Source organism: Chanodichthys erythropterus, chromosome 13 (genome assembly GCF_024489055.1).
Source record: "Chanodichthys erythropterus isolate Z2021 chromosome 13, ASM2448905v1, whole genome shotgun sequence".
NCBI lineage: Eukaryota > Metazoa > Chordata > Actinopteri > Cypriniformes > Xenocyprididae > Chanodichthys > Chanodichthys erythropterus.
In genome coordinates, this window is record NC_090233.1 from 41,433,302 (window position 1) to 42,010,017 (window position 576,716).

The following is a 576,716-nucleotide window of genomic DNA, read 5'->3' on the forward strand; positions in this document are numbered from 1 at the left end:
ACCAGATTTAGCTAAAAGCTCATTTTCACCCGCAGTCCCCTGGCAGGTCAACATAAATGATAAAATAACACACACAGTACAATAAAACAAAAATACACATACTATCAGGACCAAAAAAAAAAAAAAAAAAGTAAATTTAACTGCAACCATGTCAATGTTTACAGTTGATTCCATTTTAAAAAAAGACTTCAATTTTAAAACACCAATAGATTTACACCCTTTTATATCCTCTGGCAAAGCATTTTAGTGAGTAGTAGCTTTCACAGCAAAAGACGAAAGTCCAAAAGCAGAATGACAAAAAGGAACAACACAATTACTTATAGATGACGATCTGGTAGATCTCACAGAATTATTAAGATGAAAACTAACAAAATCACAGAGTACAGAAGGAGCCAGACCATTTAAACTTTTATAAACCATACACAAATTAAAAAAAAAGGCTAAAATTGTCAAAACTCAAAAAATTTGTTTCTCCAAGATCCTACAGTGGTGAAAATGGATTGTTTTGTTTGTGTTTTTATCTAAAGTTGTTAAAGTCTGTTTAGGGATTTTAAAGGTTTAACCACAGTTTCACCAGCTTGACCCCAACAAGTAAGAGAAAGAATTGTAGCATTCATAAAGGTCTTGGCTACATCAACAGAAAGACATTGTCTAATTAGTCTAAAATTTGCTAAGTTGTATTCACCATTTTCTTTACATGTTTTTTAAAACTATGATTTGGGTCCAATATTACACAAGAGAACTGAACTCATTAACTATTTCTATCGTTTCACCATTTATAAAAATATCAACATTAGGAGATTGAACCTTTGTTTTTGAGAAAAACATTCCTTTTGTTTTACTAATATTCAAGCTAAGACATGATTGCTCCAGCCACTGTGTAATCCTTTCCATAGCAGCATGTAGCTTCTCAGCTGCTACCTCTGTTAAATGTGTAAAAATAACAGTATTATCAACATACAGAGCACTTGTATCCCTTCACACTGTTGCGGGAGATCATTAACATAAAGACTGAATAATAAGGGACCTAACACTGATCCTTGGGGTACACGCATTGTATTAAGATAAGTTACAAGACTTAACCCCTTTAATTTTTACACATTGTTCTCTATTTGATAAATATAAAAATATCCACGCTAGAGCGTCAGATGAAAACTGGAAGTTAGACAGTAGGAGAACTTCGTGGTTAACTGTGTCAAAGGCTTTACGCAGATCTAAAAATATAGCACCAACTAATCCTCCTTTGTCAACTTTAGATTTTATTTGCTCTATTAAATGTAAAGTAGCTGTTTCAGTAGAATAATTTACTCTGAAACCAAACTGCATACAGTGTAAACCAGACTTAAGATAGAGGATGTCAGTTGTTCAAAAACAATCTTCTCTGCAACCTTTGAGAATACTGGCAATATGCTTATGGGTCTATAATTTCAAACTTTATAATGATCTCCAATCATCATGGAGAATGACTCTCTCTCACGAACACAAGTTAACGTTCCTGCAGCAGCGCTTTTAGGTCAGTTGTTTCCCACCAAGGTACGCCTAGTTATTTATCTATTGTGGTCATTTGCAGGTCATGTCAAAAAGTTGCTGGTTTAAATAAATAGCTGTATTCTGAACGTTTGACTTGTCAAGTCACCTTTATTTCAACAATGCAGATTGTGTCAAATATAGCTTTACAGAGAAAGGGGGGAACATAATTTTGGCTGTGTAGCAGCTAAAATAGTGTGATTGTCCAGCTTAAGTAAGTTCAGTATTGATTCATTCCATTGTAAAAATCATTTGCTAGTTATTAATTTAGTTCATTTATCTATACTAAAAACTCGTGTATTACAATTTTCTTCCCAATACGGTAATTTTGAGCTCTTATTATACTTGGACATTTCCAATCTGACAACATTGATCATTTGCCTCCCATGAACGAGAGGCAAACATTATACCCTGACAGGAAAGTAAATTACATACAATAGTTGCAGTGAGATGCACATATATCTCAACACAACACAAATCTCAAACATGGTGATGATCAACAAATGTTAATTCAGGAAAAATAATAACTCTGAACCATATGACAGCTAAATAACAGTGACAACATCAGCTGCAGCACATTTAGCTAGTAAATGCAAAGCAATGATAATTTTTTAATAGTTACCAGTTAACTTTTTCAAGCTAAAATGCATGCTAGGAACTGGCACAGCATTGTTCAACATAAAGCTGTTTGTTCAAAACAGCAGATAACTCAATTTGGAAATTCGGGACAATATTTGGACAAATACAGTGGCAAGAAAAAGTATGTGAACAACTTGCAGAATAGTCAAGTCAAGTCAAGTCAAATTTATTTATATAGCGCTTTTACAATTGGTAATTGTTTCAAAGCAGCTTTACATATTAGAAGCACAGAAAAAAAAGGGAAGTGGTTAAAACTGTACAAACAAGCGTGGTAATATGTAACATATACAAGATGGTGCTACATTAAGCCAATGTCGGCTGACTTCCAGGGGTGGAAAAAACCCCCTAGGAGAAAAACCCAGCGTGCTAGCACTGGGAAAAAAGTCCTAGGAGGGAAAAAACCCCTTGGAAGATATATATATGTAAATGTATATGGAGATCAAAATCTGAATTGTACATTTTTATTATAGAGATTAAAAATCGATTATATATAAATATATGTAAGCGGATACGGGGATCCTGGGCTACGTTGTAGTCAGGTCCAGACGCAGGTTCTCCATCTGACCTGGATACGGCCTGGATCCAGCACCTGGCAAACCTCAGGATAAGCAGAGAGACAGATATTAGCGTAGATGCCATTCTTGTTCTGATGTACAGGTATATCTAGTGTTATAGGAAATGTTCTCGGTTCCGGCCGACCTAATTATTGCAGCGTAACAATCCTTTAACGGATTTGAAAAATGTTAATGTATTGATAATGTGTTATGTGTATGCAAGAGCAAAGAGATGTGTTTTTAGTCTAGATTTAAACTGACAGAGTGTGTCTGCTTCCCGATCAATGCTAGGAAGATTGTTCCAGAGTTTAGGTGCTAAATAGGAAAAGGATCTGCCGCCTTCAGTTGATTTTGATATTCTGGGTATTATCAACTGGCCTAAATTCTGAGATCGCAATAAACGTGAAGGACTATAATGCATTAAGAGCTCACTTAGGTACTGGGGAGCTAAACCATTTAGAGCTTTATAAGTAAGTAGCAAGATTTTAAAATCTATACGATGTTTAATAGGGAGCCAATGTAATGTTGACAGAACTGGGCTAATATGGTCATACTTTCTGGTTCTAGTAAGAACTCTAGCTGCCGCATTTTGAACCAACTGTAGTTTGTTTAAAAGCCAAGCAGAACAACCACCCAGTAGAGCGTTACAATAATCTAGTCTTGAGGTCATGAATGCATGAACCAACTGTTCCGCATTTGTCATTGAGAGCATATGTCGTAATTTAGATATATTTTTTAGATGGAAGAAGGCGGTTTTACAGATACTAGAAACATGACTTTCAAATGAAAGATTGGTATCAAAGAGCACACCCAGGTTCCTAACTGAGGACGAAGGTTTAATGGAGCACCCGTCAAGTGTTAGAGAGTATTCAAGGTTTTTTCGAGAGGAAGTTTTTGGTCCAAAGATTAGGAAATCAGTTTTTTCTGAATTTAATAATAAGAAATTTCTTGTCATCCAGTTTTTAATGTCAGCTATGCATTCTGTTAGTTTTGTGAATTTGTAGGTTTCGTCAGGGCGCGAGGAAATATAGAGCTGAGTATCGTCAGCGTAGCAGTGAAAACTAACACCATGCTTCCTAATTATCTCTCCTAAGGGCAGCATGTACAGAGTGAAAAGCAACGGTCCTAGTACTGAGCCTTGTGGTACTCCATATTGAACCTGTGATCGATACGACATCTCTTCATTAACTACTACACACTGATAACGGTCAGATAAGTATGATTTGAACCATGCCAAAGCAATTCCACTAATGCCAATATAGTTTTCAAGTCTTTTTAAAAGAATGTTATGATCGATAGTGTCAAAAGCAGCACTGAGATCTAATAACACTAATAGAGAAATACAGCCACGATCGGATGATAGGAGTAGATCGTTTGTAACTCTAACGAGAGCAGTCTCAGTACTATGGTATGGTCTAAATCCTGACTGGAAATCCTCACAGATTCCATTTCTTTCTAAAACGGAACACAGTTGTGTTGAAACTGCCTTTTCTAGTATCTTTGACAGAAAAGGTAGATTCGAGATTGGCCTGTAATTTACTAAATCTCTCGGATCTAGTTGAGGTTTTTTAATAAGAGGTTTGATAATAGCCTGCTTAAAGGTTTTTGGCACGTGTCCTAGTGTTAATGATGAATTAATTATATCAAGAAGTGGACCTACGACCTCTGGAAGCATTTCTTTCAGTAGTTTAGTCGGCATTGGGTCTAACATACATGTCGTTGATTTTGATGATTTGATAAGTTTAGATAATTCTTCCTCTCCTATAGCGGCGAATGATTCTAGTTTTACCTCAGGGACACTACAGTGCACTGTCTGAAGAGAAACTGTAGACGGTTGCATGTTTATAATTTTCTCTCTAATATTATCAATCTTGCAAGTAAAGAAGTTCATAATGTCATTACTGCTGTGCTCTATGGAAACGTCAGCAGTTGAATCTCTGTTTCTAGTTAATTTAGCCACTGTGTCAAATAAATACCTAGGATTATGTTTGTTTTCTATTAAGAGATTTGAAAAATAAGTAGATCTAGCATTTCTTATGGCTGTTCTGTACTCAATCATTTTTTCTTTCCACGAAAGGCGAAAAACTTCTAGTTTTGTTTTCTTCCAACTACGTTCAGCTTTTCTAACAGCTCGTTTTAGAGCCCGAGTGTGCTCATCATACCACGGCGTTGGATTACTTTCCTTAATCTTCTTTAGACGTAAAGGAGCGACCGCATCTAATGTGCTGGAAAAGAGAGAGCCAATAGTTTCTGTTGCAGCATCGAGTTCTTCCAAGTTGTCAGGTATACTAAGGCGATGAAACTGCTCGGGGAGATTATTTATAAAGCAATCTTTAGTGGCAGACGTGATTGTTCTAAAATATTTATGGCTGGGTGGTGGTTTTGTAGCCTTGGCTAATTGTATTATACACGAGACTAAATAATGATCTGATATATCATCGCTCTGCTGTAGAATTTCAACAGCATCAATATCTATTCCATGCGACAGTATTAGATCTAGGGTATGATTACGACAATGAGTGGGTCCTGACACGTGTTGTCTAACTCCAATAGAGTTTAAAATATCTGCAAATGCCACTCCAAATGCGTCTTTATTATTATCTACATGGATATTAAAATCACCAACAACAAGGACTTTATCCGCAGAATATGTGAAAATATGAATAACTTTAATAAAATAAGAGAGATCATACAAAATGCATGTTATTTTTTATTTAGTACTGTCCTGAGTAAGATATTTTACATAAAAGATGTTTACATTTAGTTCATAAGACAAAACAATAGTTGAATTTATTAAAATAACCCCATTCATAAGTTTGTTAACCATTACTTTTTCTTGCCACTGTACTAGTAAAGTAGACTAGTAAGACTAGTAAACTTTCACACATGGTTTGGCTTACAGTAGGAAGATCAAAGAGTGAGAAAACCCCATCGCTGGCATGATGTTTCAAGTAATGTAATTTAAGGATGTAAGATCAGCACATCTTAAACTTATTCTTAAATTTGTAATCAAATTACATGCATTACGTAATCAGATTACTTTTTTTAACTGCAAATTACATTCTAATAACACAAATACATTTATTTACAAAAAATATTATAAAGTTACTGCAGATGAAGTATTTTCAAGAACGACAATTCACAGAATTGTAGCTAAAGATGATGTCCAATTTATTGGATAGGTGATGAATCAGAATTTACTCCCAATATAAAATCACTACTTTGAAAATGTAATAATGATACGACTTCTAGATGTTACAACCTTTTTTTTTTTCTTTTTTTTTTTTTTTTTTTACCTGCAAGAGTCTTCTAGGATAGAAGGAATGGATGGATATTCCATGTCAACGCTACTGTCCACTGTAGAGGTTGACGTGCAACTGTGCAATCAAAACCCATACATAATTAAGAAATGGCTTTTCGAATAGTGACCTCTATGTGTGAAAGGGTTAAATGTTGGTGTTTTCAGTTGAACAGCTGAAGCGTCTGATGGCATTGAGCAGCCTACATATATGCAATCGCACTTATCTGAATTGTTTTTAAAAACATTTCCTTTCCATCTTTGGCCATCATGGTTCCAAATGCCATTACATCATCCCAGGGTCCAGAGATATTCACATCTAAAATCTAACATGGATGATACTGTGCCTCTATCAATAGGCCTAGTAAAGAGATGTGCAAAAAAAAAAAAAACTTTCCAAAAATGCAATGATATCTGCTGTCTACTGCCCCCTTTTTCAACAGCACTAACACTTAAGTCCATCTATTGTGTGTTCATGTGTATTGTGACATCCACAAAATGAATTAAATGTCACACTGATGTTTTCATGGAAACCACCACCAGAGGTCATAATCACCACAATTCTACTAATTCTGGTCTACTGCACAATGAACATAAATGCTGCAATGAAAGATGTCTTGTTAAATATATTTAAAGCATTCTACAGAAAAATTTATTTATAGATTTATTTTTAATATATTTTTTTTTAGCAAAAAAATTATATAATACATATTTTAAATATAATAAGTATTTAAAGTAATTCAAAATTGACAATCTCAAATCTGACAAAGAAACCTTTTAAATATTAATTTGAAAAATATAAACATTTTATCTTCAAAGGTCATCTCTTTAAAAGTGATAATTCACTAGTCTCACATTGCTAATATGCTAATAAGCCAAATGTTTCAATCTACATATACAAGAAAATACACAGATCAGGCATAACATTATGACCACCTTCCTAATACTGTGTTGGTCCCCCTTTTGCTGCCAGTCAGCCCTGACCCATCGAGGCATGAACTAGATCCCTGAAGGTGTGCTGTGGTATCTGGCACCAAGATGTTAGCAGCAGATCCTTTAAGTCCTGTAAGTTGTGAGGTAGGGCCTCCATGGATTGGACTTGTTTGTTCAGCACATCCCACAGATGCTCGTTTGGATTGAGATCTGGGGAATTTGGAGGGCAAATCAACACCCCAAACTTGTTGTTGTGCTCCTCAAACCATTCCTGAACCATTTTTGCTTTGTGGGAGGGCATATTATCCTGCTGAAAGAGGCCACAGGCACCAGGGAATACTGTTTCCATGAAATGGTGTACATGGTCTGCAGCAATGCCTAGGTAAGTGGTACGTGTCAAAGTAACATCCACATGGATGGCAGGACCCAAAGGTTTCCCAGCACAACATTGCCCAAAGCATCACACTGCCTCCACCGGCTTGCCTTTTTCCCATAGTGCATCCTGGTGCCATGTATTCCCCAGGTAAGCGACGCACATGCACCAGGCCATCCACGTGATGTAAAAGAAAACGTGATTCATCAGACCAGGCCACCTTCTTCCATTGCTCCGTGGTCCAGTTCTGATGCTCACGTGCCCACTGTTGCCGCTTTTGTCGGTGGACAGGGGTCAGCATGGGCATTCTGACTGATCTGCAGCTATGCAACCCCATACGCAACAAACTATGATGCACTGTGTTTTCTGACACCTTTCTATCAGAACCAGCATCAACTTCTTGAGCAATTTGAGCTACAGTAGCTCGTCTGTTGGATCGGACCACATGGGCCAGCCTTCACTCCGTTATCTCCGTTGGAGATAATTTTTATTCACTTCACCTGTCAGTGGTCATAATGTTATGCCTGATCGGTGTATGCTGTAATGTATAAGGTTAGAAATGAGGGGAGACAGGATCCAAATGCAGATTTTTTTTTTTTTAATAAAGATATCCAAAACAAACATAAAAGACAACACCAGCAAAACTGCATAGAAAACCAAGAACTGTCAAAGTACAAGGGTTACTGTATATATATATAAAATTTAGGACACCATATTGAATTCCATGGTTTTCATTTGGTCCTTGGCAGGTCTTAAAATTTGTAAAATAAAACCTCAGATGAACAACAACACATGACATATCACACCATGTCATTATTTGTTTAAGAAAAAAAATGAAGCCAAAATGGAAAAGCCATGGGTGACAAAGTTAGGACACCCTTACTGTTAACATAGGAACTTAAGATGGTAAGTAACAGTCAGGCACTGCTAATCAAATGTCTTTGATTAACTGATCACCAGCAAGTGTGATCACCTTGAAGGGGTGGATTCTGGAATCCACTGCCGCTTCAATAGCTACCTTTAAAAACATTTATCCTTCTAAATATTTAATTATTTGAATGACTTCTTCACTGTATGTTAAAGCATTTATTTTCCTTTTCAAACACTAGAAAATAATTTTGAATATTGTCTGTACCTCTCACTGAGAGAAAACAACATGTTATCAGTATGTTATGGGAAAGTTGTAACGTCTGGATGGATCCGTTCAGAGTCAATAAACTTTGGAGTTTTCAGAATGCTTTTAACCTGATGAACTTTGTTTCTTAATCACTAAATCGGCTCCGAACAGTCTACTAAAGATGAGCCCACTTGACACCTTTGTTGCCCTCCGAGGTAACACAGGAGGCCCAATTTCCTTGCTCTTAGGACATCAAAGGGGCCCCTCATGTGGACTACGGGCCAGATCCACATTCCAGCACCCACACACACTGGCACACACAAAAACACACACACAGACACACATACAGAAACACACAAAAATTTTTAACTGTATATATATAAACTACCACTATGCTGAAATATATATTTCATATATTTTAGGGCCTATGCATGTTTCCTAGTGTTTAAATGAGTGTATTTGTGCTAGTTTGCATTTTAACGATATAATTTTGTCTGTAAACCATAACTTCTCTCCTATGCCTTTCTGACCTATCAAGTTTGGTCTCTCCGTAAAGCTCCGGACACGAGCTATTCACTGAGATATGTCACACAGCTGACAAATGCATTTTTCTATGTGTCTAATGATACTGTGAAGAACACACTCCTTTTGGAGATCTGATCTGATAGTCATAAATCATTGGATTAAGTCGTGAGGCCAAACAAAGGGAAAGCTTTCCCGCCAACTTCAAGGAGGTGTGTCGGCTTATCTGTCATAAAAGCAAAGACGCACAATTTCTTGTGTGTTCTCTCCCGATTGTCTCACGAGCATCTCGTGCACGTTTTTCCCGGACCTCTCTGGTGACCACGCACTGCCATCGCGCTCAGCTCCGGGATCGCCATCTTCCAGCGAAACTCACTCTCGTCCTCAGTTCAAACCTTCCCGCTGAACGGAGGAAGCCAACGAACTGCACCAGCGCTAACCTGAAATTCGACACACGCAACCAATGCAAGTATACTGCCGTTTCTCAATCTTAGATGATGAAACTGATTTCCGTGCTGGCTTAGGACTGGTTGTGAGTTTGCTACTTGCCTTCTCTCTTTCCTTCTCTACTTCCACTCTTGTACATAGGTGTGTATTTTCTTGTATATATATTTAGATGTATAACCTCTGTATTCGTAGTTTGCATATATTAAAACGTTATTCACACTCGATTGTTCTGTTTGTTGTTTCAGCTGAAAACCAAGTCACTTTAACGTTTTTCGATCGCTTTATGCTTTGATGTTATAATAGCAAGTTATTTTCATGGCCAGATAATAACTCTGTTTATAATATTCTGTGAGGGACTTAGTTTGCTGGACAAACGAACAGTTTCTCTAAATAATTATTATACCAGAACTAATCATATATGTAATTGATTATAATTCATTGTAATTGATTCACAATATATGTTTAATTCCCCGTTGGGTCGATATATGAATCATAATTTGTTCATAATCTTATGAATTATTATATTCATATTTCATCCATAAATTGGTTAATAACCGCTACATTTCGTTACAAAGTTTCCTGCTCAAAGCAGAGCTCAGATCAACTTCAACCTTGACGAAGCTGTGAATCATGTGTATCTGTGTACAGGTGCTGGTCATATAATTAGAATATCATCAAAAAGTTGATTTATTTCACTAATTCCATTCAAAAAGTGAAACTTGTATATTATATTCATTCATTACACACAGACTGATATATTTCAAATGTTTATTTCTTTTAATTTTGATGATTATAACTGACAACTAAGGAAAATCCCAAATTCAGTATCACAGGAAATTAGAATATTGTGAAAAGGTTCAATATTGAAGACACCTGGTGCCACACTCTAATCAGCTAATTAACTCAAAACACCTGCAAAGGCCTTTAAATGGTCTCTCAGTCTAGTTATGTAGGCTACACAATCATAGGGAAGACTGCTGACTTGACAGTTGTCCAAAAGACGACCATTGACACCTTGCACAAGGAGGGCAAGACACAAAAGGTCATTGCAAAAGAGGCTGGCTGTTCATAGAGCTCTGTGTCCAAACACATTAATAGAGAGGCGAAGGGAAGGAAAAGATGTGGTAGAAAAAAGTGTATAAGCAATAGGGATAACCGCATCTTGGAGAGGTTCGTGAAACAAAACCCATTCAAAAATGTGGGGGAGATTCACAAAGAGTGGACTGCAGCTGGAGTCAGTGCTTCAAGAACCACTACGCACAGACGTATGCAAGACATGGGTTTCAGCTGTCGCATTCCTTGTGTCAAGCCACTCTTGGACAACAGACAGCGTCAGAAGCGTCTCACCTGGGCTAAAGACAAAAAGGACTGGACTGCTGCTGAGTGGTCCATGGTCCAGGGAAGTTATGTTCTCTGATGAAAGTAAATTTTGCATTTCCTTTGGAAATCAGGGTCCCAGAGTCTGGAGGAAGAGAGGAGAGGCACACAATCCACTTTGCTTGAGGTCCAGTGTAAAGTTTCCACAGTCAGTGATGGTTTGGGGTGCCATGTCATCTGCTGGTGTCGGTCCACTGTGTTTTCTAAGGTCCAAGGTCAACGCAGCCGTATACCAGGAAGTTTTAGAGCACTTCATGCTTCCTGCTGCTGACCAACTTTATGGAGATGCAGATTTCATTTTCCAACAGGACTTGGCACCTGCACACAGTGCCAAAGCTACCAGTACCTGGTTTAAGGACCATGGTATCACTGTTCTTAATTGGCCAGCAAACTCGCCTGACCTTAACCCTAGAAAATCTATGGGTATTGTGAAGAGGATGTAACGTCTGTACAAGGATCAGTCTTAGCCAACCAACTTTGGAATTTTCAGAATGCTTTTAGCCTCCTGAACTGTGCATGTAAATCACGAATCGGCTCCGGCCGGTCTAAGAAAGACAGGCACTTTGGCACTTTTGTGGACCCGCTGAGGTTAAACAGAGAACCCCATTTCCCAGCTCTGGAGATGTCAAAGGAGTCCCTCATGTGGCTACATTCCAGAGCAGCCAAAACCCAATACGCACACACAGAGACACACACACAAACATGCTTAGAGATTGTATGTACAGTTATTCTCAAAATATGACTGTGCCAAAATGTACCCGTTGTGTATGTCAAGTGCATTTATGTATCCCTAGTGTTTAAACTTAGTTTAAATGACTGTAGTTTGGTTAATTTTCATGTTAAACGATAGTATTAGAGTATAAAATGTATCTTTCTTAAATGCTTTTGGCTACCTAGCAAGTTTGGTTTCATTGTAAAGCTCTCAATCGCTGAACCACGCCCCCCTTGCAACAAATCCGATCTGATACCTCATAAATTATGCCCGCCAGGATTGCCCACGCAGCTATTGGCTGTTTCACCCAAGGAGGCGTGTTGGCTTGTTTTTCCTTAAAAGACAACAACACGCAATTTTTCCTTTGTCTCACGATTGTCTCTCGATTGTCCCTGAATTGTCCATCGCCCTCTCATGCACGGACATCTTAGGCAACCGCGCTTCTTCTTCGGGACCACCATCTCCGCCGAAACAAACTTTCAAGTCCTCAGTTCAAATCTTCCCACAGAAACGGAAGAAGCCAACGAACTGCAGCAGCACTGAACCGAAACTCAGCACGCAACTAATGCAAATACCGTTTCTCTATCTAAGATGCGATACATCTAATACGACTTAATGAAATTGATTTCTGTGCTGGCTCTCAAGGACTGTTAGTAAGTTTTGCTACTTGTCTTCTCTCTTTCCCTTTCTTTACTTTCGCTTCTGTATGTATATTCCCAGTGTACATTTAGCCGTATAACCTTTGTATTATCAATTTCATATATTAAATACATTACATTCATGCTTGATTGTTCTGCTGCTCATTCAGAAAACCCAAGTCACTTTTACGTTTGGTCCGGCACCATTGCTTTACGCTTTGATGCTATAATAGGAGTTTTATTCTCGTGGCCAGAGAATAACATTCCTTTTATAATAGTCTGTGAGAAAACTAACAGTTTGCTGGACAAACTTGGACAGTTTCTCTAAACAACTATTAAACTAGAACTGATCATATATGTAATTGATTATAATTCGTTGTAATTGATTCACAATATATGTGCATAATTCCCTTTTGGGTCGATATATGTATCATAATTAATCATAAGGCTTTATGATTCATTATATTCATATTTCACACATAAATTGATTAAATACCTGTAATATCGCTAGAGATTTATTACAAGGAAGATGCGATATGCCAGACCCAACAATGTAGAAGAGCTGAAGGCCACTATCAGAGCAACCTGGGCTCTCATAACACCTGAACAGTGCCACAGACTGATCGACTCCATGCCACGCTTCATTGCTGCAGTAATTCATTGCTGCAGTAATTCAGTAATTCAAAAAAAATTTTTGATGATATTCTAATTATATGACCAGCACCTGTATGTGTGCTAAGTGTTCTGTGCAGGTCCTTTGTACTGGTGCACAACTCTCACTCTGCTTGAGACCAGCAGACGCCATGTCATGACCCCAAAAGGACATCCAGTACCTAAATCCAGAGTACCCTCGTCAGCATCCTGATGAATGGAAATATGCTTCTGACTATCTATCCATGTGTGGAAGATTACCAAATTTGTCTATTTGTCTTAGCCAATCAGAATCATTCAACCTGGAATAATGACGTAGTTGGTAGACTCTTGTTAGAGTATAATTATTGTGGAAATGTGAATGTACGCAGAGCAGCCTACGAACTCCTTGTGAGATTTGAAGCTGGCTTCTGCTGATGAAACTGCAAACTATTCTTCAGCAAAATTTTCTTCAATTGATTATTTTTTTTAATATTTGGTCTTTATTCAACATATCTGGTCGTTTGGGTCTTTATATGTAAAATTCCCCAAGTTCTGGCAGTTTGCGTGTCTGGAGACTTCAGATGTGTGTTAACAAAATGCCAAGGAGGAAAGACATCAGCAATGATTTTAGAGAAGCAATTGTTGCTGCCATCATCTGGGAACAGTTTTAAGGCCATTTCAAAACAATTTGAAGTCCATAATTTACAGTGAGGAAGATTATTCACAAGTGAAACTCAAGAAACCAAAAAATTCACCCCAAGATCAGACAGTGAAATTGCAGACAGCCCAAGAAAACCTCAGACTCTACAGGCCTCAGTTAACATGTTAAATGTTAAAGTTCATGACAGTACAATTCAGAAAAAGATGGGTCAAGTATGGCATGTTTGGAATGCCATACTTGACCCATCTCAATAAACTGGAGCAACTTTGTAAAAAAGAGTGGGCCAAAATTCCTCCAGAATGATGTGAGAGACTGATAAAGTCATACAGAAAATGATTACTTAAAGTTATTGCTGCTAAAAGTGGATCTACAGACAATTGAATCATAGGGTGTCCTAACTATGTCACCCATGCCTTTTCCATCTTGGCTTTATTTTTGCTAAATAAATAATGACATGGTTTGATATGTCATGTGATGTTGTTCATCTGAGGTTTAATTTAGCAAATTTTAAGACCTGCAAGCACTATTTTTTATTATGTCCTGATACAGAAAACCATGGAATTCAATAGGGTGTCCTAACTTTTTCACATGACTGTACTGTAAAAAGGGGGTAACAAACTAACAAGACACAGGTGCAAACAATTCTGGGAATAATGATGGGAAACAGAAAATGAGCAGAATACAAACTAAAAGTTGATACAGAATGACACTTGCTTCTACTGCATCTGTGGTTGTGTCTATCTGTGGTTTAGGTGATAGTTCAAGTAGCTCAGTTGCATCTCAGACACTATAGCCACAGCATATAGCCTATGCTCAATGCAGCTGAGCCAACAATACAAAGTTCAAAAAGAGATTTCTGACAATAGAGATAAACAAGAGAGATAAACATGATTCAAACTGTATCTTCATCTACTACCTGTTATCACTGATGAAAATGAACTCTCAGCCTTTCTGAGCACTTGCACAGTCAAGTTTTTCCATATGCTTCTACAATCTGTATAAAAATGTAATTTGAGGCAATAGGTTTGCATGAGCTAACTTTAATTGTGCTTTCCCAGTGCAGCCTGACTACATTTGTTTCACCCCTTTAGATCAATATTAAACAGAAATGTAGCGAAAAAGATGGAGAACAGAAAAAAATTGCTTTGACTTTCTCCTAAAGCTTTCATTTTGATAATTTATAATTTAATGTCCTCTCTTGACCGTGGAGTATAAGACAGTATCTGAAATTACATGAACCGAGTCTTCAGTGGAGCCATCAATGTTGTTATCATCCACAAGAACTAAAGAGACAGAAAGTAAGATGGTGTCACATTAAGTAAAGAGTAGGGATGCACCGATCCGCCTTTTTCGCTTCTGATACCGATTCCGATACCTGGGATTCAGTATCGGCCGATACCGATCCGATCTTCAAGTAATAAGAAAAGTGCCAAATTGCCATTCCACCGAATCGGTGCCATTTCTGTCCCCAGGACATTTTATGTATAATAATGCATGAAAATGAACTCTAAAATATATTTTATTATTAAGCAAAGTGTCCTAAACATTAATCTAACTGCAAATTTAAAATATATAATTTAAAACATTATTAAAAACTACTGAGAATACTAAAAAATAGCATTTGTTAGATGTCCCCGATAACTAAACCTAAACTTTATCATGAAATATAATCATTAAAATCTTGCAGAAATCGTTGATTTATGAAAATTATTTTTGCACAGTTGTGTTACTCCATTTACCATCTATGCTAAACAAAAAGAAATTTCATAAGAAATCCATAATATGTTATTTAAAATACACATTTTAGTCGTGTCCCCAGGTTTTCACTCAGTCCTGTTACCCTCACACATTTCCCCCACTACAAAACTTGGAACATTCCACTAGACACATTTTCAACAGGAAGTTGCATCATCTGGATCTTATGCAGGCCATGAGAAGACCAAAAGTAAGTTCTCTTATTTTAATTTCTGTATATTTGATGAAATTGTAACTATGACAGAGAGGGTCAATCTCATCATACTGTCCTGTTACCTAAATTATTTCTTTGATGTTATTTGTTTATTTTAAAAATATTAACTTTGGGTAAGTCACCAGTATTTGCTCAGTGTCCGCATGCTATTAGCATGTGCGCCATGTGTCCATATGTCAAGTATTTGATCATTTTTGCTTAAAAACTCAATCCTGTTACTTTCAGTCCTGTTACTCTTATGAAAAATAACAGGACTGAGTTAAAAGTAACAGGAGTGAGTAGAGTCCTCTGTTTTGTGATTTAATAATGTGAATATTAGCTGATATAATACTATTCACGAGTTTTACAGTTGAAATTATTTAAATTGTAGATTTTTAGGATTAGTTTTGCAATATGAATGCCATACTTGTAGGGAGCCAGTCCACCACGATGTGACTTCATCTTTTTGTCTTTCTCTTTTCTTATCTTTTGTAGAAGATGGAGAGAACTTATACTTTGCAGCTGCAAGAAACACACACCCATGGCATGCTGCAAGAGAAGGAGTGAAACACACCAGCAACCCTATTTTTTTCACCCTTTTTTGTCTTTCCTTCCCTCCCTCTCCCCCTCTCTCTTTTCCTCGCACTCTTTCTTTCTCTTTCCACCTCCTTCACTGTAATGTACTACTAGCACATAGAACATCCCTTCAACACAGAAATCTCACTCACACACATGCACACACAGCCATGGACACACTCTTTTTCTCACACAAATACACACACACACACACATATGGACACTCAGTCCTGTTACCCAGTGTTCATTCCTGTTACAAAGTGCTCAGTCCTGTTACTAAATTTATTTATTTTTCTAGAAAAATAAAGTTAAACCACTGTTTTTATCAGTTTTGTTTGATCCATCATTTACACAATTGTTAAATAAATAAAATTATTTAAAAATATATAAACTTGAGGCTTTTGTCTTCTTTTAAATGAGAAAATTGTTTTGTGTTTTTTATTAAAATACACCTTGTCTTAATATAAAGTTTATATTTTTTTCTCACAAATATCAATTATTTGAACAAATAACCAACCATTTCTTCAAAATAAGCACTTTCTTGAGATGAATACAAAGGAATTAACTGACATGCTATTAAACATGATTTTTAAATGGCACTTGAGTTTTGGTAACAGGGCTGAGAAAACACGCATCCATCTTCTGCGTTGAAACCTTGTAAAAAATTAAATAAAGTTGCCTGAGATTGACCAATACACATTTTGAATAGTTAAATGTGTGTAGAATTAGATTCAGTGTTGAAAAAATATAAAAAATAAAGTTTAATTTTGAAGAGTTACAACAAGCAAATGGCACCCATTCGGTGGAATGGCCCTAATAAACTGTATGCCTCACATAGGGCTGTGACGGTCGGCATGACAACCGCGCCACAGCGGTCGTGGAGTGTCACCGGCGGTAGTGTGGCGTGTATATAATATATAGGCCTAATCTCAAAGATCGCGTTAACCGAAAATTTTCCGTCATTGATGGATTTTTTTTTTTTTTTTTTTTAGCAGTGACGGAAAAAATCTGCAGCCTGTCCGTCATTTTGACTGATTACTGGGGCTGATGTTGCTTGTAATTGTAATTCCCACCCCTGTCCAGTTGGTGGTGAGCGCGCTCCAGTGTGGCAGCAGAGCGCGAGTTCAGTTCAGTCTCCAGAATCAAATGAGAACGATGCGTTTGATTCGTCTATGGTTTGATTACATGCACCCAGTTTGTCCATTTTATTATGTATTATAATACTTATGCTTGCATAATTAAGTTTCTAATCCTTTTTGTTTTAAATAGTTTTTTGTTTTGTTTTTTTTTTGCTGCTGACTATAAGTTTATGGTCAACGAATGGCTTTTCTGAGGTATGTGACATTGTTTACAACACTGATTGAACTGACGTGATACATATTTCGGTAAGCTACTGCAATTTTCAACATATTCTTTGATTTTCATTCATATTTATTTCCTTCTGTAAAGTAGTAAAGAGGAAGAGATCATCGCGTTCACTCACGATCCTCAAAAAGTGTTCAAGATGAAAACTGAGAAGTGACAGTCTTTATCTTCTTTTCATAATATAAATAAATGCATAGCTTAGGCCTATTTGTTTATCCTATAAGTTTGTGAATAAATATGAAAATGCGAAGCCATTAAATGTCTTAACATTAAGATATAAAGATTAAAATGATGCAGCAACATATGATAGATAGGACAGAACAACAACAACAAAAAAATGCTATTAACAATCGTTCATTGTGCAAAAGTATTATAATATGAACGGCTCTCATACAGAGCGGCACAAAGCGCTTATGCGCATCCCGAGTGCAGAATGATGCGCTTGAAGCATCATGGCGTCACAGCGCTCCGCATTGAAAAGTTCAAAGCACAAAGAGAAGATATATTGATGATGGGTATTGTATTACCGGTATCTTGATGAAGTATAATAATAGAAACATTGATTCATCTTGGAGAGTGTTTCATTGTGTTGACTGTCATAACCGAACGCGACACGCAGTCTGAATGCTGAATGGAGAATGACTGCCGTAGCGGCGGGAGGCATTTACGTGAACTTTCATTTAACGACTTAAATATTTATCTGTACCTCAGATTAAACTATGGAATGGCTTCAGAACACTTGGAATATAGGCGAGTGCACAGAAACTTTATGGTGCTTTTTTAAATGTTTTTGTGCCTTTTGTGGAGCTTAACAATAACAGAATAGTACACGCACAGTATCGGATTTGGATCGGTCCACTTCGGCCGATACCCGATCCGGCAAAAATGGCAGTATCGGAGCCGATACCGATCTGAATATCGGACCGGTGCATCCCTAGTAAAGAGTCACACTCGTATTGCCATCATTTTACAAAATTACCATTGCTCTCATGGGAGTTGTGTGACTTATGAATAACTGATGTATAGATTACTTCTTCAACTGCTTGACCTGAAGAAAAAAAAAAAGAATACTTTTGAATAACAACAGCAATATTTAAAGTCATTCACTTAATCACTTAGTTTAAAAATGTATACAATTATTTTAAATTATTGCTTATTTAATCATGCACACTGAACTGCATAAAAGAAAAAGTGAAGCATGTTTTTCTGAGGCCACAGTTCGTGACTCAACACCAGTTCAAGGCTCTTATGTTAATGTGGTAATAAATTGTTTCCTTTTTTTAGAAATAAAACACAGAACACAAGTTGACCAGATGTTGAATGTCTTACTGTGCACATTCTTTGTAACTTAAACTTGTCGCTCACTCTGTAGTATTAGTTTAATTATTACTATATTAATTTAATAAACAAATAAAACATCTGCCATTTTCTTGCAACATCAAACCACTATTACTTGAAAATTCAGAGTAGGCTGACTCTGATATACTCCAGTAAGCTTAACAAAAAAAAAAAAAAATCATAAAGCATAAATAAATAAGTGAGCTTGAAATTGACCCATTGATCTTGTGCACTCAAAGCAGAAGTATTTAATAAGACTGCTGAATGCTAATACTTACGTTTAAAAAGGTTAATTGCGATTAAGATGAGCACAAGCGATGCTCCTCCACCTGCTGCTCCAGCTGTGATCATCCAAGGCCATCGAGAACTCACTGAAACAACTGTTGATTGCATTACATGTATTACATATCCCCTGGTTTCACAGACAAGGCTAAAGCCTAGTCCCAGGCTAAAATGTATGTATTTTTTAGTTATTTTTACTAAAAGTAACTTGCACTGACTTTGTTTTGTCTCAAGATACACACCAGTATTTCTTTTTTTTTTTTTTCCCTAAGACACATTTATAATAGCTATAAATGCCCTTATTGAACTAAGGCTAAGCCCTGTCTATGAGTCCAGGCCAAGATATACCCTCACGAAAAAGAAGTTTATTCAAGTGTGCTATTAGTATACTTCTTTTAAACTAAGAATAAGAAAGTATACTTTCAGTCTGCTTTTTATGTACTTCTCAAAAATACACAAAGAAATTGCATTTAAGTATACTTCAAATTTACATAGACTTTTCTGTCAGTATAAGTCATCTATATACTTGTTCTCAATCTTTTGATCAACATCAATTAATTATTCTAAGTATACTTGGCTTGTAGTTGTGTTTACTCTTTTGATTGAGTAGCTCATTAAATACTGTTTTACATATTGTTTGATATAGAAGCTTGTTTCTGCCACAGAATGAACCAATTTAAAAGATAATTGCGACTTTTTTCTCACAATTTTGAGTTTACAATTCTAACTTTTATTTCGGAATTGCATGATATAAATATACTTAATGTTTTGATCACTGTTCTGAATCTGATCCGGATGTAGTCTTTGACAAAAATGCAATTTTCTCTTTTTTTTTTTTTGTTTAAAATGTTGATTTTTTTTTTAATGAAACTTACTCACATTCAAGTGTTAATAAAAAAGAATACATGAAGCTAGAGTAAAATGTTTTTTAAATTGCACATTAATATATAAATATAAATATGTTATGTTTACTTAAAGAAAACTTACAAGTATATTTGCAGTATAAAACTACTAAACTAGTAAATAGTTTACTGGGAGTATACTTCAAATTGTACTTTCATAAACAAAAAAAAAGTGCTACAAGTATTTGACTAGTAAACTATCAGTAAACCTATAAGTTCACTTGTAGTATAGTTGCATTACAAATTAGTTGTAAACTAGTTGAGTACTCAAAGTTACTACTGGTAAAGTAGCCTATACTTTTATACACTAAAAAGTGGGCCAATTTAGTCCCAAGTCTATATAGTACCATATTGCCACAAAATGGTTTTGCATCAAGAAATAAACCTCGAAAAAAGAAAGAATACATGCACTGTCTCTTTTACATGAGGGCCTATTTATACTGACATTAGCTGTAACGGTGATTGGTCTTATCTGACAATACGATAAACTTTTTAATGGCAGTGTTTCAAGTAGTAGCTGCATGTTAAGATCAGCAATATTGCCCTTTACCTTTGTGTAGATCAATTATCTTATAGGCGAGGAAACAGTTGGTCTCTCTGAACAGTTTGCAGTGGTAGACACCTAAATCAGACTGCTGCACATTACGGATACGGATGGAGAAGTCTAACAATTCAGATTCTGGTAATTTTGGGAATGTCTCAATCCGTCCATGTCGGTAATTCCAGAACTTTGCCTCACCATCCAGACTGATCTCCACAAAGTCTGTATTGAGGTGAGTCCACACCACACAAGATTCAGATGTTCGGTTTGGTTTCAAGAAGTTTGATTCAAAGGAACAGGGAAGCAGGACTTCAGATTGAAGCTCAGTGGATAAACTGACATTGGTGATTAGATCTCCCCGACATACATTCAAACCTGTGAAAACCACATCACATCTCAGTACCATCATCGTAAAAAAAGTTCAAAATGTTAATCTTTTTGAAAAATCAAGTAGTTACAATATAGTGCTCAAAATGTGTACATTTAATTATTTTATCATCGTTTGGATCAATATTAAGGAACTAATCAAAATGTATTGAGAAATCTAATGATGGACATGAACTCATCTTACCATATGTACACATAACATCAAGAATAAACATCCTTAATATCCAGGACATAAGGTCGTATTTCACACATGCCATTTTTCAGAAGCGCAGCAGCAGTTTGAGCTGTGGTTGTTGCAACACCACTCTAAGAAATAAATATTTTTATGAGGTACACTGTACTTCCGTTACAAGCTCAGACTGCAATTGCTACAACTTGCAAGGTGTGCAAAGGTAGCGTACTAAAGAAATATTTTGATTTGTCACATTGATCATGATTCTTATAATGTAATGTGGTAATGTGTCCCAAGGGTCAAATGTATAGATTTCTGAAATTTCAGAAACAAACTTATTGAAAAGGGCAGTATTACACTGACAGTGGATAGTTAAGGTTAAGCCACGTGTTTGAAAGTGCTAGACTTTTGTTACACACAATTATTTAAAATCGGAATTATGTAAAAATCAAAGCAAAGTATTATAGATTTATATAAACGGGCAAAGCAAATAAGATCATGTTGATGCACAGAATTCATTTTGATAGTTCTTTCAAATAATGTTAATGCTGAAAACAAACTCCAGCTAGTCAGGTGCTTTAGGGGATGTGGTTTTGTGGTAAGATGTTTCAACCTCTATAAGTCCAAGAGATTCATACAGCTATAATAGTTAAATAATAGTTTGTCACTTGTATAGTTTTAGTATTGTTATTTAAGTATTTCACCTCACCATGAAACTGGATTTTCTAGCCAACCCTACTGTGCTATTAAACCTGCATTTCTGTATGACAAATGATGAGGCTGGTTGAATATAACATCGGAAGTCACAACTGCCGAGTGATCATTGAGATGTTGTTTAGAGCCCTTGAATCTTTCCATCAACAGAAAACAATGATGGTATGCAGACAGCAATCGTGCAGATCTTGCTAAGATTACATTCTCACACAAAGGCAAGCATCATTTTTACATAGATTTTTGGTTACTGAAAACACTGTTGAATTGTATATATTTAAAATTAATAATTTGGGATCTGTTGATTTCTATAATGATTCTGTAGGAAGTCCTGAACCTTGTGACATGTTTGTTTTGCAGCATTATTTAGAATAGTATTAACACCCAACAGAACCCGTCTAGCCTCATTTACATTTCTGCTTCTCTTTCACTAAACAGTCAAGTTTAAACTTTGTGGTGATAAGCAGTACATCTCTTCTGTTGCAGCACGTATTATGGCTTTGCTTAATGTCCTCAGTGGAAAAGTAATCAACACACATAGTCTCCTGATGAAACTGCTGTTTCAGTGACCATGAGACATAGATGTTTTTGAAGTCTATGTGGCTAGACTGAATGTGTTTAAAGACAAGTGTTTGTTTTATGCTGTCCTAGTTTTCTACAGAAAGTCAAAGTTTGCTCATATTGTTTGCTTAGTTTATGATAAATAAATATTGATTGAGCAGTGTATAATACAAAAAGTACAGAACACACACCACTGACACGCAAAAATAACAAAAAACCTTTGTTTTGAAGCAAGAAAGTTTGCTGTGACATTTGAGGAGCATTATAATTCTTTGTTCATTATGACATAGTAAGACAGTAGGATTACTTGCTTAAAAATGTTGTGTTGTAGAACTTCCAGCACTTGTCTTTTGATGCAAAGAGATAAGGCTCAGTGGATGAGTGGCAGTTAACAACCCATTAGCCTCAGGCACAAAATGGAGCAGTGAATGTGGTTCAGTTAAACATCACATTTGACAAAAACTACAATAAACAGACATTTTGCAGCCTTGTGTGAGTTCCGTTGTTTTCAGACTTGACATTTTTAGTGAATAGCAAATAGCTTATTCATATAATATCCATGCTTCAGCAAATAACATCTTAAATGTAGGTCTCTTCTGCACATATATGATTTTATAAGAATCAAAATATAGTACATGAATGGCAATCATCTTATTTTATGATACTTTGAAACCATTTTGAACTTTCACATTTTTATTGTACGTAAAGCAGCAGCTTCTACAAAAACCTCTTTAAAGCAACAATATATGTGGGTAATTTATTGGGAGTATTAAGAGGATAAATGCAGTAAAATATTAAAAATGAACAGAGATAGTCTGTTAGTGTTAATTGTTGCACATTTAGGACATGATTTTTGGAGTTTTGATTATTAATTTTGCTAATAATAATATTCATTACATTTTTACACAAGCATTATATTTTTTTACTTTTTCTTAAAAGGATCTTTGAAGGATCAGTAGGTTTTGTACAAAGTTCTGTTGCATGTCAGTGAACATTTACTTCAATCACACGCAAAATATTCTGCACATACTCAAACACAAATTCTTCCCACATGCCTAGAATTATTGACATTGCTGGACTCTACCTTTTAATACATTTCTGTCATTGTATTCGTAAGTTATTTTCTGAGGAACCCTTAATCTTTACACAAACATACTATGTCTCATTTTTAGATGAAGTGACGTAAATGTTAATGTAAATACAGATACAGAGAGATATACATATCGTGCAATGAATCAATTTACAAATGACCTTTATTTCACTGTACACACATTAGTCATATCAAGGTTTTAAACTCAATGTATATCCAAATGATGCATTAGTATTCATCTATAATACGTATAATAATATGTATTCTCAACCAGACTGTGATCATTTTTAATAAAAAGATTAAAAAAAAATAAAAATAAACTTGTAATACATGCAATACCTGCTTGATAAAAATGTTTCCTGAAAATGCTGAGATGAATGACCTCTTGAGAGCCGGCCCTCCCTATAAGCGAACTAAGCGGCTGCTTAGGGCCCCGCCGCCACCAGGGGGCCCCCAAGAGCAAATAAAATGACAGCTTGATTTTGACATTGCGCATTCTATCAGTTGCAGTTCTGGCGCATCCGTCTCAATTCTGTAAAACTTGACGTTCATTCGCATCACATGTTACACTCACTCACAGGACACTGCACTTATCGCAATCACAAATTCATTATTTGCATGTGCTTTAAAGCATTGCCGGTTAAACATTTCATTCGCGTGCTGTTCTTAACCAGAAACATGCATGCACACTAAAAGCCTGTCAAACAGCCTCCGACTTTTATCTTTTGCATCTGCACTAATACTGTCAAATACACACAAAGTTTAAATAAACAGAGTTGGTTATGTCTAAAATGAAAGTAATCAGTTGAGATAAAATCGGATCCGTGTCTGTATTTTAGATGCGTCCCGGTCTTAAAGAAACAGAAGCCTAAAGCCCCGGGTATACTTCTCTTTCCGTTTGCATTATGTATTATGTTTGGAACCTCACACGCCCCGAAATCGCGAGATGTCAGGGAAAACATAAGACTGCAAGTTAAATTAATTATATAATACATATAATCTGGTAGTAAAATATAAAGTGTCGCGCATTTTATTGATGCAAAGATGAATGGGATATGTGTATTTTGTACATCATTTGGAACTGCTTTTTATTCACTAAGCAGGATCGGAGAAGAAAAATAGTGTATCCACCATTTCAACATAGTTCAGAAGATACACCAAGAGAACAAGAAACAAAAACGATGGAGAAGGCATGCTTCTGGGTAATAGTTAACATGCTGCCCTTGTCCTTAAAGGTGCCCTAGATTCAAAATTTGAATTTACCTTGGCATAGTTGAATAACAAGAGTTCAGTACATGGAAAATACATACATTGAGTTTCAAATTCCATTGCTTTCTCTTTCTTATGTAAATCTCATTTGTTTAAAAGTCTTCCGGAAAACACGCGGATCTCAACATAACACCGACTCTTACGTAACAGTCGGGGTGTACGACCCAATATTTGCATATGCCAGCCCATGTTCCCAACATTATGAAAGGCATTAGACAAGGTGTTGAGTGCCTCGAAATAAATCTTATCAAGCTCAGTGACTGGAACTCAGTATCTTTTATTATTTACTCACATCATATGCACTACTACTTCACTTCTTTTTTGTCCTTCTCACTCTCACACCAGAGCTCCCTCTAGTGGCTTACTCAAGAACACCACATATCCTTCTCTCTTAAGAACAAACATACCATTATCAGTAAAGGTATCATTTTTAACATTTTCCTTTTTAGCCTTTTGATAATCATACTCCCAACAGTACGATTTGGAATCAAAACCTTGTTGAACAAATGTTTATGTTAATAATGCAATTATTAAACCCCCAATATAACCCCTCACAGACAATACTCACAAAAATATTCACTATGTTATTTTCCTTTAACTGCAGAAACACAAATTATGTATTATTAATGCGTTAAATCACATTTTACATCACATAATCCCGGGTCCATACAGGCGCACGCCTACTCCGAACAGACCGTGCAACTGCAGCAGGTTGTTCACCCCCTGCCGATTCAGTGTTCCCAGAGTCAAACAATGGCAAATCACTGGACTCCTCTGTTCCGCTTGGAGCGAGTGCAGGTGCCAGGTGAGATGCATTCCAGCATCGTCCATCTGACAGTTTATATGTGTACAGTCCTTTCTGACCCACAACCTTTAGGGGTTTCCCAAATTTAGACTGGGTCTTTGCCACAATTCCTGGTCTCTTTACACGGACATAGGATCCACATTGAAATGAGACATGCTTTGCACTGCATTTTCTGTCACTGTACTGTTTACTTTTTGCTTGTTTCTCTCTTACATGTGAAGCAAGCTGTTGAGGTGAGAGCGGTTTACCTGCAGGTGGTAAGTGAAGACCCGAAACGTTAAGTTTGGTTAACATGGGTCTACCATGCAAGAGCTCGGCTGGTGTTCAATGTGTTGTGGCATGTGGCGTTGAACGGTATGCCTGCAGAAAGTCTTTAGTAAACTCCTTCCACCCTCTTCCTTCCAGTGATGCAGTCTGTAGGCTATCCTTTAAGCTGCGATTGAAACGTTCGACTTCCCCATTTGCACTTGGGTAATAGACAGATGATGTCCTGTGTACAATTCCTCTGTTTTGCAAGAACAGCTTGAAGTTGTATGAAGTGAATTGTACTCCATTGTCAGAAATCAGCTCCTTCGGATTCCCCTCTCTACTAGACACAGTAGACAGGAACTGTATCACGGACTGGGTGGTAGGATATGAGACAAACGCCATTTCAGGCCACTTACTGTAATAGTCCACCAGAGTGACTATAAAGCGACAGTCCACGGGCGCTGCATCAAAAGGACCCATGATGTCTATGGCCACTTTTTCCCAGGCGTCAGTAGGATATGGCACAGGTTGGAGTGGTGTTATGTGTGTGACAGCCGATTTGTCATGTAACTGACACGTGACACAAGATTTGACAGCTGTTTCCACTTGTGCGTCCATGCCAGGCCACCAGTATAGTTCTCTCAGCCTCCTTTTCGTCCTCACAATGCCCTGATGTGTGTCGTGTGCAAGCGCAATGAACTTGGGCTGGAGACATTCTGGAACTAGGAGGCGGCTGGTCCCACACACCACACAACTATCCTGGAGTGAAAGTTCATGGCGTACTTGAAAATATGGCTGTAAAGCACGATCCAGTGCTTTTGCACTTTGGCCATCTTGAAGTGAGTAGTCTGCGTAGCTCGGCTTGAATAGGACAAGAATCGCATGCTGCTTTGAACTCAGAGCTGGTTATTGCAGTGAGCGTAGAAGTGAGTGCTACAACTTCAACATCATGTTCCAGACTAGGTTCAGTACTAGGCAGTGGTAAGCGAGATAAACAATCTGCAGTCACATTCTCACGCCCTGGCTTATACTGAATGTCATACGTGAATGCCATCAGTCTAGCTGACCATCTGGCTATGCGCATACCGGCTCTGCCTTGCCCCTTAGATGTCAAAAGAGTGGTCAGTGGGCTGTGATCTGTTCGCAGTATGAAGTGTCGTCCCCACAGGTAGGTCCTCCATCTCTCTGTGGCCCAAACACATGCTAGTGCTTCCTTTTCTACGGTGGAGTACTTCCTTTCTGCTGTTGTAAGGGTGCGTGAGGCAAATGCCACTGTTTTCTCTGTGTTGTCTGCATGCAGCTGGGTAAGAACACCTCCAATTCCATAGTCTGAGGCGTCTGTGGTCACGATAGTGGTTAGTTCTGGATTGTAAAGTGTGAGGGCAGCACTATTCACAATCAGTCTCTTTACTGTCTCAAAGCTCTCCTGAGCCTCAGGTGACCACATGAATGGAACAGAGCCTTGTAAAAGCATGCGCATTGGCTCCACCACGGTAGCATAGTTTGGTATAAACTTAGAATACCATGACGTAAGCCCCAGAAATGAACGAAGACTAACCTCGTCAGCCGGGGGCGGAGCGTCTGCCACTGCAGAGACATGCGAAGCATCAGGCCGCAATCCCTTCCCAGACAGTGTGTGGCCCAGAAATGACAGTTCTGGCTGTCTGAAGTGACACTTTGCTGTGTTCAGTTTACATCTTCGTTTCATCTCCCTGTTGACTCACATTCAGGGTGTAGAACAGTCTTTGCTTCAGCTCCGAGGCAGTATATCAGAAGAGCACGCTTCCTAGCAGTAGATAGCTCCTCTCCCAGGGCCAGCAAGAAATTATCGAAAGTTTTAATCCATGCTTTGAATGGAATCGGCGGTTCTCCCGGTGTTTGCAGAAACGGGGTGGGTTGGCTCAAACTAAAAGCCATCCTCGTCGCCAATATGTTGAGTGCCTCGAAATAAATCTTATCAAGCTCAGTGACCGGAACTCAGTATCTTTTATTATTTACTCACATCATATGCACTACTACTTCACTTCTTTTTTCGTCCTTCTCACTCTCACACAAGAGCTCCCTCTAGTGGCTTACTCAAGAACACCACACAAAGGCAGCCAGTAACGCCTGGATCTGCACAGGTGAATCAACAGACTAGGTAAGCAAGCAAGAACAACAGCGAAAAATGGCAGATGGAGCAATAATAACTGACATGATCCATGATAGCATGATATTTTTAGTGATATTTGTGAATTGTCTTTCTAAATGTTTCGTTAGCATGTTGCTAATGTACTGTTAAATGTGGTTAAAGTTACCATTGTTTCTTACTGTATTCACGGAGACAAGAGTCGTCGCTATTTTCATTTTTAAACACTTGCAGTCTGTATAATTCATAAACACAACTTCATTCTTTATAAATCTCTCCAACACTGTAGCATTAGCCGTTAGCCACGGAGCACAGCCTCAAACTCATAGAGAATCAAATATAAACATCAAAATAAATACTTTACTCACATAATTCGAAGCATGCATGCAGCATGCATGACGAACATCTTGTAAAGATCCATTTGAGGGTTATATTAGCTGTGTGAACTTTGTAAATGTGCTGTAATATAATCGAGAGCTTGTGTGGCAGGGAGAACGTGAATAAAAGGGGCAGCGCGCTGAAAAAAATCAGTGCATAGTTAATGATGCCCCAAAATAGGCAGTTAAAAAGAATGAATTAAAAAAAAATCTATGGGGTATTTTGAGCTGAACTTCACACACATTCAGGGGACACCTTAGACTTATATTACATCTTTTTAAAAAAAAGTTCTAGGGCACCATTAAAGGGATAGTTCACCCAAAAATGAAAATTCTGTCATCATTATTATTACTCACTCTCATATTGTTCCAAACCTGTATTCATTTCTTTCTTCTGCTGAACACAAAATAAAATAAGATATTTTGAAGAATGTGGGTGTATAACCAAACATTTGGTGGGTTTTTTCAAAATATCTTATTTTATTTTGTGTTCAACAGAAGAAAGAAACTCATACAGGTTTGGAACAATATGAGAGTGAGTAAAAATAATGATGACAGAATTTTCATTTTTGGGTGAACTATCCGTTTAATGTTAATAATATATTTATTATTGTTATCTTAAATTCTTACAGGTCCATCTAAACTGTTCATTTAATGTAATTATTTAAGTATTTATTTTAACACTGTCCATTCTATACATTTACATTTATTTTTTATAAAAAAGATACTGTTTATCATTAGTTATTTTAACCGAGGGGCCCCCAAATGAAATTCTGGTTAGGGCCCCATCAAAGCTAGGGCCAGCCCTTAAAGTTTAAGTCAAACTTTTTTTATTGTCCTGTGGCTATATTGCTGCCATCTCATAAAAACACCAATGAGGCTAAATAGTCATCAGTGGGCAAACAGTGGGCCATCATAATGTGTAGCACAGGAGGAAAAAAAAAAAAGTAAAAATAAATAACTTTTAAAAACACTAGATGTGTTTAATTAATTAAGCACTTGCCACTTAGTTATTATGGACTATGTAAATTTCTACAAAACAATGAGTTATGTTTGATTTCACTGGAAACTTGTGGTTATGCTAGCAAAACACTGCTTGTATTAAGTGTACAAATAGACTGTATGAAACCCAATGTTACACGTGGGTTGCAGTAGAGATGAGGCGTTCACGGAAATCCACAATAGAAGGGTATTTATTAAACGAAGGAGATAAACACAACCAAGGAGGATCATGGGAACTGGAGTCCAGGGCAGAGGGGAACTGTGACACCCAAACTTTATAATTGTTAAATAAAGAACAAATAGTCATAAACTAAACAAAGACGCTTCTGTAATAAAATATGAAGCAGTGCAAAATAATTGGCCATTGAAAATCACTCCAGTGGCCAGTTGCATAAACTGCTTAGACTATTCATAAAAGTTAGTCATCTAAGGTTTTTTTTCAAGACTGGTCCTAACTTTTGTAAGGTAGAATGGTCTTATTGAATCTGTAAAGTAACTGTTAGTTTTCCAAACTAGATCTTAAAGGGTTAGTTCACCCCAAAATTAAAATTCTGTCATTAATTACCCTCATGTTGTTGCAAACATGTAAGACTTTCATTCATTTTCAGAACACAAATGAAGATATTTTTAATGAAATCTCAGAGCTTTCTGTCCCTCCGTTGACAGCCTATGCAAATTTTTTGTCATAACTTAAATTCACTAAGTAGGCTACAATCAATTTAAAGTTGTAGCAAATAGTAAAATAGCAATGTACTTACTCTGTATGCACTGTGATTACAATATATATATATATATATATATATATATATATATATATATATATATATATATTTTTTTTTTTTTTTTTTTTTTTTTTTTTAGTTCATTGGATAATAATGTCGATATTAGGTATTTAATATTTTTGCAAGTTGAGACTCTCCAAAAAGCAGTGTATGTGACTAAGTGTACTCAGGAAATAATTCATTCTTATGAAAACTCTGTTGGTGGTACAAACTGCAAATCAGTCACTGTACAGAAAAAAAAAATTGCACAGCAATGAAGGGGTGACACTCTAAACTGTCAAGAGTGCAAAATAGACACTGGACAAAGGAGATTTCTTAGGACCTCAGAAAAATAGTTGTTGTTGCTCATCAGACTGGAAAAGGTTATAAAACCATCACTAATGGTTTAGACTCAACAAATCTAGACAGACAAATTGTGTACAAGTGGAGGAAATTCAAGACAACTGCTAACCTGCCCAGGAATGGTCAACCAACAAAGCTCACTCCAATAGCAATACATGAAATAGTCTGTGAGGTCACAAAGGATCCCAAGGGTAACTTCTCTCACTCTCACTTCTCTCAAAGGCCTCTCTCACATTGGCTGATGTTAATGTTCATGAGTCCATCATCAGGAGAGCACAGAACAACCATGGTGTGCTTGACAGAGTTGCAAGGAGAAAGCCACTGCTTTCCAAAAAGAACAACCTATCTGCATTTTGCTAAATTATATGGACATTCATCCCCTCTGTGATACTGTAACATCTGCATCCGCCATCCATTCCTCCAACCGCCGGAGGGAGCCGTCTCCTGAATATTGAACACTGCCGGTTCTTCTCCCCTCACTTCCTGTCTACACTTGTTATAAGCCATGTTGTTTGTGCATTATGTTGCGAAGTATTGCCAGTTTACCCTGTCTCTACCAAGCGTTTCTTCTATTCCTGATTGTTTGCACGTGCATGTCTCCTTGCCTGTTTCTGACCTCGTCTTTTTGGATTAGTTTACTGTCTGGACTGCCGCTATTGTTATCGACCTTTTGCCTGTTGTTTGACCACGATTCCTGCTCAATATCTCTCTCTGTTTGTGCTGTTGTGTTTAATAAACCTTTGCACATGGATTCGAACACTCAACCGAGCCAGTCTTCGTTACAGATACATGGTTGTGGTAGTAACATGGTTTGGGCCTGTTTTGCTGCATTTGGGCCAGGATGAATTGCAGTCATTGATGGAACAATGAATTGTGAATTAAATCTGCAAATTGTAAAGGAAAATGTCAGGACAAAATGTCCATGAACTGAACTTCAAGAGAAAGTTGGTCATGCACCAAGACAACAAGCCCAACACCACTCGTTCTAACAAAAAAAGGGTTTAAGAAGAACAAAGTTAATGTTTTAGAATGGTCAATTCAAAGTCCTGACCTTAATCCAACTGAAATTTTGTGGAAGGACTTGAAGCAAGCAGTTCATATGTGAGGAAACCCACTAACATGAACATGAAGCAGATTTGAAGCTGTTCTGTACTGAGGAATGGACTAAAATTCCTTCAAGTCTTTGTGCATTACTAATCAGCAGTTACCAGAAATGTTTAGTTGCCATTATTGCTGCAAAAGGGGGTGACACCAGATACTGAAAGCGAGAGTTTATATACTTTTGCCACTCACAATATGTAATACTGGATAATGTTTCTCAATAAATAATTGACAAAATATATATTTTTTGTCTCATTTGTTTGATTGGGTTCTCTTTGTCGACTTTTGTGAACATCTGATGATGTTTTGGGTTATATTTTTGCAGAAATATAGAAAATTCTAAAGCGTTCACAAACATTCAAGCAGCACTGTATATGGCTTTCTTTTTAGGCTGCAGAATATTGTGGCATAGATTACGTAATGGTGTAAGGCTGCGGTTGTAATGAAAATTCATTGGTTAATGTGAGAGTTGAGCAGCATCTGAAATATTGACTGTTGCAAAATGGTGGATGCTTTGATGTGTCTGGAGCAGATGAATGGGGTATCTACATATAGATGTCTATATAAAATATTGATATGCCATTATTAGAAGCTGACATGGTTGGCATAACCTATATTTCTGGTAATGATTTTAGACACTTATGATAACAGATAAAGGAAATGACACAGCTAAATGAAATCAACATAATGCACATTGATGCAATAAGAATTTAATAAGAATGTTAATTATTAAGGCATTTGAAGGAATACATCAATTTTAAAACAGAGCAATTTAACCCAAGATTAATTACAGACTGATTTGTGGACAGGACAAGTTGACATCTATGAATATGTAGCCATTTAAGTATAGAAACTCACTTAAACATCAATTTTAAACACCAAGTCTCATAATACATAATGTGATATTAAGTAATGACAAAAACTGTTATATGTCAATATATTAACTGTGACAGCCACAACAGAATTGTATTTATTTAGTCATTTTCATTTTCACTGGGATGCAATCAACTTGAGACAAAAATCTTCATCCTGTGTGGGAATAAAAGACAGGAAAGGTTTTAGCATTAATGTAACGTCCATTAAACAAAGATTTTGAGTATTTGCCATGACTTACAGCAGTTAGCGAGCTTCTTCCAATCTGGAGACACGTCAGCCTTTAACAGTGCACAGGAGGACACATAATTATTGAAGGCTCTGCAGAAAGCATCTTGCCTTCCATCATTGAGACACATCTGGAAAAGGCAGTCAGCAGCGAATCGCCTCTTTGATATTATGTCATGGCACTGGGCAAATGGACCCGTCACATTCTCTAACAAGCCACAGTAGCTTTGTCCGCTATATAGTAACTTCTTATCATCTGAGCAAGGGGGAAAGTGCCAGCAGTTGCTATTGCTTTCAGGGACACTCCAAGACTTTGCCCATTCTGTGATGTCTGTCATGCTGTTACCGCTCGGTGTGACATAATCATCCTGCAGGTCATTACTGTAGGTTCCACACATTCCCACTATGTTATTATAGTAGCTACTGGACAGTGTCACCATGAGGGTATCTGCCCAATTAAACATGACCTCCAAGCCAAAATCTGTCTGCAAGACCCCTGTAGTGCCTGACTGTGTTATGTTGATCCCCTCAGAGTTCAAATTCACAGGAAGGTTTGAAACTGTGCCATCAATCTGGATAGGATAAAATGAGAGCAAGTAACAGACACATTAAGTAGAGAATTTCCAAAGTGTACAGCAAAGGGTAGTCAACCCTGCTCCTGAAGATTTCAACTCCAACCCTAATTAAACACATCTGAACCAGCTAATTGACCCTTAGCAAAGACCCGACCCCCATAGTTACTGTTGCTTTGTCCGACAAGCCGCGACATTGTCACACCACACGCAGTGAAAAATATATCGCGGAGCAAAGAGGACACTGACAATACGTCGACAGACAAGACATAGCAGGTTACTTATGATATTAAACAAAGTCCCAGCTTTCAAACTGTGTAGTTATTAAAGAAATTCAAAGAAATAAAACAGTTTTGTGGCTCTTTAATGTGTCGTGACAGATTGCTGTAACGCCTCAGCTCAAGAGGCTCGTTAAACCGATCATTTCTTTCTACCAGTCCATTTATAGCGTCAAATAAACATGAATGAACATGAGAATGAATGTTGTTTCAAACACGAAGAGACGTCAATATACACAGTTTTTCAAGTTTAACTCGAGGTTAATCTTCTAACTACTGGCTGCTTTGTCGGACAAAATGGCGGATGCAGCGTTCTGATTAGTTAGTTCGCTTGTCAATCAAACTCCTGGCGAAGGGTCAATTAAGGTATTCAGGATTGCTTGAAAATAGCAGGAGCAAGGTTGGAACTGAAGTCTAGGAAGGTAGCCCTCTGGGTTCAAGGATGGCTTCCCCTGATATACAATATTACCTTTGAGGGACACTGAGATGATTTAACATTGACTTGATGGTACTGACTTACTGTCACATGATTGCGGTTGCCTTGGATGAAAGTGATGTCATGTCCTCTGACTGTAACGGTGGCTGACTTGACGTAAGAACCACGCCTGCCTTTCTGCATCTCATTCTTGTTGATGATGCTGAAAGGTGTTAGTGTTTGGTCTTTGCCTGAAGTTTTAACTAAAGTATAGGAGCAAGTACCCTGGAAGGAGAAGTGGTTTCCATCAAAGGTTTTGTAATGAGGATCTCCTTTGGCAATGCAAGAGGCCTTTGACTTTGCGACGCACAGTGCCTTATTGTCCTTCACAGTGCAGTACTCTTGTTCACGGCACTTATAGTTACTGCAAAGATCTGGAACAGAGGTGCACACCTGTGTTATGGTTTCCTTAAAACTAACTTGGGAAATGCTTTACAATGTTCATTATAGATGTACTTACCTTTCTTGTAGCATGCAGTGACACCTTCTTTTTTGTCACAGATCTGATCTGCATCACAGTTCAAGGGTTCACAGGAGAACACTCCTGTTTTGCAGAGGCATTTCTCTTTACACTGTCCTTGGATGACAGTCTCACCTGACTGCAAGAAAAATAAGACACAACAAGTTGCAGTTTTTTTCCTATGACTAGTGTGATGTTTGACAACTGCAACAAAGACACTGGAATGGTTTCTCACCTTGTAAAACTTTCCATCTACATTACAACCACAGTCCTGGAAAGTCTTACATTCTCCTCCATCAAACAAGAAGCCATCATCACACTGACAGCCTTCCTGACACGGTGGACAATTCTGCGAGTTAGTCAAACTGGCGCAGGTTGAAGAACAGGTGTTAGCACAAAGCTCATAGTGACTGTTTGCTGAACACTTGAGTGCTGGAAGAATACAAGATTGTTTTTAGAGACTGGCTCAGGAATCAGTTTTTAGAGAGAATATTTCATTTACACAGTATCTTCCTCGAACTAAGCCCACGTAAAAAGAAGGCCAGCAAGAGGACAAGCAAGACGAAGGATATTTTGGAACATGCAACCACTTACGACAGAAGGTGTTATTCCTCCAGATGTTGACTGATGTCCCAATCTCTTGACAGCTGGCAACATACCTCTGTATGTGGCGACAGTGAACTGTCTTGTCATTTGGTTGTGCTGCCACATCTTTGACACATTCATCAAAGAATTTCTGAGGTGGAATTTTTTCGTAACAACTAGAAAATGGTCCCTTCTCTGCAATTAGCATTTTGCAAGCTGTTTCTGCCTCTGTCTGTTTGTCTTTGTCGGGATTTAAGCATTTGGAGCCACAAATTGTTTGGCACATCATTTTATCTGATGGTGAAACCCAGGCCTCAGCAAAATATTCCACGGAAGATGTCTGAATACCATCTGGCAGGAGAAAATCATCTGCACTATTTCCATTGTAGTTACCACAGAGACCTTTGACTACATTTTTAAAAGTGGATGGGATCTCGATTTTGGCCATTGAGACTGTATCATATGTCAGTTTCAGTCCAAAGTCTGTTTCCACAACAATGTTAACACCGCTCTGATAGACTTGTACCAGTCCTTCATCCACAGTCACAGGGAGATTAGTTTTAACGTTGTCCACCTGTAAAGAAAACACCAACATAAAACTTAAACATTTTAGGGATCAGCATTTGATCTCTTAAAACTATTGTTAGTGTTTCAGTAACCAGTATATTACCTGAACCTCCCAGATACGGCCGGGCAGCAAAGTAATCGTGGATTGTTCTATTTGTATTTCCACTCTTCGAGTAAGGACTATCTCAGAGGAGGACTGCTGTTTCACTAACACACTGAAGGAGCTCATGTCCTTATCCTTGTCCAGAGCTGTCTCTGCCAATCTATACTCACAGTCTCCTTCAACAGTGAAGGACTTCCCATCAAATGACTGATAAAGCCCAAAGCCTGACACTGAACAAACTGCTTTGCTCTCCGGGAAACAGCCCTGAACTCCATTCAGGAGCTGGCACTTTTCATTTGGTTTGCAGGTGAATCCATCATTACACTGAACTCTTCCATTCTCTTTGCACTCACATCTCTGCTGGCACTTGTCTTGAGGGAAGAACTCCTGACCCAGTTGATAGTACTGGCTCTTGTAAGTACAGCCACACTGCTGTGCAGCCACACACTCACCATCGCTCAGGACAAAGCCTTTGTCACATGTGCAGCCTTCAACACAGGGAGTGCCCTCACAGGCTTTGGGTTGAGTTAGGCCATGGCAGGTCTGCGGGCATCCTGTCGCACAAACTTCATAGTGGCTGTGTGCCTTACAGGTTGTAGCTGTGGACAGATCATATTAAGAACTAATGTCAAACTAGAGTAATGAGTAATTAATTATATTTGAAATAATGCAATACTAACGGCAGAAACTGTCGGTTCTCCAGGATTCCACTTTGCCAAGTGCATCTTGGCAGGCAGCTGTGTATGCTGTAAGAGCACTGCAGAGGGCTGACGAATGGCCACCATACATACACATATCATACACACAATCCTCATAAAACTGATTTGGATTCATTGCAGTATGGCAGCCTTTAAATGGTCCCTGTTTGTCAGTGATAATGCTGCAAGGCTTTGTAAAAGTGACTTGGTTTCGCTCTGCGGCGTCACATTTAGGACATGCTTTGCCTTGACATCCATCTGAGCATCCAGGGTCATCCTTGACTTTCCAGCTGGTTCCAAAAATTGTTGAGGTTGAAGCAAGGGTCATGTTAGGAGTAAGAAAATCATCGTTGACATTGTTGTTCCAGTTGCCACAGAGCCCCCCCACTTCACTGTAGTAAGTGCTGGGTAGAGTCAGTGAAACGTGGCTTTCCCAGTTGAATTTCAAAGTCATATCAAAGTCAGTTTTTATCACGCCAAAGTACCCACTGTAGAATATTGAAAGTCGACCATCTTCTAGTTCGAATGGCAAATTCACATAGAGATTGTTGACCTTTAAGACAAATTCATCCAGGTCAATTAATATCCAAAACCATGTGTTATTTTGTAGGTGAGTGTACAGTAACATTCAACTTGTTTATGCATGCAGTTATTCATGTTAATGGCATAAGAGTCTTTTTGATGAACTGACCTTCACTTTGCGTGGGCTTTCCTTACTCAAGACAATCGTGTATCCATAGACTGTTAATGATACACTCTTGGTATAAGCAACTGCCATGTTTCTTCCTCTGTTCTCATTCTTGACCAGTACCTCAAAAGGTATCAATGATGGGTCAGCTGTATTGCGTAGCTTGGATAAATAATAGGTACAGGTTCCTTGGAAATCAAAGGCTTTACCATCAAATGTGCGGTAGTGTGGATCCCCTGCACCCTGGCAGGTACTATAGGACAATGGGTAACAATCTTTCACTCCATTCCGTGTGTCACACACTTGGGAATTCTTACACTTTGTTGGTGTGCATTCCACATTTCCAGTTTGAGAGTTGCACACGCATTTCTCTGTGCATTGATTCTCACCCCAAAATGTCTGCTCTGGTAGATAATATCTGCCTTTGTAAGTGCAGCCACACTTTTTCACAGGTATGCATTCATCTCCGCTGCGGACAAAACCATCATTGCACAGGCAGCCTTCCACACATGGCAGTGTGCACTTGTCTGGACCATTTCGATCTGCACAAGAGGGAGCGCAGGCTGTGCCGCAGGCCTCATAATGCATGTTGACTGGACAGTACGTTTCTTGAAGAATTAAACAGAGAAAAGAGAGAAAACTGAAAAACCTGGCGGATAAACAAATATTCTGCTTTTATGGTACACTAATTATAAATATAAATACCTTTGTTGTAGCACCCAAGGGCACCATCTTTTTTGCCACAGATCTGATCTTTATTACATTTCAAGGGTTCACAGGAGAACACTCCAGCTTTGCAGAGGCACTTTTCTTCACACTTTCCCTGAATGACCGTATCACCAGACTGCAGAATATATTAATGAAATTAATAATATTTTGGTGGGAAAGATAAAATCTCACTTTTTTCTGTGTTTGATGTCATTGGTGTCATGTTTGAGTACTATTAGCAATAAATAAATAAATAAATGAAAAATAAAATCAAAGGAACAGGCTGGATAGATTCTCACCTTGTAAAACTTTCCATCTACGTGACAACCACAACTATCCAAATTCTTACATTCACCTCCATCAAACAAGAAGCCATCATCACACTGACATCCTTCCTGACACATTGGGCATTTCTGTGATTTTGTCAGGCTAGCACAGGTTGAAGAACAGGTGTCAGCACAGAGTTCATAGTGGCTGTTTTTAAAACATGTGAGTGCTGGAAGAAAACAGAGCCATTTTAAAGAAATACTTAGGGTTCATTGCATTAAGAAGCATTTAAGTAGATAGGCTAGAAGAGAGTTAATTTTCAACCTAAAGTATGTAGCCACTTACGACAGAAGGTGTTATTCCTCCAGATGTTGACTGATGTCCCAATCTCTTGACAGCTGGCAACATACCTCTGTATGTGGCGACAGTGAACTGTCTTGTCATTTGGTTGTGCTGCCACATCTTTGACACATTCATCAAAAAATTTCTGAGGTGGAATTTTTTCGTAACAACTAGAAAATGGTCCCTTCTCTGCGATTAGCATTTTGCAAGCTGTTTCTGCCTCTGTCTGTTTGTCTTTGTCCGGATTTAAACATTTGGAGCCACAAATTGTTTGGCACATCATTTTATCTGATGGTGAAACCCAGGCCTCAGCAAAATCTACCACGGAAGATGTCTGAATACCGCCTGGCAGGAGAAAATCATCTGCACTGTTTCCATTGTAGTTACCACAGAGACCTTTGACTACATTTTTTAAAGTGGATGGGATCTCGATTTTGGCCATTGAGACTGTATCATATGTCAGTTTCAGTCCAAAGTCTGTTTCCACAACAATGTTAACACCGCTCTGATAGACTTGTACCAGTCCTTCATCCACAGTCACAGGGAGATTAGTTTTAACGTTGTCCACCTGTAAAGAAAACACCAACATAAAACTTAAACATTTTAGGGATCAGCATTTGATCTCTTAAAACTATTGTTAGTGTTTCAGTAACCAGTATATTACCTGAACCTCCCAGATACGGCCGGGCAGCAAAGTAATCGTGGATTGTTCTATTTGTATTTCCACTCTTCGAGTGCGGACTATCTCAGAGGAGGACTGCTGTTTCACTAACACACTGAAGGAGCTCATGTCCTTATCCTTGTCCAGAGCTGTCTCTGCCAATCTATACTCACAGTCTCCTTCAACAGTGAAGGACTTCCCATCAAATGACTGATAAAGCCCAAAGCCTGACACTGAACAAACTGCTTTGCTCTCCGGGAAACAGCCCTGAACTCCATTCAGGAGCTGGCACTTTTCATTTGGTTTGCAGGTGAATCCATCATTACACTGAACTCTTCCATTCTCTTTGCACTCACATCTCTGCTGGCACTTGTCTTGAGGGAAGAACTCCTGACCCAGTTGATAGTACTGGCTCTTGTAAGTACAGCCACACTGCTGTGCAGCCACACACTCACCATCGCTCAGGACAAAGCCTTTGTCACATGTGCAGCCTTCAACACAGGGAGTGCCCTCACAGGCTTTGGGCTCAGTTAGGCCATGGCAGGTCTGCGGGCATCCTGTCGCACAAACCTCATAGTGGCTGTGTGCCTTACAGGTTGTAGCTGTGGACAGATCATATTAAGAACTAATGTCAAACTAGAGTAATGAGTAATTAATTATATTTGAAATAATGCAATACTAACGGCAGAAACTGTCGGTTCTCCAGGATTCCACTTTGCCAAGTGCATCTTGGCAGGCAGCTGTGTATGCTGTAAGAGCACTGCAGAGGGCTGACGAATGGCCACCATACATACACATATCATACACACAATCCTCATAAAACTGATTTGGATTCACTGCAGTATGGCAGCCTTTAAATGGTCCCTGTTTGTCAGTGATCATGCTGCAAGGTTTTGTAAAAGTGACTTGGTTTCTCTCTGCGGCGTCACATTTAGGACACGCTTTGCCTTGACATCCATCTGAGCATCCAGGGTCATCCTTGACTTTCCAGCTGGTTCCAAAAATTGTTGAGGTTGAAGCAAGGGTCATGTTAGGAGTAAGAAAATCATCGTTGACATTGTTGTTCCAGTTGCCACAGAGCCCCCCCACTTCACTGTAGTAAGTGCTGGGTAGAGTCAGTGAAACGTGGCTTTCCCAGTTGAATTTCAAAGTCAGATCAAAGTCAGTTTTTATCACGCCAAAGTACCCACTGTAGAATATTGAAAGTCGACCATCTTCTAGTTCGAATGGCAAATTCACATAGAGATTGTTGACCTTTAAGACAAATTCATCCAGGTCAATTAATATCCAAAACCATGTGTTATTTTGTAGGTGAGTGTACAGTAACATTCAACTTGTTTATGCATGCAATTATTCATATTAATGGTATAAGAGTCTTTCTGATGAACTGACCTTCACTTTGCGTGGGCTTTCCTTACTCAAGACAATCGTGTATCCATAGACTGTTAATGATACACTCTTGGTAAAAGCAACTGCCATGTTTCTTCCTCTGTTCTCATTCTTGACCAGTACCTCAAAAGGTATCAATGATGGGTCAGCTGTATTGCGTAGCTTGGATAAATAATAGGTACAGGTTCCTTGGAAATCAAAGGCTTTACCATCAAATGTGCGGTAGTGTGGATCCCCTGCACCCTGGCAGGTACTATAGGACAATGGGTAACAATCTTTCACTCCATTCCGTGTGTCACATACTTGAGACTTCTTACACTTTGTTGGTGTGCATTCCACATTTCCAGTTTGAGAGTTGCACACACATTTCTCTGTGCATTGATTCTCACCCCAAAATGTCTGCCCTGGTAGATAATATCTGCCTTTGTAAGTGCAGCCACACTTTTTCACAGGTATGCATTGATCTCCACTGCGGACAAAACCATCATTGCACAGGCAGCCTTCCACACATGGCAGTGTGCACTTGTCTGGACCATTTCGATCTGCACAAGAGGGAGCACAGGCTGTGCCGCAGGCCTCATAGTGCATGTTGACTGGACAGTACGTTTCTTGAAGAATTAAACAGAGAACAGAGAGAAAACTGAAAAACCTGGCGGATAAACAAATATTCTGCTTTTATGGTACACTAATTATAAATATAAATACCTTTGTTGTAGCACCCAAGGGCACCATCTTTTTTGCCACAGATCTGATCTTTATTACATTTCAAAGGTTCACAGGAGAACACTCCAGCTTTGCAGAGGCACTTTTCTTCACACTTTCCCTGAATGACCGTATCACCAGACTGCAGAATATATTAATGAAATTAATAATATTTTGGTGGGAAAGATAAAATCTCACTTTTTTCTGTGTTTGATGTCATTGGTGTCATGTTTGAGTACTATTAGCAATAAATAAATGAAAAATAAAATCAAAGGAACAGGCTGGATAGATTCTCACCTTGTAAAACTTTCCATCTACGTGACAACCACAACTATCCAAAGTCTTACATTCACCTCCATCAAACAAGAAGCCATCATCACACTGACATCCTTCCTGACACATTGGGCATTTCTGTGATTTTGTCAGGCTAGCACAGGTTGAAGAACAGGTGTCAGCACAGAGTTCATAGTGGCTGTTTTTAAAACATGTGAGTGCTGGAAGAAAACAGAGCCATTTTAAAGAAATACTTAGGGTTCATTGCATTAAGAAACATTTAAGTAGATAGGCTAGAAGAGAGTTAATTTTCAACCTAAAGTATGTAGCCACTTACGACAGAAGGTGTTATTCCTCCAGATGTTGACTGATGTCCCAATCTCTTGACAGCTGGCAACATACCTCTGTATGTGGCGACAGTGAACTGTCTTGTCATTTGGTTGTGCTGCCACATCTTTGACACATTCATCAAAAAATTTCTGAGGTGGAATTTTTTCGTAACAACTAGAAAATGGTCCCTTCTCTGCGATTAGCATTTTGCAAGCTGTTTCTGCCTCTGTCTGTTTGTCTTTGTCCGGATTTAAACATTTGGAGCCACAAATTGTTTGGCACATCATTTTATCTGATGGTGAAACCCAGGCCTCAGCAAAATCTACCACGGAAGATGTCTGAATACCGCCTGGCAGGAGAAAATCATCTGCACTGTTTCCATTGTAGTTACCACAGAGACCTTTGACTACATTTTTTAAAGTGGATGGGATCTCGATTTTGGCCATTGAGACTGTATCATATGTCAGTTTCAGTCCAAAGTCTGTTTCCACAACAATGTTAACACCGCTCTGATAGACTTGTACCAGTCCTTCATCCACAGTCACAGGGAGATTGGTTTTAACGTCATCCACCTGTAAAGAAAACACCAACATAAAACTTAAACATTTTAGGGATCAGCATTTGATCTCTTAAAACTATTGTTAGTGTTTCAGTAACCAGTACATTACCTGAACCTCCCAGATACGGCCGGGCAGCAAAGTAATCGTGGATTGTTCTATTTGTATTTCCACTCTTCGAGTGCGGACTATCTCAGAGGAGGACTGCTGTTTCACTAACACACTGAAGGAGCTCATGTCCTTATTCTTGTCCAGAGCTGTCTCTGCCAATCTATACTCACAGTCTCCTTCAACAGTGAAGGACTTCCCATCAAATGACTGATAAAGCCCAAAGCCTGACACTGAACAAACTGCTTTGCTCTCCGGGAAACAGCCCTGAACTCCATTCAGGAGCTGGCACTTTTCATTTGGTTTGCAGGTGAATCCATCATTACACTGAACTCTTCCATTCTCTTTGCACTCACATCTCTGCTGGCACTTGTCTTGAGGGAAGAACTCCTGACCCAGTTGATAGTACTGGCTCTTGTAAGTACAGCCACACTGCTGTGCAGCCACACACTCACCATCGCTCAGGACAAAGCCTTTGTCACATGTGCAGCCTTCAACACAGGGAGTGCCCTCACAGGCTTTGGGCTCAGTTAGGCCATGGCAGGTCTGCGGGCATCCTGTCGCACAAACCTCATAGTGGCTGTGTGCCTTACAGGTTGTAGCTGTGGACAGATCATATTAAGAACTAATGTCAAACTAGAGTAATGAGTAATTAATTATATTTGAAATAATGCAATACTAACGGCAGAAACTGTCGGTTCTCCAGGATTCCACTTTGCCAAGTGCATCTTGGCAGGCAGCTGTGTATGCTGTAAGAGCACTGCAGAGGGCTGACGAATGGCCACCGTACATACACATATCATACACACAATCCTCATAAAACTGATTTGGATTCACTGCAGTATGGCAGCCTTTAAATGGTCCCTGTTTGTCAGTGATCATGCTGCAAGGCTTTGTAAAAGTGACTTGGTTTCTCTCTGCGGCGTCACATTTAGGACACGCTTTGCCTTGACATCCATCTGAGCATCCAGGGTCATCCTTGACTTTCCAGCTGGTTCCAAAAATTGTTGAGGTTGAAGCAAGGGTCATGTTAGGAGTAAGAAAATCATCGTTGACATTGTTGTTCCAGTTGCCACAGAGCCCCCCCACTTCACTGTAGTAAGTGCTGGGTAGAGTCAGTGAAACGTGGCTTTCCCAGTTGAATTTCAAAGTCATATCAAAGTCAGTTTTTATCACGCCAAAGTACCCACTGTAGAATATTGAAAGTCGACCATCTTCTAGTTCGAATGGCAAATTCACATAGAGATTGTTGACCTTTGAGACAAATTCATCCAGGTCAATTAATATCCAAAACCATGTGTTATTTTGTAGGTGAGTGTACAGTAACATTCAACTTGTTTATGCATGCAATTATTCATATTAATGGTATAAGAGTCTTTTTGATGAACTGACCTTCACTTTGCGTGGGCTTTCCTTACTCAAGACAATCGTGTATCCATAGACTGTTAATGATACACTCTTGGTAAAAGCAACTGCCATGTTTCTTCCTCTGTTCTCATTCTTGACCAGTACCTCAAAAGGTATCAATGATGGGTCAGCTGTATTGAGTAGCTTGGATAAATAATAGGTACAGGTTCCTTGGAAATCAAAGGCTTTACCATCAAATGTGCGGTAGTGTGGATCCCCTGCACCCTGGCAGGTACTATAGGACAATGGGTAACAATCTTTCACTCCATTCCGTGTGTCACATACTTGAGACTTCTTACACTTTGTTGGTGTGCATTCCACATTTCCAGTTTGAGAGTTGCACACACATTTCTCTGTGCATTGATTCTCACCCCAAAATGTCTGCTCTGGTAGGTAATATCTGCCTTTGTAAGTGCAGCCACACTTTTTCACAGGTATGCATTGATCTCCACTGCGGACAAAACCATCATTGCACAGGCAGCCTTCCACACATGGCAGTGTGCACTTGTCTGGACCATTTCGATCTGCACAAGAGGGAGCGCAGGCTGTGCCGCAGGCCTCATAATGCATGTTGACTGGACAGTACGTTTCTTGAAGAATTAAACAGAGAAAAGAGAGAAAACTGAAAAACCTGGCGGTTAAACAAATATTCTGCTTTTATGGTACACTAATTATAAATATAAATACCTTTTTTGTAGCACCCAAGGGCACCATCTTTTTTGCCACAGATCTGATCTTTATTACATTTCAAGGGTTCACAGGAGAACACTCCAGCTTTGCAGAGGCACTTTTCTTCACACTTTCCCTGAATGACCGTATCACCAGACTGCAGAATATATTAATGAAATTAATAATATTTTGGTGGGAAAGATAAAATCTCACTTTTTTCTGTGTTTGATGTCATTGGTGTCATGTTTGAGTACTATTAGCAATAAATAAATGAAAAATAAAATCAAAGGAACAGGCTGGATAGATTCTCACCTTGTAAAACTTTCCATCTACGTGACAACCACAACTATCCAAAGTCTTACATTCACCTCCATCAAACAAGAAGCCATCATCACACTGACATCCTTCCTGACACATTGGGCATTTCTGTGATTTTGTCAGGCTAGCACAGGTTGAAGAACAGGTGTCAGCACAGATTTCATAGTGGCTGTTTTTAAAACATGTGAGTGCTGGAAGAAAACAGAGCCATTTTAAAGAAATACTTAGGGTTCATTGCATTAAGAAACATTTAAGTAGATAGGCTAGAAGAGAGTTAATTTTCAACCTAAAGTATGTAGCCACTTACGACAGAAGGTGTTATTCCTCCAGATGTTGACTGATGTCCCAATCTCTTGACAGCTGGCAACATACCTCTGTATGTGGCGACAGTGAACTGTCTTGTCATTTGGTTGTGCTGCCACATCTTTGACACATTCATCAAAAAGTTTCTGAGGTGGAATTTTTTCGTAACAACTAGAAAATGGTCCCTTCTCTGCGATTAGCATTTTGCAAGCTGTTTCTGCCTCTGTCTGTTTGTCTTTGTCCGGATTTAAACATTTGGAGCCACAAATTGTTTGGCACATCATTTTATCTGATGGTGAAACCCAGGCCTCAGCAAAATCTACCACGGAAGATGTCTGAATACCACCTGGCAGGAGAAAATCATCTGCACTATTTCCATTGTAGTTACCACAGAGACCTTTGACTACATTTTTAAAAGTGGATGGGATCTCGATTTTGGCCATTGAGACTGTATCATATGTCAGTTTCAGTCCAAAGTCTGTTTCCACAACAATGTTAACACCGCTCTGATAGACTTGTACCAGTCCTTCATCCACAGTCACAGGGAGATTAGTTTTAACGTTGTCCACCTGTAAAGAAAACACCAACATAAAACTTAAACATTTCAGGGATCAGCATTTGATCTCTTAAAACTATTGTTAGTGTTTCAGTAACCAGTACATTACCTGAACCTCCCAGATACGGCCAGGCAGCAAAGTAATCGTGGATTGTTCTATTTGTATTTCCACTCTTCGAGTAAGGACTATCTCAGAGGAGGACTGCTGTTTCACTAACACACTGAAGGAGCTCATGTCCTTATCCTTGTCCAGAGCTGTCTCTGCCAATCTATACTCACAGTCTCCTTCAACAGTGAAGGACTTCCCATCAAATGACTGATAAAGCCCAAAGCCTGACACTGAACAAACTGCTTTGCTCTCCGGGAAACAGCCCTGAACTCCATTCAGGAGCTGGCACTTTTCATTTGGTTTGCAGGTGAATCCATCATTACACTGAACTCTTCCATTCTCTTTGCACTCACATCTCTGCTGGCACTTGTCTTGAGGGAAGAACTCCTGACCCAGTTGATAGTACTGGCTCTTGTAAGTACAGCCACACTGCTGTGCAGCCACACACTCACCATCGCTCAGGACAAAGCCTTTGTCACATGTGCAGCCTTCAACACAGGGAGTGCCCTCACAGGCTTTGGGTTGAGTTAGGCCATGGCAGGTCTGCGGGCATCCTGTCGCACAAACTTCATAGTGGCTGTGTGCCTTACAGGTTGTAGCTGTGGACAGATCATGTTAAGAACTAATGTCAAACTAGAGTAATGAGTAATTAATTATATTTGAAATAATGCAATACTAACGGCAGAAACTGTCGGTTCTCCAGGATTCCACTTTGCCAAGTGCATCTTGGCAGGCAGCTGTGTATGCTGTAAGAGCACTGCAGAGGGCTGACGAATGGCCACCATACATACACATATCATACACACAATCCTCATAAAACTGATTTGGATTCACTGTAGTATGGCAGCCTTTAAATGGTCCCTGTTTGTCAGTGATAATGCTGCAAGGCTTTGTAAAAGTGACTTGGTTTCTCTCTGCGGCGTCACATTTAGGACATGCTTTGCCTTGACATCCATCTGAGCATCCAGGGTCATCCTTGACTTTCCAGCTGGTTCCAAAAATTGTTGAGGTTGAAGCAAGGGTCATGTTAGGAGTAAGAAAATCATCGTTGACATTGTAGTTCCAGTTGCCACAGAGCCCCCCCACTTCACTGTAGTAAGTGCTGGGGAGAGTCAGTGAAACGTGGCTTTCCCAGTTGAATTTCAAAGTCAGATTAAAGTCAGTTCTTATCACGCCAAAGTACCCACTGTAGAATATTGAAAGTCGACCATCTTCTAGTTCGAATGGCAAATTCACATAGAGATTGTTGACCTTTAAGACAAATTCATCCAGGTCAATTAATATCCAAAACCATGTGTTATTTTGTAGGTGAGTGTACAGTAACATTCAACTTGTTAATGCATGCAATTATTCATATTAATGGTATAAGAGTCTTTTTGATGAACTGACCTTCACTTTGCGTGGGCTTTCCTTACTCAAGACAATCGTGTATCCATAGACTGTTAATGATACACTCTTGGTATAAGCAACTGCCATGTTTCTTCCTCTGTTCTCATTCTTGACCAGTACCTCAAAAGGTATCAATGATGGGTCAGCTGTACTGAGTAGCTTGGATAAATAATAGGTACAGGTTCCTTGGAAATCAAAGGCTTTACCATCAAATGTGCGGTAGTGTGGATCCCCTGCACCCTGGCAGGTACTATAGGACAATGGGTAACAATCTTTCACTCCATTCCGTGTGCCGCACACTTGGGAATTCTTACACTTTGTTGGTGTGCATTCCACATTTCCAGTTTGAGAGTTGCACACGCATTTCTCTGTGCATTGTTTCTCACCCCAAAATGTCTGCTCTGGTAGATAATATCTGCCTTTGTAAGTGCAGCCACACTTTTTCACAGGTATGCATTGATCTCCACTGCGGACAAAACCATCATTGCACAGGCAGCCTTCCACACATGGCAGTGTGCACTTGTCTGGACCATTTCGATCTGCACAAGAGGGAGCACAGGCTGTGCCGCAGGCCTCATAGTGCATGTTGACTGGACAGTACGTTTCTTGAAGAATTAAACAGAGAACAGAGAGAAAATGGAAAAGCCTGGCATATAAACAAATATTTTGCTTTTATGGTACACTAATTATAAATATAAATACCTTTGTTGTAGCACCCAAGGGCACCATCTTTTTTGCCACAGATCTGATCTTCATTACATTCCAAGGGTTCACAGGAGAACACTCCAGCTTTGCAGAGGCACTTTTCTTCACACTCTTCCAGAATGACCGTATCACCAGACTGCAGAATATATTAATGAAATTAATAATATTTTGGCAGGAAAGATAAAAACCTCTGGGGTTTTTTTTGTTTTTGTTTTTCTGGTTGGTGTCACTGGTGTCATGTTTGAGTACTAATAACAATCAATCAATCAATCAATCAATCAAAGGAATATACTGGATAGATTCTCACCTTGTAAAACTTTCCATCTACGTGACAACCACAACTATCCAAAGTCTTACATTCACCTCCATCAAACAAGAAGCCATCATCACACTGACATCCTTCCTGACACATTGGGCATTTCTGTGATTTTGTCAGGCTAGCACAGGTTGAAGAACAGGTGTCAGCACAGAGTTCATAGTGGCTGTTTTTAAAACATGTGAGTGCTGGAAGAAAACAGAGCCATTTTAAAGAAATACTTAGGGTTCATTGCATTAAGAAGCATTTAAGTAGATAGGCTAGAAGAGAGTTAATTTTCAACCTAAAGTATGTAGCCACTTACGACAGAAGGTGTTATTCCTCCAGATGTTGACTGATGTCCCAATCTCTTGACAGCTGGCAACATACCTCTGTATGTGGCGACAGTGAACTGTCTTGTCATTTGGTTGTGCTGCCACATCTTTGACACATTCATCAAAAAATTTCTGAGGTGGAATTTTTTCGTAACAACTAGAAAATGGTCCCTTCTCTGCAATTAGCATTTTGCAAGCTGTTTCTGCCTCTGTCTGTTTGTCTTTGTCCGGATTTAAACATTTGGAACCACAAATTGTTTGGCACATCATTTTATCTGATGGTGAAACCCAGGCCTCAGCAAAATCTACCACGGAAGATGTCTGAATACCGCCTGGCAGGAGAAAATCATCTGCACTGTTTCCACTGTAGTTACCACAGAGACCTTTGACTACATTTTTAAAAGTGGATGGGATCTCGATTTTGGCCATTGAGACTGTATCATATGTCAGTTTCAGTCCAAAGTCTGTTTCCACAACAATGTTAACACCGCTCTGATAGACTTGTACCAGTCCTTCATCCACAGTCACAGGGAGATTGGTTTTAACGTTGTCCACCTGTAAAGAAAACACCAACATAAAACTTAAACATTTTAGGGATCAGCATTTGATCTCTTAAAACTATTGTTAGTTTTTCCGTAATCAGTACATTACCTGAACCTCCCAGATACGGCCGGGCAGCAAAGTAATCGTGGATTGTTCTATTTGTATTTCCACTCTTCGAGTAAGGACTATCTCAGAGGAGGACTGCTGTTTCACTAACACACTGAAGGAGCTCATGTCCTTATCCTTGTCCAGAGCTGTCTCTGCCAATCTATACTCACAGTCTCCTTCAACAGTGAAGGACTTCCCATCAAATGACTGATAAAGCCCAAAGCCTGACACTGAACAAACTGCTTTGCTCTCCGGGAAACAGCCCTGAACTCCATTCAGGAGCTGGCACTTTTCATTTGGTTTGCAGGTGAATCCATCATTACACTGAACTCTTCCATTCTCTTTGCACTCACATCTCTGCTGGCACTTGTCTTGAAGGAAGAACTCCTGACCCAGTTGATAGTAACGGCCCTCGTAAGAACAGCCACACTGTTCCATAGCCACACACTCACCGTTGCTGAGGACAAAGCCCTCATCACATATACAGCTTTCAATGCAGGGAGTCCCATCACAGGCCTTGGGCTCAGTTAGGCCATGGCATGTCTGTGAACATCCTGTTGCACAAACCTCATAGTGGCTGTTGTCCATACAGGATGCAGCTGTGGACAAAAGATTTTGAGGACTAGTTACACAATATTTTTGCATCATCCTTGAGTTACATGTATTTAAAAATCTTAAAGCTGCAATCCGCGATTTTTCCTCTTTTGTCGCCATCTCTTGTTTGAAACCTGCAATTGCAGTCATATGCGGAACAGTTATCTGTATGTGTGCTGTGCCTTGGCACAGCTCGTCAGCGCGGATGAATCTAATGTTTGCTGTCAGTCACTGCACCGGTGTGGATACTGCATTTCAGAATCACAGATTCTACGTCTTGAAAGTATGACCAATATAAGAATTTTCACTGGAAAATATCAGCTGAACAAGTAAGTAACATGTCTGCCAATTTTGTTCTGACCAACTGAGGAAAAAAGCATTAGGCCTACAATAATTAGTGCTGCCAATGATGATTAAATCGAATGATCGCTTAGCTCGGATCATGCCAAACTGTGCAAATTATTATTACTCTTATATTGTTCTAAAATTGTTAATGTTAACAACATCAGCATTACTATGATTATGTGTATATTAGCATTACCTGTAGATTTCAATTTTTGTAGCCACTCAACAGTCCAAAGTCTTTTGCTTTTGACTACGAGTGAATCTCCAGTTATCACTGATGATTGTCATTTGGAACTTTCTGGATTACAATCCCAGGGGCGTAGTTTGTGGGGGGGATGGGAAGGTACCCCCCAATATTCAAATCCATCAGTTACAACCCCCCCCAATATTTCAACATGAAAATCACAGTAGATCTATACTAAAATATGTATAATTAATTTATTTTGTAACAATAATTTTGTTTCTAATCGAATATGTGATTGTCATAATAAATTAGTCAAAAAAATACCCCCCCTCCATTGAACCGATTGGTAATGCCCAACCAACGTGCATCGCACTTTCACCAACACAACGCGAGTGGAGCTTTACTGTTTGAATGAAAGAGAGTGGGTAGCACCAAAAATGAAGAGAACCGCTGCCCAGCCGACTATTTTAACTTCTGTTCAAAGAGGGACCTTAAAAAGAATAAAGCATGTACTGAGAAGGAGGTATGAAAACATTGTAATAGCTAAGTACACTCCACATATATTTTAACTAGCTAATCCATTGCAATTTAGCCATAACTATCAGTGTAACTGTAACCAATTACTAAAACAGACGAGTATTTTGTTACTTCATTTTTCAATAGCGTCTTATCAATGACAAAAGTATTCACATCGGTGTTTGTTTTCTCAAAATGATAAGTTTAATTATTTCAGTTGCTGTGAGAAAAGGCTATAAATGATCTGCTACAAGCAGCATCCTGACATGATAAAACCAACTAGCCTAGCCGGGACTGCTTCCTTTCTGTTTACGGACGTGACGTGACGTAATGACGCACAGAGGCACTGCTGCATGCTTAAATTTCCTGTGGAAATCCACCATGTCACTCTTATTATAAAACATTATTACAAGCTTAACGTTGTGAATGAGACAAGATAATGAGATAGTTTTGAACACTGGCTGGTTATGTACATGCTCAAAAATTGATTTTGGATCATTTTTAACCAAAAAAGTTACGGACTGCAGCTTTAAAGAGAAAAAATAATGTTGGAATGAATACTAACGGCAGAAACTGTTGGTTCTCCAGGATTCCACTTTGCCAAGTGCATCTTGGCAGGCAGCTGTGTATGCTGTAAGAGCACTGCAGAGGGCTGACGAATGGCCACCATACATACACATATCATACACACAATCCTCATAAAACTGATTTGGATTCACTGCAGTATGGCAGCCTTTAAATGGTCCCTGTTTGTCAGTGATCATGCTGCAAGGCTTTGTAAAAGTGACTTTGTTTCTCTCCAAGACATCACATTTAGGACACACTTTGCCTTGACATCCATCTGAGCATCCAGGGTCATCCTTGACTTTCCAGCTGGTTCCAAAAATTGTTGGGGTTGAAGCAAGGGTTTTGTTAGGAGTAAGAAAATCATCGTTGACATTGTTGTTCCAGTTGCCACAGAGCCCCCCCACTTCACTGTAGTAAGTGCTGGGGAGAGTCAGTGAAACGTGGCTTTCCCAGTTGAATTTCAAAGTCAGATTAAAGTCAGTTCTTATCACGCCAAAGTACCCACTGCGGAATATGGAGAATCGACCATCTTGTTCAAATGGCAAATTCACATACAGATTGTTGACCTATAGGAGACAAGTTACCAACTAATTATCAAAAGTTTTTGTTAAAGGTTTTGTGAGTTTCGGTAGGTTTGCATATAATGACATTTGTTCATGCCTTAATGCAGTTATTCATATCAATGTGTATAAGAGTTTTAAATGTACTGACCTTCACTTTGCCTGGGTCATCCTTACTCAAGACAATCGTGTATCCATAAACTAATAATGACACAGTCTTGGTAAAAGCAACTGCCATGTTTCTTCCTCTGTTCTCATTCTTGACCAGTACCTCAAAAGGTATCAATGATGGGTCAGCTGTATTGAGTAGCTTGGATAAATAATAGGTACAGGTTCCTTGGAAATCAAAGGCTTTACCATCAAATGTGCGGTAGTGTGGATCCCCTGCACCCTGGCAGGTACTATAGGACAATGGGTAACAATCTTTCACTCCATTCCGTGTGTCACACACTTGGGACTTCTTACATTTTGTCATTGTACAATCAACTTTTCCAGTTTGAGAGTTGCACAAGCATTTCTCTGTGCATTTTTGGTCACTCCAAAATGTCTGCTCTGCTAGATAATATCGGCCTTTGTAAGTGCAGCCACACTTTTTCACAGGTATGCATTCATCTCCACTGCGGACAAAACCTGGATTGCACTGGCAGCCTTCCACACATGGCAGTGTGCACTTGTCTGGGGCATCTCGATCAGCACAAGAGGCAGCACAGGCTGTGCCGCAGGCCTCATAATGCATGTTGACTGGACAATCCAGAGCTTGGAGGAGAAGAGGAAAACAAAAATATAAATATTCTGATATATGTCACATTAATTGTCTGTCAAAATCATAGCATAACTGTACAAACAGCACCAATGTTCCATTCAATTTTATAAATCTAAATATTGAAGGAATTTAAACCTCTTAAATATACAAATAAATATACACTTACGGCAGTTGGAAAGTGTCCTCCACTTTCCAGTGATTTTGATTCCAGCTGACATGCAAGCATCAACATAGCTTTGAATGTTGTTGCAAAGGAAGTTTCTGATACCATTGTTAATACAGACATCAAAGACACAGTTGTCTACATACATGCGGGGATCCACAGTGTTGTGGCAACTAGCAAATGGCCCATCAGTTTTAGCTATGACACCACAGTTTGTGTCTTTTTTGTACTCCTCTTGAAGACTTAAAGAGCAACTTGGGCATTGTCCATTACAGTCATCACTGCAAAACAAATCATTATCTGGAACTTTCCAGGTCTTAGCAAACTCAATGACACTGGAGAGCACCTTGCCTTTGGGATCAGTATATTCATCTCTTCGGTCACCATTATAGTTTCCACAAAGACCACCAACAGTCTGGAAATAGCTGCTTGGCGCTGTGATATACAACATCATATTCCAGTCATATTTCACCTCTAAGCCAAAATCTGTTGATATAATAACATTCCATCCCCTCTGATCCACTTTTATTTTGCCACCATCTATAGTCAAAGGCAGGTAAGTGTTTTCACCATCAAACTAGAATGAAAAACAAGAACACAAAGACCAAAGAAAGAGATTTACTTATTGTTCAATGTGGTTTAAATACACCAAAAAACATAACATTATAAAGTGCTTTTCCGTTTTACCTCTACAATTCCTCTTTGACTGCCAGCAACCACTGTGTGATTGTACACAAGGACAGAAACCGTCCTTACATATGCCACCCTTTTGCTTCCCCTGTGATTATTCTTTGCCAAGATGGTAAAGGGTACAAGGCCTTTTTGAGGCTTTGTATTGTTTGCCATGACATAGGTACAAGTTCCCTGAAAGTCAAATAATTTCCCATCAAATGTTTTGTAATGGGGATCGCCAACTGCCTGACACGTGGCAGTGGAAGTGGGGACGCAGACACCCTTTCTGCACTCCTCCTGCTGACGGCACATAACAGTCTCACAGGGATCTGGTGGAGGCGGTGTTGACGTAAAACCTTAGGGAACACAAAAAAGATGTTTTTTGTCATTTCGATCACTTACAATTTATCTGCAATTTCTGACTGATTGCACAAAACAAGGAAAACATTCTTCAATCATGATTTCTTACCTGTGTTACACACTCCTGTTGTGGCATATCCATGCCTTAGTTTCCCACCAAAAACATAAGCAGCCATAAGCGAATCTCCTGATATGGTGATGGGACCTTTCTGCGAACCAATTGACTTGGTAGCCCATACATATTTCTCATTAGCAGGGAACGTTTTCCACTTCAGTGAACCGCTTATAGTAGAGGCTGATGCTGCTTCAGCAACAACAACAACAGTGTTATCAAAGCCATCTTGAGAGTAAATGGTCCATGATTTTGACATCTCAGTGGTTGGTATGACATTGGTTAGAAACTCATCATTGGGAAAATTGCTACTGAAATACATTACCATGATGTTTTTGCTACTTTGGATGAGCATAGCATTTATGCTCAAATCAACAGCTAAAACTTCTCCAGAATTAAGCTTACTTTTTATGGGATACCTATTGCTACTGAAAACGGACACAACAGTGTTGTCCTCTGGGGCAACCACATAGGCTGTGTCCTTGCTTAAGGACTGATGCATCGCAGGGACCAGGTATTCTTTGGAAAGAGACTCAACTGGCACCAGCTGCTCAAAGACATGCTCACAGGTGCCTATGATCATGGAACACTCGTGTCCGGCCAGGACAGCTACTGGAGACGTGGATGAGATTTTTGTTCCAGACAAATTTTCTTGACTGCGAAGTTCATAAACTTCGAAAGGAGATAAAGTGATGGTTTTGGTCTTTGTGGTTTTCCAAATAAGAAATCCTGAAATGGTGACAATATCAACTGTGTTCACATAATTGCCATTGATTATGGCTAGCAGCTTTTTATATGGACTTGGACCCGTGTTTGGAGTAAAAACTACATAACTCCTGCCAAGTTGATTCATCGGGAAGATCACACTGCTGTCTCCGGTGAATTCCTTTAAGTTGGATGACACGACTGAGATATCAGCAGTCGAAGAGATGTAAACGGTTTTGCGGAAGACTCCGTCACCTTCAATCTCAGTGTTTGCTGGGAGGACAATCTGTTTAGTCTCACCTCGTTCTATGTTCACTTTTTCATTGTAACTCAGTGCCTTTATCTCAATTTTCACAATGGCTGGGGAATTCTGTGCTGTTATGGAGAGAGTCAGACTAGCTTTTCCATATTGGTAATTTGTCATAAAAGCTGTTATGAATTCACGCCCTATTGGACATCCACTGACTGCTGTAGTAAAACAGAAACACAATAGATTTTTTTTTTTTTTTATATATATATTTGTAGTTAGTGATATATAGTTTATATAAAGCAAACATCATTAGCAGTAATAATACTTATATATAATAGTATAGAATTGCAAAATTACTTTGCCAAAGGAGAAAATGTTAGATGCCATCAAATCTTGATTAAGGGTTAGAAACCACATTACATTACAATACAATATAATTTATCTTACCAGTGACTGTTAAAACTGCAACGCATAAAAGAAAAGACTGTGTCTCCATGGCTGTAAAACAGGAAAAATGCATTTACCACTCCTAATGATTTTAGTTTTAAATCTAGTTTTACAAGGATGAACATTTCAAAGAGTGAGGGATACTTACCGGAGGCCAGGTCTCTTGTGAACAAAATATTTTTGAAAAAGGGAGGCCTAATATAGTATTGTTGAAAAAAAAAAAAAAAAAAAAATGTGTGTAAGTTGAAGCTAATAAACATAATACTGTAAACAATGTTCTGCATCAAAGCTATAGCAAACATGAAACTGACGACAGAAAGACAGAAATCATGTTATTAAAAGCAATATTTGCGAGTTTATAAACCAAATATACTTAAAGGAGGGAAGGATTCAGGAGGTTTGAAGTGTGTGCGTTTGGATTTAGGTGAACACACCACTGTGTACATTTCCTCCCTATACAAACCAAGCAAAATAAACTACATGTCACTAAATACATTGAACACTCATGAAGCATATGCACGTAATTTAGCAGAGGTGGCTTAGCCAAACATTTCCCGCAAGTTGCACTTACTAGTGTTCACAGTTTATCAATCAATTTTGGGTGATTATGCTGTAAAAATATGTAATGTTTATACGTGTATAAATGCATCTGGTATGCAATGTGGGTTTAGCATTTAATTTCTACAATCTTTTTCAGTGACTGTTTGCTATGACACATTGTTCACACAGAAATACGGCAGAGGATTTAGGGTAAGAGATGTTTGCCTAGCTTCCCTGTTGAAATGGACAGAACCAACAGAAACTAATGTGTTTTAATTACTTTGTTTGCCTGACATGTTTGCATAGATAGTGTGTAATGAAACCAGCTAATCCTCCACTTGAAGAGATCAGACTTCTCAGAACTGCTTCTGTTATTTCCCTAATCTAATTCAAACCTGAGCCATCAGAAAAGTTAATGAGTTCATGTCACTTGTCACATGAAGATTAATATCAGAAGATATTCTCTTGCACTTTTATTTACGTCTGGGCCAAAAAATGTAAGGTTTTTTTTTTTTTTTTCAAATTTTTTCAATCAGTTTGGCAGTGTTGTTGCCTCTAACCTTTAATCTGTCCATGGCATGATGAAATCACCAAGACATTTTGGAGGGCAGCATCAGAAAGCTGTGTCTCTGTCAAATGTCCTGGGTCTTCCAGCAGGGCAATGACCCTAAACACTTCTGGTGTTTACTAACTGGTAAGTGGTAAGTTACAGTCTACTATCTGCTAAGTTAACTGAGTGCTCTAACACTTCAAAGTGTTTTTGTCTCTAAACTTGAATGTGATGTTTTCACATTTATCTGAAAATATTAGTTTAGTAATTTATTAGATTACTACTTAACCAAAAGGTTTAAATCAATGTCAAGTACAAAGAGTGCTGTTACAACATAACCCAGTGTATGTTAAACTTAGAAAGCACATAAACTAGAAAGCATGTACATTTTGTACGTCCATTTATTTATTATTGTAATTTTTTTATGTTAATTGATTTTTTTACTTATTATCCAATATACGCATTCGTCAGAAACCCCCTTTTATTTGAAACATTTAAAAATAATTTATATAACAATAGGCTAAATGATATGGAAAAGAAATTAGAGACTAGAAATACTTCAAGCACATATTAATAACTATATAAACCGATTCAGTTCTGTAGCAACTCATTCAATTAACCTCGATTAACATGATATCAAATCAAATTAAAAATCAGACCTAAATTTACATTTTATTTGACCAGATTATTATTATTTTGTGTTCTGTAAATTCTTTATATTTATTCAGAGAGACTTCTGCTCTTGCCTCTGGAGGGTGGTGACCATGTATAGTGATTTCACCATTGTAGCTCATTTCTAATTGGTGAAACTGGTGGTGTTACAACACTCCCTAGTTTCTCCTACATGAAAAGCACTGAAAAGCATTTAAATGTACTGTACTACCACAGAACATGTCAAACTAGTCATCCATCTCGAACATTAAAATTTGTGTGGTAGAATTGAACTAGCTATGCTGTGTGTGATACCAGCTGCCTTGAGAAAATGAAACTACAGGTAGAACATATCCTTTCCACTCCTGCCAACTAATTTTCATGGGAAGTTGCTATAAAGGCAGGTCAATTTGTTGCTAAAAGTTGCTAAATTACGTTATGATGCCGTTACATGATGTCATTGCTTAACCATGATTATTGAGAATTATTTGAAATAATATATTTATGTGTTCATTTAAATTTATTGTTTAAAAATAATATAAACAAGTATTTTATATTTGTAAAAGTGATATAAACATCTTTATGATCAGATATTTTTATTTCTTAAAACAACATTGAATTATTGAATAGTTACACATTTTTGAACCATTACATTTGATATATTTTCTTATTAACTTGTAAAACTACACATTCTGAACAATTCTAGTTAAGCAGTGTATTGGCAGTTAGTGTGCTACAAGTCTGTAAAATATAGGGCACAATGTACTGTGTCAATATGAAGATATTACCCGTAGTGATTTTTCACAGGTGTTTTACCTGTGTTTTAAATTATGCATTGCATTTTGTATTTTAGGGTTACAGGGTTACAGCTAAAGGATAATTTCCTGGCACACAATGACCAGTAACTTTCGACAACTTTTTTTTTTTACAGTACCTAACTGAAGAACAATTATAGACACAAGCTAATAACATGCTGTATAGTAAATGGACCATTATTATTGAGCAATTGCAACTAGCAACTTAAATTCACATTTGATGTGTGTACAGTTAGGCATTTTTATCTGATAATATGGACAGTATGTTACGTAATGCTGGTAGATCAAACACACAACGAGGAAGAGTAAAGTATAATAAGTCTTTACTTGATAATCCACAGGGAGAAACACAGAATCCAGAGCAGAACATACACACCAACACATCACTTTGTACAAACAAGACCCGACAAAGAACTGAAGACAAACAGGAACTTAAATACACTGACTGATTTACTCAAATAACGAACAGCTGTAATGAATGTGCTTAATGTCCATGGTAACTGATTGTGGTGGGAAACTAGAATAAAGGAACACCTGACAAATGAAAACAAACAAACTGAAAACCCATGTGGCATGTGAATGTGACACAGTAACACATTTGATTAATAATTTTGCTAGTTGGTTGTACTACAGAGAGTTTTGTGATAAATTTAACTTTCAGTGCCCATTTAGAGAATATAAACAACTCGTGTGGTTTTTGTGAAAAAGAAATTGAAACGGTAGAACATTTTTTTCTTTCAATGTGAATTTGAACATTAATTTTGGCTTTCGTTTCAAAGTTGGTAACAATCTAAAGATATATTATACCCTTTGAAAGTGATCTCAATTAAAGCTGGAGTGTTTTTGAATAATAAAAACTCCATTTAAACAAATGGAAGAATGATTTAAAGCTATTTGTAAAATTTCAAATTCAATGCATGATGGATATAAATACCCTGAAACTCCTTTCTGTTTTGGACTTCTTTCATTACTAGAATTAGACCCTCACCTTTCCCTCTTTTAATTGAATGATTTATTTATCTTTTTTTTTTTCTTTTTTTTTTTTTATGACTGTCTAGCTGTTCAATGGTTTCAGAAGGTCGTGACATGACTATAGATATACCATGATGTTATGCGTGATCTGAAAGACACTATTGCCCTCTGGGGGAAGGAACAATTCATGGGAAACCAAGTTTAGTGGGATGTACAGGCAAGGTTGGGAAGGTTACTTTTAAAATGTAGGCTATTTCAGTACATCTTACAAAATACATGCTTTAAAAAGTCATTTGTAATGTATTTCTTTATATTACACAAGTTTTGTAACTTAATCTAAATACTTTAGAATACTTTGGAATACTAACAAGGTAACACAAAGGGTCCATCAAACATAGGACTTGGTTTTCCTCTGTATATTAATTTTAACATCAGTTTTCCACAATATTGCTTGAGGGAAAAAACGCAGAAAACCTTTACAAAAAATACTGATGCATGCAACACAATGCATTAAAGGTGCCATCGAACGTTTTTAGACTTACGTGTAATATAAATAAATCTAAGATGTCCCCTGAATGTGTCTGAAGTTGCAGCTCAAAATACCCCATAGATTTTGAGGCATAATTAGAAATGCGCCGATTCAGGCTGCGGCCCCTTTAATTGCTCGCGCTCTCCGCCCCCTCCCAAGCTCTCGACTCTATCATTGCATAAACAAAGTTCACACAGCTAATATAACCCTCAAAATGGATCTTTACAAAGTGCTTGTCATGCAGCATGTTTAATCGCGTAAGTACAGTATTTATTTGGATGTTTACATTTGATTCTGAATGAGTTTGATAGTGCTCCGTGGCTAACGGCTAATGCTACACTGTTGGAGAGATTTATAAAGAATGAAGTTGTGTTTATTCATTATACAGACTGCAAGTGTTTAAAAATGAAAATAACGACGGCTCTGGTCTCAGTGAATACAGTAAGAAACTATCGTAACTTTAACCACATTTAACAGTACATTAACAACATGCTAACCAAACATTTAGAAAGACAATTTACAAATATCACTAAAATATCATATCATGTCAGTTATTATCGGTCCATCTGCCATTTTTCGCTATTGTCCTTGCTTGCTTACCTAGTCTGATGATTCAGCTGTGCACATCCAGACGTCCTGCCCTTGTCTAGTGCCTTGAACATGAGCTGGCATATACAAATATTGGGGGCGTACATATTAATGATCCTGACTGTTATGTAACAATTGGTGTTATGTTGAGATTCACCTGTTCTTCTGAGGTCTTTTAAACAAATGAGATTTATATAAGGAGGAGGAAACAATGGAGTTTGAGACTCACTGTATGTCATTTCCATGTACTGAACTCTTGTTATTCAACTATGCCGAGTTAAATTCATTTTTCAATTCGATGGCACCTTTAAAGGTGCAATATGTAATATTTTTGCAGTAAAATATCCAAAAACCACTAGCTAGTGTTATATATTTTGTTCACTTGAGAACTTACAATATCCCAAATGTTTCCAACTATTTGTAAATCATGAGAAAATTGCAGTTTTAATCAAGGATCCGGGACGTGTGAGGAGTCGCCTGTCAATTGCGTCATACCTGCGTTAACCCTCGCTATCTAAAGCTGCATTCACGTCACCTCGTATTTACCGGAATCTTGAAATGACAACACGTGACGTTATATTCGGAGCTGTTTACGTCCTTTTGGTCCTTGGACTGGGAATTATGCGTTTCCATGGCACCACTATCAACGCCTAATAAATCAATCTACAGCGGTCAGGTGGTACAGCGGCCACGTGGTACATCTGGGAGCTTTCAGAAAACTCCCAGCTTACAAGCTGTAATTAATGGTGCGTTCAAGTCTTCCTGGGAAGTTCGTATTTACGAGGTGGGAAATCGTGTGTACGACGGTAGGTGCGTTCAAGTCACTTTCGTCGGAGTATGATGGCGGTGTGCCTTCTCTAAATTAATTACACAAAATAACAACACTTCTGCTTCTAGAAAATGTAGAGCAAATAATGTACATTAGTTGTATGTTGCTTTTTTATGTTTTTTAATTAATGTATGAAGCTGTTGTAAACTTTATTGTTGCATATTACATTTTTATATTGTGATGCTATTGTATTTTTTGCTGGGAATCAGCTTACTTTGTTGTAAATAGAAAAGCCTGACAATTCAATGCTAAATACCTGTAATATTGTGGTATTTCGCCATGTTTCTGACTGACACGCCCCCAACTCGTACAGATCGGAGCTTAAAGAAAATTACGAGCTTCCCACTGGTATTTACGACATTGTGGTGGCATTCATGTCAGTTCTGCTCGTAAATACGATCTTTCCGACATGACTTGAACGCACCATAAGCAACAGCTGTTGATGGAACGGCAACGACGACCGGAAGTAAACTGTCAACTGCCGTAGCTAAAGAACGCAAAAATCACTAAGCAACAACAAAGAGGATGGCGTGGATCATTTAATCATTTGACATAAATACATTACAGGTAATTAAAAGCAAGAGAATGGTTGCTGTGGGCATTAAATGACATACAGATACAACTAAAATACCACATAACCATAGAACATAACATTTACTTATCTAGTCTGTCACGTATTATCGACTACGGCAAATCGGCTACCCTGCCCTAGTAGACGGACTTTAAGCAGCAGCTGCTGATACAACAGCAACGGCATTCAATTTAACTGCTACTTCTTGACGTTCTACTGTAACCGTCTACTACGGCAGGGTAAACGATTTGCCGTAGTCGATAATACGTGACAGACTAGATAAGTAAATGTTATGTTCTATGGTTATGTGGTATTTTAGTTGTATCTGTATGTCATTTAATGCCAACAGCAACCATTCTCTTGCTTTTATTTACATGTAATGTATTGTTTACTATGTCAAATGATTAAATGATCCACGCCATCCTCTTTGTTGTTGCTTAGTGATTTTTGCGTTCTTTAGCTACGGCAGTTGACAGTTTACTTCCGGTCGTCGTTGCCGTTCCATCAACAGCTGTTGCTTAAAGTCCCTAGTTAGAACGTCAAGAAGTAACGTTAGCAGTTAAATTTGCGCATGCGCAATGGAACGCCAGAATGCCGTTGTATCAGCAGCTGCTGCTTAAAGTCGAGCTCTACGAGGACGTGAACGCTTTTTACATTTACATTACATTTAGTCATTTAGCAGACGCTTTTATCCAAAGCGACTTACAAATGAGAGTAGTAGAATCAATTAAATCAACATGAGAACAACAGTGTATAAGTGCTGAGTGAAGTCACAGTTATGTCAGTAAAGTGCTCATAGCGAATTTTTTTTTTTTTTTTTTTTTTTTCTTTTAAATAAATAAATACACAGATAGGAGAAGAATATTAGTCAAGGTAAGTGCTACTACTACTGGGTCAAGTGCTGACGAAAAAGATACGTCTTTAGCATTTTTTTGAAAATGGCTAGAGACTCGGCTGCTCGGATAGAGCGTGGTAGGTCATTCCACCAGCCAGGAACAGTCCCGGAGAAGGTCCGTGAGAGTGATTTTGTGCCCCTATGTGATGGCACCACAAGGCGCCGTTCACTTGCAGAACGCAGGTTTCTGGAGGGCGCGTAAGTCTGAAGTAGTGAGTTAAGGTATAGCGGTGCAGAGCCAGCTGTCGTTCTGTAAGCAAACATCAGAGCCTTGAATTGGATGCGAGCAGCTACTGGCAGCCAGTGCAGACTGATGAAGAGAGGAGTGACGTGCGCTCTCTTCGGTTCGTTGAAGACCAGTCTTGCTGCAGCATTTTGGATCAGTTGTAGAGGCTTGATAGTGCATGCTGGAAGGCCAGCCAAGAGAGCATTGAATTTTTTTTTACAAGCTAGAATCTTGTAACTACAGGAATTACGAGGCCACGTGAACGCACCTTAATATGATAAACAGAGCTGCGTTACCTCGCCTCATACTCATGACCGGAATAGCGGAAGCGGCGCCGACGACTGTGGCAAAATTAAAAGTCCCGCAGCTCGTGGCGTGTGTTGTGCAATCGCTCCAGCGGCCTCTTTCAGCTCCCACAACACTCGGTCCTGCTCTGCTTCATACTACAGTAATGTCAATAATCGCATCCATGAACGTGATTTCTTTCAGAGTCCTATCTCTATTCTTTTGCACCGTCCGTTGAGGTGAAGACCACATGTCCCAAGATTCCGCACACAAACTTGGCGTCATCAAGCTACGCCTTTGTTTTGAATAGACCTCTAGCGACCTCTAGTGGACAGAACTATTACGTACCTCACCTTAAAAAGCCTATGGCTGCGTCCGAAATCGCCTACTCGCTGAGTAGGTACTTAATTTCAGTAAGTACTTACTTTTCGAGCCTAAAAGATAGGTACTAATCTCGTTGAGTATGAATGTGATCCGGATATAATCCGCCATGTTGACGTTATCATGTGACCTACGACGTTATCACAAGCGCAACAACTTTACAACAGGTTTAATTCATATCTGTAAATATCTTGAATTTTTTTAACCCTACTAATCTGACCCACAGTTTTATCCTTAAAGATAGGCTATATATATATATATATATTGTATATATATATATATATATATATATATATATATATATATATATATATATATATATATATGATGAAAACCCAAAATCGCGATCTCTTGAATATGTTGTTAATTTCTTTATTTTATATGCATACAATTTTATCCACAAGCAAAAGTGGCTTAAATCTCCTGTTTTCCTTTTTCTCATTGAATTTAACTGTCGTTTCATCCCTTAGGCTTATAATATATATATATATATATTGAAGCCTTATGTTGAATTATTCTGATATTTAACCTTGTCATTGTGCTTTTTTCTGTGTATATAATCTATTTTATTTTTTTGTCATTATGATTGCTCATTGTTAGTTCTGCAATAATAATATAATAAAAAAGATATGAGTGACAGGTGCACTAACACCTCACAGCACCAGTAACTTGACAACGATACCTTGTACGGTTTTCATCAGCATTTGCAATATCTGCACAAAGGAGATGTCGGACAGCTGCTTGAAGATCTCACCTTTGGAGAAGACCGATGTATTACTACTAAAGATTACCCCAGAATGAACAGAATTGCTAGACCACCCTAACACTTAATAATAAATGCTGACCAATACTTAATCATATTAATTTTTTACAGAAAATAATGTATTATTAAAACAAGCAAATTGTAATGTTTTGTCATATGACATAGCTATGCATGAATAAACACTAGACAAATACAACCAAGGTGAACACATCTCAATTTACAGTCAAGCAATGAATTAATGCATGAATAAAATAAATATATTTTATTTACGGACAATAGGAAACATAAATTAGTTATAGAATGAATAAAAGTAATCATCACAATAAATAAATACATATACAAGTCAACAACACATGAATCAAAGCTTTATTCAAACTTGTTCTTACAATCGCATATTTCAGCATATCTGCCATCTCACACAGCTGTGCCAATTCTGCACCTTCACCTGTCTTTGCCATCTATAATGTCCCTCACTGCTGCTCCTCTCAATGGGGACATCTTTGATCCGGAGGATGAGGAAGATGATGATGGACCCCTGAACCCCACAACCTTGAAGCAGGAGTGGGAGAAGATGTGTGGGACAATCTGACTGCTGCTGTGTCTGCTCCAAACATTCATGTGCTCTCCATGAACAAGACTACATGTAAAACATTTAAACTGATTGAAACGTTTAATAATTCATGTCAGAATTCTGTTTCCTGACATATTTCATTCAATATTTTTACAATTACGTGCTATTTTTTTGTTTCAGCTTTATTATTTTAGTGGTGTAGTGGGCTAAATCTCCGGGTTCGATCTCCGCAGCTGTCACCATCCTTAATCAAGACACTTTACTCCAGGTTACTCCATGGGGATCATCCCTGTAATAAGAGCACTGTATGTCACTTTTGATAAAAGCATCTGCCAAAAGCAAACATGTAAATAAATGTAAATGTGATTTTTGTAAATCCTTTTTTGTTAGTGTCTTAGGCACAAACACTCAATAAAGCTGATTATTTCTTAAAGTTTACTTTTTCAAGGTACTACCATAATATAAATGCATACATACAGTTTCTATTTGGGGGCTTAAAGGGTTAGTTCACCCAAACATATAAATTCAGTCATTATTCAGGTTTCTTTCCCCCACAAATGCTGCCATCACCTTGCCTTGCAGGCAAACATACCGACATCAAGAATCAGAAGTGCTGTAGTAACTCTGTTTGAAATTGCAGTAATTAAAATAAACTACAAGTTAATATTTAAATAGATTTGTATTAATTTCTGTAGTGTACTCACTCAAAGCCATTGACGCCATCATTCCTTCATCAGCCTCTCTCCACTGGATAAACACACGTGTGATCATCTGTCCCTGTAACATCCAGACAAGATTCATGTTTCCTCTGAGATTTATGTGCTACATTTACATGTTTATGATGTGTTAACTCACTTCTTATCCAACTGTATATAATTTACCAACAGTACTAACGGACAAATAAAATAGATAACTTAGATCTAGTTACTTGTACATTTGTTTATTTACATTCATTCCTGTACATTTACTTCCATTCATGTAAAGTGTTGGGAACAGACAGTGAATTCTACATAATAGCACACATCACTCAAGATGTATATTTCATATTGTGATGTACTCATTACCTGCAATAGGCTACTTATTGAATATTTTCCTGTCAAATAAACATTTAGTAATCAACTTTATGATGTATATGGTTTGGAATTAATGTAAATCCACTTTGGAGACGAACGTGTGTTTATTGAAGCTCCCCTCTTAGCTGTACACAATAAAACGTGTTTTTACTGCAAAATCACAACTATACTACACTGACTAGCGTCTTTACACCTCTACAGTAGTTCAACAAATGCGATTTTAACACAAGTAACCAAGTTTTTTAATACTCACATTTGAAAACATCCATGCCGCTTTTCTCCTCCGTGTTCGAGTGTGACGTATCCTCTCCCGTGGCCTCCTGGGATAGAAGAGTGTCCATCGGATGAACACTTCAGAATCTGGGCGGGAGGAGTAGGCCATCCGGGAACTTCTCGACTACTCATTTATGATTAATGAGGATTTCGGACATACTACTCCTTTCACGTACTGTTTCCCCCCTACTATATAGTACAGGGATGGACAACTCCGGTCCTGGAGGGCCAGTATCCAGCAGAGTTTAGCTCCAACCCTAATCAAACACACCTGAACCAGCTAATCAAGGTCTTTAGGATTAGTAGAAAGTTATAGGCAAGTGAGTTTTTATCAGGGATGGAGATAAACTCTGCAGGACGCTGGCCCTCCAGGACCGGAGTTGTCCATCCCTGATATAGTAGATAAGTAGGCATATTCGGACGCACTTTAAGTAGACGCACGTCCGAATCTCGCGAGAATTAGACATCACCCAGGTAGTTCTCGCCTACTCTTTTATGAATACTTCGGATTCTGACATACTTTTTCGCTCGCCTACTGCTTTTCCCCTACTATATAGTAGAGAAGTATGCGGTTTCGGATGCAGCCGAGGTAAAAAGCTGGTGAACTTTTTGAATTGCATGAACAGGGTAAATTGAATTTTTTTTTTTTTCTGGGAAACATGGTAGTATTAGCTTCGAAAGGCCAGTACTAAATGAAAAAATAAGATCTTTAAACAAAATGCACACATCATCATCCTGTTCAAAGTTTACACCCCCTGAATGCATTGTTTCCTTCTTGAGTATCAGTAAATATTTTCACCTTTTGTAATAGTCACTCACTTGCCCTCAGTGTGAAAAGATGGATCTCAAAATTATGCATTCACTGTTGTAAAGCATTCCAATATGCAGAAGATGCTGGAAAACCTGAGAATGTGCAGGACCTGGAATTTTTTTTCTGAAGAACAGTGCTCAGTTTAACAGCTCAGGACAAACAAGGAACTCACAAAATATCACAAAACATGAAAACAGCCGTGGATCATTCAGGTATAACGACAGACAGTTAATATTCAATGTACATTTCTGAATTGAGCAATTACTATAAATTCAGTTATTTTGTCTTATGGAGTGTATGTAAACATCTGTTATGTGAAATAGCTCATTCAGGACAGTGCTTAATAAAATAATATGCAGTTTTTATGAGCCCTCTTTATTTTGTTAAAATTTTTTACATTTTGCATATTCTGCAAGGGGTATGAATATGAGAAGAACTGTAGCTTAGGATGCTTTTGCAGTGTCGGAGTCAGAGAATCAACAATTGTTTTTTACATTAATTGCCAGTTACAGTTTACATTAATGTTTAAATGAAATAAATATATAAGTTACATGTATTCTGTTACTCCTCAACACTGTGTACAGGTACCATAGTTTTATAGACAGACCCTAGACCCATATATATGTCTCTGTAATTTAAATGCTGGATCTGTGCATATCAAAACATGATTTCGAGTATCCAAATCTCAAAAACAAATGTGTAAAACAAACATATAATATTGCAGGAGACTACAAAAAACAAAAAAACAAATCCAAATCTTGGATTAGTTGAAAAGCTGTGTAAAAATCAAGAGAACCAATATGAGTGACTCAGTGGCAGCTCCAGGATTTTTTTCTTGGGGGTGCTAAGGGGAGGCTTAACAGTTCAAAGGGGGAGCTAAGAAAAAAAAAAAAAAAAAAGCAGACGAGATGCGGTCAAAGGTGACATCTAGCGCTCATTGAATTATAAGCGCGAGACATCACTGCCGTTGTCAGAGCGCAATCAGACCTGACTAACCGAGAGCTGAACGCAGTTGGACATAGTGGTGTTTTAGAGGTAAAAAATTATATAAATACTGTTCGGTTTCTCGTTTCGTGTCTTAGGACATCAATGTGTCGTCACGAGCCGCAGGGTTAAATTTGGATTTGTCGGTGCATGTTTTATTTACTCTTATAAAATAAGTTCCCATTGACCCACATTATACGGCTGACAGACCACAACAGTTGGAGTTAAAAATCATCATTTGTGTTCTACTGAAGAAACAAAGTCACCTACATCTTGGATGCGCTGGGGGTAAGCAGATGAACATCAAATTTTCATTTTTGGGTGAACTATCCCTTTAAAGTGCTTGATCCCCGATGATTCTAGTGGGGCTATAGCCCCTGCAAGCCCCGGCCTACCGCCGCCACTGGAGTGACTATTTACTATTCCATAGCATCTATGTTGTGCTGGTGTGAGTCTTAATAGCAGTATCTGGGACTTTATCCACCAACAATACTTAGATTATTAAGTTAAGTTTTAAGTAAAAAAAAAAATAAATAAAAAAATAAAGCCTGATATGAGCTAAAGTATTAATATTTATAGTACCATTGTTGTCCAATTTTTATGAATAATTTGATAATACCAATGTTCGCTTTCAAGTTAAATGACTTGCTTTTAAAAGATTTTGTAGGTGGAGTAGCAGGTCATCCAGGGTTTATTAGTGATATCAAGATGGAGATAAAATAGAGAATCTTGTGTGGCTTATTAAAGTTAAGCTAAATATTGTTAAAAAAAAAAAAAAAAAATCAGAGAGACCTGCTAATTTTTCTGGGGCACCTGTTTGAGCTGGATGTTTGAGGTTTTGAACAAGCAGGTGAGACTAAATGGCTATGTCTTACAGATTTGTAAAGTGTAAGCCACAGCAGTCACAACAAACTAACATAACCACATTTCTGTCAGCATTGCACAACTCAACCTCAGAACCAACCCACAGAGGATCCTTGATTCTATCTCCAGTGTTGACTTACTAGACTTGTGTCTTGGCAGTCTTATTAACCCTAAAAATGGCAAGACCATAAAAAAGAAAATTAATTTATTGCTATTTTCCATCTTATTGGGACACAAATAATACAACTTGATCTTTTTTTTTCTTTGACTATTAATTTTGTTTTTAATGTTTGTTATGTTGCCAATTTAGGGGTATAAACTGACTGAAAACAGAATTCTTGTTTGGCATTGCCTTTTACAACATTTTAAACAATTTCAAAGCATTTTATTCTCTAATAACTTATAATAAACATGCTTTATAACATATTCTGATAAACAATATTTCCGAATACATTTATATTGAAAACTCATTTAAATTAATGCAACACAGATACATTTCATACTAGCCCTAAAAAGGGCAAAGAGAAATCAGAAAATTAATTTATTGCTATTTTCATCTAATTAGGACATAAATTATAATTTTTTTATGAATTCTCTTAAAAAAAATTACTTTTATTTGTTTATTTTAATATTTGTATCTCCAGGATATGTCTCCCTTTTACGTCTCCCAATGCAAATTGGCAAGCCAGATTTTTAAAACATTTATTCTCTCATAACTTAAAGGAAACATTCTTTGTAAAATTATGTTGAACAATAAGTATAATGCCTATTTATTATGTTTGTCTATTGTGTCATATTTAATACACAAAATTATATGGCAAATAATTGATCAATATGAACATGCCTTCTGTACTCGGATTGATAGTTTATATTTATGAAGTAAAGACAAAAATGTACTGTACTGAAGCAATTTGATTATTCATATTCATACACCATTTTTAATGTTAAAAATTATTATTTACAATACTAATAAACAACTTTTTACATTTTTACATGTTAATGTAAATGTCAAATATGACAACAGGCTTTTGGGGAACATTTGTCCATCTCCCAATTATCAATGATTTGCTAAAAAAAAATGCATATATGAGCTATAAAAGCCTGATGTATAAATATGATGCTCAACAACAACACAACACACAACAAAAACATGCACATATATTTATATACAAGTTTGTATTTTTTTTTTAGTATCATACACACACACACACACACACACACATCTGGTTCACTATCTCTGTGGGGACTCTCCATAGGCGTAGACATAATGATTTTTATACTGTACAAACTGTATATTCTATCCTCTCACACCGGGAGAGATAGATATATACAAATCAATGATAATTGAGAAATGGATACATAAATGTTCCCCAAAAGCCTGTTGTGTCATATTTGATATTTACATTAACATGAAAACAATGTAAAAAATGTTTTTATTTTTAACATTAAAAAATGAGGCATAAGTAGTCAAGTAAAGCCAAGTTTCTTCATTCCAGAAAATGTTTATCTTACATTTACTTTATTAAAAATATAAAAGATTTATGAATAAAAAAAGATTATGAACTACCAATCAGAGGACAGAAGGCATTAAGTAGATTGTGTACGGCAGGTTTTTCAGCAAGTTTTGGTGATATTGATAAATAATAGACCTTAGAAATCTGCATATTAAATATGATAAAGTAGGCTAATATATTCATAAATAGGCATTATTTTTATTGTTCAACAGACTTTTACAAAGAATGTTTGCTTTAAGTTATGAGAGAATAAATGTTTTAAAAATCTGGCTATAATGTTGTAATATGCATTGCCAAACAATCATTCTGTTTTCAGCTGATTTATACCCCTAAACTGGTGAATATGTAAAATCTATTTTTTTGTTTTATCAGAAGGTGAGTAGATTTCCCACTACAGGTGGTCATGCTGTTTTTAAATTATGAACAAAGTCAATATATCTAAATATTCAATTATTTGTATTGCTTGTTCATTTTTCAACGAGCTATAGTACATCCGACAAATAGATATTTTATTTTTTTATTTTATTTTATAATTTTTTACCGCCTTTGTTTAGTTTTTGTTCATGTTAAAGGATCAAGTAGTAGGCCTAATTCTTTTTCCATTTTAGGTGTTGAATATGTATGTATGCTTTAAACAATTGCTAACATGCAAGTTTAGGAATGTGTATGTTTAAGGTGTATGTGAAGGTATAATGAGATTGTATGTACTCGTACATGTACATGTGTATATATGTCTATATAATGAGTGTGTGTATATGTATGAGTGTATGTATATATGGAATGTATGTATATACACTCAAAATAACTCATTGGAAGAACTCAATTCAATTGATGGCAGGTTTTCCATCCAATAAATATGTGTGGCCCCAACTCAAAAAAGACAAATTCATCCAATGAAATGTAATTGAGTTGGTCCAACTTAATTTTATCAAATACAATTTAAATGAAATTGATTCATTTATAAAAAGAATTTTATTTATGCTTGTCCAACTCAAAATAAATCATTTAGTTTGACACAAAATTTAGTTTTAGTTTGTTTTTATTTAAAAGTCATAAAAGCAGGTATAAAACAGTTATTTACTGTAAAACAATCACAATATTAAAAACAATGGAAATATGCACTAGCTGTCAGCGATCAATATTAAAAATAAACATTTGCTGTTTAGTAATGAATTATTGCATTCATAACTTTGAAATATTAACCATTTAAACATTCATTTAGCCAACGTTTTTATCCATAACTTAGAAATAAGGAACAATTCATCTTAAGGAGGCAATAAACACAAGAAGTGCTAAAAAATACAAAGATTCAAACATTATTCAGAATAGTACAAACTAGAACAGTGAGGGATTTAATAGTGAAAGCATAGTGTTTTTTTAAGAGTCAGCAGGATGCCATTAAGTGTTCACAGAAGAGATGAGTTTTCAGTTGTTTCTTGAATATTGTCAGGGATTCAGCTGTCCAGTTAGGGTTAGAGAGATTGCAGATGTTCGAAGAGCGTTGCAATAGTCCAGTCTAGAAATGACAAGGGCCTGGATGAGAAACTTAAATGACCAAGTTGTCTTTGTAATGTGGTCTCTGAACGTCAGCTGGTCATCACAGATTACCACAAGGAATTACAGTTGATGAGCCTAGCTGGATGGTGAAATCATGCTGAATCATCAGAGTGGCTGGGAAGATGAAAAGTTCTGTCTTTGCCAGATTGAGTTGCAGGTGATGTTCTTGTATCTATGCCGAGATGTCCACCAGGCAGTCCAAGATCCATGCAGCTACTGTCAGATCATCAGCCTGAAATGAAAAGTAAAGCAGTGTGTCATCAGCATAGCAATGGTAGGAGAATCCATGTACCATTAGTATACAGTACTGGTCAACGGTTTGAAACAACTGTGCTGCTTAATATTTTTTTATAACCTGTTATACTTTTTTTCAGGATTCTTTGATAAACAAAAGTTAAATAACAGCATTTATTTAAAATAAATATTTTATAAAGTTTGGGGTCTAATTTTTTTTTTTTTTTTTTTTAAGAAAATACTTTTATTCAGCAAAGATGTGTTAAATTGATAAAAAGTGATAAAGATGTATATTGTTAGAAAAAGATTTCTATTTTGAATAAAAGCTGGGGTTTTTTTTCATCAAAAATTATCACAGGTTATAAAGACATTAAGCATTTCAAATATTGATAATAAATCATATCAGAATGATTTCTGAAGGATCATGTGACACTGAAGACTGGAGTAATGATGCTGAAAATTCAGCTTTGATCACAGGAATAAATTATATTCTGAAGTATATTAAAATAGAAAACCATTATTTTAAATTGTACTATTTCACAATATTACTGTTTTTTCTGTATTTTTATAATAATAAATAATGGTAGCCTTGATCAGCATAAGATTCTTCTTTCAAAAACATTAAAAATAGTAATGCGTCTAAACTTTTGACCGGTATTGTATATGAATATATAGAGAAGGGAAGGGTCCCAGAACTGACCCTTCAGGTATCCCTGTGACTAGTGCTTGATTGAAAGACCTACCTGTGAGATTCACACCAGCAATGTACAGTTCCTATGATGCCTTGCGATGAGAGCGTGGATAAAAGTAATTGATGGCCAATGGTGTCAATACAGTTGCGCCAGTCTGTGGAAAGATGGGAAAAAATAAAATAAATATATTATATATATTATACATACAGTACTGTGAAAAAGTCTAAGTATTTTCACAACCTTCACAATCTTTTGCTGTTGTGTGTCAGTAGGAAATTTACATTTTCAAATATTAATTTTGCCATTAATTGTAATAATCCATTGAGATTTGTATATGCACAAGGAGCATAACAACAGCCGGTATGATCTGATCTCACCATCATCAAGTCCACCTGTGATTACATGAAGAAACAGAAAGAACTGAGATAGACTAAATCCAGAAGAACTGCAGCAATGTCTCCAAGACACTTTAAGAAACCTTGCTGTGGTTCCTCTGGATTTAGTCTGTCTCAGATCTTTTGTGTTTCTTCATGTAATCGCAGACTCGATGATGGTGAGATCAGATCATACTGGCTGTTGTCATACTCCTTGTGCATACAAAAATTTAACTGGATTACTACAATTAAAAAAATGAATGAACTGATATTTCCGACTGACATATACATTATGATTATATATATATATATATATATATATATATATATATATATATATATATATATATATATATATATAATCAGTCTAGTAATAGAAAAAACACATACTTTTTGTGTGGAGGGGTGTGTCTGCCACATTCACAATCCTGAAAATAAGAATAAAAGTATTATTACACACCATATTTAACAAATTACATGTAAAAATCTGATTATTTGAGGAAATATGACTTACCATCTCTAGGAGGTAGTCACAATGATGTTCAATGACGTCAAACTGTGAAAAAGATGTACATTTTATTTGAATAACGTTAACGTATGAAAACAGACGCTTTTGATTACAGGGTTCAATTTTATACAGAGTCCCAACAAACTCTGATGCTCCCCATTACACAGAAAATTAAAAAAAATACACAAGACTCATCATCAGAGACAGATCAATCATTTTAACAAAAAAAAAAAAAAAAATCTAGTTATGTTGGGTTTGCGATGTTATAAAATGGCGGGAATGCCACAGAACTAGCTAAGCTAACGTGTGCAGCAGTGACTTTGATGAGCGCGACGTTCAAGCTGGAAAAAAGTATGACGCATGCATAATTATATTTGGAAATATTGCTAGCCATAAATTAATTTGCATCACTTTGTTCCCTGGGCTAGCAAACTTGATTTGAATTGAGTAACGTACGTTAGTCGATCGCAAGCCAACGTATTCAATGAATGAAATCATGCCAGTTAGCTATAGTCATATTCTGGACTGTACGCTGGTCTTGCTCACTGACAGTGCTATTTTGCACATTACGTGAGTCTGAATTTAAGCGAAGGTGCGTTTGTATCCAGTTGTTAAAACAATTCACCTCGATTAATTATTTTAACACTGTATTTTACCCAACATATTTCACTCAATATTATGATATACACATTCCTTGGCATTGAGATCATTATTTAACCACAAAACAACTAGTACTTACCAGCAACGAGTATCCTAAAGCAGAGACTCAGCCGAGACGGTCCTTTCACCAGCATGAGAAAATGGCGCCGGCGGTCACACGAGTGCGTTGTCTGAGCGTGTCTCGCGCATGCGCAGAAGGCACTCCCATTTCACAAATGTAATTAAATTTAGTTGGTCAAATTTAAATACATTTCATAGATTTAACTATTTAAATATTTTATGTTAGACTCATTAAATATAAATACGTATTACTCCTAATTAGATATGTTTAAGTAAAGTGAATTAAATTTAAATGTGTCATATCTATGAAGGGCCTGAATCATTTTTTTGAGTGTATTGTATATTTATACAGAACATTTATGTCTTATGTAGTTAGTTGATTATTTAGTTGTTTATTTTGTGCACAAGTATATTAATCTCTAACAACGGCAGTATATAATACCTTGATTTGTATACTTACAACTGCATAACATATTCAATGTCATTAATGTTCCCTGTTTGTCAAAAGCCAATTTAAAAAAAAAAAAAAAAAAAATCTAAATATTCGCAACAAACACCCTTTCAACATGAAACCAAGAAATGAGACCCAAACCTTCCCTGACTCTCCCCACAGCCTCTCAAATGTTTGTATCCCACAGGATACGTCACCAGTTTTAGGGTTAAGCAACCATTATACTTATCTCTACATTTATCTTTCCTCCAGACAAGGTTTCCTACTAGACTTGTTTATCTCACTTTCTAATTACAAGAGTTTAGCTGTTGGACCAATTTCCTTATGCAAAGTGTGCCATGTGCCTACTGACATTAATGTTTTACCAACCATGTCATTTTCATTCCTTCTCTTTTATAATGTTTGTGAGTGTTGTGACATCCACATAACAATTAGGTAACACAATGTTTAGCAGTTCACAAGATAGCCAACAGATGTCGTAATCACCACAGTTCTGCACAATGCCTTTATGCCCTAAGGGTTTCCCAAACAGGAGCTCATGAGTTGATGAAAAGACAGAAAAAAGAGACAGTATGTTTAGAGTTTGTGAATAGACAATTGTCAAAACAGTGATGGAACAATTGTGGACAGTTTTAATAGACAGTTTTGCTGTAGATAAAAGTTGCACATTGCCAGTAAACACATTGCAGAATTCTAGTTCATTTTCATGTTTTTCTGACTTAACTTTTTTCTTGACAGGATTAAATGAAAGCAGCAACAGTTGTGAAAAACCTTTTCATACTAGACCAGTGCCGGTGTTGAGCCGAATTCTGTGACCCTAGTAGGCACTGTATTGGGCTAATCCGGCCTACTACTAATCCCACTCATTTCATAAGCCAGTACCAACACTACAGAGCCTATAATGTCACAGAAATCAGCACTACACTGGTCCTCCCTACGCTCTAACAATGGAAGGTATGTGGGCCCCCCAAACCACAAGGGCCTCCTTTGCTATCAAAGATTATTTAAAGGGTTAGTTCACCCAAAAATGAAAATTCTGTCATTTATTACTCACCCTCATGCCGTTCCACACCCGTAAGACCTTTCTTCATCTTCAGAACACAAATTAAGATATTTTAGTTGAAATCCGATGGCTCTGTGAGGCCTCCATAGGGAGCAATGACATTTCCTCTCTCAAGATCCATAAAGGTACTAAAAACATTTCAGTCAGACCGATTTCAAAACACTCCTTCAGGAAGCTGAATCTGAATCATGATTCGATACACTGATTCCCTATGCAGGCCTCACGGAGCCATCGGATTTCAACAAAATTATCTTAATTTGTGTTCTGAAGATTAACGAAAGTCTTACGGGTGTGGAACGACATGAGAGTGAGTAATAAATGACAGAATTTTCATTTTTGGGTGAACTATCCCTTTAATATTATAAAGTGATGAGAATATTTTTGGTGCGCCAAAAAAACAAACAAAATAACTACTTATTTAGTGATGGCCGATTTCAAAACACTGCTTCAGGAAGCTTCGGAGCATAAATGAATCAGCGTGTCGACTCTGCTGTTCGGAGCGCCAAAGTCACGTGATTTCAGCCGTTTGGCGGTTTGACACGCGATCTGAATCGTGATTTGACACGCTGATTCATTATGCTCCGAATCTTCCTGAAGCAGTGTTTTGAAATTGGCCATCACTGTATAAGTCGTCATTTTGTTGTTTTTTTGGCGCATCTGAGGTTAGCACAATTTTCTTATTTTTTGGCTTAAAAGGTAAAAAAAATGCACTTTAAATTTTATGCAATACAACTTTGTTAGATATGAATGTTAAAAATTATTATTTTGCACAAAATAGAGGAGACAATAAAGTGTCTTTTGCAGGGCTCTCAAGTCTCACGCATTGGGCGTGAGGCACGCATTTCAACCCGTTCACACGCTCACACGCCACACCTTGTATTTCTCACGCACAGAAATCTCCAGGATAACGCACAACAAGTTGCGCCGCTATTAGATGAATCAATCAAGCGAGTTCCCCATAGAGTTCAGAAGGCCCTGCCACGCACCAGTTAATCTAATAACAAAATAGCTACCGGACAGCCAATCAGAAAATAGAATTGCTGTATCCGGGTAAGATTTAGATATTCCCGCCACAATTCCAACGATACTTGAACGACACATTCTGTGATTCACGGGGTCGCTCACTGATTCAGATGCTCGCTTAAGTAGTTAGAAGAGGACATCTGTCAGTCACATTGATTCACATCTGGCTACAGACTGATCGTGATTGATATTCAGACTATTTCAGACCTGACTGGTAGGACCCGCCGCAGAGTATCACAGTACCTGCGTGACTCGCCATAGACATACACGGAGAAAAGTAGCTCCGGCTAGAATGTTCCTCCGCAAGACGTGTGCTGTTCTGTTTATTAATCGCTAGAGGGCCAAAAATCGCGGATAGCAGCTTTAAATTACGATTATTTTGAGAAAATGAGAATTTTGTTTTTAAACATTTTTTTATTCAAGTTGTCATCACCATTTCTGAACAAACATATTATTAGGTAATATACAAAACAAGTTTAAGCCTAAAGAACAAGCATTATAAGCTCAAGCAGTGACCGGGAAAAACACTGCAGAACGTAATGTACATATAATGTACACTAGAATCAGAATATGGTTACCATGTTTATATTGTTTCACATTATAATGTTGAGGAAAAAAATAAAATAAAATGTGTATGATTATATTATACCATTATCTCTCTATCTCTCTCACTCACTCATTCACTCACATACACACTAAAATGCTGAATTAAATAAATATTTTTTTATTTGTACGAATGTGTCATTTTTCATAACCCCCATCCCCACCCAAACTCCGTCGCTGCCGCCGCCGCCAAAATCTCACTCTGAACTCAGTTCAAAACTTGAGAGCCATGCTTTTGATACTTTAGCTGACGTTCTATGTTGAGCTCACCTTGAGATTTAGTCAAAATTAGCACACATGTCAGTTTGGGGCAAGTCGTCACATGTGACAACTTGCCCCAGCACAAATAATCAATCATTCGCAGCTATTGACGTTTAGGCTATCTACTTATCCCGGACAAGCGTTGTCGAGTCGTGGATGATGATGAATGTTAGCATTACAATGAATGAATCAAGGTTTACCTCAGAAAGTGGTTTGTTAACTATCTCAAGACGAAGCTAACAGTACAGGGACGTTACTTAGGTAGGCTAGACCAGGTAGGCTACAGTTGGTTCTGGGGTACAGTTGAAACACCTTAAATAACTTGCGTACGCAACAAGTCTGATCTGTGAAGTTTTCTTAGCACATATTAGCGCCCTCTTCGATCGTGTGAAATTTGAAGTACATGCGCTTCTCCAGTCCGAAGATATCGGCGAAAGTTTTTTTCTGAGGTAATTTTTTCACTTCACCACGTCGCTTCCACATTGAATAGCTTCTCATCCTTACATGACTGTTAAAGTTAACTTACATTTTTGTAAACCTTATTTCTAAACACTGACATATTGCATGACTTCGTGTCATACAAGGTCATCGTAAAATCTAGAGAAATGTTCGAGGTGGTCAGCGTGGTACAGTTGAGACACATACAAAGAATCCTATTTCGGCCCATGCAGTTTAGTTGCACGATGTAAGTTCTATTAAGATCTATTAATCTATTAAAATTAATAGATTTCATCTGTTTTATTATTGCTGTTTGCAATTGTTCAATGTTTTTTACTGTTACTCAACTTTTCAACTGTTAATATTAAAATTAAATATATTGTATCGCTGTTTGCCATTACTGCACAATGTTTTACAAATTGACTACTTTTAACTAAACTAAATAATAAAATAAAATACTAAATGGAAATAAAAACTTTTTAAAGGTATTTTACATTTGTAGTGAATTGGTTAGGCAGCTTTACAGCATTCCGGATGGGCGTCTCAACTGTACTAGGGTGCTGTTTCAACTGTACCTGACTGTTTTCGACATGGGTACAGTTGGAACAAAAAAGCTTCTTGTGTTTATGAGCTAATTGTGAAAAATATGACCTACTTATGGATGTTAATAATTAATAATATTTTAGTAGACAAGTAAAAGAAATGTCATATGAAAAATCACTTAGTTTCACTTCTTTTCAGTCCCATAGTTTTGGTGTGGTAACGGTGAAAGCAAAAAGTGTACCATCTGTACCTGGTCTACCCTACATGTAATCTGTAACACGATTCATTACCAGGATGACAGTTATGGCTCCTGCACCGTCTTGTTTATCCTGCTCTGCTGTTGCATCTGTGGTCCTGTCTGTTTGTGCAAAGAATGTCAGTGGTTTAGGTGATAAAGTAGCTCAATTCAGTTTCACACCTTCACACCTTCCTCCTCAGACCTCAGTCACAATTCACAGCCTAACGCAGCCAAGAGAGTGAGTTTCAAATTGATAAACAATATAAAAACAAAGCAGATTTACACAACTGACAAACAGACTATTTCCACAAATAGAGGTACATACTTATTTTCCCCATAAATTAATATTTGTTTGATTCCTTTTTTAATGGATAATATTATATACTTTTGTTCCCCTGGTGCTGCAGAAAAGGTCCAAATATTGTTACTTCTAGGGTCTTCTACATATTACATTTTGGTTATTTAAATTAAATATAGTTAATTTGTGTCTCTAGTACTTTTAAAACCATCTCAAGACATAAAAGTATTTGTGTTAACATTGACATACAATACATAAATTCCCACGACAGATCAGAAGTTAGACTGTACAAGCTCTGGTGGATTGGTGCCATGACTGGTCAGCTTCTCAGAGCACTCAGGATGCAAATAAAAACCTACAGATCTGAATACAGAGTAGGGGTTATCTAAAAAGAAATCTTTCATTTGGATGTTTTGCTGCTCGCTTGCTCATGTTTTGTCTCTCTTCTTGACAGAAGCGTAAAGGACGGTCTCTGAGTTGATGTGTTCTGAAGCAGAGCCATTTATGGGCTTGCTATTCACAGGAACTGATGAGGAAGTAGATAAAAGACCATGAGAAAATGTCTTATGATACAGATATATTATATCTCATGTTTTGATGTATAAGCAAAACATTTCAACTTCAGTAATATGACATTATTGACATAATATAATTACCTTCACTGTCATGGCAGTTACGTGGCTTATGAGAAACTGATGCATAGGTTATTTCATCACCTGTTTCTCCTAAAAGAACAGGGAAAACAGTTATTAGTATTGTAAGTTACAATTATATATTTAATATAGAAATTATATTCAAGTATCAACCATGGTCTCGAGATAACTTCATAAAATATCCAGTCATTCTAGATCACAGCAGGCATTAGATTATATACAGTATACAGAGAAGCAAAATGTACCTTTACTGTCATGGCAGTTGTGTGGCTTATGAGTAACTGATGCATAGGTTATTTCCTCAACTGTTTCTCCTAAATAAAAGAGCAGAGGAAAAACTGTTAATAATGTAAGTTATAATTATATTATGTTATGTAGTAATATTATTCAAGTATCAGCCATGGTCTTGAGATTACTCCATCAATTCATATTCAGAGTCATTCTACATATAATTATCTTTATCTATATCATTCTATATATACTGTAATATACTGAGAAGCATGATTTACCATAGCTATCATGGCAATTGCGTGATCCGTGCTCGATTGTTGCATTGACTGTTTGTCCTGATCACAGAGAAAATATTTTGAATATACAGTGATAACCAAAACTATAACAATTAAACCACACTAAAATGTCATCACATCGAATACAAAACTTCAAACCATGTGGCATCTGCAAACAAATGATGCAAATAATTTTTTCTGTAAAAAACGAAATAATCAGTAAGTCACAACAACTCATCAAAATAATGAGCAATATAATATTTTTTATAAAAGTTATATGAGATTCAACTCAAGTTTTGAAGTTAGTTTAAGGTAATTTAAGTTGAAATGACTTGAAATGCCAAATTGATTATACTTAAAAAATAGAGGCAACAGCTGAAGCAAAGTTAAGTTAAAATGGGTGGGTTTTTTTTTTTTTTTTTTTTTTTTACAGTGTTCTCAGAACCAACTTTTCATTTTTATAATTAACAAACTGGAGTCCAAGTGATTTCTGGTGGAGGTTTGAAGTCAGTTTTCTTCAAGTTTATACAGGTGTGCACTGTGCAAAATAACCAAAGATATTTCATCACATTAACTAAGTACTCAATCCCTGACTCAGTACGGTTCAACAGTAAGTTGAGTGAATAAAAACTGTGTCTGAAAGAATTTGTTTTTTCCTTCTTTTTTAATGTGCTGTCTTTTTAAATGGTCCTTGTTTTAACTGGCTTCTCAAATAACATTTCAGAAAGACTCGATATTGATCATAGCCTACTTAGAATTACTTTAACCAGCAACTAATTTAGCTTATTTATTTACTTATTTATTTTCTCTTTGCATGTGTATACAAAGCATTGCATGAAAAATTTCACCAGATCTCATAGCACAGTGATCAGACTCACGTTTCGTCCATGTGTAGTAAACACACACGGTGATCAGACAGAGAAGCAGAAATCCTCCTCCTGCAACTATGAGCTGCCAGTTAAGCTGTGAAAACTCAACAAGACTGAGACCTGATCAAGATCAAAAAGATGACTGATGTAAACCATCAGAAATTCATCCACTTCATGACACTTTTTGTTAGTTACTTAGTATACACACCAATAATCAATTTTAAGGTCCTTGTAAAGAGTTATAATTCAGATACTCACTGATCTCTCTATAGCCCAGAGAACAGTTAAAGTCTCTGAACAGTTCACAGCGGTAGAGGCCAAGATCAGAGCGCTGCACATTACTGATCAGGATGGAGAAGTTTCCAGAGCCAGAGCGATCACGAAAAGCTTGAATTCTACCATTTCTGTTATTCCAGAAGCTTTCCGGAACATTTACTTTGATCTCTACAATGTGGTGAACTGTTGTATTAATCTGAGTCCAGACAGCACTTGAACTTGTGGTCAGGTTTGATCTAAAGAGAGCTGCTTCAAACAGGCAAGGCAGCAGGATTTCAGACTGCAGTTCTGTGGATAAACTGACTCTTGAAATGAGCTTCTGTTGACACACATTATGACCTGCGTGAAAAGATTGGACAGAGAAGAGTTGGATAGAGAGAGAGAGAAAGAGAAAAAAACTAACAAGGAGTGCAATAAAGGCAATAATTGTACAAATAATAAACATGAAACAAGTGTATAAATGACATCATTCTTACTGCATCATTCAGAGAACTTACTGACCTTTAACATACACTAGAAAGCATCCACACATCCACACAGCAGAGAAACACAGTTCAAACAGCTTCATGTCTCATCTGATCACTGAAGATGCAGCTGAACAACACTGAGTCCAAGTGCAGCAAGCTGAGAATTTAAGCATGTCACTTCCTGAAAATGCTGAAAAAATGCTGCATGCACAAAACGTAAGTAGCTACTGTGTAATGATGATTCTAAATGAAAAACTGATTTATGGAAATACATTTTAGGCATTTTTTAAATCTGATTTTAATTAATTGGAAAACAAATAAAAAAAAAACTGAGGTACAATGCTGTACAAGAAGTTTATGCTGTACATTTTTTTTAACATGGTATGTAGTCAGATTTTACAATGCCTTGTTGTAGCATATAGAAGTATTGTTCAGCAGTAAAAAGAACATTCAGATAAGACGCTTATTTCTTTCCCGTTCAGTTTTAACTTTCATTTTATAAAAACACTTAATACCAGCAGTTAAACGCGGATGCTTTTCTGCTTCAGGAACTGGATGCCTGGCTATCATTAATGGAACTATAAATCTGATCTGTATCAGGGTTCTCCAGGAGAATGTAAAGCTATCTGTCTTTGGACTGAAGTTGAAGCACAGATGGCTTGTGCAGCGAGACAAGGATCTGAAACAAATAGATCTGCCTTAGAATAGATTGAGACAGTTTAAGTTTTGGAAACCCCATTGAAATATTGTGGCTAGCCTGAAACATGCAATTCATGCTCAAAAGCCTACATCTGCCACTGAGCTGGAGTGAGCCATAGCAGAGTGAAACACACATAAATAGTTACAGGAAGTGTTCGTTTGAAGCTATGTGCCTAATCTGAAGGACGAAACCACACTAGAACACTGGATGTTATTTAACTTTACTTTGTTTGATAAATACATGAAAGATGCATCCAGTTTTATGTATTCACAAGCCGATTTTATGCATCCATTGGTTTTGGTTGGGAAATATAAATTTTTCTTTTTAGATCAAAAGTTTTACACAATGTGAATCTATTTTCTAATATCTGGGTTAGGCTGTGGGTAACATAAGTGTGGACCAAGTCTGTTTAATAATAATAATAATTATTAATAATAATAATAATTAATAATAATAATATACAGTGCACAGAATAAATGAGTACACCCGCTCTGAAACTTCTAAAAGTCAGCAATTACTCAATTACTTAGAAGACATGTTGGGGCTCTTTAGAGGTATATTGTCCAAATACCCACACCTGTGGTCTTGGCCACTTGAGAGCTTGTGTATGCAACAGGAAGTAAGTGCACAAGACTTTTCCAAGTCTGAAAAAGGCCCAAGTGCAGTCCCCTTAATGCACACTACACTATCTTGAATACCGCTTCCGAGCGATTGTGTCTTCTGTTAGTTACATAGCGACAGGGGCGGATCTACCGGGGTGGCACGGGGTGGCAACTGCCACCCTAAGAAAAATCTTTGCCACCCCATCTGCCACCCCAAAATTATCAGAGAATAAAATATAAATGTTAGCAGTGTTTAAAGTACTATTGCTTTTCAGCAGCGGCGCTTCAATGTGATGACATAAAAAATACAGCGTATTGCAAAATAATACAAAAAAAAAACGTCTTTCAATAAGCTGCATGACGGTTGCACGCGCACGCAGCGCGCCCAATGTATTCGGCTTCATTAACAAATGACTCTTATGAACCGATTCTTTGGGAGTCAAAAACACAGCGTAACCAAGTTCACTCATGAATTGTTTTTCATTTGTTCGTAATCGGAAAATTACTGCTTCTCGACTAACTCAGAAGTCCTCAAATTTTCGTATTTTTTTGCGAGCTGATTCACCGACCGCCCGCTCCACTTTCATCATGGATAAAGGTCTTTGCCATCCGACAAAACGGTAACATGAAGAGATCCCGATCACAGAAACTAGTTAGGTAAGAATCTAAACGTATTTTAACTTTTCTCGATTGCTAACACATTATAAGTGATTCAGTTGTCCCAGTTTCCAAACCGTTCTCAAAACAAAGACACACTTCCCAAAGCGTTTAACAATGACACCATTAGATAGCAAAACTGTTGACACACACCAGTCAAAATCTGAGAGAGAGCTGAATGAATAATTTACAGGGGTTTTAAACTTACACAGTACCAGTACTGAGGGAAATTTCACTATGTACAGTAAACTGTAGCACGTTGTACACCCTCAAGCCATTTGTTATACTTTATTTTGCAGAACTGAGAAATTACTGTCTTATGTCAGAAGACCAATACACTGCTATAGTACCTTATATACTGTAATAAAATTTGGCCAAATGTGCAGAGGATGCTGAATTTAGTTTTACTGTAATTGACAGTATACTGTATTGTGGTGCATACCAAGTTCATACATATCTACAGCCAGATCACTTTACAATAGTAAAATGAAAAAAAAAAAAAAATCATTGCTGTATTTTACTGTATCTGTAAATGTATTTTTGTGTAGTAGACAGTGAGCTGCAAAATAATTCCTGAATCCCAGTAAGTCCCAGTATTTTTGTTACAGTGTTACATGAATTGATCTCACTAGTGTTCACTGGGCAGTGCAGTAGTCTGTGTATTTGTTAAGTTTTGTGTGTCATCTGAGGCCAAAGTTTGATTTGTCAGACAAGAATACGTTAAAACATTTTATTTTGACCTGGAAGTTTGAGGTTTGTACAAGTTGGTGCATAGTTTTGAGATTGTGTTTATAGTTGTGAGAAAATGTTGAATTGTTTCATTTCAACTAGATTAAAAGTTTGAAAGACAAATTTATGCTGGCTTGTCATAAAGCCAACTTAAAGTCTTGTTTAAAAAACATAAATAGTTTGGTCAGTTAGGCCAGAATATAGATGTTCTGTGTGATTGCTAAAGTGTTGCTAGGTGGTTGCTAGGAGATTCTGGGTGGTTGCTAGGCTCTTGCTGCAATTGCTGGGGTGTTGCTGTATGTAGTTGATAGGCTGTTCTGGGTGAACACACAGACATTCCCACCTCTGTTAATAACAGAAAAAATCGTTTGCAAAAAACAAGTTTTTGTTGTTCTTTAACTTGCACTAAAACATGTGATTTTTGCCATCGAAGTAACATGTGTAATATTAATAAAACTGCTCATCTCCTTTAGTGATACAAGGGCAGACTCATTTTAAATCTGTTGATGTTTTTCATATAGTGCCTTTATTTGGTGCCATGATGGATATTGAAATCTTGTTATTTATTTTGGTAATGCAATGTTTGTGAACACAATTGTATATGTCAGGCCATAAATCTCCAAAAACTATGCATGGGCGCTTGCTTTGGTGTTGCCACCCCTCATAGACCTCATGCCACCCCTTTGCCACCCTATAAATAATTTTCTAGATCCGCCCCTGCATAGCGACCACTGAACAGACATTTAGAAGTGTATTTTAAAATGCAGAGTATTGAAAATAATAATTAAACGCTTGCATTTTTTTTTGCAACACTATAAGTGTGTCCCATCAGGTAATGAAAAGTTCTACACACACTTGCAGTCTTCATGCCTACTTGAACATATGGGCCAAATACAGGAATTACGTCATACAAGTAGGCAAGTGGTCAAGTGCAAAGACCGCAACTGTGGGTACTGGAGCAAGTCTGCTTAATCAGTTACCAAAGAAGCGTGTCAAAATATTTTCTTATCAAGGTGATAAGAAGTTGTGTAGCAAAAATGAGTACACCCTCCTAAAAGTTACAAAATAAAATGAAATAAAAATTTTCTAGTGTAAGTTAAAGGCAATGTTTGATCAAAAGGTGAGAATGTTGAACCAAAACATTTAAAGAGAAGTAATTTCTGGACAATTAAAAGTGTTATACAGCCCACTGAATCATTCTCAGACTTAATGCTGACAGCAATGGAAGCACTTGGGAGAGGATTACCAAATCATTGTTTTAAGTGTGAAAATATAGCAAAAGTAACAGCAATTCAAAAACAATGGACTTGTGACAAGGCCCCTGAAATAATCAGGCCTTCATTTTAAGCTTTCATTTAGTGATGAGGGATTTTTTTATTTATTTTTTTGCTAGACAAAGCAGGAGAAATACCAAGTGAGTGTCTCAGAGCCAGCAAAAGCTATGAAAAGAGTGACTGTTCATCTCACAGAGTAAGATGCAGCCTGCAGAAATGACATTCATGGTTGTTGTTCTCACTGGAACTACCTACTGTATCCAAAGCACAATAAAGTTAGCCATTTCTAAAGCCCATATTTACAAATTATAGATTCTCATGAGACCAAAACAGCATCCAAAATGTTATGATGTTGCTAGAGGAGGAGTACAGTGAGAAGTGCCTTGTTCCCACAGTAAAGTTCTGTGGTAGTGATGCTCTTATATAGGGATGTATGAGTGCTGAAGGTGTGAGGGAGTTGTGCTTTATCAATGCTGTCATGAATTCCCACACCACTGTGCAATTTAATACACAAACTTGAAACAGAAGATGTTACCCTTTCCTCATTCCCTGCATTGTTGGGCATTTTTTCAACATGACAATGAGGATATGCATTCTCCCAAGGTGAAAAACCTTCTGTGGACACGTATTGCACTCAATCTTAACACTCTTGAGCGCCTGTGGGGTTTTCTGTAGAGACGAGTTGAGCAACACTCCCCATTAAAGATCAGGGCATTTAAGGAGCTCATCATCCAGAAGTTGAACAGGACAGATGTGACAATTTTTCATGATCTTGTATGCTCCGTGCCAAGAAGGGTCAGAGCAGTAATTCTAGAGTGGACTCATTTCTGCAATACTTAATTTAAACATGACTGTTAATGACATATGCTTCTCAGTTTTTATTATGTATATGTTTAATACATTTTAGTTTTGCCATCTTTCCATGAATTTTATTAGTGATCATAAAGAAAATACTTTTGTATTTGTTCAGAGGGGGTGTACTCATTTATGTTGTGCACTGTATATAAAAAAAGTATAAAATTAATCTGGTTCAAATTTTATTTGGTTCATAAATGTAATATAAAAATAAATGAAAACGGTTTTTAAAAATGTTTACTATTAGTACAAAACACAAGAAGGTAGAGAAAGGGTTGAACTGACTGAAAAAATATATTGTGGATCCAGATCAGAGGCATTTGGAAGCTTTGATCATTTTAAAGGGTTAGTTCACCCAAAAATGAGAATTGTGTCATTAATTACTCATCCTCATGTCGTTCTACACCCATAAGACCTTCATTCATCTTCAGAACATAAATTAAGATATTTTTGATGAAATCCGATGGCTCAGTGAGGCCTTCATTGCCAGCAAGATAATTAACACTTTCAGATGCCCAGAAAGTTACTAAAGACATACTTAAAACAGTTCATATGACTACAGTGGTTCAAGCTTATTAAGTGATGAGAATACTTTTTGTGCGCCCCCCCCCCAAAAAAAAAACATATCACCACAGACAGCTTTCTGTCTGTCTCTTCTGCCACAAAACCCTTTTACTGACAACAATCAAAAGCATATAAATAACACTTAAGTCATAGTTCACATTGCTGTACAGTGGGAATACAGATGAAGTTAGCAAACTTTCTTTGTCTGATACATTTCTGTATTTCATAGTTTTTTCACTCAAATTATGAAATAAAGAAAAATATAATCTGAGGACAGTAAAATTAAAACCATGTAAGCATGTAAATCCGAAGTATTAAAAAAAAAAAAAAAAAAAAAAGATTTCAAAAGATAATTAGAGATGATATATGAAGAAATTATCAGTGCATGGACACTCGAGTCATTTGCATCACCTCAGGTTGCATATTGCAGCTTGATGGTTAAGGTGATGCTACTGACTCACACCTATACACCTTGCAAGACATACAATATCTGTGAGCCGTGTACTAACACTGTGAACTCAGAAATCATTTTTAATACTATTATCTTTTTGAGCTCATACAAACTGGGTTACAAAGATGGCATTGACTCACTAAAGTTGGTGCCGTCGAGACCCTGATATTCTGGGGCCGTATTCACAAAACATTTTATCTTACCACTAAGAGTTATCTTAAATAGCATTAAAAGTTCTTATTTAAGAGTTTTCTCTTAAAACCTATTCACAAAGCTGCGGAGACAAACTTTTACTAAGGAATAGACTGAAGTCTTAAGCTAAGAGTAAGGGCGGGGTTGAGCTCGTTGCTATGGAGTAAACACACAGTGATTGGCTGATGGGGAGGAGTCAGCGATTTAATCAGAAATATTGTAGAATGAGGTGTCATGTTTCCATATTAAAATAAAGGTTTTAAAATACAAATGTATCCCTATTCAAATAAATATTTTTTAATAAAAAACGTTGCCATAGTCAAAATAAAATGTTGCCATATTGTTGCCATTAAGTTTTTAAAAAGTAGGCTAAGTGTCACTAATTAATCTACTATATACAGTTAATTGTCCACCTCTTGGATGTCTGCATCTCAAGAGAATGCAGAATTCAAGCAACAAATTATGTTTCATAAACAAAGTTTCTGCATTTAAAATATGACAAAACTGTGACTTTCTGAAATGGCTGACATTTTAATTTCCACCCTGGATTTGCAGTTATCATCTCAGCTTTAATTAATTATTTAGGCAAATAAGGGTGTAAATAAAAAAAAATGTATTGTCAAATGTAACCCACCCACCTGTTCCTATTATAAAAGTTTCAAAAGTGGTCACTGAGGGTATATGCAATACTAACAATCCATTATACAAACAGTATATAGATGACAGGCTACTTTATATACGTCTTTGAATATGAAATAACTGTTCCATTGCTTTCATGGCAGTGCTTTATAGACAATTGTTGTATATGTCATCTCATCAACTGTTGGACCTGAAAGAACATTTAAAGAGAAAATGTTCATTATATGAAGCTTTGTCCAATATGTTCTCCAGATTCAAAAACATTTCTGAGACCCACTCTAGAGCAGATGAGTTAGAATTGTATTGCAAACTATTTCAAAGGGTCTTGAATTACATCAATCTGGCTCAGAATTAGTTTTAGTCATCACACATTGCTGGTCTTTTACTTGTTTTGTTCCAGTTAGTCTGTAACTTTTACACTGTACTGTAGTAGCGTTAGTGTTGTATTAATTGTCTTTCAGGTTTGTCATATAATATTAATAAAATTAGCTCACCAGATCTCATAGCACAGTGATCAGACTCACGTTTCGTCCATGTGTAGTAAACACAAACAGTGATCAGACAGAGAAGCAGAAATCCTCCTCCTGCAACTATGAGCTGCCAGTTAAGCTGTGAAAACTCAACAAGACTGAGACCTGATCAAGATAAAAAAAATTCAGAAATCATCCACTTTTCATGACACTTTTAAATCATGTTTATACACACTAATAGTTATTGTAAAGAGTTATAATTCAGATACTCACTGATCTCTCTATAGCCCAGAGAACAGTTAAAGTCTCTGAACAGTTCACAGCGGTAGAGGCCAAGATCAGAGCGCTGCACATTACTGATCAGGATGGAGAAGTTTCCAGAGCCAGAGCGATCACGAAAAGCTTGAATTCTACCATTTCTGTTATTCCAGAAGCTTTCCGGAACATTTACTTTGATCTCTACAATGTGTTGAACTGTTGTACTAATCTGAGTCCAGACAGCACTTGAACTTGTGGTCAGGTTTGATCTAAAGAGAGCTGCTTCAAACAGGCAAGGCAGCAGGATTTCAGACTGCAGTTCTGTGGATAAACTGACTCTTGAAATGAGCTTCTGTTGACACACATTATGACCTGCGTGAAAAGATTGGACATAGAGAAGAGTTGGATAGAGAGAGAGAGAAAGAGAAAAAAACTAACAAGGAGTGCAATAAAGGCAATAATTGTACAAATAATAAACATGAAACAAGTGTATAAATGACATCATTCTTACTGCATCATTCAGAGAACTTACTGACCTTTAACATACACTAGAAAGCATCCACACATCCACACAGCAGAGAAACACAGTTCAAACAGCTTCATGTCTCATCTGATCACTGAAGATGCAGCTGAACAACACTGAGTCCAAGTGCAGCGAGCTGAGAATTTGTCAAGTGTGTCACTTCCCGTAAACGCACTTCCTGAATTGCATTAATCTGAGTCCAGACACTTGAACTTGGTCAGGTTTGATCCAAAGAGAGCTGGGGCCTATACCATGAAGCCAGTTTAAGTGGACAGCAAGAATGTTTCAGTTTATTTTGTACCACCCCTGAGTTTTAGGCACCATAAAAGTGGCTTAGCTTTTAGCAGTGTTTATCACCATAGTAACTTAGAAGCAACTGAGTTTGTGTTCGACCAATCAGATTTTACTATTGGCATGTACACCTATATAAGCAACAGCTCTATATCTACAACATTATTATTCATTTACCTCAGAAGAGTCAATAATTACCCTTACAACAGCTAATAATCATACACATTAGATTTTATCTGACATTTTTCTAAACAGGATTAAAAATCAAATCCTGAATAAATGAATCTTGTGTAAAAGTGTTTTAATGTCAAATTCAATTGTAAGTATTCTAAAACTTTATTCTTATGTTGTTTCCTTTTTATTTTTTGGATGTAAAGCACTTTGTGACGTTTGCTCTAGAAAGGGGCTATAGAAATAAAATGTACTAAAATAAAATTACTTTACATGTAAGCCACTTAAAGGTGACTTATATTAAATTTCATTCAAAGTATGTTTTCATTCAGTTTTTGCATTCCCTGAGAATCAACCCTGGCATTGCCAGCACTGTGATCTACTGTTTGAACTACAAGAACGCTCACCTGGATGACTCAATCTCAGGGACACTGAAAGAAAATTGTCTATTGAAGACAGAGGTTGAAATTTAAGACAGTGTATAGAGCGTCAAATTATATATATAAATGAAGATGTTTCCACAGAAGCATGTGCAAGTGCTCACATAGGAGAAAAAACCCAGGCCACTAAACAGCAACATCAGCTAGTCTCTATATATCATGCATTTATACAAATTAAGGAAGCCAATTGTCTTGATTTAGTGGTCACAACTTTTTCACTTCTGCTGTAAGATGAATGTAGCTGATGCAAGAGAACTAATAGTTCAACCAAAATTGAAAAAATGTCATCATTTATTAACCCTCATGTCATTCCAAACCAGTATGACTTTCCTTCTGCTGTGGAATCCTCTTTCAAAAATATCTTGGACTTCCAATATTTTTTTGGTAGTTAACTGGAAAAGAAAAGCAGCAGAGACGGGAGATACAGCGCTGTATGTTTCAGAGAAGTGGAGCTCTGTTCTACTTTATTGATTGGTCTGCACATTTCTCATCCACTACTGAGGAGACAGAGTGATACAAACATTGGATTTCAAAATCAGGGGACAAGTTATTTTTTTTCAAGTCTTGATTCTGAACGGACCAAAAAAAAAAGAAAGTCACCCTTGCAAAGCTAAACTGGAAAATAGACTGACATGATGAGCAATTTTAATTGTCTTTAAGATTCAAGTTTCACCATTTTTGTCAACGCCATTGTAAACACTTGACATCCCGTTCAAACAGGATGAATATAACATTGATGCTGAAAATCATAGAAAAAGAAAGAATGTGGAAAAAATCCTAACATGAGCTCAACATTGTTTTTAAAACTTCTGAAGAAAATGAAACCATTATATGAAAATAACGATCAGACTGGTGGTGTTATTTGAACAAAGCAGAAGCACATAAAGAGGATAAAAGCAGGATCAAGAGATGCCTTCAGATATCAGGGACCTCCATTAGCTTTCATCACATTCAACTATTTCTGCACTAAAAATGAGCTTATTCACTTTCAGACAGAGATACTTAGATCTCTGAACGAGTGCAGCAGCTGAGATAAATGGTACCGACTGTATATGCTTAATCCAAGTAAAAAAAAATAAAAAAATTTCCAAGAGTTGAAGATGCAGATGGAGTAAGTGAATATAACAAACATATCTGAATGCGTTGCAGACGTCTGCATGACACTGAATAACTTAGATTAAAGGTAGTATGATTTTAAGCTTCTCAAAATTACTAAAGAAAAAAAGTGCAACAGTGGTGCAGAGATGTACCAAGTTTGGTACTTCATCTTTTTGTCTTTGTATTTGTTTTGTGGTCTAGGGCAAGAAGAAAAAAATTCACACATTTTGACAGAATACACACGTTATATGTGCTCCTTTTTGACTAGTAATAGAGGATTTCCCTCCAGAAACATTTTTCTTCAAAAAGAAAAGGGGTTACTGGGGAAAGGTGGCGGACCTTGATGAAAAGCCCCGCAAGAACTGTTAGCAAATTAAAGATGTAGAGTCATGCCAAACTGTCAGACATTCAACTGTAGGGCCAAACACTCTGAACAGTTCTGCAACAGGCCACTGCTGAAGATTAGAACCAAGCCTAAAAGAAAAGCCAGAGAAAAACAGAAGAAACATTCATCTCATGTCTGAAGTTTCACGGTGAACAAAACTCCTACAACAGAAAAGGCGGATGAGGTCTTTCATTTAGTCCTGTCCTCCTTTAACAGTTGATGAATGATTGTGACTTCCTCCCTGAAGTGACAGGGCAGAACACATCTCAACAGTGCTGCATAGACAGGGTCCACATCTGATGGAGCAAACATATTATTTGCGTTTCGTTGGGAGTCGTTTTGATTAGACCATTAACTTTCAGATGTGGGAAGCTCAATGCTCTTCACTCGACTGACCACAAAAATCCATGGTGTCTTGTTCCACCCATTCATCCAACTGGGATAAATTTAAAAAGCAATGTTAAAATGCAGAAAAAAATTAGTTAAATGAAAAACACTGCAAAAGGTTACTATTTACATACACAGAATTTTTTTCTTTTTTTTTAAAGACAAAAAAAAAAATCTTTACAGAAACAAATTTTCAGCAAACAAGTCTCTTTACAAGTTCTTCATCCATTTGACTTTCCACATATCTTCGAGTTTTTTTCCACGACTTTTTTCTTCAAGTTCTTATCCCCAAACAAGCCAAAAATCAAAGCATCAGTTCAATCCTGAAAATGAGTGGCTCTCTGCAATGCTCTCTCTGACCACCAGTGGGCACAAAAGTAGCACCAAACGTACGACCTCCTCCCCAGCAGAATCTCACTCTTGAGTGGCAGTGAGTGGGATTCATAAAGACAGCGAAAGAAGGGCGAAGGTGAACAGGAGTGGGGCATGGACGCTTGAGTAGGAGAGGGAAGCGGGTCACCTGCCTCAGTCGTCGCTGTCCGAGAGGGTCTCGTACTGCTCTGACAGTAGCGGCGGCTCTCTCTCCCACGCGCGGGTCGGTGCCACAGGGCCGGAGGCACCACCCTGTGTCTGCTGCTGGGACTGCATGGAGGGAGATGGGCAGGCCATGGAGGTGGGAGGGGTACTACTGAGCATGCGCATGGTCAAGGGGTTATAGGGGAACTGCATGGAACCTGAGGAGGAGGAAAGAGAGAAACAAACAATCATTTAATTCAACTACTGTAGCTCTACCAAAACCATTTCATCTAACAATCAAGAATCAAGTAGCTCACCTGTGGATGACGGTCTGTCCTCCCAAGCCCAGGTGGGAGCCTGTCTGTGGTAATCACCCTCTGAATGAACGGAGGACACAGAAGAGGGCCGCTCTCCGGCAGAGTATGCCTGGCCTGGGTTTGGAGACTTTGATTTCCTGCTGCTAGCTTTGCTCTGAAGCTTCTGCTTTCCTGCTGTGGAGGCAGAAGGACATCACCAGTTTGGTCTTGAATGACATGTTCAAGATTCAGACTAGGTGCTTGCAATATACTGGTATTGATGATAACTGTGATACTTAAAAAAAAATTAAATACCATATCATGTTTGATACTACAAATATGATAATATAAATAATCCAGAGCCAGTAAGTTATCTGGTTGACATGTTAAGTAGGTGTTAGTACTACAACTTCAATATTGGTTGCCACCCATCATAAAGAAAAGACGACGATGCAGTGTGTAAATAGCCAAACAAGATCACTACGGAGGAAATAACAGACAAAAGCGAGACACTCCACCTGCACTCAAAAAACATCTGGCTCGCCAGAGTGGGAGTTTTTTGAAAAGTAAAAAAATGTGTTAGACAGTCTGAAGGAAGTGCAAAATTATGGTTTTGCAGTTTGTACTGTTTGTACTGCCTCCCTTCATGGGTATTTTGAGAAAACACAAAATACATTTAAATATGAATGACCAATAGCATTATTATTTTTTATTGTTAATTTCTATAGATATTGTGACAATTTCGGTGTCATGAATTCTTTTGGCCATGATAATTGTGTGGTGAAAATCTGATCATGATGGCCCTAATTCAGAGTGATTCTCCAATGACAACCAGTATTAGCCTTGTAATTTTATCATACAAAGATGACATACAAAAAGACCAATACACTGTTTTTTCGTGGTAATAAGCTGGGCCACAAAGCACTGCACAATGTTCTGTTTAAGATAAAGCTATGTTCATTGAAGTGTATTTACAGTATGAACCTGTGTTAGGGGACGGGCTGGCCTCCTGACGGCTCTCTGAAATACTGCTCATGCTTCCTGAGGTGTTTCCCGTCCCCAGCTGCTGCTGCTGCTGGTCCTCCTGCTTCTCCTCCATGTTCCCCATCAGAGCCTTCCTGATGATGTCCTCCAGACCCAGATTACTGGCTGGATCACTAAACGAGTGGTTTCTAGGGTTTACACTGCCTGTTCAGGATAACAAACACACATATTGGACAAATTGAGAATAATTTAAGCAGCATTTAAAATTTGGAAAACTATGAAAAACATTAAATGTAAGTGGCATGTCAGTTACGTTCTTTATGGTGAAATTAATTGTACTGATAATTGTGAAACTCACTTGATGATGTTACTGCTGGGAGATTGAAGATCTCTGTGCCTGGCTGAGCATTACCTGTTCAGATAAAGAGCAAATGGGAGGTAGATTTAGGTGCTAATGAGGTGGCAACTGTCTGAATAAAAGACGCCAGTGTATCAGTGAAGTGAAGTAAATATCTTGAGTTTGAATGTCAGTAGGTCTCTGATAAAATGGGTTTGCATTGTCACTCACCGACTTCTGCTTTGCGGATGATCTCCTGCTTTTTGGACATAACCATAGGAGACGTGCTCTCCAGTTTGGTGAAGAAAGAGGGCAAGTAACTGCCACTGCCTGGGGAACGCGAGTCATTCCTGACACAAAAGAAAGGTCAAAGATCACACAGTGAAGAACAGGTTTGGAAATCTGGCTATCCCAAAATAACATGGGCAGTCGAGTTTGCTTTACTATTTAATTTAATTTGTGATTTATTTTTTCAGACTTCTGTTTAGGGAATAAAACAATGTAATTTAAAAAAGGAATAAATAAAGGCTTATACACAAAGCAGTACAGAGAGGCAATGAGTTACTACCTCTGTTCGGGGAGCTCCTGCTCTCGTCTCTGACTCTGCAGCATACTAGCCTCCTGTTTATCCATCCCAGAATAACCCTGAGGAGGAGAGATGGGCTCATAGCTGCCCTCGACCAGCCCTCGACCTCGATCTGGAGACCTGCCTGGCCTGAGAAAGACAGTTCATATCTGAATTTCAGCTCTGGAGGTTTCCTCAGCAATTGATATTCAGTGATTTGAATGATGGCGTCAGTTTTTCGGTTTCAATTCCAGCACAAGTCCTCATCCTTTTGAAGTGCATGCAAAGTGGCTTCACAGTGCTGAAAAGTGTCTTTTTGACATGTCAACAACACAAACCAAACTCTTCCAGGCCTCAGCTACAACTAGAGGGCACGTTAAATTAGACGTCGTTCGCGGGCAGCCAATGAAGACCATAGGCTGGCATTATGCAAATTTGTCACATTATGTACGTTATGTAAGTTTGTAACAGGAAGTGAGACTGGAATTGCTGACTACTCATTTCAGCAGTTCAGAATCGATTCTTGCTTTTAGCAGAAAATAACTTTATTTGTCGTGCACTTTGATCTTTAAAACTTTGCAGAGATTTTTCATTAACAATCAGCTATATTACACACTGCATGAAAGGTAATATTCAAAAGAGCATAATGGGGTATTTTAAGATTTCTTAAAGGGGCTTTAAGAGATGTTATTCTGTTATTCTGAAACTTGTAGCCAATGAATTACACAGATGCTTTCTTTTTATAATAGCGCCCTACACAGATATTTAATAAAAAAAATAAATAAAAAAAATCCAAACTGTACAACCAATCCCAAATGTTTGAACAGCAGTGTATGTGCATGCATTCTTGTGCCGTTTCTGTGCATTTCTGTCCAAATTACTTGCTTAAGGAAAATTCTGGCTTTCATATACAGTGTGTTTTTGTGTCCATAAGTACCTGGCTCTTGGTTTATCAGAAGAGTTCTCGGGAGATACTCTGCTTGGTGGTCTCTGGTGGTGTGTAGTTGGAGCTGGGTTTTCTGGGCTATAGCGGTTAGCGGGTTTAACTCGACCAACAACACCTCCCACACCAGAGCTCTGGAATGTGGAGGATGAAGAGGAAGGCAGTGAACTGGATGATGGGGGAGGATCCTGGCTCTTGGCGAAGTCTTGTGTAATGATATGCTGTGAGAGAGAGAGAGAGAGAGTGAGGGCAATGAAGGAGGTGTGACATGTGACATAAGCATCAGGAGTATGAATGTGACTTACTGAAATGTGGTCAGCGAGGGTCATGATGCGGTGTGTTTTAGGGACGGGCCCATAACTGTCTGCTTGTGAGGAGGGAGGCTGCTGGGGTGCAGAAGGTCCTGAATCTCCTGTCGGCCTGTACCGGTTAATGTCAAACCTCATTCCTACACAACACAAGATCAGGTCAAAGAATGGACAGAAATGACCCTAGGGGAAACCTCACAAAAATTTTCCAAAGAATTTTTCAAATTTATTTTTACTTTGTTATTATTAATTACAATTATTATTAATTGTGATTGTCATTTCTGTAAGAGCACTTATTGTACTGTAACAGCATTTACTGATTGGCCACTGTGTTGACGTGCTCATCGGATAGGTCAGTGATTGGCTTCAATGATCAATGCTTCAAAAATGTTGTAAATATTTATCAATGACGCTCTTCACCGAGACCAGTCCGCTGATAGACGCCTGCTTTCAAACGCTTCCGTGCGTTGATCATTGTAGCCGATCACAGACATATCCGATGAGTGCGTCAGAGGTGTGTACGGATCTGCTCAACAGCGCTCAAAGCCTCACATTTTTAAAACTTCGTTATCGATTGGTACTGAAGTCTGTACTTTTGACAACTCTATAACAGAGTAAAAAAATAGTGATTTTAAATTAAAAGCAGTGTACAAGAAATGAATGTATGCTACTTGATATCCATAATATTTTTTACACATTACAGTAATACGAATGAGATTTTCTTTGCATTAATGAGAAGTTGGGTGTAAGATAAATAAAGTTACAATGCAAAAAAATCTAAAAAATATAAATATATATTTTTGGTGGTGTAATATAACCCGGGTATGTTTCTAAAGGATTTCATGAGATTCACCCCATTTTGATCAAACAGAAGCTCATTTTCCTGGCTTGTGGGGACAACAGGGGTTTGAAGTCTCACCTGTGGGTGGCTGAGAGCTCTTTTCTGATGGGAAAGGTCCTTCATTCTTCTCTTCTCTCAGGGCTGGAGAGTTAGCTGGGCTGATCACCTCAATTCCACCCTGAGCCTCATAACGACTGGATGACACTAAAGGACATGGAGAAATGCTGTTATAGCCTTGTAAGTAAATAAAGCTGGTTTGTTTTGAGAGAGGGTGTGCCATATACATCTATTTCAACCTACTTCCAAATCCCCCCCCCTTTAAATCTGTTTATTTCCATGTGAATATTTAAAGCTGAAGTGTGTATTTTGGCTCCACCAAACCAATGTGGCATAAAAACTGAGTAGATTACACAGAAGTTGGCATGCTTCTAACAGACTTTAAAGCAAGTCACTTTGGAAAGAGAACAAATTTCATTCCTGTGTTAAGAACTACACTCCCTATAATGGAATTACCCTGTCAAATATGAGGTCAGGGGTTTGTCTCTGTTGTCAGTCTCAGTTCCAGCTGGACCACAGGTTGTGTCCTAAGACTATTAGGTCTCATGGCCTCAATGACACTGGTCATCCCATTAGGTGTCCTGTTAATGCCTTCTGTGAGTAAATCCCTATGTTTATGCCTTGTCTTTCAAGTTGTCTAATTTCTTGAATCAATCTTTTGCCTCTGAGCAGGATATAAAGATGTCTGTGCCACAAATCTAGCTTATGGTGAGACTGCGGCGATAGCTTCCTGTTTACTCAGCAGTATGTACATTACTTTTAAACATTCAAAAAAAGAATTTTGTTTTTGAAAGAAACATTAAATTGATCAAAAAAGACTGTAAAGGCATGTATAATGTTACAAAAATATGTTCTTTTTAACTTTTTATTAATCAAAGAATCCTGAAAAAGGATCTGAAGGGTCATGTGATACTGAAGACTAGTAATAATGCTGAAATTTCAGCTTTGCCATCACAGTAATAAATTACATTTTAAAATATATTCAAAAAGAAAATGGTTATTTTAAATTAAGGTAAGCATAAGAGACGTCTGTCAAAAACATTTAAAAATCTTATTGATCCCAAATTTTTGAATATTAGTGTAAATGTCAGTTATGAACTGTATAGTGTTACGTGAATACTGGTCATTATTAGACAAAATTACTATCTGATGACACTCACTGCTGCTGGAGGAGTCAGAGCTCTGTGAGCCTCGCTCACGGGAGTCCTTATCTGGGGCAATCTGGCGCGTTATGATAACATCAATGAAGTTTGCAGCAGTTATGGTGGTCTTCCCATGTGTGCGCAGCTCCTCCTCCATGCGTGATTTTGTGGGTGGGGCTTTCTCTTTGCTCCCTGAAGCTCCTCCACCCTCTGCATACACAGGATGGGAAGGTTTCCCACCAGGAAGTGACACGTCCCCATATGGTGATTGCATGGAACGGCGCTCCACCTCCTGTGACTCCTGTGCTGCTCGCCGTGATGACATCATGTCATCATCCCGGGAGCTACCGTTATTATGCTTGCTCTCCTTGACTTTCACAACATCCATCTGCGGGGCAGAGGCCGCAGCGTCCACCAGGGCGGCGAGGGCATCAGCTGCATTGCTGTATCGGGAGTTGGCTTGAGCTGCAGCTGCTTGTGAGGGCATTTGCCTGGACAAGCAAAACAGAGTTGGACATTTACTAGGGAAAAAAACAAAAAACAATTTCAAAATCTACAAATCAACAACCACAAAAATGATTAAAAATATAATAATAAAAACAAAATAAAAATGATTTATATTTTTATTATATATTTAAAAGCTAATATAAATTAATATACTATAAAACTACATAAGCTTATAATACAGTACGTTATTGCAAACATTTAATTTATTTATAAAGCATTTAACTGCACATGCTGTACAAATCACTACACAAACACATTAAATACAATAAAAACAAAACAAAAAACAAAATGAACCATCTAAAGTATCGCTTAAACACACACACAAGCCAGCCCTATTCCCTAAAAGCTAATGAAAAAACAAATATATATTTTTTTGTTCCACAAGCTTTAAAGGTGCCCTAGAACCAGTTTTACTAAGATGTAATATAAGTCTAAGGTGTCCCTTGAACGTGTCTGTGAAGTTTCAGCTCAAAATACCCCATAGATTTTTTTTATACATTTTTTTTTATTAAACCATTTCAGATTCAGATTCAGATATCTTTATTAGTCCCCAAGGGGCCATATTTTGAGCCATAATTACATATGCACCGATTCAGTGCGCTGCCCCTTTAAATCTCGCGCTCCATTTAAAAAGACAATTTACAAATATCACTAAAAATATCATGATATCATGGATCATGTCAGTTATTATTGCTCCATCTGCCGTTTTTCGCTATTGTCCTTGCTTGCTTACCTAGTCTGATGATTCAGCTGTGCACAGATCCAGACGTTAATACTGGCTGCCCTTGTGTAATGCCTTGAGCATGAGCTGGCATATGCAAATATTGGGGTCATACATATTAATGATCTTGACTGTTACGTAACAGTCGGTGTTATGTTGAGATTCACCTGTTTTTCGGAGGTCTTTTAAACAAATGAGATTTACATAAGACGGAGGAAGTGAGTTTGAGACTCACTGTATGTCATTTCCATGTACTGAACTCTTGTTATTCATCTATGCCGAGGTAAATTCAATTTTTCATTTGATGGCACCTTTTGCGGCCATTCCAGAGCCTCAGACCCGCAACAGCAAAAGCTTGACACCTTTTAAGCCTTAAATACATTTGTGGAATAATAAAAAGCAGCTTGTTAGTTGCTCTAAATGATCTAGATGTTTGCAGAAGAGTGATGAGCTCAGAAACATTCAGCAGCCTGTCCGTCGTGTTCTGAACCAACAAGAACCATTTAAAAGCACAATTATCTCCTGGTTTCAAAAGAAAGATAAATCTGTTTCGTCAGCATAAAAGTTGTAAAAAATGCCATATTCAAATAAACAAACAAACAAACAATAAATAAATCAAGCCCAGAGGTGGCATATGTAAAAAGAAAAAATAGGCTCAATAACAGAACCCTGTGAAACCCCACAGGGAACAGGTGCTGATGATGAAAATGCACCAAGCTTTACTGAAAATTATCTGTTCTCTACATTAGAAATAAACCCCTTTAAAATAGACCCATGCATCCCAACAAAATGTGTGTTTTATAAGAATCACATGGTCTACTGTGCTCAAGTCCAGTAAAGACTGAATGTTTTAGCTGCAGCTACTTGGAACTGATTTTAAAGGTGCAGTCTTTAAATTTTAGCAGCATCTAGCAGTGAGGTTGTGAATTGCCCAGTCCACTGCTCAGCCCTCCCTTTCGACGCACAGAGAAGCTATGGTGACCAACAATGGATAAAGATGTCGTTGTCTGAGACAGCAGAGAGTAGCCAGTCAAGCAATGAAGTTTCTTCTTACTTCTAACAAAGAACGATCTCTGCTTCTAATAAACCGAAGACTACTGCTACTACTACTACTTTGTGTGTATTCAATGTAGTGATGATGCAAGCTGCCTCTAAAAACAATGAAGAACAACAACAACATTGTGACTAAACGTGCTCTGTAGAGCAGTTTAACCATTTAAGGCTTCTGTAGAAACATGCTGGCGCAAAATGGTGACTTAATATGTAAGGGGACCCACGGTGTAATAAAGTAATAAAAACATAACGGTTCATTATGCAAGGTCTTTATACACCACTGAAAACATAGTTATGTATATTATATTGCATTTCTGTCAATGCACCTTTAAAAAAAATGCAGATTTCTGTGCTGTGACCCACCCTAAAACCTGATCAAAATTTATCTTAAACCTCATTCTTCCCTAAAAATGACATGAACTGCGCAAGAACTATCTTTTATAAAATTTTTAATATGTAAGGTAGCTTTGAATTGGGCAGATAGTTCTTGAATTCTACAATAAATGTTAATATAATACAAAAAGTTAATGTGTGCATACTAAATTTTAGTAATTAACTAATTTATTAGGCTGATGTCATGAATAGTATATTGCTCACATGAGTGGGGTAATAACGCTCTTAGAGTTGGTGCCCTGGAAGATGCTCGGCCGCTGCTGGAGGACGCCCTCCTGTGATCGCACAGAGGGTGAGGTGGAGCGCAGGAAACTACGGCTGCCTGGTCGGCCAGGCTGCTCAGGACCTGCAACATAAACAGTGCTAAGTTGTGGAAACACAGGCAGAATAGCTCAGTTTGTTATTGATGGAAAAGAATGGATCATTATTGGTGCAATAATTTCCTTCTGTGTGTCAATTAGTTTTACCTCCACGCATATATTCTACAGCAGCACGTTCCCGTTCTCTCTGATCTCTCTCTCTTTCTCGATCTCTCTCTCTTTCCCGCTCTCTCTCGCGTTCCTTCTCTCTCTGATTCTCTCTCTCCCTTTCTCTCTCCACAATGGCTGCAGTGGCACTATGATGGGCAGGATGTCCTGTAGGGAGTGAAGAACAGGCAACACACAAAAACAAACATTGGGGTTACAATAAAATAGGCCCTTTACATTTGCTGTAGTTGGATGGGGCCAGCTGGGTTACTGTTAGGAATAGCAGAAAGATTACAATGATGCAAAATGATTGTGAGGATAAATAAATATATATGAATAACGCTGGTATTATCTATTCCAGTGGTTCCCAAACTTTTTAGAGTGAAGTGAAGTACACGCATTTAACATCCTTCTGCATACCCCCTCTCTTCCACTTACACTGCATTCACACCTTTTCCATTAAGGGACAATATTTGCTGCCTTAAAAAGATTTTCAGGTGCATTTTTTCCCTTCATAAAAGCAAAGTTTTTCTAACCCTATTAAATGTGTTGTTTGTCAAATTATGAAATTCTTCATTTAATTATTAATATAATAATAAAGCAATAAAGTATCAATCAAAACAATTTCAATAAAAATTAAATCAGTATCAACAAAAGCCATTTTGTACTGCATCTAGATGTATTTACACAGTTTAATCCTGTTCAGAGGAGGCCTGAACAATTACAGTGGCATAAATAAATAATGTTATGAGATAATGTAAAAAAAAAAAAAAATGTTCAATTGAGAAAAACGAAGTGATACTTTTAAATATTAAACTAAAACCGCCAGTAGGTGGCAGCAAGATACTGTCTTAATGAGTGATTGATTGATTGATTCATTCATTCATGAAGCAAGTGGCTGTATTTATGAATAGGTCACTGAATAATCGACTCTCCCGATTTGTTCAAAGTCATAACTTTGTTCACTAATGAAACACTGCTGTGTGTTGGAGACACAATTCTGCAGTGGCTTTCATTAGAACTATTTTGTTGAAAAATACTGACAATACTGTATTTACAATGTATGTCTCTTAATAGTATCTTTTTGTTTGTAACTGTTGTTATATTCAGGAAAAAAATGCATTCTTGCTCGTATAATATATGATCAACATTAAAAACAAGAAGAACTCACACAGGGAATTTAAGAGAATTACTGAAGAGAGTTTGCTTAATTCGATCTCTACACATAGTCTGTGTCTATATTTCTTCATGCTAGTAAGTGCTAAATCCCCACTTTTATAAAAGGTACATTGTCAAGATTGGCAATGAAGTAGCGCTAAAACAGCATGTTACATATCATATATACACTCTGAATGGCACTCTTACGCACATGTGCAGTCAGTATTGACCGCAAAAGATTAATTTAAATGGATGTCATGTATTTTACTTTTTATGGCACTACCATTTTCCTGTTTTTACACTACATTTTTTCCTGTTAGAAATACATGCTCAGTTTTAATGTTATTTTAAGGTGGGGTAATACTGAATGAATGGCAAAACTTAGCATTTTGCTCACGTATCCTCTCTGTCACCTCACGTACCCCAGTTTGGGAACCACTGATCTATTTAATACACTTCTTTGACCCATTAAATACACATTAGCAAGTAATTTATTCCTTTTCCACTGAAATGGTGCTGGTTCCTGTGGGTGGGGGGAACGGCAACAAGAGAAACAATGACATAACTAACAACATAACTACAAAACCTGCTCACAAATAAACATGCTTCATCATTGTTTTTGTTTAAAAATCTTAGAAGAATAAAGCTGCCCTTTTCTGTGTTGGAAGTGCCAGTAAATGTGGGTTGGTTACCAGCACCTTGACTGTTTAAAAAAAAAAAAAAAAGGGGTATTCGTGGAGAGAGGGAAAAAAAAAAAAAAAAAAAAAAACAACTTAAGCTTGATTTATTTTTAAAAGAAAAACAGGTATTTGTATGTACTGTATGCACTCCTGTACAAGATTCAAACTGTATGTAAAGACAGTACACGGAATGATGCTAAAAGATCAGCATAGTTAACGGTGTTGTAGCACAACACAGACAGAAAGGAGCCATGACAGTTCTGAAAGCATATTGACACAGAGAGCAATTGTGTCTAGCAATTACTTTTTGTTATTAGGTTCGCTGTGTAAACAGACGTTTAGATTGTTAAGGTCGACTCACCTCAAGACCACCTGCATTTCCAAGACAAGATTTAAACATGACACTACTGAGCCGAGGCCGACATTTGCCTACACTTCATGCACAGGTGGATCTCAGAGGAGGTAGACGTAGGCAAGTACTTGCAACAATTGGGAGCTTGGTACTTTCGTTGCCTTATTAATTCCAAATAATATCCTACATATTTCTTCATGCATCTTAAGATACAATCTATTCTAGAACATTTCATGCAGACAGACAATGATACCAGCAGTTCTCCTCGTTCTTTGTTAAATAATGTTAAATAAGCTCAACCTAACCAATGTCACTGGAAGGCAAGCCTGCAACCTTTACCCAAAAAAGTGTAATAGCTAATGCTAACGCTCTGGCGGTAAGCAGGGAAGTTTTGAACGTCGGGCACTGATGTCACTTCCAGTACACAATAAGCTGAGAGGTGCCGCACGTGATTAAGATAGCTGTTACGCTTTTTCCAATGGTAAGAGATACAGACCTTCTCATCTCCCTATAATATACAATCTCTGACCTAACCCCTCAAAATGGTACAGAATGTGTCAGCACCTACAGAATTCAGCAGGAAGCCTGCTAAATTCATTAAACTGATCTGATACCAAGCTCCAACCCAAGCGGGTATGTGTCCAAAACTTTGACAAGTGCCTCAGACATGGGTCAGGTGTGATATTAGTAGTCTCTGATCCTGTACGATTTTGAATAAATGTGCTCATACTGAATGCACCTGAGAAGACCTAAATGCTTTTAAAGTATGCCAGTTTCTCATTATTCAAAAGAAATGTCCTTTTCATTTGACATGCAACAAAGCTGAGCAGGTTTTTTCTTTTTTTACTTAGAATTGATCACCTAAGTGAAAAAACTGTACTGTTGCCAGACATCGATTACAAAAAATCATCTAAATGCAGCTGATGCCAGTAACAAAAATTAAATAAACTGTATATTTTCCATTTTTGAGAATCCATTAAAACATTCTCCCACATTTTTGACAAAGTATAGGCTACATTATCTGGCAACATGGGTTAAAAACTTAGCTAATGTAAACATTGAAAGATGAATTTCAGGAAGATGGGCAAACCTTTAAATCTACACCTGCCATGGCATTTCCTACTTGTCATCTCTGTCATTTTGGTCTGTTATACCCAGCTGAAAAAGTAAACACACACCACTGGCATACAGGGCTGTAGGCTGTACAGATGTCACTACTTTTAACATTCAGGTCCAGATGGGGTAAAAAAAAAAAAAAAAAAAAAAAAAAAAAAAATTGAAATTGGGTCAGCTGGACTCTGGACTAATTTTATTGATTCTGTCTGGTGCGGAGTCTTTTTCTTTTTCTTTTTTAATTATGCACTTCAGGTTTGGGTAAGAAGTGATTCGAGATCAGGTAGATTTTTGGACTCGTGCTGTTTTTTGTATTATTACATAGTCATCACAATAAATTCAGACCAACTCACAAATCAGGTGAAATGTACTTCCTTTTGCCATGACACTATAGATTTAGTAGTAGCGCACTGCCACCATAGCAATGTAGAAAATGGCTTTAGTTAGTTGTAATTGGAAGAAAGCTCTTGATTAAAACAGCAAAACTGATCTCAGAGCAGCAGCGAAGGGCGAGTTTCTAAAGCACCACCACCACCAGGACTGGAAGGGGAAGTTCAGGTGTTGGATAGGAGAGGAGGGGTGGGATCCTCACCTGGAGATATGGAGGCAGGGTTGAATGCCCTAGGAGGGAAAGGGGTCTGAGGTCCAGGGATGTAGGTGATGCGGTCCAGGGAGGGGGAAACTGTCCCCCCAGGGTGAGGTAACAGGATGGTAGGTGGCATCTGGGCTAGATCAATTATTCCTTTTACAGACAGAAGCAAAGGGCCAGAGGGTGAGCATCCACAACTAATCAGCTTCAACTTTACTTAAAGAGCCAACACCCTCTAATGCTCTTCTAGGGACATCTAATGACTAACACACTAGAAGATTTAAAAATTTGAATGAGCTCAATAATAATGTATCAAAGGATTTCAATTACATATAAATAACAGGATAGGTCAGGGCTGAAAGCTGTTTTCCACAAGCTTTTTAATCTAAGCAAATCAAAATTAGCAACATGAAGCAATTTATTTTGGAAATTTTAGACAGCTGTACATGCTAAGGGTCTGAGGGTTAAACTCCTTCAGCTTAAATCCGCTCTATTATTATGAAACTTCCCATCATTTTAAGCAAAATAATGTCACATCAGACCTGGGTCAACTTCTAACATCTAACCTTGTTCCTGGTGATGTTACAATAGGATGCAGAGTGAACATATCCAACTAGAAAAAAAGTGGGCCTCTTAATAGGAGGGTCTAGAGGACATCTAAGGAACAGCCCCAGCCCTGGATTTTACAATCGAATTGAACTCAATGAATTGACAGCGTACAAATAAAATTTGTTTAAGGGTCATTTGCTTCTGATGGTCTGGAAAAGGTTGCCACTAGTTCACACAAACACAAAATCTACAGACTACATTCTTCCTTTGATCCCTTCATTCACTGTCACAAACACTCTTAGACAATCATGCCCCTTACCTCTAGCTGGTGGGTATGGGATGGCAATGGACGGTTCACGTGGTGACAGTCCCCTCGCAACATCAGGGCGCGGTATGACCTGCATCTGCTGCGAGGTGATGTAATCGTTCAGAATGGTTTGCCGAGTGTTCTCCATGGTGTACAGCTGGTAAGTGTTGGGGTAACCGGTCGGTGACGGTTGCCGTGGGAACATGTACGCTGCTGAGACATACAGAGCAAAACAAGGACGAGAGGTGAAAAGACAGCTGTTCCTTTCTTGACGTCAATGGTGCAGATTTGCCACAGTAGAGTCGAGCAGGAAATGCTATTACCTAATGCATGAGAGCAGGTTGAAAAACCAAAACACGATGTTTACCAATGAGATAGGAGTAGTGCTTTTAAGAGAGAGCCATTACTTAGAACAATCAATTAATTTTGTGTGTGACGCATGAACTGTTTTTCATGCAGACCTGTTTGTAAGAAGCATGGTTTCAGAACAGAACTAATTCATAATTCATTAATTTTCCAGACCTAGGCAAAGCATAGCCACTTTCTGAGTCTGATTAAGTAATGCATTTCCGAATGGGGTTACATCTTAGTCCAGGGATCAGATTTACAAAACAACTATGGTTGTACAATGTTTTGTATTATGTAAAATACATTTTAAAAGTGGCATCACATTAAAATTTTTGACATTCTGAATGAAATATATATGATCTTAATGTGAACGATACATCTTTGAATGTTTAATTTTTTTTGACCTTGCAATTTTTAATCAAAATATCATAACTGGATTATCCGATGAAGACAAAAGACTTCTCTCTGGTGACCTATGCCAGACTTCTTGAATCTAATTTGTTTTCATGACTCTGGCCCCTGGAAAGATCCCATTATGCCTTAAATTACCTGGGTCCAGGACTCTGTGGTGAAAGGCGAGGCCGTGGTCCAGGTGTGGTGGCAGGTGAGTCCGGTACACCTCTCCAGGTACCACAGGTCTGTGGTGGGGGTCAAAGGGGCTGTGAGAGCCAAGAGGGTCAGCCCCGGACACAGGCGACTTAGCAGGAATACTGTCCCTCTGGGTTGGGGTCAGTGCGCTCTTTCTCTCGTGAGAAGCTGGTTTACCTGTTGTTATACTTCCTATTTGAGAAAAAAGATCAGTATGATGACCTGTGAAACTGACTGCTAGACACAAGGAGCTATAAAACATTTTGGGGGAAATAAAAAGGAGACAAAATGAGAGATGAGGCATTCATACCCTCTTGACCTCGCAGTAGGGGTGATCCTCTGGATATGGAGGTGCTGGTGTATGTAGGGGTTCTGCGTGCATTGCTGTCGTCATACATGCCTGGACTGAGCTGAGCTTTTCCCGCCTCTGTGTGTGTGGAGCGCAGGACAGATGTAGAGTTTACAACAGAAGTGTGCCGGACGCGCTCGGACGCCTTTACATCTTCGTACTTGGCCCTCTCGCGCTCGGCCGCGTCGATGGCAGAGTGCGAGATCTTCACTGGACTTGTGATCAGAGATTTGACATTGTGCTTGATGGCCGACGGGTTCACAGTACTGCTCTCGTACTTCAGAGGAATACCCTGCGTTAATGGGGGCAAAAAGCGATGCATGGTGAGAAAATTAGAGGGAGATGAAAAGAAATTGTTCTTATAAGACATTCAAATCCATCTTCCTTTTGACTGATCTGAATGTGATTTGAATGTGACTTGAATGTTCTTCATAAATACATTTCAGTGCGTGAAACAATAACAACTTCAAATCTTGTACCTGAGTAATGGATCCTTCCAGAACAGGAGTTTTGCGACTATCTTGGGTCTCCTTGCGTGGGATCTCATGAATCGAACGGCCCATCTCCTTTATGGTGTTCACTCCCTCGTATGGTTTACCTTTCGTGATGCCTCCCTCGAAAGAGCGTATAGGTGGGCTTTCCCTCTTGATCTGTTTACCGTATTTGGAGGCCTCATCATATACTTCAGCAGAGGCTCTTGGAGTTCCTGAAACACAGGGAGAGATGATGTAGAAATTTCCTTAAATCTTGTAAAAAAAAAAAAATAAAAAAAAAAAGAATAAAAAGAAAAGAAAAGTTTTCTAATGAATGAGGTTCTTTTAGTTTTCTGAAATATTTAGCATTTAAAACAAAAGCCTAAGTAGGACCTGCATTACTGTTTGAAATGATTTACAATCCTTCATATTTAAAAACAACTAGTCTTTAACTTTAATGACATATTTTCAAGATTGAAGGAAGTTTGGTGGGTCCGCATTACCTTGCATGATGGATCCTGCAAGTATGGATCGATCCTTAGACTCGTGTGGACTTTCTCTGGGCAATGCCCTGCTGATCAAACCTGGCAGAGAAAAACATCTTTAAAAACCTTCTCCACTGGCAAGCATACTCACTTATTCAACTTCTTTGTCACTTCTGGTTCTTTTGTGCTTCACCCTTCTCAGAGAAAGTGCATTAAAAAACACGACTAACCTTCATAAGGTGCCGTCTCACGTGCTGGGTGTCCACGGGACCCCTCCATGATGTCATATGTGCGCTTGAGATCGTGCCCCATCCGTGGGCTTCTAGTGCCCTCTCTAGGGTTCTTAATAGCTGTGGAAACAAAGAGAGAGAGATATATATTAATTATAATAAAATGAACTAAAAATATCAATTGACCATTTCAAAAAGAGTCCTGAAAAGCTCTGACTGTGGCACACCATAAAAATAGAAACTAGCTTGTACAGCTAGCAAACATGTCATTTAGCCCTTGAAATTAAGCACTTCACCATCTGACTCCACTTGTGCTGCGGTATGACTAAGGGCCAGGCATAATAACATAAAAACTATCACTTTATAACTATAACTTTAGCTTTTTGACAATATTCGAAATACCAGAAAACACAAAAGAATATAAAAATCATTTGTCATCACAAATATAACGTGAATATTAAATATCACCCAGTCCTACTGGGAAGCACATTTGGCTCTGACCGTCAAAAGAGAGGATGTGTCCTTTTTGGCCTTCGTAGATAACGTGAGCTTTAGAATAAGCTTCGGCTCGGCTCTTCTCTGGGCCGCTCAGGTCCTCTGTGGCCAGTTTAGCAATAGTGCCTTTCAAGAGATCCGCTGCTACATTGGACTGAGTCAGGGCAGGGGTACCCTATAAAGAGCAACAATGAGAAATACTACACTACTATAAATGAAAATTAAACAAATACTCCACAAAGGCCTATAATAAAAGGTACCTGTGTAATTGAGCCACCTCTAAAGGTCACGCCCTCTGGGCCTTTTCCAGGTGGCCCTCTCATGTCCTGAATCTGTATGGGTCCTCCTGAAAGCAGAAGAGAGAAAGAAAAACACTGGTTAGTGTTTGAGTCTGTAGTCAAATGTTCTGGAGCTGCTTCTCTTTCACATTCATGACAGGGGTGGGGGAAAAACACTCTCAAATGGTAAGATTATTTACTTTTGAGGATTAACTCTCGATTTTAGTCATTTTATTGTAGATTTTAAGTCAACTCACCTCTGACCACTCCCTCATACTGAGCTCTGGATAAGAGACCCTCTGCCTGAGCACTCTGTCCACGTGGAGAACACTCCTCCTGCTTAATATATGACACTAAACACACACACAAACACAATCAGTTGTTTAGAGTACAAATTTCATAGGCCACATGAGGTTTTCATAACGAAACTCGACCACAGAAAGTACGATTTGAAAGACTAGTTAAGCTGAGCTTGACTGCAGTATAAAAGTGTTTTTGCCTCTCACCAGGTTTGGCAGGGTCTTGCTGTCTTGGCAAGCCGAGTGAGATTGATCCTCCTGTGGTCTTGACTACCTCCGGTACATACACGGCGTGCGTTTGAGATGGAAGGTATGTTCCTGGCGTTCCCTGAAGGGCATGGGCGGAAGAAGACACAAATAATCAGGAATAACAAGAAAACTCCTGATCCTCTGCCTTGATCCCATTATATGTTGGAAGCTTTTAAACTCAGCCGAAGCACCACAAGTCTTAAATAACAACCAACAGCCTGTAGGAGCTGAATAAACAAATAAGGAAACGCTAATATATATTTTTTACTGAGAGAAAAACAACAACAAAATCTCTTACCTGTGAAATGGAGCCCCCCTGAATGAAGGAGGGCTTGTCTGTTGGTTTGGAGGTGGGAATGAGGGGCGGAGGAGATGGAATGTTGGGCGGCCTGTGGCGAGAGAACGTCATGCGGACATCTGAAAGATTCTGAACTGCCTGGTTTGGTGCCGGCTGAAGAACTGTGGGAATAAAAGGGTAATAGAATGGGATGAAAAGAGGCAGGCAAAAGATAATCGCTCTTTATCTTCACATTGTTGACAAAAAAACGTTCACTCTAAAGCCAGAAGTTTACTTCAGTTTTTACATGTGCGCTATGATGTGTGTACAGTGTGTGTGATCAATTTAATCACTATCACAGTATGCACATACTGTAACTGCATATTTTTCATAACCACGCATGCTCTGTAGGCTCAGCTTGTACAAGCACCTTGAATTTTCTTCACTAAATTAGTTTTTCCACAAGATGTCAAAACTGCCCTGGCCCGTTGATTCACAGTTGAAAAAGAAATAGACGAGACAACAACAAACTACTGGAGATCCCAATAAAGACACAACAGCACTGAGTGAATCATTTGCACGAGTCGGCGCAGACCACAGAGCGTATTCGGAATTCAGAATTCAGTATTTTAGAGCGATATGGAGATCAAATATCATAAATGGTTAGACATCCTCTGCGTTATAAACAGCAATGGCGAGTCAAAAAGATAAGATATGCATGCACTAACATAAATTACATGCTTTTCAAATGACACATTATCAGCTTTACTAAAAATTATGACAAAATTATGACAAAATTTTGTTTTGCTGTAGTAACTTTAAAGGGGGGTATAATCCTATTCAATGTATTCTGACTTATTTACACTGTTTAAACAGTTGGATTCTCATGCTAAACATTGCCAAAGTTTCAAAACATGAGTTGGACGTATGACTGAGTATTTCTGTTCCAAAGTTCTCTTCCAAATCGTCACAGGATTCAGATTTTTTTTCCAAGTATCGTCATGAGTGACGTAAATGGGGGCGGAATTCCTTGTATGGGCACTTCTCTCGGAAGGGCGTGCATGCACACATTGACCAGAGCGAGAGAGCAAAAGCACGCCTATCAACGCGCGTTCGGCTTTACGGAAGTTGTTGGCAGCGCTGCACAGGTCATAGGACTTCACTAAATCAACAATGTGACCAAAGAAGTGTGTTTTTGGTTGTGAGGGAAAGATAACCTTGTTTCCCAAAGAACCCAGGGTTCAGTGGAGCTGAGAGAGTAGTGCTCTCGCATTACATTGATGCACTCGATATTTGTTATTAAAATAACCATAGAAACTGATAGTTGCAATCACTTTTTTATTGGTTAAAATGAATGGAGAATATCTTGTGTTTTCTGTGGCTGCTCAAGCCCTCTGGATCAGCGCTTATGGTTTTATAAACAAGGCCCAGTTCCACACTGGATTTACAGATCGTTTGAAACTGAAAGATGGAGCGGTCACAGCGGTAATGATCCCGGTCATAAGTCAGAACCGCAGGTGGTGAGTAAAACTGTTGGCAATAGGCGCCTAAATGTATATAAGGTAAACAATATGAACATACTCGTGACTCTAGCTTCACTTACAGGGCACGCCTCCAGACGCTCGGCTGTTTTCAGAAATACTCGGTACAGCGTATGTTTCTTTTATAAATATGATTAAACTAAAGACTTTTCGGCAATATGAAGGATGCTATACTACTCTATAGGTACTCAAGATTAACATGAAATTTTATGTTAATCAAATTTTATGTTAATTAAATACAACGACAGCTGTAACAAGCGTTCAAATGCAGCTTTTTCAAGCTGTGATGTAAACTAAATGTCCCGCTCGATATGTCCCGCCTGACTTCCTGTTTCAGTGGAAATTACATAAAAACATTGAATAACACTGTTTCAAAGCACTTGCGTAGGACTTTAGGGCTTATTATACTAATAAATAGTTCCGTTCCTGGCTTTTGATTGGTTAAAACAGTGTTAAAGTCAAGCTAAAGTCACAGTAACAGCTATGACATCAAACACCTGTTCATCGTATCACTGCAGAGGTCTCAAAGCATATTGTTATTTCTGTTGCATAGCAACATTCTGTTAGGTCAGTGATCTAGAAGGACACCACTTAATGAATTTGCTCAATAGATATATATTACATAATATACATAATACATAGTATAAAATCAATAAGTGACATGAGGTTGTGCTGTGTTTGAACTGCGCTGAGCGTCGTGCCTAACAACGGACCTTTAGTCGTGACTATTGACAATACAGCACGGCCTCTCTTACTTTATTGCTTAAATAGACTCAAGATCTAGCAGGTTAGATTCACTGCTCAAAATTTCTGACCTACTACACATAAAGCACCAAACATCTGCAGGACCAGCATAAGACCTTTCACAAAACTGACCAGCTTAATATATATATATATAATATATATATATATATAATATATATATATATATATATATATATTATATATATATATATATATATATATATATATATATATATATATATATATATATATATATATATATATATATATATATATATATATATATATATATATATATTTAAAAAAATAACACTCAAAAATTTGCCATAAGTGCAAAATAAAGAGCTGCTTAAAAGAAAGCTGACCCAAATGCAGAGAGCCTCAAACTAAACCCTGAATAAAACCTGACAAAGAAGCACAGCCCAGAGTCTAATCTGAAGCTCTTAGCACAGGAGGAATGAAGTCTCCCTTTACTGCTGCTCATTCGTGACTCACAGCGCTACTAAAAGCACTTCTTTCCTTTTCACTTCCCAGACAGCCCAGCCTCTCACTCATCTCTTTTGAAATATTGAGTCGTGAACCCTCCCGTCTCCTGCGGTGTAAAAAGCATGAGTCTCTTTACCAGAGCGGAGATGGTCTTTGCGGTTCTTTGGTGCAGGGTGTGATGTTCTTATTCTGTAATAGCTTATCTGTTGCAATTGTATGTTTCAGGATGATTCTTATGCACAAATAAGAACACTTCAGATCTAACATTACAGAAGCTTAGATCTTTACATGGTTCATCCTCTCACTCAGAGCTAGTGTTTTAATCCCTGTATCAGGCTGGCCATGTGATTAACTGGGGAATGCAGAAGAAAAGTGAAAGATAGATCAAAAGGTGACAGACTCTTACATTGTCCAAAAATATTGTTTTAAGTAAATACTGTTCTTTTGAACTTGCATCAAAAGAAACTTTTAGAAATAAATATTTCACACAAAAATATTAAGCAGCACAACTGTTTTCAATATTGATAATAACAAGAAATGTTGAGCACCAAATCAGCCAAATCATCATCATTAGAATGATTTCAGAAGGGTCACATGACACTGAATACATTTTAAAAACGTATTGAAATAGAATAAGGTGATTTTAAATTGTCTACTGTATTTTTTAACCAAATAAAAATGAAGCCTTGGTGAGCATAATGAGAGTTATTTCATATTTTTTAATTCTTTAATTTATATTTATTTGTTAAATAAAATAATACTTTTAAATAATATATTTTTTAGTTGTTTGCTATTCTTGGAGACTAAAGTAAGTACCAGTATGTGTGATATCCAGTTGCATCACCAGTAGTGTTCATGTTATTGATGTAGCATGCATGTAGGACACAGAGAGAAAGTTTTGTTTAATAAGGTCAATAAAAACATCAATCATTCCGTTCAATCTAGTTCCTCATAGCAGAGGTCACTGAAGCCTGAAGTCTCGTGCCAAAGTTAATCATGAAACCTTATCATGGTTTCCACACATCATCACCATATAAACCTGCATGAGCAACAGTCCTACCAGAACATTTTGTTTACTTGACGTACACTGTATTTTTTCTCTCCTCAATAGAAATGTCCAGTGTGTTCTATAAGTCTCCATGAGAACGGTTTCCAGGTTGTAAGGGTAGGGCTGATAAGGGAATCAGTCACATGGGCTGAGCCTCGTGAGAGCTTCAAGGTTTCCTTCAGGCAGAAACTCGCTGACCTGACTAATAAAAGCCATGTATCTTACAAACAAATGTGAGTTCCTCTAAGGAAAAGCAGAGTCTGGTTCTTTATCAGTCTGCTAGCGACACACTGTCAGGTTACAGGCTCCAGACAAGGGTGCTAATGACTGAAAATCCAACTTGTGTACCTGTCTATATGCGGGTCTAAAACACTGAAGCAAAAATACTTCACATAGCATGAACATGTATGACTTAATGAAAGTGACAGATACTTTTAACTGCAAAGTCAAAATCTTTAGGTCCAAACTAGACAGATTCGAAAGGGCTCTCAACATTTAGCCCAAAGGCCATCAATCAAGTCCACATCTCTATTAGCTTTGTTTGACTCATACATAGTAAACTGTAAACTGATAAAACAGAGTAAACTGATAAACTGTGACAGTAAAGATTTATAATTGTTAAAAAAAAATTCTATTTCAAATAAATGCTGTTCTTTTAAACTTTCTATTCATCAAAGAATCTTGGAAAAAAATGTAATGGGTGCTAAAAATTCGGCTTTGCCATCACATGAATAAATTTCATTTTAAAATATATTGAAATACAACAGTAATTTGAAAATTGTAATAATTTCACAATATTACCATTTTTATTTACTATATTTTTGATCAGCCTTGGTGAGCATAAGAGACAAAGACTGAGATAAACACTTGTATATGACGTTTTCTTAATAGACCATTTGTATGCCTTCGATTTATATCGCTCATGATGCTTACATCAATGAGGGTCAGACTATCGTTCTTACACTCCATTTATACTCTCAACTGGTGAAGATATCTGCCTGAACAAAAACAAGATGCAGGTTTCTAAAAAATTGTGCCTGGATACAGGGTGAAAGGTCCGCTTACCTGGAGGTACACTATACCGCGTGGCGTTACTGCCGTCGGGCTGGGGTGAGGCTTTGCTAGGCTCCCGAGGAGAGAGTCTGTATGGAGAGCCCGGTCTGCCCACTCCACCATGAGATTCCTGCTCCATCATCTTCAGATCATATGGCATGTAAGCGAACGCCTTACCTGGGGACAGGACATAGATGAAAGGCTATCAGATACTCACAGACATCAAGCAGACAGGCGAAGACAAAACAGAACGACAAGAGCACATTCTAATAGCAGTACTCTCTATTAGTGATGATGAAAACATCTTATTCAAACCATACTCAAAGTCCACCATACATTAATCAAAGGTATAGATATAGAAAGGCTAATTCAGTACTATCACTGTAAATGCTCTGGCAAGTGAAATGTCAATGCAGGTTTTTAGAGCTACAGTCTGCCAGTCTGTGAGAAAGAGGTCAAGGAAAACTTGGAGTTTCTAATGGATATCTCTACAAGAGAGTGACCTAATGTTCCTTTTGGTTGGCTGCTTCTGTCTGGCTCTATCAAAAACAGCACTGTGTTTCTTAGCTGAGAAGAGCAAAGTCCACTGTCTCTCTCCCGCGCATTCGACACCCTTCAAAAATCTGTTTTGGAGACCCATTATAAAACAGTTGAAGAGGAGGAGGAAAAACAGAAAAAAAAAAAAACATCTGTCTTTGCTGTTACTGTCTTTGCTCAAACTTCTTGGCATGTAAAATCCGAGCGAGAGTGCATGGGAGGATAGAACAGAGGCACTACAGGCACATCACAATCTTTTTGTTATGCAGCGGTCCATCTGCTTGTCTTTCTTGTCTGTTTGTCTCAGGGGTGTTTCTGTAACCTCAATTTTGTATTGTTCATTGCTCTCTTCCCCTCAGAGACAGCTTTTTTGGTCAAGAGTTTTCCTAAACAAAAATTGACAAATGTTCTTGGATGGAGAGGATATCAGAGGATATCATTTCTGACAAATCATTCATTTCTTTCATACTTACATTAGTTATGTTATTTTTACATAAACGTGTACACATTTTCTAGTTGCCAGACTAAAAAGTTTGCTATATTGACAGACTAAAAAGTGTGAAATCATGTTGATATATGAAATATATAAGCAACCTTTCACTGCATCTAAACGTTGTATGACGCAAAGATGTTTTTATGCTCTGCAAAAAATCAATACGATATAAAAGTAATAGTGTTAACACGTTTAACATAATGAATGTGACAGTCTAAGAATATTTAGACCAGTGTTTACTGTGAAATACTGTGTTTGCGAATATCTGCTCAAACTTGGATGCTTATAAATGTGCAAAACAATAAAAATATAAAATGTTTTGTGCATCACTAACTATAAAAAGAATGTTTTTGTTATGACTGGGCAATATTACACTACTACACCGCGTTCCAAATTATTATGCAAGTGACATATCAGTAAGATTTCAGTACAATAAACATTCAGATTTTAGTTTTTCTAAGAAAATGTATGTTTGTTTATTTATCCATGTCTTTTTAGATAACTGGTATCAATCTCAGACAAAATAATTTGCCAGGTCTACTTAGGTCTATGTAAACCCTACTTAGAGGTTGTTCCACATTATTAAGCAAGTCACAGTTCTCATGCAATATGGAGAGGAAGAAAGAACTTTCTGAAGATGAAAAGCATGAAATGGTCCAATGTTGTGCAAAAGGCATGAAAACAACTAATATTTTGTGAAACTGAATGGAGATTATCAAATTATCATAAGATTTGTGAGTGATTTAGAGCACAGCAGAACTCAGCCAGATAAAGGCTTATTAATGAAAGTTCCTGTCAAAAAAATTAATTGTATTAAAAGGGCAGCTATAAAAAAGCCAGTGTTGAGCAGCAAACAGGTATTTGAAGCTGCTGGTTTCTCTGGAGTCTTAAGAAGCTCTCCATGCAGGCTGGCAGTTGTGTGTAAAGATGCATTTTAGACACCACTAACCAAACCTAACAAAGAGAAACATTTATTTTGTCTGAGACTGATACCAGTTATCTAAAACGACATGGATAAATAAACAAACAAACAAACAAACATTTTCTTAGAAAAACTAAAACCTAAATGTTTATTCTACTGAAATCTTACTGGTATGTCTCTTGCATAATAATTTGGAACGCAGTGTTGTGATTGATTGCTAATATAATAACTTTTTTTTTTTGACCAGATACCGAGATTCTCTTCAAATTGTTTTTCCTTGAGAGCGCTAGATCAAGCTGTTAGTGTTGTAGTACTCAACTCTAGTCTCAAGACCATTTTTTTGAAGGTCTTGGTCTTGTTTCTGCCTCGACCACATTTGTATTTTCTACACATTTGTACACATTGCACAACTTGTTTCGGTCTCAGGCTAAGCAGACTCAGAATTTTTTTCAATCAAGACTACAACTGAAGGGATACAGTATCAGTAAATTGCAGGTGCATTGTCTGATTTATTTGTTAACATCATTAATGTGATTGGATGTAAACCTTTCTACTTCAAATGCAATCAATAATTTACTTCTACTTTGATTTCTTTTGTTAATGTTGTTCCGGGTCAGTAATTAATGGGGGATTGTCAAAAATGTCACCAAAATTAATACAAATGCCTGCAAAATTCAAGATATGATTGCAAAAAGTACTTGTATGAGATCTTTTTTATTATAACATATAATCAAAGCAATATATCGAGCAAGAGAGCTGTTTTCCCCAAATATGAGCACGACTGCAAACTTGATATAGATATTATACATACGTTTAATAAACGTTTTTTTTTGTTTTGTTTATTTGTTAGTTTATTTAAACATTTGACTCAACATTATTAATGCAGGTGTAACTGTACCAATACAGATGCACATTTTGTTCCATCTCTACAGTGCAAAGATTAATTTTGTTGTTAATGATGTTATTTGATTAGTAGCAGCTCTATATAGTCTCTTATTATTCTAATTGTATGTATTGATTAAATATCAGACACAGGCAGTAAATGTGGATCTTTTAGATGAATTTAAGGAAAGCTGGTCTGGTCTCGACTCAGTCTCGCCCTGTCTTGGTCTCAACCCCTCAAAGTCTTGGTCTCAACACAATCTGGTTTGGTCTCGACTTGGTCTTGGTTAAGGTGGTCTTGACTACAACACTACAAGCTGTTAGCCTATGAATCCACTCTGTCCAAATATCTGAAGTGGATATGAACAAAGAGCAAAGGCAAAATGAAAAGACTTTTCAGTGGAAATGATTGCTGTTGGATTTATGGGGTTTTCTCAATTTACCACATTTGAGGGATTTTTGTGCATTCTCTCTCTCACTCCTCCTGTGTCTGACTCACCTTCTCTGTCCAGTACAGTGGGGCTGTGGGTGGTGACTCGTGGTCTGCGATCAGACTCGTTCTGGTCCAGTCTCTGTTTGTCCTCCTGCACGGACTCATGCACAGCTTTGATTTGGTGCTGGAACATTGCAAAGCCGCTCAATGCACCTCCGGGAACACCACTGTGACCAAATGGAGCTGAAACCTAAACAACCCATTCCGTAAGAGAGAGGATTCAAATGTGGGCAAAATGCTGGATTGATGTACACCAAAAATGCTCCATTAGATTAAATATTTAAATTTGTCATTTAAAAGTGGATGACTTAATGACTTAATACCATTAATAAGTAATAGCTGCTATTTGCTATGCAACAAGATGCTACATTTTTATGGTGTAAATGTTTTGAATGGCCAATCAGGGCCTCAGTTAAATTAAATTCATTTCACAGCCACACCAAATCGCCACAACAGACAGCCTCCAAACCGACTGATCAGCCTAGAGCAATCAAACATGTTCTCATTCATCACGATTTCACAGTGTGGAAAATCAATTGGCATTTGCTGATTTGTTTGCTGATTGCCGCAGAAGCGAATCACAATGCTTGATCTGCGGAAGTGGAGATGGAGGCAGGACTCACGTGGCGGGGTGGCTGGGCCCTGTCTCTGTCCAGAGGGGCATATCTGAATGCTAAGTGGGGGTAGAGGCTATGGGGACTGACCATAGGGGGGATGGTGGCGGCCCGCTGCTGTATTTGCTGCATGCTGAGGAGTTTGGCTGAGGACACAACCACTGAGCCTGAAGTGCCCAGCAATGATGGCTTCTCCAAAGAGAAAAGTCTGCCACAGCAAGGAAGGAACAAGAGAATAAAACGTATTAAGCAGAGCAAAGCAGTCGGAAGTAATTTCTCATTCATTCACAGTCTATACCCCTACTTTTGTACAATATAACATTTTTACGATCTTTGCACTTCTAATATAATTCACTTAGGTAAGTAAATTAAAATAAAAACTATTCAAATAAAACTTTACTATGTAAAAAATGTATTACACATCATGGCTCAACATTTATTGGCAGGCAGAATTAGTTTTCGTCATGCCAGTAGTTCATATTTGGTCGGCGAACATTTATTTTTTTTTTTTTTACTGATTTCAACTAAAAATTTATTGTATTTTTACTGTATTCAACACAATGCATTCTCAGGGAATCAAACCAATGATCTCACAGGCAACAGAAATGGAGCTACGGGAATTTAAATTTATCATTTTATATTTAAATTTATAATTGAAATAAATTCACACAAATTAATTATTTTTTAAATTAAAGCACCACCTTATCCATGATACTAGAAACAAATAGCACTTTCTGTACAAACACCCCATAATAAAACACGAGCAGCATTTTCTCACCTTTGTCGGTCAGGTTCGGCCTCCACATCCTCATCCGCACTGCAGGTGGCGCTAGAGTCATTATCGGAGTGGTGCTGCTCCCCTTGTTTCTCCTCCTTATCCTTGACCTCTGGCTCAGTCTTCACTTGCACCTGTGCTCTTTCACTGCTGGGTGTGGTCATCTCCACATCCTGTGGCTCGCTCTTAGGATGGATCTGCATTTCATATGCTGAGTGTGTTCGTTCATCTTGAGGAAGCCCGTCTCCAGCTCCTCCTTCTGGACTCTTCTCTACTTTCACCCGCAGCTCGCTGTACAGAGGCTCCTGGCCTTTGGCATCTGCCGCCGGGCCCTTGGATGTCGTGACATCCAGGTCTGATGCGCCATCCAGAGCTGAGCTGGGATGAGTTAGAGAGTCGGAGGATTTGGAGGGGTCGGTTTGAGATGGAGAGGGTGCACTCTCTGTGTCCGAACTGTTATCGGGACCTGAGGAAAGGAGATGAAAGAGCGTATGATTGAGCCATCACATCCTCTTTAAATTCTTCATTCATCTGTGCAAAGAGGGCACAGAATATCAAATCCAATCTATTTCAATCTCTGCAACAGAAACACAAAGGGAGAGAAGCATAAAACCCAAACAACCTTGCCGTGACAGAGCAGAGGTGGCATTTGAGGTCACCATCGTTGCACGCGGCATCACGCAATCAAGCTAATGCACTTCTGGACCGCTAACATCCTTTGGCTAATCACTACCTTGACACTCTCGCCATGTGAAACATCCACCAGGACCGCAGGGAGAGCTACATATAAAATACACGCAACTTTGCATACACACTACAGTTTGATTGTTCCTGTGATTAATGCATAATGAAAGTCTCTTATGCTCACCAATTTATTTGATTGAAAATACAGTAAAAACAGTAATATTGTAATATAAACAGTAATATTAACATTTCAAAAACCTTTCTATTATATTTTAAATTGTAATTTATTCCTGTGATGGCAAAGCTGAATTTTCAGCATCATTACCCCAGTCTCAGTGTCACATGATCCTTCAGAAATCATTCTAATATGCTGATTTACTACTCAAGAAACATTTCTTATTAATATCAATGTGAAAACAGTTGTGCTGCTTAATATTTTTGATGAAACACGGATGCATTTTTTTTTTTTTTTTCAGGATTCTTTGATGTGTAGAAAAGTTCAAATGATCACTCACATTATAAACATCTTCACTGTCACTTTTGATCAATTTATTGAATTTTGCTATATATAACCACCAAGCAAAAGTTCACTAACTTACATCTCCACAGGAACAGGCATAACACATACACACAGATATATTCCATCTGCCTGCAGGTTGCAAAGCCAAAGCAGCAGCACATAACCGACAACTAGAAAGCAACTATCCTTCTCTCCCTCCTCCATTCCCTGTCTGAAAATGACTCCTCTCCATCATCTATGATTCCTTCCTCCTCTTGCTGTGTGGAGGCTTTCTGCCACTCTCATGGTCTATCTGGTTCTCGGTGTCTCTCAGAGAGCGATGGAAAGTGATAAAGGCTAACCTGCTTGGCTACAGGAGTATGTCAGCAGAAAGAAAAAAGCAGAAAAAACAGAAAGAGCGAGGTTTGAGGGAAGGAGAGGAGGGAGAACAGAAGACAGCAGAATTTAGCAAATATAGCTTTCCAAGTAACCAAGGAAAGCAAACCAGGGAAGCAGCCTTGCAGCTTTCTGTTTTTGCTAAGAGAAATCTATGGAATCTAATGAAAGGGAATACCATTAAAAAGTTTAGGGTAAGTTAAAAAAAAATATTATAGCAGGGATTTATTTAAATTAATCATAACTGACAGTAAAGACCTTTACATTATTTAAGAAAAAAAGCCATTTCAAATAAATACTGTTCTCTTGAACTTCTAATAATCAAAAATCCTATCACGTTTTTCACAAAATTATTAAGCAACACAACGGTTTTCAACATTAAAGGGATAGTTCACCCAAAAATGAAAATGTGATGTTTATCTGCTTACCCCTAGGGCATCCAAGATGTAGGTGAATTTGTTTCTTCAGTAGAACACAAATGATGATTTTTAACTACAACTGTTGCCGTCTGTCAGTCATATAATGGGTGTCAATGGTAACACAATTTATATGTCAAAAAATATGCTTAGACAAATCCAAATTAAACCCTGCGGCTCGTGACGACACATTGATGTCCTAACACACGAAACGATCGGTTTGTGTGAGAAACCGAACAGTATTTATATCATTTTTTACCTCTAATACACCACTATGTCCAACTGCGTTCAGCACTCGCTTAGTAAGGTCTGATCGCACTCTGACAACGGCAGTGATGTCTCGCGCTTATATTTCAATGAGTGCAAGACATCACTGCCGTTGTCAGAGCGCGATCAGACCTTACTAAGCGAATGCTCAAACCGGCCATCACTATATAAGTCGTTTTTTTGTTGTTGTTGTTTTTTGGTGCACCAAAATATTTTCGTCGCTTTATAATATTAATATTGAACCACTGTACTCACATGAAGTGATTTAAATGTTTTTAGTACATTAATGGATTTTGAGAGAGGAAATGTCATTGCTGACTATGCAGGCCTCACGGAGCCATCGGATCTTAACTTACGGGTGTGGAACAGCATGAGGGTGAGTAATAAATGACAGAATTTTCATTTTTGGGTGAACTAACCCTTTAATGACTTGAATGCACTGTCACTATTGGATGAGAACCTAATTAAGCTGGATGATGACATCACCGTTTTCTCCAGAGCTGCTTTATAGATGAATTGAACCCATTCCATAATTGACAAACTTTACATAGTTATTGAACTGAATCAACACAAATGATTTCAACTGAATAATGACTGTTTACTAACTTTTTAGAGCTGCTCTACAGCAGAATGGAATTCTGTTTGCATCACTGGACAATTTTCCTGTTTATCACGGCAAAGCTGCTTTAAAAACAATCTGGAGTGTGCTTCCCAAAGTGAACTATGGTCACAAGTTCTGCCATTACCAATAGTGTTCAATGGGACTTACAACCATAGTTGGCTAACGATGCTTTCGGGAAACGCACCCCTATACTGTATGAAGTGCTATATAAATAAGGTGACTTGACTATCACTCACAACAGTACCTGAATAACAGCACACTCAGCAGAAGCACACTTTTTTGAGGTTTTAGCGAGGGAATGCTTTCATAAGAGTGAGAATGGCAGGCAGAATTAGTACAGATCTTTTATCCCTTCTGCATATTCCCTCTATTTCCACTCTCTTTTCTTTGTGTTTCTGTCTAATTCACTCATTTCCTCTCCCTTTCATCCACCTCCCCCACCCGACTGGTTCTTTTTTTTTTTCTCTTCTTCTGATTCTCACTCATTAAGCGTACAGACAGAAGTAGAGGGAATGATGTTGACCTCTGTGGCAGTGCAGCGCGGTCTGGGGTTTTGCTGTCAAATCTAATCAAACGCACTGCAGTCAGACAGGTCAGCACACTGCACTACTGCTCTCTCACTCTCATCCCTCTCTTTCTGTATCAGTCTGTTTCAGCTCTCTTTACATTACAGCCCCACTGCTTCCTTTCCTCTCTGCCTGATCAGACTCTGGGTTCATGGGTCACAGAGAAATAGACTGACAGCGATGGGTTTTAGGGTGTTTGTTTAAGCATTAGAGCTTATGTTGGAAGCAGCGGCTGTAAAAGAATTCAAACCACAAAGAGAGATCCTACCATCACTCTCCTCGTCCTCATCAGGCGCAGGATCACTCTGTGATGAGTCTCGATTTCCACGGAGCCGGGAACCCTGCACACAACAACACGAGGAATAGTTGTGAGGAATGGTTTACAATAAATTATACCACAATCATGTGCATACATAAAGACATTTCACAATTTTTTGTCTTCCTAAGACACACTTTCTGTGTAACTACTTTCTTACACTACTTTTTCAGCATTATGCATAAAAACAGCCAAAGCAACTGTGACTAGTAAGAAAATGTTAAATGATTTTAGAAGGATCATGTGACACTAAAGACTGGAGTAAAGATGCTGAAAATTCAGATTTGCCATCACAAGAATTAACTACATAAACATATTAAAATAGAAAACGGTTATTTTAAATTGCAATAATATTTTATAATAATCGCTGTTTTTACTGTATTGTTAAATAAATGCAGAACTTCTTTCAAAAAGACCCCAAACTTTTGAAAGGTAGTGTAAATATCTAGATGTAGAGTTGTGATTGTGATCATTTTAATATTTTAAAACATATAAGATAAAATAAATGACTAAAATATAAATAAATATCATCCATAGTAAAATATCAGATATCCTATGTGAACATTTCAATAATGTAGAAACTTCTGATCGAGAGAAGTGTCTCTAGAGACACTTAAATACAAGAATGATGTGTTGGCCAATAAATGAGATAAATCACTGTTCAGATATTTTCTACCATGCAATGAGAATGTTTGGATGTAGCAGATTTATTCAATGAATGCTGGATCTGTACCTGTACCTTGTGTTGCCGTAGAAGGTTGTCTAGGTTGTATCGTCTCTTGTTGTTGAAGTAAAAGTTCTTACATTGAGCTTCACTCTTAGTGCCTACCATCTTAGCAATGGCTGACCAGTTCCTACCATGTTCAACTAGCCCTGCACACAAGAGAAAGAGGGAAAGATTATGAATGAAGAGAGAAAAGTCACCTTCCACCAACTGCAACAAAACCCTTAGTAATAAAATGTTTAAAAGCATTACTTATAGTTATCTGACTGGCTGGCTGGTGCCCGTTATTGACCACAAGAACGTTCAATAAAGGTCCCATGATAACATGAAGACCATCTTTCCTCCAGAGGCACTAAACAATCTTAACATGAAATATAGCTGGGTTTCAGTCAAAATGACTGTGCCACTCTAGCTGAACACCTGATTTTTGAGCATCCAACAGGAAGAAACATTAGTGATGATGATACTTCAGGTTGCACTGATAACAAATTAACTATCAATATTAAGTCAAGAAATCAGAAAGGATTGCTATCCATGGGTACCTTAACAACAGTTGCATTTACTCCCAAATTGTGCTGTCACATAAGCAAAATCTCAACAAAATTTTGCAGGTAAAAAAAGATCCATCGTGAAGAGTGTAGTGATGTCTGAAGAGCCATTCACACAGAAGTTTCTTTCAAACCAAGCAGATTTCTGTTGGTCAGTGTAGCAAATTCATGTGACCATCTTGAATCTGATGTGAAACCTGCATACGGAAAGCTTTCACTTTCAAGCTAAATTTCTAATTTTGAAATTTGAAATGACTCAACCTTTCAAACTTAAAAGCCAGTGGCACACTAACCAACTCCAAACAGCTTGACAACAGTATATAGACGACAAATCTACTGGAATAGTAAAAGAGGTTTCTTCTCCCATTTTTCAGGTTCTTAAAATGTCCCAATTTGCTGGCAAATTAAAATGAAACAATTGTGTTGTATAAAGTGACTTTACCCTGTGAATGTGTGTAATTTGTATTTGTCCATTCAGGGTGTGTCATAGTATGCATTCATGCATGCCAGCAGCAGTTGTCAGTTTTAGTGAAAAGAAAAAAAAAATAGATATACATTGAATAAACACATTGTGCTATCACTATGAACACTGTTTATATTTTATTTGTCATACTTTAAGTGATCCCCAGAAAGTAATCGAGCTACACAGTCAGCACAGAAACCAAATTAAGTCTGTGATGCTGTGTGTGCCTTTGCATTTACAAGAAAAGTTTGGACCAGATCAGAGCAGTTCACATGTCACTGATCACTGCCATGATCACGAAAGCCCACACCACCAACTGCCAACCGAGATATTCCAACTAGCTGGATGTTCTCAGACACCATGAGGGCAGTAAACAGTGCCAAATACTCAAGAGGCTGTGACACTCACATGCACTAATTTCCTATGATATTTTTTCTCAGTACATTACAGCAATTGTTCAAAGAAAACAAATACCCTAAAGACTTTTTATGCAACTAAGCAATTCTAACAGAAATCCAAGCCCAAGATGAAGCTATCAACATTGTATTTGTACTCAACAAGCCAGGATGGAAGAACTAGATGTCTTGAAATGACACAGGTTTAAATAGTTTGTCATTTGTCAAGGCCCTGCACAAAAGTGACACTGCACTTGACTGAATCTGCAAATCACTTGTCCAAGAAGTTAGCCACAGTGTGCTGGAAAGGAGACAACAACTAGTACCTAGACTCATAATGAAATTGTGTGTGGTATACTGAATGAGTACTAAATGAATCCCTGCAAACATCAACCACCTTGAGCCGCAGTGGTTTATGGCACAAGATGACCTTGATTCGGCTCTACATAAAGCTTCTCTCTGTTATCTCGCCCCACTGACATTGTGCGACAGAGTAAAACCTGTTTTATACAAACACAAGCAAGAATGTGCATGACTTAATAAATCATGAAACTAAAGAACTTTATTGCCGCCTGTTGTTTCGGAAAACAGTACAGTGCCTCTCATGTCTACACAGCAGCTATAGTGATTCATGTCAGAATATAAAACAACACTCAGTTCCTCCAAACAAATGCTGAATCTCAGTGTGCAGTTCTCCTAGTCCTGAGCCAATCATGTTAGACAGTCCTCCAATTAAACTGAACTGTGACATTGAAGGCTCACCAGAGGTCTGTGCGAAAGATACAGGGAGAAACACACACACACACACCTTCATGTTTGTTCCTCAGTGGACTGAACTTCCCCTCTACTAAAGAGAAGATGAAAAAGAGCACAAAGAAAGAGGAAGCAAAAGGAATGCACTCAGATGACCGCAGTCTGACCTGAAAACACTTCTCCAAGCTCTGATGCTTTAAAAAGCTCTAGCGGTAGTTTGTTAGTTAGTGTGTCTGAGAGTGATTTTAATTTTTTAGTAATGCAAACACTCACTGCACTTAAATTTGTTGATCTGTCAATATACTGTATATGTGTGTGTAAATTTGCTTAATGCAAAAACATAAGTGTCCCTTCATTATCTTAGAGTATACGATAGAGTATATGTTAGAGGTCTCAGAAGGGCTGATCAACAAACTTACAAAAAATGCTTCACAAAAGTTTTTGTGATAAGGTAAATAAAAAGAATTTTAAAAATATTTTTTTAGACGACCTCTATTTTTCACTGTTCTCCTTTCCAGGCCATTAATTCAATCAGTCAAAAACAAACACCAACCAGAAAATAAATTCCACTGTTTTATTCAGTGCAAAAAGAGGAAGCCTCTTTTTCTTGGTTCATTTCTGCTGTCACACTGACAACGACTGTCGAGACAGAACTGCAAACTGAAGTGTGCAGCTGAACCTAGGCCTGTTCAAGAGAATCTTGTGAAAGCTGTCAAGATCATGTCCAAGCCATATTTCACCAATATTTTTATTTTTCTTGAAGTAAATGAGGCGTATTTTAGGACCATTTAGATTTAGCACATTTCTCTTCCACATTCTCATTCCTAATAAAACTAATAACAATAATAAATCTCATTACTGCAATGTAAGGAAATTATGCTATATTTCGGATCTGCAAACTATTTACACACCATGGTAATACAGTCAAACCAAAAGGAAAATTACAGGATGCCATTCAAATTTTTGGGGTCGGTAAATATTTTATGCTCACCAAGAATGTATTTATTTGATTAGAAATACTGTAAAAACAGTAATATTGTGAAATATTACTATAATTAAAAACACATTTCTTATGATTATAAATCTTGAAAAAGTTAACAGCTGCTTAATATGTTTTTTTAAACCAATATCCAGTATTCTTTGATGAATAGAAAGTTCAAAAGTACAGCATTTATTTGAAATAAAAATCTTTTGTAATATTATTGAATTCTTTACTGTCACTTTTGATCAATTTAATGTATCCTTACTTCTAAATATGTAATGTAGTGTACATTTATATACACAATATAAATTTGCATTGCATTAATAAGAACAATATTTTTTTTGCCTTACAGTAATAAGAATTTTGTGGAAAATGTGCTAAACTCATGAAATAATACCATAATCGTCCGAAAACAAGGCTTTAGTGTCTTCCCGTTTAATTACGGGGTGACATGATGTGACCTGTACATGTTTTCTGTGAGATCCAAAAAGCTTTCAATAAACTTTAAACTCAGAGCAAAACATTTGCCCTCTGCACTATTACTGTCATTCTTTCACTGTGTTTAAAGGTGAATGGTCGTCTTGTAAAGTTTCTAGTGTGTCAAACAGTCAGTTACTTCAGTTTCTGATCTGAATAATCACTACAAAGAGGATGCTCACAAATGCAACACTAACCAACTTCCCCAACACAGGAAAATATGCAAAACCACAAAAACATAAAATAAATAGAGCAAAAGCGAGATGAAAAGTTTGTGCATGTGTGAAGACTGAGCCAACTGAAAACCAGAGAAGGAGTGGGGGAGGGAGATGAAGTAAAAGTCAAGCAGTACCTTTTTTGGCGATCTCCATCTCATCCTCTGTCCAGCGAGACGTCTCTCCAGCTTCAACCGCGCCTGTAGCGACACACACCGTCAGCGTCAGTGAGGGAAAACTCAGGCAGCACTACACGACACGGCTCATCTCGCACCCTCCCTCTCTATCTGTTTATACTTGGGGGCTGCAGAGACCTCCACCCTCCTCAAGAACTTCCCTCTCTCTCTTGGTCTCTCTCTCTCTCTCTCTCTCTCTCTCTCTGTCCTCAGCCGCTTTCCGTCCTTTGCCCCGTTTATTGCTTTCCCTTCTTGGAGCACTGGACTCAACTAGGCAGTCTCACCTCTCTCTTACTCCTGTCTCTCTCTTTCTCGCTGTCTGTCGGAGAGTAAAGTCAGCTGATCTCAGGCAGACAGTGGAGGAGTGCAGAAGCACCACCCTTCTGGGTCTAAGACCAACACACACACACTCACTCACTCACCCATATCATTAGGCAGTCTGTCTCATAACAGTAGCCAAGCTGAAGCGAGCAGTGCAACAACCCCTCCCTGCGTAATTTCCACTCAAACTACAGTGAGAGCAAGAGAGGGAGAGAGAGAGAAAGACAGAGAGAGAGAAAGACAGAGAAAGAGAGAAAGACAGCCTGTGCTCTCCTCTCCCGCCCGCTCTGAGGGTCTCCTTGAAATTGACTAAACACTAAGACAGATTTAGCACAGTATGAACCTCTGACATTTATGCGAGAGCGCGAGTGTGTGTCCCCACAGTGTTTGGATGACTAGTGCGGCGAGTCTCCGCTAAAACTCTTCAAATAAACGTCTCTTTGGTGACCCACTAGACTGTTTACGTTACCCCATGACCCCTGACAGTGTGTGCGTTACGTTCATGAGCTTGAACTCTGCTGCTTTGTCATGCTGATGGCGGTTTAGACGTGGAATTGGTGCATTATGGCTCTTGAGTGCCTGTTTAAAACTTTAAACCCATTTTAAAGACGGAGAATGACGAGATAAAAATCATTCACAGGTACAAACTTCATCAGGCGAGATGGGTAGACCCCTTTAAGCCAATGAGGGCTTGAGGTTTAATAGCTCTACTGAGCAGAGGCCAAACTGGAGACTCCATCACAAAACAGCAGGAATGACAAAACACAGTTGGTGACCCTTCTTTAAGGTACGGAACACTAATTAGCCACATTTTCTGACGTGGGTGCTGAAATGAACACTAATTACTGAGAACTGAGGTCTCTTAATTCATTTTAAAGTGGCACCAAAAGCCAAATGAAACAATCAGGTCGGTCTTTCATTCCCCTTTTCACTCTAATCAAACTCCTCCTGAGACTCGCCGCGTTTACCTGCCTCTCATTATTGTCTCCATGGCGATCCCTCCACCCGCTGTCACCACGGCAACACAAACTCAGAGACCTTGAGTCTGGCATTGGGTGGCAGGAAGAAGAGAGCGATTCGGAGATAGGAAAGAATGGACAAACAATCTCACTGAGAGAACGAGAGAGAGACAGAGCAAAAGAGCTACAGAAAAAAAAAAACACTAAAGGAGGGAACAAAAGAGTGCAAAGGGAATAAACAGTAAAATGAAGAAAAATTCTCTAGATGTCAGTGAAAGAACAGAAGTGAAATAATGCTGCTGTTCTGTAAGCCTCAAGGATCAAACCCACAGTGTTTCTGTCTGATAGGCCTTTTATCACAACAGCATTTGAGGCAAACCCCACAAGCATGCACGTACACCTTGCTGCGGTCAAAGAAAGCAGCAAACTAGGTGACTTTCAGGCTTTGTAATGAGGTCGCCGAGGAAGAGATCACACTTCTACAGACTGACCGCATGATCAGCAGACAGACATCACAGCACCACACAGATGCACCTTTCTGAGAGGTGCGAGAGTAAAGGGAGTGAGTGCGTGGATGTGAAAATCTATTTGAACAAAAAAAAAGAAAAAAAGAAAAAAAGGCAAGTATGTGAGAAATAGCTCTTACCTCTTGTGTCTGTGCTGGCTGTGGGAGAGGGTTTCGCAGCCTCTCGAGCTGGTTTCTGCACCGGCTCAGGTTTAGAAGGGGGTGTTGGCTCTGGCAGAACTAAGCAACACAGAATAAACCATCAGGACTTGGGCTCATTTGTGCTTGTGTGTGTATGTGCCCTAATATAGGGAAGTCAGATTCATTATAAGCAAATTAGTTTGTTTGGACAGATCACTAGCTCTCAGATGTTCCCACAATATATTTTAAGTGTAATTCAGTTTTCAGTGTAGTGATTTTTTTTTTTGCCTACTTTTTGTAGTTTATTACAATATTGCCAACCTAGTCGACTAGGTGAGTCACCTCCCAACTTCCAAACAATGTTACATGATATACAAAAAAAAAACAAAAAACACTGACAGTTTGACAAACAAAAAGAGTTAAATCTCAACAATAAGGTAAGAATTTAAAAATATTTTTACAAAATAAATAAATAAATACAAAAAAAAAAAAAAAAAAAAAAAAAAAAATTCTGCTGCCCAGTTAGGTCTTTAGTTCAGATTTTTACTTTTCACATTTTGCTGGTCCCATGAAGAGGAAAAAAATAAACCAAAATATTTTTAGTGACTTTAGATTTTTCATTTAACAATTTTCTTTTATTAAAAAAAATTATTTGAGTTGCAAAAAATAGCTTGAAATTACATTACCTTTTTTAAAAAAATAAAGAATTTAATAATTAAGGAGGCACTGATTTCATTAAAAGTACACATATATGGTTATAAAAGATTTCTAATTGAAATAAATGCATTTCTTTTGAAATTTCTAATCATTAAAGAATCCAGAAAAAAATGTATCATGGTTTTCTACAAAAATATTAAGCAGCATGACTATTTTAAATTAATTACAATAATATTCAATGCATCACATCAAATCAAATGTTTAAGTTTGCAAGGCATAAAAACATGCTTGAAAAATAATAAGTAGTGACAATGTAGCTGAAGTAAGATCAAATAACAGTTGTGCATGTTACCTTGTTCAGGTGGTGGTGGAGGTGGTTCTTCAGCCACCACAGACGCAGCCTCATTATTAGCCATGGAGCGGGTGGTGATGCGGCCTTTGCGTCGGCCCTGGCTGTTGGCAGTCTTTCGGCCGCGTGGCGTGCTCTGCTCCTTACCCTCTTCCTCCTCTCCCTCACACTTCTCTTTATCTTTACTGATGTCCCTGCGGAGGCGAAGACGAGGAATAAAGGCTCTCCTCTGCACTGAACTCAACTCAATTACATCTATTCAGACGGTCAGAGCGAGAAGAGCTCAGAGTTGCAAATGCAGACACTGTGCAAGTTTCTCACCTGCTATAATATATTAGTTGTACAAAGTTCACTATAGAGTTTCCATAACAGAAGCACACTCAGACCACAAAACCACCTCTGTACCCTTTTGAATATTCATAGAATAGAGTCAAAAATCCCAGTTTTTCATGATGAATTCAACTTTTTGTTGAATTCCTGGTAGTGACAAAGTATCTCACAGAAGTGAGTACACCCCTCACATTTTAAAAAATATTTTATTATATCTTGTCATGTGACAACACTGAAGAAATGACACTTTGCTACAATGTAAAGTAGTGAGTGTACAGCTTGAACAACAGTGTAAATTTGCTGTCCTCTCAAAACACACAGCCATTAAACCGCTGGCCACCAAAGTGAGTACAACCCCAAGTGAAAATGTCCAAATTGGGCCCAATTAGCCATTTGCTCTCCCCGGTGTCATGTGACTCATTAGTATTACAAGGTCTCAGGTGTGAATGGGGAGCAGGTGTGTTAAATTTGGTGTTATCGCTCTCACTCTCTCATACTGGTCACTGGAAGTTCAACATGGCACCTCATGGCAAAGAACTCTCTGAGGATCTGAAAAAAAGAATTGTTGCTTTACATAAAGATGGCATAGGCTATAAGAAGTTTTCCAAGACCATACAGTGGTTTCTGAAGTGATCAGACCATACGCCGCACACTTCATAAAACTGGTCTGCATGGCTGTCGTCCCAGAAGGAAGCCTCTTCTAAAGATGATGCACAAGAAAGCCCACAAACAGTTTGCTGAAGACAAGCAGACTAAGGACATGGATTACTGGAACCATGTCCTGTGGTTTATTTGGTTCAGATGGTGTCAAGCGTGTGTGGTGGCAACCAGGTGAGGAGTACAAAGACAAGTGTGTCTTGCCTACAGTCAAGCATGGTGGTGGAAGTGTCATAGTCTGGGGCTGCATGAGTGCTGCCGGCACTGGGGAGCTACAGTTCATTGAGGAAACCATGAATGAGCAGAGCATGATGCCCTCCCTTCAGAGACTGGGCTGCAGGGCAGTATTCAAACATGATAACGACCTCAAACATACCTCTAAGATGACCACTGCCTTACTAAAGAAGCTGGGGGTAAAGGTGATGGACAGGCCAAGCATGTCTCCAGACCTAAACCCTATTGAGCATCTGTGGCGCATCCTCAAACAGAAGGTGGAGGAGCGCAAGCTCTCTAACATCCACCAGCTCCGTGATGTCGTCATGGAAGAGGACTCCAGTGGCAACCTGTGAAGCTCTGGTGAACTCTATACCCAAGAGGGGCAGTGAAAATAATGGAGGACACACAAAACAGACACTTTGGACCCAATTTGGACATTTTCACTTAGGGGTGTACTCACTTTTGTGGCCAGCGGTTTAGACATTAATGGCCGTGTGTTGAGTTATTTTGAGGGGACAGCAAATTTACACTGTTGTATAAGCTGTACACTCACTACTTTACATTGTATTGTCATTTCTTCATTGTTGTCACATGAAAAGATATAATAAAATATTTACGAAAATGTGAGGAGTGTACTCACTTCTGTGAGATACTGTAAGAGGTCCAGAGTAAATCACATAGTCTCCTCCAAACCAACTGAGTTAATGAGGTTAATCTTAAGCTTATCTGTTACAATAAGGCTCACCTCACAGAAAACAGATCATCTCACTTACTTTACAGTACTGCACACTCATTGTGACAGCAATGAAACATGAAACAGAAACATGTATCTGATTTAGGGCTGGGCGATATATCGAATGCTTTTGTCACGCGCATTTCGTAAGTAAAGCCGGTTCCCTGATTACCGCTAAATCACCATCACCTGCTTTCAAATGGAGCGCCATTTAATAGACAGAGCCGTAGTTCACTGACAAGCCACGCAATATCACGTTCAATATCGATATGAATCGCCGTCAATATTGAACGTGATATTGCGTGGCTTGTCAGTTAACTAAGGCTCTGTCTATTAAATGGCGCTCCATTTGAAAGCAGGTGATGGTGATTTAGCGGTAATCAGGGAACCGGCTTTACTGACGAAATGCACGTGACAAAAGCATTTGATATATCGCCCAGCCCTAATCTGATTTTTATCATTAGGGTGGTTTGAGGGTAAAGGTTCTTTCTGATATAAAGGGCAAAATTTTCTCCAAACATTGCCATTTTGAGAGCGTATCCTGCTTTAACAGAACAATAACTGTGCTGTCGTTACTCCCAAACTTTCAGTGGGTATGTGGCCTTTGACATTTCATAGTGGAGTTGGGGCAAAAGGGTGAATTGAGGCCAGTTCATCACAACTTAGAAAAAATGGGAACGAACCATGGTACTTACTTGGAGTCCTCTTTTTCATCTTTCTCCTCCTCTTCCTTCTTCTCCTCGTCCTCTTTCTTCTCTGATTTCTCCGATTTGTCCTCTTCGTTCTTGTCGTCTGTCTTGTCTTCCTGTGAAGGTCGCGTTATCTGCTTTAAAAGGAAAAGAACCACAATAACAGAAGCATTTAGACAGCTGACCTTTTCAAGAGCACAAACCTGTGACCAGGTTCCCATCACAAGAAAAACTAGCAGTTCACCTTAAGTTGTGTCAGCCCAGCTATGACGTAAAGGAATGATGTATCAGTAAACACCAAATAGGCAATACCATTACTTCCACTACATGTAAGACTTCAATGAAATATGATTTAAGGCTAACAAATATTTCAAAGTGAATATTTTAATTACATTTATTAAGTTCTCTGATGCACATGCTTGCACTATCACTCAATAAAGTTTCTTAAAACTAATAGCAACTTGCTGTTAGAATGAATCTTTATGTGAAATAAACTGGAAATGAAATAAAGCAAGAATTTAAAAAAAAAACAAAAAAAAAACACTTTGCCAGGATTCTGGGAAGACCCAGGAGTTTTCTACATTTTACTGTTAGCCATTGTGACAGAGACCACAAAACGGATGTCATGTCAGTTTAAAGCCAGAAAGCAAACCAAAACGCATTCTCCAAATAATCCCTGTTCTTGACTGAATCAGACAAAATTCCTGTCTGGTTACTTTTGATCCATCCCCGTCTCTAATTTTTTCCCATAAAAAAACCTTTCTTGCCTTTTGAAAACTTCTAATGCATATGACACAAACACAGAATGTAGGTCAAAGGGTAAATATGCAGGATTTCTGGAACTGAATTTCAAAGGAGGCCAGACATATAAATGTGCTAAGCATACAATGATGTTAACATATGTGATGAATAACAGGACATAGATGTCACAAAGAAAAAGAAAGGACCAAGGAGAAGGGGGGGGGGGGGGATATGAACAGAAGAAGCAGATGATCAAGAGGGATAAAAGCTAAACAGAGCAAAGGCTGACCAATCAGAACCAAGAACTGTAGGTGGTGCTCAGATGAACAGAGACTGAGGAAACACCATCCACACATACAAAACACAATGACCCCAATGTTTTATTTTGTAAGTGTACAGGGAGAGAGTTTAAAGAGAGTCTTTCTCATGATGGCAGAATGCACGAGTAAAATATTATTCCTCCCCCTCTTTTTCCATGAAAGCACATGGCCCAATGTTCATGAAAATCCATCTGATTTTTCAGAACTGGACCCTTTGCATCTATAGTCATAAATATGATACAATAAATGCGGGTTATTGACATACTACCATTGTAAAGTTTAGGATCAGTAAGTTTTTATTTAATTATTTTTTATTTTTTATAAAGAAGTCTGTTATGCTCACGATGTTAGATTCCTTATCACTTCTCGCGTGTGTTTGATGTAGTTTGCGGACCAGACAGAGGTGTCAGCGATTCTTCCTATTGTAAAGCCATGCAATGTGAAACGCCGTCGCCAATCCATCATGCAGTGTGCACACAGCAGCGACTGAATGCTACCCCAGATAGTCGTGCAGTGTGAAAAGAACAGTGATCTGATGACTTTGAAAATCAGGCAGTGTGAACTTGACATTACAATGCATTTATTGATCCAAAAATAAATAAATAAAAATAAAAAACCCAGTAAAACAGTAATATTATTAGAATTTAAATTAACTTTTTTGTATTTTAATTAGGGATGCACCGATACAAAAATTTTGGCTGATACCAATAATTCTTTATATGTAAAAGTAGACAACCGATATATTGTCGGATAAATCTAAATCTGATTCCAAATTTTGATATATTTATTTGAGAGCCTGATTACAAAAACAAAAGACTCACCATCAAAAGTCATGTCCCAAGACTTTAAACTTAAATCAAACATATAGTACAATAAACTAGGCTAGTTTAAACCAGTGTAAGATTCCTCAACTTTTAAAATGAATTCTACACTCCCATGGCCAACTTTCCTTATCAAAAAAAACAAACAAACAAACAAACAAACAAAAAACAACAACAACAACAACAACAACAACAAAACAACTACTGCCAAAGTCATTGCAAAACATTTACAAATAAACAACCAAAATGCATGTGCCGTAAATAAAATAAAATATAGCCTCCACAGACAACAATAACATAAAAAATTAACATGTGTCGGATGATACTGATATAGTGGCCGATATATTGTGCATCCTTAATTTGAATTTGAATTGAATGTCATTTATTCCTGTGATGGCAAAGCTGAATTGTCATTACTCCAGTCTTCAGTGTCACATGATCCTCCAGAAATCATTGTAATATGATGATTTGATGCTCAAGAAACATGTCTTATTAATATCATCAATGTTGAAAACAGTTGTGTTGCTTAATCTTTTTGTGGAAACCATGATATTTCTCTTACATGGTTTTTGATTAATAGAAAGTTCAAAAGAACAGCATTTAAAAGCACCAATTCATTTAAAAATTTGTTGGGGAGTCACATCACATAACATTTAACTCTCCATAAGGGTGCAGACCACATTAAATAAATAAAAAAATAAATTAATATTTTTTTTCAATAGAGTATAAACCAATAAACTATCAATAAAGTAAAAAAAACTATTGTTGAACATTTGTATGGCAGAGTTAGTACAGAAACAGATTTTAGGCTTATTTCATATTTCAGAGAAAGCAAATCTAATTTAATGAGATGTTTCACCTCTGTTTAAACTCTTAAAACAATATAAGCTTTACAAGAAATCAAAATTAAGCAGTATTGGTAAATTAGGTTTGGAATTTGAGTTTACTTGGCAGCCTTCCAAACATGAGATCTTGTTATTAAGGTTATCGACATGTGCAAAGCAGGTGATGTTATGGTATTTGTAAACAGGGTGGGAGCCGATCAGTTTACACTGATTACAAAAGGTAACATATACATAAACACAAATGTAAACAAAGCCAAATTATCAAACCAACTAAATATTTAAGTCTCTAATGTGAACATAGCCATTGTCTAGTGCAGTGTTACATGTGTAGGCCAACAGTCAGGCGATATTAAATGCAATATAAGTGCAGGTAGACAAGTTCTCCTTTAGACTAACACTACACTAAGTGCAGGGCTGCCATCAGTAGAGAAGGTCTTTTTCCTTTGGTTTGGAGAGGGAGCCAGTGTGCTAATGGCCCGAGGTTCTTTATCATGGTTGCTGGAATGGACAGAGGGACCAGAGCCCCTCCTCCTCCTCCTCGGTCTGTTCCACGAAAGAGAAGCAAAGCACTGGAACAAGCAAAGCTCAGCCAACACAAACAAGCTGTGCAGCTGCCAGATGGGACCAAAAAAAATGTCAGTACCTCTGCCACAGAGACGTGGAGAACAAATGGGGGGGGAGGGGGGGTTTGTTCCATTTTTCCAAGTAAATAGATTGAGATTCACACAAGTGAATAAAATTCACAAATAAATAAAGTAAGATTTGCAAATTAAAAAAAAAAAATTACAAATGTGTTGTAACAAACAGCTCTGCCTGGCATTGATGTGAGAATGGCTTCCTGTGCATTTGTGGATCACCGCACACATTTATGGATTTTGAAACACTTCTAGCATCAAGACATGCAGACAAATCCACAAATAGGTTGATCGGGTGAAGCCAATCAGATATCTGCCACATTGCGCTGACATATCATATCAGGTTCTCACTACAACCATCACATTTTGCTTTACACTGATTTTGCACCCCTGAATGGAACGGTATTTTGTGGGCATTCAATTGTGCTGAAGTGCTGTGATTAAAACACCTTTTCTAAAAGATTACAGGAGTTTAAGCCTTCTTTGTATTTCCATCAGGATCAGTGAAGCAGGATAAACTCAGGAATATATACCAATTATGATCATTCACAGATCCTGAGCATCATGATCAGTAACATGCTCTCTACACCGGATGCAAGTGGCACGACACAGCGCGTCAAAAGCAAACAGTACCCATTATATAATCAGTGATGCAGTTTACACTGGACGTGACACATTCTACTTCTGAAGTACTACACATACTTGCGCAATTTACACAACGGCCAAATGATTCGTGCATTCGCTTTGACGCGTCCAGTGAAGACAGCCTCGCACTGGGTAGACACGATGTAACAAGTACGACCCTCAGCATCACTGCGGCATGTAGTTGGGGTTTTCTAAGTGGTTGATGCAAATAAAAATCGTACAATGTTGAAAAATACGTCTTTGCATTTATTTTGGACGCTGTAAGTAACTTTTACAATCAAAAACTATGAAGTCTGATTCAAAATCCAAAATCCATCTTTTACCATACCAATTTTATTGGCCTTATACTTCCTATTTGAGACAATGCAGATGAATGAGCTAAGTTTTTTCAAGGCAAATGTGCCCTGCAAAACAAGCAAAATGTGATTAGTTGGAGAGAAAGCGTGATACGATTGGCCACTGCAATATGGCTGTTATCTGACTGGCTTAAGTTGATGGTGGGTGGAGTCCACTTATTTGTGGATTTGTGTGCGTCGTGACACTAGAAATGTTTCAAAATCCACAAATGCGTGCTGTGATCCACAAATGCAGCGGAAGCCATCCACAAATGTACAAAAAGCGATTCACAAATGAATGCCAGTGACAGTGAAAACATTTGTGGATACTTTATTTGCAAATTTCATTTTATTTATTTGTGAATCTAATTCATTTTTGTGAAACTCCTGCATATATTTGTGGATCTAATTCTATTTATTTGTGAATTTAATTTTTGTGATTCTCTATATTTATTTGTGCATCAAAATCAATTTATCTGGAAATATGCAACAATTCTAATCCCATAGAGAAAGGGTCCAATACATGAAAGACATATAGCAAGCACAAAGCGGACAGAATCTGTCAATTATTCTGTAGGTTGAAGGGCAGGAAGAGGATGTCCTTGTTTCATGTAGCACATTGACAAACTGACACGTGGTTCACAATAAAAGCCCATTTCTGCCATTCAGAGCTCAGTTCACAATGATTTTACATTCCATCTAAACACACTTTACATGGAAATATCTCCTTTCTTTAGAGTTAAGTCTGTTTTTTTTTTAACTTATATGGTTCCCCTTTCACCAACCTCTAAGCACATGACACTTCAAATGCTTAGACTACAGATATGCTGGTGTCTATTAGGGGTGTGCACAAATAGTCGAATATTCAATCTGTAATTAATATTCAAAAAATAACATTTTTAAAATTAATAATCTGAATTTTACTGTGCTATACAGTGAATCCATGATAAATGCTAAGCACTACAATTAGCAGTTATAACTATATGCAGTGGATGGCGCTGCGGAGCGCGTGTAAGAAGTTTATTGTATTTGATCGTCAAATGCTGATGTCTGCCTCACGAAGTTTGGAATTACTTAAATGAAAATTGTCTTAAATGGAATTACTTTTTATCAAATGAATTAATGAAACTGAGTTATAATATCACCACCATAATGAGAAAGCACATGAAATCAAAACACCAGTCGAATGAGAAAAGACAGCTGTCCATCACTGCATTCACAACAGGTAAGCACAGCTATACCCCCGAGTGAGCTGAGAAGATAACTTATCTGATAGCAAAATGATCTTGAGACAAACTTCCTTTAAAGTTTCATCGAGGAAGACATTTACGAACAGAAAAAACAAAGTGTTGCTGTTAGAAACTTCGCTTAGCACACCGTTATCTTTTTGTCTCAGCAACTTCTGTCAGCGCAGCTCGTTTTGTCACCAGAGCATGTGGATATTATTGTTTTTCTCAACATGAACATGTGAAACTGAAAACAATAACCATATACTGACTCGAGTATACTGTATATATACACGTTCTGTACGATAACTGTACGAAAACTGCTTTATCAGCGTTTTTCCCGTTCTTTATGCTTTTGTTCTTTAGATTGTTAAAATCTAAAAGAAACGTAAGCTTATGTATATAACGTAAGCTTGTTGTGTATACTGCCTAATCGTAAGCTTGTTCAGAAATGGTTACAAAATCTTGATGAATTAAATAAAAAAATTATTTTCTTTCTCATTTAACATCATTTAATTAAACAAATATTCGAATATTAATTTTTTACAAGCCCAAACATTTGAATACAATATTTTGCCCATCCCTAGTGTCTATAAAGCCGTGTTATAGATATAAACATTAACAAAAAAACAAAAAAAAATATTGATATAAATAATAAATATTGGATGAAAACATTAAATGAAAATTAGAAATGTTGTTTTGGCAACTAAATGATTTTTTTTGAAGTACTAAAATTACTACAACTCTTAAAATAAAAACAATTAAATAAAATAGAAATATTAAAAATAATAAAAACAACAAAATACACAACAAAGGCACTCAACCTCAAACTAAAATGAAACCTGAAAATAGGACTGCACAACGATTAAATGTGTCCAAAATACATCTGTGATTACGTAATATGTGTGTGTTCTGTGTATAATTACGTATATATAAATACACACATACAATGTATTTAAGTATTATATGCATGTATAAATAAATAAATTATATATATATATATATATATATATTATATATATATATATATATATATATATATATATATATATATATATATATATATATATATATATATATATATATATATATATATATATATATATATATATAATATATATATATATATATATATATATATAAAAATAAATGTATATATATTTAGATATAATTTATATTGTATATAAATATAGGCATGTATAAATAAATGTATAAATATATATTTAGATATAATTTATATTATATATAAATATTTTATATATAATATAAAGTTTTTCTTAAATATATACACGTATGTATGTGTATTTATATATAAATAATAATTATACACAGAACACAGACATATATTACGTAAACAAAGACTTATTTTGGACACGATTAATCGTTGTGCAGCCCTACCTAAAAATAGAACATTAAAAACTAATTCAAAATATAAATGCAAACTATAACAGTGAATAACACTAAAATAAAACTGCTACAGAGAAGCTTCTGTTCATATCCTACTTGAAGATTCCAGCCCTGATGCAAAGGCAAGATTTTACTCATTCCTGTGCTGACTGTATAATCATGGGTATTAACAGGTTTGCACAAAGCAGATAAAGAGGTCTTTCTCTTTGACTAATTTTACTTTAACCTTCAGGAGTTACTTTGACCCTGAAGCAGAAATTCAAAAGCTCTTTAAAGCTATCAAATTATACCAGTGTTTTAATAAATGTTGGTAAAAACTACACAACAGCAACTCGCAATCAAAAATTGTGGCTGTAACATTTACAACTACAATCTCCAAGCGTGCCACAAGAAGTCACACAACATGGTCACTGTATTCTGACATCATTGATAACTGTTTGGAATCACTTAAAAACAACAACAACAACAAAACACCCTTTTAGACTGTCCGGGGGCTGATGAAGGTTGGAAGCAGGAACGTGATAAACAGTATTTTGATTTTCAAACATCAACTTCTTGTGGGCTGACTGATCAGTCTTAAAAATCATCATGAAACCTAAGCTGTGAAAGTCTTTTCTTCCCTGTTGTGTGTGACATATCTAAGTGAAACGGTTTCTAGAAGAAAAAAAGAAGAAGAAAAAAAGTAGTGCAGGAATTGATTTTGTCCAACAGGAAATGATTGAATTGTTGTGGTTTGCAATTGCTGTGATCTCATGTTGACACTTTGCTCCGCCCCCTTGCCAAAAAACATCACAGAGTAGAAAAGATGTAGTTGCAAGAGATTTTTTTTTTTTTTTTTAAAGATTATGAAGGCAAATGATTAAAAAAAAAAAAAAAAAAAATTAAAATAAATAAATAAATAAATAAAATAATAATAATAATAATAATGTGCACAGATAAATAACTTAGAATAAACACCAAAATATTCCATAAAAAGAAAAAAAAAAGATTAGTCAATTTTGATTTCATTGTGAGTTTAAGGCTGGTTTAAGGTTCATTGGAGATTTTCACAAGACACATTCTTGTGTTCAAAAACAGCTGGAGCACAATGGAAAAGAACAGAATGCAGGATGTCCTGGATGTGTAGGAACATGCACCATGGTTTTTATAATCGGTTACGATTAAAGAACACTAAGAACACTAAGTGCAAGTCTTGCACACTAACCACATAGAACGGCCAAATAAAGGTTACCAGATCAAAACATTTGAATAAATATTCATTGTTTTTACAAACTACCTTAATAGGCAGTATTTTTCTTTTCAAGGAAGATATAGAAAATATATCAATGACATCAATTATTTGGGTCTCAGAGGGTTAAGTGCATAGAGGCAGAGGAAGCAATAATTAAATATTAATCTACTGTCAATATTCTAATGTTACCTTATCTTTTATTGGAAACTTCAGCTTTACAGTCAACCTTTGGACACACTTCATTCTGTATCTGTGACATTCTGTGACAGACGTGAAGCAGCGGTTAACATAACCTGCACTACAAATAAGTACTGAAGAGTTCTCCATTTGTTTCATATCACAAAACATCAAAACTATTTGAAAGTTTTTCAATTCCCAACAAAACAAAATTGACTTGATATATAATGACAAATGTAATAGGAATAGAAACTGGTGGCTGATTATCACTCTGAAAAAACGTGTCGTGAAAGATGCAACTGTAGCACATGGAAAGCTCAGTAAAAATAGTATCATTGTTTTCAAAGCCAAATGAACAAACAGGAAAGACAATAAGCTACAACAAAAACTAAAATAATCCAATCAAGAAAAGGAGGGAGAGAAGACTAGGCCAAGAAAAAACAGCATAACATTGAAACAAAATTGAGCGTCAACAATATAAAAAAACCAAAATCCTCCAATTGATTTTTTTAATCTTCTATGCCTTTGTTTTGTCTTTAGGAGATGTATGAACAATTTCGCTAAAATTTGTTAGCAGCACACCTCCCGTCCTGTAGGTGTCACCAAGGCAACAGCACATCCAAGCTAACCACAGCCGCACACAACTATTATTAATGCACTCTGTAGATATTGGTATAAAGACAGTAAGTGATAATAATAATATAAAATAATACATTTAAATAATAATATAAATGAAATAATATACTAAATATAAATTATTATTATTATTATTATTATAACTACTAACACAAAATATACATAAATGTCCTTTTACATATTATGAATAAATGAATAACTTCAACCATAGCTTACACCACTAAGCAAAAGCAATCTCCACAAACAATCGCAACAGCCTCCAAACCCACACAAAAACTACTCCACAAACAGCCATTTCCTTCACTCATTCATAAGGTACCTTCATCTACGTTTATCTGCTCCTCATGAATGTCCTTTTCATCCCATTATATATCCCAGAATGCTGTGCAGCCGAGGCCAGAGTTAGTGACAGGAACAGGCTGAGCAGGAGAGCGCGCCTCGGGCAGCCTGACAGCGCTGTTGCGCTGGATCAGATCCTCAGCTGCGGGACCCAGCTCGACAGATCAATGGCGCATATTCCGAGAAAGCGTGCCACGGGGTTGTTTGAGCCTGCTAAAGAAGCAGTGGCATCTCCAACTCACGCACACACAAAAATGTGTGCAAGCGCTAGCTAATCTGGGTGCTAGGGTCAGCCCAGGTAATCCCCGCGGGGTGGAGGGGAGAGGAGCCTGACCGATCTTAACCCAGCCCCGTCAGGATTTTGATTGGCACAGCAAGCTGCTCCACAACTTTCTCACTGGTGTAAGAGCAAACGGCACATACCACTGCGCAGCTCAGGAGGGGTGTCTCGCGTACACACACATTCTCCAACCCTCCCTCTTTCTCCGAAAAAACTCTGGAGGGACAGAAGAACTCACGGGCTGCCAGTTTAACAAAGAGAAAAAGAAATAAAAGTTGGTTCTTCCCGCTTATGCATATTCTTCTGGCTTTTTCTCGCCCTCTCTTTCTCTAAAACATTCTCGGGGGACTCTGGGAAAAGAAAGCTTGAGTAGAAGTTTGTTTGGAACAGCATTCAGAACTCCACGTAAGCCGAACTCGACTGACACAAACACTTTTATGGATCTCTAAGGGTCATACACTCCACCCACACACAGACGAGCTCGGTTAACAGACCCTACTCCACACACAAGCACACAGAGCCCGCTTTAAAGATAAGATAAAAAATGAACCTGCTTGCCCTCTCTTTTTAATCAGTATGTAAACGTTATAATCACAACAGGTGGCAGAGGAAACTATGACTGCGCTGTATATATCCAGGTAGCTAAAGAGACACCAGGAAACACTTACGGCAGCATATGCAAACGCAAACAGCTGCGCATACGCCTTCTCACAGAAAGCACCTGGGGCTACTGGTGGCTGAAGGGTCAGGCAGTGTGAGTGGAAAAGATCAGATCATCTCCTCATTACTGCAGCTCAACTCCTGACTCAAAGACACATGCTCAGCTTGTGATCAGCGTGGCAGCGTGTTCACAGAAGTCCTCTGTTACACACGCTCTTATCCAGCGCTGTCTGTGCTGTTTAAATATAGCTGTAATTAATGCCTATTCCATACAGCAGCTGCTCTCACACATAGGCGACAGAGGGCTAATCAAGTTAGACAGGCCGTGTAGAAGCTCATCTCATATGTATGATAATATTCAAGATATATCACTTGTACTTCAACAGAGATTGGGTTAACTTAGCATTCACCAAATGTTAAAAACATTTACGGATAATTCAAAATGCTTTGTTATAAAAAGATATGGCATTTGGCAGTGTTGTAGTCGAGACCAGCTCATTCGAGTCCGAGTCGAGACCGAGACTGGAGAGGTTGGAGTCCAAGACAAGTTCAAGTTCACATAGGGTTGGGTCTGAGACAAGACCAAAAGAAATTTAAAGACCTAAAAGAATATGTAAATGTTTGGTGGAAACAATAAAATTGGCACCATACTAATCAAATATACCATGGCATGTACACTGTATTTTATTTACTTAGAGTGATATTTGTTTAAAAAATATTATCAGTTAAGGCTAAAAAGGCCACATAGTAGGTGGTGTAAAGGTAATTTGTTAGAAAAGATTTCTATTTTGAATAAATGCTGTTATTTTTAATATTTTTAAATTAAGATTTTAAATCAATCGACTGAAAAAAGGATCACAGCATGTTATAAAAAATATTAAGCAGCACAACTGTTTCCACTTTCCAACTTTGAAAATTAATCATCATATTAGAATGGTTTCTGAAGGATCATGTGTCACTGAAGACTGGAGTAATGATGCTGAAAATTCAGATTTGCATCAGAAATAAATAATGTTTTAAAGTATATTCAAATAGAAAACCATTATTTTAAATGGTAATATTTTTTTAAAATATATTGCTTTTTTTGACTAGATAAATGCAGGCTTGAAGAGCACAAGAGACTTATTTCATAATGCCACATAAGCTAATAATGTCTTCATTAACTATGATAGTTTCATCAAATAGTAAACGGTGTATCAACACTAAATGAATTGAACACTACTTACCATTAATGCGACTTTTGGCTTTGTAGTCAGTTAACATCCATTTTGTCAGCGATGCAATTTGATTTATAAAATGGGACAAACCGAAGAAACCGCTTGTCTGTCCATGTCATTTCCACTTCACGTTTTCCAATGAAATTTGAACTACTTGTGCCAGATCACGATTGGTTGGGGTGTTATACATGACAAACCGGCATTGGTGAATTAAGTAATATTTTAAAATATATAATAAATAGATTTTTAATTAAATAGACAGACAAGCTTTGATTATTGATGGGAAAAAAATTGTTTGGCTTATTTTTTTCTTCTGTCGAGCCATAGGCACTCAGAGACAGAACCATATATGGCTCAAGAGCCTAGGCTTTGAACAGATTGAGGAAAATCAGTCAGTCACGCACGCAACATAGCAACGCGTTATGGTAACACCTCACACTGACGGATATGTAAGAATAATAGGAATTTTATGACTTTTGAGTGATTTCTTACTATTGTTCACATTGTCATGTTAATTATAATTCAAATGCATTTTGTTTTATTGACCACAATATTATCATTGCTATTTGCCCCCAAACATTAACACACAGTAATAGTCATTAAATATTTTGAATGGGACTCGAATGGTCTCGGGAACGAGTCCGATTCAATTCCGAGTCAATATGCACACGAGTCCATGACAAGACCAAGACCGTTATAATATGGTCTCGAGACCGAGTCCGAGTCTCGAGTACTACAACACTGGCATTTGGTCTATAGAGTATCTTTAAAACGTTCTCACGGTTAAGGATGTTATCAGGTATTACAAGTAAAGGAAAAGAGAGAAAATAAAGTTTTAAAGCACCCCCATGAAAACAGACCAGGAGAGAGATGCGAGTAAGGATTCGGTGGAAGAATGATTTTTGAAATATTGTTCATTAAATTGAATGACCAGATTGCAATACCACAATACCAATGTCTTTACTCTGTAGTATTTCACACACTCTGAAAGCAGAATACTGAGAATACCAACAACCCCCAACATAGTGCTTAGCAAGACTCCATTGTGATATCTATGTCACCCTAAAATACCAGACATTACAATATTTCACTGAGCAATAATATGATAAAGTTTGTTTGTTTGTTTTTTTGGTTGAACCACTTGTTGTCATGAACAAATTAATAAATAGAAACATTTTCAGTTTCACAGACTACCAATCTTTAAATCATTATTAAAAGGGCTAGCTCACCCGGAAATGTAAATTCTGTCTCACCCTCATGTCATTCCCAACCTGTATGATTTACTTTCTTCTGTGAAACAAAACTAAGTTTTTATATACCTAAATTCAAGTTCAAAGTACATTTTTTCAAGTTCAAAGTAATTGTTCATTATAAGGATTTTAATGACATAATGAAATGGAATGGCATACATTATTAACCATGCCCTAAAATTCATCATCCATGTTTTGCAGTTGTCAAATCATTTTGAATCTTTATCTTTCACAATCACAGGTGAATGTGATGTAACAGGCCAAATATGCAGAACCAAATGTAAAACAGGTAAAATGCCCTATTATGACTGTTGTTAAAAAGTTAAAAATGATATTGCATTAATAACCCATTTTACTTCAATATAGATAGTCCCTTCCCCACAAACACAAACTTTTTGCCTGGGTCATGGAGGCTGAAGGTCAAGGTCTTCCTCAAAAACATTGTGACACCGTTTCTCTTATTACATTAGACTTAATCGTATTTAAATGACCACATTAACTATTTGCAAGATTTTAAGATTAAAGGTTACTTTTACTTACAACAGTAGCTTAAAACAACACCTAAATAGCTTGGGTAAATGTGATTAACCAATATCCTGTGCTGCCTAGGTGACGTCAGGAGAAAAGGAAGGTTCTTTCACAGGAAGCACAATTGATTTTGATGAAAGTTTGATTTCTTTAAAACCTGTACTGATGAATCAAATAAAAATAAGACCTTAAACACAGATTAAGAAATGAAATTACGCAAGTTTAAATTTGATGTTTACTTGAAATATTTTGTCAATGTCCCAATGAGACAACCTGGTCTGGATGCCAGGGCCAGATTTCACCCTCAATGAAACAGCGTTTAGGTATATGCATGTGAAAGTGAGAAGCTGCAGCTACTGCACTCAAACAGCTTTAAAGCTAGAGTCTGAAACTCTCATGTTCTTATCCTTTCCCTCTGTGGTCCCTGACAGCAGCATGGAGCCTCTTGGCTGTGCCAAACAGATAAAACAGATTCCTGGAAAGCTGTGCAGCCCTCCATAAATCAGAGAGAGCAAGAAAGAGACTCTAAAAGCACAGATGCATTTTTGCCTGATAACCTACACACACACACGGTCTGAGTTCTTATGAGAGACAACGTCAACAACGCAAAAAAACAACCACAAAACACACCCTCTCATAAAAAAGAAAACACACAACCTCACATTAAGCATGATTCAAACACACCCCCTTCTTATAAAAAAACAAAACAAAAAAAACATTCAAAACAGAGCCATTTGAAAGCACTCACAGGCTTCCTTAGACTGAGACTAAGATGTTGTAACAGTGCCCACTGAACACTAGGGGTCTTCTTGTGTACTAAAACTGCATCTCAAAACAGTCCTTGTTTGTGAGAATGAATGGATGAACAAAAATGAGTGCAAAGTCAACGAATCCCCACATAATAGCTTGCAATTTTGCATTATTTCTGGCATTTTCTCACAAGAAAAAAACAAAAACAAAAAAAACCTTGAGGGTGAGAAGAACAATATTACCTACTCAAAATGCTGTATTTCAGTGAATGTCACTGTGAAGTGAGCATCAAAATCAAAGTCTACTTACTCTTGATGACAAAACACTTGTCAGCTATAGAATCATGTTTATAACTTTATATTGACAACATCTGCATTTAGTAATGTCACTTAACTTAGTGCATACTTGGTTAATACACTAACGTTCAAAAGTTTGAGGCTGGTAAGATTTTAATGTTTTTCTTTTATTCTCATCAAGGCTGCATTCATTCATTCATTATTTATTTATTAAAAATACAGCAAAAACGGTTAAATATTATTACAATTTAAAACAGTTGTTCTGTTTTAATATTTTTCAAAGTTTTATTTGTTCCTGTGATGGCAAATCTGGATTTTCAGTGTCACGTGATCCTTCAGAAATCATTCTAATATGCTGATTTGCTGCTCAAACATTTCTTATTATTATTAATGTAACTTCATTTTATTGCTGATAATGTGATACATTTTTTTTAAGGAATCTTCCTGACCCCAAACATTTGAACAGCTGTGTATGTGAAAAAAATAATATTTTTAATTACATAACCAATTATTAGTAGGTATATCCTGCACAACACCACAGCTCTATGAAAAACTCTACGTAAAGTTGATGCAAATGCAGTAATTTTGAGCCACAATAATCAAAAATCCACAATGGTCTGCTAAAAAAACAAAGGCTATGTTCAGAAAAGGCTATGTTCAAAAGCATACTACCACACTAATCTTACTATTGCTGCATTTTACAGCATGCATTCTGTGCACAGTATGCTAATTTTCCATATGCAGATAATACCTGAATTACAAAATGTGCAACAGAGCTTCCTGTGTGAAATACTGCATCTAGGGCTGGAACAAATAATTATTGTTTTAATCGATTAATCGCAACCGCACTCTAACTAACCATAGCGGTAACCATAGCAACAGTGTAAACCATGGCGGTGTCCATAAAACGTGAAGTTTTACCACGACTGACAGCGCGTAATTAAATAAATGATTCCAATCGAGGCGCAAGTTCATCCATTAGATATTTTAAATAACCAATAACAGAGTTAAATGCTTTGTAACCAGTTGCAGAAAGTATGTTTGAGCCACGCACCTCGCAGCCGCGGCAGCTCATAAAAAGCAGAATGCTGTATGAACACAGCCGTATTAAGCACAAAATATTAGACTGAAAACCGTATTCTAGTGCTGTGTAAAATTTCACTGTAATAGTCCAAATACTTACGCTGTCGTCTCGCAGTTTTGAGGTAAGAGAGCCCCAGGGTGTTTTCTTTCTTTTCAGATGCTCCTGCATAGAAGTTGTGCTGCTGTGGTTTGCCATTTCGCTTTTACAGAGCGTGCAGAGCACCATTTTATTCTGTCTCGGTTTTAAAAATTTCTACACTTTAGGCTTTCGGGCTCTATATTTTTATAATAACAGTTAATTTCCACCATGCCCAGGAGCTGGCATCATAAGGGAACATAAATAGCGTGACGAATCAACGTATTTCACACAAATCGACGCTTTGTTCCAGCCCTAATTGCATCCCAATGCAAATCAACTGATGATGGATGAACCGGAAGCAACATCAGATGTGATTTTTAATGTAACATGTCCACACATATCCATGCATAAGTGAAGGAGGAAAAAGGGGATTTTTTTTAAATACCTGATTCCTTCGTCGACGATTTCCAAAATTTCTTCTGACAAGAGTTTTATAGTTTTGACTCTTCTTAGTCAAATAATAGTAGAGCACACAATCAGACACACACTGCGCACAGGGAAAGAGAAAATATAAATACAGCTGCATCACTTGGGCTTGAATTTGAAAAGAAAATACCATTAATGTGACAAAAAAATGCTGTCTGTAGGTGGGGAAGTGTGATCAGAGTCAGTAAAGCTGTTATACAGGGCTTCAGTTCCAACATCCACTGGTGAACATCCAGTTCTGGGTGTGACAGCACAGCAGTCCACCATACTAAACTGAACCACAAAAAAAGAAAACCCACCTTTCTCTCCAGAAATGAAGCGATCAGCCCGAAGTTCTTTGGATGCTGCACAAACCTGCACCACAGAAGAGACAAAGTTGACAAAATGAAGCACACTCTCACTCAACACGTCAAAACAAGCCACATTTACTCACTTTTCCTTGAAGATCTCCTTCTCGTGTTCGGTCCAGACATTCATGAACTGGCGGGATTTGTAGACCTTCATTGGGTCATCCATCAGACCATTCATGTTGATAAACTTCACTCTTCGCTGTTCGGAATCGTACATCATGGGAGGAATGACGGACAACTGCCTCATCTGCTTCTCATTGTTCTGAGAGAGACAAAAAGGTGTTGAGATCCAGAACGGGTCTGCAGCCATTGTTTACATTACTCTAGACTCAGCCTCCGACAGCACACCCACAGGTCACCCTCAGTTCATTTACTAATAGTCTGATGCAAGCTGCACACAAAACTTGTTACTTGCGAAAAATCACAAGCGGCAATAAGACAAGCTTCAATCAGTTTATCCGATTGCAACACAACTTACGGAAATAGGAATGGTTTTCATCAACTGTACACTCCACTTTGTTTTCTTAAATTTGTCTGTGAAATAACCAGTAGGCCTATTTATTTTTTTTTTTTTTTGACCAATAGATATTATGATCACAAGTCTACTCATATTACTGCTAATTTCTTTGGTGCTTTTTGTACACTGGACCAACACCAACTGTTTGAATGAGTCTCTTTTAGTGTCTCTTTTAAATAAGCCGTCCTTAAAGCTAGGATGTACAGTTTTTCAGAGGGTAGCAATAGCAAGCTAGCTTTGAAAGCATAAAAGGGGAAAAGATTCCACCCTCTTTCAGAGCTCTCTCCAAAGCCAAGCACATTAACAATTTATTTACAGTTATTGTTAGAAATTAAAATGGTTTTGTAAAGGTGCGTTCACGGCATGTCAAAATTACCATAATTACGAGAATTTTCTGATAGCTCTGACTTATACCACCTGACTGCTGCAGATTCATTGTGGCATTAATAGTGTTGACATTGAAATGCATAATTCCTAGAGGACATGAACAGTCTCCGCCTCTTTAGTCCCTCTGTTTCCTCTCTAAGTGGTAGGATCTTATCCAAAATAAGGTGCAAAGTGAGCCAAATTTTATGCTGCATAGATTGGCTATGTGATAATTCAGTGGCTCATAGGAAATAATTAAGTTTGATGTACGGGAAAAGGCTGGGATGTATGTTTCTCATCTGGGTGAATCTCTAAAACTCTATTTAACACACTTTCTGTACTTGGGGTAAACCCCCAGTCATCTTTTTCTGTATGGATCAGAGTTTATTTCAGGTTATACATCAGATAGTAAAACTAGTAGTTTACCTCCTGCTCAGAGAGGCCGTCAATGATCTCAGATATCTCGTGTTCACTTCTTGCGATGGTGGCAGACAGGCCTGTCCCCCTCTGGCCTACCCTAAAGACAGAAAGGATGAAGCATGGTTAGAGAAAGCATTTTGCTGTTCCTGGCTTTGTTGTCTCTGTAACGGCGCTTTCCCAAGCAAGCAACAAGACCAGAGTCCCACCCTGTTTCTTCTCCCACAAAAAGCCTTTGAAGCAGCGGTTACAGCTATTGGCAAGATTCCTCTGGGTCTATTCATGAGCTCTGGAGTTCTGAAGTTCTTTGGTTTAGAGACTGTTCCAGCAACAATAGCTACATACTCTGCCTTATCTAAACAATCAAGACAGGCAAACAGCATTGAGTAAAGTTGGATGGCTTGATATGAATGAACGGAACTATAGACATAAGTCCTGCAACCTTTATGAGGGGTGATAAAAATAATTTAGGGGAACACACAAATTGCCAGAACTATATATACACTATATATATAAATATATAAAAGGTCTAAAGTGGTCTTGCAGAGGGTTGAGAAGCAAGATTCATATTCAGTGGATCTATTTTTTAACAATGGCTATAACCAAATGATTCATGACATTCACTTCCACTAATGGTTCTCAAATGTGCTTTTTTTTTTTTTTTTTAGGAGTGCTTAAAGTAGGGCAGCATGATATTGGAAAAAACTGACATTACGATATTTTGGTTTTCTGCAGTATAAATTGTGATATGAAATAAATTAATCAGATTACTTGCATAGCTCTATTTGGAAAGAATTAATAATTCTAGAATGATTGGGGTGATTTAAATTAAATAAAGAGTGCTTTATATTTTCCAGGTAAGTCTTCAGGTACACAAAATAAATAAATGTAAAATAACACTGTATAGTCTTCCCTGTATACATTTAATATAATCATTCTGTTTAAAGCTGCAAAAGTGATATTCTCTTTGTATTTTGTTTGATAACATTCATGACACAGAAAGCAGATAGAATAGAATAGTCAATTTAAGACCTGCACTGACCTTTAAGAAATGCGCAAAATTAATATAAATGATACACATCAGTTTTCTTTGTTTGTGTGTTTTTTAAGCCATACAAAACTATGTTTACAAGGATACTCTCAGGGACGGACATTTTGACATGATTTGTGGCTTCAGTATTTTACTTCAGAAATTGTAAAATTTCGCAGTTTAAAAAAAAAAAAAAAAAAAAAAAAAAAAAAAACTTACGCCACGTCCTACACCTTTCCCTATTCAACTTATTTATTTATTTTTTTTACACAAACGCATCACTTCGTTATTAACTCCCTTAATAAAGGATCATATATTATGATGGATGGAGGCACTTTCTTCAGCTCATACTTTAGATGCATCAGGATATTTATTAATATCTCTCTAATTGTGTTCGTCAAAAAAAGAAAGTCATATACACTTAGGATAGCCTGAGTAAATCTTGGAATAATTTTAATTTGAAAGTCAACTAATCCTTCAAATCAGGGGTGTCCAAACTTATAAATATAATATTTATTTATTTATTTATTTGGGGTGACCCTGAATAGTTGACGATTCGAATCTTCGATAGGAGGAGCCTGATTCGACTACCAATCTCACAGTCGAATCTTCGCAGAGGTGTTATGAGAAGAGATATGGGGGCGCTCAATATCTGATTGATTTTACATAGACATACCGGTTCTTTCCCAATAGGTTAATATACAGCCTATTATGTTAATAACATAAATAAAAATGTGAAAAGAAAGAAGCTTGAATAAATCCAACCAACCCTGTGACCAATTTAAGTTTCACTTCCATCATCCGTGACCGGCAGAGGAGCATCTTTGCGGCAGGGATTAAATCTTTAACAATGTCTGGGATAAAGTGTACAATTGGATGCACTTTGAAATGGTAAAAGATGATCCAAAAAACGTATGATGCAAGTTGTGCCAACAGCTCATGTCCTAGAACTCAACAACGACAAACACTGCGGCGCGCTTCTGCCGGCCAACAAGCTGACTATAGCGCACTATTTGGAGACTCAAACGGACACGGGCAGATCATGTGAAAGACTGGATTTTTCTCTCTCAATCAGGTAGGGTAGCTACAAGTGATTTAAGACGGATGTAATTTGATTTTTGAATATTTCGCTAAAAAGACTGCCAATCCAGTTCAGCGTTTATTGTCTCTGCAGTTAAAAAGACAAAGTTGACAATTCTGGCTATACTTTTGTTATTTTAATAATTTCTTTATTGATCACTCTGGGTTATCTAAATTAATTATTTGTGGGATGTGTTTTGAATATATGTTCCCCTGCATTTTGCAGTTTGACTATCATATTTCTGTTCTAATTCAATTCTGTAAATTAATGAATTTAATTTTTTGGTGCATCAGTGTTGCGCTGTAGATTAGTTAAAGCTTGCTTGCACAGACAGTTTAGCCGATGTAATTTGATTTGCCGACATATGAAATGTATATCTGCAGTGTGGCTTTTCTGCAGTTATGGTTATATATATTTTAAGGTTTATTGATCTAAAATGTTTTTATTCGTTTTCTTCTATATCTTTGTGTGGTGTTCTGTACATCGTGGCTGTGAATGTTTATCCACATTGCCTTTCATTTGTTTAAAAAAGATAAAATCACTGTCAGTTTCATCTATCACTTGACGGGTAGTTTGGTCGGTTTATTAGAAAGACGTTTCTCTGTGCTGTGTGTTAAGGAAAATAAAAGTTGCCTTAATCCTACTTAATTTTCCGTGTCCCGCTCCATCTCGTGCACAGTTCAGCGCGCGGCCCTTTCAAAGTCCGTGCGCACTCTTTAGTGGACTGCTGTTTTTCAAGCTCAAATCACCCCCCCCCCCCCCCCCCCACAGATTTGACAAAAGCTTGAGCTGACGGAAGAATAGCTTGAGGACACAGATGTAAATTTAATACACAAACAATATCTGTAAAACTTAAAGGGTGAAATTTAAATATTATTACCGAGTTAGAACTCTATTCTTCATTACATTAAAAAGTACTCTAATTAGATTGGAGGTAAAATCACACTGAAATTCATCTCTGGGCTGTAGTTTAGACACCCCTGCTTTAAATGGTATGATTTTAAGCTTTAGGTGTATGTAAATCAAACTAATTATTTAAAAAGACCCAAAACGTCTTAAACTCATGAGTTATTCATGACATTACCCTCATTATTGACTTTTTAGCCATATTTAATAGTGTAGTATAGGATTGTTAACTTCAAAATTCAGTCCAATCTCATCTCTAGTCTTGTTTAGGTAAACAGGTCTAAGTAATAAATCAATACTGGCAAAAAGTCTTATGCAGTGTTAAACTGGAATATCTATACTTTATAAGTTTTTGTTCTATCACCAAGAGTCTGTTTTTTTGGTGAATCAAGGTCAATAGTATGCAAATGTTCTTCAGTTCTGCTTTAGTGGTGTTCCAGAAAGAGTTCCCTGTAATTCAGGGAAGCCCTGCGACCTCTGTACGAGGAACTATCACAGCCTGACCTCTGACCCTAGCACCCATAGGATCCTCAATGCTGATTGGCCAACTGCTGAGTCAGGACAGAGCACAAGTGTGTCAGGGAAAAGCAATACCGGTGAATGTGTGTGAATGACAGAGCGTTCATTGGGTCATCACGGAAGCTGGGGGGCCTGGCTGACCTCTGGAAACGTTCCTGTTGCTCGCGCTGTTTGCGGATCTCAGGAAACTGCCTCTCGTAGTATTCACGTGTACGGCTCTCTTTGGCTTTACGGCGGGGGTTGTTCTCCATCCGCTCAACTTTTTTCTCCCACTCAGTCATCAGCTCATCATACCGCTGGCAAATTTTCTGCTCCTAAGGAAAAAACAGAAAACATTTTTGCAAAATAAAACAAAATCCTATATTTTAATAATTTGACGTTAAATTGTTCAATCTATATGATGAACTCTTTGCTAAAAACATAAGAGGATGTTTGGGAACTTATTTCTAAATATATAAATGCAAAAACTAAAATTACTGAATTAAATAATTCAGAATAACTGATCAAATTGACTGAACATAAGGTTAACACAACCTATTACTTATCAAATATGTAGCTAACAAGCTAATTATTATGGTAATCAAGCAATTATTTATTCATTATTCAATAACATTAAATACTATTTTTCAACATAAAATAAAATTTTTCAGAATTTAATTAAAATAGTGTGTGTACAACCTTCCGGAATGCTCTCCTTTATAAAATGTGCATGCATACTGCATGCGCATACTCTATTAAAATGCATTAAATGCATGATATACAAAAGTTGTTTACATTTCTGGTTCTGATGCAGCCCTAAATCTTCCTTTTTATAAAAAAAACAACCATCACCAAACAAACACCCTGCTCTTTAATATAACCAATCGAATTCTTCTGTTCTTCTGAGGAACAGAACTGCATGCACTGGCTCTAGATCAGCACGTTGACTGAGAATACTGTGGAAAGCAGAAAATAAACTGCACTGTTAATTCCATCCTATTAACTTTGTATTCTCTGTAATATTCTTGGCCCGCAGTGTCCGATAAAGCTGAAAGGAAGGACAGAAAGAGACAAAGGAGGATACAGAGAGCCAAATACAAGGAAAGGGAGTGAGCAAGAACAAAGATGTTCAACAAGAGGAGTCGTGATCAAGACCTGTGCAGAGAGACTTGTGTCTATACTACAGTACATAGAACAAAAAATGTTGTTGTTTTTTTCTCCCTCTGAACAGTTAACCTTCCTCTTGGCTTTGGGCCATGTCACAATTCTGACTGTTCTTGGTCCAGCAGGCCTGACCAACCCAGTCTACTAACAAGTGATTGCACTGAACTACTGTACCTTCCTGAGAACAAACCCATTTAAAAAAAAACAGCAATCAAAATGCTTCCTTGCGGCTAGTGCAGCTTTTTTTGGAACAGGATTTAACGAAAACATCACTATTCAACAGTCCTGAATGGACTACAAAAGACAAAGAAAGAGAGGAAGAACAATACAATACAACAATTATCCAGTGACAAGACATTTTTTTTCTGTCCACAAAAAAACAAGCAAACAAAAAAAAAAAAAACATTAAATTGTGATGGGACACAATCACAGCCAATCAGAAGAAATGTAATGTTTGATGTGTAGAGCAGAATTTAAAACATAAGATTTGGGCTTAAATCTTGTTGCTGTATTGTGTCACATGTGGTAAGGACACAGAGTTAGGGGCATCACAACAGCTTTGAAGAGACATGAAATAACCTCTAACCAAGTTCAGACACACAAGACAAACTATAAATCATAAGTAAAAGTTGACTGATATGCAAATGAGGGCATGTCCAATAAGGTATAGAGATGAGATGGAATGGATGGAACATGGAATTACTTTATGCAAATAAAATGACTCTGATCATTATTCCCACAACACATCATTATTATCTGTTATTTACTAGTCATTTTTATTCAGTCATAAACTATCTCTGTTTAGCACTATAAAGATTTGCCCCACACATGCAAACAAAAACTAAACGTATGATTGCTAAGCACAGTGCAATTTGTACCACACATGAAAGAAGATTGTGTTTGTATGTGCAAACAAATGTCATATATAAAGCATAGTCTTTAAAGACATAAAATTGTGTGAAAATGGACATGCAGGATTGTGTGTTTAATCCAGTCTTGATTTATTACAGAGAATTTTTCATTCTCTGTAACTTTGGTCACCTCTCCTGACAGAGGAGCACTTATACTCTCTCAAACACATTCATTCTTTGCCACTGCACAAACGAGAGACACTTACCCTCTGTTTGCGTGCATGGTTCCTCCTCTTGAAAAACAGAATCAGCTTCTTCCTCATCATCTGATTCCTGCAGGAGAAAAAAAAAATATTGTTTACATTCCCTTTCATAAAAGGAGCGAACACTGCACACTTAAGATCTCTCTGCTGATACACAACCTGCCAACAGACAAACATTAAGGCCTCTTATGAGTCCTCCAACTTTATCAGAACAGCTGAATCCCTCTCTAATTACAAAAAAAAAAAAAAAGCCTTAAGACAATTCTTCCATGAGCACTTGACTCACAACTGTTAGTGCACTTACTTTCTTATTCTTTAAAAACCCTCCCTACTCTCTTCCTTTTGTCTCATCTCCATCTCCGAACAAGCTCATACTATGGGACCTTTCTGTGGCACTTTTCCTGTTACGGTCTCTCTAGCATGACTTGCTTTTGATGTTTTGGATAAAAGCACCTGAAAAATAAATGTTAATGACTTTTACTCCTAGTTTAATAATATATAATAACATCTAAATTAATTTAACGTCATCAACGTGTGTATTTGTTCACATTTATCTGCATTTCTTTGCAGTTTGGGGTCAGTAAGCTCTCAGTAAGATCTCACCAAGGCAGCATTTATTTGAATAAAAATAAAGAAATGTCTAATATATCTGTTTTCTATATTTATATATTTTAAAATGTAATTTATTTGTGTGATGTCAAAGCTGTTCAGCATCATTACTTCCAGTCTTCAGTGTCACATGATATTTCAGAAATTCTTATGTGATGATTTGGTGCTCAAGAAACATTTCATATCATTATCAAAGCTGATATCAGTTGTGCTGCTTTTGGAAACTGTGATACTTTTTTTTCAGAATTTTTTTGAATAGAAAGTATTTGAAATGGAAATCTTGTGTAATATTATAAATGTCTTTTCTGTCCCTTTTGATCAACTTTAAAGTACTACATAAAAAAAAAAATCTTTCTGACCCCAACCTTTTGAACAGTGTTGGGCACGTTACTTTAAAAAAAGTAATTGGTTATAGTTACTAGTTACTTCTCACGAATAGTAACTGATTAAGTAACTGAGTTACATCATTATAAGAGTAACTAATTACCAGGGAAAGTAACTATTGTGTTACTTAAAAAAAAAAAAAAAAAAAGTCAATTAACTTGGATGCCCCCAATATTAAATATAAGTCTAAAAATAAATTATTTGTTTAAGTAAGCCTGTTATGTTTTAAATTAATCCATTTGATTATGAAAAGTGAACATCATGGGATAAATCATAAGCAGCGCAATATATCGGGAGACATGGAGTGGGTCAGACATGATTTTGACCACTTCCTTAAGTTTTGTTTTGTAGAAATCCTTTCTTAAAAGTGAATTTCATTTTGTAAAAAACTGAATTTTAATCAATGTTTTATCAACCAATTGCCTGGATTTAATAAATAAGAAGCAAATATAGCAGAAAATATAAATCATGACATGGAGGCGCTGGCGCGATCACTTGCACGTGAACTGGAGCGCGTCTTATAGGCTAAATGAACCGAAACTCACCGTATAGGCTGACTGCCTCACAGACAGGAGAAATATATCTATAGAAAGCTTGAAATGTCTAACAAAATAATTAAAAACAAAAAGAAATAGCTTAGGCTACTCTCTGATTATATAAATGAAATGTGCATTTTCTCTCTAAGGACGTCCACGGAGATGATGAGAGTCAGTGATGTCAACTTCATCTTTGCAGCCGACACTGATTCAGAAAACATTAGTTTATTAATAAACAATTAAAATGTCTCCTTGCTGTTTTTTTCACATTCATAACCATTACTTTTGCCGGTTCTTTATGGCAAGCTTTATGTGTGCACTTGAGTGCTATATAGCCTATATTATGTAAATGCACATTATTATGATTTACTCTCTCCAGTATTTAAGAAATCAAATTAATATAAATGTGATTAGTCAACTAATGGCTTAAATGAACAACTACTAGCCGACTAGAAAAAAACTTTTCACATATTTTCGATCCAGCATGTCACAAAGGGTATAGAGTGCCCCAGGGATGACGCGTTTTTGTAGGCCAACCCGGAAGTTAGCGGTGCACGGATTCCCTCGGTTGAAAACCTATGCATTTTTCCCATAGACTTTTGGAAAATCGCAGAAAATAAGCTCTGTGTTTAACAAAGGGTTATGACACTTACATGTTTTGTCTATCAAGATAATATTTACAAGTGAACACAACATTTATAGATTTTGAAGCCTAAATAAAGTCGTCAGATATAAAAAGCTAACAGTAGGCTATAAATGGACTACAGCACACCATGGTCGCGGATCAACGTCATCACCACCAAGCTATTTAAAAAACAACTTTATTTAAAAACATGCTCGCTGATTATGATATGCGCGGTGTATGAATACATATCCACTTTCGTCATGAGAAATGCTGTCCAAATGTCCCGTTTTTAATGATGACGTCTAAAGTCCCCGCCAAATTTGAAGTCCATTTTAGCAATTTGTTAGCAACCGCCGATTTTAAGACACAGTAAAAATAAAAAATAAAAATCACAAGTGGGTTATAACTGGTGTGTTTTATGTCATAGATCAAAACGTGAAAGTATTTAGAGGCTTTGTTAACCACATACCTTATTTCAGGCGATTTAGCAAAAACCCATTCAAAAAAAACCATAGACTTTACGGCGTTGGAACCGGAAGTCCAAAAATGCTAACTCGCTTCCTGGTTTTGCCTACAAAAATGCGTCATCCCTGAGGCACTCTATTTTGGTTTGAGCTCGCATGCTATGACACAGACACACACAAGGAGCATCGAACATTATTATCAGTTTAAAATTATATTTGTGTATGACTAACCTGTACTATTTCAACAAAACGCTTTGCAGGTCTATCATCTCTACTCACACACCAATCGTCATTAGTTAGCATGTGTACCAAACCAACACACACACCAGAGAAAAAACTTTGCAGGTCCTATGGCTGAGAGGGAGTCTCGGATGAAAATCGCTTCACAGTGAGTTCAATTATAGTAACGCGCCATTTTTTTCTTCAGTAACGGTAACAGCGTTGTAACGGGGGAAAAAGTAATTTGTTTAATTACTCGTTACTGAAAAAAGTAACGCCGTTAGTAATGCCGTTTATTTATGAAGCCATTATTCCCATCACTGCTTCTGAATGGTATGAAACTATTGTTTTCTGCCGATTCATGCTAATAGAGAACTTCACTCATCACATATTCCCCCTCCCCCATTACTTGTCTGTGTGGAGGACTGTCTGAGTCAACTGTACACAACACACCAACCGACTGACCGACCTTGACCAGGCTACATACATGCAGAAGTTTCAGTTTAACATCAACACAGACATTTCATCAATGATAACCACACAAGTCCATTATTAAGAGACCATTATTGAGCCCATATTAAAGTCTGCATGACTATTCATGTTTACTAATCAACAAGTCAATTTGTTTGCGAGACATTGTTTACCTCATGTAAGTTGCTAGGGCTATCAAAATGGCTGAAAAACTACATTAGAATCTTCTACTGAAAAGCAATGAAAAAGCAATTAAAAAGCAATGAAATAGGGTAAACGTACCTATTAAGCTCACCAAAATCTATATTGAGAGATGTGCACAGGATTTCAGTGCAAGAAGTTATATTAAAATAAAATATTAATCCCTTACACAATAATATTTAATTTTATTTTAAATGACAAAAGCATAATTAAGATGTACATCATTAAATGCAAAAAGTCTGGCTGTGCTTAATGGGAACATTTGTGTACCCTTTAAGCACACCCCCGTTCCCATTAAGCTCTCCTAACAATAATATGAAGTCTTTAAAAATTGTAGTAGTTTAAATCCACAAAACATCAATAAACTGTAAATGTACAATATTACGGATTTAAAAGTACAAGCCAGTAATGTCTGAAAAGTAACATATTAATGTAGCAAACAATCTTATACAGCTAGTAAGCTAACAATGTTCTGTAGCATCTGCGCTATGTTGCTAAAACTATCTTTTGGATCTAACTAATAATTTTCCACATGCAGGTTCCAGGTTATACTAAGCAAAAGTCTAAACATTAATCTCTTAAATTTTATAGTAAGTAGTTATAACTACCCCAAAAAAACGCTTAACCTCCTTAAAAATGCACATTTAAGAGGCTCCTCTTTTGGTGAAAGCTTTCAGACAGCTTTCAAAATGGCCAAAATTCAAAATTCCATGGATACCCAGTGTGCAATGGTCTGATTTTCTTGAGATTATAGGAGGCATGTAGTAGGGGTGCAACGGTTCTCAGTAAAAAAAAAAATGAACCGTACCGTTCTCCACTTATGGTTCAGCACGCAATCTCGAATGACGACGCATCTATAGGCTAATATGGTGTTTAAAATAGCAACGTGGAAAACAGACAGACAGAGTTCAGATAATGTATGTTTCAGTCGATGGATGCGCGCATTCTGGCTTCTAAAAATGTTACAAAAATTATAATCAGAAAGCGTGAACAAAACAGTCACAATTTGTAAACTTTGTTCATTTCGAGTGCTGTCTGCTCTAATGTCCAGTCATTTACGCCGTCATCACCCGGGTGATGATAGCGCGCGAGCGCGGGTGAGACCTGAACAGCGCATGTTGCTGTCTGTGTTTAAACTAAACTCTTTTAAGCCTTGCTAATTCAAACATTCAAGATCAAGATGCAAAAGAGAACTCGCGCCCGCTGTGAGAAGATTTGTGTGCGCTCATCCGAAGTGCGCACACGCGTATTTCAGACAAATACCGAGTTCTCTTTCAAGTCTTGTGCTTCAGCGGACAAATTCATACAAAAATGATGTCAACATGTCGTCTTGGCGAGTATCCTAGCAAACATAGTCAGTTATGTCTTAAGTGAACGTATATTAGTCAAGAAAGACATTATATGTGTAACATTATATGTACTGGATCGTGCATGTCTTATAGGGAAAAAACTACTGTTAGATACCTAAAAAGCACCGTTTATTTTATTTGAATATTTGCTCTATTGTATTTATTTGTGATGTTGCTTGTAGTTTGATTATTTGTTCTTATTTTATTTATTTTTATTTGACAGTAGTCCTATTTTCCCTGAACATAGCACACACCGAACCGTACCGAAACCGTGACCCTAAAACCGTGATACGAACCGAACTCATTTTGAACTGTTGCACCCCTAGTATGTAGTAACAAACACAACAATTTGTTAAGACATCATAATTATTTTTTCTTTCAATAATCTGAGCTCAAAGATGGTAGTGTGCTTAATGGGTACTTGAGCTTAATGGGTACGTTTACCCTATGTCGGTAAAAAATTGCATAACGTTTAAACTAATGTTTATAAATAAAATGTAATTTAGTAAATTGCATAAACAATTATGAACAAAACACTATCATGTATTTATACATAGTTTAAAACAAAGAGCTGGAGCACCGATCACACAGAATACTTTTGCTTTTAAAAACATGGGAGTGGGATGCAGTGGAATGGAAGGGAAAAAATACAATGGATAAGCAGCGCAGAAAATGCATTCTGTGTGAACGACTTGGTTACGGTTTTGATGTAACCAAGATCTTCTCCACATTGAGCTGCTCTATTTCTGCAATGTTTTAAATGACCAATAGAGCAGCGCCGCCTAAAATTATTTTAAATTCATTTAAATTAAAAATTCCAAATTAAAAATTTTATTTGACAGCCCTACAAGTGACTGAGCACACTATGCTGCATCAATTGTCTGTTGGCTGCTTGAAAGTATTTATCAGCTGAGATAATGTGGGTGAGAAACAAAAAAGCAGACATATATATGCACTGCAAGATTAATGCTGCTTGTTGGAAAAAAAAAAAACTTATGTCTCACTCACTTATAATTTGTTTAAGCCTCTAAAAGACACTCTAAATAGTTCTGGCTTGTGTTCGAAAGTCCGAGGGAAACTACAAAATTGGCGAAGTGCATACAGACTGGGACTAGAGCTGCCGCAATACACCGGTATTGACGATCACAATGATATCTTAAAAATTAAATACTGATAAAATCGTGTTAATATTACACAAATAATAATATCAAATTATCCAGCAAGAAACCAGTAGCAAGTACCCAGTGATTCACCAGAAACTCTCTTGTATTTTGAGTGTAATTTATTGGCCAAAAAAAAGAGAAAACACTAAAACACAGTAGGGCTACACCCATCACCTGATTTGATACCATCACGATATTTGGGTGTCGAAACAATATGTATCACAACTTTTAAGAATTGCGATTCTACAAGTACTGCGATTTGATATGATGTTTTTTTTTTTTTTTTGCTTTTTTCTAGACAATAGGGAAAAGTTGAATGATACACTTATACATAATGGTGCAGGTCATATATCTGTAGATGTCGCTCTATCTGCTAGGGCTGGACGATTAATCGAAAAGTAACCGAAACCGAAATTCAGAATCTCTAACCGACGTAATTTTCCCATGTTTCCCATAATCCTGTTAATACTTCCCCCTTAAAAACATACTATCATGTGTGTAACCACATGACTCTGCCCCGTCCAGTCAGTGGCATAAAAGCAAAACACGGAGGTGAACGCCGGTTCAACACATAGTGATAGCGCGCGAGCAGTGAGCCTTGCGTCTTCACTAAACTGTCAGTTGTGTTTGTTTTAAGGTTTGCCAGTTTGGACATTCAAGTGATTTTAGAGGATTGTATGTGTATTATTATATCGAGCTACCGTGCTCGCATAGCTACATTGTGGCATGAACACTCATATAAACAGTAGCTGCGCAAAACGTGAAGAACGCACGCACTGAGAGGAGCACAGAAACTAGTTGTCAGTGCTGTCATGTGATTTATCACTAAAGTAGCTTAGAAACTCAAAACGTATTATAGCATATTTTTCTACTTTTAAAGGAACTATTTACAACCCACAGCTTCACAATTAAAAGAGAGACGGTATGACTATTTCACACACACAATCACTCATACGGGTACTGTACTAATTTATCTTTATCTGATTTACAACAAGCAGAAATCTGTAAGAAATGTTATGAACCATAGATAAAATAACTGCTGAAAGTGAGCCTATGATGTCAAATCGCTCTTTCAATAGGAAAAAATATACCACCATTTAATAGTCAATCATATTTACAGTACAAACCTTTTCAGTGAACTATGAGAGCAAAAAAAACAAACAAAAAAAAACAAACAAAGTAATCATTCATTAACCATATTCGAGGTAAAATGTTCAATTAATCGAGGTTTTGGTTTTAGGCCATAATCGGATAGCCCTACTATCTGCCATTTTTCACTTTCTCGTGTCAAAGTAAGAGATATGATGTCATGTAATACCCACTGATACAACACATATCAACCTCTCAGTGCTCAATGCTAAAGATTTTTCCAAAACGGTTTGATTAAAAGATTAAAGATTTGGCCCGGTTAGGCCAGTGGTTCAAATTTTTACTTGCCCTGTCAAAATTTTCACTGGTCCCACCACAAAAAAGTAATAAATAAATAAATAAAATAGGCCTAGTTATTGTCTTTGTTGTTTTTGATCCATAACGGTTGTGACAACAAAAACTACTAGCCTAACTCGTATAAATTTCAAATACTGTTAAAGACAAGTAAACTGTCAGTAATAAAATAAGAACAAATATTGAAATTATGATCAATAGCATAAATACAACAGAACAAACATACAAATAAATGTCGGCATTGGTGAAAAGATAATGGGCCGGAGCCAACTCCACACAACACTTCTATATTATAATTTTTGACATTGACATTTGCATAGCAAACCTCTAATATTGTGAAGGCCCTAAATGGGACCCGGAACAAGTAGGTATACATGATACTAGATTTCTGAGCGATAATGAACCACCAATAACTAGTTTTTGGCCTATAACCAATTTCAAAATTACTATTTTGTCTAAATTAATTAATTACATTTAATCATATTATTAAATTATTGCATTTCAAATTATTAGTGTTTTTAGGCATTAACTTAAATGACAGCAAAGAATTACTTAAATAATGCAGGAAAAAAACAAAAAACAAAACACACTTCTAATAATGGCTAATAATCAAACATGGTACCAATATATTGTGCATCCCTAGAAAAACTGATGATGAACTAATCATCTAGTATGTGCAATCCCATTCCCACACATCTGATTGGTCATGTCAAAGTAACCATCAGCATTATTTACTGTGAGCTTAAAGAGAGCGGATACTCACGTTTTAATGTTGTCATGGTAGACTTTAGTATCAGAGGGCTGGTTGTACAGAGGCTGTAAAGAAACAGGAAACAGATGCAAATTAAGTTAGATGAACACACACACGCAATCTATTGCATCAGAAAAATTGCATTAATTTCACCAACTCACCAGCTCCACTTTCGGCCCCAACCCTTCCAGTATCTTATGGGCTTCTTCAGCCTTTTTCTGTGACACATCAGAGAGAGAATTTTGGTAAAAGAGACAGATGTATGTCCCTGTGTTTCTGCCTGCTGACACACCACACTAAACGAACAAACTATGCTCTAATTTTTTGACTGTCAGCTTTGATAGATAGAATGTGTGAAACTGTGTGTGTTTCAACAGCAGAAACAAGCACACAAACAATTTATCACTTGTTTCTCCTCCAGGGTGAAAGGGATTAAAAATAAACATGCCAAAAAAAAAAAAAATAATAATAATTTCCTGAGCTGCAATGTTCTGTCTGGGAAACGCCTCCATTACACAATCCCACAATTCTTAACACTCAAATCTACAATCTGTTTTTGTAACAGTTGCAAGCATTTACTAAGCATATATGTTGTCTGTGTGTGTCTGTGTGTGTGTGTGTGTGTGTGTATAACTGCCTCTTGATGGAAGCAGGAAATTCAGAGATGTTTCCAGTCCAGACGGAGTACTGTAGTTTTGCCTCACTTCCTTTATCTGTTTTCTTTCTCTCTCACCCTTTTCACCTCCACGTCTCAATTCATCTGTTCTCTCTCAGTTACTGTGCTCAGCTACCTTTCCTCCCAAAACATGCAAACAAAAACTGCCATATGCATGCATTGCTAAATTTAGGTGTTCAGAGTGCAAAATACAACACATAAATACAATTTAAAATTGTATGAAATTACAAAATCACAAGACATCACTGTGGCCAGCTGCATAAACATAGCCACCAAGTTTTTCTTACTTTTCAGATTCAAATTAGATCAGTCTACCTTTTTGTGTCTTGGAAAAAAAAAAAAAAAAAATGAGATGACTAACTTGTAAGACTAGTCTAAGCAGTTTATGCCACCAACCACATGTCTTGGCTGATCAGACGTCAATAAACAGGCAGAAACAAAAAAAGCTTTCATCATAACAGAAGTGACATCTTACAAGACCATATTCAAGTTTTATGAAGATTATGCAAGACCGTCATAGTTCAAGCTTTGAGTTAAAGGTGCCATCGAACGTTTTTTTACAAAATGTAATATAAGTCTAAGGTGTCCCCTGAATGTGTCTGTGAAGTTTCAGCTTAAAATACCCCATAGATTTTTTTTTTATTAATTTTTTTAACTGCCTATTTTGGGGCATCATTAACTATGCACCGATTCAGGGCTGCTGGCCTTTTAAATGCTCACGCTCACGCATTTTTCACTATTGTCCTTGCTTGCTTACTTAGTCTGATGATTCAGCTGTGCACAGATCCAGACGTTAATACTGGCTGCCCTTGTGTAATGCCTTTGAACATGAGCTGGCATATGTAAATACTGGGGGCGTACACCCCGACTGTTACGTAACAGTCTGTGTTATGTTGAGATTCACCTGTTCTTCAGAGAAGACCTCTTAAACAAATGAGATTTATATAAGCAGGAGGAAACAATGGAGTTTGAGACTCACTGTATGTCATTTCCATGTACTGAACTCTTGTTATTTAACTATGCTGAGGAAAATTAAATGTTTAATTCTAGGGCACCTTTAAGTCACATTACACGGTCAACAACAAAATGTAAAGAAAAAAAAAAAAAAACACTCTCAGGAAAGTAATTGCTCACTGTTTAAGCACACTCTAACAACACTTAAATATATGATCTGTAAAGAGCACAACCCTCTAGGCTTCTTGGTGTCTTTCACCCACTCTTTCTCTCACACACAATGTATAAAAATGTGTTCGTACCCGGTTCTCATCATAAATGATCTGGACGATGCTGCGATGTTTGTGTTCCACAGGGGGCGGCGTCACTGGCTTTTCTGGCTCTATTGGCTTTGCTGCCTCCTCCTCCAGTTGTTGCTAAGAGACAACAAACATGACAATATACCTTAAATCTGAAGCCTGAAACAAGCATATAAACATACACACACAAAATATAACTCACTCCAAAGTCTTAATGACTCTGTTCCCTGGCTCGACTTCTTTAACGCAAGTCTTACTGCTTAGAAAATTAACAACACATCTCTCTGTTTTAGCATAAAAACTGAAGCATCATTCATGTCCATAGTACAAATAGTGTGGGACAAGTTTACACAGCAAAGTTAAACACTTGGGTATGCGCAATAATAATAGTGATACTTGCCTCAGCAAGCACCACTAATCAGAGGGATGCATGACTACACCAGACACAATAAAACTTTCTTAACGATGTGCAGAGGTGAAATATTGCATTCATACACATCCTCAAAATATTTCCCCTGTGACATTCCTTCTGAAACTGCATTGTTTAATTAAATTGCTGCTGAAGTGAGACTTATTTCATCTCCTAAACATGAGCGATCAAACAAAACAAACTGAAGATCAAGTGGTTGCTGCGTACGAAAAAGAAAAGTCTAGTGGAAAAAAAATTATTTTAGTCAGACTGAGACTTTGACTTCCAGTCTTAATGAGGAAATGAGTAACAGTTTATTGGTTTTTGTGTCACAGTTTTCGTCATCATGCCAGAACAGAAGGGAAAGTACCTTCAAACAACCAGCATCCTAGTGTCTCTACAATCAGATATTTTAGAAAACAGAGTGAGGAATGAATGTGTACACTTGCTGCTTCTGGGATTATCATGATGCAGTCCTGAAGGATTTGGCATTGCCATCAAATAGAAAGAATAGTTGGCACAGACAAAGGAGTTGTGACAAGCCTCTCAAAAAGGGCAACATTTCCCACAAGGCTTATGGATAAAGACTTAACAAAAAAAAACAACCCACTACTGGTAGTGAGCATCAGTGTAAGGAAACTTTCCAATAACATGAAGCTCAACCCTGGGACATGCAGGGAGAGAGTGAAAAGGTCAGCAGTTTTGGTTGTGATTTAAACAAACAAATCTTGTCATCACATAAATAATGCCTGAAATGGTCATAAGCTCTTTATTTACAAAATTAACAATAGCAGAGCTGAAAGCAAATAGTTCTTGAGCTGTAGCAGCATTGAAAGACTCTCTCATCTGTGTTAAGTGAGGCTACACACCTGTTTCTTTTTCAGTTTGAAAATCTGCTGCTCGACCTTGGCAATCTCACGGTCAACACGGTCCATGCTCTGAATCAACTCCTCTTTAGAGAGTTTGGAGGGCGACGTGTCCGCATCTTCACCCACCTGTGGAACTCCACCTGGGGATGAGGCCTCCACCTTCACACTAAACTGGGTTTCCTGTCCCAGAAAACAAAACGGAAAAGGAGAGGGAGCACAAGAATAAGTATAAGCATTCAAACAACTGTAACAGCCAATCTGGCCACAATAGTGCAGCTACAAATGAAATAAAAACTGAAACCTGTTTGTTTTATGGAAAAGGGAAATGTTTAAATCTCTCACACTGGTATTCTTCTGGTATGTATGTACATTAAATCACCTTCTTGACCTCTCCAGAGGCCCTGATGGTGTCCTGTATGGCATGTGGAGGGGCCAGTACGATGCCGGTGGGCTGAGCTCTTGTAAAGTGTGTTTCAGATACGTTTTCAATGCGGGGACGCTTGGCCTCAAGATTTTCCTGATCCTGCTGACCTGGTACGGCATGAAACTGCTGCTCATAACCATGTCTGCGCTCCGGCGGCCTGCAGGAGACAATGTAGATGATTCTAATTACAATTATTATGCTTCAAAAACCTCAGAACCAAACAGTATTACTGAAAACAACACAAAACAGTTGAATCTTCACAATACTAGCTTTATCACAATTATTTGATGTAAAAACAATTATTTGTGCATTATATTCCAAACACATATCGACCAGCTTTCCAGCTTTCAGCTACACACAGAAACTCAAAAGGCTTAAGGGTTTAGCAAAAGAAATTAGGACAGTAATACATTGCTATTTTATAGTAATATTCTTGTTACTAATGCTCAATTTTATACAAAATGCAAAACATTTAAAATATTACATTTATGTCATTCTACCTGCAATATTTATTAATAGAAATGTTTTATATATGCAATATTTAGGCTAGGAAAGGATATCATACATTTGTCAGTGAAAATAAATGAGTGACATAAATATACAACTAAATAGTTAAATGCAATAATTTTATTAATCATCAACTGAAATGTGATAATGCTGTCAGCTCTGCATAATATTTCCAAGTTGTTTCCAAAAAAATTATTCAGAAGGAAATCATGCATGGCAGGACAGATTTTATCCATCTGGATTTATTGGAGTGGGAGAGTGTAAAATCTGTTGATATGATATTATTGATTAATATCTGTACTCTGCTCACACATTCATCATATGTTATCTTTAAATCATGTAGAAATAAAACGAGCATAGAATTATATCTCAAGATGGAAAAAGGGGGTAGGGGCGGTTTTATCACCTCTCAGTCCCAGGGTGGAATTCAGACAGTAGTGAAGGTCTGCGGCGCTGCTGGTCCTGCAGGGGGCTGCGGTAGTCGGGAACTGTGAACTCCTAAACAAACACAGACACACACATCAGATAAGAAACACAGGGCAAAACAAAAACCCATGGATGAGGGCTCAGAAGCCTTCAAGACATGTGGGCAGAAAGACAAAGAGTGTGTATGAATGTGAAAGAAAGAAAGGGATAAAGAGATGAAAAAAAAAAAAAAACTCATTGTGACAAGTCAGCCCCCCAGAAAGTCAGGAACACACCCATCTCCACTGAACGACACACACATGCATATCTCTGCTCCTTCACAAATGTTCTTTCAGTGTACATTCTAGTAAAACATGCCATTATAAAAACACACACATAAATCTGTTTTTAACACATTCACTGCTATAGATGAGATGATCATATTCACTCTCAATTCATCATTACGGCTTGGGTCCATTTTAGAACCGTTTCCAAATTTCCAAGAACCGTGGATTCGATAAGACATGCATATTTCGATTCTGCTTATCGATTCCTGTGTGCTCATTTTAATGTGTTTTTACACCATTCAAACGCAAGATGATGTAAAAGAGAACTTAATTTGGGGCTTGCATGCCATTTTCTCTGCTGCACACAAAAAGCCACTTCATATAGTTCGCGAATACTGAACTAAGTTCTCTTTGCCGCCTTCTTGCGCTTGAATGCACAAATACACAATTATGTCAAAATTTCCTCATAAACCAAGTTGTTGTTTTTTCTTAAGTTTTAAGTAAAAGTTGAGAAAGAAAATGCATGTGTAATATAACATTAGATCCATGCATTTGGTCTACAGCAGCCTTAAATACCTGCAGCTGTCTGTGTTTAAGGATTAATCTATATTTTATTTAAAAAAAGAAAAACAATGCAGTGTTATTTTACAATTGATTCATTAGAGTTCAATTTCTGTAGTTGAATTTTGTTAAGTTGTATTTATATATGCTATTGCTAATTTCTTTATTTTTTCTTATTTTATTATTGCTCCAACAGAATATTTTGCAGAAAAAATTATTAAATTTTTTTTTTTTATCTTATTGGAATTGAAACTGGGAATTAATAAGAATCAGAATCAATAAGCAGAATCAGAATTGCTAAAATTCAAACAATACCCAACCATCATCATCATACCACTCGAAAACCACAGACACTAGCAGAGCAGGACTGAGAGCAACTCAGCAACCGAAGCTGCCATGTGTGAGTCATTTCTTGAAGCTAGTTTAATCTCTGACTAAAGTTCAGTTAAAAAGAACCAGGCAAAATCAGGGCAAAAGACATTCATTAACAACATCAAGTTAAAAGAATTAATTCCATGAAAGTGGCACTAAGTGTTATAGCGCTCCTGCATCACAATTATTCAGAGCAATTCTACAAACAAAACTAACCAGTCATGGGTTCTCTGAAAGACTAGTTGGTCTTATGGAATCCCTGACGGGCTATGCTCTTGTCAATCGCACAATGATCAGACTCATTTCTTAGCATTTTTGTATTTTTTGAAACTCTCCGTTTCAGAGAGCTCTCATTAGGATGTTGTCAGAACAAATGAAAAACATGGCCACAGTTTAATGTCATAAAATGAATACTGATATCAGACAGTTTTGTACAGCTAAATGGTGACAATGCAATCACAGTTGTCTGAATTGGCTGCGGTACAGCAGGATTACTGCAAGATCTGCTGGTATGAGGTCACCTCACTGAAATAGACAGACATCAGATTTCCTCAAGAAGACACTCACACTTTGTGACCATCTGTCCAAGAGATGCATCTAAACTGCTAACAACCTCAGAACAAACATGGTCATGTCCATGTCTGCAAACAGGAAATGTGTAAATAATTGAGTAATGTGAATAAAAAAAGAGAAAAAGTGCCAAAAACGAGAAAGAACAGCTGGGGTCTGTTTATTTCTGCTTCTCTAGCTCTAAGGAATGTACTACAGTGATACCCAAATTGATTTGTAACGTTGAGGCCCAGCCATTTCTGCCCTCCTTTCATCTGAGACAGAGGGGGATTGTTGGGGAAATAGAGAAACTAAGCTTAAAAGCAATTTGCAGATTAAAAACTAGAAGTCATTCCTTTACAATGAGAGTTGGTAATTTCCAGAGACATGAGCAGTAGAAACAATTAGCAATGCGTTTACTTGTTATGCAAATTAGCAGACTTGCTTTGACACGATTTGACACGATGCAACCACTACCAATAGGTGTGAAGATATTGAAGCAAAATTGGTCAGTATATCCTGAGAGATACTGTTACTGAGTATAAGAAAGATGAAGGAGAAGTTAATGTAAAATCAATGTTCCACTCTTTACTGGTCCATGCATTGGTCCATAGTAGGCAATTTGTTTTATAAACACTTTTTGTTATACAGGTTTAAACTCTCTTCACATGCTGATAGCAATCAATAATAGAAGTGGTCTTAATATTAAAACATGTACACATATCTTCTGTGGAAGTCTCAGGACCAAAAAAATGTCCTACCTGCTTGTCAACATATGTATTTCCATACCTCTGTGCACCCTGCTCACACAGACATCACACGTCACCAGCGCATTCCATAAGGCTAGGGGTGGGCGATATACACCGGTAGACAAGATTAACCAGTAGAAATTTGTCAACAGGTAGAGATTTTGGTCTATCGTCTCTATCGCGGTTACTCTCACGTGACGTTGCTGTGCTGCGCTGTCACAAAAGCTTATCGTTTGCATGCATTTTTAAACATTGCAGTTTCTAAACAAGTGGTTTTAAACCATTGAAATGCAGTGCGTGCGCTTAGAGAGACAAACGAAATGAAGCCGCTACAGCGTGTGAGAATTGAACTGAGGACTGAAGGTACAGTTGAGAAAAGGGACAGCATCCAAATTTACCTGCTGTCATTATTAATGCTAATCAAACAACAAAAAAGAGAAAATCCCTGCTTACTTTCATAACTTTAATAAGAATAAATGTATATTTCTTTTACACAGTAAAGACTATGCATTGTTTTTATACATTTGATGATTACTTCACACATTTTATGTAATATTTTTAGTGCTTGAAGTTTTTCAGTTCTATTTCATGTGTCTTTTTTCTATTGTAGTTTGTTTTCTTTGCTCTTTCTTTATCAGTTTATTTGTATTCAGTAAGCTTGAGTTTTTTTAGACTAGTATTCATTTTTTTAACTATTTTGAAAATGGTGATAAGAATTATGAAATTCCAATGGTATGAAAAATTGATGTCAACCTTATTTATAGCAAAAATTACTCCCATGATATATATTATTATCGCAATATAAAATTACTCATATCGCGATATAAGATTTTGGTCATATCGTCCACCCCTACGTAAGGCTATGCAGAGTTGTAGACACAGTCAACAAGTGCCAAAAACAAACAGCAAAACCCTTTACATTTCCTCCTGAAAAAACAACAACAAAGAGTGCCAATATGCTGTGTTCACGCCATGTCACAGCCGTAACTATGAGATGGTAACCAGTAATGTTCTACCCGGAGCTGTTCACGTCATCAGGCTCAGATTTATGCGTTTCTGTGTCAACACGATCAACGCCGAAATGAATCTGCAGCAGTCAGGTAGTACAAGTAAGAGCTTTGTAAGTTGTTTACGTTCATTATTATTGTAATGTTATGTGCTTTGAGACATGACGTAATTTAACGCAGTCTCTCGTATAGTGACATTTTGCAAACTCTGTTGTGTGTGTTGGGTTCATGTGTTTTGGAGGAGGTGTGGCTTTGGAGGGTGCTCTGAAGGGAGGGTGGGATCTCATGCTTTCAAAGCTAGCTTGCTATTGCTAACCACTCCGGAAGTGCCTACCCTACCTTTAAATCAAGTCGCCCCAAACTATTTCAGTGCTGAAAGAACTCTTAATAAGTACTCTATTCAGTGCCTGATTAAAAATTAAAATCCACTGCCCAAAATCTGCAGACTGGCTCTGACTTTTGGCAACTATGATTGGTCAGATGGCCCAATCCTTTGTGATTGGCCTACTGCGCACACCGCACGCCCATTGTAATAACTGAATGACAACTATCAATTCGCAAGACGTTGTTTACAATGTATGGACAGAAAAGATGGCATCGATTTTACTGTATCAATTTGAGCCCGAGTCCGACGATGAAGCGTCTGAAGTAGTCGATCAACCATAAACTGATTCTCAATCACAACTGGAGTAGGACGTTTCTATATGGTAAGCGTCACATTAGTTTCTGTTATTTACAATACGTGATAGCAGCGTCACTGTTACACTTTATGTAAGTGCACCTGTGGGAACTGTATCAGAATTCCAAGCAAAGCTGAAAACCTCTAACAAACATTTAGGCCAGATGTGTACACAGACTTTTTCGTCATAACTATTAACAGAGTAAAAAATGGCTATATTATTGTTTGACATTACAATGGGTGTTTACTGTTTACAGAGAGAATACTTCAACTAGTTAGCATGGACTAGCATCTTAACATCCTATTACAATACAGATAGAGCTCCACTCTACTGTAATAATAAAAATGCAGGGGAGAAAAACAGTTTGTTTTACAGTTATGTAAGCGAACCGGGCCCACAGCTATGTAAGCTGAGCACAAACATAAATAGCCGATAATGCATTACACTTTATAAACAAAAGTCATGCTCCATCCTTGATCATTACTCCAAGTAATAAGACAGACAAGCTGCATTAAATGCCACATTTTTAGACAATACTGGACACACATCTGAATAGCAGAATTACAGAAATATGAGTTAGCTGTTAGCAGGAGACATACAGACTAAGGTGTACATTACACAACATAACATACAAAACGACGAATTTTGAACGATCGCTAGAAAATATAAACATCAATTATTAATCATACTTATAGGCTGAGATTCAGAGGCAGTGTTTCCCACAGGATTTTTGAGACTGTGGTGGGTGAACATCGGTCCCTCTAGGGGGGCCTGGGGTCCGGGATTCATTGTGCAAAACCATGCTAATATGAAACGCTTCAAAACAGCAGCACAAAACGCTTTTGCGCATTCCAGGCATAGAATGATGTGCTTAAAGCAATACGTAGTCACAGCGCACAGCTGCTCTGCGCATTGAAAAGTTCACGGCACAGAGAGAGTCCGTGTATATCTGCATCTAACAGTTTATTGAATCATGACTCTTCTCACTTTTAAATTCCAGTTATTGTGCGTGACACCAATTCATAGTCCTTGAGTTGTGCAATCTAACAGACACCCAGTAGCCAGTATGATGACATCATTCAGAAACAGCAATAAACTCCAGCAAGATAGTCAAAATAAAATTTTATGCAAATTATAATGGGAATATATCATATTGGAGAGTTTTACCATACAGACTGTCGTTACCGAACACGACGCGCTGTTTGAGTGCTGAACAGAGAATGATTGACAGCTGCAGCGGAGAGAAGACAAGTTTCCGTGAACTTAAATTTAACGATGTACATATTCTTCCATCCCTAACATGAAGCTATGGAATGGTTTCAGATGACTGAATATAGTACACAAAAACTTAATTGGTGCTAGTCTATTTCTTGCTCTATGACTTTTTTCCGTATAAAAGAGTGTAATTATCAATTGGTCATTTAAATATCACGACAGGCCTAATTCGTTTAATTTTGAGATTGTGGGAAACACTGAGAGGAGCAAGCTGGTCCAAATAAACTGGGCATTGATCCATATTTTAAGACCAAGCGTTTTGTGAATCCTGCATTAAACTCCCAGAGGTTTGAGAAGCAGTCCTCAGTAAAATGATGGGAACACACCAAAAGATTGTACTGCTGCGGTATTGTTGAAAAAATTTATTTTCCCTGGCGTCTACGCACGCAATAAATGGGCGGGCAATATGCTAATGTTTCGTTGTGATGTCAATGAAACGGCTTGGGATTCGTTTTACAAACAACTTGTTTAATTGACTCGAAGGCAGACTCTGCTCATAAGGTGGAACACCAGAAATGCAGATTTTCAAAATTTATGGGCAGTTATGCAGCCAATCAATAATGTAAGATCATTCAGCAGTAGAAACTCCCATTACAACCAATAATACATCAATTCTCTAGCAATAAAACTGCTGTACGTTTGAACGCCCCATGATGCAGCACTTGTTATACAGAGGTGAACAATTAAGTAGGTTAGGGCTGGCTGTTAGGAGAAAGGAGGTAAACAGTGAAAATTTAAATTGAAAAAGTACAAATTTGAACCACTGTCCCGACCCGACCCAACTGGGCCAGTAGAAAAAAAAAACCTTAGCATTGAGCCCTGCAAGTACATGTCTAACTAATGTGGGTTTAAAACACATGGGTTGTTGGTATTAACATCCTACTGGTATTGACATTTAGGGATAAACAGAGGACGTATAAACCCCATCATGCTTGTTTCCTGTTTATAAATTTTACAAAACACCTTTCTTGTTAAACGAAGGACATGTAATAGCTGTTTGCAGCAGTATATTAGGCCTGCTCTGAGAGAACTGGTGGTGCTATTAGTCCTGTGGTTCAGGATCTGCACTGTACATGCAAAATTAAACAAGATAAGTCCAAAGCAGAATCGATTCAGGAACAGGAAAGTTACTTTTACATTTCTACTTCAGTACCATTCTCATTATGTAGTTTGTTGGCAGTGTAACGGGCGGTGTAAGCAAAGGTGTTTGTGGTACTGACCGTCGGGTGGCGTGTGGAGCTGAAGGTGTACTGCACGGAGTGTGGTGGGTAACGGCTCTGCTCGCTGCTGAAGGACCCCTGGCTGGGGGGAAAGCCCGAACTGGACATGCTGTGGCTGCCTGGTGGGGTGCCGGAGGCTCAGACGGGGCCTAGAGCACTGCTACTCAATCACGGCCTCAACGACGGCATGATTGTGCTGTCAAACCACCTGTGGAAGAGAGAGAAGGGGGAAAAAATATAAGAATATTTCAAGAGAAAAAAAAATTGTGATGGATTCTTCGGTACAAACTCTTTACATGAGCGAGCAAATTTTTAAAAGGTCTCGGATCACAGTGTGAGGCCTATTGACAAAACATACTTTGTTTTACAGGAAGGTTTGCCATACAAATGTTCTGCTTGGTTTTCCAGAAAAAGCGCTGGCATACTAAAACCAACAAAAAATGTTTCAAATCTTATCAAGCCCACAAGATTTCTAATGATGTCAATATGTCGACACAAAGCACATCAACGAAAATGACTGCACCAAGTGGCATCTGTCTTTTCAAGAATGACTCAATGCTCCATGGCTCTGCCTATCTGCAGTTGTTTTTATTGTTGGGGGGGTTCTTAAATGAAAATATTCTCTCAGTGAGACTTGGTAACTACAGGTAAAACCATACATGGCTTCTCACTACCACTGTCAAATGATATTATATTATGATATGTTATATAGGGCTATTAAAAAAAAAACTAAACACAGGTACAAACTACACCTTAAAAGACATGAATAATATATTCCCCTACCCACCTAATAAATAGATTACAATATATATGGCTATAACATAGTTTTCAACATAAATATTCAACATTTCCACAAACCATGGTAATTTACTTCAGTTCATTCATGGTAAATGTTTTAAGGGTGGTGATTTTGGGATTTAAAAGTCTTGTGTCTTCATTCATGGCACGTTTCTCCTGTTTTCCTCATCAGTCTTGTTGGGAATGTTAAGGCTGTTTCATCCAATTTAAAACTAGTTTAATCATCAAGTAATTTGTAGTTTGTAAATGAGAGGTGTCTGTCGAATTGAAACGCTTCTCACTAGCATTGTAAACACGAGCATTGACTAGAGTGGCCGCGTATCAGCTCCGGTAGCTGCACCGCACACGCGTGCAGTGTAAACGAGGCTTGAGTGATGCATTTAAACGACGTGAACCATACAGCAAGGATAGTACGAAGATATCACGTTCAGAATTATGGAATTCATTTGGTTGGTAACTATCTGCTTGGCCTCCTTGTTTCTCTGCTTTGTTATTTAGGAAGGATGGCACAGTAGCTTACATTATTTTATTTTTTTGGATCTGATATAGTTGGTTCCTCAACTATATCAGATCCAAAACTAAGGTTTTTTTCTCAATACAGTTAATTTAGAGTTAGTTTCTTTTCTACAAATGGTGCAAACTCTGCTAGATTGTAGATAAAAGATTCCCATTCCCCTGCCATTCTGTGATCGGCAGTGATCGGCAATCGGCAGATCATGATCTTGGTGATCGGTAATCGGTGATCGGCCCCAAAAATGCTGATCGGAGCATCTCTACAAATTACTGTATAATCGATAAAAAAAAAAAAAAAAATGTATTGCCTCACTCCATATCATTTATAAAAAATATATTGATATATTGTACAAACTCAATATATACCACCCAGCCCTAATTCATGTTTAGTTTTTTTTAGTCCGTTTGTTTTTTGCTGTTGTTGTTGTAGTTATAGTCTATAAAAGCCCTTCAAGGTGCACGTTTTGCAAATTAGCTTCGGCTACAAGCACTATGACACTTGCATTGGATGGCTGTTGTCTCAGTTTTATCTATATTATGTCTGTCCCTATCCAAATAAACAGAAATAATTTGAAACTTGTTTGAACTTGTCTTATATTTGATGAAGTTTGCATCATTAATTTTGCTACTTTCCTGTTTGTTATTGTAAGGCTGCTTGGAAAAAAAACTTCTATTGTTTAAAGCGCTGTAAAAATAAAGGTGACTTGACTTGTTGCCAAAGCACTGGTACACCAGATGTCATATGTATTAATGCATGTAAAAATGCACAGAAACTAAAGGATGGCTCATTTTTATGTTTTTTTTTTTTTCTTCTGTTAAACAAAAAGGTAGAATAATGCACAATGTAATCTAAGGGTAACATGGACGTGTGCACAGCATTCGCTGACTCAGTGCTGTCTCTTGATGTAATGTCTTGTGAAAGCACACCTGTTGACCTTAGGCTCAATGCCGGTGCTATCTGTGGCTGGACAGTATCTCTCCTGACACCTGACACGTACCAGCAAAATGCAACAACAGAAGATGCAACCAAAGGCTTCAGTGGTTTCAGTCCACAATCTTTCCATTATAATAGACAAACTGTAAACCCAATAATAGTTAGGCTATTCCGGTGACCCCACAAACACTTCTATTCCTCCATTCAAACCAATGCATTATCATCAGAGCAAATGCTGGACTGTTCCATACAGGTGCAAGTATTACCATTTTACTTAAATATTAGTAAAGCAAGAGCACATTTTTTGTATAACCCTGAAATAAATGTGTTCAGTTAAGACCTTTTCATATCAGGTCAAAAGGTCAAGGGCATTTATTTGGTTATCAGAGATCACAGGTCACACTTCAGTACACACTAATAAGCTCTGCCCCATGTACCAACACGAGAGTCTGTTTGCATACCCAAATCAGTCAGCATGAATCTCCATGACTGGAGCTGGCTGATTACTCCTCCGTTCAGAACGTTAGCAGATGGGATTTTCCATACACACTTCATAATGCTTATCTGTCAGAGCCTGAACAATAGCACAGCCTAATCAGGAGGAGATACAGCAGACCTATTATTTGATATGTCCACACTTCACTTTTATACCTTTTGTCTCTCTTTCATCAGGTTCAACCTGCTCCTCCATTTAATTGCATCCATTCATGCCATAAATTCGACCTAGGCCTGTCACGATTATGAAATTTGGCTGACGATTAATTGTCTGTTTTAGTGTCATATTTTTGTGTGCTTCATTAATCAAATAATTGTGATGAGTTTAAAACTTTGTAAGTTATCATTTTGCAGTGTAACACCGTATCTACACCAGGTGCGAATTTTATTGCATCACACCGCAATAGCTAAAAGCTGTCTACACAGAATGAGACAAGGCCACCATTGGAAAGCATTCGGACTATGTCAGAAACAGAACGGGGAATCCATTTACTGTCAGGACGAATTTGACGCATCGCGCCACGCCGCACCCGGTGTAGACAATATCCCTGATTATAATGGGTTCTATTGTCTTTTGACGCGTCGCATCATGCCACTCACGTCCAGTGTAGACACGCGGTGTAAGGTTACAGTTAACACCTTTAAATATTAAAGAAATGTATTCAATTCAGTAAATAACTGAAACAATCAAAACAAACTGGCCAATCACAGAAAAGGGGATTATATAGGGCGAGGGATCTCAAAGCCTGGACTGCGGTCCGGATCCGGAGGGAATTCAATCTTGAGCTGCCTCCATTTCGTATTTCAAGAGCACTAATTTGTAGCTGGTTGCGCTATATTTGAGTGATGTAAACACAAATTAATAATAAAATTAAAAGAAATATCCGATTCTTCTCCATTACACGGTCGTTATTTACATCTCATATCATCAATAAACTGTTGTGTTACCAAGGCAACGACAGTCGCTTTTGTATTACATTCCAAAGGCCAGCCGTTATCAGTGCCACAGTCGAAAATGAAACCGTAACCGTACCAGCTGGCCAGGATCGGCACAGAATGGAACGGTTATGCAGAGAACCGTTCAGCCTGACAGTGGAAAAGCAGCTTTTACCTACCTCATGTTGTGTTTTGTTCATAAAAAAATGCTGACACTTAAATTAATGGTTTTGCCACTTTTGTATTTGTTATTAATGTTTTTTGAATGCAAATGGAACTTTATTTTTTCAAAAAATGTGGTTTGCGTTGATTTGTTATGCATGTTATGCATAGTTTTTTAATAACCAATTGTTCCGGACATTTAACATTGATGAAAATTCACATTTGGACCTTTGAATGTAGACTTTGTGAACCCCTGAAATATAGAGTAGGAACTAACGGTCACTTTTTTTAACTGTTAAACACAATCTAGAATCCACTAAATGCACACTACTTCATTATACAGAAAAACAACATATTAATAATATAAGCTATGACAAAAAAAAATATTAAGTGGGAGTAATTCAGCAGCAAAAAGTAATTCTTGAAAAAAATCTTTGGTGCAGAGTAATTTTATAAAACCTAAACATGTTACTAAAAAAAAAAAAATACTATTTGTATTCTTATAAAATACATTAATTATTCATAAATTCAACTAGGGCTGCACGTTTAGAAAACTAACATTGAAATCACGCTTGAACGATTTGGCTTAGTGCGATTATGAAATCGCAAAGGCTGCGATTATTTTTTTATGTGTGCTTCTCAATGAAGTATGGCTCCAAATGCAAATTCATTTGAAAGCACTGCGAGTTTGAGTTGCTTATAATGTGCATTTGAAAAAGCAACACGCGTCAGACATCTTTCCAGACATGAGAAGCATTTATTAACATCTTGTCCAACAAAATATATCATTTAATAACATGTTTTTACAGCAAACTCACTTCATAACGACAGTTCAGCATCCTTCTGTGAGATGATTCTTACACAGAATAAGGCGTGCTTATTAGTCATGTTTAATCAAAGCGTTTCAATCTTCTGTTTATTCAGCTACAGTGATAGTATGATGCCCATAGGGATTTCCTGGAATGACGTGTGTTATCTACTTCTGCGGCAGGGCATATTTGCAGTTTCTGCGCGAGAGCACCCTCTAGCTTTCAGATGGAGAAGCATTTACTACTGATCACAGAGCCGTACAGCTCTGACAAGCTACGCATGAAATAATTGCAGCCTTTGCCAAATGGCGTGATTTAATTGCGATTAATTATGCAGGCCTACATTCAACAATTTTTATTGTTATATATAAATGTAAAGAATTAGCCTATATACAAATAATATACAATTAAAAGATGCTTATTTTAAATGTATTGTGCAGTTTTTTTAATGGGGCACCATCATATGATAGATACAACAGAAAAAGACTTGATAATGATAGTATTTGATCATTTTTCAGTGCCCAAAACCATGAGTATATAAAATGCTTCAAAACAGAGCAGCACAAAATGCATATGTGCATCCTGGGTGCAGAATGAAGTGCTTAAAGGGTTTACCCAAAAATGAAAATTATGTCATTTATTACTCACCCTCAAGTCGTTCCACACCCGTAAGACCTTAGTTCATCTTTAGAACACAAATTAGACAGCAATGTATAATCAACAAGGTCCAGAAAGGTACTGAAGACATTGTTAAATCAGTCGAAGTGATTGCAGTGGTTCAACCTTAATTTTATGAAGCTATGAGAATACTATTTGTGCACAAAAACAAAACAAAATAATGACTTTATTCAACAATCTCTTCTCTCGCCTTTCATTATCCTTACGCAGTTGACACAATAAGCACAGTGAAGGCATCCGTGTTCACGTCCGAACACTGGCTCAGTATTGGCTGACACTGTTCACATGAGCAGCACAACGCATGTACGTGATGCTGATGCAGAAGCCGGCCAATAACGAGTCGGCGTTCTGACATAGAACCTGGAAGCGCTGGACGTAAACAACGTTTAAGAATGACACCGAAGAAAAGATATTGTTGAATAAAGTCGTTATTTTTGTTTTGTTTTTGCGCATATAAAAAGTATTCTCGTCACTTCTTAAAAATAAGGTTGAACCACTGCAGTCACATCGACTGATTTAACAATGTCTTTAGTACTTTTGTGTGGTGGTTATATTGCATATGGGAGGAGTCAAGTACCTCTCGGATTTCATTGCAAATATCTTAATTTGTGTTCTGAAGATGAACGAAGGTCTTACAGGTGTGGAACGACATGAGGGTGAGTAATTAATGATAGAGTTTTCATTTTTGGGTGAACTATCCCTTAAAAGCAACATAGAATCACAGTGCGCAGTGAGCATTGAAAAGTTCAAGTTACAAAAAGAAGAAATGTCGAGTGCACAAATCCTAGTGTATTTCTGTCCAACAGTTTATTGATCATTTGTTTCTTCACAGTTTTAAATTACTTTATTGTACGTTTGAAGCTTATTCATAGTCCTTGTGCTGTGAGATCTAACAAACACCCGGTAGCGAGTACAACGTCATTTAGAAACAGCAATAAACTCCAGCAAAATAAAGTAATTTTATGCAAAACCATAGCCTTTTATCTACAGATCATGCATTATAACGGGAATCATATTGCAGAGAGTTTTACCATGCTGACTGTCGTAACCAGACGAGGCGCGCTGTTTGAATACTGAATGGAAAATGACTGACAGCTGAAGTTGAGCTAAGGGAAAGCGAGCTTCTGTGAACTTTAATTTAACGATGTAAATATTCTTCTGTCCCTCACATTAAGCTATGGAATGGCTTCAAATGACTTTGAATATATTGCACAAAGACATAATTGGTGCACATAATCGGTGTGGTCTATTTCTTTTGGTCCACGACTTTCCCATCCATAAAGAGAATAATATAAACAGGCACAGAGGCAGCATTCACAAAACATCAAACATTGACACCTCATTTACAAATTAAACCTGACACTGAAACACTGTAAAAGCTAAATATTCAGCGCAAGAGAGCAGACAGAGAGCATGACACTCCCACAACCTGCAAAATCCAGGATTTGTCAGAAACATCTGCTACACTGATGTCATTTGGCCCCATCAACACCACTATAGAGATAAATTAATATAAAGAATAACTAAACCACCACTCTAGACATGATTTGATTTGTCAAGGAAATATTCAAAACTCTTTAAAAATAATACTGAAAGGTATACATCTATTTGTGCTGGGGAAGATTATTAAATCTTAACATTAACAATGATCCAAAAAACAGTTCTGATGGTCAAGATTACTTTTGGGAAGAGGAGGATCAACTTAGATCAGCATGAAATGGCAACCTCTTCCAGAGGGAGTTTCTCTGCTGGCCAATCTTAAAGAGACAGTTCACCCACAAAATGAAATTGAAATCATCTCACCCTCATGTTGTTACTAACCTGACTTTCAGTTGGATCTATGTTGTTTGGACTCCAAAGATCTTATAAATATCTTTTGTGTTCCACAGAAGAAAGTCATACAGATTTAGAACAAATATCCCTTTAACCCTATGCCGGCTATGTCATCGCTGACACATCAAACCAAGCTGTGGTTATGTTATTGTAACTCTTCAACCAATTTCACTATCAATATTGTTGCGGCTGAGAGTAGACAACATGCACTTTTTAGCAATATATGGCTTTTTATGGTAATTTCTTTTTTGTCAGCAAATGACGGTAGCTTACCGGGAGAGCGGGAAGAAAGGATTTGAAGGGAGAGATACGGTGCATGGCAGGTTAGAGAGTTTTGGATTGCAATAAACAAAAGAAATTAGCAAAAACAGTGAAGTAGTAGTACACAACAAGAGGCGACTAGGATGATTTTTTTATGAGACTTGGGAGGAGGCTCTAGATTCTTTCATTTATTATTTAAATAAAAAAATAAAATAAAAATGTATTCCTTTTTTTTGACTGTTTAAATTCTATTTACTAACTCAACACACATTAATGGTCAATAACTAATTTGAAAGCCATTTGTTTTCTTTAAAAAAATAAAAATAAAGTGTTTATAAAGCTTATTCCTCGTCTGGTATCGTTTAAAGCCCTTTGAAGCTGCACTGAAACTGTAATTTGGACCTTCAACCTGTTGGTAGCCATTGAAACCCACTATATGGAGAAAAATCCTGGAATGTTTTCCTCAAAAACCTTAATTTCTTTTCGACTGACGAAAGAAAGACATGAACATCTTGGATGACATGGGGGTGAGTAAATTATCAGGAAAAGTTTATTTGTCCTTTAATGTTAAAGCTGCAGTCAGTAACTTTTTTTGGTAAAAATTATCCAAAATAAATTTGAGCAAGTATATAAGCAGCCAGCGTTCAAAACTCTTTAACTCAAAATCTCCTTACCTCAGCCCGATTCACAACAGTAAGCTTGTAATAAAGTTTTATAATAAACCAATACTGGTGGATTTCCGCGGGAAATTCGAGCATGCAGCCATTTGTCTTTGCATCATTACGTCACGGAAACAGAAAGAAATGAGTTCCAGCTAGACTATGCATATAGGATGCTGCTGGTAGCGGATCATTTATAGCCTTTTCTCACAGCAGCTGAAATAATTAAACTTATTTTGATGGCGGATTGTAAGCCAGAAAAGTCCAAATGACAATCATCAGTGACAACTGGAGATTCAGCCGTGATCAAAAAGACAAGCAAAAGACGTCGGACTGCAGAGTGGCTACAGAAACTGAAATCTACAGGTAACGCTAATACACACTAAATACCCAATGCTTATGTTGTTAACATTAACAATTTGAGAACAAAGTATAACAACAATAATAATTTGCACGGTTTGATGCGATATGAGCTAAGCAATCGCTAGATTTGATCACCATTGGTAGCACGATTTATTGTAGGCTAATGCTTTTCCCTCAGTTGTTCAGATCAAAAGTGGCAGACATGTTACTTGTTCAGATGACATTTTCCGGTGAAAATTCCTACTTTGGTCAAACTTCAAGACTACAATCTGTGATTCCGAAGTTCAGTATCCACACCAGTATGGTGACAGACAGCAAACATTAGATTCATCTGCGCTGAGGAGCTGTGCCGATGCACAATGCACGTAAAGATAATAATTATGCATTTAACTGCAAATGCAAGTTTCAAACAGAGATGGCAACTAAGAGGCAAATCTTACGGACAGCGGCTTTAATCAAAGAGAAAGAATTACTCACTGCTCGACTAAAGAACTTAAGCATTCTGCTCCTTATTTATTTGGTTCCACAGTTTCCATGGTTTGATTTTCAGTTTTTTTATATAAATGTTGTGTAAGTTGGCCTATTTATTGTTTTATATTAGGCCTATCATGGTGCATTCTTATTTGTTTTGTTAATAAACGCTCTGGGTTTAATATAAATGAGTTTGTTGTTGTATGGTTTTGTTGTGTTTTTCAGTAAGAATAATAACCCACCATTCAAGCAATTGTCAAAGTGAAAGTAAAATGCATACTGCTGCACAAGGCCACAACGGCATAAATAAGCAATTTAAAAAAAAAGAGGTGGAGGCCCCACCCCCCAGTGACACCGGTATTATCGGTGTTGTCACGTTGATTAAACGGTGGGAAAATTCTCACTGTCACATTCCTACTCCTTGGCATCTATGCACCTCATATAGATCTGCAGTCCTTGAACATCTTGAGAAACAATGCCTTAAACCACAACGGCCGTCACAGACACTGCTCTGCAACAAAACAAACCACCAAGTGTTGACCCATCATATGATAATCAGTTAACTGATAATAACATTGTTAAAGTAAATCAACAATTTTGTCATAAGGGAATAGTGAGACAATATTTAAATGATACAATGGGAAAAAAACCCTCCAAAACTCAGTCAACGTGGCAGCTTGCCTCTGAGTATTTTCCGGTGCTTGCTCACTCACTAGCATTACTGTGCCACGCTTGGCCACAGACACGGCAGCACAACAGTTACACGTCCTGTGTTCCACTCCACCGTCCCTCAGCCAGCATATTAGGCAACAGCAATGAGAACGGGGGTGGGGGTGGGGGGGTCTGGCCTGGCACTCTTCACAGGCACATTGTATCTCTCCTGATGGCAAGCCTAATTAAGCTGCAAGTGGTGCAACAAAAAGAGCTGCGTTCTGCTGCAGGGTCAAGAGAGAGAGAGAGAGAGAGAGACAGAGAGGTGTGCTGGATCCACCTGAATTGCTTAGGAAGTCATCTTTAGATTTACAGTTCAAAACAGCATGATTTTTCAAAGCACTAAGTCTGTCACCTTGAACAGAAAAGTACAAGGTATGGGCTGTGTTACATCCAAGTGTGAATCTACTTTTATCACATTCTGCGGTTATAAACATGCTCACTATTAACTTCTGCCTTTATACCAGTGTATGTATTCTGCACCCTAACTGACAGGTCTGAAAAAATGTTTTTTTGAAAACGTATTCGCAGGGTTTCTGGGTGCTAATCGACATTTAGACATGCTAAAAGTTGACACACACCAACAACAAAATATTGGAAAGTGACTAATACATGTTGCACTCAATCTCATCAGAGTACCTTTAAACACTCCACTAACCAGTCATGAGAGGTTAGTGGTTGAAAGTAGTATTTTAAAAAGTGTGTTGGAAGGTACGTCCCCTTCAATATATAGTCTTATTATGAACCTGTGAGCGCAAAAAAAATGAGATCTTATGCACATAAAATGTACAGGGGTGTGTACATTTGTGACCCTGGACCACAAAACCAGTCATAAGTCGCACGGGTATATACGGGTAGCAATAGCCAAAAATACATTGTATGGGTCAAAATTATCGATTTTTTCTTTTATGCCAAAAATCATTAAGATATTATGTAGAGATCATGTTCCATGAAGATATTTTGTAAATTTTCTACCATAAATATATATAAAAAAATATTTTTGTAAGTAATATGCGTTGCTAAGGACTTCATTTGGACAACTTTAAAAGGTGATTTTCTTAATATTTTGATTTTTTTGTGCTGCCAAATCGATTAATTGCATCTAACATAAAAGCTTATATATATATTTGCATATATATTATGTTTTTGTATATAAATATGGACACACACATAATTAAATATGTATAAATATGTGTTTATAAATATATTATGTAAACAAACTTATGTTAGATAATGCAACACTTATAAGCAAGTTTGAATATCTCTGTTAATATTACAGTATGTATCTTTAAACAGACTGTTGCAAAGATCTGTCATCATCAGTTGTGAAACGTATACAGGTGCATAAGTCCAAACTTTATGTAATTTCCAGGCAGCAAAATTGACACATACTGAATACAGCAGGTTTCACATTCAGCACTTGTCTTATTCTCATGATTTTAGAAACTACTCTGGCTTTTACATGCAAGAGACTTATAAAACGTTTTAGGAAACCCACAAGTATGATAAGTCTCAGCTCATGTGTATATATTACAGAGCAGACTTTAATAATGATTTTCAGCAGTAAACTCCTGGCTGTGGTATAAACTCACACCAATGGCGTTAGCCAGCAAGCTACTATTAGTTAATCCGAGGAACGCCATTAACCCGGAAACCACAAACAAAATCTAAATATGTCGAGTATACAGAGATGTAAATCAACCACATTTGATGGCCGAAATCAATATATAGAGCAAAATGAGCCGAGAGAGAGTCTAAGAGAAACAGCCGTTAGCTGAATGTTGCACCTTTGCATTCAAAACTGCGTCGCCATCTTGAACATACGCGCTCAGTTCTCACGAGCCTGCGTATGATTCACCACAAAGCGCTCAAAACATTCGCATTAAATTATACACTCACCTCATGTCCTTCAAGACACTCCAATAAGCGCTGAAATGTGCGTCTGTGCGGTAATGTAATTCGTCGGCAGTGAGACTGCGCGAGCACTCACACACACTTCAAACACAGGCTTGTTATTTGTCCTCAATGAGTCGTGGATATAAAATTCGAGTCGCTTTCCTTATGATTCTGCGCCAGAAATTAATATACGTCACAAGTGTACCCGTTTCTTCTTGTTGAATGCCCGGTGGCTTGCATTTTGTGCTGCTCTTGTGCACCTGAGGACTGAAGAGACGGAGTGAAAGAGTTTTTCTCAAGCAAACAGGATGAAACGGTGTGACGTTCAAACTCTCCCCACAGGCTGCCTTCACCCCACCCAAGCCTCAATCTCCGTATATTGCTGTACACCAGAAATACAGTGAAAGATGTGTTTTATTAAAAATCATCTTTTAGAAACGAATTGATTCCCGTATTAGTAATTGTTTTATACATGCTTCCGCCTTTGAAATTATACCAGCTAAGACGTTTATTAACTATAATTTAATCTGACGTGCAGTTGTGCTTTTTTCGGACTTCAGAGTTAGATTAGGTATATAGGTTGGAAACAGAAATAATTTTATAGTTTCCTACAATAACCCGTTCTTTTTATTTAAACAATCCTATCTGCAGGTCTATAGGAACCATTAGTCAGGAAACGATGTTCCACACGGACTCTTTCATGGCGCGGTCGAGATGTTTGTTTTCGTTTCCATCTTATTGGTCTTTGTGGCTTACATTTTTTCTGTAAAGTTTGTGTATTACAGATTTAGTCAGTTATGGCCACTTTTACGAAATAAAATATCCACCCCTTTATACACCACTGGAAACGCACATTTTTGTCCATCACAAGAGAGGACCGGCGCGCTCGTACGGAACTCAGAGGATGAGAAGACGCGCGTGACAGCCAACGAGACTCGAGCTCTGTTAGTCACTGCACATCCAGATGACGAATGCATGTTCTTTGCACCTACAATCTTAAAACTTGTTGAATCACAAGCATCCGTTTATTTGTTATGTTTGTCAACAGGTAGGTTTACTATTCCGTAAATAAAACCGTCACCTGAATATTTTTCAATTCTAATGAAAGCTCTTGGTTATTTATAAAAAAACAGAACCTTTATAACTTTTGCCTTCCAAATGCATGCTGTTTAAAAATATAGTTTTCAACAACTCTGTGTTGAACTGATTAAATAAAGAAATCTGAACTTATGCTGAAGTATTTACTATGATTGTATATTGTAAAAGAGACATAAGATGTTTCTGCAATGCTCAGGCAATTACAACAATCAAGGAGTCCAACGCAAAAGGGAACTGCTTGACAGCTGTGCAGTTCTGGGAATTCCATCCAACCATGTCTCCGTCATAGATGACAAGTAAGGCCCGCACAAATGACACCATTTAATTTAAAGTAATTGTTCACTCCAAAATGTAAAAGCCGGTCATCATGCTGATCTAAACCTGTATGACTTTAATACATTTGTAACATAATATAGAGAATAAATAATTTATTGTAATTTATTCCTGTGATGGAAAATATGATATTTTTAGCAGAAAACATTCTAAAATGCTAATTTGGTGCTCAAAACCGTTTCTTATTATCATCAGTGTTGATTGTAGAACAAAATTGTAGAACAATATAAAAAAAACATAAGATATCCCTCCTTAATACTGCTAAATTGATTAATTATTTGAATTTGACCTAAGAACAGTTGCATTTACATGAATGATGCAAAGCCATTATATGGCAGATGAACAAATTTTCGGGCACTATGCAGTTGCTTCTGATGAATGAACATGATAAAAACCTCATTTGATGAGTAAGATGCACAGACCTGCCCACCCCGATCTTCAGCATAACTCCATTAAGATAATAAAGATTGTGTCAATCCATCAGCTCCCAACACTCACTGACAATAAGCCCTATTCCACTCTTGGTAGGGGTGTTTCATTAAAGGTGCCCTAGAACCAGTTTTTACAAGATGTAATATAAGTCTAAGGTGTCCCCTGAATGTGTCTGTGAAGTTTCAGCTTAAAATACCCCATGGATTTTAAAAAAAAAAAATTTAACTTTTACATTTAAATTTTGGGGCATCATTAACTATGCACCGATTCAGGCTGCGGCCCCTTTAAATCGTGCGCTCCATCTGCCATTTTTCGCTATTGTTCTTGCTTGCTTACCTAGTCTGATGATTCAGCTGTGCACAGATCCAGACGTTTTGCCCTTGTCTAATGCCTTGAACATGGGCTGGCATATACAAATATTGGGGGCTTACATATTAATGATCCCGACTGTTATGTAACAGTCGGTGTTATGTTGAGATTCGCCTGTTTTTCGGAGGTCTTTTAAACAAATGAGATTTATGTATGAAGGAGGAAGCAATCGAGTTCGAAACTCAGTGTATGTCTTTTCCATGTACTGAACTCTTATTATTCAACTATGCCAAGGTAAATTAAATTTTTGATTCTAGGGCACCTTTAATGCTCTGAAAATAAACAATTAGGTCCAGTGTGGCCATCCCTTCGAGGCTGCAGTCGCAGTGAGGACACCCGTTAAAGGTGTACCATGCTGAGTCTGGCCCCTCCTTTTCTCCCCTGGCTGCCCTGTGAGCAAACATTGGCCAGGCTACAAATGAAACCCCTTCATTCTTGTCACAACAGAGGCACAGACAGCTCAAGCTGATGTATGGGAGCTCGCTCTGTCACCGGAGGACATAAAAGACCAGGCCGGGAGACTAAAAGAGGGCAGTCCTCCACCCCTCTGAGAACTCTATGATGACACAGCCTGAAAAAAAGAGTACGTGGGACAGGATTTACTAAAATAGTCATTGTGATCCCACATCAGTTTGATAATGTTGTGAGCCCCTCACATCCGTGTGGTGTTTTCTTAGTCACGGTTGAATTTTCAGTGTTTTCCTGAATCATCAGCTGTTTTTCACATTCACTCTATAAATATTAACTATATTCCAGATTTCCGAAATACAGGATGGCCAAATAAGTTTTCTTCCTACCCACATATTCCGTCATTGCTTAGCTGTGCCAGAGTCTGGCTGAAGCACATGTAACAAACAGTAGGAGACACGAATCAGTAATATTTACACTACCCCATTGAAAAGTTTAAGGTTAGAATTATTAATACTTATCATTTTTTTGTTATACTTTTATTCTTATACTATACTTTTATTTAGCAAGTACACATTAAATTGATCAAAAGAGACTGTAAAGACATTTATAATGTGACAAATGATTTCTATTTCAAATAAATGCTGTTCTTTTGTATTTTATTCTTCAAAGAATCCTGTTAAAATCCTGTGGTTTCCACAAAAATACTAAGCAGGAAAACTGTTTTCAATATTGATAATAATAAGAAATGTTTCTGTGAGCAGCAAATCAGCATATTAATATAATGCCTGAAGGATCATGTGACACTAAAGACTGGAGTAATGACTGCTGAAAATTAATCTTTGCCAACACAGGAATAAAGTACATTTTTAAAAATTATTACAATGGAAAATAGTTATTTAAATGGTCATGCTATTTCACAATTTTACTGTTTTTACTGTATTTTTCAATCAAATAAATGTAGCCTTGGTGAGCATAATAGACTTCTTTCTAAAACATTAAAAAAATCTTACCGGCACCAAATTTTTGAACTAGTATGAGTGTTTTTACCCAAAGCAACTTACATTTTACTTATTGTAAGGACAACCTGAAGTTAAATGCCTTGCTGAAAGCTACAATGTTAATAGACTCAGATGAAAACAGTAGGCTTTGATTTTAGAGGAAAAACTGCAATGGTAAAATACGTTAAACGGAGCTGTGAGTAAATGTTTCATCCAAATATTTGGTAAACACAATGTGTAGAGCATGAATAACAGACATTCCAATTCTTCTGAAATCTGCAATGATTTCTGTAGACGTCTTCACATACAGATTCTGAAAGGGCCTGCCGATGTAATTCGGTGACCAGCCCTGACCTTTAACTACTACACCACCACCGCTTTATATGTCTGTATTTTCTGTAACTGGTATTAGCCGTCATTGGGTGTTTTTATAAGACTCAGATATTGAAATATCAGCTGATGTTCTGCCAGGCAATGTGCTGTCGTTGCATTTATGCAAACCAGCTGTGTGTGCGTGTGTGGGAGAGATCATTTATACATGATTATAAAATCAGATCGTACTTCTATTGCCAACACCTTTTTTCAGAAGAAGCATAAGAATTTTTGAGTTTTGAAGCACAATCTTTTATTTTTTGGTATTTTTGCCTTTAATTGAGATAGGACAGTATAGAGAACTGACAGGAAGTCATCATGTAGCACTGAGATTTTAGCAGAAATACAATACATGTGCCCTCACATAGAGTACATTCAAACGGAAAACCAGTTTTGTGTTCTTACTGCATTTTAATGAACCTGACTAAGCATTCTGGAATTCTTCGAAAACAACACTTGAAATAAATTCTCAAATAAATGTATTTTAAGGCATTTTACTGAAAACAAGACAACAATACTGAGTTAAAATAGATTTTTTTGCAGTATGTGCCCTTGTTCCATCCATCTTTGCCACAGTAATGGTTCTTCTCAGTCAAAATGTCATGTTTGAGATTGGTATTTGCTTTTTGTTAAAAAGAATTAAAATTCGTAGCAGGCAGTAATGCCAATAAAATTCAGATAGCATGTGCTCTATATAGTCTTTAGCTAGTCCAGTTCCTCTGGAAATAATTGCAATCCTTTTGCTGAAAAATCATATGAAGGCATTTTAGATGAAAAAAAAACAAACAAACAACCAACCAAAAAAAAAATTTCAAAAACTTTGCTTCAGTGGGATTTTGTTAAATAAAATAAACCAGATTTTTCCTGTCCACCCAGAGAATGGCAAGCAAAAAATATAATGCATGTGTCACAAACTCAAGTTCTCCCAAAAGAATTTGCATAGTCATGGTAATATGTTTTCCAGGCTGTTTTCCAAGTGCTGTGACCCACCCTGCCTGCATGAATCTGTTCCTTTAGTAAAGTGCGCTCTAAACTTCCTTCTTGGCATTGGTGTTTTCGTGCTTAACTTCTGCAGAGCCCCAGAGGTCCAAAACACCATCGTATGGCTGAAACTTCTCCACATTTAGAGTTTGTTGGTTTCTTGGAAGAATGGAAAAACTAAATCATAATGGACCCTCTAGCTGTCCCAAATGAATATGAATATTTGCACGATCAGATACGCCCTTGTTTTGTCTGCTTTGGACACAGCTGTCACATTTACCTCAATTTGGAACGTTTAGATCACTGTCTCTGTGTGTGTGTAGTACAAACCCTTTGCATAAGTGGGGTCAGTTAGCAGTCGTCTTGTTTTAGACCGCTCTAGTGGCGGTACGTGGAATCAGGGTGTGTTCTGAGAAGCTTGGGAGTGTTTGTGTGTGTTGACTAGGTCATAAGTATCATGTAAACTCAGACACCCACCTGGAACTTTCATAATCAGCTGGCACAATGCCCAGTTTGCCTGTATATCTCTCTATTGCTCACCCTATCTTTATTTTTTAACCTAATGTACACACAGAATAAACTTTGATCCATTTTCCTCGTTCACCTTATCTACCATATCTCAGTCTTTAACCGGGAGCTGACACTGTAATCTTTATGATTCTTTCCTCTATAGTCATTCACAAGCACGTACACAAATAGCCAAAAACCCAGATTGCAAGTGACTAAAAGTGAGCTTTGGTACAGTATAGATCGCTTCACTTAAATACTCTAATCAAGGTCATCCTGATTTGTTTTTATTATTTTATCTAAAGTATGTTAGAGATTTTGTTGGAGCATAGTTAACTGACGACTGCTGTGAACTGATAACGCACAGATCTGAAAGATGAGCTTCTGGGTCTTTTGTTTGCCTAGCATGACCTTAGCAAACTGTGATAATCTCTAGCTTTCATGTGCACGTTTAAGCTTTTGTGTGTGTGTGTGTCAGCATCCTGGCAGGGTCATCTGGGCTCTGAGCTGGTTCAGGAAAGGTCGCTGTGTAGTGATCAGTGATTGGTGTGCACGCAATGATCCTATTCATTCCCTGCAGTCAGCAGCACCGACCGCTGTTGTACGCAGAGTTCTGAACGCACACACACTCAACTGAGTGGACAAAGGTTACATGAGTGCACAATGTTAGAGTGACAAAGTCTTGCGGACTTTAGTCTCAGGCGTTCCACAGACCACTCGCTCACTCACGCACATTGCACGCAGAACTGGTAAGAACTGGTTCAAGTCAGCAATTGCTATCTGGCTGGCTGGCGGCTAGCCTGCTACATAATATCCTGGCATCAGGGTCCACAGGTTTTTATCAGTCCACTAGGAAACAAAGTTGTTTTTTGCAAGGTGCTTTGTCTAGTCGTTGGAAGTTTTGTGAGGCATCAAAATTTATTTTGAAATGTATTGACTCTTAATATTTCCCCTTCAATTTACCTGCCTTTACTTAAACTACAGGATTGTACAATATATCTGGACTATATATACTAAGTACTTTCTATTTTAATTAAACACTGTTCTTTTGAACTTTCTACATCGAAGGATCCTGAAAAAAATGTATCAGGGTTTCCACAAAATTGTTTTCAACATTGATAATAATAAGAAATGTTTCTTGAGCAGTAAATCAGCATATTAGAATGATTTCTGAAGGATCATGTGACACTGAGACTGGAGTAATGATGCTGAAAATTCAGCTTTGTTGCTATCACAGGAATAAATTACATTTTAAAACATATTAAATTAGAAAACAGCTATTTTAAATTGTAATAATATTTCATTTTTTACTGTGTTTTTGATCAAACATTTTTGAACTGTAGTGTATTTTTAATAAATCGGTTTCTGTCAATATAGGTATTTATCTGCATTAAAATATATTATTGTAATATGAATTATTTGTTCTTGCTTGATTCTGCCTATTTTTAGATTACTTTAAACCATCATCTAGTGCTAATTTAACAGGAACATTTTAAGTTTCAAAATTAATCTGAAAAAAATTATTTATCCATTTTTGATGCTGTACATCATAATGTTGATTGACATTGATTTGACATTGACAAAAAATGTAGATAGTGGATAATTTTATACAAAATAGTATTGATTTTTAGTATCACCTTATGGATATCAGCTAGAATTGTAATAAGTACATTCCTACGCTAAACATGTGAAGAAATCTGTGAGCACTGTACATGTTAGTCTGCGGATTTATCTGCAGAGTGGACCAGACTTTATACCAGCTCTCAAATGTCTGACTATGTGAGACTGTAGACCTCATGAACTTGTGGTTATCATCCTCTCTAATTATATTATCTGTGTAGGCTCATTTGCTGGCAATTAAAAGTTGTCTGTCTGATTCATTGAATTGTTATAACATGCATTGCACTGCTTATGTGAGTGTGCGTGATATCCATTTTATTGTACACTGATTGTAAAGTTCTGTTGTATCCTACTTTGTTGTATGTTACTGTCTCAGAGTGTGTGTCCTTATGGGCTCTGAATGAGTCGTGTGACCCTGTTCTCAGAGTTGCTTTGCTCTCTCCGGCACACAGCTGCATTGACTGCCTACACTCTGACCGAGGAAATGCATCATGGGAGTGCTTTTGTGATAAGAGCACATCTGAACACGCTCCACTGAACTTGTACTTAGTCGACCCCCGTACTCTTTTTCTCTCTCTTTTTCTGTATTATTCATTGAGGCAGATAGATGTACTCTCTGTCTGTCTGAACACAGACCACATAGTCCACCTGCCTGACAGGGTGACATCAGGTTGTTCTCTGTTTACTTCCTCTGACAGGTCTCTCTGTCTCTGTCATGTGTTGAGAGCTTTCAGTGGGTGTTAGGTTAGTTTTTTTTAAGTTCATCCTTCATGTTTTCCTTTAACTGGGCAGATATACATACAGTTTCTCTTGCATTTCCACAGATGCTGTCTGAGAATTTATAAAGGAAGCTATAATCTTAAAGGGTTAGTTCACCCAAAAATGAAATTTCTGTCATTGATTACTCACCCTCATGTTGTTCCACACCCATAAGATCTTTGTTCATATTCAGAATACAAATTCATATAATTCAGGGTCAGCCAATACTAAGCGGCGTTCTGAAGTAGAACATAAAGTAGAAGTGCTGCACTGTGTCTACAACAGGGATGGACAACTCCGGTCCTGGAGGGCCAGTGTCCTGCAGAGTTTATCTCCATCCCTGATAAAAACTCACTTGCCTATAACTTTCTACTAATCCTAAAGACCTTGATTAGCTGGTTCAGGTGTGTTTGATTAGGGTTGGAGCTAAACTCTGCTGGATACTGGCCCTCCAGGAAAGGAGTTGTCCATCCCTGGTCTACAACATAAACAATTGAATAAAGTTATTTTTGTTTTGTTTTTGAGCACTAAAATATTCTTGTCGCTTCATAGCATTAAGGTTGAGCCACTGTAGTCACATGGACTATTATAACAATGTCTTTACTACCTTTCTGGGCCTTGAAATTTGTTATGACATTGCTGTCTGTATAGGGAGGTCAGAAATTTCTTAAGGTCTTACGGATTTGGAACAACATGAGGGCGAGTAATTAATGACATGTCATTTTTTTTTTTTTTTTCATTTTTGGGTGAACTAACCCAAACTAACTGTTTTCACAGTAAATGTTTTCTCATTTTATTCCAAATAAAATTTTTATAATTATTAAAATTATTAAATTTAATTAAATTTGAATTTAAAAAACAAACAAAATTACTACAACCAAAATAATATTTAGCTGGTTCAGGTGTGTTTAAGGAGTTAAACTTTGCAGGACAGTGGCCCTCCAGGAGCAGGATTCAACACCCCTGCCATAGATAATAAAAGGACATTTAGTGAGGAAAAACATGGAGATTGTTTGTCATATTTGCTTGGTCAGTGTCTTTGTGGGTTTTGGTTCATTTGCTGTTGTAGGCTGTAAGGACCTTTTGAAATAACTGAAATAATTTGGCGAAGTGATATAGAGCTGTAATGCGATCAAGACCTATTTCATAATTAAAACTTTTATCTTAGTTATGACTTATGTCATAGTAATGAATTAATGAATGACATCATTAATATCTCATAATTTTGGCTTATTGTCAATTTCGACTTGTCATAATTATTACTTTGTCAATTTCTATTTTTTTGTCTTAATAATGACTTTTTAAGTACAATTTTTGACATTTTACCTCATAATTATGACTTAGTATCTCATAGTTTTGACCATTAATGTCTTAATTATGACTTTAATAATTATGATTTACAAAAGCATGATTTGTTTATCTTATGCAGTGGGAATGGGCTTCCATAATATAGCCATAAATCAATCAATGTTTTCCAAAAATAATATTTGAATAATATGAAAATGTATAACTGCATTGGACAATAGCAACAAGAGGAAAAAGCAATAGCATTCATCACCCTCCATGTTTAATTATAAATTGATCCGACAAGGAAACTAAACCCTGTGTGATGTATAGGCTGCAGGAAGAGGACAGAAAGTAGGGTCAGATGGGTGTTGGGGCTGATGGCAGGTCAAGATCCTCAGAGAGATGAGCTCTTTTAACACAGTTACCAGACAGCACTGAAAATGCACTCCCTGCCAAGAGTTTGTCATGAAAAAACCCACTTTCCTTCTTTGGGAACATTTGGGGTTTCTATATCTCTTCCGAGGCAGAAATGCTCAGCTGATGCTTTCTCTACCATTTTTCTTGATTTCTTGATTTGCTCCCCTTCTTTTCATCATAAAGCAATGTTCTCTGTAATATATCTTGAAAGCTGCAGGGCTGTATTTTGTTCCAAGTATTTGAGAGTGTAATTTTATTTTAGTAGGTGTTCTAAATTTGGCTGAAAAAGCTGTTTGGCTGCTCCTAAACATCTAAATGAATGAAGAATGTAGCTTGAGCTTTCTAGTTTTCTGCAGTGCAGAGCTACTGACTGATAAAAGCGCTTCTTAAACTTCATAAATCTGTACAAACACGACTGCAAACCTGAACCCATTTCAGTCAGATATTTTCCATGCTGGAAGGGTTAACTGTTGTTCAGCACTCAGTTTTTCCCAGCATTCACCGGGGCCTTGTAACGGAAAGGCAGCCCTGGCCCCATGTGACCAGACAAAACAAACGCTGCCAGCCCCCCCCCCACCCTTTCTGCTCGCTCACACACACACACCGCCTCCTCAGTAGGCTAAAGTTCATCTGCTGCATTCAGATGCCTGCAAGCAATTACACAAGCAGGCTAGCGAGTGAGAGAGAGAGAGAAGGAAGGGAGGGAGCAGAGAGGTTACTATGGGGCATTTGACACTGTTGCTATAGCGAGGCCAACACTCTGTCTTGATTCATTCTGGAAAAGGTCAGGTAGATCATGTGTGTTTTTATCTTGCTTTCTTTATTTCATTATCATTCTCTCTTTCTGTTCCATTTTCTCTTGTTCTTAGTTCTGGAAGATTAAGGTGTAAACTTTGAAACTTTCTTCCCGTAAAAAGGCAGTATAGTAAAAAGCCTGAACACTCAGAGTTGTTGAATGTTTGTGTATGTGCTAAAATTATTAAAGCAACCGTTCACCCACAATTCTGTCATCATTTTTTCATTCTCACGAAGCTGCAATAATTTTTTCCTTTAGACGGAGAAGTTTTGAAGAGTATTCTGGCTTTACTGTAATAACAATTGGAAGGATTGGGTCCTCCAAAATGCCAAAACGCCATAAAAATATCATAAAAGTGGCCCATGTGCTGTATTCTATGTCTTTTGAGGTTATACGATAGCTTTGTTTTAAAAGAAGACCAAACTTAGACGTGTGAGAGCCAAAGCAGTTTGGCATCATTGACAATGATGTGATATTTTTTGTTGTTCAAGAGACTTGTGCGGTCCATTCAGAGCTTCTGCAGAGGCTCAAAATGATCAAGACTGGTCTATATTTCACACATAGCAATTGTGTGACTTCAGAAGACTTCTAAAGAAATTGCCCTTTTATGTTTTTCTGTCATTTTGAAGTTTGACACACCCAGCCCTCATTCACTTTCATTATATGTAAAAGAGCAGCCAAGATATTTTTCAGAAATTCACCGTTAGCGTTAAAGGTGCCATCGAACGTTTTTTTACAAGATGTAATATATGTCTAAGGTGTCCCCTGAATGTGTCTGTGAAGTTTCAGCTCAAAATACCCCATAGATTTTTTAAATTCATTTTTGGGGCATCATTAACTATGCACCGATTCAGGGGCTGCTGGCCCTTTAAATCTTGTGCTCCCTGCCCATCGAGCTCGCGACTCTATAATACAGTGCATTTACAAAGTTCACACGGCTAATATAACCCTCAAATGGATCTTTACAAGATGTTCGTCATGTATGCTGCATGCATGCTTTGGGTCATGTGAGTACAGTATTTATTTGGGTGTTTATATTTGATTCTGAACAAGTTTGAGGCTGTGCTCCGTGGCTAAAGCAAACTTTACACACTGTTGGAGAGATTAATAAAGAATGAAGTTGTGTTTATGAATTATACAGACTGCAAGTGTTTAAAAATGAAAATAGAGACGGCTCTTGTCTCCGTGAATACAGTAAGAAACGATGGTAACTTTAACCAACAGTAGCCTACATTTGCAACATGCTAATGAAACATTTAGAAAGACAATTTTCCAATATCACTAAAAATATCATGATATCATGGATCATGTCAGTTATTATTGCTCCATCTGCCATTTTTCGCTGTTGTCCTTGCTTGTTTACCAAGTCTGATGATTCAGCTGTGCACAGATCCAGACGTTTCTTGCTGCCCTTGTCTAATGCCTTTCATAATATTGGGAACATGAGCTGGCATATGCAAATATTGGGGCGTACACCCCGACTGTTACGTAACAGTCAGTGTTATGTTGAGATTCGCCTGTTCTTCGGAGGTCTTTTAAACAAATGAGATTTATATAAGGAGGAGGAAACAATGGAGTTTGAGACTCACTGTATGTCTTTTCCATGTACTGAACTCTTGTTATTTAACTATGCTGAGGTAAATTCAATTTTTAATTCTAGGGCACCTTTAACATTCTATTAATGAAAGTCAATGGGGCTTTCTAAACTTCATAATTCTAAACTTTATAATTTCTTCAAAGTTATAAGCTTAAAACAATAGAAAGCAAAATGAAATTAAAATATCTTATATTTGGTTAAATCAAAACATTGAATGTCTGTACATTTAAGAGGATTGATATTGTTGTCGTCCTACCGCTGTAAGACCTTTGTTAATCTTCGGAACATAAATTAAGATATTTTTTATGAAATCCAATGGCTCCGTGAGGCCTCTATAGACAGCAATGCCAGCCAAAATAACAAAATCTTTTGTTTCAAATCAGTGGTTCGGATCGTGTGTCAAACTGCCAAACTGCTGAAATCACGTGACTTTGGCGCTCTGAATCACTGATTCGAAACAAAAGATTCAAAGCAGTGTTTTGAAATCGGCCATCACTAGATATTGTTGAAAAGTCGTTATTTTGTTTTTGTGTTTTGGCGCAAAAAAAGTGTTCTTGTTGCTTCATAATATTAAGATAGAACCACTGAACTCACATTAACTGTTTTAAATATGTTTTGAGTACCTTTTTGGATCTTGAAGTTCACTGGCATTGCTGGCAATAGAGGCCTCACTGAGCCATTGTATTTAATCAAAAATAACTTAATTTGTGTTCCGAAGATGAACGAAGGTTTTACAGGTGTAGAACAATATGAGGGTGAGTAATTAATGACATTATTTACATTTTTGGGTGAACTAACCCTAACCAGAATGTTTGATGAATATCAAAACAGTGCTGCCTTTGCTTTGCTTCAGCTGTGCTGCAGAATAAATCATAAGACATTGATTCATAATATTTGGATAAAATCTTTTTTTTTTTTTTTTGTGGTATGTAGAAAGATGGAATTGTAGAAGTCTTGGAATTCTCTTTTTTTCTAGTCAAGTCCCATCTCTTACATTATCTTATTAGTACCTACTCAGTGTCTTTGTACATCAGATCTGTCCATCCTCTCATCTTATCCTAACTGCTACTGCCCAATTTTCTAGTCACCCCATTTTCTACATTTTACCTCGCACCCACCCCGCCTCTGATAGGGTATCCTCCAAAGCTGACCTTGTGACCCTGACCAGCATTTGATTTGTGTGCAGATCCATCACAAAAGAACAGAAACAACTGTCAAGCTCCATTGTCAAGAGAGGGAGGTAGCCTCAATTCAACTCGCTCTGTTTCTCTCTCTCTTTATCTGTCTGTCCCTCACTCTCACTCTGACTCTCACTCCCCTCTTCTCATCTTACCCCCTGACCTTGAGCTGGGATTTTGCTGCCGGCTGTCTTTAACACATTCAGTGCCAACTGGTATGTGCTGCCAGCCTGATCCTCTCCGCCAATCACAGTCCACTTTGCCCTGCCATATCCAATATCTGGCCATTGAATCAGTGTTGATACAGAGTCCTCCAGCGATTTTGTTTGCCCTCCTGCCTGTCAGAAATCATGTATAAACTTTTTCAACTCTGAAAATGTTTCTCTTGCTTTAAGCTATTGACAATATATATTTACTACCGTTCAAAAGTTTAGGGTCAGTAAGACTCTTAAATTGTTATTTCAAATAAATGCTGTTCTTTTGAACTTTCTTTTCATCAAAGAATCCTAAAAATTGTATCACAGTTTCTAAAATAATAAACAGTACAACTTGAGCACCAAAGGCATATTAGAATGACTTCTGAATGATCATGTGACACAGAGAAGTGGAGTAATGATACTGAAAATACAGCTTTGCTATCACAGGAATAATATTTTAAACATTTTAAAATATATTAAAACATTATTCACATTATTAAAACACTAAACAATCTTACCAACCCCAAACTATATAAGTGACCCTGGACCACAAAATTAGCGATTTTTCTTTTATGCCAAAAATAATTAGGATATTAAGTAAAGATCATGTTCTATGAAGATATTTTGTAAATTTCCTACCATAAATATATCAAAAATGTATTTTTGTGAGTGGATATACATTGTTAAGGACTTCATTTGGACAACTTTAAATGTGATTTTCTAAGTATTTTGATTTTTTTGTACCCTCAGATTCTAGATTTTCAAATAGTTGTATCTCAGCCAAATAATGTCCTATCCTAACAAACCATACATCAATGCCATTTCCAGTCTCCATAAAAGGTATATGTGATGCTGCCTCTTAGACAGACCTTTTGGAACAGCCTTCACATCTCAAGCAAACCTACAATGACTTAAAATACTGTCTAGGTAGGCAACTCACTATGTTTTGGAGCTTCTGTCTCTCGATCCTGACCCTGTACTCTTCTTACTCAATTGTTCTTTTTATGTTTCCTTTTGCTGTTCTAATGTGTGATGTTTGATAAAGGTGTCTAGGAGTAAAACATAGCAAGAGTGATTGCTGGAAGAAGTGATTGTCCGCAGTGGGTGGAGCTTCTTCTGACCCCAATACATTACACAGCAGCTATGTGGGGTGTTCAAGTGAAAGTTGTGTGTGTGAGAAAGAGAACAAAAAAAAAGAGAGAGATTGATGCATGGCCCTTGTTTTCCCTGAGCTGTAGTTACAGATGAATGAGAGGGAAAAGCCCGGGTGACCTTTGATCCCAGACTTCAGAGAGGACTGTGGGATGCATTCAAGCTGAGCGGTAGTGAGGCTGTGGCAGTAAATCAGATAGAGAGACTCTCGCTCAACACTGCAGCCCTCGGGCCAGAACCTGCCCTTCCAGGACCTCGCTGTTTTGTTGCAGCTGTGTGTGTGTTGGCACATAGAGGCTTTTTGCTCAGTCCAAATCAAACTTACACATAGTACATAGACAGTACAGTATATACAAACCTCTTTCATCATTTGTGTCTTTAGAATTGTATATAATGCCACTCATTAGTTGTGCTTGCTAAGTCAAGAGTTACTCAGACTTAAACTTTGGTTTGTAATTTGTCCTGCACCATCTGGGTCACAGACAGCACATTTATCAGTATGGATGATACCCTTATAATGATGTGGCATATTGGAAATAGGGTGATTAGATACGTAATTTAACACCTAACATAAAGTTTTCTCCTAGACGATAAAATTGGTGGAACAAAACACATTGATAGGTAATTGTGATTTTGTCCCAATATGACTTTACTTTGATGCTGTGCTACTTTATATCTCACAATCTTTATTTTTTACTTTCACATAATTAATTTTACATTTTTTACTTTGTGGTAGAAATGGGCTTCCATAGGGCCCTGAGCCATAACTAGAGAGACAAGTGCGGGTGGGCTCTTTTGATTTGGCCCAGGAAATCCTCACCCACCAATGACCTAGCAACCACATAGCAACTCACATTGAACCACTCTGAACAGATTAACAAACATACAGCAACGCACATGCAGCCACTCACAAGCATTAAAGGGTTAGTTCACCCAAAAATGAAATTTCTGTCATTAATTACTCACCCTCATGTCGTCCCAAACCCGTAAGACCTTTGTTTGTCTTTGGAACACAAATTAAGATATTTTTGATGAAATTCAAGATAATTTGATCCACACATTGGCAGCAATGACATTGCCCTTTTTGAGATCCAGAAAAGTATTAAAGACATTGATAAAATACTCAACATGACTACAGTGGTTCAGACATTTTATTTATCCTTTATTTATCCAGGAAGATCCCATTGAGATATCATAATCTCTTCTTCAGGGAAACCTGGTCAAAATGGCAGCACACATAGTTTCATACAAATAACAAAAACACAAACAATCCAACAAATCAAATAGGCCAAAGGTCAAGAAAAGCACTTATAAGACTCTTTAAAAACAGAATACAAAATACATTTAAAAGTACTCAAAGGAGGCACAAACTCTAATTTCAGTACAGTTTGTTAGTCGTTCTACGCCCTAGCGGCATAAAATAAAAGGCATGCTTTCCAAATTCGGAGGATACCTTTGGGACCTTTAATCAAAGATGCAGCTGCGATCTAGTACCATAACCATTATTATAAAAAGCTAAACATTTTGTAATATAAGATGGTGATTTACACCATGGGTTCAAATGTACTACAAGTGGTATCTAAATTCATTTTTTAAATACATAGCTAGAATATTAAAAGCACATTTTAGTACATGTCATGGTGTCTCAAAATAGCACAGTTGAGTACACTTAGATGTTCTTATGATTATCTTAAGAAGTACTAAAGAAAATTTTTAATAAGTATATAATTAGTGCACGAAAATAGAGCACTTTAAGTACATTATAGAAATGTTATTTTTTTTTCATCTGGGTGTCTCGTCATACTGCTACGCTTTTTTCGCTGCAGAGCTTCCACGTTTATGTCTGAACGCAGGCTCAGTATTTCATCAAAAATATCTTAATTTGTGTTCCGAAGACAAACGAAGGTCTTACGGGTTTGGGACGACATGATGGTGAGTACTTAATGACAGAAATTTCATTTTTAGGTGAACTAACCCTTTAAGACAAAATTTTACACACAACTTTGTAAAAATCTAGTTGCCTACATGCTGTCTCATTTTCTTTCTTTTTATTTGTAATAAAAGTATGTGAAATCACCATATGACACTTTTATGTTTTTCTCCTCTTCTCTTGCAGAGCGCTTCCAGATGACCCCGCGGTCCAGTGGAGCACTGCATTGGTCTCCTCTCTGATCCTCAAACACATCCAAAAATACAGCATCAGTCTGGTAGGAAACTTCTAGATTATTTATATCTATTCAGGACCACCTCATCCAGAAGATTGGAGTTTATTTTTATGACCTAAAAAACCTTCAGAAATTCCTTGTTGGGAGAGCAGTTTGACATGACAGTTGTACAGTCGTGAAGGCCTTTTAAATCTATGAAAGAGTTGAGTGCACTAAAAAATCTCAAAAAACAGGAAACAAGTATGTGCTTTTTTGCAGAATATTCCCAAAGGATATCTAATGTTTGGTTTTGGTCATTATTAATAATGTATTGAGAACGAACCAGATGCAAAAGAGACTGATGATAAGGGAACACAAGGTTGCAGATGAACTAGGACAAAACAAAAGATAAATATGATAAATAAACATACAATAATCAGCAAGAGAGAGATGGGAAATTAGCATTTCATTGGCTCTGACAGCAACCGTCACATTTTAAGACCTCTTTAAATAATAGTGTTTTTACTACAGCATAAAACACTGATCCTAGACCTAATTGAGGCTTTAAATGGTAATGTGACAATCAGATCCCAAAAATAGTCCATCTAAATCATTGGGCTGGGACACTCTAGGGGGCCTCAGCAATCTTTCAGGGGGACTCTGTTGGACATATAATTGAGTCAGAACCACTGATCTAAGTTTATGCTGCAGAGATTTTCAGAGATTCCAGCTTTTTAATGTGCTTATCTGATAGCTTGAGTCTTTCTCATGAGGTTGCTTTGAGAGAGACCATATCAGCAAGATTAATTCACTCAGACGAGCTTTTCATTGGTCCCCTGTATTTATCCCTAATTACACATGCTGTAATATCCGATAATACCACTGAACTCGGCTGAAGCAGACACATGTGGTTCCCCAGGGTCACTGTTGGCAAGCCAATGCAGATATCTATCAGTCTACACTAAGAACTTCCAGAAAAGATCCCCCCAAAAACTGAAATCAAGATTAGAACAAACATTTTTCCCTCTTTCACCTCCTCTCTTTTTCTCACATGTTCTGTTTTCTTTGTCCTTCACTCTCCCTCTTTCTCAGCCCACATGCCATGAAATTCCCAAAGAAATCCAAGCATGGAGGACTTGCATAAACAAGCCAGAAAACAAAACAATGTTCTTGCAACATGACTTTGTTTACCTCCATCGCTTATCATCCATAAGTGTACATGCAATCATCAGCCGGTATCCTTCCTAGCAGACTGCCAGCTATACCAACACTCCAGTCTGACTTTAAACCGCGCACTCACTCACTAATACAGGCTGCTGAATCCAGTGGATCTGCACACGGTTCCGCTGCACCCTTAATTTCATGTTTGATTTAAGTCGAAGAGGCTGTGGGAATGGAAATACTGATGTTTAACTATAACATTACACTCCAATTTGATTTTGGCTTTCAAACGTGTGGGAAAAGAGTGGTGGCCATCTTGTGTGCTTTACCGCTCTCTTACAAGGAGCAGAGGACTGTGGGCAGTATTACTCAAATAGACTCCTCTGGTTTAAACAGATGTGCATTACTGCTGTGCGTACCAGGCTGTGACTTTAAGAGATTCAAGAGAGGTCTTTGACTCCTTATGTTTTACATATGTGTGTGCAGACATGTTTATCTTTTGTTCTTCTCGTAGACATATATCAGTGTGTCTGCATGCACTTTAAAGTTCAATTTCAGTCGGAGTAAAGCAATAATCTGTCTTTAAAAAAAAAAAATGTTGCATGACCAGCATGTTGCATTACTGCAGTTGGCCTCACTGTTGTGCACATGCTCTGAGAGACATACAGTAGATGACATGCAATAGGTGTTTAATACTTAGAAAATTAAATTTCACATTGTGTCATGTACACTGTGGACAGGAAATTTGAAACATTTTAGCTCGACTATAACCGTGCATGTAAACCATTTTTATTCTGTCTCTCTCCTGTCTCTTTTTTTATTCTGTCTCACTCATGCTGATAGTCTCTTCTGAAAGCTGACTCACTCGCCTCATTGTGTTTGGCAACATTCTGCATACCTGCCACAATCTATTATTTTGTCAGCCATATTTTCCTCCACCCTTGGCACTCAAGCTCGAACTATGTGCAGCAGCCGCTTGGAAAGCACCCATTCCCAAAGACAGAATCCCTCGTCTGGTGACACAGCAGACGAAGCACAGATAGAAGCGTTTCCACACAGTTCTGGCAACAACTCCCACCAAGTCCACTGCTGAGTTTTCAAATTACTGCTTTTCTTTGGCTTGTGTTTCATCTTATTTTCAAGTTCTTTTCTTTTGCTTGTTTTTTCATCTTGTGTTCACCTTTTCACCCTGTTCTTCAGTGGGAAGAAAGAATGCAGATGGGAAAAAAAGCATGTTTAAGTTCTTGCATACTCTGTTCTGTGGGATGCAATGGAAAAGTTCCACCTGATCTTTCCTCTGAATTGTGAAACGTGCACAGGAGTCACAAAAATGTTATTACTGATCTTGAAATATTAAAAATGTATGGTTGGTTAGATTTTTTAAGGTTTTAAAAGAAAAAATAAATGCTCACCAAGGTGCATTTATTTAATCAAAAATATAGTGAAAATAGTAATAATGTGAAATATTATTACAATTTAAATTGACTGTTTTCTATCTGAATATATTTTAAAATGTAATTTATTCCTGTGATGGCAAAACTTAATTGTCATCATCATTACTCCTGTCTTCAGTGTCACATGATCCTCCAGAAATCATTCTAATATGCTGATTTGGTGCTTAAGAAACATTTCTTATTGTTATCAATGTTGAAAACAGTGTTGCTGCTTAAGATTTTTGTGGAATTCTTTGATGAGTAGAAAGAACAGCATTTATTTAAATGAGAAAACTTGTGTAACATTACAAATGCCACGTTTGATCAATTTAATGCATCCTTGCTAAATATAAAAAACAACATGAACGGTACTGTAGGTTAAAAGTATTGTTCATTGTTAGTTTACGATAGCTAGTGTATTAACAAATGCAGGCAAATTGAACTATATTGTAAAGTTTTATCTTAATAGTCATATTGTTATTATTTAAAATACAGTCGGAACAAAATTGTTGGTACCCTTGATAAATATAATCAAAGATGACTGTAAAAATAAATCTGCATTGTTTATCATTTTGATCTTTAATTCATAAAATTAGCAAACATCATTGAAGGAAAAGAATTGAAAGTGGGGGTAAAATCACATTATGAAATAAATGTTTTTCTCCAAAACACGTTGGCCACAATTATTAGCACTCTTTTATTCAGTTCTTTTTGCAACCTCCTATAATGCCTGATGAGTTTGGAGAACACCTGAGGAGAGATCAGAGGCCATTCCTTCATACAGAATCTCTCCAGATCCTTCAGATTCTCAGCTCCATGTTGGTGCTTCTTCTCTTCAGTTTACCCCACTCATTTTCTTTAGGGTTCAGGTCAGGGGACTGGGACGACCATGGCAGAAGCTTCATTTTGTACTCAGTGACTCATTTTTGTGTTGGTTTTGATGTTTGTTTTGGATTATTCTCCTAATGGAAGATCCAACCACAGCCCATTATTGGATTTCTAGCGGAAGCGGTCAGGTTTTGATTTTTTATCTGTTGGTATTTGATAGAATCCATGATACCATGAATCTGAACAAGATGTCCAGGACCTCCAGCAGAAAAATAGGCCCACAACATTAAAGATCCAGCAGTATATTTAACTGTGGACATGGGGTAATTTTTATCCATGTGTGCACCATGTGCACCAAACCCATCTGGTGAGTTTGCTGCCAAAAAACTCTTTTTTTTTTTATTATTATTTTTTTTTTATTTCATCTCACCATAGAAGCCGGTTCCGTTTGAAGTTCCAGTCGTGTCTGACAACTGAATATGCTGGAGATTGTTTCTGGATGAGACCAAAGGATTTTTCTTAAAACCCTCCCGAACAACTTGAGGGGATGTAGGTGCTGTTTGATATATATTTTTTAGGCTTTATGAGACTCAAGACTCAACTAATCTCTGCAATTCTACAGCTGTGATTGCAATTGTGATGAATGATTAGGGGAATTTGGCCTCTGTGTTTCCTCATGTTTATTCTCCTGTGGAACAGGAAGTCATGGCTGGACAATTTCATGTTCGTGATCACCCTGGTGTGCTAAAAAAATGTAAATATGAATGGGAATATACTTCAGAGATATTTTACTCATAAAAAATTCTAGGGGTGCCAATAATTGTGGCCAACATGTTTTGGAGAAAAAGATTTATTTCATAATGTGATTTTCCCCCCACTTTCAATTCTTTTCCTTCAATGAAAGGTTAGATTTTTGCTAATTTCATGAATTAAAGATCAAAAGGATAAACAATGCAGATTTATTTTTAGAGTCATCTTTGATTGTATTTATCAAGGGTACTAACAATTTTGTCCATGACTTCATTTAGGCTACTGAATTCAAGCATATGCATAATGGCTATAATGTTGAAATCATTATATCATAATGATTTTTATTATGACTTATAAATATTCTTTCACAGCCAGTATTTAGCTGAATGTATTTATCACTACTTGTTTAAAGGCCTCTTGTGGTACATGTGTGTAACAGTGCATTTATCTTTCTCTGATTATGGTGTGTTTCTGCAGGTGCTGACATTTGATGGCAGAGGTGTGAGTGGACATGCCAATCATATAGCCATCTACAAGACCCTCAGGTACCTTTGTGCTGATTTCATAATGCAAGATTTAACTCCACAGCAACTGGATGTTAGCAGTTACCCAAAGTAGATTTACACAAGTTAAAAAAATAAGTACGATTAACAACATGAAAGAAATGTATACTTTTATTCAGCAAGGATGCATTAAATTGATCAAAAGTGACAGTAAAAATGTATAAAGTTAAAAAGGATTTCTATTTCAAATAAATGCTGTTCTTTTGAACTTTATATTTTGTGAAAGAATCCTGAAAATAATGTTATCACAGTTGACAAAAATATTAAGCAGCACAACTGTTTTGAACATTGATAATAATAAGAAATATTTCTTAAGTACCAAATCGGCATATTAGAATGATTTCTGGAGGATCATGTGACACTGAAGACTGGAGTAATGATGCTGAAAATTCAGCTTTGCTAACACAAGAATTAAATTACATTTTAAAATAGAACATTAAAATTGTTCTATTTTAATTGTAATAATATTTCACAATATTGTATTACTTTATATAATATCCACTCAACCGTATCTAGATACATTACTAAACAAATAATTGCTCACATTACACACATTCCAGAAGAGCAGCAAAACATTGAATCAGTTCAGAAGGAGAGGAATACCAGATCTTTGGTCTTGGATCAGACAGCTTGTTGTTCAAGTTGCAACAATTAATTGCAGGACTTTGCCTGATACCCTCAAACACTGTATGAATCCTAATCCCATTTTCTACAGAAGGGCATCAAAGCTTAAATCATTGACAGGGATGATTTAGGCATTAAAACAACAGGAGATAAAGTTTTCTGCTGGGGTGAGGCAATGATTTACATAAAGGTTTGCAGTAAGAAAAAAACGTACTCGGTTACTAACGTAACCTCGGTTCCCTGAGATACGGAACGAGTACTGCGTATGGGGAAAGGTCTCCTTTTTCCCCGTTACTGAAGCCTTTTTCAATAACGCAGTGTAACTGCATCGTCATTGGTTCACTCATAGACAAGTTGTTGAACCAATGACGGCGCGGCATAGCCGCTCGGCCTATGGCGACAAAGCCCGCGAATATTCCCGCCGAAATGGGCGGGGTAGCTATATAAGCAGGCGCGTCGCCATAGGATTTCAGGTCATTCGACTGAAGCGACGACACTGAAGCCGCAGCCTCGTGGCACGGCATGTAACGCAGTACTCGTTCCGTATCTCAGGGAACCGAGGTTACGTTAGTAACCGAGTACGTTCCCTTTCGATACTTCACTCGTACTGCGTATGGGGAACGAATTCGAACCGCGCCGTGCCACGGCAGGGAACGACTGGACTTGTCTTGGACACCGCGAGGGAACCAGAGGACAAGTGAGAAGGCTGGAGCCGTCGAACCCTTGTTACACTACTAAAAGGGGAGTTAACTCCCCAGAGTGGCATGAAGCGGAGCTCAATAGAGGCCGCTGGATCATACCGAGATGACCGAGCTTGTAAGGTCGGGACATCCAAATGATAAAAACTGACAAAAGTGGACGGCGAGGACCAGCCGGCTGCCTCACAGATGTCTTTAATCAAAACTCCACTAGACCAGGACCAAGAGGAAGCAATTCCTCTAGTGGAGTGGGCTCTAACTCCTATGGGGCAGTTGAGGCCCATAGAGGAGTAACAAAGAGTGATAGCATCGACTATCCGACACGCAAGACGTTGCTTTGAGACTGAAGACCCTTTGGTGCAGCCACCAAAGCAGATAAAGAGCTGATCGGATTGCCGGAAAGGCTGTGATCGCTCAACGTAGGTCCTTAATGCCCTGACGGGGCAGGCCAATTCCAGCTCTCGCTTGTCCGACGAGGGAGGAAGCACTGAGAGGGAAATGACCCGTGCTCTGAATGGAGTCAAGACCACCTTAGGGACGTAGCCATGCCTAGGTTTCAAAACGACTTTGGAGTCGTTGGGCCCGAACTCAAGGCATGCAGGGCTCACGGAGAGGGCCTGCAAGTCACCAACTCGCTTAACCAATGCTAGTGCAAGTAGCAGAGCGGTTTTGAGCGTCAGGGGCCTGAGGTCAGCTGAACGCAGTGGCTCAAAGGGAGGCCCTTTAAGAGCTCTGAGGACCAAAGAGAGGTCCCAGGTGGGAACAGTGAGAGGACGAGGAGGATTTAATCGCCTAGAACCTCTCAAGAAACGCACCAGGAGGTTGTTTCGTCCCACTGACTGGCCAGCAATAGGAGCGTGAAACGCTGCAATGGCTGCTACGTAAACTTTGAGCGTTGAAGGTGTGAAACCCAGACTCAAACGCTCCTGGAGAAAAGACAGTATCGGAGATACGTCACACTCCACTGGGTCTATGTTGCGTGTAGAACACCAGTCAACAAAGACCGACCATTTCTGGGCGTAGAGGCGTCTCGTGGACGGAGCTCTCGCCTGAGAAATGGTATTCAGCACCTCCCTGGGGAGGTTAGCAGGCTCCCGTCGAGGGACCAGAGGTGCAGAGCCCAGAGTTCTGGCTGGGGATGCCAAATCGTCCTGTTCGCCTGAGAGAGGAGGTCCCGTCTCAGGGGGATCGGCCACGGGGCTTTCGTGGAAAGCCTGAACAGCTCTGAGGACCAAACTTGGCTCCTCTAGAGCAGGGCCACCAGGAGGACTCTGTGCTTGTCTTCCCTGATTAATCTGATGATCTGCAAGATCAGAGCAATCGGGGGAAAAGCGTAAAGGAGGGTGCTGGGCCAGACGTGAGCCAGCGCAATGTCCTCCTTCGAGAAATAAATTGGGCAGTGAGAGTTGTCTTCTGAGGCGAAGAGGTCTACCTCTGCCTTCCCGAAGAACTCCCAGATCGTGAGAACTGTCTGGGGGTGGAGCATCCACTCGTCTGAGGGGACATTGCTCCGGGATAGCATATCTGCTCCCAAGTTTGTTCTCCCGGTTGTGTGAGTCACTCTGAGCGACTTAAACCTTGGTAATGCCCATTCCAGAAGACGCTTCGCCAGAGCGCATAAGCGGCTGGACGAAAGACCACCCTGGTGATTTATGTATGACACCATTGTCATGCTGTCCGACTGGACTTAAGACGTTGCGTCCCGTCAGGTGTGTCTAAAAGGCGCGAAGGGCTCGAATCACTGCCAACATCGAGGCAGTTGATGTGCAGATGGCTTCTTCATGAGACCACGAGCCGAAGGCCGGTCTGCCCTTGCAAAGAGCACCCCAACCTGTGTTGGGTGCATCTGTTGAGAGCACCGTTCTTCTGAACACCGCCTATAGGGGTACACCTTGACTGAACCATACAGGGTTCATCCAGGGTTTCAGAGCTGTCTAACAGGCCTGATTGACCCCGAAACGCAGGCGGCCGTGCCGCCAGGCGTGAGGAGGGACCCGGAACTTCAACCAGTATTGCAAAGGCCGCATCCGTAAGAAGGCAGAGCTGCAGAATCGGGAAGGCGGAAGCCATCAGCCCTAGCATTCTCTGGAAGTACTTCAGAGGAGACAGGCTCTGTTCCTGACCAATGCCGCGAGCTGCTGAATGGCCAGAGCGTGCTCTGGCGATACTACAGCCGTCATACGGGCTGAGTCGAAGACTGCACCCAGGAACATTATACGTTAGCTGGGGAGCAGTGAGCTCTGGCAAAGTTGACCCTGAGACCCAGACACTCCATGTGGCTGAGTAGCACGGATCTGTGATGCTCCAGCTCAGCTCGTGACTGGGCTAGGATGAGCCAGTCGTCGAGAAAATTGAGAACCCGGATTCCCAACTGTCTCAGTGAGGAAAGCGCCACGTTCACGCACTTGGTAAAAGTGCGAGGAGCTAGGGACAGCCCGAATGGAAGGACCAAATATTGGCAAGCCACGCCTTCAAATGCGAATCTCAAGAATCGCCTGAGATGGGGGGGCTATCTGGATGTGAAAGTATGCATTTTTCAGGGTCCAGCAAGCAGAACCAGTCCCCGGGGCAAACCTGCGCGAGGATCTGCTTCAGCGTTAACATCTTGAACTTCCATCTCATGAGGGAAAGGTTCAGGAGTCTGAGGTCTAAGATGGATCTAAGACCGCCATCACTCTAGGGAATGAGGAAGTAATGGCTGTAAATCGCTCTCTGAGGGGAGACCATTTCTATAGGCCCCTTCTCGAACAGAGACATCACTTCGACTCGGAGGACGTGAGCGTCGTCCGTGTTTACTGAAGTGGGAAGCACCCCGCAAAACGCAGGGGTCTGCGAGCAAACTGGAGCGAGTAGCCTTGAGATATTATCCCCAGAACCCACTTGATACTCCGGGGATGGCCTGCCAGGCCCGCGTGACAAGGGTTGAATGGTGCCGGTTGGCGGGCCGCTGGAAGGGGGGCCTGCATACCGGCTAGTTTTTAGAAATGCTCATGCATCCTCATGAACGTGGCTTGCGGGGTGAAACCGGCAAACGACACGCTGAGAAACTCAGTAAACAGATATAAGATTCTTGGAAAAATATACATGTGTCCCACCTGAGTCAGGGGAGAGCATCAAGATATATTCCACAGAGCGGTGTCGGAAGTGAGACCGCTCTACCTCAATGAACATGGCTTGCAGGGCAGAGCCAGCAAGTCACATGAACAGAGGTCCAGCATAATGAGCATGTTAGTTCCACCAAGCACTAGAGAGCATTGCGCTCGCCGTCAGTGAGCGCATACATCCTCATGAACGTGGCTTGCAGGGGCAGGGCCGGCAAACGACACGCAGAGAGACTGGAATAATATGCTACATCAACTGATATGCTGAATATAAATAACATAGGTCTCACCTAAGACAGGTGAGAGTGTCGTTATATTTCTCAAAGGACGCTTGCAGGGCAGAACCGGCAAGCAACGCGCTGAGAAATTCAGCAAACTCGGCAGAAATACGCTGTATCAACTGTATATATACACATATATATATATATATAACATATGTCTCACCCGAGACAGGGGGAGAGCGACATGTTATATTTCTCAATGAAGCGGCTTGCGGGGCAGAACCGGCAAGCAACGCATAGAAAAACTACAGAATCAGCTCCATTAATACAGTATAAAAACATGTTTCTCGCCCGAGTCGGGGGAGAAGGTCACGTTATATTTCTCAATCGACGCGGCTTGCGGGGCGGAACCGGCGAGCGACGCGCATTGAGATAAGGAAAAATACACTCACACAAATAGAAAATGTATCATGAGTCTCGCCTAAGTCAAGAGCATCATGTCAAATTCAGCTGAGAGATTGTTAACTTCTGCAAAAATCTGCTATATAAACTGAATGTTTATAACATGGGAGTCACCCAAGAGGGGGAAAAGTGACATGTTATATTTCTCAAACGCGGCTCGCGGGCAGAACCGGCGAACAACGCATAGAGAAGACTGAGTGCATACAGCAGAAAGATGCTCCATTAAATTAAGCATATAACATGTTTCTCACCCAAGCTAGGGAAGAAAGACATGTCATATATCTGAATTAACGCGGCTCGCGGGGGAGGGACCGGCGAGCGACGCACATAGGGAGAAATAAACTCACTCAGATAGAAAATGTATCACGAGTCTCGCCTAAGTCAGGGGAGAGTATCATGTCAAATTGAGCTGAGAGGGCGAGAGCTCGCATCCTCAACGAGCGCGCGGTTTGCGGGGGAGGACCCGGCAAATAACGCGTTCGGGAGACGGCATTTGAAGCAAACGCCAGCAAGAAAGTAGAAAAATAAGCTCTGTACTCACCTGACGGAAGACGGCAGGGAATAAGCTGAATGCTCTCAGATGCTGAAGGCGGCACGAGGGCGGCGCGGTGAACAGCTGCTAGAGAACGAAGATCCGCGGAGCGATTGGCTCTGCATGTGCCACAGTTGTGGCGCGGCATTGAGGCAACGCCGCCGCCATGACAACGGCGAGTGTAGCTCTTTAGAGCAGCGAGAGCCGCTGGGAAAGCTCTTCTTAGAAAGCGGCGGCGTTAAGCCGCGGGAAAAGCTCTTTGAACGGCGCCGGATGGCGGCAGGAGACGCGCTGAGAGGCGGCCGGAAGCGGGAAGCGGGCGGCTCGAGAGCGGCGCTCGAAGCGGCAGTCTGCGAGGGCGCCGGCGCTGTCTTCGTTCGGCGGTCTCAGCTCAGTCCGCTGCGGGAGCCTCTTCAACGGCGGCGAGAACTTCTCCCTGGCGAGCTTCTTCCAGGCGGCGAAGGCTTCAGCCGGAGATCAGCGAAGAGTGATATGAAGTCGTCGCTGAAGGAGAGAGAACTGAAATCCTATGGCGACGCGCCTGCTTATATAGCTACCCCGCCCATTTCGGCGGGAATATTCGCGGGCTTTGTCGCCATAGGCCGAGCGGCTATGCCGCGCCGTCATTGGTTCAACAACTTGTCTATGAGTGAACCAATGACGATGCAGTTACACTGCGTTATTGAAAAAGGCTTCAGTAACGGGGAAAAAGGAGACCTTTCCCCATACGCAGTACGAGTGAAGTATCGAAAGGGAACAGCGTTTAGGTATTGAGCAATGTTTGGTTTTAAGAAACAGAGCCAATCTTCTCAGACATCTGTCTCTTCTATGCTGTTGTAGATGAATTTATTTGTGTGTTTGAGAGAGAGAGAGAGAAAGGAAACAGTGGTGAAGTTGGCGCTGGTACTGGGTCATCTCAGGCTGAGCTCCGGGGCCAACACAGGTGCTGTGACTGAGAGAGCCAGGACATGCCAGACAGTTCCAAGAACTGCATATGGATTTAGAGCTCACTCTAATCTGAGAAAAACCCAGACCTCAGGAAGTGTGTGTGTCCTTAAGAGAAACACACACACACACACACACACACACACACACACACACACACACACACACACACAGTGTAATAGGAGAGGAAGAGACAGACACTTCTGAAGACTGCAGACAAATAAATCTGATTATCAGTATAAGTGGCAGAACAAACAAAAACTATATGAAAATAAATGTATTCTGGTTAGCTTATTCTGTGCATAATACAAATTTCCATGAAGTTTGTCTGGGGACACCTCCAAAAAATGCCATTATTATCAAATTATTTTCATTTAGTTTGGAATAATATTCATTGTGAAAAGTGCTTTACAGCTAAATTGGTGGTTGTTTTATTATTATCTGGATACACTAAACAAAAATAAGAAACTGACTTGCAAAACTCACTAGCAGGCTCAGGAAGAGCTTCTTCCCCGAGGCTGTGACACTTCTGAAGTCCACACCACCAATCTAACCTGCACCCGCTCTCTTACTGCACTGCTCACTCATCCAACTCTATTTATTGCTGCTGTTCATAATGTATATATAATCCTTCATTGCTGCTGTTCATAATGTACATATAATCCCTACATTTGCATTCCTATTTATATTCTGTACATACTCTGCTTAATACTGTATATAGCAACTCCATTGTACATTCTGCAAATCATAGCTTCACTTACTCTGCACTTATATGTATATAAAACACTATATTCTTGCACTTCTGGTTAGATGCTAACTGCATTTCATTAGCTCTGTACTTGTACTCTGCATAATGACAATAAAGTTGAATCTGAATCTGAAATCAACTACAGAACCTAAGAGAACAAAAAAAAAAATTCTAAGTATAGAAAAGTGTATAGACAAGATACTCATTTATTCAAGATGCATTTTCTGAAAAGTATTTCTACTTATTTAAGTAAGTATGCTTATCAGGTTAATTTATGTTTTAAGGAAACAAAAATGCTCGTTAAGAAAATGATTTTGGAGTATATGTGTGTTTGAATTTGGTATGTTACATTAATCATATTTTGTTTTTCTCTTTCATGTCTTTGACAACAGTCATCTAGCTTCTGCTGGACGACTACCTAAAGGTAAATCTCATTACATTATGTTCAATAATATATTATTATTCATCATCTATAGAGTAATATTTGAAAGTTTAAATCATGCCCTCGTTGGGAGTGCTGCTAATGTTTTCTAGGCAAAGTACACCACCCACTGGTGCACTCTATTAAGTGCACTCTGGAAAACATTTCCAGTGTACTTGCATAAACAGTTTCCTAGAATCCGAAGCCACCACTAAGCTAGACCTACCCTTTCTTTCACTCAAGAGGAGAAATTACTGAGATCATAGTTCTGCTGGGTCTACATTGTGTCAAAAAGCAAAGAACAATGAGGATGAAAGACATCTGATCGATTAGTGCAAAACTGATGCAAATAAAATGGTCAGTTCACTTCATGACTCAGACCACTAGGGGTCGATATGCTATCTATTACATGAAGAAGTCTTTGGCCTCAGTAGGTATAGTGATTAAAGGATTAGTTTACTTTCAGATGAAAACTACCCCAAACTTTACTCACCTTCAAGCCATCCTATAGGTGTATTTGACTTTCTTCTTTCTGATGAACACTATCGGAGTTATATTAATAAATATCCTGACGCATCCAAGCTTTAAAGGAACACTCCACTTTTTTTGAAAACAGGCTCATTTTCCAACTCCTCTAGAGTTAAACAGTGGAGTTTTACCGTTTTCGAATCCATTCAGCCGATCTCCGGGTCTGGCGGTTCCACTTTTAGCATAGCTTAGCATGGTTCATTGAATCTGATTAGACTGTTAACATCCCGTTTAAAAAATGACCAAAGAGTTTCGATATTTTTCCTATTTAAAACTTGAATCTTGAATCACCCATGGAACGGCAGCAAAGTTCCTTGATTATTACGCCGGAATGAGAGTATAGTTCCTAGCCTTATCGGCCTAGAAAATCGCAACTTTTCATTTTCCGTCGGTCTAAGTACATGATGTAACTACAGAAGAGTCAAGTTTTAGAAAGGAAAAATATCTAAACTCTTTGGTCATTTTTGAGCGGGATGATAACGGTCTAATCAGATTCAATGAACTATGCTAAGCTATGCTAAAAGTGGTACTGCCAGACCCAGAGATCGGCTGAATGGATTCGAAAACGGTAAAACTCAACTGTTTCACTCTAGGAGAGTTGGAAAATTAGCCTATTTTCAAAAAAAGTGGAGTGTTCCTTTAATGGAGATGAACAGGACCAATGAGTATGAGCTGAAGAAGTGCCTCCATCCATATCCATCCATCATAAACATACTTCCACACGGCTCCGGGGGGATACTAAAGGCCTTCTGAAGCCAAGTATTGCATTTGTGTAAAAAAAAACATCCATATTTAAAAAGTTATGAAGTAAAATATCTAGCTTTCGCCAGATACCCTTCGTATTCTACTTACAAAGAAAGTGTACTCTTGCAGTTCAGAACGCTTACACTACGTCCTACACCTTCCCTATTCAACTTACAGAAAAAGCTTAATTGACGCGATGACAGTCCCATTTTTTTTTTTTCGTAATTTGAATATGGAAGGTGGTCTGGCAGAAGCTAGATATTTTACCTGCCTGCATCTATATCGCAATCACGTTCACAGACATTGCAGTTCTTCTTCATCATGTAAGTTTATTATTTCCATGCATTTTAAAGCTATATCAGTTTAAACTCCTAATTTGTTGTTTTCTGAGTGCACACATCTAAAGCACACGCAGAGAGCTGGCTCTTACACAGCATGTCGCAAAAGTATTAAATTAACTTCTCTCTCACATATTTTTATTATGCCTAAACTGTCAAATACAGTTTATGTCAAAAACACACCGTGACCATAAACAGCAAGGACAGAAATCACTTGTGTATATTAGATCTGTGGCACATTCCCTTCAAAAAAAAAAAAATAATAATAATCCACTGCGGAAACTATGCTAATACGGCATCACATTGCTCAGAAAATGAAAGTGGCTTGTTCTACGACACTGTTGAGGTTTTACGGGGAATCTTTTTTTTTTTTAAAGAGTGGTTGGATTTTTATCATTGTAGGGTGGTTGTTTCACACACACTGCTGACACAACACCAATTAAAAGTGAATTTTGCATGATATACAGCCCCTTTAAAGTATTTTCAAAAGGTTACATCAGTGACCAGGTTTCATTCTGACTGCTTTATAAACTTGACAGGTGTGCATTATTATATTCAGCTTAAATTTACAGCTGAATTTCTTTCTCAGTGTCTGTCTACTCATACCGAGGACAGGTTAGTCCTGTTAATCCGGTGTTTCCCATCTGTTTCTGGATAATCTTATTTTACATAACAGATCCTCAGTGAACCACTAGGCCCCAGTGTTTCTTTAATCAGCCAGATCTTCTTTCTGACAACCCTGTCATCATTTTTAAGCATTTATTTGATCAAAATGTAGTAAAACTATTTTAAAAAAATATTGTAAGAGTAATTTTAAATAAATGTTTTCTATTTTTATATATTTTAAAATGTATTCTTGGGTTGGCAAAGCTGAATTTTCTGCATCATTATTCCAGTCTTCAGTGTCACATGATGCTTCAGAAATCATTCTTATATGATGATTTGCTGCTCAAGAAACATTTCTTATTATTATCAATGTTGAAACAGTTGTGCTGCCTTTACATTTTTTCTAAATTCCAGAAAGTTCAGAAGAGCAGCATTTTTGGAAATAAATCACTTTTGATAACATTAAATGAATCTTTTGTGAATAAAATATTAATTTCTTCATAAAACAAAAATTATACTGACCCCAAACTTTTGAACATTATTGTATATATAAGAGTTTTTCCCAGGGTTTCAGTCCTAGACTAAAATGCATGTTTGAGCTTGATCTAGCTTTAAAATTTGTCAAAATATGTCAGTGCCATCGTTTTGTCTAAAGATGCATTTCTAAGGCACATTTATAAAAGCTACTTAAATGTCCTGTTTAAACTAAAGCCTAATCCTGGCTTAATCGAACCCCCGTCTGTGAAACCAGGCAATTGTATATTTGATAAAATTAATCAGTATGTAGACAACACCATAGACACAACACTGAAACAGCTTATTATCTCTATAAAATAATTGTTTAAATCCTCATCCCATAACAATAATTAACTGTAAAAGCCTTAGAAAATTCCAAAAGGTTTTGAAACTCAGTACTAAGCTAACTTTTTCTTATCTGTCTATTCCTACAGGTTGTCAGATCTTCTCTCTTCACTCCATCAGCATCCTCAGAAAGTACCTATCGGTCTTAGAGCTGCCGGTCAGCTGGCTCCTCCCTTCTGATTTCTGCTGTGTCATTGGACTGGAGGAGTATAAACGTGCTAAGGTGTGTCATGAGTTGGGTGTTTAAACAAAAAGCTTAAGCTCTGATTATACCCGATGATCTCTTAACTAAAACTAGACACACCCTGGTTCAATTATGATCTGAAACATTACGAGTGTCTCAGTGTTTCTCAGCTGTTTTCAGACCTAAGACTAATTGGCAGACTATGAATACAGAACATTCACAGCTAAAAAAGCTCCTTCTCAAAACAAAGGCTGTGTTCCTGATTAACACATTAGTACGTTGAACCTTTACTGTAAACATGAACTAATCCTGTCGAAAGGTCTCTGAATGACGCAGTTCCTCTGTCTGACCTGCCAAAGCCTGAACTGGCACTACCAGTCTGGCTCCTTACAGTAGCACGTTAAGCCCTCATGTGCCCGCCTGTGACTTTTGGGTCAGATCATCTAGCTGATTTATTATAAGTGTGGCATTATGAAAAAGGAAAAAAAAAATCTGCACTCAGTAACAAAATATTGCTGTCTGTTCATTTCTCTTTCCTCAGAAAGCCATGCTCTGTCATCGCTCTCAGCTGCTGTGGTTCCGCCGGCTCTACATACTGTTCTCGCGCTACATGTTTGTAAACACATACCAGGCCATCATTGTGGAAACAAAAAATGTGAAAATTTATTAATTATCTTGTCTTAGACACTGTTCCTGTCCATACAGGACTAATATGCACTAAAATTTTTAGGTAAAGTTTACTTCATGTTTCTTATTTCTTTATATAACTGCATTCCAAATATGCTGTCATTAAATTACTATATAGTGACAGCATATTAAAAAGGTTCAGCCAACATATCCATATTGAACCTATATACACTGTATCCTAAACCATCCAATATTCTGAAAGCCAGTTATCTGGAGAGGTTCAGCCTAGTTAAGTACTTTAATAGAGTAGTTGAATCCAAAGAACAGATTGTGCCTTTGAGAATGCGGGGAATGGAGAAAATTTGATTCTGTATATTGTTTACATTTGCTGTTACTATTGTTATTGGACTTGTTAATGTAGAGTTGAAGCACTGTTCGAAACAGATTAATACTAATCTGTACTGTACCAAGTTTTCTGATTCAGTATGGTTTTAGAACTGACATGTATTTTTGAATTCTTTCTAAGTGAATCTGTAATTCTATGACATTCTGTTTTGAGTTATGAATATACTGTATGCATGTAACAATGTGGAGTAATGCAACATAATTTTAAATAATATAAAATATATAAAGAAAAGACACCATTAAATTGTTTGATGAATGTAGTTCTCTTACCTGTTAACCACTATTTTCAAAAAGAAAAAAGTTTTCCTTACATGACATAACATCCTCAATACACAGTTTTATATACAAATATAATTCCTCCTTTGATATGGCAATCTTAACTAATTTCTTCTAAATGTCCATACAAGTATGATTTCCATTCAGTTTTGCTAACATGTTCAATTTATTTATAAAGCACATATTAATACAACAAATGTTGACCACAGTGCTGTACATGGAACAAAGCAAGACAACAATAACTTCACATTCAACTTCTATATCAGTACAACACACAATCATAAATAAAACCTTAAATTCAAAGAGGCATTAATAAAAACCTGTTTCACTGCTAACACCGCACTCATGTAAGATCAAACGCCACAGTAAAAAAATGATTTTAATTGTCGTTTAAATTCCCCAAGCATGGAGCATTGCCGGATATAAAGCGGAAGACTATTCCACAGCCTAGGAGCGGCGGCTGCAAAAGAGTGGTCTCCCCTCATTTAACATGTGTTCATATGATGTGCTCTGTTGATACATTTCTTAATGAAACAGAAAGTTGGATACTACATACCAAAGAGATCATTCCTTCATAATCATAAAATCCCTACAGATTACCCCTAGAATACAGGGGAAGTTTAGACAGTATGTTTAAAAAAAAAATAAATAAATTATATTTTGGGTGCATTTTTTAAGAAGAGAAATGTTTATTGTACATTTGTACATCTTGAAATGTGAATTTCGTCAACAATTGTGAGTATGTTAGCATGTACAGGAGGCTTTAAAGCTAATACACAAAAGCCACAAAACCAAGTGTGAATTCATGGTTCTCTAGTACACTGATAAAAATGAAGCAGGAGAGTGCAATCTAAGGGTACGTTTACATGACAACAATGTACTAAAAACTGAAAAGTTCTTCCTTAGCAAAAGTTTCACGTACAGATGACAACATTGTCAAAACAATCCCCGTTCACACGGATCCAGGAAAATGACAAAAAAATTCAATATTATGCTTGCCAAGCCAGTAGTTTGTGATTTCACTTTGTTGTTTTGTTTGTGAAGTACTCACACATTCCTATAGACCGAACCGTCTGAACATGTGAGGTGCATGCACATGACATTGACGTTTTCACAAATTCGTGTTTTTGAAGCTCACATGGAGACGATAACATCTTAAAAAAAAAAAAACTTCCACTTTGAAACCTGCTTGAAATGTTTGCATTTTCAGGCCCATAAGTGAACAGCCAAAAAGCATTAAAAAAAAGTTTTTAGTCGAAAACAGTGTCATGTAAACGGACCCTATGTCTTCTGGCTAAAGCTGCAGTCTTAAAGTCAAACTATTCAAATAGCCATAGGAAACCCTGAATTATGTTTCCGTTGTTGATTTTGACATACTCCTAATAGTCTGATGCTTCTGCATACTTTCCTCCCAGTTTTGTCCACAGAAATCCTCCACAATCACACTTCTCACTGTTCCAGGGTCCAAACAATGAGGTGCCACACCTGTAAAGTCATGGCAAAATACATGTAAATCACCCAAATAAGAGAGCAAACCTTTTCCGCATCAAAAAAGAAATGCACCATAATTTAATACAAAGCAAGGTAAAGTACTGTTTGTCTGTAAACGATGTCAGTCTTTCTATGTGCTAAAAATAGTCTGTAAAAACATCCCAATAATGGTCTGTTTTCTAATCAACTCACCATATCCATCAGGGTTGGAACGTGGAGTGTAGAAACTCTGAACGCCACAAGTTTTGCAGAATGTGTGCTTGGCCATGTGGGTGTTAAATGTGTACGTGGTCATGTTGTCTGATCCCTATGAAACATGATCATTTTATAATTAAACTTTATATGCATTCTGCTCAACCAGATCCTGTGTACATGGATTCAAAACACATACCTGCAGCAAAGTGAAATTGGATTTTGGCACAATGAAGTGACGATTCTGTTTCTTTGTGCAAATACTGCAACTGAGACCAAAATCAATCAAAACCATCAGTAGGTGGGTTACCCCACGAAAATCTCTCAAGTGAAAACAATGACAAAAGATGACACCATCCTTTTAGCATTTTTCTCAAGCTAGCATTTTGTATTTGCTCTATGCATTCTTCTCTCTGTTTTATATATATATAAATATATATATATATATATATATATATTATATATACAAACAAGTTACCATGATGCCCCCCAACATGGTTTTTTTTTTTAAGTATACATTGGTTTCTTCAAGTATTTAGATACATTACTTTGATGAAGTATACATCAGTATATATTGGTTTGTATATTGTTTTTTCAAGTATACACTGGTTTCTTCAAGCATGCTTTGGTTTAGATCAAGTATACACTGGTTTGATCAAGTATATGTTGGTTTGTATATACTGCTTTGATCAAGTATACATGGGTGTGTTCAAGTGTACATATTTTTTTCAAGTATACATTGGTTTCTTCAAGTTTACATTGTTTTAGATACCTTGGTTTGTTCATTTATACATTGTTTTTTTTCTAAATACATTTCGTTTCAATCATTTTGTAACAGTTTGTTCAAATATATTAGTAAGGATACATTGGTTTCCTGATGAGTTGTTGGGGTTTTCACAAGTGTTTTCTAGATGTCAAATTATTCTTTTAAGTTAAAACAAGGAGTACAACTAAAAGACAATGCGTAAAGTGCACATGATATCAATGCTAAATGAATACACTCCTTAAAATAATCATTCATGCAAACAGTATTTAATAGTGTTTTTTTTTTTTTTACTCATCTTAAATTTGTGGGGGTATTTCATAGACTGAATTAATTGTACATTGTAATAAATCAACAACACACTCACAGACATAATAAGTAGTTTTTTAATAAAATCGGGCCATTTTTGATCAGGGCTGTTGAATTGTCATTATATTTAAAGCATCTCTATATTGGAACAGCTTCTTTGTAAAGATTTGTAAAGGCACAGTTTGCTGGTTTTACAATTATGCATTCATGACAAAAACAAATATGAAAATAATTAAATTATTTCTGTTAAACATTTCTTTGGAGGATTTTTTCTGACTATTTGAAATGTTACTTCCTACTTTCAAAACGTTGGAAGAATGCATAACTTAATAATGGATTGATTTGAGCAAACATGGTGGGATAGTCTTAAAATATATACAGAATATAAGTAATAGACAATGACACCCTCCAAAAGTACAAAAAAACAATTGAGGACATTATGGCAAATTATATTTTGAAGCAAATACAAGGAAATATAGGACAATCACTGCATGCTGAAGACAACAGTACAGGCAAAAGTACATAAAGAAGATAAATGGGATAAGATGAGTTTTTGCATATCAGTTTTATAAAAAGTAGCACTATGCCAAAGGTAAAAATGAAATTGTATGGCCAAGTATTGGAAAAATCTCTGTTATTTTGATGAACACTAGGTTAACTTTTGAGATGCATGTTCAGGAACAATTAGGTACATTTTAAAAAATGGATAAATATTTTAAGATGTTTAGCAGATGTTGAGTTGGATGCCAATGAATAGTCTTTAAAACAAATATATAATACAATAATTATGTCAGCTCTTGATTGTGAGTATGGTATGGATCTATGAAGAAAAAAAATTGATGATGTGCCGTTTGTTTTATATCTCCTCTAGTTCCATCACTGCAGGTAGAGATGGGTGAAATACCACTAAATATTCATAAGCTTAACCTGTTAATAGCCTTTTGGATCAACTTAAATGGACATATAAGTTCAACAAGCAAATTTTGGAGCAGTGGAGTATGGAGATATTACTATCAGATGCCCTGTTTGGACTGTAAAAAAGCAATACTTAAAATTGGGTATTTGTAAGAAAAAATGATGAGGACGTTGAAGATCTCTATGAAGAAGTTTATTGCAGCGTAGCAGTGACAAAGTACACGTAGCACCTTGGGTTCATCAAAGTCGGAATGAACCCAGAACATCCAAATCTCAAACCTTTTATCCTGTTACAGTTTACCACTCTTCATGTAAATGTAGTTTCTCATGTTTTACCAGCTGTGGTCTGTATGTTAATGAGGTTGTGACACCTCATTGTCTGAGATGGTTCTCTGTGTCCCACACCCATTCCCATTCTACAATTGATTACCATTTGCTCAGGATTTGATCAACCAAATGGTACATAAACAATATACCAGTTGACTTTCTTCTTCTCTATGATAATTAAGCCATTTTGGGGATAAGCTGATTCTAAAATATACTTTGGAGTGAAATCTGGGTCGAGGCAGACTACATGTTCTTACATCTTACAGATATTAAAGTTAGTCCCTTTGTTACTTTGAGATAACTGACTTTAAGGGGATGGCTGTAGAACAAATATATTCTCAGTTATTCATATACAATAATCCCATCTGTGGCCACACAGCATTAGTATACTCAACAATACTTAAGGCATAACTGACAGTGTGGCTCTATTTACAGTTGAGTTATAAGCAATTCTGATAGCTTTCCAGTGGCTAGAGGAAGTTTTACCCGTAAGTACAATGATATTATTATTTTTAGCATTAATAAGCATCTTTAGTGAAGAATAATCATCAAGAAAACATCTAATATGAGTTTTTAGCATCTGCTTGGACTTGTTTTTGTTTAAGCCTATGTTGAGTGATGAAATAGTTGATGAATTTGCAAAGCGGGCCCTTACTGTGGAGACCGTTTTAAACACAATGGCATGGTAGGTTGTGAGCTTGGCTTAAAAACATTAGGGAACATGTAAATAACAGGTCATTTTAAAATTGTGTTTTCAGGCCTGAAAAATGTTGTTAACCCTAGAATACACATCACATGAAAACCTACATAAAATGCATTATAATGACCCATGTTTGATTCTGTTGTTTTCAACAAAAGAGAATTAAAAAAACATTATCGTAATTAAATAATTTAAGTAGCCTACTGGATTATGCATCAATGCTTAATTGTTTCATTCATATGTTTACTTCCAATGTGCATACAAAAACAAAACGAAAAAATTCAATATAACTAATTATGACTGTAACCATCATGCATTTATGCAGGCATTAAATTGCTGCAACTTTTGTTTTTTAGCTATGGTCTTTGCAGACAGTGCTAGCAAATCCAATATAAAGTGTTAACCTTTATCTATGGCATTAGCCAAGTTTTACATCTACTATAAATGAAAAAACTCAATATATACTTGATCACACAAATGTTTCTAAACCAAATGTTTCATGAAGAAACCAAGTATCTAAATTAATATACTTGAACAAACCACTGTATACTTAAAAACAGTATATACTCGAACAAACAATATATTGAGCAAACCGATGTATCATACATGTATTATTTCCTATAGTGGACATTATTTTGTTAAAAGCAGGCCTACTTCAAGTTCTGCTCCCAGGTTAAGGTTCAGTCACGACATCGTCATAACATTCATCACTTTGTCTTTTTGTTCTACGTGATATAGAGTCTAGAATCTTTGTAGACAACGACCTGACAAAACGAGTCAAGTCGTTTCAAGTGTGTAAAATACATCCATTTCGTGGAATGACCCACGTGACTTGGCAAGGCATTCAACTGCTGAATGACTGTTCGTTTTTCAGATAGCAATCCACGTGAGTACACAACCATTAGACCATAGTACTGCGACTATGTTAATGACTGAAAATGCTCCTTACTTGCAATTGAACACGTGTAAATCTGGAGCACTCCACACCTCAAAACGCACCGCGCCGCAGTGGCAACCTCCGGTGTGTTTCACAAGACCATCACGCTCCCTGGAAACAACAGATCATTTACATCAGGAGACAATATGTGCCTCATTGGCTCATGTATTTACCAATGTATGAAATCAAAGGACTTTAGTGACATTTTAAGGGCAGCGAGATAAACACTGGTTATGCGTGTCAGTGTTTTTATAACAGTTTTGATCCACAATGTCTGCATACGCAGCGAAAGTGAAGGTTACATAGCCTACCTTTCGTCTTTAGTTACGCACGCCATTCCTCTAACTTTATATATGTTAAAGGTGGGGTTGTTTGTCGTCTAAAACCTATAACCGGTTTAAATTGTTAAGTCATGCTTTCCTCTAGATAGAACATTCTATACTCTGTTTGCAAAACACACACTGTTGACTGGTTGAGTCACATGCTTCAGCCAGCTCATTTTGCCCTCGGCGTCATCTGGTTCCACCCGTTCAGCTGTTGCAAGAGCCCAGACAAAGTCCAGGACAGTATCAGAGCAGAAAGAAAAACATTTCTTCGAAATAGACTGAACTGTACATATAAACAAATAATGTATAGCCTAATACAGATATCCTATGTCACATGACAGTTTTGGGGACAGTGTGTTGTTAAATAAAACAGAAAGTAAAACTCGTTTTTATTGAATTCCAAATGAAACCAAACAATTTGTGTTTTGACACAGTGAGATGTTTTATATAAAACTTTTTATGTCGACTTTGTTTAATTGTGACTGCATAATTTTTCCATCATTGACAGTCACCGAGATATTCAAACTTGGTTAAACATTTAAACAGCCATAATGCTATCATAACAGCTTATTTCTTAACGTACTGTACAAGCTATTTATAATATTTGATGTTGATGACAGATTAAGTTGTTAACAATTTCAAGTGATACACACACACGCACAAACACACTCTCCTGAAAGTTCAAGGTACACGTGATCACGAACTTTCTGAACAGAAACACTTTGAGTTCAGTCTGGTGATGTGGCAGTTAGCTCATAAGTGGGTCGGCCAATAATAACCAGGAAATTTCTAGTAAATAGTTATCAGTTTCCCATAATTGTCTTAGAAACAATTTCCTTGTTCGATAGAAAATATTTCTTTAATGTTAACAACGGAAAGCAAAAGCACTAATTACATTTTCACTTTAGGAGAGCAGTGGCCTAAAATAAGAATCTCTAATTCATAACATTAACATAAATGCTGACCAGCCCGTGATATTATTAGAGTACTTTCAAATGCCAAGTATCGTGGGGTTAACGTAGAGAGCCAACAGCAGACAAGGCCATATATATAAGCCTAAAAACAAACTTATGATTACATCATCTTACTATCGTGTCCTGGTTGCCCTCTTAAACTCTCATAAGGTGTTTATTTTACCATGTACTTATTTTTAAATTTCAGTATATGTGGGTGATCTATATAATCTTTTAGCAGCTGTTCAAACTCATGGGACCTGATTCCACAATAATACTAGTCCACGACTGTCCTGATAAACAAGGCTCAAAGAGCAGTTTCACAATACCATCCCTTTTTGAAGAGCAGGTCAAGTAATGTTTACTTATCTTGGGTAACTATTTTATGATATTTATTTTAATAGCCTGCCCACAGCACTGTAAGTGCTGATTAAAGAAACTAGCTGCTTGCTACAGGCGTTAACCATAATCCTCAGAGCAAGCTTGGAGCTGGTTCGTCTTGTTTGTAGTTTTGTTCATGCATGCTTGTTTTCTACCATAGCAACACAAAGTCACATGAGAATTGGGAACAGGAGGTTTCTTTAAGCCCCAAAACTTATTATAACTTTAGCATTACAGCTTTCTTTAATAACAGAGGATAGTACAAAAACTCCAACAAGGTAAACTTCAACAAAATCCCATCATTTTTTATTTGCAAGTCAGACCCAGCTTTGTAGCAGTATGAACGGCTGTGTTACTGTCTGTCTGTTTCTCCCAGAGAAAATGACCTACATTTCTGCAACAGATACTGCGGGCAGCATGTCTGAGGTCAACACGTTTCAAAGCAATGCCATCTGTGTCACAAGTTGTGTTCTATATTAAGTGCACTGGTTGACACAACTCCGCATAAAGCAAAGCTAAATCACAAATAACGTACTTCATGGAAACATGTTTTATTAAGAAACCATGTTTTTGATCCAACACTCTTTTAGGGATAACAGCCTGTCATTTCTGTGTCATATTTATGGGTTTATTTTAAAAGCACACAGAGCTGGTCCCAGGTTTTTGACACAATTATTAGCAAGACTGGTTTAGGAATATTAAATATTCTAGATTATTCTAGTTTTTTCCATCACTGTATGCTTTTCTTTGCCTTGCCCAGATTCCAATAGTCTGATTCACCACCAATAGCAAAGAGAACAAACAACCCAACCAGCCAATCACGGCCTCAAGGGTGTACCACCAGAACAGCGCATTCTCGCATATTCTGGAGACTTCCTTTTTTTGATATTGTATAATAATAATTACACACTTAAAATACGGATACAAAACATGCAATTGCTAACAGTATTATCATAAATGTTTATTTTAAAGCATATTTAAATGTTTTAACAAATAAAGGTTTTGACTGCGGAGGAATCTGGTCATGTGACGTACCGTAAACGTCACGCCCCTGGGTTTGTATAAATACAGTATCGTTCGCATTCAACGACAGATTTTCTACGGAGCAGAGGACATATTTTCAGAAGCAATTTCACAGTCTTACAATCAGCAAGTTTGTTAAAAGGTAAGAATCAACATTTATTTGTTTTCATATCATTGTTCAAGACTTTAATAATACATTCTTAATGTTTCGTTTTTCTTGTGGGTATTGTATTGGTTCCCGGCGGTAGTTTTCTATATAACGTATTGACCTACATTATATTTTTAATAATGTGTTCGTCTAAGTAATGAGGGCAACATATTACGTTACCGAAAATTATGTTTTATTCTTAATTGTGAAGTTCCTGTATTTTGCTTTCGATTTGGTTAGTTTTTGTTCGATTTGATTTTGCTGAATCATAGTGTTCTGCGAACAAAGAACCCGGATGTTTCTGTACAGCCGCCATGTTAGTGAAGAGGATGTTTGGTGTTGCGCAGTAAAGGTTCTAAATAAAAAGATATCTAGTAGTTTTGACGTCGTGCTAGTTTGTTTACTCACTTTGAGAATTTGATATACTTAAATACAAAAATGACAAATACCGAAGACAATTTAGCACATATTTTGTTTGAATTTTGCCCTTAATGTTCTTTCAGGAAAATGTTTTCATAGAATAGCCTACTGTAAAAATTGTAATGCTATATAATACTTTCTCGTGGTGTTTTTTTTTTTTTTTCCTCCTCACCAAAACAGTCCTTTTGAAGGATATTTTCCATTCCATTGAAATAAAATGGTTTTGGTTAAAGTGATAGTGAAAATTTAAAATGAGAATTGTTTAAAATTATCCCAAGATTTAATCCCCCTCAAGCCATCCTAGGTATGACCATCTTCTTTCAGACAAAACAAAATTAGTTGCATTAAAAATATACTGGCTATTCCGAACTGTATAATGATTATTATAAAGCTTTTAAAGCCCAAAAAACTCTAAAATGATAATTATTAAAGATAAATGTCAGAGGATTCCGATATAAGAAGAAAGGGAGCTTGAGTCTGTTGCCCAGCCCTGTTTGTTTGATCCGCAAAAAGTGTCTATTCACATTTAAGCTACTCCTACATCCTATGTCATAAGTTGGGTCAGAGGTCACTCTTCAACTCTTTCTTGACTTTAAAGTTGGTTATTATAGTTTATAAAGTTTTAAATATGGATATTTTTCTGATTTTTATATATATATATATATATATATATATATTACTATTAATTTTAGAAATCACTTATTTTTAAGTGAGGAAAAATACAATTAATACAAGTAAACAAGAAAAATACAAGTAAACCATGATAAGTGTACTAAACTGTGGAGAAAATTGAAATGTACTGTAATGTAACATATGACAGTTTGATGCAGCTGTTCTGTGGCAGAAAACTGTTAGCCCCGCCCTGAATTCATGCCATTGGTTGAAGTTAACAGAACAGCCTCCATAATTTTCTGTCTGACCAATACAAATACTATACTTGTTGGAGCATATTGACATTTTATGTGGTGTTCCAAATAATTTTAAGCATTCATAAAAGACCTCTGCCTTTATTTTGCTGTAACTGAATGTGTACCAATTGTTTTATACTTGTTTATGCATAGTTGCTAATCTTATTTTTCTTAATTTGTTTACAGATGCAGATTTTTGTCAAGACCCTCACTGGTAAGACCATCACTCTTGAGGTCGAGCCAAGCGACACCATTGAGAATGTGAAGGCCAAGATCCAGGACAAAGAAGGCATTCCCCCTGACCAGCAGAGGTTGATCTTTGCTGGCAAACAGCTGGAAGATGGTCGCACACTGTCCGACTACAACATCCAGAAAGAGTCTACCTTGCATCTGGTGCTGCGTCTCAGGGGAGGCATGCAGATTTTCGTCAAGACCTTGACAGGCAAGACCATCACGCTCGAGGTCGAGCCAAGCGACACCATTGAGAATGTCAAGGCCAAGATCCAGGACAAAGAAGGCATTCCCCCTGACCAGCAGAGGTTGATCTTTGCTGGCAAACAGCTGGAAGATGGTCGCACACTGTCCGACTACAACATCCAGAAAGAGTCTACCTTGCATCTGGTGCTGCGTCTCAGGGGAGGCATGCAGATTTTTGTCAAGACCTTAACGGGCAAGACCATCACGCTCGAGGTCGAGCCAAGCGACACTATTGAGAACGTCAAGGCCAAGATCCAGGACAAAGAAGGCATTCCCCCTGACCAGCAGAGGTTAATCTTTGCTGGCAAACAGCTGGAAGATGGTCGCACACTGTCCGACTACAACATCCAAAAAGAGTCTACCTTGCATCTGGTGCTGCGTCTCAGGGGAGGCATGCAGATTTTCGTCAAGACCTTGACGGGCAAGACCATCACGCTTGAGGTCGAGCCAAGTGACACCATTGAGAATGTGAAGGCCAAGATCCAGGACAAAGAAGGCATTCCCCCTGACCAGCAGAGGTTGATCTTTGCTGGCAAACAGCTGGAAGATGGTCGCACATTGTCCGACTACAACATCCAGAAAGAGTCTACCTTGCATCTGGTGCTGCGTCTCAGGGGAGGCATGCAGATTTTCGTCAAGACCTTAACGGGCAAGACCATCACGCTCGAGGTCGAGCCAAGCGACACTATTGAGAACGTCAAGGCCAAGATCCAGGACAAAGAAGGCATTCCCCCTGACCAGCAGAGGTTGATCTTTGCTGGCAAACAGCTGGAAGATGGTCGCACACTGTCTGACTACAACATCCAGAAAGAGTCCACATTGCATCTGGTGCTGCGTCTCAGGGGAGGCATGCAGATTTTCGTCAAGACCTTGACGGGCAAGACCATCACGCTTGAGGTCGAGCCAAGCGACACCATTGAGAATGTGAAGGCCAAGATCCAGGACAAAGAAGGCATTCCCCCTGACCAGCAGAGGTTGATCTTTGCTGGCAAACAGCTGGAAGATGGTCGCACACTGTCCGACTACAACATCCAGAAAGAGTCTACCTTGCATCTGGTGCTGCGTCTCAGGGGAGGCATGCAGATTTTCGTCAAGACCTTAACGGGCAAGACCATCACGCTCGAGGTCGAGCCAAGCGACACTATTGAGAACGTCAAGGCCAAGATCCAGGACAAAGAAGGCATTCCCCCTGACCAGCAGAGGTTGATCTTTGCTGGCAAACAGCTGGAAGATGGTCGCACACTGTCTGACTACAACATCCAGAAAGAGTCCACATTGCATCTGGTGCTGCGTCTCAGGGGAGGCATGCAGATTTTCGTCAAGACCTTGACGGGCAAGACCATCACGCTTGAGGTCGAGCCAAGCGACACCATTGAGAATGTGAAGGCCAAGATCCAGGACAAAGAAGGCATTCCCCCTGACCAGCAGAGGTTGATCTTTGCTGGCAAACAGCTGGAAGATGGTCGCACACTGTCCGACTACAACATCCAAAAAGAGTCTACCTTGCATCTGGTGCTGCGTCTCAGGGGAGGCATGCAGATTTTCGTCAAGACCTTGACGGGCAAGACCATCACCCTCGAGGTCGAGCCAAGCGACACCATTGAGAATGTGAAGGCCAAGATCCAGGACAAAGAAGGCATTCCCCCTGACCAGCAGAGGTTGATCTTTGCTGGCAAACAGCTGGAAGATGGTCGCACACTGTCCGACTACAACATCCAGAAAGAGTCTACCTTGCATCTGGTGCTGCGTCTCAGAGGAGGTTCAGATGTTTAAACTGACAATCTCAAGGATGGACATTTAATTCTTTCAGTAATCCCCATGCACTCACCACTTTTCTCCTATTCTCTCCATACTTCAACTAAATCCTACTACATTTTATTAGTGTTTTTTCCACCTGTTTTTTTTTTTTTTTTTTTTTTTTTTAATTATTATTTTTATCTTGAGATGACAAAATAAAAGCATTGAAATGAAAGATTGTGGACTTGTTTTCCTTGTATTTGTGCCTGACTAGTAACTCATGATCTGGTTAAAGTTAATATAAGTGAAATAAGTTATTTATGAAAAGTTAAATACTCAAGATAATACAAAAGCAACCCTGCAAGTATTTAGAATTTCAAGGGGCTTTGTCTTTGTAGGCTTGTTTAATAAAAAAAAAAAAAAAAAAAAGTTCCTGGAGCCAAGCACTTGTATTGCTATAGATAATGGGTAGAAGTTCATGTTAGATTTGATTTTAAAAGCTGGATTGCAGATGCCTAATTTGGTTCTACTCCACATTTGGTTAGTAATAACATATGGTGAAAATCTGGTTCAGTGACACCTGCTGTGGTCTTGTTCTGACAGCTGCTTCTACAAAAATGGTAAGATGGTGCCACCAAGTGTCTTCAGATAAGCCAGCTGAAATTCTATCTTTAAACAAATCCCTGCTGGAGCTTCTTACATGCATTTATTTGTCATTGGCTGGCAATTATATTACTAACCAAAGTAATTAGTTCTAAACTATTTCATCAGCTAGTGTTTTTATAAATGGGTTTAAAGTAGAGTAAAATGTTTGCAAACTAGCTTGAAGCAATTAGGGTTTTTTTTTTTTTTTTAAGTATTATTGTCTTACTCGAGACATTTGATTTGTACACTAAAAATCTTTAAAATCTATTATTCCAAATTATTTCACATGTGGATATCGCAATAGGCCTATCTATAAAATTATTTCTAAAAATAAATCCTTACCTATGTGGTAATGACCAAAAAGGTCATGGAGATTATTAGGCTTGTCAAAAACAAATCCTTGTACATAAGATAAGGAGAGCGAATGAAAAACTATTCATCACTTTACAAAAAAATTCAATTCCATAACATTAATATACTTTTACATATTATGCATTTATTCACTGCATTTATTAATCTAGGTTAATTTATTATTCATTAATCATTTATAATTAATTTATATTCCTTATTCATGATAGGTGTAGGTACGGTGGCCCAGTAGTGCACAACACAACGAAATTAAAAGAGCAAACATAAGTTCACAGCACAACGAAATAAAGCCACAACACAACGGAAACAAGCCGCAACTCAACTATATCAAGCCACAACACAACGAAAATGCTCCCGACCACTAGGGGGCTCTCAGAGCTCGGTAATATTACTATTCCTTGCCACTGTTCTAAAGTCGACAGTTTTACAAAGATATCAATACCATGATTAGTTTTAAGTGTGTAAGCATTGTATATCGACATGAAATATTAATTAAAAATCAACTACGTTTACAATAGCTTCATATTTATACTTGTGAATAATTTGACGCGATAACGGCGCATGATAAAGGGAACATCCACCAATTCCACCAAGTGGTTAAAACGTATAATTTGTATTCATTTAAATTACTTTTAACATTTAAAAGCTTGTTAGTTCTTGTTGGTAAGACCGACAAGCTTTGGAATTTGAATATGTCTGTTTTTAAATGTTAAAAGTAATTTTAATGAATACAAATTATACGTTTTAACCACTTGGTGGGATTGGCAGACGTTCCCTTCATCATGCGCCGTGGTAGCGCGTCAAATCATTCACAAGTATAAATATGAAGCTATTTTGCACGTAGGTAATATTGAATTAGTATTTCATGTCGATATACATTGGTTACATACTGTTTAAACTAATCTATAGAACATTGGCAAGGAAAACTAACTTTACCGAGCTCTGAGAGCCCCCTAGTGGTCGGGAGCATTTCCGTTGTGTTGTGGCTTTATTCCGTTGTGTTGTGGCTTTATTCAATGGTGTGGTGGCTTGATTTCGTTGTGTTGTGGCTTTATTCCGTTGCGTTGTGGCTCGATTTCTTTGTGTTGTAAACTTGTTTGCTTTTTTAATTTAGTTGTGTTGTGCACTACTGGGCCACCTGTAGGGGCTATATTTGTACAACTTAAAATGTTGAAATGTAATGGTATAAAATGAATGAACACAATGAATATAAACCTAGATTAATATGTTGTAAAAGTATTTATTATATGATACCTGTATTAAATAATGTTAACGACAGTTGCCACCATTAAAACTATTATGGATATCCGCTGAGTAGTAAGAAAGCTCATTTGAGACGTCCTTAAAAACAGCGTAACCCCTTATTTACTGCTCGTATCAGTTCAATCAAAGATAGGAATGTTGACAAAATAAAGAAAAATATTCCGGAACAAAAGGAAGAGAACAGAAATAAAAGGTTTCGACGATGTATTCAGGGGGAAGAACTGGTTGCACCGCCGTAAGCGCAGAACAGTTGACAGCTGCTTCGAGCCCGTCAATGACACAGGAACATGGCTCAGACCTGGGGACACTTTTTCTTCTCTCTACTCGATTACAAGACTGAGAAATTTGTCATCGCTAAAAACAAAAAGGTCGGAGTTCTGTTCAGACTCTTTCAGCTGGGAGTGATCGGATATCTGATCGGGTAGGTGTCTTGTGCTTCTCTAAATCTAGACGTTGAGGTGAACGAGCGGGCTCTGCCAGTTTTTAGAAGATTTAATCTTTAAAAGTACATGTACAAGGTCGTTAAGTGTTTGTTTATGCTCACAACGGTTTCTGTATATGAATCTCATAAAACCGAATCGTTCATAAATTTCATGCAACCGTAATCGGACAGTTAAAGCACGTCTTGGATGTTATTTATATCAATGGAAAGACTGAAACCATTGCAGTGTCTCTATACCGTTCGACCTGCTGGTGCCCGTTTTCTAAGTATTGCATGTAACGAAAAAGACTTCTGTTTTAGATTAATAATCACCATTTAGTCCATGGATTTATTAGAAGCAGTTTCTTAACTTCTGCTTCCCAATTCTTTCACATGTTTTTGGGCACCATGGAGCTGCCTCAAAAGGTGCTTAATGTAAGATGACCTGGATCACGTGTGCTGTGCAACACACAAAAGCACCAGCCCGCCTAATGCCATTTAAAGCTACTTTATTTTTGTCCTTTAAAAAAAAAAAAAAAAAAAAAAAGAATATTATAATGTCCTTCAGGGCGTGTTAGCCATACATGTGGCTTATAGCATTACTCTCTATCACACAGACCCTAAATAACCATTAAAATGACTTTTATATATATATATAAATTGTTGTTGTTTTTCTCACTGTTATTTTCTTTTGTTGGTGTGTCTTCTTAAAGCTGGGTTTTTATTTGGAAGAAAGGATATCAGGAGACTGAGGAAGCCATCCAGAGTTCTGTGGTCACCAAACTCAAGGGTATAGATTTCACCAACAGCTCTCAGTTTGGTCTGCAGCTTTGGGGTGCAGAGGACTATGTCATCCCTCCACAAGTAAATATACTTCTTTGCTGTATATTTGCTTTGAAAGAAATGTATAGTATTTGTAAACCATATGTACTCCGTTAATAGACTTTCTCAAAAACAATCTTCATTTTATCTGTTATTATGGTGATATGCCATACACATCTTTTGCATAAAATTTAAATAATACACATTTAAGTACTGTCATCTAAATGTATTGCTTTGTTTTGGACATAATCTTGCTGAAATCCATGCAGAACAGTTGGATCTTACAGCTGAGAGACTGATAGAGGGGTATTTATGTAAAGTCTATAATATTTACTTATTTGTAATTTTTATTTTAGATTTCAATTGATCGAACCAAAGCCTTCTATTCCCTACAAGTGCCCTAATGCTTTTGCAAAACTATGTGCAGAAAAGTGTTACACCTTCATACAAGTGTTCATTAATGGCATTGCGGCTTTGACCACAAAAGATGCTGTGTAAGATGAGCTGGATTAAAAGTGCCACAGGCAGCTTTTATGAAGTCTGTTTTTTATCTGAGGCTTTTTGGCTTGGAAGCTCATTTTCTTGGGCTTAGATGCAAGGCTTTTTTTCTCCATTTATCAGATAAAGATAAAATAAAATAAAAGATAAAGATAAAATGAATTTACTAAAGCCTTAAATTGTGAAGCTTGTTGGTTCTATGTAGAAAGGTTGAAGTGAGAGTATCACATTAGACACAAAATGTAAGTGTCCTGATCTATTAATTTGCTTTTGAAAATGTATTATGTAAGAATATGTCATCAATTCTTTTTAACAGGGGGACAGGGTCTTCTTTATTGTGACAAATTACCTAGTGACACCAAACCAAAGACTGGGTTTCTGCCCTGAGGTAAGAGACAGGTTGTTGTTTTATTTTATTTGTATTCCCAACACAAATGATGCAACCAAAGACATGAGGCGTTCAGCTGATTCATATAGAAGTTTATGGAGTTTTTGATCTCTGTCCATTTTAAAACCAACGAGTTGTTGTATGTGTTCACTTCATTCTACTTATTTCAGAGTCCTAAAGTGCCAGATGGTTTTTGTACTAATGACAATGAATGTGTGGAAGGGCAAACTGTTATAGCAGGCCATGGTAAGCACAACAACTGTTACATTGTTTTAAACAACCCATTGGTATGTTTTCTGATTCCTGAGCCTTAAAGGGACTACATTCTACTGTTGTTTATTCAGGAGTGAAGACAGGCCGCTGTCTAAATGACACAGGAACCTGTGAGATTCATGGCTGGTGCCCTGTTGAGCATGGCCATACACCATTGTAAGAGAACAGCGCTGTGTACCATTTGCAAAATTATTGCCGATTCATGCCTACATATTAGTGTTGTATCTGTAATGTGCCAAATGTTGCAACAGGGAGCCCATGCTGGCAAAAGCAGAAAACTTCACAGTCTATGTAAAGAACTTCATCAAGTTTCCAAAATTTGCCTTCTCCAAGTAAGTGAAGCCTGGAGGCATCATGTCAGTGTTTATTTTTACATTAAAGCCTAATAAATGTTCTCACTTTTCTGAAACAAAATAAGTGTGCTCAGACAGACATGTCACTCACTGCAAATGCGTTCATGGTTTATACTCTTGTGTGCATGCCACAGATCCTGTAGACAGAACTGAACTAACCTCCAATAGTCTTTTTGAAGATTTCTACTAGGTTTTTTTTACAGCCTAATGTTTTGCATGTTATTTTCTTTGCAAAGCACCATCAGAGTTTTAGATGGAGCAAAAATAACATACATAAAATCTCTTCCCTCCCACAGGATACTCCTGCTAAAGCCTTTTCTCATAAAATCTGTAGATCATATCTAGCAATTCTATCTTGTGCATTATGGACACCTGCTGAGTAACATGAACCTAGTATCATAACCTTTTCCCCCCGTCGTTTGGACGCTTTTCATGCTCGGTCAGCACAGGATGTTCAGTTGTCATTTCAAACTCTGCTGAATAAGAAAGTTCATAGTTCACTCATGAGTGCAGGATGTCATCTGGCAAGCAGTTATTTAAAGAGCCCATACAATCCTGAACACATTAACAAACCCAAACTGAGCAATATTATATTGCAATTCCGCCTTGCTTTTTGTCTTTTTATCAGAAATAGTGTGATTCTTCAATGAGTTGTTAAAAAGCCACATACTAAAAAAAACAGAGAAATCAAATGCCTTATAAAAAGTTTGTAGCGGTGTGAAAGCGCAGACCTACTTGTCTTGCACACAGTAAAGTGTTATGTTTGGATACTGATGGCACAGCAGAAGCTGCTCTGAATATCTGACGCTTATTCATCACTATTTATACCAACACAGTGTGTGGTGCATACACTGAGTCTTATAGTCTTGATATCCCATTTAAGTGACAGGCTGACAGTACCTCATCTGTCCTTACACATGATCTCCACAATGTCATAACTTAGTATAATAGTAAATACAATGTTTCTCCCACTTTTCCTTTTCTCACTTGAAGATCGAACGTCCTGCCTACCACCAACAGCACATATCTCAAGACATGCAGATATGACAAAGAACATCATCCCTATTGTCCCATCTTTCTTGTGGGAGATGTGATTAACCGGACTGGATACAATTTCCAGGACTTGGCAACAAAGGCAAGTGGTTTAAACGACATGATGTTTTATTAACAAAGTTCAGGAGGAGCAGGTGCAGATAATTAACCTAATTTGCACAAGTGGAAAGCATTCAGCTAATCAACCAACAACAAGAAGTATATATACACACTGCAGACTTACCTGTGTTTGTTGATAGTTTATCAGCATCCCTCCACCACCCCATCTCCTCACTTCTAGTTCTATCTAATATTTCCACATCCGGGGGAGAAGGCTGCTCTGGGTTCGGGCCAAAATTCCGAGCTCTGAGCCCTCCCCCCGGACAGCGCGCCAAATATGCGTAACTGTACGCTATCTAATTATATGTATATGTGAATTCATGAAATGACAAGTTAAAACAAGCAAGTTTCCACCATTGTAAACACATGTAAATAGTAATATCAAAATGTTTGTCCAGGCACAGGGCACCCCAAAATGTATTCGGACACTTAAGCCACTCTTAAATATGTTTGAACATCTTCCCCCAGTTTCACAGAAAAGGAGTTAGGAGTTAAAAGGAGTTCACCCAAAAATGAAAACTGTGTCATTTATTACTCACCCTCATGTTGTTCCACACCGTAAGACCTTCGTCCATCTTCAGAACACAAATTAAGATTTAATTTTGAACTTTTGTGCACAAAAACAAAAAATAACACATTTATTCGATAATATCTTCTCTTCTGTGTCATTCTCCTACTCTGTTTATGTTCAGGGCTTCCAGGGTCAGAACACCAACTCATTATTGGCTGGCTGCTGTGTCAGCATCACACGCATGCGTCGTACCAGAAAGGTAGTTGTAATGATGGCAGACTCAGGCAGGGGATCCAAATGCAGCGTTTTATTAAAGGTAAGCGTGGTCGTACAGGCAGGGTCAAACAGGATCAAACAGGTACAGCAGAGGGTAGACAGAATCGTAATCTAGATACAGGCAGAAGTCAGGACTGGCAGATATCACTCACAGGTCGGTATACAAAGCAAGGGTCAGGACAGGCAGCAGGAAATAACAGGAAACAGGCAGACAATAAACACAGGGAAATGCTCAGAAATGTCACACAGGGTAAACAAGACTTCGCCATCAGGAGGTGTGTGTGTGAGTCATTTATAGTCCACATAACAAGCTTTAGGTGTATGTGGCAGATGATGATTGGAGTGGAGTGTGTGCATGTGACTGGCAGGGAGGATTATGGGAAATGAAGTCCGGGAACTTACAGGAACAGACGGTAATCATGACAGTAGTAAAGACATTGTTCAAACAGTTCATGTGACTACAGTGGTTCAACCTTAATGTTATGAAGCGAACAAAACAAAAATAATGACTTTATTCAACAATCTCTTCTTTTCCATGTCAGTCTCCTTCCCAGTTGACATAGTAAGCACAGTGCAGCTCTTTCTTGCTTATGTCCGAACAGTGGCTCAGTATTGGCCGATGCAGTTCATGTGTTCATGAGTTGGTGTTCTGACCCTGGAAGCCCTGAACATAAACAGAGTAGGAGAATGACACAGAAGAGAAGATATTATCGAATACATTTTTTATTTTTTGTTTTCGTGCACAAAAGTTCAAAATTAAATCTTAATTTGTGTTCTGAAGATGGACGAAGGTCTTACGGTGTGAAACAACATGAAGGTGAGTAATAAATGACAGAATTTTCATTTTTGGGTGAACTAACCCTTTAAGCCTAGTCCAGACAAAAATGCTTGAGCTGTTTCAACTAAAAGCAACTTGCACTGACATATCTTAAAATATGTTAGTGCATTGTTTTGTCTCAAGATGCACTCCTGTATACATTTATAAAAGCTAATTATATATCTTAATTGAAGTAAGGCCTAATCCTGGCTTATTCTAAGCCTGTGCCCTTATGTGTCTTCTGTATAATTCAAATCTAACAAAATATCACAAGCAAAACAGTGACCTGTGGTACTATTAGAAGCATCATTTACAATGGGTTGAAAATTATAAACAGTTTGCACGGTATGCCACCATTTTCCAGCAAAAGTGTCATCTGGCACTTTATAGATTAAGCATATTCAATTTCTATATGCAAAATAAATAAATAAAACTTTGACTGAAACAGTTAACTCCACAAATTGCAAAAGAATACCGTGATGCACCATATTTTGCACAGAATGTAATTTTATTAAGATTATAATGTTATGTTTTCTTTTCTTTCTTATACACAGGGTGGTTCAATTGCAGTAGCAATCGAGTGGAATTGTGATTTGGATAAAGACGAATCTCAGTGTAACCCTGAATATAGCTTCACACGCTTGGATTCCTCTGAAAATCCACAGCACTCGGTCACCTCTGGTTACAACTTCAGGTATTGCTCTGATTTATTGATTTTCGCTCATATAACAAGGTTCTATAAGTGATTTTGCTACCCACATGACCTTTCACCAAAACTCCACCTTCTAAAACATGTCAGCAAACCTGACCATACAAAATGATTCATTGACAGAGAGCCTTTTTCTATAATAACAATTTTCAGCACTTTTTACTTTCAAAGCATTTTGTTTTGGAACTGGATCATTACACTGGCTGACATGTTTCTCTCATTTCGTAGATTTGCTCGATACTACAATGATGCAGAAGGTCAAACCTATCGGAATCTATTTAAAGTGTATGGCATTCGCTTTGATATATTAGTGAATGGAAAGGTAAGAGATAATCAAAATTATTATAGATTCCTGTCATTGATGTCATGGTGAAATAGTAAAAATATGGTATTCACTTTGTTTTCTAGGCTGGAAAATTCAGTATCATTCCTACAGTGATCAATATTGGTTCTGGACTTGCTTTAATGGGTGCTGTGAGTATCTAAGCTAGTTCCCAGCAGTGTCACTAATGGTTGATGTATTAGAGACGTTTCTCAGACTCTTGTATGGTCGGTGCTCATCTCATTCCACAGGGGGTTTTTGCCTGTGACATGATTCTGCTCTACATGATGAACAAAAGCTCCTTCTACAGAGAGACAAAATTTGAGGCAATCACAAAGTAAGATTCTACTTGCGATTTTATATTTTTAAACAATTTAACTACAGTGGATTGGTTATTATTTACATATGGTTTCCATTCATACTATTTGTACCTCTAGAAAACAACCTGGAAAGCACAGAGAGAGAAAGCATGTAAGACACCACGGTCATCATCGCCAAGATGGGCGACACAAGAGGGAGGAGAAACAGGCAATAGAGATGCAGCCATTGACATCTGTGTCATCTCAGCCCAATAACAACCCAGAGAAACCGATCCAGCCCACAGGCTCAGCGCTCAAAACCCACAGTCCTGAGAGAAAGCCACAGGGTACAGTGACATTCAGGACTCAGCATGCTACAGAAAAACAGACCATTTCTCCTGTTTCAACCTTGAGAACACCACGCAACCAGTAGAGGATTTTTCTGATGCTGAATCCCATTGGATTTACTGTGGATGTATGAAGGGAGTTGTTATAGCGGGTCTATGCTCAGTCATACCAAAGAGGAATAGTGCCAGTGTAGTTAATGTTCTCCTACACTCTTAAGAAATGGTTCTAAACGGTATCAAATTTGGGTTCTTTGGACAGAACAGAGCTGGTCACACTCACATGTTCTGTTAAACTACAAAGAGAGAAAGCCATGATTAGTAGGAAACTAGTTACAAATTGAGAGTTAACATTTTAAGAAAGAAATCATGTGTTGACAGTCTATGTAAATGGATGGCTGAGCTTCAGAAAACCAGTAAGGTGGCTTCGACAGTTACAGATTTGAAAAACAAAAAGGCGTGAATAAAGAACCCTAAACTCTAACATGAAGAACCATTTCAGCAAATAAGGGGATCTTCAGGACAATATGGATCTAAACAGAACTGTTACTACATGTAAAGAACCTTCAAAGAACCATCTTTTTGTAGAGTGTCGTGTTTAACTGCCAATGGATGTTTTTGTTACAAAGGCTTTATAATAAGCTAAAATATTTATTGTAAATCTGACCTGACACCAAAAATTGTCAAACCAACGTTGAATAAATGTTGAAATATTTGTTTTCATCTTGAATGTGAAAACAGTACAACCTTAAAAATGTGTTGTTGTTTTTTTTAGAAATTAATAGTTTTTGCATTAAACTGATCAAAAATGTCAAAAGACAATTTATAATGTCACAGAAGTTTCTATTTTAAATACTTTTCTTTCAAAGGAATCCTGAAAAAAATGCATCACGGTTTCCACAAAAATATTAGGCAGCACAACTGTTTTCAACTTTGATGATAATAATTGTTTCACAAGCAATAAATCAGTATATTAGAATGATTTTTGAAGGATCACGTGACAATTCAGCTTTGTCATCACAGGAATAAATTACATTTTAAAATATATGGAAAAAGAAAAGTTATTTCAAATTGTATAATTTAACAGTATAACTTTTTTTAATGTATTTTTGATTAAATAAATGTGGCCTCAAGCATTAGAGACTTATAAAAAAGGTAAAGGTACTAAAAACATTTTTAAATCGGTTCATGTGAGTTCAGTGGTTCAATATTAATATTATAAAGCGACGAGAATATTTTTGGAGCGCCAAAAATAACAACTTAACGACTTATTTAGTGATGGCCGATTTCAAAACACTGCTTCATGAAGCATCGGAGCACAAACGAATCAGTGTATCGAATCTGCTGTTCGGAGCGCCAAAGTCACGTGATTTCAGCCGTTGTCAGTTTGACATGCGATCTGAATCATGATTCGACACACCGATTGATTTTATGCTCCAATGCTTCCTGAAGCAGTGTTTTGAAATCGGCCATCACTAAATAAGTAGTTATTGTTTTTTTGGCGCTCCAAAAATATTCTCGTCGCTTTATAATATTAATATCGAACCATTGTGCTCACATGAACTGATTTAAATATGTTTTTAGTACCTTTATCTTGAGAGAGGAAGTGTCATTGCTGACTATTAAGGCCTCATGGAGCCATCGGATTTCAACTAAAATATCTTAATTTGTGTTCTGAAGATTAATGAAGGTCTTATGGGTGTGGAACGGCATGAGGGTGAGTAATAAATGACAGAATTTTCTTTTTTGGGTGAACTAACCCTTTAAATATCTTTTATAAACATACCCTAGAAAAAAAAAAAACATAAAACAAAAATGGTGTGCCTTTTGTGACCAAAAAAAACAAAAGGCACTTATTTTAAGATATGTCAGTGCAAGCTGCTTTCAGTTAAAACAGCTCAAACACGCCAGGGGAAAAAAAAAACTTATAAATCCCAAAATTTTGTGGATATCTATTAGGATGCTTGCAACAATTTACATAAATGATCTACATATGGATTATTTACAAAATAGTTTTCACTATTGCAACTGGCACAAAAAGTATTTTAAGTCAAGTTTAGTCACTGGGGACAGCCAAAAATATGACTGTAAAAATTTGAAACCACACAATTCAATCCATGAGGGTAATTTATTTTCCTCAAAATATCTGAAATAAAATTATGTGATTAATACAGTTTAAAGTTTGTATTGTGTTTTTACATGGTTCCCACTTATGCCTGGAGTTCATAGAGTTTTGCACATCATACAAAGAAAGCAAGCTGAAAACAAATCAGTCTTCCTGACAACACTGGATCCAAACCCAGCCCTGAAACAAGTGTTAGGAAAATATTAAATTACATAAGGAAAGAAAGAAAACACACAATTTTTAAATATCTAAAGTTCAGTGCAATTAGTACTGAGAAAATAATTCAAATTGTAATGGCTAAACGGAAGGAAGGTCAAGATCTGTGGTAGTACATCAGTCAGCACTCTCTACCCTGAGGCATCTCTATCATGGTACTGTTCTACATCTACACGGCTGCGGTACTGTCCGGGTCCCTTCAATACACATGCACCATTCCGTAGAGGAAAGTCCAGAACAGCACGTAAGTAAAGAGGCCGCCCACGAGGCCTCCGGTAAAGAGCAGACGTCGAGATTTGAAGCACTTGTTCCATCGGCGACCGGCTTTGAGAATCAGGAGCAAAGACAGCAGGAAAGAAGCAAGGAAGTAAAAGACAAAGCCGTAGAGTCCCGTTAGCCCAAGAATGCCCGCTGTCGCTCCGGAAAGAGCGGACACGGACGTGCGGCAGTAGTCGAGCACAGCGTTGTTTCCTCTGACGGCCACCTCACTGATGAACTGCGGTCCCTCGCGTTTGGCTGCTACTGTGGCCATGTTGTGATGTTAAAACACGCTGAGAGACGAGACGGGAGAAAACACATGATCACATAAAGCCGGCGGAGACATCATACATTCGCGTTAAATCCCCTCCTCCACTTACCGTTAGGGTCAAGATATTGATCAACACGAATGAAGCGTCAGCCTCCGCGATTCAAGAAAGCATAATTTACAGTGAACACTCGAGCATCATTAGCTGTTTGTTTAAGACTATATTAAACTAGGAATGTATTCAGAAAAATCTGGCAAATTCTGGATAAAACACAAGCGTGTGTCATTCTCGGTCAGCCATTTTCTCGCTAAGCACCATGGGACTTTTAAAGAAAATCTAGTTCTAATTTTATTTCGTCTTCAAGCCCAACTTGTTCTTCATTTCAAACAATAATATTTCTAATAATACACGTTTGTGTTTATAACTCAAAATAACATTACAATTTAAATATATGCTTAGTTCATTTACCTTTCACCCAGTCTACGGGATCCGTGAAGGCTCAAAAATGGTGATGCGATGTAAGAATCATTTGAGAGAATCGGTTCTTTCGAACTGATCGATAAAAACAACTTATTATTTGCGTCAGGACGTTACGTCATTGACATCCCGGTGTTGTACCATATCGCCTATATCTAAAGCTTATAAAAATAATTGAAAATTAATTAAAATTAATGATTTGGGCGGTTACATTAATAAAAATTTATGTAACCGCCCAAATATCAACATTTCTGTTTGTTTATTCTGTTTTATTATTGTTTATATATAGTATTTTTCTCGATAAACATATTAATAACTTAAGGGTGTTTATCAATACGACAAGTTCAAAAGAGACGGTTATCTGCGCTGTTCGCGAACTGAACAAATTTTAGGCGCGTCCCAATTCGCGTTCTTATGCACTATTCTAAGACGTTTTTAAGTATAAATAGTGCAAGTAGTGCGTTCACACTGAAAATTCCAAAAGGAAAAAGTACACTTTAATTACCCGGATGATGCACTAAATTAACAGAAAAAACGAAGTGTGGAATGTTGGACACTTCATGCACTCAACTGTCGCAGCTTTAATTAGGTAGTGGAGGGGGAGGGGGTATCAGACTACGACGTTAAATGACAAAATATAAACGTATGAGTAGATAGTGCATAAGTACATAGTGTATAAGTGCATAGTGTATAAGTACATAGTGCATAAGTACATAGTGTATAAGTGCATAGTGTATAAGTGCATAGTGTACATAGTGCTTAAGCGCATAGTGTATAAGTGCATAGTGTACATAGTGCTTAAGTGCATAGGGTATAAGTGCATAGTGTATAAGTGCATAGTGTATAAGTACATAGTGCATACATAGTGCATAAGTACATAGTGTATAAGTACATAGTGTATGAGTGCATAGTGTATAAGTACATAGTGCATAAGTACATAGTACATAAGTACATAGTGCATAAGTACATAGTGTATAAGCACATAGTGTATAAGTACATAGTGTATAAGCGCATAGTGTATAAGTGCATAGTGTACATAGTGCTTAAGTGCATAGTGTATAAGTGCATAGTGTACATAGTGCTTAAGTGCATAGTGTATAAGTGCATAGTGTATAAGTGCATAGTGTATAAGTACATAGTGCATACATAGTGCATAAGTACATAGTGTATAAGTACATAGTGTATAAGTGCATAGTGTATAAGTACATAGTGTATAAGCGCATAGTGTATAAGTGCATAGTGTACATAGTGCTTAAGTGCATAGTGTATAAGTGCATAGTTTATAAGTACATAGCGCTTAATTGCATAGTGTATAAGTGCGTAGTGTATAAGTGAATAGTGTATAAGTACATAGTGTATAAGTGCATAGTGTATAAGTACATAGTGTATAAGCGCATAGTGTATAAGTACATAGTGTATAAGCGCATAGTGTATAAGTGCATAGTGTACATAGTGCTTAAGTGCATAGTGTATAAGTGCATAGTGTACATAGTGCTTAAGTGCATAGTGTATAAGTGCATAGTTTATAAGTACATAGCGCTTAAGTGCATAGTGTATAAGTGCGTAGTGTATAAGTGAATAGTGTATAAGTGCATAGTGCGTAAGTGCATAGTGCGTAAGTACAGTGCATAAGTACATAGTGCATAAGTGCATAGTGTATAAGTGCATAGTGTATAAGAACATAGTGTATAAGTGAATAGTGTATAAGTGCATAGTGCGTAAGAACATAGTGTATAAGTGCATAGTGTATAGTAGTGCGTAATTTGGGACGCAACTATTCAGTCCGATTCTTAAATGATTCATCCAGAACAGTTTTGTGAACCGGTTCAACATATTCATTCAAAAGATTCGAAACGAGCGATTCGTCCATCAACACCTCGCTAGATCGGGTCGTGGACAACTAGAGAGCAGTTTATTTTCGTGTGCAATGACATATAAATGACATATACTGCACATTTTCCTCTGACTGTACAAAAGTAGTGATTTTTTTAGAGGTCATGGCGACATCACTCAGTTGTTCTGCTGACTTTGTTCTCGGCATGGATCTGGGCACCACATCTGTTAAAGTCGTGCTGCTGGAGGCGCAGTCCAACACAGTGACAGACAGTAGGAGTTTCCCTACAAACTCTGATATCAGCTGCACCACAGACACACGTGTAGGTAACAGCTATTTGATTACAGCGATGGCAGTCAAAAGACACAGACTATACAGAGAAATGAACCTCAAGAAGTATTGTGAGAAAACACATGGTACCTTTAATGTGCTTTCTGAAACAAACGTTTTATTTATTGTTGTAATAGGCCAAAGAGCAGGATCCTGCACTAATAATTGCAGCTCTGGACAAATGCATGGACGCTTTACCCAAAGACGAGCTGAAAAAAGTCAAGTGCATTGGAGTATGTGGACAAATGCATGGCATTGTGTTGTGGAAATCTAAATCAGGTTAACATTAACAACACACTGAACAACTACTAAAAGCATGTTTAAATGTATCTGGCATTGTGGTGTGGTACAGGCACTTGTGTTCATTAAAAGATAATAAATTAGATAGTATCAATACTTATACTGTCGTCCATCTCCATTAGGCTGTGAATGGCTAAGTAAAGATGAAATCATTAGGTTCATTCCCAAAGACGTCAGTCAGCTGATCACCTGGCAGGATGGACGCTGCAGCGCTGACTTCCTGTCTTCCTTACCTAAACCAGATTCACACCTGAGTGTGGCTACTGGCTTTGGCTGTGCCACTATTTTCTGGTATATGAAACACAGGTAGACTCACACTCAAGATTTCAGGCTAAATTATTTAAGCAAAAATCCAACTGAATTCCACACTGAATTTTTTTAAATTATATGTCATTGATTCAGGCCAGAGTTCCTGTCAGGCTTCAGTGATGCAGGCACCATCCAAGACTATGTGGTTTCCATGCTGGGAGGCCTTGACAGGTGTGTCATGACTGGACAAAATGCTGCCAGCTGGGGCTACTTCAACACAACCACCAACCAGTGGAACACACAGATGTGAGTCACGTCAGATATTATATACTCTCGACATGGAAACTCTAGAAGCGATTCAGAGGCCTGTATCAAAGAAACAGTTGGAGGCCCAAACAGATGGTTATATTTAACAATGTTATCTCATATTTCACTCTTAATAGTCTATTTTTAAACACAAGATATATAGCGCTATCCTATCCACTATTCTGTGTCTTTGATGAGAACTATTATTACAATCACGACTGAAAACAAAAACGGCATTGGGTCTTCATCACTCTCTCATCCACTCAGATTGAACTATGGAGAGTGTTATGACCAGGCATTGAGAGCAAAGAAATAAGAACAGGGTTTAGGGCCTAGACAAGGGATTTAATAGGAATTAGTTATACAATATGAATGTGAATAAGCTACATCAAGAGGAAATATTTTACACTTACTCCGAATGTGAATGTTTAGAAACTCAGCTTTCTGATATTGGAGTGCTGTAAAAGCTCTGACAAGTTATAAGGATAAATCCAGCGATCTCACAACGTTGTTTTCAAATGATAAGGCTGATTCATTCAGGGGCCCTGTCCCAAATGGCACATTTCATATGCACTTGCGGTCTTGTGGACTTACGTTGGCTGCCGGGTACACGTGTCCGTTAAGTTCATGAGACCGTAGCATGTCTCATTTGTCATTTTAGGGCGCATATTGACCTTTGCAGTCGATATGCGCCCTCGATGCGCACTTTTGCTGAGCACTTTTGCTGAGCTTTGACAGTCAAAGCGGCGTTACGTCACAAAAGTGCGGACTCGTAGGAAGACCGTGAGTGTTTAGGGTGCCATTTGGGACAGGGCCAGAGACAAAGCAGTCTTTATGAGTGAGTTGTTGAATCATTTATTAGACCAATTCATCTAAAATGTATGTCACCTTATATTAAAGGTGCAGTGTGTAAATTTTAGCAGCATCTAGCAGTGACGTTGTGAACTGCAACTAACGGTGCACACCCCTCGCACCCCTCCCTTTCGGAGAAGCCGTCTGGCCGACATGTCGTCTGAGAGAGCAGCTTGTTTGAAGCAATGAGGTTTCTTCTTACTTCTAACAAAGAGCGGTCTCTGCTTCTAATAAACCAGACGACTACTTCTGCTACTACTTTGTGTGTATACAACATATTGACGATGCAAGCTGCCTCTAAAAACATGAACGATTTATCAACACGATTTATCAACATAGTGACGAAACGTGCTCTGTAGAGCAGTTTGTCCGTTTAGGGCTGCTGTAGAAACATGCCGGCGCATAATGGCAACTAGACATGGTGTATGTGATAGACGGCTTATTCTAATGTAATCAAAACATAAAGGTTCATTATGTAAGGTCTTTATACACCACTGAAAACAATGTTATGTATATTATATTGCATTTCTGTCAATAGATACATTTAATACATTTTACACATTGCACCTTTAACTTCTCGTTTCCCCCATATGTTGAATTTTCAGAGCCTTTTGTTTTTTTCAAAATTAATTTTGGTGACCATTTTGCCCTGAGCCCATTACATTTCTGTGGGGGGTGGGGCTGTTTGTGAGCACAAGCAGAAGCCCCTTCTGTTGCCAGTCCTGATTCATGTAAACTGACTCTAACTGATTTATGATGTTTAAAATGACTTTTTGTTGAACTGAATGACTGTGTTTGGATGGGTCTCTGCAACAGCATGAACTGACTGTATGTTGTGTTTATACATCCTCCAGTCTGAAGGATGCGGGTTTCCCTGTGCACCTCTTGCCTGTCGTGGTGGAGTCAGGAGCTGTGGCTGGTTACACTTCCTCTGAGTGGTACGGCATTCCTGCTCACACACCGGTCGGGGCAGCGCTGGGAGACTTCCAGTGTAGTGTGTACTCCTGCATGACTGACAAAGGAGATGCAGGTACAGTGTGGATCAGATGCCTCTTTTTTTAGTTGTGCAAGAGAGTAAGAGAGACTGAGAATAAATAAAGGTGTGCATTTGTGCGTTGTAAAGTAAAATGTGTTTATGTGCTTGCGAGGGTGAAAAGAAATCTGGGGCCGTATTCACAAAGCGTCTTAAGGCTAAAAGTAGCTCCTAACTTGCCAATTTAGGAGAAACTCTTAAAAATAATGGGCGTGTCAGTCCTAATTATAGGAGTCCTAAATTTTTGCTCTAAGAGTATTTCACAAAGCATTTTAGCACTAAAACTAGCTCCTAAGTCTGTGAAACGATAGGAGTAGTCAAGAGGACTCCTAAATCACTAAGACCAAATCACAAACAATCCTAATCCACCTAAAGACACTGTACACCATGAGGCAATAGCGATAGAGCCTTAGGTGCTGAACCTTTTCTTCATAAATGTAATACATTGATTTATAGATTTGAATCTACGATGAGATGCCAAAAATAGGCCTAAATCTTTAACAAATAAATAAAAATTGTCAGATTACCATTGGCAGTGGTTTTCATGACCTCACATTTACAAATGATTGAATAGAGTAAAACAAAAAAAATAAAATAATATGCTAAGTGTATTTTGGTGTGCTGTCCAAGGGGATTGAGGGCTCTGAGCTTAGAATTTAGCCAAAACCCAAAATTATATCCGTATCCCCAGCCGAAAGTGGAGTGGGGTGGCGGAGGCACGCAAAAAACTGTTGAAGTAACTATAGGCGAGTCGGCTCTCGTCTGTGTATATATTCCTCCTCTCGAGCTGATTAGAAAGACCTGTGTTCCTTCCAAAATTTGTTTATAAAACATAATTTGTCACTTGAATTCTGCATTCTCTTGAAATGCAGACATCCAAACGGACAATTACTAGTTTAATTAGTGACACTTGAATATGGTAACATTTTATTAAAAAAACATTATTTGAATAGAGCAATATTTGTGTTTTAAAACCTTTATTTTAATATGGAAACATGATACCTCATTCTACAATATTTCTATGATTTAATTGCTGTCTCCTCCCCCATCAGCCAATCACGGCATGCATAGTCCATAGCAACGAGGTCAACCCCGCCCTTACTCTTAGTTTAAGACTTCAGTCTATTCCTTAGTAAAAGTTGGTTTCCGCAGCTTTGTGAATAGGTTTTAAGAGAAAACTCTTAGCTAAGAACTTTTACTGCTATTTAGGAGAACTCTTAGTGGTAAGATAAAATGTTTTGTGAATACGGCCCCTGATTGAGTTGTTTAGTTTTGTTTAATTAGCACTTTTTCCTCACGAAAAATGACATTACAGATAGTTAGTTTAAAACCAGGCTATAAGTAAAGTAAACACACTCTAAAACAGCTAAACTTGATTGAAACATTTATAAAATGGCCTAAAATGATTGACTAGTGATGGAAAAATGAAGCCTCTTAACACTTTGAAGCTTTTCTCTGATTTAAATGGGAAAATATTTGAAGCATCATGAGTGTCGAAAACAGTGCCATCTTGTGGCGGGTAAGATTTGCAGCAGCCACATTTATAGCGCAGCTCCATTGTTTTATCCAAAAATGAAATTTCTGTCATTATGATTCACCCTCATGTCATTCCACGCCCATCAAACCTCATCAACAATCATCTTCGGCACACAAATTAAGATATTTTCGATGAAATCCGATAAGTATCTGAACCACACATAGGCAGCAACGTCATTGCACTTTTCAAGGCCCAGAAAGGTATTAAAGTCATTGATTAAAATAGTTCACGTGACTACAGTGGTTCAACCTTAATGTTATGAAGTGACGAGAATACTTTTTGTGCGCAAAAACAAAACAAAAATAATGACTTTATTCAACATTTCCATCTCTTCCCTGTCATTCTCCTTTGCTGTTTACACTGTAGAAATGTTTACTTCCAGGTTCTACATCAGAACGCCTTCTAAGTATCGGATAAGTAGAACACTAGAAATACCAAATTACCAAATTAGAGGTTTCGCCATGACAACAACAACTTCTTGGTCTTTAAATATGACTGAAAATGAAAATTAGCTCTCTTATGAAAATATTTTGTAATATTTTGTAATTATCATTTAAATCGGATTAATTTTCAAATTTGTAATAAATCAACATCTCAGGAAAATGTTAAGGGGTTTCAAATCAAAATATGACTTTCTGTTATGAAACAGGACATTGATTTCATACATGTCCACTGTAGAGGACACCAGGACTTAAATCATGTTTATCAGGCATTTTAGGAGATACAAGTGAATAGGGAAAGAAATTATATATCAATATTCCTATTAATTATTAGATATTATTATGAAAATGTTGCCAATTTTTACTCCCATTATTACACTTCTTTTTTCATTACATGTTGCTCCAAGATGTATGACTATTTTACCCCCACATACTGCATAAAATAAAATGGTATATCAGTTAATTCCATTATATCTTTCATAACATAGTTGAGAATCATCTTTATACAAAGTATGGTTAAAAACAATCCTGAAGCCTAAAAATGAATTGGTGATTAAAAAAAATCTTATTGTTTTTGCCTATACATGTCATGTCATTTCATGCCATGTTATTTTTTTAAACAACTTAGTCTTATAGGATATATGAAAAATGTTAGTTACATAAACCCGTAAAGTAGTGGTCTGGGTTCAAATATTCTGACACTCAGAATGAAGCATTCACGTGACGTGACTGGAAAGAAAGTGAGTCTTCGTGAGAAAGCCGCTCAGTGACTGAAGAAACATTAAAAAAAAAAAAGTCATGAAGCATCTGTCTACACAAGCACATCAGAGTGCTTAGTTAAATGCATCAGATTTTCAAGTGTGTGTACAGGAAATGAACAGCTGATTTGTACAGCATTAGATCATTCCCAGCAATTCACAATAGACCGCAACAAGTATGGTTTCAGCAGTAATTGAATTAAATGGGCTAAATGCACGGAGCATTCTTTAGAACATCCTCAATAAAATAAGCCAGCTGAAAACATCCGGTGAGATGTCATTTGCTGGTGTGTTGAGCTGTAATACTTATAGCACTAATAGCATAGCACTAATTTAGTTATTCAAACGTAAGACAGCATAATAAATAAATAATAAATAAGACATAGCCTACCTCATTGTTCCTCCTCGGCTAAATTCAATTCGACCATCAGTTTTGACACTTTTATGTGAAAAAAAGCTTCAAAAATTAAATATTTATTGTGCACTTAAGTTTGATTAATTGAATAAAATGTGTGTTTTTACAAGTGTGCTGAAATCATTGATCTTGTGCTGCTCTGACTGACAGCTGCTGTGATTACAAAGGGAAAGTGCAGTGCTCGCTTTCTGTGTCATTAATTCACGATAAAAGTTATTGTTTTTCTTATGGTTTTTTGAGTATTTCATACTTCACATTGACAAAATGTATTTTTAAACCTAGTTATTTTATAATGTTTAATATTTAGTTAAAAACGAAGTGAAAAACGATTAGAGGAAATGGCTGATATATGCGCAAAGAAATGCTACTTTGCTGCCACCTGCTGGTTAAAGTGCTAATTATTGTCTTTTTTTATTTTTAAATAAGTGTTTTCTATCAAATGTTGAATTTCCTACATTTTTAAACGTTCAGTTTTACAATGGGGACAATCTCAGAAGGATGAACAAATAATGTTTGTGGTCATCACATTAAAAATAACATTTGAAGTGCAGGGGGAAAAAATGCGTGTGCGTGTCTAATTTCAGACACGGCGTTCTGGGTTCTGTGCGTACCTGAGATGAAATCCTGCAGGCGCCCCTGAGTTCAGCCACCAAGTGGAGATGTTATGCAATTGCGATGAGCACTTTAAAACATGGCAGATTTTGTACTCAGATTTCAGCGTCCTCTCTCAAGGACATTATGGGTTCTTGTAAATGAGATATTTTTGTGCAGCAGCTCAAGTTTATGCTAAAAAAAGGACTGTAGTATCTTAATTACTTAAAGGGATAGTTCACCCAAAAATAAAAATTTGATGTTTATCTGCTTACCCCCAGGGCATCTAAGATGTAGGTGACTTTGTTTCTTCAGTAGAACACAAATGATGATTTTTAACTACAACAGTTGCCGTCTGTCAGTCAAATAATGTATGTCAATGGGAACTCCATCTATAAGAGTGAAAAAAAAACACGACAGACAAATCCAAATTAAACCCTGCAGTTCGTGACAACACATTGATGCACTAAGACATGAAACGATCGGTTTGTGCAAGAAACCGAACAGTATTTATATCATTTTTTTACTTCTAAAACACCACTATGTCCAACTGCCCTGTGCATCCGGTGTGTGAGGTCTGATCGCGCTCTGAGAATGTAAGTGAAGCAAAGTGCGAGAGATCACTTCCGTTGTCAGAATGCGTTTTCAGACCTCACCAACTGGATGTGCAGGGCATAGTGGTGTTTTAGTGGTAAAAATGACATAAATACTGTTCGGTTTCTCGCACAAACCAATCGTTTTGTCTTAGGACATCAATGTGCCGTCACGAGCCGCAGGGTTTAATTTGGATTTGTCTGTGCATGTTTTTTTTTACTCTTATAGACGAAGTTCCCATTACATCTTGGATGCTCTGGGGGTAAGCAGATAAACATCACATTTTTATTTTTGGGTGAACTACCCCTTTGTCTGTGTTTGGCTATAAATATGTTAAGACATTTTTGTTAAAACTAAATCTACTTTTATCTACCAGTCATAGATGGTTTTGATTTAATATCTGTCATGTGATAGAAAGGGTTACATTTATTGGGCATTGGGGAAATTATGCTGAATGTACTGTACAAAAATACTTTTACCTACTAAAGCATTTTTTATATATGATTTTGTAAAAACTGTGCAGAAGCAAAACCAGCATGTGTGTAGGCTTGAGTTCCTCATGCTGCATCCACATCAGTATTGTGGACTGTAGCATTTTTACTTATACACTACTGTTCAAAAATATGGGGTTATTAAGAATTATTTGGAAAGAAATTAATGGTTTCATTCCACAAGTATGAATTAAATTGATCCAAAATGACATTAATTAAATATGGATATTTAGAACAAAAAAATCTATCACAGAGACTTTCAAAAACATTAAAAAAATCTTAGACCCCAAACTTTTGAACTGTTGTGTACATAAGGCAGATACACACTTATTAATTGTGAATTGTTAAATCACTAGTGCTGAATATGAGCACTTCAGCCCAGCTGACGTTCGGCATGCCGGCAGAGTTCAGCCCTCCCAGTTCTCCAGACGCCCTCTCCCCCGTTGCTTATTTCCCATACTTGCACGGCTCCTATCTGGCAGTGGCCGCATCACTTAACGGAGGCAATGTCATGGCCACCTTTGTCAGAATGCTGGACTCATGGATCAAAGAATTTGGTAAATCAACAATTGTTAACCTTTTTGACCTTTGACCAATTTAACTTTTTATATTGTAGGTTGATCATTTATTCTTTTAAATAGAGGAAACACTCTTAGAACCTTTCAGTGATTAGTTTTTAAAAGAACCATTTTGTCTTAGCGTTAAGAACATTTTAATAATCTAAAGAACTTTTTTACACTATAAAGAACCTTTTGTGTAATTGAAAGTTTCCTTGGATTTTTCATGGAATCTTAGATGCCAATAAAGAACTTTTTATTTTTGAGAGCGTTATATTCTTGTTGCATGTTTTCGGTTCTCAGGTGTATTATATATATATATATATATTTTTTTTTATCTCATAGGATTGGAAGTAAACGAGTCCAGAATCTACTCCCAGCTGATCCAGTCTGCCCTGGCACAGCCCAATACTGACCTAACCGTGACTTCGACGCTACTAGGAGAGCGGCATGACCCCACCACCAGCGGCAGTGTCTCACAAATCTCGCCCTCTAACCTCTCTCTGGGTCACGTGACTCGGGCTGTGTGCAGGGGCATTATTGAAAACATGGCCACTATGATGCCCCCTCATAGCTTGCAGGCTGCAGGGGTCAGGTGTATTATTGGCAGTGGCAGCGCTCTGTCTTGTAACCCCGTTCTGCAACAGGAAGTGGAGAGAGTGTTTCCATTTCCTGTAGTCTACGGAAAAGATGTGGACTCAGCGGTTGGAGTTGCCATGGTGTTTAAAGATCAGCTTATGACATTTGTCTCTGAGACACCTGACCTACTATAATGCTCTCTTTTTTCTCTGTGTAGTTAAATGTATAAATGATCACATTTTGTAATTAAGTGCGTTTAATTTAAAAATGTTTTAGTACATCCATCAATTTATAATTGTACACTACATCATTAACTTATTGATTAATTTTTTTGCCTGTCAAGACCAAGGCTTTACCTATTTAATTTTTGTATCCATTAATTTACACTCATTATACAACTACTGTTATGTGCAATACAAAATCATTTGTATTTTTAAAGAATATTTCTGAATTCCATTAAATGACTCAACAGAGCCTTGAAATCACAAAATATTCTCTTTACAATGTTCAGGCATTTCAGATGTTAATAAACAATTTCATGCTGTTTTTATTCCAAATCTTTTGTTATAATTGAGTTTATGCAGTATCTTACATGTTCCGCATATGGCTGTAACTGAAGTTTCTGTTTGTTTCTTCAAATAACATAAAGAAGAGGAGCAAATTCTTTACCATTAAGAATCAACATCATGCTAAGGTTTCATTTTGTTCACGTGATATATGCGCCAAACCATGTTACTGTACCAGTGTCATACAGGAAACCATACACGTTAAGAAAATGAAATTGCTCAAGAGAAATATCTCAGCAGACAAGTGCAGATGACTTGCTCCTAACCAAACATGCGCTGCTCAGAGAGGTACTTTTTTTGATAATATTTATGAACAATTGATTAGTTAAGATATATAGTAGAATATAGTGTTGCTAGATGCAAGTGAAGCATTTTATGTAGGAGCTTGATGGTTTTTAGTGCATTGTGTGGTACATAAGTCGGACTGGATGGTTATAAATGAGCTAGGAGGCGTGGACATGGCAAAACATACATAACAACACACTTTAAAAATCAATACAACACGCCTTTCTGTAAGGCTCTCAGCAACATCAAAACATCTTGCCCTCTTCCTTTATGAAACTAAGAGAACAAGCCATCACTATCATAGTCATTGTGTTCAAGGAATCATACCTCTAACCAGCTCAGTTTAACATAGGACGGCACACTTCATCTAACAGACTAGAAGAACAAAATTGATTGGTGAGTACAAATGTTTGATACTTTATGGTTTGCCATAATTGAATGCAGCATTAAAATACATGTAGTAAAATATTAAAAGAACTTTTAAAGTTGATTTTCACTGCCAAATGTCTTTTTTGTAAGTCCTTGTGAGATCTAGTGCATATTTCTGCAGATCAGTTTTAATTTTTGTCTTTTCACATTTGCATATTTTAAATCTGCATCATGTTTGACTGTGTTTTTGCTCAACCTAAAACATGCTGAATCTTGTAATGTTATTTGTGAGATAATCTAAAGATGGTGTCTGTCTTATGTACTGTTTCTGCTGTAATGTTATCTGAATCAATTTACAGAGAGGCCATGTTATAATATTCTAGTAAGTAAGACTATCCAGCATCCTGCAATTGCATATTAGGTCCTCATCTAGCATAAAACAACATCAAGTGATATAATTTGTCCATCAAATATCTGTTAGACGCTGTGTGCTGCCTCACCCATAGAGTAGTCCAGCACATGCAGACTGAAAATGATCAACTCGGTTCATGATTTAAATAATATTTAGCATCTTAGACACCCTTTCTTCATTGTGATATGCATTATTAAACTCTTTTTTGTCAAATCTATAGAATATTTCATATCTCAGAGGTCTATTTTATGGTTATATTTTGTGTTTATAGTTTAAATGCCCTAAATGAGGAGCAGTGATTGGATGCTCTCATGAATTTCATCTCCCTAAATATTTTAACAATTTGAGTTCTTGTTTAATGTGCAAGTGAGATACAAGTATGCTCAGATCATTTATATATAACTAGTGAAACTAATTTTGCATTTCCTTCGATACGGTAACTTCCTGCCACAGAGTTTCTGTCCCCTTGAATTGTTTTCGTCCCCTTCCTCTTTTGGTGCTCAGTTGATCGGTTCGCTCTTGTTCTCACAGCGCTAACTGTTAATAGACTCATTTTATAAATTAATTGTAATTTGATTGGTCTCCTAAGAAAGAACAATCACTGAAATAGCATCCAAGCATAATTGCTGATATTAGACTGTCACATTGGCCTATAAAAGCAAAATCTGTGGTCTTATCTTTAAAGAAATTGATTCATGTAAAAATGAACTGTCTTTTAAATACAAAACCAGCTTTGTGAGAGATGTGTGGTAAAATGTCACAAGATAGATCACATGAATGCTCAGGAACCCGGTCAAAACAGAGATGATAGTAACTTGTTTCTATGGATATTTTTTCCTTACAAAATCAAGGGCTTTAAAACCATGGTTACCCGAAGCTAGTGTAATGGAGTTTTTAATGCAGGATTACATTTCCTAATGCTGCCATTTAGAGAATGTAATGCTATATGAAGCCATTTACAGAGACGCTAAGTTATAATATTCTAAAACGCAAAATATCCAATGCATTAGACACTGCATTCTGTCAGAACTGCATTTCTATGTAATCTCTGGGAAAGTTTACCATGATGGGATAATCATGGCCCATTCCCTGGATGGGATCATATAGCATGTAACAGCATGAAGAGATATCAATAATTCAGTTAGCAAAGGTCTATTAGAAATCTCCACTTGCACATATAAACTGAACCTGCTTACTTTTGTATCTTTGAAAATCTATTTTTTGACCTGAAAATGAATCCACATTTTATTTTGATGAAGAATGGATTTGTTGTGTACCCAAGATAACCACAGATCCAGATGAGTTATGTAGGCATATGGCCTAGGCATGTATTTAGATGCTCTTATGATCATGGCTGCATTATTATGACACATCCACGTTTATTTTGTCTGTTTTTTTATGAAGAATTCTTATTTAATTTCTTATTTGGAGTCTTTTTGACCCCAAATGACATTTGCTGAAAAAAAAAAAAAAAAAAAGTTCCCTTGATCCAAATGGCACGAGATGTCCTAATGCTGTCAACACTTTCTAGGTCTACCAAAAAAACAAAACAAAGAAAAAACGAATGATACAGTGCCCTCCACAAATATTGGCACCCTTAGCAAATATGAGCAAAGGCGGCTGTGAAAATAAATCCGCATTGTTTATCCTTTTGATCTTTCATTCAAAAAATTCACAAAATTCAAACCTTTCATCAAAGTAAAACAATTGAAAGTGCGGGGAAACGAACATTATGAAATAAATGTTTTTCTCCAATACACGTTGGCCACAATTATTGGCGCCTCTAAAAATTCTTATGAGTAAAATATCTCTGAAGTATATACCAATTCATATTCCCATTTTTTCACACCAGGGCGATCATGAACATGAAATTGTCCAGCCATGACTTCCTGTTCCACAGGAGTACAAACATGTGTAAACACAAAGGCCAAATTCCCTTAATCATTCATCACAATGAGTAAAACCAAAGAATATAGTTCTGATGTGCAGCAAAATATTGTTGAGCTTCACAAAGTACAAAGTGGCTGTAAGAAAAAAGCTAAAGCATTGAAAATCCCCATTTCCACCATTGGGGCAATAATTAAGACGTTTCAATCAACTAAAGATGTTACAAATCTGCCTGGAAGAGGGCATGTGTCTAAATCGTCCTAATGTGAAGTGAGGAGGAAAGTTTGAGTGGGCAAAGACTCTCCAAGGATCACAGCTGGAGAACTGCAGAAATTAGTTGAGTCTCGGGGTCAGAAAGCCAAAAAAAATCACCAACCTGCTCCTACATCCCCACAAGTTGTTTGGGAGGGTTTCAAGAACAATCCTCCTCACTCATACAAAAACTCCAGCATATTCACTTGTCAGACACGACTGGGACTTCAAGCAGGACCGGCTTCTATGGTCAGATGAAACTAAAAAAATAGTTTTTTGGCAGCAAACCCACCAGATGGGTTTGGTGCACATGGTGCACGCATGGATGAAAAGTACCCCATGTCCACAGTTAAATATACTGCTGGATCTTTAATGTTGTGGGCCTATTTTTCTGCTGGAGGTCCTGGACATCTTGTTCAGATACATGGTATCATGGATTCTGTCAAATACCAACAGATAAAAATCAAAACCTGACCGTTTCTGCTAGAAATCTTATAATGGGCTGTGGTTGGATCTTCCATTAGGAGAATAATCCAAAACAAACATCAAAACCAACACAAAAATGTGTCACTGAGTACAAAATGAAGCTTCTGCCATGGCTGTCCCAGTGCCCTGACCTGAACCCTAAAGAAAATGAGTGGAGTGAACTGAAGAGAAGAAGCACCAACATGGAGCTGGGAATCTGAAGGAGCTGGGAATCTGAAGGATCTGGAGAGATTCTGTATGAAGGAATGATCTCTGATCTCTTGTCCAAACTCATCAGGCATTATAGAAGAAGACTCATAGCTGTTATGTTGGGAAAAGGACATTGGTCAACATGAACTAGAGAAAAACATTTATTTCATAATGAGATTTTCCCCCCAATTTCAATTATTTTACTTAAATGAAAGATTATAATTTTGTGATTTTTTTTTTTTTAATTTAAGATCAAAAGGATAAATAATGCAGATTTATTTTCACAGCCGCCTTACTAAGGGTGCCAATATTTGTGGAGTGCACTGTATCTGGTTTTATGTTAGTCTGAAAAAAAGTCACATCTAGGCTGCTTAGAAAATGGATAAAATTCATCCTCAAATTCAGAAACAACGCAGAACACATATAGATAAAAATGAAGTGGCAACACTTAAAAGATCCACAATGCTAAATGATCATGTTCTCTTTCACTCACACTCACACACTCTGAGGAATAAATTAGTGAAACTATAAAATTGCTATATTATAATTTATCAAATAAAATCAGCCAAAATGCACAATCAACACAAAAAGTGGTGACACCATGACACATCCAAGATGGAGAATAATGCACGCACACTTAAGTACAAATCTTATTTGTTATTTTGAAAAAAAAAAACTATTTAAAAATATTTATTAATGTATTTATATAAATTTAAAACATGCCATAAATTCCCCTAAAACTGCACAAATGTAGAGTAAAAACATAATAAAATAAGTAAAATTACATTTGTTCAAAACAAAAAACATTATTTTGTCACAAAATCATATTTTATTGTCTGGGGTCTCCCGACAACAGCCCAAACGAATAGCTTACATGTGTTAATGTAGCGACGAGAGGCACAAACTCGAGCCATATATAACAGCAGCAGTAGTTCTGCATTTCCTTTGACTTCCTGTCACAGAGTTTCCATTTGGATCATTTGTGACTCATTCCTCTTTTAATGGTTGTTATAACAAGAAGACGCACTGAGATCTATTATGACACTCAAGTAGCTTCTATACTCTTACAGAAGCAACTCACATTATATCAAAAATCATTATAGTAATTTGATTGGTAACAAGAAGCATCATTTTGTGAACTACCAACATCACCAGTCATGGCTCACATTTCCTAGGTCTTATATGTATGAAATTGGAACTTAATGTCCTGTATCTGCAAATTATATCACTTTTATCCAGTTTACAGCTTCTGCTGTGAGACTAAGAAGGCATCACTATGAGTAAATCAAAAGAGAGCAGCACCTCATCTTTCACTCTGGAGACGGATGACCAGACAGAGGAGGAGAGGTCAAAGGCCAAACAAATGAAGAAAGGAGCCACAAAAGACAAGAGGCCCATGGATTCTAACTATCTGGATGACATAGAGGAACCCTCAAGAGCAATTAAATTTAACCTACACTTTGACAGGTAAATGGAGCTCATTATATTAAACCACATTGGACTGTATAACAAATATAATATGAGAAATTGTAACTTTAACAGACACATTCTGCATACAGGGGGATCAGAAAAGTAAAAGAGGAGCCAGATCAGCAGGACAGCAGTGAGAGGTTTACCATCAAGAGGCTGTTTGAAGCCGTGTCCAGTGGCGAGGTGTCAAAACTGCAGGGTTTACATCAGTACCTGCACAAAAACATGAAACGCCTCACCGACTCTCAATGTAATTGTTTTCAAGAAAAAATACACTACTGTTGAAAAGTATGGGGTCGGTAAGATTTTTGAAAGAAGTGTCTTATGTTCACCGAGGTTGCATTTATTATTAGCCATTACTCCAGTCTTCAGTGTCACATGATTCTTCAGAATCATTTTAATATACTGAATTGGTGCTTAAAGGGATAGTTCACCCAAAAATGAAAATTATTCCAATATTTACTCACCCTCAAGACATCCTTAGGTGTATATGACTATCTTGTTTCAGATGAACACAATCAGAGATATATTTAAAATGATCCTTAGTCCTCCAAGGTTAATAATGGTTGTGAATGGCGGGGCGGCCATGTTTTAAAATAAACAAACAAAAAAATGCATCCATCCATAAACAAAGTAATGCATACGGCTCCAGAGGGTTAATAAGGGCCTTTTGAAAGGATGCGTTTTTGTAAGAAAAATATCCATATTTAAACTTTATAAATTCAAATAACTAACTTCCGGTGGATGACCGGATGGCTTGAGGGTAAGTAAATCATGAGATAATTTTCATTTTTGGGTGAACTATCCCTTTAAGAAACATTTCTTCTTATTATCAATATTGAAAACCGCTGTGCTGCTTAATATTTTCATGGAAACTGTGTAACATTTTCTTCTGGATTCTTTGATGAATAGAACGCTCAGAAAATGCCTTTATTGTCACTTTGGATCAATTTAATCCATCCTTGTTGAATAAACATACATTTCTTTACAAAAAAATAAGAAAAAAATCTTACTGATCCCAAACATTAGAATGGTAGTGTACAAAGAATACACAGAAGAGTAATATGAATTCTTGACTGATAACTGATGATTTTAATAAAGAATAATTTTTTTTCTGGTCTTCAGATAAGTCCAATGGAAAGACAGCCCTGCTGAAAGCGCTTTTAAATTTGCGGCAAGGCGAGAATGACACTATTGAACATCTGCTGGACATTGCAGAGAAACTGGGAGATTTAAAAAGTCTTGTCAACGCTGCTTACACAGACAGTAACTACAAAGGTCAGGGTTATAGCTTAATTTTATATAATGTTATTATTAGCATAATTATTATTAGATCTGGTTTTATATTAGCTAAAATGTTGCCACATTTTTTATAAATCAACAGAATGTTGATCTTATGTAACCCTCCATTTTGCAATGTTATCGACTGATCTCTTTGGCAGGTCAGACAGCACTCCATGTTGCAATTGAAAGGAGGAGTGCAAAATTTGTACAGATGCTGGTTAAGAAAGGGGCTGATGTCCATGCTAAGGCCTGTGGGAAATTCTTTCAACCCAATCAAGAAATGTGCTTCTATTTTGGTAGGTCTAAGGATAAGGTTGAACTTTTGCGGGACTGATCTGACAACAGTTTATTCAGTAGAAATGCTAAAATGTCAATTTTCAGCTTCTACATAATGTTCCCAATGTTATTGACCCATTTTGTCAGTACCTGGGCTTACCTGTATCTTTTACACCCTTTGTGAACAGGTGAGTTGCCCTTGTCGCTGGCCGCTTGCACTAATCAGCCAGACATTGTGGACTTCCTTATGGACAACCCTTACCAGGCGGTGGATGTCAGGGAGAGGGACTCTCATGGAAACATGGTGCTTCACGCACTAGTATCCATAGCTGATAACAGTCCTGAAAACACAGAGTTTGTCATTGCCATATATGACCACATCTTAATCAAAGCTGACCAACTTCACCCCAAGATCAAACTGGAGGAAATCGAAAATAACGAGGGACTCACACCAATCCAACTAGCCGCCAAAACAGGAAAACTGGGGGTAAACCTTTTTCCCTCTGTTGTTTACTGATTCTTGAATGTCACAGAATATGAACAAGTTCAAAATAGCAGGATTTATTTGAAGTAGTGATTGGTTTTGAAGCAGGGTGCCCAGTAAGTGTTAGTTCTGTTTTCGGATGTTCCTGTTTTAGTAAAGATGACTAGTCCTCATGTGATTTGAGATGAGACACTATTTCCCTTCAGCATTGGGCATTAAATCAGACACCAGACTGATTCACAGTCATGCAGTCTACAGTGACAGTCAGCACTTTGTTCTGTATTTTAGCTTTCTGTATTATGTTGCTGCTGGCATGGCTGATTACTAAAATAAGTGCATTGCTAAGACTGAAAAGTGACTAAATAAAACAAGTTTGAAGATATATGTAATTAGCATAGGTTTAAAAGAGCATGTTTGATGAAATCATTCAGATGTAATCTTTCATTTGTTATCTAGCTGTTTAAGCACATCGTGCAGCGGGAGTTTAAGGGTTGCAGGCATCTGTCACGGAAGATCACCGAGTGGGCCTACGGACCCGTGTGCTCGTCTCTGTATGACCTCGCTTCCATCGACACCTACGAGAAGAACTCCGCACTGGAGATAGTCGTTTATGGCAGTGAGATTCCCGTAAGACTACATGCTGTTCATTTGATACTGATTAATTCTAGAATCTAAAATGCATAATAGGATTTTTACTATACTTTACTGAAGCAAAATCCCAGCTAATAGGAAATGTTCTCAGAATGTTGGCTAACATTCTGTCAAGGTTTTCTCATAGTTATAAACATGTTTTTTTCTTCTAGTAACATTAATAAAATCAGGGGCGGTTTCTTCATTAGGGCAATAGGGCGACACACCACCAAAGTGAGAAAGGGACGGATTTTTCAATCACATTCAACCACAGAGATACCATAGACATGTTTATTATATGTCTATGGCTGTCACTGCTAGGCTGTTTGTTTTGCCTCTGGATATAGTTCAATCAACGTCGAGTCACGCTCTGTGGAGTACCGCCTCTTTTTGGGCATTTCAGTCTGGCCGACATTTGGGATTTGCCCCGACTGCTCCCATAGATTTCCATTCAAAGAACTTTTTTTTTCGAACTGCAGTGTCTATGGGCACTGCAATCGACTGCAATGCAATCTCTATGGGTTCCGGGAGGGCTCGCACTAACGTGCTTTCATCATCATACGTAACCTTAACTTGTGCAGCAATTGGTGGAAACAAACACACCTCTATTAATAATCTTTTAAGCTGAAGTGACATTTAATAATTTCCTCAGTGCAAAATGTACATTTCACAGACATATTCTCCATCTGTAAAAGTTAGAAGGTCGAGAAAATATTTCCATTTTGCAGTCAGGCGTGGACGAGCTTCAGCAAGCACAAACTTCCGTGAACGAGTGCCGCCGCGCGCCGAACAGACGGAGTTCAACTTCAATCTGAGTAAAATACATTTTGCTCAAAATATTTGTTGAACATGTGTTTTTGTTGGCGAACATAATTATGTCATATGGAGAATTTCGAACCTACAACTAAGTGGTAACTGTGTAAAGTGACTATTGTAGGGTAATCAAAATAATAATAATTATTAGTCTGTTCTTTTGTTTTTATTTATTTTCATTTTTAGTTTAGTGTATTTAATTTCTGCTTCAAAAAACATTTTGTTTTTAGATTGTAAAGGTACAATTTTAGAATGTAGCCTAGGCCTAATGTGATTTGACCCCTTTTTTGCACATGATTTATAGCATATACTACACAGTTACATGTTTGTTTTTATAGCCTTCAATATGAACATTGTTTCTAGGACAATATTGGGCAGGATCTAAATACAGATATTTTTTTGTAGATCTCAGCCCTATGGCATGCTTTAAATACTGAATTGTTTTAGATAGATACATTTTTATATCACTTGTTAAATTGCCTATTCATTCCTGCATTTCTACTTTTTTTTTTTTTTTTTTGGTGCCGCCCCCAAATATTTTTTGCACCAGCCGCCACTGAATAAAATGCTTGTTCAAATTTGTCTATTTGTCGTTTTGAACGATAAGAAAACGTTCCAAAATAACATTTATGAAACGGATAGTTCCGACCTTTGATTCTGATTGGTCGAGACGCATCCGAAGCCGTTGTTAAAGTCCGCGTGAACCGGAAGTTGCAAACCACTTTTCTCCAGTGCTGTGACGTATTTCCAGGTGAAACGGAATATTGAATAGAGGGCAGAGTTTTACTTTAGTGCTCTTCCTCTCCATTTCTCGCTCATAGCAGACTAACAGTCGGAGGGGTGTATGGAAAGCCGTTTTAACATTTAAAAGTTAAGTTTGACTATCCGGAATTAACGTTGTATATATCACCAACGTCTTTCTGACTAGTCGTAATTACATTTTGGATAGTTGGAATTGTCATTCAAGATATCTGTAACGTAATTGTGACTAGTCGAATCTACAGATAGAGATATCTGTAATGCAGTTTTGACTAGGCAAAACTGAATTACAGATATCTGCAATGACGTCATTGAAAACGACATTCAACTCGTCACACATCTTAAATGAAAATTGCAGATATCCGTAATTCAGTTTTGCCTAGGCAGAATGAAAGTTAAATATATCTCAAACGTCATTATGACTAGTGGCATGGTGCTAATCAGTGCTAATTACAAGTTAACAGGTGCGATTTGAATGATTAGAACAACAACATGCTCTGCTCCCGATTAAAAGTGCGATGCGGGTCTGATTTGCATAAAGATATCTGCAACGTCATTTCGCCTAGTCAAAACTCTAATTCAAGATATCTACAATTACATTTTAACTAGGCGGAATGAAAGTTACAAATATCTCAAATTTCAGATATCTCTAATCAAAATTCATTTCATTATCTATAACTTGATAATAGATATCTACAATTAAATTATGACTATCCCTAACTCCAGTTTGAGATATCTAGAACGCCATTTTGACTAGTCATAATTCCAGTTACAGATATCTATAACGTCATTTTGCCTAGTCAAAACTTAATTTGAGATATCTGAAAAGGAACATGTAGATATCTATAATTGAGTTGAATTAAAGATATCTTGAGCTGGAGTTATGACTAGTCAGAATCAAATTGTAGATATCTCAAACTGGAATTACAGATATCTACAATTCAGTTACAGATATCCGTAATTCACATAGTGGATATCTGCAACTGAATTGTAGATATCTGTAATGATGAACCCCATACAAATGAATGGCAAAAGTGATGTCATTTGTCCTAGGAAGAATGTCTTTGTGGATATCTGAAATGACAATTATGGATAGGAAGAATGTAGTTGCGGATATCCGAAATGTTCTTTTTGACGAGGCAAAACTGAAATACAGATATCCGCAACACATATCCAGTCTAGCTGTTAAATATTAAAACGGCTTGCCATAGTGGGGAGTGGTTTAAGTGATTTAAACCCAAGCCGTCAAACTGATGTCAATAGAGAAGGGGCACCGTTGCAGAGGGGAGGGGCATTTTCAGATTTTGATCAAATATTACGAAGCCAAACAATTTTTTTGTGTGGATCGACTTGCACAGATGAATTGTTCACCACAAAACTAGCAATTTGAGCTAACAAAATAAATAAGGTCAATTTTGATTTCAAATAATATACACTTACAAAAAGCGACTCTCAATAGAATGCTCCATTGCAACACCGGCGCCCAGCAGCAGCCCTGCGTTTCCAATATTTTGGGGTGAAAGCGACTTGGCAGTCCACTATCAGTGGCATTATCAGCTGCTTTGTTACAAAAAAAAGTACATTAAAGCTGAAATCCAACATGAATGATGACAACAGAATAAAATACTATCACTAGTGATCATCAAATCCAATCCTTTTTAACAGTTTATTTTACACACTTTGTGTTTAAGTCTTCCACTTTTTTCACAAAACCTTTTGCTCTCTAGAAACCCAGTCAGTTTGGGTTAAAATTCTTTAAAAGGCTTATAAACACTGAGTTAATACCAACATATGAAATCAAACGAATTACATGCATCAGAAAAATTGGGAATATTGGACAATAAATATATAACACTTGATTTTGCAGTGTTATCTAATGTCCGTTAAAGTAAAAGTGTCCAAAAATGGGAATTATGCAATAACGGACACAGCAATGCATCATAAGATCATTATGTTTGTAGCGTGATCCATTAAAATGTACATTATATTTCAATTCAGACCTAGATATTATTATTATTACTCCACTAGGTTTAAAATATATTGTTCGCTGCAAACATGATGATCTTAAATGTATTAATTTACTATTAATAAATGTGTAAAGTTGCATAAAATGGAAATACTCAATAAAGTAGGCTAATTACGTTACCTCAGATAAATGTAAACAGTAAATATGTATTGTCTTGTATATGTTTTATTTTACCAGTTGTGGAATCCAACCATCTTGTTCTTTTAACATTTAAAGCGGAACTCAGTAAGATTTGCGAAGCTCCCCCTACAGTTTCCTTCAGTGAATCACACTGTCGTAAATACTCCAAGCGTAGCTCTGGACTACAATAATGACTACAACGCTCACCAGCGCAGTAGTTTTACAAATACAGTACAAGAAAGAGGAGGTGGGTAATTTGCAAATACAGTACACTCGATGGAGGTGGGTAATTTTCGAAATTGTCTTATAAAGTCATAATATACATTGTTTTTGAATTACTGTAAAGCATTTTGTCACTCTCGCGTGAACGTGAACATGAGGCGAGATTGTGTGGGGTCGATGCAGCTCAACTTGCAAGTGCTGTATTCTGGCGTAGACGTGCCAGAGGGGGTTAGTGCTCGTCTCAAATACACCACTACAAGTCAATTAACCATCGTAAGGACTTGGAAAACTTTTTATGAAGGTAAAAAAAGTTACTTAGTTCTGCTTTAATGTGTTTTCCCATGCCCTATGGACACAGATAGCGCTAGTCAAAGCATTTGCGTCTTGTTCTGTGTTCAGAACAAGTTTCAATATAAAAGTCTTTGCGACTGCGTGACTCGTTCATAAAATCTTTGCCGCCACCTATGGTGTAATAAATGCAACTTCTGTTGCTGTTCATGGTCAGGGACTATTTTTGTTCCAGCAGAAGGAAGACTTTTAATGATTTTACTTCATGAAATTTGCATTGATACATATTTTTGGCTTTAATATTTGTATTGTGTGGTAACCGTTTTATAAAAGCAATAATCCCTGTGAAGCTGTGGTTTACAGTGAATTTATAGGGTTTTTTTAAAAATTTATATTATTCTGTCATAATTTACTCACACTCAGGTTTGAAACAACTTGATGGTGAGTAAATGATGACAGAATTTTCAGTTTTGGTGAACTACCCCTTTAAAGGGAACCTTAGCTAAACATTCTTAAAACATATTTTTGTTAACTGGGATGTTTTTGTATATGTATTCCGATAAATGCTGTTGGAAGAAACATGTTTATTTAATCTCTTTTCAGAATCGCCTCGAGATGCTCCATATTGAGCCTGTTAACAGACTACTTGAAGAGAAGTGGGATAGATTTGCAAAACAGATGTTCATGTTCAACTTTATCGTTTACATTATCTACCTTTTCATCTTCACTGCTGTAGCTTATCACCGTGAAGAAGGGAAGGAGAAGAACAACAGTAACAACCAAGTAGGTACAGTCTGGAGGTGGGAACTCCAAAAGACACATGAGAGTTTTGGAGTTCCTGCTGCAGCATGGAATGACATGACATTTAGTACACTCACAGAAAATTATTTTCTGGAAAATATGCACACTGACCTGAATCAGACGCTGAACTTTTCCAGTTCAGTGTCTGATTCAAACTACTGTTTTGAATGTGTCATTGTGCATGCTGACTGTAAATGTTTCACTATTTAATGCCATGTTTCATCCCCACTCTTTTCTTTCAGTCAGTGAAGCCTCCATTTCATTATAGAGAAGATATTAAAGGCTACCTGCTTCTGACAGGACAGATCATAACTCTCATTGGAGCCCTATACTTCTTCATTAGAGGAGTATGTATCTGTTGAATATATGCTGTTGTCTTAAAATAAATTCATGTTTAACTTTAATTATTTCAGAGAAATAACTGAATTCCCTTGTCTTTAAAGTTAATAGATATGATAAGGAAGCGTCCGAGATTTCAGTCCCTGGTCATAGATGGATATACCGATCAGCTTTTGTGAGTCCCTTCACTCTCTTGTTTTGTTTCAGTATTATTCATTTCCCAATACAGATCAGTATGCTTGAAATTACATTATTTGCCAACAATTTTGACTTATCACAAGTTAAGTTTTTGAAATCACTGTTTATATACTATACAGGTGCTGGTCATATAATTAGAATATCATCAAAAAGTTGATTTATTTCACTAATTCCATTCAAAAAGTGAAAGTTGTATATTATATTAATTCATTACACACAGACTGATATATTTCAAATGTTTATTTCTTTTCATTTTGATGATTATAACTGACAACTAAGGAAAATCCCAAATTCAGTATCTCAGAAAATTAGAATATTACTTAAGACTAATACAAAGAAAGGATTTTTAGAAATCTTGACCAACTGAAAAGTATGAACATGAAAAGTATGAGCATGTACAGCACTCAATACTTAGTTGGGGCTCCTTTTGCCTGAATTACTGCAGCAATGCAGCATGGCATGGAGTCGATCAGTCTGTGGCACTGCTCAGGTGTTATGAGAGCCCAGGTTGCTCTGATAGTGGCCTTCAGCTCTTCTGCATTGTTGGGTCTGGCATATCGCATCTTCCTCTTCACAATACCCCATAGATTTTCTATGGGGTTAAGGTCAGGTGAGTTTGCTGGCCAATTAAGAACAGGGATACCATGGTCCTTAAACCAGGTACTGGTAGCTTTGGCACTGTGTGCAGGTGCCAAGTCCTGTTGGAAAATGAAATCTGCATCTCCATAATGTTGGTCAGCAGCAGGAAGCATGAAGTGCTCTAAAACTTCCTGGTATACGGCTGCGTTGACCTTGGACCTCAGAAAACACAGTGGACCAACACCAGCAGATGACATGGCACCCCAAACCATCACTGACTGTGGAAACTTTACACTGGACCTCAAGCAACTGGGATTGTGTGCCTCTCCTCTCTTCCTCCAGGGACCAAAGGAAATGCAAAATTTACTTTCATCAGAGAACATAACTTTGGACCACTCAGCAGCAGTCCAGTCCTTTTTGTCTTTAGCCCAGGCGAGACGCTTCTGACGCTGTCTGTTGTCCAAGAGTGGCTTGACACAAGGAATGCGACAGCTGAAACCCATGTCTTGCATACGTCTGTGCGTAGTGGTTCTTGAAGCACTGACTCCAGCTGCAGTCCACTCTTTGTGAATCTCCCCCACATTTTTGAATGGGTTTTGTTTCACGAACCTCTCCAGGGTGCGGTTATCCCTATTGCTTGTACACTTTTTTTCAACCACATCTTTTCCTTCCCTTTGCCTCTCTATTAATGTGTTTGGACACAGAGCTCTATGAACAGCCAGCCTCTTTTGCAATGACCTTTTGTGTCTTGCCCTCCTTGTGCAAGGTGTCAATGGTCGTCTTTTGGACAACTGTCAAGTCAGCAGTCTTCCCCATGATTGTGTAGCCTACATAACTAGACTGAGAGACCATTTAAAGGCCTTCGCAGGTGTTTTGAGTTAATTAGCTTGTTAGAGTGTGGCACCAGGTGTCTTCAATATTGAACCTTTTCACAATATTCTAATTTTCTGAGATACTGAATTTGGGGTTTTCCTTAGTTGTCAGTTATAATCATCAAAATTAAAAGAAATAAACATTTGAAATATATCAGTCTGTGTGTAATGAATGAATATAAAATACAAGTTTCACTTTTTGAATGGAATTAGTGAAATAAATCAACTTTTTGATGATATTCTAATTATATGATCAGGACCTGTATATGCACATAACACAGCTGCACCAAACTAATTTTTACTACAGAATCTGCAATCATTTAAGTGCATACAGTGTTTACTCTGGCTTTTTGTCGCATTAGTTTTCTGCAGGCTTTACTCCTCTTGGTGAGTGCTGTACTCCGCTGTTTTGATCAGGATGAACATCTGGCCTTTCTAGTGCTGAGTCTTGCCTTGAGCTGGGTAAACCTACTCTACTTCTCCAGAGGGTCCAAAAATATGGGAATCTACAGTATTATGATACAAAAGGTGAGGGATATTTATGTCTCTTATCCATCATCCTTCACTCTGGCCTTCAGAGTAGGTATTAGTAAAGTATGGTTTTTGTAGCACTAGAAAGATACTATGAAACACATTTAAAGCCTTCTTGTAGTGTGGACTAGTCCTTACAGTTGAGGCAGGACCCACAGCATTACTTCCTGTGCGTAACACACTCGTACACTCTTTAATTATTGTCAGATGATTCTTGGAGAAATTCGTCGATTCCTTGTTGTGTACATGGTCTTCCTCATTGGCTTCTCTGCAGGTATCTTCCTATTTTGCAAACATTTATGAATGCACATGATTCTTTTATATTCTTTTATTACAATTAATTTAATATTTATCACAACACAACAAACTTGCAACATAATCATTTTCAGAAAAATATTAAGCAGCACAACTGTTTTCAATATTGATAATAAGATATGTTAAGCATATAAGAATGATTTCTGATGGATCATGTGAATAAATTTTTAAAATTATATAAAAAAATAGAAAACATAAAAAGTTATTTGAAATTGTAATAATATTTCACAATATTATTGTTTATTCTGAATTTTGATCAAATAAATGCAGCATTGGTTAAAAATCTTAAGAAATTTAGTGTGCGTTAATGATTTGTTTCTTACTCGACAGCCTTGGTAACTCTCCTTGATGAGAAATCTATCGAAACCGAAAAGCAAAACCGAAGGGCTAAATTTTTAGATCCTGATAATGAAAATGAAGCCTGCAAGAAGCCCACATTCAGGAACATCTACTTCACCACTCTGGAGTTGTTCAAGTTTACGATTGGCATGGGAGATCTGGAGTTCACTGATCATTATAAATATAAGGAGGTCTTCTATGTGCTGTTGATTCTGTATATAGTGATGACATATATTCTGATGCTGAACATGCTGATCGCTCTGATGAATCAAAGTGTGGACCGGATGTCCATAGAAAGCACTAGCATCTGGAAACTACAGGTAAAATCAAAAGGTCTACCCATTTCTACACTATATTTCGACACACATACACTGAAAACTCTGGGCAACATGGCCTTTTTCATAAGTTATGTAATGGTTTGCCATTTTAGTTGCTCAATTAGGCAGTAAATATGATTGTTATTCACAGCGTGCAATCACCACCTTGGACATGGAGTGGATACTTCCCCATTGTCTGAAGACAAAGCTGCGCTCAGGGGAAGAGAAGAACCTGGGCGGAGGGCAAGAAGAGCCTGATCGACGCTGGTGCTTCAGGTGATCCTGGTGGCTTCCACAAGATCTGAAGTTTGCATTCGTCTCTTATGTGAAAATGGATAATACATTATAAAAAGATTTTCTTTTCTTTTCTTTCTTTCTTTCTTTCTTTCTTTCTTTCTTTCTTTCTTTCTTTCTTTCTTTCTTTCTTTCTTTCTTTCTTTATTTATTTATTTATTTATTTGAAGGGGGACAATGTACATTAATAAACATTAAAACAATGTAAATGTACCCGAGTTAGCTCAAAAGTGCTAATTTTCATCGGTAGTCCCCCAGCCAGATTTAAACGATTTAAAAAAAAAAAAAAAAAAAACATTTTTACAACACATTATGGTTAATAAATACAATTCATATAAAAATGATATAATATTTAAATACACGCATAAAAGCATTAGTGACCACAAGTTTGGCTCTCTACAAGCCATTTTTTTGCATTCTTTTTGAATGAAAAGAATGACAAAGACTCTAATGGTTGCCGGCACTGTGTTCCATTGCTGAACTGCTCTTACGGAGAAGACGGCCTGACCAAAAGCTGTTTTTCTCCAGGGTATGATGCAGTCTTCCCTCACTGCCCCTCTAGTTACCCTAACCTCACTGGATCTAAAATGTATAAAATCACATAGTGGAGGAGGTGCTAAGCCATATCTAATTTTATAAATTAAACAAATGTTTTTAAATTTAATTAGATTATCCCAAGTAAGTAACTGATATTTCCTCAGAATACTACAGTGGTGGTAGTGGTATGGTTTTTTATCCAGTATTTTTAATGCTTGTTTGTATAATCTTTCCAATGGTTTTATTGTTGTAGAGTGAGTATTGGACCAGCTTATTAAGCAATATGTTATGTGGGATAAAATCATGGAAAAGAAATATAATTTAGCAGCTTCTGTTGACATGAAATCTCTAATGAATCTGAAATTTGCTAAACTGAACTTAATCCTATTACTAACTTTTTTGATGTGAGTTTTGAAATTGAGATTTGAATCTATATATAATCCTAAATATTTATATTCTGTGATGACCTGTAACCTTTCTCCAGATATAAAAATTTCAGGTTCTATATTTATATTGTTTTTAGAAAAAAACATGGTAACTGTTTTAGATATATTCAATTGCAGACAGGATTGTTCAAGCCAGACTGAAATCAATGACATGGCCTCAGTTAGTTTAGAGGCAACTTCCTCTGCAGATTTTCCTTAGGCCAAAATAACTGTGTCGTCTGCATACATCAAAGTGTCACAGTTCTTACACAATGATGGTAACTCGTTAATATGTAAACTAAAAAGAATTGGACCTAAAATTGAACCCTGTGGAACACCAGTTGATAATAGTAAGGGGGTAGAATTATATTGGTCAATTCTTACACTTTGTGAACGAGATAAAAGATATGAGTTAATAAGACTAATATATTTTGAAGAAAAATTAAATGCATGAAGTTTGTGCAGTAAAACTGAATGGTTGACGAATGCTTTACAAAGATCTAAAAATATTCCTCCCACTATCCCTCCTTTGTCTATATTTGATTTAACCTTTTCCAGAAAATAACATGTTGCTGTGTCTGTAGAATGATAAGCCCTAAATCCAAACCGCATTGAGTGCAAAGGAAAGAACTGCAATTAAGATGATTGATGATTTGTTTAGCAACCAATTTTTCAAAAACTTTAGATACTGTTGGCAAAATGCTAATCGGTTGGTAATTAGATGTAAGAAGGGAGTTGCCACCTTTAAATATAGGAATGACACTAGCAATTTTCCATGACTCAGGAAATTTCCCTTGATCTAGTGACATATTGATGATATGTGTCAATGGACCCTTAATTGACTGACCTATTTGTTTTAGCATAAGTGTATCCATCCCATACACATCTTTTGCTCTTGAAGACTTAAGCTCTATAATTGCCTTTTCCACATTGGATATAGATACAGATTTTGGATATAGTGGGGGCTCAATTAACAAATCTGAATTAATGACAGGTAAGTTGTTATATTTCACAGGGAAACTTTTAGCTATGGTATCCACAGAATCAACAAAATACTCATTTAGTGTCTGTACCACAGCAGATGGATCCTGCAAAAGCTGTATTGAATTATTACTAGAAGAAGTTTTACCTGTTAATTTATTAATCTGATCCCAAGTCGCTTTTGAGTTTCCATGACAATTTTTAATAATTGTGATAAAAAAGTCTGCCTTTGCTTTTCGTAGCAATAATATCATCTAATATCATCTTTTTTTTAAGATGATATTAGCATGCAACATTATAATGCACACTTACCCTGTTACCCTCTGTGTTTACAAGTAAACAGATGAACAATAAACAATCTTTCTTTCAGTGTGGAGGAAGTCAACTGGAACCAATGGAACAGAAACATGGGTATAATTAATGAGGATCCTGGGAAATGCACGAGTTTACCTTCCCCAACTAAACCTCAGAGAGGTAGTCAATGTTAAACAAATATGTGTGTATGTGTGTGTTATTTTAATCCTACATAATATCCTTTGTATTTGTTACAGAGCCCAGTCAGCGTGGACTCCTGCAAACATTCAGTAAGCGCTGGACACAGAGACCACAGCGCAGAGATGTACAGGAGCTGAGTCCTCTAGCTGAGGCCTCTAGCTCAGTCTGATGCTTTTATATTATCTATTGCAATCTGTTTTGCAATTACCTTTCATTACAACTGGTGAAAGAATAATTATATTTTATGACTGGATAAAACTTGACTGTGGTTCATTTAGAGAACTTATTCACCTCAAGGGTGGTCATTCCTTTTATGCATCATATCTTTGTAATCCTGTAAATGTTTTTTTTTTTTTTTTTTTTTTTTTAAATGAATATGCATGTGTTGTAATTTAAGGAAGCATTTTTATAAAAGTATGTAGTTTTAGTTTGATCAAAACAGGGCTGTTTCCCAAAAGCATCACACAAGCCGAAGTTGATCATGGAGACCATTGCCACCATGTAATATACTACCCAATGTTCACTTATTTTTGATAAAATTAAACTAATACTATCTCCATATTTAAAATATTAGAATTATATACATAACATTAACTTTTAAAAGTGTAAACATAAAAGCACCCAAAATAGCCTAATTTACAATACCCAAAAATAACATTTCATGTCTCTCCAGCCTTTAAAATGTGTCTATATACCAGAATGCAACAAAATATGCGAGATGAAAGAATCGAGGCACATATTGGTGACATGAAAATGCACTGCATATTAACAATGTTTTTTTATATTTGAATAAAATGAAAACAAACAGTTTCAAATCACATGTTATATTTTATTCACAATAAAGATAGATGACATAAATGTTTAAACTGAGAAATTTTACACTTTTATCCACTAAATGAGCTCATTTCAAATTTGAGGCCTGCTACAGGTCTCAAAAAAGTTGGCACAGGGGCAACAAATGGCTGAAAAAGCAAGAAATTTTGAAAATATTCAGGTGGGAGAACATCTAGCAACTAATTAAGTTAATTGATATCAGGTCTGTAACATGATTAGCTATAAAAGGGATGTCTTAGAGAGGCAGAGTCTCTCAGAAGCAAAGATGGGCAGAGGCTCTCCAATCTGTGAAAGAGAGCATAAAAAGAACTATCTTCTTCAACGTCAAATTGCAAAGGCTTTGCAAATCTCATCATCTACAGTGCATAACATCATCAAAAGATTCAGAGAAACTGGAGAAATCTTTGTGTGTAAGGGACAAGGCCGAAGACCTTTATTGGATGCCTGTGTTATTCGGGCCCTCAGATGACACTGCATCACTCATTGGCATGATTGTGTCAATGACATTACTAAATGGGCCCAAGAATACTTCCAGAAACCACTGTCGGTAAACACAATCCGCCGTGCCATCTGCAGATGCCAACTAAAGCTCTATCATGTTAAAAGGAAGCCATATGTGATCATGGTCCAGAAGCGCCACCGTGTCTTGTGGGCCAAGGCTCATTTAAAATGGATTGATTCAAAGTGGAAAAGTGTTATATGATCAGACGAGTCCAAATTTGACATTCTTGTTTGAAATCACGGATACAGTGTCCTCCAGGATAAAGTGGAGGGAGACCTTCCAGCGTGTTATCAGCTTTCGGTTCAAAAGCCAGCATCACTGAGGGTATGGGCAGTTTGCATGTTTTGGAAGGCACTATGAATGCTGAAAGGTATATAAAAGTTTTAGAGCAACATATGCTCCCCTACACCAAAACAAACACCAAAACTCCAGAAACTGATAACCTCGATGCCCAGACGTCTTCAAACTGTTTTGAAAAGAAGAGGAGATGCTACATCATGGTAAGCATGCCCCTTCCCAACTATTTTGCGACCTGTAGCAGGCATCAAATTTGAAATGAGCTCATTTTGTGCATAAAATTGTTTAAACATTTGTTATGTTATCTATGTTCTATTGTGAGTAAAATATTGACAGTGATTTTAAAGTATTTTATTTTTTATTTTATTCCAATTTTAAAAACTTTGACTCCAACTTTTCCGGAATTCGGGTTGTAATTAGAATTACCTAAAATATGCTAAACTGTACAAAGATGTTGGCTACAGACTTATTTTATTTCAGAACATTTAAGTGCATCGATTTTATGTTATATATTTGCATATACCGTTCACTTTTAACAGGTAATATAACGAAAATATTAAAAACATGATGTTGCAGGTTAAGCTGAATTGATGTGAAAAACTGTTTGTGTATATCGCCCTCTTGTGGTGTCTGCTGGTGACTGACGTGGCACAACAACTGAAAAGCATCACAGGAGAATGGATAATGCTAATAAGGTCCAGACATGGTTTATTACTTATTGCCACTATAATTGAAAGCGTCCACAAGTGTCCATTAGCCTACTTGTTTTACTGACCAATAGAGCACTGTTCATTAAAGTTCAGTGATGGAGGGTCATGCTATCTTGCCATTATTTCACTGCAGAGCTAAAACGCTGTGACCTCAGATCGCCAATGTACTGCTGTGCTCTGTTATAGAACTAAAATTTACATCCGAACCAGACGACTTAATTATGCGACGACATGCAAGGTGCGCGTCACTTCCGGCGCTGTATCCCTTTGATATAAAACAAGCTGTAATCATGGAGCAGTTTTTCCTCTAGAGTCTAAATGTTGACTTTTCAGTCCTGAATAAAGAACTCTTTCTCTTAGGATAAGAGGTTCTCTAGGCATCATCATTACATTTTAACAGAATGATTTACTTGAATTTTTCACACACATCCTGTATTCTCAAAAAATAATATAGTTTTACTCAATATAGTAACTGTTGAATGAATGTATACACTTTGTAATGATGTTATTTTGTATTGTGAACAGTAGTTACAAATAAAATCTGAATATAATTCAGTTGACTCCGCAAAACTGTAGCCATCTTGAAGTTTGTCGTTTGAGTTTAAGAACGAGTAATCAAAATTTAGTCACAGATATGCTAACTTTTTTCTTTTTTTTTAGCATTATATTGTCTGTGTAACAATTAGCAGACCTTTGTTACCAGAACTAACTTAGGCCTACAACAGTCTACATAATTTGTGAGGATCGGTTTAGAAGTTACAGCAGCAAATGCTCAGTTGGTTTGCATTACCTGTACCTGCAAGAGTAAACATTACTGCCACTGACCAGCTTAAGGCTGGAGCTATATAGAAGAAGAAAAAAGAACAGCTTTTAGGCAATTAAACCGAGTCATACGAAAGCATAAATTAGAACTTTATTTTATTATTACAATATTACAAAAAAAGAGTAGCACAACTCTCGCACTCTTCAGATTCTTCCCAGGCATTCATTCGACAGCCACAGAGTGACAGATACGAGAAGGGCTTCTAGAAGCTTCCTCCATTTCACAGCAATTGCAAAACGAAAAGAAAAAAAAAAAAAAAAAAGATTTAAATAATGAGAAAATAATCTAGTTCAGAATTATAAATAGCACAAATTGCAAAACTGAAGCTTTGAAACATGGAATAAAAAGATTTTGTTACAGCCCAGAACTACACACAGCTATAAAACATAATGACGATAAAATATTCTTTATTTCTTCGTTTACATTATAAAGTAATTCTAAAGAATTGCTTTTCTATTCAACAAAAGCTCAAGTTAATAAAAATAAACAAGGAAAAATGCTGTTCCTTTATAGTCTATTTTTCAAAATCAGAATTCATTATACCTTTATTATAATCATGCTTGTTGTCAAAGGAAAGTCCAAGGACCAAATACTTAAGGCTTCATGAGGGCTGTTAAGGGGAGGCAAACCAACAGTGAGTCAAGACAAAGTGACCCACAGCACACACACACCCCATTCACCATCACACACATGCCCATACACACCTGCGCTCATCACATGCACACCAAGTCTGTGAACCCATATCCATATGCAGCCGCATTCATACACCGTTATTACACTTTAAGGATACAGCAGTACAGTAGATAAGCCAGTGTACAATAAAATAAGCAATTCACCTGCTGTTTCACCTTTTTGACTTTTTTTCTTTTAAAAAGTCCTCCTTAATTTAACCACAAATGATCTTGCAAGTGATCAATTTGGTCAATTCAAGCACACTTCACAAAAGAATCAGTAGCAATTCCTACTTTATGTTATTATAAAGGATGAATTAGAAAAAGCAGGATCATAAACCCTTGATTTGGTACATAGTTTCTACATCATAATATTAGCAACAAGCCTACAGACACCACCTTCAGTAGTATGTTTAGTCCTGCAAACCCACTTACAGCTATACCACATATGACCCACCTGAAACTGCACAACTCATCTATACAATTCAAGTAGTAGTTTCTCATATGTTAAGAAATAAAGGGAGAATAATGATTAGGTAAAACGAAAATGGCACAGCTTTGACATTAAAACATCTGTAGCTCTTCTCTTGAGGCCTTTACAGCTTTACAGAGAAAAGTCAGAAGCTTTCACAATCATTATACAAAACTTCACTCACATTAGTGACTCAGAATGCAAATGACACCTGATTTGTTGCATCACTAAAGGAGGCGTGATACATGTATGTCTTTTAAGTTTCCTGTCGGTCACAATGTGTCCAGCAAAACGAGGTGATGTTTCAACCTTTCACAAGCTTAAAGCAGTTCCCATTTCACACATAAATCCATAAAGCCCATAACAAATCCATTTTATTTCTAAAAATAAAGAAACACGGGTTCCTGGTGTAAAGGAACACATGACAAGAGCTTTCACCTAGGAACAGTCTGAAGGGACCAGTGATTGGCATTTTCCTACATAGTTCAGACACTGAAAAAAGAAAGAAAGGACAAAGAATGTGTCATGCTGAAGAGGGGAAGTGCTCTGAGCCTGTCAGCCATCTTGATGTTATAAGACAGGCTTGAAATGTAGATCTCTCAAATGAAAGCAAGTTGGTTGTCCAATGCACAGAAGGCTTGGTGCTCTCAGCTTAGAAGTGATCTATTTCACTAGACACTTTTAATAAAGTAAGCACTAACACAAAAAGGATGTTCATAAATAACCCAGGAGCACTTGAGATCCGGGTACTAGGAGATAGACAAGACTGAAGTGGGGAAAAAAAACTAAACTAAATTCCCTTTAGTGCGTCAAAAAGCACTCGTAAAAAAAAAAAAAAAAATTGATCACTTGCAAGATTAGTAACACAAAACACTGCTCTTCATTAGACATGTTTATATTCTTATTTTTTTTCTTTGTTTTTATCGACAATCATCCTTGAGACTTTGAGCTCATTTAGTTCCTCTCGTAATGTAATTTTATTAAGACTAACAGAAGATGTCAAGGACACGCACATGTGTGGCTGACTTCACTGAGGAGAGACTGTGTCTGAGGCTTGTGGGCTGAAGCTTATCTGTACCCTGGGTGCTGGCCTTGCGTCTCGGAGGGGGGGACCACTACCCGGCCCATAGGGGGTGGCCTGTGCATCTTCCCCATCAGGATGAGATTCTGATCTCGGAAGCAGGGCGTCTGGAAGTCCCCTCCCATGCAATCTGCAGTTTGCATCAGATTAGTCTGCCCTATTAAGGCACCCCCTACTAATCGATAATGGGCCGCTCCTCCCACGGGGTCCATCCCTGGGGTGGGGTTGGTATTGCCCGTGCCAGTGCCATGGAAGGGCACTGGGAGGTCCTGTGAGCCAGAGCTGTCACTGTTGGGTGTGGGAAGAATACTACCCCACACCGGCGGCTGGTGGTAGTACTGCCCGTTGGTGTAGTGCGTTACCGCGCCTGGGGGCATTGCATTGCTGCTGTGGTTGTTGACAAGTGGCGGCGAGGGGCTGGAGGGTTTCATGGCATAAGGCTGCCCCATGCCCATCTCTGGGGGATAGGTAATGCCCTTGCAGGGGTGGCCAGGGTCACGACTCTGCGGTTTGCAGGGGTGTCCGCCCCCTTCCGAAATGTGCTGAAGGTGAGCAAGCTGATGCTGAGTCCAGGACCTCATCTGTGGATGCTGGGGATTTCGCTGAAGTTGATGGCTTTGATGCTGTAGGTGCTGTTGTTTCATATCGCTGTGATACATGTGGTTCATTGCGGCCATGTTATGTGGAGGCATTGCACTCACCGGCGCAGAAGCAGTTACTTTATCAGGAGGTCCAATAGCACAGGATGGGTGCATAAGACCAGGAGCGAGTGCACTAGGGTTTCCTGCATGCACTGAGACTCGAGAACTGGCATTGATGAGTAGATTTCGGTTAATGGGACTAGGGTTGGCAATCTGCCCTTCACACATAGAGGTGGCACTGGCGCCCTGAGCCCTAGCCTGGCAGAACTGGCTTATCTGATGCACTATGCTGTTTAAGTCTGCCTGACGGTCCTGGTGGAGCCCTCCGGCCATGGACAATGGAATGGTTGAGGTAGAAACAGTCACGTTAGGAGGGGCGTCTGCAACCGGTAACTTCCGAGCACCCACCTGCAGGCTTGCAGAGGGGTTTTGTAGGTGCTGCTGAGGAAGAAGGATGGCTGAAGGTGGGTGGGCGCCAGGGTGGCCTAAAGAAGCTGCGTGGGACAGATTCTGAGGCCTCGGAAGGCCCTGGAGTTGCTGCGACATGGAGGAAGAAGGTCTGTGTCCGAGTCCTTGGTGTGGAGGCCCAGGCTGTTGCTGCAAAGTCTGGAGATTCTGAGGGTGCTGAGGAAGTCCCTGTGGATTCTGGGACGCTCTGGGAGGACCCTGCGACAGGTGGTGCAGGTTTAAAGTGCTGGCCGAGGTGGCTGCATAAGGGCCGCCGGCGGCATTCATAATCACCTCTGGGTGCAGACGTGCCCGTGTGCCGTCAAAGTCCTTGATGATGCCCTTGACGAGGGGCACTTTGACGATGGCAAGGAGACCGGTCTTGGCAGTAGTCTGAGAGGAAGGGTAGGGACTGTATCTGGGGCCAGCGGTGTCAAGTCCGTTGACTGTACGACGAATGTGGTTTCTCTGAGGGACCTTGACGCTGTTGGGGAAGATCTTGATGGTGAGTGGATTGTTGGCAACCTTTTTAGCATAAGCATCCAATTCCGCAGGGGTTGGATACTGAGCAGATCTCATCCTTTGTGGAGTGTCCCCTATATGGAAAAGGGACAAAAAAGAAGAAGAAGAACACATTATGCATTGAAAAATGGGAATATGAGTCTTTATGGCCTGTCCATTTTGTACACAAAGCTGGGCATGTGAGAGAATGGAGACTAAGAAGAGGATTAGAGATGTTCTCACTTCACAAATCTGATCTCCATCACAAATTCTGTGGGAAAAATTGGAGAAAGAGGCCATAGTACCTTTAGAAACTGCATTGGTACAGCTTAATTTTACACATACATACCAAAAGTTTAGGGGTCAGGTTTTTTCAAAGAAATTAATACATATATTCAGTAGGGGCACATAAACGTTTTCCATTTCAAATAAATGCTGTTGTTTTAAAATGTATATTTGAAGAATCTTGAACAAAATCTATCACATTTTCCACAAAAATATTAAGTATCACAACTGTTTTGAAGACTGATAATAAGAAATGTTTCTTGAGCACCAAATCATCATATTAGAATTATTTCTGAAGGATCATGTGTGACACTGAAGACTGCAGTAATGATGCTGACAATTCAGCATTGCCATCACAAGGAATAAATTACATTTTAAAATGTAATCAAAAACAAACGTTATTTAAAATTGTAATAATATTTACAACTTTTGAACTGTAGTGTACATTATCAGTAAAAAATTCTGGACACATTTAACTATCTCAAGATCTTGATCGCGGCAATTCATTCAAAACCTTATGTGAGTGTTTGGTGTTAAGTCACATGCCAGAAAGATGTAGGTGAATGTTCACGATCTCACTTCCTCTCCATCATCACTACCAAACATAACATGCTTCCTGTATGCTATGGTGTGAATGCCACACACACACACACAGTGAACAGGCAGACACCAGACAACACCAATAACGGTTAAGTACCTCTGTTATATTTAACAACACCTCTGTGATGTGTCTGTGCTTGATTCTCTTTCAGTTTCAGTCTTAGAGTGTGAATAAGAAATTAAAACCTCTCGCCCTGCCCCCAAAAACATAGCAACCATGTATGTCTGCGTGTAGTGTGGTAAGCATCTTAGCCTCATATGCTCTGAGCTCTAAATAAACTGTCTAATTGGTGAGCTTTTCTATCCGTCTTTCACAAACATCTGTTCTTCTCTTCAGGATCACAGTGATGCCTTTAAAGGTGAACATAAAAAGGAAAAAAACATTAATGAGCTGAATTATTTATTGGTTTTACATTCAGAAGTCTGCAGGTCTCCGCTCACAATACAAGCTCTTTCCCTGACACAATGCTGCTTTTCTAGAGAGTGACATCCTCACCTGCCGGGACATCTCTGATTCAGTGGGTTGAGAATAGAGGAGAGCGGGTGAGAGACAGATAGAAAAAACAAAGGAAGTGAGGGATAGAGAGAAGAAACTGAGGATGATAAGTGCTCTCTGTGAGGCTGCTGAAAGGGGGTCTTTGTATAAAACAAGCTTTCATCACTTGAGGGGAGAAAAGAAAAGAGAGATAGACTCAGAGAGATAGAGAGAGACTTCTGATGTGCACCCACCTGCACTTCCCTTGCTCACACGGATATGGAGTTTACACACACACACACACAAAGTATTAACATGCATTTCTATGCGTTCCTGGCCCCCTCATCCCCAGTGAGAGGATGAACAGCCTGTGCACTGTGACTGAGCTCTTTCATCCAGCCTGAGCTGATTCAGTCACTGCTCACAGCTCATGCTGCCACAGCAAACACCCTAAACACGGAACAAACCCCCTACACTTCCTACCAAACACTTTAGAAGAACTACAACCCAGTAAAAATTTAGAAATAAAAATAATTAAGGCATGTTTTCCACACAACTTCCAAGGAAGGATGATATTTAAGAATTTATATGCTCCAATACAATAACAATAAACAGTATTGTTACAATAACAATACACAGTTTTATCCAGCAAGGATGCATTAAATTGATCAAAGGCGACAATGAAGGCTTACGCTGTTACAAAGAAATATTTAAAATAAATGCTGTTCTTTTGAACTTTCTATTCAAAGAATCCTAAAAAAGGGCCAGTTTCAACAAACATATTAAACAGAAAAACTGTCCTCATATATATATATATATATATAATATATATATCACACACACACACACACAGTGGGTACGGAAAGTATTCAAACCCCCTTCAATTTTTCACTCTTTGTTATATTGCAGCCATTTGCTAAAATCATTTTTTCCTCATTAATGTACACACAGCACCCCATGTTGACAGAAAAACACAGAATTTTTGACATTTTTGCAGATTTATTAAAAAAGAAAAACTGAAATATCACATGGTCCTAAGTATTCAGACCCTTTGCTGTGACACTCATATATTTAACTCAGGTGCTGTCCATTTCTTCTGATCATCCTTGAGATGGTTCTACACCTTCATTTGAGTCCAGTTGTGTTTGATTATACTGATTTGGACTTGATTAGGAAAGCCACACAGCTGTCTATATAAGACCTTACAGCTCACAGTGCATGTCAGAGCAAATGAGAATCATGAGGTCAAAGGAACTGCCTGAAGAACTCAGAGACAGAATTGTGGCAAGGCACAGATCTGGCCAAGGTTACAAAAAAATTTCTGCTGGTCTTAAGGTTCCTAAGAGCACAGTGGCCTCCATAATCCTTAAATGGAAGACGTTTGGGATGACCAGAACCCTTCCTAGAGCTGGCCGTCCGGCCAAACTGAGCTATCGGGGGAGAAGAGCCTTGGTGAGAGAGGTAAAGAAGAACCCAAAGATCACTGTGGCTGAGCTCCAGAGATGCAGTCGGGAGATGGGAGAAAGCTGTAGAAAGTCAACCATCACTGCAGCCCTCCACCAGTCGGGGCTTTATGGCAGAGTGGCCCGACGGAAGCTTCTCCTCAATGCAAGACACATGAAAGCCTGCATGTAGTTTGCCAAAATGGTGAGAAATAAGATTCTCTGGTCTGATGAGACCAAGATAAAACTTTGTGGCCTTAATTCTAAGTGGTATGTGTGGAGAAAACCAGGCACTGCTGAATACTTTCCGTACCCACTGTGATAGATATATATATATATATATATATATATATATACACAATTTTTTTTTTTTTTTTTGAGCACCAAATAAATCACATTAGAATGATTTCTGAAGGATCATGTGGCACTGAAGACAGGAGAAATTATGCTAAAAAAAAAAATCAGCTTTTCCATCAAATAAATAAATAACATTTTTAAATATAGTTAAAAAGAAAAGTTATTAAATTCTAATAATATTTAACAATATTATACTGTTCTTACTGTATTTAAAAAAATAAATAAATGCAGCCTTGGTGAACAGACTCTTTCAAAAATATTTAAAAAAAAGTGTTGATTTTTTTTTTTTTTTTTTTCAAAACAATTTTGTACAGTTTCTTTTGGTTTAAGTACTGGCTTATAAATAACAAATTTAGCTTAAAGCATCATCAAATACTGAATAAGTGAACATGCATGGGGAGGGAGATGTGTATGTCTTTGTGAATGTAAGGCCTTTAAATTCTTAAGAAATTCTGTGGAGCGTTAATAAGCAGCTAGCTTAATATATGTATAACTATAATATATAACTTATCCTAACTAGAAAACACAAACCTCAACAGACACACATATACACAAATATGTTCTTGTCAATGACATTCAGCTTCTTGTGATTTTTTTTTTGTTTGTTTTTTTTGTGCAGAGTAGGAATTACAATCCTCAACTCCATCCTCTGACACCTCACACAACATTCAGAAGCCCTGCCATTCACTCATCACATCTGTCTGTCTTTTTTTTCCCTCTCTCACTCCCTCTATGTGGGCCGTTGACTAAACAAAATGGCCCCTGACATTTCTTAGCTAAATAGCTTTCCTGCCAATCTCAGGCCGTGTCAGCTGCCTTCACCGGCTGCCCACATTTGCTCACCTCCTAAAGAGAGAGAAGAGAGAATGAGGAAAATCAGAGGAAGAGGAGGAGGAAGAGCAGCCATGTTGGGCTCAGTAAATGAACCACCGCAGGACTAGATCAAGGAGTGAGGAAGAGGACAGTCATTATGCTAATAACTCACGAGGGAGCGCTCTCTCTATTTCCACTGCATCTCTCTCTCTGTCTTTGCCGTATTCCCCTGTTGAGTGACATCCCAGGGGAGGCCGGCCAGTGATAATGAGGAGTCAATCTTGTTAGTATTAGACAACAACATACAGGTCGGCAGTCATGCAATCCACTGAGTACAGGAGAGGAGGGCAGAGGAAAGCGATCAGGTGACATTTAAACATGCTCTGAGCATCTATCTAAATGTCTCAACGGACTTTAACATCTCTAGAGCTCAGAGCCAGATCTGCCTCACTTCTCTTCGGGGTTTGTAATTAAAGAGATAGTCCACTTAAATTAATGTTCTGTCATGATATACCTGTTCCAAACCTTTTTAATGTGGAACACAAAAGGAGATATCAAGCAGAATGCTCAAGCAGCTCTTTTACCTTCCAGTAAATGGTGACCACAGCTGTCACTGGTCCCCACATTTACTTTGTGTTTATGTACTTCAGAAGTTCCGTTTCAGTCGGACAAATGAAGTGATTAAGTAAAAAAAAATTTTTTAAGTCATATAAACAATTTAGTTCAACTAAAATCATCATATAGAGTAAAGTCAGACTAACAGAACTAGATAATGCGACTATAGCTCAGCTTCATTCAGTATATAAACACTGTAGTCAGACTACAATTTTCCTTAGCAAGGTACATGTGATCTCAACAGAGGTGATGCTCAGTGAGTGTTTAATGCTTCAAATATTTACAGTTTTGCATGTACAGTACACTGACCCCAAACTTTTTAATGGCAGTGTAAACTAAACAGCAGCTTGGACATTCTGCTTAACATCTGCTTTTGTGTTTTGTATTCAGAATTTTTCATTTCATTTTTAGACTATCGCTTTAAAACAGTGTTTTGCACTAACTTTCCTCCCTCCCTCCCTCTCTCTCATCAGCAGTGATTTGAGGATCACAGTAATCAGCCAAACCCCAGGAGCACCATTACAGTCACACAGGGTTGTTACATAGCTATTGTCAGCCTTTTCTGTCTCAGAACACCATACACACCTCCCAACTGCCTTTTTGCCTTCCGCACAGACATCACACACACACACACACACATGCTTTTAAACGCTCTTTAATCCGTGAGACTGCTGATCTGAGTGGGTGTTCTTATATTGTCTTATATAGGGTTATTCCTCATGGAGAAGCAAAGCCTCCTCCTCCTATTCATCTCTTTCTTCTTATCTAAAACCATCTCTTCCTCCATGCACATCTCACCTTCTTTTCAGCTCCCTTTGAAAGACTTCAGAAAGAGACAAGCAAAAGAAACCATGCTCTATTTAGACAAAAGACTGTCTTTTTTTTTTACCCCAATGTATTTTCATGGCTTGCATTCCTGCATTCCAAGGTATATTCTGGCTCTTACTGTGTCTCCCGAGTTCCCTGAGGGAAACCGTGCCAGTGCCAGATGTGCTCCAGTAACATCTGGACCACAACAGGGAGCACATGAATTTGAAAGGGCAGTTAATGACATGCCATGGGACGTTTAAACCAGCATATGCATCATTAGTCATTACATTACATGATGTCGATGGCTTTAAACAGCTGAGGCTTTTCTGAATCTTTCAGTTTGAGGGTTTGGAAGTGAAAAACAACAACAACAATTTCAGATAAAATTATATAATATTTTTATTATTATTAAATAAAATATTCAACAAAAATAAGAAATATATCAATATAGTAATAAAATAATTATTTTATTTTACAGTACAACTGTAAATTTGCAATACCAATATTTGTGTTAAACCATCAAGCTTTTATTTTGGTGGAAAAACACAGGGAGTTTTGAAGCACCTCCTCTGTTGGCAACAGGTTTATAAACACTCATTGCAAATCTGATGAAATGGGTTGCACGCGGATAACACTTATCATGCGAGAACATTTGATAATCATACTATAAACCATTTTGCAATCTCGATTTTTCGGTTTCGATTTTGATTATTCGTTCAGCTCAACCTTGAGGTAAATGTTTCTATCATTTTATTTTCTAATTGGTTTCTATACCTTTTATTTTCATGGAAGATACAATTTGAATATATCTAAAATTGACAATAAATGCCATATTTTGATCAGAGGATTATATTTAAATAAGGGTTTACAGAAGAGCAGTACAAGTTTTTCAAACACGAAATTGTGTTATTTGAGCCCTAATATATTGGAAAGCAGCAATAAATGAATTGTTCAGAAGATTCTGCCCATTTTTTGGTTAACACACGCCTATGCGCTATTAAACAAATGGAATTATCAGAGAAATGAAAACAAATATGTTATAAAATTATAAGATTTTTTTTTTTTTTTTACCACCAGGTCCATGAAATTGATTGAGGGACTAGATGTGGACCATTAAAGCTTGATTTTCATTTATGTTTTGTCTAGTTAATAGGCATTTCTGTGACGTTCTTAATCTATGAGACAACATCAGTAACATCCATGAATCTTCATAGACAAACAATGGGCCTGTAGTTACACATCTAAATTCATTGAGTCTTACTTTGTATGCAATGAATGAAAAAAAATCTGCTTTCCATTATCTGTTTGAAAGAAGCACCAGCATAAGAGATATGCCTTCATTTCCTCTTTCCTACCTGTTCTCCCCCTGTAGTCCCTGTAGTTAGTAATAGGACTTCATCTCTTTCTGTATTCCCACTATTTGGAAATACGACTTCCGTCTTTCTGTGATTTCTGCTCTCTCCTGCAGTTAAAGATATGTCTCCAGCCTCTCAGTAATTGCCGCCTGATGAGGGTCTTCCTGAGGCGATGTGAGACTCATCAGTCTCCGGGCCATCGGCACTCCCCCGGCTGCATGTCTCCATAGCATAATTTGTCATCCTGATGGAGAGCTAATCTGACAGGATGTCTGCCCACAGACGGAGAAGGCGAGATATTCTGTCTGTACGTATCCTTTTTTTCCCCTGCACTGACTCAGTTTCTCTGTTTGTCTGACTCTCATTTTCTCTGTATGCCACTTATCTGCCTCAATCTATCTCTCTGTGAGCGGTGTGGTTCAGCAGGTGTCTGTCCTTGTAAAACGCCCTAATAAAAATCCTGGGATTTGACAATCTGTCTCTGGAAATATGCTTTTGCTCACAAAATGCTCTCTTTTTTCTTCCTCATTCCATTTCCTTTCTTTCTCAGTTGTGTTTAGTCTCCGTCAGACGTTTATCTGCTTTTATAGATCTGTTTTCATCTTGTCATTTCGTCAAAGCACTTAAATGTCATTTTTGACAACGTCTATATGAATTTATGGTATTAAAAGAGACACACAACATGCACATCACAAACGAATATTAGAGTCTGGTTCATTTGAGACTGCTGAGAGGAAGGTAAACAGGAGCATAAAAGGAATATTCACTCAAAAAATGAAAATTCTGTCATTCACCTTCATGTTGTTCCAAAACGGTTTGACTTTCTTTCTTCTGTTGAATCCAGAAGGATGCACTTTTCCATACCATTAAAGCAAAAGATGACAAAAAGCACTATAAAAGTGGTAATTATGAGTTATGCTCTTTTGTAGTTTACATAGAAAAAGATTATTTTATTTATTTTGTATTTTTCATTTCACTTAGAGATTTCTGCTCATTCGTGAAAGATCATATCATGCCCAGCTTTCAACCGTTTCGAATGTTTTATTTGTTTTCTACACTTGTATGTTTTATCATAAGGGATATTGTTAAATTAATCTACTACATCTATTAGCTAAATCTATAAATAAATGTAAAAATAGGGAGATAAACCATTGTTTTTAATATTGACGGCAGAAGTTTAACAATACCTGCAAATAAAAAAAGCTGTAAAAACTTAATATTTTTGTTATTTTGTTTTTTCCTGTTCATCCTAATGTACTCCCTGCTGTATTTGCTTTTTTTGCTTTAACGGCTGCAATGCCTTTATGGTGTTTTTGTTATTTTTGGAGATTCACTTTCCATGGTCACCTTTCTTTTTCATTATATGGAAAAGAGCAGAATCAACATTCTGCTTCTTTTATGTTCCACATAAGACAGAAATGGTTTGGAAAAACATGAGGGTTAGTAAATGATGACAAATGATTATTTGAACTGTGTTTTTTCTTTGTCTGTACTTACATTTCTGAAGTCCAGTGTTCATCTGCGAGTGGGGATGGAGCTGAAGGGAGAGATCACCTGGCCCTGGCAGACAGGCCAGCATCTCATACACACACTCACACACACACTCACACACTCACACACACACCCACACACACACACACTCACTCACTCACTCACTCCTAGAGCAACATGGGCCAAATACTCCTCCTCACACTATAGAGAAAAAAAACAAAACAAAACAAGAAAAAGGTGTAATTACATGTTACTGTAAGCACCTCACTACCAAGTTCTTTTTGACTTGTCATTCACTTGCTTTCGTTGCAATGCTACAGTGGGTAGCCCCACCTACATGAACTCTCATTGGTCCAAAATCATGCTTCTCATTAAGGCCATAATTTATTTTTGATTTCAGTTTTTGCTTCAAACAATTATGCAAACACAATAATCGAGATAAACTGTGATACATTCTGCTCCGTTCCGTTCCATTCTGGCCATTTAAGTGCCCCATTATGCCATTTTCTACAACAGGTTTACATGCATCAAAGATCACTTTAATTTTCTTATAACATACATTGCACATCACCACATTTATACGTATAAGTACATTTATAAACTAGTATAAGTTTCTGCTGTTGTATCGAAATTGGTCTCCATAATTGTAAAATTTCCCAGGTATCTAACTTTTATAAGATTTTCATCATCTTGCCCACAAATTTGGTCAAATAATCATGATTATACAATCGACCAAAGTAACTGTGATTATGATTTTTGGCATAATCGAGCATAACTGAACACCAGATATGTTCTGATTAGCTGTGATTGAGTGGCGTTGTGCAGCATTTTTGCATTCATTAATTGTTTAGTGTTGTTATTGGCAACTAAAACTATGAAATATTTTTCTTCATTATTTGAAATAAAGCTGAAATAAAATGTTGAAGTACTAAAATAACCAAAATTAAAACTGAAATAAAAATAAAATAGAATTTTTATTATAAAAAGTTAAATTCTGTAGTTGTAAAAATAAAAGCTAATTCAAAATATTAATAAATACTTCAACAGTATATAATGAATCTAAATCAAAACAGTGTTTGTATAAAAGCTTTTCAGATTTACAGGATCAAAAGCTTTAACAGTACCACAGTACAGAACACGGTCCAAAATACAGAAAGAAACCAAAAACAATCCATTGATACATGCAACATAACACGATACACTATACAATTCAAATGTATAAACATAAATAAATGATAAAACATCTATGTGAACTGAAGGATACACTATGGTTAGTAAAAATACGAAATGATCTTAATCATTTAAATGGGATGGTGTGCATTAAAAGCTTGCTGTAAGAAAAGGTGCAAAGCTAAATGACTCACAATCATGTTTTGGATCATTTTCCAACATAACAGGAGCAATGAGACAATTACCATCTGTCAGTTTGACACACACATTTTCACTGAATTCATTAAAACTCAGCAAGTCTTCTAATCAAGTGTGCCATGAGGAATGCATCCAAACATTAATTCAAATGTGCGTTTGAGTACAATTTCACACATATTTATGTGAAACTTGTATGGCAGAGTTTCTGGTGCAATTACAAAAAGAACTGTGATAGAGCTGTGATCGCTGCAAAGTTTTGCATTCACATCAATTAATCAACCAACCAATCAATCAAGTGAAGGTTAAGATATCAGGATATCAAAACATCCGTCTTTAATCATGTTTTTTTGTCAACAGAGTGTGTTCAGAGCAGCAAAAACCCCTCACGTACCTATCGCTTCCAAGCCACTCTTAATAATCGTACAGCAGCAGGCAAAACACACTTAATATCAAATCTGAACTTCAATTTAACATCAAACATACCAGCAAGAGTGCTCTGACCGTGCCCGAGGCGCTTCATCTCGCTCTTCTAACCTCCACATCCTGCACCCATCTTGTAGCGTGAGCGCTGTGATCAAAGGTGACCTTTGCTAAATTCCAAACTTTCACATTTTAATCTTTCATTTGAGCCGGCTGAGAATCAGACCACTGAGAACATTCCCCGACACCTCAACCATCAGTGATTAAACACAAAGGGTCTCATTCATGAAACACGAGCAGAACGAATTTGTGTGTAAATCGTGTGTAAAGTGGTTCTGGCGTAAATTTTCGGATTCATTAAAATGTTCGTATTTTCCAAATGTTAGTTGGTACGAAAGAAATCTACACCTGCTCCCAGTCACGCGTAAATAGTGCGTTTAACATCCGAACGTTTTGCTCATTAATAAGGCTGCATTTTAATTCACCTTAATAAGGTACATATTTACAGCATTTTGAAAAAAATATTTTATATAGTAATTACATACGTTTTTTCTTTTTACTTTTATTGTGAGAGCCAGTAATACATTTACATTTAAATTTATTCATTTGGCAGACGCTTTTATCCAAAGCGACTTACAAGTGAGGAATACAACAAGCGAGTCGTCATGACGAGGCAAATAGACAAGCAGCGCTCATAATACAAGTTATAGGCAGTGCTCAGATTATCCTAAAATACAATAGAGAGGGATTAGGGGAAGTGAAAGGATAGGAATAAGAAGGTTTTTTTTTTTTTTTTTTTTAAGATGAGGTATAAGATGAATAGCATCTGCAAACGGAGCACTTTAATCAAATAATGGATAGATTTCAATACGATTGGGCAAACTAATGGCCCCTTATTTGTTATGGAAATTTTTTCCTATAAAATGTCCCAAATCCTTCATTTGGTGTCATAATATGATGCCCATGTAGTTGTCAGTCGGATTTAATGGGCGGGATTTATTGAGAATGAGCGTGCACGCGCGTCCCATTTACGACTGATTGGAATTCATTAACACAGACACACACATTTCACTATCACTTCTGACATTTACGAAGTATTTGTGAATCAGGAGAAGAGTTTTCGGGAAGGTCTCTTTACGCGCAAATCACTCACATATTTACTCGTATATTTACGAATGTTTCATGAATGAGACCCAGTGAGTTTGTGTGACTGTGCATACGTACGTGTGTGTACAGGCACAAATCCAAAGGGACAAAATGTGAGGAATTGTCCTAACCTGCTATGACTGCAACAGGATGTTCTGTCAATCACTTGTTTTTTCTTTTTTTTATTTATGTGGCAATGTACTATGTAGCCCTGTCAACCGTGAAATGTGATTAATTAAAAATTCTTCATTTTCTAGAGTGCAACAATGTTTTATAAATTTTTATTTTTTTAACAGCCTTGGTTCCGGAAATATTTTTCTCATAGTGATTAAAAAAAGTCTTTATTTAAAGGGTTAGTTCACCCAAAAATGAAATTTCTGTCATTAAGTACTCACCCTCATGTCATCCCAAACCTGTAAAAAAAAGTTTTGTCTTCAGAACACAAATTAAGATATTTTTAGTATTGAGCAGCTGTGATTATGTGAGCAGCGTGACGCATGCGTGTGATACTGACGAAGGAGCTGGCCAATACTGAGCCCGCGTTCAGATATAAACACTGAAGCTGTTATGAATTTGGGATGACATGAGGGTGAATATTTAATGACAGAAATTTCATTTTTGGTAACCCTTTAAGCTTTATAAGCTATGAACCGAACCACCCAGCTATGAGGTGAATTACAACATTATAAATTTATTTGATTTTAAGGAAAAAAATATTTGAAAATTGGACAAAAAAACAAAAAGGTACAAGATGCACTTAACTTTAATGATCCCATGAAGCATTTAAAAAAAATAATGAAGAAATATATATAAACACTGTTTTATATTTATTGCAATATACACTCACTGGCCACTTTATTAGGTACAGCTGTTTAACTGCTAGTTTACGCAAATATCTAATCAGCCAATCACATGGCGGCAACTCAATGCAATGTAGACATGATCAAGACACTCTGCTGAAGTTCAAACTGAGCATCAGAATAGGGAAGAAAGGTAATTTAAGTGACTTTAAACATGGCATGGTTGTTGAGTTTGAGTATGTATGGTAAGGATATTTCAGAATCTGCTGATCTACTGGCATTTTCATGCACAACCATTGCTTTTACAATGATGAGTCTTGATTTTTTTTGTTGAACATTCAGATGGTAGGGTCAGATGGTGGCGTCCGTCCTGCCTTGTGTCAACAGTTCAGGCTGCTGGTGGTGGTGTAATGGTGTTGGGGATATTTTCTTGGCACACTTTGGGCCCTTTAGTACCAATTGAGCATTGTTTAAATTCCACAGCCTACCTGAGCATTGTTACTGACCATATCCATCCCTTTATGACCACAGCGTCCCCATCTTCTGATGGCAGCAGTGTAGCGCAGCATGTCACCAAGATCAAATCATCTCAAACTGGTTTCTTGAACATGACAATGACTTCACTATACTCAAATGGCCCCCACAGTCAACAGATCTCAATCCAATAAAGCACCTTTGCGATGTGGTGGAACGAGAGATTCGCATCAAAGATGTGCAGCCGAAAACCCGGCAGCAACCGTGTGATGCTATCATGTCAATATGGACCAAAATCTCTGAGCAATGTTTCCAGCACCTTGTTGAATCCATGCCATGAAGAATTAAGGCAGTTCTAAAGGCAAAAAAGGGTCCAACCTGGTACTAACAAAAGGTGTACCTAGGTGTAATGTAGTTTTTGACATAATGCACATTGATGGCTTCAGGCTTCAACAGAAGCATGTATACTATTGATTAACAGTAGTTCACAGAACACAATTTTTCACATTAAAAATGAAGAGGAAAAGAAAGCAAGCTCTGGAGACGCGTTTTTCTTTTAATTTGAGTGCCGTGTTTTTAGATCAGACATGTCAAAACATGTCTTGTCTACTAGCATACGTTTACATAGAAAAACAACAAAAAGCAGCATAGTGGAATTCAAAAGCGTTTTCAGTGTGAACAGACTTCAGGTCTGTCTTTAAAGGTTTATAAGTTATTCTTAAAAACCATCTCCCCTATATGAAGACAATTAATGGGATTTTTTACTTCTCGAACCCAACTGTTGCACTCTATAACAGTATTTACACTACACTGAATGCCAAATATCCTCTGATGGGCTGTGATTGGGTCATGTTGTGAAGGATTCTGGCATGGTGGGGACACCCAAATGGTTGTATTATGCCAGGTCTCAATGTGTTGCATGTGGCAGCTTTAGTCATTCCACCTCTGATTCAGCAACAGCGATGGATAGCGCCAATGATTTGTGGTGAGAAACCACGCATCCAACCATGTACTGCATCCTCTCACTACACACTGACACCAGACAAAAACATTGTATTAAAACATGTATAAGCAGACAAACAGTTCAGACAAGAAGCAATTATGAACCAAACAACTCTGACAGGGTGGTACAAGGCCAGCCAGGCAAAGAGAGAGAGCAAGAAATAAAGAGTTAGTATGTAGTGAAAGGTCATGATGGCAGCTCATTAAAATCCTGGCAGTGCACTAACAACGCAGCAGGGGGCGATTCATATATACTTGCTCTCTATCAGATATATACCGGAGCTCTTATCTGAAACCTAGTGAGTTGCCTCACTGTCTTCTGTCTAACTAGGATGCTGTCTTCTGAGGGAGGTTTATAAGTGACTGATTAGCATCTCAAATAGTCTTCCACATGTGACTTCAACCAAAGACTATTAAGACAGTTTACTCCTATTACTTGTGAAAAGGAGAAACTGCAAGAGCCAATTGCTGATTGGTAAAGTCATTGAGTTCAGCAAGCAGTTAAGATTTCAGGATCCCCCCCATTCAGATAAATAGGACTTGGTCTTGGATGCCTGAAATAGCTGTCCGGAGGCGTTGCAAATATGGCTGCCAAGTGAACAGACTTGTCTTGAAAAGGACATTGTTTCAGTAAAAAGTAAACATAAATATTGGGTAAAATAATTAACTTTAATTACACTGAACTCTCTTTATCAATATGTTTCTATATTGAATGAAACAAATTCACTAAAGATCAATATTTTTCTTTCCTCGCTTTCTTTCTTCAATTGATTTTTTTTTCACTGATGAAGGGTCATCCATCTGTTCCTCTCAGCCTGAATCTTTGATTTCTCCTCTGTACTCACACTGTGCTTTTACGTGTGCTGAGTCTCATACACCGAGTCCTGTCTAGATGAAAATATCTACACAGAGATGAGAAAACTACAACCAGAGGCGTAGCAGTGTTTATATGGCCAATAAAGTATTTTTAATTGTGCATGTTCATTGCCCTTATTTTACATTTAGATAACCTTTGCTGTCATCTTATGTGTACTAAAAGTTTAACTTTGAAAAAACTACTTATTTAATCACACTATTAAAATTTAATCTTTAGCAAATCCTAAAGTGTATTAAAATGTTTATATTTATGTGAAAATTTGCTTTTAGCATATAAAATATTACATAAAAATAATTATCGGTTGCAATTTTAGGTGCATCCCTCTACGGATTTACATCAGATTCGTCAAGTCTTGCATAGATTAATAGTCGAATCATATATGTGTGATGGGGCGAGGGTGGGGGGAATGAAGTAAGGCCTATCGGGGCTTACTTCATTCTTACCTTTATTTTCTTTCACACATAGCACAGAGAAACAACTTTCTAAGAAAGCGACCAAACTGCCTGTCAAGTGATAGACGAAACTGACAATGACTTTTTATCTTTTTAAAATTTAAATGAAAGGCAATGTGGATAAACATTTCAAAGCGACAATGTACAGAACACCACACAAAGATATAGAAGAAAATGAATAAATACATTTTAGATCAATGAACCTAAAAAAAATATATAAATAACTGCAGACATTTCACATGTCAGCAAATCAAATTATAACAGCTAAATTGCCTGTGCGAGCAAGCTTTAACTCTCCAGCGCCACATCGACGCACCGAAAAACAATCAAAAATTAATTTACAGAATTGAATTAAAGTAGAATATACCATTCTAATTAATTAAACAAAAAGAGAAAAAAAGAGAGAAATAGTCATAATCAAGTCACAAGTGCAAAATTCCTAAAGTGCAGGGGAACTTATATACAAAATACAAATATACAATATACTAAACACAAGTTGGAGTGTCACAGCATCCAAAAATCAAATTACAACCGGCTGAAATGTTTTGAAATCACTTGTAGGCCTACCTGATCGAGAAAATAAATACAGTCTTTCACACGATCTGCCTGTGTCTGTTTGAATCTTTTCAAATAGTGCGCAAGGAAAAAACGACTTGGCAGAAGTGCGCTGCAATGTTTGTCGTTGATGCGTGGTAGGACATGATCTGTTGGCACAGCTTGCATCTTACTTTTTTTTTTTTTCTTTTACCATTTCAAAGTGCATCCAATTCCATATTTTAGATTTTCTTATCCCAGATATTGTTAAAGATTTAATCCCTGCCGCCAAGATGCTCCTCTGTCGATCGGTTGGATCATGGAAAGTGAAACTTAACTCTGTCAAAAGGGTGGTTGGATTTATTCAACAGGCACATTAAAATTATTTATCAAAAGATTCTTTTTTTTCACATCTTTATTTAAAGCATTATCATAATAGGCTGTATATTAACTTATTGGAAGAAAACCGGTAGGTCTATGTAAAATTAGATATTGAGCCCCCCCATATCTCGTCTCATAACACCTCTGTGAAGATTCGACTGAGAAACACACAAAATGCACATAAATTCACCTCTGTCATGGTGGAAAAATTCTATCTGGAGAGGGAGAGAAAGACAGGAAGAGAGAAAGTGAGTCTGGATTCTCAATGGCTGGGGATGTTTGGGTCAGACCGCATCTGATAAAAGACTTTTCTCTACTGCTTTTTCTCTTTCTTTGTGTGCATGGGAGGGTGAATATGGGAGAAGAAAGGATAGAGGGAGGAAAGTGGAGTGGAAGTGAGCTATTTAGAAAATGACTACGGTAAGCTGTAATCAGGCTCTGGTGGGGCTGAGCTCTGGAGCTCAGACAATCTGCCTACACTAGCCTTTACACTCAGGAAAAACACAGGCTAATTACACTAAAATATACACATACAATAGAGAGAGAGAGAGAAATCCAATGTACGCTTGCATGTACAGTTTCCCGGGAACACAAAAAGCTATTGAGTGAAATGACTTTTCAGGGGAAGATTGGAGAGGAGAGATTGTGAATGTGATTATCATTTATGAGGACTATGGAGGAGGACTTCGGGTGGGCGGGGAGCGGTGGTGGTTGGTGGGGGATTGGGGGAGGTGAGAGCTTACATTTAGATTTTCTCAAAAGAGATGAGATTTACCCTTGAATACGAGAACGGCTCAATAGGAGGGAGTGAGAGAAAGCAACATTGCTTGTAAATAAACATTCACATTTGCGTAGGCCCATTAGAGCATCAATTTATAGCAGCCTGAATAGATTGTGCTGTAGCTGCGTGTTGAGGATGCGCAGGCATGTTGCTGTCAGCGTGTTACTGATGACTTAAGCACATCCCCTGAACGATATGCTCTCGCATACTTTTTTTTCTGTAAAATATTCTGAGGGTTTTTTTTTTTTCGAGAAGTTGTCAATTTTAAGCTCACGCACTTTGAGAGATATTAGCAGTCAGAAAGAATGCAGCTAATAGCCTGTGCATGTGATAGTGAGAAAGAAAGAAAGAAAGAAAGAAAGAAAGAAAGAAAGAAAGAAAGAAAGAAAGAAAGAAAGAAAGAAAGAAAGAAAGAAAGAAAGAAAGAAAGAAAGAAAGAAAGAAAGAAAGAAAGAAAGAAAGAAAGAAAGAGAAAGAAAGAAAGAGAAAGAAAGATGTGGACTTGAGTAATTGGAATAGAAAAATGTATGAAGCCACTATTTAAGAAAATGAAAAAAGAAGTAATGAAGCATTGACACTTCTCTAATTAAAGGTGAACAGAAATTAAAGATTAATAGAAGAGGTGAAAATTATTACATTTTTAAAACAGAGACATACTGACCGTCTGAACACTTCAGAGTGGAGATTCACTTAATGAGAAATGCATTATGTGCTGGTATTCAGTAATATGTCATGTTGCTGTAATGAACACGCATCCTATTGCTATTGTGCGCACTTCAAAATACCATGAATAATTCTGCTCCGGACAGTGACGCTGCTGACGTGTTATCCGGTGCGCCCGAGCTTCGTTTACAGTCTGAGGGAGACACACGCTGTATTCAAGCTATTCTACATTGTTTGTATTTTGGTATTGCTATATTTTTTAAAATGGTGCGTAGGTGTGCATGTCACGGATGTCCCAATCGCGTCACTGTTTGGAACAGAAGGGGGCGGTAATGCACCAATAAGCTGGATGCCAACCACCGTAGAAGAAGAAGAAGCATCACTGTGGATATACACAGACCCGGAAGAGAAGACAATGCTAAATAAAGTCGTATTTCTTGTTATTTTTGGACCAAAATGTATTTTAGGCTACGTTCACACTGCAGGGCTTAATGCTCAATTCCGATTTTTTTTTGCAAGGCCGTTCACATTTTCAATTAAATGCGACCTTTTGTGATCTCCTGTGTGAATGTGAAATGACCCAGAAGTGACCCGCATGCGCAGAAGAGTATGCAACGGTCAACGACATCACTCGTTGTTTGCGGAAGTAGACGTCCACTTCGTATGTTCCAGTCTTTAACCTCCTTGTATTTGGCTCGGAGGCTTTTTATTTTTCGCTGGCATTGGAGCCAGGATCGTCTGTAACCACGCTCGGCCATTTCGCTGGAAATGTTTTCGTAAACCGCCCGGTTCCGATAAGAGCCCTCGAGTTTGGCCTGAATAGAGCTGTCACCCCAAATATTAATTAAATCTGTGATCTCGCTTCCCTTCCATTGACTGGTCTCAGCAGCATCGTCCGCCATAGTTGTTGTTTATCTTCTCGTTCCCGCCTACTTCAACGCACAATTATGACATTTATAGCGTATCAATGACGTACGGGTCGGATACATGTGTCCTGGCCGTTCAGACGGAGGTCGCATTTCAAAAGATCGGATACGTATCGGATTCAGGACCACATACCCAAGTGGCCTGGGTCACATTTGAAAAGATCGGATCTGTGTCGTTCAGACTGTCATGAAAAGATCAGATACAGGTCGCATAGGGGCAAAAAAAAAAATCGGAATTGGGTCGTTTCAGCCTGCAGTGTGAACGTAGCCTTAGATGCTTCAAAAACTTCTAACTAACCCACTGATGTCACATGGACTACTTTGATGATGTTTTTATTACCTTTCTGGACATGGACAGTATACCGTACATACATTTTCAATGGAGGGACAGAAAGCTCTCGGACTAAATCTGAAATATCTTAAACTGTGTTCCGAAGATGAACGGAGGTCTTACGGGTTTGGAACGACATGTGGGTGAGTCATTAATGACATCATTTTCATTTTTGGGTGAACTAACCCTTTAAGCCCAAAGTTTACTTTGGTTTTTGTGTGAACGCTTAACGTATGCATAGAGCGGAACATGTATACTCAAGTGGAGTAACTTCAAAGTATACTCCATTTGAGAGTGTTTCCACAAGAAATCTCTTCATCCTTGCCAAGTATCTGCGCTATTTTTGTCCAAAACTTATGACTGATAAAAAATTTTTTTGTAAGCTCAATGTATCGGAAGCAGAATATTTATTTTGACAGCAGAAAATGCGGACTACAATGACCACTGACACTATACAAACATTATGCAAATGAGCAGGTACTAATGGGAGTACAGAGAGTGATCAGTCTGAGTGTTAGAGTAGAAACGCCTACAATAAACCAACAGCAAGGAGACATGGTGACCTCCAGCGATTTAATCATGGCAGTGTGAGTGACTGAGAAAGCCTCTGACATTTCTACTCATGATCATTCAGCCACTGAACATAAGTTGCAAGTACAGTAGAAACCGTAGAGCGATCTGAGGGTGTGTGGGAGTGTGAATAAATGTGTGAAAAGATCAAATTAGTAAATGTGATTAAGCGTTACAGTGTTTGTATGCATGAAAGAGAAAATGCGAAGGATAGAGCCAGCTTTAGGGCAAGATATAAAATAAAATGATGTGCATCCAATTCATTATATACCTAGGGCCACTATGAAATCAGTCTTATTTTTTCCCCAAGTTCTGTTTTGTCCGTTTTCATTTTTCTGGATTCTGTTTTTTTTTTTCTTCAGGTTTTTTGTTTTTGTACTCCATTTTAATGGTTAAATGACATTTTAGTAATCAAAAAGAATGTCTAATTAATTGAAATAATGAAACTTATCATAGGGCCTAAAAATGTATTTTTTGTGTTAAATTTTTATAAATTGATGGTAAATTGGATAAGTTTTATTCTTTCCCTTCAAATTCTGTTTTATTTTTCACCAAATTCTGTTTTCTGTTTTAACTTTTCTGGATTCCATTTTAATGGTTTAATTACATTTTAACAATCAAAAAGCATGTCTAATTAATTGAATTCTTAAAACAACACAATTTATAAAAAAAAGTCTTTTATGAAATGTTTTTTTTTTCTTCTTCTTTTTCCCCAGAAATTCTGTTCCGTATTTTAATTATTCCGGCAATCAAATGAACGCATACCATTTAATTTATCTTTTAGTCGTGAAATGAAACTTTTTGTCAAACAATGTGCTGCACAACAGAGCTTTACTGTTAAAATTAAAACATGGATGAAAAACTGAGATTATTCCTTAAAAATATAGGTTTTAATAATTTATTATTATATTAATTTATCTAAATTCTACTGTAGCTACAACACTAATATGTTTCTATCAAGTTAAATCAAACTTTTATTTTGACAGCTTGCCTAGAGCTTTGAGTTTCTCTGTGTTTATGACGATTTTTTCTCAAACGAAGCAGTTAAATGCTGATTAAGTGACTTTCAGTGCAGCTCTGGAGATGAATTTCGTGCGTTTATTTCCTCATGTGCATGTGACAGAGGATGAAAACACCGCGAGCGTCGCACGTGCTTCAGTGTGTGTGTGTGCGTGCATGCGCACGCGTGTTTGTGTGTGAGGTAAATGAAACCGCACTTCATTCATTTCAGAGGCACACAGACATGCAGGATTCATATTTTAGTCTATTTGCGGTTTAATATTCACGGACACTAGTCTGTATCGCGATTGTACTGTGTACTGACCTTTTTATTCATTCATTAAATTTGACAAATTCCGTGACATTCCGCGTTATTTCATAGGAAATCATAGGGCCCTATATACCCTCACTACTACTTTAACATACAGAAGAATAACCAGGAAAAGCAACATGTAGGATGTGTATGTGTGTGTGTGTGTGTGTGTGACATAGGTATTACAAGGAGAGGGTGACTTATGAGGACATTATCCCATGTCCCCATTTTTCAAAAGGCTTATAAATCATACAGAATGAGTTTTTGAGAAAGTAAAAATGTGCAAAGTTTCCTGTGATGGGAAGGTTTAGGTGTAGGGGGATAGGAAATACAGTATAAAAACCATTATACCTATGGAATGTCCCTACAATTCACAAAAACACTGTTGACCACTTACAGTGAGGTGATGTGTGAACAATGAACCACAGTCCAAATGAAAAGGTGTTGATGCTCTCTCCATTTTTATTTATATCTGGACTTGCCTGAGCAAGGCTGTGCACACAACAGACATGACAAATACAAGAATAACGTTGAGAAAAAGGCAGCAAACCTGAAGAGAGAGAGAAAGAGAGAGAGAGAATAGAACTGCACCTCACGCCTCGTCACAATGTAATTGCACAAACGATGCATCTCAATTTTTCAGAGTGCATATCTTTAGCGTGTTGCCAAATTCAGTGTAAGGATTACACATTAAAAGCCATACTAAAAGTAGAAGGGGAAAACGGAGATTGATCGCTTATGAGAGGAAGAGCCACTCACTAGATATTGGAGTTTATCTGGGTGCTGTAAATCATTGGATTTACCCTGCAGACACAGCCATTAACTGCTTCATACACTAACTAGCAACTGGAATTACTATTGAATAATTCTGCTTTCAATGCTTTTTTCGTGCATGTTTGGTTATGGTAGTGGTGCAGAAATTACATTTTTAAGTACACATAAAACTAAATTTATTACTCAATTTTGAATTGGATGTGACAAAAATAATGACTTTTAGTCAGTGAGTGAGTGATTCAGTGAGTAACTCAAGAACAGCTCTGGTCCTTTTTACACCTGGTATTAAGACACATTCCATTTACACCTTGTATTTTAATTCGTTTCGTCCACCTTCAACCACTTCTGTCCTGGGCAGGTAAATGTATGGGCTTTTTCTGATCTTTCGATCTAATGGACGAAAAAGCTCATGCAATTTACATATGAATGTGCACGGAGACATATGGAGAGCATTCTTTCATTCAGCTTTTGTTTCTGCTCTGATAACCACAAGACCACGGAGAAAAAAGTGAGTGCATGTTAGAAATAAGGAATGGTGAGAAAACATTGTGCTTAGTACATTTCTCATCTTCAAATCAAACTTGGGTCTTCAGTCAAATAAATTTAAATCCCATCTGGGTAGCATGCTTCTGTTATGCCAGCAGGTGGAGAGTAGCCATCTTTTGTGGCTGTTCGAACGCATTCGAGTGTTTACACTACAAAAGCAATCTGGTCTAATGCGTTTTCGATTACCTCTGGAAGTGATCGAAATTGGACAAGCTCAAAACACTTTACACCTGTATTTACTTAGAATCATCCACCCGTGATCCGATCGACCAAAATGCATCTCAATACCAGGTGTAAACAGGGCCTCCGACAAAACGATTCAAACTGATATTGAGTCTTTTTGACCAATTCCATTAAAAGAAACTGCTCATAAGAATCAGAATATGCACACATAAATACATCAATATGTTTCTGTAAGAAGCTACCATTCAAGTTGTGAATTTCATTTATGTGAATGATTGGATTATTACACAAACAATATGAGAATAAAGCAGAGTTTACATCCCTTCCCACATCGTGTATTCCATTGTAGATTTAAAGGAACACTCCACTTTTTTTTGAAAATAGGCTAATTTTCCAACTCCCCTAGAGTTAAACAGTTGAGTTTTACCGTTTTCGAATCCATTCAGCCGATCTCCGGTTCTGGCGGTACCACTTTTAGCATAGCTTAGCATAGTTCATTGAATCTGATTAGACCGTTAGCATTGCGCTTAAAAATGACCAAAGAGTTTTGGAGTTCAAAGAGTTTCAATGAACTATGCTAAGCTATGCTAAAAGTGGTACCGCCAGAACCGGAGATCGGCTGAATGGATTCGAAAACGGTAAAACTCAACTGTTTAACTCTAGGGGAGTTGGAAAATTAGCCTATTTTCAAAAAAAGTGGAGTGTTCCTTTAAGTAAAATCTAACAAATGAATGAATTTGTACAACATGGCCAAGACTGAACTAAAATGAAGGTATGAATCAATAAAACTTGCCCACAAATGAAAGCCTCATGTCGTTCCACACCCGTAAGACCTTAGTTCATCTTTGGATATTTTTGATGAAATCCGAGAGGTATCCATAGACAACAATATAATCAACACTTTCAAAGTCCAGAAAGGTACTAAAGACGTTGTTAAAACAGTCATTATTTTTGTTTTGTTTTTGCGCACAAAAATTATCCTCGTCACTTTATAAAATCAAGCTTAAACCACTGCAGTCACGTCGACTGTTTTAACAATGTCTTTAGTACCTTTCTGGACCTTGAAAGCTGTCTAAGAATGAGTCATATACCTCTTGGATTTCATCAAAAATACCTTAATTTGTGTTCTGAAGATGAATGGTGTGGAATGGAATGTTACTGGTGTGGAACGACATTGAGGGTGAGTAATAAATGACAGAATTTTCATTTTTGGTTGAACTAACCCTTTAATGGTGAAGTCTGATGTAGAGTTTCTCATGCATACTGGAAATAGCAGAAAAAAAATCAAATGAGAAATGTTTCAACAACTATCAGCTTTTCTTTATGCAATAGGAAACGGTTATCAAAACACCTCATATCCATCCCACCATAACCAAAAACTTGCAAGAGCAGCAAGACCATATAAAGTAAAAAAACTGAAGTTTTTACAACCACACGATGACAAACCCACACTGATGTAAAACCACTAGGGAGTGAGAGAGCGTCCCCTAACACACATTCTTCATATACCAGACGTCTGTGCTAGTTCACAATAACACAAGGATAAAAAAGCTCACAAAACAGGATGAAGAAATGACAGAGTGAGACAATTTCATTTATAAAAAGATTCATCCATTTACTGCTCATCCGTTTGCCCAAGACGCCCGCAGCTCATCCGAAATTGGACACCCTGGTGATAAATTGCAGCAAAAGGAAAAAAAGAAGGAAGAAAGGGATGATTTTTGAAAGGGCCTCTGGTGAGTGGGAGGGCCACCTTCTCTGGGATTCAGACAGCTGCCATTGCATCCCAGAGTGCATTAGAAGAACACAGCCTTCCCAATCGCTGTCCCTGTGCACACAAATGCCCTTCAACCAACACTGGACACCAAAGATGCAGCCCAAAGTTTAACATTGAAAGGAGCCGAATCAGCCTAGAGTGCAGCTTGAATCTTCATCATGATTTGTCACGTTTACGCCTCCTTACAACGATCTATGGCCAGCCACCTCCAGCCATACCCTTCCCTCATCCATCATAATGTGGGCGGCCCAATTGCTCCAGCACCTCTAAACCGCAGCATCCACACAAACAATTTACAGGAACTAGTTTGGGCCAGGCTCTCATTCTAGGAGCAGGTTGGTCTTTGTGTATGGAGCTCTAAGACGGATGATCAAAGGATGATCAACAGACTCTGAAGATATATAACACACAGAGAAAGAGCGGAAGGTGTTCGATCCTTATATGACAACTGTAGCATACACAAGACGTTATTACGGATTAACCTGCATTTCACAACCCTCTACAATAATTGTATAGTAATCAATAGTAAATCACTCACATATGCAACTAAATTTCAAGGCTAGGCGACTAAAAACTCAGTAGTCAATAACTAGTAAATTGTATGATTTCACTTGCCTGTGATTGAGTTAGAGACAAAAAATAAGTTTAGCACAAATATAATTAAATTGGCTGACACCTCTCATTTTGCCGAACCCCTTGTTTGTGTGACGTTAATCTGCGGTGATTGGTCAGATGACCCAGTCAGTTGTATAGAAGAGTACAGTGTATACAGTGCTTGCATCACTTGCATTATATTATAATAATGATGGTCCTCCGCTCTGTTCTAAAAATAGAGTGTTTATGTTAGCGAACCTAGCCCACAGCTCGGTGATAAACACACAAACAGTCATGGTATATGCGTTAGCCCAACGCAGAAACTTATTGATAAAGCACTGCAGTTGTACACCAACATATTGCTCTATAACTCAAGTAATAAAATTTTTTTAGACAATTGCGAGTGAACACATATTGCTGTTAGCCGGTTAGCCAGAACTAGGCTACATACATAATGTGCAGCTACAAAGAATGTGGTAATTCTGGCTCGAAATTTGTCACTGACATGTTCGGACTGAACTGTATAAGGGTTTCACTTAGGCCATTGAACTGAAACTCAGAACCGTGTGGATGTTAGACACAGGATTTTAGTCCTTACTAATTGTGTATTTGTCTAGAAGAATTTTATTTATTTTTTTACTTAGAGGACATATAGTCTTGTGCGGTTTCAGTTGGATTGCACATCAGAACAGGTGAGTCTTTTTGTTTGGGGGCAGTTTTATATCTTGGCTCCTTAAAAATGTAATTAAATTCAAATTATTTTCTCTGTGAGAATTATAATTACATTCTTTCATACAAAACAGTCTGTCAAAAGTGGCAACAATTATTAATCGTACTTACAGGTTGTGATTCAGGAGGAAAAGAGCTGGTCTAAATAAACTGGGTACTGACCCATCCTTCAATAACAACCGGCCTGCGAATCCCTCGTTGAACGCATTTAGGTTGAAAAAGCAGTCGTCAGTAAATGAGGGGAACACACAGCGCAAGGTTCGGGTTAAGATTTCCCTGGGGTCTGTGCGTGCAATAAGTGGGCGGGCAGTATGCTAATGTTTCGTTGTGACGTCACAACGAAACGGCTTAAGATTTGTTTTACAAACGACTCATTTATGCTTCAGAGTCGACTCTTACTTTTGAGAGACAATAACTTAATACTTAATACTTAATTCATTACACACTACAAGAAAGGTAATTTTCAAAAATCCTTAATAGGGGCACTTTAACTTGAACAGACAATTTCACACAAAATTATGACCAAATGCCCGTCTTTGTGAGTATCCTATTAAACATAGTTTGGTTATGTCTTGAAGTGAATGTAAACAGTATAGAAAGACAACGCATGTGTAACAGTATCAGTATGTTGAATCGGTGCATTCTCTTAAAGTAACAACAGCCTAATATTCCAGCTGCTGTCTGTGTTCTTAATGTTATTCAAACAACAAAAGATTCTTCATAACTTTAATAACGATTCATCTATATTTAACTTATACAGTGAAGACTATGCAGTGCTATTTTATACTTGATTCAATTTCTGTAACTAAATCAACCTAATCTGTATCTAACTACCTTTACATCTACCTGAAAAGCACTGTTTATTTCATTTGTATCTTTGTTCTATTGTTTTTATTTGTGCTATTGCTTGTAGTTTGATTACTTCTTATTTTATTATGGACAGTTTACTTGTTTTTAATAATGTTTGAAATTTATATTTTGAATTTATATTTATATAGAATTTTTTCAGTTGCAATGTTCTTGCATTCCATGTAAAAATTCTGGTGAGTAAAATAAAAAAAATATACTAGCCACTGGTGATTGTCTTAAAGGATTAGTTCACTTTTAAATAAACTTTTCCTGATAATTTACTCACCCCCATGTCATCCAAGATGTCCATGTCTTTCTTTCTTCAGTTGAAAAGAAATTAATTTCAGACAAAATCTGAGTAGTTAAGGTGCAGTCACATTAGTCTTTGACTGGCAACAGGATATGATGAGTCACACTCTAGGGCAGTGGTTCTCAAACTTTTTTACTCCAAGGCCCCCCATTGGCCACAACAATATTCAAAGGCCCAATGGCTTTTTCATTTTTTATTTTATTTTTATTTACTAGATAAGGAATAAGGATACGTATTTAAAAACAATTAACTTACAATTCCTACCCGATAAAATTTTTGAAATTTTTTTTGGCACAACTAGAAAAATGTATAGGCCTATTCATAATTAAAATGCTTATGGAGTTATGTGATTAACATGAAATGTCCAGGTCTAGAAATCACACTTTTAAAATTAGGCCACCTCATATAACCATATTTTTATAAACTTCTATATATATATGTTATATATTTTTATATAACCATATTCATATAACCATATTTTTTGAGACAAAACTGTTGTTGAGGGGGTGTATAAGGCAAACAGTTGTTTGTATTATTTCTATGGAGCCAAGAAGTCAATAAATCAAACATCTATTCGCTATATGAATTTGCAGGTCAGAAATCACAACATGAACTTTGGTATAGATGAGTTTCTGCTCTCTCATTTTCATACAGTATGCACTTGAAATATGTGTGTGGAATTGAAAGGAGTTTTTAGTTTGTATATTTTATATACAAGCTCAAAGCGTTCTGTCCTCTGCTTCAGCTCCACTTCACTCCAGTTTTTAGATTTACACATAGTCAGCTCCCCATCACAGAGAGACATGAAAGCAACACATCAATATGTCATCACACACACATGGGAAGAAAGAGAGAGAGAGAGAGACACACAACTACCATTGAGGAAAGAATAAATAAAATGCCAACTTTCTCTCTTGTACTGTCATTCTTTGATGTACTCTACACAGAGGTCCACAATCCTCTGCTGTTGTCCTGTGGGCTGTGCTGTACAGTGGAGATGGTCAAACGGACAGACAGCTGAGATTTCTGACCACAAACATTTCACAAGGGCATGTGACCATGGGAACAGACACATCAAACACAAGCAAATCGCCACAACTCAGCTGAACTTTCCAGATTCCAGGAAATAGATAAAGTCTTGCCATGGAAGAGAAGTCGCAGAGAATCTGCTTTAACTCTGGATTACGATAAAACTGTCAGATGTTGTCTTACCAGCTTGTGTACACAAACGCTTGCTGTCGGAGAAGGTGACGTTTTGTATGTATTCAATTCAGGGTTCCCACATCCCTTGAACAATACATTTCCATGACTTTTCATGTTTTCAGTCCAGATAAGGATTTTAAAAATAATTTTATAGAGTTTACACTCAAAAAGAAGAATTTATAGTCGATTTCTAAACAAAAATATTCTATTCTATTAATATTTAGTATTATATGCACTATAGAAATTCTAAATGTAACAGTCAATAACAGTGGGAACCTTGTTGGTTGATTAAAGTGAATCGCCAATTAAAACATGGAAAAAAAAAAAAAGTTGATTTGCTGGTCTAACACTATAACATTCTTTAGCATTCAGTCTTTGTGCCTGACATTTATCGGAGACACGCAGATATGCCCTTCATCAGTGCATCACTTCCTCATCGCAAACACTTATTTTGTTCCCATTTCAACGTCCTACAATTGTGTGTTCAGAAGTGTGTGTGTGAGCAGAAAGCTGATTGAGCCCGCATCAGACTTTCAAGTTCGGCCCACCCCTTGTTCTCTCCCTCTCTCAATAAGCTCTCAAACATCAATCACTGCAGATACGGTGCTGTTGACACAAAGGCCGTAGAAAGAAAGAGGGTACTGCAAATTCCAGAAGTAACAAAGCTTATGAAGTGAGTCTGACAGGGTCGATAAGCTTTTTACAGGCCAGTAAGTTGCTGTGAAACTGCAGGAGTGACCCAGGCATTTGAGAGGTGTCAGGAAGGTGAGCGTTTTTTAAATCTTTACAAGAGAACAGCTTGTGCACTGCTTTAACTGACTCGCATGAAACTGGGCACTGATGCATAAGCAGAATCGTCGCTAACAATGTGTGAGCGGGAGTGAACGAAGCCTTTTGGCCGCCACTAATCAACTTCATCAGCACTCTGCAGCTCAACAGCGGCTCACCACAAATCTCAAAATCTGCCCCGTAAGACCCTTTAGGGATGTTAACAGTACAGCTATTTCAGTCTAAAAAATGAATTAATAAAAACAAACAAATAAATGTAGAACACTGTAATGAATCAATTCATACTCGCATGCTGTCTGCCTACGAGATCAATTGTGCTCCGTAATAATGCAGCTGTGTGTGTGAATGGCCAAATTCAGAAATTTTGATAAGTGATGAATTTCAATGAGTTCAAAAGAACAACATTTATTTGAAATATGAATCTTTTGTAACAACTGTGGCAAGCAGGGCAGGGCAGAGAGCCGTGGGAACAGAGCGAGGCTGGTTACGCGAGTGCTAATGACACCTGTGCGCCCCGAGTTTCACGGAGAAGATCCGGAGGGATAAAAGGAAAAGTGACAACAGTGAAGGATGAGAGAGGACCAGGCCTAACCTTTATGTTGTGTTTTTTGTTTTTATAAAGGGGTTGCTTTACTTTCAATTAGTTAATATTTTATACCAATTTACATTTTACATTATATTAAAATGTAAAATTTAAATTAAGCAAAAGACCAAGTTTCAAAGAATCACTAAATTTGACTGGTATTGGTATCGACTTCTGAAACTTTGGTGACAACCCAAGTTCACTTTATGGGCTTAATTCGATATATATGACATCCAGGAACTAATCTTAGCACAGCTATTTAAAAGTAAGATGTTTTTTACAGCCTGATTTTTTACAGATTCAATCTAATTATCCAGAGGGAATTCTGCACCCGGGGCTCATGAATCATGTGAGCCATGAATCTTTCACCTCATACAGAGACGTCTTTGATAAATACGGCCTCAGTGATTGTGAAGTGCTCTGTAGTGGTTCAAAGTAATCAGATAGAGCCAGTGATTCATCCTCATTTCCACTCATCTCCATGATCGCTTTTGGCCCTCAAATGCTCTGATCTGACTTATTATGTATTTGTGTGTGCTTGTTCCATTTGTTAAATTACTATGCCGTGTTCCTTGTGTGTCATATGAAATACTGTGTGATATGCAATATGATTCAGGGCAATGCTTCAGTGCACTCTGATAAAACCAAAGCTGCCCATTAGTAAGAAAGTCATGGTACACTGAGAAGTTTGCAGGAACACATTTGCTTCGCTACGAACACAAACACAGATCTCAGTGTCTACCCTGAGACCCATTAGCCACAAATTACACTTAACCAAGGGGTCAAAGTTCAGCTGATTAGCATGGCCCGCTTAGTCCCTGCTGGTAGATATACCATCTGCCTGCCAAAAGCATCTCAATTGACTGTCATTCAAAAGTAACCATATATTCTGATGGAATAATGTTTTTGCAAAAATGCAAATGCTTCATTTTATTATAGTAAACATTTTACCAGTGACTGATTGTTAATTTTTCAGGGCTCTTGAAAATGTAAAATGGACTTTTCCCTGTCTGCTGGCTTTCATTACTCCAGTCTTCAGTGTCACATGATCCTACAGAAATTTGATGCTCAAGAAACATTTCTTAATATTATTAGTGTTGAAAAGAGTTGTGCTGCTTAATATTTTTGTGGAAACTGTGATACATTTTTTTCAGGATTCTTTGAAGAATAGAAAGTTCAAAAAACAGATAGCTTTCTCAAAGTATTATAGACCTCCTTCAACTTAACTAATATGCCACCAAATGTCTCTAGGGGTTATGACCCATGTCAAGGCGATACTCTGACCTGGAAGTGTAACATTCCTTGTGCTCCTACACCATAAGCCCACCCAACGACTAATGCGGCGGCTTCCAGATGCCATAACTCTCGGTATGTGATGGGAGTGATATAGTGGTAAGCAAGGCATGCAGAAAACAGCAGCGTATCTGATAGAAACACCACCAGCAGTGGGCAAGTTTCCTCCCCCAGTCAGATTGCATTTCATAAGTCGGGTCAGTTTCGCTCTGATCGCACAGTAACAGGGTTGGACGTGCTCAGCAGGAGTGCTGATCCTAGAGGACTATGATTCTCAGAAGAACAAGCTACAGGTCCAAAATCAGATCAAGAGGGGTTTAATGCGGAGGCAGAGGCCACTGGCTTGTGTGGGTCTGTTATTGTGAAGAGTGGTGGTAACAAAAGCATGTGGGTTGGTGAATCATCCAACAAAAGAAGCGATTTTGAGATACTCATGCATGTGTGAGTGCACTTGTTCTGAGTAATTGTGGCTGCAAAATTTTCTGTAGAGGCCAGGTATAACTAAACAGTAATCTTCTAAAATCCAAACTGTTGTTTGTGTATGAAAAGCAGAGCAGGGAGTGAACCGAATACAAATGGTGCTTCCGTGATGAATCAGGTTTAAATGTCTCTTTATGGAACAAGCTGAGAAGAGCGTCACACCGGAGGAACGAATCCAGCCATGCAGACTTTAGTGTGGATTAGACTCTGGGTGGTGATGGTGGTTGGGTTCACTGGGTTCAAACCTATGATTCTCACAGTTAAGCATAATCTCTGCATATCCACCATGTTTTAAGTGCCGGCTCTTGCCTGATTAACCAAAAGCTTTAAAACCAATAGACCTTTATCACACTTCCTATTTCCGGTAAATGAAGCAGTGTATCGCTATTTCCGGTCCCATCGCATTCGCAACGCAATCAAAATAATGGCTGAATTCTCTCGCCGGTGTTACTGCAGCAATCCGGCGGCTGTAATTCTAAACAACGACACCCTTACCTCAGTTTTCACGATTTCCCCACACAACAAGTATAGAGGAAAGCATGGGTGTGACTGATACCTGATATTCTTTTAAAATAATACACGGCGCGTACGTTTGTTTGTAGAAGACCTATGCATTTCCAAACTGAGGATGTTTACATCTCATATCTTCAACTTGCTGAAATGTTTGAATAATTATATTTCCCTTAAATGTGCATTCTAAATAATGAATAAATGCATTTCCCAACTAACCTGCCACAGTCCAGTGCTCGTGTGTTTTTCTCTTACTGATCGTATTTCATACCTGTTGAATATACATTTTTGAAAGAATCTGACAGATGAGCTCCCTTAAGAAAATTAACCATGTTTTTTATATATATATATATATATATATATATATATATATATATATATATATATATATATATATAAAAAGATGTACCTTTTTTTTTTTTTTCACGGGTTGATTACCACTTGTATTACCACAGTTTTACTACAAATACCATGGTTGATTTGTGGTTAACATGGTTTAACTATAACCATTATTTTTGGTTTAACTTGTAGTAAAAAAAATTGACAAGAGCAGTATTTAAAAAGATTAAAGAGAATGCACCTTAACTGCCTTAAAGAAATTTAATGTGTAAAGTAATCTTAATCAGAAATGCGTTGACAGCGCGACTGCTTTGAATATTAATTATGAATTTTGACAAATATTGTGAATTGCATACAGTGAAATGATTTTCAGTGAAAAATGATGCAGACTAATGACTAAAATATTTAATTGAAATGAATAAATATGTTCATCCTGATCTCATTCATAAGGTCTCACGCACACTGCAGTGTTGTGGTCACTAATTAAGACGAGCACTGGCACTGTGTGGTGAAAATCACATGTTTACCAGCCATAGCTTTCTCAGATAAATTCTGTACACAGCAATTTAGAAGAGATATTTATCAAAATATCTCTTCTCCTGTGTCTGAAAATGTCCGGGTTTTAAAATAATCTCGCAGATGCTTATTTTAATTGCCGTTTATTCAACTAGGTGTTAACATCACATTGAAAATATACATAACCGGAAGAACCGATGCACTGCTTCGACGAGCACTTCCGGTAATTAATTCTGATAAACGTCTATTAATTCACCGAACTCTTTCTCTGATTACACAAATCAGCAAAAAAGTGATTAATAACATAAAACTTAATTCAGTGTTGTTTTGGAAAGTGAAAAATATAGTCTGCATTTTCTTCCCTATTGTGATGTATATCCAAGTGAAATGGCTATTCGAACAAGAAAAAAAGTAGGTCGGGACACCTTTTTGTCCATCGGGAATTGACTGGATGTCCCGGGGCCAGCGTGAAAGACGCTCAGGACAGTTGACGGAATTGTCACTTGCCCTGCGTCATCACGAAAGTTTATCGTGTTTTAAAGTCTTGTCAATTTAAACATTCAAGTGATTTTTTACCATTCAGATTCAAGTGCAAGAAGACACAAAAGAGAACTCAATTCAGTACTTGCATGCCGTTTTCTATGTGCACACATACAGAAAGCCAAGTCTCAGACAGCATTCTGTGAGCGTGCACAGAAAACTGCTCACGAGTACTGAATTGAGTTCTCTTTTGTGGTTTGCTATTCCTGTGATCTCATGTGAGTGACAGGTTGCCCCGCCCTTACATCGGTGAACATGTCATCAGAGAAGAGAAGTTGCTCTATAAGAACTATAAGAACACAAACAAACAATGAACAGCTGGATTTTCATTAACTAACATTAACAAAGATTAATACTGTAACAAATGTATTGCTCATTGTTAGTGCATGTTAGTTAAAGCAGAACTAAGTAACTTTTTTTACCTTCATAAAAAGTTTTCCAAGTCCTTACGATGGTTAATTGACTTGTAGTGGTGTATTTGAGACGAGCACTAACCCCCTCTGGCACGTCTACGCCAGAATACAGCACTTGCAAGTTGAGCTGCACCGACCCCACACAATCTCGCCTCATGTTCACGTTCACGTTCACGCGAGAGTGACAAAACGCTTTACGGTAATTCAAAAACAATGTATATATTAAGACTTTATAAGACAATTTTGAAAATTACCCACCTCCATTGAGATTTCTGTGTACTGTATTTGCAAATTACCCACCTCCTCTTTCTTGTACTGTATTTGCAAAACTACTGCGCTGGTGAGCGTTGTAGTCCAGAGCTGCGCTTGGAGTATGTACAACAGAGTGATTCACTGAAGGAAACTGTAGGGGGAGCTTCGCAAATCTTACTGAGTTCCGCTTTAATACATTAACTAATGTTAACAAATGAGACCTTATTGTAAAATGTTAACAATAAATCTTTTGTTTATTAGCAAATGGTAACACTTAAAACAATAAAACACTATACATTAACATTAGTTAATGCATTAGATATCATGAACTAAGAACAAACAACAATAATTCTACAGCATTTATTGATGTTCCCCAGAAAACTCTAGACATACTGCCATGTTTTTATGCCACCCTCTAACAGAAAACAGGCATAGGCATCGCCTGGTTGGTTTGACACATCTTCAATTTCCTCAGTAATTGAAACAAAAGCACCCACTGAGAAATACTAACTCTTCATATTTTGCTTTGTACTCATTTAAACATTTTTATGTTATCCCTAACTTCTCTGAAAGGCTCTTCAGACTTTAGACAGCTGTCCTTCAGATTCAAAGACTGAATAATTCTTTAACTGTGTGATTATTACACAAAGAATGTTTTTAATTTAATAATTCACAAGTAGAGGCCAATTAAGACAAACAAATACAAAAGTGTCCTTGATAAAGTGATTATTTTTCATCTAGGTCTGCATGACAATATTTCCTAACAAAAACAATGTTACATTAAATTTGTACTGAAAATATAACCGGACTAAACTTCAGTGTCAGATGAGAGAACTGGTTCAATTTTGAGAGTATCTAACTGTATCTGACAGACTGGCAGCTGCTGTTGCCAGTATACAAAGGTCACTTCATTTTTATTTCTCCAGAGAAAGGCAGTAGACGTTGAGTCTCAGCAACACCTTAAGTGTGAAGTGCATGCATATGCCCCAGCACATTTATGTGTGTGTGTGTGTATAATATGCTCTCTTTCTCCATAGCCTCCAGGGCACAGGGAGGGAAATTGAGGCACGCTCCCAAGGGTGGAGAGACGGTTGCCAGAAAGATTAACCCGCCTTCCTTTTATAGCCCTTGACAAGAGGTTAAATCACACGTTACAGTTCCGCACACTAACCTCTCCCTGAATAATTAGATCATGAATATTACAGTGGCTGGCTCTGACAGGCCACGGCTGATCGGCCCTGGCTAGAGCGGCTGAGGTCAACACAGGTTTTAAAAGCTGCTCTCATCACATCAGCCTCATAGAGGAAAACATTTGGGTGAAAGCATCAAAGACTAAGGTGCAACACAATAGATGTCTAATATTGTCCTCTATACCAAAGAACTCCAACAAACAAAAACAATGGCTATTTGAATTGCAGTTGAATCAAGCCCACAGATTTCATGAAGTTGAACGGCTACCAAATCGACAAGGCAATGAATTATGGAGAAATACAATGGAGAAAAATCACAATGTTCTTTTGTAGCCAAAAGAGGGTGTCTGCATCCAAATAAATCCTGTATAATGGGTGAAAAACAATACGTAAAGAGTAGTATGTCTGAACTCATAAAACAATAGGCAAAAAGTGCCTATATGACCTACTACTGCCAGATGACAAATGGTAACATGGTGAACGTAGAAAATCCAGAATTATTCATACTACATGCATTCGTACTACATGGAACATACTTTTTTAATGGATGCAAAGTAAATTATTATTCAAATGTTGTACGTACTAAGACAGTATGCAGTTTTAGATGCTGTGTATGACAGTTAACATTAGTTTAAATAGCTAAACAATACACTTAAGCAGAAGAAAAATAGATTAAATCATAAGGAATTGTAAATGTAGCGATTCTGCTTCTTGGATGGTTCCATTAACAGTTGTTTGAGTACTTTTGAGGGAAACTTTGATAAAAATAAATGCACTTCACATCAGTTATGACAAAAGTTATAGAATGTAGTTCATTGAGTCCAGTCATTTCACCACTAAACACGGAAGGAATCAGACCGTATTAGTTGCGCTATCAGAATGAAAGAAAGAAAGAAAAACAAAATCAGCTCAGATTTCTGATTTATTACAAAGAACTGGTTCATAAGAGTCATTTGTTCTGAAATCAAACTACATCTGTGACAGTATTTGGCCTTAAAACGTTGGGTTCGGGCGCCAGTGGTAAAAACCACCACAATTATTGAATTCAATTCCTCATTAGAGACACTACATATAGGGATGACACTATCAATTTTATTATATGAATCAAATAGAACAAGGAACCACAAGAAAGTTGATTCAATTCAAATCATATTACATTACAATTCAGTACATCATATTCCACTCAAAAAAAGAAAAAAAGAAAGAAAAATAGAGCGGAAAAATAAATAAATAATACAGGATTGCACTGTAGATTCAGTAGCATGTTGTGATATAGTGCACTACCACGTTGCTATGCATTTGTTGCGTCTTAAGTCTGGCTGTTCAGGTGTTGTTATGTAGATGGCAGGCATTCTGACTGCCCGAGTCAAAAAAAGCCTCCAAGTGTCTATAATATTCTAGCTACTAGATATGACACCACTTAGCAACTTGCTAAGTGGTGTCATATCTAGTAACTAGAATATAGCAAGCACCACTAAAAGCGTTCTTCACTGTTGTCACTAAACTAAAGTTGATTTGTGGACGGAGGCCATTGATATGAGAGGATGAATATTTGTCGGGTCAAAGAGATAACGCTACTCCACTTCACAGAAACACCTGCTCTCGGATGACTATGGGCAGGAGCCCCTATTAATTACAGGAAGCCGCCACAGAGGGACAGTCAGCATGCAATGAGACCCTGGGACATCATCTACAGGAAGACAAATGGCCCAACTGTGACTGAATGCAGACACACACACACTCAGCTCCCTCTCATCCTCTTCAATCAAGCTCTGTAATGCTGCCCGTGTAGGTCTTACTCACTGCCAGCCAGGCTATGCCGCATTTCAGAAACTAGGTCACATGGATGGCTTTTCATCACACGACTCTATATTATATGCACCAAGCTGACTTCAAAACACTATAGGCTACTTTAAATATGCTTTCGTATGCACGCTAGCACAAAACAAACAGAGCTAGCATTAAGAAACATGCACAAAAGAGCTTCTAGTAATGGATGTTTTCTTCAAGTAACTCTGCATTCTGGTCTGTGGCACAAAAGAGGGAAATGGCTGAAGGTGCACCCATCATTGATCGCTGAGAGATGCCTGACAAAAGGTCTCCAGTAGCCCCCGTAGCTAAGCACTACACTTCTTAGACAAGACCTTTGTGTAGCTCGTGTAGCTTTTGTATCCCTTGTACACAGATTAATAGCACACTAGAGTTATAAAGCTCACCGGATCAGCTTGTTTTTTTCAAGCAGGACGACAGAAGCCTAGAAGGCACCTTTGTCTTTTGACAGGATATTAAGCCGCCCTCATGTCTGTCAGCGCACCTCTCTGCACCTGCTTCTGCAAACAACTCTCTCTTTCTCTTCCCCACAAACAGGAGCAGGGCTCAACAATAAGGACTGCCTGATGTCCCGGGTCGAAAAGACGCTCAGAACAGTTGACGGAATTGTCACTTGCCCAGTCGGGCCAGTGTGTTTTAAAGTCTTGTCAATTTAAACATTCAAGCGATTTTTTACCATTCAGATTTAAGTGCAAGAAGATACATAAGAGAACTCAATTCAGTACTCGCACACTGTTTTCTGTGCGCTCACACACATACAGTAGTGTTGTCATGATACAAAAATTTTGACTTCGATACGATACCCAACTTAAATATCCCGATACCGATACTTAAACGATACTAAAACCTAAAACAGCAGGAAAAGTAAATAAATAACATATGACAGAACTTCTTTCTTCACCAGTGTTCAGCCTGATAATTCTGGATTTGATCTTCATTGCCATGAAGTTAGAGTTAAACATTAAAAATTATATTAAATCTATTATTTTCATGCTCAATAAAATTGTAAATTATTTGCTGTTATGCTTTTTTGCTGTTTTTTTTAATACATATAGGTCTTTTTGACAGTAATATTGTAAAAAATTAGATTACTGTAAATACTTAGAGCAATGTTATTAAAGCATAAATTGGTTTAAAATAAATGTATATACCCTTCACATATTTATGTATTTTTAAAATTAATTTTATTTTTGCAACCAGATATCACTTATTAAACTTAGACTCAATAATACACCTCTTTGCGGAGATCTGCTTGCATGAGTAAGATAAATAAAAAAACACTCATTTAATGTTTGAGAGCATAAACATAATGCTACACATTCACTAACCTATCGCTCTTTAAATTCTTTGTACAAATCGGGATGTTTGACGGCAAGATGCTTTTGACTCCCTTCGTTTGCGCTATTTTGTAACAACAATTTGTGGACGGTGTGCAAGAGCACCTGTATTTGCAACCATACCTCTCGTTTCGTCACCATAAAAGTCGTTGTGCAGTTGAGAGGAATAAACACGCACTCAATTTGCCTTAGAAGCAGCGCGCTGCACGCACACTGCCCCCTGCTGTCGCACATTAGGAAATACAGCTGGCACTTAAAGTACCGGTACTTTACTAATAAAATGAAGCAAGGTTTTTAAAAGCAAGGTATCGCGATACCTTTCTAGTACCGGTATATCGTGCAAGACTAACACACAGAGAGCCAAGTCTCAGACAGCATTTTGTGAGCGTGCACAAAAAAAAATGCTCACGAGTACTGAATTGAGTTCTCTTTTGTGTCTTCTTGCACTTGAACAGAAAAATACACAAACAAAAGTATGTCTAAATGGCTGTCTTGGCACGTATTCACATAAATCACTCGCTGATCTTGACTGAACAACTTTTGTAGCTTTAATAATGATTAATGCATTTAATTTATAAGACAATGCAGAGTTATTTTACATTTGATTAATCAATTTCTGTACCTGAATACTGTTAAAACTTACCTGAAGTACTATTATTATCATTTTATTTGAACTTTATATTATTTAGGCCAGCAGTTTTTGCTTTGGCATCAAAATTGAAATCAATTGAGAATTGTAAAATTTCACCGGATCTTGCATGATATTGATAACCACCGAGCTGCTCTGATAAATCAGCAGGAGGTACGAAAGGCTACAGAAGGTCTCGCGTCATGTACCTTCAGAAAACACACCAGATATATTGGCTTGCCGTGTTGACGTCCATCTTAAAGTGAACATTTCTCTGAACTTCCTTGTGAAGGATGTGCTGCTAGACAACTTTTTAACAAGCCATGAGATTCTCAGACACTTTAAATACCCTATCTGTAACGGTTGAGCTGTATAATCCAATAGGCGATGCATGATGCAGAAAGAACTTTTCAGGAATAATTATTGAAATTATTCCTGAAAAGTTCTTTCTGCATCATGCATCGTCTGTTGGATTATACAGCTTCAATAATAAAATCATTAACTGATCAGGGAACAGGTAAGAACTAATTAGAAACCAGAACAACTAATAATAAACTATAGGCAAATGGTGACTGAAAACTAAACAGAACATGACTGACATTATCACGTTTCTGGGAATGTTGATGTGGTTTTGGCAACTAATATAGGTGTAAATATTTGCTCTGACAACAGTTTGATTCTACAATGATTGCTTGCCAACAATGTGATGCATCATGAAATTTAAATGTAGTTACAATTTGAGTGGATTCGGTTTAGTATGATTGATAATTATGTATCACAAAATGTAATTGGAGGGTAAAATCGAATGCATTTACACAAAGTGAATTAAGGCTAATCCTTAAAAACACTAGCATTAAGCTTTAAACCCACACAAGCACTGTCCAATACACATCTGCAGTCTAATTCAGTAAATGTTCATTTTTGTAGCCCATTAAGCTGCAGGAGGATTCAACTGTAGCAATAACATTATTTGTGGAGTAAATTCAATTTACAAACCGTTCTATTGACACTTGAACCAACATTAGGAGGAGCAGTAAGCCCTACTTATTCTGCCCTTCCCTCAGGCTATATGTTTTGTTTGAGAGAACATCCCTGATAAACATCACCACTGATCCTGAACAAACTCTCACCAGCATTTGATTCAGCCAAAGGCAGCAAGTCCTGCATTACACCACCCTGATTCTTGACCCGGCTGTCCTCTTGTACGCTCCTCAACTCTGACCTGTCATTACAGGGCAATGTGATCCCTTCAGCTGAGTTCATCCAGCGTGGAGACACATTCCTGGATTAGGTAGCTGAGAAAGTGAGACCATGTGCTGTGGACAGGCTAGTAAACAGAGACGTTAGTTAGCCTGCAGCTTGTATTTAATAAACCCTCATTCTAGATAACAGATCTTGATGTGGCCTGACAGTTGTCACAACGGTTGATCTTTTTGAAGAAAATTTATGTGGGTCTGAGAACCCAAAGAGGTGCCTCTGGGATGAATAACTTGTTAAAGGAAATGCAGGCCATCTGAATTCAAGGCAGAGACACAAAATGGGACGGGTTAGGTTGGTAGACCAGTGGGTTAGTGAATTTCTTTTTTGTTTTAGCTTTAAAGGGGATTAAATAAAAGTCCAGTCATTCGCCTACTTTTGATTATTAAAATCCAAAGTGCCATGAATTGTTAAAGGTGCACACAGTAGTTTTTGTGGAGTAGTTTCTGTGGAGCTCGTTTAACAAGTTAATTTTATTTGATCATCACATAATGTTGTTGTCTGCCTCGCAAATTTTGGAATAACTTGGATGATAATGATCTTACAAAATGGAATTACTTTTGATCAAATTAATGAATGAAACCGAGTTATCATAATATCACCACCATAATGAGAAAGTACATGAAATCAAAACACCAGTCGAATGAGAAAAGACAGCTGTCCATCCCTGCATTCACGACAGGTAAGCGCAGCTGTACCCCCGAGTGAGCTGAGAAGATAACTTATCTGATAGCAAAATGATTTTGAGACATATGCTTCCTTTAAGTTTCGTCGAGGGAGAAATATTTACGAAGAGAAACACAAAGTGCCGCTGTTAGAAACTTCGTATTACCATTACTTAGCTTAGTATACCATTATGTATTATCGTTAACTTTGTTTCGTCAACGCAGCTCGTTTTCTCACCCGAGCATGTGGATATTATTGTTTTTGAACATGTGAAACAATGAACATGTGAAACAATATGAACATGATAACCATATACTGACTCGAGTGTATTATGTACTTTTTGTACGATTACTGGCGCTGTCTGCTTTATCAGTGTTTTTCCCGTTCGCGCTGCTTGAGTTTCAATGCTTTTGTTCTTTAGATTTTTTTTTTTGTTTGCATATATTGTTTAATGCTTTGAACTAAAAGAAACGTAAGCTTATGTATATAACATAAGCTTGTTGTGTTTATTGCCTAATCGTAAGCTTGTTCAGAAATGTTAACAAAATCTTGAGGAATTAAAAAAAATAATGTCCTCTTTTTTAACGTCATTTAAATAAACAAAAATTTGAATATTCAAATACAGTATTTTGGAAAAATGCCCATCCCTAAAAATAAATTATATATATATATATATATATATATATATAAAATAATACTAATAGATTTGTAATTAAAAGTGAACTTCAAAAGTTTGAGATCAGTAAGATTTATTAATGTTTTTGAAAAAAAAGTCTCTTGCGTATTGTAAAATGTAATTTATTCCTGTGATGCAAAGCATCATTACTCCAGTCTTCAGTGTCACATGATCCTTCAGAAATCATTCTAATACGCTGATTTGCTGCTCAAGAAATATTAATCAATTGCTGCTTAACATCACTGTTTTCTGCAGAGCTACTTCATAGCTGAATTGAACTAATTTCATAATTGATGGACTACTTTACACAGCTATTGAACTGAATCAACACTGAACTGATTTCAACTGAATAATGACTGTTTACTGTTGTCTTTCTAGAGTTGCTTTACTATAGAACTGATTTTTTGCCCCCATTATTTTCCTGTTTATCACTGTAAAGCTGCTTTGAAACAATCTGTATTGTATAAAGCACTATATAAATAAAGGTGACTTGACAATATTTTTGTCAATTTTTTTAATTTTATTTTTTAAAATAGAATTTTGCAATATTATAAAACAGTCACTTTTAAAAGTATTAATTGCTTTTTTTTTTTAAATCTTACTGACACAAAACTTTTGAACAGTAGTGAATGTAGAGCGCACACACTGTGTGTACCTTTACATTATTGATAAGATTACTTTAATGCTTCTTTGTGTACATTTTCAGGACTTACAGATGAGATGTTTGTGCTCAATGTAATGACTGTAAATTTTAAATTTGACTGTAACACACAAAATATCCTTAGTAGTCATACACTAAACAACATCTGCTCGTGACAGAACAGACCAAGAAAGACCGGTAATATGTCAGGCTGAACCCCCCCCCCTCTCTCACACTGAATCCTATCTCACAAACACGTGAAAGGGAGATGGACTTGCCTCAAATGTCCAAAGGTGCTGAGGTTAATCTAGCGTGGCAGAAGTCACTCTCAAAATGAATACGCAGCACATGCTAGCTTTAGCTCTGAACACAAACGTCCATTCAGGATGACTTCTTTCACTCAGGCCCAGTGAAGGTCAACGCTCACCTTTCACCTTCTCTCTTAGCATTACATACAAGCCCCGTTATTCATCCCTGCTCTTGCTGGAACTTTAATTAAATATAAAAATAAATATTGTGGTTAAAGCAATCCCTTCCGCTGGACTCTTTCTACCACAGGAATAATGTCATCTGTCCATTTCGCCCTGTGCAGAGATAGCATTCAACTTTCATTCAGTATTCAGCATTCTCAACAATGGGTCTTAACAGGAGCACTGATTCATAGGCCACATAAAGGGCCCCTATTCTCCACTCTGGATCCCTCGCACTGAAATAACACACACGCTCTGAAATTTTCACACACATACACGCTAAACAAACACTTACACACATACACACTCACATAATAGTGGGACTCTTGTACCTCTGCACAATGAAAGGGTTTTTACAGGATATCCAGGTCAGTACTCTTTTGACTTTTACATTCACCTTTTAATGTGAAATAAACACACGCACACAAAACATGGCTAGAGAGAAAGCATTTAGCCTGAAGAGGTTTGGCTGACCAGACTAGAAAACTAGGCGGAGAGTAACCGAGAGACACAAACAGCACTAATCCTCTTTTTAATAGGCTCAGCGCTAACAGATGTGTGGCAAATAGGGTTGGATCAATAATAAACTTTTGGTATCTGGTACCTTGCTTTCAGTACTAAATTGTAAACAAAAAATATCAGTATACCATGCAACTCTAGTGGCCAACACAAGAAAACTTAGGCAAGTGAGTCTACACTTCCCTCTCTTATCATGAAGAAATGGAAAAAGATCCAAAAAAATATTTTTATTTTATAAATATATGTGACCCTGGACCACAAAAGCAGTCATAAGTCACACAGGTATATTTGTAGCAATAGCCAAACAATACACTGTAGGAGTCAAAATTATCGATTTTTCTTTTAAGCCAAAAATCATTAGGATATTAAGTAAAGATCATGTTCCATTTAGATATTTTGTAAATTTCCTATCGTAAATATATCAAAAAATTATTTTTGTGAGTGGATATGCATTGCTAAGGAATTCATTTGGACAAATTTAAAGGCAATTTTCTCAATATTTTGCCAATATTTTGCCAATACCTCATTTCTTAATACCTCAGCTAAATATTGTCCTATCCTAACAAGCAATACATCAATGGAAAACTTTTAGGCTTCCAGGAAAAAAAAAAAAAAGGTTTTGTGGTCCAGGGTCACATATATACAGGCTCTTGAATATATATATATACATATATAAGCTCCTGAATCTTTTGAAATAATTTATGTGAAAAGAAGTTGGCTTGACTGGTGTGACAGCCTTGAGTTTGACCTGAGGGGGCTGTAGATCTTTAACAGCCAATAGGGCTGGCCTCTGATAAAAAGCAACCAATAGCAAGGGCTGACAGTAAGTGCTCGCCTGTGGCAAAGAACATTCATCAAAGAGCTTTTATGAGCAGCAGAGCAGAGGCTGGCATGATAAAATTTAACAGACATGCCAAATATCTACAACACACCCCCTCCCCGGCCGCCTCTGTATCTCTCTGATTGTCAGCTGACTCAACCTGCTCCATGTAACCTGACATTAACCTTTTGATGTTTTGCCATATTGTTCTCTGATCCAGAAGGAATCAACTATCACAGCACCCTGTCATCTCAATGTAGCTTTTTATTATTTATTATTCCTGTCTCAATAACACAATACATAATACAAAAAAAAAAAACAGAACACAGATGAAACAAAAGTCCATATAGCATCTGTAAACAGCTTCAGACATTAAAATGGAAAACTGAGGGAAAAAAATACATAAATTATACCTCCGGTCCAAAACAACAGCAAAAATATGCCAGATTTGTGTCAATCCGTCTGTCTCTCATTAAAGGAGTGTGGCTATCTGCGTGCATGCAAATCAACATGATCGGGATGAAGGATGAAGATGAGCAAGCATGTCAAAATGACTGTCAACAAAACATTCAAATGCCTCAAATTTATGAAAACCCATAGGACTTGAAAAATGTGGCATTCAACACTTTCTATAAAAGATGAAGCTAAATCTGTCTCTTTGTGAACAATGCAAGCAAGTTTTTTTTTTTTAATTAAATACAACCAAATGAATTAAAATAAGGGCTGGGTTAAAAATATTGATTTCTCAATTTTAATTGATTCTCATATTGATGAATCGAACTGAATCTCTTCCACTTGACTACAGTTACAGCATGAAATAAACATGAATGAACATCAGAAAGAATGTTAAAAGATACAGTACAACTTTACCGAAATCTATATCATGTCTCATGTAATCGCTCAATAGGGCTTTTCACATGGCGCTTAAACTGAAATATGCGTGATAGAATGTTAGGACTATATGCTTAGCAACAGTCAAACAATAGCTTGCCTCATATTTACATGCTTTGGACAGTCACAGAAACACAGCATGTTGTAAACAGTAGTTTCAGCGTTTGAGGGGAACACTGTCGGATAATGACTGAAAACGTGACAACTGGAGTGAAGAAGAGACCATCGTTTCATCCTTCACTTTATAGTCTATAAAGTCGATTCAGAAAAAAAACTTGAAAGGATGCGCAATGCTAGAGCCTTTATGTAAACATCGCCTGCAGCATTTGTCCAGTCAGTGACATTGACACTGCAAATATGCAAATAAGGATGACGTTAACCCAGGGTTTAGGAATGTGCAGTATGAAATGGCAGGGAATACCCAGGATTGATTGTTAACACTGGTAGGGCCCAATAAAATCCGTTTTATTTTTTCCCAAATTCCGTTTTTTCCGTTTTAATTTTTCTGGATTGCATTTTTTTCCATTTTATTTATTTTTTGACTCCATTTTAATGGTTAAATTAAATTTTAGCAATCAAAAAGCATGTCTAATTTATTGAAATAAGGAATCTTGTCCAATTTACCAACCATTTAATAAAAGGGCCCTACGTTTTTTTAGGGCCCTACGTTTTATTCTTTCCCCTCAAATTTTATTTTTTACCAAATTCTGTTTTCTGGATTCCATTTTAATGGTTTAATTCCATTTTAATAATCAAAAAGCATGTCTAATTAATTGAATTCTTAAAAACAACAATATTAATGAATTAAAAAATATATTTTTATGATTTTTTTCTCTTCAGAAGTTCTGTTGTGTATTTATTTTTTTCTGGCAATCAAATGAAGGCGTACCATTTAATTTATCTTTTAATCATGAAATTAAACTTTTTTGTCAAACAATGTGCTGCACAACAGAGCTTTACTGTTAAAATTAAAACATGGAACACTGAGATTATTGTTTAAAATATATTTTAATAATGTATTATTAAATTAATTTATCTAAATTCTATTGTACAACAGTAATATGTTTCTGTCAAGTTAAATCAAACTTTTATTTTGATGGTTTGCCTAGAGCTTTGAGTATATGATGGTAGTTTTCTCAAACGAAGCAGTTAAATGCTGATGAAAAGACTTTCAGAGCAGCTCTGGAGATTAATTTGTGCGTTCATATAGTGAGGCGACAGAGGACCTTGAATACGCAATATTGCGTTCATAATCGCATGCGGTTATGAACGCGATATTGCGTAGCTTGTCCGCGAACTACGGCTCTGTATATTAAGTGCCGCTCCATTTGAAAGCAGGTGATGGACATTTACGGCTAATCACAGAACCGGCTTTTCTGACGAGACACGCATGACAATCGCATGCGATTAATCGTGCAGCCCTACTGTTTTCTCTTCACGACTACAACTCAGTGTCGCATGACCTCAGAGGTGCCAACACGCAGCAAGCCGCCCTGGCACCCGAACAAGAGATGAGACCGTGCTAATGGCATCTTTTCAGATTACACTGGACAGATATGCAATTTGCCAAGCAAACCCTCATTATGCAGCAGGGCAGAGACAGAAGGGAGGGTCAGATATCCCGTTCCAGAGGTCTTATCTAGAGCCGTAAACAGATAAGAGCAGATGACTGCTGCCCTACTACTCAACTTACAGACAGATGCACAGACAGAGGGGATAAACATGTTCCTCTTCTACAGCATGAGACACACACACACCCTCCTAAAATACAGATCTAATCCCTGCTGTAGAATAAGAGTCATTATACTGGCCATATCACTCAGGCACATGCATGTACACACTTCCCTTTTACAGGTACCATACTAACTCTGCTTCCACACTAAAAGAGGCTTTTTGTTTGTTGTGTCTCAATATAGATGACAGGTCTAAATATTTCATTGGTTGGCATTTAAGAATTTCCCATTGTCATAGTGTAACATTATATATTCTATAAAAATGTAGAAAGCAAAAGAAAAATACCACATACTCATATTGATCTACTTGGTCTGCTATTGAAGCTTTTGATTATGTGTATTAATATTTTGGTTTACTAGTTACTTATTTTATGTGACAACACCACTGAAAAAATCTTTAAACATCAATTACATTAAACATTTTTGACTGATGATAATAATTCATAGCTTGTTAGTGTCAAGTCAGACAATTTTGAATTGCAGACTGATTTGACTAATTTTTCTGCAATATACTTTTTGAATAAGCTATTGTTGCAAAATCCCTTAAATATGGGATTAATGTAAAAATACTGAGTTGATAACTGATGAAATGCAAATACTGCTTTTTGTGTAGTTCTTACATTTTTTATGTATTATGGAAGAATTTATCATGCAGTGTGGCATCAAATACTCCTAAAATTAAAGTCTTCACCTTACTTAAAACATTATGTTGGATCAACTTAAATAGTTGCATTCATGTTGACAATTATTAAGTTCATGTTACTTAGAAATGTGTTTTTATTGTGGCAAAAAAACGTCTTCACCTTTCTTAAAACATTATGTTGGATCAACTTAAATAGTTGCATTCATGTTAACAATTATTAAGTTCATGTTACTTAGAAATGTGTTTTTTATTGTGGCCAAAAAACATCTTCACCTTACTTAAAACATTATGTTGGATCAACTCAAAATATTGCTTTGAATTAATGTAATTCTCCCAATTGGCTTAAGTTAAAAATTCTAGTGGAAAACGTTAACATATTTTTGATTTTTTAGAGTGTTCAGTTATAGGTTTCAGCGCCTAAAATCAGCAACCGTGCCTGCAGTAAACTTTACCTACCACCACATGACAACGTTTTTAATCCACCAATGACAAAAACATTACGGCCCTGCATTTTTGTTTGAATAGTGTCACACCTCATGACTTTCTCATGCCCTTAACAGATAACAGATGTTATCTGATCGTCCTGATTCTGCACGAGGGCAGGGCAACCTGTCACTCACATGAGATCACAGCAATAGCCAAGTCAACCACAACAATCCAATGATTCAATCAATTCCCCATGGACAAACTCAGGTCCCACCCTACATTTTTTCTTGTTTGAGAAGCATATTCACCTGAATATACATCACAATAGGGAAGAAAAGACTAATCGCAACTTCCTCTTAATGCTGACTTTAAATACATGACACCATAATAGTTACCATATAAAATGTCATGAGTCCCAGCATGGGTAAAACTTCATCAGTCGTTCCATTTCCTGGCATGACTGCAGTCATTTTAGTGCTGAACTGAGAGACGAGCCTTTCCCCCCCACATATTTATTAGTCTTTTGAAGTAGACAATAAGTGATTTCCTTCTCCAGACTCTCGTCTTCTGCTCTGATTCATGAAAATGTTTCTGACTTTAACTTATAGTACAGCTAGCTTGGCATGATACACAAAACCTAGCACACATACCATTAAAGTTCAATAAACCCCTGTACAAATCTCTTTCACACACACATTCCCATTCTTTATCTACCTACAACAAATAGAGTTCAACCATAAACAAAACAGAAAACCGGTACCAATCACTGAAGCCCTGTAAGACCACCCAGACCTGTCCAGTAAAAGCATTTGGTCCAGTTGACCTCAATGACATCAGGCTCCTCACTCATCTAACAGGCTTATCTCAGTCTCTTTCTCAGCTGATCTCTTCAGACCTACAGTTTACCCTCATACAAAGGGATTTTATGAGTCAGGCCACAGCTACTGGCTTTAGGGTGCAGGAAAAGAGAGATCTGGTCTGTTTGAAGCGATATAAAGAGCAGGCATGGGAGAGAGACGGCAGAGAGGCTTTATGGCCCGAGTGTAACTAAAGATGTTGAGAACTGAAAAAGAGTGTGTGTGTGGCCTGGATTAACAGCTGGGTGTTTAACTCTCACTCTCAATAGGTGGGGAAAGAGATGAGACAGACCTACGTACATGCATTTTTCTCCAGGTGACGTGCAGTGGAAAACAGCTGTGCAAATGCAAACCACAAACACATGCAGGCTGGATGTGCAAGCTTTGAGAGAAAAGCTTGTTCAGGCTTTCTTGCAAGTCAAATAAAAGATGTTTTTTATAATCCAAATGGGCAGAGAAACATTAAGAACAAGGCTTAAGAGCCATATTTAAATTGGCTTTTAACTTGAAACTATTTTTGCAGTCATTTAGATTAAAAAAGGTAAAAAAGATGAGATTAAATCTGAGAAAACTTTCTACAGGTTTGAAAATTTCCTGTAATAAGATGCGCATAATAATAGCACCAGTGTGTTAAGAAGAACTCACAAATCAGCACATTCAGATTGAGATGAGCACACAGCCCATAAATTCTCATCATCTCCATCTTCACTACCGGCACTTGGGTTCCTCTCCATCACTTACGCTGTGATTTGTCATCTGTTGACTCACAAGCTGTGAGAGCTTGTCCTTCAGCTGAGAAATCTGTCCACTTGGACCTCATTCAACTGAAATCTCTTTAAAATCACAAGATTGTCTGTGTCTCTCTCAGCAACTACTATCAGTATTTACAAAATGACACTGAGCATCACAGGCAAAGGACAAGAACCAACTGCAAATTGTTGGCACTTTCCTCATTGCTTAAATTTGTAACATACAACAAACTTACTGATCACGTACACCACAAAGTTATTTAATAAAACATATTATCAGTGATAATTACATGGTCAAAACCGTTGATTATCCCTCTCCAACTGTACAAAAGCAGCAAGGCATGTCTCTTTCTGGAATGAGATACATTTATGGCATTCATAAAAAACAGGCTACCACGTCTGGCATTTCCTCTATAATGACCGATTCTTTCTTACTATTAAATAGCAAACATTAAAGAAAAACAATCTCTATTTACTTCTTGGTTAGCACAGGCAAGCCAATTAAACATAAACCACTTAAAGAGAAGAATGCAGCCATAAGCTCTCCATGTACACTCATAGAGGAATGTGTTAATTATCAAATGCATTAGCAGGTTGCTATGAGTTGCGAAACTAAGCACCTGGAGATATTTTAACATCGTGACCACACTGTAGTTCCATTAGCAGAGGTTACTTACTACACAGTTGATATTGACATTTAAGCAATATCACTTGAGCGCTGTAATTCACTGCCAAAAAATAAATAAATAAATAAACTACATTTTTCCCAGTTTACAGGACCTTTTAAAGGGTTAGTTCACCCAAAAATGAAAATTCTGTCATTTATTACTCACCCTCATGCCGTTCCACACCCATAAGACCTTCATTAATCTTCAGAACACAAATTAAGATATTTTAGTTGAAATCCGATGGATCAGTGATGGCTCTCTCAAGATCCATAAAGGTACTAAAAGCATATTTAAATCAGTTCATGTGAGTACAGTGGTTCAATATTAATATTATAAAGTGACGAGAATATTTTTGGAGCGCCAACGATTTATATAGTGACGGCCAATTTCAAAACACTGCTTCAGGAAGCTTCGGAGCATAATGAATCAGTGTGTCGAATCTGCGGTTCGGAGCGCCAAAGTCACGTGATTTCAGCCGTTTGGCGGTTTGACGCGATCCAAATCATGATTCGACACGCTGATTCATAATGCTCCGAAGCTTCCTGAAGCATTGTTTTGAAATCGCCCATCACTATATAAGTCATTATTTTGTCTTTTTTGGCGCTCCAAAAATATTCTCGTCGCTTTATAATATTAATATTGAACCACTGTACTCACATGAACTGATTTAAATATGTTTTTAGTACCTTTATGGATCTTGAGAGAGGAAATGTCATTGCTTCCTATTAAGGCCTCACGGAGCCATTGGATTTCAACAAAAATATCTTAATTTGTGTTCCGAAGATTAACGATGGTTTTACAGGTGTGGAACGGCATGAGGGCGAGTAATAAATGACATTATTTTAATTTTTGGGTGAACTAACCCTTTAAGTCATGAATATAAAGAATAAAATAAAAATAGAAATAAAATCCCATGTTAGACCAACAGAATCCCCCAATGTAATCAAACACAGATATCTAAAAAAGAACTGAACAATATGGCTAAAATGTTAAGGGTTTGTCAGTTCCCTTGTTATAGGATTATAGTTTTGCTGTTTGCTGACTTTTTCACGTTTGTTCGCAGGACACCAAACAATAATATGCATACAGAATAACTGAATTAAAAATTAAAACTTAAAGCCAGCAAATGGAGACTAGTTACTCTTATAAAAAGTTGTGGATTTTGTGACTAAAGGACAAATGCACGAGTGAAAATATATTTATATGTGAGTAGGCATGCATATTTGAAAGCACCCCGTGATCTATTCAAAAAGCCAAATCACATAATGGCTCCTGATAGAAGAAGAGAAACGTTACACCCAGATGTCAAAATGATCCTTCACCACGCTCGATAATTGTACTGAGAATTGGAGACCGTGTTTCTCTGGAAATATGAGTCTGAAATTTAATTATCCAGCCTTTGGAAAATGTAGGGCAGACAGAAGACAGCGCAATGATTTAAAACTGCACTCAGTGGGTAACTAATGTCAAGCTCTGGGTTTAACTGAGTGAGCACAAGATACCGTAAATCAAATAAACACTCTCTAGCCTTAGGTAATTGCGCTTTTAAGAATGGTTAGAAAGAGTCCATGGCACAAAAAACATTGAACATACAACTGAACAGTTTCACAATTAGATCAACCAGTGATGCTCTTCACCCTGAATTTATTGTTTCACAACAGTCATCCTCAAAATATGTTGAAGCTTAACTTTTGCATATACAATAACAATCTTCTGAGCAATGCAGGAAATGCCAGTGAATCAGGTTGTTTGTTTGCCAGTTACACAGATGGGAAAAGCTCAGTGCTGCCAAGAGTCTGCTGACTGCATTAAATCCTCTGATGAAAACACGCAACACGGTCGGAGATCACTATGGTCAAGAATAAAATACGGCAACACATAAGCTTAAGTCTTACCCCGGGGTCCAGTTATTTACGGATGACATTCGTCGAAATCATTTAGCACCAATCCACAAGACCGAAATGCATGGTTAAAGATCCTCTGGACCGCGACAGAAAGTGTCCAATTCAACACGGGCAGCCGCGGAGACACCTACACCAGATTGAGCAGTAGCGTCTCTCGCACTGGTTTCTCCGCCAACTAGCCCCGCCCACTCTTTGACATCAACACGGAAGCCTTCTTCCGATTGGCTCCCGGTTAGACTAGGACGCGTCTAGCAGAGCGTTCGACCAATCATGAAACAAAAGGGGAGGGACTTAGAGTTGGAAGTCATGCGGGCGGATGCGATGCATGACGTCAACCCTTTGTTACCTTGCCGACCCCTTTCATCTGAAACAGCACTTATCTACGAGCCTAAAACATAGCGTATTAATACAAAAATATCTTGGTGCAGACTGTGCACTTTAAGAAGCTTGTTGCAGGGGGGGATATTTTACAGAAAGCCCTGTTCAAGGCAAACACAACGAGTATTATAATGAAGCAGGTGCATTCAGAAAAAAACATTTTGGATATGCATTTTAATTTTAATGAAGCAAAGACTATACTTGCTGCATGGGTGGCCTGTGTTGTTACATGAAACCATGTCATTCTTGTGACTTCTTTACAGGCAAAAGCTTTATGACGACTCCATCTGGCTAGACTACAGCTGAGATTTATGGCAGAGCAACTGTACATTGCTATCCAAATGGCCAAGCAAAAATCGTGCATGCATGTGGATCGCAGTCAATTCTCCACGAACCATAATAAACCCTCTAATGATATGCGACTTTATAACTTTCCACCCACCAGCCAATCTTGCTGTCGGCTGTCAAAACCCCCAGCTTCAAATACCGCACTGCTTCTCGGCGGAGAAATCCCCGGTGACATTTCGAGACAACGCCTTTGATATTCAGCAAAGGTCAAGGCTATAAATTTATATTTTTTTTCCAAGAGGATCAAATGCGAAGTCTGCCTTCTAAAAGCCCCTGTAACAACACCAACTATCCCTAAAATGCAGCCTATGCTTTAGAAATGAATATTTGCTGAGAAAACAAGAACACTGCGAGCAATTTGTGGGGAAATACAAAACAAAATACAATCACAGTTACAAGAACTGCAGCTAAATGTCCATTCATTCATGGGAATTCAGCATACAGTAGCCGCAAATTGAAATAAATGCATTGCTTGTGTTAGAACAACTCACATAAGCGGATTTTGGTTGTATTTAACTATTGTTTTTTAAGCACTGACGTCAATCTCGTGTTTTGGCCTACTAGAGTAGAAGGCCAAGAGCTAATTAGTCATCTCTTCCACACTAAATGAAATAGAGAGCCGACTCCTTTGTTGCTTCATAAGCTTGATGGAATAGATGGATAGTAAGCAATCGTGCACAAAACCAGTACAGTATTCAAATGATATAGCCTACTTACTCTCCGTGGATCACAGCATTATGCATTGTTCAGAACATCGTATTGGATTAAAATTATTTGGATTCTGTGTTTTGATTTTTTTTTTCTAGTGTTGTTGCTCTGCGTTGCCGAATCAGTGTTGCTGTCTGCGGCAGCAACTTCCGGCGCATGCGCCACAGCGCTCGCGTCACAGACAATGGCTGTGGTCCAAACATTCTTTATTTACAAGCACGAAATTCACTGCAATTTAAACGAACACAGGGGCACACAAATGTACATATTGCGTTTACAGAATATCTTCAGTCAGCGTTAGTCCAAATACAGGGATTTTTTTTTTGCAAAAGGCAGTTTTTAAAGACGTTGTTGTCTTGCAAATTTATCACAACCTTATCTAATGCCCTTTTTCTTCTCATTTCATGTTGCTGTGACTGCAAAGATAACCATGGTTTATCATTCTCTAACCATGATAGCAATTTGGTGCATATCATTTGTGAGATTATTCTCCTCTGTTTAATTTAATCTTGGAGACAGAAAAGTGACAAGTTATATTTTAGGAATTGTAGTAGTTTATCAATGAAGTTATCTTTAGCTCTATCAGAAATAATAGCTTGAAAAACACAATAATAACAACAAGACAGCAATAATATAAGGATAAACATTTCAACTAAAAGACTCATCTCGATGGTTATCAATGATCTGTCAGGGAAGTTAAGATATTTCCTGGTTCATTTCAGTTCATGCTTTGCTAGAAGCATAAAACACAAACACTTTATTCTTGCACATTCTCATTCACTAAGTTTAGCCCTATATAATCCTGAAAACATAGTAACATTAAAATCTGCCCACTGCCAATATGTTTCTACATGTAAAGAGAGAAAATCGCTGTAACAAATACAGACTATATACATTATAGCAAAACAATACACAGGTTATAAAATAAATAGTTTAACAGAATAATAATTAAAAAAAAAAAAAAAAAAAGATTAATGCACACACACAAACATTCTTAGCAACACTTGTAAGGCTTTTAGATGGTGGGACAAACTGAATTTCCCCATTAGAAAAAAACAACAACCCTAAATTATAACAGACCAAAGTCTCCTTATAAACTAATGTGGTGCAGCCAGACAGATGTAAACCAGCCAGATGTTGGCAAATTTAATTACGCTTTTAAAATACCACGATAATGTCATAATAATTACAAAGCGTAGTTTGAGTCAAACGATCCAGAGACTACGCGTAGTCATTCAATAAGTAAATATCGATGTGTTTTTTATATTGTGAGGCATCGCTATCCGAGTTTGACAGTTGCACTAGAAACCTCATCACACCCGGACTCGACAAATATGATGATGACCAAATAGCCCACGATATTTCATTGAATTTCAATCGCGTCGAACGGAAACGAATCTACTGTTTAAATGCTTAAACTTTCCATAGATGATAAAATAGCTGTGGGAAATAAATAAAAATGAACATTTACTAGAAGTCAACAAAACAATCACGCTCCGTTCGCCATTTTGCCGGAAGCCTTCTTCTTCTTTTGTTGAGTTCTGGTAAAACGCGAGCAGAGTGTGTATATCGTCACCTACCGGTCTAATATGCAATCTGAGTATAAACCGTATAAACATACAACCTATTAGGTGGAAAATATCAAATTGTGTCTTAAATAACCAAAGTTAGAGGACAAGAAAAGACATTTAAAACTGTATTTTGACAGACAAGCCTAAACTTGAAACGCAGCAACCTGATCCCCACTAATCTCTTTTCCCCACATCTCCCCTAAGCACATACATTCCTGACCTTACCCCATTAAAATGCAGTAAATTCCACTCTTTCTTCATAAGTGTCCACTTTCATACACACCAATGTGAAGAATTAACCCTTCATATCCCAGCACCATACTGGCTAATAATAATTAATTCATGCTATTTCTTAGTGTTCTAATGATAGATAGATAGATAGATAGATAGATAGATAGATAGATAGATAGATAGATAGATAGATAGATAGATAGATAGATAGATAGATAGATAGATAGATAGATAGATAGATAGATAGATAGATAGAGTAGAAGTGTACATTTTGTATACTTAAGCTCCCTAAATTCCCAGTTCCTAAGGAGCACGCTTCAGTCCACTAAGCCATTTTTATGCCATTGAAGCATCTGAGGGATGTGTAGCTACATACTGTAATTTCCATGCTAACACGGTTAGAGAATACTGAAAAACTTTGTGAGATTTAGAGTGTGTGCATATCATGAATAATTTGAACAGTCTCTGAAACTGCTTCCAAAATAGTTTTGATCTCAGTGGATCTACTCAGAAGCATTGCAGCTATATTTATCATATTGATAATAGAAGGCCAAGAAATGTTCTGTATTCACCACTAACAATTGCCCTGTTACAGAAGATGGATGGCACTGGAGCCTCTGACTCCATCCCACACAAGCCCTGTCAAAATATTTCTCCCATCATTTCTGTTCCCGCATGCCCACAATGCCTCCACACATCAAACTTTCTGCTTGCCGTATATTTTTGTAAGTCCTATATGCTTTCAATTGTACTTGACATCCTCCATACACGCTGCACTATGGAAAGCAGCTCAATTACAACAGTGGAGCCCATCAGTCACTTGACATTTATAATGCTCTCCCCATCATATTTTTCACATCTCATTTTCCATCTGCACACTCCTGCTACATGTCCTGTATGCTGACACCTAAAACAGCTTAGTATCGGAGCAATGATATTATTCCTTGTCGGGAAGTCATCCCTCAGACTGAATTAAAACACTCAGTCTCAATCTTCAGTAATTCCTTCCTTGAAGCTGAACAGACTCATTGCTTCCCACTTTACTTCTTTTAAGGTTTCCACCAATGTCTTTAGAATTAGCTGTAATATTATTTCATGTTCATCCAAGTTTTTTTTAGGGATGCACAATATATGTATCATATCAGTCATCAGCCAATTTTTTTTTTTTTTTTAAGTGCTATTATGCTGTTTTAAATGTTTCTAATTTTGTTTTGGAGGTCTCCTACAATAGGTTTACATGCATCCAAGGTCAAAAAACACTTTAATTTTCTCATAATATACATTGCACATCACCTCTTTTCTCACAGTGTCTGAAACAGTTTGATAAAGGATTCGGACTCTCTGAAACCCCTCCTTTCCGAGAGCCTACTCTGCTCTGATTGGTCAGTTGGCCCTGTCTGTTGTGACTGCTTACAGCATGTGTCGGAAATTATTTGAATTTCGGCTCAAGAGAATTCCTCAGAGCTTGACACACAGTGGGTTTCAGAATTAGGTGTGGCAAAATGGCTTGATAGCGCCACCTACAAAATTTCAATTAAGCACCCTTCGCGCTACGTTTCACGTACAAGTATGAAATTCGGTAGACAGATGTAACAGCCCAATACCTACAAAATAGTCCCCCAAAATCTGAAAACCCAACAGGAAGTGAGATATATTGATCTTGAGTTTTCGCTGAAGGGCGTGTCCGTGGCAGCCTGACAAAGTCTGATGTTTCGCCATGAAAGAAGAATCTGTTGTAAGTCAGGAATACAATGTCCGATCTGCCCCAAACTTCACATGTGTGATAAAAATCCTGGCCTAAAGACATCTATATGCCAATATTCAGTTAGTCATAGCGCCACCTGCTGGCAACAGGAAGTGCATGCTTTGCATAGTAATTCACTCCCTGAAACACATTTAAAGGTGCCCTAGCACTTTTAAAAAAAAGATGTAATATAAGTCTAAGGTGTCCCCTGAATGTGTCTGTGAAGTTTCAGCTCAAAATACCCCATAGATTTTTTTTTTAATTCATTTTTTTAACTGCCTATTTTAAGGCATATTTAGAAACGAGCCGATTTCAGGTTGCTGCCCCTTTAAATCGCGCGGTCTCCGCCCCCTCCCGAGCTCTCGACTCTATCACAGCATAAACAAAGTTCAAACAGCTAATATAACCCTCAAAATAGATCTTTACAAAGTGTTCGTCATGCATACTGAATGCATGCGTCGGATTGTGTGAGTATTGTATTTATCTGGGTGTTTACATTTGATATTGAATGAGTTTGAGGCTATGCTCTGTGGCTAACTGGCTAACACTACACTGTTGGAGAGATTTATAAAGAATGAAGTTGTGTTTATTCATTATACAGACTGCAAGTGTTTAATAATAAAAATAACGACGACTCTTGTCTCCGTGAATACAGTAAGAAACGATACAGCTAACCAAACATTTAGAAAGACAGTTTACAAATATCACTAAAAGTATCATGTTATCATGGTTATCATGTTACCATTTTTCGCTGTTTTCCTTGCTTGCTTACCTAGTCTGATTATTCAGCAGTGCACATCCAGACGTTCTGCCCTTGTGTAATACTAACTGCCCTTGTGTTATACCTCAATCATGGGCTGGCATTATGCAAATATTGGGGGCGTATACCCCGACTGTTACGTAACAGTACAATATACAATATAATATAAATTCAATTTTTAATTCTAGGGCACCTTTAAATAAACTTCACACATTTGATAACAGTGTGAAGTCTGAAGACATCTACATGGCAATATTCAGTTTCTTTCAGTTTCAGTTTTTCTTTCAGTTTCTTTCTTTAATCAGCCCTTTCATCGCTGCTTGCAGTTTTAATCTGAGATTGTGTTTCACTATTTTTATTCATTTTGAGGAATACTGAATCTGTTTTTGTGCAAGCGAGATGAGTAAATGTTCACATTTAGTCTAGAACTACAATAACCATCATGTTTACACACAATGCCTCTGCACTTACTCTCGATTTCTCTCACCATGGTGACAGGAGATGTTTCAGTCAATAAATGGGAAAACAAAGTAACTTGCGTTACTTGAAAAAGTAACTCAGATATTATGTTGTAAATTTAAAATTAATGCGTTACTTTACGTGTTACTTGAAAAAAGTAATCTGATTACTCAGGTTACTTGTAATGCATTACCCCCAACACTGTTTGTTACATTGTTTGTAACATGAAGGAACTGAATTTCCCTTCTTCCCTACTTTTCTGGTTTCACTTGCTGAAAGTCATATATTTTGAACACTCTTCAAGCAGCCGCAACACCATCAGGCAACATTTGTAGTCCATTTCAGTTTTAAAACAGCATTTGATAGAATGAATAATGATATATTTATGCTTAAACTGGTATGTGACTCGTCTCAACCTGATGCACATCTTCTTAGAAACTCGCCATCATTTCCTAGGCATTGTGTGATTCACAGTAGGCAGAACTGTGTGGTGATCAAGGCTATTTACTCTCAACTTTGCCATTCAAAACTAAGAAAACTCTGGTTCAGAGTAGGCCATTCAACATGTTTGGAAATCATATCAGGGTCACAAGGCTTTCTCAAAAGAAAAGGCCATCATGTGCACAGGAATAATGAAATATAGAAATCTTGAGCTTGAAGCTTTTAATGTGCGGTTTCAGATTTTTTCCCCCTGGTATTATTAAGGTTATGATGGCTGATCCTAGACCAGTACGAAAGTCATTTTGCACCCACGGAGCCTCAGGCAGCTGAGGGGAAGTGCTCAGCAGTGTGCTTCATCACACAATAATACAACGTTAATGACACAGAATGGTGTCTTTCTTTGGCCCTGAAAGACGTCAAGGCAGGATGTTTAAAGAACGGTGGTCCTAATTATGCTTTTTATGCCCAACTCTGACGTGATTGACTGTTTCAAAGGAGATGCATTATTGATCCACTTCACAGACAAGTTGTATTGATTGCGAAATCCTGATAGAGTATGACTTTTCTCCCTCCTCTTACTTTCTCCGTCTTTCTCTCTCACGCTCCAATCATAGAGCAAACTTAGAATCAGGGCTGGAAAATATGACCTCTGGGTGCTTTTTAAAATGATCCTCCCAAAAGCGTTTTGATGAGGATGTGACAGAGGATGCCCAGCTGCGTGGCTTTGTGTGCTGTGCTGCAATCACGTGTAATGGCTGAGCAAGTCGGAGCTGCGTCTCTGCCTGAGTAGCAGTTACCCAGCACGGCTCAGCCAGCTCCTGTCATACTCCTGTCGTCGTATACTCAACATCTCTGCAGCTTTGTTATTCCCCCTTGCCTGCAGAAAGGTCGCAGTGCTGTGCTGTAACTGCAGGACATTTTTATCTTTGTGTGTGTGTGTGTGTCTCCACTGCAAAGACGAGGAGAGACCTACTGAAATATTTGACATGACAGCATTTATTCAGCACCCACAGCTCTTAAACAATAATGGCACAAGCAGCATAAACAACACTGGGACGAGGCTGTTATTTTATGCTGATCTGGGATTACTTCTAACCCTGTCCTTTGTAAATTAGAACCTATATGTGAACACAGACTGGCACAAGAACTGACAGAACTATTTTTGTTATAGTCAGCTTCTCTTATTTGTTTAATTTGGAAAAACCATTTAAAATGATCCAGGATGTTGAAAATCTTTCACGTCATTTAAAACCATCCAAGATTAAAATTTACAAATCTTACAATGACATTTTAATTATGACACTCAAATGAATTATTTTAATGTGACATTATGTTTAACATATTCAGCCCTTGTTCCTCAGAGGCTCTATGTGTTTTTTTTTCCTGGATAAAAACCATATAGGTGAAGGATGAATATTCAGATGGTCATAAGACTGCAGTGAAAATGAAGAAGACTTAGGGGTAAATTACCAGGATTCAGTTTCCAGGAAGAGAAAGACACATAAAATCCCACAGACACTGGCCAGAAAAGGTAATCTCACAAAGCTCATGCAGACAAGGAGATTTATGAGAGAAGAGAACAAAGAGGCCATATACATTATATAAACTATGTAGTGCATGTGTCCATAGTTACGGTATACATAACAGCAGGCTGTAATGAGTGATAAAGAAGTTATTACTCCACGTGGAAGCAGGTCTAGAGTGTTCGAATAGTGACTTAGTTGTGAAGTGGAAAAAAAATGTTGTGGTTGCCTGAGACCTCAAAATTACAGACGATGTGTGTGTTGTGAATGTAACGCTCCCCACATCTCAAAAAACCTACAGTGAAGTATGATGGGGGGACTGCATTTCTTCAGAAAGGACTGGAAATCTTGTTAAAATAGACAGTGAAATACTGCAATATGTTTCCATGTGCTAAAAGAAAAGTTTGAAAGAAAGTTCAACTATTCTATGCTATAACGTTCATGGTTGTGGCTCAAAAACAAAGGTGTTCCTAGTTAAATCACTGTTGGTTCCCAGTTATCTCATAGCGATTTGTAACTATTTTACCTTTTGGTGTTTGGTGGCTAATCCATAAGAATCAGTACGATTTCGTACACTATGCTTATGCCCCAGTGACGGTTTTGTTTAGGGATGGGGTTAGGGATGGACTTTCATTTCAAATCTTAAATGAAATCACCACCTCATAAAAGAGTTACATTTTCATGTGAGATTGGGATGTAGCTAGTATCTCGTACAGAAATAATAGTAGTAGGCACCAAAGTCCTGCAAAATGTGCCACTATGACATTCATTTGTAATTAATGATACCAAATTAGTGCTTTAAAATACAAATATCACAGAATAAATGCAAAATATCACAGGATTAGCAATTATCTATAGCCTACCATAAATTCTGCTCACAGGTAGGCTGGCTTTATAAGGCCCATATTCACAAATGATCCATTAAGGAGAAAATGTGCCATTTCTTCTGGAGTGCAGGGTAAAATAAAAGCAGACCAACCCTGTCTAAGCAGAGGTGCATGTGTTTGTATGTGATATATATTTGTGTCTGTTGTTCATTGATTTAACATGTTTTTTGTCTACTTCAGTCAAAATTCTCATTTTCCTTGCATCTCGTATGTGTTGGGTTTTGCAAGTTTTCACTGAGCTGACATGCTGACAGATTGTGAACCACCTGATATCATTTCTTATCCCCAGTGGAAGCATTTTCCGCTCTGCGCTACTCCTTGTGGACTAGCTTTTGATGGGAGATGGAAAAACACATCTGTTCTCTCTGATTTTACCTGAGAGCAGATAAAAACAAGATCAGCGGCTCTAATTAGGGATCATATTCTCAGCTCTCTGGTCCTAATAGGCTCCTTTTATCACAAACCTGACAACAGAAACTTCCTGTCTGTTTCATACTAGAACAGTGACTCCCAAGCTGTCTGTCAAAGTAAATATTCAAAGGCTCGCTATAGTACTAGCTGAAATGATAACAACGGTTTTTGCTTTTTTATTAACAGAAGCTGTGGCGGTCTATATATTAAAACATGAATAATTAATTAATTAATTGAGACTACACTTGCAGTCGCGCGTTGGTCTCGGCGCCTGAACAGCAGATGGCAGTAGTGTGTAATATAAATACATTTATCAGTCCAGTTCACGCGATGGAAGCAACATGTCTGCGCCCTGAACACATGCGTAAATAAAAATGGAGAGCAGAATAACCTTGCGCAAGGGTTAATTTAAACAAAACGTTTTGAAATTATCCACTTGTGCAGTGAAAACGGATTTCAGCAATGACCTTACGGCTTTGCGAGACGTTTTTACGCAGATATCTGCAATTTTCAACGATCCGCAAATTGACAGCAGCTCCAGAACAAACGCCACTGTATCTGCGTATGTCAGGTGATTTATAGATTATACACAGCGTGTTTACTGTACTTGTATCTAGTATCTTCGAGCTGATGTTTGAAAAATATACTAGATGTCAAACTGGTTGTTATTAGTTTATTCGACACCAGAAATAAAGCCAAACTCACAGGAAAACAACAACAACGTCAGCCATGTAACGTTAATGTTAATAGCTTTCATTTTACCTGTCGCTTGTCCTTATTTCACTTCACAGGTTGCTCAGTTTTTCGTCCACAGACAGTAAGGAAATGTCTCTTTCACTGTTCTCCGGCCAGTTTGGTGTCTTCAGATGCTTTTTTGGACAGATTGCAGAAGAGGAGCGCGGTTGTGTCCGATGAGGGTCTCTTTCATCACCCTGTCTCTGTTCCATCAGACAGCGGTAGGAATATCTCCAGTCCCTCGAAGCTTTAAGACTGCTATTTTAGAGATAACGTTGGAAAACAAAGTTCTTTGAATCTTATCCTAATGGATATTTATGACGTTATAGCCTAGTCGTTAAACTAAGTTTGTGTCTTCTCTCAGGTCATCAGTTTTCCTTATTGCTAAAAGAACCTGATCAACCTGAAAACGCCAAATCTCTTAAAGTGGCAATAGTGGGCTCACCTAATGCAGGAAAATCCACACTGACCAATCAGCTGCTGGGTCGAAAGGTGATATTATACTATTATATGGAATTGGAATATGGATTAATACGTGTAAATATGATTTTTTCCCCCCACATATTTCTGTTATGTACTACATGTTGTTCCAAATGGATGATTCAATAAGGGCAAAATTATATTTATTTTATTTCTTCACTTTAAGAGCTTATATTTTGAGCCTTAAAGGGTTAGTTCATCCAAAAATGAAAATTATGTCATTAATGACTCACCCTCATGTCGTTCCAAACCCGTAAGACCTCCGTTCATCTTCGGAACACAGTTTAAGATATTTTAGATTTAGTCCGAGAGCTTTCTGTCCCTCCATTGAAAATGTGTACGGTATACTGTCCATGTCCAGAAAGGTAATAAAAACATCATCAAAGTAGTCCATGTGACATCAGTGGGTCAGTTAGAATTTGCTGAAGCATCGAAAATACATTTTGGTCCAAAAATAACAAAAACTACGACTTTATTCAGCATTGTCTTCTCTTCCGGGTCTGTTGTCAATCCGCGTTCACGACTCCGCAGTGACGCTGCTTGTGACAGCAGTTGCTGCTGTGTAGGAGCTTCTTCCATAGCTCTTAGTTCTTCGTCTGTGTATTTGGGTTCAAATAAATATGACTGAGCAAAAAAATGCAAGTCTTCCTCTGTGTCAAAATCCTTAGACATGTTTGCGAAGGTTGTTTTGTTTACAGCGTGCGTCTCCCTCAGACTGTAAACGAAGCTCGGGCGCACCGGATAACACGTCAGCAGCGTCGCTGCGGAGTCATGAACTCGGATTGACAACAGACCCTGAAGAGAATACAATGTTGAATAAAGTCATAGTTTTTGTTATTTTTGGACCAAAATGTATTTTCGATGCTTCAAAAACTTCTAACTGACCCACTGATGTCACATGGACTACTTTGATGATGTTTTATTACCTTTCTGGACATGGACAGTATACCGTACATACATTTTCAATGGAGGGACAGAAAGCTCTCGGACTAAATCTAAAATATCTTAAACTGTGTTCCGAAGATGAACGGAGGTCTTACGGGTTTGGAACGACATGAGGGTGAGTCATTAATGACACAATTTTCATTTTTGGGTGAACTAACCCTTTAACTGTAAGTACACAATTTCTTACAGTTGTTTGCGGTTTCTGAGAAGGTGCACACAACAAGAGCACGTGCTGTTGGTGTCCTGACAGAGGATGACACACAAATCGTAAGTACCTCTTCTAGCCCAGGCTAAATATCTAACTAAAAGTCTAGTCTGTTTAGGGACTATCCTATGTTTGATCATCCTATCCTTCTTTTTATCAGATTTTGTTGGATACCCCTGGTCTCACCACACCAATAAAGGCTAAAAGGTGAGTATGTAATAGAGTAGGTTCTAGGTGAAGTGTATAATTGTTGGCATGTCACAAAATGCTCTCTCCCGTCCCAGTTTAATATGCAGACATCTACTTGTTATAAATGTTTAACAGGCACCAGCTGGAGAAATCGCTTCTAGTGGATCCTTTGGAGTCACTACAAGAAGCTGATCTAGGTAGCAAAACCTTTAGTCTGTTAAAAAAAAAAAAAGAGAATACAAAGCCATTATCCATCTTTGTGTGATGGTAGCGTCATGTTGTTATGACAGTGATTCTCAATCAATGGTATGGGGCCCACTAGGTGGCATCAGTAAACCCCTGGGGGGCCCAATAAATCTTAAAATTTTGTCATTTTAATGGGTTAGTTCACCCAAAAATGAAAACAATCCCAAAATGTACTCATCCCCAAGCCATACTAGGTGTATGACTTTCTTCTTTCAGTCAAACACAATCGGAGTTAAAAAAAAAAAAAGAGCTCTTCCTAGCTTAATACCGGAAGTGAATCCATCCATCATAAAAGTAATCCATACGGCTCCAGGGGCTTAAAGGATTAGGTCACCTTGAATTGAAAATTACTCCAAACTTTACTCACTCTCAAACCATCCTATGTGTTTGACTTTATTCTTTCTGATGAACACAATCGGAGATATATTAATAAATATCCTGATGCATCTGAGCTTTATAATGGCAGTGAATGGAACCAAGGCGTATGAAACTCAAGAAGGTGCATCCATCCGTCATAAATGTACTTCACACGGCTCCGGGACGTTAATAAAGGCCTTCTGAAGTGAAGCAATGCATTTTATGTAAGAAAAAAAAACATATTTAACAAGTTATAAAGTAAAATATTCATTTTAAAGTGAACTAATTTCTTAATAATATTTATAACTTTATACACTATAATCACTAGCTTCCCGTAATGTCCGCGTTCAGTCGAGTTCTCATGTAAGATGTAGGAGTAGCATATTAGCTTAGGTGAGTGTAGACGACATTTCTCTTAAAAAATTTTCATTTTAGACTTCTAATTCGACACCGGTGTATTGTTTTGCTCTATCCTCCGCACTTCCGCATTTGTCAATACATCATGCGTCAGGTCAAAGTTCATTCTTCTGCTGGAATCGACTCGTGTACAAAAGCCAGTGATTCTTGTTTATAAAATTATAAATATGGATATTTTTCTTACAAAAAGGCATCGCTTTGCTTCAGAAGGTCTTTATTAATCTCCTGGAGCAGGATTGATTACTTTTATGATGGATGGATGTGGCTTTTGTGGATTTTGGGCTTCAAAATCACAGTTACTATTTATTCCCATTATATTGTTTGGAAGAGTCAGATTATTTTTTAATATAACTCACATTGTGACTGACTGAATTTTCATTTTTGGGTGAACTAGCCCTTTGACATATTAGTTAAAATAAAAAAAAAGGGTAAATTTCAGCTTGGATAGGAGGGCCTTTAAATATAGTCTTGGACAAAGGGGGTCCTTGGAGGAAAAATGTTTGAAAACCAGTGGATTATGACTCATGTACTGCATCTTTTTGTTCTCCATTTTTCCTATATATTTGCAGTGGTGGTGTTAGTTGACGTGTCTGATAAATGGACCCGCAGTAAGCTGGACTATGAGGTGCTGAAGTGTCTGGCCCTGAATTCTGAAGTCCCTGCCATCCTTGTCCTCAATAAGGTACTAGCTGTGTCATTTAGTATTGATCTCTTCCAGTCTTGACCATAGGATTAGTTTTTGGAGGAAACTACCTTCTCTTTTCTCTGAATGTCCCATCTCTCATCTGACAGAGAGAGGGGGGTTGTATTGCTGCAATTGCTATCACAAAAATGAATGTCACCATCAAACTCAATAAAAGATTTACAGCTGTTAGACTTAAAGGGGATTTAAAAGAGATCGTAAAGCAAAGCATCGATTCTTAATGCACAGGTGGACCTTCTGAAGAACAAAACACTGCTGCTAGACATCACGGCAGAGCTGACAGAGGGGGTGGTGAATGGAAAGAAGATTAAGATCCGTGGCGCAGTGAAACAATGTCAGAAATTAGCAGCTGCATCCCAAGGCAGACATGCTGAAAAAACACTTTCTGAGAGCAAGGAAGACAGGGTGTCTCAGGAGGGTCAGAACAAAGACAGACTGAGCCAAGAGGCACTGAAGGCCCTGAGGAGCCGCAGGGGCTGGCCAAATTTTAAGGATGTATTCATGTTAAATTCTCTTGACAGAGAAGATGTGGAAACATTAAAGGTTAGAGAACACATTTGAGACTTCAAGAAAATGACATTTGCTTTAAAACTAAAAACTGATGTTGTAATCTCAAGCATTGTGATTATCAGTCTAAATTTGCCTGTGTTTGAACATATGTGCAACAGAGGTACCTGTTTGAAGGTGCAAAGCCTCGCCAGTGGCAGTACCACAGTGAAGTACTGACCGATCAGGGTCCGGAGGAGGTGTGCATCAACACGATCAGAGAGAAACTACTACAGTACCTCCCTAAGGAGGTGCCATACACTATGACGCAGGTGATTTGTGGTATATACACTGCCTTTCAAAAGTTTGGTGTCGTTTGGAGTTCATGCCTCTTGTGCTCACCATGGCTGCATTTATTTAATCAAAAATACAGTAAAAACAGTAATATTGTGAAATGTGTAAGTTGAAATACACTACCATTTAGAGTCAGTAATTTTTTTCAGTTATTTTTCATTAAATAGTAAAGACTTTTACGTTGTTACAAAATATTTATATTTCAAATAAATGGAATTCTTTTGAATTTTGTATTAATCTTAGAATTATGAAAAAATGTTAAGCAGCATTACAAACGGCAATACATTGATGAGAATAAAAAATGTAATATGAAATGAGCACCAAATCATTATATTAGTATGATTTCTGAAGGATCATGTGACACTGAAGACTGGAGTAATGATGCTGAAAATTCAGCTTTGCCATCACAGTAATAAATTACATTTTAAAATTCTTGTTCTGGTACATTTTTTCATCATTAATTTGTTGTTTTCCTATTAGAAAACACTCTTCTGAGAGCACAAATACTCAGGAGAAAATTCCAAATCATTGAAACTGGATCTGGATTATTTCCAATATGATTCTCATTATTTATAAATTGGGAATTTCTTCACAAAACTTGTCATATATTTGTTTGTCAATACTCAAAATATGAATTGAACTTTTTGTATTATTCATGTTTGCAGGAATATTATTAGTTTTTTTCCCCTTATTTTGGTCTTTTTACAGCAAATTGAAATGTGGAAGGAGTCTGAGGATGGGGTACTTGACATATCCATCAAACTATACGTGAAGAAAGACACTCATATGGTGAGCTCTCTGATTCCTCCTATGTTTTCTAAAAACAAAAAATGTCCCATGCTGCTGTTTTACCATCATGGGACCTTATGGTAGACATTTTGTGGAATTGTTTTTAAAACAAAGCGGTTTCTCACTTGCTAAATAAACGGTAACATTATTGTACTGCACTATAAAGTGAAACCTTTTAATCTTTCTTGCAGAAAATGGTTATTGGTCCTGGTGGTCAGATGATATCCAGAATAACCCAGGAAGCTGAAAATGACCTAATGAAGATTTTCTTGTGTAATGTGCGTTTAAAAATCTCTGCAAAGCTGCGGAAGTGAGGTTCACGGTTCAGATGACGAAGGTCAGGGCCTGATGCACACAGAGGGATACAAAAGCATGAAAAGAGTTATTTAAGAGAGAAGAAATGGACTTGACCGCTGTATTTTGGGTTATAATATGAAGTTGATCTCAACAGACCCTCCTCATTTCTGTAAACTGAAATTCAAGTTGATCAGAGCCACATGGTTTTCTGTATCATTTCAGTTACAAGGCTATGGTTGATTTCAAAAGCAATATAGTAGTATCACAGCTGCCTGTGCCAGTTGCATATCTTGCTGCTTTTGAAAATTGAAAAATGCCTATATATTCATAAATGGTATAACTACAGAATCACATAGTTCTGCTTTGAGGATTCTGATTTTGTTCTTTTACTGGAAGCAAGGGCTGACCTTGTTTTTTTTATTTTTTTATTATTCATTGTCTTCAGTGTGATCAGGCTGTTATCTGTGGTGGAGACTTGCTGTTTAACTGAAGGTCTTGCGTAATACCATTACACTGACCTGAAATCGCTCAACTGTAGGACTGTCAGAGGTGGCTGGACCATTGGGGTGGTTTTCAGGGTGGAGCTGGGGCTGCTCAGCTGAGTGGAACCTTTCAAAATTGTTTGTAGCTATGTATGTAATATTAACTTTTTCATCTGTTGAGTAAATTCATGCGTCAATTTTAGTCAGTGGTAAATGTTTTGAGTAATAAAGAATAGGCAGACAAAATTCAATGCACATATACTCTTAAGATTTGATGAACTACACATAAGGAATTGACAGAATAAACTCACTCATTCACTGAACACATTTAATTGAGTACATCTCATTTGATTTATTATGATGATACACTGCCATTCAAAGATTTTATCATTTTTTTTTATGTTTTTGAAAGAAGTCTTTTATGCTCATCAAGACATTTCTTTCATCAAAATACAGTAAAACATTTATTGTGAAATCTTGTTACAATTTAAAATATCTGTTTTCTATTTCAATATAATTTTAAATGTAATTTCTTGTGATGGCAAAGCTGAATTTTCAGCATCAGTCTTCAGTGTCGCATAATCCTTCAGAAATCATTCTAATATGCTGATTTGACACTAAAGAAACATTTCTTATTATAATTAATGTTGAAAACAGTTGTGCTGTTTAATATTTTTGTGGAAACGATACATTTTTGTAGGATTCTTTGATGAAAGTAAAAAAAAAACAGCATTTATTTGAAATGGAAATCTTTTGTAACATTATAAATGTCTTTACTGTCACTTTTGATCAATTTACTGCATCATCGCTGAATAGAATTATAAAAAAACCTACTGATCCCAAACAGTATTTTTTTTATTTATTTACTTTTCAGCAATGCAATAGAAGAACCATTTTGGGTTTCACAAAGAACTTTTCAGTGAATAGTTCTTAAAATAACCATTTTTACCTTAGTCTGAGAAGATTTTTTTTAATCTAGAGAAACTTTTCCAGTATAAAGTGCAATGAAAAGTTTCCATGGGTGTTCTTCATGGAACCATAGATGCCAATAAAGAAACTTTTATTTTTATAAAGTGTGAGCATTTTACCAACCACATATGCCACCTTTACAGACTATCTGTGTAAAAGTGATAGCCAAAAGTAGATTATGAAGGTTTTTTTTTAAACACAATTGACATTAATAAAACAAAACAAGCAGAACATTTAATTCATTGTTCAGTGATATTTATTGAAATTACACATGACAGTCTCATGTAACACATTATAGGCTATAAAGTATAGATTAAAAATCAGAATTGCATTGTTAGTTGATTTAATCCATTTAACGTTTGTTGTTCTGGTCTTTTTATCCATCTGTTCACTTGTATGATTTTGACTGCATCATCCATTGCTTTGAAATTCTCGTCCTCACTTGACATGTGCTTTGTCCTCTCATATCCAGATGGTTTTTGAGAGAAGGCAATAGAACCCTTACCATTACTAAACTCAGTAATGGTAACGGTTTTATCGCCACTCTCTGTCAAAGTGTTTGCTGGTCCAGGAAACTCTCGGAAGCTCATTGACCCCCCTCGGTAGTACATCATCTATACTGTAGTGTCTCAATAATGAACTTACAGTATACGATGATATCCTGTCTAGAGGGCATGACTGATGAAACACTGAAATCCACTGAAACATTCACAATTCACATCTACTATTTCTGACATTTTCTATGATCTATTGTTTGGTTTATCTGTTTTGTCAGCATATTTTTAGAGAAGTAAAATTACATATCCCAAAACAATTTACAAAAACTGTATATATATATATACATATGTTTTCCATATGTTTCTTTATCTACATTATCAACTTCAGATGTTCAAAATTGTTAGATTTATTTGTTTCCAAAAGATTCTCCTGCAGAAATTCTTTCCAAATCTTGAAAGATGGTCACACCTGTGGAAGATCCACCACATGGATCTATTCATCTGAAAGGAAGAGCAGCTGCCATCCTGTAGTTCATAGTCACCGGTCGACACACTCACCTTTAGGTCCGCGTCCTCAGTACTCCAGCAGGAAGTGTTGAAAAACGGTTTAATTGCCTTCATCTGTCACCTTTAGCCGTCTTTTCACAAGTCTGTTGTCTCCATGCTGTTAAGCGATCATAAACGCTGCCCCCTGAGTTTTAATGCTTACTGCTCATTTGCATATGATGACACAAAGTCTGTTCCATCCTTATCATGTCTCTGCCCTTCACTCTGCTGGCCAATCAGATTCATTCCCTATATCAGACCCTGAACAGTTACTTAGTACAAGGACTCGCTCTCACGCAAAGTGTGTGAACCCACACCCAAACTCCCCCACCCCTGGAATAAATTTGAAATGGCTCCAGAAAGTCATTGAAATATATTCAATATCCAAAAAAACATTTTATGAATATTATATTGGTTTCTTAAGCTGTAATACACAAGTGTATATTACAACAAAAAAATTAAGTTGCAATAAAACTACAAATTAAAACCCCTATAATATCTTATATTTATATTATATTTGTGCAAAAATAGTTACCACTTGAGATGTAAATATTTAAAAAGTCAATATTGAGACTGTATAAGGGGTTTACCAAAACATTTTACTAATCGACAATGTTTTATTCAATTTATCTCTAAGATTAAATCATTAAGATGGATTTCATGATGTTACAATAGTGCAATAGATGCCATATTCAGGGATTACAGTGGCCAATTGTTGACTGACTACCAAAAAAAAAAATCACCTCTGGGTGTCTGTCCTCATACCCATGTGTGAGCTGTGACAAATTAACCTGATTCTGCATCTGTAGTTGTCCTGCAGCATCTAGATGTTAAAGGGCTATTGGCTAACATGGGAGTGGCCCCCCACGGTTACTGTGGAGACAGACTCCCGGTTAGGGTGGGGTTGGGGGGTGTTTGTGACTGCTTGGGCCATGTTAGCTGATAAAAACAAGATTGTGGCCTATCTGAGTTGCACCAGCACGTAGCACGCTTATCTGCAACTCAAATAAATGGACATTTCTGTTAATTTGCCATGAGTTCACTGGATTTCACAGTTAGACATTAAGGGAGCTGGAAACCGCCTTTTATGAAACAAAAGTATTCACCTGATCTAGCTGATTTGGGATCTTTTAAACTTAATGGTTGTTGAGTGCTGGCATAATGTGTGTAGATTCAATTCTGAGAGAACAATCCTGCTATATCAGCATCTTTTTTAGCAAAACACTTAACAAGATGATTAGTAATGACTTACTCCTCAGGTAGTTTACTGTAAACTACCTTGAATGAAAAACACTAAATGATAGACAGTTTAGGGCAGATACTATATCAAACCAAGGGCTCGTTGGTGGATAGACAGACTGTGGGACCCCTGTTATAATATATTAAAATTAGTGTTACACATCAAGTCTGACATATAATATATGTATACCGTTTAATGTGTTTACATACTTCATCATAATGCTTGCAGTGCTCATCCATTAAAATAAATAATAATCCATAAAAGCATTTTCTTCTCTGCATTCTCTTCTCTAGCTTGCTTCCTAATCTAGTTGTCTAATAAGCCTGGCATTGTATATTACGAATATTGTTGGCTCTTTGACACATTGATTTTGTACTTCTTTTAAGCAGAAAAGCGTCTTTTAAAAGTTTCAATTTAGATTTAAAATATAAAATAATTTGTAATTTTAAAATATTTTTTTCATTTATATTGATGTACAGAGACATACAGTTTATGTGTACATTTAATTTTATTAAAATGTTCTTGTATTTAAACAAACAAATATTACAGGAGGAACAATGAAACTTTAGCTTAATTAACTCAACTTTTTTTTTTATTGTTTTAATTTTTTCAAAATGGGTTTGAGCTCAAACAGTGGACCCACTATTGAAGACCCCTAATTTTAATAGGAATTCATGCAATTGGGAATTTTGATGGAATAAAAAAAGATTAAAGATTTGCAATGTTTTCATGCTGGTCATGTGGAATTGCTGCACTGACCGACAGAAAGCTACTTTGAATTTTTAAAATGACTTATATGTGAGTTATGCTTTATACATATGACAATATACACTCCTGGGCAAAAAAGATTGGCCAAGCCCAAAATGGCTAAACACTAAGCTTTTAATTGTCTTAACCACAAATTATTGGTCAGAAAAATGAGCAAAATTTAAGCAAATGCACTAGTTAAAAAGCAGTTGCTGTCTCAGAAAAACATCAAAGACAGAATTAAGTTTTTGACAGAATATGGGAAGTTGTGTATATGGAGTGATGAATCACAATGAAAGTTGCATGGTGATGCTCCAGAGCGGTATCTTTGAAAATCTGCTGAGAAATATAATAATAAATGTGTCTCTACCACAGTGAAGCATGGAGGAAGAGCTGTCTTTGTGTGGGGAGCCTTTTTAGCTGCTGGTATTGGTGAGCTACTTCACTGTGAAAAGTCATTTAATGCTTTGGAGTACAGGAGAATATTGCAGAATGACTTGTTTCCCACAATTGAGAAGTTATCTAAAGAGGAATGATCAGACAATGCTCCTGTCCAAATTGCAAAGACCACCAAGAAGTGGCTTGAGAATTCCATCAGGCTTATGTTTTGGCCTGGTCAGAGTCCAGATTTAAACCATAAAGTGAATATTTGGTCTCAAATGAACCGGGAGACAATTTTCAACTACTTATGAACTGTTTCATCAACATTGAGAACAACACTGACTCTTCTTCTTGTGAAAAGCTGTCTGCAAGTTTACCCATGGCTAAAACATTTAAAGAAAACAAAAGGGAAGGCGATTCCATGCCAAGTTACTTTATCTACATATTTGTGCAATTCTTGCTAATTTCCTGACTGTGATTAAAATGGTTAAGACCATTAAAATACCACTATATATATATATATATATATAGTCAAACCAATTATTATTCATTTTTATATATTTTTACCAGTGGATGCAGGACACTATAGTTCATTTATGTAAGTGGGGATAGCAAAATAAAGTAAACTGTGACATACCGAAAAATTCTTCATACAGTGGACTACCAGTAAAATTGATAAAAACAATTTGGGACCAAAAATTTTTCAGACACTTTGACCTGACCATGTTTTGCTTAAGTAATTAAGATTATTATTTTTTTCTGACACAGTTTAACTCTGAGATCTTGTCATATTTTATTATTACCATTAATATAGAATAAACTGTATAAATGAATGAAATGTTCAAGGTGTCTGAATAAATTTTGGTTTGAGTGTATATATATATATATATATATATATATATATATATATAAACACACACTACCGCTCAAAAGTTTGGGATCGGTAAGATTTTTAATGTTTTTAAAAGAAGTTTTGTCTGCTCACGAAGGCTTAATTTATTTAATTAAAACTACAGTAAAAACAGTAATATTGTGAAAAATTATTATAATTTAAAATAACTTTTCTATTTTAATATATTTTACAAAGTAATTTATTATTGTGTTGGCAAAGCTGAATTTTCAGCATCATTACTCCAGTCTTCAGTGTCACATGACCCTTCAGAAATCATTCTAAAATGATGATTAGTTCCTCAAGAAATATTTGTTATTATTATCAATGTTGAAAACAGTTGTGTACTTTGTGTACTTTTTTTTTTTTCAGGATTCCTTGATGAATAGAAAGTTCAAAAGAACAGCATTTATCTGAAATACAAAGCTTCTGTAGCATTATACACTACCGTTCAAAAGTTTGGGGTCAGTAAGAATTTTTATTTTTATTCTTTTGAAAAGAAATTAAAGAAATTAATATTCAGCAAGTATGCATTAAATCAATCAAAAGTGACAGTAAAGTCATTTATAATGTAACAAAAGATTAGATTTCAAATAAACACTGTTCTTTTGAACTTTCTATTCATCAAATAATCCTGGAAAAAAATATTGTACACAAATATTTTGTACACTTGTAAACAATAAATGTTTCTTGAGCAGCCGATCATCATATTAGAATGATTACTATATATATATATATATATATATATATATATATATATATATATATATATATATATATATATATATATATATATATATATATATATATATATATATATATATATATGTTGTTGTTTTTTTTTGCCAAGGAGTATTCAATTAACATTTTTGCCTGCAAAAGTTTGCTAGTGTCCACATGTTAAGAGTATAGTCTTAAGGCCTTTAATACTTGAAAATAAACTTAGAGGTGTTTACCAAGTACTGCCTAAACACATTCAAAACTGGTATAAAAATGCACTTAAGTTGCCATACAGATACATACTGCTCTCCAGGATTATTCTGTCAGGCAGGCCTCAGGCCCTTAGCAAATGACCTGAAACCATTTAATATTTAATGTATTATTTTAATATTCAAGATTGGATATTATCCAAATGCTGAACTTTGACAGTTCTACCAAGAGCCAATAAATAGTAAAGACTTCCTGCAGTAATGAAGGGACAAACTGCTGGGGTGATTAACACCAATATGTGTGAGTCTGTGTTTTGAAGGAAGTGTTAGGGAACCCTTGGCTTCCAAAGTAAGATGCACCCCCCTTTCTCCCAGATCCAGAGAATGTTGTTTCTACACACCTTTGTAGGCAGGCTGGAGCACAAACTTGGGAACTGGGAGAGACAAAGAGACAGATCAAAGACGAGACTGATGTTTTGACAGAAGTGCACATACACACCTCTGTCCTCTTTGAAGTAATGGAAAGGTAGCAAACTAAGGAAAGTCCTAGCAGGTCATTGGCTTTGGAAGCTACAAACCTCTGGACAAGTCTCTAGTTTGTTGCTCCGGTCTCATGGTCATGTATCTCCCAGAGGAACGGCCTGTGCTGGACTTGCCTTACCAAATGAATCATTTGGCTAATAACTATGGATATTATCCACAAGGTAAGACTGTCTTCACATTTTGAGAATTTCAGGTTCATATTATGAGTTTTTCAAAAGGACTTTAAAGAGGTAGAACCCTCAAAACGACTAAATGGAGTGTTCTAATAGCAAACAAATGTCATGTTGGAGAACTAATGTTGTAAATAGGTTTTACATTGTGGTGAATGAAAATGTGAAATGTTTATATTATTGATTAGACTGTAAGGAACCCATCTGCCGACCTCAGCACAGCACCAATGGCAGGATGAGCAGTGCTGAAGCTGAACTGACCTCACTGCCAGTTCATGTATCACTGCAAGATCGTGAGCTTTGGGACAAATTCAGCAGTATCGGCACAGAGATGCTGATTACTAAATCTGGCAGGTATGTGCTTATGCGGTGTTGGTACTTTTATGCCTGGTTTCACAGATCAGGCTTGAATCGTCTCAGAATAAAATGCATGTTTGAGCTGTTTTAACTTAAAGAAACTTGTACTGACATATCTTAAAATATATCGGTGCTATTGTTTTGTCTCAAGATGCACACCAATGTTTTCTTTTAAGGCATGTTTATAAAAGCTACTTAAAGGGATAGTTCACCCAAAAATGAAAATTTGATGTTTATCTGCTTACCCCCAGGGCATCCAAGATGTAGAGGACTTTTTTTCTTCAGTCGAACGCAAATTATGATTTTTAACTGCAACCGCTGCCGTCTGTCAGTCAAACAATAGCAGTGATTGGGAACTTGAACAATAAGAGTCGAAAAAACTTCTATAGACAAATCCAAATTAAACCCTGCGGCTCGTGACGACACATTGATGTCCTAAGACACGAAACGATCGGTTTGTGCGAGAAACCGAACATTATTTATATCATTTTTACCTCTAATACGCCACTATGTCCAACTCCGTTCAACTTCCGGTTAGTGAGGTCTGATCGCGCTCTGACAACGGAAGTGATGTCTCGTGCTCATTGAAGTATATGGGGGAGACATCACTTCCGTCATCACAACGCGTTTTTTGACCTCACTAACAGGAAGCTGAACGAAGTTGGACATAGTGGTGTATTAGAGGTAAAAATTATATAAATAATGTTTGGTTTCTCGCACAAACCGATCGTTTCGTGTACAAACCGATCGTTTCGTGTCTTAGGACATTAATGTGTTGTCACGAGCCGCAGGTTTTAATTTTGATTTGTCTATGGAAGTTTTTCGACTCTTATTGTTCAAGTTCCCAATCACTGCTATTATTTGACTGACAGACGGCAGCGGTTGCAGTTAAAAATCATAATTTGCGTTCGACTGAAGAAAAAAAGTCACCTACATCTTGGATGCACTGGGGGTAAGCAGATAAACATCAAATTTTCATTTTTGGGTGAACTATCCCTTTAATTTAATAGTCCTAATTTAACTAAGGCCTAATCCTAATCTAAACCCTCTCTGTGGGTCATCATGTATTATAATATGTAAACAAATGTATAATGAAATTGTGTTGAGATTTACAAATCTTAAAATATTTTTCACTGTATTTTAAAGTGAAAAGGAGGTGTTTTTAAGTGCATTCAGTGAACCATTCATATATTTGAATAGTTCCTAAGCACATAAATTCTAAAAGAATTGCCAATCAAAATGCACTTTATGGAGAGTGTCTTCTAAAATGTGATGACTAATTGTTATGGTGTTTCCGGTGTACATTTAATTCAGGCGGATGTTTCCCAGCTGCAAAGTAACAGTGACAGGACTGAATCCTAAAGTCAAGTATGTGGTGATAATGGACATGGTGCCGTTTGATAACCGCAAGTACAAGGTACCTCCCATCCACCCCTCCCTAATGGCACATACACTCATTTACTCATTTCAACCCCCTACATTCTCCCTCACAAACACACATACACTACCATTCAAAAGTTTAGGGTCAGTAAGTTTGTTTTAAAATGAATTAATACTTTTATACTTAATTTCAAATAAATATTGCTCTTTTGAACTTTCTATTTATAAAAGATTTCTTTTAAAACATGTATATCAGTTTCCACAGAAATATTAAGCAGCACAACTGTTTTCAACCTTGACAATAATAAATGATTCTTGAGCAACAAATCAGCATATCAGAATGATTTCTGAAGGATCATGTGATACTGAAAATTCAGCTTTGTCATCACAGGAATAAATTGCAATAGAAAACAGTTCTTTTAAATTGTAATAATATTAATTTTTTTTTTTTTTTTTTTTTTTTACTGTATTTTGGCCAAATAAGTGTAGCCTTGGTGAGCATAAGAGACTTTCAAAAACATTTTGAACAGTACTGGACTACAAGTTTACTAATAAACTATTTTATATCTCTATCTCTGTTCTATTCCTTATAATATTTAACTGATCAATATGACATTTTCAGCTTCAGATGAGTATAGGATGTTATAGTGCTGCAAACCTGAGGTTTGAATTTTTTTGGACGTTATGAACAAGACCTAAAAATAAATGTATGAATGAATTGATAGATTAATGATTGTTGTTGTTAATTGTGTTCTTAATAAATATCCATATGCTCTTGTATTGTTACAGTGGAATAAGGATCGTTGGGAAGTGAATGGTTCAACCGATCCACACCTGCCCAATCGGTTCTTCATCCATCCCGACTCTCCTGCACCTGGAGAGAAATGGATGCAATATCCAATCTCCTTCCACAAGCTCAAACTGACCAACAACATGCTCAACTCCAACGGACTGGTGAGCTTTTAGAAATTGGGAAAATGTATTGGTTGAAAGATTTAAAAAGAAAGCTTATTTCATATTTTCTGTTTTCCGTTTCTACTTCTGTTTCTCTCCTCGTTCATTAGGTGGTTCTCCACTCCATGCACAAATACCAGCCTCGTCTACACATAGTCCAGTCTCCAGACCCCTGTAACGCTCACAACGCTGGCTGTTACCTGCGCTTCACCTTCCCTGAAGCTGCTTTTATAGCCGTCACAGCCTACCAGAACCAGGAGGTGAGGACAGACATTTCACATGTCATGAATACTGTATTTTAAAATAGGAAATTTAGAGCTGGCCTTCAAAGATGTTTTTGTTTTCTTTCTTGGAGTTCTACTGCCATCTAGTGGCTCAAATTCATGAGGCTAAAGACAAGAGCTAAAGATCCTTCTTCTTCTTGGGCTTATTGGCGGTTGGCAAACAACTTACTGCTGCATTTCTGGAGTGTGGACCAGAATGTACACATATCTTTTCACTCTTTTTGCAGAATATCTGTTAAAGAGTTAGTTCACCCAAAAATGAAAATTCTGTCATTTATTACTTACCCTCATGCCGTTCCATACCCATAAGACCTTCGTTAATCTTCGGAACACAAATTAAGATATTTTAGTTGAAATCCGATGGCTCCGTTAGGAGCAATGACACTTCCTCTCTTAGGATCCATAAAGGTAATTTACTAAAAACATATTTAAATCGGTTCATGTGAGTACAGTGGTTCAATATTAATATTATAAAGCGACAAGAATATTTTGGAGCGCCAAAAAAATAAAACAAAATAACAACTTATTTAGTGATGGCCGACTTCAAAACACTGCTTCATGAAGCATCGGAGCATAGTGAATCAGTGTGTCGAATCATGATTCGGATCACATGCCAATCTGCCAACGGCTGAAATCACGTGACTCTGGCGCTCCGAGCAGCAGATTCGACACACTGATTCACTGTGCTCTTTATTTTGAAATCGGCCATCACTAAATATCGTTATTTTTTTATTTTTGGCGCTCCAAAAATATTCTCGTCGCTTTATAATATTAATATTGAACCACTGAACTCACATGAACCGATTTAAATATGTTTTTAGTAAATGACCTTTATGGATCCTAAGAGAGGAAGTGTCCTTGCTTCCTAAGGAGGCCTCACAAAGCCATCGGATTTCAACTAAAATATCTTAATTTGTGTTCCGAAGATTAACAATTTCCTTCAATTTCTTTTTAGTAATACTCTTGATTTCTGCCCTGCTGATGCTAACTGTAAAATCAATGTGATTACTTTTACTAACTCCCTTTGCTATTTTATCTGCCATTTTGTTTCCTTTAACTTAAATCCACAAAAATACCACCATCATTTTAAATATGTATAGTGTTTCTCTCATCTTTGTTAAAATATCTGGTCTGCTGTTTGAATTACTGTACTGTAAACTGGTTACTGATGAGCTCGAGTCTGAACAGATGATTGCTCTTGCATCCTCTATCCACTGTAATGCTAACAATAATGCAAGCATTTCACCCATAAATACTGACAGTCCTTCATTGATCCTCCTCCCTACTCTGATATTAACTTCTGGAACAATAAATTATACTCCGATTCTATCATCTGAATTCTTTAATGCATTAGTATATAGCTGAATATAACAATAGAATTATTATCAATATCTTCTTGTAGGCTATGATACGTGAGTTGAACATAAACTCGACTAAAGATCCAATATATCTATGTAATTAATACAGTAATAGAATCTAGTATTCAAAAGTATAAGTGATGCTTCTATCTTGCATTTTTCTAGTTTAAAACTATTTTTATCTCAAAATATAAGCAAAACAATGTGTGGAAGTTGAAAATTGAACAATTGTGCCTGACCACAAAGTTTCAGATTTTTCTCCAATGATTTACTATTATTTTCTATTAGTGTTTTTCTACATAGCCTACTACAGAAGAGGATTAGGGCCAAGCAATAATAAAAAAAATAAAACCATCTCGAGATTAAAGTTGTTAAATTTCGAGAAAAAAGTCGTTACATTTCGAGAAAAAGTTCAAGATAAAGTGTTGAGAGTAAACTCGTCAAATTACGAGAAAAAACTTGTTAAATTTCAAGAAAAAAGGTCGAGATAAAATGTTGAGAAAAGTCATTAAATTACGAGAAAAAAGTTGTTAAATTAAGAGAACAAATTCGTTAAATTATGAGAAAAATGTTGTTAAATTTCAAGAAAAAAAGTCGAGATCAAATGTTGAGAATAAACTCATTAAATTATGAGAAAAAATTCGTTAAATTTAGAGAAAAAAAAGTCGAGATAAAATGTTGAGAATATACTCATTAAATTACGAGAACAAATTCGTTAAATTACGAATTCTCATAATTGAACGACTTTTTTCTCGAAATTTAACAACTTTAATCTGGAGATGGTTTTATTGTTTTTATTATTGCTTGGCCCTAATCCTCTTCCGTAAATTTCTAATTATTTATTTTAGTATTTCTATGATTTATAAGTGTTAACTGTCATGTCTGTGGGTTTTGCTGATGGCAATCTTTATTTTTCTTTCTCAACACAGATTACAAAACTCAAGATTGACAACAATCCCTTTGCCAAAGGCTTTCGTGACAATGGACTAAACAGGAAAAGGTGAGAGACAATTGAGTAGAGATGATTAATTAGGTCAGGTCAATTAGAGATCATTACTAGGTCAGGGCACCACAAAATGGATGGAGAGCTATCATCGTTTCTTTCTTTAATTCAGGAAAATTCACCTACGAATGTCTCCTTTAGGGCTGATTAAGTATAATTCTTTTCAACCATGTAAGTAAATGAGATAGATTTTCATCATTCCAAATGGAATACACATAGTGTATTTAATATAATTTACATATTAGTTCCAGTCCTGACCTTCACTCTGATAAGATATTTTAAGTCAATATAACCTATAGAATTTCTTCTCATTAGGTTTAGAGACAAGGAGACCCAAGAGACCCAGGATTCAGATGGACCCGTCAAACAAGAATTAACACCAAATGAACATGGTATGACTTCCTTGATTTATATCATATGCATTTGTGTTGCTTGATGTTTCTGTTGTGATGGCCTGGTGCCCAGCAGGTGGCAGCAGAGGGGATTCTTAACCTCAATCATGAGGATCATATTCATGTGCCCTACATTTTACTTACTACTTAATTAGCTATTTTATTTTGGACGGACTCTTTGAAATAAACTGTGTAAATTTAGTTTCACTATTTCTGGTTTTCTTTTGTCCCAATAGCAGTGGGACGGTCACAGAAAGACGAGGATGTGACCGTGTCCAGCTCTGTTGACAGCAGCAGTACCCAGCATTTTTCAGAAGTGGCTTCCTCTGCCACCCCAAACCCTTTCATATCAGCCTTCATAAACCTCAGCACAGCTGGAGCACCTTCACCCCAGCAGACCCACACCATTCTCAGCCTCAGTAATAGACACCTGAACAGGTGAGTCTGGCTTTGTGTGATGAAGTGAATGTCGCATTATAATCATACTATAATATTTTGTTGCATTTGTACTGTAAAATACTAATTCTTACTCTAAACTTATGTTGGCTATTACATTTTATCTTAGAAATTCAGAAGTAAAAATGGGGACAGATATAAACCGCCTAGGGAAGAAATTTTCTAAATATTGGCTAAGCTGTAAAATGTGAATTTTCAGTCAGTTTTAGCATAGAGATAAAGGGTTAAAACTTAGTTTATGCTTCGGTTGTCTCAGGCCACACTGTTGAGTTTATGAAACCCATTCAATATGACAATACAATACTACTACTGCTTACAATAATAGTAATAATAATGAACATGCAGACTTGTAAAAAGCTTGAATTTCAAGTGTTTTTGACAGTTATTACCTGAATATTACTTTTTCACACATTCTAATAGGTACACAAATCAATAAAGAAATATATTACTATAGTAATAATACTATTGTACTGTAAAACAACAATCATATCTAATAATAATAATAATAATAATAATAGTAACAATAATTATTATAATTTCATTTTACAGAACATGAGTAAAATTACAAGTAAAATTCTTAATTGATTTGTTTTCAAACATTAAACCGGTGAACATGATTTCATCAAGTAGTTACAAAATGTTTCTGGATCAACATCTTTGTTGATCCTGGGACACTCCAATCAACCAATCAGATTTGAGGGTCAAGTTTACAGTTTATGTCAAGCTTAGGCTCACAACCAGGGTTAGGTGCATCTACATCAGTGTTATTCACCTATAATTTCCTTGGGCCAGTTGTTCAAAAAGTTTATTCTGGATCAGAATAATCTGGATTTGGAAATCCCATGTTTCGCTATCCAGGATCAGGTAATCCATCTTATTTTTGTGCTGGTTTTTCAAAGAAAAATTGGATTCGATCACCGTGATCTAGAAACACACTTTTACCAAATCTGGATTTCCAGTGCTCTACAGAGCCCCTAAAGGGACATGTTGATAGAAAGAATATGGGTTTTGAATTATATATATATTTTTTTGGATATTTACAGCTGTTTGGGGATTGTTTTATGGCACAAAAATCTCTTTTTTACTTTACAGTAGGTTACCGAAAGGCTAAATATGTAGGTTAATGTGTTCTTCTAATTTATTTAACAGTTAAACTAATCAAGAGCAAAAAAAAAAAAAAAAAAGTGTATGTACTGTATATTACATGATATAAATGTTGTATTTTTTGACCAGTTTTAAAGTTTTACTACATTTTCCTCCTGGAATACACCTTGAAATCCTACCCCCTGTTGGGATCAGGATAATCCTGTTTTTTTGGATCAAAGTTATCCAAATCCTACTGACAAGTTTTGAACAACACAAACTGAAGGTTTGATTCAGATTAAAACTAGGATTGGATTCCGTGATCTAATCTGATTTCAGAATCCCTTTTTCCTTTTGAACAACCCATTTTCAAGATTACTTTTGAACAACTGGCCCCTTCTGATTTTAGGGATGTCATGGGTAGGGTTTGGTTTAGGGGTAGGGATAGGATTAGGAATGTTGTTCCAAGATCAACAAAACATGTCTTAATTGGCAAAATACAGCTTTTATTTTGAAGAAAGGCTATTTTGAATGCACAACAGTGATTATTCCCCTTTAATTTACCCCTTTCTGGACAAGTACTACATGCAGATGTGTCGGCGGTCAAAATAACTGTCAAAACTTTTTTTCCAGTCCCAGAGAAGCCAGACCCTCCAGCCTCCATAATCTTTGTGCATCTCTGCCCATGGCCCAGAGTTCCTGTGTCCAGTCCTCCACAGCAGACACCAACCTCAGCCGACTGCCATCTCAGATCAGCAGCCCTCTAAACCCTCAGCAGCACCATCACCACCACCACAGCAGCCCAGCCTCTCAAACTCCTGGCAGATCCATAATCCAGCTCCAGCCTTATTTTCTTACCCCTCCCCATCCCTCAAGGCAATGTCCTGACGTGGAGCTGCCCCTTCCTCTGCCTCCTAAACTAAGTCGGATGCAACTTCCTGAAAGTGCTCTGAGGAACCTGGAGATGACCCCAGTCTCTGACTATGTTAATCCAAGACCCCTCACCAACATCCTCAACAGGATCCATTTTCGACCGTTAGCCTCTGGACCATCAGGGAAGGGCCTGCAAAATCCCCCCCACCCTGAGCAGTACCTCCGCGGGTCAGAACGAGAGCTGCTCCCGCAGATTTATCCAGCTGTTCAGGAATACATTGATCAACAATTCACATTGAACAGCATGCTGAACAGCCAGACCGAACACAGATCCCAGATGGACTATGTCAGTGCCAGACCACTAACTGAATACTATAGTGAACAGCAGACTGGCAAATGAAGTTTATCTGTCATCATCTAATTATGCCTCATTTTGTTGATCATGTCCAGCAGAGACTGCACTGCTCCAATCTGTTTCCCTCTGCATCACTAGTTTACGAAACATGTGAAACACTGATGGCTTCCCAACAGAAGAATGTAAATATTATTTTCAGTGTAATAAGAGGTTGTTTGCTGTAGCTGATGTCCATATTTATGTTTTTCAATTACTCGAGCCATTTAAAGTCAACATGAAACCAAAGTTCACTCTCTATTTACTTTCTTAATCAATGTTTCTGGTGTATATTATATTCTTATTATTTGTTTTATCATCTCTGTAATCTTTAATCTGAATGAAATGATTTTCCGTTAACATCATTTAGGCTGCACAGGCTATTGAATAACACCAACTAGTAGCAAAACTGGCATCCGGCCCCACTCCATCTGGTATGCAACACACCCTTTAATCCAAACAATTCCCATCAAAGTTTTTTTCCATTTGATTATCCAGTTTGATTTTGAAATATGGCACATTACAAAGAAAGATGAAGTGTGGACTGAAATTAATGATGTTGAAAGAAATCTAGATCCATAATCACACTTTTGCTGTCTCCATTGTCTGATCTTCTATGTTGCCTTTTTTTTACATTAAACCTAAATACTGTGTTCTGCATTAAGTTTTCACTTTTTAAGTCAGTACAAACAACGTTTCTTAGCACTGTAAAGTTACCTTTTGCAAAGCCCTAGACTCTCAGCCTATAAAATGGCAAAAAATTCACACACAAAAAAGATAAATAAATCAAGACAAATTTATTGACTGTAATCAGACAGATTTCTAAATAGATACATATTGTATACTACATATTCATTTGTCAACAATATATAGGCATTAACTATATGCATCGGTATATTATATATATATATATATAGCACATTCTCAATATGTGATTGTTAGTGTACAAACTCTAGAACAAACACTCAGCTCAGAAACAACAGCTTTCGTTATTTTGGATTAAGCATAGAAAAGTTTAAGCCTGAAGTTGAGTTTAAATGTGTGCAACATTTTATAAAGAACAGCTACATTTTCAGAGCACAATTCCCTTTTTCCCGGTTAAAACAGATATTGACATCAAAATAAACAAACACTTCATTTTGAAGAATGAAAATTGAACATCAATTTTAATGAAGTTGTTTCTGACAAACAGAAAATTTTTCCCCCAACAAATACTATTGCCAGTGTACTGTAAAAAAAAAAAAAAAAAAAAAAAAACCATTATATTTGGCATCTGATTACCTATGAGAAAAATACCCAATCATGATTCAGCAGCAATGTAAAATAAAAGCTGATATAATGTTTGACCTACTTATGTTTGGCAAAATGATTTGTTTTCTCAGGACAGAATGGCAAGCTGAAAATCAGAAGAAAACAAAACACTAAAACATACTTAATAGAAAAAAAAAAGTTAAATTCACATATATTTGACAGAGGTCTCACATTATCTGGATGTTGATAATTAGTACTTAAGGAAAAAAATTGCATATGACAATCTGAAATATTTTGGTAAAAAATTAAATAAAGAGAAAGTCCTGTCATAATCATGCTGCATCATTTAATTGAAGATGGATTCAATATGGAGAAAAAACTCTAAGGCATAGAATAAAGGAATTATGGAGATGGTATGTTCAACTTTTGGTAGATGTACTCAAAACGTATAGATTTAACAGTAGACAAGAGTGCACTAGTTCTGTATTGTCAGTTTGGCTGAAGACAAAGTCTTGCTTGCAGCTAATGGAAGAGGACCAAAGCTTTATCATATGCATAAGCATTGGGTGAGGTAACTTTTCTGTGGTTTTCTGCCATGAAAAAATAAAGATACCTTCCTAAATCCTGCTGATTCAGCATGTTTTGGCCTATGCTTGGCATCTTAGTAAAAAAAATGCACTTGGACCACTTTTTAACATCCAAAAATAGGCAAAACATTCTTAAAGAACATACAGACAGAACTGATTATGAATCACATTGAGTAGTTCCACATGAAGAACTACATGGTGAATGTGTAATCTGACAACCGACAACCCTAAAAGCAAAATTTTAAAAAGCGACAGAACGATCGTTCATGTCACAATATAAAAAATATTAAAATTACCAGAGCGCTTCATGTTTGAACTGTACAAAAAGATGTTTACAAATGGATTGTACATCTTAATGTGTTAGTTAGATAAAATAAAAGTCAGACCTTCTCAATCACTATTTGACCTGAACAGCAAAGTCTTCACAATGACAAACAATTTCAAAGGCCCAGTTGATCAATCCACTACACATGCTGTAACAAACCTAATGGCTCTTTTACACTATACTTCTATATATCCTCATACACTACATAAATGTAACTGCGATTACAATCTTAGCCACCCATCAAAATGGGAATACATCCTTACTTTCTAAATCACTACTTACACATAGAGCTACAGCTGCCCACTAGTGAATTTTACTAAATAGTCCTGTGATTAACAAAATAATCATATTTGAGGTACATTGTTTAAAAAAAGAAAAAAAAAGAAAATGTAAGTGATAAAACAAGAACACATGCAGAGAATCTGGTCCTGCAGAGGTAAGGCACCAGGGGTCAAAAAAAAAAATCAATTCCTAATTTCCACAAAAAGAAAACAGCTTTCAAGTGTTTCTTTTCAAGGCAATCAATGTGGGAGTGTCGGAAAGGCAGCAAAGTGGAAGAAGTGTGTTCAAGCTTGAGGGTTGACCATTTTCTGCAGCAATGGGATCTGTAGAGAAACATTTATATTTATACTTACAAAACATAATACATTTTACTTATTCATTTTCTCATCCTGTTTCATCTCTGAAAAATACTAATGTCAATCGAGTGTCTTCAAATAGCAATTACCATCACACACCTATTGGTAATGGATAGGTGCGCTGGAGAGAAGACCAAAAAAAGTTGAAATTCTAACAAAAATAAAGAGCATACCGCACACTATTAATACTTGCAAAAATGTATCAAAAGTATTTTATTACCAACGTTTCGGTCATCATATTTCACTTCATATTTTTGATACATTTTTGCAAGTATTGATAGTTACTAGTTACTAGTAACCATCAGTTTATAGTTACTAGATAGTTATTAATAGATTTGCACTTATTGAGTGTCTTCAAAAAGTAATCAGGCTTGAGCTCTTTTTAAATCTTTTCCCCTGATCCGTGGCCTAGCAGTTATTGCACAAGCTACAGACATACAAGGCAAAATATGATGTTCAAAAGCTTGGGGTGAGTAAAAGAAACTTTTACATTGTTACAAAAAATCTTTTTCAAATAAATGCTGTTCTTTTAATCTTTCTATTCAACAATGATCCTGTAAAAATGCATTATGGTTTCTACAATAATATTAAGCAGTTTTCAACGCTTATAATAATAAGAAATGTTTTCTGAGTTCCAATTCAGCATATTAGAATGATTTCTGAAGCATCATGTGACACGAAGACTGGAGTAATGATGCTGAAAATTCAGCGTCGCCACCACAAGAATAATTTATTTTTTAAAAATGTATTAAAACAGAAAACAGTCATTTCAAATAGCAAATATATTGTATTTCTGATTAAAAAATACATTTCATTTAAAAACATTAATGTTCCCAAAGTTTTGAACAGTAGTGTACACAGGGGCGTCACTAGGCCCTTTTTAGGGGGGCTTCTGCCCAGCCCCCCTAAAAAATATTTGATTAATACATTTTTGATCGCTTCAGTCCCCTTTAAAAAAACTCATTTGAAACTGCGGCAAGCTGCGTAAAGTTTCGGCTCCTCCCCTTATCTGAGTCTGCTTGGATTTAGCGCATTTTTCAATCTGCAAGGGCGCCGAGCAGAGCGAACATCAGAGAGAGGTGTGTGCGTGCATTTATTGATAGATTGCTAATGCTATGATATTACATCTGCATCGGTGCAGTTCTTTGTCATAAATGCATTGCAGTTTACATAATGTAATGTTACTGGAGCATTTGGGAGCAAACGGGACGGCTCGGTTTCTCATCCAATACCAATACGTTTCGATGCGTTCACCTTCAGCCCTTATGTGATAGTTGTTTTTTATTCCTACAAAAATGAAGTGATTAACATGAAAACCTACTTTAGATTCAGAAAACGATCATGAATTATTTTAATTTACTTTTTACAATTACAGACATATTATAATGTATTTTGACATTACATTATGCAGCCATTAACAGAAATGACACACATCATTGACTGAAAGCACTAGATGGCCCAGAGAGAGAATGTGGAGTTATTTTGTTTTGTATTATTAAATATAGTTTTGTATTAAGTAATAATGAATCAGGAGGAGTGTCATGATACATAAATTAGAGTAAGCGTAGAGTAAAGGGATTTTTGATTTTCTTGATTTATACTATTTATACTAGATTTGTACTTGATTTATAGAAGTGGCAAATTGATAATTCATGTTGTTATTTTTAATAAATAGAAATAAATATAGAACAGATTAATCATATTGCCAATAGACAATTACATTAATACAAAAAAAAAAAAAAATCAACATTCCCTATTTTCTAGTGGTCACATCCAATAATTATTTTTTTATTACAGTGTTGTATATGGCTCAGTCAGTACTCCTACTCCCATATATGAAATACAGGGAATACAATGGAATAGTGGATTGCAGTAAGGTTAGTAGCATACCACCCCCTAATAGTCAAATAATATTTTTTTTAATCATACCCTTATTGGGGGCTGAGCCCCCCTAAAATCAAAATCCTAGAATCGCCCCTGAGTGTACATGAAATATTTGTATTCACCTTGGACAGATCCACCCCTGTGAGGGCGTTGACAGAAACAGGTAGTTCAGCCAACAGACGATTCACTTCCCCAGTGACGCGGCCACCGTCACCGCTGAGGATCACAATCTCACCGGTACGGCTCAAGGGTGCTGCCACCTTTGCAGCAATCTGTGATGGAACAAAATCAGCCACGGACATGTTAACACAACAAAAACATAGTCAGTCAGCTTTATTCTTCAGAGCAACATCTTTTAAAAAAAGACTTAAAATAGTATTTTAGCTATTCGTAGTATCAGACATGTCTGAAAAAGAAAGCATAAAAAGATGGAAAATATTGCATCTGTAATTACTGTAATCTAATTCCACATATTTCTTTAGTCTGACTTCCACACACCTTTGGCAGAGCCTCCAGGACGAGGGCGGTCTTTGCAGCCTCCCCGTAATGCTGATATGCCTCAGCTTTGAGCCTCATCCTCTCTGCTTCAGCTTTACCCACAACCTCAATGGAGCCGGCCTCTGCTTCTCCAATACGTTTGATCTTCTCCGCTTCAGCCTGTGCCGTTAACACCTTCTTCATCCTGACAGAAAGGAGCAGAAGTCAGATTGTGTTCCTGAAGCCTCTGTTCTTACCTGTCTTATCTGATTTACATAGATGGAGACTCCCTTAAGGCCCTGATATACATAAAGTCTAATCATAGCATGAACTGGTATGACGTCATTTCAAACAAAATCAGGCCGAAACAAAGTTTCAGGAGTTTGAAACAGCCTGCCAAAGCGAACTTTCCAGAAAAGTTAGCTTCGGCTGGTAAACACATGATTTCGTAATAGGTAGGTTTGGGTCTGGAAATCTTTTCCAGTTAATTTCGAGATCAGACTCGAGGTAAAACTTATATACACTGGAGAGCTGCTTTATTATAGTAGAAATTTAAGTTGCAATTCTAAATGAAAAAAACCGACACTTTTTTCCATGATGAATATGGTAGAGCTGCTTGCTTTAAAGGATTAGTTTACTTCAGAATTGAAGTTTCATGATAATTTACTCACACTAATGTCATCCAAGACGTTTGTCTTTCTTCAGTTGAAAAGAAATTAAAGGTGCCCTTGAATGAAAAATTGAATTTATCTTGGCATAGTTAAATAACAAGAGTTCAGTACATGGAAATGACATACAGTGAGTCTCAAACTCCATTGTTTCCTCCTTCTTATATAAATCTCATTTGTTTAAAAGACCTCCGAAGAACAGGCGAATCTCAACATAACACTGACTGTTACATAACAGTCGTGATGTACACCCCCAATATTTGCATATGCCAGCCCATGATCCCAACATTATGAAAGGCATTAGACAAGGGCAGCCAGTATTAACGTCTGGATCTGTGCACAGCTGAATCATCAGACTAGGTAAGCAAGCAAGAACAATAGCGAAAAATGGCAGATGGAATAATAATAATTGACATGATTCATGATAAGATATTTTTAGTGATATTTAGTCTTTCTAAATGTTTTGTTAGCATGTTGCTAATGTACTGTTAAATGTGGTTAAAGTTACCATCGTTTCTTACTGTATTCACGGAGACAAGAGCCGTTACTATTTTAATTTTTAAACACTTGCAGTCTGTATAATTCATAAACACAACTTCATTCTTTATAAATCTCTCAAACAGTGTAGCATTAGCGGTTAGCCACGGAGCACAGCCTCAAACTCATTCAGAATCAAATGTAAACAATACAACAGTATACAATACTCACATAATCCGACGCATGCATGCCGAACACTTTGTAAAGATCCGTTTGAGGGTTATATTAGCTGTGTAAACTTTGTTTATGCACTGTTCAAGGCAAGTGCGAGCTCCATGGGCGTGGAGCACGAGAATTAAAGGGCCAGTAGCCCTGAATCAGCCCATTTATAATTATGCCCCAAAATAGGCAGTTAAAAAAATGAATAAAAAAAAAATCTATTTTGAGCTGAAACTTCACAGGCACATTCAAGAGACACCTTAGACTTATTTTACATCTTTTTTAAAAAAAGTTCTAGGGCACCTTTAAGGTTTTTGATGAAAACATTCCAGGATTTTTCTCCATATAGTGGACTTCAACAGTTACCAACAGATTGAAGGTCCAAATTACAGTTTCAGTTCAGCTTCAAAGGGCTTTACATGATCCAGGCTGAGGAAAACAGGTCTTATCCAGCAAAACTATAGGTCATTTTCTAAAAAAATAAAAATTATATACATTTTAACCACAAATGCTCATCTTGCACTGGTTCTGTGATGCTCCACGCATTACGTAGATGGAAGTACTGTGGTAGGGAGAAAAACTTCATCTCGTTTTGCTCCTCCAACTTTAAAATCGTCTGACATCGTTATTTTCCCTATTTTTGTAAAGGGCATTTGACTCAGTCTTTGTTTGTTGCTTCGTAAAGACTTGCTCCGTACTCCCACCTATGTCACATGTGACCTTTCCAATGTGATTATGTCATGCACGGCGCATCGCGGAGCAGTGCAAGATGAGCATTTGTGGTTAAATTGTATATTATTATTTTTTTTTTTTAGAAAATTACAGATCGTTTCGGTAGATAGGACCCTTATTCCTCAGCTGGGATCATGTAAAGCCCCTTGAAACTGAACTGAAACTGCAATTTGTCCTTCAACCCGTTGGTAACTGTCTACTATGTGGAGAAACCCTGGAATGTTTTCCTCAAAAACCTTTATTTCTTTTCAACTGAAGAAAGAAAGACAAACATCTTGGATGACATGGGGGTGAGCAAATTATCATGAAATTTTCATTCTGAAGTGAACTAATCCTTTAAAGAAATCTATTGTATAAAGTGCTGTATAAATAAACTTGTGACTTTTTGGAGTGCTGAATTGCAGATTGTACAAACATATGCACATTGCTATTATTTGATTCTTTCTTAACAGCTTTTTTCTCACTGCTGCTATTATTGTTATATGTTTGTTTTGTAAATGAGAGGAAAGCGCACAGCACATATTTACATATTCATCTAAACGAATACGCAGCAGTGTTGGTGGCGTCAGGATGTTCGCTAACATATCGCTGTTCAGGTATTTCAAAGTTCTTTTTACATCTAAGCAAAGAATGAAAAGGAACTTTGCCGCGAGAGTCCAAAAACCTTTACACTAAATATATCAATTTCCCCATCTTTTAATGAGGACGTTCACATCTTTCTCACCTTTAAAGGCTGATTTATACTTCTGCGTCGGACTACGCCGGAGCCTCTGTGCCGTAGGCTATGCTTATGTTTTCATTTATACTTCTGCCTCGTTGTCCGTGTCGAAGTGCATACAGACCGCTAATGGGCAGTGTCTTGCAGTATATCAAGGGAAAAGCCGAAGAAGAAGCACCTTGTCATGTATGTTGTCAGAGCAGTGATGGCTGCAAATAGGCAACTACTTTTGTTGCGGTTAGATAACCCCTGAAACAGAGCGTTTTTTCATTCTTATGGAAGTTAAAAACGCTCAAGCTTCTCTGCTTGCTCCACGCCAGTTTTTGACCTGGGGGAGGGGTTTTCGCAGACCAATCACAGAACTTGCATAGAATCTACGTACTGTTATATGCTAAACACAGCCCACGCAGAAGTATAAATCAGCCTTAACAGTCTTTTTTTCTTTTCCTGCAACTCACTTATTCTCTCTCATTCGTTTTACTCACTTCTGCGCCTCTGCGAGCTGCTCCATCTTGTAGGCTTCAGCCTCAGCTGGTCTCCTCACGGTGGCGATCAGCTCTTTATCTGTCCTGAGAATCTCCTTTTCCTCAATGGAAATTTGCTTCTTCCTCTGAACCACCTCAATCTCAATCTCCTCCAGTCGGATCTTTTGCTGCTCCTTGGCTGCCTGAAGCTCATAGGCCAATTGTGCCTCAGCTTTCTAAAAATATTAATTATAAATGGGTGTTGAGTTTGGGTGTCCACAAACTTTTGGCCATATAATGTACATCACATAATTGATTGACCAGTGCCTCTGCAGTTTACATCTTAAAATTACCAGAAAAATATCTCATTTCTACCTTTGTGTTGACCTCTTGATTGAAGGCTGCCTTCTGCATCTCCAGTTCTCTCTTTGAGTCAGCCATTCTTGTATCTGCTTGGAATTTCACATCCATCATCTCCTTCTTACATTCTGCTTCCTGTACAAGAGAATAAGAGATGTGAGAAAACAAAAAATTGCATTCAACTCACTCTTTCACATTTCCCACTTACACAAATATTATGTCCTGCCACTATCTAAGAATAGGACACAATTTGATGCCCCATTAAAATTTTTGACAATCTGTTGAATTGATATTTTATCAACTGTAGTAAAAAACTATTGTCAACCATCTATTAATTTATAAATAAAATAAATACATAAATAAAAATAAGAATGCTGTATTTGCTGTATTCATTCATCAATAGCTAACTTCAAACCATAATCTGGTTTTAAACCAGCCAGCCCCCACTCTTTGAAATCTTAAATTTGGCTATAATTGCAACCCATTCTGCAGTACTTTTGTTTTTCTAAATTTTGTCATATAATTTGGAAGTTTTTGAATGTTTACCACACATAAAAATATAACACATAAAAAATATTATTTAACAGAAAAACAATCATTATATAATATTTAAAATAAATGTTTTTTTTTATTTTTAATTTATTTAAAAATGGCAAAGCTGAAGGATCAGTGTCACATGATCCTTCAAAAATCATTATAATATGCTGATCTGATGCTCCAGAAACATTTCTTATTATTACCAATGTTGGAAACAGTTTTTTGATGCTTAATATTTTTGTGGAAACCATGATACATACAGATATACACTTTAACATCCCGAGTATCAATATTTTCCCCCGATCATTTCCCTTAAGAGTTTCAGGCCCTTTTTTGTACTCTGGCCATGGAAAGTGACTCTTCAGCTCACCCTGATTCCAGCATCTCTCTCTGCTTCAGCCACACCAATGTCAGCATCTCTCTGAACAGCAGCAGTCTGGGATTTCCCCAAAGAGCTCAAATAGTCCACCTTATCATAGACATCCTAATAGAAGAAAACAGAAAATTATCACACAGACAGCTGCAGTGGGTTTGAAAGGAAATGATTGATTGTTAAAAAACACATAGAATTTAAAATCAAAGTAAAACAAAAACTCTATTTATAGTAATGTAAGAGCACCTTTATAGTAAAGCTTAGGATCTCAATACCCATCCTGCCCACATCAGGTGCCGCCACCTCCCTCACCAGCCTGGCAAACTGATCCCTGTCCTGGTAGATCTGCTCCACTGTCAGAGTCCCTGTGAACACACGCAAATAAGGTCAGTGAGAATTTTAAAGATGTGATGCATCCTTGTTTCCTTACTGCCCCATCCTCCAGGAAAATTGATCAAAGGCTGCAATTATGAAGGATGCATCAACTGTCTAAAATGCACTGCAAGGACACAAGGAAAGAGGAAGCTTTGAGACTACAACTACATAATGTCCCAGTGATTTGTTGAAAGATTCATTCTGCTTATCTGGCAAGAACTTGGATCTACGACCAACGGTGTATGCTGTCTGAACTCTTAACAATGAGGATAAGAGTGCACTCCATTGGAGATAGACACAAGTGTCCAGCGTCACTCACCCAGAATAGAGCGCAGGTGACCTTCCAGTGTCTGCAGAATGACACTTTTTATCTCTGCCACTGTCTTGCCCAGGAACTGTTCACAGGCATAACCCAGCAGCTCTTTGTCAGTCATGACCTTCACCTGATAGCGGAACACATACAGTTATGGTCCAACACTTACATACACGGGACCACAGCATACCACTAACACCCAGAGCTTGATACAATGTATGTGTGTCAGGATAACAAGACATAGAACAGTCAGCTGATCTGCTACTATATTAGTATTTTAGAGACAGACTATTCTAGAATATTTTAACATACAAATTGTCATATTATATTTGATCAACAGTTTGACATTTCTAAAAAGGCTGTTTTCCATGTATGAGGGACAGACATTAAGAAATAAGCACAACCAAATCTGCTGGATGTTGTAAAGTAGTGTATACGTGAGGTTGTGGTTAGTCGTGGGACATGCTTCAATCAGTATTCATGCCACTCTGAATTCACATGTAAACCAGTATGTAAAAGAATCATGTGTTCATACTGTTAATAAAAAATAAAATAACATGCTTAAAGAGTATAAATATCTCATTACATTCAAGCAGCGTGAAGGGCTACACAATATATTGAGCATTTATAATATGTTTGTAATTAATCAGTTACATAAATATAAAATGAATAAAAGTAATATTGTGCTTATTGCTATGACTTTTTGTTTGGTCATTAAGTTAAGTTTTCTAAAGAGAGGGTGATTAAATGTTTTGCTATGCTTCCTTGCAAAACGTAAATTAACTTTTAATTTAGTAAAAAATATATGTAGATAGTTTTGTTTATCATTATGCACTGATCTATAAATGCATATGCATGAAAATAAAAAATAAACTATACCTTATGGCATATATATATATATATATATATATATATATATATATATAGTACAGTCCAAAAGTTTGGAACCACTAAGATTTTTAATGTTTTTAAAAGAAGTTTCGTCTGCTCACCAAGGCTACATTTATTTAATTAAAAATACAGTAAAAAAACAGTAATATTGTGAAATATTATTACAATTTAAAATAACTGTGTACTATTTAAATATATTTGACAAAGTAATTTATTCCTGTGATGCAAAGCTGAATTTTCAGCATCGTTACTCCAGTCTTCAGTGTCACATGATCCTTCAGAAATCATTCTAATATGATGATTTGCTGCTCAAGAAACATTTATGATTATTTTCAGTGTTCAAAACAGTTGTGTACTTTTTTTTCTTCAGGATTCCTTGATGAATAGAAAGTTCAAAAGAACAGCATTTAACTGAAATACAAAGCTTCTGTAGCATTATACACTACAGTTCAAAAGTTTGGGGTCAGTAAGAATTTTTATTTTTATTTTTTTTAAAAGAAATTAAAGAAATGAATACTTTTATTCAGCAAGGATGCATTAAATCAATCAAAAGTGGCAGTAAAGACATTTATAATGTTACAAAAGATTAGATTTCAGACAAACACTGTTCTTTTGAACTTTCTATTCATCAAATAATCCTGTAAAAAAAAAAATTGTACACAAATATTTTGTACAATTGTACACATTAAATGTTTCTTGAGCAGCAAATCAGCATATTAGAATGATTTCTGAAGTATCATGTGACACTGAAGACTGGAGTAATGATGCTGAAAATTCAGCTTTGCCATCACAGGAATAAATTACTTTGTGAAATATATTCAAATAGAAAATAGTTATTTTAAATTGTAATAATATTTCACAATATTACTGTTTTTACTGTATTTTTAATTAAATAAATGTAGCCTTGGTGAGCAGATGAAACTTCTATTAAAAACATTAAAAATCTTAGTGGTTCCAAACTTTTGGACTGTACTATATATATATATATATATTATAGCCTAGTCGTAGTGTGAATTAATAGAACTTATATCCAGTGTACAGGGTAGTAAAACCAAACTTGATGGTATAAAAAAAATAAAAATTCCCTAAAATGTTCATGTATGCATGCAAAATAAATAAATAAATAAATAAAAATAATTATTGCAAGACATTTCCAATGCAACCATTGTGCAGACTCATACAGCCCAGTAAATTGTGTAAACACAAGGCCTGGATTTGCCACCCCTTAACCTAAAATTGTAAGTTATAGGTCTAGGAGAGACACTTTAAAACAAGCTCTCTCCACAGCTGTGAAAAGAAAAGGAGAATTAACTCATGCTGCAGAAAAAGAGGGGGAGTTGTTGTGAGTTTAATGTTCCGGGTAGAAGCCGTCCCTCTGTACTGAACTACAACCAGCTTCCCATGTAAACATTAAAACCTTTTTTTCAGAGCTGAAAAAAATTCTGCATGTGGCCTGGTTATTGCAGTAGTACATGATTATGAAGAAAGCTGATTTCAGTGCAGTGTCAAAGGTGAACTTCAACCAACACTGGCAGGAGGGTGTTTGTGCATCCTCCCCAAAGTCGAGCAGTCATCTTACAAGTATATTACAAGCAGTGCAATACAGGGCAGCATGCAACCACAAATATGGGTGGGGGAAAACATTACTCACAGACTGAATCTCAAATGACTCCATATTACAGGAGTAATGCCCTGAGAATGGCATCAGGTAATGGATGGTCTAGTATCTCTGATGTTCTAGATAAATGTTCCACTGAAATGCTGTGATCCGGTGTTGTGCCCAATTCTGTCCCCTGCCAGATCATTACTGCCCTAGTATATGTATATTTTATATATATATATATATATATATATATTTTTTAACAGGTGTTCTAATGTCTTATTCCATTGTACTTCCGAGGAAAAGAGTCCAACTAATTAGATTTGTGCTTTTGGTCACATGTTCAGACACAGAGATGCTGCTTTTTTATAAAACCATGACATGGTGGTGCTCAAGAACAGAGGATTTTGCTGAGCAACAGTAAATAGCAGAGGAAAAAACAGGATGGTCTCTCGTTTCTGTATTATTGTATTTGGTGGTAATTAACACCATAGCAAATACAAAAATCTGAACAGCGGTTTGAAAACATGTAAATAATGTTTAACTTCCTTTCTTCTCTATTACAAGTGTATCACAAACAAAAACTTATGTAGTGCTTTGTGTCCTGGAGTAACCAGGGTATTTCTGCTTTTCTATAAGTGTCACCTACTGACAGTGAGTGAATATGCATATTCATTCAGCCCATCAGCTGTTTTTTAATGGGGTCATGAACTGCAATTATTTTTTATTTTTTTTTTCAATTTTATAATTTTCTCTGATGTCCAATTATAACGTTATCAAGATTTTAAAATAGAAAACATCCTAATTTAGAAGTAATAAGCCGTTTTCTATTCTGTTTTTGACCCTCTCTTTTAAACATTTTGTTTTGATGGGCGTGCAACATTAATGATTTGCTAAATGTCAACTGCTATGATTGGGTAAGAGTTTTGCATAATAAAATAATTTCATTACACATCTGTAATTGTTTTGAAAAAATAAAAAATATCTTATATAATTGAAACTTTTGCCAACAGTGTGAAACATTTATGCGTATTAGAAGTGCTTTATAAGTCTTGTAAGTTTATGTACTGAGTTACCACAGTTATAGTTGACAGGATAAGATAATTTTGTGTAAACAGATTGTCAAATTGTCATTTGTCATCTTACTTGATGACAAAACAGAAGATATCGCTTACTGAAGTAGATTTTATTCATGATTACAACAGATGGATTAGATCAAAACAATAACAAAAGCAGCGTTCTCTACATAATTTGGATATATATAAATGCTCAGTACATATCAAATGATTTGTAACAGTGACACATGGTAAAATCTGCAGTAAAATGAAACGAACAAACGATCGGTCTTACTGACACGATCTGGAACTTTATTAAAAATAAAGTTCATGCTTTCTTAATGTTATGATCACAAAGAAAGCAATGCAAAGACTTGGTACTTTCAAATGTCTTGTATTAATCAGAGGCATCGCTATCGTTTTGTTGCTGGAGTAATCTTCTGGTTGTCTCTCTCTTTTGTATTTACTATGACATGACATGCGCAAATGTGTGGGTGGGGCTAAAGAGGCAACAATAGAAGTAGGCATTGATTTTCTTCAGCAGAGGCGGTCTTTCGTCGCACTATTAAGTCAATGTGACAAAATCTAAAAGTAGTCGTTTCAGCAACATGGTTTCAATAAAAGCTGTTTTTGGACTAACAAGGACGTTCTGAATTCTGAAACTTACAGGACATTTTAATAGTATAATGACCTCTTGTATTTCAAAAGATCAAGGAAAATTTGTTTTCTCAATTCATGACCCCTTTAAATGCAAATTGACAAATTGCATGCAAAAACCGAACCGGATTTTCATGCCAAACATTTGTGTTGGTGTGAACAGGCTTTGATATGCCACTGGAAAAGGTCAATATTATGGAGTTTAGACAATATTGGAGTCTAAGTGGAGTTATTTCAGAATCAGCAGCCATTCAGGACAGACATGTAAATAAAAACTGTCAATAACAACGGAGAGTTGTAGCATTCGCAGTCAACAGGGGGAGCCGTGCTGTAACAAGCATTCAAATGTAGGCTGCGTGCATTGATGACCACTAAAACAAACAGAACAACTCATGGTGTGCTCATGGGAAACCACAGCATAAACTCAAAGGGAGGAAATCATGCAGCACAGTGAAAATGAAAGTAGGGCAAGACTGAAAATGTGTTCTTGGATTAAAGAAGACTTTCTATTCTTTCCAGATGTGTTTTTCTTGTTAAGGAAACAAAGTTATCTTGAATTTGAGAAAAAGACAAAAAACAACAACACAGATCTAGCATTATCTGGGTCTATCCATGCCTGATGGTTAACATGTATGGGAACTGATTTACTGTAGAAACAGACAGGAGGATATGGATATTGCAGAAGACTGGGAGGTCAACAGATAAGTGGGCCCATTAGTTCAAAAGCTGCAAGGCCTCTATTTACAAGACAAGTTTAAAATTAGAGTTTAGAACTAGAGTTTAAAACCTTCACTGTTGTGTTACAATGGAAAAATGTAATCATAAAGTCTTTCTATGGAGAGATCATTGAGCTCAAATCTCTATGGAGACTGAATTGTGGAATGTCTTGTTTAAGTTCCTCATCCAATCACATGTGACTACCAGAGATAAATGCTCTGTAATGGCTAGACTGCCTCTTTGTGTTACAATGCTCTCATTGTTCACAGCAACACCAGACTAAGTAATCACAGAGAGAAAATAACAGCTGAAGAAAGAGAATTAGGCTTTGAAAACTGATTTAAAGATTCTGCAGTACAGTTACTGCCACATGCTCAGTTGTAACCATAGTGGAAATGAGTATTTCCTCTCTGAAGTTGGGTTTTCAAAAGAACAGAGAAATGTTCATGAGGATAAACATGTGACTTCAGTTTTGGCACACTGACAACCGAGAAAAAAAAAAAAAAGTCAAATAAAAAAAATAAACAAATAAAAGAACAAAACAAATCAACATTCCTTTTGTCTGTTTGAGAAAAGCTTTTAGATGCTTTTAAAAAAAACAACAATTCCAAACATGAAGGTCACAGAATGTGGCAACATACCGGCTCTGTTCTAAAACCTTGTGGGCTGCCTGCGCAGATGGCATTTTAAGAAATCAGATGCGTTCCTGACATGAAGGTTTCAAAATATAAGAAGAACACCTATTTGGCCAAATTCTTTATCTTTTGTAAAGTAAGAAGTGAAAGGAAAAAAAAAGGTGCCAAGATATGGATTTTTAAAAACTTAATTTTAATATGTTCCTTGAGCTAATGTTAATAAAGCCTTTTTGTTGTTGTTGTCGTCAGGAAATTGAACGGCATCTGTATACTATCCAATGTAGACCGTGCCAGTGATTATAATGGGTTCTGTTTGCTTTTGACGCTCGCGACCCTTATAGAGGGTATGCACGTGACGCCGCCGTCGGCCACAGTGACTGTGGTTACTACATAGGTGGCAGCATTGGTTTTCAGCGCGAATGCCACAAAAAACAAACAAAACATTTGAAATGGTAAAGAGCTTTACGATTGACTGGACAATTATGTAAAATTTTATTTATAACTGTAAAAAACATAACTGTAAAATTATATTTTTACAGACTGCAGAAAGCTACAGAAAAGAGAAGCAAATGGATCACAGAAACAACTGGACTCCAGGCAGTGAAACGTGGATTTGCAGTTTTCATTGTATCAAATGTAAATATGTTGAATTTTTTGTCATGCAGCAGGCTCTTTTGCAACTCGGTCCTGCTGAGGGGGTGTGTTCTGGCGGGAAAGTGATGTCAATGCATTTTTTTAAGTGATTGAATGCCAGTGGGAAGGGCCTATGGTGCGATAATGTATTTGTCGATGTCTTGCTCTAGAGGCAATCAAATGCTAATTTATTTGTCCATGTGACGTCTCAGATCCTACAATATCCAAGTGAACCATTTGTGGAGCTTGGTTTGATAAATGGTTTGTTTATAATGAGGACATGTTAAGCTAAGATATAAAGACCTATTATATGATAAAAGATCAAAGAGAATGTGAAAAAAGCAGAGTAGAACCATAATTATGGTAATTACGTCATGAGCAAGTATCACATGCCAACTCTATTGAAATCAACTGCGAGTCAAGATTCCCATGCACTTTAAAGTAGAGGCACTATTTGTATGAGCTTCTGCCTATGTAGATCACTTCAAATCAGTCATTTACGAAGTTGCATTTCATTTAGCAACCTTTATTCTGCATGTGAAAGCAGCATACAGAAAGATCTCTATGGGTTTTGAAACAGAGCCATTGATTTTTCTACTAAACCGAAAATTAATACAATTAATTCACATAAAAAAATGAATTCACTTATTTGGTTTTTGATTGACCAAACAACAGTTCGTCATGTCATGCACAAATCAGTGACCTTCAGTGTGATGAGAGATTGACTAAGATTGGCACTATTCATCCCTGAGGGGGGAGGGGGGACCAGAAAAGGCAGCAATGGAATGAAAGGAAATGATGATAAAGGGGTCTTGGCTCTGAAACCAGTCTGGCAAACCTGAAAGAGGCATTTGGAGCTGAGGTTAGGTGAGGTAAGGTGGTTTACCTGTGCCACACCTGTGACAGTAATAGCTACCCCCTCCGCTGTCTCTACATCCTCACACTTGGGTTGCAGGGTCATAATCTCAAGGGTTATCCTGTGGAAAACGCAAAAAAAGGGAAACAAAACAAAAAAGTTGGCTATGAACTACGGGAAGAATGTCAAGCGGCGTGAAAACAGGAAGAAGGTGGGATTAAAGGAAGACGTGAAGGTAAACAACACAAAATGAATCTGTAGGGTGAAAAAACGAAGACACAACCACTTGGTCAGCACAAATCAGGTGTTTTGACCATGGGCTGTAATGGAATTGTCTGGATTCACATTCCCAGAACCTCAAAGATTATTTCCCAACCCACAATATTCCCAAAAGGCCCATCTGATCCATCCATCATTATCCATTACAGATCCAACAGCCAAAACACGCTGACGTGAGCCATTTGTTACATGAGCCATGAGCGCGCTGCGTAGCCAAACATCAGACAAGGATAGTGAGACATGACTGCCTCTCCTTCACTGCAGAGGAAGACCAACACAAGGAGTGTGGAAGAGAGCATGAGAGCAGGTGTATGTGTGTAACGCAGGAAATGGAACCAGGCCACTGCCCTTCATACCCTCCCTGAGAGCCTAAAATTGTTCTCATTGTCTCATTTGGTTGGCTTGTTTCATTCAGTGTGATTACCTGAGCGACCCCTGTCACATCCAAGGGGACACCCTCCGAAGTTTCGATATTCTCACAGCGACAGAGGATGGTCATTATCTCCAGAGAGAGTCTATGTGGGAAGATGGGGGGAGGGGAGGGGAGGAGGAAGGGAGGCAGGACAGCACAGCACAATATTATCAGTGTGTTAACATATGTGAAACGAGGGGGACAGATGTCAGGGTTCAAGGTTAGGGAGGATGATTCCTGGTGTTGACTGCAGTTGAATCCAGACCATCAGGGAGCCACTGTCTGCTGCAGATGGAGAGATCTTCTGTATCATGTCATTTATCTTTGAAATCTCATCATTGACTCTGAATGGATGCCTTATTCAGTATATCCATTAGGATTAGCCTTTGTGGTCTAGGGACCTGAGTGGTCTAGGGACCTGTACACGTCCCTAGACCACTCCTTTAAACTTCCATGCCAAAGCAATTTATATTTCTGTAAGGTGTTCATTCTAAAAGTGGATTTGGATAAAAGGCTGCATGATAAAATGAACGGCAAAAAAATTCTCAACATTATAAATCGCAATTATTAATTTTGTTGTTTTAAAATAGGTTTTGATTTTAATATTTTAACTAAACTTGTGTAGATCAACTTCATTTCATATTCTTTATATAGGCTATGATAACAGGATAACAACTGTGGTTTTCCATCTTTTCGATTCTAAGACCCCCATTGTCCAACACAATATTCAAAAGGTCCCTATATATAACATTATATATGTGTGTATGTATATATGTGTGTATATTAGGGCTGGGCGATATATCGAATGCTTTTGTCACGCGCATTTCGTCAGTAAAGCCGGTTCCCTGATTACCGCTAAATCGCCATCACCTGCTTTCAAATGGAGCGGCATTTAATAGACAGAGCCGTAGATCACTGATAAGCCACGCAATATCACGTTCATATCGCAGATGTATCGCCTTCGATAATGAACGCGGTATTGCGTGGCTTATCAGTGAACTACGGCTCTGTCTATATATATATATATACACACACACACAGTAACTACTGAGGAAAACAAAGAAACATGATTTCAGTTTACATCTAGATTCTATGTTTTTTTTCACATTTTAAGTTAGATTGTTTTAATATGTTAATAATAATATATTCATTTTAATAATTTTACATAATCAGTTAATGAAAATGTGACTGATTTGACACTTTGGAATCTTCTTGTGTCAAAAGTGATAATACTTTTCAGTTTTATTGACGCCGTCATCTTTGATATTACTTTGGTCATTGTCGCTATGGTTACTGGTAAGAGATTACAGACTTGACTCCTGTTGCACGTGAATACCGACCGTATTCGAGAAGCTTCTGTAAGTTGCTGTGTGAACAGGAAATTTAGAGAAAAATGTGTTCTAAAACTGGCTCAAAAATATCAAACATGTTTCTGAAGCTAAAAAAAGAAGAAGTGCTGTTCCCATAATAAACTACACAATCTTCTGTTAAATCTGTCAACTTCGACTGCCCAAATTCAGCAGACTGGATCTGACTCCTCCAGACTATATAATCGGGGCAAAATAATTACTATTATTATGAAAAAACTTTTGCTATTAAAATGTTTAAATGCCAATGTATACACAAAGTGCGTAACACAACATTGATCCAATTGTAATCACTGAAGCTGCAGGTTCACAATGTTTCACATAACTAAGCCCTGCAATTCAGCACAAGCTAACTGACTGGGGTGGAAAGAGGGTCCCAGGTGACATACTATTCCAGTGGATTGTTGGGCTAATATAGCTCCCCCTAATATAGCCAAAACCATATAACACGGGACAGTTCTCAGTGTAAGAGACCAGTCTAGGATTCAACAAAGTTAATATACCAATATAGATCACAGTGTTCAAGTGCAGCGAGTGTGGACCTCTCATCAATGGCCCTTTTCTGTATACAAATTTAATCGTCTGTTTTTGTGTCTTTGAAAAAGTGTAGCTCTTTAATTGGACAAATGAAACAGGGTGTGTCTGAAGGGATACCATGCACAGGGATATGCAGCAGGATCCCTCAACTGAATCTTAATTTCAGCCCTTATGATGCTGCAAGCGCTACATCTCTCTCAATCATTTAAAATTAGATCAATGTAGCTTTTAGAGCTGCCAGCAAACTAGATTACTATGTTCTTTATCAGGAAAGGGGGAGGGCAAGAGATATCCCACCAAGCCTTGTTTTTTTCTAAGCTATGCACTCAACTGAACAACTGCTGTAACCGCTGAACACAGCAACCCATTATACATTCACATTTTTACAGTCCTTTTTCAGACATTTCACCTTTTTGACAATTGTTTCATTACTATTGACTCTAATAATAAAAACAATGAAATATAAATCTTCACTTTAGCTGTAACATTTAAAAATTATAGCTGCATTTCCGCAAAAGACGTTCTCCACACGTCTATGTGTCATCACATCCTACTTTTATAGATAACCAATTTCCTGCCTGTGTTCCTGTCAAGGGTTGTGAATGTTATTAAAATGGTTTCTTTATCTTGGCATGTATATATCATATTTCAATTTAATGTACGACAGAAACCGAAGTGGTAAATAGCGAAGCGATTCTCAGAATCAAAACTAATGATCTGCCGTGCAGACATGGTGTGATAAAAATCTTCTGACTGTATTTCCACAGAGTTGATAAAGCATAATAATCTTATGATCCCCAGCAGTGAGACAAGAGAAACAGGTCAGACACGTGAGCGTGAGTCCGGTGTGTAAAGGCAAGTTAGCTTGGCAAACACTTAAAAGAAATGAACAAGAGAGGAAAATCAGAGAATAGGCAGGCTGGTTATTACAGATTGCACATGCATAATCTCAAAGTCAATAACGGTTAAAGGAGAAAACAAGAAATGGAAATAAACCATACGTTCACAGATGAAATATAGTTTTCTCATTTTATAAATATGTGTTGTCCTCTTGCTAATGTTCTTATAGCTACAAGCACTGTGTACACTACACAATAAACAAAGCTCATACTGAACGACACACTGCTTAACCCTGGGTTATCATCTTTATAAACAACTTTTAGGGAAAAATCAAAATGTCAAACAGTGACAGAAAAAGTAAAAAAATGTTTTATTCTGATCTAAAAATGTGGAAGTATATTCGGTAACAAGTCTGATGGGCAGGAGTGGGACAAGCTGTTATTTAAACAGTTCATCCAATCAGTGATATTGACACCCTAAATATGCAAATAAGAAAGCTAACCCAGGGTTAAACCCTCGGAAACCTGAATGACCAGGATTAATTCCTAATCTAGGGCAAAGAATAAATCGCATGAAACATAAAAATTGATAACCCAGGTTTGCTATAACCTGGGGTTGACAATGTTAATAAGTGTAAAAAAAAAACCCTATATGTTTTTGCACAACTGTAGTTCTACAGATTTTAAAAAAAGACTGCAGTGCTATGTATTTATCAGCAGAGGCTGCACCACTAATGATCATCTATTCGTAACCATTGAAGCTGAACTTCACTCTACGCTCTAGTATTGTTAACTCTGTTTATTTTTCCAAACACTGGCCCTGGATACTGAGGACTTAATGAAGTGTGTTCATGTGGATGGAGGGGGTTGAGTTCTGATATATTAGACAATGTGTGTAACGTTTGTATGCTGTCTAGGTTGATGACTATATCACTGAACACACATTTAAAAGGAAGAGTGCTCAAAACCTGGTTAACAGGACTTGATATCACATTACAGACAATGTTCATTCATTCTTGTTATTTTACAATGAAGTGAGAACAGATTATTTCCTTTCTGGCTAGGAAACTAGTTATTTTAGGTAATATCAATGATTTATACTGTATAACACGCACAGATGTGTGCACACTCCTGAGTTTCTTTAAAGTGGAAATATTATATTCACAAGAGATTATAATAATCTATCCAGAGAAACGTGAGCATGCTGTGACGTGTCCCTTAAACTGATCCTTATTCCCACTAAAAGGGAACTGAAAAGGTACATGAATGGAGAATAGTGTCATTCAGTCAGCGGTAGAATGATTGTTTATATTGTGAGCTGATAAACACAACAGAAGGAGTGAATGTGATGAATGGACATTCTTACTTTTGTATGTCGGTGAGAAGCCACCATGCCCAGGCCCAGCCGCCCACTGTATATGTCTTGTCATCAGAGCCACAGCAGCCACCTGAGAAAATAAACAGGCATATTTAATACAAATTCCACAATTATCACACTTTCAAACGCATGTGTTTGATGCAGTCATTTGTGGCACTCTTGCATAGCGATCTAACACGAAAGGAAATACTTTCATTTGAAATTATATTAAAATCAAAACGAAATATTTCAACCTTAAATCTATACAAGCTGTCAGTCAATCACCACTTTCACCACCTACAAATGTTAAAATCCAATACAAGTCTCACCAAACTGGTTTACAAACTGAACAACAATTTCATTAAAACCACAAAATGAGTATCTCTGGAAAGCCCCAACTCACAGTTACAATCTAACCAAACCACTATGGTGGTTAAATGTTTACAGAAATCAGCTCAAGTCAATTATCAGCTAGACTTGCTGTACCAAACAGAACAGCTTATGCACAAGTGAATGTCGGAGCATTATGAATCTTTTGTGTCGAATCAGCGGTTCGGAGCACCAAAATCACATGATTTCAGCAGTTTGACGAGCGATCCGAATCATGATTCGACACGCTGATTCATAATGCTCCGAAGCAAGCAGTGTTTTGAAATCGGCCATCACTACACAAGTTTTTTTGGCGCTCCAAAAATATTCTCGTCGCTTTATAATAATAATAATATTGAACCACTGTACTCACATGAACTCATTTAAATATGTTTTTAGTACCTTCATGGATCTTGAGAGAGGAAATGTCATTGCTCCCTATGAAGGCCTCACGGAGCCATTGGATTTCAACTAAAATATCTTAAAGGTACAATATGTAAAATTTTTGCAGTAAAATATCCAAAAACCACTAGGCTAGTGTTATATATTTTGTCCAGCTGATTACTAACAATATCTTTAATGTTTTCAACTACTTGTAAATAATGAGAAAATTCCCATTCTAAACAGTGACACGGGGCAGTGCAGTCGCCTGTCAATAACGTCAGTTACCTTTGTTACCGCCTTTACTGACGTAGAAACCACATGACAACAGTGCCGTGGACAAATGCGGAAGTAGTGTCTAGCGTCCAGCAAACCACTAGCTTGCTTCAAGCAGTTCCTTATTTACTTCTTGCACGTTTTATGGTGGATTGTGTTACTTATTTATGGAACATAATTACTGTTTACCATCTGCCGCTGGTTCTGTCGACAAGGACAGCTCCCGTAAACTCATGACCGGAAAAGCGGAAGCGGCGCCGGCGGCTGTGTCATAATAAAAGTCCCGCTGCTCGTGAGGCGTGTGTTGATCAATTGCTCCAGCTCCTCGTTCAGCTCCCGCAACACTCGGTCCTGCTCTGCTTCATACTACAGTAACGTTAATAATCACATCCACGTACATGAGTTCTTCCAGACTCCAATCCCTATTCTTTTGCACCGTCCATTGAGATGGAGACCACATGTCCCAAGTTTCCGCTCTAATACTTGGCGTCATCAAACTACGCCTTTGTTTTGAATAGGCTTCTAGCGACCTCTAGCGGAAAAAAATATCACAAATTGTACCTTTAATTTGTGTTCCGAAGATCAACGAAGGTCTTACGGATGTAGAACGGCATGAGGGTGAGTAATAAATTACAGAATTTTCATTTTTGGGTGAACTAACCATTTAAGTCCACAGCAACTTGTTTGCCTTTACTCATTGTGCGTCTGTTTGGGACGAACCGAGCCTGAAAGTTGTTCATGCAACCGAACTTCATGTCTGTTTACATTTTAACGCATTTAAGTGAAACTATATTGAGAGTTATATTGAACATTTTTCTATTGTTTTCAATTAAGACGTACTGTCAATAAATATCAATACCGCTTTATCTCATTCAAAAGGTCTGTTATTGTTTACAAGACAAACAAACAAAATACTCTTCACTCAAACAAGTATCATACTTTTACTGGATGAAACCATATATGGGGGAGAAAAAAAATCATATGTACTTCTGACCACATGAACATCCACATGCTATTTGCCTTTAATTTTCATTATGCAAAATTCGGCCTGTTGCTCATGTTGTGATTTGGCTAACAAACTATGTCTGCTAAACATTATTGAGTAAGTTACTCTAAAAAAGTAAATAATTAATAGCTACTAATTACAACAGTGTATTTAGATTAATGTACTAATTACTCTCTCTAAAATGTATTGCATTACTTATTAGTAGTTACTTTATAAATCCCATGCAACTGCAACCGCTGCCGTCTGTCAGTCAAACAATAGCAGTGATTGGGAACTTGAACAATAAGAGTCGAAAAATCTTCCATAGACAAATCCAAATTAAACCCTGCGGCTCGTGATGACACATTGATGTCCTAAGAAACGAAACGATCGGTTTGTGCGAGAAACCGAACAGTATTTATATATTTTTTTACCTCTAATACACCACTATTTCCAACTGCGTTCAGCTTCCGGCTAGTGAGGTCTGATCGCGCTCTGACAACGGAAGTGATGTCTCGCGCTCATTGAAGTATATGGGCGAGACATCACTTCCGTCACCAGAACGCGTTTTTTGACCTCACTAACAGGAAGCTGAACGAAGTTGGACATAGTGGTGTATTAGAGGTAAAAATGATATAAATAATGTTCGGTTTCTCGCACAAACCGATCGTTTCGTGTCTTAGGACATTAAAGTGTCGTCACGAGCCGCAGGGTTTAATTTGGATTTGTCTAAGCAAGTTTTACATACTGTTATAGTTGAAGTTCCCATCTACTGCTATTATTTGACTAACAGACGGCAGCGGTTGCAGTTAAAAATCATCATTTGCGTTCGACTGAAGAAACAAAGTCACCTACATCTTGGATGCACTGGGGGTAAGCAGATAAACATCAAATTTTCATTTTTGGGTGAACTATCCCTTTAAAGGTGCTCCAAGCGATCCTGGGTTGAGTAACTTCCTGTTGACGTTCAAAGTGTTGTCAAACAAAACAGAGGCTAGCTAGACCCTCCCTCCTCCTCCTCCTCCCCTCTGTGCTTCCGGAAACAGTCATGAATGCGCATTTAAAATCATTCTTGTCGGTTATTGGCTGGAGCGTGTTTATTATGTTTCGTGGTCCAGGCTGCACCAGTTTGTTTTTATTGTCGTTTTTGGAGCTTGTGACGACTACAGAGACCACATTTTTTACAGTGTGTTCAGGGGACAGGCAGCTAGCGGATAGTGAGGAGATGTTTGCTGTATGTGACAAAAAAATGTTTGGCCTAAAACACGTGACATAATTTAGAGCACCTTTAAAAACATACATTTTAACATTAGATGTTACATTTTGATGTTGTTTTACAAATAATTGTTCTATAGTCTATTCAGTATTTAGCTTTGTGTACATCATGTTGAAATTGACAGCTTCAGTAATTATAACAGCTGTGAATGTTGCTTGTTTTCTGTATATAATGTAACAGATCTTTCATGCTTCTAACTACACATTGCAAAGTTTTTGGATTGACAGACATATTTAATGCTACTTTCACGTGCTGTCAGAAATGTGATAATTCCCACTTCTGAAGTCTTGATTATGAACTCATCGCATTCAATTTTCGAAATAGGAGGGCGTTCATGTGAAATTTTTACCTATAGAAAACTCATATTTACGATAATTCCGTCAGCATGTGAAGGCAGCATAAAATGCATAACTGAATCCGACTGACAGTGATAACCAGCAATGGACAATCCGATACTGTATGTCAAACGATCTGCGCATTAAGTCTTCGAGTGTAAATGCAAAAAACCAGACCTGACTTTTTCTATGTAATGTTTCTTTGTCGTTCATTTTATTACTAGCTTTTCAAATCAGTCACTCTTAGAGTAGCTTAGAGTTTTAAATATAAAATAGTTCTAAGCACTTTTATTTTTTGATCAGTCCTGACAGTGAGTTATTAATTTCATTACTAAATAGGATTAGCTAATATTACAAACTGTTTCTTTGCATTTCTTTTGGATTATTGTCAGTACCGGACTCACAGTTCACATGGGTAGTGTCCTTTGTATTGTGTGTGTGGATGACAATGTTCGACCGCAACCACTGAAGACCGCTTTAGACCCAGGAAAAAGATAATCTAGGATCAATTATGTTCAGCTGTCAATGCAACCAATCGTGCGGCCTTAAGTTTAAGCATCAGTCTGGGCTCCTGATGTAGTGTTCAGCATGTGACATGTATAGACAGTGGGGGCCTGTAACCACTAGACATGCGAGGAAATTCCTCACAAATCTATGTATGTAGTAGGTCTGTTCCCTGGACTGGAAACTACTTCAGCACATTCCATCAGCTATAAGTGCGCAATCCTCAGCTGTTGCTGGAATCATTGCACAACTGAAGTCTTTGCCATGTGACTTTCTTTCATAAAACATGACCAATGCGACATAATGTTCAGGCAAGTTAAGGGAAGAGGAAATTACTCTTCAGGAAACTGGCCAGTTAGAAAAAAACTGTAGTTGGCAGATAATTTCAAACCAATGAACATTATTATTATTTTTTTATTATTTTTGTGCACACAACCCCATTACGGTCTGATTTCCCCCCAATTATTAACATGAATAGGCTAATGGATAATGTACAGTAAGCAGCACTTGTTCGCAATATAAGTTTATTAGTTTAAATGACTTGACTGTTTTGATTGATACTATTTCTGTCAAACATGGCCACTCACAGCGTGTTTATAATACGTGTCTTCATCTTCATCATACAAATTAAGATAAAATAACACTCATTTAGGCTATCGACGCGGTGGCAGTATCAAATAAAATGGAAATAAAAAGCACACAGCCAAAAAGCACAATTCGTGTGTGTTTAATCTAAACGTCTATACAATCAATCGATATATAAGGTCAAGAGGATTTCAAGAGAACAATGTGTTTCACTGCTCAAACGTGTCGAAATCAAACCGAATAAAGCACGAGTGAGACTCACATGTCGAGAATGTGATGGATTGTCTTTGTTATCATACAACACAAACTACAATGCAACAGGCAAACACGAATATCTTTATGCTACTCGACTGAAACACGCGTTAAATTTTCTGATCATACATTTACGATCATCAAACACAATCTACATTAGATACAATCCAGATGAACACAATACAGTCAAATTATCAGAAAGTGTGGCGGATGGCTTTGAGAAAAACAGAAGGCAGTTAATAGGTTACCTGATACCACCAAGGCTTCGTTTGGTCCTACAGTGTGGCAATTCCCCATATTTTTACTGCCCGTCGCCTTTAAAAAGCTGTTCAGAATGTAAAGTTGCTTCTTTTTTGCGAGGATGACGGAAAAGTGCGATAAAACAGTCAGATATGAAGGCACTCAGTGTAGTCTTGTATACACCATATTAAGATTTTTGCTTGCATGCACCAGCAGTCAGTCACCGCCCTTCCAGAGATGTGACGACAGTACTACGATCCACAGTAAATCTGGGTTGTTCTTCAACCGTCCAGTAGAGGGCGCCACAACATTTTAAATGAGCCTAACCTCAGAAACATCAAGGCCTTTCTGCACTTTTTTTCCCAATATTTATTTATGAGTATTAAAGAGTTTGAGCTTTGACATATTTTATATCATTTATAGAATTCAAAGTGTACCACTTTGTCCTTCAGCATCTTATATAAATATGAAATTGTTTACATTTTCTTATTTGGCCTGTTTGTTACAGCTGATGTTTTCTTGGCGTTATGCTCATAGATGCAGATTTCTTATCTTCCCATAAATCAGAGTTAGGCGTGTGACATCCTCACTTTCCACACCAGGGGCGTGAGGGGGACAGAAATGTAGGGTTTAATACCAGTTTTTATCTGACCTTTGTCTAAATGATAGATTTTTTTTTTTTTAATTTGAAATCATTTTGCTTTAAATAAAAAATCAAATACACTGCCGAATACACTGATCTGGCAGTGAAATTCGCCGATTTCGGGTGCGTAATGTGAAGGATTCTGTGGTCCAGTTAGTATTTTCACCTTTTACAGTCTATGATTTTCACCCCATAATGACGGCCGCGCTACCGGAGCGCCATCTAGTGGCTGTTACCCAAAAAGGATAAGAGTTTCGCTTGTTTACACTATTTGGTTTCATTCAGCTGCTGCTTCTACAGAGAGAGAGAGCGCCCTCCTGCGTTCAGTATGAATGAAACATATATTACATGAGAGTGAGCACTCCATAATGTTTAGATCGCCTCATTTTAGTTAAGAATAAGGCAAGGCAAGGCAAGGCATAGCAATTTTATTTGTATAGCACATGTCATACACAATGGTAATTCAAAGTGCTTTACATAAAAAAGAATAATAAAAATAGAACATAAGGAATAGAAATAACAGTAAAAACAGATTTTGCTATCTGGATGGAAGAGCTAGGAAGTCTCAGGGAGTTTGTTGTTGTTGATGTTGTTGTTGTCATCGTCCATCAGAGTTGGATCTAAACGGATCTATCCATCAGAGCGGATCAGAATGGATCTTCCTCACATGACAGGACTGCTACCTGTTAAGGCACTTCAAACTGATAAACACAGTTTCAATCTCCCCTTTTGCCAAGACACCTCAAACTGCACCACACAGCCCTAATCCCCCTTCCGGAGATCTTACCTATAGGTATATATGCAACGCAGTTCAAATTTTCCCTTTGGAAATTTACCCCTTTGGAAAGTGTCCTGACTGTTATCCAGAGATATCTTAACCATGCACTACAGCTTAAATTTCCCCATGATTTGTCCCCTTATCCAAATTTTAACCTAATCACTTTCTTCCTAATTCTCCCAGCTCTTTCAACCAGACAGCAATATTTAAAATGCATTAAAAGTTAGAATAACAAGATGATACATAAAAGATATAAAATACATTAAAAATGAAATAAAAACAGGAAAAGGAATTAAAAAAATAAAAAGATAATACTTATAAAATAAAGTGCAAACAGTTGGGACATAGCACAGTGCTCAATCAGCAAATGCATAGGTAAAAAGATGTGTTTTGAGTCTGGATTTGAATGTGGCTACTGTTGGAGCACACCTGATCTCTTCTGGAAGCTGGTTCCAGCAGCGGCTGGTATAACAGCTAAAAGCAGACTCTCCTTGCTTTGAGTGAACCTTTGGTATTTCTAAATGACTTGATCCTGATGATCTGAGTGATCTGTTTATATTCTATGAGCATATCTTCAAAGTATTGAGGTCCTAGACCATTGAGTGATTTATAAACAAGTAACAGTACTTTAAAATCAATTCTAAATGCAACTGGAAGCCAGTGCAAGGACCTGAGGACTGGTGTGATGTGTTCATGTTTTCGGGTTCTGCTCAGATTCCTGGCAGCAGTGTTCTCTACGAGCTGCAGCTGTCTTATGGTCTTTTTGGGAAGACCAGTGAGGAGCCAATTACAATAATCCACCCGGCTGGTGATGAAAGCATGAACAAGTTTCTCTAAGTCTTGACTGGAGACAAAGCATCTAATTCTTGCAATATTTTTGAGATGATAATATGCTGATCTTTACATGGCTACTGAAACTCTGGTCTGACTCCTGATTCAGATTCCTGACTTGATTTTTAGTTGTTTGACCCCTAGAGTGAAGGTACATGTTCACTTTGAGAACTTCATCTTTGTTTCCAAACGCAATGACTTCAGTTTTGTCTTTGTTTAACTGAAGGAAGTTTCGGCACATCCTATTTTTAATTTCATCAATGCACTGGCACAGGGAGTCAATGGGGCTGTAGTCGTTAGGTGATAGGGCTAGGTAAATCTGGGTGTCATCTGCATAGCTGTGATATGCAATTTGGTTCTTTCTCATTATTTGGCTCAGTGGCAGCATATATAGGTTGAACAGGAGGGGTGCAAGTATTGAACCTTGAGGGACTACACATGTCATGGATGTCCACTCAGACTTATGGTCACCGATACTCACATAATAACCTCTCCCTTCTAAGTATGACCTGAACCATTTAAGGACCATCCCAGAAAGCCCAACCCAGTTTTCCAGCCTGTCAAGAAGAATGTTGTGATCGACAGTGTCAAACGCAGCACTGAGGTCGAGTAGAACCAGCACTGATAATTTACCTGAATCTGTGTTAAGGCGAATATCATTTATTATCTTTATGAGTGCTGACAGGTCGTGCATAGACTATCTTGTCCCTTTGAATTTAAATCAAGATTTATTCACACTGGCCTCTATGTGAACACACTTGGCAGAAAATATGTGGGGAGACGAATTTATATACGTTTTATTAAAAAAGAAAAAAATTAACTGAAAAAAGGACAAAATGACATACTAAAAGCCAAAGAGAAAAGATGAGTTTTAAGGCAAGATTTGAACTCCAAAGTGTGGGGCCAGCCACATCAAAAGCTCTATTACTTCTTTCTTAAGGCGGGTTCTAGGGATCTTAAGGAGGAATTTGCCGTCCAATCTTAGTCCTGTCACAGGAGTGTAGGGGTGAAATAGTTTTGTCAGAGAAGGTGCTAGATTATTTAAAGATTTATACACAAATAGTAAGATTTTTTACTCAATTCTGTAATGGGTAGGTAACCAATGTAGGGATCTCAGGAGGGGCGTAATGTGATCAAATTTTTTACGTCCCTTCAGAAAACTACTTGTAGTCGAGAAATTTGGGTCTTTGAGATGCCGTAATAGAAGGAGTTCCAATAGTCCAGCCGAGATGTAATGAAGGCATGGATTGCAACCCCTAAAGAGCCCTCTGAAAGGAAAGATTTGATTTTAGAGAGAGAACAAAGATAGAAAAAACTCAAACCTACAACAGCACTCTAAAAAATTGGGTAAAATATGGACAAACCCAGCAGGTTGGGTTAAAAGGCACCTACACTCTAAAAAATGTTTGGTTAAAAACAACCCAAGTTGGGTTGAAAATGGACAAACCCAGCAATTGGGTTGTTTTAACCCAGTGGTTGGGTTAAATGTTTGCCCAACCTGCTGGGTTGTTTTATTTAATCCAACTACTGATTAAAAATGACTATATGTCTGGCTTAAAATGAATCCAAAATAGGTGAGAAATTAAAAATCAGACTCATAATTACTAGAGGCAACAATAATAATCAAAAGGTGTACATTTAAGCAATTTAATTAATGTTTATTGTTTATTATTCATTATCTTATTAATAAATGCTCATTTATAAAACATATTAATAAATGTTAATTTCCAGCATATTTTGGGTTCATTTTAATTAAGCAATACAGTAATTTTTATACAACAAGTTGAGTTGAGTTAAATAAAACTACACAGCACGTTGGGCAAACATTTAACCCAACCACTGGGTTAAAACAACCCAATTGCTGGGTTTGTCCATTTTCAACCCAACTTGGGTTGTTTTAACCCAGCATTTTTTAGAGTGTATTATGCCCTCTTTCACATGATGTAATAAGTCTCTGGTCTGGTCAAGTTTCAGCTTAAAATACCCCCCAAATTTGCCCCTATTTGAGGGTGAGCAAAAACACGCCTTTTACTATATTACTATATTGCTGCCTAAAAAAATAAATCCAAAATTGGTTGAAAAAAATGGCTGGGTGAAAACAACCCAATCCCTGGTTTTGTCCATATTTAACCCAGCAGTTTATGATTTGTTGTCAAATTTCAAGCAGATGTCAATTATCACACCTAGATTTGAAAAGGATTTAAAGACTCAAGATCAATTTGATTTTGTGTTCTGGAGTCAGAAGGGCTGAAGGCAATAACTTCTGTTTTATCTGTGTTTAAAAAAAATATTTGGAAAGCCATGATTTGATAATGTCCATTATTAAGATGTCATTGAGGACTCTGATGAGGGCAGTTTCAGTAATATGCACTTTTTTAATAGCAAAGCTGTTTACCTTCATCGTACTCAAGGATTATGTGAACATGCAAATACGTGAATCTAGTTTTGGCACATTAAATATCTTGTTTATGAAAAAATTATTAACATGACGAGGCTGAGGAATCTAAATCATGATTGTGTGGTTTTAGTGGTTCATATATTTTTCAAACATCACATGTGCATACTTGTCAACACTGGATAAAATGAAATTAGGCTGAAAGCTGCAGTGCATCCATTTATTGTTATGGATGTTTGTTGGATTAACCATTACAATAACAAGGAGATGGGGACATAATATCAGGTTCTAATATTTCCCAGCATGAGAGAAACCAGCCAGGATGTTGTCCTCTATTGCTATGCCATTATGAGTCTAATGAGTCATAGTCTCATAACATTAATATCAGAGGAGAGGCATGGGCTCTATTGTTGTCTGGAAAGAGAGAATGTTCCAAAACCTTTTTACCATTCCCCTAAAAAATCATTGTTTTATTACTCTGGTAAAAACAAAATAAAATAAAATAAACAATGTATAATATAGCTGTATTTTTTTATAGCCTTGTTTGTTCAGTTGGTAGTTGCATTGTTCATCTTTGCTTTCCATTGTTTCCATTTAGAACTAAATACTGAGTTCTAAATGTAGACTTGAAATTATAGGTTCCAAATGTAATGTTTAATATATTTCTTAAAAACAGGCTAATTATGTAAAATGATTGTTTAATACCTGTTTATTTTCTTTATTTCACATTTTATGCTCTAGAATGATCACAAACATACTGAAATGTCACAAGCTTTATTCAGCAAAATATGACACTGTAATCATGTTTTTGCATTACTATTTTAAAATGCACACAGCAGTGATTAATGATCATGGTAATCAGCTAAAGATTTACATTAGGAAACATTAAACTGTATTAGGAATTTTAAAATATAGCATAAAAATAATATGGAAAAAGTAATATAAAAATTCAGTTCAATTCTTGCCATAAGGATGTTGGTTACTGATTGCATGGTGTTAATATCATGTGTTCTTCACTTCACTTCCATTTATATTTCAAGGTTCCTTCTGCAGGCTCCTGAAAATAATCAGAAACAATCGATAGTAAGTCTTCTCTTGTTGTGTAAAATGAGGAGTATTTACTGTATTTCTCACTCTGCAAGTTTGAGGTGTTTTTGTCTTTTATAGGTTTGTAGAAACAAAATATGATATTGAAAAAGTATTAAATGGTTATAACCTCTTTTTAAGAGCCCTCATGATGTATTTTTGTGTGAATTTAGATTCTGGATTCAAGCATTTCTGCTCTGTACCATTTTTCAGAATAACACTGCAAAAACACAAGACAATTTGCTGCATAATTACGTCAGTCAACATTAAACCGAAATGTATAACAATGAATCGGATTTGTAATTATTAAAATGTTCTTACACAATCTCCTGGTTTTCACAAGAGGGGCTTGGTGGTATGATTTCAACCTTCTCAATCAGTTTAGGAGGAACCATGTTTACACCTTTGTCAGCACAGAAACACCTGCCCCTTGGAGCTCTAGCCTGGCCTGAAAGAGAAAAATCAATGCAGTTTACCATTAGCTACCATGCCATGCAAAGATAGTTTCACAATATAAATGCACAATATTAAAAACGTGGATATATTTCTTCAATCAAAGTTCAAAGATAAAACTCACTTGTCACCTCTACAGCAAGCAGGCAGCCTAGAACAACCACAGCTGTAAAAGTTTTCATTGTATCGATCTTCTGTCTTCACCTCCAAAATGGCTTATTGATGAAGTTATGGATGATAGAGTTCAGCTGTTGTGTTTTTATCCTCTTAAAAGGGTTTTTCCCTCCTTGAGATTTTTTTTTCAGTTTTTGTTTCTATAGTCCAGCATCTGAACTGCTCTCATTTCTCAGAAACACTTTCTCTCAGCAAATCTGAAAAAGTTGACCTTTCCAAGAATGAGGAAGGAATTTCATAATTTCTTGTGTCAATATTACACTATAATTAATGCAATGAAAACAATTTGTTTGCTTAGATGAGGAATAATTAATGTGCTCAGCAGCTATTTTCGTTTACCACTGTTGTAGTTTACCATAAATACATAATACATTACACATTAAGTATTTAACTATGAAATTGTTTGCACAGACAGGAACCAGGTATTTCTGCCTGACGCACTCCTGACAGTGTCATTTGGGCTGGCTGCAGAGTCGTCAGCTGGGAGCCACCCATTGTTAATGTTTTGCTCCTTTGATCTCCCTTTATGTTTTGCTCCTTTGCTCCGGGTGGTGGAGCAGAGGCAGCGGCGTCTCCGTACCGCTCCCTGCAACCAGCCTTTAGGATCCTTCTCTCTTCCACACCTTGCCCTTTTCTCTGGAGCCAGAGCCTGAAGCTCACTTGCTCTGCCACATCTTTTAAAGCTTTTGACAACCTGGCACCTCTAACACCGAGAGATTTCGGGATTCGTTGAGTAGAGGTTCCAGTGAAGCCTCGACAGCTGACTTCCACTGGATAAGTGAAAGCATTCCACCTTGCCTCTGTTTACACGGTTGAAAGGTCTGCATACTTCTCCTTCTTCTCATAAGCAGACTCCAGGCCGTCTTCCCATAGTGGCACAGTCAATTCAGACGATGTCTGGCTGAAAGGAGGTTATGGTGATCTGCTGTGGGAACTTCAGCTTGCGGTCAAGATCAGCTCTTGGCTCCCAATTGCCTCCGGGTGTAATTGACATACACTTTAAATATTTAATTATGAAATTACTTATAAAGATGTACTTAAGTCTTATGTAAGTGGATCAAAAAGCACTCCTAAATTCAACTAATTGTGTTTAATATACATTTAAACTATTACACATTTTCATTTAATTGTAAATAAGATGCAATTAAGAGTTACATTCAGTTCACACTATTCTTTTGAAGTATATTATTCTGGTAATGAGTAGGATACTCTTTTTAAAAGTATGCTAAAATGTAATTCTTTTTTTTCATAAGGCTTGATGCAGGAGAATGTCAGAATGATTTGTCTGCCAGTTCAGAGCTTAAAAGGTTAGTTCACCCAAAAATGATAATTACTCACCCTCATGTCATTCCACACCCGAAAGACCTTTGTTCATCTTCAGAAAACAAATTAAGATATTTTTGATGAAATATGACTCCATAGACAACAATTTAACCACCACTTTCAAGGTCCAGAAAGGTACTAAAGACATCTTTAAAACTGTCGTTGTGACTGCAGTAGTTCAAACTTAATGTTATGAAGCGACGAGAATACTTTTTGTGTGCAAAAACCAAACAAAAATAATGATTTCATTCAACAATATCTTCTCTTCTGTGTCATTTTCATACATTGTTTATGTCCAGTGCTCGCATGTTCTGTCAGATCGCCGACTACGTCGTGCTATGCCCTCACTGAGGATGCCTCTGTGGTGCTTCAGGAAATCAAACAGATCCTCGCAGTGTGAGGGGTTGCAAAGTCCGATTCATTTCCGTGAAACGGTTCTTTTCGGACAGTACGGCTCAATGAAACGGTTCAAATAAAGTCATTTGTGTCAACGCATATTGAAATATTAAAATAAAAAGTTATTTGTGTGAATGCATATTGCTGATTATTGCCTTTCATTCACTTAAATTAATGGAGTTTGTGGTCGCAGTTTCATTCACGGATCCTTTATCTTATATGACTGATAAATATTGAGTAGCCTACATACGAAACTACAACAAACGTTTGATGCACAAACATGGATGTGTTCTACTTGTCTAAAGTATAGAACTCATTGATTTCGCTTAACAACTTAAAATATAATCTGCATGTAGAAAAAAAACATCTCTCGACAAAAAGGTTTTTGCAGGTTTTAATAAAATCTTATGTAATAACAGCAGTATTTAATAAGCATATTTCTAGCACGTGCCATCAGACTCCTCTGTAATCTTCGGCAAACTTCGACAGCTGGTTGAACCGGCTCATTCGATTCTTTTTGAGTCAGACGTGCTACTTTGGCTTGTGTGTCTTGCGTCATCAACGGATGACCAGCGGTCGGATTTCGACAGCTGTATATTCGCCGTTGAATTCTGTTCCCCCCTCCAATGCGTATCTGATATTTATCAAACTGGCTTAGTCTCGCACTTCCTGATGCCTTTGTGCACAGTACGCTGACCTCTGGTGCAGATGCGTACAAAGAATCCTATGTTCGAGTCCAGGCTCTGGAATTTTCCAGATCCTGTCAGTCTTCTCTCACCAATTTTGCTTCCTGTCAACATATTTAATTTCAACAGCTATGACCAAGGCAGTGTCAGCATTCATGGATCAGATTGGTTGTGTTGATCCATGGTGCCATCTTAACCCATCAAAAAAGGAATTTTCTTTTTTTTTTTCTAGTGTTCACCAATCTTACTCACGTATTGATTATTTTTTCGTAATATTCAGCTATAGTTATTTCTGATCATGCCCCACATCCACAAACTTGAATTTTACCCATATTAAATGGAGGACAAACCAGTGGAGGTTTGATTCAGGATTATTATCAGATGAACAATTATGTGAGTACATTAGTATTAATATTGATTTATTTATTGAGACTAATAAGTCAGAGTCTGTTTCTCCTTCTTTATTATGGGTAACATTCAAAGTGGTTATCCAAGGTCATATTATTTCATATAAGTACAAGCAAAGAAAACAAAAATTACAAGACCTGGTTAATTCCATCATTGAAGTTGACAGGCAGCTTCTTAATAATCCTACTCCTGAGCTGCATGCTAAGAAGGTGGAGTTAAAAACTGAATTTGATTTGCTCAGTACAAAGAATGCTGAATTTATGCTGCGAAGAACTAAGGCTACTTATTTTGAGTATGGAGACAAAGCTGGTCGGTTACTGGCATCCCAGCTTAAGGGGCTACTTGCCTCTCGTCTAATTACTCAGATCTATGATTATTCTGGTTCATTAACTAAAAATCTGTCTGGTATCAATGATGTTTTTTTCTCTTATTATTCAAATCTTTACAAATCAGAACCTCCTGGGGATGACTCCATCATGGGTAATTTTTTAGACGGTCTCAGCTGTAGCTGATGATCTTGATAGGCCTCTAGAGTTAAATGAGATTTTGAAAAGTCTTCAGCTTATGCAAAGTGGTAAGGCAGCAGGTCCAGACGGCTTTCCCAGTGATTTCTACAAAAGGTTTGCCAAACAACTGGCACCTTTATTGTTAGACATGTACAATGATTGGTTAGTCAATGGCTCTCTTCCCTTAACACTCACTCAGGCTTCTATTTCGCTTATACTTAAGCGTGATAAGAACCCAGATGAATGTAGTAGTTGGAGGCCCATAAGTTTGTTAAATTCAGATGTTAAATTATTAGCTAAGGTACTGGCTTGCCATCTGGATCCCTGTCTTCCTAAAATAATCTCTGAAGACCAGACCGGTTTCATTAGAGGGCGACAATATCTTCAAATATTCGACGACTGAATATAATTTTCTCTCCATCCATCTCTACATCCAGTGAGATGATTATTTCACTGGATGCAGAAAAGGCTTTTGACCGGGTCGAATGTAGGTATTTGTTTGCTATAGATAGATTTGGTTTTGGCCCTTTTTTTTACATCATGGACACGTCTTTTGTACACTGCTCCTGTAGCCAGTGTAAGAACTAACTTTTTGAGTTCACAATATTTTCCTCTCACAAGATGTACTTGTCAAGGGTGTCCTCTACTATTATTCGCTCTAGCGATAGAACCTCTTTTTCCATAGCTTTGAAAAACTCTATATTTTGCTATATGTTTCAAACCCTGTCGGTTCAGTCTCTGATTTGTTGCATATTTCTAACACCTTTGGATCCTTATCTGGATATAAATAAAAGTGAATGTTTCCCAGTAAATAGTTTGGCTAAACAAATTCCAGCTGGGGTGTTCCCATTTCAGTTATCCTCTACAAAGTTTCGTTACCTGGGAGTAAATATTTCACATTCCCCAGATCCATTATATCAGTATCATTTTTCTAAATTGCTCAAGCAAGTTAAATTAGACTTGCAACGATGGGATAAGCTACCACTTACTCTATTTGGTAGAATTAAATCAATTAAAATGAATATTTTACCCAGGTTTTTGTTCTTTTTTCAGACCCTCACAGTTTTTTTCTTCTTTAAATTGTTAGATGGGGCTATTTCTATTTATATATGGCAGGGCAGACCTCCTAGGTTAAGCAAGGCATATCTCCAGAGACATAAAAAAGATGGGGGTCTTTCGCTGCCTAATTTTATGATTACTGGGCAGCAAATATTAGCAAAGTTCACTGCTGGTATAATTCTCCCCATTTAGATTGGTGTAAGTTAGAAGCACAGTCCTGTTCTTCATCTTCACTCTCTGCCTTGGTATGTGCTCCTTTATCCAGTCGCCCCTCAAAGTTCACTACAAATGCAGTAGTACTTCTCAAAACAATTCAGACAACATTTTAAACTTGTTGCTTCCTCTCTTTATGGCCCTATCTGCAAGAATCATTTATTTCTTCCTTCAACCTTAGATTCTGCTTATGTTTCATGGAAAAACAAAGGCCTCATATATTTTTCTGATTTATTTATCAATGGAGTTTTCCTGATCTTGCAGAAAGATTCAGCATACCACGGTCTAATTTGTTTAGTTTTTTTCAAGCACGCAACTTTGTTAATTCCCATTGTCCCTCTTTTCCAAACTTGCCTGAACCTTCTTTATATGAGAAGTGTTTAATACAGAAACAGAGGTCTATATCTGTTTTATGCAATTTAATTCTTCCTTATGTTTTGCCATCATCCTCTCATTTTAAACATCAGTGGGAAGAAGAACTCGGACGTAGTTTGGATTTGGAATGGTGGGAATTAGCTGCTGGCAGGGTTAACTCTTCTTCATCCTGCGCCAGACTAAGTCTGATTCAATTTAAGGTTTTCCATATAGAATCCATTTTACAAACCTCAAATTAAGCTATTTCCGGGTGTGGATGCCACTTGCAATAGGTGTTCTCTGGCTGCTGTTGATCATACCCATATCTTTTTTTCTTGTTCAAAGCTGGAAGATTTTTGGTATTGCTTTTTTGATACTTTTTCTAAAGTTTTGAATATTTCCCTTGAACCATGCCCTCTGATCGCTATCTTTGGGGTCCCATCGGTTTTGAATAAAAACACAAAAAAGTATGCTAATGTTCTTGCCTTTGCCTCATTGATAGCTCGCAGACAAATTTTCCTTCACTGGAAGTCTTCTAAATTTCCTCCTCCTTTTTCATGGTTAGAAGATTTGCTGTCTTTTCTATATATTGAAATAGTTTGCGTTAAGACATTCCACTGAAAAAAATTTATAAAAACTGGGGTCCTCTACTTAATTTTGTCAAAAATACACCACTTGTCTTTGTTGATTTGTAATATATATTTTTAGTTATTCTATGGAGACATTTGTTTATTTTTCTGTTTCATTCAAATGTGTATAATTGTCCTCTTTCCTTTTTATTTATTTATTTTTTAATATAAATGTAAATGTTTTAATATAAATAGAAATGTATTTTATTCTCCTCCTTGGGGGTGGGTGGGGGTACATTTGCTGTCGAATTCTGTTTCCCCCCACATATTTAAATGGCAAAAAGGCAGAAAATGAACATTTAAACTTGAGCGAGATGCTAACGGTCTCATCAGATTCAATGAACTATGCTAAGCTATGCTAAAAGTGGTACCGCCAGACCCGGAGATCGGCTAAATGGATTCAAAAACGGTAAAACTCAACTGTTTAACTCTAGGGGAGTTGGGAGTTGAGCCTATTTTCAAAAAAATTTTCATTCATTTATTCACGCTGCAAAAAATGCTTTTCTTACCGAGTATTTTTTGGTCCTATTTCAAGTACAAATATCTAAAAATTCTTAAATCAAGATGGATTTTCTATATAAGAAAATGATATAAGATATTTAGTCTTGTTTCCTGGGGGGATCTAAATTAAGTGCATTTTACTTAAGTAAAATGATCAATATCTGCCAGTGTGGTAATAAAAATAATCTTAATGCAAATGGAAAACAAGATTATTCAAAGTGTCTGTAAGTGCAAATTTACAGTAGCCCTACGATGCCCGCTGTAATGATACAATGAATGAAAATAACAATAAACACCTGCTTTGTTTATTTGTACAGTCTCTTTTTTTCACCCTTTTTCATCATATTCCACATGATGAAATGTGAACCATCATCAGATATAAGATAGGCTATTAAATCACTAATGATGATCTGTTTGCAGGATAGAGAAGAGAATGAGAGACATCCTCCACTCTCCCTTTTTCAAGAAAGACTCATTGGTTCAAACATTTTCTTAGTGATTAGGATTTGGCAAAGGCAACTAAAAACAGCCAGACTGGAAGTTCCCACGTTTAAGAGAGTTTTTACAGCTTCTTCTTCTTATATCACAGCTAAAATATAGTTCTGTTTTATTGTCATTGAGTTTTGATTTCCCCTGTCTGCCTGACTTATTATCTAAATTATTAAATTTATTCATGTCAAACTATTATTTAATTAGTTTGCGCTGATAAAAGTCTTTCTACCAGCCAGATCACACATAAAGCAGCTTATAACTGAGACAGGAACATTTTGTCCAGTCAATTTAGTCTAAACTGTTCAACTTAAAATGTATTTGTGAAGCACTGTTTACAGTCATAATAATCTTGAAGCTTTATTGAGTTTTGTGATGTTTTAGTGATGCCAGTGGCACTATTGCTTATCATAAATGTAGTGTGATGTGCATTTTTACTCAGAATCTCAGAATGCAAGAACTACTCTGAAAGAGGTCAGAAGATGTAATTCATAAACAAAGCTTTATTTGACACTTCTTTGTAGACAATGAAAATAAAATCATACATCAAATTATAAAAAGACTGTACATATGACACATTGTTCAGTGCTCTTATGAAAATATGTTTGTGGAAAAAAAGACTATTTTACAAGAATAATAATAATAACAATAATAATAATTTAATCATCATATGCATTAGGAAATGTTTTAAATATTTTTAGTTGTTTATTTTTCATTGAACTCCAACTATGAAGTCATTTGAAGGATGTTGGTGCTGATGATGTTGATGTCAGGATGTTCTTCTGTGGCGCAGTGACAGTTGTACTGTGGTGCACAGACTGCTGGCTCCTTTAAAATCAGAAAAAGTTCATTGAATATAATTGTATTAATTCATACAGTTAATTGTCATGTGTCTCTGTTTGCCAGAGGAGTTTGTGTCTTTGTATTTAAAATGTGAAGGATGAATAAATACATTTAAACAGATATTCTCACCTCTTCTCAAGAGCCTTTATGATATTTTGAGTGAATTTTGACTCTGGATTCATGCATTTCCTTCCTGCACCATTCTTCAGAGTGACACTGTGAAACAACAAAATCAGTGAGTTAAAACTTACTCAGGATAGTTTGTAGAGTTGATGAATATTTAAATAAATGCATACAAAGCTATACTTACATAATCTCATGTTTGCGACAAGATGGACTTGGAGGGATGATTTCAACCTTCTCAATGTTCTTCACTAAAACCACGTTTGCACCTTTGTCTGCACAGAAGCACCTGCCCTTCGAAGACATTCCCTGCCCTGGAAAAGATATTTCATTATAGTCTGTTAGCTGCAGAACATAACCATAACAAAAGATACAACATGCTGAATGATCTTGATCTAGAACTAAATAAATCTCACCTTTCACTCCTACAGCGATCAGGCAGGCAAGAAGAACAAAAGCTGCAATAGTCTTCATTGTCTTCTTGTTCTTGATGAACTGTGCTTGTCTGTGTCAGTGAGATTATGACTGAAAGGCCTTCAGAGCTCATTTAAATACTCTAGGATCAGGGGTTTCCCCTCAGTTTTTGTTCTGTTTTTTTTGTTTGTTTGTTTTTTGTTTAATTTTTAATGTTTCTTGACCCGTTTAATTTCTTGACAACGGGTCAAGAAACAGGAACAGGCAAGATCAAACACAAGCAGACAGGATACAAGGAACGTTCAGAATTGTCACTAGGAATCAAGACTTCGCGGTGAGGTGGTGTGTGTATGAGTCCTTTATAGTCCAGGTAATGCGCATCAGCTGGGTGTGGTGATTAGTGTGGAGTGTGCATGGCTGTATGTGGCAACAGGTGATTGGTGGAGTGAGTGCATGTGATTGACAGGGGGGATGATGGGAAATGAACTTGAAATATACTTCTTTTTTGTAAGGGTTAACATGCAAACTGGGAAGAAAAGACTATCACAACTTATGTTTCATGTTGACTTTAAAGACTTAAAAACTAAACGCGTTTGTCTAATGTGGAACAGATCGACAGTCTTTACTGATAAGGTAAGACAGGGTAAGATTTTAGGCAGAATAGCTCCCTGTTCTCCCTGCTCCCTTTCTCAGTTTCCCTCTTTTCTAACCTCCTCATCCCTCCCCTGGCTCCAGGGGCCGACCGAGCGTTGTCACCAGAGGTGGACCCATTCTCAACCCCGGTACCTTATTCTGAGCTGATATTTCCATAAACCACCCGCAAAAAACTCTCCTTGACACCTCTCTCAACTTCATTCTTCAAGCTGCCTCCCCTAGAACCCTACAATTCATTCTGCATAGGAGCAGCAACTACAGCCACCCAAAAAGGCCACTCCCAGCATCAGATACAAACAATTGGTCACTGGAAGCTTAAGAACTACATCCGATCTAATCGCTTCCATATTAAAAAAGCCCAACGAACACCTATCGGTTAGTTTCAGCTCCAGCTCGTTCTCTCACACATACCTGCAAGCCGCCATATCCAACTCAACTAATACCATCATTCCAATACAACGGAAAATTTCTATCATTGCCGCAGCAGTGATGTCGCCTCGGCTCCCGCAGGAACTCAGTTCTGGCTAATTCCTCCACTGCCGCAGCAGTGTTGTCACCTCGGCTCCCACAGGAGCTCCGTTCTTCAGGCCAACTTCTCCACTGCCACAGCAGTGATGTCACCTCTGCTCCCGCAGGAGCTCAGTTCTTCAGGCCAACTTCTCCACTGCCGCAGCAGTGATGTCGCCTCGGCTCCCGCAGGAGCTCAGTTTTTCTGGCTATTTCCTCCACTGCTGCAGCAGTGATGTCGCCTCAGCTCCCGCAGGAGCTCCGTTCCTCTGGCTGTTCTCTCCACTGCCGCAGCAGTGATGTCGCCTCGGCTCCCGCAGGAGCTCAGTTCTTCAAGCTAATTTCTCCACTGCCGCAGCAGTAATGTCGCCTCGGCTCCCGCAGGAGCTCAGTTCTTCAAGCAAATTTCTCCACTGCCGCAGCAGTGTCGTCACCTCTGCTCCCGCAGGAGCTCAGTTCTTCAGGCCAATTTCTCCACTGCCGCAGCAGTGATGTCGCCTCGGCTCCCGCAGGAGCTCAGTTCTGGCTAATTCCTCCACTGCCGCAGCAGTGTTGTCACCTCCGCTCCCGCAGGAGCTCAGGTCTTCTGGCTATTTCTCCACTGCCGCAGCAGTGATGTCGCCTCGGCTCCCGCATGAGCTCAGTTCTGGCTAATTCCTCCACTGCCGCAGCAGTGATGTCGCCTCGACTCCCGCAGGAGCTCAGTTCTTCAAGCCAATTTCTCCACTGTCGCAGCAGTGATGTCGCCTCGGCTCCCGCAGGAGCTCAGTTCTTCAAGCCAATTTCTCCACTGCCGCAGCAGTGTCGTCACCTCAGCTCCCGCAGGAGCTCAGTTCTTCTGGCTATTTCCTCCACTGCCGCAGCAGTGATGTCGCCTCGGCTCCCGCAGGAGCTCAACGCTGTCCAATGTCTTCATCCATATGACGATAACTCTACCGGTCCTTTACTAACCCTCCTAGCAGCACATTCAGCCTAAGCAAGGCAATTTTAGGGGTCATCAGTAATGTTCTGGCTGCTGTCCTGCATTGGTTTGCAATTTTTGGGGGGAGTAATCTGGATTCGGGCCAAAATACCGAGCTCGGAGCCCTCTCCTCGGACAGCGCGCCAAATACGCATACTATTACGCATACTATTTTCTATCTGATTATTTGTAAGTGTGAACTCGTGAAATGATGTTTTATTAACAAAATTCGGGAGGAGCAACGTTCAAATAATCTGACTAATCATCACGTCATCTCGGCCAGCTTTCAGCAATCAGTAATCAACATATCTACCCAATCAGCGTGAGTGAAAGCATATATATTAGACACGGTCGACTCACTCATATTCCTCGACAGTTTGACAGCATCCCTCCACCACCCCATCTCCTCACACCTGCACTGGTTACTTTCCAGATACTAACCAGGATGGGGGGGGAGTAATCTGGGTTCGGGCCAAAATACCGAGCTCGGAACCCTCTCCTCGGACAGCACGCCAAATACGCATACTACTACGCATACTATTTTCTATCTGATTATTTGTAAGTGTGAACTCGTGAAATGATGTTTTATTAACAAAATTCGGGAGGAGCAACGTTCAAACAATCTGACTAATCATCACGTCATCTCGGCCAGCTGTCAGCAATCAGTAATCAACATATCTACCCAATCAGCGTGAGTGAAAGCATATATATTAGACACGGTCGACTCACCCATATTCCTCGACAGTTTGACAGCATCCCTCCACCACCCCGTCTCCTCACACCTGCACTGGTTACTTTCCAGATACTAACCAGGATGGGGGGGGGAGTAATCTGGGTTCGGGCCAAAATACCGAGCTCGGAGCCCTCTCCTCGGACAGCACGCCAAATACGCATACTACTACGCATTCTATTTTCTATCTGATTATTTGTAAGTGTGTACTCGTGAATATGAATTCATTGTAGTTCTTAAAATGGCTGAAATTACACAGCTTTATAAATAATAAATTTAACAAATTGAATACAAATTAATCACAAAACTTACAGACAATGCTTTCTACAGAGGATCACAAAATGAATGGCTTTATCTAGTTCCTTCTGTGTTGTACTAACTTTAACCAAAGACTATAGAATAACACAAGACGTGTCACTCATATTGTTTTGAATGGGAGAAAGTGTAACGCGCAATATGGCGGAATAAAGGCCGTGTGTCCACCAGGGCAGCGTTTCCCAAAAGCATCGTAAGCCTAAGTTGATCGTAGCTCCATTGGTTTCAATGGAGCTACGATCAACTTAAGCTTGCGATGCTTTTGGGAAACGCTGCACAGAGCGTTTTTAGCCAGCTGAAAACGCCTATCTGCAGCGCAGCGGTTTTTTCCGTTGAGACGCTTTGTTGCTATGATACGGAATATCCGCGGCACTGTTACTTACATAGAGGTTACTTATAACTGATTTTGCAGGTAATTTGTTTCAGACTTAAAATGTTGACACAATGTGAAATTACTTTGCTATGTATTTTCGGAGAGCAGCAATATTAATTTCTCGTCCATTTTGTTCCGTTCTCTGCTCGTTGATGTCGTTGTACAGCAAGAATGTTGTGACAGTTGGTCGGTGTTGTATTTGTCCCGCCCCTCCTCCACTCTGATTGGACGGCTGGCTAAAAAGTGACAGTGATGAGCGCAGCATTTTACTCAAAGTTCAACATTCTTCAACTCGAGGCGACCAGTAAAAAACGCTGAGCTCCCAGGGCTTGAGCGTGAAAAAGACGCTCCCATTGAAAACAATTGAAAAAGTATGCTAGCAGCTGGAAAAAACGCTCTGGTGGACACACGGCCTTACAGAAACTCTGGTCAACTGGAGAATGCCATGAACTTGGGTGCAGGGAGATTTAATGCATCATGCATAAGTCCCGCCTTCTAAATAAGAGCCAATCGCCGACTGGTAAAGTCATCGCATCACTGCAGCGGCCGTTAGAAGCACCGGCTTCTATAGAAACAGTCAGACATGCGCCTCCGAAATGAGGCACAAGAGACGCGCATTTAGGTCTGCGCATGCGCATTAGCTTGATCCAGCATAAAAATACAGTTTTTTGTCATGATTCGAGCGTTTGGGAAAAAAATTATGATACAGTTTTTGTCAGATTTCATTGGTGTTTTCAAATATGAAATTTAATCGAAAGCTTGGCAAACAGCTTTGGAGCTGCATGATGCCCAGGATGCCCGAGAGGCGTTTCAAAGATGGCCGCCGAGTGAAATGACAAAGGAGGGCTTTGCGTTAACTGAATTTATCTGTCATGGAATGTTACTATGGCAACTATTTTTAAAAGGAAGCTATGTATTTGAATTGGAATCAATTAAAAACAAAACATCAAATTAATGATCTAGAACCACAGACTGTAAAAAAAGATGGACGACGTGACGCCGCTTCCTTCCATTGTAATGAACTGAGGCCAAAATGGCTGACGATGGGCGCTGACATGTTACGCAAAAACGTCATAAAAAAAAAAGGTTTGCAACCTGGGCATGCGCAGAAGGTATCGTCCGTGGAACCGGAGGCGGAGCCGCTGTATCAAACTTCCGCCCAGACGACTGCATCATCATTCATGTATTTAAATAGACTATAAATATTATACACAATTTAAAATTCTACCTATAAAGTAATAGGCTATTCTGTTTCTAGAGCAATAATATTTTTGAGAAAGCAAATTCAGTAGATAAAATTAATATAATATGCCACTAGAAACAACTCTAAATCATCAGAAACGGTCTTGCCATTTTAAATCAAGTTCAACTAACGTTATAGGAGATCGACTGCTGTAATTAGAGTAAGCTATCATTAGTTTTGTCCTGCTAATTATTATTTTATACCCATAAAAATAATAAGTAACTGCCAGATAACAATCACCTGCTTTTTCCCGACATGGTTAACATTAGGTGTGTTATCTTAACTAATAACATTTATTAATTAGCTTATAACGCCCACATTTAATGTTACAGAAAAAAAGTTCAGTGATCCATCAGATCCTGTAGGTCAGTTAGTACAGTTTACTGCTGAACAACTCATTTTGTTGGTGTTAAATAACAAAGAAATCGAAAATTAACAGTTAATACATCTTCAATCTCCCCTTCATGTAGAATTATCTAAATTTATTTATTCATGTCAAATATTATTTAACATGACTGAATAAATCTACATTAGTTTGTACTGATGAAAGTCTTTCTACCAGCCAGATCAGACATAAAGCAGCTTATAACTGAGACAGGAACATTTTGTCCAGTCAATTTAGTCTAAACTATTCAACTTAAAATGTATTTGTGAAGCACTGTTTACAGTCATAATAATCTTGAAGCTTTATTGAGTTTTGTGATGTTTTAGTGATGCCAGTGGCACTATTGCTTATCATAAATGTAGTGTGATGTGCATTTTTACTCAGAATCTCAGAATGCAAGAACTACTCTGAAAGAGGTCAGAAGATGTAATTCATAAACAAAGCTTTATTTGACACTTCTTTGTAGACAATGAAAATAAAATCATACATCAAATTATAAAAAGACTGTACATATGACACATTGTTCAGTGCTCTTATGAAAATATGTTTGTGGAAAAAAAGACTATTTTACAACTCAGTGTTAATAATAATAACAATAATTTAATCATCATATGCATTAGCAAATGTTTTAAATATTTTTAGTTGTTTATTTTTCATTGAACTCCAACTATGAAGTCATTTGAAGGATGTTGGTGCTGATGATGTTGATGTCAGGATGTTCTTCTGTGGCGCAGTGACAGTTGTACTGTGGTGCACAGACTGCTGGCTCCTTTAAAATCAGAAAAAGTTCATTGAATATAATTGTATTAGTTCATTTAGTTAATTGTCATGTGTCTCTGTTTGCCAGAGGAGTTTGTGTCCTTGTATTTAAAATGTGAAGGATGAATAAATACATTTAAACAGATATTCTCACCTCTTCTCAAGAGCCTTTATGATATTTTGAGTGAATTTTGACTCTGGATTCATGCATTTCCTTCCTGCACCATTCTTCAGAGTGACACTGTGAAACAACAAAATCAGTGAGTTAAAACTTACTCAGGATAGTTTGTAGAGTTGATGAATATTTAAATAAATTAATGCATACAAATGTAGGCTATACTTACATAATCTCATGTTTGCGACAAGATGGACTTGGAGGGATGATTTCAACCTTCTCAATGTTCTTCACTAAAACCACGTTTGCACCTTTGTCTGCACAGAAGCACCTGCCCTTCGAAGACATTCCCTGCCCTGGAAAAGATATTTCATTATAGTCTGTTAGCTGCAGAACATAACCATAACAAAAGATACAACATGCTGAATGATCTTGATCTAGAACTAAATAAATCTCACCTTTCACTCCTACAGCGATCAGGCAGGCAAGAAGAACAAAAGCTGCAATAGTCTTCATTGTCTTCTTGTTCTTGATGAACTGTGCTTGTCTGTGTCAGTGAGATTATGACTGAAAGGCCTTCAGAGCTCATTTAAATACTCTAGGATCAGGGGTTTCCCCTCAGTTTTTGTTCTGTTTTTTTTGTTTTTTGTTTTTTTTTGTTTTTTGGTTTCATTTCTCCAGCTTCCTTTCCCTTTTCTCTTTTTATTGTGATTTCTCTGAAGCATCTCCTAAACCATCTTGAAGAAAAGCTTTGATTTAAGGCACTATGAGCTGAATTTTCCAGGAAAGAGGAAGTAAATATTGTTTAATTAGACTGAAATATTGATGTTACTTATGTTTTGTTTTTATTGGCTGTTTCTCTAAGCACATCACATTCACTTGTATATTGCAAAAATACAGTAACTTTTAATGAAGCAAAACATTAAAATGGAGTAAACAAATGACATAAGGTAAAACACACAGTGGTAGGCACCCAATAATTTCTACTGAATCTTGGTGATCTTATAGTTTAGCTACACTTTGAAGTTGGGATTTGTTCCATGCAGACTGATTAGCAGTTAAAATGTTAATGAGGTCCTGCTCTTAACTGAAATCAGAGTTTTGATGATCAAGAAATACCTCTTAACCCATTCCCTATAACCACTAACATCACAACAATAGTTTTTAAAAAAAGGGGTCTTCCATCCAAGTCCTAACCAGACAGAGTATTAGCTGCTGATCATCATTAAAGGAAATGTTCAATGTAACCCCAAAGTTAGTTTTTATTTAGACTGAGTCACTAACAACATTAGAAAATATGAAAATGCTTCTAAGCTTTCTAAGTGATATATACAAATATTTACCCACAGACTCAGTACTGATGACAGTGCTGTCCTCTTACACTAATTTTGGGACTGTGAAATAAAAAAAAATAATAATCACAAAGTGTGGTTGAGGTCCACTGGTTTTGCTGGTGTGCTTGTGGATGGTGGATATGTTTTGCAAAGGCATTAAGAAACCACAAAGTAGGATGTTGGACAAAACGTGTTTTCTGTGGAAGATGGACAAAACAATTTCACAACCTCTTTCAGAGAAGTCGTCACTCTAAACTATATTTGTCACACATGAAGGTGAAAAGTTGAAGATGCTGACATAAATGTGTAAGAGTTGTTTGTCTGGTGCAAGAGTGCCAAAGTTACAGCTGGCAAGTAAGATGTGAGCCTACTGAGGTGGGATGCAGAGGGTTTGCAGCCCAGTCTCTCCGCAGGGCCTATAACATGCTAGGCATCAAATGGGCCAGCAGACAAAAAGGCATTAAGTCGGCCACAGAGGCACCCTATGACCCCAGGAAACATCAGTGAAAATGTGTCCAGGTAAAACAGTAAATGTTATTTATTTATTCTATAAGCAATTCATGGGTCGTGTTCTTCAAATGAGACTTACTTGGTGAGCCAAATGTTTCAGGATAACTTAAACCAAAGCTTTAGGATTTACTTTAGTAAAAGAAATATCTAGGCTATGCCACATACAGTTTAAATATACAGCAAAATATGATTTTTAAATATTTGAATTATAAAAATTTTCTAATGATAAAATTCAGTGATTGTATGTAGAAATACTAAATAGTTTGAGACAAACAAAATCAGGAATTAGACAAAACTTTTCATTTCACTGGAACATCATCAAGTGTTTTCACTACCTTTTTCTTTATATAGTATCTTAGACAGACATTGTGATGAAGTCATGCTGATGAATGTCAAAATCATGCTGATGAAAACGAAGGACAAACTGAAAGTCTTGTGAAATCTGGAAATGCCACGTCAACTACTTATCTATGGGAAAATAGAATGATTATGCATGCAAAATATAATATACAGTTACTTTTTATTATAGAGGCATTTGTTTCATTATAAGAGTTACTGTTTGCACCATACAGTCAATGAACTGTATGCAGTTGTTTATCAATTAAACCATGATTTTAAGTAACCAGGTGTGATCCATATTTTGAATTTATATGGAGTTAGTTCTCCTCAAACTCAAAAGATTAACACTTGTTTTCGTCTTTTACAGTTGGAATTGTGGAGATATTGACTCTTCAGAAAACAATATTTGACAGAAGACTCACACACACATATGTTGGCTTAAAATTGACACTTGAAGTCGACAATTTCTGTTTTTAATAATGATTTATTCATTTATCTGTCATTATTTTTTTATTTTATATTATTTTCATAATCTTTAATCAAAATAACGGTAACACTTCAGAATACTGATCCTTCATTAATGAATAACTACACAGGAACAAATGAGTCATGCATTATTAACACTCTAGTAACTACTATTAACTAACAAGAAACTCTGATTTATGAAATTAGTAAGTAATAGTGCTCAGTTGAAGGTTGTTGTTCACTATTAGCTATTCAGTAACTACTATTTTTTTTTCATACCTCCCAGAGAACTACTAAGAACTACTATATACAGGTTAATAATTATTGTGAATAATGCATAATTAATTCTAAAGTGTAGGTCATGGTAACCCACCAGTAATGACTGAAGTATTACCAAATCCTTCAGAAGGAATTATTAAATTATTTGGATCAGTATTCTAAAGTGAAAAACATGATAACTCTCTAGTAACTACTGGAGTCATACAGGTTTTTATAAAGTATTGGATAGTAATTACTCAAGAGTTATTATATCATTCTAAAGGAACTACTAATTATTCGGATCAGTATTCTAAAGTGAAGATCATGGTAACCCACTAGTAATTACTTAAGTGTTACCAAATACATCAGAAGGAATTACTGTACAAAACTATACAAAACCTTAAAGGATTCTGAAGGATTTGGTAATACTTTAGTCATTACTAGTGGGTTACCATGATCTTTACTTTATAATTAATTATACATTATGCATTATTCATGTTAATTATGAACCTGTATATAGTAGTTCTTAGTAGTTCTCTGGGAGGAATGAAAAAACAGTAGTTACTGATTAATTAATAGTGAACTACCACCTACAACTGAGCACTATTACTTATTAATTCATTGATCAGAGTTTATTGTTAGTTAATAGTAGTTACTAGAGTGTTAATAATGCATGACTCATTTGTTCCTGTGTAGTTATTCATTAATGAAGGATCAGTATTCTGAAGTGTTACCAAAATAACTTCCCTACTTCTTGCAGCATCTTCTCTTCTCTGATGACGTGTTTACTGGCATGAGGGCGGGATCAACCTGTCACTCACATGAGATCACAGCAAAAGCAAACAACAACCATCCAACCAATTCCCCATGGACAAAATCAAGTCCTGACCTGCCTTTTTTTCCCTTGTTCAAGAAGCTGTTTCATTCGGATATATACGTCACAATCTCCTTATTAAGTCTGATGTCACATGTCACCGTTTCCAGGGTCCAAAAAACTCTATCAGATGCCAAAAGCAAACAATAAACGGTGCAAATATGTGATGTAATACTACTGAAAGATCATGATCCTAATGTTTATCTTCATACTGAAATCTCAGATGGCCAGACAGTTATTCATTTTTTATAAATTGTTAAAATAGTGATGCCTGGGATACCTTGAGCCTGGAGACTACAGTTGTACACCATGAGTTTTTAAAGCTTTTTTAAATCTGTGATATGTTAAGATAATATTCTCAATGGAAAAAATTAGAGGCTTGGACTCGGAAACTGTATTCCTTACATCATGACTTCCCTTAAAAAAAAGAAGTTTATTCAAGTGTGCTTTTAGTATACGTATTATAAACTAAAAATAAGAAAGTATACTTTCAGTTGACATAAACACAATTTTCTCAGCTTTTTGTTCAAAATGTTGCTTTTTCTTAATGAAACTTACCCACATTCAAGTACGGAAGAGGATTAGGGCCAAGCAATAATAAAAAAAGTAAAACCATCTCAAGTTTAAAGTTGTTAAATTTCGAGAAAAAACTCGTTAAATTTCGAGAAAAATGTTGAGATAAAATGTTGAGAATAAAGTCATTAAATTATGAGAAAAAAGTCGTTAAATTACGAGAACAAATTCGTTAAATTATGAGAAAAATGTCGTTAAATTTCGAGAAAAAAATCTAGATAAAATGTTGAGAATAAACTCATTAAATTAAGAGAAAAAAGTCATTAAATTACGAGAAAAAAGTCGAGATAAAATGTTGAGAATAAACTCATTAAATTAAGAGAAAAAAGTCATTAAATTACGAGAAAAAAGTCGAGATAAAATGTTGAGAATAAACTCATTAAATTAAGAGAAAAAAGTCATTAAATTACGAGAAAAAAGTCGAGATAAAATGTTGAGAATAAACTCATTAAATTATGAGAAAAAAGTCGTTAAATTACGAGAAAAAAAGTCGAGATAAAATGTTGAGAATAAACTCATTAAATTATGAGAATAAAGTCATTAAATTACAAGAAAAAAGTCGTAATTTAACGAATTTGTTCTCGTAATTTAACGACTTTTTTCTCATAATTTAATTGTCACGATCACCAGTGAGAGTGCCCTATCAGCCACTAGAGGGCACTCCATTCTGGACTCTCATTTCCATCCATTGCATTCACTACATTACCCATAACGCACTCCCCGGACTCATTATCACCATGTCATTGCACCCAGCTGTTTTGAGTTCTCTCATCAGTGTCTGTCTATTTCTACCCTGTTTGTTTCTGCTTTTGTCATGGAGTTTTCAGTTCTGGTCACCCGTTTCTTTGTTTGTTTTCTGGTTTTCTGTTTTTGACTGCTTTGTGGATTTTGACCCCTGCCTGTTTCTGAATACGACTTTGGATTACCCATTAAACTCTACTGCACTTGGATCTGTCTGTTGTCTCCATGATTCGAACGTGACATTAATGAGTTTATTCTCAACATTTTATTTTGACATTTTTCTCGAGATGGTTTTATTTTTTTATTACTGCTTGGCCCTAATCCTCTTCCATATTCAAGTGTTGATAAAAAAGAATGCATGAAGCTAGAGTTGTTTTTTTTGTTTGTTTGTTTTTTACAGCAGAGGCTCTGTTCTTTATTTTAATATATTGCATGTTCAGATATTGTAACAAAGCGGGAGTCATGGTAAGATCCAAATGCAAGCTTTATTAAGAATGTCGTACAGGCAGGGTCAATCAGGAGCAGACGAGAACAGCAAGGGACAGGCAGGATCGTAATCAGGGTGCAGGCAATGGTCAGGACAGGCGGATATCATTCACAGAACAGTATAACAAGCAAGGGTCAGGACAGGCAGCAACGGGTCAAGAAACAGGAACAGGCAAGATCAAACACAAGCAGACAGGATACAAGGAACGTTCAGAATTGTCACTAGGAATCAAGACTTCGCGGTGAGGTGGTGTGTGTATGAGTCCTTTATAGTCCAGGTAATGCGCATCAGCTGGGTGTGGTGATTAGTGTGGAGTGTGCATGGCTGTATGTGGCAACAGGTGATTGGTGGAGTGAGTGCATGTGATTTGTGACAGATATTCATACAATAAAATATTCTGGAGACCATGAAAGTTTTGTGAAAATAATCAAAAATCCTGGCACTGGCTGACAGCTTAACTATAAGTTCCTATAAGTTCAATTGGAGTATAAAAGAAAAATGTAGCTGTGTACTCAAAGTTTACTATGGTTACATTTAAAGTATACTTAATAGTATACTTTTAAAATGTGGGACAATTTAGTCTCAAGTCGTATTTTCATATATACTACTAGTACACTGATATTAGTATACGTACTAGTATACTTAAAATATACTTGAACTTTACTTAAGTATACTTATTAAAAAGAACTTGAAATATACTTCTTTTTTGTAAGGGTTAACATGCAAACTGGGAAGAAAAGACTATCACAACTTATGTTTCATGTTGACTTTAAAGACTTAAAAACTAAACGCGTTTGTCTAATGTGGAACAGATTGACAGTCTTTACTGATAAGGTAAGACAGGGTAAGATTTTAGGCAGAATAGCTCCCTGTTCTCCCTGCTCCCTTTCTCAGTTTCCCTCTTTTCTAACCTCCTCATCCCTCCCCTGGCTCCAGGGGCCGACCGAGCGTGAGGCTGCCTCCGCTAACGGCCTCGGTCCCGGCCTTTCTTCCTCCTTGCTCTGTCTCACAAGCAAACGCAGTTCACCCTGTCTACTACACTGATGCCCATCCCACCAAATGGTACAGCCCTGGAACCTAACCATGTTGCCAACAACATCAGATCCTATTAGAAATTCAAGCTGTTGTCACCAGAGGTGGACCCATTCTCAACCCCGGTACCTTATTCTGAGCTGATATTTCCATAAACCACCCGTAAAAAACTCTCCTTGACACCTCTCTCAACTTCATTCTTCAAGCTGCCTCCCCTAGAACCCTACAATTCATTCTGCATAGGAGCAGCAACTACAGCCACCCAAAAAGGCCACTCCCAGCATCAGATACAAACAATTGGTCACTGGAAGCTTAAGAACTACATCCGATCTAATCGCTTCCATATTAAAAAAGCCCAACGAACACCTATCGGTTAGTTTCAGCTCCAGCTCGTTCTCTCACACATACCTGCAAGCCGCCATATCCAACTCAACTAATACCATCATTCCAATACAACGGAAAATTTCTATCATTGCCGCAGCAGTGATGTCGCCTCGGCTCCCGCAGGAGCTCAGTTCTGGCTAATTCCTCCACTGCCGCAGCAGTGTTGTCACCTCGGCTCCCGCAGGAGCTCCGTTCTTCAGGCCAACTTCTCCACTGCCGCAGCAGTGATGTCACCTCGGCTCCCGCAGGAGCTCAGTTCTGGCTAATTCCTCCACTGCCGCAGTAGTGTTGTCACCTCGGCTCCCGCAGGAGCTCAGTTCTTCAGGCCAACTTCTCCACTGCCGCAGCAGTGATGTCGCCTCGGCTCCCGCAGGAGCTCAGTTTTTCTGGCTATTTCCTCCACTGCCGCAGTAGTGATGTCGCCTCAGCTCCCGCAGGAGCTCCGTTCCTCTGGCTGTTCTCTCCACTGCCGCTGCAGTGATGTCGCCTTGGCTCCCGCAGGAGCTCAGTTATTCTGGCTTTTCTCTCCACTGCCGCTGCAGTGATGTCGCCTTGGCTCCCGCAGGAGCTCCGTTCCTCTGGCTGTTCTCTCCACTGCCGCTGCAGTGATGTCGCCTCGGCTCCCGCAGGAGTTCCGTTCCTCTGGCTGTTCTCTCCACTGCCGCAGCAGTGATGTCGCCTCGGCTCCCGCAGGAGCTCAGTTCTTCAAGCCGATTTCTCCACTGCCACAGCAGTGATGTCACCTCGACTCCAACAGAGGCTCAGTTCTGGCTAATTTTTCCACTGTCGCAGCAGTGATGTCGCCTCGGCTCCCGCAGGAGCTCAGTTCTTCAAGCCAATTTCTCCACTGCCGCAGCAGTGTCGTCACCTCTGCTCCCGCAGGAGCTCAGTTCTTCAGGCCAATTTCTCCACTGCCGCAGCAGTGATGTCGCCTCGGCTCCCGCAGGAGCTCAGTTCTTCAAGCCAATTTCTCCACTGCCGCAGCAGTGATGTCGTCACCTCTGCTCCCGCAGGAGCTCAGTTCTTCAGGCCAATTTCTCCACTGCCGCAGCAGTGATGTCGCCTCGGCTCCCGCAGGAGCTCAGTTCTTCAAGCTAATTTCTCCACTGCCGCAGCAGTGATGTCGCCTCGGCTCCCGCAGGAGCTCAGTTCTTCAAGCCAATTTCTCCACTGCCGCAGCAGTGTCGCCACCTCTGCTCCCGCAGGAGCTCAGTTCTTCAGGCCAATTTCTCCACTGCCGCAGCAGTGATGTCGCCTCGGCTCCCGCAGGAGCTCAGTTCTTCAAGCCAATTTCTCCACTGCCGCAGCAGTGTCGTCACCTCTGCTCCCGCAGGAGCTCAGTTCTTCAAGCCAATTTCTCCACTGCCGCAGCAGTGATGTCGCCTCGGCTCACGCAGGAGCTCAGTTCTTCAAGCTAATTTCTCCACTGCCGCAGCAGTGATGTCGCCTCGGCTCCCGCAGGAGCTCAGTTCTTCAAGCCAATTTCTCCACTGCCGCAGCAGTGTCGTCACCTCTGCTCCCGCAGGAGCTCAGTTCTTCAGGCCAATTTCTCCACTGCCGCAGCAGTGATGTCGCCTCGGCTCCCGCAGGAGCTCAGTTCTTCAAGCCAATTTCTCCACTGCCGCAGCAGTGTCGTCACCTCTGCTCCCGCAGGAGCTCAGTTCTTCAGGCCAATTTCTCCACTGCCGCAGCAGTGATGTCGCCTCGGCTCCCGCTGGAGCTCAGGTCCTCTGGCTATTTCCCCCACTGCCGCAGCAGTGATGTCACCTCGGCTCCCGCAGGAGCTCAGTTCTTCAAGCCAATTCCTCCACTGCCGCAGCAGTAATGTCGCCTCAGCTCCCGCAGGAGCTCAGGTCTTCTAGCTATTTCTCCACTGCCGCAGCAGTGATGTCGCCTCGGCTCCCGCAGGAGCTCAGTTCTTCTGGCTATTTCTCCACTGCCGCAGCAGTGATGTCGCCTCGGCTCCCGCAGGAGCTCAGTTCTGGCTAATTCCTCCACTGCCGCAGCAGTGTTGTCACCTCCGCTCCCGCAGGAGCTCAGGTCTTCTGGCTATTTCTCCACTGCCGCAGCAGTGATGTCACCTCCGCTCCCACAGGAGCTCAGGTCTTCTGGCTATTTCTCCACTGCCGCAGCTGTGTTGTCACCTCCGCTCCCGCAGGAGCTCAGTTCTGGCTAATTCCTCCACTGCCGCAGCAGTGTTGTCACCTCCGCTCCCGCAGGAGCTCAGGTCTTCTGGCTATTTCTCCACTGCCGCAGCAGTGATGTCGCCTCGGCTCCCGCAGGAGCTCAGTTCTGGCTAATTCCTCCACTGCCGCAGCAGTGTTGTCACCTCCGCTCCCGCAGGAGCTCAGGTCTTCTGGCTATTTCTCCACTGCCGCAGCAGTGATGTCGTCTCGGCTCCCGCATGAGCTCAGTTCTGACTAATTCCTCCACTGCCGCAGCAGTGATGTCGCCTCGGCTCCCGCAGGAGCTCAGTTCTTCAAGCTAATTTCTCCACTGCCACAGCAGTGATGTCGCCTCGGCTCCCGCAGGAGCTCAGTTCTTCAAGCCAATTTCTCCACTGCCGCAGCAGTGTCGTCACCTCTGCTCCCGCAGGAGCTCAGTTCTTCAGGCCAATTTCTCCACTGCCGCAGCAGTGATGTCGCCTCGGCTCCCGCAGGAGCTCAGTTCTGGCTAATTCCTCCACTGCCGCAGCAGTGTTGTCACCTCCGCTCCCGCAGGAGCTCAGGTCTTCTGGCTATTTCTCCACTGCCGCAGCAGTGATGTCGCCTCGGCTCCCGCATGAGCTCAGTTCTGGCTAATTCCTCCACTGCCGCAGCAGTGATGTCGCCTCGACTCCCGCAGGAGCTCAGTTCTTCAAGCCAATTTCTCCACTGTCGCAGCAGTGATGTCGCCTCGGCTCCCGCAGGAGCTCAGTTCTTCAAGCCAATTTCTCCACTGCCGCAGCAGTGTCGTCACCTCAGCTCCCGCAGGAGCTCAGTTCTTCTGGCTATTTCCTCCACTGCCGCAGCAGTGATGTCGCCTCGGCTCCCGCAGGAGCTCAACGCTGTCCAATGTCTTCATCCATATGACGATAACTCTACCGGTCCTTTACTAACCCTCCTAGCAGCACATTCAGCCTAAGCAAGGCAATTTTAGGGGTCATCAGTAATGTTCCGGCTGCTGTCCTGCATTGGTTTGCAATTTTTGGGGGGAGTAATCTGGGTTCGGGCCAAAATACCGAGCTCGGAGCCCTCTCCTCGGACAGCGCGCCAAATACGCATACTATTACGCATACTATTTTCTATCTGATTATTTGTAAGTGTGAACTCGTGAAATGATGTTTTATTAACAAAATTCGGGAGGAGCAACGTTCAAATAATCTGACTAATCATCACGTCATCTCGGCCAGCTGTCAGCAATCAGTAATCAACATATCTACCCAATCAGCGTGAGTGAAAGCATATATATTAGACACGGTCGACTCACCCATATTCCTCGACAGTTTGACAGCATCCCTCCACCACCCCATTTCCTCACACCTGCACTGGTTACTTTCCAGATACTAACCAGGATGGGGGGGGGGGGGGGGTAATCTGGGTTCGGGCCAAAATACCGAGCTCGGAGCCCTCTCCTCGGACAGCACGCCAAATACGCATACTACTACGCATACTATTTTCTATCTGATTATTTGTAAGTGTGTACTCGTGAATATGCATTCATTGTAGTTCTTAAAATGGCTGAAATTACACAGCTTTATAAATAATAAATTTAACAAATTGAATACAAATTAATCACAAAACTTACAGACAATGCTTTCTACAGAGGATCACAAAATGAATGGCTTTATCCAGTTCCTTCTGTGTTGTACTAACTTTAACCAAAGACTATAGAATAACACAAGACGTGTCACTCATATTGTTTTGAATGGGAGAAAGTGTAACGCGCAATATGGCGGAATAAAGGCCGTGTGTCCACCAGGGCAGCGTTTCCCAAAAGCATCGTAAGCCTAAGTTGATCGTAGCTCCATTGGTTTCAATGGAGCTACGATCAACTTAAGCTTGCGATGCTTTTGGGAAACGCTGCACAGAGCGTTTTTAGCCAGCTGAAAACGCCTATCTGCAGCGCAGCGTTTTTTTCCGTTGAGACGCTTTGTTGCTATGATACGGAATATCCGCGGCACTGTTACTTACATAGAGGTTACTTATAACTGATTTTGCAGGTAATTTGTTTCAGACTTAAAATGTTGACACAATGTGAAATTACTTTGCTATGTATTTTCGGAGAGCAGCAATATTAATTTCTCGTCCATTTTGTTCCGTTCTCTGCTCGTTGATGTCGTTGTACAGCAAGAATGTTGTGACAGTTGGTCGGTGTTGTATTTGTCCCGCCCCTCCTCCACTCTGATTGGACGGCTGGCTAAAAAGTGACAGTGATGAGCGCAGCATTTTACTCAAAGTTCAACATTCTTCAACTCGAGGTGACCAGTAAAAAACGCTGAGCTCCCAGGGCTTGAGCGTGAAAAAGACGCTCCCATTGAAAACAATTGAAAAAGTATGCTAGCAGCTGGAAAAAACGCTCTGGTGGACACACGGCCTTACAGAAACTCTGGTCAACTGGAGAATGCCATGAACTTGGGTGCAGGGAGATTTAATGCATCATGCATAAGTCCCGCCTTCTAAATAAGAGCCAATCGCCGACTGGTAAAGTCATCGCGTCACTGCAGCGGCCGTTAGAAGCACCGGTTTCTATAGAAACAGTCAGACATGCGCCTCCGAAATGAGGCACAAGAGACGCGCATTTAGGTCTGCGCATGCGCATTAGCTTGATCCAGCATAAAAATACAGTTTTTTGTCATGATTCGAGCGTTTGGGAAAAAAAATTATGATACAGTTGTTGTCAGATTTCATTGGTGTTTTCAAATATGAAATTTAATCGAAAGCTTGGCAAACAGCTTTGGAGCTGCATGATGCCCAGGATGCCCGAGAGGCGTTTCAAAGATGGCCGCCGAGTGAAATGACAAAGGAGGGCTTTGCGTTAACTGAATTTATCTGTCATGGAATGTTACTATGGCAACTATTTTTAAAAGGAAGCTATGTATTTGAATTGGAATCAATTAAAAACAAAACATCAAATTAATGATCTAGAACCACAGACTGTAAAAAAAGATGGACGACGCGACGCCGCTTCCTTCCATTGTAATGAACTGAGGCCAAAATGGCTGACGATGGGCGCTGACATGTTACGCAAAAACGTCATAAAAAAAAAAAGGTTTGCAACCTGGGCATGCGCAGAAGGTATCGTCCGTGGAACCGGAGGCGGAGCCGCTGTATCAAACTTCCGCCCAGACGACTGCATCATCATTCATGTATTTAAATAGACTATAAATATTATACACAATTTAAAATTCTACCTATAAAGTAATAGGCTATTCTGTTTCTAGAGCAATAATATTTTTGAGAAAGCAAATTCAGTAGATAAAATTAATATAATATGCCACTAGAAACAACTCTAAATCAGCAGAAACGGTCTTGCCATTTTAAATCAAGTTCAACTAACGTTATAGGAGATCGACTGCTGTAATTAGAGTAAGCTATCATTAGTTTTGTCCTGCTAATTATTATTTTATACCCATAAAAATAATAAGTAACTGCCAGATAACAATCACCTGCTTTTTCCCGACATGGTTAACATTAGGTGTGTTATCTTAACTAATAACATTTATTAATTAGCTTATAACGCCCACATTTAATGTTACAGACAAAAAGTTCAGTGATCCATCAGATCCTGTAGGTCAGTTAGTACAGTTTACTGCTGAACAACTCATTTTGTTGGTGTTAAATAACAAAGAAATCGAAAATTAACAGTTAATACATCTTCAATCTCCCTTTCATGTAGTGTGATGTGCATTTTTACTCAGAATCTCAGAATGCAAGAACTACTCTGAAAGAGGTCAGAAGATGTAATTCATAAACAAAGCTTTATTTGACACTTCTTTGTAGACAATGAAAATAAAATCATACATCAAATTATAAAAAGACTGTACATATGACACATTGTTCAGTGCTCTTATGAAAATATGTTTGTGGAAAAAAAGACTATTTTACAAGAATAATAATAATAACAATAATAATAATTTAATCATCATATGCATTAGGAAATGTTTTAAATATTTTTAGTTGTTTATTTTTCATTGAACTCCAACTATGAAGTCATTTGAAGGATGTTGGTGCTGATGATGTTGATGTCAGGATGTTCTTCTGTGGCGCAGTGACAGTTGTACTGTGGTGCACAGACTGCTGGCTCCTGTAAAATCAGAAAAATTTAATTGAATATAATTGTATTAGTTCATTTAGTTAATTGTCATGTGTCTCTGTTTGCCAGAGGAGTTTGTGTCCTTGTATTTAAAAAGTGAAGGATGAATAAATACATTTAAACAGATATTCTCACCTCTTCTCAAGAGCCTTTATGATATTTTGAGTGAATTTTGACTCTGGATTCATGCATTTCCTTCCTGCACCATTCTTCAGAGTGACACTGTGAAACAACAAAATCAGTGAGTTAAAACTTACTCAGGATAGTTTGTAGAGTTGATGAATATTTAAATAAATTAATGCATACAAATGTAGGCTATACTTACATAATCTCATGTTTGCGACAAGATGGACTTGGAGGGATGATTTCAACCTTCTCAATGTTCTTCACTAAAACCACGTTTGCACCTTTGTCTGCACAGAAGCACCTGCCCTTCGAAGACATTCCCTGCCCTGGAAAAGATATTTCATTATAGTCTGTTAGCTGCAGAACATAACCATAACAAAAGATACAACATATGCTGAATGATCTTGATCTATAACTAAATAAATCTCACCTTTCACTCCTACAGCGATCAGGCAGGCAAGAAGAACAAAAGCTGCAATAGTCTTCATTGTCTTCTTGTTCTTGATGAACTGTGCTTGTCTGTGTCAGTGAGATTATGACTGAAAGGCCTTCAGAGCTCATTTAAATACTCTAGGATCAGGGGTTTCCCCTCAGTTTTTGTTCTGTTTTTTTTTTTTTTTTTAGTTTCATTTCTCCAGCTTCCTTTCCCTTTTCTCTTTTTATTGTGATTTCTCTGAAGCACCTCCTAAACCATCTTGAAGAAAAGCTTTGATTTAAGGCACTATGAGCTGAATTTTCCAGGAAAGAGGAAGTAAATATTGTTTAATTAGACTGAAATATTGATGTTACTTATGTTTTGTTTTTATTGGCTGTTTCTCTAAGCACATCACATTCACTTGTATATTGCAAAAATACAGTAACTTTTAATGAAGCAAAACATTAAAATGGAGTAAACAAATGACATAAGGTAAAACACAGTGGTATGCACCCAATAATTTCTACTGAATCTTGGTGATCTTATAGTTTAGCTACACTTTGAAGTTGGGATTTGTTCCATGCAGACTGATTAGCAGTTAAAATGTTAATGAGGTTCTGCTCTTAACTGAAATCAGAGTTTTGATGATCAAGAAATACCTCTTAACCCATTCCCTATAACCACTAACATCACAATAGTTTTAAAAAAAGGGGTCTTCCATCCAAGTCCTAACCAGACAGAGTATTAGCTGCTGATCATCATTAAAGGAAATGTTCAATGTAACCCCAAAGTTATAGTTTTTATTTAGACTGAGTCACTAACAACATTAGAAAATATGAAAATGCTTCTAAGCTTTCTAAGTGAAATATACAAATATTTACCCACAGACTCAGTACTGATGACATGCTGTCCTCTTACACTAATTTTGGAACTGTGAAATAAAAAAATCACAAAGTGTGGTTGAGGTCCACTGGTTTTGCTGGTGTGCTTGTGGATGGTGGATATGTTTTGCAAAGGCATTAAGAAACCACAACGTACACTGTAAAAAAAAATCCTGTAAAAAAACGGTAAAAAGTCTGGCAGCAGAGTTTCCAGAGAAATCCCATAAAATTACAGCAAATAACCATTTCACAAAATTACATGCAAAAACTGTAAAAATACAGAACAGACTTTACAGTCAAAATTCATAAAATTACAGTATTTTACTGTTGATAATCGTTTATTAAACCATGAAAAAACTGATAAATTATGTCAGATTACATAGAAAACAACTAATTTTCAGGTTAATCTCTGCAAATCGAAGGTTTTTATGAGTTATTTTATCAAGCTGCTCTGTCCATCTAGTTATTTACTTTTAAAATATAGATTTTCCATGTAAAATAACTAAGAAATTATTTATAAAAATGTAATTAGCACATAAATTCAAAACAAATGTTTGCAATTTACAGTATTAATCTTTATTAACCACTCACAACTTCAATCTATGAATTAATTACTTAGAAATGCATAATAGCAACCTTTACAACCAATTTCTGTTAAATTAACAAAATATAGTACAGAATACATTTAATCAAAGCATGTACATACAGTATTAGTCATTGTATATAAGACATTGTATGTCAACTTACTTAAATTATAGGCAATACAAGCGTAGTATATAGAACATCTACATTAAAAGAGAATTACTGTATACTTCTGTACTGTAATATTGCTGTTATTTTATGCATATATGATGACTCTTACATATATGTGACTACAAGGAGTACAATGGAAGCAACAATAAGTACAATGACAATTTCCAGTTAGTCTAGCACAGTATGCATAGAAATTATTAATTTTTTTTTTTTTTTCAGTTAAACAGAAAGATAGTATTAACCAGTCAATTGTTCACAAAAAAGATGCATTCTCTCTTATCAGTCTCTTGAAAATGGTTTGAGTTAGTCAGGTTTTTCCACCAGCATGGAACAGTCCAGGTAAAGGTCAGTTAAAGTGAGTTTGTGCCCCTTTGGGATGGCACCACAAGATGCTGTTCACTTCCAGAAAGCAATCTTCTGGAGGGCGTATAATAAGTCTGAAGCAGAGAGTTTAGGTACAGGCTTGGAGAGCCAGTTGTTGTTCTGTTGTGTAGCATACAGAATGGCTTGATCTTCCCAATGTTGTACTGGGCAAATATGCAAGATCGGGCAGTTCCAGCACTGTAGTCTGTGAAGTTTAACTGATCAATTATAACACAAAGGATGGGTGGCTGAAACCACGAGCACTTCTGTCTTGGCAAGGTGGAGTTGAACCTTCATCCAGGTGAAAGTCGGACATTTCCATCAAGCAGGCTGAGATGGGAGCAGCTACTGGTTGATCATCTGGCTGGAATGAAAAGTAGAGATGTGTGTGAGGATAGCAGTGATAGGAAAAGCCATGTTTCTGAATTATTCTAGTTACAATTACAACAAAAAATACTATTCAGATTAGCAGCATAAAAAGATGTAAACAAAGAATTTGTTGTATAAGAATAGTAATCTTTCCACACCTGTACTGTATGCTGCTGTAGATCTCCAGTCTTTCCACATTACCTGAAATCATAAAGAAATAAAAATTAGTTGGCTATTACATTTATTCAAACATGCCAGCATATGTTTTACTGAGACAATGCAAAACCTCAACCTTCTTTGATCTAAATTTTTTATATCCAACTATCCAATATATCTTACGTAAGATTTTTTTATTATTATACTTTATTATTACACTAATATATGCATACTATTCGCGTTTGCAAGCAGATGCACTCATAATATTTATTATGTTGTTCATATTGTACTCTTATCTGCTTTCCTGTAACGTTATAGGCCTATAGTATGAGTATACAGGCTGCAGTTTATAAAAAGAGATTTAAATAATGGCGGTACTACCACATCTGAACGAAGACATAAACACTGAATGGACTTTATTAATAACTAACGTTAATCTTTCTTGGTTTAAAACAGATGGAAAATTGACAGATGCCTGCTGCAGTTGTTTTGCTTTCAACGGCAGTTACCTTACGTCATTTGTGTGAACACCGTTTAGAAATACTTATATTAGCTTCGAAACTATAAACAATACAAAGGTGTAGCCACACTACATAAAATATCACACACATGTACGTTAACGTTAGAATGAAACTCTTACCTCAGCCAGTGATCGGTTGGTATGATGTTCGCTGTGGTCTTCTCGCTGAAAGGACGTGATAGTTTTTCCTCACACTGTTCCCGAAGAATGGATGACGGATGAGTTCAAATAAATACTCCTGCTCACGACTGCTCTTTAGGATTGCTTTACACTGTTTAATCTCACGACACACAAGCGTAGCCTGAAATAAATTCAAATAACGCGCTCGCCCTTCCATCACTGCATCACTGCACTACTACAGGAACTGTTGTAGGCGGGACTAACGGAAAAGTTATCGGCGGCAAATTTGAATCTGCGTCGCGCGTGCTCGCAGACGCCCCCCGCGCGCGCGCACGCACGTACACACACACACACACACACACACACACACACACACACACACAAAGCTGCGCATTTGCAACTCTATTTGGAAAAACATAAAATGTACATATCAATAATAGATGTGTTCAGAAAATTTAGGGGAGAATAGGAAGGCCAATCAGCAGTTTCAAAATAAGCATATTTGCAAGATGAGGTTAAAATTTTAGTAAATACAATGCATAATAGCCTATATAGAAGGCCTACACACCTACTGTATGTACCAATACTACTGAACCTTAAAAAACTAACTTTAACCAACACATTAGCTACTCTTAAATGAAAGAAGAAAAAAACATGTTGAATGACTGCATATTTCTGTAGTTATACATTCATTCCCTTTTTTCTATTTTTACAGAAAAAATCTGTAAAATATTAATCAACATTTTATGTAAAATTACACATTTTTCTGTAAAAAATACAGAACATTTCTTTTAAAAAACAGAAATTTAATGTAATGCTAAAATACATGCAATTCCCTGTAAATTTAATAGCTGAAAATTAAATTACAGCAAATATCTGTAAAACAACAGGTATTTCAATGTATAATGAGAAAACAGAAAAAATCTGTAAAAAAATACAGACCAATACCTGTAAATTTACATTTATTTTTAACAGTGTAGCATGTTGGACAAAACGTGTTTTCTGTGGAAGATGGTCAATTTCACAACCTCTTTCAGAGAAGTCGTCACTCTAAACTATATTTGTCACACATGAAGGTGAAAAGTTGAAGATGCTGACATAAATGTGTAAGAGTTGTTTGTCTGGTGCAAGAGTGCCAAAGTTACAGCTGGCAAGTAAGATGTGAGCCTACTGAGGTGGGATGCAGAGGGTTTGCAGCCCAGTCTCTCCGCAGGGCCTATAACATGCTGGGCATCAAACGGGCCAGCAGACAAAAGGGCATTAAGTCGGCCACAGAGGCAGCAGAAGTTGCTTCAAGGTGGCTCTGGATCAGGCTATGGAAAGCTGTGGGAGGGTGGGAGGGGTAGTGCGACCTGGACACAAGCCGGGGCTTGATCAAACCCTGGCTGGATCGCCTGGGCGAGGGTGTCTGATTGTTGAACCACCCGATGACCCCAGGCAACATCAGTGATGATGTGTCCAGGTGCATCACATGGTAATGTATGATAAAAGTGTCCAGTATATGTTATTATTTATTTACTCAATTCATGGGTCGTGTTCTTCAAATGAGACTTACTTGGTGAGCCAAATGTTTCAGGATAACTTAAACCAAAGCTTTAGGATTAACTTTAGTAAAATAAATCTCTAGGCTATGCCACATACAGTTTAAATATACAGCAAAATATGATTTGTTTGCAGATTTTTAAATATTTGAATTATAAAAATGTTCTAATGATAAAATTCAGTGATTGTATGTAGAAATACTAAATAGTTTGAGACAAAGAAAATCAGGAATTAGACAAAACTTTTCATTTCACTGGAACATCATCAAGTGTTTTCACTACCTTTTTCTTTATATAGTATCTTAGACAGACATTGTGATGAAGTCATGCTGATGAATGTCAAAATCATGCTGATGAAAACGAAGGACAAACTGAAAGTCTTGTGAAATCTGGAAATGCCACGTCAGATACTTATCTATGGGAAAATAGAATGATTATGCATGCAAAATATAATATACAGTTACTTTTTATTATAGAGGCATTTGTTTCATTTTAAGAGTTACTGTTTGCACCATACAGTCAATGAACTGTATGCAGTTGTTTATCAATTAAACCATGATTTCAAGTAACCAGTTGTGATCCATATTTTGAATTTATATGGAGTTAGTTCTCCTCAAACTCAAAAGATTAACACTTGTTTTCGTCTTTTACAGTTGGAATTGTGGAGATATTGACTCTTCAGAAAACAATATTTGACAGAAGACTCACACACACATATGTTGGCTTAAAATTGACACTTGAAGTCGACAATTTCTGTTTTTAATAATGAGTTATCTGTGCACATCATTATTTTTATTTTATATTATTTTCATAATCTTTAATCACAATAACTTCCCTTCTTCTTGCAGCATCTTCTCTTCTCTGATGATGTGTTTACTGGCGTGAGGGCGGGATCAATCTGTCACTCACATGAGATCACAGCAAGAGCAAACAACAACCATCCAACCAATTCCCCATGGACAAAATCAAGTCCTGACCTGCCTTCATTCAAGAAGCTGTTTCACTCGGATATATGTCACAATCCGCTTGTTAAGTCTGATGTCACCACAAACCACACAGACCCAGCACTTCTTTTTTAATAGAGGCTGCGGTCACAGTCTCATTACCCCTTTACTTTACTTTGCATGTTTTATTTGAAAAAAACTCTGTACTGATGAAAACTTTGATTTATTGAAATTTGGAAATGCGAACATAAACAAATTACATCAAATTGGGGAAAAAAACTGGTGTAAAACTATAACTATAGTTTTTTCAGACATTATTAATACAGTAGGCTATATTTGTATTTTATAGGCAATGCTGTTATAGGGCCTCAATGCCCACTGTAATGATACAATGAAATTAACAACACTTGCTTTGTTGTTTATTTGTACAGTACTCACAAATGACTAATGATGATCTGTTTGCAGGATAGAGAAGAGTATGAGTGAAATCCTCCTCTTCCCCCCTTTCAAGAGACTCATTGGTTCATTTTTTCTCTAATTAGTGATGAGTATTTTCCACAAGCAACTAACAATTCCCATGTTTACAAGAGGAGATTTTACAGCTTCTTTTGATCACTGTTGGAAGTAGTTTTGTTTTGATTCAGTGATTGAGATTGGAATGTCTTCATGTCATATAGTTGCATTTAAAGAGGGTCGAAAATATAGTTTACTTTTTGCGATGATACATGCAATCATGCAGCTGAGATATATCATACTATGTGAGAATACTGTATACTATATATCCAACTTTATATTAAGAGAAATAAAAAAAATAAGAAAAAAAAAATCAGCCAATTGAGATTTTGTCACAGACACGACAGGCTCCACCATCCACCAATCACAGCGCACTCAATCACCAGAATACTAATCACCGACACCTGCACCTCATCAACACCAGTATAAAGAGCACTCACTCACACACACCACTCCAATGTCTGGTCTTGTTTGCATTATACTTACATGTATGCTTACCTTCAGGACTCCCTGTGATCTACTTACCTGTCTCCAGCATCTCCTGTTCTCCTCGTGTGATTCCCTGTCTCAGTGCTCCTTGTCTCCAGTGATCTCCAACTCCAAGACCCATTCCACCTGCAACTACAACAGGACTGTTTTACCACTCTGCACTTCAAGTATCTCCATTGCTGCACCATTCACTTACCTGCACTGCCAATATCTCGTACTGGTTTCAATAAACACCATCTACTGTGATTTCCTCTCTTCTGTGATTTTCCCGTCCCTTCTGTACTGTAACAGATTTGCTATATAGTATTTATATAGCTTTATGTACATGTACGGTATGTTTCAGTGGTGTGCAGTGGTGTTCTGAAATGAGGCACTATTTTTTTATTTTTTTTATTTTATGAATCATTCTAAATTCATGTGCATTACTCTTAAAGTTGACACAACTTCCTTGTTAAATGAACATTACTTTACAGTATATCAAAAAAAAAAAAAAAAAGAAACCAAATACAATTCTATTTTGTAATTTTACATTAACAATGTAATGTTCTATTTATCAAAACCAAGTCAATCTCATCAAGTTAGTGTTTTAAGCATTTCTACATTCATTCCAAAATAACTAAAGGCAATAATTTAAACAATATATTTTATTTATTGCGGTTTTTCTTTTTAATTGTCAACCTAGGATATTTTCGATCATCAGTCATGCTCCATTAACACCGTCTGTCACAGACACGAATTGTATTTTTAATTTCACCAAGCTGATTGCACTAAAACCCTCCGCAGTAATCATGCTTTCAGTCCATTTCAAGTTTGATTTTGACGTGACATAAAGCGGTGATATGTGGGTGATCTGTTTACTTACTTTTCAATTATGCTGCGTCCCAATTCGCCTACTTATACTACGTCCTAAAAGTATGTACTGTTTTTGTAAAGAAAAAGTACATACTTTTGAGTGTGTAGTAGAAGAGTATGCAAGTTTTGGGACATACTATCTCGTCATAACTGCGTCTTTAACGGACGTTCTGTTGCTTAGTTACTCAACCTGTAACTGTTTAAACTACCCTGTCAACAGGGCTTGGGCTTGACATTAACACCCGCCAACCCGCCAAATGCGGGTAGATTTCAGCTGTGGCGGGTAAGACAGCCACTCCCACTAGCCACTTTGGCGGGTTGAATATAATTTCAGCCTACAGCCAAATGAAAAATTATGGAAGCCCGTTTCCGCCACTAAAAAAAAAAAAAAAACGCCACTTAAAAAAAAAAAAAAAAATGCCACTAAAAAAAAAAAAAAAAGATTAATTGCGACTTTTTATCTCAGAATTGCGAGTTATAAAGTCAGAATTCTGAGATATAAAGTCGCAATTGCGTGATAAAAAGTCAGAATTCTGAGATATAAAGTCGCAATTGCGAGTTATAAAGTCAGAATTCTGAGATATAAAGTCGCAATTGCGAGTTATAAAGTCAGAATTCTGAGATATAAAGTCGCAATTGCGTGATAAAAAGTCAGAATTCTGAGATATAAAGTCGCAATTGCGAGTTATAAAGTCAGAATTCTGAGATATAAAGTCGCAATTGCGAGTTATAAAGTCAGAATTCTGAGATAAAAAGTCGCAATTGCGAGTTATAAAGTCAGAATTCTGAGATATAAAGTCGCAATTGCGTGATATAAAGTCAGAATTCTGACTTTATTTCTCGCAATTGCGACTTTATATCTCAGAATTCTGACTTTTTCTCACTACTGTGAAACGTTATTTCTCACAGTTCTTACTTTGCTTGCGTTTCCTTTCATTGCTACTGACCATCAGGATTACTGCTTTGTTATTATTATACATTAAATAGAGGACATCATAAAGGATTATTTCTAGCGCCGATTTACCAATAAAGAAATATTGAATTTACTGGAGGAGACACATATAGATTAGTCTCCGGACATATGCATTACGCAGGAATATGCATATAGAATGTTTCCCCCACGGTAACCTTGTACACAGCGTTTCAAGGAGAAAAAACAGCTTTTACTGCCATCTAGTGGGCTTAATACTAAAACAACCAATACCTATCATGTTTCATTAACTTTGCAACTCAAGGGTAGAAATAGAATCATGCAATTCTGCAAATTACAGTCGAGATATTTGGACAATAAAAGTTGTTTTTAACAGAATGGATACACTAATGAATTTTACACGATAATAACAATATCATAATAATCATAAGAAGAAGAAGAATCAGCTGTGGCGGAGGCGCAATAAATCAGACAAAGCTGAAGTGGCACATTTTAATACATCCAACAGCTTCAGACTTCACTGCAGCACGTCTATCGTTGGATGCGCTGTTACAGACAGAGATACTGACCATCAGTTAATTGCGAGAAAAAAGTCAGAATTCTGACTTTTTATCACGCAATTGCGACTTTATATCTCAGAATTCTGACTTTTTATCACGCAATTGCGACTTTATATCTCAGAATTCTGACTTTTTATCACGCAATTGCGACTTTATATCTCAGAATTCTGACTTTTTATCACGCAATTGCGACTTTATATCTCAGAATTCTGACTTTATAACTCGCAATTGCGACTTTATATCTCAGAATTCTGACTTTTTATCACGCAATTGCGACTTTATATCTCAGAATTCTGACTTTTTATCACGCAATTGCGACTTTATATCTCAGAATTCTGACTTTTTATCACGCAATTGCGACTTTATATCTCAGAATTCTGACTTTATAACTCGCAATTGCGACTTTATATCTCAGAATTCTGACTTTATAACTCGCAATTGCGACTTTATATCTCAGAATTCTGACTTTATATCACGCAATTGCGACTTTATATCTCAGAATTCTGACTTTATATCACGCAATTGCGACTTTATATCTCAGAATTCTGACTTTATATCACGCAATTGCGACTTTATATCTCAGAATTCTGACTTTATATCACGCAATTGCGACTTTATATCTCAGAATTCTGACTTTATAACTCGCAATTGCGACTTTATATCTCAGAATTCTGACTTTATAACTCGCAATTGCGACTTTATATCTCAGAATTCTGACTTTATAACTCGCAATTGCGACTTTATATCTCAGAATTCTGACTTTATAACTCCCAATTGCGACTTTATATCTCAGAATTCTGACTTTATATCACGCAATTGCGACTTTATATCTCAGAATTCTGACTTTATATCACGCAATTGCGACTTTATATCTCAGAATTCTGACTTTTTATCACGCAATTGCGACTTTATATCTCAGAATTCTGACTTTATAACTCGCAATTCTGAGATAAAAAGTCGCAATTAATCTTTTTTTTTTTTTTTTAGTGGGTTTTTTTTTTTTTTTTTTTAAGTGGCGTTTTTTTTTTTTTTTTTTAGTGGCGGAAACGGGCTTCCATAAAAAATAGCCAAGCTCATCGTATCACAAAATTACAATTCAGTCACAATTCTTTATCGATTAACTTGCAGTTAGTGAAGGCGGGATAGGCGGAATCGCTCTGAATGACACAACAGAAGCGCTCGCGTGCGCTCTCTCTCTGTCGCGCGCGATCAGTTCTCCTCGCGCCTGAATACACGCACATACAGATGTCAAAATGCATCTTGTGGAGTATCATGCGTGAATACAGTCGGCTATGGCTTACAGCTAAGTGGGTAAAAAATGGATGTGTCAGTATATGACGTCCATGCATTCAGCAGCCCCCAAATAAATACCTGTTTGTCATTAATGTTAATCAAACATCAAAAAATGTTAAATAAATGTATACATGTATGCTAAATAAACATATGTATCTGAAATATATATATATATATATATATATATATATATATATATATATATATATATATATATATATATATATATATATTTAAATTACTATTTGAAAATTCTTTGTTCTTTTTATATAGCCTAACAAAAATAACTATACATACCTAATATATGCAATGTATAGTCTTGATTTGGGTGGTCAATCTGCATTTGTAAGTTTGAAAGGGTTTTAAATCTTGTAAATCAAGTAAAATGACTCAAAATCAAGTAATTTAAGCATGCCAGAGTCAACTTTAATCATACAAAATGTAATTTCCCCACAGCAAAATTGTGGCCAGTGAAAATGCTGAGTGGCTAGTAACTTTGGAAAACCACTAGCCACATTGGCTGGTGAGCAAAAAAGTTAATGTCAAGCCCTGCCTGTCAATCATCTTGTCACAGTTAAAATCCTCCACATTGAATTAAATTTATTTTCTTACCGTTTCGGAGAGAAATGTAGTCGCACATTGATCTGCCAGTCATGGGTCTTTCATGCAGAGAACTCTCCTCTTCTTTGCATAATGATGCATTTAAAAGTTAATGACCAAACACATCGTTATAAAAGTTCACAATGCTGTTGCAGATGAAATATAATGTGGATAACATTTAATAAATATCTTTTTGTCAGGTTAGACACTGCTTATTAATCATTCAAGCCCCTTTATCTTAACCGTCGTACCTCGCACGTCCGTCATGTTTGTAGTTTTTAAACACTTTTTATTCGTATTTGTAGTTCTAATCGAATCCTCGTCCACAGCGCAATGTGTTATGGGCAATATTAGCCGTTAGAAGTGTGCACGGATCTGCACTTTGAATTCTAACCAGAAAAAGTAGACCATCCGGGTATCTTTGGAATACTCATTTCAACATACTACGATTTGGGACATACTAATTCTTTTTTCGAATACTAATTAGGAAGCATAGTATGCGAATTGGGACACAGCATTAGGCGGGATTTATCGCACAAACCAATCATATCCAATCATAACAAATTACATCCAATGATAGCGCGATGGAGACATTGCCTCCTCTCACGTTACTTTCCCCCATTCATTTTCAATTACCCCCACAAAACCCACCGCACGCCGGGGTTCTGATGATTTTCTATGGACTCCTATGAGAGGAAAGGGAGGCACGACTCCATAGACTGTAAAGCATGACACCTCTGTGTAACTTTACCTACGGGTGTCGCTGTTGGGCAGTGTTCCTTAAAGGTCCCGTTTTTCGTGTTTTTTTGAAGCTTTGATTGTGTTAATAGTGTGCAATATAACACAGTATTTTTCACATAATTTACTTATCTGTATACCGCTGTTTCCACTGTCATAAAAACGGGCTGATGACTTCCTTGTTCTATGAAGTCCCTCCTTCAGAAATACGTAACGAGTTCTGATTGTGCCAGCGGTTCCTGTGTTGTGATTCGACAGCAGCTTAGTGGTCCTTGCCCGGAAAGGTCACGCCTCTTACCATAACGTGTGCTGCACATAGTTTTACATGTGGATTATTGTGGTGTTGTGCCGAATGAACACAAAAGACAATAATTCCCGAGAGACTGAACTCTTTAATCTCCACAAGCAGCGACAGAAAATGTACAACATTAGCACTCACTCAGAAGAGTACCTCATACGGAAAACAGCCATATACATAAACATAGTCCCCTCTTGTGGCCATTATGTGCACTGCAGTCCAACATTAACTATTGCAGTAAGGATACCACAATTATAATTTTCGGGAACCGAGTTAAACATAAATTGTAACCATTGATCTCTAAGTACAGCGTCCCTGGGAAGGCCAAACAAAGGTGATTGGACTGCGGGATGAAAATAACAGCGTTTCGACAACATGGCGACAAACACACTCTACAAACGCAACTCTTGCTCTTCTCCGTGGGAGCGCAACAAGACCACACCCCCTTTTTTGTGTATTCCTGTGGCCGGAGGTTATGCCGCGTTCCAGGCAACCCGTAACCTGTGTTTTTCCAAAAACCTGCCTGGAACGCAGCATTAGTCAAAAAACTGTTTTAGTGACGTCATTAAAGACGGAAGTAGAGGGATGTAGTCCAAACTGGCCGTTCAATGTAGGCGACTTCTGTTAAATAAAATATCTCGCTTGGCATTGAACTTTGAGCTTTAAAATTTTACAGATTTTATTTATACTCTAACAACAACATTACACACTAACTAAAGTTTGAAACATGGGATCACAAAGAACGGGACCTTTAAGAAATACACATGACTTGCGCTCTTTTTAATGTCATAATTTGTAATATTTGTGTTGTTTTATATGTAATATGGATTATTTTCTCATCCTATTTTTTTTGAGGAGGCACTGCCTCCCTTGCCTACTCGGAGGAAACGCCCCTGGTATGTTTGTGTAAATGTGTGTCACAGTGTGTGTGTGTAAAAAGGACCCAAGACCAGAGAAGTTCAGGCAAGAATTTATTTGATATCAGGGACAAAACAAAAATTCGGTGGGGCCGTACGAATCCTAGACGTGTCCAGGATGATTAAATGGAGAATATGAGAGTGGTCAAAATTGGCAAGAGGTCAGACAGACAGACCATGTCTGTGTGCTTCATGTAGAATTATCTAAATGTATTTATTCATGTCAAATATTATTTAATATGACTGAATAAATCTACATTAGTTTGCGCTGATAAAAGTCTTTCTACCAGCCAGATCAGACATAAAGCAGCTTATAACTGAGACAGGAACATTTTGTCCAGTCAATTTAGTCTAAACTATTCAACTTAAAATGTATTTGTGAAGCACTGTTTACAGTCATAATAATCTTGAAGCTTTATTGAGTTTTGTGATGTTTTAGTGATGCCAGTGGCACTATTGCTTATCATAAATGTAGTGTGATGTGCATTTTTACTCAGAATCTCAGAATGCAAGAACTACTCTGAAAGAGGTCAGAAGATGTAATTCATAAACAAAGCTTTATTTGACACTTCTTTGTAGACAATGAAAATAAAATCATACATCAAATTATAAAAAGACTGTACATATGACACATTGTTCAGTGCTCTTATGAAAATATGTTTGTGGAAAAGACTATTTTACAACTCAGTGTTAATAATAATAATAACTTAATCATCATAGGCATTAGCAAATGTTTTAAATATTTTTAGTTGTTTATTTTTCATTGAACTCCAACTATGAAGTCATTTGAAGGATGTTGGTGTTGATGATGTTGATGTCAGGATGTTCTTCTGTGGCGCAGTGACAGTTGTACTGTGGTGCACAGACTGCTGGCTCCTTTAAAATCAGAAAAATTTAATTGAATATAATTGTATTAGTTCATTTAGTTAATTGTCATGTGTCTCTGTTTGCCAGAGGAGTTTGTGTCTTTGTATTTAAAATGTGAAGGATAAGAAAATACATTTAAACAGATATTCTCACCTCTTCTCAAGAGCCTTTATGATATTTTGAGTGAATTTTGACTCTGGATTCATGCATTTCCTTCCTGCACCATTCTTCAGAGTGACACTGTGAAACAACAAAAGCAGTGAGTTGAAACTTACTCAGGATAGTTTGTAGAGTTGATGAATATTTAAATAAATGCATACAAAGCTATACTTACATAATCTCATGTTTGCGACAAGATGGATTTGGAGGGATGATTTCAACCTTCTCAATGTTCTTCACTAAAACCACGTTTGCACCTTTGTCTGCACAGAAGCACCTGCCCTTCGAAGACATTCCCTGCCCTGGAAAAGATATTTCATTATAGTCTGTTAGCTGCAGAACATAACCATAACAAAAGATACAACATATGCTGAATGATCTTGATCTAGAACTAAATAAATCTCACCTTTCACTCCTACAGCGATCAGGCAGGCAAGAAGAACAAAAGCTGCAATAGTCTTCATTGTCTTCTTGTTCTTGATGAACTGTGCTTGTCTGTGTCAGTGAGATTATGACCGAAAGGCCTTCAGAGCTCATTTAAATACTCTAGGATCAGGGGTTTCCCCTCAGTTTTTGTTCTGTTTTTTTGTTTTTTTTGTTTTTTGTTTAATTTTTTTTTTTGGTTTCATTTCTCCAGCTTCCTTTCCCTTTTCTCTTTTTATTGTGATTTCTCTGAAGCACCTCCTAAACCATCTTGAAGAAAAGCTTTGATTTAAGGCACTATGAGCTGAATTTTCCAGGAAAGAGGAAGTAAATATTGTTTAATTAGACTGAAATATTGATGTTAATTATGTTTTGTTTTTATTGGCTGTTTCTCTAAGCACATCACATTCTCTTGTATATTTTGTGCACAAATTAAGGTAGCAATACATATAAGCAGAAAATGCACAATAAATCTATTTATCAACAAAATCTTTTGCAAAATACAGTAACTTTTAATGAAGCAAAACACTATAATGGGGCAAACAAATTACATTTTGTTTAAAAGAATACAGGTAAAACACACAGTGGTAGGCACACAAGAATCACCCAATAATTTCTACTGAATCTTGGTGATCTTATAGTTTAGCTACACTTTGAAGTTGGGATTTGTTCCATGCAGACTGATAAGCAGTTAAAATGTTAATGAGGTCCTGCTCTTAACTGAAATCAGATTTTTTTTAACACCACAACCAGCAGCAATAGTTTTTAAAAAAGGGGTCTTCTAAGTCTTAACCAGACTCCACTAGAGTATTAGCTGCTGGTCGTCATTAAAGGAAATGTTCAATGTAACCCCAAAGTTAGTTTTTATTTAGACTGAGTCACTAACAACATTAGAAAATATGAAAATGCTTCTAAGCTTTTTAAGTGAAATATACAAATATTTACCCACTGACTCAGTACTGATGACAGTGCTGTCCTTTTACACAAATTTTGGAACTGTGAAATAATAATAAAAAAAAAAAAATCACAAAGTGTGGTTGAGGTCCACTGGTTTTGCTAGTGTGCTTGTGGATGGTGGATATGTTTTGCAAAGGCATTAAAAAAACAACAACGTAGGATGTTGGACAAAACGTGTTTTCTGTGGAAGATGGTCAATTTCACAACCTCTTTCAGAGAAGTCGTCACTCTAAACTATATTTGTCACACATGAAGGTGAAAAGTTGAAGATGCTGACATAAATGTGTAAGAGTTGTTTGTCTAGTGCAAGAGTGCCAAAGTTACAGCTGGCAAGTAAGATGTGAGCCTACTGAGGTGGGATGCAGAGGGTTTGCAGCCCAGTCTCTCCGCAGGGCCTATAACATGCTGGGCATCAAACGAGCCAGCAGACAAAAGGGCATTAAGTCGGCCACAGAGGCAGCAGAAGTTGCTTCAAGGTGGCTCTGGATCAGGCTATGGAAAGCTGTGGGAGGGTGGGAGGGGTAGTGCGACCTGGACACAAGCCGGGGCTTGATCAAACCCTGGCTGGATCGCCTGGGCGAGGGTGTCTGATTGTTGAACCACCCGATGACCCCAGGCAACATCAGTGATGATGTGTCCAGGTGCATCACATGGTAATGTATGATAAAAGTGTCCAGTATATGTTATTATTTATTTACTCAATTCATGGGTCGTGTTCTTCAAATGAGACTTACTTGGTGAGCCAAATGTTTCAGGATAACTTAAACCAAAGCTTTAGGATTAACTTTAGTAAAATAAATCTCTAGGCTATACCACATACAGTTTAAATATACAGCAAAATACGATTTGTTTGCAGATTTTTAAATATTTGAATTATAAAAATTTTCTAATGATGAAATTCAGTGATTGTATGTAGAAATACCAAATAGTTTGAGACAAAGAAAATCAGGAATTAGACAAAACTTTTCATTTCACTGGAACATCATCAAGTGTTTTCACTACCTTTTTCTTTATATAGTATCTTAGACAGACATTGTGATGAAGTCATGCTGATGAATGTCAAAATCATGCTGATGAAAACAAAGGACAAACTGAAAGTCTTGTGAAATCTGGAAATGCCACGTCAGATACTTATCTATGGGAAAATAGAATGATTATGCATGCAAAATATAATATACAGTTACTTTTTATTATAGAGGCATTTGTTTCATTTTAAGAGTTACTGTTTGCACCATACAGTCAATGAACTGTATGCAGTTGTTTATCAATTAAACCATGATTTTAAGTAACCAGTTGTGATCCATATTTTGAATTTATATGGAGTTAGTTCTCCTCAAACTCAAAAGATTAACACTTGTTTTCGTCTTTTACAGTTGGAATTGTGGAGATATTGACTCTTCAGAAAACAATATTTGACAGAAGACTCACACACACATATGTTGGCTTAAAATTAACACTTGAAGTCGACAATTTCTGTTTTTAATAATGAGTTATCTGTGCACATCATTATTTTTATTTTATATTAATTTCATAATCTTTAATCACAATAACTTCCCTTCTTCTTGCAGCATCTTCTCTTCTCTGATGATGTGTTTACTGGCGTGAGGGCGGGATCAATCTGTCACTCACATGAGATCACAGCAAGAGCAAACAACAACCATCCAACCAATTCCCCATGGACAAAATCAAGTCCTGACCTGCCTTTTTTTCTTCATTCAAGAAGCTGTTTCACTCGGATATATGTCACAATCCGCTTGTTAAGTCTGATGTCACCACAAACCACACAGACCCAGCACTTCTTTTTTAATAGAGGCTGCGGTCACGGTCTCATTACCCCTTTACTTTACTTTGCATGTTTTATTTGAAAAAAACTCTGTACTGATGAAAACTTTATTGAAATTTGGAAATGCGAACATAAACAAATTACATCAAATTGGGGAAAAAACTGGTGTAAAACTATAACTATAGTTTTTTCAGACATTATTAATACAGTAGGCTATATTTGTATTTTATAGGCAATGCTGTTATAGGGCCTCAATGCCCACTGTAATGATACAATGAAATTAACAACACTTGCTTTGTTGTTTATTTGTACAGTACTCACAAATGACTAATGATGATCTGTTTGCAGGATAGAGAAGAGTATGAGTGAAATCCTCCTCTTCCCCCCTTTCAAGAGACTCATTGGTTCATTTTTTTCTCTAATTAGTGATGAGTATTTTCCACAAGCAACTAACAATTCCCATGTTTACAAGAGGAGATTTTACAGCTTCTTTTGATCACTGTTTGAAGTAATTTGTTTTGATTCAGTGATTGAGATTGGAATGTCTTCATGTCTTAAAGTCGCATTTAAAGAGGGTCGAAAATATAGTTTACTTTTTGCGATGATACATGCAATCATGCAGCTGAGATATATCATACTATGTGAGAATACTGTATACTATATACTATATGTCCAACTTTATATTAAGAGAAATAAAAAAATAAGAAAAAAAAAATCAGCCAATTGAGATTTTGTCACAGACACGACATGCTCCACCATCCACCAATCACAGCGCACTCAATCACCAGAATACTAATCACCGACACCTGCACCTCATCAACACCAGTATAAAGAGCACTCACTCACACACACCACTCCAATGTCTGGTCTTGTTTGCATTATACTTACATGTATGCTTACCTTCAGGACTCCCTGTGATCTACTTACCTGTCTCCAGCATCTCCTGTTCTCCTCGTGTGATTCCCTGTCTCAGTGCTCCTTGTCTCCAGTGATCTCCAACTCCAAGACCCATTCCACCTGCAACTACAACAGGACTGTTTTACCACTCTGCACTTCAAGTATCTCCATTGCTGCACCATTCACTTACCTGCACTGCCAATATCTCATACTGGTTTCAATAAACACCATCTACTGTGATTTCCTCTCTTCTGTGATTTTCCCGTCCCTTCTGTACTGTAACAGATTTGCTATATAGTATTTATATAGCTTTATGTATGTGTACTGTATGTTTGTGTAAATGTGTGTCAGTGTGTGTGTAAAAAGGACCCAAGACCAGAGAAGTTCAGGCAAGAATTTATTTGATATCAGTGACAAAACAAAAATTCGGTGGGGCCGTACGAATCCTAGACGTGTCCAGTACGATTAAATGGAGAATATGAGAGTGGTCAAAGTAGGCAAGAGGTCAGACAGACAGACCATGTCTGTGTGCTTCATGTAGAATTATCTAAATGTATTTATTCATGTCAAATATTATTTAATATGACTGAATAAATCTACATTAGTTTGCGCTGATAAAAGTCTTTCTACCAGCCAGATCAGACATAAAGCAGCTTATAACTGAGACAGGAACATTTTGTCCAGTCAATTTAGTCTAAACTATTCAACTTAAAATGTATTTGTGAAGCACTGTTTACAGTCGTAATAATCTTGAAGCTTTATTGAGTTTTGGGATGTTTTAGTGATGCCAGTGGCACTATTGCTTATCATAAATGTAGTGTGATGTGCATTTTTACTCAGAATCTCAGAATGCAAGAACTACTCTGAAAGAGGTCAGAAGATGTAATTCATAAACAAAGCTTTATTTGACACTTCTTTGTAGACAATGAAAATAAAATCATACATCAAATTATAAAAAGACTGTACATATGACACATTGTTCAGTGCTCTTATGAAAATATGTTTGTGGAAAAAAAGACTATTTTACAAGAATAATAATAATAACAATAATAATAATTTAATCATCATATGCATTAGGAAATGTTTTAAATATTTTTAGTTGTTTATTTTTCATTGAACTCCAACTATGAAGTCATTTGAAGGATGTTGGTGCTGATGATGTTGATGTCAGGATGTTCTTCTGTGGCGCAGTGACAGTTGTACTGTGGTGCACAGACTGCTGGCTCCTTTAAAATCAGAAAAAGTTCATTGAATATAATTGTATTAGTTCATTTAATTGTCATGTGTCTCTGTTTGCCAGAGGAGTTTGTGTCTTTGTATTTAAAATGTGAAGGATGAATAAATACATTTAAACAGATATTCTCACCTCTTCTCAAGAGCTTTTATGATATTTTGAGTGAATTTTGACTCTGGATTCATGCATTTCCTTCCTGCACCATTCTTCAGAGTGACACTGTGAAACAACAAAAGCAGTGAGTTGAAACTTACTCAGGATAGTTTGTAGAGTTGATGAATATTTAAATAAATGCATACAAATGTAAGCTATACTTACATAATCTCATGTTTGCGACAAGATGGACTTGGAGGGATGATTTCAACCTTCTCAATGTTCTTCACTAAAACCACGTTTGCACCTTTGTCTGCACAGAAGCACCTGCCCTTCGAAGACTTGTCCTGCCCTGGAAAAGATATTTCATTATAGTCTGTTAGCTGCAGAACATAACCATAACAAAAGATACAACATGCTGAATGATCTTGATCTAGAACTAAATAAATCTCACCTTTCACTCCTACAGCGATCAGGCAGGCAAGAAGAACAAAAGCTGCAATAGTCTTCATTGTCTTCTTGTTCTTGATGAACTGTGCTTGTCTGTGTCAGTGAGATTATGACCGAAAGGCCTTCAGAGCTCATTTAAATACTCTAGGATCAGGGGTTTCCCCTCAGTTTTTGTTCTTGTTTTTTTTTTTTTGTTTTTTTTTTTTTGTTTGGTTTTTTGGTTTCACTACTCCAGCTTCCTCTCCTTTTTCTCTTTTTATTGTAATTTCTCGGAAGCACCTCCTAAACCATCTTGAAGAGAAGCTTTGATTTAAGGCACTATGAGCTGAATTTTCCAGGAATGAGGAAGTAAATATTGTTTAATTACTGAAATATTGATGTTATGTTTTGGTGCACTGTAAACCCAAATAATTGGCAAAACTCAAACAATTTGAAGCAATCAGTTGCCCTCAAAATTTTTAAGTTAAGAAATTCAAAATTTAAGTATGCAGAACTGGCAGATTTTTATTTTGTACTCATACATTTAATTGTTCTTAACTTAAAATGTTTGAGTACACTAATTCATGCATTTAACCTTTCAGGTAGCCTCAATGTGACATTTTTATTAGTGTAAACTTAGCTAGCTATAACAAGCTAATCCAGACAATGCTAACTTGCTAATTTGCTAACATGTTAACAATAGCATGGTATACCATGCTGAATGAGTGCAGCAATATTGCATTTAACATATACTTGTATATATAACATATACATATACACTTGCTCTCCAACCAAGCCGCATGCACCACTTGTCACCATTATGGTAGCCTCACGTAGCCACTAGCCAGACCTTCAGACTGACGGCAGAAGGTCTGGACTCTATCACAGTTTTCATTGGCCAAGGACCGCCCAAGAGGACATGACTGACATGTAAAACAACCAATCAGAGTTTTTTTTGTTCCACGTCATGTTTAGGGGCGTGAAAATGAAAGTCGATGTCCCTACAATAACAGACCGTGTGCAGTTATAAATTATTCATTCAAGTGGGTGGGATGTCTGAGGCTGAGACTACCATGATGGTAACTCTGAAGACGAACGAAGGTTTTACGGGTGTAGAACAACATGAGAATCAGTAATAAATGACATTATTTTCATTTTTGTGTGAACTAACCCTTTAAGAAACCACAAACTAGGATGTGGGACAAAATGTGTTTTCTGTGGAAGATGGTCAAACATTTTCACAACCTCTTTCAGAAAATTCCTTATCTCTACCATATGTGTGACATGACGGTCAAAAGTTGAAGATGTTGACATAAATATTGATGATAAATGTGTGTGAGTTGTTTGTCCAGTATAGGTTATTATATACTATAAGCACTCCTGAATCGTGTTCTTCAAATGGCACTTAAGCCGAGTTCTCACTATTTTAGCCACGATTTGGTCATCTGAGACAAATGTTGAGAATCCTAAAAGATTCCTCTGATCCTAGGCCAAAATCTGAAGTCTTTGATCGCTAGTTTGACACATTTGTGGACAGCCGATTAATGCCAGTTGTGATCACATTTTACTTCCAATTAAAAATTCTGCCAGTGTCAGATGATTGGACGCACAGTCTTGCAGTGTGGCTTCTCCCACAATAACCTGATGATGCAATTAGTGAACAACAATAAACCACCACTTGCTCCACACACATTGTTTTCATTTTTTTCTTCCATTTTTATTTTCAAGACAAGCCATGATCAAAATTAATGCAAGAGATTGATTTAGTTTGCTAACCACCATGCCAATCCTGCATGTAAATGCAGCTCACAGTCACCGAACAAGTCACGGGCGGATTATGTAAAACTCCGGACGATCCCTTTTGTGTGCATCCATTTTCAACAAGTTTCAACTGAGATCCTGCAGTGTGACATGGCTTACAGCTGGGATCAATTTCGTACAGTCTGACAAGTAACAGTCATTAAAAAAAAATCACCGAATTAGACAAAACTTTTCATTTCACTGGAACATCATCAAGTGTTTTCACTACCTTTTTCTTTATATAGGATCCTAAACAGACATTGTGATGAAGTCATGCTGATGAATTTCACAATCATATGCTGATGAAAATAAAGGAGAAACTGAAAGTTGTGAAATCTGGTAATGCCACTTCAACTGCTACTTATCTTTGGGAAATTTGCGTGATTATGCATGCACAATATAATATACAGAGTTATTATTATAATTATTATAGAGACATATTTTTTCATTATATGAGATACTGTTTGCACCGTAGATACATTCAATGAACTGTATGCAGCTTCTATTAATTATACCATTATTTTAAGTAACCAAATGTGGTCCATCTTTGGTTGTGGAGTTTCAGTCGGTCAAGTTCAATGTCACATCACGTCAAGTGAACCGACGAATTGGGAATCTCGCTAGAGAGACCAATCTACTACGAGTGTAACTAACTGAGCCAATCCACATTGGCATGCAATTTTTGCATTTGACTGCCACGCTCTGCAGCGTGGGTTGGTGTCTGGGGTCGCAGTGTGACGTGTAAATCGCCTTGCCCTGTGCTTTTTTTCCCAGATGTGCATGGAAAACTTGGCAGTATGGAGCCATATTGGTGCCAAAATATGGAACATCAAAAGTGCCAAAATCTGCATGAAAAGTTTTCTCCTCTCTCACTACTCTCGATGATAGGGCCCTACATATGAGGCCAAGGCACTCTTAATGCATGAGGGTAGTTCTGAGCCGGGGTTGAGCTATGCACGGCGACTGACCGTGATTAAAGTCACAGAGCTGGCCCTCGGCCAGATGATGTCCACCTTGGTGGTCTAGAAGTGCCCCTTTTCTAAACCTTGCAGAGGTGCGAGATGTCATTAAAAGAATGCTCATATCACCAAGGGTGTCGGTCCCCTGTGAAAAAAAAGAAACTATCGCAGGAAGACGACGCAACCCATCTCAGCTGAACTGTGGAACCAGATAAGTGTTGCATCGCACACTCAGACCCCACTCCAGGCCACCACAGAGCCACGTACAATGGGCATGCAGTATCAGGGATTTGGACGTGACCAACTGAAAGCAAACATCTCGGTTACATAATTCAATTCAATTCATATGTAACCCTTGTTCCCTAAAGGAGGGAATGGAGACGTCATGTCCCATTGCCACAGTTGCTGTACCAATAGATTAACATTGTATTCACTGTACACTTGTATTCTGTCTACCATTGACATTGCAGAGATATTGACTCTTCAGAAAACCATCAGAATTTGACAGTAGACTCCCACACACATTGGCTTAAAATTGACACTCGAAGTTGACAATTTCTATTTTTAATAATGGTTTATCCTTGCACATCGCTATATTATTTTTTTCAAATTCATGTGCCCTTGTAATCTTCAACCAAAGTAATTTCCCTTCCTCTTGCATTCTCTTCTCTTCTCTTCTCTTCTCTTCTCTTCTCTTCTCTTCTCTTCTCTTCTCTTCTCTTCTCTTCTCTTCTCTTCTCTGATGACGTGTTTGGCATGAAGGCAGATCCAATCTGTCACTCACATGAGATCACAGCAATAGCAAACCACGACTATCCAACCAATTCCCCATGGACAAAATTCAAGTCCCGCCCTACACCTTTTTTCCCTTGGTTTTTAAATTATTATTTATTTATTATTATTATTATTATTATTTTTAATTGTTGCTAAGAACATACAAAATCAATACCAGGGACCTTTTTCCTTATTCAAGAAGCCATTTCACGCTATAGGTCACAATCTGTTTAATTCTGTTAATTCTGATGTCACATGTCACCATTTCCAGGGTCCAAAATCAGATGCCAAAAGCAAACAATAAACGGTGCTAATATGCACTCATAATGTGATGTAATACTAACAAAAGATCATGATTCTAATGTTTGTCTCCATACTGATGACCAGACAGTTCAGACCACGACTATCTCTTTGGGATAATTTGTCTGTCAATTGTTAAACTAACTTTTCAATATGCATACATTTTACACCTTTTAAAAAAAATAAAAAATCATTAAATATGATAACAAATAAATATTTCTTGCATATTCTGTAAAAACTGACAGTTATGACAGAGGCTTCCACCCAAGAGGCTATTTGTCCCAGCCAGGTTCATCATATCCTGGTGCAGTATAGCCTCCTTTTATTTTCAAATTTGTGCTTTAAAAACTAAATTAGCGAATACTTTCTTCCCTTGATAATATATTGGAAGATGCATCATTGTCCTGTATGCTAATATGCTAAATATATGTACCCTATATTGACCTGCACAGTGGGAAATTCAGTTTTTGCCCTAAGAATTCACAAAGCCCATTAATTTAAGGGATACAAATTTATTTGATAATACAGTGAACACAGATGGACAATGAAATAATTAAACACCATTAGTGGATTGTAACAACCCTGCACAAAAGATTAACATAAAACAACAATATACAAAAAAATATATATATATATTTTAAAAGAAAGAATAGAATTTATAATTACTACACCGTCAGTTGCATTATTTAACAAGCAATTATTTACACTACTAAACAGTTTATACAGATGTTCTCTAGTCAAACGTGATAACTGTCAGCTAGAGATCATAGAGCGTTTGATGGGTATCAGGATGTTCTTCAGTGGCGTAACACAGCAGCTAATCCAGATTCACACTGAGCATATCCTACTGCTGTCTCCTGTTAAGATGAGAAACAGTTCATCATATAATATTTTGGAAGTGTTTATATTATTTTTTATACATTTTATTAATTTCAAAAATTTCCATATGGTTCCAATTTTTAGTTAAACAGCAAAACTACACACAAACAAAAAATGTTACACTAACATCTTTTCAACAGCCCGCTTGATTAAATTCTGGGTGAATTTAGACTCTGGATTCAAGCATTTCCGCTCTGCACTCTTCAAAGTGACACTGGAAATAAAAGAAAGAAAAAAGAGAAAGAAAAAAAAGGATGAGCTGAATATGATCAAAAGTGTGACAGTATGATCGTTAATGTGTGGCTAAATATAAACTGAAATATAAAATCATTGTTTTTGTCCTTACATAAACTCTTGTTTTCCACATGATTGACTTGGAGGGATGATTTCCAACTTCTCAATGTTCTTCCGTAAAACCACATCCACTCCTTTGTCAGCACAGAAGCACCTGCCTTTGTGAATCTGGTTCTGCCCTGGAAGAGAGATTGGTATTTATTAGCTGCAGAATATAATAACAAACTAATATTTAGAGGAGATACAGTTTCAAAATACATACTTGCTATTATATTAGGTCTTAATAGGCAACACTCACCTTGTACTTCTGTAGCAAGCAGACAGACTAGAAAAACAACAACTGCTGCAGTCTTCATTGTGTTTAAGGTTTTGATTGTCTAATAGTTATTACTGAAGACATTAGCTGCTTATATAGCTATCAGAAGATCAGGGGTTTACAGCACGGGCACAGTTCCCAGTTTCACTTTCACAAGCACAGCAGTTTTGATTTCCCATTTCTTTGAAATGTCTTTGCTCAAAGCTTTAGATATGTGGCTTGGTTTCATGTCGTTTAGTGTCACGATTGCTCTTGCCAATGAGGAAGAGTTTGTTTTAAGAGTTCCAGTTTTGGAAGTTGATGTGAATTCTTTGAAACACTCTTTCAGCCCAAGATAAATTTAGAGACCAAATGTAATACATTCCTGCACAAGTAGTATTAAAGCACCCATAATACTGACATTCACCCATAATGTTATTTGTTCAAACAAATAAACAACAAACAATCAAATGTGCCACAAATGTGTTCAACTCCACGTGTACAAATTGTTAAAATGATTAAATTGGATATGAAATGAATAATACTGCGATGATGAAAATCGGTGACAACACATCGAACTAGGACATGAACCATACTTCTGTTTTCAGAGGAAGAGAATCAATCATCATTTTCACTACCTCTGAGAAGCTCACATTTATATATAAAAAAAACAAACAAACAATTTGCAATGTCATGCTGATTTTTTTTTTTTTTTTAGCAAAATATGTATGTTGAAATAACCTGATAATTTTAAGTTAAAATTATGAATTAAGTGTACTCAAATATTTCAAGTTAAGAAAAATAAAAAATGTAAAACTTAAACTGTTTCCTAACTTAAAAAAATCTCATTTGACATTTTTGAGTTCTGACAACTTATTAGGGTTTACATTGAAGTAATTAACTCATTTGATTTGCAAGAACTAAAAAAAAGTTAACTATATCTTTTATGTTAATTGCTATCAAAATATATGAGCTAGCTAAGTTCTTGAAGTTAGGAGCAATTAACATGCATGAGTACTACAAACCCAAAACTTGATAGTTCTGCTTACTTAAAATTGGGAACATCATCCCCCGGTTTCACAGACAAGCCTTAAGCTAGTCCTAGACTAAGATGTCTGCTTAACTGAAAGCACCTTGTGCATAAAATATGTCAATGCCATTGTTTTGTCTCAAGATGCACACCAGTAATATTTTTTTCTAGTGTGCATTTTTAAAAGCTACTTAAATATCCTAATTGAACTAAGGTCTAATCCTGGCTTAGGTTAAGCCCTGTCTGTGAAACCGGGCCCATAACTCAAACATTTTTTTATAACTCAAATTATTTAGGTTTACAGTGTGTGGATGAAAGGTTTACCAAGATCTTTTTGTCTTTAAATTTTTAATACAGGAGCAGAGGCCTGTTGCATGAAGCTAGCTGAACAAACTCTGAGTTTCAGAGTTGACAAAACCATACAAATCCAACCTGGTTTAGATCAGGTTCAGCAGCTCACAACGTTTGGTATAAACATCCTCTGTCAACTCCGGATTTGATTCAGAGTTTGTGATTAACTCTGAAGTGTGTGCACCTGAAAATGTGATGTGCAGTGAACAGCCAATAACACAGAACATTTGAGAAGGCGGCTGAATGTACACTCTAAAAAATGCTGGGTTGTTTCAACCCAAATTTGGGTCAAATATGGACAAACCCAACCATTGGGTTAAAAAATGCATTTAAAAAAATAACCCAATGGTTGGGTTTGTCCATTTTTGACCCAAACTTGGGTTGAAATAACCCAGTATTTTTTAGAGTGTACGGTGGCCGAGAGCTCAACGCGCTGCAAATGAAGAAAACATTTTCATCAGTTTGACAACACATGCGCTGCAAAAGTTCACAACACAAGCAAATACCGAAATTTTGTGTTTGTATATTTGCATGTGTTGTGAACTTTTGCAGCAAATTGTAGGGGAATTTTACAGTTAAAGACCCAAACGACCAGATGTTGAATAAAGACCCGGAGTCAAAGATTAAAAAAAATCAATTGAAGAAAATTTTGCTGAAGAATAGTTTGCAGTTTCATCAGCAGAAGGCAGCTTCAAGTCTCACAAGGAGTTCGTAGGCTGCTCTGCGTACAATCACATTTCCACAATAATTATACTCTAACAAGAGTCTACCAACTACGTCATTATTCCAGGTTGAATGATTCTGATTGGCTAAGGAAAATAGAAAAATTTGGTTATCTTCCACACATGGATAGATAGTCAGAAGCATATCTCCATTCGTCACGATGCTGATGAGGGGACTCTGGTTTTAGGTACTGGATGTCCTATTGGGGTCATGACATGGCATCTGCTGGTCTTCAGCAGTGTGCCAGTTGTCCACCAGTACAAAGGACCTGAACATAACACTTAGCGCACTTACACAGATACACACGTTTCACAGCTTCTTCAAGGCTGTAGTTGATCTGAGCTCTGCTCTGAGCAGGAAACTTTCCCAAAACATACTGATAACATGTTCTTTTATCTCAGCTACAGCTACAGATAATATCCCAAATTGTTTTCTAGTGTTTGAAAAGGAAAAGAAATGCTATAACATACGTTGAAGAAGCCATTCAAATAATTTAACAGAAAGATAAATGTTGATTAATAACTTAAAAGATATATATTGAAGCTAAGTGAAGTAGATTCCAGAATCCACCCCTCCCTTCAGCATGTGTTGTCAAACTGATGAAGATGTGTTCATTATGTGCTGTTTTTTTTTTTTTTTTCATTTGCATGTGTTTTCTTCAGTGCAGCACGTTGAGCTCTCTCGGCCACCTTATGAATGAAAACATCAGACTATATGTATGTGTATCAACTGAATTAAAATAATAATTCATATAAGGTCACAAAGAGTTTAAAAAATACACATAAGCTTAATCTGTTTAAAAGCATATTAAATATATATTAAAGCTTGTATTTATATATGAAGAGTTTGGTTCCAAAACGCGATAAACGCCATTTTCAAAAAAATTGAGTTTCCGCCAAAATCAGTATAGTATCTGGTCTGTATTGAAAAGTCATTTATCATTTTTGCGCAAAATGTGATATCCGTCATGTTATTCTGTCATGTTTTCTCCCTTTCTTTCCAAAACGCGACAAACGCCAGTCTCCTTTTTCTGCAGAACGTGATATATCCGCTCAACCAATCACAGCGCACCATTCCACCCACTGTAAACATTGAAGGCTTTTTTAAAAAGCCGTTTTAATACCAATGTACTCTGCAAATGTGTTTATTTAACCGTGCGGTGGCGCCAGATACTCGTTAATCGGTGATGACAAATAATTTATAACATTAACAAGATGATCCGTTGAATTCATTTTGGGAGCAACGGCTGAATGTATTTTTAGTAAAATGCCTGTATATAAAATAAATATTGGCAAAGTTTAGACTCTGTCATATATGTGAATTAACTTGCTTTGTTGTGTATTTTCAATTTGAAAAATAACTTTTATATTGATGGATTAATTGCATTTTGGAAAAAAAAAAGTCATGGATTTATTGCATTTTGGGAAAAAAATAATACGTTTTTATAATAAACTTTTTAAAATAAAAATGTAGATTTGAATTTTTAATGTTTTTATAACCAAAAGATGCTATGTGAAAGTTTGAAACAGAAAATAGTGGTTTTCATCTTGCCACTTTCTTGGTAAAGAAAATATATATATATATATATATATAAATAATAAACAATTAGCAGCAGGAGACAGGCAATTTTGTCTCAAAATTGTTTTCACTATAAACTTCTTTAATTTGGATTTGGATATGCCACTTTGCTCACAGCTGATTGGTTTAGTTTTGGTTTGTGATCTCTAATCCAGAATAAAACCTGCTCCGGACCAGAGGTGCATTTCCCGAAAGCATCGTTAGGCGACTATGGTCGCAAGTTCCGTTGTTATCAGTTGTTATTGTTGTTAATGAGTCTGTGTTTCCCGAAACCATAGCACCAAGGAACATTCGCAAACAACATCACAAAGTTGTGTGGCTGGAACCCTTGATTTGTTCTATGTAATATTTTTCCATATATTGATATGTAGACTTTTCAGTTTCCTTTCATTCCTTTTCATTGTTCATTTTGTTTGTATAGCAAACCTCAGTTTTATAATGATGTTAAATAAATACAACTTTTTATTGCCAAAGCCTGTGGGCCCAGCTCGCCCTGCCCCTCCTTTTGCGAGAGCTCTTCACCCTCACCCTCCTCCATCTGTTCTAGGTGAACCAAAAACAACCGATAAAAGCTCTCAGTGATGTGTGTCGGGTCCCTGCTATGATAACAGTGCCTTTATCAAATGTTTACAGAACATGCGGGAACCCAATGTGCCTGTTGCTTTCTTTATTTCTGTTTTATTACGTGATAGAAAGCCTAAGGCCTTCTCAAACTGTTTGGCAAACCCATTTAATCTGCTGGCTACTACACATCAAACTAAGATTACTGTAGAGACAGAAAGTAAGACTGTTAAGTTAGCACTTTTAAACATCCGCTCACTTAAAAATAAATCACTTCTAGTCAATGACTTTATAACCACAAACAACCTAGATTTTATGCTTCTAAATGAAACATGGCTTGAAGACAGTTGCAGTTCAACATTCCTGAATGAAACAGCCCCTCCTAACTTTACTTTTATGAGTGTCTGCAGAGCTGTTAGGAGAGGTGGAGGTGTTGATGCTCTATTTAAAGATGTCTATCAATGCAAGCAAGTGTCATTTGGTGATTACTTATCTTTTGAATACTTGGGTATTGTGTTAAAAAGTGCTCCTTGCATTCTACTTATAGTTATTTACAGGACTCCAAAATACTCTCCAGCCTTTGTGGAGGACTTTACAGAACTGTTATCAGCAAAGTTTTGCTATTACTGGGAACTTCCACATAGAAAATGAAGAATCCAATATGGAAAAAAGAAATCATAACTGTTTTCAATACTTTTGATCTGACTCAACATGTACATGGACCTACACACAATCGTGGATGCACTCTAGATTTAATTATTAAAGGGTCTAAACATTTCATCCATTGTCATTAAGGATGTAGTGCTATCTGATCATTTCTGTATAGAGTGCCTCAGGGATGACGCATTTTTGTAGGCAAAACCCGGAAGCGAGTTAGCATTTAAGGACTTCCGGTTCCAACGCTGTCAAGTCTATGTTTTTTTTAATGGGTTTTTGCTAAATTGCCTGAAATAAGGTCTGTGGTTAACATAGCCTCTAAATATTTTCACGTTTTGATCTATGATATAAAACACACCAGTTATAACCCACTTGTGATTTTTTTTAACTTTTACTGTGTCTTAAAATCGACGGTTGCTAACAAATTGCTAAAAGGGACTACTTCCTTTGGCAGGGACTTTAGACGTCATCATTAAAAACAGGACAGTTGGACAGCATTTCTCATGAAAAAGTGGATAAGTATTCATACACAGCGCAGATCATAATCAGCGAGCATGTTTTTAAATAAAGTTGTTTTTTAAATACAGTTTGAGGAAGCTTGGTGGTGACGACGTTGATCCGCGACCATGGTGTGCTGTAGTCCGTTTATAGCCTACTGTTAGCTTTTTATATCTGACGACTTTATTTAGGCTTCAAAAGCTATAAATGTTGTGTTCACTTGTAAAGATTATCTTGATAGACAAAATGTGTAAGTGTCATAACCCTTTGTTAAACACAGAGCTTATTTTCTGCGATTTTCCAAAAGTCTATGGGAAAAATGCATAGGCTTTTAACCGAGGGAACCCGTGCGCCGCAAACTTCCGGGTTGGCCTACAAAAACGCGTCATCCCTTGGGCACTCTATTTTCTTTGATATATTGATCTCTCCAACTGTTGAAGCTAGATCTATCTCGGTCAAAAAGCGATGCTTAAATGAGAATACTAGTGCAGTGTTTATGAAGGCTATATCTTTAACACCAAGCATATCTGCAGACTCTGTTGATTTTCTCCTTGATTCTTTTAACTCAAAAGTACAGAACGTTATTGATAACATTGCTCCTGTGAAAGTCCTTGTATGAAAAGTGGCAGACAAAAAGCACCGTGGAGAAACTTAACAGCAGTGCAAAATATGAAAAGCAGTGCAGAAAAGCTGAGCGCATGTGGCGAAAGACTAAATTCAAAATCCATTATAACATCTATAAAGATATTCTTCATGCTTTCAATGTGGAACTAGGCAAAGCTAGACAGACATTCTTCTCAAATATTAGAAACAGAAACTAAAACAACACCCGCACTATTTTTGCTACTGTAGAGAGACTTAGAAACCCCCCAAGTCAGATTCCCAGTGAAATGTTCTCAGACAGCAAATGCTGTGAGTTTGCCTCCTTCTTCTCTGAGAAAATTAATAATATCAGAAAGGCAAACAGCACATCCTTGAGCTGCACTGGGGTAAAACCAACGTGATCTCATGAGAATACGTGTGTATTTTTACGTGAAGTGTGGGTCTACCCAGTGGTGTAGTCCTAAAAAAAAAAAAAAAACAACAAAAAAAACAAAAACAAAACAACAACAACAAAAACATATGTAAATATGTTTTATGTTTTTGTTCACTAGTAACATGTTTCATTAAATACAAATAAATACAGTGCATTCTAGAATTGGTTGACATTTTTAATGTTTTACAGTTTGACTTATTTAAACATGTTGCTTTGGAATTATATTCACTGTGAAAAGTGATATATCTGAAATTAAAATTTCATTTTATTCAAAAGGGTATAAAAAAAAGCAAATTATTCAAAATCTAATTTATTAACAGTATAAAAATGTGGTCACAAACAAACAAAAACAGTAGTCAGGCTGAATGGAAATTTAATCCACTCTCTGTCAGTAGGTGGCGCTTATGGAACAGCAGAAATGGAGCTGTTTCCCCGGAAACCTCTTTAAACTCAGTTTTATATTATTTATGCACATGTAAGCTTATCAGTTTGACTGAATTTTCTACTTCATTGTGTCATAAGAAGTCAAACTATATAATTTTCCATTATCATAGCATTTATTATGAATAATAGCAACCTACACATAGCCAATAGAAACAACAGAACATGTCACAGGTGTAATATAAATCTCGTGAAAATATTCCCTTAATAGATTATAAATTCTACAAGTTAGCCAAATTTACCATAAATACTACAATTAAACGATATAAATTCTAGTAAGGGTGGGTGATGAATAGTTTAAAAAGCTTCCTAATAAATGTTGGCGCAATGTGATGTTTGTCCTCTTTTCAGACTTCTGTTCATTTTGTCCATCAGTCTAGATCGCGTTTGACTTTCTCTATAGCGTTTTAAAGTGTTTCACTCTCTATTCAAATGGATCGCACATTTTATCATCAGTGTCGGGATGGCTCGTGGAAATCTTATCACACTTTTGGAGAGTGATCAGATTCAGAGTTGCCTATGTTTATGATTCCCGCACCACTCATGCATTAAATAAACAAGCTTCAGTTGCACTGATGGTCTTTTGTACGGGAACTTAGCGCTTAAAAGCACCGAACGCATGATGTAGGCTATATAATTAATTAAGTCTTATTTATTCACCATATTTCTCACGCCGTGACCGCTGCAGACTCACTGCAGCGCGAACACGCACTGTGAAGCCTTTTTTAGCCGACAATGATGAGCGGGCAAATGACAGAAGTGCTCATGCACCAATTACAACAAAGAATCGCGAGTTTACACAACAGCATTGGACGCACAGTTAAGGGGGAAGCTAACAGGAGAATATTGTATGGACTTGTATGGACAGCAAAAAACAAATGGGTATACGCAAATACTGATCCTTACAAGTCGTAATACGCAAACAGCCCTGAGCAAAAAGTAAGCATACGGCGTATGCGTGCGTATGGCCCCGACTACACCACTGGTTCTACCACACGTACATTTACTAACGTTTTCATACACACAAAAACGTACATTGACGTATTTATAGCACTAAAGCGTACAAATACTTACGTATTAGCATCTTAAAAAACGTAAAACATCTAACGTAAAGTGTGAATGTATATGAATTACCATGTATTAATATTAAAATCTTGGCTTTAATGATTCAAATATGTTGTGTTCAATTGTCATTAACGTTACATAATGTTAAACGAGACTACACTTTGAAACCTTAAAATGAATAACATTTCTATAATCGTTTTGTAATATTTTGCTGTGCGATTTTTTTCCTATGCAGTGACTGACAATACAACCATAAGATACACCAAAGCACAACATAAATTAACAAATCACACCCATTTTATTTGTTTGCTGTAACTGTTACTCCATATCTTTAGAATCCATATGTTTGCGAGGAACAGATTCAAATTCATCCCTTTATCTGTCGATCTTCACCTTCATTCTCAGCAACAGCGACCGTCACAGTCAAAACCCGCGCACGTTATGATTCAAATTTAAAAAATAGCGCCAGTGCGCCTGCGCCACCCTCGAGAAGCGTTACGACATGGTTTACGGCACTGATATCGAACGCTCATTGGTTCTCACCTGCTTCGTCGCAGATTGCGATATGTATGGGAAGCCAAACACACCAAAAGTGGTACGAGGCAGCGGGGTGTTCCAAAGCTCGCGCCGCGCTGACATGTCATCTGTATGGCGTTCGGACGAGGTCAAAAATATGACGTTGCAACTTGCACTCGTCTCACTGAACGTCTCACTGACGTCTTAATTTTTTGCTATTAAATCCATTCATTTTAAGACGCAGACGAGGCGTAGACGTCACGCAGACGTCACGTAAATCACGTGTGGCAGTGAAGTGTCGAGTCAGACGTTCACGCGTGATTCACGTGTAGCAGTGAAGTTATTTATTTATTTTTTCGCTAACACGTATCAGAACACGGTCCTCACACGGCTCAGTGCAGTGTGTGAGCCAATGCAGTATTTACCTGCACTTCATTCACTGCTCTCAATGGACGTGACATCTCAGTCTGAATTGTAACGTGACGTCTGCGTCTGACTTTTTTTAAATTTTTTTTGTCAGTTTTTAGTGCAACTTTTCCCCGGCAAACTTTCCCCGGTTAATTACGTGCATATTAAATATACATATATTAATATATAACAATTTAGACTTTTTTTTTTTTTTTTTACTTTTTTAAATTGTAAAAGTATAAAGATAACATAAAAAGTATAAAGCCTAAAAGCGAAGTTTGTGTTGCTCTTAGGTATACTCATGTCGTTTAGTTTAATGAAATCCGTTTTGAAATTTTTTACATTTGGGGGTTATTGTTTTTTTAATCTTTTTACATTTTTAATATAGCCTACATGCTTGATGGCCAACCCATCGATCGCAATCAGCTGCTAGATCTGAGACTGTTGCTGTAAATAATAATAAAATACATGGAAAAATGCATTATGCCTGATTAATGTTCAGTTTTTCAAGCACCTCTCTTCTTATATTTTACATTTAAAATATAAATTAGGATTCTAATATTATTTTATCATGTTTTCCTTTCTTTTTTAAAAAGAAAATGTTAGCTTTTATTCAGCAATAATGTTAAATTGATAAGATTTCTATATTTTGAATAATAATCTGCCAGTATTCATCAATCAATCCTGTAAAAATATCACAGAAAAATATTAAGCAGCACGATTTTTTCCGACGTTGACATTGAAGGATCATGCGTCAAAGACGACTGGAGTATGATGCTGAGAACTCAGCTTTGCATCTCAGAAATAAATATAAAGTATATTAAAATAGAAAACCATTATTTTAAATTGTAACAATATTATAATAACACTATAAACCAGACCCCGCCTCTTCAATATATAAATAAATAAAACCTTATATAAATGATTCACCAATTTTATTTGTTTGTTTATTTATTTATTTGTCGTGTCCTCGATCCTTATCGTTGCGTGAAATGAAAATAGAGCTAAACAACGACGCTGGCACTCGCTCACCAATAGATGGCGTCGTTGGCCCATGTTTAATTCATTTTATCCGACAACAGAAATAAATGATTGGGTGCTCATACAAGTATGTAAATAAATAAATAGTTTCAGTAGCCACAAGAAGAAAAGAAAACAGATAAGTTAACAAAGAAGTCATGAATAGAAGTAAAAACTACTGGAAAGAATTCTAGCAGCTGCATGGACTAACTTTAACTTGTTTATTGAAGATGCAGGACAACCAGATATCGTTGAGAAAAGATAAGTTTTTTTAAGCTTTATGATCAGTGGATTGTGTACCAAACAAGAAAAGATTAATTGAATAGGCTATATAAAGGTGTGCGATAGAGACAAAAATGATATCTCGATATTTTCTGGGATTTTTAGCCATAACCATAATCAGACTATATTTTAGCTGAGTCTGTCTTTCTCTCTCTCTTTCCCAAACACAGCTGATGTGCAGCCATTACAATATTTCAGTTTTGTTTTTAATGGCAAGGTGGTCAATTTCTTTTCGTTTCTTTAGTTAATTTAGAAATATTTTGGGAACATTCTATGTTTGTTAAAATCAAGTTTTTTTTTTTTAAGGAACAACCGAGCGGCCAGCCGCAGGAAGCGCAATGAGCATATGTTTGATCAATTTAGCCTTCTTCACAAATCAACACGACTTGCATAAAATAATATTTATGGATGAGAAAAAAGAAAAAAGAAAAAAAAAAAACATGTCATGCATTTTACCATACTAATTAAAAAAAAAAATTACCCTAGATAAATGTGCACTACTGATTAAAATAAATAAATAAATAAATAAAAACAAAAAATAATAATAAAATGTGCTCGCTTTTGTCTTTTGAGGTGTAAATGTTTTATAGTATTCTAACAGATCACCTGTCAATCACTTTGGCGAAACTATAAATCTAAATATTACAACTCCAAAATAAAAGATTGCAAATATTCTTTATTTTAGTAAAATTAGCCCATAATATAGCAGTGTTTAAACATTCGTTCTTTTGGTGTTGGTCTAGAGACTCCTAGTGGTGAATACATGCTAGAACAACTTTTTTATGATTTCTTCAAAACATCCGTGGATATACTTCGGTAAAGTTGGTTTTATATTCGCACATTCAGACTTCTGATAAATTCAGACTTTCCAATAAATGTGCAATAAATTAATGTTTGCAAATTTTAAGCAGCGACATGATATTGACAACCAACGATTGTCAACTTACAACATTTTTCACAGTCGATCAAAATAGGCAAGCATTGTTTTAATGGCATATTTACTTGTGAATGTCCACTGAATGTCCAATATAGTGTGATTAACAAGGCTATTGAATACGGATGTGCGAATGTGCGAATATAAAACCAACTTTACCGAAGTCGTGGATATGTGGAAGAAGCAATTGCATACAGAATTTTTTATATCATTTGTATAAATGTTTACTTTTTGGAATAAAAAGCTATACATAAGAAAGGTAAAAAGCACTTAATTGCTAATTAAACATAATTGAGGATAAGTGTAAACAATAATAGAGAATGAATAGGTATAATAAAGCTCTAATTAGTGTATGGAATGTGCTGGAAACCCTTGCAGCAAAGCAGACGTCACGTAGACGTCACGTCCAGGCAGTCGAACTGTAATGTGGCAGACGCAGACGTCACGTTCGGCAGACGCAGACGTCACGTTCGGCAGACGCAGACGTCACGTTCGGCAGACGCAGACGTGACGTTCAGTGAGACGAGTGCATGTTGCAACGTCATATTAATGAGCTCGTCCGAACGCCATACATCTGCGCGGATCAATGGGCCGAGCCGCGCGACCGACTCGTCAGCGCAGCGCGGACGTGTTTTCTAGCGCCACCCAATGGGCAGCGCGGCGCGAGCTAATCTCATCCAATAGTATCCAGCTGCAGACCCGCAGGCAGCACCAGTTTCAGAACCGCAGTTTCATGATGTCTACAGTATTTAACAACAATACTTTTAAATAAAGTCATTTTTCTGTTCATATAGGCCTAATATGCATAAGATATCATGATGTACAAAGAGCAAAATTTTAAAACAGCCTATATGCTATGCTATATGTCAATGAATGGATACAAACACAGTCATGTATAGGCTACTGCGAGAATAGGCTACAACTACGCCGTTTTTATTTTAAAATTATTTTCTCCACGTTTTAAATAGGCTAATACAATGACACAGAGTTTGAGAAGATTTATTTATTATTTAATTAATTCAAACATATCAATACATGTGTAACATTTGACTGTATATTCATGTTCAAATTGTTACACATAATACTTACATTATGTAACGTAGGCTATTTAATGTCAAATAAAAATAACCATTTAAAAAAAAAAGCCTTGAACAAGTAAAACGTGTGTTGAAAACAAATAGGATATAAAACATTTCTAAAATAATAGGATTAAAACATATTTAAACTGCTCATAATAAAATAAAAACAAGCAAAAAACAAATAATCATCTTAAAACACTTAAAGATTATAAGCCCATATCATGGCATTTCTGCAGAAAACCCTGTCTTTTCATCCCTGAAAACAAAATGAATAAGTTTTATTAATATTTAATATTAACACGATACATATCTTTGACAAATGCAAAAAAATCTTTAATGATAAAATGTAAATGATTCAATAGCCTAGCAGACACTTAGTAATACAAATACTTAGTAATATAAATATATAAATATAAATTCGTTCACCACATCATGACAGAAATATCATACACTCACCATATACTACTTCTGATGTCTCATTGGCTTAAATGCATGTTTCACTTGTTCAAGGATTTGCAATGATTAAATACATGTAGGCTTATATTTTGACATTAAATGCCCTTAAATGCCTGTGTCTTTATATTATTTGTCAGAAGTTCACAACACGACCATAAGGAAATATCACATACAGTCAAGGGAGACATTTTTCTATATGGTTACACATTTATTAATATATTTTCAAAATTATATGGTTAAAAGTATTTGTTCACAGTTTATACAAATTAGTTCATGCCTTAACAAAACATAGTTTGCATTATCGAATAACTTGGTAATTAAAACTCCTCTTTGTACATCATGATATCTTATGCATATTAGGCCTATATGAACAGAAAAATGACTTTATTTAAAAGTATTGTTGTTAAATACTGTAGACATCATGAAACTGCGGTTCTGAAACTGGTGCTGCCTGCGGGTCTGCAGCTGGATACTATTGGATGAGATTAGCTCGCGCCGATGACATGTCAGCGTGGCGCGAGCTTTGTAACACCCCGCTGCCTCGTACCACTTTTGGTGTGTTTGGCTTCCCATAATATGCCGTGTTTCAGTGGATTGACATTTTAAATGAGTGCGCGCCTTCACGGAGAGAAGACAGATTCATAATTTCACGGATTAATAAATTATATTCTGCTCTGTACCCTATAAAAACTATTACGTTACAGCCAGAGAGGACTGCGACTGGAACTCATCATCATTTTAACTTTTGGTACCACTTTTGACATATTTGCAAAAAATAAATGATTGTGATTAACGTTACGCTTGTTTGTCTGTTTTTCATTTATGTATGTAGTTTTAAGAAATTGTTATGGGTAGGTTTAGGGGAAGGTGTAGGATAAGTGGCTCAAAATATCGTTTTAATGTCATATTTTTACTAAAATTGGCATTTTCCTACACATTTCTGTCAATTATGATTTATTCTTTTAACATTATGTATAAAATGGGTAGGTTTAGGTTCGGGGTGGGGTGGGGTTTAGGGATATTACATTCATCTAAAAATGTTAAAAAGGGAACATTTATATATATTTTATACATATATTTTTATGACATGAAAGATTCGTAAATATTTTACGTTTTATTCGCAGTAAAAACGTAAGTATGTTTACGTTTGGGTGCCATAATTACCTCAGTATTTGTACGTTTTAGCACCATTCAAAACGTACAAATATGTACGTTTTGTGTCTTTTAAAGTTACGTATTAATAACTGCGTATTAACAATGAGACCAGGCTGGTAAAACAGATCAGATCACAACATCAGAAAGCAGCTATTATGTCTGTTTTCGAAGCAACTGATGGTAAAATATTGGAAGAAACAGTACAGCACCTTAAAACATCAACCGGTAACACTTTACAATAACAGTACATGAATAACCATGAACTAATACCTAAATTAATAGTTACTTCCACATGAACTCATGATTAGATAAGATATGAACTAATCATGAACTAATGAAGAGTGATCCTTAACTACGACAGGAGTCATAAGGATTCATGCATGAAAACAGCAGCCTTAACTACGCATTAATACATGTTTGATAATTAATGCATTAATTAACATTTAGGGGTAAACTAAATAAATCAGCCTCCATAAGAGTAAACAAGAAGTACTCTGAATTTGAATTAAGCGTGATTTACAGTTTTTTACGATTGCTTAAGCACAATTTTGAAAACAGGGCCCGGTTTGTCAAAACACTACACACAATTAACACAACCCTACACCAAAGTAGCACAACACTTCAGATCATTTGCAAAATGAAACACTTCATTCAAAACTTTACATTCATTTAACAAAACCCAACTTTGACACCGTATGGAGCACACATGGTTCATACATTCTGATTCTGTTTGATTCATTTACACACTGCTGTGCTCAATTTTAAACTCTTGTAACTTTAATACTTTTCTAATTATATAGTCTGGGTTTGATTTTTTTCAGAGATATTGTTAGAGTAAAGTACATGAATATATATATATATATATATATATATATATATTTATATATATATATATATATATATATATATATATAAACACAAGATCAGTACTGCACATTGATGAAAATATTTATTTCTCACCACATTGTAAAACCATTCAATACATCAATGACTTTCCAAAGGTTTTATTTTGCACTGAAAATTAGAACATATTCTAAATATAATATATTACAAAAACAAAAATATTTGTGGAGACAAAACACCAAAGCATCATCTCTTGGCCTAGCTGGATCTGGCCATAGCGCTTCATCCACATCTCAGGCGATGTCCTTTCACGCAAGACAGCGAGGGAAGAATCTTCATTTTTGCACAGATCCTGCATCAGTTCGGTCAGGCCTTCTCCATGGCTTGAATGAGGCACATCCTGACACAGGGCTGGAGATTGTAAACCTTCCATGCCAAAACAAACAACAAAAAACTCCTCAATGGGTTTAAGGAAGGGACCGTATGGTGGGAGGTATTGGAGTGAAAATTGTGGATGCTAATGAAACCAGTTTTTTGACCAGGGCAGATTTACATTGTCCCATATGACAATGTATCTCATCTGCTCTGCATCCATTTGTTCTTCTGCTGTTACGATTTTGTGCTGTCTAAAATGTGAATATGTGGGCTGTGTTTTACAGTTTTTTACGATTGCTTAAGCACAATTTTGAAAACAGGGCCCAGTTTGTCAGAACACTACACACAATTACAGTTTTTTTCAATTGCTAACACACAATTTTTCAAACTAGTCTGGTTTTATCAAAACACTTAACAATTCACAAAACCACACACCCAAACTGCAAAATACCTCATATATCCTGCAAAATGAAGCACTGCAACCGAAACTACACAGAGCATTATCAAAATCAAACTTTTGCATGAAATGGCACACACTTCATTCATATTACCAGATTTTTGCCTAACCACCTACACACTGTTGGGCATAATGAAAAGCACCCCCATCTTTAGTATGCTTTGCCATAATACTAAAATATGTATCAGATTGTTCACATGCACAGAAATATTTGCAGATACACACATGCTGTTGCAACATTTTTATTTTTTTTCCTTCACTACAGTAAACAAGTCAGTACAACAGAAGCACAGCAGATATATTTACATGGGACTGAACAAAAATATTCTTACAAAAAAAGTAAACTGAAAAAGAAAATTTCTGAAAAAAAATATATTACAGTAAAAAAAAAAAAAAAAAAAAAAGGCAAGAAAAATAATTAGGCAGCATCTTGCCGCACAGCCGGGTCTGGCCACAACGCCTCGTCAACATCACAGGCAATATCTTCCCTTGCCAGACATCGAGGGAAGAAGCGCCTTGAGTGCCTTATCCATCCCTGAATTGCACCCACATCAATCTCATCACATGCCTCTTCCATGGCCTGCACAAGAGGCATGCGCACAAAGGGCTGCCGGTCGTATACCTTCCACCGCCATGCCGAAAAGAATTCTTCTATGGGGTTCAGAAATGGTGAGTATGGTGGGAGGTATTGCACGAGAAATGTTGGGTGGTCAGCAAACCAGTTTTGGACTGGGGCTGCACGATGAAAGCTCACATTGTCCCATACTACAACGTACCGGTTTCTTTGATGGTCTGCATCATTCATACGCTCTGGTGGTATGAGAATGTTGTGAAGTCTGTCCAGAAATGTGAGAATATGGGCTGTGTTGTATGGTCCAAGTTTGGCATGACGGTGGAGGACACCATGCATATTGGAGATGGCAGCGCACATTGTGATGTTCCCACCACGTTGGCCAGGAACATCTATAATGGCTCTGTGGCCAATGAGGTTTCTCCCTCTTCTTCTGGTCTTTGCTAGGTTGAACCCAGCCTCATCTATAAAGATGAACTCATGTGGGATTGCATGCGCATCCATTTCCAGTACTCCCTGAAAACAAAGAACAAAAATCACTCAATATGGTGTTATCCAGTACACTGGGAAACAATGTGTGTAGTGTACTGCAGTCAATATAGTACTTACATCCACATATGCTCGTCTGAACTCTTTGTTTCTTTGAGAGTTTCTCTCAAACGGCACCTTATAAAGTTGTTTCATTCTGATTTGGTTTCGCTTGAGAATGCGAGCCAATGTGGACAGACTAACTCGTTGAATGTTGTTGAATAAGGTGTTGTCTTGGATGATGTGGCTTTGAATTTCTCGTAATCTGATTTCATTATTTTCCAAAACCAAGTTTACAATGGCAGCTTCCTGTACCCCGGTGAACATTTGGCCCCTTCCTCCACCATGGTGTCGTCTCTCAGTCCTTTAGAAAAAATAAAATAAAAATATATATAGGGCTTGGACAATGCAGCCTAAATATTTTCCCCCACAGTAGAGTACATTGTACAGGAAACTTGTACAGTTCATGAATGGCTGATGTCATACACTAAGTAAACAGGTGTCACCCAACTGATACACTATGACATGGGGTATACTACATGTGTACTACATGAAATTTTGGTTACATACCTGTTCTCCAGTCTAAAGGTCCGGATGACAGAGGCGACAGTAAAACGGCTCAAGTTTGGCTGCACTCTCTGTCCAGCCTCACGCATTGTCAACCCATGGTTGATGACATGATCTACTAAGGTTGCTCTGATTTCATTTGAAAGTGTTTGTCTTCTTTGGCCATGAACTCCTCTACCTGCTCTACCCCTACCTCTCACTCTTCCTCCCCCTCTTATTCTCAACCTCCCTCTTCCTCTTCCTCTTCCTCTCTCTGCAATGTCTTCCATTGTTGTTGTAAAAAAAAAAAAAGGTTCTCACCTGTGGTCTTTTCATAGTGCTTACATCCTGATTGAAGTGTTAACAATTAACCACTGAGGTGTTTGGCCAGGTGGCACATGTAATTGGCCAATTAGCTCATGTAGTGTCATTTTGAATGGCAGTGTTTTGAAATGGCAAACATGTGACTTTATGTCAGATTTTTGTGTCTTATGCAGAGAACTGTATTTAGTGAATTTAAAAAGTGCTATTTTGAAATGCAAAATGTGTGTAAAACAGAAAAGGTGTTTAGACTTTTGGAGACTTGAGAAGAAGTTTTGCTCTCTGTGTGTCAGTTTAAATAATTGTGCTGTGCATGTCATTTTAGTGTGTTAGCAATTGGAAAAAACTGTAATTTGTGTTCCGAAGATGAAGATGTCTTACAGGTGTGGAACGACATGAGGGTGAGTAATAAATGACATTATTTTAATTTTTGGGTGAACTAACCCTTTAATTGGATGGGTAATTTAATGTTCACCATTAATTTATTACAATATGTTTTGATTATTTATTTATCATTAAAAAAGGGGTATGTCATATTGTGTGACAAATGTATCATATGGTGTGACCTGGAAAAAACGGTCACACCATATGATACGGTGTCACACCATATGACGTTTTGCTCAGTTAAGATAATCTCTCGGTTAACTTAAAACAGCTAGCTTATACTTGGCACGTAAATTGCCACATGACAGCAATGATTTTTAAGAATAAATGAGTAAAATTTGTAAAAAGTGTTTCACTTTTAGGCAAATAATGTCACACCATAAGACACAAAACTTTGACCACTAGTTAGCTAATCAGATACAGAGCTTTTTAAGTAAAAATCAAAAAGTCAGAACTCGCCTCATGACCCTCCAAACCACCTTAGAGATGACAATGCAACGTCCTGGTTGAGTGTGGACCTCTGCTTCATAATGTTGTCCAAATTATTGCCCGTTCAAAATATAGATTTTAATGTCACACCATATGATGCCCATTTTACGGACAAAATGTATTTGGCCAGAACTTGCTTAAAAATCATGCACAGACATCAACACTTTCTGTGTTCATTAAAAATGCCTAATTCTGTTATTTAAACTGTAAATCTATCAATTATTTATACTTTGCTGAGATATATTGTCATATTAGTAAAGTCACACATAACCCCGGACAGTCACACCATATGACAATTTTGATGTTTAGATCAAAATTTGAAGTATTGGTATTCATACACCAACTAAAGCTATGGTACGCTGTAGTAATATCTTGTTAGAGGAACAACATAAGGATATAAATTTTTATAAAATACCCATTTTCTTAATTAAATGACATTATGAACAGGTAGAACTGTACGTCATGTCATCCACCCAAACACGCTTTTGAAAAAAAGATGTGGGAAGTGTGTCAAGGGCGCAGGTTGATGGGTAACACTTTACAATAACAGTACATGAATAACCATGAACTGAGTTAATAGTTACTTCAACATGAACTCATGATTAGTTAAGATATGAACTAATGAAGAGTGATCCAGGAGTCATAGGGATTCATGCATGAAAACAGAAGCCTTAACTATGCGTTAATACATGTTTGATAATTAATGCATTAATTAACATTTAGGGTAAACTAAATCAAACAGTCTCTATAAGAAGGAATAATACATATTTGGACTTTGAAATAAATTTAAACAATTTATTATTGTCAGAATTGATTAGTTTGCCATTATTTTCACTGACCCTCCTTATTAAACATATAAAATACTAAATACACTATTAATTTATCTTAAAAGGTCTTAGTTTTGTGATATTCTTTCCTATCAAACTAAACTACTGTGACTTACATCAGTTCCTGAGGAATCGGTTCCTAAAAAAATAACCAAACAGGAAACATGAACTAAGGTCAGGGAACGTTTGCTGGGATCAGATTCAGAAGTTCACTCTCCATCCAGACGCAGGCCGTGATCATACTGTACCTCCATTCTCTGACTTTATGAAAAGTCACACAACATCACTTAACTGGGCTGAATACTTATATAGTTGTGTTAGTACAAGTGTATTTGATAGTAAGTTAATGATAATCATGAGCTGAATTTGGTAAGTTGTTTACAGTGAATTAATTATGATTGTGCCCCCTCAAGTAAAGTCATGACATAAGTATACATCAACAAGCCATTAGTTGATGTTAGTATATGCTTAGTTAATAATGAATTAATTATGATTGTGCCCCCTCAAGTAAAGTCATGACATGATGCACATATCACACATCATTAACTAATACATGAATAAACACTATAGAGTGCCATCCTTATTCCTTTACATCCTAAACAGTTTCTGTTTCTGTACAAAAAAACTAAAATAAAAAGTATTTGTATTTTATTTTTATTATTTTTATTTAATTAAACATATATGGACTTGAAAGCAAGCCATAAACATACCTGTAAAGACACACATAAGGCACATTTACATGTAAAATAGCGCATGTCCACAAGCTAATGCTAATCAAAGCATATACATTTAAATGACAAAATACAAATACAGTTAATAACTGCACATAACCTCCTGAAAATCCCAATAAAACACACATGTAAATATGTCTTTAATTATTAATTCGGCTTACCAAAGCAGTCAACATTTATTAGTTTAAAATGCCAGCAACACAACAAACGCGGCAAGAGAACACCTAGCGTGCGCCACTAATGAGTGTCCCGCCAGAAACAAACCCTTCATACTTTAGTTCCGGGAATAAACTATGACTATTTAGCTATATGACTAAATATAAATGAACTGTAAAAATCAGAAAACAGTTTAGATCAAATTAAATTTATTAGTGGTAGTTAGTCTATTTTCCACATTTGATTAGACAGATCTATGTAATTAATGGCTAAATAATCATGTGCCATTGCAATTATTTGTCACAAAGCTGCAGATGGCAGATTATGATATTACACTGTAAATTATGACAGTATTACAGTTTTTTCCAATTGCTAACACACTAAAATGACATGCACAGCACAATTATTTAAACTGACACACAGAGAGCAAAACTTCTTCTCAAGTCTCCAAAAGTCTAAACACCTTTTCTGTTTTACACACATTTTGCATTTCAAAATAGCACTTTTTAAATTCACTAAATACAGTTCTCTGCATAAGACACAACAATCTGACATAAAGTCACATGTTTGCCATTTCAAAACACTGCCATTCAAAATGACACTACATGAGCTAATTGGCCAATTACATGTGCCACCTGGCCAAACACCTCAGTGGTTAATTGTTAACACTTCAATCAGGATGTAAGCACTATGAAAAGACCACAGGTGAGAACCTTTTTTTTTTTACAACAACAATGGAAGACATTGCAGAGAGAGGAAGAGGAAGAGGAAGAGGGAGGTTGAGAATAAGAGGGGGAGGAAGAGTGAGAGGTAGGGGTAGAGCAGGTAGAGGAGTTCATGGCCAAAGAAGACAAACACTTTCAAATGAAATCAGAGCAACCTTAGTAGATCATGTCATCAACCATGGGTTGACAATGCGTGAGGCTGGACAGAGAGTGCAGCCAAACTTGAGCCGTTTTACTGTCGCCTCTGTCATCCGGACCTTTAGACTGGAGAACAGGTATGTAACCAAAATTTCATGTAGTACACATGTAGTATACCCCATGTCATAGTGTATCAGTTGGGTGACACCTGTTTACTTGGTGTATGACATCAGCCATTCATGAACTGTACAAGTTTCCTGTACAATGTACTCTACTGTGGGGGAAAATATTTAGGCTGCATTGTCCAAGCCCTATATATATATTTTATTTTTTCTAAAGGACTGAGAGACGACACCATGGTGGAGGAAGGGGCCAAATGTTCACCGGGGTACAGGAAGCTGCCATTGTAAACTTGGTTTTGGAAAATAATGAAATCAGATTACGAGAAATTCAAAGCCACATCATCCAAGACAACACCTTATTCAACAACATTCAACGAGTTAGTCTGTCCACATTGGCTCGCATTCTCAAGCGAAACCAAATCAGAATGAAACAACTTTATAAGGTGCCGTTTGAGAGAAACTCTCAAAGAAACAAAGAGTTCAGACGAGCATATGTGGATGTAAGTACTATATTGACTGCAGTACACTACACACATTGTTTCCCAGTGTACTGGATAACACCATATTGAGTGATTTTTGTTCTTTGTTTTCAGGGAGTACTGGAAATGGATGCTCATGCAATCCCACATGAGTTCATCTTTATAGATGAGGCTGGGTTCAACCTAGCAAAGACCAGAAGAAGAGGGAGAAACCTCATTGGCCACAGAGCCATTATAGATGTTCCTGGCCAACGTGGTGGGAACATCACAATGTGCGCTGCCATCTCCAATATGCATGGTGTCCTCCACCGTCATGCCAAACTTGGACCATACAACACAGCCCATATTCTCACATTTCTGGACAGACTTCACAACATTCTCATACCACCAGAGCGTATGAATGATGCAGACCATCAAAGAAACCGGTACGTTGTAGTATGGGACAACGTGAGCTTTCATCGTGCAGCCCCAGTCCAAAACTGGTTTGCTGACCACCCAACATTTCTCGTGCAATACCTCCCACCATACTCACCATTTCTGAACCCCATAGAAGAATTCTTTTCGGCATGGCGGTGGAAGGTATACGACCGGCAGCCCTTTGTGCGCATGCCTCTTGTGCAGGCCATGGAAGAGGCATGTGATGAGATTGATGTGGGTGCAATTCAGGGATGGATAAGGCACTCAAGGCGCTTCTTCCCTCTGTCTGGCAAGGGAAGATATTGCCTGTGATGTTGACGAGGCGTTGTGGCCAGACCCGGCTGTGCGGCAAGATGCTGCCTAATTATTTTTCTTGCCTTTTTTTTTTTTTTTTTTTTTTTACTGTAATATATTTTTTTTCAGAAATTTTCTTTTTCAGTTTACTTTTTTTGTAAGAATATTTTTGTTCAGTCCCATGTAAATATATCTGCTGTGCTTATGTTGTACTGACTTGTTTACTGTAGTGAAGGAAAAAAAATAAAAATGTTGCAACAGCATGTGTGTGTGTATCTGCAAATATTTCTGTGCATGTGAAGAATCTGATACATATTTTAGTATTATGGCAAAGCATACTAAAGATGGGGGTGCTTTTCATTATGCCCAACAGTGTGTAGGTGGTTAGGCAAAAATCTGGTAATATGAATGAAGTGTGTGCCATTTCATGCAAAAGTTTGATTTTGATAATGCTCTGTGTAGTTTCGGTTGCAGTGCTTCATTTTGCAGGATATATGAGGTATTTTGCAGTTTGGGTGTGTGGTTTTGTGAATTGTTAAGTGTTTTGATAAAACCAGACTAGTTTGAAAAATTGTGTGTTGGCAATTGGAAAAAACTGTAAGCCATTTTGAGAACTTTGCAAGCATGGAGAGCAAGAGGTGGAGGCAGAGGAAGAGGAAGAGGAAGAGGAAGACAAAGAGAGAGAGAGGAGTAGGTCAAAGAGGCTATGGTGGTGGATCATGTGGCCAGACCCAAACAGATGGCAGGATCTATAATCCCACCCATGCACAATTTGCCTGTTTTTCTGTATTTACAGTAGTGTATTTTGTTTTATTTTTGTATTATTTTTGCGTTACTGCATTTACTATACTGTACTGTAAAGTATAGTACTGTGATGTGCAGTATTGAGTTGATGTCATTTGTAACCTTTCAGTACTTTCCTTTTCGGTTGTTTTGAAAAACTTTGTTGGGAAAAAAAAAACAGAACAAAAACTGTAAGTGTTGCATTGAGCCTCACAGAATGCTAACTGATGAACTGAATAAAAACAGAAAATTAAAGACTGCAGTGTTTTATATAAAGTAGACTAGTGTGTTGCTGCTGATCTGAAAGTGTATTCATATGATGCAAGTGTGTGTCATTTTGTCATCAGAGTAACATTTTGACAAAGGAATGTTAGGTTTTGATAGCAGAGTTTAGATTTTGATAGTAGAGTTTCAATTTGACAGAGATGTGAATGGTATATTTCCCAGTGTTGTGTCACGTTTACTTGTGTGTAGAGTTTTGGCACAATGAGCGAAGTTTTGTAAAATGTGTTCAAGCAACGGGCAAAAACTGTAACTGTTTAGAAGCAGATCTCCTAGAAGTGGTAAACACCTCACTTCTCTCTGGGACTTTTCCAAAATGCCTGAAAACTGCAGTTGTTAAGCCCCTCCTGAAAAAGAGCAATCTGGATAACACCATGTTGAGCAACTACAGACCAATCTCAAATCTTCCTTTCATAGGCAAGATAATTGAAAAAGTTGTTTTCAATCAGCTGAACAAGTTCTTAAGCTTGAATGGATATATTGACAACTTTCAATCTGGTTTCTGACCGCATCACAGCACAGAGACCGCGCTCATAAAGATAATGAATGATATTCGCCTAAACACAGATTCAGGTAAATTATCAGTGCTGGTTCTTCTCGATCTCAGTGCTGCATTTGACACTGTCGATCACAACAAACTTCTTGACAGGCTGGAAAACTGGGTTGGGCTTTCTGGGATGGTCCTTAAATGGTTCAGGTCATACTTAGAAGGGAGAGGTTATTATGTGAGTATCAGTGACCATAAGTCTGAGTGGACATCCATGACATGCGGAGTCCCTCAAGGTTCAATACTCACACCCCTCCTGTTCAACCTATATATGCTGCCACTGAGCCAAATAATGAGAAAGAACCAAATTGCATATCACAGCTATGCAGATGACACCCAGATTTACCTAGCCCTATCACCTAACGACTACAGCCCCATTGACTCCCTGTGCCAGTGCATTGATGAAATTAAAAATTGGATGTGCCTAAACTTCCTTCAGTTAAACAAAGACAAAATTGAAGTCATTGCGTTTCGAAAAAAAGATGAAGTTCTTAAAGTGAACACGTACCTTCACTCTAGGGGTCAAACAATTAAAAATCAAGTCAGGAATCTTGGTGTGATTTTGGAGTCAGACCTGAGTTTCAGTAGCCATGTAAAGACAGTAACTAAATCAGCATTATCATCTCAAAAATATTGCAAGAATCAGATGCTTTGTCTTGAGTCAAGACTTAGAGAAACTTGTTCATGCTTTCATCACCAGCAGGGTGGATTATTGTAATTGGCTCCTCACTGGCCTTCCCAAAAAGACCATAAGACAGCTGCAGCTCATACAGAATGCTGCTGCCAGGATTCTGAGCAGAACCCGAAAACATGAACAACATAAAGTACTGTTACTTGTTTATAAATCACTCACTGGTCTAGGACCTCAATACTTTGAAGATATGCTCATAGAATATAAACCAAACAGATCACTCAGACCATCAGGATCAAGTCATTTAGAAATAACAATGGTTCACTCAAAGCAAGGAGAGTCTGCTTTTAGCTGTTATACCAGCCGCTGCTGGAACCAGCTTCCAGAAGAGATCAGGTGTGCTCCAACAGTAGCCACATTCAAATCCAGACTCAAAACACATCTTTTTACCTATGCATTTGCTGATTGAGCACTGTGCTATGTCCGAACTGTTTGTATTTTATTATATACGTATTATCTTTTTATTCTTTTAATTCATTTTCCTGTTTTTATTTCATCTTTAATGTATTTTATATCTTTTATGGTTTGTTATTCTGACTTTTAATGCATTTTAAATATTGCTGTCTGTTTGAAAGAGCTGGGACAATTAGGAAGAAAGCATTTGTGATTAGGTTAAAATTTGGTAAATTTGGATAGGGGGACAAATCATGGGGAAATTTGAGCTGTAGTGCATGGTTAAGATATCTCTGGATTACAGTCAGGACACTTTCCAAAGGAGGAAATTTCCAAAGGGGAAATTTGAACTGCGTTGCATAGATAAGATATCTCTGGAAGGGGGATTAGGGCTGTGTGGTGCAGTTTGAGGTGTCTTGGCAAAAGGGGAGATTGAAACTTTGTTTATCAGTTTGAAATGCCTTAACAGGTAGCAGTCCTGTCATGTGAGGAAGATCCATTCAGGTCTGCTCTGATGGATAGATCCGTTTCGTTCAAAATCAGATTAATTAAGGAAGAAAACAAACACCGATGTGAATAATTTTGTCATTGATAAGATACTATTGAAAAATGAAGTAACAAAACAGACGGCTGTTTTAGTAACTGGTTACAGTTACACTGATAGTTATGGCTAAATTGTAATGGATTAGCTAGTTAAAATATATGTGGAGTGTACTTAGCTATTACAATGTTTTCATACCTCCTTCTCAGTACATGCTTTATTCTTTTTAACGTCCCTCTTTGGACAGAAGTTTAATATAGTCGGCTGGGCAACGGTTCTCTTCATTTTTTGGTGCTACCCGTGCTCTCCATTCAAACATTAGTGCTTCACTCGCATTGTTTTGGTGAAAGTGCGACGCGCATTGGTTGGGCGTTACCAATCGGTTTAATGGAAGGGGGGTATTTTTTTGACTAATTTATTATGACAAACTCATATTCGATTAGAAACAAAATTATTGTTACAAAATAAATGAATTATACATATCTTAGTATAGATCTACTGTGGGGGGGGGTTCTGTTCTTTCAGAGTAGTTTCACTGTCAACAAACACCAGTGAGTTGAAACAGTCAGTAATACAATAATAAAAAAACAACAGGACAAATACAATAGAAAAAATACAAATGAAATAAACAATTTGGTCTAGTAATAATAATAGTATGATATAGGCTAGAAATTAAATAAAGTAATCAAATGTAAATAATAAAACGCTGCAAAGTCTTCACAGTATGAATTAAATATAGGCATACATTGTGTCACGATCACCGTCGGCCCCTGTCAAGTTTCGGACTACATTTCCCATCATCCCCCCCTGCCAGTCACATGCTCACACTCCTCTCCAATCATCATCTGCCACATCCACCCTTGCACACCACACTGATCACCACACCCAGCTGCAGCTCATTTACAGGACTATAAAAGTCTGTCACATACACCACCTCACCGCGAAGTCTTGATTACCTTGTGTGTCATTTCCGAGCGTTTATATCCTGTTTACCTATTGTTGCTGTTCCTGTCTGTTACCCGTTCTTGACCCGTTGCTGCCTGTCCCGACCCTTGCCTGTTATACTGCTCTGTGAATGATATCCGCCCGTCCTGACCATTGCCTGTTTCCTGATTATGATTCTGCCTGTCCCTTGCTGTTCTCGACTGATCCTGATTGACCCTGCCTGTATGACAACGACATTCTTAATAAAGCTTGCAAATGGATTTTACCATGACTCCCGCTTCGTTACAGAAGACTTCGCCGCCACCACGATCCAGCAGCTTTCCCAGAGGATCTCTACACGGTATGGACATTAATCAATTGTTGTTGTGGAGTACGCAGGGCACACGATCACTGGAGGATTACATTACAGAATACCTGAACATTGCATATTATTCAGATCTGCCTGACTGTGCACTTATTGACTTTTTCTGCGATGGTGTTAACCAACCACTCAAAGAACAATTAATTTGTGAGGGACCCGTTCTTCTCTTAGTCATTTCCTGGACTATGTGTTATTGACTGTTGGTTCTCCGTTTACCCTGGGGGTCACAGAGGAATGCGACACCGAGGTAAATCACGTAATGGCCGCCGTGCCAAAGGACATTCACAAAATGGCGGCTACCACCACAACAACACCGAGCCACATCTTCGTTGATCACCCAGAATCACAGCACATCTCGGGAGAATGGAGAGGATTGCTTTCCAGTGTGGCCGATCCACCGCTGATTTCAGCGCGAGCGGCTGGTATTCCCAAACATCAGCTGGCCGCTTCGCACTTCAGCCCGTCGGTCACTTCATTCTCAAACCAGCCGGTCGCTACGCTCTCAAGCCCGGTGGCCGCTTTACCCTCAAGCCCGCCGGACGCTTCCCTCTCAAGCCAGCCGGCCGCTTCGCTCTCAAGCCCGGCGGTTGCTTCGCTCTCAAGCACAGCGGTTGCAATGCACTCAAAGCTGCCGAGGGCAACACATTCTAATTCACCGGTTGCTACGCACTCAAGCGCACTGGACGCGAGGGACAAGATGGCCGCTCCAGCCAGTGAGTCCATTCCAGAATCCGCTCCAGCCAGTGAGTCCGCTCCAGAGCCTGCTCCAGCCAGTGAGTCCACTCCAGAATCCGCTCCAGCCAGTGAGTCCGCTCCAGAATCCGCTCCAGCCAGTGAGTCTGCTCCAGCCCCGCATGCGCTTCCTGTCAGTCCCGTCATGGCCAGAAGGGCTGTGCTCACATTCTATGTTCTGGCTGTTTTGCGGGCCTGGAGGATGCACTCAGGCTTCTTTGATCTTGGACCAGTTTTCCAGCCTGAGCCCGCTGCCATCCCGGAGCAGGCCGAACCCGCTGCAGTCCCGGAGCAGCCCGAGCCCGCTGCAGTCCCGGAGCAGCCCGAGCCCGCTGCAGTCCCGGAGCAGCCCGAGCCCGCTGCAGTCCCGGAGCAGCCCGAGCCCGCTGCAGTCCCGGTGTAGCCCGAGCCCGCTGCAGTCCCGGAGCAGCCCGAGCCCGCTGCAGTCCCGGAGCAGCCCGAGCCCGCTGCAGTCCCGGAGCAGCCCGAGCCCGCTGCAGTCCCGGAGCAGCCCGAGCCCGCTGCAGTCCCGGAGCAGTCCGAGCCCGCTGCCGTCCCAGAGCTGTCTGCTCTCCCTGATACGGCCATGGAGGCCGTCACCGAACCGCCCGCCGCCGCCTGACCTGCCGTGGCCGCCCGAGCCACCTGACCTGCCGTGGCCGCCTGAGCCACCTGACCTGCCGTGGCTGCCCGAGCCGCCTGACCTGCTGTGGCCGCCCGAGCCGCCTGACCTGCCGTGGCCGCCCGAGCCACCTGACATGCCGTGGCCGCCCGAGCCGCCTGACCTGCTGTGGCCGCCCGAGCCGCCTGACCTGTCGTGGCCGCCTGAGCCACCTGACCCGCCGTGGCTTTCTGACACTCCTGACCCGCCGTGGCTGCCCGTAGCACCTGACCTGCCATGGCTGTTCTGGAACCTGCATTGGAGATTCCGTTCCTGTCAGCTGTTTAATCTCCAATGCACCAACCCCCCCTCCCTTATTGGTGTCATCTACGGCGCGAGGTCGCGCCTTCCGGGAGGGGGGCGTTATGTCACGATCACCGTCGGCCCCTGTCAAGTTTCGGACTACATTTCCCATCATCCCCCCCTGCCAGTCACATGCTCACACTCCTCTCCAATCATCATCTGCCACATCCACCCTTGCACACCACACTGATCACCACACCCAGCTGCAGCTCATTTACAGGACTATAAAGGTCTGTCACATACACCACCTCACCGCGAAGTCTTGATTACCTTGTGTGTCATTTCCGAGCGTTTATATCCTGTCTACCTATTGTTGCTGTCTGTTACCGTTCTTGACCCGTTGCTGCCTGTCCCGACCCTTGCCTGTTATACTGTTCTGTGAATGATATCCGCCTGTCCTGACCATTGCCTGTTTCCTGATTATGATTCTGCCTGTCCCTTGCTGTTCTCGACTGATCCTGATTGACCCTGCCTGTATGACAACAACATTCTTAATAAAGCTTGCAAATGGATTTTACCATGACTCCCGCTTCGTTACACATTGATTCTTATTAGATTTATTAAAGATATTCAGTGAAGATCAGTCAATGATTCTCTTGTTTTCTTTTGTTTTGTGATTAATATTAAATGACAGAGACAGCAGTGAGCTTACTGGCTGCTGTCACTTTAAGACCAAATGCACAGAGCTCACTGACAAGCATTCCATTACATTTCCAGCTTAAAACATAACTGACTGCGTTTAGGTGAAACTTATCAAGATGAACATTTTGACTATTTTTGTGTCCCTTTAAGAAAATGCCCGAAGCCCAAAATAGCCTATTGTCCATGTTTTGCTTAGATCCCGTGCACAGAAAGCCGCCTGGGGAACAGTGTCTCTTTCACAGCTCAAAACACTTTTAACTCTTTTTTAGTATCTAGCACATCTGGCAGGAGACTGTATATTACGACAGTCACATTACATGATTAGTCTGATTTGAACTTTCTTTTCTTTTTTTTTTGTAAGTGCAAGAACCAATAACAAAGACCCTTAAATCAAGCAAAAATTATGAAACCTTGACAAGATTTTATTTGAAACTTTTCTCTGACAATAAAAATAGACACAAACAGAAGAACATATGGTAACAGTTAAAAAGATACAATAAACTTCTCATAACTTAATGTGTTAAAATAATATATAAAATATTGTATTGTAATACATAAAATAATCAATACAGCTTTTTAATGACTGTTTAATGAATGTCCACATGGCCATAACCTTCACATTTGAAAATGCAGTTGAACCACTTCAGTTTTTACTGAGCACTCCTAAAAAAGAATAAACATAAATAATCATTATTCTGTTATCCTTTCTTCATTTGTAACATCAGAAAGATATGAAGTTTCTGTATCAATTGTAATGTCACTGATAAGACTCACCTGGTCTTATTTTCAATCCTTTCAATAATATTCTTGGTAAACAATGACTCTGGGTTTAAGCATCTTTGTCCTGCACCATTCTTCAGCGTGACACTGTTCAGACACAGTCAAGTTATTTTAAGGGAATACAGATAAATCTATATTCAAGTATGATAAAAAAATCGCCTATACAGATCTTATTAATAGACAGATGAATAATAAGTTTACTCACACAACTTCCAGATGTCCACAAGATGGGCTAACAGGGTGAATCTCCACCTTCTCTATCAGCTTTGGCTTCACCATTTTGGCACCAGCACCTCGACACAAACATCTTTGGAGTCCAAACCCAGGCTGCCCTAGAGGGTGAAGGATGATTTAAATGATCAGTCTAAAACACCAAAGCAACAGATTTTATTGAATAAATAAAATAATAAAATATGCAAAATAGCATTACCTTCAATAGCAATAATAGCCAAACTGACAAAAACAAGTAGAGCAGCCACAGTCTTCATTGTTCAATCTCTTCACCTTAAACTGAGCTGACCAAATGTAAGTAAATGAGCAGACTTGCTTCATTATATACAAATCTAAGACAATCTGGGATTTCCCTATTTGTTGCATCAGTGCATGATAGTATCTGGCTGGGTTGCAGGTCCAGTTCCTATAATCTTTATGGGGAATTAACAGTAACAACTGTGCAGACGAAATCTGAAAGTTTTCATCATTTAAAAAAAAAAAAAAAAAAGTGTTTTAAGTGTTGTGTCATCATGATTACATATTTCACAGTACAGTGTTATCTATGTTATCAGATATAAGATACTGTATAACAACTTAGGAAGTAAAACAGTTTTCTGATTTACAAAGTCACTCATATACATTATTGCTTTTTCTTCACTACACTCACTTCACTTCACTCAACTGCTCAACATTATTTTATTTATATATTAACATCTGATATAAATGTGTCAATGGTTTGGTCCTTATTTAATAGGCTACAACTTTTTTTCTCCCCAGTCTAAAATGAAATACTGTATGACTGCAGTGTCCTTTTGTGCTTCCACTTTCTGATAATAGGGTCTTTTCTCATAAACTGAAAACTTGTGTGTGTCTGTGTGTACAGCATTACAAGATTTTCCAAGGTCTTTTCTGCAGAGACAGAATTGAATGTACTTCAGCCATTTAATGTGCTATTCAGCAGTCAAGTCATATTTATTTTTCTAGAATTTGTTTCAAAGCAGCTTCACAATAAAAAAAAACAGTAAAGTAACAAAATTAATGATACAAAATCAAATTCTGTCACACTGAAGCAAGATAATTATTCAGCTCAATTCAGTTCAATTTAATAACCGTCTTCAACAAGTTCAGTTCAGCTATAAGCAGCTCTACTGAAGACAAGAGTTGTTATTCAGCTCAATTCAGTTCAAGTTTTGTTCGCATTCGATACTGTCAGTGCAGTTAAATTAATGTTGCTGAATATTAAGTGTTCCCAAAAAAGCAATCAAAAAGTGAAGCTAAGCAAAAAAACAACAAACAAACAAAAAAAAAAAAAAACAGTTAAAGTTAAAGGACCCTATTTTAACGATTTAAGCACATGGTCTAAAGCGCACAGCGCAAGTACACTTAAGGCATGTCCGAATCCACTTTTGCTAGTTTAACGACAAGAAAAATGGTTAGTGTGCCCGGCACATGGTCTAAAAGGGTTGTAAAGGTTGAGGAATGGGTGTGTTTTGGGCGAAAAAAATGCAACAGATCAATCAGAGTCTCATCTGCCATTCCCTTTAAAAGTCAGTTGTGCTTGCACCACGGCGGATTCACTATTTTCATAGCAGAATTTGCAAGCAGAAAAACTGAATACTGCGAGGATACGGAATCTATGGGAAACCATCTGCGGGACAAGCCGGATTCAACCAAAGCATTTTTATCTTTATGCACACAATAATCCTTTTATTTTTAATATTTGGCATGTTTGTGTGCTCCCCCACAACATAACAAATATAATAGAAAGAAAAGACTATCGCAACTTCCATTTCATGCTGACTTTAAAGCTTTAAAACTATATAGGTTGTCTAATGTGGAACAGCTCGACAGTCTTTATTGATATAAGGTAAGATTTCATCTTATTTATTCTTCATTGAGAGAATCATTCAGTCTGTACTTTATTGTTATTATGACATCCCTTCAGTCCATTCAAAAATATATGTCTGTTTATGATTCATAGAATTATAATGTTGTGATGTATCTTTTTGACTGGGATAATACTATTTGATTTGTCTCTCAATTTTTAACTAACTTGTCAAAATGCATAAATTTAGCATTTTATATAATGACACTTAAAAAATGATTAATTATGATAATAAATATATTTGTTATCATATTTAATGATAAGAGGCTAGGAGGCTTCCTCATAGGAGGCTTCTTGTCATCTTACCCTAAATTATGTTTTTTTGATGTTCAAATTTGTGCTTTAAAAACTAAATGAGCAAATTCTTTCTTCCCTTGATAATATATTTAAAGATGCATCATTGTCCTGTATGCTAAATAGTGTTACCCTATTGACCTGCACAGTGGAAAATTCAATTGCCTTAAGAATTAACAGAGCCCATTAATTTGAAGAAAACATTTTTATTTGATAACACAGTGAACACAGATAATCAAATAATAACATTTTATAATTACTACACAGTCAGTTGCATAAATTAACAAGCAATTATTTACACTACTAAACAGTTTATACAGATGTTCTCTAGTCGTGATAACTGTCAGCTAGAGATCATAGAGCGTTTGATGGGTATCAGGATGTTCTTCAGTGGCGTAACACAGCAGCTAATCCAGATTCACACTGAGCATATCCTACTGCTGGCTCCTGTAAAGATCAGAAACAGTTCATCATATTATATTAGAAATATTTAAATAACTTTATATTCAATTTATTAATTTCAGAAATCGGTTCTCATTTTTAGTTTAGCAAAACAAAGAAAAAAGTACACTAACATCTTTTCAAGAACCCTCCTGATTAAATTCTGGGTGAATTTAGACTCTGGATTCAAGCATTTCCGCTCTGCACTCTTCAAAGTGACACTGGAAATAAAAAAAAGAAAAGATAAGCTGAATGTGTCCAAAAGTGTTAAGATAGTAGTATGACCATTAATGTGTAAATATCCATTCAAAATTATTGTTTTTGTCCTTACATAATCTCACGTTTTCCACATGATTGACTTGGAGGGATGATTTCAAACTTCTCAATGTTCTTCCGTAAAACCACATCCACTCCTTTGTCAGCACAGAAGCACCTGCCTTTGTGAATCTGGTTCTGCCCTGGAAGAGAGATTAGTATTTATTAGCTGCAGAATATAATAACAAACTAATATTTAGAGGAGATACAGTTTCAAAATACATACTTGCTATTATATTAGGTCTTAATAGGCAACACTCACCTTGTACTTCTGTAGCAAGCAGACAGACTAGAAAAACAACAACTGCTGCAGTCTTCATTGTGTTTAAGGTTTTGATGATTGTCTAATAGTTATTACTGAAGACATTAGCTGCTTATATAGCTATCAGAAGATCAGGGGTTTACAGCACGGGCACAGTTCCCGGTTTCACTTTCACAAGCACAGCAGTTTTGATTTCCCATTTCTTTGAAATGTCTTTGCTCAAAGCTTTAGATATGTGGCTTGGTTTCATGTCGTTTAGTGTCACGATTGCTCTTGCCAATGAGGAAGAGTTTGTTTTACTACAGTTTTGGAAGTTGATGTGAATTCTTTCACCAAATGGGTAACACTTTAGAATAATGGTCCATCATTAATAAGTAACTATGCAGGAAGTAATGCAGGACAAATGAGTAGTAGGCCTACTACTACATACACCTCAGCTACTATTAAGTAATATGGAAACAAGCTTAACTAATCAGCAAGTAATATCAAATTTAGGACTAAGATCGTTCCTTATAAATAATTAGTGATTGAGATTAGCCTCATTAAGAACTATCAACTATGACAAATTATAAAGAATTACCAGTTAATTACTAACATTGTTAATGTTGCTAAGAACAATTGAGAAGTTTGAAATCATCCAGTCCATTTTATGGAAAACAAGAGATTATGTAAGGACAAAACCAATGATGAATATATATCATTGGATGAATGAAATCTTGGCTCTTAAGTTGGGAAAATTATGCGGCTGCATCTCTAGGGCATCTCTGATGAGTGAGCTGATGAGGGAAGGGTGTGGATGATTAGCATTCTGGTGACAGTCAGCACTAGGTGTGTGTAACGGAGGAGCCTGGTGACACTGTGACCCTTTTAAGACTCATCTAAGCATTTTTTGCAACCTACAAACGTCTTTGTCCGCATCTCACGCATGAGCTCTGCATATTTAGGACACTGTGTGACGTTAAAAACATGTTAGTTTTTTCCATTTCACTGCCCTTCGTCTCGGGTTTTAAATGCAAAAATATAAACGGTCCCGCAGTTCCTGTAGAGCTTGTTACTAGTCTTCTGTGAGAGGTAGGTCATTTTTGCGGATTCCCCACAACTGTTGAATAGTTCCCACAGACACATTCACAGTGTTGTTATTGTCCTCCTTCTAACTATGGCATTTGTTGTACATTGTAACTTGAGTAGTTTGACATTTCTGTGTAAAATTTCCTCTCACATTGATATGGACTTAGTTTCCTTTGTTCCTTTTCATTGTTTATTTTGTTTGTCTTTTATTTGTGTTTGGTAAAGTTTAAGGATAATTACTGTATATGAATGCAGTATTTTTATTTATATTTACTATTACTATTTTAAGACATCTAAATTCATAATTTTGTGGAAGTTACATAATGTTTCTAAATGTTAAAGTAAACAAGTATTTGCAAGCAGGGCCATCTTAAGCATGGGGTGGGGCCAAGTACGAGTTAGAGGAAGCGGGGCCCCCTGGGTCCATTTGTGATTGCTTTCCGGCGGCAGGTGGCAGAATGTCCCCCTCTGTCCGTTCGCTGAGATGCCCGCACCAACTGGACCACTATAGGTAAGGCCCTGTTTCGAAGTATTAAATGATGTAGAAAAAATGAAATGGCTGCTGATGTCCAGGCAATGACTTGCCTGTGATTTTATGTGTCCTTTTCTGATCTCGTTTACACCTTGCCATTGAAGTCCAAACAGACACACAAGCCTTGATTTTCCTGTTAAGACAAAAGCTGAGATCAAGCTTCCTCCTTAATCTGGAGATCTCAATGAAAGGTTCTGTCTTCCTTTTTTGGGTGGTGTCTCTTCAAGATATCTGATAACCTTCTCCTCTCTCACAAAACCAGGTGTTGGTGTAAATACAATCTTTTTATTCTGGTTGGGTATGTAAGGCAAGGTAGCAGAGCAGCCATTTTGGGAAATTCTGTAGCCAGAAACCCCCATGCAGTGCTGGGTGAGTGTCTTAAAAACACTCACACACTACTGTGTGCCCCAAGGTCAGGCATGCATTTCTTACTTTTAGAGTCATCTTTGAGCAATTGATGTAATGTATCTATTATTTCTGAATTGGCTTCTAATTATCTAATGATCTAATTGGCATAATACATTTTTTATCTGACAACTAAAATATTATTTTTGATTAATTCTGTATTATTCTTAAATCATTATTTCTAGTAGATTAAAGTGGAGACTGCTGTTACCGGAGCATGGGGCTCATCATTTGAGACCTTCTGGTTTCTGACTATCACTTCCTCGATAAGTTTCAGTTTTCTTGACTATACAAAAATGATGCTTTTTGTTATGAGCAAGCAGAGTGTAGCTGACTATTCACCCTGCATACTCTGTCTAAGATCAGAACTGACTAGTTTGTGTCCGTGAGATTACATCCGGCTGGCGTAAGTTCTCTATGCGACATTGGGTCCCTAATGAATGAATAATTAAAAATATGGGATACCCAGAATAATCAAATATATAAATTAATACATAACCAATAGTTTAGAAACACAAACTAAATGTAATAATCATTTGAAATTGGAGTCAGATTAAGTGCGCAGCTAAAGTAAAATTTAAACTACATTCTAAAAATTAAATGAACTTCACAGGAGTGCTGAAAAGACGTATACATATTATCGGACACACACACACACACACACACACACACACACACACACACACACACACACACACACACACACACACACACACACACACACACACACACACACACACACCTGTATAACATAACTATGTATTTATATAGCATAGCTAATATTTGTCCAGAAAATAACAAAGACCATTAATTCAGACAAAACCTTCACAAGATTTTATTTGAAACTTCACTTTGACAATAAACAACATATTCAGACAGAAGAACATACAACAACTTTTTTATGTTGTTTTTTTTTAAATAATGATAATAAATAAAAAATCTCATAAAATAAAGTAAAAGTATAATGTATAAAATAATCCCTTATAATACATAAAATAATCAATCAAGCTTTTTGATAACAGAGTCCATACTGGCCACAACCTTCACACTTGAAAACACAGTTGAACCACTTCACACATTTTTTTGAGCACTCCTAAAAAGAATAAACATAAACATTATTATGTATTTTATCCTTATATAATACACACATACACATAAAAAAGATATGAAGTTTCAGTATCAATTGTAATGTCACTGATAAGACTCACCTGGTCTTATTTTCAATCCTCTCAATGATATTCTTGGTAAACAATGACTCTGGGTTTAAGCATCTTCGTCCTGCACCATTTTTCAGCGTGACACTGTTCAGACACAGTCAAGTTATTTATATAGATATATAGATAAATCTGTATTCAGTTATGATAAAAAAATCGCCTATATAGATCTTATGAATAGATAGATGAATAATCAGTTTACTCACACAACTTCCAGATGTCCACAAGATGGACTAACAGGGTGAATTTCCACCTTCTCTATGAGCTTTGGCTTCACCATTTTGGCACCAGCACCTCGACACAGACATCTTTGGAGTCCAAACCCAGGCTGCCCTAGAGGATGAAGGATGATTTAAATGATCAGTCTAAAACAGGGGTGTCCAAACTCGGTCCTAGAGGGCCACTGTCCTGCAGAGTTTAGTTCCAACCCAAATTAAACACAACTGAACCAGCTAATCAAGGTCTAATTAGGCATACTAGAAACTTCCAGACAGGTGTGTTGAGGCAAGTTGTAGCTAAACTCTGCAGGACAGTGGAAACCCCTGGTCTAAAACAATCTGAAGTGACAGGTTGTTTTGAGTTAGTAAAATATTAAAATAAGCAAAAATAATATTACCTTCAGTAACAACAATAGCCAAACTGACAAAAACAAGTATAGCAGCCACAGTCTTCATTGTTCAATCTCTTCACCTTAAACCACTGAGCTGACCAAATGTGAGTAAATGAGCAGACTTGCTTCATTATATACAAATCTAAGACAATCTGGGAATCCCCTGTTTGATGCTTTAGTACATAGTAGTATCTGGCTGAGTTCTAGTTACACTTCCTAAAAATCTTATTTTAAGATTTCTGGGAAATTAACAGTAACAACAGTGCAGATGAAATGTGAAAGTGTTTAAGTGTTGTGTCATCATGTTTATTTAAAAAAATGTACACTATATGTCATCATATATATATATATATATATATATATATATATATATATATATATATATATATATATATATATATATATATATACAACAATAAAGGAAGTAAAACGGTTTTATGATTTACATAGTCACTCTTTGATAAACTCATATTGTGCATTATAGCTTAAGTATAATAATAAGAATCTTATTATAAGTGGAATATTTATTTGCTTCTGGTTTGAGTGTAAATCAAATATCTGTCTTACTTTTTTACTATCTTTATATCCTACATCTGTTATATAATGTAAGACTGGTGCTGAGCTGTCTAGGACCCAATGAGGGATACTTTCCGAGAAAACAAAGGACTTTTCTGCAAAATGAACATTTGAACTCTCTTTCAAAATTAGCATCCTCGTCCGAGATGTAATCGCACAGAGTAGATCACACCTCATTATTGTCTTATCTGCATTTCATTTCCTTCACTCCCTCTTCTCCTATATCTTCTCTCCACACACTGAAATCACCCTGAAATTCACCCAAAAATATGGTTTAATATGAACAATTACCATACAGTACAGCACTATACATGTTTGGTATCATTTGAAATGTCTCAGTGCGACTGGTACATGGTCTCAGCCCACAAAAGTAAACCAAAAGGTAATAAAGGTTTTAAGAGTTTACAGATGGAGTTTGTGCCCTTTCCTATGGTCTTTCATGCGAATCACCTTCTGTCCCCAGTAAGGTGTAAACTGTTATTAATACAAAGCCGAAAGCTGGTTTCACTACAGTGGTTCATGCTGCAAGATTGCCGAATGACTAAAGAAACGTTATTAGTATGATGGTGTAAAACTGTACATTTCTTGTCTATTGTCACCCACTGCTACTTATACCAACTATGTAAATAAACACAGATAGATTAGCAAAATATGAGAGAGAGCATAGTGTGACTATTATATTGCATTAGGTTAAGTAGCACTTCAAAATTAAAAATGAATCTAAACTAGTTAGCACATCATTTGTAATTGAAAGGGTTTAATGACAATATGGTTATGGTTACACTAGAAATAGTTAAAAATAGATAAAATCATACCATGCAGCATGTATGTAAAATGTTACCTCAGGGATAGAAAGAAAGAGAGAGAGAAACTGAGCAAGGGAGAGAGAAAGTGTAAAGAGAAAGATGGAAATGGTAATAGTAAGAATGTTTTCAAATATCCTTGTACAATTTCTATCCTACAATATAAATTGCTTAATAATTGTTTAAAATTATTTTATTTATATATTAACTATGTCATCAGTTCATTGATCCTCATTCATTCGAACTTTTTTATCCTCAGCCTAAAATGACATAGCCTACTTGGTGTCCTTTTGTGCTTCCACTTTCTGATAATAGTCTTTTCTCATAAACTGCACACTTGGTGTGTGTGTGTGTGTGTGTGTGTGTGTGTGTACAGCATGACAAGATTTTTCCAGGGTATTTTCTGTGGAGGCAGAGTTGAATACTTCAGCCATTAAATGTACTATTCAGTCAAGTCAAATCACATTTATTTTTATAGCTTTTTATACAATAGAAATTGTGAGCAGCTTCATAATAATAAACAGAAAAGTCACAGAATTAATGATGAAAACTTTATTAAATAAGAGAAAAATTCAAATTCTTCTGTAAAGCAGCTATAGCAAGATAATAGTCATTATTCAGCTCAATTGACCCTTTGCAGCGAGTTTGATTGACAATCATAAAGCCGAATCCGCCATTATGTCCGATAAAGCAGTCAGGGGAGTTAGTAGATTACGTCGGTGGACTTTTTATTATTATTATTATTTCTTTCTACAGTTGAAACAACATTCATTCTGATGTTCATTCATGTTTATTTGATGCTATAAATGAACTAGTAGGAAGAGATGATCGGTTCACGAGCCGCTTGAGCTGAGGCGTTACAGCAATCTGTAGCGACACATTAAAGAGCCACAAAACGGTATTTATTGTTTAAATTTCTTTAAAAATGACAATATTTCAAGTTTGAGAGTTTGTTTCATATCAAACCTTCTCTGCCTTGTCTGTCGACGCGTTTTCAGTGTCCTTGTTGCTCCACAGTGGACCTTTTTCACTGCGTGAGAACATGATGTGTGGCCTGAGAGCGACATGGCTTGTCAGACATAGCAACAGTCACTAAAGGGGACGGGTCTTTGCGAACGGTCAGTTCAGTTCAGTACAATAGCTGTGTATATTCAAGTTCAGTTTAGCTATAAGCAGAACTACTAAAGACAATAGTGTTGTTATTCAGCTCAGTTCAGTTCAAGTTTTGCTCTCAACTGTGCCAGTGCAGTTAAATTAGGAATGTTGCTGGATAGGGATAGTTCACCCAAAAATGAAAATTTGATGTTTATCAGCTTACCCCCAGCGCATCCAAGATACAGTACAGTACAGTCCAAAAGTTTGGAACCACTAAGATTTTTAATGTTTTTAAAATAAGTTTCGTCTGCTCACCAAGGCTATATTTAATTAAAAATACAGTAAAAAACAGTAATATTGTGAAATATTATTACAATTTAAAATAACTGTGTACTATTTAAATATATTTGACAAAGTAATTTATTCTTGTGTTGGCAAAGCTGAATTTTAGCATTTGAGCATTGTTACTCCAGTCTTCAGTGTCACATGATCCTTCAGAAATCATTCTAATATGCTGATTTGCTGCTCAAGAAACATTTATGATTATTTTCAATGTTGAAAACAGTTGTGTACTTTTTTTTTCAGGATTCCTTGATGAATAGAAAGTTTAAAAGAACAGCATTTATCTGAAATACAAAGCTTCTGTAGCATTATACACTACCGTTCAAAAGTTTGGGGTCAGTAAGAATTTTTATTTTTATTTTTTTGAAAAGGAATTTAAAAAATCAATACTTTTATTCAGCAAGAAAGCATTAAATCAATCAAAAGTGGCAGTAAAGACATTTATAATGTTACAAAAGATTAGATTTCAGATAAACACTGTTCTTTTGAACTTTCTATTCATCAAATAATCCTATTGTACACAAATATTTTGTACAATTGTACACATTAAATGTTTCTTGAGCAGCAAATCAGCATATTAGAATGATTTCTGAAGGATCATGTGACACTGAAGACTGGAGTAATGATGCTGAAAATTCAGCTTTGCGATCACAGGAATAAATTACTTTGTGAAATATATTCAAATAGAAAACAGTTATTTTAAATTGTAATAATATTTCACAATATTACTGTTTTTACTGTATTTTTAATTAAATAAATGTAGCCTTGGTAAGCAGACGAAACTTATTTTAAAAACCTTAATAATCTTAGTGGTTCCAAACTTTTGGACTGTACTGTAGGTGTCTTTGTTTCTTCAGTAGAACACAAATGATGATTTTTAACTGCAACCGCTGCCGTCTGTCAGTGGTATAATGCAAGTCAGCGGGAACTTGGACTATAAGAGTAAATAAAACTTGCTTAGACAAATCCAAATAAAACCCTGCGCCTTGTGATGACACATTGATGTCTTAAGACACGAAACGATCGGTCTGACAGCGGCAGTGATGTCTCGCGCATATACTTCATTGAGAGCGAGACATCACTGCCGTTGTCAGAGCGCGATCAGACCAAACGAATCGAGTGATGAATGCAGTTGGATATGGTGTATTAGAGGTAAAAAATGATATAAATACTGTTCGGTTTCTCGCACAAACCGATCGTTTCGTGTCTTAGGACATCAATGTGTCGTCACGAGCTGCAGGGTTTAATTTGGACTTGTCTAAGCAAGTTTTATTTACTGTTATTGTAGAAGTTCCCATCCACTAGCATTATCTGACTGACAGACAGCAACGGTTGGAGTTAAAAATCATAATTTGTGTTCCACTGAAGAAACAAAGTCACCTACATCTTGGATGCACTGGGGGTAAGCAGATAAACATCAAGTTTTCATTTTTGGGTGAACTATCCCTTTAAGTTCTCAACTAAGCAAGTCAAAAGCGACAGTGGCAAGGAAGCCAAAAATCCATTAGGCTAAATGTAAGAAATGGGGAAAAAAAATCTTGGGAGAAAACAAGCTCAGTCAAAGTGTTCAATTCATAAATGGTTTCTTTATTTTTTTTTTTTTTGTAATGAAGTGTGATTCATTATAAAGCATTAGTATGACAAAATCTGCACTGTGTTGTTGTAATGATTTTTTCAGTAAATTGAAATCAGTATCAATAGACAGCAATAGACACTTTATATTGTAGACAAACGTTTCATAGTAGTTACTTAAAGTCCACTGTGATTCTTCCTCTGATGCCATCAAAACATATTAACTGTAAACAAAACACCAAATTATCATTAGAATTATTTTTATTTCATGGTTATATCACACACAGATTCCCCCTGGATAAGAAAGGTTTGTATAAAAATTAATAAAAAGTTGAAGTGAAGTTTTCACTGAGCGCTCCTAAAAAAAGAATAAACATAAATAATCATTATTCTGTTATCCTTTCTTCATTTGTAACATAAGAAAGATATGAAGTTTCTGTATCAATTGTAATGTCACTGATAAGACTCACCTGGTCTTATTTTCAATCCTCTCAATGATATTCTTGGTAAACAATGACTCTGGGTTTAAGCATCTTTGTCCTGCACCATTCTTCAGCGTGACACTGTTCAGACACAGTCAAGTTATTTATATAGATATATAGATAAATCTGTATTCAGTTATGATAAAAAAATCGCCTATATAGATCTTATGAATAGACAGATGAATAATCAGTTTACTCACACAACTTCCAGATGTCCACAAGATGGACTAACAGGGTGAATTTCCACCTTCTCTATCAGCTTTGGCTTCACCATTTTGGCACCAGCACCTCGACATAAACATTTTTGGAGTCCAAACCCAGGCTGCTCTAGGATGGTAGAAATAAATGATGAAAATGATCAGTCTAAAACAACAAACCAACTGATTGTGTTAAGTAAATAAAATATTAAAATAAGCAAAACAATATTACCTTCAATAACAGCAATAGCCAAACTGACAAAAATAAGAAGAGCAGCCACAGTCTTCATCTCTTGATGGGCTTCACCTTAAACCACTCGGCTAACCAGCTGTGAGTAAATGAGCAGACTTGCTTCATTTTATACAATTCTAAGACAATCTGGGAATTCCCTATTGGATGCTTCAGCACATAATAGTATCTGGCTGGGTTCCAGGTCCAGTACCTATAATCTTTTTGGGAAATTAACAGTAACAACTGTTAAAATCATTTTATAAAGCTGTGTCATCATGATTACATATTTCACAGTACAGTGTTATCTATGTCATCAGATATAAGATATAAAAAAAACAGTAATGGAAGTAAAACAGTTTTCTGATTTACAAAGTCACTCATATACTCATATTGTGCATTATTGCTTTTTCTTCACTACACTCACTTCACTTCACTCAACTGCTCAACATTATTTTATTTATATATTAACTTATATTTACAAAAGGTCAACATTATTTTTGTTGTCATTCAGCTCAATTCAGTTCAAGTTTTGTTCACATCCAATACTGTCAGTGCAGTTAAATGAATGTTGCTGGATATTAAAGGGTTAGTTCACCCAAAAATGAAAATGATGTCATTAATGACTCACCCGCATGTTGTTCCAAACCTGTAAGACCTCCGTTCATCTTCGGAACACAGTTTAAGATATTTTAGATTTAGTTCGAGAGCTTTCTGTCCCTCCATTGAAAGTGTTTGTACGGTATACTGTCCATGTCCAGAAAGGTAATAAAAACATCATCAAAGTAGTCCATGTGACATCAGTGGGTCAGTTAGAGTTTGTTGAAGCATCGAAAATACATTTTGGTCCAAAAATAACAAAAACTATGACTTTATTCAGCATTGTATTCTCTTCCGGGTCTGTTGTCAATCCGCGTTCATGACTCCGCAGTGACGCTGTTGATGTAAGACGCCCGAGCTTCGTTTTCAGTCTGAGGGAGACGCACGCTGTATTCAAGCTATTCTACATTGTTTGTATTTTGGTATTGCTATATTTTTTAAAATGGTGCGTAAGTGTGCATGTCCTAATCGCCAAAAACAACGACGTAAAAGTGCATTACCAACGCCGACAGATGAAAGGATTCAATGGAATCAATTCAATGGAAAGGATTCCAGAAGAGAAGACAATGCTGAATAAAGTCGTAGTTTTTGTTATTTTTGGACCAAAATGTATTTTCGATGCTTCAAAAACTTCTAATTGACCCACTGAAGTCACATGGACTACTTTGATGATGTTTTTATTACCTTTCTGGACATGGACAGTATACCGTACATACATTTTCAATATCTTAAACTGTGTTCTGAAGATCAAGTCACAGAAACGGAGCTGGGAGGAATGGAATGGAACATTGGGAACATCTAAGCGCATGGTCTAAAGCACACGGTGCAAGTGCACTTAGGTCTAAAAGGGTTGTAAGGGTTGAGTAATGGGTGTGTTTTTGGGCGTAAAGTGCAATAAACCAATCAGAGTCTCATCTCCCATACCCCAGTTGCGCTCATGGCGGATTCACTTTACATGGCAGAATTTGCAAGTGGAAAAACTGAATGTATGATAGGGCCCAAACTGTTCAATTCACAATTTCTTTATTTTTCATAATAAAATTTGATTCATTATAGAACATTAGCATAACAAAATTTGCACTGTATTGATGTACTGAATTTTTCCGTTAATTGAAATCTGTATCAATAGATAGTGATATAATAGATTGCAAAATAAGAACACTTTATACTGTAGACAAATGTTTCATAAATGTTAATTACTGAGAGACTCAACAGGCAAAGTCCATTGTTATTCATCCTTATGCCATCAAACATTAATTGTTTCATAGTAATAACAAAACACCAAATTATCATTAGAATTATTTTATTTCATATCACACACAGATTTCCTCTGGATTAGAAAGATTTGTATAAAAATGAATTAATAAAAAGTTAAAGTTAATGTGAATAAAGTTATAATTATGGACACAAGCTATCCAATACTTTATCCAAAACACTGTTGGTGGTCATGATTTCTTACAGATCAAATCATTTACTGCCATTAAAATTAACCTGTATCATTTTCTTCAGATAATGTTTAAAATCACAAAACATAAATCAAAATAAGAAAAACGTACATTTATGGATAAATGGCTTTGAAAACTTTTGTTATTTGAAAGGTGTGTTGTAACATGCTGGAGGAAATCATTTCACTAGTCATCCTTGTCATCAGACTTCTTCTTCCTTCCTTTTCTTCCTCTGTTCTTTTGGTTTTTGTTTTGAATCCTAGGAATGATGGCACAATGACATAGCATTTAATTCTTACATACATACATAAACATAAAACGTAACATTATAACTGATTGTTATACATGCAAAAAGTGCATGGTGGTAGTGTAACAGTGGTGCATACCCTTTGCTCTTCAGTAATCTCCGTCCTTGCTTCTTATATGGATCCAGACACACTTTTAACCTCTTTCCCCTTCCTTTTTCCTTTCCTTTTCCAGTGAGAGTCAATCTGAACGTCAGCAGGGGGGAAAAAATCAAATCATTTTAGAGGACATGCAATGCTCATTAATTATATTGCGAAAATGAATCTCTAGAAGCAATAGGGATTTATAAACATTACATCTTGTAACATGAGTTAAAGGATGCATACTTACATAATCTCGGTCTTTGAGCAGGAGGCACTTGGTGGGAACAATTCAACTGCAAGAATGTATCTAGGCTTCACTGCTTTCGGCATTCTGCCTCTGCATAAACAGCGCTGTGAAATCCCTGCTCCATGTCCTATATTTAACAACAGTAATAAGTTCAAGGGCTAATGTACACACTGATGCAGAAAACAATTGTTCTGGAATTCACTGATTGGATTGATGCCAAAAACATGCACACATGCACTCACACACACGAACATTAAGAGGCATTTATTATGATGCTTATATGCTTATCAAAAACATTTCAGAATAACTTACTTTCATCAATAACATCAACAAATGTGATTATGTTTCATTCTGTGGCTTTCAGTAATACGTCATTCTGCTTGCACAATCACTGCATTCTGCGGTCAAATATTTTATATAATGATTGACAAACTGATCACACTGCAGGGTTTATTTTTCAATAAGGACAGACTGTAGATTTCCTTTACAGTCCATTTAATGCTTAGAAATGACATACTTTTATTCATATATGGTCATATACTTTCATAAATTAAACATGAACCTCTTGATCTTTTAAGTTTTAATATTTTCTTAAGGAGTTTTAACTATGTGTCATATTGACCTCAAACTGAAATTTTGTTTCTGGATAACAACTACCTTTTTAAAAGATTATTAAATATAAAGGGAAACTCTAAAGACTTTTATATTCTTATTAATTATTTTTACACTAACAATATAAAGGGTTAAGGCTGATTCGACGCAAGTAAATAGATATCAGCTTACCTGCAGAGTGTACAACACTTACTCCAAACAGCACAGCGCACAGCAGTGTGAGAACAGCCTGATTCATGATTCACCTCACAGGCAGATGCAGAGAAATGTTTCTTTCTTGTACGGACTTTCCCTTGTATAGCACAGATTTACTTTCATTTTCCAATCTTCCAATGAAATGCTCTCACCACACATCCTCCATCCTTAGGGATAAAGCTGCCCGGACAGAACAGAAATAGCCCCTTTGTTTTGACATTTGAAGGTGCATGCATTTTTGAGTCCCTATTATTATTATTATTATTATTCATTTTTGTTTCTTCTGGTTCAAGCAAAAGGAATATACCTTTTTTAAATCATTCTATTTATTAGTGAGTGTATTAACAAGGTCCTTTTGGTAGTCAAACATTAACATTCAACATTCACATTCATAACCCTCAAGTGAATGATATGAGCAGAGCATATATTTGGTCACTTAGTTTGTGATGATTGCCTTTTGGGAAGAGATTGTATTTCCTCTGGGAGTTCTTTTCACATACTTTCCATACAGGAAATAAAGAAACTGTGTTGAATTTAACTTCTTTAACTTCTTTAACAAATACACTGAAGATTTAAGATGACAGTGATTTTTCTCTTTTTTTTTTGATTGTCATATGCACAAATGGTTTTAGTAAGATGTGATATTAGTGGTGATAATAATTAAATGATCAAAAATGATCAAATCATGTGCCATGTTATGGAAAGATTTGATATAACTTTAAGTGATCAGACTTTTCACCAGGTCGATGATAAAATTTTGCAGCTGAAATGACTAGAAAAGGAATGTAAAAGATGTCCTTTCCTACTGTATGTGTGTCACAGACACACAAGGTTCTCCCTTCATTCAATCATACTCACCTCCCTATTCCTTTCACACATCTGGAGGACTCAAGCAACTCCCATTCAAGACTGTCATACTGCCTTACTCACCATTTGTCCTATTTCCATTTAGCAAAACTCTTTCTTTAACGACCCATCACATGATTGCGTATTATTACATATTGCAATTCTCTGCCAATTGAGCTACGCGAAACCCGAAATATGACGCAGATAAAAGGGAACAATGCTTTAAAGTGAAAGTGTCCTGTTGTCGATAGGGGCGCAACTGCAGCAAACATTCCTATGGGTCGTAGCTGTATTGGTTGGAAAACATGTAACATTTTGTTCAGTCAACTGTTTTGGGTTCACTAACATCCTCCTGTCTGAGTCTCCGTAACAATGTGACAGCTAATTTAAAATAACAAGGTCATGTGTTTGGACAAGAGGAATAATTGGTAACCTATAACAGAATAAATTTGTAGTAGTGTAGTAAAATTAACTTATTTTCTGTATTCATTAAGTCTGTGAAAGCAAATGGCATCACAAAATCTGATCAATGAATATGTTAAGAAAAAAGAAAAAAAATCCTAATCTTAGAAATGTGAGATTTGAGGAGGTTGAAGATCTCAAAAGAAGGTCACAGTCAAGATTTTCTGATGATTCCTTTGTGGCCTCCTTGTTTTTGTTTCCGTTTATGACTTCATGGTGAAGATAAGGGCAAATTCAGCTCAGTCCTCCCTTATTTTGAGGGAAGAGAGGCTAAAAACTATAACACTAGTAAGGAGGTTGCTTACAATCATGCAGTGCCAAGAAACATAACCCAGGAATTAAAGACAATTGAACAAAACATATGAGCATACATGATCACAGAACAGAAAAACTAGTAATGCAGGGGAAAAAAAAAAAATCTAATTCAGCTTAAGAAGAGAAATGGATAACTGCAGTGTAGATAATCACAAGACATTCTGCATCAAAAAAGACACAATACTTTGTTACGGCCCCGGTCTAGGTCAGGACCGCAACATAAACAACAACACAGAATGGCTGTTAAAGTACTCATTTTTATTTTCTTAGTTTCTTCTTAGACCTTTTGATCAATCTTTTTGTGTGGCAGCAGTTGGAGAATACTAGCAAAATCATAAGATAAACAAAAGAACTGAAGCAAATGATCAGGGGTGAGCAAATGCCAAAATAATAAACAAACAGCACTCTAATTTCCCATTAAAGGTGTTATAGAGGATGTTTTGTTTTATACATTTTTGCAATATTACTTGAAACTGTCTTTACTAACTGATAAAAGACTATATATTAGGTGCACTGAAAGGAATAATGTCAATATACACCATCTGTGCACGAGGTAGGGCCTTAACTTCAGCCAATCGTTTACGCGATCATCGCATAAACGATTGGCCCTCTGGCATGTCAATCACTGCCATTACGTTCCTTGTGAGAGACGTGCACACTCCAGTAACTTTCCATAGGCGCCGCATGCAATGTTTTTGTCAGGAGTAACAACTGCAGATTATGAGTTACCTGTGATGAGTCCGACATAATGAATCAACTAACACGACACAGCGAATGCTGGTGGTAAACAAACACTCCTGTTCCAATACTCGTGCACGAGTTTTGGGAGGCGTTCCCTCGAAATGAAGGAGGGGGGTTGTTCTTACGCTCATTTCAAAAACTCACTAACAGTCTTTGGTTTCTCAGTCGTCGAAAGCACCTTTAATGAAACTAACTTCCCTGTGCATCAAAATAAAGAAACCAAAATACAGCAATGTAACCTCACTCCTTATCTATTTAAAAAAAACAGGAGGAAAAGGTGGTGGCCAAGTGGACTACAAAAAAAAAAAAAAATAAGGCACTTACCCCCTACAGCTTCACACGTGGTTTACAGACATGTATGTGGGACATTGAAGTTCAGGACAGAAAGCTCTCGCAATGGTTAACAGCGCTCTGTTAGAATGTAACTTGATTTAACAACATTTTAACTAAAGCTTAACACCAGAACTAACACATGAGCAACAATGATCAAAGAGAGAGACATACAGAAGAGATCATGACAAGTAACAAAGAGATAAACAATCAGGTAAAGAGCAAGAGCAAAAGTGAGAGCACCCTCCAGCGAGACTTGGAGGAATTAATAGGCCTCATCTCTGGTCCAACCATCGACAGTCTCTGATTAGCGCCTTGGGCCAATCCTGTTAGAGAGGAGACACAGGAACATATACACAGCATACAATACGTCATAGATGTAACAACTTTAAAAACAACCTTAAATGTATCTTAATCAACTTATTAAACTGTTTCAAAGTTGGAGCATTACTGATATAGTCCAGGTGATATGTGAAAATAATGTTCACTTTTTCATAAAAGCATGAAATTTGATACACTACAGTTTTGGACCCTGAACATTTTCAGAAATGGAGCCATAACAAAAATTCAGTGACGTGATCTGAGAACTTAGCCTGGACTTTATAATATCATGTATGTTGCATGCATATAGAGTTTCAAAAGCTTAATACTTTTGTTCATTAACCCTGACAATACAGTGAAAGTAGAATAAAAACTAGTAAAGAGTAGAATATTCAATATGACCTTAGCAACATGTCAGACACAAAGATTTACTTCAAAAAAATAAAAAATAAATAAATAAGCTGCTCAATCAATAACTAACTAACTAACTAACTAACTAACTAAATAACTAAGTAAATAAATAAGGGGACACTTAAATCACACATTGGAGTTTCAAAAGCTTAATACTTTTGTTCATTAACCCTGACAATACAGTGAAAGTAGAATAAAAACTAGTAAAGAGTAGAATATTCAACATGACCTTAGCAACATGTCAGACACAAAGATTTACTTCAAAAAAAAAAAATTAAGCTGCTCAACCAATAACTAACTAACTAACTAACTAACTAACTAACTAACTAACTAACTAACTAACTAAATAAATAAATAAGGGAACACTTAAATCACACATTGGATCTTAATGAATGAAGTATTTGTTAATAACAAAATTATGACAACAGTTAATGGAAACCAAAATCATCAACACACTGAGGGCTAGGTTCAAAAATCACACCAAAAATCAATGTAAAAACTGAAGTTGCAGGCTGATCCAACTTGCAAGAAGTTCACCACAGCAACTCATAATGTAAGTCAGTAGTGTGTAGGGGTAGCACAATGAATCAAATTTCTAATCATGATTACAATTACGGATGCCACAATTACACTGCAATTACAAAAAACAAACTAGAAACAAAAAAGTCCACATTATTGTGTGCATAAGTAGTGTGTTTTTTTTTTCTTCTGCAGGTTCTCTTCTACAGGACAGGTTATCTTATTTTATCATATTTTGTCATAACCGTGCAGTCCTAGTAGTGTGTATGGATGGATGGTGCCCTGGGGGATCTTTTCCCAGACTTGGATCAGACCTTTGGATGCTCATAATGTCCAAGAGGTTCTCAGTTGGATTCAGGTCTGGGGAACGTGAGGGGAACCTCTTCGCACAAAAGAGCAGATACCAGTCCTGCTACTGGTTTGTTGCCCTTCTGCATCCCTGTCCAGCACTCCTCATGTAACAGCCTGTCTCCTGGTATCTCCTCCATACTCCTGAAACTGTGAGACACACCAAACCTCTTTGCGATGGCACGTATGGATGTGCCATCCTGGATGAACTGGATTGCCTGTGCAACCTTATGCTACAGACAGTGACAAGGACTCTAACAAAACCCAAAACTAAAAACAAATCAGCCAGGAAGAATAAGGAGAGAAAACTTGTCTGTGGCCACCACCTGCAAAATCATTCCCTTTTTTGATGGTTGTCTTGCTGTTGCCTCTTCAGTGCACCTGTTGTCACTTTTATTTGCACCAAAGCAGGTGAAACTGGTTCACAACCACTTATGCTTCCTAATCGGACACATCCCTAAAGTTTATTTGACTAATAATTTGGTTATGGCGGAAAGTAAAATGGTCGCCATGGTGACCATAAGTCCTTTTTGTGATGGCTCCATTTCTAAAAATATTCAGGGTCCAAAACTGTACACGTTTACCAAATTTCATGCTTATATATATATATATATATATATATATATATATATATATATATATATATATATATATATATAAAAAGTGAGAATTTTACCTAAAATTTTGCATATATCACTGTACTAATAGTGAAAGGAAGAGCATTCCATAACTTGGGGGCTTTGAATGAAAAGGCTCTTTCCCCCCATAGTTTACATGAAGGCTGATGAAATGAAAGAGTGTTAGCAGAACGGAGAGAACGTGGCAGAGTGTAATGAGATCACAAAGATACGCTGGTGCCATCTCATATAATGATTTGTATGTTAAAACGAGAATTTTAAAATCAATTCTAAGCACATGAGCAGCATAGTTTTTAATATACTAAAGCCCATTTAAACTTACTGGTGCAATATTGTATCTGAAGGCCTCTAGAATGAATGTGTGTTGAAGGAATAACTGAAATGTGGAAATTCCCCCAAAAGAATCTTCAAGACATCACAGATCTTAAATCTCTCAGGCAACTCTTGTTTAAGCACTCTGTAGCAAATATTTACATCTATTTCGATCTAAGTAGAAGACTCGAGCTAGTAACACACCAGACAGAATATGTAATCAAAACACTGCTGATGGCGCTCTCTAGTGGTGCATCTTTTGTAAACATGACCAATAAAGTCTACTTTGTAGTTTGTCCTTGTAATCATTTTTTAAAAGTGTTTTTCTCCCATTCATTCCCTATAACTTTTTTGCATGTCCAGGTTTGTGGAATTGCACATACAGACCAGCCAATAGTCATGGGCCTATTCTGAAAAATGAGACCCACACAGCATTTGATCACTGGATTTAGCCTACAGCAATCAGATCACTTTTAAAGAAATAGTTCCCCCAAAAATGAAAATTACCTCATAATTTACTTACCCTCAAGCCATAGGTGTTAACTCTGATTGTGTTTGGCTGAAAGAAGTCATATACACCTGGCTTAAGGGTGAGTAAATTATGGGGTAATTTTCATTTTTGTGTGAACTAACCCTTTAAGAAGCAAATTCTCAACATTGCATATCAAATTAACTCCTGACAATCACAATTATTATTTGAATTATCACTCACTAAGTTTTGTATTACTGTCTCTGGAAGGCTTTTGTCTTTGAAAAACATCGAAATGTACAAATTCACATCATATTTACATGCAATGCAGGGATTCCCCAACTTTGTTGTCAGCTGAACCTCTACTTGAAGTTTAAGTTAATAATTTAGGTCAACAATAATATTTAGTCAATAAAAATAATAGTAATTTTGGAATCAGATTTCGTAATCCAGATTGCATGTAATCAGTTGCTACCCAGCACTGCACCTGCACACATACTTAGGCGGCCTACAGATACTGTTGTGAAGTTGTTTGTCCTCCCGCTATTTTAAGGTTGCACTGATGCTGCTGCTGCTGTTCCTTTAAATGCTCGCACTCAGCTGATCTTCTACGTCACACCAAATGACCAACATTTTTTATTTCTTTATTTTTTGGCGGATAATTTAGAAACAACACGGCTAAAAGGCGCCGAGTCGTAATGTATAACTATCCTCAAACAGTGTTGGATAAACATGAGTTTGCTTCACACGAGAGCTGAATGTGATGACGCATAGTGGTCACATGAATTTGAACTGAAGATGGCGGACCAGAGCTCAGGAGCATCGGAGCAGCACAGCACTGAAGTTTCCGAAACTTTAGTGTCGTCTAATGAATTTCTCAAACCCCACGTGAAGGACAGCGATGGACATACAGTCAACAGTCCAGAGGAGTCGCTTTCTCCGGCCTCGGTGATTTACTTTAAGGAGGCGCTAACTTATAACTCAAGTATACAGTTTACCAAGACTAGCTCTTCTCTTCCTGAACCAGTGCGCTATGAATTCCAGATTGAGAAGACTAATAAGAAAACAAGAAGTGAGTATATGATCGTCTGCATTATGTGTTTATTTAATAGGATGTGATGGTGTCTGCTTCTGTCGAACATGCAGCAATATTTGACAGCCTAAGCCTTGTGTTTCAATGTCAACAGCAACACTGCACAATGACAGCCACTGCAGCGTTTATGAAAGCTTGCATTTTGCTGTTCAGTTTCAGACTCTTTTGAATGGTCGTTTTTCTTGAATTTTCGACCTGTAATTAATCAAAAAATAATACACCCATGGCACAAACTGTCATCAGCTCGCATTGAAATGACAGCTATTTTATGGATGTAGATAAATATCCAGTCTTAAAGGGACAGTTCACCCAAAAATGAAATTTACTCACCCTCAACTTGTTCCAAACCTATATGAATTTCTTTCTTCTGCTGAACACAAAAGAAGATATTTTAAAGAAAATGGGTAACCCAACAATTGATAGACCTCATTGACTTACATAGTAATTATTATTATTATTTTTTTTCATACTATAGAAGGCAATGGGGTCCATCAATGGTTTGGTTATCCATGTACTTTAAATATATTTTGTGTTCAACAGAAGAAATAAATAAATACAGGTCTGGAACAACTTGAAGGTGAGTAAATGATGACAGAATTTTCATTTTTGGGTGAACTGTCCCTTTAATGTCCAGTTCAGATAAACTCTTAATCTTTGAGGTCATGTTCACCATGAGGACTAATGCATTATGGGTTTAGTCTGGCGAGTGTGATTGTCAGATGGTTGTTTATTAATTGCTGGTGAGCTTCCTACCTTGGCAGCATTTTTGGGTTTCACACTGGAAACGGTTGGAATGTGCATGTGATACCCAAAACTGCTGTCTGTGTAGGCTGTCACTTGGTTTTCTGTGTTTTTGAACATTATTTTGCTGTGTAACAGTTAGGGCTGCACGATTAATCGCATGCTATTCTCACGCGCATTTCGTCATTAAAGCCGGTTCCCTGATTACCGCTAAATCGCCATCACCTGCTTTCAAATGAAGCGGCATTTAATAGACAGAGCCGTAGTTCACAGACAAGCCACGCAATATCGCGTTCATATCGCAGGCGATTCATCTGCGATATGAACGCGATATTGCGTGGCTTTTCAGTGATCTACGGCTCTGTCTATTAAATGCCGCTTCATTTGAAAGCAGGTGATGGCGATTTAGCGGTAATCAGGGAACCGGCTTTACTGACGAAATGCGCGTGAGAATAGCATGCGATTAATCGTGCAGCCCTAGTAACAGTGATAATTTTGTGAACCATCTGTATGGTGTCCATTACACTGAACAGGTATTTTAAAGGCCATTTTTAATAATTCATGTTGTGGTTACATCCAAATCACCCATAATTATGTCCTTTTTATGTCATTGCCCACATCCAAATAAGCATGCTGCAAAAAGCAGTATGTCAACAGATTAGGGTATCTGAATCCGTGAAAACATATGCAAACAATTCTTAGATGGCATAATGCACCTGCTGAGATTTTGTGTGCAGGTGTGCAACCAGTTAACAGTTTGGTCACACTTTAGATTAGGGTCCTATTCTCACTATTAACAAACTATTTACTATGACTTTTGCCTCAATAAACTTCTAATTATTGCTTATTAATAGTTAGTAAGGTAGTGGTTAAGTTTAGGTATTGGGTAGGAATCAGGATTAAGATATGCAGAATAAGGTATAAATATGTGCTCTATAATAAACAGCCAATATCCTGGTAATATGCGTAATAAGCAACTAGTTAATAGTGAGAATTGGACCCTGAACTGAAGTGTTTACACAGTTTGCTATCCTATAAATCCACAAGAGCTGAATAGCTGTCACATTTGAGAAGATGAGAAATAGAAAATGCCAGGGTATTGTGAGACAGGAAGTTGTTAATATGTACTTGTTAACAACACCTAAGTAAATAATTTTCACAGGTTTTATTAGTACATCACAGGTCAAAAACAGTGATTGAAGCAGAATTGCACAATGGAGAATGTCAGGGTTATGCTATGCAAATGTGCTGTTTGTAAAAGTGAAAATATTCTATTTTGGATGCATTGCAGTCACTTTGTTTTAATTTATGGCAACAAATTAAAAAAAATCAACTGGAAATTTCATTACTTTATTCAGTTGCAGTGGACTGAAGTGCAGCTTTCTCTAAATGCATACATTTGAAGAAATTAAAGATTGGAAATTATTATATTCTTGTTTTGTGAAAGTAGTGAAAATGAAAACAAAATATATATTTTCTTTCTTTTGTAATTGCATGTTTCAGAGGGTTAAATCAGACTAATATATCCCACTGTCTATGTTGTTTATTGCATTGTGAATTAGCAATCCAATTTTATGGTTTGGTATGTGTAATGATATATCTCACCAAGAACTGTATTACTGAATTATGTGACATTGCTCTTGTGCTTAAATTAATTATTTTTATTTACATGCCTAATTTTAGAGATGTAACACTACCATAAAAACGTAGATTCTTTTTTTAAAAGATTTTTTGAAAGAGTTATACTCACCAGAGCTGCATTGATATGTTCAAAAACACAATAAAACTGTAAAATTGTGTAGTATCATTACAATTTAAAATATTTTTATTTGAATATATTTTAAAATGTAATTTATTGCTGTGATGCAAAGCTGAATTTTCAGCATCATTACTCCAGTCTTCAGTGTCACATGATCCTTCAGAAATCATTCTGATATGATGATTTGGTGCTCAAAACATTTCTTATCATTACCAATGTAAAACGGTTTCACTGCTTAATTTTTTGTGGAAACCGTGAAACATTTTTTCAGGGGTCTTTTCATGAATGGAAAGTTAAAAAGAACAGTATTTATTCAAAATAGAATCTTCTGTAACATTATAAAAGTCTTTACTGTCACTTTTGATATTTTTTTTGCATCCTTGCTAAGTAAAATTATTAATTTCTTCAAAATAATTAAAATAGTTAAAATTGAACAGTAGTGTATATCAGTATACAACTTCTAATATTCAAACCCCATTTTACATGACTTTGCATATGAGGTTCTTTTTTCAGAGGCGTTGATTTAAAAAAAAAAAAAAAGGCCTATCTCATCATATTACTTATACTTCTATAACACCACCCCAATTGATCAGTAAAAATAGTCGAGCGTTGAGTATCTGTAGAACTTTACCACCATGATTCGTTCATACACAGTTTAATTTTACACTAAGTGCCATCTTGCTCCTCTTAAACATGCTCTTCAGTAAACAGCAGCTTTATCAGCAATGTTCTGGTTCTCAATCAGTAGAGCTTCTATACTTCTCTTGTTTAGCATGTGGATCGTTGGCAATAGCCCCCCCCCGACACATCTGACAGGCCTCTCGGGAACTGTGCCCCCTCCACCATCTGCTCACGTGACTCCCACAATCCTCCTCAGCATCACAGCAGCCATCTTGGTCAACACCCTCCCATTTGCAGCGCATGCAGCCAATCCGGTGAATGCGAGCAGCTGGGCTGTAAGGGAGGGAGGGAATGAGAGAGAGAGAGAGAGAGAGAGAGAAAAAGAGACATCTCTGATTGTAGCTCTGTTGAGGCTCATACAGCATCTCAATCCCCTGGCTGTGCTGAGCCAGAGAGCACTGAACCTTTATTCACACGGAGGATTTTAGCTGTCGCTGCTCATTCGCAAGACGAGGCCGTTGAGCCACAGAAGAATAGCATCCTTTCGGCCAAGTTTGGTGTGGACTGCGGGTGGATTTTTTTTTTCTCTCTCTCTTCCTTCTCTGTTTTCTTTGTCTCTCTTGTTTTCCTACCTCCTTTGTGCTGGAGAAGACTCTTGCTTGGACTGGATTTTTAAAAATAAGTCATTATTTCTATTCCCTGCACCTGACTCTTTGCTGACGGCCGCCATTGTAAGTGTTGTTGTCGTCGCAGCAGCTATCAGCTGAGTCACCATGTCTGATCTGACGCCCCAGAGCGAGGCCCCCACCCCCACTACTGACAAGATCACACAGGCTGCCAGAGAGACCATCTACCTATGCAACTTCCGTGTGTCGGTGGATGGCGAATGGCTGTGCCTGCGTGAGCTCAACGATATCTCGCTCACGCCAGATCCCGAGCCGGCTCATGAAGGTAGGCGCGCACAGCATCACTAGGCCTCCGTTGCTCTTATCGTACTGGGCGGTGCTGGCCCAACCTTCCACCATCACGCTCTCAGCGTTCCCGCAGGCCTGCCTGGAAGTGTAGTTTTTATGGAGCACAAGTGGTTGTGAAGGTTTGTTTCCCACTGAATGATTTCAATGAAGCTATTCATATGCTGTTTTGTAGTTAAATTGTCCAATTAAATTGTCACGTTGAACAAATTAAGTATGTGCATCGCACAGTTGGGAAAATCCACCAGAATGAGAGTCCCTCCAATGAAATAATAAAAATAAATCAATTTTTGACAAACTGTAACTCTAGTTAGACTATTAGTGTCATTGATTGTAAGATATTTTTGGGTTCTTGATCATTTTTTTTTACTATAGAGGCCTGTTCACACCAAACATGATGACTGTAGGGATAACTTTAAGGATAAATATATCAATGGACTGTAACATTCTGTTCTTAGAGCTTCTAAAGCTCTTAAAAGTCAGATTGATTCTGATTCTGTTAATGTTTTTTATTGTTCATCAGTTGGAAAAGATATTTCTGAAAGTAATTCCAATGATATTGTTCCTCTGTGTGGTTATCGATATATAACTGCTATGGATTTCCCTGTTCTCATAAAATTAGAACGATAACAAAGAATTAATTATTTAACAAAGGACTAAAGTATATAGTTTGATTTCCCCCCCCCCCCCCCTTTTTTTTTAATAAAAATAAAAGGCATTTTACAAAATTGCTTACATTTTGTTTTTTATGTATTCACTTATGTAAAGAAAAAAAAAGCACTATATTGTTTTTTAGAATAGTGTTGACTTGTGGTCAGAGCTCACAATTGTTTTGCTAATCCAGTGCATTACTGGAGAGTCACGGCTTACCGTGCCAAAGGTTGAAAGAGGACATCAGGAAACGCAGTCAAATGGACACAGTACTGTTACCTTGGAAACGGGCCTGAGATTCCTACTCAGTCAAATGTCTTGAAGGGATGTGATCAATCGGCAGTAGAGAGATGCGACCAACCAGAATCCACATGTAAATAGCAACTGTTATCTGAGTCTAATGTGTTTTCTGTGCAAGGAGGATGCAGGCATGTAGCAAAACAAGGAATAGAAAACATTGTCTGATAAGGTCTGATTACACATTTGACTAGTAGTTTGTTGGTTATACATTTCCAAGAATTGCATCACCTTTGCACTGCGTGACTTATTTGTCTCCTCACTATCACAATGCAATAAACATTACATTTTAAAGGATTAGTTCACTTTCAAATAAACTTTTCCTGATAATTTACTCACCCCCATGTCATCCAAGATGTTCATGTCTTTCTTTCTTCAGTTGAAAAGAAATGAAGGCTTTTGATGAAAACATTCCAGGATTATTCTCCTTATAGTGGACTTCAATGGCCTCCAGACGGCTGAAGGTCAAAATTACAGTTTCAGTTCAGATTCAAAGGGCTTTAAACGATACCAGACGAGGAATAAGGGTCTTATCTAGAGGGAAAAAATGTAAATTTAAATGCTTTATATAAACAAATGATTGACTTTGTAAGTGCTTCTGTCAAAACCGCATTTCCGCATTCTTCAAAAAGTTAACGCTGTATGTCCTACGCCTTCCCTATTCTACTTACGTAACGAACGCAGTGCCAGTTTAATTTTTTTCCGTAAGTAGAAGTAGTAGATTTTTGTAGAATACGGAAAGCAGAAGCACTAACAAAGGTGATCACTTGTTTATATAAAGCATATACATTTACATTTGTTTCGAAAATGACCAATTGTTTCGCTAGATAAGACCCTTATTCCTCGTCTGGTATTGTTTAAAGCCCTTTGAAGCTGTAATGAAACTGTCATTTTGACCTTCAACCGTTTGGGCTCCACTGAAGTCCACTAATCCTGGAACATTTTCATCAAAAACCTTTTCAACTGAAGAAAGAAAGACATGAACATCTTGGATGACATGGGGCTGAGTAAATTATCAGGAAATTTTAATTTGAAAGTGAACTAATCCTTTAATTTCACATCAATTCCCAGATTCCAGAGCCAAATGAAGTCAAGACAGTATGTTTTCTCAGAGATTTCTACAGTATTTTCTTCATAGGTGTTTTATAACAAATATTCTCTTCAATTAATCCAATGCAAATCAGTCAATATTGATTAGTTGCTATTTTCCCTTGGTCTGTTTCACTGCATGCAGATGTTCTTTGTAGTGTAGTTGATGTGCGCTGCCTCATTAAGTGTCATTTATGGTTTGATTTCATTTCATTCCCATAGCTAAGCGACGTAGAAGATCTTAAAGTGATAGTTCACCCAAAATGAAATTTCTGTCATCATTTACTCACCCTCAAGTTGTTCCTAATCTGTATGACTTACTTTATTCTGTGGAACATAATAACATATTTTGAACAATGTTAGTTACCAGTTAGTTTTGCTTACCAATAACTTGAATTGTATGGAGAGAGAGAGAAAACACAAGACAATTTCTCTTAATATCTTTAGATGTTTAGTATTATGTTCCACAGAAGAAATGAAGTCACACAGGTTTGGAGTGACATGAAATGAATAAATTAATGACAGAATATCCTTTTTTTGAACTATACTTTTAAAGCTATAATGAATAAATGTACTTTAAACAAACAAAAAAAAAGATATTGTTTCTAGTGCTGTGGATAAAGAGGAAATATTAAATTCTTTCCTGAGGCCTTCTGTCAAACAAATCGGTTTAGATAAGATGTCTTCCAGGACTAGAAGAGCATTATTTGAGCTCCTTTGTCTAGTGTAGTCAAATGACTTCATAGTAACCGTCTTCTGATCTAAAATTGCTGACACATTATAGTGGTTCTTAATGACATCAACACTCCAGTTGCTATAATTAGTCTCTGTTATGGTGCTTCTGAATTTATTCACTAGGAATTTTTTTGCGCTAATGTATGACAGTGAGAAGAGAGTGAGCCTGGCTCTGTACATAAGAATCTACACCCAAATATACACCCAACATAATGTCTCTTGTTGTTGCTTTGGTTTACTCCCATGATGTGCATGACCCAATCCTTTTCTGCTTTTTTTTTTTTTCTTTTTTCCATTGCCTTTTGCAAAGACTCATGGGAGGATTTCACAGATTTGGTGGAGCAAATGCAAATGCTTGATGAGTTTAAAGGTGCGTATGGTGGCATCACTCTCCCCAGTCCACCTCATCCCCGCCTCGGGCACCATCCTAAAACCACAGCAGGCGCGGCCGCGCGGCCCTGTCTTTACTGAACCAGCCTCCCTGAACAGCACATTCGCACCACAGCTTCCAAAGCTTTGCCTTCTTCGTGTTCTTTTGTTTTTTTCTTTATCTGTCTCTTTTTCAGTGTCTTATCTCCCTTCCTGTTTTTTTTTTTTTTTTTGGTTTGATGTTTCCGTCAATAGCTTTGTGTCTGTGACTTTTGCTAGCTATCTTTTGTAGCTAGCAAAATATTTGGCTACCCATTTGGCTGGATTGCTCTTGTCTGGCCTGTTTTCTTTGGCTGCCTCACTGCCCCACCCCATTCTCTGGCTGATTTGACTTTTTTATCGCATGGTTTTACCAGCATTCATGCTATCAATGATCAATTTCTGGTTAGTCTCTAAAAGACATTAAATGTTTATGTTTCAGAGACTTCTTATATTTATTAAAACAATCTCTTTGTACTTGCAGAGTCAGACTTTGTTTTTTGTAGTGTGTGTGTAACCTTTGGCTTGAGTAGCTCTGGCTTGACTCACTCTTTCCTTTGTGACTGTGTGAAGCTACACCAAGAAGGTCTTTCATTCATACCTGTTGAAAGCTATCTTTTGGCTTTCGTGTTAATTTCATGGCCTTGGACCGTCATCATTTTTGCCTTTGCATTAGTGATTCAATACAATAATATCAAGGTCTTTGACATCTTAAAGGGATAGTAAACCCAAAAATGAAATTTTTGTCAACATTTACTCACCCAAACCTATATACATTTCTTTGTTCTGCTGCACACAAAGCAATATATTTGGAAGAATGTTTGTAACCAAGCCGATAGGCCCCATACTATATATACCATAGTATTTTTTTCCTACTATGGTAGTCAATAGGGGATGAGATTCTTTCTTTCTTTCTTTCTTTCTTTCTTTCTTTCTTTCTTTCTTTCTTTCTTTCTTTCTTTCTTTCTTTCTTTCTTTCTTTCTTTCTTTCTTTCTTTCTTTCTTTCTTTCTTTCTTTCTTTCTTTCTTTCTTTCTTTCTTTCTTTCTTTCTTTCTTTCTTTCTTTCTTTCTTTCTTTCTTTCTTTCTTTCTTTCTTTCTTTCTTTCTTTCTTTCTTTCTTTCTTTCTTTCTTTCTTTCTTTCTTTCTTTCTTTCTTTCTTTCTTTAAAAATGTGTAAATACACTGAAATTATGAGAAATTTGAAATGATGAGAAAAACACGTTTTTTATCAATCTTTCTCTTTCCTATTATTAAAAAAAAAAAAAAAAAAAATGTCACTGCCTTTGGCTAACAGACATAGATTAAGAGTGTTGATGCTGGAATGATTGCATTACTGTGGGTGTGTTTTGGATCAGACAGGGTGAGGCTTGAGAACTGAAACTCGAAATTGAATTCAGTAAAAACTGATTTACTGTAGTTTATGTAAGTTGTGATGCATTGTAAGGTTGGATCGAGATTGTCCTGAAAATAACAGCAAACAAAAAATAATCTGTTCTTTCCCTTTTATCTGAAAATTTGATGATTGTAATGTTGGAATGAATTCAGTTTGCATCTGATGAATTTCAAATTGCATCAACCAGAATTTCTTATTTTTTTTTTTTTTGCCAGGTTTAGAGGAAACCATGTAGTTGCAGTCAATGGAAAGCTCTCTAATTCAAACCCTCATATACTGTTCATATCAAGTTACATACTGTGCGTAGGAGAAGTCACAGCTAGAGAATTATATCATATCTAACATAAAGCTTGAATTTCTGTTTTACTTCAGATCCCAAGGACCCCATTGCCATCGAGAGGCTTAACCTGATGAACATGGCCAAGCTAAGCATCAAGGGCTTGATCGAGTCTGCACTGAATCTGGGCCGCACGCTGGACTCAGACTATGCCCCATTGCAGCAGTTTTTTGTTGTCATGGAGCATTGCCTGAAACACGGACTTAAAAGTAAGCGGAAAAAATCCCAACCACAGTTCCACTTTTCACAGAGTAATCTCTGGTCATCATTTGTGTCTTTTATAACATGATCATCTGTTCATTTTGACAATTACTGATTGCACAGTACTTTGGTGTGTTGCGTATACAATTTGTAATCCTTTAAGTACAGTATGTTTTGTTTTGTAATGCTTAACCTTGACAGTTATTGTGCAACTTCACAGTGGTTGGGACATTTTAATGTATAGTACAGTGAAACCAAGTCTTTTGTGGGTTTATTTCTTTGTCTCAGTCTGTCTCCAGGTTGTTGTTGTTTTTTCTTTTTTTTTTTTTTTTATGATATCCTGTCTTTTTAGGTAAGAAGACATTCCTTGGTCAAAATAAGTCTTTTTGGGGTCCTCTGGAGCTTGTAGAAAAGCTGACTCCAGAGGCTGGTGAGATCACAGCCAGTGTAAAAGACCTTCCTGGGCTCAAGTAAGGAAACGTCTTCAACCTGAACATGGTATTTTTTTTTTTTTTTTTTAAATGCATGCTGTGTTTTGAAATCTGAAGTTGTTGTTCTATCTCAGAACCCCGTTAGGAAGAGGCAGAGCATGGCTTCGTTTGGCCTTGATGCAGAAGAAGCTCTCAGATTACATGAAGACTATCATCAACCGAAAAGACCTGCTCAGGTACAGTTCCTGCTTTTGGTCTTTAATATAAAACCTGTAATTGTGGTCTTGCAATCCAGTTTTATATCTTATATCCAATCTTATATTTGCTGATGTTGTTTTCCTCAGTGAATTCTATGAGCCCAACGCTCTTATGATGGAAGAGGAAGGAGCTGTGATCGCTGGGCTTTTGGTGGGCCTGAATGTCATTGATGCTAACTTGTGTATGAAGGGAGAAGATTTAGACTCACAGGTTAGTTACTTTTTACTGAACATGAGCAATGGAGGACAACAGATGAAGGAACAAAGCATCATCTTTGTCCTCTTAATGTTATTCTCCAAAGTGTGCTTGCCAAAAATTGAATTTATTTATTTTTTTGCAGGGTAATAAGATCTCATTTACTCTGTTTATAGGTTGGAGTCATAGATTTTTCCATGTATCTGAAAGATGGTGCGCACAGTAGCAAAAGCACAGAGGGGTAAGTCTATGTTTAACTTCTTCAATTGAAGCTCGTTGTTTTAGGCTGACAGCTTTTGGACTTCTTGTGAAAAGATCATTGCTTCCTCTAAAGCTGCTCTTTGGTTGCAGCGATGGACAGATTACAGCTATTCTTGATCAGAAGAATTATGTGGAGGAACTGAACAGACATTTAAGGTGCAGTCACTTTACCCAACATAGACCCTGTGGGTTGTGTTTGTAAGCATTAGCAATCTGACATTGTCACTCTAAATTCCCCTTTCCCAGTGCATCAGTGAATAATCTGCAAGCCAAAGTGGATGCGCTGGAAAAGTCCAACACAAAACTTACAGAGGAGGTGGGTTTTAATTTATAACCTAATGGATTACTGAAGTTGTGGGAAATACATGACTGATAATGATTTAAATGAAACAGAACTGAATTCACACTACCGTTCAAAAGTTTCTCTAAAAGAAGTTTATTATGCTTACCAAGGCTGCATTTATTTGATCAAAAACATAGTAAAAACAATAATATTGCTAAATATTAACTATTACAAAATATGAAATGACTGTTTTAAATATAATTTATTCCTGTGATGGCAAAGCTGAATTTTCAGCATCATTACTCCAGTCTTCAGTGTTACATGATCCTTCAGGAATCATTCTGATATGATGATTTGCTGCTCAAGAATGTTTCTTCAGAACAATTTCTCATTATTATCAATATTGAAAACAGTTGTGGTACGTAAAAGTTTTGTGGAAACTGTGGTACATCTTTCAGGATTTTTTGATGAATAGAAAGTTCAAACAAACTATTTATTTGAAATGGAGGTAACACTTTACAATAAGGTTCATAAGTTAAACATTAGTTAATGTATTAACCAATATGAACTAATTATGAGCAATACATTTGTTATTCTATTTACTAATCTTCGTTAATGTTAGTTAATGAAAATACAGGTGTTCATGTTAGTTCACAGTGCATTAACTAATGTTAACAAGATTTTAATAATGTATTAGTAAATGTTGAAATTAACATTAAGATTAATAAATGCTGTATAAGTTCAGTTCATTATTAGTTCATGTTAACTAATGAACCTTAAAGTGTTACCGAAATGGAAATCTTTTGTGACTATAAATGTTTACTATCACTATTTATTTTTCTGAATATATGTATTAATTTCTTTCCAAAACAATATAATAAAATGTTCTTGTTATTTAGCTTGCTGTTGCAAACAACAGGATTATCACTCTGCAGGAGGAACTGGAAAGAGTGAAGGAGGAAAGTCCTTACTTAGTGGAGTCTAGTCGCAAGGTAAACAACATTGTGTTGAACCCACAGCAATATCATTGAAGTACTAACTGTTAACAATCATTCAATCAAACAACAATGATTGACTGCATGTTACTCATTATTTAAAAGTAAATCTGAAACTTGCTGAGCTCACAGTCTGCAGTCATAACACACTGTTTTGGTTGTGGCTTGCTCTGATATTTGACCTCTGTTCCTCCTGAAGGGAACAAGGGCAGATGGTACTGCAAACGGTCAAGTGCTTGGAGAAACTCGCAAACAGCTCAAAGAGGAAACTCAGCTCAGACTGGTGAGTGAAACATTAATGCCTGTGTGTGTATTACTCTCTTCATCTTCAAATATATCTCTGATGTGGCGTCTTCAAAGAATCGAGTCAGAGTTCTTTCAAGGAGAACTCTTAAGAACCTCTCTCTGTGAGTGTGTGTAGGATGTGGAGAAGGAGCTGGAGGTGCAAATAGGGATGAAGCAGGAGATGGAGTTGTCCATGAAGATGCTAGAAAAGGACATCTGTGAAAAACATGATGCTTTGGTGGAGCTCAGACACCAATTAGATGACCTGCGTACACTCAACCATGAGCTCTCTGTTAAGTCACAGGTATGAGAGACACATTTTTATTGCAAAACAAGCTTCTCACAATTCACAGGTTTAACACAGGAGCTGCTTCTCAAGTCTAAGCAAAACATGCTCCCTTTTTATTTATTTATATAGACAGACATACAAAAGCAATGTGTAAGCAGCACATTCCCATAATAAAGGGTTTATTTGACCCAAAAATGAAAATTCGGTCATTAATTACTCGCCCTCATGCCGTTCCACACCCGTAGGACCTTTGTTCATCTTCAGAATACAAATTAGATTATTTGATGAAATCCGAGAGGTATATGACTCGTCAATAGACAGCAAAATAGCCACCACTTTAAAGGTCCAGAAAGGTAGACATGGTTAAAAAAGTAGACATGACTGCAGTGGTTCAACCTTAATGTTATAAATCGATGAGAATACTTTTGTGCGCTAAACAAAAAAAAAATAACGACTTTATTTAACAATTTTTCCTCTTCCCTGTTGGTCTGTTACGCAGTTGGCGCAGTGAACGCATTGCAGAGCTTCTGTGTTTACGTCCGAACGCAGGCTCAGTATCGGCCGAGGCTTTGTTCACGTGAACACCACGACTCATGCGTGTAATGCTTACGCAGGAGCCGGCCAATAATGAGTCGGCGTTCTGACGTAGAACATTGAAGCTGTGCATAACAGACTGACAGGGAAGAGGAAAAATTGTTGAATAAAGTCATTATTTGTTTTGTTTTTGAGCACAAAAAATAATCTTGTCGGCTCATGAAATTAAGGTTGAACCACTGCAGTCACGTCGACTGTTTTAACGATGTCTGTAGTGCCTTTCTGGACCTTGAAAGTGTTGATTATTTTGCTGTCTATTGACGAGTCATACCTCTCGGATTTCATCAAAAATATCTTAATTTGTGTTCTGAAGATGAACGAAAGTCTTACGGGTGTGGAACAACATGAGGGTGAGTAAATAATGACTGAATTTTCATTTTTGGGTCAACTAACCCTTTAACAGGTTACTCTATGGTGGAGTGACAACAAAGTGATTTGATTTGACACTGCCAATTTAAAAAAGAAAATAAACATATGGTTCAGAGTCACAGTGTGTTGAACTTGGCAGAAAACTTTTTAAAATGTGCTACTGTAAACTAAATATTTTATTACAGACTTTTTATGAATCAAAATAAAATAATGGGGTAAACTAACATTGTTTAAAAATGCAGGACTTTCTATTAATTTGTCTTGAATCCTGCTGCTGCTTCAAGTGGCTTTTATGTGCGGAATTGTTAGTAAGATTATGAACATTACAACTGCATTGGTATCAATTTCATCTAGTGTAGCAAAACTGCATTTATTTTGGATGCAGCATGTTATTGGTCTGTGTTTGTGTGTGTCTGGCCTGTAGAGCTCAGAGACCAGTGCAAAACAGAAGAGTGACATCATCAGCCGCTTGGAGGAGAAAACAAACCAGATGGGGAGCATTATTAAACAGCTGGAGAGCAGGTGAGAGTCTAAGTACATCAGCACAGCATTTACACCTGACATGGATACTATAAAACAAAGTCGGAGAGCACTAGTGAAAATGCATCTTGTTTATAAAATCTGATTTAAAATACCCTTTTTCATTACAAATTTTATTATTAGCATCATAATTCTAGTGCTAAGATAAATTGCAGAGGAAAAACATCTGACTATGTGTACAAAGTCAAATGATTAATGTCACAATTTGTATTTGATCCGTGACCCAAAAATAGTCTTGATTAAAAAAAAATCTGATTTTGAATCCCAGATGTTATGCAGAGATGATAGAATACAGTGGTAATGTTATAGTTTTTTTTTAATTTAATATATTATGATTGAACATTAATTAAATAACAATTTATTTAATGTATTTAATATTTATGTGCTATATATATTTATAAATTAACATTAACCTACATAATGCTATAATGCACATAGTTAATAATAATAATTTAAAGTTAAACGGTTAGTTCACCCCAAAATGAAAATTCTGTCATTTAATAATTACCCTCATGTCGTTCCACACCTCTAAGACCTTCGTTCATCTTTGGAACACAAATTAAGATATTTTTGATTAAATCTGATGGCTCAGCGAGGCCTGCATAGACAGCAATGACACTTCCTCTCTCAAGATCCATAAAGGTACTAAAAACATATTTAAATCAGTTCATGTGAGTGCAGTGGTTCAATATTAATATTATAAAGTGATAAGAATATTTTTTGTGCACCAAAAAAAAACAAAATAATGACTTTTTAATAATATCTAGTGATGGCCGATTTCAAAACACTGCTTCATGAAGCTTCAGAGCTTTACGAATCAAATCAGTGGTTCGGAGCGCCAAAGGCACGTGATTTCAACAGTTTGATACGTGATCTGAATCACTGATTTGACTCAAAAGATTCATAACACTCTGAAGCAGTGTTTTGAAATCGGCCATCACTAGATATTGTTAAAAAGTCGTTATTTTGGGGTTTTTTGGCGCACAAAAAATATTCTTGTCGCTTTATAATATTAAAGGGATAGTTCACCCAAAAATGAAAATTTTATGTTTATCTGTTTACCGCCAGGGCATCCAAGATGTAGGTGACTTTGTTTCTTCAGTAGAACACAAATGATGTTTTTTAACTCCCAACCGCTGCCGTCTGTCAGTCAAATAATGGGAATGAATGGGAACACAATCAATAAGAGTCGAAAAAACTTGCATAGACAAATCCAAATTAAACCCTGCGGCTCGTGACGACACATTGATGTCCTAAGAAACGAAACGATCTGTTTGTGCGAGAAACCGAACAGTATTTATATCATTTTTTACCTGTAATACACTACTATGTCCAACTGCGTTCAGCATTCGCTTAGTAAGGTCTGATCGTGCTCTGACAGCGGAAGTGATGTCTAACACTCATTGAAGTATAAGCGCGAAACATCACTGTCGCTGTCAGAGCACGATCAGGACTCACTAAGCGATTGCTGAACACAGTTGGACATAGTGGTGTATTAGAGGTAAAAAATTATATAAATACTGTTCGGTTTCTCGCACAAACCGATCGTTTCGTTTCTTAGGACATTAATGTGTCGTCACGAGCCGCAGGGTTTAATTTTGATTTGTCTGTGCATGTTTTTTTGACTCTTATAGATAGAATTCCCATTCCCAATGCATTATACAATAGACAGACTGCAACGGTTGGAGTTAAAAATCATCATTTGTGTTCTGCTGAAGAAACAAAGTCACCTACATCTTGGATGCGCTGGGTGTAAGCAGATAAACATCAAATTTTCATTTTTGGGTGAATTATCCCTTTAAGGTAGAACCACTGAACTCACATGAACTGATTTAAATATGTTTTTAGTACCTTTATGGATCTTGAGACAGGAAGTGTCATTGCTGTCTATGCAGGCCTCACTGAGCCATCGGATTGAATCAAAAATATTTTAATTTGTGTTCCGAAGATGAACGAAGGTCTTACAGTTGTAGAATGACATGAGAGTGAGTAATAAATAACATTATTTTCATTTTTGTGTGAACTAACCCTTTTTGACACATTGTACCTTATTGTAAAGCGTTACCAATTTTTATAGCAAATGAGAAATTAGATTTTATATCATAGATTTTCAATGTGGACTTTTGGATCCCACTATTTATAACAATAATTTTTCAAAGATGTATTGTTCAGGGTGGACAGATTTCCTCTGATTGAGAAACAAGAATGATCATGACAGAGATAAAGTATGAATCAAATATATAGAGCACAAATCAGGGCACTAATAAGACAAGTCCGCTCTTTCCTGTTTCAATTCTTAGAGAAACATTGCTGCCTCCCACAGGTCGTTATCAGTCTGTTTCTACAATAACTTCTGCTCTCTGTCTCTGTGTTCTCTTAATCCCTTCTTCTCTTTTACCTGTTCATTTGACATTTGTTGCATGCTCATTCTCTTGTGTTTCTACTCATTTTTCCTGAGCAGTGAGAACGACATGGCTAAACAAGCACGAAGCTTGAACACAGCTGCTGGAAAACTCCTTCAGAGGCAGCAATAAAATGATCGCAAACAACGGATAGTTTCCAAAAAAAGCTTAAATTAAAGAAAAAAAAAATCTGATCTCAAGTTTGATTTCGCATAACATAGATGACTAGGGTATTTATTTTATTACTGGGTTTCAGATCCATTGCCGTTATTTTGTCTTGAAACCGGACTGAAAACTACAGTTCTTGCTTCTGTGTCACCCCTCATTTTTCAATATTGTACGCCTGATCCAGTGCTCCTGTCTCTAGTCTCCCTCTGTATGTTTTAACCGAAGTAAAATGCAGCTGTTTTGGCCAATCTTAGATCAAAGATGGCAAACGTACATTTTAAGTAATGGAAATGAATCTCTCTTATATCTCTACTTCTCAATACTGGAAAAAAAAAAAGATAGCAGGATACTTCTCAAAGTTGGTGCATTATAAAAACCATAAAACACTTCAGTCCAGCACGGGGAAACATTCCTAACAAAAAACGTACAATCGTTTTATACTTTATGTGTTAGTATGCAACACCATATTATTCGGTTAATTTCGGTTAATCTCTCAAAAATCTTGGACCTGAATATTTTACCACCTTGCTTAAGTTTGATGATGTTGAGTGCTTTGATTGATGCCCAAGCAAGACAAATGAACTGAATATGTTTTTTCAGGCATATTCAGGAGGTTATGTTAGCTTTTTTTGCAAGAAATGATGTTGAGTGCAAGATTGCGTGCCTGAATTATTTTACAACTTATTGTAAACTTAATTGAAATCTGAATTTGATGCAGTGGTAGCTGATGCCAAATGTCCAAGCTTTAGAAAGTTGTTTGTGACACCAAGCTTTACAGATTCTGCAAAATGTCTGGATGATGAAATCCTCTAAATTGTGAACGGACTGAAGTGTATGTAGACATAATATAGATGTGAACTGTAGGACAAATATAGCTTAATAAAAAAAATCAGACACTTTTCAGACTACTTTGCCTTCTTGAGTATTTACAGTTTCTGCTCTAGTCACCTTTCCTCCTGTCCTCTATAGTTGTCTAAGTTCCTCCCTCAGTTCTTTCTTATGCTTTTATCATCTTCATTTTCCATGGCTTTTAGTTGAGTTAAGTTTTCATTTCACCTCATTAAGTTAATGTGGCCCAAATTCAGATGTAAGAAGGCAGAACGAGAGCGAGACCTGGCGGATGAGGCCAATCGACTCTTCAAACAGGAGTTTGGGGACAAGATTGAGAGTCTGCAGCAAGAGGTGGAGCAGTTACGACGGCAGAGGTACTGAAATTTACTGTTGTGATGTTACATATATAGTGGTCAACCAATATGTTTTGTTTCAGTGTCTAATATCTAGAAAGCAAAAGATCTGATTTGTTCTTAGTTGATTCATTAAAGGTGCCCTAGAATTAAAAATTTAATTTACCATGGCATAGTTGAATAACAAGAGTTCGGTACATGGAAAATACATACAGTGAGTCTCAAACTCCATTGTTTCCTCCTCCTTATATAAATCTCATTTGTTTAAAAGACCTCTGAAGAACAGGCGAATCTCAACATAACACCGACTGTTACGTTACAGTCGGGGTGTATGCCCCAATATTTGCATATGCCAGCCCATGTTCCCAACATTATGAAAGGCATTAAACAAGGGCAGCCAGTATTAATGTCTGGATCTGTGCACAGCTGAATCATCAGACTAGGTAAGCAAGCAAGCAAGAACAACAGCGAAAAAATGGCAGATGTTTCGTTAGCATTTTGCTAATGTAGGCTACTGTTGGTTAAAGTTACCATCGTTTCTTACTGTATTCATGGAGACAAGAGCTGTCGCTATTTTCATTTTTAAACTCTTGCAGTCTGTATAATGCATAAACACAACTTCATTCTTTATAAATCTCTCCAACAGTGTGTAATGTTAGCTTTAGCCACGGAGCATAGCCTCAAACTCATTCAGAATCAAATGTAAACATCCAAATAAGTACTATACTCACATGACCCAAAGCATGCATGCAGCATACACGACAAACATCTTGTAAAGATCCATTTGAGGATTATATTAGCTGTGTGAACTTTGTAAATGCACTGTATTATAGAGTCGCGAGCTCGATGGGCAGGGAGCGTGAGATTTAAAGGGCCTGCAGCCCTGAATCGGTGCATAGTTAATGATGCCCCAAAATAGGCAGTTAAAAAAATGTATTAAAAAAAATCTATGGGGTATTTTGAGCTGAAACTTCAGACACATTTAGGGGACACCTTAGACTTATATTACATCTTGTAAAAAAATGTTTGATGGCACCTTTAAGCATCATGAACTAACTTATTCATCCAGGTTAATGGTAGTTTCTACATACACATTACTGTTTAGGGTTAGTCTGATTCAAAAATATTAAGCAACACAACTGTTTTCAACATTGATAATAATAAGAAATGTTACTTGAGCACCAAATCAGCATATAATGATTTCTGAAGGATCATGTGATACTGAAGACTTGAGTAATGATGCTGAAAATTCATCTTTGCATCACAGGGATAAATTACATTATAAAATATACTAAAATAGAAAACAGTTATTTTAATTTGTAATAATCTTTTACAATATTACTGTTTTTACTGTATTCATGATCAAATAAATGCAAAAGTATTGTTAATTCATTGTTAAATCAAATATAAATTTAATTACAAATATAAATATACATTTTATTGTTATCATTATTTCATGGTACCTGATGGATTAACTAATTGGTAACAAACTGATACATACATTTAACAGTTTAATTATAACAAATGAGATTAATATAAATTGATGGAAATAGTACCTTCGGGGTAATTCCCATCCTGAATATAATTAAATACAATACTTTAATACCAATACAGTACTATAGTACATTTGGGGTAATTCCCGTCCTGAATATAATACAATAAATACTTCAGTATCTTGAGGTAATTCCCTTCACAAATACTTCTAATACATTTCCAATACTTCAAGGTAATTCCCCTCCCGAAGTAAGGTGACGGCGTCCCGTCAAAAAGCTACTATCACTACCTCAATCACACATGAGCACACAGGTCTTTAGCATCTATACACTCTCACCTTCCTTCCCAGGTGTACGCTGGTCCGACACAGGATCATTAATACTAACTCTGAGTAGTACAGCCTCACCCCGAGGGCGACTCTATAGTCTTCCAACACTATCACTGTCTCTGCTGTGGTAGAATCTTTAGTACTTTTATTCCTTAGCTGCGCAGCATATACCTGACACAACCTGACAGTTTTATTTAGGCCGGAAGGCCACTGGTCACAACAACTGAGTGAGTCTCACTAAATAGAAAGATACATGCACATTTAAGTCTTACAGTTGAAAAAAAATTAATGTCTTCTTCACTGTGATTTGTTCCGGTGATTGGTTTGTCATGATCTAAGCTAATCATATGACTTTTTGGGTAAGTATCTTTGACCTGAGCCACCTTAGTCTGCATTTTCTGTACATTTCATGTTGAAAATACTTCTGAGGCCATTATATAAAATGTTTCTATCACAATTAAGCCCTTATCTTTCTTGTGTGATAGATGGCTTTTGGAACAAGAGCTCAAGAAATGGAGAGAGCATCCTGGAGGCCACACTCCTGAAGTTCTCTTAGGTAAAACGCCTCCGCAGAGAGACATGAGGCAGCACGGGGAAGACATTAAAAAGGTGAGACCTGCTTTTTACCTATAGTGCCATTCAGTTGCTTTCTCTTTATGTAGAGTGTGCTGTTCCCTAAAATTCAGTCTTTTTGTTTTTATATAGGAGTTAGAGTCCGTCAAAAAAGAAAATTCTACATTGCATTCTGCACTTGAGGACAAGTCAAGTCTAAGTTCAAGTTTGTAAGTCTGTCTTATATGCTGAACCAGTTGCATAAAACCGTATTGATCTATTTCAGTTATCAAAATTGAACTAAAACTGACTTTCTCTCAGGACACTTTCACAAGAAGATGAACAGGTACATTTGATCAGTAATTTTTCTATTACTTTTTTTTATTTTTATCTGAGCTGTTCCCTTCAATAATTTCTTATTTTTATATTCATGAATTTCTCTTATTTAATAGGACCAGTCTCTTTGTAAAGATGCTGACCTTTCCATCTGCCTGATGTGTGAAAATCAAGACTCCTTGACTACACCCAAGGTACCGAAGCAAAGCAATTCTGTTCTCATTAAGCAGATCATTACTTTTTTATAGCACTTCATTATTAAACTATACTACCATTCAAAGGTTTTTGCTCAGTACATTTTGTTTTAACAAAATGAATACTTCTATTCAGCAAGGACACATTAAATTGATCAAAAGTGACAGAAAAGACATTTGTCATGCTACATAAGATTTCTCTTTAAAATAAATGCTGTTCTTTCGAACTTATTAATCAAAGAATACTGAAAAAAATAATAATAAGGGATTTCTGTGGTGTAATTACTTCTAAAAATTCAGCTTTACCATCACAGGAATAACTTAAATATATTAATATATATATATATAAAATATATTAAAATATAAAACGGTTATTTTAAATTCTAATAGTATTTCACAATATTAGTTTTTACTCTATTTTTGATCAAATAAATAACATTACATTACACATACTTATGAATGGTACTGTATTGATTTTCCTTGGTGACTAAAGAATAACATAATGCATATTGGGCACTGTTGCCATTACATTACTTTTAAGAAACTTGATTGTCAGCATCAGAACTATGGAATAGAACTGTTTTACAAGTGCATTGGGTGTCTTTTTAACCATTTCAGAGGCAATGCAAGAACTGCAGTGGCGTGTTCTGTGAAAACTGCATGGCTAATGAGCTCCCTCTGCCCTCCTCCATCAACCCTGAACACGTGTGTGACATCTGCTACTCACAGTTACTGCAGCAGTACGGGTCCTCCCCATCCTGAGGCACATCTCTAAGCACAGACTGTCCTGTCAGTAGCTTTAACGGTTTATCAACGTAAATGGTGCTGTACAAAAATTGCATATCGTATCCTGGATCATCAATCAGTATCGGCATCTCAATTATACAACATATTTTTTTTGCATACAACATTTGCCAAAAAGGGATGATTTTTACAAGCTCTTTGTGGGAAATGCTTTAAGAACGATTGTTTCATGATTTCATATAATTATTGAGGATGTGAAGCTGTCCACCAAGTGGATTTATGCAGTTATTGTACTTGAATTGTCTTTGTCATTCAATATTGCAAGTAATGATACAATAACATAATATTGATATCTTAATAAAAAAATAAAACTGAATTAGGAGATCGATTGTAAACAAGATAGTATTTTCAGCTTTTTGAAAACTACAGTATGCACTGAACAAGGCACATTAACATTTTAAACGCTTGAGTCCAACATTCATAAGTTGTGCAAAAATAGATAGTTCAGACAAAACGGCATATTACGGAACTCGTCACAGAGAAGATTGTAATTACACTACATTAAAATGTTATGAAATATTGTAAAGAGAGAAAAGGTAGTGTTTTTGCCTGCCATATAATGTATTTTATTCTTATTAGCTAAACAATAAAAGTGTATTATAATGTGGATTCTTCAGTCTAAACCAATTTTATACATGATCAGTATATAAATGCATTCAGAATTAAAGGTTGTTGGAATGGCTTGGTATGCCTGGGATAAACAGCATACTTATATCTCTATTGGAAGTGCATGAAGGGTTTCACAAAGTCACAAGTACAGCAACGGAACAGGTACTTTTTTAAAAACATTGGACGCTTTCAGTACACATGATTAATCCGTGTTAACATTGCTTCCATCTGAAATGTCCGAAAAGAAACAGAACAGGCAATATCTGTAAAGTTCTCTTTTAATGTGGTTCTATGTATTCTTGTAATATACTCATACATTGAATAACTTAACTACTTTGGGATGCATTTAAATACAGATTATTGTTCCTCCCTTGATGCTGATGAATTCAGGAACAACTCAATATATCGCTCCTCTGGATGACAGAAAAACATACAGATAAACAAAAAACAGGTTAGTTACTTCATGTTTATATTAATAATTTTTGGGCCACATTTGGGTTATTTCAGAAGATAAGACATGTTCATTGCTTACTTATGTACTCTCTGTCTTTGGACATGGCTAATACGGCATCCTGATGTGTTTTGAAGTAGGCCTCTGCCTCACCGGTGGGTCGTCCGTTAGGACTGTACTCTACAAGAACCTTTACCAGTCTGATGGGAGCGAAAAACTGGAACACAAATTACATCTCAGTCATTCAGTATAGATGATATAATGGACAAGATCAAACGAGATTTTAATTATTACATATTGGTTGCAGGTTAATAGTTATTACACTCCTTATTGACAGTGAAGCACATAAAGAGCAAACAAAAATCATGCTATATCTTGAATAGAATATATTCAATATAACACTTTACCTTTACAATATCCTCTCCTGTGGCTTCATATGGCAGACCTCTCATGTGAATGAGGTTTTGTGTTGCTGATATAGGGCTACCATTTGCTGTGCACAAAAATAAAGTCAGGATATCTTGTTTTTTTACAATCAAATTTAAGGCTTTTTAGGACCTGCACAAATAAAATTGATACAGTATGTGCAGGTAGGTGAATGACAAATTCATGATTTAAACATTACAACTCAAACAGGTTTTATAAAATGAAAAACCTCACATTTCAGCTTTTAAACCATTTAAGAAAAGGGATGTCAAAATTATTTATATTCATTATACCATTACCCATACATACATATGGTATACACACATACACTTTATTATCCTAATTGTTTAAATTTTTTGAATCCACATTAGCTTCTATTTAGCATTTATGAAACATTTTGACTTTCTTATTTGTACAAAAAAAGCATACGGGCTGAATGATAACGCAAATTGATGAATAAAATTCAAACTTTTATAGCCTTAAATTTAAGAATTTTTTAAAGAGGGTCCATGAAAGATGCATGGGAGTACACACAGTTTACAACATATGTATTAATATTTAAAGCCTGGTTGTAAAGGGACACCGTAATAAACATCTTACCTGTTTTCATTTTGCGTGTCGTGTCTTCGGGTCCTGGTGTGGAACCTGAAGTCTCATTTCGCCCTCTTCCATACTGGACTTGGATCTCACTTTTCCTGCTAGGGAAAATTTCAACATACCTGCAAATGAGGGGGGAAAAAAACCTTTGTAAACATAGATCCAAAACATTTAAGTACATATTCAATCTAAAATATTTTGCCATCGAACAGCTAAAAATTGGCTTTTAATACCATAAGTGTCACCTGAAGATTATAACATACTCAAAAAACATTAAAACTATTTGAGTGGAAAAAATGTCTTTATTCAGGATCATAAAGGACTCACAAAGATAGCTGTGCAAGCATATTGAACTGTTTCAAAGGAAAAACACAAACGTTCCTGAAAACAATATATTTTCATTCTTTTTAAGTATTTCTTGATATACAAACCTGTTTCCAATGACTTCTCTGTCTTTCTTTAGGGCCTTTTCAGCCATTTCCTTTGTGGCAAACTGCACAAAAGCATCGCCTGAGTTTCTTCCTTTCCTGTTCAGGACTATTGTAACTCCATCTTCAACAATATCCAACCCTGTTTTGAGAGCATCAAAACAGACAAATGAAGCATAAGGCTTTTATCAGTACAAAGATTTTGCACTGTCACATTTTACATTATCTCTCACCAGGGAAAAACTGAATGATGTCTTTCTCAGTACAGCTGTAGGGAAGCCCTCTGAGTCGCACCACTCCATCTGTCTCCGTAATCGGCTGTGTAGCCTTTAGTATGGCTTCAGCGTCTTTGTTTGTTATCTCATACACTGAAACACATGACACCGGTGTTCACTATATGAGCTCTATGTACAATTGGACACATGATCAATACAAATTCTGCATACCCTCAACATAGCGCTGTCCCAAGTAATGCTTGTGCTGATCCAATGCTTTGCAAATGTCCTCCTCGTGCTCCAGCTCAATGAACGCCTGTCCTGTTGGCCTGCCGTTCCTGTTGTGAATTATATGGATTCCTTCAACTCCACCTCGAATCCTACAATCTTCACATGATGAGCAGTCATATCAGAACATCTTCAGGACCTCGACAACCATACAGTGAGGTTTTATGTTGACTATTTCTGAATTTCTAAGGCCTCTGAATTATAATATTATTTATAGTTCATACTTTTTAAGCAAGTAAAAGGCCTTTAAGTATAATTTTAATGACGTCCAAATTCTTTCTGCTGTGAAATCTAATGATTTTTATAAAAGTGAATGCAAGAATAACTATTATATTACTATTAATATTTTAATATTAATTTGATTGTCCATACGAAGACTTCAGATGCAAAAGCCTCTAAGAGCAATCAGAAATTTTCTTCTAAAATAAGCATTTTTTTTAAATCAAGCTTGTAAGTTTATGTTCAGTTATTTCACTTTAATGGCAAAGAAAATGACCTATTAATTGCCATTAACATGGAATTACTGAACCTAAACATACGAACTTGATAAAAATGCTTATTTTAGAAGAAAATTTCAGACAGCACTTTGAGGCTTTTGCATCTGAAATCTTCATACATAATAATAATGTGAAAATGTAAGTATCAAATATGTTATAACAGACTTCAGAGGAATGTTTATTTGCACTGTACATCTCACTGTATCATGGGCCACAACATTAAACAATTTTTTTAAAAAAGATTCTTTCTATATTTGTCTGAAGGTTCAATACATTTTTTTTGGTCAGGCTTTTCAATGTTAACATATCTTGAATTGACTAAATCGAGTAGGGGAAAAACAGCATGTCTCAAAAAAAAAAAAAAAAAAAAAAAAAGTACCAGAAAAGAAGTTGATTAAGTCCTCTGCAGTACATGACCAGGGAATCCCTCTGACCTGGACGATGAACACTTCCTTTGCTTGGGGCTCTTCATTAGGGGTGTATTCGGGTAGAGGTGGGTAATCATCTTTAGATGGTGCCTAAAAAAATTAAAGGAATAGTGTCAGGGGGAAAAAAACAGTTAAACAGTAAATTGTGTAAGGAACAGTCTTGAATTGTTTGTACATAAATGGATCAGGTACCTCATTGGACAGGCTTCTTTGATATAATGTCCATGGATGCACTACACGGTCTGTTAAATATCTCGCTGAAAATGAATGAACATCTCGACCTCGTGCTGCTGTAGACTGCGCAGTTTTAATATGAGTCAGGCATGGAAACTGCTGCTGTCTCCTGATACAACGAACCAGAGAGAACAAGAGTGCGCTCCTACTGAATGCAGACATCTTGTACTGTACAAAACTTCAAATTAAAACTTGCATGAAACCTAAAGTAAACAGACTCAGTTAACACGGTGTGTTCAGCTCATTTGCCCCACAAAACACTTTAACCTACTGCGTAAGAGGACAACATGACGTGATCAACACGCGCCCCTTAGCTTGACAGTCCTTTCAAAATAATAGTTCTCTGTAGTTCAAAACAGCAAAATAGGCTTCTTGATTTAGATTTTGTTTATTATTGTTATCGTAATAAAGCTAAAACTAATTATTAAAATATTTTCTGGAAATTATTCATTTTTTATTAAGGTGTAGTTTATCTTTTGTCTAAACACATATTGTTTGTAAAATTAAAGTTTTGCTTTTTTATTGTCACTAAAACCAATTATTAGAACATTATCTTGAGAATATTTACTTTATAATAAGTTCAGAGTGTATCTTATTGTCTATGTCTACCTAATATTAGATACTATTACATATCTGTTTACAGTCTATCTATGGTATAACCTGAAGAGAATAGTTTTTTCCAAATTGAAAATTATTTGTACAGCCCTTTTCACAATAAACAATAACCTATTTTTCTTCATATTTTATGCTTAACGTGGCTCTTATTTTTTTAAAAGATAAGCGCTGCAGTCGCTGCAGTGGGTGTCGTGATCTCGCGAGATTTTAGGGCTCTGGAGAGACTTTGGATGGGAAGGAGAACTTTTGCACGGGCAGGATCAGTGTTGTTGGTGTGTTAAGGACATTAAGGCTCAAATTCCTTGCTTTTCCACCCTTCAACAGTCAAAATAACGGATTAGTGCCTGTTTCTCATCTACAGAGCATTTTCCTCAAGGAGAGATGAGCTTTTTATTGTAAGTATGAGTGGGATCTTTAAATGGGAACACTGGTGGCTAGTTAGCAAGCGAGAAATACTGCTTTTGTCCCGAAGCTGCCTGTACATTAGCAATCCTGCCTCACAGCCGTCACTTATTAGAAATGAACAGTTATGACACATAAAAAAAGCGCAGTTTGATTGTATCTCTGCAGTTTAGTGCGTGACCATCATAACACAAAACTGTAGTCTGGCTAATGAAGAATACTTAGCCAGTACATGAGGCCATCACAATGAAATTGGATTTGGTTACTCATCCTTTATGACTGTACTTGGATTTATACTACAATAATCTGACTCTGAACAGAGCCTTATTTTCCAGCATCATGCCATTTATGTAAAAGGGATATATTAGTGTTTTGAGGATCGACACAAGTAGCTTTTTCCTCAAATGTGTCCCTTCAGCAAAACGAAAAAAAGTTATCACCAATAATTGCTACCTAATAAGTGTTCTGTCGCTTTCACGGTTCGTACCTTAACGATTTGACATAAGAGTGCAACCTGAAATCCAGACATGATCAGTCTGGATTATCCCACTATAATCCCAGTATACTGTATACATTAACTGCATTGGGATTTACTAACGTTACCCAGTGCAGTAAATCCCAATGCAGTTATTTTTTTCCTTTTAAATATTGATTTGTGCTCATGTGCAACCTGTTTGTTGATTTTCACATTTATATTTTTAAATTATTCTTCAGCTTCTCCTAGGACTGGGTGATAATGGCAAAAAAAAAAAAAAAAAAAAAAATCAAATCGTGTTTGTTTTTTGTTTTTTGGGGCTGAATGGTGATATACCATATGTATGTGTATGTGTGTGTGTGTGTGTGTGTGTGTGTGTGTGTGTGTGTGTGTATTTTTTACTTTCAGTATTTGGATGATAAAAATCTATATTTTATAAAAAATGCAGTGAATGTAACCAATGTAGGCTATGCTACAGTATATATTTGTTATAGAGTTAAACTTAAGTTGAAGTTAAGGCTCGTCCACTCCTAACAGCAAAATGGAAATATTTGCATGACCTTCTAACATTTACAGATGGAGAATATAGCTGTGAAATGTGGTGTTTAACTTGCATTTCAAATGCATTAAAAATTTTCTGTCAGAGGACCTGAAAGGGCAAGCCACTTTAAACTATACATGGTAACTATATCTTATGAGCTATTTTGAAGCCCTTAATTTAAAGCAATGTCTCTTGTTAGGACAAATTGGATTATGAGCTTTCCCGTAGCAGCTCACTCTGGCCTTCACTATTTTTCAGTTGTGCTTGTAATATCAAACTACTGTCAATATAAACTGAATTGCCTCATCCTATATCGTTTATAAAAATATAGCAAAATATATCGTACAAACTTGATATACCGCCCACCGCTAGTTTCTCCCTAGATATCTATCTATTAGGGGTGTGAAGAGACTGGTATCTCACGAGACGAGACGAGACAAGATTTTTACACACTATTTTTAAGAAATCCTCAGTGGCGAAATACATGACAAGAAAAATATTCTGCAGGTGTATTTGAAATGTTTTAACTAATCATCTTGTAATGAATGTCATTCAGTTCTACTTTCTGAGTATGAATTATCATATGCAGTAAAAGACAACAATACTCAAGCACTGTAAAAGGTTTTGCTACTAACTCAACTGACTGACTTCTCTTCTGTATGATTTCAGTCTCTTCAGACCTTACTGTACATGATTTATGAGCTTCAACAACTTTTGACATCCTAACTGAACTCCTTTCCACAAACTTATCATAGAAATAAAAACAGTATAAATAAAAATGTTAACACTTTACAATGAGGTCTCATTTACTAACATAAATGTATTAACAACATCAACTAACAATGAGCAATATATTTGCTACAGTATTTATTAATCTTTGTTAGTTAATAAAAAGTCATTCATTGTTAGTTCATAGTTTACAGTGCATTAACTAATGTTAACAAATTAAACCTTATTGTTTGTGCTTAATAAGATTAAGAGAAAACTCTTATTCATTTTTATGGTAACACTTTACAATAAGTGCAACCATAATCGCACTCTCATTCAAAGTGCAAATAAGACCACATTTTTCTTTGATACAGAGCTGAGAGATGGTTACAACTACACTGCCCAGCCTAAGATAGCTTTCATATTGAGAGATATTTGTATTCATCAGGGAGTCGCTTTCAAAATGCGGGGTATTGAAATGCGCGCTTGCGTTTACTTTGACGGTCTCTGTAAATATGGAGTGGCAGCAACCATTATCCAACTGAATTAAATGTTTTTTATTTAAATACAAAGCAAAACAACAGTGGAGGCGTAATGTAAACATAACGGTTGCATATTCTTTCCTAATCATCCTAACACTCTGTCATGGCAACATCACGATCACTTTTTGCCTTAACGAGAAATCTCGTCACATATTAGTCTAATAATTAGAGCTAAATCATAGAAACAAGTATCATGAAGAACAAATGTAATTAGTCAACAATGTAAAGACTAGTGCATTTCTCTCTTCTTCTGCTTTCCTTTGAAAACAGGAAGTACTTGTGCTGTAACTCAGGCTGTATAATTCAGCTGAGTGTAAAGACAAAATAAAAGCCTTGCATTAGGCAGTTGTGGCCTAATGGTTAGAGAATTGGGCTTGTAACCCGAAGGTCACAGGTTCGAGTCTCATTACCGGCAGGAAATGTAGGTGGGGTTAGTGAATGACTAGTGTTTTCTTCCACTCACATTACCCCCAACTGAGGTGTCCTTGAGCAAGGCACCTAACCCCCAATTGCTCCCCAGGTGCCGCAGCAAAAATGGCTGCCTAGTGCTCCGGGTGTGTGTGTTCAACGCTCACTGCTGTGTGCGTGCGCTTGGATAGGTGAAATAGGTGCATAAATTCTGAGTATATGTCACCATACTTGGCTACCTGTCACGTCCACCAATTAGAAAAATTAGAATGAGAGACAAATGTATTTCATAATCGAATCAAATCATAATCTTTAATCAAAATAACTTCCCCTTCATCTTGCAGTGACATCTGTGTGACATTTCAGTGTGAGGGCGGGACAACCCGTCTCTCACATGAGATCACAGCAATAGCAAACCAGAGTGATCCTATTAATTCCCAATGGGCAAAATCAAGTCCCACCCTATATTTTCTCTTGTTCAAAGAGCTGCTTCATTCAGATATGTCACAACATCCGTTTTATGCTGACTTTAAATTGATGTCTCCAAAGAGTGTCTGTAACTATTGTTTTGTTGCTAAAACAGCATAATTATCCCCTTTGAGTGTGCTCTTGGTCTTGGCCACATGTTTTTCGCTTTGTGAAGACTGGAATTTCCCATCTGACTTCTGCTTGATGCTCTGATGCAGTCGCCTGACTCAGGAAAATGTCATTAGGAGTAAAAGATAATGTCATTTTGGAGCGTCATGACCTGAAAATGGGTCGCAGGTCTGATCTGATCTTCTTTATTGTTGGCTTGACACATGCTGGTCATTCAAGTGAGTCTTTCAGAAGGTTTGTCTGACTTTGTATGTTGTGTTTTCAGAAGGTTTGTAATTGTTGATCACTTCCAGTTTCCATTTGTTCTTTACTATGCAAACCCTGTCCTGAATGTGTCTAAACAGGTGGACACACTAAACAGAGCAGCTGTTGAATTGGTGAAGACAGGCTGGCTTTGAGGTGTTGATAGACCAGTAAAGGCACATATGCTTGTAGGGTCAATTCAGATGAGGAGTGGCCCAGCTTATGCTAGAGAAGTTTTACCTGTATATGAGAATTTTGAGATGTGGCCCTTGCACTCAAAAGTGGACATAGATGAACGCAAGCTTGCAGGGGCGGGGTTTAAAATAAATATTTGTAGTCCTGCATACATAACCAGAGAGAAGCTTTGTAGTTTTCACCACAAGGTCTAGTTATGATATTTTGATTAAACGTTACAATGTCAAAGAATTATTAAATTAAACACATGCATGGATGAATTGTTGACAATAAGACCTATAACATGTTTAGAAAATGGCTACGGTGAATTTTTAATTTCATGCTGACTTTAAAGTAGAGCTGCTTGATTCTGGATAAATTGAGAATCGTGTTTTTTTTTTTTTTTTTTTTTTTTTAAATAGAGATCATGATTTTACTACGATTCTGAATAGACAACTAAACAAAATAACATGTAATTAGAGGTTCTGACAAAATGCAATCGCTGCAATCTATTTTTTTTACATTTTTAATTTAATTCTTATTTTAATTCTTATTAAATCTATTATATTTTTAAAGATCAGTTTGAATGAATGAACAATTTTTTTTGAACAAATCCCTTGAATGAATGATTCAATGACAAATACATTTTTTGACAGTCACTTGTCACCAGCTACTGGTGTAACAATGAAATTGATACAGTCTTTATTTGAAGAGTTGTTGCTTTCTAAAGGTGGTACTTCATTTTGATATTGCTACCGTAGACATGAGTGTTTATATCCAAACTATAAACTTTTTTCCCAGTACTTCTGTGATAATTTGAATTATTGTAACTAATGATGCTTTGGGTCCATTGGGTCCCAAAAACCTCCAAACAAGTGATTTTACTGAACATAAGAATTGCATACTTGTCTAATTGCCACAATAAAATTGTATAGAATAGTAAACAAGTAATAATATCCTGGTTGATGAGTGATGATCTTCCAGCACTGTTTCGGTTGTGTGCTCCTATTCTGTGGCACATGGTAAATCATGAGCGATCTGAGCGATCAGACCAATCCAAGTGCACCTCAGCTGTAAAATAGTGTCTGATTGGTCTCTACTTATCGTCCCTTCCCGCTATTCCTGCCCACCACACCCAAGATCCAGTTATTGGTTGAACTTTCAAATGATGTTAGAAAGCACCACTTCATGATGGCAATGTAATTGGCTCTCAGAAGTCCTATAGTCCTATTTTGCCAAGCTGTCACTGCATGCCACATTGTCCCTACCCACTATACCCACCCACTCCATCTGAGATCCAGTTTCCATTGGTTGCACTTTCAAATGACATTAGAAAAAACTGTGTCATGATCGTGACACGATCAGATCAAAGAAGTCCTATAGCCCAGCAGTATGTTATGTCACTCTGTGATCTACGCATTGTCTTATGTTGTGTTTGGGCTCGTTCAAGACCACCTGCTCTAAAAGATATGGGATCTACTATGGTTTACTAATTTTTTGCAAAGTAACAAAGAAAAACTTGGCACAAAAGCATCATGTGTATAAGCTTTGCATGTGCGTAAGTGTCAAATTTTTCTTACAAATACTTGGTATGGTTTGGTCTCAAGCTGAAACAAATATGATTGTTGTATTCTTCTAGTTGAGAACTTTTCAATGATATATGACACAAGTCTATCTGTTATGTACTATGGTTTTACAGATCACAATTTCATGTAAAGCAGTTATTTTCTTAATGCTATGAAAATGGAGCACTTCCAGTATGTCAGCAAATTTAAAAGCACTTGTTAAGTGATGGTCATATTCCCTACATTCACTGTAAAGCCAAGCTTCAAAGCTTTAAAATGACATCTAAGCAAATGGATGTTAAGTAACATAACTTAGTGCCCTCTGCTTCATATTTAAGAGGTTAGGGTTAACGATTAATTGATAGTTAATTAAAACAACAATCGATTAGGGAATTCATGTAAATTGACATCCCTAATTGTGACACAGATATAATGCTACTGTGGTTGAAAAGACTCTTTGTGGAGCGGTTTCATATCTATGACTACTGCTTTCTCTGGCTCAGCGGCAGCGCCAACACAGATTTGAATGTCTGCTGTGATCGTACTTGTAAAACGTTTAATAGACATAGCCGAAATGCTGTCATTTAGGGATAAGATTGTGTGGGTGTTTATATCGAGATTGCAATCTTTTAACAAATAATTGTGCAGCTCTACTTTTAAAGAATAGTATTCATGGCAGTATACCAGTATTCATTTTTCCCAGCAGCCAGGAAATGTTTTTGAAGAATATTAACCCTCATCTTTGCTTGTGTTTTGAGTGCTGCCAGATTAAAGTGGCATTTTGATGTAGGCATGCGGTGATAAAAATAAACTCCATCTCTACTATATAAATGACTTGTCCTAACCAATAGCTGTTGGACATTCTAGATTATCTCATTACATTACTGTTTAATCCCACACAAACAGGTTTCAAAACTAAAACTAAAAAGTATTTCATGTTCAATATGATAAAATTTTGCTTGACCAAGCTGAGTATTCTTTGGTTCAGTGTAAGTGTGCAGCAAATCATTAAAGTATGAACATCCTGCATTCTTACTCTTCTGTTACTCCACAGTGGAAGCCGCTCGTCAAAGACGTTCAAACCGAAGAAGAACATTCCAGAGGGCTCGCACCAGTACGAGCTACTGAAGCATGCAGAGGCCACGCTGGGCAGCGGGAACCTGCGCATGGCCGTCATGCTCCCCGATGGAGAGGACCTTAATGAATGGGTGGCAGTCAACAGTAAGCATGTGACTTTTATCTAGAAGAAAAAAAATCTGTGTTTGCATCCTCAGTGTGTTGTTTTTTGTTTTTTATAAAAAAAAAGGGTTTCACTTTATTTTAATGTGTCCCTATTACTATGTAATTATACATATAAGAACTGAATAATATTTAGTACATGTACTTACTATAAGGTTAGGGTGGGATTAGGGTTTGGTTTAGGGTTAGTTAGTTGCATGTAATTATGCCTAATTTATTGCCTGGAAAATCCAGCCTCACCACTGTACCAGTGGATGACTCTGGTCGGCCATTGAATCAATTCGATTTCTAGGGTGGAGCAAATCCGAGCAAACAGGAAGCGGAGTAAACCAATCAGAGAAGTGCGGATATGACGTTAGCAAAGCGATGAGAGTCAACAGCGAAAAAGTAAATAATTAATGTGTTTTTGGTCATTTAAAACTGAATTCACGGCTGAATAGAACAAACTCTTGGGTCTCACGTGCACAATCTTTGTTGATATTGAAGGGACTTTCGCCGTACCAGAGTGATGCTGTTTGTGTCACTGAAATAAACAAATCTGATTGCACGGTACGGTTTGGAGTTGACTCGAGGCGCGACGGAGGGCGGACTGACCAGACTGATATATCTTGTAGAAGATCTATCATTCTGGACTTGCCAGGCAACCTAATTTATGGTTACTTTAGTAAATAAAATGTGTAACAAGGACACATTAAAATAAAGTGTTACCAAAAAAATAAGATATTATAAAATTGCTTTATGTTTGTCCCCTATAGTTCTCAATTGTAAGTAGGTCCGTAGAATAAAAAATTAAATTAAAATATAATGTAAATAACCTAATGATGTAGACATGTCATCATGCATCATTCCTTCTAATCACATCTCAGACTAAATGTGTCTGTCACATTCAGTGTTGTGGCTTCAAAGAAAATATGTGCACACGTGCTACCATCTCAGATTTCAAAACCTTTTAAAATGGGTACAGTCAAATCAGTATTCTGTATTCATGCTGCCGCTCACGTTTAAATACATCTTTCAGTTAACGTCCATTTTATAAGGTCTGTTTTTGTAGGTCAGTTTTGCAACATTTCAGAGGCAGTTGCTTGGATAGCCTCTGGCCTTCTTCTATTTTTAACAATAGAGACAGTGGAGCTTTCTTAGAATGTTAGCCTCAGGGACCGAGGGCTGAATACAGACTCTGGCAGCGCTGATGTTGCTAGGGTTTAGGGTTTCATCTAATTGCTGCAGCTCATGAAATATTGGGTGTACCCAACTTCTCTTATATAATTACAGCAGAGCTTCCAAAACCCCTTGAGGGTTGTGATGGAACTGCATAGGGTAGATACTTATGTTGTTTTTGTTTAGAACAAAATATGATTCATTTCAGACTGTGGGTTTTTACATGTTTAAAGATGCTGGCATGAGTTTGTGCTATAATGCTGTTTCATGTGCTCGTAGCTGTGGACTTCTTTAACCAGATCAACATGTTGTATGGGACCATCACAGACTTCTGCACTGAGGAAAGCTGCCCACTAATGTCTGCTGGACCCAAGTAAGTATTTACAGGGATTTATCATGTGAAATATTTTAAGCATTATGGCTATTTCACAGTGCAAGTGTAAGCAGCGCATATATTGTGTATGTTAACCAATGAGTGCATTCAAACTGGGAGCAGGAGCGTCACATGAACAGCAGTGAAGTGGGTGTTTCAGTGCCAGGTCTATTTTTGCTGCGCTGCTCACGCTCCATTAAAGTGAAAGCACAGTTTTGATGGACAAAATAAATGTGATTTCACACAAAAAGTGTGCAAAATGTACAGGATAAGTATGTCTAGTGTGTTTTAACAATAACTGGTGTATGTCAGAAAAGAAAATAAAGAATAAAAAATATTCATAGAAGATTTACCCATTTAAACTTGTTTTTAAAGGGTTAGTTCGCCTAAAAAGGAAAGCAATGTCATTTATTACTCACTCTCATGTCGTTCCAAACCTGTAAGACCTTTGTTCATCTTTGGAACACAAATTAAGGTATTTTTGATGAAATCAGATGGCTCAGTGAGGCCTCCATAGACGGCAAGTTAATTTACAGTTACAGTTTCAGTGGTTCTACCTTAATATTACTTTTTGTGCGGCAAAAAACAAAATAACGACTTTTTAACAATATCTAGTGATGGCCAATTTCTAAACATTGCTTTGAATCTTTTGTGTCAAATCAGTGTTTCGGATCACGCGTCAAACTGGCAAACTGCTGAAATCACGTGACTTTGATGCTCCGAACTGCTTATTCAAAACAAAAGATTCGAAGCACTGTTTTAAAATCGCCCATCACTAGATATTGTTGAAAAGTCCTTTTTTTTTTTTTTTTTGTGAACAAAAAGTATTCTCGTCACTTTATAAAATTAAGGTAGAACCACTGAACTCACATGAACTGTTTTAAATATGTTTCAGTAGTAGACTTTTAAATATGTTTCAGTAGTACCGATATTCGGTAATGCGATAAATCGCGATAATGAATATGCACGATATTGTAATCGTCGGCACTTCAGAATACAGTAAATAATAATTTATTACCAATTATTAATTTTTTATAAGGCAATTAAGAATACATTACCCATCAATCGTATAAAATGCACAACTCCGCTGTATTCTGCGTCAAAAGGACTCGCGCTCAGATGTAAACAATCCCAACGTGCACGAGAAGCACATGGCGGAACCAGTGAAGGAGACGAGCTGAATGAAAGTGCGCGTTCACTGTCTGACAGCAGAGGGTGCTGATGGAACAGCAGCATGCAGCGGTTACCACGGAAACCGTGCAAACAAAGTAACTGCGCTAGTGAAGTTTTTAAAATGCTTCAAACAGCCATTCATTTTTTTTTTGTAATCTCAGTGATGTTCATCACAGCACCAAATACTGAATACTTAAAAAAGACTTAAAAGGATATTTATTTTCAAACCTAAACATTTATATATTTTAATCTGGACTACAACATGACCTTGTTCAGTAAAACTTTGAAAACATACAGCTTCATTTGTTAACATGTTAATTCATTATCACTAAACTGACAATAAAAATACTTATAAAGTATTAATTATTATTAATTAATGTTATTTTCTTAGTTACTGTTTAATAACATTACTAAAATAAAAATAACTTATTTAATGGACCTGAGATAAAACTAACAATGATCAGTTGTTTCTAAACTAACATTAACAAAAAAAAAAAAACACTTTCTGTAACAAATGTAGCTATTGCTCAATCTTAGTTAATGCATTAAATAGAGTAAAGTGTTATCTGTTGTTCTTTATAGCCTAATTCTTTTCCATTTAAATCTGTTTGAAAATTTCAGTCAGAATTGTTTTTGTTTTATTACAAAAAGAGTTCTTAAACCTGTTAAACTATGACAAAAATTGTTTTGCAACTTATTTTAATACCGTGATAATACCGTATACCGTAATAAAAGCTTCATCAATTAATCGCAACATGAAAATTTGATACCGTCACATGCCTATTCAGTAGCTTTCTGGGCGTTTGAAAGTGTAAATTAACTTGCTGTCTATGAAGGCCTGACTGAGCCATCGGATTTCGTCAAAAATCTTAATTTGTGTTCTGAAGATGAACGAAGGTCTTACGGGTGTAGAACGACATGAGGGTGAATAATTAATGACAGAATTTTAATTTTTGAGTGAACTAACCCTTTAATTATTCAGTTTTATTATAATAAGTATGGTTGTAATACACAGGTACATAGGCTCTAGCACTACCCAAATCAAATGTGATTTTTTTCCCGCAGTTTGCTGTCTTGTAAATGGATCAATTTATGTTTATAAACTTTCAAGACTATCATGTTTATAAATGACCAACTTCTAAAAACAAATATAGTAAAAACTATATAGTAATATAGTTTATAAAGAAATGCTCACTTATATGTAGCGTTGGAGCTGCTGCTGTGACTCTGTACAAATGTTTCCAGTGTGAATACTCTCACACATCTGTAGCTGCAGTGATGTAGTTACGCTGACACAAAGCTCAAGGTTGTGGTGTGAAACGGCCGTTACACTACTGTTCAAAAGATTTTTGAATTAAGTCTTTTATGTTTACCAAGGCTGTCAGCATAAGTTAACTTTTGAACGGTAATGTGTACTTTAAAAGAGTGCTGCATGTGTAATGTAAAGTAAAAAAAAAATATATATATATATATATATATGTCTTTTAATTAGCTTCTTGTGTGTTGTCTGCAGGTATGAATATCACTGGGCTGATGGGACCAACATAAAAAAACCAATAAAATGTTCAGCTCCAAAGTACATTGATTACCTGATGACTTGGGTCCAGGATCAGCTTGATGATGAGACACTTTTCCCTTCAAAAATAGGTTTGAAGCGTTCTCCTTTAATTTAATTGTGCATGATATCGAAATTTGGTATGCTTTTTCTTTATATAGCTCATCATGATCATGGAGGGAATTGTCCACATGGTGGCACTTTTAAATCATCAACAAAACATTCTTCAAACAATTCAGTCTTCTCAAGGAAACTAGTTGCATAATTCTGCTGGTCATTTTTTCCACCATTTCCTTTTGCTGTAAATTCTAAAGAAGTTCCCCTATTATGCTATTTTTAAAGGTTCCTGATTTTGTTTTGGAGGCCTCCTACAATAGGTTTACATGCATGCACGGTCAAAAAAACACTTCAATTTTCTCATAATTTACATTGCAGCATCACCTCTTTTCTCACAGTATCTGAAATGATTTAATTAAATGAAACGGATGAATCATTGCCGTAACTCAATTTCAGCTTTGGAGGCTTCCTCAGCACTTGCAAACACAGCGATATGAACAGTAACAATGTCGTCCGTTTCACTGTATCAATTCAAGCCCAAGTCATGGCTAGGGCTGGGTATCGTTCAAAAATTTTCGATACCGAGACGATACCGATACCTTGACTTCGATACCGATACCTAAACGATACCTTTTTCGGTACCAGTTTTATAAAATATGTTTAAACAAGATTACATAACCTCAAAAAAATCTTTGGTTTTATATTTTAACTTTGTTGACTTTTTTTCAGACTCAAAGACTCATCTCCTGAGCCACTGCGGGGAATAAAAAAAGCACAAATTAAAAAATTTACCCAACACAATAAATCAGTGCAAATAGTTTTAATAAAGTTTAGTTTTCAATGCAAAAATTAAGTATGTGAGGCTCTTTTTTAAATCACTCAGCAATTGTTCTTCAAAAAATTAATTATTATTAACAAGATCAAAGTGGAAGTAAGAGTGACGCAAGTTCGTTGCGTCTTACCGTGAAATAAGAGTTCTGTGTCTTTATTAAAATCAACACATTAATGATTCATCTCTCATCCACCCGCAATTAATTTGAATGTTATTTTTTTTTTATTATTACTTGGCCCGACCCGCAAATTATCCGCAGTATCAGGAGGACGCTGATACCTCTTTTTCAGCAGAATTGTTCGCGTTCTGGAGCCAGAGGCAGAGCCTGTGCTCGTGCAGGCGAACGAGCCTGTCACGAACCGGTCGCGTGTTTCCATAGACTTGAGGGACGAACGCTGATGTAAAGCTGCTGTGTGTTGTACCTGTCCATAACTAGTCTAAAAAACATTGCGCGTTCCGCTGTTTCTGCAGGCAGTGCTACACTTTTGTTTTCTGTTAACAGTATCTGTAGTGAACCGGCTGCTCACATAAACAGCCGTTTCTCACCCGTCCATTCGGAGATAAACTGAAAACGAAACCGTTGATTCACTCGCCCTCTCGCACATAGGGTCTCTCTCGCGCGTATAGTTTTATATATTTAGATATAAATAATAATGTAGCGCAACGTTACTTGCTCCTCAACGAGACAGCGAAAGCATTTCTCCGCCCCTCTCCTCGGCTCCATTCTGAGGTACCGAAATTTGGTACCGAATGACAAGACACTTTTCGATACTCGGTAGTATCGAGGCAGTTCGTTCGGTACCTAAAAAGTATCGAGTTCGGTACCCAGCCCTAGTCATGGCAATGGCAACTTTCCCAGGACTCGGCTACAACTGCAGGGCTGGTCAAAATAAATGTTCACTGGCAGCCAGTGAATAAAATAGACTGGCATTATGCATATTTGTTACAAATCTATGTAGGTTTGTGCTGGAATTATTGACAAATTGTTTCAGATAGTCAAGAAGACAATACCTCCCATGGTTGTGCACTCTGATCTTTGAAACTTTGCATACTTTTTACATTCATAAACAACTATATTACACACTACATGCAAGGTAATATCAGAAAAAAACATAATAGGATCATTTTAAAGTTGTTTTTCTGTGTAACACTTATAGGGGTCCCTTTCCCGAAGAACTTCATGTCGGTGGCCAAGACCATTTTGAAGAGACTCTTCCGTGTTTACGCTCACATCTACCACCAGCACTTTGACTCTGTTATCCAGCTGCAGGAGGAGGCGCACCTCAACACCTCTTTCAAGCACTTTATCTTCTTTGTTCAGGTGTGTACTTATGTCATTGAGGTGTGTGAGTGAGTTGGTGTTTGCCTGAGTGGTTTTGCTTATCATAAGGATATGAATATGACGTTTTTACAGGGCCAACTCAAATGAAAACACTTCTCTCTCTACTTTTTTTTGTTTGTTTTTCTCCAGGAGTTTAATTTGATTGATCGGAAAGAGCTAGCACCGCTTCAGGAGCTGATCGAGAAGCTCACGTCCAAGGACAGATAAATCTGCTCTTCCTATCTGCATCTTCTCTATTTTCTGTGTACAGGCAGCCTGGCTTTGTTCTCTCTGTGTTTGACAGGTGTGTGGGAATTTTTTCCTTTGAGAAAAGGCTGACTCCAAAAAAGCCCTTGATAAGCCACAGCTCAACTATAGGTCAAGGTTATAGTGGAATTATTCTGCAGTCCTTTTGACGTCGTCTCAAACACGATCTAAGTGCCTGATACGTCCACTTTCAAAATTGCTAGCGTTTGTATAAAAAGCACTACCACTGCTATAAAACTTGCTTTTGACTTTTTTTTTTTTTTTTTTAGGAGTACACTGATAGTAATTAGTGCTTTTTTCTCTTAATGGATTCATAGGTTTAAAAATACTGAATGAAGCATTCATTGTTTTTTTGTTTTTTTCCCTCTCATGGAGATGATAAATATTTAACTCTTGACTTCTCTTAAGTACTCATTTTAACTGCTCCCTGTGTCTCATGACGTATTTGGGATTTCCGTTATCAGTTTCCGTAATAGTTGACTTGAGATTTTATCCAACCCTCAATGAATCTTACCTTATTGTAACCCATTTCACTCATTACTGAAGAACACTAGGCCCACAGTTTGCCTGCCAATGCTTTTATACCACTACATTACTTTTGAATACGTGTTTGTTGATGAGCCAGTTTTTACAGATTCACTCCCAGAGGTCAGGGGTTTGTCTGTTGGAAGCTGGGATGAATGGGCTGACTATGCAAGATCAGTATGTACTATTTAATCTTAATTTTCTCATACCCTAAGAAATACACCTTTTACATTCTTTTGCCGATTCTGTTCATGAATGTGGACACCTTTTAAAAAATGTATCTTTTTAATGTGAAAGACACATTCTTCTATCTTAATTTAGCTCCTCCCAAGTCTGTTTTAGTGTTTCAAAACCTGAGATAAAAGGCAGGATAAATTATGAGGTGGTTAATGCAAAAGTTGAATAAAATCTATGGAAGATCGATTCAAACTTGATGCTAGTTTAATAACTTCTTTTTCAGCACACAATTATATTCCTGACAAAATAGTTGGTGGTCCTTACTATAATTTAAGCAGTGCATATGTTTGGTCTTTATGAAGTTTCAACTCATGAATGTTTATTTTTCTGAATGTTACAGAAAATGTGTTACTCTGAATAACACACAGCTAAAATGTTTTTTTTCAGAGATTTTCACATCACTTCATTTCAGAACAGTTATGAGATTGATTATAGACAAATGTGATAAACATTTTTGATGGCAAGTTGTAAATACTGTAAACAGAGAAGGTATGCAATTGGAATAACATGAGATGTGTTACTTGCTGAACTTTTGTGGTACAATGCTGAATACTGTTTATAGGATAATAAACCTGTTTGAACAAAGTGTGTTTTTGTTTTATCAATAGTATGAGCTTCAGTATGTATTTGCTTTTTCTTGAATGAATTATACAAGCTATTACTAAAACAAGTTATTTAGAACTTTTTAAAAAAAGTCTTTACAACAATATATGCATGTATAATACTGATATTTTGTACCCACGTCATAAATAAGCAGGGGCTTGATGAGATCCAGTTCCTCAAAGACAAAATAATACACATAAAGTGTACTCATTATTTTAATACTAGTCTGGCCTTTCCCATAACCCCTCCTATATTTAAAAAAATAAATAAAAAGGAAGGCGAACAGTGTCATGGTAGTCATATCTGGGCGTGACACAATCTGCCGTCTGGAAATTTTAACTTATTGGTCAACTTAGTCATATGTGACCATGATTTGATTTATCCCTCAGATCTGTGGTGTTGGTATTCATTTTCATGTCCTGAATGATGTTTGTTTAAATGAGACAAAAATACAATCATCAATCACAAACCTATGAGCTAGTATCAACCCATTACAATTAGAAAGTCACTTCAGGTGTGTTTCCGAGGATTTAAAGACATTTGGCAATCATTTTCCCCCAAACATTCCAACAGTTTCTATTGATTTTGAGAGGACTGTGAGCTCCCTGCACTCAAAAATAAAGGCTCTTTAAGCCTATTTGCATCTATGGTTCCATGAAAAACCTTTAAAGATCCATTGCACATAAGGTTATTTATAGTGGGGTAAAAGGTTTGTTAGAAAATTAAAATGTTCCTCACACTAAAAGGTTCCTTTTATGAACTGTTCACTGAAAGATTCTTTTGGGAACACAAAAGTGGTTCTTCTATGGCATCACTGTGAGAAAACCCCCTTTTGCAACCTTTATTTTTCAGATTGTGCCAGTACTTTATTTCTAAAACCAGGGGATATCGGCACTTAGATTCAGGGAAGTCAAGGTTGTTTTGAACTCTAACCTCCAGCTTTGAAGATGTCCAGACAGTAGTTCTCTGCATTTGAAAGGAGTTTTTGGGATCTCCTGATCATGTTCTTCCTCCACTTAAATCCTCTTGAGCCTCACTCTATAGGCATCTGATCTTATCCAGCCTTCTCTGTTTAAACGGCATGACTGTGGTTAGAGCAGTGTGAGTAAATGAACATATACTTCTAATAAGTCATAGCAATGAACATGACATGTTGCAGCAAATTCAGACTATAGTTATCGTCTCAGAAAAACAATTTTTTGATAATTCTTGACCAAAATAACGCAAACCCTTGAATTCTAGATTTCGGACAAATCTTACAGATGCAATTATAAAAGCTCGCAGAAGAGGGAGACAACATCTGTGATTGGAAACTGAACCGCATCTCCTGCCTGACTGGCCTCACGCTGACGCTGAATTCATACAAGGTTCAGTAAAATACAGAAGCTAAAAGCTTTCCCAGCCTTTCTTTTGTTTAGAAAGGTCAGAGATTACAATGGACCTGATTGTTAAAGGTTAGAGATTCAATAAGAAGGATAATCTGATTCTTTCACTTGCTTAAAATTTAGTTTGAAAAGAATGGGTTAGTCTTAACTCCAGTTGATATGAGCTCTGTAATATCATCAAGAATTAATGTAATCATATGTTGTCCTGACATGTGAGTTTTATTTGACCAATTATAGCCCAGAACTAGTTTTACTTGCAGCTGAACATCAAGAAAATCAAGAATTTCCAATGAATTGATTGGTAATTGTATTGTGCAAATGTCCCCATTGCTAAATACTGTGGTTTCTCAAATGTCACAGTATTCTGTCTGCAGTATTACAGGAAGTTTGTCCTATATATTTCATATATGCTCTGCATTGATTAGGCTTTAAGCCTATATGCACTTGACAGCTGAGCTTCACCTCAGAGCGACTTTTTGACAGCATCTGTTTCTTTCATTTACTCCCTGAAGGTTTGGTTCAGTGCCATACTGCTGCCTTATTTAAAGGGATATTGTAGAGCCCTATAAAATATTTTTTTGTAATCCAATCCAACTGATGTGTAGCTTGAGGACGCCATTATTTATCCTGCAGGACTCCATTAATTTACAGTATGTTAATGGAGCCTATTCAGTTTACTATAATAAAAACCAAAAATATTTCAGTTTATCTACATATTTTCATCGAATATCTTCTGTATGTCTGTCTAACAAATCATCAAGAACAAGTGAATACAACAACAAACCTAAATCAAACCAACCAGCAACAAACCTAAAATCTGGGAATGATTACTATAGTCACTTGGGCCAACTTTTGCAGTTGGTTATGTTTATGAAAGAAGGTTGCATTTATTTGATTAAAAACACATCAAAACAGTAGGCTGATATTAATTTGTGATTTATTACTTAAAATCATTTTAAAATGTAATTTATGTAACTTATTCCCGTGACAATAAAGCTGAATTTTCAGCATCATTACTCAAGTCTTAATGTCACATGATCCTTTAGAATCATTCTGATATGCTGATTTGCTTGCCTGGAAAATCCAGCCTCATTCTGGACTTGCCAGGCAACTGATTTGCTGCTTAAGAAACATTTCTTGTTATTATAAAAACATTGTTTATCAAAACAATTCTGCTGCTTAATCTTTTTTTTTTTTTTTTTTTTTTTTTTTGACTCCATGATACTTCAGGATTCTTTGATGGATAGAAAGTTCAAAAGAACATAATTTATTTAAAATATAAATCTTTTGTAACATTATAAATGTCAATTTAATGTATCCTCGCTTAAAATTGTTTTTTTTTAAAAGTATTATTTCTTATTTTGAAGTATGTGGGCAGTTGTTTAAATTAGCACACACAAAACAAGATGTGGATCTTCCTTTTTGCCAGCAGCACAATGAATAGACTGTCATAAATAAAGTTCATTAGTCCCTATTGGGCCTCACTCTGAATGTAGTACTCAGTTGTTCTGAGTGGTGAGAAATGATACAACTCTTACCACATCCTTGAATGTGACAGCTACCAGCTTCCACCCACTGGTAGTTGAGCTGGGTTTGCTGACTTACTCACAGAAGGAACTCTCTCTAATACGTCTGGTGTTTTCTTTGGAATCGAGATTGACTGGAACAAACCGGTGCCACTTCAGGTGCAAACCATGACAAACAAACGTGTCCTTCTTATCAACAAATCTCTGCTAAGATAACAAGTTTTAGTTTTCTCTGTGATAACGAAAACATGATAGTGGTTATTAGGGGATGGAAGAATGCTGAAGTGAGGTTCTTTGAGTGGCAAATGTTTAGAAGATTGAAGTACATTGTAAATACATTCATACAAAATATATTTGCCCTCTTTATTCTAAACGTTAATAATCCGTATTTAAAATAAACCTTCATCAACCAAAATAATACTAAAATCTGGCAAATAATCATATGAATGCACAACAGGTAGAGCACATAAATGCTATGAGGTGATATGCATCAACAGATTGGCAATGCATTGGAATGAGACACATTTAAATGACTAGACGATGACTAGCGTATTACATTAAGCTTCAAAATGCTTCTGTAAACTAAAGTTGACGCATACATCAGTTTAACAATAGAACTTATAGAATGTATAGTTCATGTGTGGCAATCGTGCTGAATGGATGTAGTCAGTGATGTTAGTGATGTCTGTTGAAATTTGACTTTGTGTGTAAGTACATTTAGTTTCTGAGAACTAAGGGTCAAACCCTTGACCCTTGTCTTAAAGGTGCCCTACAACTTCTTTTTAAAAGATGTAATATAAGTCTAAGGTGTCCCCTGAATGTGTCTATGAAGTTTCAGCTCAAAATACCCCATACATTTCTTTTAATACATTTTTTTAACTGCCTATTTTGGGGCATCATTAACTATGCACCGATACATAGGCTGCGGCCCCTTTAAATCTTGTGCTCCCCCGCCCCGGAGCTCGCTCTTGCCTTAAACAGCAAACACAAAGTTCACACAGCTAATATAACCCTCAAAATGGATCTTTACAAGATGTCCGTCATGCATGCTACGTGCATGCGTCGGATTATGTGAGTATTGTATTTATTTGGATGTATTACGTTTGATTCTGAATGAGTTTGAGTCTATGCTCTGTGGCTAAAGCTAACATTACACACTGTTGGAGAGATTTATAAAGAATGAAGTTGTGTTTATGAATTATACAGACTGCAAGTGTTTAAAAATGAAAATAGTGACGGCTCTTGTCTCCGTGAATACAGTAATAAACGATGGTAACTTTAACCACATTTAACAGTACATTAGCAACATGCTAACAAAACATTTAGAAAGACAATTCACAAATATCACTAAAAATATCATGATATCATGGATCATGTCAGTTATTATTGCTCCATCTGCCATTTTTCGCTATTGTTCTTGCTTGCTTACCTAGTCTGATGATTCAGCTGTGCACATCCAGACGTTAATACTGGCTGCCCTTGTGTAATGCCTCGATCATGGGCTGGCATATGCAAATATTGGGGGCGTACATATTAATGATCCCGACTGTTACAAACAGTCGGTGTTATGTTGAGATTCGCCTGTTCTTCGGAGGTCTTTTAAACAAATGAGATTTATATAAGAAGGAGGAAACAATGGAGTTTGAAACTCAGTGTATGTCTTTCCCATGTACTGAACTCTTGTTATTCAACTATGCCAATAGAAATTCAATATTTAATTCTAGGGCACCTTTAATGGATATACATTTGTCAGCTGCCACAGTGAGTGTCACTAAACGTAAATCTAGAGTCTCATCACTCTGAAATGATTTCACGTACTGTGGCTTGAACATTCTGTCAGTCATGATTGACGTTCTCAACTGAGATTTAAAGGTTAGTTTAAGCTGGGGACACACTTAACGACTAGCTGGAACATTCTGAGACTGAACTCAACACACACTATGATTTTAAATGCTGACTATAAACACCAACTGATTGCAACTGGCTCTGACTCGGCGCGTTTGTGCATGATCAGTCGTAAGTATCAAATTACAATCATAATCGTTATGTGCGTCCCCGGCTTTACCCCAAAACGAAAATTCTCTCATTAATTACTCATCTACATATCGTTCCAAACCCTAGACCTATATGTTCATCTTTGGAACACAAGTTAAGATATTTTTGATGAAATCCGAGAGCTTTTTGATCCCCATAGAAAGCAATGCAATTACCACTTTCAAGGTAAAGAAAGGTATAAAGACATCGTTAAAATTGTATATACAGTGGTTCGACCTTTATTTTATAAAGCAAGTGAATAATTTCTGTGCGAAAAACTAAATAAAAATAATGACTTTATTTAACCGTTGCTTCTCTTCTGTGTCAGTCTCTGATGGGTTTCAGGATGTAGTGCAGTGCTTCCAGGTTCAACGTCAGAACGGCGATTATTGGCCGGCTCCTGCATCATGTGTCGTTTTGCTCACGTGAACAGTGTCGGTAACTGACACAGAAAAGAAGTCTTTTTTGTGCATAAAAAGTATTCACATCATAAACCACCTTAGTCACATTGACTAATTTAATAATGTCTTTACTACCTTTCTGGGCCTTAAATTTGTAATTGTGTTGCTGTCTATGGGGAATCAGAAAGCTCTTGGGTTTCATCAAAAATATCTTAATTTGTGCTCCGAAGATGAACAAAGGTTTAACAGGTTTGGAACGAAATGACGGTGAGTAATTAATGACAGAATTTTCATTTTTGGTTGAACTAACCCTTTAAGTAGTAAGGATGTTCGAATAGTTACACTGTTTTCTGGTAGATACTGTATTAATATGCCTGTAATTTATTGAAAATTGGTTAAATCTGAACTTTTCTGTCGAAAGGAGATACACCAGGCAAATACCTCATATCATTCCTTCTCTGTTATTGTTTGACTGCTGAATCTCCATGGTAATTCAACCAAGATGTTTTTGATTTTTTGCCCCTCTCTTCAATAGGAAAGTCAATAGGTGAAGACTTTTATGTCTCCTTTGTGTTTGAAATCCCCCACAAATCATTTCAGTTCCACAAAACAGCAATGAACAGACTTCTCTGAGCCTGCCAGAGGATAAAAGTATAAGCGAGATCAAAAAAACAAAACAAAAAAACCTTATAGCAAGGATTGATCTTCATGTGTATACTGCATGGGGCTTTCTTTTTTGTTATTGACTTTTTATTTCTTTTATCATCCCTGTAGCGTGTTTTATGCAGAGGCTCACTTTTAAGAGAACTAGCCTTTTTCACATTCTTTACAAATTCTTTCACAAATGGCTGGCAAAGCAATATAAAATCATTTTCAACCCTTAATGCTGCAACATTGCCATCATGTCTTGCTTACATGGCATTTCTTCTTTTCAGAAATGAGCAGGAAAATCACTGAACGGATGCAGTGTTTAGTGAATTTTAGTGACCTGAGGCTGTGTGCAAGCGCTCTTTCAATTTTAACGCCCAGTGGGAGCCTCAGTGCTGTATCTTAAGAGAGTCAGGGACAAGTTAACCCAAAAATATTTTGACTAATTAGAAAACTGGTTAAAATCAGGACATTGCAAAAAAAAAAAAAAAAAAATGCACATCATATTGGAAATATGAATTCCAACATGATGTGCATTATGTTTTTTTTGCAATGTCCTGATTTTAACCAGTTTTCTAATACAACATGTTCCTTCAGTATATTTTTAGAAGGACCACATAAATTACTTTCATAATTGTGCCAAGTTTCCCCACTTGACAAGATGATTATGTGGCACATATGAAGGTATCAAATGTACAAGCTTTACAAGTACAGGCTCATAGATGCCTCTGAGGGGAATGAAAGCCTAAAATAATAACGTTTGCAGTGCAGAAATGTTAACTTGAAATACACATTCAATAAAAAAATAACATGGAAATGAGTAAGAGCTCTCAAGAAAACATTCCTGGCTTTATCTCAGTATGTTTAATAAACACACAGTCTGATGGTCTTTATCTTATTAATGAACACCTGATGGTTTGGATTTCTCATGGCCTTCAACAAATAAATGTTGTATAATCATTTCAGAAGAATTTTTTGATGCACACTACTTCCTAAGCCAAGGTAACACTCCTGAGCCGTAGAGCAACAACATTTGTGTTGATAAGAACTCAAAATGAAGAACCTCCTGCCTATTCACACTCTCCAAATCACATCTGCACATCATTATGTTAATTAGCTTGTGAGTCTGAAAACAAGCTCAGTTGTGGGTGTTCTGTGCTGTGAACTGACATTATTATTGCATTATAATATTTATGCAGCTTTAATGAAGGCACAAACAAAGAGTTCTGTGAGAGATGTGTAAAGAAATGAGTGTGAGAGCGATATTAACCTCCTCATTCCAAATGTTTACTCAGTATTTTCGTCTTATTGTAATGTTGTCAGAATATTGTATGTAAGAATGTAATTTTTATTCTTTTTTAAAAGTGGTCTCATTTTCTTATCTGAAATATCTCTCATTTGTCAAAATGTAATGTGATGAAATGTGAGAAAGCTCAATTTATTTGTGTCTATATTATAAATCTAGCAAAGTAAAATACTTTGAAATATGATTTATTAGTATTTTATTCGTTTTTTTTATTTTATTAGTATTTTCATTTTTAACTCACACCAAACTAATTATGGATTAAATGTAATATAATGTTAAATACACTGCTCAAAAAAATTAAAGGAACACTTTGAAAACACATCAGATCTCAATGGGGAAAAATATCATGCTGGATATCTATATTGATATGGACTGGGTAATGTGCTAGGAACGAAAGGATGCCACATGGTTTGATGGAAATAAAAAGTATCAACCTACAGAGGACTGAATTCAAAGACACCCCGAAAATCAAAGTGAAAAAAATGATGCAGCAGGCAAGTCCATTTTGCTGAAATTTCATTGCAGTAACTCAAAATGGTACTCAGTATTTTGTATGGCCCCACGTGCTTGTATGCATGCCTGACAACGTCGGGACATGCTCCTAATGAGACGACGAATGGTGTCCTGGGGTATTTCCTCCCAGAACTGGACCAAGGCATGATGGGTTAAGGACCTTCTACGGCCCTGTCCAGCTCTCCTAGAGTAACTGCCTGTCTCCTGGAATCACTTCTATGCTCTTGAGACTGTGCTGGGAGACACAGCAAACATTCTGGCAATGACACATATTGATGTGAGCTGAATTGCCTGTGCAACCTCTGTAAGGTCCTCATGCTACCAGTAGTGACACTGACCCTAGACAAATGCAAAATTAGTGAAAAACAGTCAGAAAAGAAGAGTAGGGAAACAAATGTCAGTGGCCTCCACCTGTAAAACCATTCCTGTTTTGAGGTCGTCTCATTGTTGCCCATCTAGTGCACGTGTTGTTAATTTCATTAACACCAAAGCAGCTGAAACTGATTAACATCCCCCTCTGCTACTTAACTGACCAGATCAATATCCCAGGAATTTAACTGACTTGATGCTATTCTCTGATTAAAAAGTGTTCCTTTAATTTTTTTGAGCAGTGTATATGTTACTAATTATATCTAATAAACCTTTACCATGTAAATCTAAGTGAATATCAGATTTTGTATATCAGATTTCAGATTCTGAACTCTAAAATCTGTGCTGGACTGGAAGTTTCCCACTACAGAAAAACAGCATTTGTATTGTGAAATTGAATATGCAACTAAATGTTGTTTGTAAAGTTTCCCTCTGGACTGAAGAATGAATAATGATTAGTATTATAAAGGGTTAGTTCACCTAAAAATGAAAATTCTGTCCTTAATTACTCACCCTCATGTCGTTCCAAAGACCTTCGTTCATCTTCGGTACACAAATTAAGGTATTTTTGATGAAATCCAAGAGGTATATCATCCAAAAACAGCAATATAATCAACACTTTTAAGGTCCAGAAAGGTACATTGTTAAAAAAGTTGACATGACTGCTGTGCTTAAACCTTAATTTTATGAAGCGATGAGAATACTTTTTGTGCTCATATAAACAAAATAAAAATAATGACTTTATTCATCAATATCTTCTGTGTCATTCTCATACGTTGTTTACGTCCAGCGCTTCCAGGTTCTATGGCTCACAGAAGCCTTCACTGTGCTTACTGGGGCAACTGTGTAAGAGAGGTCTTGGATTTCATCAAAAATATCTTAATCTGTGTTTTTGGATGTGAACAATTTTGGATTTCTTTTTATAATTCAATTTAATTTTTTTTTTTTTAATTCAATTTTAATTTTCCTTTCCCATATAACCCTTCAGAGGACAAGCAGTTTGAAGAATGGATTTATGGAAATGTACTTTCTCAAAGTGTAAGAACCCTGCAATGAATGAGTTTCTGTTCATGTCAGTCTATGTTCAAACATGCTTCTGTAAACCGTAGGTCATAATGTCTATAGTTTCGCTCTCCTCATATCTGATCACCTCATTTAGCCACAGGTAACATTTTTCTCCAAAGGGGAGGGAGATTTCTCAGAAATCTGAACATCCTTTTGGATCGAAAAAAGCAATGAGTACATTTAGTTTCGTTTTTCCTCTATCTCTCATTTGCACATTGATTCAATCTTGGTTTTTTTTATTTGCTTTGCGTTGGAAAGCATCATGCTGGCCTGTTGGTTCAGGTATGGTATCTTCTCTGAAAACATTACTTTTCCAGGAACACTTCATTCCATTCCATGTCTATCAGGAGGACAGAACTTTGGAAGACTCTTTAGAACTTGGATGAGTTTCAGGTGGTAATATAGTTTATGTAATCTCTATTATACAGAGAGCTGATGTCAGCTGTTATGTTCATTTTAAAATCTCTCAAAGTTGTATTCACAAAAGTATTATTATACTTAATAGTGTTAGATCTACACTAAGAACGAGGAAAGGATAATCTTATGTATGGATTGTGCAGATCCATCCATGACAGTTCACACCTCCAGGCATCCAAGCATGCTGTTAGTGGGCAAACATTTTCCATTTGAGCACCCCCCCAAAAATTTTTTTTTACAAAGTAGAATTTTATAGGGTATGGTGACTTTGAGGGTCAGATCAAACTATTGTATAATATTAGATATATTTTCTAAATGTGGATCATTTTGTATAATAACACAATTCCAGAGTATGGGTTTGATAACAAAGAATGATCATGGAGATAAGTGCAGAGGCATGTAACAGCTCAGATATAATGAAGGACAACCAGGAAAACTGGTGGTTGAGAGTATTATTTACTGGATGAGATGGGAAACCATTGTGGATTATCTGAGATAGGGATAATATGAGCTGACATTACAGCATGGTATATATAAAAACTCTAGCTCCTTATCATTTTAAATATATTGTAATCTAGTTTGTTTGGATAAGACAATGAAATGTAATTGTAATGAACAAGGTGGGAGGTAATGAGTGTGCAGTGTTTGGGATGCTACTTTAAAACTGTAGGTTAGCTTGCCAAGATACAAGCAACTCAAAATGTAATGTAAAGGTAGTTAAGTATAGTTAGGCTATAGTTACAATAAGCTAAAAGGTAACTGAATAGGATTGTGTCATGTATTGAGTTTGTCTGTTCATGTGTAGAGGTCTGTTTTTATGTTTGTCAGTTTCTAGTTTTCTAGTTTGTTAATTAGTTCTGTCTTTCTCCATTCCCTAGTATCCCTGGTTACTGATTGTTTTAGTATTCTGTTCAAGTGTGTCTGATTGTTGTATTCCATTCACCTGTGCCTTATCAATTAACTCATTAAACCCTTTGTATTTAAGCCCTGTGTTTAGGTCAGTTCTATTTTTTTGTTAAAATAAACTTAAAACTGCTTGTGCTTAGATCCTGCATTCTACTTGATTTGCAACCTACTGTGAAATATTTTTTTTTCTTTTTTTTTTTTCTTTTGCTTTAAATAATTTTGTTGTTGTGTGATTCACCTAGCTGATTGGCTTGGTTCATGGCTTATAACTGTAACCAAGATTAGACCGTTAAACTGTTGCACTCTATAAATGAGTGGTGCTGTAGTGAGTGAAGTCATATGAATGGTCTGCGTCTGGATCAGATATACTCCAATAACAAAACAGCATTTAATCCTCTGGTGTCTGAGGGGGTTTTGGGGCCCTGGAGAAGTTTTGACATGCCCTGATATTTGTGCTTTTTTTCAGTTGCTTTTAACCCATAAGAACCTGCAGTGTCACAAACACTGGTGATTATCTGGAAAGGTCTTTTTAAAGCATTATCCCTCACTTTCGAACTCAGGAAGTCCCCAAGTGGCATATCAGGAACACGCAGGTTCAATTATGTGACAATGTGTGCATTTTTGTTGCCATGGCAACATTTCCAAAAATAGTGGCCTGTCTGGTTGGCACATGTTGCAGTGTCAGCAGTTTTTAAAACTGCTTGTTTTTGTTACTAAAGGTATGTTTCAACCCATGCAACAATTCTAATGTTTTAATAACATATCCTAGATTACACTTAACCTGATTTTAATACATTTCTTAAACAAATTGATATAAAACAAATTATGAAAATATTGTGGTCACATCGGGTTGTTAACCTAAAAACAGTAGGTGGAATTTTGATGTGACGTATTTGTCACAATAAGAAAAATGGTAATGAGCTGCTCAATTAATTTAGCTGATTCAATTATTTTAGGGTTATATATTTTCTGCTGCTCATTTCAAAGCATATTTTAACAAATGTAAATATAAAATTAATGAAATGTATTTTAAAACTATTTTGCTTTCCTGTTACTAAAACAATATGTTTATATCATGTTGGTCCTATTTTAAGGTTATTTTATCTTTTTGTAGTGAGAATAACATGAATAACAACTTGATGTTCAGAATGTACTGAAGTTTATGACAGTGACTCAGATGAAGACATGAGTACACTCCTAGCAGGAAAGACACTGAGGATAATAAATCAAATGGGTCTGATTCAGACATTAGCAGATCAAGTGATTTAGATTTAGAAGCACGACCAAGCATAAAATCTGGGAAGCAAAATTTAACCAGCCAGGGTAACAAAACATTTTCTTAGAGAATGAAACATTTGAAACCCTTGAGAGCACATTCAAAGGGCCGAGTGTCACACCTCCTGACAATCTTCACACACCCCTGGAGTATTATAGAAAGTTCATAACAGCAGAAATGCTTAGGTTACTAAAGGAACTAACAAATTTGTACAGTATGCAAAAATCTGGAACTCAGAAGAATGTTAACACCCCTGTTAAAGAAATGAAAATACTGATCTACTGGAAATACTGAAATACTGGAAATATCTATCCGTGCATGGGTCTGCACCAAATGCCAGGAAATCATGCATACTGGGAAAATGACACAAGGTGTCCCATGGTGGCTGACAACATGCCATGCAACCATTTTCAGACCCTGCTAGCATGTCTACATTTAACTGACAATGATTTGTCAAGCAATTTTGAAATATGTTGTGACAGCAAATAAAAGGCAAAACTGTATTACTTCTGAAAAATATTTTTGTTATATCTACCCAGAAAGGTAATAATTTTGAAATTAAATGAAAATTTAAAATGATAACCTACAGAGGACTGAATTCAAAGACACTTTGAAAATCAAAGTGAAAAAATGATGCAGCAGGCTAGTTCATTTTGCTAAAACTTTATTGCAACAACTCAAAATGGTACTTAGTAGTTTGTATGGCTCCCACGTGCTTGTATGCATGCCTGACAACGTTGGGACATGCTCCTAATGAGATGACGGATGGTGTCCTGGGGTATATCCTCCCAGATCTGGAAGAAATAAGTCGAAATAAAATGTTGAGAATAAACTCATTAAAATACGAGAAAAAAATCATTAAATTTCGAGAAATAGGTCGAGATAAAATGTTGAGAATAAAGTCATTAAATTTTTCAAGTTGATGACAGCGGTTGATGATGGCGTTGAATTTGCCTTTGAATAGTGCATGCTCTCCGTGGGCATGGCCACATTAGCAGATAATGAGGTGATTCACGAATGACTGACATCTCTCTATTTTCAAACAAATTACATAAACAGAGAATATTTGTTTTCAATTTGACCTACATTATTTTAAACTTGACATTTCAACATTTCTTAGGACATATGTCTCATTTTGTGTGATAAATATTTTCTAAGTTACAGTTCATTTTTTGAGAAGTATAAGAATGGACTTCATGGAGAGAGAGATGGCAGATCACGCATCATGTTAGTTTTCTTTATTTTGCAAAAATCACTACTTTTTTTATTGTGAGTGTACACAAATAAAAGAAGACATTTCACAGTTTTAAAAACCAAGGTGGTATCGCTGATATGACCGCTGACTCCAGGGAGTTAAACTCTCAACACTGCAGACTTTGGGCGATATATGTTAACATGGGCCAAATGTGCGTCACAAAATCACAGGAACTGGAGGTATTATGAAGTCTGTGATAGAGTTAGTACTCAGGTGAGGGAGCCACAGAGGCCAAATTAGTGACACTTGACATGACTTACATATTTTCTTGAAAGATGGGCGGCCATGATGTAAGGGTGGTTGTGACTGTTTTTGATTTCTGTTTCCTCTTTCAACTGTTTGACAAGTTCAAACAACTTACCCTCACATTTAGATGTGTAGCTCTGAGCCCTCTGTTCTTTCCCTCTAGCTGTTGCACCCTCTTTGAGTTTTTGTCCATCTGCTGCTTCTCTTAGTTTTTGTACTACCTGTACTTCGGCCTGGAGCTCATTTACTGTAGTCACATGTATTTAGGGCCCAAGCCACTCAGGCGCAGGGCCCTTTTGTTTTTCTAAGGAGAATTTTTTTTTTTCGTCATCCTTTTTGGGGGCCTTAACGTGCTCAAAAACTCTTGAAAATTGGCACACACATTGGAAACTCTGTACTCATATAGATCACATGGGGCCTAACAACTCTCATGCCATAAGTTATATGCCGGTTTAACAGGAAGTCGGCTATTATGCGTTGTTTGAAAAACACACGCTCTGGAATTTGATATACTCCTAGGTGATCCTAGGTTCTGCGATTTGGCTCTATTTATTAATTTTATAATTTTATTTTTTACACACTTATTGAAATTTAATGAAAGCAAGCTTTTGGTGCATAAGACTGGTGCACAAACAGTAGTTCAGGGAGGTCAAAAACACATGAAGAGAATTGTTAGGATTATACAACATCAGCAATCACAGACATTCGCATTAGACTGGATTAGATTTCTCAGAGCACTGTGGAGTTTGAGCAAATAACAGTATATAATTTGCTCTGGAATTTTAATAGAGGTTGTCTGAGAAAAACAGACATGGCAGATTAGGATGATATTCTGCACTTATTTGTAATTGACCTATGACATTCTATGACATGAAATTAATCTAAATTCATCAAAATCTTATGGATGTGGCTGCTGTGGTTTGTAATCATATGGGCACCAGCTGCTGCAGTAAATGTGGTGTATTCAAATAACTTTGACATAGTCCTTTTATTTTTACCCCTTTTAAATGCTCATTGCCCGCTGTGCACAGTAGCCCTGAAGCCACTGGGTTGGTGGTGCCACCAGGCTTGGGCCCGCCATCGTTGCTTGCAGCTATATTTTTCTTTTGTTTCTGTTGTCTCTCATTTTCAATACCTGCAGCCTCATTCAGTTTCTCAATGAGCTCTTCATCTGTAATGCACTGATTTTCCAGATCAGCTTTTAACTGGAATTTTATGTGATTACTTGTGAGTCCGGTACTGACATATTGCAAGAACTTCCTTTGGATGTACTGTTCCTCATTCTCTCCATCTCTGGAAGCAATTAGTAGCCTCACTTTCATTTCTATGGCTATGAACAAGAAGATTAGGGGTGATACACGACTTGCGTGTCTTGTGTTATGTTCACCAGCTTGTGATACAAATCTGTGGGACTATTCTATTTAAAATGGCCCTTAAGGATGGTTTTTAATTGGAGAAGGGTCAGAAGGGTATGACCTTTCTACAATCTACTTTCAATCTGGTGCATTAAATTACTGATATCCAATCTTTCTATACTATTTGTCCCTAAATTTTGAAATCACATCTGATGGTCACCTTTGGCATGTGTGATGGCTGCAGCTGAGCATCCATGAATATCTGGAGATGCTCTGTTCTCTTTGATCCATACTTGATCACTAAACAACATAATTTTACTCTCTAATGCTTTTGTAGAGTTCTGAAAACTAAGTTGGAGGTTTGCATATTGTTTTTTTCAACTGTTCCAGCTCATCTTCATCCTCCCTTAATCTCTTCACTGTCTCAAAAGCTGGTCTTTCATTTCTTTGATTAATTCCACCACACTGACAACAAACTGATGTGCTGCCTCCTCATCCTCTTTTTCCAATTTTGTTACACACAATGACCACACGTGTGTTTTATGAAGATATAAGGTCTGTTTTATTTCAAGAACACTTGCAACAAACAAATACAATCCATGCAACAACATCAACAACGCATGCTTATCAACCTGTCCTATGATTACTCTCTCATTCTTTTTCAATCTCACGATTCTACAGATCTGTCTTCTACAAATCTCATCTGCCAAGCTTCAGCTTAAAAGTCACAGACACCAAACCAACATCCAACCTGCATCCACCCATAGCAACAAAATGCTTAGCTTCTCAGAGGTAGGACTTAAACCAGTTTAGTGTTGGAAACATCAAAGACATGTGGGTGATAAAAAAGAATGATCTACAGTGTCAGGATCAAAATTGAAAGACAGCCATAGCCTGAAGCAATTAACCAGTTATTAGTGAGCTTGACTAACACTGTTTCAGTGGAAGCCAGATTGAAGGGGCTCAAAGAGATTGTTTACAGAAAGATAAGAGAGCAATTAAGCAACAATTCGCTCTAAAATATTTTGCAAGGAAGTGAAAATTGTAAAAGGGACAGAAATTGTAATGATTTTGTTAGATTAATGAGTTTTTTTTTGTTTTTGTTTTTTTGTTACAGCAATAATTTTAAATGCTTCTGGCACAACACCAGTGCATAGGATGTGAAACAGGACACAAGGAAGTGAAACATGATTGAGACAGTGAAACTGGGATCAACTATGGAAGTGAAAGCTTTCATTTGTGAAACCTCATTACCAAGGGAATTAGTGCAGAATAATTTGAGAGCATTAGAGAGAATTGCCAGAAAAATCAGAAATATTAAGAGGGGAAGCAAACTCTCATAGATGAAAGAGGCGTTATAAGAATTCATTTATAAGCAATATCAAATCAGACATAAAAAAAAAACACTTTAGCATTTTGTTAATAAAATGTGTCTAGGATTTCTTTGATTATTGACAATTATCTTTGAAAAATAATGAGACCTGGCTGATACAATTTCAGCCTTATATTCATGTAAGCATTCTTTCCAGGCCTTGTCATGTACAGTCAAGCCAGTCAGATGTCAGTTTTGTATTTAAACTCCCTGTTATGTTCAGTTCCTTGTTGGTTCTCGTATGTGTTCAGTGGTTTGTAATTTCTCCTATGTTTCCCTGGGTGTTAAAGGTGCCAGTTCTGTGCGTTTCCCCTTTAAATGCTCGCGCTCCCCGCCCCCAAGCTTGCAACTCTATAATACATTGCATAAACAAAGTTCACACAGCTAATATATCCCTCAAAATGGATCTTTACAAAGTGTTCGTCATGCACTATATCAGATCATGTAAGTATTGTATTTATTTGGATGTTTACATTTGATTCTGAAAGAGTTTGATAGTATGCTGAGGCTAACAGGGCTAAAGCTAACATTACACACTGTTGGAGAGATTTATAGAGAATGAAGTTGTGTTTATGAATTATACAGACTGCAAGTGTTTAAAAATAAAAATAACGACGGCTCTGGTCTCCGTGAATACAGTAAGAAACAATGGTAACTTTAACCACATTTAACAGTACATTAGCAACATGCTAATGAAACATTTAGAAAGACAATTTACAAATATCACTAAAAATATCATGATATCATGGATCATGGCAGTTATTATTGCTCCATCTGCCATTTTTCGCTATTGTCATTGCTTGCTTACCTGCATAAAGTCTGTTGATTTGGCTGTGCTGCTCCAGACATTAATATTGGCTTGTCTAATGCCTTGAACATGGGCTGGCATATGCAAATGTTGGGGGCGTACATATTAATGATCCCGACTGTTGCGTCACAGTCGGTGTTATGTTGAGATTCGCCTGTTCTTCAGAGGTCTTTTGCACAAATCAAATTTACATTAGAAGGAGGAAACAATGGTGTTTGAGACTCACTTTATGTCATTTCCATGTACAGAACTCCAATTATTTAACTATGTCGAGGTAAATTCAATTTTCAATTCTAGGGCACCTTTAAAGGGTTAGTTCACCCCAAAAAAACTGAAAATTCTGTCAATAATTACTCACCTTCGTTCCACACCCATAAGACCTACATTCGTCTTCAGAACACAAATTAAGATATTTTTGATGAAATCTGAGAGGTATATGACTTGTCCATAGACAGCAATATAACCACCCCAGGTGAAAAAATTTACACTTCTATAATGTACTTAAAGTGCTCTATTTTCGCGCACTAATTTTTTACTTAATATACTACAAATAAGACATTACCACTATAACCAGTATATGGCTGCAGAGGATCATTTATTGGCTCATTAGCCATTTCTACTCCTTAATAGTTTTTTCCACACATTTTATTTTTGAATTTATTTTTCAGACATTGTCAAATGACCATTACAACATGCTTAACATACCAACATGAGTCCAATTTACCGTAGTGGCGTAGGCCGTAGAGCGTGTGGAACGTGAAAGTTGCTTGTGACGCAATCAACCGGGGTTCGAAATCTGCCTTATGCCAAACTCGCTCTTCTCCCTTTTCCCATCACAAATCAGATTGGAAAGACATTTATATTTAATGAAAAGAATAAAATAATGATGTACAATCACTGATGAACACCTTTGGTTTTAATGAGAAAAAAAAAACTCAGAAACGCTTGCCAAAAACTCTACCACTAGACCATTGCAGTACACGATTACACTAGGCGAAGTTATGTATTTATTCGCTGCTGTGAAGAATCTTGGCACTACTTATATTGTATTATTAATATCTATATTTATCTAATATTAATATAGTCACTTTGTCACCAGGGGCCGCTTGCGATATGGCAGGGCACAAAACCCTTTGCTCACAAATATTACATGCAAAAAATATTGTATGATTTATAAGGTATGCATACCTTGTATGACTGATGTCTGTTCTAAACAAGTCTTGAATTGAAAATGTTGATATTGTCATAAACTCATTTAGCCTATCTGTTAGTTCTCGTTCAAATTATAAAAATTGTTATACAGTGTCCTGTCATCTTTGTCAAGATGTTTTTCTTTATTAAATGCATCATAGATAGTGGGTTAGCCATTATTTAACATAAAAATGGCACTGCTGGTTGAAATCCAGATATTTGCACGAAGAACATGCTAGCTACTACTGGTGTGTGACATAACTGCAGAAGAGATGAATTAGCATATTCTTATTAAGAGTTTTAATGTATGAAAAAAATCTAATTTAAAAAAGTTATTGAAGAATTGTTAAATGTTAGAAAATTGTTTTATTAAAAAAAAAAAAGTATTTCCCTGGATCAGACTGGGTGGGCAAGCTGTCCATGCCCACCCAGGCCCACCCGTAGCTCCGCCCCTGGTGGACAGGTGCCAAATCCTGCTGGAAAATAAAATCAGCATCTCCATAAAGCTTGTCAGCAAAAGGAAGCATGAAGTGCTTTAACACTAGAAGTCCCAGAGAGCATCCATTTTCCTGGTAGATGGCTGCGTTGACTGTGGTATTCAGAAAACATAGTGGACCAACACCAGCAGATGACATGGCAGCCCAAATTATCACTGACTGTGGAAACTTCACACTGGACTTCAAGTAACATGGTTTCTGTGCCTCTCCACTCTTCCTCCAGACTCTGGGACCTTGATTTACTTTCATCTGAAAAAAAAGACTTTGGACCACTGAGCAACAGTCCAGTTCTTTTTCTCCTTAGCCCAGGTAAGACACTTCTGACATTGTCTTTGGTTCAGAAGTGCCTTTGTACATGGAATGTGACAATTGTAGCCCATTTCCTGAAGACGTCTGGCTCTTGATGCACTGACTCCAGCTTCAGTCCACTCCTTTTGAAGCTCTCCTAAGTTCTTAAATCGGCTTCGCCTGACAATCTTCTCAAGCCTGCGGTCATTCCTTTCACTTGTACACCTTTTCCTATACCACACTTTTTCCTTCCAGTCAACTTTCCATGAATATGCTTTGGCACAGCACTCTGCAAACAGCCAGCTCTTTCAGCAGTGACCCTCTGTGGCTTACCCTCATTGTAGAGGGTCTTGATGATCGTCTTCTGGACAACTGTCAAGTCAGCAGACTTCCCCATGACTGTTGTTGGAATTACTGACCTAAACCAGGTATTTATACCCTGAGAATGGTAATTTAATAGAACTTGAAATTAAATATTCTAATAATTTGAGATACTGATTTTTTTTTATTTTGATGAGCAGCAAGCTGTAATCATCAAAATGAAAACGAAAAAAGTCTGGAAATATTTTACTTTGTCTAAATCTAGAATATATTTAAGTTTTACTTTTTGAATTAAATTACAGAAAAAACTTTTTCATGATATTCTAATTTATTGAGATGCACCTGTATATATTTGACAAAAACTGCCGCTTTCATATTAAAGCCACTCAATGTCATATAATTGACTGACTGCCTTTTCCAGTAAATGTACCCAATCTTGTAAAGTTATTTACACGAACAGTGGTTTTCCGTCTTTTTTTACTACCACTTATGTCATATTTTACCAAAGTCCCTTTAAGACAAGTCATTTAACTCAGCGGCCATCTTTGAAACGCCTCTCAGGCATGCAAGTGCAGCTCCTATCTCTTTGAATGGGGTAACATCAAAACCGGAGCTTCTAACGGCCGTTGCAGTGACGCGATGACTTTACCAATCGGCAACTGGCTCTTATTTAGAAGGCGGGACTTATTCCGCCATATTGTGCGTTGCACTTTCTCCTATTCAAAACAATACGAGTGACACATCTTGTGTTTTTCTATAGTCTTTGATTTTACCCGTCAGTCATGTTAAACGAATATCGTTGAATGCCGTTAAATATGTGTGAAGTTATTGTTTTGAAGTTGGCCTAGCGTGTTTTTTCAAATCTCTCCCTGCATCTCAATCAGCTCTCTAGCTTCCTAGGTCATGAATTAGTATATCGAGTAAATGAATGCGGCCGACTACCTGATCAGTGCCCTAACTTCTGAGCTAGGGAGCTGATTGAGACGCACGTGCTCTCTTGCGATCCCTCCCCCAATTAATGTATTTCAACGTGTTTTGCAGCGTAATGTAGCCGATCACAGACATAGTTGTTGATCTCTTGGCAAATCGTGGCAAATTGTGTAAGTGATTAACCTAGCAGTGATCCAAGATTTTTGATTTATCATGTTCATAACATAATGTTCACTGATGACAAGTTATGTTTCTTCTTTTTCTCTCTTTTCTGTCAACAGGAGCTAACTACACCCCAATGGCTCTTTTAAGAGCCACAACACAGAGCTTCTTTGGCTCTGTAAGTACATGTTTTGACCAAAATTCTGTCATTATACCCTCATGTCATCCCAAAACTTTAAGACCTTTATTCATCTTTGAAACACAAATTAAGATATTTTTGACACACATAAGCAGCAACGTAACTGCACCTTTTGAGGTCCAGAAAGGTACTAAAGACATAGTTCAACATTAAATGTAAAAGGTTAAATACTGTTATTTGAAATTATTTTTTGAATCTGCGTCGGAGCTCGTCGGTTTGTCGGGCCATCTGATCATTCTGATTGGCTGTTCAGCTACTGACACCTGCTGGTATGGACAGGTATTTAGTCTTACGCAGGCGCAGAACGGACGTGCTACTTGGCCGTCAGCTGTCGAGTGTCGGTTTGGTTTGTCAGGCCAACTTTGGACACAGACGCTGCCGACGTGAGCCAACCCCACAGTCTGCTTTTGTCGCCACTAGTTTGTCGGCATTGGCTTGGTGAGTTCTGGCCTTTAAATGTGAAATTACATCTGCCAGTAGGTGGCAGCAAGGGCAGGAGTGGGCTCGTGGGCAGCGGAGCATGGAGCGGTTGGCTCGGCGGTTGAAACTGAAGCGGCTGGCTCGGCGGCTGAGGCTGAAGCGGCGGGCTCGGCGGCGGCGGCTGGAGCTGAAGCAGAAGGCCAGTCCATCCCCTCATACTCCACCAGAATCCCTACTGCCACTGGAGCATGCTCAGAGAGGGCTGGAGCTTGCTCGGAGAGGGCTGGAGCATGGTTCTTCCTCCTCCTCTGCCTTCTGGGCCCAACGGGGGATTGTGGGTCCAGAGTAGACCAGGAAATCAGTTCACTGGAGGGATATGTGGAGGAAGAAGGAGTCTGACCAACTGGCCCGGCCACCTCTGTTTCTGGAGGGACTGGACGGGATTGACACATATCTTGAACCTCATCGACACAGAAATTAGATCCGTTTAAATACAAAATTAGATTAAGGGTTTCGTTCAAGGAGAAATAATTTTCAGGTTCATCAAAACGCATAATGTCATCGTCCAGTCCGTCCAGAAACAGGGTGTTCAAAAGTGCATCTGACCAGTTAGTCAGGAAAGCAAGCTCTACAAACTCCTCCACATACCTCTCCAGTGAACGACCAACCTGGAAGAGCCCAATGACTTGGTCGGCCGCAGATGTTGTTTTAAGAGGCTGAGGGGGAGCAGGAGCCACGGGAACTAGAAATAAACCCATTATTAATTTGTGGAAATCCAGTCGGTATTGGTCCGTTCTTCTGTTACAATTGCTGGTGTGTTGGAGAGATGAGAGTCACATGGATATCCACAGTAATGGGTTTTACTCAATAAAGCAGGAGAAAGCATACAAGATACACACATTTAGCAAACTACATAACATTGAGAACAGACCAGGAGTGAAGGGAGTGAGTCCAATATATAGGGAGTGATGATGATAGAGTCCAGGTGCAGGTGATGAGTGATGATGAGGAGCTGATGAGGGAAGTGAGTGCAGATGAAGAAACACGAGGATCATGGGAAATGGAGTTCTGGGGACAAGGGATCCGTGACACTGAGTGGTCTAATCCACTTGATTTATTATTTTTACGATGCCTTTATTACATTTTTTTTTTTTTAGTTTTAGAGGAATGGATTTTAAAAATATATTCATTTGTGTTTGGAAGTTGAACAAAAGTCTTATAGGTTTAAAATGACACAAGGTTGATGGACATGAGGTACATGATGACAGAATTCAAATTTTTGGGTGAATTACAAAACCGCAAACTGAGTCTTTGATAAAACTAACTCTGTATCACCGATATTACGATGTGTTGCTACACCCTACTTGTAATCCATAACATTTTAATATTTCAACAACAAAACAACTGCCTACATTTCTGCCTATTTTGCATCCATTTGTTATCTTGTTGTGATTGTTTTATTGTGTAATTTGGGATATGCCACTGCATATCAACATGACAAAGTAATTAAAAATTATTAATTACATGTGCTTTAAAATATGTATGTATAATTTTATATGCAGATCATATCCAGCCAGTGATCCGAGAAGATAGAGAGAGACCTGAACTTGAGCTCATGCAAGTATGTACAAGTATGTACAAGTGCACATACTGTAGCTTGTGATCTTCTGACTTGAGAATTTTCTGCAGTCATGTAAAAAAGCATGAGCACACAGCAAACCATAGGTTTGGTTGTGGAGATGGGCAATGTCCTGCTTCCTTTAAAAAAAAAATGTGACATTTAAATCCCACATGCATATGAAACAAAGAGGTAAACCTCTAAATAAAAAAAATGTGTGTGTGTGTGTGTGTGTGTGTGTGTGTGTGTGTGTGTGTGTGTGTGTGAATGTCCCCACAATATAAACCTGAGAAACCAGCATAAATACAATAAAAAGTCAACAGTGAAGGTCTTAGGCATAGGCATACTGGAAACTTCCAGGCAGGTGTGTTCAGGCAGGTTGGAGCTGAATTCTGTAGGACAGTGGCCCTCCATGACAGAGAGGACACCCCTGTGCTAATCTCACCCTCTTAACCACAACAATTTCATAAAAATATATAATGTATAAATAAAAACATAACAGATAACGATTTATGTATTGCTAAAATGTACCAAAGTAGTCCAAATGACTGTGTGTTCATGTATAAATAAAATTATTTACATTTGTTTGTTTATTTTTGTATTTTATGGTATTGGAGTCTCAGCATATTGAGAAAAATTATTTTGTCTCGCAGCAAACAAAATAAATGTAACATTAACCTATAATCGTTTGAAACATGTTGGCACTGGAACAGAATGAGATGTTATAATTATTTTTAAATTAATAACATTTTGGTCTACTGTTTTATACAAATGTGATTGAAAACAAAATATCAGTGATCATAAAATACAATCAACCAGTTAATTAAATTCCATGTTATTGCAATGGAACAGTGCGAAAACAGAAACAGAAAACATCAAGTCAGATGTTGACCAAGATATCAGATCCACCACTTCTAGGAATAGAGGTGTGGACTGGAACTAACTGACAATATTTAGATTTCATAATAAATGCCTTGCCAGAGGATGAGATCAGATGGGAGTACACCGACTTTTCAAGAAAGAAAAAAACTTGAATTTCAGGTTTTGTTCTTGGTGTCTCAAAATCCAGTTTTGATGTAAACATGATTTATGTAAAGTTCTTTTAAGGGATTAGTTCACTTTCAAATGAAAATTACCGCAAGCTTTTCTCACCCTCAAGCCATCCTAGGTGTTTATGACTGTCTTCTTTCTGATAAACACAGTTGGAGATATTTTAATAAATATCCTGTCGCATCTGTGCTTTATAATGGCAGTGAATGGGACCACCGAGTATAAGCTGAATAAAGTGCTTCCATCCACATCCATCCATCATAAACATTCCACACGGCACCAGGGGGTTAATAAAGGCCTTCTGAAGGCAAAGCGATACATCTGTGTAAAAAAAATGTCCATATTTAACAAGTTATGAAGTAAAATATCTAGTTTCCGCCAGACTGTCAATTCCATATTCTACTTACAAAGTAATTTTCATTTTGAAAGTGAACTAATCCTTTAAAGCATGTTGTGTTCACTGACATTTTGTCTACAGTTATATTTGGGCTTGGCCCCTTAGATCCAGTTAAAGAAACTCTTAATGCTCCAGCATACCAAGACATTTTGGACAATTTCATGCTCCCAACTTTGTGGGAACAGTTTGGGGATGGCCCCTTCCTGTTCCAACATGACTGTGCATCAGTGCACAAAGCAGGTCCATAAAGACATGGATGAGCGAGTTTGGTGTGGAGGAACTTGACTGCACAGAGTCCTGACCTCAACCCGAAAGAACACCTTTGGGATGAATTAGAGCGGAGACTGCGAGCCAGGCCTTCTCGCCAACATCACTGCCTGACCTCACAAATGCGCTTCTAGAAGAATGGTCAAAAATTCCCAGAAACACTCCTAAACCTTGTGGAAAGCCTTCCCAGAAGAGTTGAGACTGTTATAGCTACAAAGGGTGGGGCAACTCCATATTAAACCCTACGGATTAAGAACGGGATGTCATTAAAGTTCATGCACACGTAAACACAGACGAACACTTATTTTGATATGCAAGTCTTCTTATATCTTGATATTAACTATGGCAAAACCATTAAAAGAGCTCTATTTCAGAAGAAGGTAATTAGTTAAGAGAGCAAATAAAGTTTGAAAGAAAGAAAGGAAAACAAGTTTAATATATTTTGTAAAGACAGAAAAATGTGTACAGTTACTGCTAACACTGTATTCAGGCATGTGTTTCACTGAGCATGAAGTCATAGTATGTGTCTTAGCAGAAATCTATTGTTGTTCAGTGAGTTGTCAGGGACAACTGCGCTTCTGGACAACAGCCCGGACACCAGTGCAAAACTTGTTGCAGCAGGAATTTGGATAAGGTAATTCCAGAAACAGGTTGAGGAGACTTAATTCTTATTTCCTCCGTATGTAAACAGTAGTCTGAAATAATTAATAATTAAGGCATCAGTAGCATCTAAAGTACTACTACTTCAGTACTACTTAAGCACAATTTATTCGAACTTTGGTATAACTAAATGTATTTGTGGTGCCCTATAAAATGGAATACTTAAAGCTTATTAAATTGGAACAGCATTTAATTTTGTACTAAATGCATTTTAGTTGTCCAAAAGCAGTGCTGAAGTTCAACTAAAGTTGTATTAAATATACTTGTTTGTGCTAAAGTGGAACTATTCCAAGTATACTTACGTACACTTTAAATATCTGCTCTTGTATTTAAGTTTTGAAATGCAGAATACAGTCAGCATAATGTAGGGGAATGTACAGTTAAAGATCCAATTAAGACTAGACATGATGAATGAAGAGCCAGAGTCAAAAAAAAAGAAAATCGAAAATTTTACTGAAGAATAGTTTGCAGTTTCATCAGCAGAAGCCAGCTTCAAGTCTCACAAGGAGTTTGTAGGCCGCTCTGCGTACAATCACATTTCCACAATAATCATACTCTAACAGAGTCCACTAACTAGGTCATTACTTCAGGTTGAATGATTCTGATTGGTTAAGAAATGAATAAACTTAGAAGATGTCCACACATGGACTGATAGGCAGAAGCACATCATCGATTACAGATGACACCAAGACCATGGTTTAGGCACGAAGTGATCTAGGTCACAGATATGTGTTTTTGGGCTTCAGTTTGTTGGGAAAAACAAGTCATTCCATCATCCAGGGTGCCCATTGTTCATCTTTCACCAATACTGACCTATAAAACAGAATACTAGCGCACATATACAGATACAAAGGATCAATAGCTTCTCCAAGGTTGAAGTTGGTTGACCTTCCTTAAAACATATTAAGTTGTACTTTTCTCTCAGTACGAGGTATAGATAATATTCATCATTATTCTCTATTGTTTGAAGATGAAAAGGGAAATAAATTCTTTAACATACATTGAAGAAGTCATGCAAATAATTTAATATTTAGAAGGACAAATGTTGATTAATAATGATTATAAATCACACAATTTATATAAACTTCAAACGTTTGGTGTTACAATTGCAATTGCAACTCAAAACGCATTTCCTGTTAACTTTTATCCATACTATTTTTATACTCAACAAGTAGTTGAGTACAGTTCAAATACAGTTCATTGTATTGTACATTTAATCATAACAGGTCAACAAATGGATTCAACAAAAATAAATTATTAAAGTAGTTAGAAATTAAATAATTTTTTTTGCAAATTGCTCAGTTACATTCACGCTGTAGGCAAGCTGTATTTGTAAATAATGCCCTTACAGCCAGTTAGCAGAAACAAACTAGATGTTTAGATTCATTCCTCACATTTTCTTTGGTTTGCACAAAAAAAAGTCTCATAAAAAAAAATGACAGCATCATCTTAAAATAATTGAATCATTCTCAGATTTGAGACTTCTAGACTCTAAAGGTTTCCTTCTGAGAAATGCGCCAAATCTGCAACACAGATTCCCAATAGCGTGCACTTTAGAGAGTTTGTTGTTCAGCAACAGTACAGCAAAACCGATTGTTGATGAATTCCATTTCACAGCCTGTGAGGCGAGATTGACTTATCAAGCATACACAGAAACTGCCTGCTTAACTGAACAAGCATACTTTAGTTTTTGTGCTCAGATAACATCATTATGATAATCACTTATAATGTTGTATAGAATAGACTTCCTTCTTAAAGATGAATATATTTCATCCTTCCCCAGTTGCATTTGTAAAAGATACTAGCTTTACAAATTAATTTGTAGTGTACTAAGTTTGTGCTTCATGGAAGCATGAAATAACTACATTTACAGTGTTTTTTTTTTTTTTCGGTTCTAGACATGTCAGTGTATTTTTAGTATACTTATCATGAAATAAATGTATTTGAAATACAATTAAGTATTTATTTTTCACTAGGGATTTGTGTTACGATGGTGTGTTTGTATTTGAGTGTATGACCTTCTCAGTGTTGGGAGAATTTACTCTTACTTCATCAATAAAACCAAAACAAAAAAAGAAACACAAATTTGATGTTTATTTAAAGTCATTTTTTTCTTATTTGAATGGTGAAAAAGTAACTCTAAAAGTAAATTTAAAAGTACTGTGTTACTAGTTACTTGAAAAAGTAATCTGATTAAGTAACTCGTACCTTCTATATGTATATATATGTATATATAGTATGTACCTCAGCTTGTGAAGCTACTTTGATAAACCTTGATTTGTCATGTGTCTTTCTCTACCCTGTGTTACAGTGGTTGTCAGTATATGTTTAAGGTACAAAACATATTTAGTAACAGTGTGGCCTCACTAATTCAGCAGCTGATTTTGTAAATGACAGTTTTAAATTTTAAAATGTACAGGTTGTTCTGTATGTTTACATGTTTTAACTGTATTTTATAGAATTGTTCTAGCAACCACAGCTGCTAGTTCTGTAAAAATGACGTTTTTTTTTATTTTTTATTTTTTATAGTGTAGTTGATCCAGATCTTATTAATCACCCGATTTTTCTCTCATATTAAAGTCTGATGAATCATTCTATGTTAAAAGCCTATTTTTGGCAGCCGAAATAGTACCTTTTTTACATTTGGTTTTCACAGGATTTCACAATCTCCTGACAGAAATCATGATCTATTGGTCTATTAGGTTTTACCTCCCAGTGGACTATGGCAAGCCGTTTTTACTTAATCAGGAATTACATTTCCACTAGTAACAATGTTAGTTCTTGATATCAACAATTAAATTCTAGATATCAGGAATTACATTTCCACTAGTAAATACTAGAATTCTTGATATCTGCATTTGTAGTTTTACTATAGTGAAATGTCACCATAGGCTGCCATTCAGATTCAATTGTTGATATCAAGAATTGATTTCTTACTAGTTGAAATTCCAATTTCACATATCAGAAATACAATCATAATTTTTGATATCTATAATTACATTGTTACTAGTAAAAATGTAAAATATCAAGAATTAATTTGGCACTATAGTTGAAACGTCACTTCTTGATATCAACAATTGAATCGCTACAAGTAAAAATGTTCATTTTTGAAATATGAAAATGTATTTCTGATATCAATATAATTCCAGATATCTAAAATGGCTTTCTTACTATAGTAACAATCACATACATGATATCGGAAACTAACATTGTCACTAGTGAAAATCAAATTATTGATATCAAAAATTAACATTGTTAGTAGCAATTCAATTGTTGATATCAAGAATAGATATTTGCACTATAGTAAAGTAATTGATATACAAAATTATGATTTTTACTAGTACAAATTGTATTTCTGATATGTGAAATTGGAATTTCAACTAAGAAATCAATTCTTGATATCAACAATTGAATTTGAATGGCAGCCATGGTGACATTTCAATAGTGAAAATACAATTAGACATCAATAATTGAATTGTTGATAACAAGAATTCATATCCTGAGAATGAATAAAAGTCAAAACGGCTTGCCATAGTGGACATCTATGAGTTTATCAGTAAATGCAATTCATGAGAGCTCTCTGCAGGTTGACTGGTTTTGGCTGGTATGTACTGAATCACAGGAAACATTTTTCTTTAGAAGGCTGAACCATGATCTGAATTTATTTGACATTTTAACTTTTTGTGTAATTTCTTTGGACTGGTCATTTTAATAATTCATTTAATAATTCATAATATTTTGACAACCCAAAGGGCTGCAGTCCACATTTCAAAGTGCAACGGGCCTTTAAAGTACCATTAATGGGAAAAGTGTATTAGTACAGTATAGGTGCATTGGGGTGTACACTCAAGTATGTAAATTTCTTTTACCATTTCAAACTGACTGCTGTTTTCTTTATTTGTCATAATTACACATCTTTACTTTTGTAACCACTTTCGGTATGTAAAGCCGCTTCCATTCAAAATTGTGAATAGCACTATAGAAATTTTATTGAATTAAACAACCTGATATTCAAAGTGTGGTTAAATTATTGAAAAGGTAAAGGTCATGATTATAAAACTTACTTCATGATTATGAATTCTTATTTTTCTGTGACTCAAAACAGTTTCAGTTTCACAACTGCAGTTCAGTTAATGAGAACTCTTTGCAGGTTGACTGGTTTTGGCTGGTGTTTACTTAACCACCGGAAACATTTTTCTTTAGAAGGCTGAAACATGATCTGAAAAATTATCTTTGGTAAAAGATAATGTCATATTGTATATCACCAATAACTCTTCATGTTATTTATGCAAAAAGTTACTAGCTGGTAAATTGGTAAATATATGTTACTGTTCATGATAATGGGGTTAGCGAGTTTTTTTTTAAATTTTTTTAAGAAATTAATAATTTTATTCAGCAACTCTTTACCATTTATAATTACAAAAGCTTTTTATTTCAAATAAAATTTGCTGTTCTTTTGTACTTTCTATTCATCAAAGAATCTGGGGAAAAAAAATCAGTTTCCATAGAAATATTAAATTATAAGAACAATATTATTATCAATAAAAAGAAATGCTTCTTGATCACCAAATCAACATATTAGAATGATTTCTGAAGAATCATGTGACAC

General features: G+C 37.2%; 28 protein-coding genes and 2 long non-coding RNA genes across 64 annotated transcripts; 9 read left to right on the top strand and 21 right to left on the bottom strand.

Annotated features, from left to right (window-relative positions):
- Positions 1–32,099: 32,099 nt before the first annotated feature.
- si:dkey-65b12.6 (IgGFc-binding protein) lies at positions 32,100–46,611 on the bottom strand. The gene is made up of 26 exons (XM_067408244.1): positions 46,266–46,611; positions 45,586–46,184; positions 44,925–45,489; positions 44,612–44,808; positions 44,318–44,456; positions 43,616–44,220; positions 42,907–43,477; positions 42,227–42,825; positions 41,566–42,130; positions 41,253–41,449; positions 40,959–41,097; positions 40,257–40,861; positions 39,548–40,118; positions 38,868–39,466; positions 38,207–38,771; positions 37,894–38,090; positions 37,592–37,730; positions 36,890–37,494; positions 36,181–36,751; positions 35,501–36,099; positions 34,840–35,404; positions 34,481–34,677; positions 34,246–34,384; positions 33,831–34,159; positions 32,474–33,032; positions 32,100–32,388 (listed from the first exon to the last, which is right to left on the bottom strand). Coding segments are annotated over exons 1-26 (10,764 nt in total). The 3' UTR covers positions 32,100–32,386.
- A 17,420-nt stretch (positions 46,612–64,031) lies between these two features.
- Positions 64,032–65,717, bottom strand: LOC137035129 (uncharacterized). Its single transcript, XR_010897033.1, has 3 exons — positions 65,691–65,717; positions 65,069–65,141; positions 64,032–64,653 (listed from the first exon to the last, which is right to left on the bottom strand). It is a non-coding gene; the product is annotated as an uncharacterized lncRNA (long non-coding RNA).
- A 5,299-nt stretch (positions 65,718–71,016) lies between these two features.
- LOC137035127 (uncharacterized) lies at positions 71,017–74,110 on the bottom strand. Its single transcript, XR_010897032.1, has 5 exons — positions 73,988–74,110; positions 73,255–73,296; positions 73,131–73,168; positions 72,418–72,520; positions 71,017–71,672 (listed from the first exon to the last, which is right to left on the bottom strand). It is a non-coding gene; the product is annotated as an uncharacterized lncRNA (long non-coding RNA).
- A 13,350-nt stretch (positions 74,111–87,460) lies between these two features.
- On the bottom strand, positions 87,461–89,661 carry LOC137034897 (uncharacterized). Of its 2 annotated transcripts, XM_067408133.1 has the most exons (4): positions 89,585–89,661; positions 89,064–89,420; positions 88,815–88,955; positions 87,461–88,510 (listed from the first exon to the last, which is right to left on the bottom strand). In XM_067408133.1, the coding sequence occupies exons 1-4, from the start codon at positions 89,649–89,651 to the stop codon at positions 88,455–88,457; spliced, it is 621 nt and encodes a 206-aa protein (XP_067264234.1). In that variant the 5' UTR covers positions 89,652–89,661; the 3' UTR covers positions 87,461–88,454. The 2 variants fall into 2 exon arrangements, with proteins under 2 accessions (XP_067264234.1, XP_067264233.1); XM_067408132.1 differs by lacking the exon at positions 87,461–88,510 and having other exon boundaries at positions 88,599–88,955.
- A 1,215-nt stretch (positions 89,662–90,876) lies between these two features.
- ncor1 (nuclear receptor corepressor 1) lies at positions 90,877–188,670 on the bottom strand. 15 transcript variants are annotated; one of them, XM_067407363.1, is made up of 48 exons: positions 188,347–188,670; positions 176,825–177,032; positions 170,126–170,217; positions 169,168–169,369; positions 168,789–168,959; positions 167,514–167,627; positions 165,743–165,799; positions 165,594–165,646; positions 157,370–157,436; positions 155,185–155,423; positions 151,583–151,673; positions 150,357–150,535; positions 150,223–150,277; positions 149,883–149,984; positions 133,943–134,073; positions 131,315–131,505; positions 130,306–130,404; positions 128,341–128,403; positions 124,380–124,519; positions 123,599–123,671; positions 119,884–120,346; positions 119,115–119,313; positions 118,498–118,681; positions 115,177–115,341; positions 110,314–110,474; positions 109,974–110,094; positions 109,725–109,820; positions 109,450–109,535; positions 109,196–109,364; positions 108,695–108,814; positions 108,483–108,563; positions 107,986–108,212; positions 107,468–107,798; positions 107,119–107,349; positions 106,234–106,434; positions 105,369–105,518; positions 101,474–101,641; positions 101,211–101,352; positions 98,351–98,853; positions 97,212–97,337; positions 96,290–96,432; positions 95,979–96,205; positions 95,045–95,191; positions 94,708–94,826; positions 94,498–94,551; positions 94,131–94,343; positions 93,177–93,350; positions 90,877–93,077 (listed from the first exon to the last, which is right to left on the bottom strand). In XM_067407363.1, exons 2-48 carry the CDS (start codon positions 176,930–176,932, stop codon positions 92,869–92,871), a joined length of 7,437 nt encoding a protein of 2,478 aa, XP_067263464.1. In that variant the 5' UTR covers positions 176,933–177,032; positions 188,347–188,670; the 3' UTR covers positions 90,877–92,868. The 15 variants fall into 15 exon arrangements, with proteins under 15 accessions (XP_067263464.1, XP_067263461.1, XP_067263460.1 ...); XM_067407360.1 differs by having other exon boundaries at positions 133,943–134,070; positions 168,789–168,968; XM_067407359.1 differs by having other exon boundaries at positions 106,234–106,431; positions 168,789–168,968.
- A 387-nt stretch (positions 188,671–189,057) lies between these two features.
- pigl (phosphatidylinositol glycan anchor biosynthesis, class L) lies at positions 189,058–222,002 on the top strand. Its single transcript, XM_067407912.1, has 7 exons — positions 189,058–189,391; positions 189,638–189,737; positions 204,964–205,054; positions 209,641–209,708; positions 217,450–217,481; positions 220,645–220,778; positions 221,281–222,002. The coding sequence occupies exons 1-7, from the start codon at positions 189,058–189,060 to the stop codon at positions 221,407–221,409; spliced, it is 888 nt and encodes a 295-aa protein (XP_067264013.1). The 3' UTR covers positions 221,410–222,002.
- Positions 222,003–222,169: 167 nt separating this feature from the next.
- cenpv (centromere protein V) lies at positions 222,170–228,149 on the bottom strand. Its single transcript, XM_067405461.1, has 5 exons — positions 227,993–228,149; positions 227,694–227,792; positions 223,930–223,999; positions 223,731–223,845; positions 222,170–223,532 (listed from the first exon to the last, which is right to left on the bottom strand). The coding sequence occupies exons 1-5, from the start codon at positions 228,016–228,018 to the stop codon at positions 223,396–223,398; spliced, it is 447 nt and encodes a 148-aa protein (XP_067261562.1). The 5' UTR covers positions 228,019–228,149; the 3' UTR covers positions 222,170–223,395.
- A 972-nt stretch (positions 228,150–229,121) lies between these two features.
- p2rx5 (purinergic receptor P2X, ligand-gated ion channel, 5) lies at positions 229,122–244,257 on the top strand. Of its 3 annotated transcripts, none has more exons than XM_067405460.1 (12): positions 229,122–229,334; positions 237,466–237,616; positions 238,389–238,460; positions 238,631–238,706; positions 238,805–238,889; positions 238,985–239,065; positions 240,080–240,221; positions 242,397–242,536; positions 242,780–242,873; positions 242,960–243,025; positions 243,125–243,210; positions 243,311–244,257. In XM_067405460.1, exons 1-12 carry the CDS (start codon positions 229,318–229,320, stop codon positions 243,603–243,605), a joined length of 1,305 nt encoding a protein of 434 aa, XP_067261561.1. In that variant the 5' UTR covers positions 229,122–229,317; the 3' UTR covers positions 243,606–244,257. The 3 variants fall into 3 exon arrangements, with proteins under 3 accessions (XP_067261561.1, XP_067261559.1, XP_067261560.1); XM_067405458.1 differs by lacking the exon at positions 229,122–229,334 and adding an exon at positions 236,179–236,752; XM_067405459.1 differs by lacking the exons at positions 229,122–229,334; positions 238,985–239,065 and adding an exon at positions 236,179–236,752.
- On the top strand, positions 230,349–234,258 carry ubb (ubiquitin B). The gene is made up of 2 exons (XM_067405457.1): positions 230,349–230,506; positions 232,027–234,258. The coding sequence occupies exon 2, from the start codon at positions 232,027–232,029 to the stop codon at positions 234,088–234,090; it is 2,064 nt and encodes a 687-aa protein (XP_067261558.1). The 5' UTR covers positions 230,349–230,506; the 3' UTR covers positions 234,091–234,258.
- A 1,378-nt stretch (positions 244,258–245,635) lies between the features above and the next one.
- emc6 (ER membrane protein complex subunit 6) lies at positions 245,636–246,933 on the bottom strand. Of its 2 annotated transcripts, none has more exons than XM_067407541.1 (2): positions 246,853–246,933; positions 245,636–246,408 (listed from the first exon to the last, which is right to left on the bottom strand). In XM_067407541.1, the coding sequence occupies exon 2, from the start codon at positions 246,387–246,389 to the stop codon at positions 246,057–246,059; it is 333 nt and encodes a 110-aa protein (XP_067263642.1). In that variant the 5' UTR covers positions 246,390–246,408; positions 246,853–246,933; the 3' UTR covers positions 245,636–246,056. The 2 variants fall into 2 exon arrangements, with proteins under 2 accessions (XP_067263642.1, XP_067263641.1); XM_067407540.1 differs by lacking the exon at positions 246,853–246,933 and adding an exon at positions 246,496–246,753.
- A 1,065-nt stretch (positions 246,934–247,998) lies between these two features.
- Positions 247,999–258,260, top strand: shpk (sedoheptulokinase). 5 transcript variants are annotated; one of them, XM_067406782.1, is made up of 7 exons: positions 247,999–249,021; positions 249,163–249,258; positions 249,448–249,631; positions 249,728–249,880; positions 251,587–251,762; positions 256,948–257,148; positions 257,494–258,260. In XM_067406782.1, the coding sequence occupies exons 1-7, from the start codon at positions 248,859–248,861 to the stop codon at positions 257,919–257,921; spliced, it is 1,401 nt and encodes a 466-aa protein (XP_067262883.1). In that variant the 5' UTR covers positions 247,999–248,858; the 3' UTR covers positions 257,922–258,260. The 5 variants fall into 5 exon arrangements, with proteins under 5 accessions (XP_067262883.1, XP_067262882.1, XP_067262880.1 ...); XM_067406781.1 differs by having other exon boundaries at positions 247,999–249,017; positions 249,163–249,304; XM_067406784.1 differs by having other exon boundaries at positions 248,878–249,017.
- Positions 258,261–258,546: 286 nt separating this feature from the next.
- On the top strand, positions 258,547–280,486 carry trpv1 (transient receptor potential cation channel, subfamily V, member 1). Its single transcript, XM_067408314.1, has 16 exons — positions 258,547–258,974; positions 263,413–263,640; positions 263,733–263,893; positions 264,769–264,921; positions 265,086–265,223; positions 265,392–265,690; positions 266,144–266,314; positions 271,149–271,328; positions 271,589–271,693; positions 271,790–271,860; positions 273,697–273,862; positions 274,073–274,139; positions 274,511–274,839; positions 274,988–275,112; positions 277,444–277,547; positions 277,625–280,486. Exons 2-16 carry the CDS (start codon positions 263,450–263,452, stop codon positions 277,735–277,737), a joined length of 2,373 nt encoding a protein of 790 aa, XP_067264415.1. The 5' UTR covers positions 258,547–258,974; positions 263,413–263,449; the 3' UTR covers positions 277,738–280,486.
- Positions 280,487–280,861: 375 nt separating this feature from the next.
- fam222ba (family with sequence similarity 222 member Ba) lies at positions 280,862–345,773 on the bottom strand. Of its 4 annotated transcripts, none has more exons than XM_067408316.1 (3): positions 345,635–345,773; positions 292,797–292,991; positions 280,862–284,642 (listed from the first exon to the last, which is right to left on the bottom strand). In XM_067408316.1, the coding sequence occupies exons 2-3, from the start codon at positions 292,876–292,878 to the stop codon at positions 282,946–282,948; spliced, it is 1,779 nt and encodes a 592-aa protein (XP_067264417.1). In that variant the 5' UTR covers positions 292,879–292,991; positions 345,635–345,773; the 3' UTR covers positions 280,862–282,945. The 4 variants fall into 4 exon arrangements, with proteins under 4 accessions (XP_067264417.1, XP_067264418.1, XP_067264419.1 ...); XM_067408317.1 differs by lacking the exon at positions 345,635–345,773 and adding an exon at positions 336,855–336,940; XM_067408318.1 differs by lacking the exon at positions 345,635–345,773 and adding an exon at positions 297,942–298,014.
- On the top strand, positions 345,200–353,715 carry eral1 (Era-like 12S mitochondrial rRNA chaperone 1). Of its 3 annotated transcripts, XM_067408320.1 has the most exons (12): positions 345,200–345,443; positions 345,664–345,828; positions 345,972–346,099; positions 347,222–347,299; positions 347,398–347,444; positions 347,562–347,623; positions 349,016–349,128; positions 349,378–349,692; positions 349,818–349,967; positions 350,698–350,778; positions 350,970–351,115; positions 351,521–353,715. In XM_067408320.1, exons 1-11 carry the CDS (start codon positions 345,335–345,337, stop codon positions 351,090–351,092), a joined length of 1,371 nt encoding a protein of 456 aa, XP_067264421.1. In that variant the 5' UTR covers positions 345,200–345,334; the 3' UTR covers positions 351,093–351,115; positions 351,521–353,715. The 3 variants fall into 3 exon arrangements, with proteins under 3 accessions (XP_067264421.1, XP_067264422.1, XP_067264420.1); XM_067408321.1 differs by having other exon boundaries at positions 345,200–345,434; positions 350,970–353,714; XM_067408319.1 differs by having other exon boundaries at positions 350,970–353,713.
- A 4,464-nt stretch (positions 353,716–358,179) lies between these two features.
- Positions 358,180–367,627, top strand: tbx16l (T-box transcription factor 16, like). Its single transcript, XM_067407736.1, has 9 exons — positions 358,180–358,459; positions 358,657–358,822; positions 360,140–360,242; positions 360,995–361,159; positions 361,270–361,419; positions 363,731–363,801; positions 364,120–364,196; positions 364,433–364,634; positions 366,369–367,627. Exons 1-9 carry the CDS (start codon positions 358,369–358,371, stop codon positions 367,006–367,008), a joined length of 1,665 nt encoding a protein of 554 aa, XP_067263837.1. The 5' UTR covers positions 358,180–358,368; the 3' UTR covers positions 367,009–367,627.
- Positions 367,628–368,232: 605 nt separating this feature from the next.
- Positions 368,233–394,674, bottom strand: flot2a (flotillin 2a). Of its 3 annotated transcripts, none has more exons than XM_067405793.1 (11): positions 394,444–394,674; positions 389,242–389,323; positions 384,472–384,562; positions 377,404–377,527; positions 376,956–377,074; positions 376,707–376,820; positions 375,815–375,934; positions 375,461–375,675; positions 372,183–372,366; positions 371,807–371,956; positions 368,233–369,767 (listed from the first exon to the last, which is right to left on the bottom strand). In XM_067405793.1, the coding sequence occupies exons 1-11, from the start codon at positions 394,490–394,492 to the stop codon at positions 369,729–369,731; spliced, it is 1,287 nt and encodes a 428-aa protein (XP_067261894.1). In that variant the 5' UTR covers positions 394,493–394,674; the 3' UTR covers positions 368,233–369,728. The 3 variants fall into 3 exon arrangements, with proteins under 3 accessions (XP_067261894.1, XP_067261896.1, XP_067261895.1); XM_067405795.1 differs by lacking the exon at positions 384,472–384,562 and adding an exon at positions 385,145–385,235; XM_067405794.1 differs by lacking the exon at positions 384,472–384,562.
- Positions 394,675–399,833: 5,159 nt separating this feature from the next.
- Positions 399,834–400,881, bottom strand: LOC137034603 (C-X-C motif chemokine 11-6-like). Its single transcript, XM_067407674.1, has 4 exons — positions 400,746–400,881; positions 400,490–400,616; positions 400,299–400,388; positions 399,834–400,139 (listed from the first exon to the last, which is right to left on the bottom strand). Exons 1-4 carry the CDS (start codon positions 400,801–400,803, stop codon positions 400,118–400,120), a joined length of 297 nt encoding a protein of 98 aa, XP_067263775.1. The 5' UTR covers positions 400,804–400,881; the 3' UTR covers positions 399,834–400,117.
- Positions 400,882–408,062: 7,181 nt separating this feature from the next.
- LOC137034684 (C-X-C motif chemokine 11-6-like) lies at positions 408,063–408,827 on the bottom strand. Its single transcript, XM_067407808.1, has 4 exons — positions 408,742–408,827; positions 408,513–408,639; positions 408,332–408,418; positions 408,063–408,187 (listed from the first exon to the last, which is right to left on the bottom strand). Exons 1-4 carry the CDS (start codon positions 408,797–408,799, stop codon positions 408,094–408,096), a joined length of 366 nt encoding a protein of 121 aa, XP_067263909.1. The 5' UTR covers positions 408,800–408,827; the 3' UTR covers positions 408,063–408,093.
- Positions 408,828–414,551: 5,724 nt separating this feature from the next.
- On the bottom strand, positions 414,552–415,325 carry LOC137034724 (C-X-C motif chemokine 11-6-like). The gene is made up of 4 exons (XM_067407871.1): positions 415,240–415,325; positions 415,011–415,137; positions 414,821–414,907; positions 414,552–414,676 (listed from the first exon to the last, which is right to left on the bottom strand). Exons 1-4 carry the CDS (start codon positions 415,295–415,297, stop codon positions 414,583–414,585), a joined length of 366 nt encoding a protein of 121 aa, XP_067263972.1. The 5' UTR covers positions 415,298–415,325; the 3' UTR covers positions 414,552–414,582.
- Positions 415,326–427,938: 12,613 nt separating this feature from the next.
- Positions 427,939–428,714, bottom strand: LOC137034723 (C-X-C motif chemokine 11-6-like). The gene is made up of 4 exons (XM_067407869.1): positions 428,629–428,714; positions 428,398–428,524; positions 428,208–428,294; positions 427,939–428,063 (listed from the first exon to the last, which is right to left on the bottom strand). The coding sequence occupies exons 1-4, from the start codon at positions 428,684–428,686 to the stop codon at positions 427,970–427,972; spliced, it is 366 nt and encodes a 121-aa protein (XP_067263970.1). The 5' UTR covers positions 428,687–428,714; the 3' UTR covers positions 427,939–427,969.
- Positions 428,715–442,100: 13,386 nt separating this feature from the next.
- Positions 442,101–442,969, bottom strand: LOC137034718 (C-X-C motif chemokine 11-6-like). The gene is made up of 4 exons (XM_067407864.1): positions 442,884–442,969; positions 442,653–442,779; positions 442,472–442,558; positions 442,101–442,327 (listed from the first exon to the last, which is right to left on the bottom strand). The coding sequence occupies exons 1-4, from the start codon at positions 442,939–442,941 to the stop codon at positions 442,234–442,236; spliced, it is 366 nt and encodes a 121-aa protein (XP_067263965.1). The 5' UTR covers positions 442,942–442,969; the 3' UTR covers positions 442,101–442,233.
- A 4,700-nt stretch (positions 442,970–447,669) lies between these two features.
- On the bottom strand, positions 447,670–448,404 carry LOC137034708 (C-X-C motif chemokine 11-6-like). Its single transcript, XM_067407843.1, has 4 exons — positions 448,319–448,404; positions 448,090–448,216; positions 447,904–447,990; positions 447,670–447,763 (listed from the first exon to the last, which is right to left on the bottom strand). The coding sequence occupies exons 1-4, from the start codon at positions 448,374–448,376 to the stop codon at positions 447,670–447,672; spliced, it is 366 nt and encodes a 121-aa protein (XP_067263944.1). The 5' UTR covers positions 448,377–448,404.
- A 4,253-nt stretch (positions 448,405–452,657) lies between these two features.
- On the bottom strand, positions 452,658–453,665 carry LOC137034836 (C-X-C motif chemokine 11-6-like). Its single transcript, XM_067408037.1, has 4 exons — positions 453,598–453,665; positions 453,352–453,478; positions 453,133–453,219; positions 452,658–452,983 (listed from the first exon to the last, which is right to left on the bottom strand). Exons 1-4 carry the CDS (start codon positions 453,653–453,655, stop codon positions 452,971–452,973), a joined length of 285 nt encoding a protein of 94 aa, XP_067264138.1. The 5' UTR covers positions 453,656–453,665; the 3' UTR covers positions 452,658–452,970.
- A 29,511-nt stretch (positions 453,666–483,176) lies between these two features.
- LOC137034802 (C-X-C motif chemokine 11-1-like) lies at positions 483,177–483,963 on the bottom strand. Its single transcript, XM_067407988.1, has 4 exons — positions 483,879–483,963; positions 483,654–483,780; positions 483,443–483,535; positions 483,177–483,331 (listed from the first exon to the last, which is right to left on the bottom strand). The coding sequence occupies exons 1-4, from the start codon at positions 483,934–483,936 to the stop codon at positions 483,319–483,321; spliced, it is 291 nt and encodes a 96-aa protein (XP_067264089.1). The 5' UTR covers positions 483,937–483,963; the 3' UTR covers positions 483,177–483,318.
- Positions 483,964–486,203: 2,240 nt separating this feature from the next.
- Positions 486,204–490,784, bottom strand: LOC137034999 (uncharacterized). The gene is made up of 8 exons (XM_067408245.1): positions 490,694–490,784; positions 490,284–490,410; positions 490,072–490,164; positions 489,941–489,956; positions 486,859–486,940; positions 486,613–486,739; positions 486,416–486,502; positions 486,204–486,287 (listed from the first exon to the last, which is right to left on the bottom strand). The coding sequence occupies exons 1-8, from the start codon at positions 490,749–490,751 to the stop codon at positions 486,275–486,277; spliced, it is 603 nt and encodes a 200-aa protein (XP_067264346.1). The 5' UTR covers positions 490,752–490,784; the 3' UTR covers positions 486,204–486,274.
- A 4,636-nt stretch (positions 490,785–495,420) lies between these two features.
- On the bottom strand, positions 495,421–496,044 carry LOC137035000 (C-X-C motif chemokine 11-1-like). Its single transcript, XM_067408246.1, has 4 exons — positions 495,979–496,044; positions 495,758–495,882; positions 495,546–495,638; positions 495,421–495,433 (listed from the first exon to the last, which is right to left on the bottom strand). The coding sequence occupies exons 1-4, from the start codon at positions 496,042–496,044 to the stop codon at positions 495,421–495,423; spliced, it is 297 nt and encodes a 98-aa protein (XP_067264347.1).
- A 1,751-nt stretch (positions 496,045–497,795) lies between these two features.
- Positions 497,796–499,526, bottom strand: cxcl20 (chemokine (C-X-C motif) ligand 20). The gene is made up of 4 exons (XM_067406827.1): positions 499,448–499,526; positions 498,665–498,791; positions 498,415–498,519; positions 497,796–498,287 (listed from the first exon to the last, which is right to left on the bottom strand). The coding sequence occupies exons 1-4, from the start codon at positions 499,512–499,514 to the stop codon at positions 498,215–498,217; spliced, it is 372 nt and encodes a 123-aa protein (XP_067262928.1). The 5' UTR covers positions 499,515–499,526; the 3' UTR covers positions 497,796–498,214.
- Positions 499,527–505,718: 6,192 nt separating this feature from the next.
- On the top strand, positions 505,719–528,182 carry rufy3 (RUN and FYVE domain containing 3). 6 transcript variants are annotated; one of them, XM_067405892.1, is made up of 19 exons: positions 508,263–510,348; positions 513,451–513,510; positions 515,315–515,488; positions 515,833–515,950; positions 516,046–516,147; positions 516,256–516,379; positions 516,541–516,605; positions 516,716–516,781; positions 516,872–516,941; positions 517,808–517,900; positions 518,103–518,186; positions 518,325–518,492; positions 519,865–519,962; positions 523,636–523,755; positions 526,042–526,165; positions 526,262–526,338; positions 526,430–526,454; positions 526,561–526,638; positions 527,257–528,182. In XM_067405892.1, exons 1-19 carry the CDS (start codon positions 510,171–510,173, stop codon positions 527,398–527,400), a joined length of 1,968 nt encoding a protein of 655 aa, XP_067261993.1. In that variant the 5' UTR covers positions 508,263–510,170; the 3' UTR covers positions 527,401–528,182. The 6 variants fall into 6 exon arrangements, with proteins under 6 accessions (XP_067261992.1, XP_067261996.1, XP_067261997.1 ...); XM_067405894.1 differs by lacking the exon at positions 508,263–510,348 and adding an exon at positions 511,263–511,392; XM_067405891.1 differs by lacking the exons at positions 508,263–510,348; positions 513,451–513,510 and adding an exon at positions 505,719–506,255.
- Positions 528,183–528,313: 131 nt separating this feature from the next.
- grsf1 (G-rich RNA sequence binding factor 1) lies at positions 528,314–531,902 on the bottom strand. The gene is made up of 9 exons (XM_067405897.1): positions 531,574–531,902; positions 531,333–531,471; positions 530,400–530,555; positions 530,187–530,321; positions 529,957–530,095; positions 529,529–529,647; positions 528,910–528,995; positions 528,584–528,719; positions 528,314–528,464 (listed from the first exon to the last, which is right to left on the bottom strand). The coding sequence occupies exons 1-9, from the start codon at positions 531,775–531,777 to the stop codon at positions 528,409–528,411; spliced, it is 1,170 nt and encodes a 389-aa protein (XP_067261998.1). The 5' UTR covers positions 531,778–531,902; the 3' UTR covers positions 528,314–528,408.
- Positions 531,903–532,456: 554 nt separating this feature from the next.
- On the top strand, positions 532,457–547,198 carry mob1ba (MOB kinase activator 1Ba). The gene is made up of 6 exons (XM_067405990.1): positions 532,457–532,625; positions 538,940–539,106; positions 540,562–540,655; positions 543,342–543,475; positions 545,430–545,593; positions 545,744–547,198. Exons 1-6 carry the CDS (start codon positions 532,612–532,614, stop codon positions 545,819–545,821), a joined length of 651 nt encoding a protein of 216 aa, XP_067262091.1. The 5' UTR covers positions 532,457–532,611; the 3' UTR covers positions 545,822–547,198.
- The last annotated feature ends 29,518 nt before the right edge of the window (positions 547,199–576,716 follow it).

Excerpts from the sequence above, each read along its gene's own strand:
- si:dkey-65b12.6 (XM_067408244.1), bottom strand. The coding sequence starts at position 46,611 with ATGACCCTTGCTTCAACCTCAACAATTTTTGGAACCAGCTGGAAAGTC. Across the intron at positions 46,185-46,265 it reads GAGAACCGACAGTTTCTGCC|CTACAACCTGTAAGGCACAC; the intron begins GTTAGTATTGCA and ends ATCTGTCCACAG. Across the intron at positions 36,100-36,180 it reads GAGAACCGACAGTTTCTGCC|CTACAACCTGTAAGGCACAC; the intron begins GTTAGTATTGCA and ends ATCTGTCCACAG.
- LOC137034897 (XM_067408132.1), bottom strand. The coding sequence starts at position 89,651 with ATGAAGCTGTTTGAACTGTGTTTCTCTGCTGTGTGGATGTGTGGATGC. Across the intron at positions 89,421-89,584 it reads CTTTCTAGTGTATGTTAAAG|GTCATAATGTGTGTCAACAG; the intron begins GTCAGTAAGTTC and ends CTTTTCACGCAG. Across the intron at positions 88,956-89,063 it reads TCTGGGCTATAGAGAGATCA|GTCTCAGTCTTGTTGAGTTT; the intron begins GTGAGTATCTGA and ends TATCTTGATCAG.
- ncor1 (XM_067407358.1), bottom strand. The coding sequence starts at position 176,932 with ATGTCCAGTTCGGGCTTTCCCCCCAGCCAGGGGTCCTTCAGCAGCGAG. Across the intron at positions 130,405-131,314 it reads TCCACCACCACCTGAACAAG|TTCTGCCAGAGCCAACACCC; the intron begins GTAACATGCACA and ends TGTGTTGCTTAG. Across the intron at positions 109,821-109,973 it reads GCAAGACCCTGCCAAACCTG|TGTCATATATTAAGCAGGAG; the intron begins GTGAGAGGCAAA and ends GTGTGTGTTTAG.
- pigl (XM_067407912.1), top strand. The coding sequence starts at position 189,058 with ATGTTTGTTTTCGTTTCCATCTTATTGGTCTTTGTGGCTTACATTTTT. Across the intron at positions 205,055-209,640 it reads AAAAATACAGCATCAGTCTG|GTGCTGACATTTGATGGCAG; the intron begins GTAGGAAACTTC and ends GTGTTTCTGCAG. Across the intron at positions 217,482-220,644 it reads TGCTGGACGACTACCTAAAG|GTTGTCAGATCTTCTCTCTT; the intron begins GTAAATCTCATT and ends CTATTCCTACAG.
- cenpv (XM_067405461.1), bottom strand. The coding sequence starts at position 228,018 with ATGGCGTGCGTAACTAAAGACGAAAG. Across the intron at positions 227,793-227,992 it reads TGCGTAACTAAAGACGAAAG|GGAGCGTGATGGTCTTGTGA; the intron begins GTAGGCTATGTA and ends TGTTGTTTCCAG. Across the intron at positions 224,000-227,693 it reads TTACACGTGTTCAATTGCAA|TTGCAGTATTTGCACAAAGA; the intron begins GTAAGGAGCATT and ends TTTTGGTCTCAG.
- ubb (XM_067405457.1), top strand. The coding sequence starts at position 232,027 with ATGCAGATTTTTGTCAAGACCCTCACTGGTAAGACCATCACTCTTGAG.
- p2rx5 (XM_067405458.1), top strand. The coding sequence starts at position 236,619 with ATGGCTCAGACCTGGGGACACTTTTTCTTCTCTCTACTCGATTACAAG. Across the intron at positions 243,026-243,124 it reads GACTTGCTTTAATGGGTGCT|GGGGTTTTTGCCTGTGACAT; the intron begins GTGAGTATCTAA and ends CTCATTCCACAG. Across the intron at positions 243,211-243,310 it reads AAATTTGAGGCAATCACAAA|AAAACAACCTGGAAAGCACA; the intron begins GTAAGATTCTAC and ends TTGTACCTCTAG.
- emc6 (XM_067407541.1), bottom strand. The coding sequence starts at position 246,389 with ATGGCCACAGTAGCAGCCAAACGCGAGGGACCGCAGTTCATCAGTGAG.
- shpk (XM_067406779.1), top strand. The coding sequence starts at position 248,859 with ATGGCGACATCACTCAGTTGTTCTGCTGACTTTGTTCTCGGCATGGAT. Across the intron at positions 249,259-249,447 it reads AAAAAGTCAAGTGCATTGGA|GCTGTGAATGGCTAAGTAAA; the intron begins GTATGTGGACAA and ends CATCTCCATTAG. Across the intron at positions 251,763-256,947 it reads GACTGACAAAGGAGATGCAG|TGCTGAATATGAGCACTTCA; the intron begins GTACAGTGTGGA and ends TTAAATCACTAG.
- trpv1 (XM_067408314.1), top strand. The coding sequence starts at position 263,450 with ATGAGTAAATCAAAAGAGAGCAGCACCTCATCTTTCACTCTGGAGACG. Across the intron at positions 264,922-265,085 it reads CACAGACAGTAACTACAAAG|GTCAGACAGCACTCCATGTT; the intron begins GTCAGGGTTATA and ends TCTCTTTGGCAG. Across the intron at positions 265,691-266,143 it reads CCAAAACAGGAAAACTGGGG|CTGTTTAAGCACATCGTGCA; the intron begins GTAAACCTTTTT and ends TTTGTTATCTAG.
- fam222ba (XM_067408316.1), bottom strand. The coding sequence starts at position 292,878 with ATGCTGGCCTGTCTGCCAGGGCCAGGTGATCTCTCCCTTCAGCTCCAT. Across the intron at positions 284,643-292,796 it reads GAACACTGGACTTCAGAAAT|GGGACACTCCACAAAGGATG; the intron begins GTAAGTACAGAC and ends TTTTCCATATAG.
- eral1 (XM_067408320.1), top strand. The coding sequence starts at position 345,335 with ATGACCTTACGGCTTTGCGAGACGTTTTTACGCAGATATCTGCAATTT. Across the intron at positions 347,300-347,397 it reads CAGAGGATGACACACAAATC|ATTTTGTTGGATACCCCTGG; the intron begins GTAAGTACCTCT and ends TCTTTTTATCAG. Across the intron at positions 347,624-349,015 it reads ACTACAAGAAGCTGATCTAG|TGGTGGTGTTAGTTGACGTG; the intron begins GTAGCAAAACCT and ends ATATATTTGCAG.
- tbx16l (XM_067407736.1), top strand. The coding sequence starts at position 358,369 with ATGGTCATGTATCTCCCAGAGGAACGGCCTGTGCTGGACTTGCCTTAC. Across the intron at positions 360,243-360,994 it reads TTGATAACCGCAAGTACAAG|TGGAATAAGGATCGTTGGGA; the intron begins GTACCTCCCATC and ends GTATTGTTACAG. Across the intron at positions 364,197-364,432 it reads ATTAACACCAAATGAACATG|CAGTGGGACGGTCACAGAAA; the intron begins GTATGACTTCCT and ends TTGTCCCAATAG.
- flot2a (XM_067405793.1), bottom strand. The coding sequence starts at position 394,492 with ATGGGGAATTGCCACACTGTAGGACCAAACGAAGCCTTGGTGGTATCA. Across the intron at positions 384,563-389,241 it reads CTTCTCACCGACATACAAAA|GATAACCCTTGAGATTATGA; the intron begins GTAAGAATGTCC and ends CGTTTTCCACAG. Across the intron at positions 375,676-375,814 it reads ATCAAGAGGTCAACACAAAG|AAAGCTGAGGCACAATTGGC; the intron begins GTAGAAATGAGA and ends TAATATTTTTAG.
- LOC137034603 (XM_067407674.1), bottom strand. The coding sequence starts at position 400,803 with ATGAAAACTTTTACAGCTGTGGTTGTTCTAGGCTGCCTGCTTGCTGTA. Across the intron at positions 400,617-400,745 it reads GCTTGCTGTAGAGGTGACAA|GCCAGGCTAGAGCTCCAAGG; the intron begins GTGAGTTTTATC and ends TTTCTCTTTCAG. Across the intron at positions 400,140-400,298 it reads ATGAGGGCTCTTAAAAAGAG|GAGCCTGCAGAAGGAACCTT; the intron begins GTTATAACCATT and ends GATTATTTTCAG.
- LOC137034684 (XM_067407808.1), bottom strand. The coding sequence starts at position 408,799 with ATGAAGACTATTGCAGCTTTTGTTCTTCTTGCCTGCCTGATCGCTGTA. Across the intron at positions 408,640-408,741 it reads GATCGCTGTAGGAGTGAAAG|GGCAGGGAATGTCTTCGAAG; the intron begins GTGAGATTTATT and ends TATCTTTTCCAG. Across the intron at positions 408,419-408,512 it reads TGTCGCAAACATGAGATTAT|TGTCACTCTGAAGAATGGTG; the intron begins GTAAGTATAGCT and ends GTTGTTTCACAG.
- LOC137034724 (XM_067407871.1), bottom strand. The coding sequence starts at position 415,297 with ATGAAGACTATTGCAGCTTTTGTTCTTCTTGCCTGCCTGATCGCTGTA. Across the intron at positions 414,908-415,010 it reads TGTCGCAAACATGAGATTAT|TGTCACTCTGAAGAATGGTG; the intron begins GTAAGTATAGCC and ends GTTGTTTCACAG. Across the intron at positions 414,677-414,820 it reads ATAAAGGCTCTTGAGAAGAG|GAGCCAGCAGTCTGTGCACC; the intron begins GTGAGAATATCT and ends CTGATTTTAAAG.
- LOC137034723 (XM_067407869.1), bottom strand. The coding sequence starts at position 428,686 with ATGAAGACTATTGCAGCTTTTGTTCTTCTTGCCTGCCTGATCGCTGTA. Across the intron at positions 428,525-428,628 it reads GATCGCTGTAGGAGTGAAAG|GGCAGGGAATGTCTTCGAAG; the intron begins GTGAGATTTATT and ends TATCTTTTCCAG. Across the intron at positions 428,295-428,397 it reads TGTCGCAAACATGAGATTAT|TGTCACTCTGAAGAATGGTG; the intron begins GTAAGTATAGCC and ends GTTGTTTCACAG.
- LOC137034718 (XM_067407864.1), bottom strand. The coding sequence starts at position 442,941 with ATGAAGACTATTGCAGCTTTTGTTCTTCTTGCCTGCCTGATCGCTGTA. Across the intron at positions 442,780-442,883 it reads GATCGCTGTAGGAGTGAAAG|GGCAGGGAATGTCTTCGAAG; the intron begins GTGAGATTTATT and ends TATCTTTTCCAG. Across the intron at positions 442,559-442,652 it reads TGTCGCAAACATGAGATTAT|TGTCACTCTGAAGAATGGTG; the intron begins GTAAGTATAGCT and ends GTTGTTTCACAG.
- LOC137034708 (XM_067407843.1), bottom strand. The coding sequence starts at position 448,376 with ATGAAGACTATTGCAGCTTTTGTTCTTCTTGCCTGCCTGATCGCTGTA. Across the intron at positions 448,217-448,318 it reads GATCGCTGTAGGAGTGAAAG|GGCAGGACAAGTCTTCGAAG; the intron begins GTGAGATTTATT and ends TATCTTTTCCAG. Across the intron at positions 447,764-447,903 it reads ATAAAAGCTCTTGAGAAGAG|GAGCCAGCAGTCTGTGCACC; the intron begins GTGAGAATATCT and ends CTGATTTTAAAG.
- LOC137034836 (XM_067408037.1), bottom strand. The coding sequence starts at position 453,655 with ATGAAGACTGCAGCAGTTGTTGTTTTTCTAGTCTGTCTGCTTGCTACA. Across the intron at positions 453,479-453,597 it reads GCTTGCTACAGAAGTACAAG|GGCAGAACCAGATTCACAAA; the intron begins GTGAGTGTTGCC and ends TCTCTCTTCCAG. Across the intron at positions 453,220-453,351 it reads TGTGGAAAACAAGAGTTTAT|TGTCACTTTGAAGAGTGCAG; the intron begins GTAAGGACAAAA and ends TTTTATTTCCAG.
- LOC137034802 (XM_067407988.1), bottom strand. The coding sequence starts at position 483,936 with ATGAAGACTGTGGCTGCTCTACTTGTTTTTGTCAGTTTGGCTATTATT. Across the intron at positions 483,781-483,878 it reads GGCTATTATTGCTATTGAAG|GGCAGCCTGGGTTTGGACTC; the intron begins GTAATGCTATTT and ends TTCACCCTCTAG. Across the intron at positions 483,536-483,653 it reads TGTGGACATCTGGAAGTTGT|TGTCACGCTGAAGAATGGTG; the intron begins GTGAGTAAACTT and ends GTGTCTGAACAG.
- LOC137034999 (XM_067408245.1), bottom strand. The coding sequence starts at position 490,751 with ATGAAGACTGTGGCTGCTATACTTGTTTTTGTCAGTTTGGCTATTGTT. Across the intron at positions 490,165-490,283 it reads TGTGGACATCTGGAAGTTGT|TGTCACGCTGAAAAATGGTG; the intron begins GTGAGTAAACTG and ends GTGTCTGAACAG. Across the intron at positions 486,740-486,858 it reads GCTTGCTACAGAAGTACAAG|GGCAGAACCAGATTCACAAA; the intron begins GTGAGTGTTGCC and ends TCTCTCTTCCAG.
- LOC137035000 (XM_067408246.1), bottom strand. The coding sequence starts at position 496,044 with ATGAAGACTGTGGCTGCTCTTCTTATTTTTGTCAGTTTGGCTATTGCT. Across the intron at positions 495,883-495,978 it reads CTGTTATTGAAGGTAATATT|CAGCCTGGGTTTGGACTCCA; the intron begins GTTTTGCTTATT and ends ACCATCCTAGAG. Across the intron at positions 495,639-495,757 it reads TGTGGACATCTGGAAGTTGT|TGTCACGCTGAAGAATGGTG; the intron begins GTGAGTAAACTG and ends GTGTCTGAACAG.
- cxcl20 (XM_067406827.1), bottom strand. The coding sequence starts at position 499,514 with ATGAATCAGGCTGTTCTCACACTGCTGTGCGCTGTGCTGTTTGGAGTA. Across the intron at positions 498,792-499,447 it reads AAGTGTTGTACACTCTGCAG|GACATGGAGCAGGGATTTCA; the intron begins GTAAGCTGATAT and ends TGTTAAATATAG. Across the intron at positions 498,288-498,414 it reads AGATTACTGAAGAGCAAAGG|GATTCAAAACAAAAACCAAA; the intron begins GTATGCACCACT and ends CATCATTCCTAG.
- rufy3 (XM_067405891.1), top strand. The coding sequence starts at position 505,982 with ATGGCGGACCAGAGCTCAGGAGCATCGGAGCAGCACAGCACTGAAGTT. Across the intron at positions 516,606-516,715 it reads AGTAGCAAAAGCACAGAGGG|CGATGGACAGATTACAGCTA; the intron begins GTAAGTCTATGT and ends CTTTGGTTGCAG. Across the intron at positions 526,166-526,261 it reads ACGGGGAAGACATTAAAAAG|GAGTTAGAGTCCGTCAAAAA; the intron begins GTGAGACCTGCT and ends GTTTTTATATAG.
- grsf1 (XM_067405897.1), bottom strand. The coding sequence starts at position 531,777 with ATGTCTGCATTCAGTAGGAGCGCACTCTTGTTCTCTCTGGTTCGTTGT. Across the intron at positions 530,096-530,186 it reads CATCATTCAGTTTTTCCCTG|GGTTGGATATTGTTGAAGAT; the intron begins GTGAGAGATAAT and ends CTCTCAAAACAG. Across the intron at positions 528,996-529,528 it reads GACACGCAAAATGAAAACAG|CAAATGGTAGCCCTATATCA; the intron begins GTAAGATGTTTA and ends TTTTGTGCACAG.
- mob1ba (XM_067405990.1), top strand. Across the intron at positions 540,656-543,341 it reads CTAATGTCTGCTGGACCCAA|GTATGAATATCACTGGGCTG; the intron begins GTAAGTATTTAC and ends TGTTGTCTGCAG. Across the intron at positions 545,594-545,743 it reads ACTTTATCTTCTTTGTTCAG|GAGTTTAATTTGATTGATCG; the intron begins GTGTGTACTTAT and ends GTTTTTCTCCAG.